Source organism: Pseudorca crassidens, chromosome 16, assembly GCF_039906515.1.
Source record: "Pseudorca crassidens isolate mPseCra1 chromosome 16, mPseCra1.hap1, whole genome shotgun sequence".
Lineage (NCBI taxonomy): Eukaryota > Metazoa > Chordata > Mammalia > Artiodactyla > Delphinidae > Pseudorca > Pseudorca crassidens.
The window spans coordinates 81,475,326-82,048,137 of NC_090311.1; the positions used below are offsets into that span (position 1 = coordinate 81,475,326).

The 572,812-nt window shown below is 43.8% G+C and overlaps 2 protein-coding genes, 1 long non-coding RNA gene and 1 other non-coding gene across 10 annotated transcripts; all 4 read right to left on the reverse strand.

Moving 5' to 3' along the window:
• Positions 1–49,481: 49,481 nt before the first annotated feature.
• On the reverse strand, positions 49,482–396,869 carry DISC1 (DISC1 scaffold protein). 4 transcript variants are annotated; one of them, XM_067711093.1, is made up of 14 exons: positions 396,480–396,857; positions 340,981–341,936; positions 334,595–334,664; positions 301,012–301,159; positions 287,093–287,222; positions 278,452–278,678; positions 259,579–259,633; positions 254,585–254,687; positions 240,819–241,007; positions 121,910–121,970; positions 81,312–81,588; positions 63,681–63,799; positions 53,608–53,771; positions 49,482–51,814 (listed from the first exon to the last, which is right to left on the reverse strand). In XM_067711093.1, the coding sequence occupies exons 1-13, from the start codon at positions 396,775–396,777 to the stop codon at positions 53,633–53,635; spliced, it is 2,772 nt and encodes a 923-aa protein (XP_067567194.1). In that variant the 5' UTR covers positions 396,778–396,857; the 3' UTR covers positions 49,482–51,814; positions 53,608–53,632. The 4 variants fall into 4 exon arrangements, with proteins under 4 accessions (XP_067567194.1, XP_067567195.1, XP_067567197.1 ...); XM_067711094.1 differs by lacking the exons at positions 49,482–51,814; positions 53,608–53,771; positions 63,681–63,799 and adding an exon at positions 67,965–68,166 and having other exon boundaries at positions 396,480–396,861; XM_067711096.1 differs by lacking the exons at positions 49,482–51,814; positions 53,608–53,771; positions 63,681–63,799; positions 81,312–81,588; positions 121,910–121,970 and adding exons at positions 231,041–233,331; positions 234,255–234,368 and having other exon boundaries at positions 396,480–396,869.
• LOC137209556 (small nucleolar RNA SNORA25) lies at positions 107,453–107,579 on the reverse strand. Its single transcript, XR_010936100.1, has one exon. It is a non-coding gene; the product is annotated as a small nucleolar RNA SNORA25 (small nucleolar RNA).
• A 12,199-nt stretch (positions 396,870–409,068) lies between the features above and the next one.
• LOC137209422 (uncharacterized) lies at positions 409,069–441,255 on the reverse strand. The gene is made up of 3 exons (XR_010936055.1): positions 436,550–441,255; positions 430,516–435,389; positions 409,069–410,701 (listed from the first exon to the last, which is right to left on the reverse strand). It is a non-coding gene; the product is annotated as an uncharacterized lncRNA (long non-coding RNA).
• A 9,066-nt stretch (positions 441,256–450,321) lies between these two features.
• On the reverse strand, positions 450,322–494,920 carry TSNAX (translin associated factor X). Of its 4 annotated transcripts, XR_010936054.1 has the most exons (7): positions 494,762–494,920; positions 494,219–494,323; positions 491,231–491,345; positions 486,740–486,870; positions 467,756–467,883; positions 464,600–464,764; positions 463,528–463,681 (listed from the first exon to the last, which is right to left on the reverse strand). XR_010936054.1 is itself a non-coding variant. In XM_067711099.1 (6 exons), exons 1-6 carry the CDS (start codon positions 494,775–494,777, stop codon positions 451,795–451,797), a joined length of 606 nt encoding a protein of 201 aa, XP_067567200.1. In that variant the 5' UTR covers positions 494,778–494,920; the 3' UTR covers positions 450,322–451,794. The 4 variants fall into 4 exon arrangements, 3 of the variants coding, with proteins under 3 accessions (XP_067567200.1, XP_067567198.1, XP_067567199.1); XM_067711099.1 differs by lacking the exons at positions 463,528–463,681; positions 464,600–464,764 and adding an exon at positions 450,322–451,905; XM_067711097.1 differs by lacking the exon at positions 464,600–464,764 and having other exon boundaries at positions 461,760–463,681.
• Positions 494,921–572,812: the final 77,892 nt, after the last annotated feature.

Below are 572,812 nucleotides of genomic sequence, written 5' to 3' on the forward strand. Positions count from 1 at the left end.
GTTTGGGAGGAAGAGAGGTTGACAGCCCAGCAATGACCCTTCGGGGGAAATAGTTCCCTGCGCCATGGACCATCCATCCCTGGGCAGCTTCACCCGTTCTCACGCAGTCTCCGTCTCCACCTGTCTTGCAAGCTTCTCTCTTCCCATCCCCCCTTCTCTCCTCCATTCAGTTTGTTTGTTTATTTATTTACTTATTTTAAATGGAGGGTTTTTTTTTAAGCAGTTTTAGATTCACAGCAAGATTGAGCAGCAAGTACTGAGATTTCCCACGTACTTTCTACCCTGACACGCGCAAAGCCTCCCCCGGTTCAACACCTCCCCACTGCGAGGTACACCTTTTACAATTGATGAATCTTCACTGAGGCACCAGCATTATTATCACCCAACGTGCATAGTTCATCTTAGGGGTCCCTTTTGGGGTTGTACATCCTATGGGTTTGGACAAATGTATAATGACGTGTATCTAACATCATAGTCTCCAACAGAATAGTTTCACTGCCCTAGAAATCCTCTGTGCTCGCTTCTTCATCCCTCCTTCCCCTCTAACCCCTGGAAACCACTGATCTCAAGACAGTCTCCACTGTCTTGCCTTTTCCAAAGTATTATAAAGTTGCAATCATAACAGTATGCAGCCTTTTCAGATAGGCTGCTTTCACTTAGCAATATGCATTTAAGCTTCCTCCGTGACTTTTCATGGCTTGATAGTTCATGTCTTTTTAGCACTGAATAAAATCCCATTGTCTGGATGTACCACAATTTATTTACCCATTCACTTGCTAATGGACATCTTGGTTGCTTCCAGGTTCCAGCGATTATGAATAAAAGCTGCTATAAACATCCTTGCTATTCTGTTCCTCTGTAGTAGAAAAATAGCCAGTAATGCCCCTTTCCCACGCAGAGCCCTCTAGTGGTTCGGAGCCCCCGCTGTCCTCAGGGTCTAATCCCTCCCCTCCCACTTGGACTCCTCAGCAAGTGCTCTCAAACATGCTCTCCCCCAAAGAGGATGCTAAAGCCAACTGTTCAGATAATTCTCTCGTCTCACTATGAGACACAAGTGAATTAAACTAATCTTTATGGTAGCATCCTCATGCCTGACTTAGCCACGAGTGAACGGACACTCAGGGAGCTTGAGAAGAGACCATGACAGCATCCTCAAAAGAAAAGGCTGGGCAGGGACACTCTGGGTGCTTTCTCTGCCAGGTGCCCTCAGACCCTTTTCACAGCTGTGTGCCCCCAAACCCCAACTTCTGCCTGTAACTTCATAGGGTCCTGTCAGGCACGGGGGCAGCCTTGCCCTTCAGAGGCCTGGAAGTGCCTGGGATATCTCCCCTCCCTTCCCCAGGGAACTCCATCCATGGTGACGGTATGGGGAGCACCTTGATGAGGGACAAACTCAGGTGTCATCTTCTCACTGGGGCTCCCCAGGGGCTCATGCAGAGCCTGGGGCTTCACCTGAAAACCACCTCTGCTTGGCCTCTCCCTCCTCTCCATACCCTGCTCCCCCCCCTCCCCTGCAGGTTCCCCCTGGGAGTACTTTCTTTCTAAAGTGTTGCATCATCACAAATTCTTCCCTTGAGTCTGCATCCAGGAAGGATCCAGTCTAAGATGGAAGGAAAGGAAGGAAGGACTGACTGCGGTCCCCTCTCCAAGGCCCTGCCAAGGGAGCAGCCCTGGGCATTCAGGCATTCGGTCTCTGAGCTTGTGGCACGTTGACCGGGCTGCCACGTTCACAGAGCCCCTAGTCATCATGTCTCTTACTAAACCCTAACCCTGAAGCCTTGAGAAGGACAGAAATACCAGATGACTTAGGATCACAAGGTAGTCAAGGAAAGCCTGGATGACAAGAGGATCAAAAGAACCAAATAAACAAACAATAACAACAAAACCCTGACTTTGGAAGAAATGAGCTAATGTAGAGAACAAAAAATAACTTCAAAATAAATGTAATTCCTGGAGATTCGATAAGTTACTGCATCCAGAAAATGAGGGGAAAAAAGGGAACCAGAGAATTAGAAAGAGGTCTTAACATTTAACAAAAATTGATTGCTGGGCTTCCCTGGTGGCACAGTGGTTGAGAATCCGCCTGCCGATGCGGGGGACACGGGTTCGTGCCCCGGTCCGGGAAGATCCCACATGCTGTGGAGCGGCTGGGCCCGTGAGCCATGGCCGCTGAGCCTGCGCGTCCGGAGCCTGTGCTCCGCAACGGGAGAGGCCACAACAGTGAGAGGCCCGCGTACTGCCAAAAAAAAAAAAAAAAAAATTGATTGCTAAAATAAGAGAAAGTCAGTACACAGTTTGGAAGATAAAGTCAAAGTAATCTCCCAGGATGCAGACCCAAATATCAAGAGATAAGACAAATAAGAGAAAAGATTAAGAGATTTGGAGATGGTCCAACATCCACTACTAATAACAGTTCCAGAAGGAGATAACAAAGAAAACAGATACATTATCAGGAAAATAACACAAGAAAAGTCCCTAGGCAGAAGAGAGACAAATATTTCCCAAATGAAAGTCATATAAGCAAAAAAGACCCACATCTAGAAACATCATTGTGAAATCCCAGGACACAAAGGATAAAGATAAGATCATAAAAGCCTTGAGAAAGAGAGGAGAAAAAGATAGATCTGCACTTACAGAGAAACTAGAATCAAGTTGACATTTGCTAAAAGAAATTGGACAGAATCAGCTTGGCATCAAAAACTACAGGAAAACAATGATAACCAACTGTATAAGAAAGATATGGCCCAAACATGGCATAATTTTCAACAAATCGTGAATAGTAGCAAAGGAAGCTTCTTTTAAACATTGTTGACATTGGAAAGGAGGAGATGTGCATGTAAAACTATGCGAACTATTTCACAAAGCAAGTGTCACTCAGAAGCCCAGACCAAGGTTCCAGGGGAAAGTCTTCTGTCACAAGAGGACTCAAGGAGGAGGGAGAGTTGCGGGCTGTCACTGCAAGTCACTCCTTACACTACAGTTCCCTCTACAGGCACCAGGTAAGGGTTAAACTCTACTGGTAGCCGTACTGGAGGGAATTAAGTGTCGTATGTATCTCACCCTAGCGCTAAGTGCTAACACAGGGGCAGCTTTCTCCTCCTCTGGGTTCAGCTACTTGGGAAGATGTTAAAGTTGGAGTCCTGTCCTCCTTGAGGCCATCAGGATGGTGAAAGGGGTAATAAGTGAGAGGTCAGAAGGGGAAAGTGCATCTCAGGCTAGAAAGAGCGGCATAATCCACCTGCCCCTCCCCACACGGACATTCTCTCTCCATTGTCCATCATGAGAGTATAGGTTTTCACGGTTTTTAATTCATTTATCCAACCAACATTTATTGAGGAGCTACCACGTGCCAGCACTGTTAATAAGTGCCGGATGGTGAACAAGACAGAATCCCTACTCTAATGGATTAAAGGAGACAAACAATATCATTATCTCAAGAATATGAGATAAAATTCAAAATTCATTCATCATAAAATTTCTTTGTAAGCTAAAAGTGGAAGAGACCTGTCTTACTATGATAAATTATTTCTATCAGAAATCTATATAAACATCATGTGGACTGTTGGGCTTTAGAGACCGAGAAGACAAAGACCGCTTCTAACTCTCCGTGGAGTTCCGATGGATACAATTAGAAAAATAAAAGAAATAGGAAGCAATCATTGGAAAGAAAAACAAAGATACCATTTTTATTTCCAGCTACAATGTCCACATACATAACCTAATAAGAGTCCAGTAACATAATGAGATACAGATACTCCAGTGTTACACAGTACGGGACCCAGAAACTGATCTAAATATATGTTGAAACATGTTGTAAGATAAAAGTAACATTATAATCTACAGGTAAAAAGTGAGTTTTTCAGGAAAGGTGCTGTGACAATTGATTATGTGGACTAAAATAAATTTAGATTTCCTATCTCACAACATGCAATTCTAAATATATTGAAGACCAAGTATGAAACATATAACTTTAAACTTTTGAGGAAAACATAGGGGAATGTTTTTGCCACTTCTGAATAGGGAAATGTTTCTTAAATCAAAATTTTAGAAGATATTTGATTCCTTTAAGGAGTTTAAATTTATTGACATTAAAAAGCTTCATAATTAAAGGGAAAAGATAGCCAAAGTCTGTAAAAAGATACTGCAAGTCATCCAACTGGCAAAGGATTAGTATTTAAGTACATACACATACATATACAGGTATATACGCACATATATAACAAGATAGATAGAAATCAAGATATATAAAGTACAGAAGTAAAGAATTTGAGACATGTATGAAATTAGCTTAAGATACATGTAGGTATGTGTATGTATAATAAGATATAAACAAACTTATTTTTTTAAAAAGGATAAAACAAATATTTCACAGAGACGGAGGCCTAAATGCCAGCGAGGATGTAGAAAAATAAGAATTCTAGTACAGATAGACCTGAAAATTTGTAGAATCTTACTTTGGAGAGTAATTTGGCAATATCTAGTGCATTAGTCTGGGATCTCCAGAGAAACAGAACCAATAAGATACATATACACGGAGAGAGACAGAGACTTACTATAAGCAACTGGTTCATGTGATTGTGGAGAAGAGAAATCCAAGAACTGCAATTGACTTGTGCTTCAGATAAACACAATAACAAGGTCATAATTCCCCCTCATGTGATACAAGTATCCTAGTACAACTGGAAACACACTAACTTCCTTCTCCAGAGAGGAGGTAAAGTCCTTGAGTGACGTTTACTTTTCTCCTAGAAATTCCTTAACTTGAATACTATGATATAAAGTGAATTTTTCTTGTGTTACATGATAAGGAAATAAGAGAAGGAAGAAAACAAAAATTATATATGTAACACATAATACATACACACGAACATATTCATAACAAAATAACCCTACAGTTCCATTTCTGTTAATGACTAAAGTAAATGTTTGCACATACATGCAAGGAGACATGCACAAAACTGTTTATTGCAGCATTGTTTCTAGTAGAAAAACAACCTAAATATCTGCCTTCTATAGATTGCATAAATAACTTATCATATATGCAGATGATGGCATACTACCCAGCAATGAAAATTAATAAACAGGAGCTAAAGATGTAAACATGGGTTAACTCCAAAAAGATGATGTTGAGTGTTAAAAGCTAGTAACAAAACGTCAAACACTGTATGATACCATTTATATAAAGTTTAAAATAAAGCAAAATTTTCAAAAGCAAATTATTTTTGACAATTTTGTATGTAATAATAATATAAAAACTGAATGGAAATGACAAATATAAAATTCTATCCCCTCTGAGGATAAAGATAGGACATGGGATCTGTAACTATGTTTATAATATTTTATGACTGAAAAAAACCCCTAAAGTAAATATGGCAGATAAAGTTGGATGCTGGGTATAGGGTTTTCATTACATTATTTTCTATAGATTTCTGTATGTTTTCAACTTTTTGCAATAAGACCAATTCTCTCCACTCTCACACAATACTGTCAGTGTCCCTGTTACTATTGCTGCTCCAAAAATCATTTTATTATGATCACAGATTTTGTGGGTCAAAAATACAGACAAGGCACAGCAAAGATGTCTTGTCTCGGCACCGTGATGTCTGGGATCTCAATATGGAAGACTGGAAGGCTAGGGTTGCCCCAGTGCCTGGGGCTGGAATCCATAGGAGGTATCTTTACTCACATGTCTGTGGCTTGGGCTTCTGCACAGCGTGATGTTCTCAGGTTAGTCAGACTCCTTACATGGTGGCTCAAGGTTCCAAAAGTGTGTGTCTAAAGAGAAGCACACAGAAGCGTCATGGCTTCTTCAAACCTAGTCTCAGTTTTGTAGAATCACTTAACATGGTGTCCCCTTGTTGCCAACTAGTTCAGCCCAGATTTAAGGAAAAGGGACACAGATCCCTCCTCAGTTGCAGGGGGGGGAGTGGCAAAAAATTTGGAAATATGCAAACCAGCAAAGTCCACTCTCTGGACGGTAATTATATACATTCCTCCCATGTGCAAAAGATACGTCCTCTTTCCAAAACCTTCCAGAAGGCCTCATCTATTTGGCGCCAGGTTGAGGTCCTGTTCCTTTCACAAACGAGGTTCCCCTAGGTGCATTTCCTTCAGTTGAGCTGCCTGAGTCGGGTTTCCCTCAATCTGAAGACCTGTGATCTAGAGACAAGCCATCGGTCTGCACACACCTGATGTAAAATGACTGGACAGACAGAGGATAACCATTTGATACCCTTGTGCAAAAACATGGGAAAAGGGAAGGACACAGGGGTCACTGGCCCATAGCAATTCTGAAACCTGCTGGATTCAGTTGCCAGTTCCTTGATTAAAATTCAGTCTTTCTCCCCGGACCTAGTCTCTGTGGCTCTCCCCTCTAGTCTCTGAGCTCTTGGTTCAGCCCCTCTGATTATCTTCTTTCTCCATAAGAAGAGTGAGTATGTAGCCAAGTGGCCTTCTCGGCCTGTTTCATGCCTGTAAAACTTGGAGCGTTAAAGGTCTCTGTCCTTTTGGACTTTGTGTCTCTTTTAGCTCAAGCTGGCACTGTTTCTGTGAGAAAAATTCTCTTAAATTGTCTTCAAAGACTTTGGAGGCTCACTCATTAGACAAATTTTATCAGCATAAGCTCTTCACTATCTTGGGCTACCTGTGAGGCTTCCCTTGAGACAACTCCCTTAAGCGTCTTCAGAGCCCAATTGTTTAATGGAGAAGCTTTGCAAAGTACACCATGATGGTCCTAGAAGGCCTTTTGATTGACTGAAAAGGTCTATGTTTCTTTTCCTTTATACTTCCTGTGTGCTTACGAAGTATCATATATCAATAGTACCGTTCTGGATTTGGTCTTTCACCTGGAGACTTTTCTTAATTTGCAAATTCTGCTGGCTTAAAAGACTGATCTGGGCTTTTATATAGTCTCTCAAAATTTCATTAAAAAACGGATTGATTCCTCCTTTAGTTCATCTCTCTCATCTCTCATTTTATTATAGGCAGCTAGAAGAAGCTGGCTGTTGGCAGTGTTGTTTCCTTTTGAGGGCTGTGAGGAGGAATCTATTCCACGTCTCTGCCCTAGCTTCTGGTGGTTTGCTGGTAATCTCTGATGTTCCTTAGATTGTAGACATACCACCCCCAGCTCTGTCATCATGTTCACATAGCATTCCACCTGTGTGCATGCCTGTGTCCAACTGTCCCTTTTTTATAAGAACACGAGTCACATTGGATTAGGGGCATGCTCCACTCATGTGACCTCATCTTAATGAATTACTTCTGCAACAACCTTAGTTCCAAAAGGTCACATTCTGAGGTATTGGGGGTTAGAACATCAGTAAATGAATTGTGGGGGAGAGTGCAGAGGTGCAGGGGGAGTAACTTAACTCCTAGCAGATCCCTAGGTGAAATTATCAGAGGTGTGTGAATAGGGAACACAACTGGATGGAGTTTGTCTCTTTAGTCCCAGCTCACTCACTCAGTGTGCAGCCAGACATGAAAAGAGTCAGCATCCGGCCTCAAGGATTCCTCCAAAGCACCTTCCATGCTCTCAATCTGGTCGACTCTGATGTTGTCTCAACCTACCTTGCTCTCTGAGTCTTGTGGCTAAATCCATATCCCAGACTCCCACACACACTTTGCTCTGGAGATCCTTTTTTGACATGTGTCTCTGGTTGTGATCCTTGCCCCTTGGACCTGATTTAGTGGTTTGCTGCTGTTCCCAACTCAGCCATTTGAGAATAGAGATGCTCTTCTCTTCGACCTGGACCCTGGGACTCATGCCAGCCAGCACAGACCCACCAGGCAACAACAAGCAGACTCGGGACTCTGTCTACCCCTGCCATCTTCAACAGGTAGTGTAGGCTAAACCGTGGAATGTGATGGCTTGATGAGTCATCCCGAGTGAACCAGAGAGCATCCGGGTTAGAAAAGGTAGCAAGGCAGGCCAAATCCACGCGACCACTGACCCCATGCAAGAGGAGCAGAGAATGCACACAAAGCTGCTGCAATGCTAGTTTACTTTCAAATTTCCAGAAATATAAATCTGTAATTGCACTCGGCATCCACCTCCAGTCAGGAAAGCCCTCGTAGCCAGGAAAGCCATGGGATACTTCAACCCTGGACAAACAGCTCTTGGTCATCCTCCTGTCATCTCCGGCTCTGGCTCCAACTCCCACTTCAGAAGTGTCCTAGGGCTGCCATCACAAAGCTCCACAGACAGAGGGGGCTTAAACAGCAGACATTTATGTACTCAAAGTTCTGGAGGCTGGGAGTCCAAGATCAAGGTGTCAGCAGAGTTAGTTCCTTCTGTGGCTTCTCTCCTTGGCTTATAGATGACAGTCTTCTCCCTATGTCCTCACATGGGCCTCCCCTGTGTGTGTCTGTTTCCTAATCTCCTCTTCTCATAAGGAGATCAGTCAGATTGGAGTAGGGCCCTCCTGATGACCTCATTTTTACTTACCCCTTTAAAAATACTGTCTCCAAATATGGTCGCATCCTAGAATGCTGGGGGTTAGGACACCAACACGAATTCAGAGGGACACAATTCAGATCATTCTCCCTCGGCTGTGAACTCCTCAAAGATGAATAATGAATCTAATTCACTGGCCTTGCACAGACTGAACTCATGGTAGATGCTCAGTAAATATTTGTTGAATTGAAACCCATCATTAAGATATTTCAAATGCTTTCTCTTTGGACAAAGTGACACTACTTCTTTTATTCTTTTCTACTGAGTTTACCTTTAACCATTTGGTTTCTCTGATCAAAATCTTACTAGTCATTACTTTGAGGGATTAGATGGCAAAGCAGCAAACTAACACAGCAAAAATCCAAAAATGTGTACTACTTTAAAGGAATATTACATAGCTAAAACACTAAATTGTAAAGAATTTTGCATAGTTTAACTTATATCTTTTTTCAATAATAATTATAACTCAGCTATAAATTGCTGTAAGACCTTTGAGAACTTTGCTCTAATGAAAATAAGAATACAAGATAATAAGCCCATCTCTGGTTCGTACAGGGTTTTTTAAAATTTTGATCTCCTAATGGTTAGGTATTTTTCTTACACTTGTAAATACTATGGGCTTAACAAAGCTTTGCTTTTGTTATCCTTACAGTTATAACTAGGATTTTGCTAGAACTATTTCCTTTCTAGACATAACAACTAGTGTGGAACCACTGCAATGTAATGTCCTACAATAGAAATAAAGTTGACTATTAAAATGTGACACTATTCCATTATTTCAAATCTACTTGCTCTGAGATCAAGCAATGCTAGATACTTACTAGAAGTCTAAGGTTTGTATAGAGGATGAAAACAAAAGGAGTGATGGCAAATATGAAGGGAATTGGAAATAGGATTAAATGCAAGAATGGAGGAAAAGAGAATTAGAGAGGAGAAATAGAATAAAAGGAAAGAATGGTGAGAGGAGAGAAGAAAGAGGGAGGCAGAAGCAGATAATTGAAAAATTATGATAAAGGTGTCAAACTGTCTCTGGCGTTAGGGTCTTGATCTGTCTCCATGTGACAAAATTCACTTTACAGAATGTCCTTTGTATTAAAATTAAAACATGACACATGTCGCTGTGATGCCCCATCAAAAATATTCTTTGGAGATAACAGTTTATTGGACTAGAGAATTCCACTAATCCCCTCACATCCACAAAGCATCTGGTGGAAAATAGCCTCCAAAGACAGTCCACATCTGATATTTCTATACTAGCTCCATGAAAAGAGAGTCTTTCAATTAGTGACAGGAATTACACGTGTGTTACCGCGGGTCGTGTTCACAGGATGGAAGTGATTACAATGCAGTTTACATCCCTTAAAGCTAAATGATCTGCTCTTTCTAGTTGCTGGTATCAGAAAAAATAGCAAAACGGTCCAACAGATAACCCCCGAATCATGACAAGTAATACATCTGCCTGCTGAAACATCTTTAAGAAAACTTCCTCTGAGGAAAGGGAAGACGTAGGAGGTAAAACCACATGTGCAGAGTTGCTGATATCAAAATTGCAATATTGCTCCCAGATCAAATTTCCTATTTTATCCTGTTATAATACGAGACAGGACAATGCTGTGAAGCCCTCTTTGTGGAACCTGAATTTTTAATGCAGTGTGGCCTGTGAACCAGACTGAAAGAAAACAGCTGGAAACCAGTACATTTCTGGCAACTGTTATTTTTGAAAACTAGTGGAAGGAATAAGACATCAAAATGGTCTTTTAAATTTTGTCTTCAGCATGAAGCTTCTACCCTGGAGTGGGGAAATGTAAAACTCCAACTGACTTTGTTGATTAATGGAAATTTACAATCATACAATGTCACCCCGAGGAAGAACGGGCACCATTTTGCAGGTGGCGAAAGTGGAAGCTCAGGAACCAGACAGAGGCGGCTTCCTGGTACTTACCTCTGGGGAGGTCACATGATGGGGGGGCCGGGGGGTGCTGGTTTATGGATACAAAACATGAATGCCCACCTTCTGTGATTCCCCCTCCTGACACACATTTGTGGATAGGGAAAATGGAAGAAGGCACTGGAGTTTATTTGATCTTTCTAGATCTACTCATGAAGCAGTGTGTACTGTGAGATCCTACAGGTAATTATTATGTTTCCCCTTCTTAAATAGTGCTTACTTTCCTAAATGTACTTAGAATGAGTCTACAATTCAAGCCACAAAATCTGCAAATCTCAGACTTCAAAGAAAAAAACCTCAAACTATATTGTCTGTCATTTAAACCCTAACCGTAACCCTCACCACCACCACCAACCCCACAACCTCTCTTTTTTTTAAAAACACAGTTCTTTTTTTTAAAATTTATTTTATTTATTTATTTTTGGCTGCATTGGGTCTTCATTGCTGCATGCGGGCTCTTCTCTAGTTGCAGCAAGCGGGGGCTACTCTTTGTTGCGGTGCGCGGGCTTCTCATTGCTGTGGCTTCTCTTGTTGCAGAGCATAGGCTCTAGGCACGCGGACTTCAGTAGTTGTGGCGTGCAGGCTCAGTAATTGTGGCTCACGGGCTCAGTAGCTGTGGCTCACAGGCTCTAGAGCGCAGGCTCAGTAGCTGTGGCGCACGGGCTTAGTTGCTCCGCGGCATGTGGGATCTTCCCGGACCAGGGTTCAAACCCGTGTCCCCTGCATTGGCAGGCGGATTCTTAACCACTGAGCCACCAGGGAAGTCCTCCCCACAACCTCTCTTAAATGCCAAAAACCTGGAGGTTCTCTTTAAGCCTTCTCCTCAACTTTTATACCATAAACCTCCTCACTGGTGGTGGCCTGAAAAGGCACCTGCCACATCTTTGCTATGTTTTGTGTTTGCACAAAATTAAAACCATCCCTTCATTCTTTAAGCAAAATGGAACCCCCAGAAGGATGTTAACTGTATCCAACCTGCTAATTTGATTTACCCAGACACACCATCAAGTCTCCATACTACAGTTTGCAAAATGCTGCTAAAAGAGAACTAGACCAAGATCCTTAACTATCAAAATTTCTCTGAATCTTCTGTAAAATTCAGGTAAATAGACATTCCTTAAGAGAGTTACATGAGACTCTGCAGAGTTTATAAATATTTCCAAGAATGGCAGTGGGTCCAGACTCATCCTGGCAAACTCTCACTGTGAACCCCAGATATACAGGTCTCAGGGGTGAGGCATACTCCTCACTGCAGGAAAACAGGAGGAAGGAATTGCTTTTATTTTTATTTTATAATGTTCACTCACTCAGTAATATCTATTGAACCTCTATTATTTGCCAGGCAAAAAAGTTTCTGTTTTTCCAAGAAATATTACAAGCATTTTCTTATTTACTGAGAAGAAAGTCTTGCAAATGTATATGAATTTGACGATTATTTTTATACACAACGTGAAGGCGGTGTGGAAATTAAATCCATGCAGATGCACTGACGTACCCCACTTCCCCTGCACACACTCACATACACACACACATCCATTCTCTTGTATTATTCTTTTTTATGGGAAAAAACAGGGAGGATCAGATCCTTAACAACAGCATGTAGATGTCAGAGATCCAGAGATGTGAAAGTGTTCTCTGTTAGGAAACGACCATGGAGCACTTGCCCTGGGGAGAGAGGGAAAGGCGTGCCCACACCAGGGAGGTGGCAGGAAGCCCCACACCTTCCATTCCTTTGCTCTCAGAACGTGTCCCATGTGGTCTGGCATGCTGACCCTGAGTCAGTGTGGGCACTGCAGGGCTTGCTTGGGTGGGAGAGTTGGTGACACTGAGAGTCTTTGGTGCCCAGCTAAGCAAAGCAGGATAGGCCCTCTCGGAAGCCACAGCCTGCTGTGTCCAGCATTCGGGTTCAGGAAGAAATGAAGAAGCTCTGGTCGCCCAGTGCTACTGTGGCTCTACTGCTTTGGCACAGTACTTGCCTCCCTACAGGATTCCCCGTGGGGCTGGGCATGCTCACCAGAGCTTGCCTAAAGATGGGTCAGCTGAAGCTGAAGGATTTGAGTTAGGAATTAAAAAGAGCTTCCTGGTTGAAAAGGCGAAAAGACATTAAAAGTTCCGGAGTAAAGGGAATCTTCCTGCACCGTTGGTGGGAATGTAAATTGGTGTAGCCACTATAGAGAACAGTATGGAGGTTCCTTAAAAAGCTAAAAACAGAGCTACCATATGATCCAGGAATCCCACTCCTGGGCATATATCTGGAGATAACCCTAATTCGAAAACGTACATGCACCCCAATGTTCATTGCAGCACTATTTACAATAGCCAGGACATGGAAGCAACCTTAATGTTCACTGACAGATGAATGGATAAAGAAGATGTGGCACATATATACAATGGAATATTACTCAGCCACAAAAAAAGAATGAAGTAATGCCATTTGCAGCAATGTGGATGGACCTAGAGATTATCATACTAAGTGAACTCAGTCAGAAAGACAAATACCATATGATATCGCTTATACGTGGAATCTAAAATATGATACAAATGAACTTATTTACAAAACAGAAACAGAATCACAGACTTAGGGAACAGACTTATGGTTACCAGAGGGGAAGGGGGGAGGGGTAAATTAGGAATTTGGGAGTAACATATAAATACTACTGTATATAAAATAGATAAACAACAAAGACCTACTGTAGAGCACAGGGAACTATGCTCAATATTTTGTAATAACCTATATGGGAAAAGAATCTGAAAAAGAGATATATATATAGATATATATATACGTGTGTGTGTGTGTGTGTGTGTGTGTGTGTGTGTGTGTGTATAAAACAAAGAGGGCCGTCAGGAGATACAGGTCCAGGGGGTTATGATTGGTTTGGACCAGCATGGCCACCAGGAGATGGAGAGAAGAGGCTGGATTTGAGATGAGCATTTATGAGCAACTGATGGACCAGGTATGAGAAGTGAGGGGAAAAAGGAATCAGGGGTGGCCCTGGGGTCTTGATAAAGCATCAGTGTGGCTGTCAGGCCATTTATTACGACAGGGAAGACAGAGGGAAGAATAGGCTTGCTCTGCGCACGTGTGCGCATGTGTATCGCGGTTGGATTGACAAATCCAAGGAGATGTCAAGTCCGAATTGTATTTTCTGACCTGAAGCTAAGGGAGAAATTTGGATTAGAGCCAAAGATGAGGGTACCTGCAGCTTATTTTCATAGCTGAAGCCTAAGGAATTGATGAAGTTGTCCAAACAGAGGCTGAGGAGTGAGAAAAGAATTGATGGCGTGGGGGGAGTTGATCAGAATAGTAAGGGAACCATATAAAGGATGGCAGAAGAATGGAAGACCCCGTGTGATGCTAAGCAGAGGCCAGAGTAGGAGGAAGAAAACCAAGAGAATAGGGTATCCTGTGGGCAAGGCAGGAGAGAGTTGAGAAGGAGAAATGATCGGGTGTGAGGACGTTGGGAAGAGGTAAGCAGGATAAGCCCAGAGGAGTGATCATGATCTTGGTGAGAGCAGCTTCAGAGAAATATGGCGGGGAAGCTGGGCTACACGGGGAGGGTAGGTCAAGGCCACTTGGAAAGGGCGTTGGCTATGAAAGGGCAGAGACGGGGCCCACTGGGAGCGGGGGTTAGAAGTGTCACCTGCACACCTGCACACAGTCAAGGAGAAAAAAGTGTGAGCCGAGGCATTGGATAAGCTTCCCTCTAAGAAGCACAGCCAGAGCTGGGCCTTGAGCGATGGCTAGGATTAAACCAGCTGGAGGAGGGGGAGAGATTTTTTCCCGTGAGGAATGAGCCTGAACAAAGGCCCAGACCTACGCTGCACAATATGGTAGCTACAAGCCATATGGCAATTACAGAAGGCTATTGGGCTCTTGATACGTGCCCAGTTCAAACGGAGATGCACCCAAAGTGCAAAATACACGCTGAGTTTCAAAACAAGAAGAATGTGAAAAATCTAATAATTTTATATGATTACATCTTGAAAAGATAATATATTGGATATAACAGGCTAAGTAAAATAGATTCTTACAATTACTTTCACCCATATCTTTTTTGGTCCAGTTTCATCGATACAATTGACTTACAATACTGTATACATTTAAGGTGTACAGCATAACCATTTGACTTACATACGTCATCCTTTTTTTTACTTTCTTTAAATGTGGCTCTTGAACATTTTTAAATTACGGCTTGCTGCCTGTTCTATCAGCAGTGCTGGCCTAGAGATGAGACAAGAATGCAGGTGCAGGGACCACTAGGGGACAGGTGGGTGTTCCAGTGGGAAAAGAGGTGAGTTTGGATAACTTCAGTGGCGTCTAAGTGAAAGGAACTTCCACATGCAAACAGAGATGTGCCGGTACAGAGCTATGGAATTTCCCGAGCAGGAGAAGAACGCTGGTCTATAAGGAAATTCAAACACGGGGCAGTTTGTGTCTTCAACTTGATGGAAAACTAACCCCTTAATCACTAACCAAAGAAGGGCAAGTCATTTGTGAAGGGTGACAGGATGGGAGAGGAAAAGCCAATGGTCCCACAAAACCTCCTTCCTCTGTTTCCTGTTCCTCCAAGCACCTCAATCAGCAGAACAATCTATTCAAAGCATATGGTCCCGACGTCAGAAGCCAGAGCTTGGCTTTGAACGGTGAGTGCCCTGGAAGGGAAAGGGGTGCTCAGTCGGTTGGTCCCTCCTGTGCATGTACCTTGCCTGTGTGAGGTGTCTTATCTCCCTGAGAGCATGGACTTGGGAGGCAAGCGGCCTGGGGGGGAAACCCCATCTGCCCCTCTTACCTGCTGTGGCTTCTCTGGACTCAGTTTTCTCTTTTGTTCAAGGGCTTGGATACAGTACCTGCTGCATGTAGGGTTGTAGCGAATTCTAATAAGGTCATGTACGTGTGTAAAGTACAAAGCAGGAGCCGGGAACACTATGAATTCTGGTTAATACTGGTTATTGTTGACGTTTAATCCCTTTAACAGCTCCGCACAGTGGGGATTAGGACTCCCCATTTCATAGATGAAGGTGCTGGACAAGAGCTATAGCCAGAGCATCTGGGTTGAAGTCTTCTCTCCACACCACCTTGGACAGATCACAGGTTAATGGGAAATGTAGCCAGTGCTAACAAACTTGCCATCCACATTTCCTGGAAGCTATTAGAATTTGCACGAGTTGGAAGACACTCAAGACTTCATTGAGTACTCTGAACTTTCAACAGAGACCCCGTGGCAAGCAAGACCATGCCATAAGAGTAGAATAATCTAACCCCAGAGAAAAATTATTTTAGGCCCATCCAAACAAAACTTTAAAAATACTCCTTAATAGCATGAAGCTTGTTTGAGAATAAATTAACCTTTCAGAACAAAAATTGACCTGCAATTAAGGAAGAAAAAAAACCCAAACAACTAAACACCAAGCAACACAGCATTGATGATGCCCAGAACATAACAACAACAAAATACAGATAAATGTTCAAAATAACCAGGAAAAAAATCTGATAATGAAAATTATCTTGAAATGACAGAGATGATGGAATTAATAGACACACACTTTAAAAACGGTATCAAAAATATGGTAAGGAATTTAGATAAAAACATGAATATAATGAAGAAACAAATAAGGACTTTCAATAGAGAAATAGGACCTATAAAACTGGAAATTTTAGGAGTAAATAATGTGTTATTTAAAATAAAAAAATTACTTCATGGGTCTAAAAGCTGAGTAGTCACAGAAAGGAAGAGTGAATTTGAATTCAGGGCTAAGGAAATTATCCAAACTAAAGCAGAGTGGGAAAAAAATGCTGGAGAAAAAAATAACGAGTGCCTCACTAATCTGTAAGATAATGGCAATCAGGTTAAAATATACATAATTACAGGGCTTCCCTGGTGGTGCAGTGGTTGAGAGTCCGCCTGCCGATGCAGGGGACACAGGTTCGTGCCCCGGTCCGGGAAGATCCCACATGCCGCAGAGCGGCTCGGCCCGTGAGCCATGGCCGCTGAGCCTACGCGTCCGGAGCCTGTGCTCCGCAACGGGAGAGGCCACAACAGTGAGAGGCCCACATAGCGCAAAAAAAAAAAAAAATATATATATATATATATATATATATATATATATATATATATATACACACACACATAATTACAGTACAGAAGTAGAGGAGAGAGATGTGGGAGAGAAAAACTATTTGAAAACATAATAATTATATATTTTCCAATTTTGATGACATATTCAAGATCAAAAAAACTCAAGTAAAATAAGCTTAAATAAAACCACACTAAAGTACATCATAACCAAACGACTGAAAACCAATAATAAAAATAAAGTATTAAAAGCAACCAGAGGACAAAAAGGCACATTACACATATTTGAGAACAGTAAGAATGATTCCTGACTTTTCCTCAGAAACAGGACAATTCAGGAAACAATGGAATGAGATATTTCCATTGTAAGAAAGGGTATTTGCATTGCCAACCTAGAAGTCCAGCAAAAACATTCTTCAGAAATGAGGGTAGGGACTTCCCTGGTGGTCCAGTGGCTGGGACTCTGAGTTCCCAATGCAGGGGGCCTGGGTTTGATTCCTGGTGGGGGAACTAGATCCCACATACGTGTTGCAACTAAGACCTCGTGCAGCCAAATAAATAAATAGACAAAATAGTTTTTAAAAATGAAGGTAACTAGACAAAAATGTAATAGATGCATGCCTTCCTACTCCTCCTCCTAAGGTATGGTAAAAAAAAACCCTGAATATTATACATAAAACAAATATAAAAAGACTATGGAAGATGGAGAGAAGAAAACAGATCCAAAGAATTACATGTGGTGAGTTCTTGGATTTTCTTTTAGCCTTTTATATACCAGTCTGGGTGCTGCAGAAATAGGTAACGGGGAAGTAGGAAGTAAAAAACACTAAACAAGAAAAGAGCCCAAAGAAAAGACTTCTCTCTCTAGTCAAAGGACCAAGAAAGGGAGAAACATGCAAGAAAGAAAACTTTTAGACAAAACTCCTTAGACTAGTCTCCTACCCCTGCTCGTGTGGTCTCAGAGCCATTGAGTGGGGAGCTGGTAGTTTCACTCCTACCTGGCAGTAATGATACATCACATGGTATCAGTAGAGATGATGTGAGGATACTGGACCCTCATTTAGCAGCTCCATCCTCACCATCCCTACCTGGACTAGTGTCAGAGGAGGCCAGAGGGGAAACCAGGCCTTTCACAACCATCCAGAGCAATTACTGAACAACCAACTGTACCTGACTGATACTTAAGAAACACTGCATCCAGCAACTGCAGAAAACACATTCTTTTCAAGTGCACATGGACCAAACACCAAGACAGACCATATGTTGGGCCATAAAACCAGTCTGAACAAACCTAAAAGGATTGAAACTAGGCAGAATATATTTTTCAACCAGAAGGAAATTAAATAAAAAGTCATTAATAATAAGCAACCCAGAAAATCCTCAGACGTTTGAAAATTAAACAACACACTTCTAAATAACTAATGTCAAAGAAAAAAATTACAAGGGAATTAGAAAATATTTCGAACTTAACAAAGATATCACATATCAAAACTTGCAGGGTGCAGCTAGAGGGAAATTTATAGCTCTAAATGCTTGTATTAGAAAGAGGAAAGACTTAAAATAAAAGCTTTAAAAATCTATCTTTAGAGGCAAGGAGAAGAGCAAATTAAACCAAGGTAAGGGAAAAAAAGGAAATTTGAAACAGAAGAAATCAATGAAATAGAAAACACAGATAAAAAAGTAACAAGTTTGTTCTCTGAAATTATTAATAAAGTGACTGATAACTTCTTAGCTAGAATGGACAAGAAAAAAAGAAATAAAAGAATATCAGAATGAAGGAGGGGAAATCACTACAGATCCCACAGATATTGTAAACAACTCTGTGATATAAATTTTTAAAAGTAAAAAATAGAAAATCTGAGTAGCCCTATACCTATTCAAGAAATTAAATTTATGGTTTAAAGTCTTCCCACAAAGAAGATTCTAGGTCCAGATGAACTCACTAAGGAATTCCATCAATCTTTTTTTTTTTTTTTTTTTTGCGGCACGCGGGCCTCTCACTGTTGTGCCCTCTGCCGTTGCAGAGCACAGGCTCCGGACGCGCAGGCTCAGAGGCCACGGCTCACGGGCCCAGCCGCTCTGCCGCATGAGGAATCCTCCCGGACCAGGGCACAAACCCGCGTTCCCCGCATCGGCAGGCGGACTCCCAACCACTGCACCACCAGGGAAGCCCCCATCAATCATTTTTTAATTCTATTAATCATTTAAGGAAGAAATAATAATACCAAAATAATTTCCCAAATAAATCTATATATCAAATCATTTTAAGTCAAATTCCAGCAATCTGATTTGCAGAAACTGACAAGCCTCTTTTAAAATTTATGCACATGAAAAGGGCTTCAAATAGAATAAACAATCTTGAAAAAGAAGAAGAAAATTGAAGTACTTATACTACCTGTTTTGAAGACATAAATTTATGTTAATGAGGTACATGTTTAATGGCATGAAATTGGGTAAATGGTATCTATCTGAAACAGATACACACTTATACAGTCAATTGGTTTTAGGGCAAGCTACCAAAACAGTTCCACGCGGAAAGGATTTTCAGCAAATGATTCTGAAACAACTGGTCATCTCTTTGAAAGAAAACAATCTCAACTCACACCTCACTCCATACAGATGTTAATTTACAATGGATCACTGACTTAAACATAAAAGCTAAAACTATAAAGCTTTAGAAAATACATATTAGAATACCTTCACAACATGAGGATAAGAAAAGATTTCTTAGATTTCAGAAAGAAGAAACTACTGAAAATGAGTTTATCAAATTAAATAATTTTACTCATGAACATCTATCAGTAACATTTACTAAAAAATGAATAAGCAAGCCATAGATCAGGAGATAATGTTCACAGTACATTTATCTGACAAAGGGCTTGCATCCAGAATACATTAATTACTCCTGTGACTCAATCATAAAAAGACAAACACTCAATTTAAGATTTTTTTCAAAAGCCTTTAAAAATCAATTCACAAAGACAGATACACCAATGGCTACTATAAATATGAAAAAACTGCTCAACATCATCTTTTAACAGGAAAATGAAAATTAAAACCACCGTAAAATATCACTGGACACCCCTTAGATTTGCTAAACAACCACTAAATGTTGGCCGAGGCACACAACAGCTAGAAGTTTCATAATTTGTTGGTGGAGAAGTGAAGCACTTTGACCACTATGGAAACTGTTGTGCAATTTCCCTAAAGTTGTGTGTACTTACCTTATGATTCATCTATTCCACTTCTAGGTATCTACCTAAGATAAGTGAAAACACGTGTTCATGTGTTTCATACCTATAATTTTCGTAATGTATATGTATTCATACCATAGTCAGTTCTTGTTACTTACGGTAGTTCTGTTCTATAAAGCCACTATGAACACTGAATTAGCAAATACTGAACTGTTACTCCCAGGGAGAATAAAGGGTTAGGTCCCTGAGAGCCTCTGGTTACAACATTTTCATCAATCTATCAATACATAACCTTGTTTTACGTGTGTTTCTGTCTAAAGGCACCTTAGTTAATATATATGGTTGATCTGTTAGCATTGAACTCATGGCCAACAGCACTGTAATCCATGAAACAAGCTCATCTAACACACATACTTTCTCCATAGGGCACATCACAGCCTTTTCGCACTGCGAAACACTAGACAGCACTTCAGCACTATGCTTGGGGGTTATTTTAAACAACAAAATCACAAATGCAAAGCACAAAGGGAAAAATTACACGTAGGACACTTGCAGTGTGAGAGCTGAAGCAAGAAGGTGAGCATTGCTTTGTTCTGTCCCAGCTGTGAACATGCACATTAGCTCAACTCACGTTTTTGGCTGCTCTGCCCATGTCGATGAAGGACCACAAAAACACCACAAGAACTGCAGTATTTGGGGGTTACAAATAAATTTTGTACAGTAGACAAATTCACAAATACAGAATCCATGGAAAAGGAGGAGCAGGTATAGTGATTCTATATATGTAGTGTTCTAGGACAGGCAAAGCTAATCGACAGTGAAATAACTGGAACAGAGGTTGCTTCTGGAGGGATGGGGACCAGAGATTGCTAGGAAGTGTCATGAAGGATCTTTTTTGGTATGATGTAAATGTTTTATATCTTGACGGGCTGTGTGATACAGGGGAGGGTGTGGTTTGTCAGAAATCATTAACCATTACATATATGTCATCATGTGTAATTAAACCCCAGTAAAATAATAAAACTACACAAAAGGAAATTCAACACTCTCTACACTAAAAGCAAACAACAAAATAATGATGTATCAAAATTAAACAGTGAAAGCAAACCCAAAGAAAAAATGATTAAAAGATATGAGAAATCAGTTCACAAAAGGAGAAATACAATATTTCTACGGTGAAGCGACTGTCTCGAAGCATTTAGTGGCAGAACAAGGGCTTAAGTTTAGATCTCCTGATTTCTTTTCTATTATATCAAGGGAGTGGTGACTGATGTCAGCAATGTGGAAACCATTTAAGGGCAGGAGACATAATAGTAACAACTGTCTCTAAATGAATCACACGGTTGCATAATATCAGTAGAATTCTCTTCTTGCATCACAAACAGGTTAATTCTGAATTTTATCAGAACAATCAATATGAACGAATATAGAGACAATTCCGGGAGAAAATTTTTAAAACTGACAAAATGACAGCGAGTTACAAATTATTACCGTGTAGCTATAATTAAAATGTATTGGAGTAAGAAAATAGAAGTAAGTTATTGGAACATTATATACACCTCTTCTGTATACAGAATTGTTAAAAGGAGGGAGACTATTAGTGTATTGCACTGGGATAACAAGTAAGTCATCTGGGGGAAAGGTATTAGTAGGTTCTCACTACACTATACTATTCCTATACTACAGAACAAGAGGTGGTTTCTGCCAGGTAAAAGATTATCTTTAAATAAGATTTTAATCTTAATTGAAGTGTAATATTTAAACAGAGAGGTGCACAAGTCATCAGTGTGCAGTCATTAACCTCTACTTAAAGGTAACCTATATTCCAACTTCTAATACCGTAGATTAGGTTTGACTACTTTTGAACTCTACATACATGGAATCATATGGTGTATGTTATTTTGTGAATGACTTATTTCAGTCAACACTATGTTTGTGAAATTCCTCCACGTTCTTGGCTACAGCCGTAGTTCATTCATTTCCATGGCTGTAGAGTATTAATTCTACTATCTGCAATTTTGATGTATTAAAATAATGCTGCTATAAACATTGTCAGACATGCCTTTTGGTGCAGGTATGCGTTCATTTCTGCTGGCATACATCTAAGGTAGAATTGCTGGTTTATAGGAATATATACGATCTTAGGTATATTCACCAAACAGGAGATCAGAGTCTCCATTGTTACATATTGTGTACTTGGTATTTCTGTGACCTTTTTTAGCTCTTCAAGGATGGGAGGTGGGGAGGGAATCAGGGGTGTTGTAATACCTTGTGTTTTTATTTTCTATTTCCTCAGTTAATAATGATGTTGAGGTACTTGGTATCATCTTTTATGAAATATCCATTGAACTTTTTGGCCCATTTTTTAATTGTTTGTCTCTCTTTTTCTTAATGATTCTTAGGAGTTTTAAAAAATATTCTGGATTGAGTCCTTTGTCACTTACTTATATTGTAAATATCTTCTTTCAGTAGATTTCCCTTTTCACTCTCTTATTCGTATCTTTTGATCAACAAATGTTCTAAATTTTAATGAGGTCCAAGTTATCAGTCTTTCATGCTGTTTTTGTATGTGTGTCCTTTTAAGAAAGTCTTTGCTTTTCAGGGTCATGAAGCTATTCTCCTATGTTGTCTTCTAGAAATGTACTGTTTTACCTTCCACATTTAGATGTACAGTCCACCTGGAATTTCATTTTGTGTGTGGTGTGAGGTTGGATTTGTTTGTTTTTTTAATGCAGATATTCATTTAACATTCCCCCGACACACACACACACATACACATTTATTGAAAACACCATCTTTTCCCCTTACGTTGCAGGTGCATCTATTTTTTTTAAATTATTTTTTTATTTTTTATTTTTATTTTTTTAGCAGGTGCATCTTTGTCATAAATCACGTGTCCAGGTTTGCTGTGATTGACTCAGTCTATCTGTTTAGAGTTGAAGATTTAACCAACAAGCTGGGTTTTTTTTGTTGTTGTTGTTGTTTATTTTTTAGAAAATTGCAAATAAAAAGTTTAATTTCAGAAACTGAGTTCACCATTTATAAATACACTACAACACAGTCAATGCAAATTCAGATTAATAATAGGTACAGTATTTTAACAAACGACAACTTTTCTAAAAGGTCGTAGGCAAATCAGCGACATGTTTCACCCAGAATATTTAAATGAGTTTAGGGGATTATTATTAGATGCCATTTGCTCAGGTTCTATTTATGTTTACATTTGAATGAAAATTTTGTCAAAGGTTGAAAGTTCCAAAGTCCTAGCGTCGTCCATTATTTCTGTTTCCCTGAAATATAAATTAATCACCTGGTTGGAAAAAAGGATCACTAAAGAAGGAATACTTTTGTGGATGGGGGTAATAAAATGAGGGGTGGGGGAGAGGAGAATAATTTGGAATTTAAGAATTGTAAGCGTCTAGATACAGTTAGAATAATAACTTGATAAAAATGTAACTTTGAATTTTCAAGTTATTTAGAATTGGAAGTGACTTTTTGTGCCTGCTATATATGGTCAATAAATGTTTCGTTCCCAGAGAGCTAAAAAGTATTTTGAAATCCCTATTTATACCACACACTTGAGATCCAGCCATTGGTACTTATTTAGTATCTAACATGATCACTTTTATTTCTTTCCTTCCCAACTGATCATGCTGTTGACTTGCTTAATTCCAATAACTATCTTGCTAAGGCTGAAGATTTGATACTTCAGGCCCATCTAAATGGTCTTTGTATCAATTCAATTAATCTTCTTATCATTGGAACACCACTACTTTTTTGTGTTCATTTCCTCCTCATTTTATAAATAAAAAATGCAAAATAAATAAATAATTGCATGAGCCAAGACCGAGGAACAAAGACGGCAAAGTTGCCCAAATGGAGCCATGGATGGGCAGATACCACGCTCACAACACCACACCTGGAGAGGTCCCGTTTCCTGCCGATGTGACCTGGGACAGAGGAGGAGATTGGTGAGAAGTTGACTGTGCAATATTTGAAGTCCCTGTGTAATTACGAGCTGCTCCTGAAACATTTCCATCTTCATTTGGAGTACATACAAATAGGAGAGGCATGGGAAGCCAAAACATCACGCCCAGGTTAAAAAAGAAATAATCAGTATGAAGGAATATCTTGAGATGAAGAGGTAGGGCAGAGAATGGGCTGGTAAACTGATCTTAAGGTTCCCTGGAGGAAGGAGGCTTTTAGCTCTAATTTAAAAGTTGGGAAGATTTTGGTTTTAGCAAACCATGTCTAATAGTTGTACATAGATATATGTACATATGAATAAGAGTTTGTGTATATGTTCACGTGTGTGTGTATATATGACAGAGAGAGAAAGAGAAACTATTTAGTTTCTCCATAGCTTCTTTTTTTGGACTATACTTGCTAGTATGTAAATAATAGTAAGATTGTACCTGTATGGTACCATCTTTTTTATTTTTAATTGAAGTATAGTTGATTTACAATGCTGTGTTAGTTTCAGGTCTACAGCAAAGTGATTCAGTTTTTTTTATATATATATGTATATGTATATATATATATATTCTTTTTCAAATTCTTTCCCATTATAGGTTATTACAAGATATGAATATAGTTTCCTGTGCTATACAGCAGGTCCCTGTTGTTTATCTATTTTATATATAGTAATGTGTGTGTGTTAATCTCAAACTTCTAATTTATCCCTCTGCCCCCTTTCCCCTTTGGTAACCATAAGTTTGCTTTCGATGTCTGTGACTCTATTTCTATTTTGTAAATAAGGTCCTTTGTATCATTTTTTTAGATCCCACATGTAAGTAATATATAATATTTGTCTTTCTTTGCCTGATTTACCTAGTATGATAATCTCTAGGCCCATCCATGTTGCTGCAAATGGCATTATTTCATTCTTTTTTCTCCATAGCTTCTTTATAAGTCCGTGTACCAAAACATTAACAATATCCCTGAATAATAGGAATTCAGGAATGGAGTCTTTTTTCTGAATTTTCTAACTTATGTACAATGAACACCTATTACTTTAATAAGAAGAATATATAAATTGAATTTAAAACTATTGAATGGAAAAATACATCCTCAGGGGGTGTTGTATTTTCCAGTAGGAAGACTGTGTTAGGAGTGAAAAGACTTTCTCTTTGTTGGTAGAGACCCCAGAGGGATGTCTCTGGGGAAAAGAGATCTCTACAGGGAAAAGTCTCTCCACAGAAAAGCTTGGCTACCACAAAGTCCCAAGAGCCCCGTGTCAGCACATCATTTAATTTTTTTTCATTTCGAATCAGATTATATCTGGCTCTAAGCCTTCGATTTGTCAACTTTGGTAAAAAATTCAATCTCGGCCATTTTCAGGGACCCTCCCTTCTTTCACCTTCTTGGGGTTTTATGAAAGCCTCATGGCTAATGCAGCCCACGACACTGGAGAAGGCCTTCTGGGTTTCAGTCTTTGGAGACTGCACCCCAGGACTCTGGCTACTGGCCAACGTGGGGCTGGAAGGGAGATGCCTGTTAGTCCCTTCTTCCTGCCATCAGACCCTCCCATGGGGACCTTTGCTGTCTCCTGCTATCTACAGTGACCATCCACTCACCTGGAAGATCTCCAACTTGGGAGATCTCCCAGTGTTTCCAAGAGAAGCCAGAAATCTATGGGAAATTTATGGGAAAATCTCCTCAATATTCTAAGGTTGGCAACAAAGTAAACTTTTTATGTGCATTATAGCTGTCCACTTGCCCAAGGGGTGGATTGGCCAGAACCCAGATCCCAGTGGCCTAGCAATCTCTCCTATGAGGGTGCAGTAAGCAATTCAATGTTCTCTCTCTCTTTTTTTTTTTTGCGGTACACGGGCCTCTCACTGCTGTGGCCTCTCCCGTTGCGGAGCACAGGCTCCGGACGCGCAGGCTCAGCGGCCATGGCTCACGGGCCCAGCCGCTCCGCAGCATGTGGGATCCTCCTGGACCGGGGCACGAACCTGTGTCCCCTGCATCGGCAGGCAGACTCTCAACCACTGCGCCAACAGGGAAGCCCCAATGTTCTCTCTTTTTTGCTGGTAAGTCAAAAGATCAAAAATGACAGCCCTAAAAAGGAACGAAACTGAGTTATTTGTAGTGAGGTGGATGGACCTAGAGACTGTCATACAGAGTGAAGTAATTCAGAAAGAGAAAAGCAAATACTGTATGCTAACACATATATATGGAATCGAAAAAAAAGAAAAAAAAGAAAAAAAAAATTGTCAGAAGCACCTAGGGGCAAGACGGGAATAAAGATGCAGACCTACTAGAGAAGGGACTTGAGGACACAGGGAGGGGGAAGGGTAAGCTGGGACAAAGTGAGAGAGAGGCATGGACATATATACACTACCAAACGTAAGGTAGATAGCTAGTGGGAAGCAGCCGCATAGCACAGGGAGATCAGTTCGGTGCTTTGTGACCACCTAGAGGGGTGGGATAGGGAGGGTGGGAGGGAGACGCAAGAGGGAAGAGATACGGGAACATACGTATATGTATAACTGATTCACTTTGTTATAAAGCAGAAACCGACACACCATTGTAAAGCAATTATACTCTAATAAAGATGTTAAAAAAAAAGAAAAATGACAGCCCTACTATTAATTTTTCCGTAACTCACCCTGCCATAAAAGGGAGTGTAGGAGCTGGTCGTGTATGTTTGAGGTGCCAGGGAACACCAATATTATTATCTCTAAAATGGGACTCATAAAGCCCTTGCCTGACAGACTTTAGAAGGTTGCTGTGAAGATCAAATGAGTTAAGAGATGCTAAAGAGCTCTCCATACGTAAACACAGTGCACACGTTGGGGTAGTGCCTGGTGGAAGAAGAGAACAGACAGGGGCTGGAAACAGCTGGCGGGTGCTTTCCTGGCCGGGCTGCAAGCGCTGTCGTGGTCAGAGTCTCTCTTATTGTCTTCATATTTAAAATAACTGCTTGTGACAGTGCACATCAGCAGCCCACATACTGGGCAGGAAAAGGACAGTCCCCCTACCATGTCAAGTAGCTCTGGAAGAGTTGAAAGAGTTTCGATGGATTGCACATTAATGGACATAGATCACAGGTTGCGTTACCCAGAAAGAACAAAACAGCGATACCCAGCAGCATCGTTCTTTACGGATGAGGACATGATCATAGCCAATATCCTTGTCTCACTATGGGAAGGTCAGCCAGCCAGGGTGTGTCTGTTCTAGGGCATGGAGAGGGGTGACCTCATATCCATCACCTAACCCTCTGGTCCTTGGACAGGTAAATGGAATGGAACTGTAGCAACTAGGAAAAGAGGTTCTGAGTATCATAAACACAGACACTTTGTGTTTTCCAGCTCTTCCTTCTTGCTCTGCTAGTATTATTTATTCATGATAACACGTAATTAGATTGTGTCTTTCAGGGCTGGCTCAACAGATGAGGAAAATGTGACTGGGTATGTGTGTGTGAGTGTGTGTGTGTGTGTGTGTGTGAATGTACACGAAATATGAATGGGGGTCTGTAAAGGCTTCACAAATCACACCACGAATATTTTATATGTTTTACAAAGCTTTAAAATTTTCAAAGCACTTTCTTCTGGGTTCTTGCATAAATGATACATCTTGATGAATATCAAAAGTCTGTGAGAATGGACTGGGGGACACAGGTATCTGAGGTCTAGGTCACAACCACTGGCAAAAGGAGTCAAGTCTCTCCTGAAATGGCCATCAGACCTGAGGGCTCTGTCCTCCTCATGCTGCACCTTCCACCAATTCATCGCAACCTATACCTTCCCGCTCTCTGGGAAGGGCTGCTAGGGACAGGACAGCATTTCAGAGGGTGCAGGGGGAGCAGGGCCATCCGGAAGAGGCCGCTGACATCAGAAGAGGCACAAAGAGGGATGCATGGAACAAGTGCCCAGGCGGTGCCGGCAGCAGGGCCCTCCCCGGCCTCCTGCAAGAAATGATGTGAATGGTAGTGGTTGGAAATGTACCAATTGTGTACAAACATGCTTCATGCAAACAAGATCAGCTGGAGTCCACTTACACCCTCCTCTTCGCCTCATCCCCTTCCACAAACATGCCCAGACTCACTCACAGATACACACATGCAAACACTTTCAGGCCCTGTGTCCTCCCAAAGATTCACCTGGTGTGGACAGCTGGCTAGCTCTCAGGAGGGAGAGTCAGAATAGAACCGAGCAGATGCCAGCCACAGGAAAACGCTGAAGGAGAAACACAGAAGGGCATGCTGAGCCGGAGATGGAGGACGAAGATGCTTTAGAAACCGCGGTAGCAATCATGAGGTGGTACCTGAATCTGGGTTACACACCAGCTCCTAGCCAGAGACCTGAGGGCTTTGCTAGCATCCCTGGAGAGGGGCTGTCACTTCCATTTTGGCCGAGGAAATGCATAAGGGAGAAGAACCAGATGCACCTGACCAAGGGCAATGAGTCATTCTGATGGGGAAAGCGCCCAGGGTCCTTGCTTTGCACCCTCTCCATTAGATTGGTTCAAATAGCTGGGAGTCCAGCCTGCGCGGTAACGCCAAGCGTCCCTACCCTGGACGCCCCCAGTGACTGAAGATTGTAAGGCTTTCTCTCCCATTTATCATGAATCCCATGCCACAGGAAGGGAGGTCTCTAGTCAAGGGCTCTATCTTCAGCCCCACCCTGCTAAACATTTCTAACAAATTTTGTAAAACCAAAGACCAACCTGATTACTAAATTTGCAGCTGCCCAGAGCTTGGGGAGACGGCTCTTTTCTTGGATGACAGAATTGCACTGTGAAAAAGTATTTTTTTTTTTTAAGCTGGAATGATGGACCCTAAAACTAACATCATAAAATTTAAAAGGAATCAATGTGAAGTTCTTAAGTCAGGTTCAGAATGTCAACCTCACTGGTACATGACAGAAGACACTAATGATAGCAATCTCTATGACAAAAGCCTTGAGCGGAAATTAGCACAACATTGTAAATCAACTATACTGCAGTAAAAAAAAAAAAAAAAGGACGTTGAGTGTTTAGTTGGCTCCAGTGTTTATAGAAAAACTTCCAAGAAAGCTAATTCAACCAGTCAAGTTCATGGGTGTATATGGTGACGTAGTCACAGAAAAGCATTACCGTAGGTGACATTAGAGGTCATTGACCCACCTTCTTCATTACATGACGTCTTTAGTGGTCACATAGACTGGTAGGTAGAAGGGACATGAGATGGGTTCCATCTTGGGTACCAACTCTAATTGATGGGGAGTCACTGCTTGGAGAGCTGATTTTGAGAAGGATGCTGACTCCTTGCCTGATGGTGCCCCGCACTGCACCCCTACCCCCAAGCCCCATGGAGCTCACCACTCCAGCGTGCACTGCAGCGTGTCCTGCTGCAGGCACCTGCAGTCTCTGCCCAGGCACTTCCTGCCAGGCTGCCCCTGGAGCCCGTGGATTAAATCCCTCTGACGGACGAGAGCTGGAGGATAAGTATCCTTAACTTCCACACCCCGTGGAGGGCAATATTCAGAAGTGTGCTTGATGCTCTCCCAGAATTGGCTCAATAACCTGCCCAGAGTGTATCCTTGACTGGCGTTCTTGCTTGTCTGTCTCACTTCCACACAACGTACAGGGGCTTCCTGGAATCAGCTCCCCAGTAAACCACTTGTACTCAAATCCTCTCTCAGGATCTGCTTCCGAGGGGGCTGACCTAAGTCAGCTACATAGTTGCCATCCCAGCAGAACAAAGGAAATAGTAATCACCCAGAGCTAGCCAGGTGACTCAGCAGTGTGTTGAGCACCAGATCATCGTCGGACCAGGATAAACCTAAGGACAAAGAGTAGGACCGCGAAGGGGTCAGTGGCTCTCAGGCAACAGGGCAGGACTCAGATGCAAAAGGGCATTGTGTCTGGAAAATGGAGAGGGTGGATTTTCAATGAGATGGAGGTAGTTTAGCCCCGGCTTTGGTTCCACCCTCCTTGGTATACAGGTCAGATCTGCCACCTACTAGTTGTGTGGTCTTGGATACGTTTTTTAATTTTTTTAAACTTCTCTAAACCTCTATCCATGATAGAGGAATTAATAACATCTACGTCTTCAGGTGACTTTGTGAATTAAATGCGATAAATGCATGACCCAAAGTAAGCACAAAATTAGCACTAGTTACATATCAGAGAAATAAGGCATCTCTTCCTGGCTCTTGAATGTGCTACCAGAGCAGTGTTTTCATATGACGGGCAGTCAGAAGCAGGTGTGATCATCGTATTTAAATGATACTAGTAGTGTCGTGTCGTCTGGTGATGAGACTGGCTTCCTTATGATTGTCCAGGATGGATGACCTCTGTTGGCCAAGATCTATCTGCTCCTCTGCCTGTCTCCAGCCCCTTCTGCCAGCTTTCTTCCTATGTCCCATCCAAGGCCCCTGACTGTTTAAAACCCCCAGGGCCTCCTTTGTTTTCTCTCCTTCTAAGCATGTCCCCTGCCAGGCCGATCTCAAGAGGCTATTTGGTACCATCTGGAAACAGCACATCCAGCCTCCCGGCACTGCACTTCAGAGACGCGTTTGCAGGGAACCTCAAGGCAAGTCGTTGGCAGCACGCTTTCAGGGGAACATATGGAAAAGGGAAGCCACCCACAGGGATCCTGGAGCTGGAAGGGGACCTCCTTTCTGCACTGACCTGGGCCGTGAACAAAAGTTTCGTGCGGGGCCCTGAACAAAACCAGTGTCAGTCCCCCAGCCGGGAGCGGAATCCACACTATTAAAATACCTGAAACATGAGAAAAAACTGGCTCCAGGTCACACACAAAGCACTCCCAATCATATCAGAATTAACAAAGGATTATTCATATGTTCATTATTCATATGTCCACCCATTACATATTTAAGTCACTACTCATAAAAATATACCATATTTGAAAATGATTTGAGTTAGAATTAGAATTCTAATAATTAGCATTTCCAGTTCACAGGTTTCTGCGCAAGCTCATGGTACTGGATAAAACACAGCCAACTGTAAACTAAAGGCCCTACTTACAATCATCATTTTATTCTGTAAGGATTGATTGATTGTCTTCATGTTGTTTGAGGTGCTGGAGATCCAACCGTGAATGAGAAAGATAAAGTCCTTGCCCCTAGGGAGAGAGTCTTTCAAACATGAAATACCGCCCAGGGTGGGATGCAATTACCTAATGATGTGGGGTGGAGCTATCAAAGTTGGAGCGCCCGGGTCCACAGAAGTCTAGACCCGCCAACGCCCACTGCTGCCTTGACCACCTTGTACATTGTTAATTCATAGCTACAGAATATAACGAAGTAGGAAGGGAATGTCTCGTGGTGTGGAGATGTGTTTCTTTTCACACGAGGCCACCTAGAGAAAAGAGTATAGACCATCAAGCCACAATTCCCTGGGCCCCAAGGTTATATTTTTAATAATTTTTATATCTCTAGCACTTAGCACATCATAAGAGCTCAATAAATGGTTGTTAAACTGAAAAACCTAAAAGATAAGGTTGGTATTACAGCTAATCTTTTTTATCCTTAGGACTTTATGGTTGAATGTGGTTTAATTTACTGGTCCGCACACATTCCGTGATTGTGATTACACAGGAGCTATTCCCACACACAGTGAGGCATTTCTCACTTCTATAGCTTAATTAGTCCTCATTTTACCTTTTTAAAACTCAGGTTTAATTGCAAGAGAAGCAGAATCTACTGTGAAAAATACCAACAAAAAAAGAAAAGAAAAAATGTTATTTTTCCTGCCACCCAGTAATAACCAGTATAAACATTTTGGTGAATGTACTTCTATATCTTTTGTGATGTGTAACTCGAGGATCAAAAAGTCCCTGACTCAGGCTAAAGGGGATAAAGATATATAGAGATATATAGACATAGATGAGATGGATATAGATATATATAGATATCTCCCTTACCAGGAATAAGGGACTCTGTATCTTTATGCTGGTTATTCAAGCATTAATCCAGCCCAAGGTCATTGCAAAGTTTAGCCCTATCTTTGTGTGGCCCCAGGGTTAACCACTGGAGGGAGATGGCTCTGTTGTTAGAAAAGGCATCACATTGGATGCTGTTGCTTGTGCACCAGGAGAGCTTCGGCAGAGTCAGTGCAGGAGGCTGAACAAGGTAGAACTACATTCCTCTGAGGAACATTATCTCCGGTGCGGGCAAGGCAACTTTTGGAGATTTTGTTGCATTGAAGAAATCGTGTCTCTTCCTTTCTTTGGATTTAAATCGTGGACTCTGAGATGCAAGCCTGTACGTTTCATCCAGCAGGTGATCCCTGGAGGGTCCCAGGAAGAATGTGGTGTGTGTCTACCTCACAGCAGATGACAGACCTCATTGGGAGGCAGTGCTGGACTTGAGGTAACAAAACCCAAGTGTTTTCTCAAAAGTCTTGCCATCTCTACTCACTTCCCAGGGTAGTAGCTTCCCTGACTAGTTCAGAATTTGGGAGTAGAGTCTGTTATTGCCCCGATGGTAGAAGACAGTAGGATTCTAATCCTGTGAGAAGGTAGTGGGATTTTTCCAAAAGAAGGACGTAGCATGCATCACTTAAGATAGAGGTCAGTGGATCTCCTTCCAAGAAGAGAGAGGGCAGATTTCAATACAGGGGGCAACCCCATAAAAATGTTATTTAGCATCCAGGATCACTTTTAGCTCTCAGCCCCATCCGTTATGCCTAACCCTACACTTACACCTGTGCAGACTTGCACAGGTGAAGTCATAGGACCTGGTGAAGGGCGGTAAAGGAAAATGTGTCCACCCTCATCTCCACTCCCAGAACGCTGGTGACATTGAGTCTTTCTGTCCAAGAACATGGGATGCCTTTCCATTTGTTCAATTCTACCTTCCTGTCTTTCAGGAGTGTTTCCAAGTTTTCTTCACATTTTAAGATATACCTAAGCATTTTATATGCCTCATCATCATTGTAGATAAAATCTTTGATGTCATCTTCTAATTGGTGACCTACGCTTTTCAGCTCTATTCTATTCTATGTCTCTGTGTAGAGACTATTAGATGTATGTACGTTAAATTGTTGGCTAATATTTCAAAACCAATGCAAAATAGTAGTGACTTTACTGTTCTTGACTTGAGCAGGAATGTCAGTGTTTCCTCATCAAATAAGACGCTGGGCTGGGGGCTGAGATAGATATTGAGATACTTGTATGCTTTTTATGTTTAGGAAATATATATTTTTTCACGGTTTTTATTCATAAATGGGTGTAATTATCCTTGTGTTCCTGGAATTAATCCCACTTGCTCGTAATGCACTACTACACATTCTTGGAACTATTCTATCATTATATGTTTTCTGGGAACAAACATTAAGTAAGGTTTTGCTATGTGAATTTATCCATAACACTAAAATAAATAAAAGGAAAAATTAATTAACTGATAATGCACAATATTTTTCTCTCTTTATGTGATAGTCCTTTATAATTTTCTAAAGATTACTCCTAGTGGCCGTCAAATAACTTCAGCCAGCCCCTGAGCAACTTAGGATATAAATTATAGGGTTTTTCAGATTTGGACATATTCCATTAATCTGAGTAATTTTAACTATATTTTCTCTTATTCAGTGTGTATGGTAGCAACACAGTTGTTTTTTGACACAGATTAGGTCCAAATTATATGATATTCCAGGAGGTCTTTGGAAACATCTGTATTTTCAGTCACAAAATTATTTCTTTCCTTTTTAGTTAAGAGAAGCCTTTCCTTTTAATCTTGTCATGAGTCTCATACATGGACCAACATATTTCTAGTTCCTCGCCTGGCTCTTGAAAAATGCACGTTACTTTTCAATTTTGTTTTTTTTTTTTTTTTTACATCTTTATTGGAGTATAATTGCTTTACAATGGTGTGTTAGTTTCTGCTTTATAACAAAGTGAATCAGTTATACATATACATATGTTCCCATATCTCTTCCCTCTTGCATCTCCCTCCCACCCTCCCTATCCCACCCCTCCAGGTGGTCACAAAGCACTGAGCTGATCTCCCTGTGCTAATTTTGTTGTTATTATGTTGGTTCTTTGGCTAGTTTGTTTCCTTCCCCGCTTCTTCCTTTTTCATAAGCTGTTATGGTAGATTATTCTCTTTTTCCCGACATTTACTTCCCCCTGTGCTGCATTGCCCACAGCTATGGGACTTGCATGCCTCCAGTGAGAGGAATCTCCATCCCACCCCACTTGAACTGTGATGTCGGACTTGGCCCTGCAATGTGCTTTGATCAATGGAAGGTAAGTAGAGGTGACACATGCCATGTTTGAGCAGAAACTTTGAGAGTCTTTGCAAGTTTCATAATTTATACAACCACCAAAATGCTGTTGACTCTTTGGGAAGCTTTGTATTTTTTCTTGTGCTACTGTTAGAATGCAAAACATCTTTGAAACTTCTCTTTTGGAACTGGCTTGAGAGTCATTTTCGGAAATCTTTAAGGGTGTCAGATCTTCGTTTTTGGAGGCATATTTACTCATTGTAAAGAACTAAAGTCAATCACAGCCAAGTACATCATAACGGTTAACAGCATGAGCTTAGATTGGGGTAGACCTATATTCAAATGCCCTTTAGTTTACTCAGGGTAACCATCTACAAATGGGAGCAGTCATCGTGCTGGATGTTTTTGGTAACCAGCATCCTTTCTCACTCCCTTCTCATCTCTTCACTCTGTCCCAGGAAAGATTCCCAGGCTATCTTGCCTCTGACCACCTGAGTGGAATGAGATAGTCCCATGTGGAATTGGGACGTGGAGGCCGCATACACATCACTTCTCTGGCCAAGGGTGATCGTGCACAGACGTGTGTACCCGGGTGTGGTGGGGTTCTGCAGTGGCCTCCAGACGTTCCCTCTGCATTCACTCACCTCTGCGCTGTAGGTTGACTAAGACATTGGCGGAGGTTTCTTGTAGTATACCATAACCATAAACAAACATTAGCAGTGACCTTCCATAACTTGTTCTCCTTTAGTTCTCCTAATGACTGATTCCTTACCTTAAATCCCAAACTGCTTAGAACACTTAGCAAGGTTCTGGTTTTTTTCTAAGAAACTGTATTTAAAATGCTTAAGATATGCCAAATATGCCATAGGTGTTATTACTATTAGGAAGGTGATCAAAATGGGTAATATGCCCTTAAGTCAAAAAAGAGGTGTGACTATCTAGGTGAGATTGGTAGTCACAAATGGTGTAGAAGCTGGACCTGAAGACAATCCCAGAAGAGGAACTAGACTCACTAAAGTAAGACTCTCATCTCCTGGAAACCTTACCTTTTAAACAATAGTCACTTGCATTGATAACCTTTGATCTATTGGCTGTTAAATACTTCATTAATTTTTAATTGTGCTTTGGAGTATTCTGCTCCGATCTCTCTTCTATGTTAGGGAACATAAGGGCTGTGAATCAGAGGAAGAAAAAATATCTCCTACCACCACCATTTCTACTTTTTCTCCTCCTTCTCAAACCCCAAGAATAGGGAAGAATTGAATTGACCGGCATCTTCTTAGATTTTCCATGACTGCTGTCCTCAGACTCAGTAATACCAGACAAAAATCCAACCATCACTTGCACCTTGGGAAGGAATTTACCTTCTTCACATTTGATGTGGGTGTCCAGGTTTCCCAGACAACGAGGAAAGGAGGGAGGGGCAGAGATGGCCTCATGAAGGGCAGATTACTCTGTCATGTATCTATAAATCTGGAACACCAGAGAAGTCCCATTGTAGCAAAGGACCGAGTACCTGGGCTGAGGCACTGAAGTTCCTGAAAGGAGAGAAAATGATGTAGAAAGAAGAAGGAGGACCCTAACTATAAACTTTAAGTTGTGATCTTATTGAAAACGGGCTCTGCTGCTGAGTACCAATTAAACAATTTACCAATTAACAGTGAGAGCTCATCAGCTCCCACTGCTTCAAGAGTTGCCTAAGATAAACTGGTCACGCACATCACAAGCTGCTGATGTATTAGTTCTGTGTCTACCTAAATACTGTATAATATGCAGTAAGAAGAGAAACAGATTTGCGTGTGCATTAGCTAAAGACCCTCTATTTTCATCATAAAATACCATGAAAATGGAATCAAGGTGTTTTTATTTCCTGGTACCATGGCTTTTTTTGGATATCTGGACGGATGGAATCCAATATACATCCTCCTTATAGGTAGTGGTCCATAGGTTTAAGTTTCCTTATCCGTAGAAGAGGGATAATAGCAACTACCTTGCGGAGTTGTTGTTAGGATGAAGATTATTTATGCAAATCTCTTGGAAGTTCCCTGCTGTCTACAGCACCACATCTCTGCTGTTCTTCACGTCACAACTCCTCCCGAGCGTTTTGTTAATTCTTATAATCCCCCGTGACTCTGTCTCCTTTTCTGCTCTTGGACTTCTCTCTCTCTCTTGAATATTCCTCTCTCCCTACTTGTTCTTACAGGGTTCTATGGCTTTAACTACCATCTATGTGACATGACGCTCCCATCCAAATTAAACACATACTGCCTATTCCACATCCCTTCTGGCAAGTCTAATAAACACTTCAACTCAACATGGCAAAACTACTCATACCTTTTCCCCTTCCCTGCACCCTTCCCCCAACGCGCGTGCTCTCACACACACACACACACATCCTCTCTTCCTCAAGGCCCTCTCTGCCTCCGTAATCGATACTGCCATTTACCCACTTGCTCACACCCCAAGCCCGGGGCTTGTATTCGATTGCTCTTCTTCCCTCACACTCTGAACAAACGAGCGTGAGATACCTGAAGACCAGGATTCAAGGCTGAGAGCACAGCCGTGAGAAAGGCCCACGTGGAGGTACATGAGGAGCTGAGGAACGGTGAGTAACCCAGAGCAACTGGAAGGATAATTTGGTTACAGACAATGATCGGCCTTGAATAAAAACTTTGTTCTTTGGGCAATAGGAAATCATTAAAAGATTCTGAGCTTGGGGCTTCCCTGGTGACGCAGTGGTTGAGAGTCCGCCTGTCGATGCAGGGGACACGGGTTCGTGCCCCGGTCTGGGAAGATCCCACATGCCGCGGAGTGGCTGGGTCCGTGAGCCATGGCCGCTGAGCCTGCGCGTCCGGAGCCTGTGCTCCGCAGCGGGAGAGGCCACAGCAGTGAGAGGCCCGCGTAACGCAAAAAAAAAAAAAAAAAAAAAAAAATTCTGAGCTTGATCTGACCATTGGTTTAGGTAGGTAACTTTGACCAAGAATTTAAATTATGAAAAATGAGACACAGAGGAACAAATTAGAAACCTATAGCAATAGTTCAAGGAAGTATGATGAGAATCTGGACTAGACAGTAAATAGAGGGAACGTGAGAGATATAAAAACTTGAAATGACAAAAGCATTAAGACTTGCCTGCTTGGATGTGGGACAGGAAAGAGAAGGAGCATAAAGTAATTGTGAGGGCTCCTGTCAGTTTTTCCCGGAAGATGGACGCTTCAGGAACTGCAGTCAAAGACAGCTGAAGGGTAGGCAGATTTTTAGAAGGAAAAACAAAATGAGGTTGGCTTTAGACACGTTGAATTTGAGATTCCTGTCATGTAGCGATGGGAATGTCCAACAGAATCTAAAACTCAGAAAAGAGGACAAAATCCGAGAATGATTGGAGGGTCTCGAACCATACACAACTTTCAGTTAGGTACCCAGTACCTAACGTATGGTGGGCACTCAATAAATACTGTCAATTGAATCTTATACCTTTGGGAATAATCACTATGAAGGTGATGTTAAAATTGTTGAAGCAGATGAAATTGCCCAGTAAGAAAAGAGATCTGAGGATAGAGCTTTGGGGTATCCACCTTTTAAGCACAAGAAAGCAATCCTGCAGGAACACTGATGTAGGATGAGACCTCGGGTAATGTAGTATCCTGGAACCCCCTAGAGGAGGGAGACTCAAGAAGGAAGAGGTCTGTTTCAACACTGGACATTGCTCCCAAAATGTAGAGTAGAATGAGGGCAGAGAAAATGCTGTGGGATTTGGCAGGTCACGTTAATGAAGTGGGAGAATAGGAGCCACATCCCGGGGGCTGCAGAGTGAATGTGTGCTATGAGAGAGAGCACAGTGACGCAGAAGTAACTCCTAGGGCTGAATCTTTATCCCAGATGTTTCCATGGTCAAGTTTCACAGTTCTCTGGTAGTTGTGTGGGCATAAATGAATTTTTTAGCCCTTCCAACCATACGTGTAACCATTTCTTTGAGCATAGGAAGTATGCCCATTTTGACAGTTCTATTCAACTTTCCATCATGGTTCAAAACCAAAGTACAAGTCTGATCACAACAACACCATCTGGCTGACATGTGGGAATCATGTGTCTGTCCCCGGAAATATCTGGGGAATAAAAGCTTTCATTCTGTGTGCCTTTATAAATGTTTTCTTCCTAATTGGGGAAGTCTTTCAGTAGTTCAAGAAAATCCTTCACTTCCTCTACCGGAGAAAGGCATCTCTTTATGATTGAGTAATAACAGTACAGCAGAGTGAGTCATAGTCTCTTTTCTTTCTTTTTTTTCTTCTTAGCTATCCATTTTATACACATCAGTGTATACATGTCAATCCCAATCTCCCAATTCATCCCACCACCACCCCTCCCCCTGCCGCTTCCCCCCCCCACTTGGTGTCCATAGTCTCTTGATAGCATAACAAAGGGAAAAATAAGAACTAGGCGATTTGAGAGAGATTATTGCAATCTTCTTAGTGCTTATGAGTTCAGATTTGCTGTAACTACCACAAATGAATAGATGATTTAACGAGAAAGAGGTTTAACGAGAGAGAGAAAGGGAGAAGGGGGCAGGCTGGGGTGGGGAGAGCAAGGAAGTGATTCAATGTTGGTCCTCAACCTCCCCACCTGAGTCACTCTCAGTTCCCCACGTGGCTGCACTGGTGTCGCCCCCGAGGACACTTGCTCTGGGTGAATCTTCCGCTGGCCTGTGCCCTGACTGCCTTTGAAATTCCACCCTGGGCTCCTGACAGAGCACAGACTCCCAGGGCAAGGACCAGATCTGATGCCCATACACCACGCTGCCCCTCAAGTACTGCTTGCTCATGGGACAGAAACACGGAACCGAAGAAACCCTTTCACTGTGACTTTGCAGCCGAGAATCTTCCTCACAGCCGAGACATACCGTGGTGCATCTGTCTCACGATGGGAAAGGACTCGGGATCTTCCCAGCACAAAATACCCAGACGCCTTTGCTTACTTCAGCACCGCTCAAGGTTAAGCATCTCCCTGGTGACTGCCAGCTCCTCAGGCCTGGAAGAGATGCTTTTCTGCACTTGTCCTTAAAAGTCAAAACCCCACTTAGCAAGATTCTGCTTGGCCCGTGCCTTCTGCGTGTCTGATTTTCCTTGTGTGGAAAAATAATGAATCAGAGATTGTTTTCTGTGCTTTGTGTGGGACCTGCCATTGCACAAAAGTCTTTTACTTCCCCCCCCCCCCACCCCCTGTAGGCTACGACACATCATTTTCCTCCCTCTGGCCTCATGACTATTTTCTTATCTTCTCCCATCTTTTGTAAGAGTGCATTGTTTTATTGTCATCTTCATTTTTCTCCCACATTATAGATCTTTATTCCCTATATAAAGATCTTTTTTATTATTATTATTTTTGTCTGCATTGGGTCTTTGTTGCTGTGCATGGGCTTTCTCTAGTTGCGGCGAGCGGGGGCTACTCTTTTTTTTAACATCTTTATTGGAGTATAATTGCTTTACAATGGTGTGTTAGTTTCTGCTGTATAACAAAGTGAACCCTCTATACGTATACATGCATCCCCATATCTCCTCCCTCTTGTGTCTCCCTCCCACCCTCCCTATCCCACCCTCTAGGTGGTCACAAAGCAGGAGCTGGTCTCCCTGTGCTATGCGGCTGCTTCCCACTAACCATACGACCCAGCAATCCCACTACTGGGCATCTTCATTTTTTAAAACAACCTCCAGCAGCATCTTTGCACACAGCGTGTATTATCAAGGTCTCTCCGGGTCCCCTCGTGTTCCTGTCAAGGAGGACTTACTCATTCTACTTGTAAAGGAAGGAACTCTGGGCAGACACAAAGCATCAGACACTTCCATCCCGGTGAAGAAGGACTTGGCGCGGGGTTTGTATTTACAGAGGCTCCTGGGGAAGCAGAGTCTCCGTTCCCAGCGTCTGCGGCTGTGCGGTTGTTACAGATGTTGTTGTCCTGCTGAGAGCAGAAGTGCCCTCTGAAGGCGAGATAAATGCCACAGCCCCAGCCAGGGTCCCTTCAAGGTTAGCAAATGAGGAGGGTGCTTTCGAATCACTGAGTTCGCCCTGGAGCTCTCAAGTCATCAGGAACTGCCACGTTTTCTTTCCCCTCTAAAGAGGAAATGCAAATAAAGTAGGTAAGAAAAAGACATCTAAATCCTCAAAGCCCCAAGGGGGGAAGTATTAGTAAAAGTTAGGGAAATGTGTGGTTGAGGTGGGGTGGAGATAAAAAGCATGGCAAATCAAGGGGACAGGCATGGAAATGCATCTTTGGAAGGAGACCGAGAGCTGGGGTATCTCACAGGTGCCTGGAATCTGCATTCCCACATGGCTCTGGGGCCGAGGATGTGAAGTGGGTGGGGGTCAGGCAGGGAGAGTGCTCTGGCTCTGGGCATGCAAAGCCAAGGTCAGGTTCGTGTACAGATCTGCACTGGGGAGGATTCTTTAGAAAGACCCTTGGGTGTTTATGAGAATTTACCCCTCAGCTAGGCTGGGCCGCGTAGATTAAATAGAAGTTCTCCAAAGCACTTTCTATTTCAACCTTTCACGTTCTCCTGAGCGTCTGAGACCACCTTGGGAGTTGGAGCAGGAAGCGGCACACAAAGCCACCAACTTGAAACACCCCTTTTTATGCTAACAACAACAAGAGTCACCTGAGTGGCCATGTACACCTCAGGAGTTATCCCTTTTGCGGGGGACACAGTAATCTTGACTGGGTTGCCTTCCCACTTAGATTGATTTTGTCTACTCCCTACACTAGAAATTTTCCTCATTTTAAAATGCCTGTGTATGTTGCTTTATTTTTAAAGTCCTTCATATACATTGACTTCTTTGCGTTTTTTTCCCCACAACCCTGAACGGCAGGATTTACTATTATCAACTTCATTTTGCAGATGTTCAAACAAAGGATCAAGAAGACCACTGGCAAGTAGGAAAGGACTTCAGTTCAGACCTTTGGTCTTTAAATCCTGGGTTTTTGCGGGACCCTACTTATTTTATCTGGAGACAGAAGAGCGTGGGCACAGACCAACGAGAGCAGCATCGGAGATCAGTGAGATGCAGCTGCGGAGTCGATGCTGTTCATTTTCGTGGTAGAAACGGCCCAACTGTGATTTGCCTGATGTGGCGATCGTGGATATATTCACGACAAGAGGAAACACCATGAAATCAATGAAACCAATCAATACCTGGTTGGGGATCCCCCCAGCAGAGGAGGGGCTGCTTGCAGGGCTGGCTGTTATCTTCAATTTGTTCACTAATGCAAGTTTCATTTTAAATGTGGCACTTTTTCTTACCTTTTATTCCAGTATTCTCACTCCTGGGAATTTCTCCTAGGGACATAACTCAAAGGAAAGAAAAAGCTATATGCATGAAGATGTCATTGCAGCTTTATCTATAACAGCAAAATACTGGAGAGATTTAATGCCCAATGACATAGGAATATCTAAGTTATAGCAGATCAATTTGATAGAATATTATGCACCAACAAATACAATGATTATAACGATTATGTAGCAAAATGGAAAATACCATCATCTTAAACGTAAAAAGCAGAATAAAAAACAGACCAGCTACAGTTCGGTGAAAATATGTTTTTGTGTAAAGACTGGAAAAATGAACATATTGGTTTATACATGAACCTTTTTAAACAAGTTCTTTTAAATGCTGTTCCTAACAAATAAAAACAATATAAGAAAAATAAAATAATATAGGAAAAATAAAATAATATAGGAAAAATAAAATAATATAGGAAAAATAAAATAATGAGTAACTGTTGCTTAATACTAACGAACTGCTATTGGGTGTCTGTGTGTGTGTGTTTCTGTGTGTGGGCATAATCTAATTAAATTTTTCATGTAGATTTAAAATGAAGGGCTTCCCTGGTGGTGCAGTGGTTGAAAGTCTGCCTGCCGATGCAGGGGACACGGGGTCGTGCCCCGGTCCGGGAAGATCCCACACGCCGTGGAGCGGCTGGGCCCGTGAGCCATGGCCGCTGAGCCTGCGCGTCCGGAGCCTGTGCTCCGCAACGGGAGAGCCCACAACAGTGAGGGGCCCGCGTACCGCAAAAAATAAATAAATAAAATGAAGAGTCCTGAGAAACAACACACAACATTTTCATTACTGGCTGCATGATTTTCACTAAGCTTTTAACCTCTGTAGTCATAAATTCATTCATCATAGAACAACAATTTTTATAAAAAGAGTTCAATAAATGTTTCTGGAGCAAATGAATAGACAATGGGAAGAGATCAAATTCCTCTGATGAAACTGAGCTTAGTTTCTAGTAGATGCTTTTCCAACTCTTGAGAAGGAAAGGACAAAATCAAGAAGTTCTTTTGTGTTATTGTAATAATGAGGAGAGGTAAACATATTTTCTAGACTGTCCTTCACTCTAACGTCTGTCATAACCTCCTTTCTCTAGTGTGAAAGTGTGTGTGCTAGGTATATTTAAAAGCATACCTATTTGAATAAAACACTGACTGCACAAGTAGCTCTTGAGCAGCGATGGGGGACAGATGTAACTCCATTCCCCCAGCCCTCATCTGCCCTCACAACCAACCCACAGCCCTCTTTCATCTTGTGTTTGAAGGAATGAGGCTTTGCCCAGCTCCCTAAGCCAGCACCAGAACTGAGATTACAGAAGGGACTGACTTTCTGGTACTTTACCACTGGACATCCTTGTTCAAGTGTCTAAAGAAAATTCATTCCTTGTCTTTAAAATGGTAATATTTATAATATTAATTACTTCCTTTAGATTATTTGATCATAATATGTCACAATTGTCTTTTTATCACCAGTACGTGGCACTCTCCCCAGTGTGGTGCTGTGCACATAGGGCGTGCTGATCAGGTGGTGAACCCTGCAGCAGCGTGGTGGGGGCGTGCCTGGGCTGGTGTGCCTGCCCTACCCAAGGGCCCACTCCCAGGCTCCAAGATCACGTTTTTGTTTTTTTTTTTTTTAAGTTTTATTCTTTATTAAGCAAATAAGAATTTGGTGATCACTGTTACTGATGTATTTATCTCTTTACTGGATTAAAAGTTGTGAAATAGTAGTCCCATTTCCCACCCACTCTTTTTTTTTTTAGTTTATTTTTTACACAGCAGGTTCTTATTAGTTATCCACTTTATACATATTAATGTATATATGTCAATCCCAATCTCCCAATTCATCCCACCACCACCCCATGCCCCACGCACTTCCCCCTTTTGGTGTGCCCATACGTTTGTTCTCTACATCGGTGTCTCTATTTCTGCCTTGCAGACCAGTTCATCTGTACCATTTTTCTAGATTCCACATACATGCATTAATATACGGTATTTGTTTTTCTCTTTCTGACTTACTTCACTCTGTTTGACAGTCTCTAGATCCATCCACGTCTCTACAAATGACCCAGTTTCATTCCTTTTTATGGCTGAGTAATATTCCATTGTATATATGTACCACATCTTCTTTATCCATTCATCTGTCGATGGGCATTTAGGTTGCTTCTATGTCCTGGCTATTGTAAACAGTACTGCAATGAACACTGGGGTGCATGTGTCTTTTTAAATTATGGTTTTCTCAGGATATATGCCTAGTAGTGGGATTGCTGGGTCATATGGTAGTTCTATTTTTAGTTTTCTAAGGAACCTCCATACTGTTCTCCATAGTGGCTGTATCAATTTACATTCCCACCAACAATGCAAGAGGGTTCACTTTTCTCCACACCCTCTCCAGCATTTGTTGTTTGTAGATTTTCTGCTGATGCCCATTCTAACTGGTGTGAGGTGATACCTCACTGTAGTTTTGATTTGCATTTCTCTAATAATTAGTGATGTGGAGTAGCTTTTCATGTGCTTCTTGGTCATCTGTATGTCTTCTTTGGAGAAATGTCTATTTAGGTCTTCTGCCCATTTTTTGATTGGGTTGTTTTTTTTAATATTGACCTGCATGAGCTATTTATATATTTTGGAGATTAATCCTTTGTCCATTGATTTGTTTGCAAATATTTTCTCCTATTCTGAGGGTTATCTTTTCATTTTGTTTATAGTTTCCTTTGTTGTGCAAAAGCTTTTGTTTCATTAGGTCCCATTTTTTGTTTGTTTGTTTGTTTTGCGGTACGCGGGCCTCTCACTGTTGTGGCCAGCGGCCATGGCTCACGGGCCTAGCAGCTCCGCGGCATGTGGGATCTTCCCAGACCGGGGCACGAGCCCGTGTCCCCTGCATCGGCAGGTGGACTCTCAACCAGTGCACCACCAGGGAAGCCCTATTTCTGTTTTTATTTCCATTACTCTAGGTGGTGGGTCAAAAATGATCTTGCTGTGATTTATGTCAAAATGTGTTCTTCCTATGTTTTCCTCTAAGAGTTTTATCGTGTCTGGCCTTACATTTAGGTCTTTAATCCATTTTAAGTTTATTTTTGTGTATGGTGTTAGGGAGTGTTCTAATTTCATTCTTTTACATGTAGCTGTTCAGTTTTCCCAGAACCACTTATTGAAGGGACTGTCTTTTCTCCATTGTGTATCCTTGCCTCCTTTGTCATAGGTGCGTGGGTTTATCTTTGGTGCTTTCTATTCTGTTCCATTGATCTATATCTGTTTTTGTGCCAGTACCATATTGTCTTGATTACTATAGCTTTGTAGTATAATCTGAAGTCAGGGAGTCTAATTTCTCCAGCTCTGTTTTTTTCCCTCAAGGCTGCTTTGGCTATTCAGGGTCCTTTTTGTCTCCATACAAACTTTAAGGTTTTTTGTTCTAGTTCTGTAAAAAATGCCACTGGTAATTTGATAGGGATTGCATTGAATCTGTAGATTGCTTTGGGTAGTATAGTCATTTTCACAATGTTGATTCTTCCAATCCAAGAACATGGTATATCTCTCCATCTGTTTGTGTCATCTTTGATTTCTTTCATCAGTGTCTTATAGTTTTCTGAGTACAGGTCTTTTACCTCCTGAGGTAGGTTTATTCCTAGGTATTTTATTCTTTTTGTTGCAGTGGTGAATGGGATTGTTTCCTTAATCTCTCTTTCTGATCTTTTATTGTTAGTGTATAGGAATGCAAGAGATTTCTGTGCATTAATTTTGTATCCTGCAACTTTACCAAATTCATTGATTACCTCTAGCCGTTTTCTGGTGGCATCTTTAGGATTCTCTATGTATAGTATCATGTCATCTGCAAATAGTGAGAGATTTACTTCTTTGTTTCCAATTTGGATGTCTTTTATTTCTTTTTCTTCTCTGATTGCCGTGGCTAAGACTTCTAAAACTATGTTGAATAACAGTGGTGAGAGTGGACATCCTTGTCTTGTTCCTGATCTTAGAGGAAATGCTTTCAGTTTTTCACCATTGAGAATGATGTTTGCTGTGGGTTTGTCATATATGGCCTTTATTATGTTGAGGTTGGTTCCCTTTATGTCCACTTTCTGGAGAGTTTTTATCATAAATGGGTGTTGAGTTTTGGCAAAAGCTTTTTCTGCATCTGTTGAGATGATCATATGGTTTTTATTCTTTAATTTGTTAATATGGTGTATCACATTGATTGATTTGCGTATACTGAAGAATCCTTGCCTCCCTGGGATAAATCCCACTTGATCATGGTGTATGATCCTTTTAATGTGTTGTTGGATTCTGTTTGCTAGTAGTTTGTTGAGGATTTTTGCATCTATATTCATCAGTGATATTGGTCTGTAATTTCCTTTTTTGTAGTGTCTCTGTCTGGTTTTGGTATCAGGGTGATGGTGGCCTCGTAGAATGAGTTTGGGAGTGTTCCTTCCTCTGAAGCTTTTTGGAAGAGTTTGAGAAGGATGGGTATTAGCTCTTCTCTAAATGTTTGATAGAATTCATCTGTGAAGCCATCTGGTCGTGGACTTTCGTTTGTTGGAAGATTCTTAATCACAGTTTTAATTTCATTACTTGTGATTGGTCTGTTCATATTTTCTATTTCTTCCTGGGTCAGTCTTGGAAGGCTATACCTTTCTAAGAATTTGTCCATTTCTTCCAGGTTGTCCATTTTATTAGAATAGAGTTGCTTGTAGTAGTCTCTTAGAATGCTTTGTATTTCTGCAGTGTCTGTTGTAACTTCTTTTTCATTTCTAATTTTATTGATTTGACTCCTCTCCCTCTTTTTCTTGATGAGTCTGGCTAAAGGTTTATCAATTTTGTTTATCTTCCCAAAGAACCAGCTTTTAGTTTTATTGATCTTTGCTATTGTTTTCTTTGTTTCTATTTCATTTCTTTCTGCTCTGATCTTTATGATTTCTCTCCTTCTACTAACTTTGGGTTTTGTTTGTTCTTTCTCTAGTTCCTTTAGGTGTAAGGTTAGATTGTTTATTTGAGATTTTTCTTGTTTCTTGAGGTAGGCTTGTATTGCTATAAACTTCCCTCTGAGAACTGCTTTTACTGCATCCCATAGGTTTTGGATCATAGTGTTTTCGTTGTCATTTGTCTCTAGGTATTTTTTGATTTCCTCAGTGATCTCTTGGTTATTTAGCAACATATTATTTAGCCTCCATGTGTTTGTGTTTTTTATGGTTTTTTTCCCTGTAATTTATTTCTAATCTCATAACATTGTGCTCAGAAAAGAGGCTTGATATGATTTCAATTTTCTTAAATTTACCAAGGCTTGATTTGTGACCCAAGGTGTGATCTATCCTGGAGAATGTTCCATGTGCACTTGAGAGGAGAGTGTAATCTGCTGTTTTTGGACAGAATGTCTTATAAATATCAACTAAATGTACCTGCTCTGTTGTGTCATTTAAAGCTTGTGTTTCCTTATTAATTTTCTGTCTGGATGATCAGACAGAAACTTACACATTGGTGTAAGTGAGGTGTTAAAATTCCCCACTATTACTGTGTTACTGTCGATTTCCTCTTTTATAGCTGTTAGCATTTACATTATGTATTGAGGTGTTCCTATGTTGGGTGCATATATATTTATAATTGTTATATCTTCTTCTTGGATTGATCCCTCGATCATTATGTAGTGTCCTTCCTTGTCTCTTGTAACATTCTTTATTTTAAAGTCTATTTTATCTGATATGAGTATTGCTATTCCAGCTTTCTTTTGATTTCCATTTGCATGGAATATCTTTTTCCATCCCCTCACTTTCAGTCTGTATGTGTCCCTAGGTCTGAAGTGGGTCTCTTGTAGACAGCATATATATGGGTCTTGTTGTATCCATTCAGCGAGCCTGTGTCTTTTGGTTGGAGCATTTAATCCATTCACATTTAAGGTAATTATCAATATGTATGTTCCTATTATCATTTTCTTAATTTTGGGGGGTTTGTTTGTGTAGGTCCTTTTCTTCTCTTGTTTCCCACTTAGAGAAGTTCCTTTAGCATTTGTTGTAGAGCTGGTTTTTTGGTGCTGATTGCTCTTAGCTTTTGCTTGTCTGTAAAGCTTTTGATTTCTCTGTCGAACCTGAATGAGATCCTTGCCAGGTAGAGTAACCTTGGTTGTAGGTTCTTCCCTTTCATCACTTTAAATATATCGTGTCACTACCTTCTTGCTTGTAGAGTTTCGGCTGAGAAATCAGCTGTTAACCTTATGGGAGTTCCCTTGTATGTTATTTGTCCTTTTTCCCTTGTTGCTTTCAATGATTTTTGTCTTTAATTTTTGTCAATTTGAGTACTATGTGTCTCAGCGTGTTTCCCCTTGGGTTTATCTTGTATGGGACTCTCTGCACTTCCTGGACTTGAGTGGCTATTTCCTTTCCCACGCTGGGGAAGTTTTTGACTATAATCTCTTCAAATATTGTCTCGGGTCCTTCCTCTCTCTCTTCTCCTTCTCGCACCCCTATAATGCAAATGTTGTTGTGTTTAATGTTGTCCCAGAGGTCTCTTAGGCTGTCTTCATTTCTTTTCATTCTTTCTCTTTATTCTGTTCTGTGGCAGTGAATTCCACCATTCTGTCTTCCAGGTCATTTATCCATTCTTCTGACTCAGTTATTCTGCTATTGATTCCCTCTAGCGTATTTTTTATTTCACTTATTGTATTGTTCATACCTGTTTGTTTGTTCTTTAATTCTTCTAGGTGTTTTTTTCTTTAATTCTTCTAGGTCTTTATTAAACATTTCTTGCATTTTCTTGATCTTTGCCTCCATTCTTTTTCCGACGTCCTGCATCATCTTCACTATCTTTATTCTGAATTATTTTTCTGGAAGGTTGCCTATCTCCACTTCATTTCATTGTTTTTCTGGGGTTTTATCTTGTTCCTTCATCTGGTACGTAGTCCTCTGCCTTTTCATTTTGTCTATCTTTATGTGACCGTGGTTTTCATTCCACAGCCTGCAGAATTGTACTTCTTCTTCACAGTTTTTTTCTTAAAGAACTTACTTTATTTTTTGTGGAAGTAAACATAAGCACTTGGTACAAATTTTTAAAAGAAGAACAGGATACAGGAAGAGTAAGTCTCCTTCCATCCCTCTTCCCTAAGTCACATGGGCCCATTTGGAGTGATATTTCTGCAAATGCAAACAGACGTGTGTAGGAAGATCTTTTAGCAACTCCAAAGCATTCCATAGCGTCACTGTACCATGATTTATTCAAAAATAGTTTACCACTGATGAAAATTTAGGTCGTTTCCCATTTTTGCTCTTACCAACAATGGTGTTGTTACAAAATATACTGAGGCACGTTATACATTTTAAGAGGTTTTTTTAGCAAAAATCCATCTGAATCAGGAAGTGCCACACTGGAAGTGGTTGGGAGGCACCACCGACAGGAGTAGGAAAAACTTTTACAGAGAAAAGCTGGAAGCAAAGAAAAGGGAGTATTGACTGGCTACAGTTCAAGGCCTAATTGTCCGTTTATGATCAGTCATCCTCAGGTTTCAATTTCATAACCTTGAGGCATTTACAAGCTTAGCTGTGGGTTTGCTGGTGTAGGCTCCAGGGCTTTAGAGCCCCCTCGGGCTAATGGCCTCCTTGTTTAACTGCTTTAACAGTATAAATGCACGTGGCAACTCTGCAAGTGTGTAAGTACATCTGTAGTTCAAGTACGTGGATGAAGAATTGCTTGAAAGGATGAAGCAGAGAATGGATACTGGGAATAGCTAGACATTTGTGACTCAGGATCAGGTAATATTTATGAATTAATTTACAGAGATTTGACAATTTATGATGACTTCTTACTCAAAAGTTTCACGTGTCTTCCTCTTTATTCTTCTCTTGTGTTCTTCATCTTAAAATTTCCTTCATCTAAGACTTAGACGTTTCTTATTTAAATTTGTTCCTAGCTGTTTTTTCTTTTTTGCTGCTATTGAAAGTCAGATCTTTCCTTACACTTTATTTTCTGATTATTGTTTGGATATGTAAAGCCTATTGATGTTGGTAAGTTGATTGTGCTGTTATTTGTGTAAATAAATTTTGTGTTTGTGTTTTTGTTAATTTTCTTTGGTTGTCTGTCTTACAGCAACATCATCTGTCATTGTTAATGTTGTATCTCCTCCTTTCCAGATTGTAACTCTCATTTATTTTTCTTGCATAACTGAATTAGCCAGTATCTCCAGTAAAATATTTCCACTAGTGTTAGTGGGCACCCTGTCCTGTTCCCCACTTAGTGGTGATGCTATTTTCAATTTCCTCAAAGGGTCTGGAATAGAAAATTCCATCGTTTTCTGACTGGTTAATATCTGAAAGTAAACACATACACAACTTCAAAGCATTGATTTATTAGAAACATTTGGTGCAATGTAAGTAACCATACAATGAATCATCCTGTAACAGAAAGATGAGATGAGGAAAACTGATACATTTTTCTGTCATCCACACTCCAGAAGATAAAAAAATGTTAAAGGTGCACCATGGCTTGGATAACAGTTTTAATTTCACATATGAAAAGTAAGTTTCATGAAGTAATAAATTACATGACAAAATTCAAAGATTAAGTAAGGTGAGGATATTCAAAATAAGAGCATCGAATCATTTCTCAAGAAGGCATTAAACAATGAGTGCAATGTTGCTATCTTGACTGTTTTCTGAAAAATACCGATTAGATGGGGGTTTTCAAGAAAATCTGCCTGCTGTCAGGCAGTAAGTGGTTGTTCCTGGCATGGCTTTTGAGGTGGATGGGGAATGAATGGCTGGTTAGGACAGTGGTGGGTGGTAGGTCTGTTGAAGGCTGTCTGAGCCTAGACTTCATGGTCACAGAGCAGCGGGGCTCACCTGGGGGTGTGGGAAGCCAGGGTTTCCCCAGGCTCAGTTTCTCTGATTCTCCAGTCAGGACTCCCACGGTGACCATGAGTTCTTAAGGGAACAAATAAGCTCCTTGGGTCACAGTTCCAGAAATACATTAAAGGCACTTTAGGAAGAGCACAGTTAAGAGCGGTCTACCTGTCTCTAATGGCTGCTGCTGGCCCCCCGCTCAGCAGCTCTGTGCCACGGGGAAAGTTCATTGGTCTCCTAAGGCTCGAGTGCATCACGTGCAAACACCTACCCCATAAGGTCGGAATAAGAAGTCAGATGATAATGATTATAAAGGTCTTGGGACAGTCCCAGCACACACGTGTGAGCCCTTCTGTGCTCCTGGGGTGGGGAAACCAGCCTTACTGCACAGAAAGCTAAGTGTCCAATATGATACCCATCAGAGATCCCCAACCCCTGGGCAGTGGACCGGGACTGGTCCACGGCCTGTTAGGAGCTGGGCCGCACAGCAGGAGGGGAGCGGCAGGTGAGTGAGCGAGGCTTCATCTGCCGCGCCCCAGCCCTCACATCGCCACCCGAACCATTCCCCCACCTCCAGGCTGTGGAAAAATTGTCTTCCACAAAGCCCGTCCCTGGTGCCCGAAAGGTTGGGGACCACTGATATACATGCTCACCTGATTTGAGGAAGATCATTTTGATGTTGAAATTTCGGAAGGTGCAAGGAACCGGGAGTGTCACTGACTGAGAACATGCTCGGGCTGGTGGAAGGTAAATGGGTGGCATTTGGATGCTAGCGTCTCAGCGTGGAGGACCATGTAATCTATCGTGGATTCTCTCGCATGGTGCCACGGTGAAATCAGACCCAAAGGCAGCATTTTCCACCTGCACTTGTGCTTGTGGTCTTCACTGTCTCCATAAAAGCTTGGATTTTTATTGCTATTGCTTTGTGGCTTTTAAGTTCAAGCCCTGATCTCTTCTTATGTTGCCCTGATAGAAACTGCCCTATATAATGATTTGGGATACACAGTCCTGGGTCTTCTGGGGTCACAGTGGCAGAAGAGGGGCTTGTCCTGAGAAGGTCATGTGGCCAGAGGAATCACCCTGGCCTTGTACAGGCTTCCTGGTTGCCTCTGACACCAGCACAGACCCCAGATGAGCTGTAGCATCATTCACCTGCCTTGATCTGCCATCTCAACAAGGAGATGGACATGTTGCCCACTGGGGCCACCGGAGAACCCTTATTTGGGGCACACTCAGACAGTCATTAGCTTCCAGAGTTTTCAAATACACCATAACCTCACAGAATTATTCATGATGGTGTCTGAGTAAATACAAAACACTTGGGTTAGTGACTGTTAAGATGCCTTGTGGGGCTTTTTAAAATGACACTTCTCCAAGTAGGGATTCATTAGAGACAATCCTGACTCTTTCCAAGTTTTGCTTCACTGGAATTAATTCAAGGATTCAAGAATTCCATGTGCCATGTGACTAGTATATAATTATTTTTTAGACATGATAAATAATTCAGGAATTTGCTCCAGCATTGCAAAACCAAGCATTCCTGGAACAAACTAATTATACCTATTATTAAAATATGTATAGTATACATTTTTAAATGCTCAACAGAAAATTGCCGGAAATACAATCAGAAAATTCACAATGTTGTGCTTTTGCTTTGTTCTCTGGACTATGGCCACTTGCTGGCTTAAGCAGGGCCATCTCCTGACGGAAGCACAGCACAGCACGGAAGGCTGAGCAGAGCACCAGCTGCCTTCTGGAAACGGCAGCATGACTTCAGGAAATGACAAAGACTGTCTAGTGTCCATGGATCCTGATGGAGGCAGGAGCATCTCACTCCTGTATCAATGAGACAGAAGCACAAAAAGACCAGTTAGTCAATTACACTCACAAACTGCGGCAAGTCATTATTAACTCAACACTGCAAAAGTTTTGAGTTTCATCTCTAATGCATACATAAGTGATGTAAATCAGCGTTTGGATCACGACGCTCCTGGAGAATGCAGTGCTGCACAGCACTAGACTGATGGAATATTAATAGAATTTAAATTTAAAAAACTCTATGATCCATTAAACGTGGGAGTTCGGGGTTAGACAAAAACAAGAGGGTTTCCTCATTCCAAGCATTATCACAGGCTGATATGCTCATTGCACCGTGGTCTCCAAGTGGGTGATGGCATGGCACACTTCTCAAATGGACTCACGCCAAAGGAGAGCCGTACGACTGTGGAGCATCTCTCAAGGCTGCCTTCCTCAGCGCACCTTGAGGAGCGCTGCCTGGTGAGCTCAGCCTGTTTTACAGCTGCCTCAGCAGGGAAGGGCCTGCAGTGCCCCACGTTGCTGAGTACAGCACTGATGAACTGAGTATAGCACCGCCTCACTGAGTACAGCACTGATTCACTAAGTACAGCACTGATTAACTGAGTACAACACTGATTCACTGAGTACAGCACTGCCTCACTGAGTACAGCACTGATTCACTGAGTACAGCACTGCCTCACTGAGTACAGCACTGCCTCACTGAGTACAGCACTGCCTCACTGAGTACAGCACTGAGTACAGCACTGATTCACTGAGTACAGTACTGATTCACTGAGTACAGCACTGATTAACTGAGTACAGCACTGCCTCACTGAGTACAGTACTGATGAACTGAGTTCAGCACTGCCTCACTGAGTACAGCACTGAGTACAGCACTGATTCACTGAGTACAGTACTGATTCACTGAGTACAGCACTGCCTCACTGAGTACAGCACTGATGAACTGAGTACGGCACTGCCTCACTGAGTACAGCCCTGATGAACTGAGTACTGCACTGCCTCACTGAGTACTCTTCTGCATTGAAGGTTTCTACATCCATGTCCTGCCTGACACTAAGTGAAACAGGTTCAAGGGAAAATAGGAGAGGATTAAACGTTTAAAAACGTCCCCTGACCAATTCATGCCCCTCACTCCCTTCCTGCTCTCGCTGTGGGTGAATTTCAGAATGTCCTGATGAAACATCAGGGACACATCCTGGAGAGACAGGCAGTGCCAGACAGGACAACCAGAGGGCTACATGTGATAGTCTGTCTCTTTAAAAAATATATATCGTTTGGAATTTTTCATCTTAATTCTTGTGAGATTATAGAGAATCACAGGGGAAATTAAGGTGAAAAGCTGTTAATTCCAGATTCTGGGGTTAATTAGCTCCCTTATATCATGTGCCTGTAGGAAGGTGTAATGGGTATGATAAGAGAGACATGTATGGTTTCTTTTTTATAAGTTCTTAAATCAGGAGATATTTTAATTGCATCAGGAAGCAAGATGGTACAGGAAAAGAGACGTCTTTCTAGCAGAAATCACCCCAACTTCTGTCTAATGGGGGCTGAAATGGAAAGATTTTTCAAGTCCTGTGCAAGATGTTCCTGTTAATGACAGTAAAGGTGCCTCGGACCAACATTTATAAGGAAATCGGCAGTTCACTCCCCCTGCCTATTCCAATCTGCAGACCCCCTGATCTCAGGATCGGGAGAGCGGAACACTCTTCTGCTGGGCGACATCCATCTCCGTAATTGTTTTGGGCACATTGGTTATGCAGAGGAGGTGGGAGAGGCCCCGGAGCACCCACGGTGATGACGCAGTCACTCACCCTCCTTCCCCCATCCTGTGACGCCTCAGGCCGGTGCTTCCCGGACACCAGCTGTCCCACAGGAAGCTGCAGCCTCCCTCTCTCCCGCCTCCTTTGCTGGTTGGAGCTGCAGGATCATGGCCTGCAGAGTTTCCTTCACCATCTGGAGCTCCCTCTTGAGAGACTGTGCACACGTTGTTAAGGAACACAGGCGAAGGTGACAGGCGGCCCTCTGCAGCCTCTCGGGGATCTGGTGAGAGCCACATGCCTGCTGGAAGCAGATGGGCACTCCCCTCTAACTGCGGTTTCAAGTTCCTCCAAAGTGTAGGCATTAAATATTAATACCAATGCTACGCTTCTTTTAAGAGCAATTGCAATTTCTATGAGGCCTGAGGTCATTCACTATCTCAAGTAAGGTTTCCAAAAGGAAAAGGAAGAGTCAGCTCTTAGACGGAGACAGATGGCAAACTGGGACGCTCCACGGAATATGGTCAGTGTGACTGTATCCCTGCTCAGCCCCAGGCTGGGGGAGGGCAACTGTCACATCCAAATGCTCTGACAGTGGAAAGGGCAGAAGGCTGGAACTCAGAGCTCCAGGATTGGGGGCCACCATACAACCAGACTCCGAGCGATGAGCTACAGTCCCTATGGGTCATCCGCCAGCCTTGTCACCTTGTGCAAATCACTTTGAACCTCAGTTTTCACATGAAACAGTGACTTCTAAACCCCGTTAGGGTCTAATCTGCTGTCACGTGTTATTATACCCCCAGGTGCTCGTAAAATAGCCATTCGGGGCCTTGGAGATTTGACGGAGTGCAGGGAGCTTGCCTTTTCTGGGTTGGTTGGTTGGGTTTTCTTTAAATGGTTGGGTTTTTAGTTTCATAACCTGTAAAGTTGTTTCTCATATAAATAAAACAATCATAGAGAACTCAGTGAATAATTATATGGAATAAATAATATGCCCGCCATTCTCTTAAAAGATGAGCTCTCTTCTAGGGGTTTAAGCTGGGGAACATTTAACCAACAGTGATTTTCCTGTCTGTCCACAGTCAGGCCCCTCTGTTCCTTCCCTTTTGTACCAGAACAATCCTAAGATAAATACAGGATGAGTGATGGATTGAATTCTTTTAACTTAATAAGCCAACTAATTTAACTTCATCTAACAGGAACTAAGAGGAAACACAGAAATATGTTCACACCACTTAGATGCTGTAAATCATCACAAGAGGTCAGACCACTTAACTATTACGAGATCAGATGCGGAGCAAACAGAAAGCTTCGGGAAAAGTAGTTTGCAGAAATCTTCCCACTCGCAGACTGTCCACACCTACTACAATGTGGTTTTACTTAAGTACAATGTCAAGAGAAAGAGATACCTTTAGGTTATGACTATGGAAAGCTTTCTTTTTTCCTGTTTAAATAAGGAACTCCAAAGGATCCTGGGAATTATGCAAATGAACCTCACCTAAGCAAAAATGCTGAGCCACCCCGACAAGCCTCTGGCAGCTTTTCATCCTCTTGAATCCCCACCAGACTTCATCATTCATGTAATTTACATACACCTACCATGATGCTTCACTCCTTGCACTTGAACTGGAGGGGAATGAGGATGGGGCTGAGGAGATGGGCAAGAGGTGGGGCAAGAACCCAATACTTGTGTTTTCTTTTTTCTTTTTTAAAAGACTTCATTTTCCTGCATTTCTCTGAACAGCTCTACTAATCTTTAGTGAAAACACACATGACTTTATACAAGCGAGAGCGTAAGTGGTCCCAGACAGAACAAGCTGCAAAGGAATCACAAAGTTATGCTACATTTATAAAGAATAAGCGTGGCGCTTAAGCAGTTTATGAATCTCGACAAACTCCCGAGACTTCATTACCTTTGATATGCAGCCCGGGACTACAGGCCCCGCTCTGTAATATGCTGAATGACGACCAAGGTTTTTAGAGAGAGAAACTGAACCAGACTGAACTGCTTCTTAAAGAACTCGTAAAATTTCTAGCACTGGCAGAACACACTGAAAACGTTTTTAAAAAGAAAGTGAGAGAAGCCACAAAAGAAAAAGACTAAGTTATATAACACATCAGCCCCTCAGACAACAGACAACAGTCTCCAGGGACACAGGGAGGAGTGACAAGCACAGGGATTTGAGGATGTGACCACCAGCTCTGGAACCTGGCAAACCATAGAATGCTTTCATTGTCTCACTCATAAAATGCAGATTCCCATACCGTCTTCACAGGGCTAGGGTTAAAAGAAATATTTTTTTCTTGTGCGAGTATAGTGCCTTTTGTGAGATGAGATTTAAGGTTTATTTACTAAAATAGCAGAGGTTGTTCTGTCTAAGTAGGGCCAGACCTCAGAAATCCTGGGAACCTCCTTTAGAACCTATGGGGTAATAATCATCAAAATGATTAAAATCATGTTTTATTTACAAAATACTTCCCTCTAACCAACCTGCTTGTATGATTCCATACTACATGTGAGTTCCAAAACATTTTGAATGTGCTTATATGAAAGAGAGTCCAGGATAAAATGTGGAGTGAGGGGGGGGAAAGCAAGTTGTAGAACAATGTGTATGGAATGATCCTAATTTTGCAAAAACAAAAAGGAAAATAGGGATAAGCCATGTCTAGCTGGAAAAGCACCTTAGAGGACACAGGGGTGGACTTCTCCTAGACATTGGTACTGGGAGGGGGATGGAGCCTTTTTTTTCATACTTCTGTAATATTCACAATGGACATGCATCCTTTCATAGTTCAATCAATGTGTTTGTTCAAAAAGATACATGCATCCCAATGTTCATAGCAGCACCTTTCACAATAGCCAAGACATGAAAGCAACCTAAGTGTCCATCCACAGAGGAATGGATAAAGAAGATGTGGTACATATATACAATGGAATATTACTCAGCCACAAAAAAAGAACGAAGTAATGCCATTTGCAGCAACGTGGATGGACCTAGAGATGATCATACTAAGTGAAGTAAGTCAGACAGAGAAACACAAATATCATATGATATCACTTACATGTTGAATCTAAAAAAAAATGATACAGATGAACTTATTTACAAACCAGAAACAGACTCACAGACATAGAAAACAAACTTATGGTTACCAAAGGGGAAGGGGGTGGGGGAGAGATAAATTAGGAATTTGGGAGTAACATATACACACTACTATATATAAAATAGATTATCAGCAAGGACCTACTGTATAGCACAGGGAACTATACTCAATATCTTGTAATAACCTACATGGGAAAAGAATCTGAAAAAGAATGTATATATATATATATATCTGAATATATATACCTATGAATATATATCTGAATATATATATACGAATATATATCTGACTATATATATCAATCACTTTGCTGTACACCTGAAACTAACACATTGTAAATAAACTATACTTCATAAAAAGATAAATTAAAATTTAAAAAATAAAAAAGCAGAATAAGCATTTAGTGAAAATAATTTAGAAATATCTTAAGAGAAGTATCTTTTTATCACAACTCTTAAATATTAGGATAGGCCTAATTTAATCTATTATTCTGATTCAGCAATTTTAAAAAGTTAAAAAAAAAAAAGAAAAGAAAAAACACTGGAAACATTTTCCCATCTAGCAGTTGGGAAAACAATCATGTAGCTAGAGATCCTCACTCTTTCCTTCATTCGATCAAATAAACATTTCACAGCTCCTACTGTGTGCTAAGAAATGTTCTAGACATGGGAAGTAGGGGAGTGAACAAAGCCACTGCCATCATGGGGCTTATGTGCCACTGAGTGAGAAGAAAATAAACACACAAGGGCATGCGGATAGATCGTGAGATGGAGTCATGGCAGGGTTTGGAGCCGGGGAGAGACGTGATCTCCCTGGCTGCTTTAATCGTTAGTAGATTAACGGATGCGAGGGCAGAAGCCTGCAGATAAGAGGAGGATTTTGCAATAATTCGGGCCATAACCAGGTGGTGGCAGTCGAGGTGGTGAGAGATGGTCAGATTCTGGATGTTTTAAAGATGGCGCCAATGGCATATGTGACAGACTGGAGGTGAGATGTAAAGGAAGGAAAAGGCAGCAAGAATGACTCCCAGATGTTTTTATCTAAGCAACGAACTGGAAAAATAGACTTGCAATTGATCAAGAAGGAGAAGACTGGGAATGAGTCAGGGTTCTGGGGGGTGGGAGTGGGGAGGAACTGGAGTTTGGACACGTGAAGTTGGAAAAGCCTATTTGTCAGCCAAGTGGAGATGCTGAGGAGGAAACAGACGTGCGTCTGAGGTTCAGAGAGAGGTCCAGGCTGCAGATGTGCACTTGGAGGTTATACTGAAAAAGATATCTTTACAAACATTTTTGCAACATTTTCTCACTGATTTATAGAAAGATTAACTAACCCACTGGATACATCTAACCAAAATCTTTTTTTTTTTTTTTTTGTGGTACGCGGGCCTCTCACTGTTGTGGCCTCTCCCGTTGCGGAGCACAGGCTCCGGACGCTCAGGCTCAGCGGCCATGGCTCACGGGCCCAGCCGCTCCGCGGCATGTGGGATCTTCCCGGACCGGGGCACGAACCCGCGTCCCCCGCATCGGCAGGCGGACTCTCAACCACTGCACCACCAGGGAAGCCCCTAACCAAAATCTTAAGACTACTAGAGTTGGATTTTCTGATTGCTCCTCCAATAAGCTCATTGTTTTTTGTCCAAGTGCTGAGGAAATAAATTAAACTCCAGTACTGGAAGTTATGTGTATAAGAGGTGCTCACTCCATCTAAGTGCGAGAATAGGTCTCAAAAGAGTTAAATGATTCTTCGAACGCCTGCGCCCTAGAAACCTCTCTAGCTAAGTATGTGTACCATTCCTCTGTAACAGATATGCCACCAAACATCTGTGGCACCTAAGAAAATTGCACATTAATTACAACAGTGGCACAAGGATTAACATGCCAACATCTTTAAAAACACCTTTGAACCCAAGACCACCTTGGGATAGACTACACCTGAATTAGGCAAGAACATTACTTCTTTTTTTATCTCTTTTTTTAAAAATTAAGTTTTATTGGAGTATAGTTGCTTTACAATGTTGTGTTAGTTTCTGCTGTACAGCAAAGTGCATCAGCCATACATATATCCCCACTTTCTTGGGTTTCCTTCCCATTTAGGTCACCACAGAGCCTTGAGTTCCCTGTGCTATACAGTAGGTTCTTACTAGTTATCTATCTGATACATAGTGTCTATGGTGTATATATGTCAATCCCAATCTCCCAGTTCATCCCACCCCTCGTCCCTTTGCCACCTTGGTAGCCATACGTTTGTTCTCTACGTCTGTGTCTCTATTTCTGCTTTGCAAATAAGATCATACTCTTGATAGTAAAATTGTGCAGACCGTGTTTGCAACGAGCAAGGAATAAGACGGCAAGGCATGTTTCACAGATGTCTTGCAGTGGTTACACAATACTGTCTTTTAGGGCAGCCATGTGCAAAGATCCTCAAATTCTCTAAAAGGGGTCTTTTGTTTATATATAGAAACAACTGAGTGATTTACTGCCAGTTGAGATGCCAAGCGATCATTTTAGTAGCTGGGTCAAAAGTAGGTCTTCAGTTCACCTGCCCTGAACTAGTTTGCTTCCAAAAGAAACAACAGTATGTCCTTTGCAACAGCTACTCATTTGCTAAATTATTTCTTCATATCAGCAGTGATTCCTCAGTCCTGGGAATTTTCTTTCCTTCCCAAAGCCAAAGGTGAGGGACACAGTTGTTGAAGAGCAAAGAGGAAAGCCCCGCCTACATGCGACCTGCTTCAGTGGATGTGATGCTTGGACAGGGGCCCTCCCTGTGGTGCCCACCTAGGGCTAAGCCAGCAGTGCCAGCCCGGTGCCCGCACCCTCTCCTGGGCTCCCTCCTCTCCCCCCTGTGAGGCTCCAAGTCCTGCTCTTGCCATCCCACTCCCTTTGGTGGGAGCCAACGGGAAGAGCACCGCCCGCCATTTGCATATCAGCCCAGGGTACGCAGTGTTCAAACAGCAGCCTCTGAGGGTCTCAGTTTTCTCATCTGTGAAACTGTGGAGCTCCACGATGGTCACAATCCCTCTCGCAGCTCTTTAGCGCTAGAAGCAGACAGCATTTCCAAGGAGGCAGAGCAAGCCCCTCAAACTCCCCTTCCCTTTGTCTGCTGCAGCTGCACATCTGAAAGCTGAACCAGGCAAGGGCTCCTAAGGGGATGTGGTGTTTGTGCAAGTGCCTGGATGCATTCAGAGTATTTGCACGCCATCAAGCGCCACCAAAACTAATCGATTAGGCACCACGTGTTCCAAATAAACAGAAAGAACGGAATTCCAGGAGAGCTTCCCGGATGTGAATGCAAATAGAAACACAAACAGAATAAGTCTGTCCCTGTCTTATCTACGACTCAGAGGCGAGCAGCGCTGCCCTGGGGACTCCGAAAGATGCCCAGAGTCCAGATCCTAGGCGTCCTTCTTTCCTTTTGAAAGTATGTAGTAGAAGCTGAAAGAGAAAGGAAAAACTCCCTGCTAAAAAAATCCACTTAACCTAGATGGTTTTCAGTTCAAGCATTATAAACAGGGAGGAACCATTCCATACACTCAAAATGTTTTTCAACACCCAACTGCTAATTAGGATCCCAAATGACTGAAATTATACTAGAGAGTCAGACTAATGCCCCTGAAAATCCCGGCTTGAGTGGCAGTGAAGTCACACCTCCCATCCTCGCCTCAGACACCAGGCGTGAGTCACCTCTGCGACGCCAGCTCTTCCAATTAATGGTGCAGACGCTTCTCACATGCTCGCCCCCAGGTGGCTGACGGGCTGGGGGTGTTATTTGACTACTTGTAATTCAGTGAGCCTGTCAGGATGATGAAGAGACACGGCCTGTCTTCTCCCCCTCCTCCGATCTGTCAATCCAGTGTCTTCTTCATAAAGGCGAGAGACTCCCAGCCAGTTGCCCATGGCCTTGATGTTAAGTCAGGATACCCAGAGGATCTGTTGGGAAACTCAACCCCACTGCTGGCGACTGGTCCACCCTCTGCTGATGCCACACTACCAGGGCCTTATCACACGAAACGGTTTCTGCAAAGCTCCGTGCCTTCCACTCGGGGAATGAACATCTGGAGTGTCCAAGGCTTGAAGCTTCTGGACACAGACACTGATGGGGACGCACAGGAATCACGTTCACTCCGCAGCTTTTGAACAGGAGGCCCTGGCGGAGCCCTTAATGGAATCAGACAAAAATATTACACTTGCTGGGAAATTCTTTCCTGTTGCTGACGGCAAGCTGTTTCTTTCAACTGCACTCAGCTTTGTCTCTTTGATCAAGAATGGAAACACAAACCAGTCGGAGTGCGGCCAGAGGATTTCAGCGGCCTCTTGGAATCTCTAGATAAGTTCTCATTGGAAACGAGGGCTTTGGTTTGTGTAAGAAGCCTCCGCAGAGCCTTGTATATATGTCTTTCTAACTTAGGGCGCCGAGTCCACTTGAAACTAAGTGCTGCTTTGTTAGAACTCAAAGATACCTTCTGTGTATTTACTGTCAATCCGTGACGCAGAACGAAGCCACGGTTTCAGAGGAAAGTCTGCGTCGAAATCCGTATTGTGGTGTAGAGGTTATTTTTGCTGGGGGAATGATTTCAGTACCTAAAGCAGTGCTTCCCAACCCTGGTTTGACATGCCCCCTCTAGATCCTCACTTATCTCAGCAAGGATCAGCAAAATTCTCAATAAACGTAACTTCACTAAACAACTTTTGTTATAGCTTAATATTTTTATAGTAACTGTATGTTCCACAGAACAGGCCTGTCCAGCTCCTTACAGGCATAGCTGCCTCCTGACTGGCCGTGAAGGACCATGGGGCTTGTGGCCGGATGCTTCTGGCCCCTCATCAGAAACGACCTTGGACCAGCCACGCAATCTCCAAGCCTCAGTTTTCTCAACTATCAAGGAGGAAGAATAATCCCTGTCTACGGCAGTTTTATTAGAATTAAATGACCACATAAGTCACTGTGTAGTTACCAATTAATTCTTTCAAGGATTTATTACAAAATGATTGAATCAACTTACCTTGAAACCTCATCTACAAACGGGATGTCTGAGCTTGTGACAGACACTGAGAATGGTTTTCTACCTAAAACCAAACACTTTACCATGTGTAAGAACTATGTTAAACATATTTTCTGCATATAACCTCATTTAGCCCAAATGAAAACCTAGAGGTACATGTTATTATCTGACTTTACAGATGCTGCAAGAGGCTTTATCCACTCTCTGTGATTCCCACCGCTCCTGAATCTGGCTTGGACTGGCTGTGGGAAAACCAAAAGCATTTTTTTTTAAACATCTTTATTGGAGTATAATTGCTTTACAATGGTGTGTTAGTTTCTGCTTTATAACAAAGTGAATCATTTATACATATACATATATCCCCATATCTCTTCCCTCTTGCGTCTCCCTCCCTCCCTATCCCGCCCCTCTAGGTGGTCACAAAGCACCGAGCTGATCACCCTGTGCTAAAAGTATCTTATTTATACACAGCTCTGTCTCTTCTCAGCCTCTTGCCTACCACCCAACCCTGTTCAGGAGAAAACCCCATTCCCTAGAATCAAACTAACCTTCTGGAAAATTTCTAAACAAGAGACTAACACAGACCCTGATTGCAGCTCTCAGAACTGCTACCTGAGCCCACCACAAGCTGGAGGGATTTCCCACTGAGGAACAAGCCCACCTGCTAGACTGCAGCCAGGAACCGCTCTGTGTGCACTGGCCGTCTGCAGGGCTTTGCTCCCAGGTACTCACAGCCGGTTACTTGCCCATCTGCTGGAGGCCGTGCCACCTTACGACTGCTCAATTCTGCGTGATCCATGAACGTGGAATAAACAAAATTGCAGAACAGAAATGCTTCTACTGTTTCTTTGGCCAACTTTTTAATAAGAGCTTAAACACCAGTTTGTAAGGGGCAGGGAGTTACCAAAAACAGAATGTCTGCTTTTAAAAATCCACCTTGAGCCATGTGAAAATAATCACGGATTAAGTTGAAAAAATCTCCTGCTGAGTTTAACAAGCAAGGCAAAAGATTGAAGTTTGTAAGGAGGAAGGAAACGCAACATTGAATCTGTCATTAAACCGCGAATCTGAATACTTGTGATTAAGATTAATCCTTGACCATCCAAAGCTCCTTAAACATACACATACATCCACACACACACACACAGACTCCCGATAAAGCATGGTAAGAACGAGGATTCTGAAGAGTAAGACAGCGACGAGAAGCAAAGTCCAAAATAGCTACACTTCTCACAAATACATCTAATAAAAGTCACACTACTGAACAGAAATGATGAATGAATAGAGAAGTACTTTCATCTAGAGGAGTGTCAGCTTACGATTAAGTAACCGAAAAGATACAGAATGGGGCTGTATATGCCTTCATACGTCTTGCACCCACCCATCTACCCTCGAAAGAACTAGGCAGGGACACACGGAACGCACGCACATATCTACATGTGATTCAGTGCTCCACCGGCTTGCACACCTAAGCCAGGAGATTCTTGTGCATCTCGGTCACTGGCAACTGGTTTTGATAAAGGTTATTTGCAGATGTGACAGGAAATGCACTGAATCTTGTACAAAGGAGTGATCCAAAGTCCTGTTACTTGTGACACTCTCCTGCCCGTTATAAGGCAGAATTGTATGGAAAAGAAAACCAAAGATGGATTTGGGTTTCTCGGTATTCAGAAGGCCCCTGGAACACTGAGGCAGGCAGACCCATAACCATCTGAGCCCCACAAACCCAGCTTCACAGCCCCTGAAACTCCATTTTTCTTTGGCCTCGTCGTGTGCTTGTCTGAACTGCACTGCTACTTTTTAGCCGTCAGGTTTAATAATCAAAAATGCTGACTTACCAAAAACTAGAGAGAAACATCGCATACTGAATAATCTCAGGGATCTGAGGTGTGTTGAACTCGAAATACCAGGAGTATCTATTTGTTTGCATCTGCTGAGGCATGGGGAAACGGTATAATTTTTTAAGACTTTCTTTTACAAAATAACCTAACAGGTGCTTAACCTGCAGGGAAAAAAAAGGATATGAATGAGATCTTCATCGTGACTGTGGATCGCAGTGTGAAGTTGATCTTCTAAGTATAATAATTTCTTGCCAATGGCTTCACATTTTTCTCCAAGTTCTGCCGAAAGGACGTAAGATTCCTGGCCAGAGAAAAAGAAAAAGATCACTCATAAACTACTGAGTTTTTCAGGGCTGTGAACACATCTGTGATTTATCCAATGGTCCACAAAGGGAAGACTCCCCTACAGAGCTGCACCAGCTCCTGCACCCCATTAGAATCATGCCGGAACCTCTGTCTCCCCTGGAGGTCGTTCTTGAGAATGACAATTTCAGGTTTTTACCGAATGATAAGCTGTGTCTACATAGCTCCACAGCTGACCTCCCTCATCCGGTCATTTCAAAGACCTATTTCCAGTACATCAACCCCTAAAGTGGATTTATCAAAGGGGAAGCCTGGGTCTTCAAGCCGCATCCATGGGCAAACTCACACTAAAATAGGAATGCTAACCAAAGAGGGACTGGGCAAGTCACGAGAGCAACTGAGCTGACCTGTGAGAACAAAGAGATGCTCCTCTAGGGGTACAGGAATCTAATAGGACACTGAACGTTGTTCGCATGCTGTCACAGTCCCTGAAAGCTAGAATATTGAGGAGACTTTAAATGCCACGAGGCGTGTGTTATATGTACAGCTGCTGCCACTGCCAGCATAGGTATTGATTTTCCCTCTCCCTCACCAGAGCGTAAGCCCCATAAAAGCAGGAAGAATGAATGTCAAGCCCCGTAAGAGCCCAGGCAATGATGTCTTGCTAGCTGCTGGGTCCAGAGCTCCCGGCACAGTGTCAGACACATGGTAGGCACATGGCATTCATTTGTTCCGTGAATGAGTAGCCAAGTCTGGGAGCTCCCTCCTTCTCAAGTGTTTCCCCTTCGTACTTGTATTCTACACATGAACCAGAAGAGAGCCTTCTTTATGTCACTTTCCTGTACAAAACCACCACATGGAGAACAGTATAGAGGTTCCTTTAAAAACTAAAAATAGAGTTACTGTATGATCCAGCAATCCCACTCCTGGGTACATATCTGGAGAAAACTCTTAATTCGAAAAGAAACACACACCCCTATGTTCACAGCAGCACCATTCACAATAGCCAAGACATGGAAGCAACCTAAGTGTCCATCCACAGAGGAATGGATAAAGAAGATGTGGTACATATATACAATAGAACCTTACTCAGCCCTAAAAAAGAATGAAATAATGCCGTTTGCAGCTACATGGATGGACCTAGAGATGATCACACGAAGTGAAGTAAGTCAGACAGAGAAAGATAAATATCACAAGATATCACTTATATGTGGAATCTAAAATATGACACGAACTTATCTATGAAACAGAAACAGACTCACAGACATAGAAAACAAACATGGTTACCAAAGGGGAAAGGGAGGGGGAGATAAATTAGGAGTGTGCGATTAACATATACACACTACTATGTATAAAATAGATACACAACAAGGACCTACTGTATAGCACAGGGAACTATATTCAATGTCTTATGATAACCTATAATGGAAAATAATCTGAAAAAGAATATATATATGTGTGTGTGTATATCTATATCTATATATATATATATCTGAATCACTTTGCTGCACACCTGAAACTAACACAACATTGTAAAGTAACTATATTTCAATTTAGAAAAGCCACCGCAGAGCAGAGTCGGAACCCTGCCCTCCTACAACCTGGTGCTAGGCCCACACTTCATTCCGTGCCCTCTGTTCTCTTATGTACCACCAAACCTGTGCCACCTGGAACGGACCCCACTGCCTTCCGTCACATGAGTCTTCCTGCCTGTGCCCCCTCCTCCAACTGTGTCTGAACCCCAGCGCTTCCTCCAAGGCCCCAAACAGTGCTTCCACCTGTAGCACAGATTCTGACATGCGTCAGTTTCTCACAAGTGATTGTAAACTCCCTGTGGGCAGGGCCTCAGGGTAATGCCTGGCATCTAGAGGGCCATGGATTTTTAAAAGAAAAGAATAAACAATGTCAAGAGAATAAGGAAAGAAAAGAGAGAATCTTAGAATAAAGGTAAAGGAAAAAAGCAGCACTGTGCTTGGCGAGATAAGCCAGACAGAGAAAGACAAATACTGTATGATGTCACTTATATGTGGAACCTAAAAAAACTGAACTTGTAGAAACAGAGAGTAGAGCAGTGGTCGCCAGGGCCTGGGGGTAGGGGAGTTGGAGAAAGGATGTTAAGAGTATGAACTTGCAGTTAGAAGATGAATAAATTCTGGAGATCTAATGCACAGCTGAGTGATTATAGTCAACAATACTGAATTACATACTTAAAAAATGCTAAGAGGGCTTCCCTGGTGGCGCAGTGGTTAAGAGTCCGCCTGCCGATGCAGGGGACACGGGTTCGTGCCCCGGTCCGGGAAGATCCTACATGCCATGAAGCGGCTGGGCCCGTGAGTCATGGCCGCTGAGCCTGCGCGTCCGGAGCCTGTGCTCCGCAACGGGAGAGGCCACAACAGTGAGAGGCCCGCGTACCGCAAAAAAAAAAAAAAAAAAAAAAAAAAATGCTAAGAGACTGGATTTTTTTTTATTGGAGTATAATTGCTTTACAGTGTTGTGTTAGTTTCTGCCACACAGTGAAGTGAATCAGCCATACGCATACACACATCCCCTCCCTCTTGGACCTCCTTCCCCCCCGCCATCCCACCCAACTAGGTCATCACAGAGCACCAAGCTGAGCTCCCTGTGCTACACAGCAGGTTCCTACTAGCTATCTATTTTCCACATGGTAGCGTATTTATGTCAAACCTAATGTTCTCACCACAAAAAAGAAATGATAAGTATGTGTCGTGACAGAGGTGTTAGCTAAAGCTACAGTGGTCGTCAATTGCAATATATAAACGTATCAAATCAACACGATGTACACCTTAACTTACACAGTGTTATATGTCAGTTATATCTCAATAAAAATATAATAAATAAACATGCAGCAAAAAGTGAGCTCAGAATTGAAAAGTAACCAAATGCAAAAGTAATATTTTCCCATCTAATGGTGAAAGTCTTAGAAGGCATACTAAAAAGAATTTTGCATAGGAAAAACAATTAAGATAGATATTCAGATTAAACTGCAGAGTTACTACAAAAACTACAATTAATGCCCAGCAAAAGCAACAAAATCCCCAGGTGTGGTGATATTTAGAAAGTCCTTAGAGGCCGTGAGTTATATAATATTATAATTGGAGTCCAAGAATAACCATTTAACCCAGATATGTGATTTAACATTCACTATACCAACTCCAGAATGCCCTAAAGTTTATATCCCAAATGGTCAACTACATCAGAAGAAAACAGCGCTGATTGGAACTACCCATAACTACCGTAAATATTCAAGAAGTCTAATAAGCTACAAAAAAATGTATGTACAAAAGAATTCTAGTGACAACAACATAAGATTTTGCAGACAAATGGACACAATTACACAAGAAGGCATGTGAAGCGTACTTGAAGGTTTGTTCAGAACTGACCATAGCAGTGATGATGAGAAAACAGCAAATACATAAAAATCACATATACATATATATTTTACTGATCCTAAAAGTAGTAACATTATCATTCAAAGATGCAGAATTATGGAGTAGACAAATTACATGGAAGTTAAGACAATGGGCAATGAGTAACGCCACAGTCACGCATGAACTAAATGAGACATGAAGAAAGAGAACATCTGGAGAAAAATGATTGACAGCAGTGAAACCACAAGTCATACACGAAGGAAAAAAATACAGTGTTCGTGGGAAAATATATATGACTGAGAATACACTTAAAAGAGACAAAAAAGCATAGAAACAGAACGTGGAACCGAGGAATGTAAAACACTCTTCGATGGAATCAAATGATTCAATCCTGATCTTAAGTCTAAAACAAATAGAAATCTAAGCTGAATTAAATCCATTTAAAATATGTCTTTACATCTTCCTCCAAACACATAATCCCCACCTATTTTCCTTTTAAAATTATGTACAAATTGATAGTGATTGTATGAATTCGGGAAAGTAATTTAAGACCATGTAGCAAAACTTTAACTGTTTATACTCTATGATCCAATATTCCCCTTTCTGGAATCTATCAAAAAGAAAATTTATATATTTAAATTTAAATAATTTTTATTAATCATTTTAAATAAATATAGAAAAATGTCTATCATATATGTTAAATAATAATTTATTATTTTAGTAATGCAAAAGTAATTGCATTGAGTACAAGAAAGAGGAAATAACATAAATGTCCAACGATAAAGGGGACAGTTAAAATAGGTCCTGGTATATTCAATTTGTATTTAGCCATTAAAACCATTTTAATACAAGAATATTTAATGATGAGGAAATACTCAAACAGGCAAAGCACTAAAATATTCACAATTATTTGAAGGGGCAGCATTATAGCACATTTTTCTTTTCTTTTCTATACGTTGTTGTATTTTCCACATCTCTGAAAAATAATAAAGAAAAAAGTTACTAAGAACACTAACTCAAGCCATAATGGAAAAGTATGGAAGAAATACAACTGAATATTTTTAAAAAACAATTTTGAAGATTAAAAAGCACAAGACATAGAAAACAAACCTATGGTTACCAAAGGAGAAGGGGGGATAAATTAGGAGTATGCAATTAACAGATACAAACTACTCTACATAAAACAGATAACCAACAAGGACCTACTGTAGAGCACAGGGAACTCTGTTGAATATCTTATAATAACCTATAATGGAAAATGTTTTATATATAACTGAATCATTTTGCTGTATACCTGAAACTAACACAACACTGTAAATCAACTATACCTCAATAAAAAAATAAAGACTAAAAAGCGCAAAGAGGCATAAGGAAACAAACTCAGCGAGATCAAGGTTCTCTGACAGTAACAGAAGATCTGATTGGCATTCTCTCGTAGGGCTGCTCCTCCAGGTTACAGAATCCCCATCAAGTTCCTGCACAAACCACTACGGACAGATGCTGATCCTGTATTGAAAGGATACCGAGTGTGACCTGGGTGAGTATTATTTGAGTGGTTTATGGCTTTACCATAATGCTCTCACAGGGAATCTTGGGAATGACATTAGTTTAAGACTTAAACTGAGAAGTGACAGCCGATGAGAGGGCAGATTTACATATTTTATCAATCTGATGAAAAATTCCACTCCATCCAAAGAAATCCCATCTGTCCACAGAGGGCAGGACTGGACCAGAGTCACGAGCATCAGGCGGACAAAGTTGTAGAGGTCCTGCCTGTGAACCCTACCCTGGAGCGGCCAGGCAGAGCTTCATTGTCATTTCCATGCTGTGCCCAGGCATGACGGAGTGTGTGTCCAGCCACAGCAGTATGGCCTTCAGAACCTTTCCTCTCTGCTGTCAAGAGACAGTTTATTACTTCTCCCCCTTGAACATGGCTGGGCCTTTAAGGATCCTCCGATGAAAAGAACACGGTAGAGGTGACATGCCTGACTTCCAAGGCTAGATCATAATAGTTGATATGTCTCTCAGATCACTTGCCCTGGAACCCAGTCTCCATGTTGTGAGGAAGCCCAAGGAAGCCCAAGCCACCTGGACAGGCCAGGTGTAGGCATCTGGTTGAGAGCCCCAACTAAGGACCCAGCCAACAGCCACGTACGGGAGGAACTGAGCCTTCAGACAATTCCAGGCTCCACCTTCAAGCTATCCAGCGAACACTCAGACATTACGGGGCAGACAGCCCTCCCCACGGATTCATGCCTATAATAAATGTTTTTTTTAAGTCACTGAGTTGGGGGTGATTTGTTATGCAGCCATAGTAGCTAAAACAGCAGGATACATGGGTATACCCCACACAGGAGCCTGCCTGGATGGACAGGACCTTTGCAAACGCTAGCAGGAAGTACTCCCTCACCAGTCCCTAGACCAACCGGATCTTGAAGTTCACTAAAGTGCTAATGCTCTGACTTGTCTCGGGGTGGGCAGCCAGCTGAGAACTGTGGCTATGAGGCCGAGAAGTGCGAGAAAGAGATTTCAATGAGTGGCCAGCGCTGTTGGTCACTGGTCCCCAGATCCCTGGCTCCTGGTCGAATGTGCAGGAGCAGATTCTGAACACCATATTTGCTTAGCATGTAACCAAGGGGACCTTGCTTCCTTCTAGCTTTGGGGAAAATGACTCTTTAGTGGACACGGCACATCACAAGAGGCAGAAGGGTAAGACACGAGTGAATTCCTGTCTCGGGATATCACACCCCCCTTGGGGGCACACTCACTGCCTGGGATGAAGGACGAAATAGCCGCCCTATTTAAATGATTGCATCCTCCTGGGAATATGAGTCTCTGTGTGTGTGTGTGTGTGTGTGTGTGTGTGTGTGTGCGCGCGCTACAGTCAACCGGGATGGCAGGTCTCTTCAGGAAGCATAAAGCCTGTTACCACTGGTTTCTCTCTTGCTGTGAGAACACTTTTCTCAAGTGTGTCCTTTTAAGCCAGTGGGTTTTAGGCTCACTCTGCAGAGAACCCCCTGGCAGGAAAGCAGAGAGCTTTACTGTCAATTCTACCCCAGTCTCTCATTTTATCCATATTATTTGTCTAAGCCAGAGTGGAAAGTTAAAAATAAAAAGGGAAATAGGAGCTACTAAAGGGCTTTTGTTTGTGTGTTTAACAGAAAGGAAACTTCTTTTCAAAAAACTTTCCTTCAATAGATCTTCAGAAACAGCGGCATTTCTCTTTAAGCCAAAATAGTGACCTGTAAGTCAGGTGCACTGCTCTGGAGGCCCCAGCTTGGGATGTAACTGCAAGAAAGTGGAGCCCCTCATTTTCGCTCCCACCTGTTTCCCAGGACGTCAAATGCCAGCATTTACAAAGGGCCACCTCAGTCAGGGCTGCTAAGAATGTCATGAGCCCGCCCCGGAACACCTTCACACCTAGAAGCAGAGGGAATTGGAGCTGGCGGGGGGCTAGGAACCTCAGCCCCATCTAGTTGAGTTCCCCCTTATACACACATTGAAGGCGTCTCCAAGAGTCCTGTGACTCGCTGAAGGTCACACAAGGGGACAGTGGTGGGTTGGGGTCCAAGATGCAGGTCTCCCCACATCTAGCCAGCTCTCTCTTCTGGATCTGACTTAGGGGGGGAAACACAGAAAGGGATCTGCGTTGGGCTGGCCCAGGGTGGGAATGAGGGGGCTACAAAGTGATGACAGAAAGAAATCAGAGAAGCAAACAGCGCCTGAAGATGTCTCTTCTCCTCCCTTTCCTCCCTCAGAACTCTGCAAAGTCTGCTCTGATTCCCAGAAGGCTCACCCTCACCCAGTTAGGTGGTCCCTCCACGACTTGGATACACATCACCTAGAAGTGGCGATTATGGTAACCAGGACAACGTGGGATGCAGTGATGAGCGAGGGACCTTTGGTCCCCATGCCCATGAAACACAAGGCTGGAAGCAGAAGACAGCAGGGGAGTGTCACTTGGGAAGGACCGTGAGTTTCTTCTTTCTGAATAAGAATATGACAGCTTTGACTGCCCATCGTTCGCATTGCCTTGCTAGATTCCCAGTGAACATTCTCTGAACCACATCCAGCAGCTCTTCATGCACGCGGCTCTTCTCAGCGTGAAATTGGTAACGTTTGCTTTCACTTTATTATTTAATTAAATGTGGCAAAAAAAAAAAAAAAACCCTACATCACTACATGACGGATACTCGAAAATTAAAATATCACCCACTACAAAGTCATTGGTATTCGCAGCTGAAATGGAGTTTTGTAGGATTTGCAAGACCGAATGGACAAAGTACAGGTTGTTCGGCATTTCAAAGTGGCTTTGAAAACCCTCCAGTCATTCGTCCCATCAGGCAGTCTTTTCAGCCATTCAGATTATTACTTTTTCTTTCTATACATCCATTCCATCGTTTAGCCCTAGGAGTAACTATTTTCCCCGTGCGCCAGAATGAAAGAAGCAGTACCGGGAAAAAGGCCTCTTAAGGAGCCTTTCTTCCCTCCTCGGCCTGGCTCATGCTCCCTCTCGCTTCCCTCCAGGCAGGCTCCTGGATCCCTGAATCTCCTACCACCTCAACTCTGCTAGGAGTGTTCCTCCAGCACCACGAACAGAACTTCTTCCGCACGTATATACCTGCCTGTCTCCCCAGCTACACGGTAGCAGAATGCGGTCCTGCCATCCCTGGAGCTCCAGTGCCACCTGCCTAGTTCTCAAAAGATGCTCAGGACACATTTGTCAAAGCAAGGAATGGAGAATTCTTTTTCGCCACGTCTCGAGGAAGCGATGCTGTTTCTCAGCCTGCCTTAGCCAAGGCCGCCTCTCACCAAGTGTGAAGAGCCTGGCAGAGACAGTAAGACCTCTCTGAACAGCTCCTTTCTCTGGAGGCAGCCAAGAGCAGCCTCGCCTGGGGTAATTCCTTGCCTCTAGGGCAGCCGGCGGGTCCCAGGCGCCTGCCCCAGCCCTTCCGCACAAACACGCCTTTTATCGGCCTCAGGAAGAGCCCTAAATCTTCCATACCGTCCCTTCACACATGTCTGATTTGGTAGCCCTAACTCGGTCAGACAATATTTCAAAGAGAATTTGCTTAACTCACCTCATGTTCAGAACCCGTAGACTTTTGAGCGTTTGGGCAGAAATTTTCAGCTGTGTTGAATTAGACCTGATGTCAAATTTCTGTCCTGCTCACCAAACTCGGGAAGCGTGATTTAAAAGAGAAAATAGGATTTCCTTTGTTGGGAAGGATTTTCTCATTAAAATGACTTTCTAAAAACATTTATCTAGAAAAGTCTATACTCAGATCCAAAAATGCATTCAGTTGCTATGCTGAGCAGATGCCTGCACACACTGGTGAAAACCACAGTCACAGACTCTGGGGCCAGGCTCAGCAAGGAGTTTTTTACTTAGTGATTTTCCCATAAACAAGACTATGCCCTTGCCTATGAAATTTGGAAAATATCAACATTGAAAGTTTTAAAACTGGAGGACATATTGAAGCTCCCTACCAAGGGTAGGGAATATATTATATTATAATAATAATTGTTTTGATAAGAACGAGTATCTGGTGAAAACATCTCACCTAGTTACATCCAGAGTGATAAGGAAATTATATATATATAATTTTTTTTTTCCCGAATAGAAAATGTATTTGGAATAGAAACTGTTTGGGTTAAACTGCTAGTCACGCAGGTACTGCTGTGGCTACCAACTTTACTTATGAAAGGCTACCACACCTAACCAAGCAACACTTTCAGAAATGTTATTCGTCAGCGGTGACCTGCCACACGTTTGAGCAGACTGGCTCCACCTTGGGTTAAGTCATTGCATCAAGAACACTGAAGTGGCTCGTGTTTTAAAATGTTGTCAAAAGTAGTTCTAAAGGCAGAGGCAGTACGATGTCTGGAATGACATCAAGTAGTAGAACGAGAAAAGCCTGATAACTGAAGTAAGAAGTCTTGCTATGATTTAAAAATTAATCTGAGGAAATCAACAAGTACCCTTCGTGTCTATATATCATGTGGGAAATGCACTGTGCTGGGTGCTGTGCTTAAGGAACCCGTCAGTACAGACGAATGGATAAACAAGATGTGGTACATATATACAATGGAGTATTACTCAGCCATGAAAAAGAATGAAATAAGGCCATTTGCAGCAACATGGATGGACCTAGAGACTGTCATACTAAGTAAAGTCAGATAGAGAAAGACAAATACCATGTCATATCACTTATATGTGGAATCTAAAAAAATGATACAAATGAACTTATTTACAAAACAGAAACAGACTCACAGACATAGAGAAAAAACTTATAGTTATCAAAGGGGAAGGAGGGGAGGACGGATAAATTATGAGTTTGGGATTAACATATATACACTACTATATAAAGCGAGAAAGAGGCATGGACATATATACACTACCAAACATAAGGTAGATAGCTAGTGGGAAGAAGCCGCATAGCACAGGGAGATCCGCTCGGTGCTTTGTGACCGCCTGGAGGGGTGGGATAGGGAGGGTGGGAGGGAGGGAGACGCAAGAGGGAAGAGATACGGGAACATATGTATATGTATAACTGATTCTCTTTGTTATAAAGCAGAAACTAACACACCATTGTAAAGCAATTATACCCCAATAAAGATGTTAAAAAATAAATAAAATAAAATAAAATAGATAAACAACAAGGACCTACTGTATAGCACAGGGAACTCTACTCAATATCTTATAATAACCTATAATGGAAAAGAATCTGAAAAAAAATATATATATATAACTGAATCACTGTGTTGTATACCTGAAACATTGTAAATCACCTATTCTTCAATTTAAAAAAAAAAGAAAAAAAAGAACTTGTCAATAGTTCCCATGCTTGCCAGGACCCATGTTCCCATGCTTCCCTGTGGTGTAAGGGAAGGTCCCCACCTTGGACATCCCACTCTGTGTCCAACTACCCTGCTCGGATCCTTATTTTCCTTGGTCGTGTAATAAGGAATCAGCAATAGTTGCCTATCCCTAAAAATGTCTAATTCCTGCAATGAAATTCACAGGCTACATCATAAAGAAAGGACAGGTGACGGAGCAGTCTGCATTTACAGACTGCTGAGCCATAGAAATACTTAAGTTTAAAAATCAATTAAAATCCCTGCATGCGCACATACATCCTTACCCACCAAAGACGCGGCTTGAGCCTCAAGATGTTTGTTCTGTGGTTAAGGTTCATTCCCTCTCCTATAGCTTGAGGTAAACCAGATGTGATTACCACCATCCGTGAGCTTAGCTGATGCATTAAAGCATTTCCTTAGTTCGCTATTAAAATCACAGCCTTAAATATGTTTCTCTGGGCTGTTTTCCAAAATATTTGCTTGGCAAATACATTCCAGAAATGTTATATGGTTTTCCCTTTTTTTAATTGCCCACATAAAGAATATTTACCTCAAACTCCTGTCCAATACCACAAAGAGTATCTTTCACATCTATTTGAAATAGCTTTTGTAAGTATGCGTGTTTTCACATAAATGCTGAGTTCTGCAGTCATAATGTAATGCCAATAAGCAGAGAGGCACACATTAAGACACTAACGGTACATCATTACTACTCCATATAATACAAGTATTCATCCAACTATTCAAATTATATGGTTACACCCTCAGTAAGTGGGCATTTTTTTTTAAAGGCATCCAGATGTTGTCAGTGGTAAGGAAAGCATCCGAAATATTTAGATGTCTTTAGATCAGAACGAGCAATGAATTGTCTTCAAGTATCTGCACGCTTATTACAAAGAAAAGTTCTGAAGCATTAACAGAACCAAGGATATGGATGAAAGAAGAAATGGCCTGATAATTCATGTATGCTCATCGGCCTGTGGTTTCTAGTTCACGTGAAGGGCGAGCTTCAGAAAGCTGTATTTCCTATTCCATGATCACGTGAGAGAATTTGGTCTGCTTCCGTTTCACACCAATGTTGTGTAAGGCCAAACTCTGTTAGAATCTTTGGAGGAAAAATCTATTTGTAAATGAGATTCACAGCATCAGCAAATACCTAAACAGTCTCTATTTAGCACAAGGGTTCGGATTCTGGGGATAGTGACATCAAACCCTAAGACCTTTTTGTATGAGGAAATGAAGACAGAACACCTTTGGGGGCACTGCATTTCAGGGGATGTGCCCTGCCAACGGCCTGTTGCTCAGAAATACTGAACTACAAGGAGGACAGAATCAAATACCAACTTTCATCTGTGTTCATCTTAGATTAAAATTTTTTTGAATTTCTAAATGCTTTTTGTGAACTATGCAACTATGAGATGACTAGAATGACTGCTTTTAACAGACTGTTAGTTCACTTTCCAGAAAAGCCTGGATTAAACATCTCTCAGCTACTCAAAGGAAAACACCGCATATTCGTTAGACCAGCCGCCTGTGCTGTTAAGTACCATAACTCAATCCTCACCAGCCAGCCGGTGACCAGCCTCTATCCACCCCTCAGTGTTCATCAATGAGTGACAAGGAATTTCCAAGGTGAAGGAGGCTCCGAGGGCCCCGAGGCTGTCTTCTTCAGAAGCACAGAACTATTTTTAATTAGTGGAAGAAGTCACAGTTAGGCCCTGGAGCAAAGAAAGTGGTTTCGTAATTTTCCAAAAGCAGGGAAAGCAGCGGATCCGAGGCACCCATTTAGTCTCCTTGGGCAGGAGGCTGGCAAGCTAACATTAATTAACTGAGAGAACCGGCATGAACCAGTTAACTGAAGGCCCAGAAGCCTCTTCTTCCCACCTGCCAGGTGTCCTGGGCTCTGCTCCGCCGCCCCCCCCCCCCCCCCATCAAAGGCAGGGGCCAAGGCCAGGGCCGGGACGTAGCCTGTGAGCCTGCCAACTTCCAATCCTATTGGTGGAGCTGTTTCTAAACCTATTGATGCCCAGTCGCACTTAAATTAATTACATAATTAAAATAAATACTATGTAAAGCAATGAAATGTTAGTGGGAAAAGAAGGGGAGTTCTTGTCTCTACATAAACCAAGTTGAAAACCTTGGGAAAACTCAACAATATTTAAGAGAGGGAGAGAGAGGGGGAAACTGAGGACTATTTTGCAAGTGCTCTTGAAATTTCCAGTCCTCTTTAAAGAAATGCAAACTGGTAGTTGGAGATGGTGCATTATTGGTGAGGGTTCTGCAAGAACGGCCACGGGAAAAGCCATTCAGGAAGACCTATACAAACAAAAAGCCTTGGTCTTATAGCAAGCTTAAAAAAAGAAAGTTTAAAAGGCACATGTATCATTTTTTATGATTCTCTGGCTTTTTCATTCATCAACCAATTACCAATCCTGATGGCAGCCTGATTGCTTCTACTGCTCTACTCTTGGGCTAAGGAGGATGGGTTTGCAACACGAAATACTAAATTGTAGAGAAGGTGGAATTTCTCTTCACACCCAAGCTTTTTGCTTTCTCCCCAGAGACAAAAAGAGTAAAAGCAGCTGATGAGCGAGTGAGCAGTCCTCCCCACCCCCGGGGGCTGTCTCATAAGTTCCAAGGTGTAAGAACCGTCAAGACGCGTAGTTCAGGACCTGCTCTTTCAACCCCGCTTCGCTGGGGGGGCTGCTGCCCCTCTGAGAGCTCAAGGGAGCCGGGAAGTGAGAGCAAAGAGAGAGAATCAGGTCTGCATCTGTCAGGACCAAAGATGAAGCCCTTTGACCACTTCAGATGTTTCTAGAATTAGAAACCAGTTTAAGATGGTGAGGACACACATCTTCACCCCAGATCCATTTTTCCAGCTTTCTTTTCTTGTGAAATGGAGTAAAAAGGAATTGGGAGACATCAACAATCATTTCTGGAGACCCATATAATAAATAAAACTGGAAATTAACTAGACTTCCATAAAAAAATAAAAATGAAAAACATAAAGCTACCCTGTGTCTTATCGCTAATTCCTTTCACCGCAGACATCTTAACCCTGGCTACTCAAATCCTGCATGAGATGGCTCAAAGCTGCTGGATCTTTTTTTGGCCTCTTTGAGCCTCTTTGGTGGCAGCTACTGGCTGGGAAAGGAAGCAGCTGGAGGCTGGGAGGGTGACGCTGTCCAGGGGAACTCTGCGGGAGGGGAGCCCACTCTGTAGTAAAAACAGAAAGCACCCCAGCAGCGCAGGCTGCAGACAGGAAAGAGACAATTACGCAGGTATAATGGCCAGTACAGCGAGTACAAAAGAGCAACTTCAGAGCAGAGGAAGCTAGCTCACTGATTTCCCCAGCTCCTGTCTGGCCCCCATGCAATTTCTGTAATGTCTATAAAGCAGAGGCAAGGGCACCTGATCGTTTCCAGGGTCTGAGAAAAGGCTTGCAGGAGAGCTGTAATGAAACTGAAAAAGAAGAGGGCTCTCACCATTGGGGAAGCGCAAGAGAAAACTGGCCCTTCGCCCTGTGGCTGACTTCCTCGGTAACAAAGCTCACAGCAAATTACTATGCCTTAATGGGCCCAGCTGTAAAATGGGGAAAATGGTGCTGAGAAGCCCGGTGGGACCCTAAACACAGCAAAATCTTTCATTAATGACGAAGCACTTGTTATAACCAGCGCAATCAAAATGCACGCACCCACGTGGGGCAGACGCGCACAGGGAAGGCTTTGAAAATCCATCTCCCTGTGGACCTTCCTAAGGAGTCAGCAATTTTTCATGGAAGATTCGGGTTAAAAAGAAATTGACTGCCTTCGGGGCATCATATGCTTCAGTAGAGAAACCCGGGCAGGGTGGCCAGACCCAGCAGGGAGTTCCAGAGCCAAACCAGCTCACAGCTGCAAAGCAAACAGACACTGTAGCCACGGGATAAATACACAAGGACCCAGCCTTCAATGACTCCCTAGAAACCGAGGCAGGAAAACAAAAACACCTTCCGAATGAGACCCTTGGTTACAGTTTGCGCCTTCAGTAGCCTGAGATCGGCCATCCAAATACAAACACGACTTTTCCTTTATTAAGCCTTTCTTTTCTTGAATATCTTCCACTGATTCATTGCTCAGCGCTGCTTCTTAATAAAGGAAGCAAGGTATATTATTTTTAAAAGGTCTTAAAGATTCTTGTGACTGCCGGAAAGAGTGATAAACACACACACAAAACATTATTTAAGCCTCTACTATGTACGTATCGCTCACTTTTTTTTCAAATTGGGATATAGTTGCTTTACAATGTTGTGTTAGTTTCTGCTGTACAATGAAGCGAATCAGCTGTACTGATACATATATCCCCTCCCTCTTGGACCTCCCTCCCTCCCACCCCACGCCCACCATCTCGGTCATCACAGAGCACCGAGCTGAACTCCCCGAGCTACACAGCAGGTTCCCACTAGCTATCTGTTTTACACATGGTAGTGTATTTATGTCAATCTCAGTCTCCCAATTCGTCCCACCATCCCCTTCCCCGCTGTGTCCACATGTCCGTTCTCAACGTCTGTGTCTCTATTCCTGCCCTGCAAGTAAGCTCATCTGTACCATTTTTCTAGATTCTCCATATATGCGTTAATATCCCTTTAGATGCTATTTTATTTAAATCTTCACAGCCGCCTCATGAGATAGTTTTCATTATCCTCATTTTCTGTTTTGTTTTTTTTAGCAGATAAGGGAATGCGCTTGTACACAGCCCGGCAGCCTCAGCTCTGCTCATTCTGCTGTACCGTCTTCCTATAGCCCTAAGACAAGGGCAGCCAATTCCAACATCTGTAGCCTCACTTTTAAATAGGGAGATGTTATTTTTTTAAATTATAGTCACTTTTGTAACATTACATGCAGTAGAGTTTGGGGTGTAAAGTTACAAATTTAGACATACGCACACAGTTATGCAGCCATTGCCACATTCAAGATACAGAACAGTTCTGTCACACACTGCCCCCCACCCCAGTTCCTTCATGCAGCCCTTTGTGATCGGTCCCTTCCCCCCAATCCCAATTCCTGGCAACAACTGATTTGTTTTCTGTTTCCACAATTTTGCCCTTTCCAGAAAATACCTACCATCTTAACATTCCTGCCGCTCCCGAGTTCAGAAGATGCCCGCCTCCCTCTGTGAATATAAACCCAGAAAAGCAATGCAGGGACAGCACATGGGACGGGAAAGACACAGGATGGGAGATGGCACTGAGCTGGCAGGAGCTTTCAAGGCCCCTCATCTCTCTCCCACCCCCAAAACTACAGAACATCCTCAGCGCTTCAGCTGGTGGAGCAGAGCTGGGGGCTCAGTCCTGGAGCTTGAAGAGGCAGCCACTGTGCTCTTCTGCTCTCTCAGTCACAGCCCGCACCTCCTTCCCACAGAAACTTGAAGAATCATTCTGTGATAAAGCTCTACGCCATTCATCCTTGACTCTGATTTTCTTACTTTTAAGCAAACAAGCTGTTTTCCTATAGCCAGATTGGCAGGTGCTTACAATCTTATAGAGGAGGAATAATCCTCCTATACTTAGGAGAGTCATCCCCCAGAGAGCCTGGAGGGACACATGGGCACAGCGATGAGGGAAGGAGGGAAGGAAGGAAGAAAGGAAGGAAGGGAGGGAGGGAGGGAGGGAGGGAAAGAAAGAAGGAAGGAAGGAGGAGGGAGGGAGGGAGGGAGAGAGGGAGGGAGAGAAGGAGGGAGGGAGGGAGAGAGGGAGGGAGAGAGGGAGGGAGGGAGGGAGAGAGGGAGGGAGGGAGAGAGGGAGAGAGGGAGGGAGGAGACTCCACCTACAAGGTCCGACCTGCTGAAGCAGGCATGACCTCCAGAGGTGTTCATTGCCCCAGCAAACCCCACCATGTACCTGGCTTGGCTCCTGTCCTGGCACTGAGCTCCCGGGAGCCCCCTTTGGAGAGCCAGCCCTACTTTCAAAGACTCAGCCCCAGGGCCTGCAGTTTCTTCCACCCAGGGCTCCCTTCCCCTCACTCAGGCAGTGTGTCTCTCACATCAGAATATTCTTTGAACCTGGCCAACTGCAACTGGCCCCAAGTTTTCAACAACTGTAAGCATGAGCTCGGGCAACCAGGATTTGTGGAGGATTCCACCTGCAGGGCCTCAGCTAACAAAGGAGTTGAGATCACTGACAGCTCAGTGTAGAGCCTAATTTTATGAGGCCAGCAGGATTCCAGAGAGTGACAACCGCCTGCTTTCTCATCAGGTTGTTCAATTCAAATATACGATCAAGTATCAATTTTCCCAGCAGTCCAGAAGACGGTGACTGTAGGCACACATTGTCAGCGAGTGTGTGCTCTGTAAAGACCATGGTCCTGCACACAGGACGGTGGGGAGGCACCCACATGGGGTGCGTTCCCTGGTGAGTCGTGGCAGAGACCCAGGGAGGGGGCACAACTAATGGCAAATGTGAGATGTGAACGTGAAATGACACGTTCCTCCAGTTCCACCAAGGTTTTACTTTCTTTTAATATTCAGAACACCCAGGAATCTGGCCAGAAAAGCGCTCTAAAACCTCCTGTCATAGCATTAAAACTGGAAAAAAATTCCTGGAGCCCTTTCGTGAAAGAATCTTATTAGGGTTAGAGGGGAAAGTGGGAGAGGGGAGGGGAGAGAGGAGAGATGAACCAGGGAGAGGAGGGGTGGGGAACTCTTCTCTGTTGATCTAGGTCAGCCTTGGGGTAAAATGCTGAATAAATCTACACTTTAATTTTTAATGCATATATCACAGGCCAAGTATTAGGTTGTTTTAAATGAAAAGAGCAAATTCTAACATTCATTATGATCTTGCTTTGGCAAAAACAGTTACTGGAATATATACATATATTTGTTTGATTCTAATGAATCGATATTGTAAGATATGGATTCTAAATACAAAATTAAATACCATATATGACATATATAATATATAGGACATACAGTAGCTATATCTTATATATGACATACATAGTGTGGGCCATATATATAGTAATTATATATTAGATTGTATATTCTAACTATAGCCATGAAATTAGAATAAAAATAGAACTAATTCTTTCCATTCTCCTATATTTTAAGCAACTTCTATAAAAATTCTACATCATTTTGTAATCATATTCAGGAGTTGTTAAATCTTTAAAGAGTCTGGGTGGTTCAGTGGGAAGCCCGCCCAGTATTTACTGCTCTCACTTGAAGTGTGGTCCCAAATCATCCCTCAGAGTAAGGCCCCTATTGAGGCTATGAGGATGGACAGACCTCTTTCTGTTCGCTGCCAGCACAGGGAGGAGAAGGGGTCAGGTGCACCTTCCACTCTTCAAATGCTTGCAAAGGGGTCTTCCTCTCATCTTCAGAGTGGGGCCTCGGGGGGATGGCCAGAGCTGTTACACAAGCACTTCCCCCTAAGTCATCCATCTGTCTCTCATCTTCTGCCAACAGGCTGCCCCTGGCCTCCTGGAGCTGCAGGCTCTGGATAAGCAACCGACAAGCTTCCAAGTCAGCTTCCCACACTTTTCCAAGCAGCGGACACTTGCAGCTAAGGCAGAGAAGAAACAAAGGCATAAAAATTAATTCAGTGATGTTTCATCATACCAAACCAATAGCTTGTCTACCTGGCTAAAAGTTAGAGTTAACAAGTTAAGTTTACATAGCGATGGATTATTTCAACCAGAAGATTCAGAGGGGCTAAATCTGTTTACCGTGAAATAAGTATAGTCCTTCTTAGCTACTTGGTCTGTAAGGCTATACAAGATCCTAAATATTTTTCCAGACTCAGTGGCCCAATACAACACCCCCACTCATGTCTGTGCTCTAGTCCTGCTGCCTTAATTTGAGTCCCCAGACCTGCCCAACTCCCCCAGGGTAAGTACTTTTTCATGTGCTATTTCATCTGCCTAGATTGTCCCTCCTCCACCATTTTTCCTTACTAAACTCACCCAGGTAACACAAATGAGTGAAGCAGTGCAGGGGTAATATAAACCATAACAACTGATATTCAGCCTCAGTGGCAGAAAGCAATAGAGAGAAGTGAACTCTTGCTAGTAGAAAGGACATATCCCTGCACAGAGAGTCCTTCCTCAGCTCAGGGCAACTAAAGCTATGAGGAATGTAGACTCAATGTTCACAAACAATTCTGACTTTCATGGAAAGCCAAAAACCTGAAATTTTAAATGAAAGTATGTATTTTTCATCCATTCATTCAGCTTCAGGCTGGATATTTTCTATACACCTATCTTCCATTTAATAATCCTTCCTTCTACTGTGTCTAATCTGCTATTCAATTTATCTCTGTGTTCTAAATTTTAGTTGATGTATTTTTCAGTTCTATAATTTCTATTTGATTTTTAAAATATATTTCAGTTCTCTGCTGAAATTATCTATCATGTCCTCTATCTTCCTCAACATATGAATCATCATTATTTTAAAGCCTGTATCTATAAAGGATGAAGCCAGAAGTAAAAAAGAAAGAATGAGACAGAAGCCATATTAAAAGAGCTAGTGTTGAGAATTTTCAAATAATTGACAAGAGACATCAAATTACACATTCGGGTAGCACTACAATCTCAAAGCAGGGAAAATCAAACTAAAAAACACACCTAGGTTCATCTTAGTGAAACTGCTGGACAACAAAGACAGATCGCAACTCTTGAAAACAGCTAGTGGGAAAAAAAGACATTCACTTCAAGGAAGTATATCGGTGACAGAAATGGTGGATGCCAGGAGGTAATAAAGCAACATCTTAAAAATCGTGGGAAAAAACCTAACAATCTATAAATTACACAATTATTTTTAATTTCCTTCAAAAATAAAAGTAAAAGAAAGATATCTTCAAATAAATAAAACTGAAAGAATTCCTTGGCAGTATATCCATAATAAAGGAAATGATTCTAGCTGGAAGCAAGGACATGCATAAAGGAATGAAAAACAATGGGAAGAGTAAATGTGTGGGTAAATTTAAGTGGTTGTTGATATAGAAAACAGTAATAATAATTTCTTTTGTGATCTAAAATATCTGAAGAATTAAAATACATGATAGTCAGCACAAAGAGAAGGAGGGAGTGAAAGGAATTAAAATAGTTTCAGTTCCTTGTGTTGTCCAGAAAGCAGTAAAGTGCTCATTCGTATTAAACTTTAAAAAGTCATGGATTCGGGCTTCCCTGGTGGCGCAGTGGTTGAGAGTCCGCCTGCTGATGCAGGGGATACGGGTTCGTGCCCCGGTCCGGGAAGATCCCACATGCCGTGGAGCGGCTGGGCCCGTGAGCCATGGCCGCTGAGCCTGCGCGTCTGGAGCCTGTGCTCCGCAAGGGGAGGGGCCACAACAGTGAGAGGCCTGCGTACTCCCCCCCCAAAAAAAGTCATGGATTCATATTGAACCCCTTATGGTAGTCATAAAACAGAGAAATTAAAAGAATGTATAACTAACAAGCTTGGGAGAAATGTTTTTAAATTAAAAAATACTTAAGTATTGGTTTAGTGAAAGCAATAAAGAAGACAGGAATGAATGTGGTACAGATAAGGAAAATGGCAAAATAGAACTATTTCTTCCCTAATATATTAGGAATTACATTAAATATAAATAGATAAATACTGTATTTAAAAGTCAAAGATTTTAGACTAGAATAAAAAATTCAAAATCTAATTACATGTTGCTTACAAGAGACATACATAAATATAAGGATACAAACAGGCTGCAGACAAAAGGATGGAGATATATCATGAAAGCATTAGTGATAAAGTGTAGTGGGGAAAGGACAGTCTTCTAAACATGCACTGCGTCAGCTGGATATCACTACAGGAAAAAGAATCAAATTCATGATTACTGGCTCATACCATGCAATCATCAATTTCAGGTGGATTGTAGATCAAAGTGTGAAAAATAAAGGAATAAAACTTCTAGAAAATAATTCAGGCATACCTTGCTTCATTTTATTGCACTTCACAAATAGTGAATTTTTCTCTTTGCAATTTGAAGGTTTGTGGCAACCCTGCATCAAGTAAGTCTATCAGCACCATTATTTCAACAGCACTTTCTTATTCCATGTCTCTGTGTCACATTTTAGTAATTCTTGCAATATTTCAAACCCTCCACCAGCAAAAAGAGTTTCAGCAAACTCGCTGAAGTCTCAGATGATGGTTAGCATTTTTAGCAATAAAGTATTTTTTAATGAAGGTATGTATATACATTGTTTTTTAGATATAATGCTATTGCACACTTAATAGACTACAGTATAGTGTAAAAACTGAGAAAACAAAATATTCATGTGACTTGCCTATCACAATATTTGCTTTATTGCCATGGTCTGGAACCAAACCTGCAATATCTCTGAGGTATGCCTGTGTAGGATAATATCTTTATGACTTTATAGTAAACAAAGATCTCTCAAACAGGATATAAAAAGTACTAACTATAAAGAAAACAAATGATAAATTTGACTATTAATATGAAGATGAAATGGTAAGCCACAAAGTGGGAGAAGCTATTTGTAATACATATAACCAGCGAAGGACTGCTTCTGGAATATAAACAGGAATCCTACAGAACAATAAGAAAGAGACAGACAACCCAATTTTTTAAAGGGCAAAGACCTGAACAGACACTTCACAAAGGAGGGCATCTAAATGGCCAATAAATACCTTATGAAAAGATGCACCATGCCGTCAACCATCAGGAAAATGCACATTAAACTACAGTGTGATGTACTGCACATCATCAAGATGGCTAAAATCTAAAAGCCTGACAATACCAAGTGTCAGAGAAGGTAAAGAATGATTAGTCCTCTCCTATACTGCTGGTGGGACTGTACATGAACACAGTGTCTTTGAAACCTCTTTGACAGATGTACTAATGTTAAAAATATGTCGATCACATGACCCGGCACCACGACTCCTAGGTTTATACTCATGAAACGCACATATTCTCAATGTTCGCAGTAGTCACGGTCTGTAGTCACCATGAGCACTGAATGAGCAGATACTGAACCACTGCTCTCAGGGGAAATGGAGGGTTAGCTTCCCGTGAGCCTTTGGTTACAATGTTATCATTAACTGATCAGTATATAACCTTGTTTTATGTGCGTTCCTGTTTAAAAACACCTTATTTAATATATATTGTTGATTCACTGACACTGGACTCATGGTCAGAGCACTGTAACTCAGGCCTGAACAAAGCTTATGAAACACACAGGTTCTCCATACGACACATCACAGCCTTCCTGCCCTCAGGAACACCAGACAGCACTTCAGCACTGTGCTGGGGAGGGGGCCATTTGAACAGCAAAATCACCAAGAAAAAAGCACAAAGATGTGAAAAACACGGCATTAACCAGACAGCAAAAAGGGCACTTGTCTACAGTATGGAAACTTTAACGAGGAAACAGAGCACTGCCTTGTTCGACCTCAGCTGGGATCGTGCATATCAGGTGACTCAAATTTTTGGCCACTCTGGGCACGTCCATGAATGACAGGGAAAGCTCTGCAGGTACTGGTTTGGGAGTTACAAATAAATTTTAGTAAGTAGACAAACTCGCAAACACAAAATCCACAAATAATGAAGATCAACTGTATGTATGTATCACTGGACAACATTATGTGTAACAGCCAAAACCTGGGAGGGAAAACAAATGGTCATAAATAGAAGAGTGGATAAATTGTGGAATGTCCATTCATTGGAATTTTTGCAAAGAAGATGAACAAATTAGTACAATCTGCAACAATATGGCTGAGTCTCAAAAACATAAGGTTAGACAAAGAGGAGGCACGAGGATTCCATTTATTTTATGTTTTTAAACATGCAAAACTAATTGATGGTGTTAGACATCAGGATAGTGGCTTCCCTGGGGAGAAGAGGGGTAATGACAGGAAGAGGGGGCTGCTGGCGTAACTAGAAGTGCTTTATTTTTCTATGGTGGTAGTGATGAGTATGGTCATTTTGTGAAAATTCACCAAGCAGTATATTCACAACATGTGCACTTTCTGATCGTGTTATATGCCAATCTAAAAGTTAAAAAAGAGGGGAATTCCCTGGAGGTCCAGTGGTTAGTGATCCGCACTCCCACTTAGGGGGCACGGGTTCAATCCCTGGTCGGGGAACTAAGATCCCACATGCCACGCAGCGCAGCCAAAAACAAACAAACAAAAAAACCCAACAACAATAACAGCAAAAAAACTCCTAAAGTAATAAAAAGAGAGAAAGAGAACACAGATATCTGAGCCATGTCCTGGAGCAAGAGAGCAGGAATGGGGTCTGGTACACATGAGAAGAGACCATCCTTATTAGAAAAACTGGACTCTATCGTCCAGTTTCCTAACTGTAGCCAATCTGATACGTGACAAGAGGCATCTTGTCTGAAGTTGTGTTTCTCCACTGCAATCGCTTCACAGCCACTCAGATCTCGTCCTGTGAATTGTCTTTACCTCTCCATTGCCAGTTTATTCCTTGGGTTCCCCATCCTTTTCCTAAGGCTTTTGCTGAAGAAAGCATTTTATTGCCAGTTCAATATCTTTAATTTTTAGTCTACTGATTTTCTGTTTCTTCTTGTATCCAGTTTAACAATTTATATCTGTTATAGAAATCAATCCATTTTCTCACAGGTTTCATATGTATTGTAATGTTTGTTCATAAATTAAAAAAATTTTTAATTAACTATTAATTACTTTTTGGCTGTGTTGGGTCTTCGTTGCTGCGCGCGGGCTTTCTCTAGTTGCGGCGAGCGGGGGCTACTCTTCGTTGCGGTGCACGGACTTCACATTGCGGTGGCTTCTCTTGTTGCAGAGCACGGGCTCTAGGTGCACGGGCTTCAGTAGTTGTGGCAGGTGGGCTCAATAGTTGTGGCTCGTGGGCTCTAGAGCACAGGCTCAGTAGTTGTGGTGCACGGGCTTAGCTGCTACGCGGCATGCGGGATCTTCCCAGACCAGGGCTCGAACCCGTGTCCCCTGCACTGGCAGGCAGATTCTTAACCACTGCGCCACCAGGGAAGCCCTAAAAATTATTCTTAAAATCAGTTGTCTCCATAGACATTTCTCCTTTTCATTCTGTACTTTATTTAAATATTTATTTACCTCTTTTCTGATTTATCTTGTTCAGTCTTATCAGAGGCTTGCTAGCTTATTAATCTTTTCAAAGAACAACCTTTTGCCTTGTTAATCTTTGTTATTGATTTTTGTTCTCTCTTTCCTTGATTTCTCATCTTATCTTTATATTTACTTTTTTGTCATTCTTCAGATTTATTATCTTTTTATTAGTTTCTGCTGTTAAATGCTTGTTAGTTTTTCTTTGATTTTCCTCTCTTACTACTTAATTTTTAGCTAATGTATTTAAAGCTCTAAATTTTCATCTGAGTAATACTTTAATCATCTCCAATATTTTTGTCTTTTATTACAAAATTTTTTTTAGTTTTAAAAGTATTAAAATATTTTAAATATACAGAAAAATATGGAAAACAATTTAACAAACACTTGTATACCTACCATCCAACTTATTCATTTTCATATTTTTCTGTAATTGAATTCCAGAATTGGCAACATTATTGTCCCCAAAATTTTACACATAGTGCTAGCTTGTCTGACATTATAATTGTTACCCCAATATTCTTTTAGTTCCACTTTTCCTGGCTTATATTTTTACCACACTTTATGTTCAACTTTATTTTTACTTTTTTTTTTCAGAAATGAATGCAATACAAAACATTTGGCTGAGTTTTATAAAAATCCATTCTGGAATTTAATCTTTGGGATTACTGGCTTTAACCAGGGTGTTGTAATTACTGTTTAATTGTTGCTGTTTTTGTGATATATTACAACGAAGATTTCTAATTTTAAAAAGTTGTATATGTCTTTGTTTCTTTTCTCCTACCTTCCTTTTTCTTTTTATTAATTCACATAAAATTGTGAGAAAGAATACAGAGAGATCCATGTATCCTTTACCCAGTTTCCCACAATGGTAACATCTTGTAAAAATATAGTACAGTATCACAACCAGGGAATTGGCATTGGTGCAATCCACTGATCTTATTCAGTTGTCCTCTCGTGTGTGTGTGTGCGTGTGTATGTCTATAGTCCTGTATGATTTTATCCCTTGTGTAACCTCCTGTATCCACCACCACATTCAAGGTACAGAACAACTCCACCACCACGAGCATCCCCATATGCCGTGTTATAACCACATCACTGCTTCCCACCCTGGCGCCCATCCCAAGTGTCTGGAAACCACTACATCTGTTCTCCATTTCTAAAATGTTACATAAATAGAATCATAAATAATGCACCTTTTGGAACTGGCTTTTTTCATTCTATACATTTCCCTGGAGATTCACATACCAATAGTTTGTTCATTTCTATTGCTGAGTAGTGTGCCATGCTCTGTCTGGACCACAGTTTATTCAACCATTCACCCACTGAAGGACATCTGTGATGTTCCCAGCTTGGGAATATTATACATAAAGTTGCTATGAACATTTGTGTACAGGCTTTTACGTGAAATTAAATTTTCATTTGTCGTCTGAGGGACTTGCAGTAGATCAGGGGAGGAATGAGGCTACCTGGGCTGCACCTTAGCAAACGTTCACCACCTCCTCATTCTATCCCCATCCCATCTGCAAGGTGATACATTTGTATGTATCTCGAGGCCATATTTTAGTTCTAAATTTTTACTAAGATACATTTTTGTTTTATTGTAAGCTCCCTATTTCCTCAACAGTAAAATTTACTAAAGTTTTTTTTATGGACTCTCTCACATACTCACACTGCCCTCCTGAACTTATTTTTCATTTAAAACGTTTTTGTTTTTTAGTGGTTTGAGAGACTGCCTGTTTATTTATTTATGGCCAGGTTGGGTCTTCGTCGCTGTGCACAGGCTTTCTCTAGTTGCAGCGAGTGGGGGCTACTCTTCGTTGTGGCGCACAGGCTTCTCCTTGAGGTGGCTTCTCTTCTTGTGGAACACGGTCTCTAGGTGCATGGGCTTCAGTAGTTGTGGCATGCCGGCTCAGAAGTTATGGCACACGGGCTTAGCTGCTCCGCGGCATGTGGGATCTTCCCCGACCAGGGCTCGAACCCGTGTCCCCTGCACTGGCAGGCGGATTCTTAACCACTGTACCACCAGGGAAGCCCTGTAAATCTTAAGAACTTACAGGTCTGAGAACATCTTTATTTCACACCCAAACTCTAAATAATGGTTTGGCTTAATATTCTGCCTTCTCGCCTTCTATGCTGTTATTGAAAAGTCTGAGATCTAATTCTTATCCCTTTCTAGACGATCTGCCCTTAGAAATTTCTTTTATCTTTGTTATATATAAAGTTTAATTACAACCTATTGACCACCCCACCCTTTTCTATTCTGTTAGAGTTATTAAGCCCATCGGTAAAAGGTCTTATAGCTTTTCCTTTTTTCTGGGCAACTTTCAGTCATTAGTCCTTCAAATATTTCCTCTCTTGCCTCTATTAATTGTTTTCTTTTCTTCTGGCATTTTTTTTCATATGAACTTTGATCAAATAACCCTATTCTGTACGTTACTTAACTTTTGTTTTTTTTTCCTTCTCTCTGTTTCTCAGGCCCTCAGAGTTTTTGAATGTTCGTCTGGCTCACTAGTTAGTTCTTCAACAAAATCCACCTAGCTGTTCAACCCATTTACTGAGACTTTTTTCAACTTTTACATTCTGCCTTCTCTGAATTTCCATTTGGGTTTCTTTGTGACTTCCTGTCTTACTTCCTGTCTCCAGTATCCTCCCTTATTTTATTTATTTATTTATTTTTTGCGGTACGCGGGCCTCTCACTGTTGTGGCCTCTCCCGTTGCGGAGCACAGGCTCCGGACGCGCAGGCTCAGCGGCCATGGCTCACGGGCCCAGCCGCTCCGCGGCATGTGGGATCTTCCCGGGCCGGGGCACGAACCCGTGTCCCCTGCATCGACAGGCGGACTCCCAACCACTGCGCTACCAGGGAAACCCTATCCTCCCTTATCTTTGGGAAATACGTGCTACATCTATTGAACATCTTGTGTCTAATTACACTTCATCAGGTAACGGTCCTTCCACTGTTGTTGTTCCTTTATAGCAGTTGCCCTCCTAAGAAGTCTTGTGTATTTTCCATATGAGTTCATGTTTCCTTGCATATTAACCACTTTGGCTGGTGATGGGTCCTTGGAGAAGGGGATGATGCCAAGGCCCTAACTTGTGCCCAACCTAGTAGGTTTATGTGGTGGGAGGGTGGGACATCGTCTCAGGGAAAAGAACCTCTGATGGAATAATCTGTACGTCTGTGCTTGAAGAAAAACATAGATTCCCTCAGTTGTAATTATCTACCCCTCATGGAACTGGGAGGGCTGGAGGAATGCTCAAGATTCAAGCCCTCCCATGGTGGCTCCTCTGAGGCTGGTCTTCTGGTCCTACCTCCCCTGATTCACTGGCCAGCAGGCCCTTGTGTCTTTCCAGAAGCAACGCAGTGGGCACTGGCCTTCCCAGGCAATGTGGGAGGAAGAAAGGGACGTGCCCGATAAACCTCTCTTCCACTTTATCATCTGTTTCTTCCCCACATGGAGACCAAATCATTTTCAGTTGCCCTGGGGCTTCTCGGATAGTTTTTATTATTAACTTGTCAGATCCATCAGCATCTCTCTGATTTCTCATGGTGTGTGCAGGGCTGGATTGAAGGGAAAGAGCCAGCAGCCGACCTCTCATAAATTTCCTAAGGGAAAAGAGTTTGCTCATTTTGTAAATAATTTTCTACATTACAGTGATTTGAATACTAGAACTCTGTGTTCATTTTCTTTTTGATGAGATATAGTATGTGTGGTCTTTGGGTGAAAGTGAAAGCTATTTATCCTGAAATATCTCTTAGAATGCATATGTCAAAGTTTGGAAACCAATTTTAGAGACACATACTGAATGGTGAGTAAATCGCTGTAGATATAAAATTGCAGCGCTTCATTATAGCCCATGTAATAATTTCATGAAGCTTTAGATTTTTAAAATATCTTCTTACTGAATCCATTTGTAATAAAGAGAGTAGTGGCTCATTTCAGAGTCTTGCAATGTTTTGCTATTCCTGTACAGAAGAAGAATTAGGTCTTTAGTAATAATCCCTTAACTGAATGACTTACAGCTATTTGAGCTATGTGAGATCTTTGGTGATGTTTTCACAACTAATAATGAGGCAATTTGAAGATACAATTTCAGTGTTTGGGAGAAAGTTCTTGAATAGAGAATTGAGATTCATCATTTCTGTTATTCCTCCCAGTTAAAAGTTAAATGAGGTCCAAGAGAGATCATCTGATTGTGGCTTGAATCCTCATGGAACTGAGGCATGAGTGTGTTATTTACAGAGAATGATGTTAATAGAGGGGGTAGGCAGGAAATTTGTGGGCAAGCTTCTACCCATTTTAGAAATGGAAATACTGAATTCTAACACAGACACCTACAATTTCAGTTCTTCTTACCAAACTCTCTTTCCTGACTTATTAATATTTTCACTTAAAGAGTATTAGCATTTGGGGACTTCCCTGGTGGTGCAGTGGTTAAGAATCTGCCTGCCAATGCAGGGGACACGGGTTCGAGCCCTGGTCCGGGAAGATCCCACATGGCATGGAGCAACTAAGCCCGTGCGCCACAACTACTGTGCCTGTGCTCTAGAACCCGTGAGCCACAACTACTGAGCCCTCGTGCCACAACTACTGAAGCCTGTGCGCCTAGAGCCCGTGCTCCGTAACAAGAGAAGCCACTGCAATAAGAAGCCCGTGCACCGCAACGAAGAGTAGCCCCCGCTCGCCATAGCTAGAGAAAGCCCATGCGCAGCAACGAAGACCCAATGAAGCCAAATTAATTAATTAATTACTTAATTAAAAAAAAGAGTATTAGCATTTTACCTCATTCTTTAGAAACTTTGAAAATAACCAGGTCTTTTTCTATAACTACGATGGAGGAAACTATCAAACCGATATGTGAATGCCCAATGGTACTAAACTGTCAACTGCAAATTGCTTAAACACTACTAGCCCTCATGTGTCTAAAATCTTTCCATTCCTTGGGCAACAAAGATTTAATCTCCAATTTTTAAAAACTGTTTTTCTTAGAAATATTTAAATTTTATTCCTTTGTCTTTTATTTTCCAAGAAAGAAGATTAACACAATTCTCCCCTGAACAAAGACTTTTGGGTATTTTAGCCCACTTCCCAGAATGCCATCTGATGGTATGACAAGAGGAAATGTAGTATATGAAAAAGTGTTTGTCTAGGAAACTGTAGTGGACACTGTTGTGTTCTGAGCCAATGCCCCTTCTTCTTTTTACCCTTCCTAACAGAACTAGGGGAGTATTCAGGTAACCAATCCTCCCTCCTTGGGACTTACTGGATAGTAACCCCATCCTAGCTCCTCAGCTAGACTGTGATTTGATGAAAATAGTTGACCTATGATATTCTACTGGACAAGCCTTTATGGTCCAGGGGTTGGCAATCCCAGATAGCTGAACTTAGCTCAATCAGACCACATTCTGTGGCCCATGCTGGGGTGCTGGTGGGTGGGGAAGAGTTTTTACTGTCTCTCCCCAAACAGCAATGAACAAAGAAACCACTGTATCTATCTTGTGACCCTAATGGAAGCAGCCTACAAGCAAAGCTGATGCACTGTGAATGGAAATGGCTGAAAAAAAGAAATGGAAAGAATCTGGGTGTTTGAGGACAAGTCTTAGTTGCTGAAGCAACCAATGCAGGTGTCCATTCCTGCTTTTGTTTAAGCCATTTAGAGCTGGTGTGCCTATTAGTTGTGGCTGAACAGAGCTGATTCAGCCAAAATCAGATGACTTTGATGGGAGTTTAGCCTCTGCTACAAAGTTGGTGACCTTTGAGAAGTACTTTCTCTCCGTTTGAGTTTCTATATTTGTAAAATAATATCTCATGTCTATCTCAGAGGATGGAGTATAAAAAGGAAGATATGAAATGATATATACAATATATAAAAGAGCTACAGTAGTAGAAAAAGTATATAAGTTCTCAAATCTTAAATAGTAGTAGGCACTAATAAAATGAAAATCAGTCTTAAATGTGCATGTATGGTGGCCAAGGTTTGACCACTGTGGTCCATATTTATTTATTATTCTATTATTATGTAAGAAATATAGATTGGGTGAGACCAGCAATTAATTCCATCCAAGAGTAAACGTTCCAACAATAATAAAATATATTTTGCAGAAGGGTAGTGCAGTCCCTCACCCCCATCACCCCCGTCATCTCCACCATCCCCATCATCCCCATCACTACCATCATCATCACTACTGTTAATTAACAGTGATTGGTCAGGAGCTGTTCTTAAAGTTGTTAATCCTCAAAATAACCTTATGAAGTAGATAGTATTGCAACACTGTGGCAGCTTAAAATCACAATTCAAATTCTTTGACATTCCTACAATTGAGAGGTGGAGTCTCAGTCCTCTCCTCTTGATTCTGAGCTGCCCTTAGTGACTTTCTTGTAAGCAACGGATTCTAGAAAAGGTCACGCAGCTTCCACCAACTCTTCTGGGACACCTGCCCTGAGGGAAGCCAGCTGCCGGGCAAGAATTCCATCTATCCTGAGATCCATGCTGAGGAGACTACATGCAGTTGCTCGGTCAATGGCACCAGCTACAATCTCAGCTGCCAGTCATGTGAGTGAGGCATCTTCCCGTCCAGCTGAGCTGACATGACTGCAACCTCAGTTTCAGGACCACAACCCCTAGTGAGAACTGCCCAGCCATGCCCTTCCCAAGTGATGACCTACAAAATTGTAAGCAAAGTAAAACGACTGTACTGGGACAGACCTCCATTTTACAGGGGAGAAAATTAAGGCATCCTCAAAAGCCAAAGATATATTCTGACCATGGGTCTGCTCAGTTCCCTTTCCTTTGTGGATAAGCCAATCAGCCACGAATTTTAGAAGGCTTTTCCAACTTTGTAGCCTGTTTAAAACTCTAAGCAACAAGTTACCTTTCTTCCCCCCTACATCACTCAGTTGTAAACACCCAGATTAAGAAGGAAAGAGGGCTTCCCTGGTGGCGCAGTGGTTGAGAACCTGCCTGCCAATGCAGGGGACAGGGGTTCGAGCCTGGTCTGGGAAGACCCCACATGCCGCGGAGCAACTAGGCCCGTGAGCCACAACTACTGAGCCTGCGCGTCTGGAGCCTGTGCTCCGCACCAAGAGAGGCCGCAATAGTGAGAGGCCCGCGCACCGCGATGAAGAGTGGCCCCCGCTTGCCACAACTGGAGAAAGCCCTCGCACAGAAACGAAGACCCAACACGGCCATAAATAAATAAAAAAATATTTAAACGAAAAAAAAAGAAGGAAAGAGAATACTATTAGAAACAACTAGGTATATAATTATCTGGAACAATTGAACACTCAGTTTTAGAACATGAAGTCAAAGTCATCAGGTATCGCCATCAACCCAGCTCCTCCCCTTAATTTCTCTATTTATATTCATGGTCTCTTATTCCTGCCTTATCCTGGCTTATGTGCTGCTCTTGCACCATTAGAATTCAATCCTTTGAGAGCAGCAGTCCTGTCTACCGTGCTGACTGCTCTGTTCCCAGCGCCCAGCATGTTGACAGGTACTAGGACTCAACACGTGCTAAGAGTAAGTTGACTGTGTACATGTCAACCTCAATTGACATGTACACAGTGCTATATTTAAAATGGATAACCAACAAGGACCTACTGCACAGCACAGGGAACTCTGCTCAATGTTACGTAACAACTTAAATGGGAAAAGAATTTGAAAAAGAATGGATTCATGTATATGTATAACTGAACCACTTTGCTGTGCACCTGAAACTATCACAACATTGTTAATCAACTATACTCCATTATAAAATACAAAGTTAAAAAAAAGTAAATCAATTAATACAACATTGTAAATCAACTATGCTTCAATTTTTTTTAAAAAAAAGAGTGAATTGAATGAAGGTCAGAAATCATGGTCATTTTCAACATTTTTCTTTCCCTCCATCAAACTGTAGATCAAAAATGGAGAACATTGTTCAGGTCTATTCTTCCCCTTGTTGACTCTACCCCAAACTAAGCAATTCATTTCTTCACCCCTGCAGTTAATGATGAGGCGTTCTGCCTTCAGACATTTCATGCTTCCAATCTATCCCGTCCATTATTGCTCTAAGAACGTTAGTGGCTTTCACCGCTTGCCAGATGGAAAGCCAAGTCCCTCAAGGCCTTTCACCAGTCGACCTCAGCTCTGCTCCGGATGCCTCCCCACGGCTCTCCTGTGTGGTGCTAGATGACACCCAAGCGGACCACTTGCTCTTCTCAGGACAAACGGACAAGTTTCTAATTTCAGACTACTACTTCCCTGACGTTTCTTTTCCAAAATCCCCACCCATTAAAAAGCCAACCAATTCATCAAGGCCCATCTCAAACGTCACTTTAGTAAAGAACTCTTCCCTGATCCCCACACCCTATATAGTCTCCATTCTCTGAACTCCTATGACATTTTATAGTACTTTTAAGACAGTTATTATATTCCTCCTTGATGTCTGGGCTTTATGTACGTATACCTTCTACTGTAGGTACTTAATGAGGTTTGACAATAGGTCATACTCATTTTTTTTTAGTCCTAAGAATCATATGGTCTAGCAAGGTATTAAGCATGATAGAACTCAGTAAGTATTTAATTAACTGAATGAACTTTCAGGGAAGTTACACTTAAAGGACTCCTCCAATTTGAAGCAGATAAAGCAATTAAGTTACAAAAAATACCCATCCTAATAAAGGTTAATAGGGGAAAAGCTTTCCTGATAAGTGATCCCAGTGGACTGACTACATGAAAAATTAAAGCCAGAGTAAAATCTCAACACGCACTCAACGGTGCCTCTGCTGCGCTGTTTTCTCAGCCGTGCAACGACTCAATGGAAATTTTACATCATTTGACTACAATTTTAAAGTGGGGAAGACACAAAAACCTGGAAGTCAAAAAGGAAAAACATGGACAGATCTGGATACATATAAATTGCAACTTCTACACAGTAAAAGATGCCATAAAGGAAAATCAAAATACAAATGACCTATTAGGAAAAACTATTTCTAATATATAGCACAGTCCAAGGGTCAAATTCCTTAGCTTTCAAGGAAAATCAATACGAAGAAAAACAAACATCCCAAGAGCAAATAGGCAGAAGAAGCAGCAGAAGAAATACAAATGGCCAAAACATATATAAAAACATAATCAGCCACCTCCAAGGTAAAGATGCGCAAATAAATCATTACCCTTTTTTAGGAAAGTCATTTGGCAATGCTTGTTAAGATTAAAAAAGCACATGGTCTTTGAGCTAGCTATTCCACTTTGAAGCATGTACCCTACAGATATATTCAGACAAGAAAAAAGAGCTGTGTGAAAACGTACAGTAACTGCATCGCAAGAAACAACTGGAAACAACCAAAGGGAGAAAACAAATCAACCAAAGGTATGGTTACACACCGTGCAACCACTCACAATAGAAGGCTAAGTTAAGCCCCTTAAAATGGAAAGGCTTCCAAGAAAAATTAAACGAAAATAGGTGAAGCACAGAACAAACAATATTCTGTTAAGATCTCATTTGAGTTTTTAAAAATAACAAAAGGGCAGGCATATACATCCATATATGCCTATGAATGAGTGAAATATTTCTGGAAGGATATACTTGAAACTGTTCCCTCAGCTGGGGGAGGAACAAGGGATTTTCTTTATATTTTACCTTTCTTTCTTTCTTTCTTTCCTTCCTTCCTTCCTTCCTTCTTTCTTTCTTTCTCTTTCTTTCTTTCTTCCTTCCTTTCTTTTTCTTTCTTTCCTTTCTTTCCTTCCTTCCTTCCTTCTTTCTTTCTTTCTCTTTCTTTCTTTCTTCCTTCCTTCCTTTCTTTTTCTTTCTTTCTTTCCTTTCTTTCTCTCTCTTTCTTTCTTTCCTTCCGTCCTTCCTTCTTTCTTTCTTTCTTTTTCTTTCTTTTTTCCTTTCAAATAAACCACATGCATCCTTTACTTTTATAACAAGAAAGAAATTTAAACTATTTTTGAATTTGTCCACTTCTTTTCCTTTGGCCTTTTTGCCAAAATCTGTAGCCTTACCTTTGGCGCTAAACGTCCTGCTCTGCAGAGTCCCTGTCATGGTTTGTGGGGACGTGTTTGATCAGTGGCAGCTGTGGAAAGGGCTTCTAAGTCAGAGCTCGTCAGAAGTAGGAGAGCTACACTGAGTCCTGAGCGCCACAGGATACATGTAAACACACGCCCACACCGAGGGCAGACAAGGAATTTTAAAGGGAAGCAGGAGCCAGACGGGGAGAGACAGTGTCTGGTACATCGCATCCCAGCTTATCTCCTGGGCACTTCCAGCAGCTCCACTTGAAAAGAGAAGGAGCCAGACCGCACCCTGTAGGTGAAAAAGCTATTATTCTTCCCGCCTCTCAGAAGAGGCGCCTTTCCAAAGACAGCACAGGGGTGGGATGGAAGAGGGACCTGCCAAAGAGCTCCCACCTGAACATTTTATGGGACAAATGTGCAGCCAGACAGTCAAGGAGGCAGAGCACCCACGCAGCTCTGCAGACACGTGCAACTGGCCGTGCAGAAAAGAAAACAGAGAAATGTCCCCAAACTGTGTTCTATCAAGAACAGTAAAAGCTCCTTGGGAATGAGCGACGCCGTGATGCCGCGAGGACCAGCCTGGTGATGCTGTCGGCTCAGCGTGAGAACCGTGGGGATACAGCGGGGCTGGAGCCGCAGAAGCTGTCAGCTCATCCTGTCATCGTGAATGCCTTAGGTGGGCTTTCCCTGGTGTCGGTATTCTCTGTCCACAAACCACAGGAGGTGTAACGTGAGCTCCAAACGGACAATGGTCACGGCTCCTGAGACAGAGAACAGCACACTTGCCAGGGACGGAGGTTTTGTATCTAACTTTGAAAAGGGAGCCCAGCCAGCCAGCTGCAGCCTCATCAGGGTGGCCACAGGCTGAGCCGCAGTCCCCAAAACAAAAGGCGTGATCAGTGTCTACCTCCAGCCAAAGGAGCTCAAACGAGACTTCTTCACAAGCGATAGGCCACACGGGCGAGAAGGAAAGGGCAGAGGGAGACACCTGCACGGTCCGACAGCGCCAGGCACCGGGGAGGTGATGCACGGACGGGACGGGACGACAATTCTGGGAACGGCCGGTATACACCACGCTCATCCTCCATTCGTGGTCCCGCAGCATCTTGCCCATACCTCTGTTTTGACGTATATCCTAGATTGTAACCATCCACATACATTTGCTCCCTCCCAAAGCGAGGACGCCTTCAAGGTCAGAGCGTGCCCTTGATAAGTCAGTGAGTGAACAGACTTCTCCCAGGGTGAGCTGCAATCCGCCTTGTGCTTTCCTCAGGCCACCATCGAGGCTGGAAGAAATCAAAGCCCAGAGCTCCCAGCGGGGCCTGCAGAACGGACGCCGCCAGCAGAAAGAGTAAGAAGACCTAAGAAGCCTTCCTCTCCTCTCAGGAGCCCACGCGCGTGCGCAGGGGCCTTGGTACCGATACCTCTCAGCTGCTCCCACCGCAGGTTATTCTAAACCCGCTGGCACCCTGGCCCTACACTGAGGATGGAGAAAGCCAGAGAGCAGAGCGGTCCCACGAGGAGCATGACAGCAAGGGCTGGTAAACGAGAGCTGCAGGGGTGAAGGGGCTGGAGAGATGACAAGTGTCTACCTTAAATGTACGAGATCAGGCATCAGAGTGAAGGTTAGTCCATGGAACGACCAAGCAGCAACACGGGTCAGCAAGGCGGGGGGGCCCATGGCCTCAGGGATCCACCAGGCACACCCCCAAATCCCCAGAGAGGGGTCTTACTGAAGTTCAGGGAACCGCACTCACTAAAATGCCCTGCAAAATCTTGTGTGTGGGTGCATTTGCATGGAAATAGGGTCCACAGATTTCATGAGATTCTAAAAAAGCCTTGGGATTTTAAAAAAGAAAAAAGGGATTAATGTGCATATGAATCACTTGGAGATCTTGTTAAAATGAAGTTGTGGTTCGCACGCCGGGGTGGGCCTGAGACTCTGCCCTCCAAGCAAATCTGGATGACTCTGATGTTACCGGTTCACAGCCCGCACCTTGAGTAGCAGGCACCTGACTGGGGGCCCTACCTGCTGAAACCTAAAGCCTCCGGACGGCCACGCCGCTGGCACCCACAGGATTCAGTGTGACACTGACTGATCTGGATTTTAGCGCATGTGACAGGAAACACCCGACACGAGACAAGCGCAGACAGGTATTCCTGGCACGTCCTAAATGCCTCTGGAGTTTAGGACCAGCTCATCGTGAATATGGAAGACCTAGAAGACTGCCTTCCATCACTGCTGAAAAAAGATAGCCTGGAGTCCCAGGTGTCTAGGCCCTTCTTGTTAGTTCAGAAGGAAATCCAGCAAAGAGAGAGTTTTCCCTCATTCTGGCTTTCACCAACCACCTCCGGGAAGCTGACAAGAAAAGCAAGGATGGTCAAGTGACCTCGTTTTGTTTATAGAGAACGTGCTGAATATCTATGCCTATGAAAGATCAGATTAAACCTTCCCGGGCAAACTGAAGCCCGGCGGGCAGCAAGTTCCACTGGCAAACACTGGCCGTACAGAGCGCGTCTTAGCCCTCTCGGCCTGGCTGGGCTTTCGGCCACCAAGCAGGGCACTGACGGCTGAGCCGTGCTGAGACCCCGTCCTGAGACAGGAAGTCTGCCGGGGAAAGTAGAAAGCCCAGGATCTGACAGCCAAATTGGGCATCAGCAGCTCCATCCCCAGTACACAGAGTATCCTAAAGGCTGAAATCCAAACTGGTCTAAAACTAGCACAATGAGAATATTTCCTTCCTTCCCTCCACCGGAGAGCAAAGCAGCTGACATCAATATCCTCCGGGCACAACTGATTTCTCCGAGTTTACATGGAAAGAACGATTACACAACTGCCCTTTCTCACCATCAGACCTACCGTCCCAGGAAAGAAGGAAGGGGAAGCAATTACACTGTTGCTGAAAACCCATAATGGCTATGTGATTCCGATTATTAATGTGGAAAGAAAGAGACAGACTGCTGAGCTCCAAGCAACCACTAAGTGAATCTGCACGAGATTCCGAGAGGGGGATTAAGTTTTTGTTTTCTTTTCATCTCTCAGCCAGTCATTGGAATGTGACCCCAAACTTTAAGCATGGCCTGTCACATCCTTATCAGTATTCACTGCCACTGCACTGTGGTCACATTATCTCCCCTGGATTCCCAAGTGACAGGTTCCTTGCCGTAGGGGATTGTTTTCTCTTTGCCTCTAAAGGGGAGGCGGGTGCGGCAGGGAACTGACTTGTCAGGTGCAGGAAATTAACTAATTTTCAAGACAACAGAAAGACATTTTGTAGCAAATATTTACTTCTCTGTTTCTTTCCTACTGATATCGAACGTACATTATCTAATCTGAAGGATGCCGGATTTACAATCCCTCTGAACAAAGGGATGTTATGGCTCATTCTAAAGAAATAATGCCGTCAATTCCTTCAGCCCCTGGTGAGAACACTACTGCCGCAGGAAGTACATTTGTCATAAAAGAATAGAATGGACACTGAGAGGTGCAGGTAGAGAGGAGAGTGTGAGATTCCTCTGACTTTATATGACACCCTGAAAGCCCGTTCCCCTATACCACTTACCTATCCATCGAATTTCCAATTACTATCTGGCTCAAGGTCCGTATAAACATGGCAGCTTCATCCAAAGTGGGCCATTAGAACTGGAGATCCCCAGGGGGGAAGGCTGGGAACAGGGATGCTGCGTGAGGAGGAGACCTGTGTGTATCACCCTCTCTGTGCCTGGTGGGGCTCTAGGCAGTTTTCACGCATTATTTCATTCTGTTGTACGATTTCACCATGAGGTGAGTATTACTACGATGATGCTCTCAACTTTACAGATCGGCACAGAGACCCGAGCTTCTGCTGTTTGCTCAGTCGCGCGGCTAGCTAGTTGGAGGAGCCGAGACTGAATGCCATCCCGAGGACAAAACCCACGACCTGATGGCGCCAGAGTCTCACTCATTTTATGAGAAATATTTAGTCTCCCTTCTCCACCTGGGAAACGCGATTTCCTATCCTATACCGAAACCAAACAAAACACACGGGGACTCATTTGACTACTCTCAAGTACACTGCCTAAGACCCACAAAGCCACTCTTACTCTTAGGTCATTTTTTGGTGGTAGATCTTTGCCCATTTTTTGTGCAGATCTAGGAACATTTCCCTTGAGATGACAAGAATAATCGTAGTTGTTGTAAATGGTGACAACATGGGCATTCATTATCATGGGCAAAACTGAGCATTTCCCTAGGCTGCCTGTCACAAAAACAAAGGTTTCAACTGAAAACTATTTAAAAATTCTATATACATACACACACATGCACATATGTGTCATGAAACACTTTTTTATCGAATCCTTATTATTCTTTCCCGGACTCTAATATCCAGCCTTTTTCAATAATAATTATAATTATTATTATGTTATAAATAATATTACTATTGCAAATAGTAATAATAATGGCAACAAGCATTTACTGAGCACGTGCCATCGCCGGTGAAAACAGGCTTCACGTATCTCATTTAATCTGTGCAACAGCTCTGTGAGGAACATTTCTATTCTATTTCTTTTTCTAAACAAGAAAACTGAAACTTAGATTAAATAATTTCCCAAGGTCACTAACATAGAAAGGATAGAGGAGGCCTGGATTAGATCATGGGACCCAGAACCATCTTCTTGGCCGCGTATCGTCCTTCTTCCCAAACCCCCATCGGTCCGGGTCCTGGCCAGACACTGGCCCTGAACCGACAGCGTCTTCCAGCTCTTCATCCAGCTCATGTGCTACCTTTTCTTGCCACCTTCCCTTGACCCCCTGCACGTGCAGAACCAGCGGGCACTACCACGCTGCCTTAGACCTCAAGAAGCAGCCGTGTCTCAGCCACAAGACAGGGCAGGTCTCCCTTCCCCGCCCACCCAGCCCGGTGTCGGGTGCCCCGTGAATGCCACACATTCCCATCCCACGAGCCCATCCACGGGGACCATGGCTCTGTCCCCTCCCCACCCAACAGTGATGAGAGAAACATTGTCAAGATCTTCTGGGTGACATTTCTTCACACCCGTAACAGTAATTTTGCACTTTCCCCCTTTTCTCTGGTTTTGTTATGCTCAAGGAGCCCCCAATCCATCAAACCACACTCAAAATGCTATTTTCTAGTATTTTAATCACATCACCCGATTTCTTCACCTTCCCCGCACATCCTGTTCTATGTGCCCTGGTACACGTGTAACTTACTTTAAAAGTAATTAAAATGACAGCATTTATACAATATATAAAATAGAGGTGGCTGGTTTAATCACAGAAGGCTTGACTGCAAAGTTCTTTTAAGTACTTATCTCTCCTGACAGATTTATCTGTTGGTTCAAAGATCAGTAATGACTTGAGTCTGTCAGGCAGACTCGGGGCCAGGCTGCTCAGGTTTGAATCCTGGCCCCGCCCCTCACGAGCATGTGACTGTGGGCAAGTGACTTCACCTCTCTATGCCTCAGTCACCTCGTCTGTAAAGCGGGGATAATGACAGCATCTGCCTCACTGGATTGTGAAGATAAAATGAGTTAAAATACATAAAGCGCTAAGAACAATGCCTGGGCGTGATGGGTACAACTACCAATACTTCTGCTGTCATCACCGCCATCACCTGCATTACAAGGCCCTCCGGGATCAGGGCTCTGTGTGCCAGTTATGAGTTCACTGCCTCTCAGCTCCAAATCTATGCCTCACTGCCTGCTTGGCAAACATTTAGCTGGGCCCTTTAAAAAATTCTCCTTTGTCGGTAGAGGGACGGGGGGAGCCTTTCTAAGAGGAGGCAGTTTCCTTCCTTGTTCCAGTGTGCTCTCAGCAGCCTCCTAAGGGGATGGCTTGCCTAGACCCTGCCCCCAGCGCACACACAGCTGCTGCAGTGCCCAGCTCCCGGAGCACCTGTGGTTTCCCAATTCCCAGCTCTTGCCGTGGGGCTGGTTTCCCCAGCGCTCGGCTTCCGTGGCTTCTGCTGAACAAGGATGCTTCACACACAGCTTCCCCCGCGTCTGGCTCCTGCCGTGTGGACGGCTTCTCCTGCACAAGCCTCTGCAGCACGCACAGCTGCTCCGGCACCTGCGTGTCAGCGGCTCCCAGGAGCCAACCGTTTCCCTGCAAACTCCTTCAAGCCCTTCGTGAGCAGACTGCCTCTGGTGAGACAACTCCCCATGAATAATCTTCTTTGGAACCCTGGAAGGTGGGTCCCAGAAAGTTCCAGGTAGACGCCTGCCGGCAGGTACACTGGTGCAGGACTCGGCACTCCAGACAGCATCGTCACGCCCTCTTTAAGGAGGTCTGCATCTTAGCCTGGGGGCAGGGGTTCCCGATCTTAGCCCTGTGGGTGGTGGCTAAGTTCTCTTTACTTCTTCCTGGTGGATCCTCCTTACTCCAATCGTTTGTTGTAATGAATAATTCTTTGCATTATGCTATCCGTGTTCAAGTTACTTGTTTGGGTTCTGTCTCCTGATTAGATCCTGACTGAAACACTCTCTGTCCTCATCTCCTTGCCCTTACTGGGAACCATCCGGTACCCTCAGCCTTCTTTTTGTTTCATGCTCTCCAAGTCGGTTCTTGTCTTAAGATTTTTTTTTCATTTTCCAGAATGTCCTGAAATGACACCAAGCCTTCACATGGCTGCTTCCTCTGAGTCACTTTCCAGAGTTTGCAACCTGCAGTTTTCCAACCCAGGCCCTACAAACCTCAGTCACCATCCAGCACATGGGCCTGTTTCACTTTCTTCACAGCACTTATCACTGCATGAATTATCTTATTCTTTCTTCCGCCTCCTTCCCTAATTAAATGCAAGTTCCGTGACAGCAAAGACTGTGCTTGTATTGTTTACTACTAGAGCCCCAGGGAACAGTTGTCAGATATGAAAGCACTTGATAGAGAGTTGTATTAAAAAGATGAGAAGGAAGAATAAGAAAGGTTTAAAAAAAAAAAAGGAGGAACCTGGTTCCCAGCCATAATGCTCCTGATCTAATGAATTGCTTCCATCACCCATTCTCCCAGTCACTGCTGCCTCAAGTCCTGGAAGCACCACTGTCTCTTACTTCCCACACTCATAGATTATTTTCTTTAAATGTGTCCTTCCTTCTACTCTCTCTTCTCCTGTAGTTTCATCATTCTCCATACATCAGTCCTGTCTCTATGAACTCAGGACTTTATTAGCTCCATCGCCTCCTTACTGGCCTCTCTAATTCCAAGTCCCTTCTCTTTTTCAATCTATTCTGAATAGCGTTGACAACGAGTTTTTCTAAAACACTGCTTTTCATTGAGCCCTCCTCTCTTCTGTACAGACCAGTCGTTACTTGTTTTATCCAGCTAAACGTATTTGTCTCCCTTCTAAGGCCCCCCTATGCTGGCTCTGTGCTGCGTGACAAGCTGCACTGCCCATCTAGGCACAGCAACCCTTCTGCCTGTTCACACTGGTTCTCCCTGGCCCCATGAATAAGCCAGGCCACCCCCGTCCCGGAGCCCACTCACAGGGGCTCTCCCCGCTGAGATTCTGGAAGGGGGCAGCTCAAACTCTCCGCCCTACATTGGCAACCATGGGATCACTTGATAATCTCCTTCTCTCACCTCCTCTACTCCAGAAAACATCTGAAACTTTTTAATATAAACCTATGCTGTCTTTTCCTCATCTTATCAAAAGAAACGCGTAAGCTCCTCAGTTCTCTGAGGCTTCAGGTAAGGTATTGAACAAGTATGGGGAACGATGAATGATGAACAACTGATAGCCTCCCGGTTGAGGATCGATGTGAGTTCTCGGACCTGGAGAACCTGCCTTGGGGTAGTCTAAGATCCTGTCCCGCTAGCAGGCTCTAAGAGACTCATCTGACCCAAGTCACCGTCTTTATCATCATTCACGTATTCAATCTAATATGACACACTTTGCATGTACCTCGTATAAAAATTTTTCTTTGGAAAAAAAACAGAAGTGAGAATTTTTCACAAAGGTTTTTGTTCTGTTTAAAGGTCCTCCTCCTGTCTATTTTCATCCTGTGTACGTTTTGTATTTTCCTTCTTTCGAAAGTGTTAAGAAAAAAGACTTTCTTTGGGAAGAGCTACATCGTTCCACACACTTCCACCCCTGGAAACAAGGACCCGAGGAAAGAACACAGGTGCCTGTTAGGTAAGGGTGTCAGTCCCATCAGTTCAATAATTCAAGGCTCTTGAGCAAAGAGAAATTAATTTTTAAATTTGCCATATAACAAAAACAGGTGGAAAACAACAAAATGCCCTTCAATGAAATAGGGTTAAGCAAATTGTAATATGTGTGCTTATTGAATGTTAATTACTATTAAAACCGTGGTTAGAATCGTCATGTAGTAACATAGAAAAATACTTTTGACAAGCCACCTGGTTAAAAAAAAAAAGGTATTTCCAGAATCAGTATTTGCAATTAATTATAACTGTTGTGAGTCCTGGGAGATCTTGGGGGTGGTACAAGCTAAGTATGAGGAAGATAAGTACAAGGAAGAAAATAAAAATGTCAGCACAGAATGGGTCTCAAACAGAGCTGTGCAAAGTTGAAATCTAGAGGAGTCTGGCTCCCAGCCCTTTAGGGCTTGACCCCTTTCTGATTAAATGGACTGCTGGCTCAACGCTACAATATGTGGGTTCTATTTCCTATTCTCAGGGAATTTTACATTCACAAGTCATCTTGGCAGGTGTAGAACAGCGTGTGTAGTACTGCACCTTTAGTCTAAGAGAGGATATAAATATATGTGGCTATGTCGTTAAAAAGCAGTGGAAGGATAAAGCAAAATTGAACTAAAATGGTTTCCTGTAGGAGAGAGTCAGGAAAAGGCTGAAGAGAGGGAAAGACAGCTATACTTTTCTGATTGCACCTTGTTTTGTACATTGAACTTTGAACCATAAAGTTTGTGTTATATATTTGTTTGTGTTGCTAAAAGAAGCAACCACTCACTTTGTTATACAGCAGAAACGAATGCACCATTGTAAAGCAATTATACCCCAATAAAGATGCTAAAAAAAAAAAGAAGCAACCACTAAAATAAAAGGCAAAATAATAGAGGTGAGCCTACTGTGCAATGAGCTAACTATGCATTGAGTTGATGGTTGAACTACACCCAGGGGAGTTAATTAAAGTGACTTTAAACCTCTGTAATTTAACTGTGCATCCCCGGTGGGATATATCCTAAGAACAAAAAGAACTGCAAAGAAGTCTTAGGTTGTTTTCAGTTACCATATTATTAATAAAAATGTCAGTATTATTATTCTGAAACCATACACAAAATGGATATACCAAATATAATATAATATATATACACATATATATAGTCAGATATACTACGTACATGTAATCAAATATATTTCATAATAGAGATAGATAAATATATAGATAGGTATAGAATTCTTTTAACGATATAAGGAATAAAATTTTTCAGCATAAGGGAAAAGAAATACCCGTATAAAATCAAAGAAGTAAAACTATGTAACCCTGAATTTGAACTGGAAATAACAGTGTGAATCTGTGATATAATTTGTCTGAAAAAAAAAATCCTAGCTCTGTCTACTGAAAAGTTCAAAAATAATGATAATCCAGTAGCTGTGAGCACCCCCAGGGCCCAGTCTGTGGTCTCTAAGTATCATTTCCTACTAAAAATAATAAGAGCTCCTTGCAGAAAATGCTGATTCTAGATCTGGGCCATGAAATGTGCAAGATGAGCCTGAAACATCTTGTTCAATCAGAAAACAAGGAAGCATTTAGGTTGATGTTAAAAGATTCAGGGGCCAATTTGAAAGGGATCTCTGCCAAAGATGGGAAAATTTGAAAAAGAACACTTTCTGCAAAGAATTGAAACATAGCAAATATGTTAAAAATCCATGACTTGGGCCTTCCCAGGTGGCGCAGTGGTTGAGAGTCCGCCTGCCGATGCAGGGGACGTGGGTTCGTGCCCCGGTCCGGGAGGATCCCACATGCCGCGGAGCGGCTGGGCCCGTGAGCCATGGCCGCTGAGCCTGCGCGTCCGGAGCCTGTGCTCCTCAACGGGAGAGGCTGCAACAGTGAGAGGCACACGTACCGCAAAAAAAAAAAAAAAAAAAAAAAATCCATGACTTCATAATGCTACATGCACACACACACACACTCTTTTTGTTCACCTTTAGAGGATTCTAGAAAACCAATTATTATTCTGAAACAGGTGCATAAAGAGAAAGAATCAAACATTTCTTTCTTTTGTCGATCATAACTCAGGACAATTAAATAGATGTTGAAGGAAACTTTGTTTTTAAACTCTGAGACATTTACTTACTTTCTCACATCACGAATCATGGATTATTATGAGTGAAACTGAGTGTCTGTTTCTTTCATCTCTTCAGGAAAGCAGCACTACTGAGTGCCTGTGACATCCTATGGAGAATTTTAATCTTTGGTCATAGCATTAAGAGCTCCCTGTTTCACAAACCCACAGACCCTCTCTGAAATAACCTGAAGAAATTTCTTTTCTTATAGAAGAATTTTATGTAAAAAAATGATGACTGTGATGGAATTAGAATATGACTATTTCACAATCCACTAATGAAATAATAAGTCTAGTCAATAATGACCAATTTAGGTATAAAAAGCTGATGGAAAATCTGATACAAAGAGGGCGGGGCTCCCAGTCCTGAACCCAACAACCAATCTCAACACCACAGGAGAGAAAGAACAGATAATATTGGCTTCCTTACGTAGAAAGTAACAACGCTATCAGTGAAGCACTGTGACAATAAAATCAAACCTCAGTGTAATCAAACCTATAGATCTAACTACCAGTTTATAGGAAATCCATGGGAAAAAGAAACATGTCGATGAGCACAAGGACACAAGTAGCCAAACTCTGCAGGACAAAAATACTGGTTAATTCAACAACAAGAAAGTGAAGTAAAAGGAGTAGGAACCCATAGGTTAAAGAGCCCTGACACATTTCTTGATGTGAATAAACCACGTGTCAACATAAAATTAGGAGACAATTTGGGAAAATTGGATATCTGATGATGTGAAGGAAGTCTTGTTAATGTTTTTAGGTGTGATAATGGTATGATGGTTATTTTTTTTAAGTCTTTATCTTTTTGAAGATATGTGTTGACATATTCATGGGTTAAATAAAACGAGATTCACTTCAAAATATTCCTGTGGGGGGCAGGGTGGATGTGGTAGGCTGAATAACGGCTCCCCAAAGATGTCCATGCCTTAATCTTCAGGACCCATGAATGTTACCTTATATGGCAAAGGGGACTTTACAGATATAATTAAGTTCAGGATTTGGGGATGGGGAGATTACCCTGGATTTTCTGGTCCGCCCAATGATGTCATCCAATGGTCCTTGTGAGAGGGAGGGAGCAGGGTCAGAGTCAGAGGAGAAGGTGATGCAGAAGCAGAGACTGGAGTGATGTGCTCTGAAGATGGAGAAAGGGGCCACGAGCCAAGGGTTACAGCTGGCCACTAGCAGCTGAAGAAGCTCATGAAGCAGATCCTGCCCTGGAGCCTCCAGAAGGAAGCAGCCCTGTCAACACCTTGACTGTAGCCCAGTGAGACCCACATCAGACCTCTGGACTCCAGAACTGGAAGACAGTAGATCTGTGTTGTTTCAAGTTGTTCACGGCTCTCTGTTTCAGCAGTGATAGGAAACTAGTAGAGTGGGGAAGTGGAGGGGAGTACAGCTGCAATCAGTCCAGCCATGTACTGAAAATTGTTGAATTGGTGAGATGTGCACATGGGGGTTCCTTATAAGTTCTCTAGTTTTGCACGTGTTTGAAAATTTCCACAATAATTTGGATTTTTTTAAATAACGTCTTACTAAGGGAATTTAAATCAAAAAGTTCATTCTTAAGACACAGTTTTCAAGTTTCATACCTCTGTCCCACACCCAACTCCAGAACGTTGTGGTAACGTTAGTCTTGGAGAACGAGGCGCTGAGGGGGTTTGAGACAGACAGATTACAGGTCCCTGGGGCACCTGAGGGAAGGTGCTTGATCTCTGCCAGCCTCAGCCCCCTTATATATTCAGATAATCACAAAGCCTGAAGCTCACTGGCTGGTTGGGAGGCTTCAGTGAAATAATCCATTTAAAGTGTTTCGTGGATTACCTGCATACAGTATCTCTTAATAAGGGTCAGCTACTGATATATATCAGCATTGCATGTCATTCCTACAAACATTTGAAGAACGTCTCCAGTCAGTCTCAATCCTAATTATCACAATCCTCTAAAATGTATCTGTGAGAAAAGACACACGCACCCCAATATTCATTGCAACACTATTCACAATAGCCAAGACATGGAAGCACCCTAAATGTCCATCGACAGAGGAAAGGGTAAAGATGTGGTATATATACACAATGGAATATTACTCAGCCATTAAGAAGAATGAAATAATGCCATTTGCAGCAACATGGATGGACCTAGAGATGACCCTACTAAGCGAAGTAAATCAGAAAGACAAAGACAAATATCATACGATATCAGTTATATGTGGGATCTAAAATATGACACAAATGAACTTATCTACGAAACAGAAACAGACTCACAGCATTGAGAACAGACTTGTGGTTGCCAAGGGGGAGGAGAGGCCGGGGGAGGGAAGGATGGGGAGGTTGGGGTTCACAAATGCAAACTATTACATATAAGATGGATAAACAACAAGGTCCTACTGTAGAGCACAGGGAACTATATTCAATACCCTGTGATAAACCATAATGGAAAAGAATATGAAAAAAGAATATATATATATGTATAACTGAGTCACTCTGCTGTACAGCAGAAATTAACACAACATTGTAAATCAACTATACTTCAATAAAATTTAAAAAACAAAAAAGAAGCACCCCTAAAAGGCCCCGTTGGGTGATGAATGAGAGCTACAAAATTATCTTTTGAGGCTTAGCATAGAATGCAATCACAGAAAATTCTTCCAGCTCAAGAAATGGCATCTTTACATTAGCAGCCACAGAAGGAAAGAACTGCTTTCCTCCCTGAGGTGTTTGTGATCAGGGATTTAGAACCCACCCTGGGGTGAGCTCCCTGATAGAAGGGGACACAGCACAGCACAGAGAGCGTCTGCAACTCAGTGCTTGCCGCTTTGCAGCTAATGTTTGCACAGCTGCTGTACGACTCAGGGTGCTGGGAGGGAGGGATGTGGGGTCGGGGAGTGAGGAGGAGAAAAGGAGCAAAAATGAGTCGCAGACAATGTTGTGTGTAATATTTCGTCTAACCTACATTTGCCAAGGATGTTGCAGACCTGTCACCTCACTTTACGTGAGCTAAGAGCACTGAGCAGAGTCTTAAAAATGACTGCACACTGAAAGTGAGCATCGCAGAAATTCCAGGAGGAGCTCTACTTCTATTAATCATGCGTCTGAAGCTAACAGGTTCATCCCATGTTAGCAAATTAAACTATCACACAATCTTGACAACGCTTCCTTAAATCGTTAAACGTCTTCTCATTTTAATTAATGACAAATTGGATATCTACCTGCTGGGGTTTCCATTGATACAGCAATTAATTTTTCTTTAAGATTTCTCAACTCCCTGCCAAAATGCATCAAAAACACTCAAGCTATATGGTTTCTCTTGAGCTTGTAAAAATCATCTTAGGGCTTCCCTGGTGGCGCAGTGGTTGAGAGTCCGCCTGCCGATGCAGGGGACACGGGTTCGTGCCCCGGTCCGGGAAGATCCCACATGTCGCGGAGCGGCTGGGCCCATAAGCCATGGCCGCTGAGCCTGCGCGTCCGGAGCCTGCGCTCCGCAACGGGAGAGGCCACAACAGTGAGAGGCCCGCGTAACGCAAAAAAATAATAATAATAAAAAAAAAAATCATCTTAGTTTGGACATTCCGTATTGATTAGTCATTATCGCCTTTTTAAGAATGTGACAGGCCCCTTGAAACAGGCACATTGTGAAGCACACTGGCATATCTGGGGGACAAGGGCACACGGGCCCCCAGAGCACAGTGGACAGAACGTCCACTCGACGGCCTCCCCAAGTTCAGGTTTACATAGTAATTGCAATGGAATGGCTTTCCACCACCTAAACCAAACGGAGTAAAGAAAGAGGAATCCCTGGGCATCTTGCCAGGCCTCAGGCCTCCTTAAATACTGGTTGATTTCTTAATTGATCTCAGTGGGCAGAATGATCATATCATTGCTTTAAAACACACGCTTTGGGAGGAACTGGACAAACCACAGGGGAGTCTGTTAGCAGAGCCTTCTGTTTTAATAGTCAATCTCCTATTTGCTATTAGACAAGATCACGGCCATCTTTTTTATTTTTCAGGCCATCTTTTCAGAACAGCCCCACGTCCGATGAAGGGTTGAAATATCAGTGACAGAAAATGATGCCAGATGACCAAGACCTTTGGTCCACACTTTTAGTTCTGATGCTGCAGTCAAAAATCTGTCTTCTCACATACAGATGACCAACAGGCACATAAAGATATGCTCAATACCACAAATTATTGGAGAAACGCAAATCAAAACTGCAGTGAGGTGTCACCTCTCACTGGTCAGAACGTCTACAAATAATAAATGCTGGAGAGGGTGTGGAGAAAAGGGAGCCCTCCTACACTATTGGTGGGAATGTAAATTGGTACAGTCACTATGGAGAACAGTATGGAGGTTCCTTACTAGAGTTACCATATGACCCAGCAAAACAGAGTTACCATATGACCCAGCAATCCCACTCCTGGGCATATATCTGGACAAAATTATAATTCAAAAAGGTACCTACACCCCTATGTTCATAGCAGCACTATTTACAATAGCCAAGACATGGAAGCAACCTAAATGCCCATCGACAGATGAGTGGATAAAGGAGATGTGGTACGGATATGCGATGGAATCCTACTCAGCCATAAAAAAGATTGAAATCATGCTATTTGCAGCAACATGGATGGACCTAGAGATTATCATATTAAGTGAAGTCAGACAGAGAAAGAAAAATATCATATGATATCACTTATATGTGGAATCTAAAAAAAAAGGATACAAATGAACTTATTTACAAAACAGAAATAGACTAACAGACATAGAAAACAAACATATAGTTACCAAAGGGGAAAGTGGGGGAGGGATAAATCAGGAACTTGGGATTAACAGATACACACTACTATATATAAAATAGATAACCAATAAGGACCTACTGTACAGCACAGGGAACTATAGTCAATATCTTGTAATAATATATAATGGAAAAGAATCTGAAAATGAATATATATATATATATATATATATAACTGAATCAATTTGCTATACACCTGAAACTAACACATTGTAAATCAACTATGTTCCGGAAACTATACTCATCATTAACTGAACATTTCAGGGGAAAAAGTTATTTCTGAGTAAAAATTCATTACTAGAGTTCTTAGAGAATGGAAAGTATTGTAGTGAACGGTAGCGCAAATGCAGACCTCCAAAGTTTACTATAAATTCTACCATTCACATAAACTTTTTCAAATATTACTTAGTTTTATATACGTATCAGTCATACTTAATGTCTAGAATAGAAAACGGCTGTGGTGGTGACTCTAATCCCTATACAAATGTTACCAATATTTTCCCTACCCTTGTTTTTCCTTCTTTTTTTTTCCTACTTTCTACATTCATGCCATCTTCTTGTATTTTATGTATTATTTTTCTGTAAGTATGTATTTTTATATGTTTAACCATTATTATTTTAAGTATACTGAAGGATTTTCTGTTATAAGATGAAATAAGATTAAAAATGAAATGTGAACAATCAATGGTTACATATTAAATTAATGGTTATGTAGACCTTTGTAGAATTAACTGCTTTAAGATTTCTTATCAGTTTGAATTTCAAAATAGTATGGTATTTTAGATCCTTGTTTCCCCTGGAAAATTAGACAGTATAGCCAAATTGCTTCAATATTCAAAAGTGGGAAAATCTAACAACGAATATTTTCACAAAGGCTTTCATGTACATGATGTGTAGGATCAATTTATCCAGTTTTAGAAGGAAATGTGGACTTGCGGCAAAAGACCAACAATGGATGAAGCCACAGTATCTCCTGGGTGGAAGGACTGAGCCCTGAGTGGGCAAATGAGGTGAGAAGGCAGAACAGGGACATAAAAGGAAAATTCATGTCCCAAGACAGTGCGATCAAAGGGCAGGCGAGAAGCAGACGGGAGACAGGACAGGAGCCAGAGGACAGAGAAGTCCCTGTGGGCTATACCTCCTCAACAGAGTCTGAAAGGACAGACAGGAGTCAACCCAGTAGAGAGATGGCTTATCGGGAGGGGATGAAAAGGGCTGATGTACTTCCAGCCTCTGCATCCTGAACGTCTCCTTCTGCTAATGAGACAGAGACAGAGAGAGATAGAGAGACAGAGAGAAAGAAAGAGAGAGATAGAGACAGAGAGAGACAGAGAGACAGGAAGACAGAGAGAGATAGAAAGACAGAGATAGAGACAGAGAGACAGAGTGACAGAGACAGAGAGACACACACAGAGAGAAACAGAGAGAGAGACAGGGAGAAAGACAGAGAGACAGAGAGAGCTGGCACAAATACAAATAGCTCCCAGCTGAGAACAGAGGTGAACGCAGGAGGGTCACGCCAAACAGAGGAGGGAAAAGAAAGAAGCTGAGAATCTGCCTTTCTGAGACGCAGAGGAAGAAAAAACGGGGCTGAGGCTGTGAAGTCAGGGTGAGCGAGGCTCTGGTCTCCCAGAGAAGCAGCGGGGTCTGGGGAGGTACTAACGTGTCTGGCTCGTGCCTCCTAAGAGGGGAGAAGGGACGCCTGGGTCAGCAGCAAAACAATACAATAAAAATGCGGAAAACAGAAGCAGATGTCCGCCCGCGCTTGGTCGCTTATCTCCTGGCCGCCATTTCTTATAGTCACTTCCCCCGGCAGTTTTCAAAATAAGGTCAATGTGGGTTGTTCCAGGTGCACCGAAACATCGAAATCGCCTGGCATAATTCGGAATAAAGAACATTCTATATGGGATCCCAAAGAATTCTACTCATCGTTAAACTCCTGTTGGGGTGCTGGTGTGCAGCCTCCAGGCTGCCGGGAAGCACAGCTCGGTCAAGTTTGGAATGTACCCCTGGGAGAAGCAGCCTCCAGGGCTTTCAGCTGTTATGCTTTTAAGGGCCGCACACCCGAACAAGGCTCGGGAATTCCGGCCTGAAGTTACCAATAGCTCCACGCTGTAAACTCCCTCTCCCCCGCGCCTTTTGTAACTCTGCCCATTCCCTCTTCATGTCTCTGCCTCTTTCATCTTCTTTGTGCGTGAGTGCCAACTCTTCTGTTAGACAATGAACTCCTTTTTTTCCTTTGTGGACGTGAAGACAAAGACAGCTGCTGCATAGGCTGGTCACACGCTGCACGTGACATCTGATTCAGTCATCGGAAAACAAGCGAGTGTTAATGTCAGCACTGTCTCATCAGTGAGAAAATTACAGCCATGCGCTCTGATTTTTGTTTCACAAATTGTATGCATGTACTACTACACACATATATAAACAGGTTCAAGGTCAAACCTTAAATGAGTGAAATGAAAAAGTAAAGCAGAAATTCTAAAATGTTCTTCCCACATCCTAGTGGGCCGCCTCATAGGCAGCTGCCTTGGAAACTAGTGTTCCAGGGACCCCATCTTCAGCCCTCATTCCCATCTTCCTGAGATCGTGGGCAGGTGGTCATCAACACTTGCTTGTAGTCATGACTGACCGGCTCCAGGTGCCTTCGGTGAGGGGACAGACCTTGACCTCTGAGGCACACTCTGGGCAGCGCACTGCTCCCACTCTAGACGGCACGTCCTCTGGGCAGAGAAACGGTGCCTTAGTCTCTTGATGTCATCCATATGGTACACTGTGCCGACTTAGACAGAAGGTCAGGACAGCACTGCCCAACAAGTACTCTCAACTCCAGGAAGCTGTGTGCCTCTCAGGCCTCGCTGGCTTCTGGGCTGAAGGCAAAGCCGTCCAGACAGACCAGCTGGGAAGGTGATGGTGCCCAGGCAGCAGCCACCACGGCTCTCCCTCCCTGCTTACACCCTGCTGGTCACTGAGCAGTGAGTCCCCTGAGCTACCATTTCCTGGCAGGCTGTCCATATTGAAACTGCAAGATAATGAGAAACTAAACATAAATTAAAAAAAAAAAAGAACAAAATCACCTTTAGAAAAATATATGTCTCTAAGTAAATTTCAGGTAAGACCAATGAGTTTTTAATAGTTTCCTCTAAAGCTAAGAAGACCTCTGAGAAAGTCTCTATTTCTATAGTCAAAACAGACTTTAATGATTTTTGTTTTCTTTTCTGATTATGAAAGTATGATGCACATTCCAAAACAAAAAAAAAAAACGTGCTTGAGAAATACAGAAGAGCACAAAGAAACAGAAATCACCTATAATCCACTAAACTGTGCCTATAGTTTGTGGCAGTTTTTATGTTTAACCTTAGAAAAAATGCTAGGGGAAAAAAAGAGAAATTTTCCCATCAGTCATGCATACAAGAGACTCTGTGAGTTTAAATGGAGCCTTAGGGTGGAGGGCTTGGTGCCCACGAGCCAGAGATGTGAGCTGGCCATTAGACAGTAATAAATTTCTCCGGTACAATGGTTAGATACAAGATATAACATAGGATCAGTAAACAGCGTAAGCCATCTACAAGACTTTTGAATATTCCTTTTGCCTCTTTGAGAAAAATGGCTACCAGAGAATACGAATACTTGAGAAAATAAATACCACATCTTCTATATACAACGGAATATTACTCAGCCATAAAAAAGAATGCAATTCTGCCATTTGCAAAACGTATAGACCTGGGGGGTATTATGCTTAGTGATTTAAGTCAGACAGAGAAAGATAAATACCATATGTTTTCACTTTTATGTGGAATCTAAAAAATAAAACAAGTGAACAAATATAACCAAAAAATAATAATAATTGAAAAAACAGAAATTCAAGCACGGTTCAGCTGTAAGGAAAAATGAGCAGGGCCAAAATATCAGGCTTAAGTACTACCTCCAGAAACAATAAACCTCGGGGGTAAGAAGAAGTGGAGAAAGCTCTTTAAGAGTAGATTTTTTTTTCCCTTTTCTATTATATCCCACTGAGATCTGATGTCAAGACAAATGGATTTCTGGAGCATTACATCTTCTTAGGCTGCCTTGACTTTTTGAATCAAACAGTTGAAAATAACATTTCAAGATACAATGGCTATTTATCCATTCATTCTTTTTTTTTTTGCGGTACGCGGGCCTCTCACTGTTGTGGCCTCTCCCGTTGCGGAGCACAGGCTCCGGACGCGCAGGCTCAGCGGCCATGGCTCACGGGCCCAGCTGCTCCACGGCGTGTGGGATCTTCCTGGACCGGGGCACGAACCCGCGTCCCCTGCATCGGCAGGCGGACTCTCAACCACTGCGCCACCAGGGAAGCCCTATCCATTCATTCTTGCATTAAATATAATTTTATTGAAATTGTGCCATACAGCATGCCAGCCACTTGGTACACAGAGCAAGTGAGCATCCTCAAGGATCTCGCAGTCCAACGGAAGCAGACAGAAGTCAGTGCAACAGACTGTTGTCAGTGGCTCCTACTGTGAGAACCAAGAAGGAAGCAGGAGGAAACCAGAGAGGCTTTGTAGAGAAGATACGGTGCTGAGCCGTGAGGTGAGCGTGCACCCAGGAGCTGGGAAGGGGAGGGCTCCCCAAAGGAGCTGCTGGGGGTGTGAATTAAGGAACTGAAAGCACAGGCTAGTCTGGGGCACCGGGCACCCAGTGAGGGAGGGGACCCCAGAGACGAGGTGGCAGTAGGCTGGAGCCCCTTCACGGGGAGCCTGGGGGCCTGATGAGGACTGTGGGGTTTATGGTGGATGGAAAGGAGCCTAGAAGGATTGTAAGCAGGACGGTAACGAAGTCGTCCTGGCTGCAGGGGAACAGTGCGCTGAAACCGTGTGAGCCCAGAAGGAGGGAGGCTGTAAGATGCTTTACTGACACAAGTCAAAGGTAGCAGCAGTGGGAATGGAAAGGAAAGCAGCGAGGGAGTGCGTCTGTAGAATGATCACGACCCTGTAACTGACCGCAGCCACCCTCCGGGCTCTCTGGCTGTAGATAAGGGGAAGGCGGGACATCCCTGAAACAGGGGGGGAAAACATCCACAAATCCCAAATCCTTTGTAGAAACGAGGAGAAACAACGTACATGCATCTAACTTACAACTTGGATTATTTTTTCCATCGGTTCATTTTCTTCTTGAGAACAAGGTATATTTGCCACAGGTCTGTTGCTTCTCTGCCCCTCCCTGATAGAGAGATAATAAGCCAGCTTCTCCCCAGCCTCTAAGTCACTCCCTGATCGTAAGTCTGGATGTAAAGGAGAGAACGTCACCTCCTCCCGATCCATGAACTTCCATTCAATGCCTTGTTACTGAAGGGGAATTTTCCATTGGGACCGACACATATACACTATTGATAGTATGTATAAAATAGACAACTAGGGGCTTCCCTGGTGGCGCGGTGGTTGAGAGTCTGCCTGCCGATGCAGGGGACACGGGTTCGTGCCCCGGTCCGGGAGGATCCCACATGCCGCGGAGCGGCTGGGCCCGTGAGCCACGGCCGCTGACCCTGCGCGTCCGGAGTCTGTGCTCCGCAACAGGAGAGGCCACAGCAGTGAGAGGCCCCCGTACCAAAAAAATAAATAAATAAAATAAAATAGACAACTAATGAAACATACTGTAGAGCACAGGGAACTCTACTCAGTGCTCTGTGGTGACCTAAATGGGAAGGAAACCTGAGAAAGAGGGGATATGTGTATACGTATAGCTGATTCACTTTGCCGTACAGCAGAAACTAACACAACATGGTAAAGCAGCTCTACTCCAGCAAAAATTAATTTTAAAAAGGGGAATTTTCAAAATAAATAGAGTGTGAAATGTTTATTTTTCAATTGCAAGTTTGCGTGTTTATACATGTGGAAGTGGATGTATACATGCATAGGTGTATATATGTCTATATTTATTCTCCTGTGTAAGAAATAAAGAGTTTATGGGTGTAATTTACAAGTAACGATTTTACTATTGATCTATTTACAATTATACTTGACTGAATAGATACCCTGAGTACATAAAATAACATAATTGAGATACTTTTAAGTACATCAAATATTTGGCAGCCTTAACATTGTTTGATAGCAAATGAAATCATGGTTTTAAAAATCAGGTTTTGTAAAAACCTTTTTGACGAACATTCAAACTCAGAGGGAAATTTCCTTTTTTATATAACTCAGATTACTAAAAGGCAAATCTTTGTTTACTATATACTAGAAGCCCCTATTTAATATCTGCCCACTTTTTTGTTCCGTACCGTGCAGGAGATCCTTGTGAGCTGCTGATAGCATCAGTTACTTCCTAATTTCTAATTCATTTGACTTTTTTGATAGAGAGGGAGACACTGAACCCACCCCAGTTTGTCTCAGTACTTGAGTCTCCAGGTCTCAACAAAGATATTGTTGTCATTTAGATTGGTCTCCAAAATCATGACTGGCCAGATCTAAAGCTCGCCGTGGCACTGACGATCAAGTGTGTCCTCAACAACTTTCTAACGGGAAATAAGCATTTTAGTCAATTCTCAGCAACTCTCCTTCTAAACCCCCGTAAGGCCCAGAGATGCTCCAGACAGTGCAAATAAATAACAAAGATTTTCATCGGCACCTATCACCTTGCTTTCGTCAACATCTCGCAATATTAATTGAGCAGCTACCATGATGCCAACCACCAAGGGCTAAAGACTGGTTTTGTGTTTTAAGATGTTGATCCTCTTGAAAAGAAACATGACTGAGGCAGCATCGTGCCACCGTCACGCCTCAGGCCTGCTGGGGAGGGCAGTTCTGTCCCAGGAAGGAGAGCCCGGCACTCACCACACTTCCGCCGCCTCCAGGCTGGCCTCCTGCTCCAAGGCAGCAATAACCCCCCTGCGCGCACCTCAGGGCGCAGCAGTTCCCAGCCTCTGTCTGCCCTTCTACCCACGGCCCAGGGGTTACAGAGCCTGCTGCCTTATCTCCTCTCTATTTGGGTGGTTTCAGCACAGCAGTTCAAACAAATCTGAGGCAGACCTCCTCACAGCTTGAAACAGCAATGGAAAGAGCCCTCAGGAAGTAGGCTGGAGGATGGGCCAGCCACCATCCTGGTCCCCGGAGACTGTTGACGGATCCCAAGTAACGAACCTACGTGAGTCACGCAACCACACTGGCTGGAGAGGTGATGGAAACAAGACCGGGCTGTCTACAGATTGGCTGCATTCCTTCAGTCATCTATTCAATCATTCATTCAGCAAATATTGTTTGTCACCTACCCTGTTCAGACCTATCAAATCACTGAGGATACATCCTGAACAAGACAGACATAATCTTCCACACCTGACGTGAAGCACTTTGAAAGCAAGAAGAATAATTCAGTGCAAGCACATGACTCAGTCCTGGGGAGTCATGGAAGGCTTCAAAGAGGAGACGTCTAAAACTTGAAGGAGGCACGAGGCTTAGACACATGGAGGGCTGGTCAGGGCTGAGCTGGGAGAGGCCCCCAGGGGCACATGCCAAGGGAGAGGTGAAAGCCCGCACATCCATGCACGGGCCAGCGCGCCGTGGGGAAGGACACTGGCCCGTCTCAGGCCGTAGCATCGGACCTACTGAAGATTACTCCAGATCGCTAAATACTGGGTTGCACCGTAAACGAGTGCCATCTTTCTAGGTCGAAATGGTCTGATATCAGTAATTTCACACAGTTCAACCTAATACTTCCCAGAACAATAATCCCTTGACCATTTTCCCTTCTAAATGAGTTTCTCTCTCGAAAAAAGCCACAGTGGCATTGAGAAACATACGAGAATCAGTAGGACTGGAGTAGGGCAGTGACGGGTGGTGATGGTTGATTCCGAAGGACCCACAGAGGCCACGTGGAAGAACGCATGAGCTGCAGTGGGACATTTAGGCTTTATCCTTCAGGGGATGGGGAAGCACAACGACCAGATGTGCACTTTAAGATGCTCACTGGAGATCACCTGGAGAATGGAATGGAAAGGGCAACACTGTACGGAGAAAAATGGAGAAAGCAGTCCTCACGGTCATTCAGTGAGAGAAGACAGACCCGCCCTAGCGTGGTGAACGCAGGTGGGCTGGAGGATGCTTGCAGGGGCCTAAGTGGCAGGACTACAGACTGACTCCAAGGGGGAGATGAGGGAAAGCGCAGTGAACCTGAGTCCTGGTTCCACACAGGCACCAGGTGGGAGGGCCTCAACAGGTGCGGCGGGGGGTGGCGTTCCCTGGACTGCATACACAGCACAGGGGCCTGGCTTGGAGGGAAAAGGATGAGTTCTGGGCATGACTGTTCAGCCAGCTCTGACGATCAGGACAGCAAAGATCAGAAGCAGCAGGAGGTGCAGGGGACGAAGGTTGGCTGACAGCTGACTATGAGGGTGCTCTATAGACAGCGGATAATAAAAGGCACACACCTGGAAGGTAGGTACCCACCCTTCTGTTTAAAGATAAAGAAATTGAAGGTGAATGCTTACCTGAGGTTAGGTAGCTGATAAGTGATAGAGCTGCTATGTAAAGGGGAACTTCTCTACCTATACCCACGTCTCACAGCTCCAACCTGCCACCCACGCACCTAACAGAACGCAGGGCGTGTGGGATGCTTACGGCTAAAACACGGTAAGCAGAGCTCAGATCAAGAGGGATGTGCAGAAACCTGCCCCAGCAGAACACGCGGTAGAGGAGGACACCAGCCTCAGGGCAGTGCACCTGACCCAGCTGAGCGCCCTGCTTTCTAAGGAGAAGAGACAATTCCTTAGAGGATGCCTTTTACCTGCAAGCCCTCTCACCCCACACCTGCTCCAGGCCACCTTCGTTGAGGTTCCTCCCCACATCTAGGGCACAGGGCTCAGGGCAATACCAGTCGGTGGTTGGAAGAACTTGCTTTCCAAGCATTAGAATCAACCCTGCAGCACCTCACCTGCCCTGTAGAGCAGAGCTCAGCTAGGCAGCTCCCCTTAATATCTCTTAAGGGAGAAGCGGTATTTTAGCCGATGGCGTTACCCTGGCAGACAAAGGTTTAAGGCATAGCCTGTTGAAAGAGTTATTTAACAATTTCCAAAGTAGTAGCAGAACATTTTCCATAGAGCTAAACGCGTCCCAGGGAGCAAAGCACACAGTACATTTTCCTACTTTCCTTAATTAGGAACAGATCCTGGTGGCTGGGATTTATTTTCACGAGTACCCATCCACAAAAACCAGAAACACCTTGACACGATGCAGCATCCCTAATGTTCCTCAAACCTGAATTCCTAATTGGGTTTAAAAAAAAGGCACAAGAATTTTTCACACTTGTTTTGATTCAGGATTCAAAACAGAACCTAAGATGTGCATTCTTATATTGTTCTAAAACGTAGATAAGCTGGGTCAAAACCCATGACATCCACTTCAGACATTTCAAAGAAGAGAAAGACAGACCAAGGCATGAATTCTGAATTTAACATACCAAGGAAGATTCTTCTTCTTCTTAGGAAACATGAAAACAATCTTGTGATCTCCCCGGACGCTTTTCAACATCTTAATCTACTTACTTTTTATAAAAAGAGAAAAGCTCTGGGAGATGTCTGTTCGGCACCTGCTTCTTCTGTTACAGGATTCAAAGGACTTCTTTTCTTGTATTTTTCTTTGTTAATTTATTGTAGAAATTGGCTAGCCTTTTTCTTTGCTTTCACCAAATTCTGATATAATAAAGAATCCAGACGTGCCATGGAGTCTGTAATGAAGAAGTTACCATCCCTACCTGTGCAGTTTATCCTCAAGCATTTCCATGTACTTCATAGTATTCACCTTCACACTGGTTTCTGCAAAACAAAAATCCGAAATTGATGCAACTGGAGTCAGAGATTGAACAAAACCCAGAACTGCTCAACTAAAAGCCCAAACCCGAAGGATTACAGTTGAGCCGCTAGTAATGATAACATCCTATGTTTGGAAAACACTCGAATCCATTGGACGGCTTGCCTGGAGGGATGCGTTGGAAGGGGTCTGAGGCCTCCAGGCACTGCCGGAGTCGGAGCCGGGGATCGAGGGTATGATGCCTTTCACTACGTGTTTTCAAAGGCAGCTTAACCGGTGCCTGGCGTGGATCCCGTTGTGCTCTGTGCCCCTCACTTTTCCCACCTGGTAGCCAACGGCTTGGGAGTTTGGGAGTTTGGGAAAGAGTGAGAGAGAGAAGAACACCCCATCCTGTGGTTTAACCAGAGAACCTCACCAATGCTAGCTGAGGATTACAGACCCTTCCGTTGAAAAACAAACAGGAACCGGATGCAGCCAGTGAGCTGACATCAACTACTCAGCTCCCAAAGCTGTGAGATCAGCTTCTACTAGAGGTAAACTCAGTGCCTCATAACCACCGAACACTGAAGGAATAGATGACTCTTATGGCCCAATGGGTCAAAGAGGCACTTTGCTAATGTAGAAGAGATCTGGTACCTTTGGGACAAGCTCTGACACCTTCTGTTTCCTCCTCCTGTGAGGGGTGAAAGTGCCTTGGTCTGCAGGTGATCCCCGAACGAGATGTGACTTCCAGCCCCAGAAGAGCGGCCAGCAGAGATGCCTCTGGAGGATGGTGGCGGTAACCTATTGATGTTGTTCCCTTTCTGTCCTCACCGGTATTACGGCCATTGTGATATTTACCATTCTTTTTATTCCAACCTTCATTCTCAAAGGTAATTTGTGCTGAAGGGCTCATGAACACCCAAAAGTTGGGGTACATGGAAAGCATGCTGCCTGGCTCTCAGCCCTGAGTGTCCGCCTGGGGGACACTCAGGACCCCACCTTGGTCAACATGTATGTGTGGGGTGAGGGACAGGGGCTGTACTGGAAACTGGAAAAAGTACCTTGAAATTCCTCATCAAGAAACCAAATATTCCCAGGAACTAGAGTACTTCATTGATCCCATTTTGGGAAATACTGCTCTAAGAATACAAAAGCCAAACTGATGACCTTTCCGATGGGGGAAAACACACCTTATCAATGAATCAGTAAGACTACTATTAAAAGGCTATGATTAAACTGATTATTCTGCTTCAGTTGGAGTCACATGAAGTTATTTAATAAGGCATTGTAATTAATTTTCAAGAATAATTAAGCTACTCTTAATCCACACTCTCAGACCACTCTGTTTTGTTTTCATCAGAACATTTACCACTACCTGTTTCTTTTTTGTTTATATGTTTTTTATTGTCTATTTATTCCCACTACAAGGTAAGCTCCGTAAGAACTGGGATGCTGTCGGTCTTACTCAATGCTGTACCTCCAGTACTTTGAATAGCATTTGTCTGTACTAGTTTCTCAACAAATGTTGACAGAATACTTGAATAAATCTAGTACTTTTCTCTTTGTTAAAAAAAAAAAAAAGAAAAGAAAAGAAACCAAATATTTAGATGGAAATGACAACAAAAGTTCTGGTTAATTCGTTGATGATAGTTAAAACAGAGATACATACAGTGAAAGGAACTGTTGAAGTTGATCTCTTATTGATCTGTGCTTGCCTAAGCTACAAGTTAAGGTGTGCTAAGTTTTTTCTCCAAATAAATCCGTTAAGTATGTGTTGTCAGCTCCTACTATGAGTCAGGTCGTGTGCCAGCATGGGGATTTAGTCACGGGGATGTGGTCCTTCAGAGCAGAGATCTCACTGGTTCACCTGGAATAAGTACTGCAGACTCAGAATATCCCAACCAGACATGCTGTTTCACAACATCAAGAGAAGGGGGTCAGAGTGGGGCTGCAGAGTGCTCAGGGCAGGCTTCGTTGAGAAGGTGACATTGAGTAAAAGCATAGAGACGGCGGGGAGAGCATGTGAGCAGCACGCCGGGAAGGGCAGAGACGCAGACCGGCCAGCCAGGGCAGGAGTCTGCCTGAGTGTCTCACCAACATGTGGCCAGAGCAGAACGTTCCCTGGGGAGGAGTGATGAGGGCAGAGAAACAGCTCAGGTCCAATCACGCAGGCCACTGCAGCAGACTCTATCTCCAAACACGGCCACAGTAATATTGCTGGCCCCATACGCTCTTCCAGAACTTGGCCACTGTCCATCAAACAGGGAAACCTATTTCCCTCCCCTTGAACCTGAACAGGCTAGGACTGTTCCCCCAGCTGCGCGTGGCAGAAGGATGCTGTTTAACTTCTGAGGCTAGGGTCCAGCTCCTGCCTGGCTCCTCCTCCCGGGAACCCAGCCGCCATGCCGTGGGGAAGCCCAAGCCACACGAGAGGCTGTGTGGAGCTGTTCTGGCTCCCGGCCGCCGGGGCAAAGGGCTCAGCCTACAGCCCACATTTTTTTTTTTTTTTGGCCGCAACATTTTATTCAGTTAAGCAGGCTCACAGAGCAGGAGAGAAACGCCAGCTGCAGGGGGAAGGTCCTGCAGATCCATGCCCTGCATCCCCTCAGAGGAGGAGGTGGGGTCCTGGGGACAGCTCCCTCCGTCCATCTGTCCCTCCGTCCAGAGTCCCAGGGAGTGGGTGCCCCCGGGCAGGGAGTGGTTACTGGGAGGTAGGGTAGGAAGAGGGTGGCTGGCTCCCTGCCGCTCCCAGCAGAGTCAACCCTGCCATGGCTGCTGCTGGGCCTCCACTAGACCCCGGGCGGGACTGTGGACCCAGAAGCCCAGCACGCGGCTGGGGACAGGTGGGAGGCAGTGTTGGGAGCACACGCCACCAGGAATTGCTTTTTTAAAAGTATAAAGTGTTTTGGAAAAAAAAAAGGAAAAACATCTATATAAAAATGTCTTCACATATAAAATCCTGAAGAAGGTACAAGGTAAGACCCAGTGCTAGGGGCGTGCTCAGATATGCAGAGTGAGTGTGTGTGTGTGTGTGTGTGTGTGCAGACGTGTGAGTGAGCGAGCTTTCAGATGATTTGGGCCTTTCAGTCTGAGGGACCCGGACATCACGGAAGGGAGACAAGCCATCCCTGCTACTCTCCGTCGAACCCCCTGACTCACAGAATTTGTGCACATAATAAGTGGTTGTAAGTCATTAAGTTGTGGGGGTGAGTAGTTTTATAGCTGTAGTAACTGGAAAGCCATCTTGGGATTTGGGGTGTTCTGAGTGAAATGGGAAAGCACTGCATAAGAATGGCAAGCAATTGGCTCGTGGCTGCTGTGTTGAGACCAGACTGTAGGAGGAGGTGAGGTGATGGGGACTGAGACCAGGGCGTCAGCAGAGGCGGCGATATGAGGCAGATTTTAGGTATACGTTAAACAATAGAAACAACAGGAGTTCCTGACGGATTGCATTTGCATGTGTGAAAAAGAGCCGCGTCGAGAATGACCACAAGGTTTTTGCCCTGAAATAAAAACAGAGTCGCCATCAACCGAGAAGGGAAGATGGCGGTGAAACCCGTTTGGGGAGACAAGCAGGACTTTAATTTTGGATTGAAATTTGCTAAGAAAGTAGAACTCTGATGTCCCCCCCGCCAAAAAAAAAAAAAAAAAAAAGATAAATACGTGAAGTGATGGATGTGTTAATTAACCTGATGAGGGGAAACTCTTTCACCATGTATATCACACATCACGATCACGTTGTACACTTTATCTCACAACGCTATTTGTCAATTATACCTCAATAAAGCTGGAGAAAATAAAAGCAATCGAAAAACTTAAAAAGAGTCCAATTTTGGATACGATAAATTTAGGTTTATTAGACATCCAGCAGGACTGGCAAGTATAGAGTTGGATATATGAGTCTAGAGAAGCTCTGGACTGCAGACGGACCCTCAGAAGACCCTGGCGACTGAAGCAAGGAGACGAGATGTCATCACGCAGGGAGTGAGAGTAACTTAAGAAGCCCTTGGTGATTCCATATAACTATGATTATATTGTGATAGCACTTTTCACGCAAGGGACAAAAATTCACAGCACCTCCCTTGAGGACAAGACAGCCATATTCTCGTGTTTAAAATAATCCAGAGGTACACCCTATGAATGATTTTGTTAAGAAATCGGACACCAAGTACTTGAGTCATCTAAGCACTTGACGCTCCAGTTAGTAACCTGCTAGACCCACAAGGAACATCTTGCCCACTGGCCCGGAGGCTGTCATCTGCAGAGGATGCTGTGTTGATTGCCTTCGCTGGATCCTGACTCATCTCCCAGGCCAGTCTTTGCTCACATATTCCTGGGTTGACTCATAACCTTCCAGAGAGACCCAGACCATAGACGGGGAGTTTAGGTTTTTAACTTCCTAAGAGCTATGCAACTTCCTAAGAGATACGCCCACAGAGGAGACACTGACTGAGAACAGAGCTCATCCTTTCTTCCCTTATCACCAGCCCTCCTCTTCCCTCCTTTCTCCAGCATCTTAGAGCAGGGACCCAGGGAATGGCAGTGGTGGTGAGGCAAGATTCCAAGAACCAAGGATGGTACCGAGGGAAGCTGAGTACTAAAGGGAAAAGGAGACCAGGGGTCACCGGGCATCTTGATGTGGAAAAGGCAGGAACACTTCCCCTCCTCCCCACATGCTAAGAGAATCTGATATCCAGAATCGGGCCAAAATATCAGAATGGACTTCATATAGTTTTATGAATCCAATTAAACAAGAACTGATTGATCATTAAACACAGCAAAACTGCGAAAACATTTATGGCAGTGCATGGCACAGACACAAATCAACGTTACAGGAATGGAACCTGGGTCCCACTTCATGCGAGACACTACGCTAGGCACTATTTAAGTATAATAGAGATACGGCCTCAAGGAGCCCAGAGAGCGCTGTAGGGCGAGATGCTAACATTGATTTCTCCTGGGAGTGCACAGCAACATTTTCCATAAGTCTTCATCATAAGTGATGATCCAAAAGTATCCCTATGAGTCTAACGAAAAAAAAGAAATTACCAAGCTACCCAGCAATAGCCTTTTCAGGATAAACTAGGAAGGTAGGAGAATGTTAAGTAGAAGCAGGTCTGACTAGGTTTCATTGCATGAGCTCCTTTGTTTGCATAATAAAAGGACAGCAGTATTTGTCATGATAATAGTACAGGGAATGAGTGACACCCAGGCAGCCTTGCCTTCGGATTGAATGAAGCAGTGATTCCAAAGAAGTTCAGCCCCGCCTCAATTAACAAGGCAGCGTCATGAGATCGGTACAGTAGGATCTCAAATTTGAAAATGGAAGCTGAAGGGACCTCATCAGTTTAGCATCAATCACAAATTTTGTCTAACGTTAGCCATTTTATTGACGTTTTTCTAAGATAACCTAAGTACCAAGTGAGGTCTGACCTCGTTTTATGAAAATAAGTCAGCAGATTTCAAAGGTAGATTTAGACAAGATGAACACCCATTAGTGAAATCTTCCAGAAGGAAGACGTGAAAGACAAAGGAGAAATTTTAGAATTCTGAGAAACGTTTGAACATCTGAAGTATTATTCTTCCTCTTGAGTTAACGGAAGGACTTCTGTTTACCTGGGTAATTAAACCACACAGGAGATGAAGTAGTAAAGCGGCACTAACGAAGAGCCAGGTAGGCCAACATGGAAAAAATGGACTTGCAGTTGCATTGTCTTAGTAGGTGGGATGGAACAAAATTGTGTGACCTTGAAGTCCGGCAGAATCTGTTACAGGAGGTGCTACACAACTCAAATCTTACACTGAAGATGGAAATACCAGCCTGAACCCTTGCTGCTACCAAAGTGATCTTGACTGTCACACTGGAAACCCAATATGCAGAAATACTTGATATCAAGTTAATGACATCAATCTAGTTAACATTCGATTGAGCACTTCCTACGTGTCAGGTACTGTTCAAAACATCTGCTCTAAATGCCACACAATAATAGTACGTATGAAGCAGTTATTATCATCCCCATTTTGCAGTTAGAAAAACAAAGGGGCAGTGAGGATCATTCTAGCTCACACAGCTAGTGAGGGACAGTCCCAGGGCCCCCACTGTTAGAGAACACAACCTCAATTTTAAATAACAGGAGTGAGGAAATGCACACTGAACAAACACATGTGAAACTTCAGCCACCAGCAAAATGAAGCAGGTGTTCAAAGAGAATCAATTCAGGGGAGGCCAAAGACTGCTGTAAAAGTCAGAGTTACAAGGAGCACCGGCCATTACAAAACAGCCACCAACAAATGGAAACCTAATAGCATGTAAACTGTGGGGAAGAATACCGCTAACATAGCAGCATAAAATACATTACCATTGTGTAATATATTTATATCATATATCTGCTGACATATCAGCATAAGATACATTACCACTGTGTAATATATTTATATATCTGCTGACATATCAGCATAAGATACATTACCACTGTGTAATATATTTATATCATCTATCTGCTGACATATCAGCATAAGATACATTACCACTGTGTAATATATTTATATATCTGCTGACATATCAGCATAAGATACATTACCATTGTGTAATATATTTATATCATATATCTGCTGACATATCAGCATAAGATACATTACCACTGTGTAATATATTTATATCCTCTATCTGCTGACATATCAGCATAAGATACATTACCACTGTGTAATATATTTATATCATCTATCTGCTGACATATCAGCATAAGATACATTACCATTGTGTAATATATTTATATCATCTATCTGCTGACATATCAGCATAAGATACATTACCACTGTATAATATATTTATATCATCTATCTGCTGACATATCAGCATAAGATACATTACCACTGTGTAATATATTTATATCATATATCTGCTGACATATCAGCATAAGATACATTACCACTGTGTAATATATTTATATCATCTATCTGCTGACATATCAGCATAAGATACATTACCATTGTGTAATATATTTGTATCATATATCACATATATACGTGTGTACATATACGTATACGTGTGTGTGTATCTATATATATATTGTATAGGCCAAGGTGATTTCAAAGTAGTTTGCAATGAGAAAATAATTACTAATTTTCCCAGGCTTACATTCAGGTTGGGTCATTCCTCCCAATAATAAGATGTCAAATTCATGTGGTTTTACAAGGTTTTTGTTTGCCTCTATGGAGTTGTTCACAGCATTCTTCTGCCATCACTATGTGTAGCGGTCATTTACATAGAACTCTCGAGAGAGAGATCCTGAATTAAACAGGATATAATCCTTCCTAGGCTTTAGACTTGTCACTGCATATCCGCTGGGGTTGGAACCAAACGAACACACCATCACTAGATTAGCAACGGACTCACTTCTCATCGGCAGGACATCATTCCGTGTGGTGTTGTCAGTTCTCTCTGATGTTGGTAAGAGATTTGCAGAGAGAAGAAGAATGATCAGATATGGGTCCTACAGAGCTAATAAACACTAACGAAGAGCAGGCGTCTCTTTGGGGTTGTATCTGACTCTCATTCTTACATCTATCTAATGCTTCTGAAATGCCCACCACGTGCTAGGTTCTGCATTAGGTACTGCGGCTTCAGACATGAACGTGATGCTGCCCTTCGCCTGGGGAAAACCAGGTTTGGTGACAGTCACACAAATAGGTAGCTAATAAAAGCAATGAGTTTGGTCCGATGCTAGAAACATAAAGCAGCGGTCACTCTGGGAGCATCGCGGAAGGAGATTCAGCCCAGCTTGAGGGGATAAAGCATGAGTCCCAGCGGAAGTGACTGAGCAGAGATCTTAAAGGATTTTCCACGCTGGCTGAAGCCGGAAGAGGCGTGCGTAATCCAAAACATCAATGGCACATAAAATAAGATTTGCGTTTTAGAATATCAGACATTTAACGCCATATCATTCTACCTTCCCAATAATTTCTGAATCATTTTTCCCTAAGCTTACACGTAGATTACTCGCTGTAGCGCATGATTCCACACCAAGGGAAGATGAGGTGGGCTATAGGAGATGGGCAGGTCCAAATGTCCCAAGGCACGGGCTCTAAGCCTCCATCACCACTGTCACGGCGACTCTCGGAAGTGGAAGTAGAGATTCACAATTCGTCCAGATTTTCTCCTCTGGGCAAGGTGAGTGGGGCTGTCCCGTTACGGTAACTTCAAAGGCAGAGAGTGGGAAAGCCTTTTCAGAAGTGGAGCATATCCTAACATGATTCAGTTGTCCGTGAAGAAAGTAAAAGCAATTATTCTTGGCTGTGTTGATGTTTATGCCACTGCTTCCTACCGTTTTGTGCTGTGTGACGGTGTCTGGCCGCAGCTGCCCCGCCAGAAGCCCTGCCCTGTCGCCCTTGAACCCAGAGTGCATCTCAGGGACTTAACCCGGACACTCATGTCAGTAGAAACCATGCCTGCTTAGATGGGAAGAAATCGTGGGCAGGAGGAAAGGGAGGAGAGTGAGGAAGGAAGCTCCCCGAGGTTTAAAAACATTAACTAGACAGTGAACGCTTGCTCTACGTAACAGATATAGCCCCACTTCCAATTTGACCTGCTGTGCTTATCACCAGTTAATTGGGTATCATCTGATACAGTAATTCTCACTTTCCCTGTTCAAACCTGCCTCTACATGCAACCTCCCCGTGCCCTTGAAGCACACAGCCTATAAATCAGCACCATTCAATGACAAAAAGAAAACCAAGGGCACACGGCATGGAAAGCTAGGCGGAAAAAAGCTAACACTGTCAGTTCCGCGCAGCCTCTCTCCGCAGCTCCCCTCACTCACACACCCTCGCCAGCCACGCGCTCCCACTGACTTCCCAGCTTTCCCTGCTGACGGCAGGCCTTCGGTCTGCTTTCTTGCTTCCTAGCACGTAGCCTTGAAAGAGCTGTGACCTGGAGACCCGTTTACAATATTTTGGAAGTTGCTTAAAATGTCTATTTACTAGTTTTGCCTGGGAGTGTCCGTTTGAGACTATACACTCACGTTCTGTGATTCTCTCTCCTCCCTTCCCTCAAAGACACGCACACCTCACACATGCCCACGTGATTTACTTCTCTTCGTCCTTTTCAAAAGGCAGACAAGGAATAGAATTGGGGACTTTATTTTTAAAGTGGAACACTATTTTCTTAAACAACTAGTATTAAAAATAGTTTAAGCCCAAATCCACACTTGATCTTTTTTAATTTTTATTTTATATTGGAGCATGGTTGATTTACGATGTTGTGTTAGTTTCAGGTGCACAGCAAAGTGATTTCAGTTATACTTTCTCAGATTCTCTTCCCATTTAGGTTATTACAGAATACTGAGTAGAGTTCCCTGTGCTCTACGGTAGGTCCTTGTTGATTATCTATTTTATATATAGTTGTGTGTATAGGCCAATCCCAAACTCCCAATTTATCCCTCGCCCCGACCTGGATCTTCTAAAGCTAAGGAGAGTGAGCTCACACTGGCTGCTGGTGTGATGCTTTCAGTTGTGTACGTTATTATGAGAATTATCTCTAATTCTCATGGTAACTCCCTAAGTCCCTTTTGAGGATAAGGAGACAGGCTGAAGGAAGTTCATTCCAGGAGTAAATAAAAAATAAAGGTTCATTCGGTTTTATTCCAGAGTCTATGTTTTTTCAAATGCGCAATACTGCTGCCCAATTGTTAGGGAACATAACTTAGGAATTCCATGAAGGAAATCCACATTTCACAGAAGGAAAGAATTTACTTTTGCCTCTGAAGCAGAGGCTTTACATCCATTAAAGGCCTGAAACTGGAATCTCTCTATTTGACACAAAACCATCCTAGTCTGACGGTCTGTCTGAGCTATTGCCCTTGGAAGAGAGATCCCAGACCGTGGGTGGGGAAACTCAGATTGTGCTCCAGGGCAAGGACTGGCCCGTGTTAAGCTGGTCAGATCCCCGACAACACCGTGTATCCCAGGTTGAAGATGCCCTGCTGCACCGTCTTGGGACATAACTTGCGCCTGGCAGGTTGTGGCAGGGTGGCGCCGGGGAGGGAGAGGGGAAGATTTTAACATCAACCTCTCCGCTTACATGAATCACACCCACGTCCCCCTCGTCCAGCACAGGGGCTCCCTGCCCGACACCCTTCCCTCTGGGGGCCCATCATCCTCAACCCAGCCCCCTGCTAGCAGGTCCTAGCCCTCACCTGCTTCTCAGCAGTCTGCGGTCTACTGAGGGCACACGGATGGGAACAGTCAAGCTCCCTGTCCCGGAGTTTCCAACGCTGCACTGAGTGAAGAGGCCCTTCCCTTTCCAGGGCCCAGAATGAGGGCTGCAGCCACCGCAGCCAGGCTTCTGTCGCAGCGGGAGGATGAAGGTGACACTCAGAGGTCAGCAGAGGAGGGACAAAGGGGAGGGAGTCCTGACAGCTCCTGAGGCCCCCTCCACCTCCAGGAGGGTGACCTGGGCCAATACAGACCCTCCTACTGTTCCTGGAATATCCTCCTCACATGCTTCTGCCTTTCTGCCCACCGAGACGTTCCCTGCTTCCCACGTGTTCTCTCCCTTTCCGGACTCCTACACACATTTCCCACCTTCCTATAGCCTTCAAGCTCATTTCGGGCACGGCTGTCCTCTCTGCCGGAATCATGGACGTTATGTCCTTTGAACCCTTAGCGCCCGGCACAAGCACGGGCCCAGAGAAGGTGCCCAGCGCCTCAGGCACCAGGTCCCAGGGGCCAGGGCTGCGCCAGCCTTGACGGAAGCCACAGTGAGGAAGACACGTGTATGTTCTCAAGGAATCGACAGCCTGATGAGACAGAAATCAGAACAGATTCTCAGGATGCCGAGTAACTGAGGTCATCAAGCAGTGAGTTACCGGAGAATGGAGGACACACGAATGCAACCCAGCCTGAAAAGGAGAGAGGGGGCCGCTTGGGCTCCCTGGAGCTGAGAAGGATGTGAATACAGGGCTATACTTCAGTCTCTAGTACAAACAAAGCAACGCATGTGGAAGAGGAGAGGGGGTGTGTGATAGGGAGAAAATAAAGAGGGAAGATTCCCAAACTCCCATCTTTGGCACTAAGCCATTCACAAGGCCACCAGCATCACAGACCGTCGGCATCCTGCCCATCCCTGCTGCAGGTATTAACCTGCTGGGCACCCAAACAGTGCAAATCCAGATGAAATCCATTTACACATGGACTACACAGACGTTCCCAACCTCTTACAGGCTGGGACAAAGTCCAAAAGTGAACTGGCTTTTTTTTTTTTTCCTAGATAAGGGCCAGACAGGGGCCAGCACTACACCTGAGGTGGAAAACTTGGAATCTGGTTCCACGTGAGGCTCCGAGCGCGGAGTGTGCCCATCCAATCAGTGCGTGTCACTCAGCCCCAGGCATGAGCACAGCTAACTCAGCCCCAGGGTCCAGCTCCCAGCCTCCCAGCCTCTCCCCGTGAGGGCAGGTGGACTCAGGCATATCAGTAAGACACCCCAAGAAGACCAGGTACCTGTGACTTTAAACTCTAAGATGCAGTGAAAGGTAATGATTATTCTGATAAATCTTCTACATGTGCTTTGGAAAGACTCTACCTACAGTTTTTTTATTGCCTTATTTTCTCAAGCCTTTTGCAGAAGAAGTGGGTTTTCAGTTGGCTCTGAGATTCCACCCCCAACACACGTGCACAGGGTGCCCACGTCCAGGACCGTGCATCACTCCCACATGGCCGCACAATGGGGCCACACGTGGCTGGGCACCTCTTGCTTACAGGCCAAGTTTTGTCAGAGGCCAAACCCACATGCCTGTCCTCTCCTTCCACACTCAGACGATGCATAGGCGACAAAACAAATAGGTTTTAAAAATCAACAGAGAAAAAATATGAATCTTTGCATACCTGCTTCATCAGGACAAACACATGCCAGGTGAGAAAGCACCAGGCAATATGAAATCTCACAGGAAAACAGCCCGTATGAAGCCTCTTACTTCTGCCTGAAGCAACTCATCCTCCCAAACTCTTGAATCCAAGATTGTATCATGACGCATGCAAGAGCGCCACCTGCATGTTCCCACAACATGCCTAGCGTCCGGAGGAGGCCGCCTCTCCTTCCAGGAGGGAGGTCAGGGCAGTGCAGGCGAGCCTCACCACAGAGGAGTGGCCAGAGCTAGGACACGCAAGCTGGGCTGTCCACACGCTTGTATGCGAGGAGCTCATGGGGGCAGATGACAGAGGTGGGCAAAGACGGGGGTGCTGGGGACTGTGGCCAACTCTCCCTCCCCTCTGCTTTCCAGCACGGAATTCAAGGGATCCGAGAATTCCAAACTCCCACCTGGTCTCCTAGCCATCAGAGTTATATCTGTCAAGTGTATTAATCATATTGTTTTATTTTCTGCATTTTAAGATGCTTTGACACCTGAGCCTTGCTGACCCTGGAGGGACTGCCCCTCCCAGGGCTGGCCAGTTCCTAGAGACAGAAAACAACTCACCTGAGAGCGAGCCTCTTATATGCAAACCAGACATGCCCAACTATCTCTTCTGTCACTCTCCAGGCCACTCTCCCTGCCCTAATCACCCAGGGCCAGGTACCAGACAGCTAGGAACAGTCCCTACGCCCCAGAGCCCTGAAATGATTCGAACCGGTCAGTCTGACTGACCCTGCCCATCCCTTCTCAGGGAAACCACAGTAAAGGCTATTGTCCACATCTCCCCCTCCCTCTGCCTCCCAACAGACCCTGGTGCTTCCCCCTGTGGCCCTCCCATGACACGGTGTGCCCCCTTCTCTTGGGAGCTGTCTTCTCAACAGCAGAGGTCTCCTGATCTGCTGGCCTCACCATACCTGAATAATAATAAAACCTACCTTTTAAACCTCAAGTTAAGACAATGGAACACGCTGTATTTAGCCACTCACTAGACTGACTCACAACTTTAAACATCTAGATCTACAGTATCTGCGCCCCGTGCTGTGTCTCTGCCCCAGCCCCACACGTATTAGTGATAAGCCTGCTCTCACCAGCATTTGCAGTTAATTCTATAACGGACGAGGGGAAAGAAAGAAATAGGCTTTATCAGCCACAAACACAACATTGTGAAAGAGCTGGATTTCAGCCTTATCAGGACAGCCGACGGGGAATGCAATCCTTGATCTCCCAGAGCCTGGGCAAGAACGTGTGTTATGAGACGCCCAGCCGGCACCTTCCTGGGGGCAGCATCTGCACAGAGACAGTGTAGGGGCCTCAGCACAGGGGTAGTGAGTTGGGGGCTGGGAATGCCCACCCTGGCTGTGCCTCTGTGGCCCCAACATGGTGCCCTGAACCGAGGTTTGGCACATCTGGCTACTGCATTTTCCACGTCCACGCAGTAGAGCTGGAAGGCAGAGGAGGCTGAGTGCAGAACTCAGATGGAGACCACGCGTTCTCCGTCCTCCAGGCCACTGCACTGGGCCCCAGCTCCCCCTCTTCACACGGGCCCTTCTCACTGGAGAGAGAGCCCACAAAAAGCAGCTTAACACGTTGCGTTGGCTTCTCTTTGCCCTTGCAACAAAACACAAACCCTCCGCGGCGCCTGCAAACCCTCCGGATAGCGCTCTATCCGCATCGTGTCCACTCAGCCCCTCCACCCACGTCTGGCCTCACCAGCACACCGGGCTCTTTCCTCGTCCTCGCCTGGCATGCTCCCCCCCTGCACCCCCTGCAGGGGTGGTTTTCTTTTCCTTTAAGCCTCAGTCTAAATGTCACTGCCTCAGAGGGCGCTCCCCCTCCAGCCATTGGCTATCTTCCCCCTGGGTTTTTTTCCTTCTGATCCCAGACTGTTGCCTCTGTAGGCCTTAGAGCTTCTCTCCTGTAATTATTTTATTTATGGGTTCATTCACATGTTGTTTACCATTTTCCATTTTCTGTCCCTCCCATTAGAATTCAAGTTCAGGAGGACAGCACCCCACAGTGGGTTCCCGCTACGTGTTTGTTTTTGGGTTTTGGTTTCTTTGGCTGTGTTGGGTCTTGCTTGTCGCGCACGGGCTTTTCTCTAGTTGCTGCGTGAAGGGGCTACTCTTCGTCGCGGTGCGCGGGCTTCTCGTTGTCATGGCTTCTCTTGTTGCAGAGCACGGGCTCTAGGCAGCCAGGCTTCAGTAGTTGTGGCACGCGGGCTCAGCAGTTGCAGCACGTGGGCTCTAGAGCGCAGGCTCAGCAGCTGTGGCACATGGTCTTACATGCTCCGTGGCACGTGGGATCTTCCCAGACGAGGGCTCGAACCCGTGTCCCCTGCACTGGCAGGCGGATTCTTAACCACTGCGCCACCAGGGAAGTCCGCTGTGTGTTTGTTAGTTAGATTGTGTATTCACTCTATTACAAAGTGTGTCTGATTTCATGTTCCTGGCCTCGCTGCTGAGTCCCACTCTTGCCCTGTAAAGCCGAGAAGGGCACGTGGGGAGACATCCTGGTTATGAGCACAGGCGCTGGGCGTTCGGCATCCCTGGGGAAAGCTGGAAAGCCGGCTGTGTGCCGGGCGTTAGGAGACACTGGTGCCTTACACACTGGACTTGAGTGTCAACACGCAGCACCGCCCGGCTGCAAGGAATCTCTAACTCACACCCCAGGTGTGCAGAGCGGCCGCAGGTAGAAATCTATGTGAAATCGGAAGGTTTGGTACCAACTCCTAACCTGAGAGCAGGGATTCAGGACTGTGGGTGAAGAAGGGCCCCCCAACCACCAACCTGTTCACAAGGATGCCTAAGAGAGCAGCGTTTGTAAACCGGGGCCACAGGCCCCCTGCTAATGCTCTCATCTTCATCTGCTCCCACCCGCTGTCTGCAGTGGGCACAGTGGAAACGGGAGCATGTTGGCTGGGAAGCAGAAGACAGAAGGTCAAAACTCCTTCCAGGACTCAGGGTGCAAGCCCGCCACGGCCCCTTGTCACAGTTGAGAACGTAATGCAGCAAATGTTGAGACTGACTCTGATTTTCAGTCTTTGTATTTGGGGCAAAGCTAAGTGTGAAAATGAGAGGTACTAAAACAAAGTGCAACAACACCGCTAACAGCTTCTGAGGGCCTCCCTCCCACGCACACCCTGAAGAGCACAAGATCCATGAGAATTTAAAAATAGCCTATCATGGGTTTCAAATAGAGTAAACGAAATGAGTCCAATTTTCTATGCCTTTCATTTTAAATTATGCGCCGTCTAGAAGCAGACGATGCGAGTGAGGCGGATGGGACATTCAAAATCTAATTTTCAAAAACTGGGTCCTAAGGCAGAACGGTGAAAATGCATTTACACCTATAATTGCGCCAGCAGGTCAATCCCGGCTGAGCGAGTGGCCCTTTGGCTGGCGAGGGCGCCTGGCCTGGGCTCACGCAGCCTCAGGAAGCCAATTCACAGGCTCGCGGGTACCTAGTGAGCCCCTGCTAGGTGCCAGCTGGTGTGCTAGGTGCTGAAGGAGACCCCGCTCTCCAGCCCAGTGCCTCAAGAACGTGGTGAACTAGCAAGAGGGTCGCACAGGTAAAGGGGTCTTTACGGCACATGGGGAGAGGCCGGGACAGACTAGCTGGTGAGCGAAAGGCAAGCACTTCACGTGGTGGAGACGGATGGAGACCACGGAGGTGTCACGGGGAGGGGCGTAGCCAAGTAGAAATAGGAGGGATGGGCAGGGAGCAGGGCGGGTAGCAAGGAGTGAGCTGGGCAAGGAGCCAGATGGCAAGGCTTGGAAGTAAGCAGAGAAAGGGCATAGTTGGGAAACTGGATGTTGGGGCCACTGAAGACTGAAGTGTAAGGAAGGAGGGGAGGGTGAGAAATGAAGATGGAGAAAGCACGTCAAGAAAGGCCGTTCGAGCGTCTACCAAGAAGCATCGTGAGCCCGGGCTCCTGGTCCATTCCATCGCCTGCAATGCACAGAGTGGATTGTAGGTGGGTGGGATTAGATGTAAGAGGACCGATGGAACAGTGCTGCTGAGATGCAAGAGGCTGGGAACCAGAAAGTGCTTGTGGGATGTAAGAGGACCGATGGAACAGTGCTGCTGAGATGCAAGAGGCTGGGAACCAGAAAGTGCTTGTGGGATGTAAGAGGACCGATGGAACAGTGCTGCTGAGATGCAAGAGGCTGGGAACCAGAAAGTGCTTGTGGGATGTAAGAGGACCGATGGAATAGTGCTGCTGAGATGCAAGAGGCTGGGAACCAGAAAGTGCTTGTGGGGTGGACAAAGGCGGGCTGATATCAAAGATACTAAGAAAATAGAATTGACAGGACTAGTGTTCGGTTGAATCCATTCATTCATTCATTCACTCAGCTGCCGCACACCAAGCAGGCACTCGGTGCTAGGCACTACCATCAAAGCTAGAAACACCACAGTGAAAACGGAGCGTGAAATAAGTGGGTATTTGTAAAAATGCTTAAAGCAGTGCCTGCTATTTGGGAACTATTGGGTTATTGCTTAAATAGAATGAATAAAATAGAACAGCCGTGGAGCTTACGTTCCAAGCGGGGAGAGAAGCAAAGAAGTAAGTATGATACTGCAGCTGCTGATAAGGGAAAAGGGACCACACGTGTATCAGGCGAGGGCTGCCATCGTAAATAGGGTGGTCAGGGGAGACCTCCTTGAGACGGTGACAGTACAGCAAAGACCCGGCAGAGGTGAGACTACACGAAACGTAAAACCAGAGAAAAGGACCGGCCTGATGCCAGGGCTCTGGCTTGGCCAACTGGCAATGGACAACACCAGAAAAAAAGATTTGGGAGGACAGAAAATGAAGTTCACTTTCCAACATGTAGAGCTGGATCTGTGTTTAAGATATCCAAGTGGAGTTGCCCGACAGAAGGTGGTCGTGAGGGGCAGGAATTCACGAGGCGGAGGACAGAGATCCAGCCAGGAGTGGGGCTCAGCTTCTAGAGGCCACCCACGTTCCCCAGCTCATGACCCCCTCCTTCCAGCCTCAAAGCCAGCAGTCCCATGTCAGGTCATTTCCTGCCTCAGGTTTCTCCACCTCCCCTTCTGCCTCATCTCTCCTCTGCTTCCAGCCGAGAGAGTCCTCTGCTTTCAAAGGCGCTTATGATTCGATTGGGCCCCTCTTTATAATCCAGGACACTCTCCTTCCTCAAGATCCTTAACCTCAGTCATGTCTGCAAAGCCCTTTGTAACATCACATATTCATAGATTCTGGGGACCAGGGCGTGGCTATCTTTGGGGCCATCATTCTACCTAGTATGCCAGCCACGTAGCATGACAAGAAAAGGTAGCTGGGGACAGAATCCCAAAAGGAACAAAACCTTAAAACGATGGGCAGAGAAGGAGAAACTGGGAAATATGACAAAGATGGAGTGGCCAGAGAAGCAGCAGGACCCCCGGAAGGGCAGGGTCTACGGAAGCAAATGAAGGATGAAGTGTCCCTAAGTGTCACCAGGACTAGACATTGCCAAGAAGGCTGGAAAGGATCGCCTGGCACAATAAAAGGATTACTGGGGATCCACAACTGCCTTTACACACACACACACACACACACACACACAAACACACACACTCTCTCTCTCTCTCTCTCTCTCTCTCTCTCAGAAACCCCTCTTTCACATGGCTTCCTACCAGGCTGCTGTGCCCCACCCAGCACTGGCCAGCAGAGCTGCGTGGAGGGGACAGGGCTTCAATGGCGTCACACAGGCTGGGTGCCAGGACCTCACCCAATACACATGAGCCTGGTTTTGCAATAATCAGCCTGACTTGCATCCCACATGCTCACTCTCCCTTCTGGGGAACAAAATGAAGTCTCCACGTGAGAAGTAGGAAAGGATGGAGCCCCTGGCTACTAAATCTGCTGAGATTGACCCCCCCGATACGGAAAGCACTAAATGCCGATGGAAAATCTATTCTCCCATCCCCATAGCTTCCTGGCATTTGTTTTAGGTATTTAAAATGCATTTGCTTTGACTCTAGAATGGTTAATAAGTTAATGTCCTAGATATTAAGGAAGAGGTAGGTATAAAATCATTGGCTTAAAATGATCCCAGTGAAACCATTTCTTCTGACAAGATCATAAAATGCACTTTCCCAGTGAGCCGCCATACATAACCGGCTCAACTCTGTAATAAAGCGGGGCTGCAGGTTTAACGGAAGACAGAACCGGTTCCACCACAGATTAAAGTGCAATTTTCCTCTGCCTTGCCTTGTGGTTGAGGGATTGCAGTGTCTTTTTTCTGATACTCTTTCTGTCATCGGACCCAGAGATAAGTGAGCAGTTTCTCCTTATCACGGGGCCACGTTATAAATATGTGAGTTGGATGGTGACCGCTTTGACCAAAATGAAAAAGAAAAGATAGGAAATGTCAGCCATGTTTTTGACTTTACAGACAATACCAGAAAGGCCCTGTTACCATCCCAGCTTTTAACAGGGAGTTAGTTTTAAGGGTTAGGAAAGTAGATCTGTTTTGTTTAAATATCAGGAAATAGAGTTTCCCTAGTGGTGCAGTGGTTAAGAATCTGCCTTCCAATGCAGGGGACATGGGTTCGAGCCCTGGTCCAGGAAGATCCCACATGCCATGGAGCAACAAAGCCTGCATGCCACAACTACTGAAGCCCGTGCACCTAGAGCCCATGCTCCACAACAAGAGAAGCCACCACAATGAGAAGCCCGCGTCACATCCAAGAGTAGCCCCTGCTCGCCGCAACTAGAGAAAGCCCGCGCGCAGCAATGAAGACCCAACACAGCCAAAAATAAATAAATAAAATAAATTTATTTTTTAAAATATCAGGAAATAACATGGGTGAAACTCCTATGCACTTTTTCTTTTCTTTTTAAATTTATTGAAGTATAGTTGCTTTCATATATTGTGTTAGTTTCAGGTGTACAGCACAGTGATTTGGTTATACATATACATGTATCTACCTATATTCTTTTTTTTCTGATTCTTTTCTGTTATAGCTTATTACAAGGCATTGAATATAGTTCCCTGTTGGGTTTGTTCTTTTTTTAAAAAAATTAATTAATTTATTTTTGGCTGCGTTGGGCCTTCATTGCTGTGCGCGGGCTTTCTCTAGTTGTGGCGAGCGGGGGCTACTCTTTGTTGCGGCGTGTGGGCTTCTCATTGAAGTGGCGTCTCTTGTTGCGGAGCACAGGCTCTAGGCACGAGGGCTTCAGCAGTTGTGGCACGTGGGCTCAGTAGTTATGGCACACGGGCTTAGTTGTGGGATCTTCCCGGAGCAGGGCTCAAACCTGTGTCCTCTGCATTGGCAGGTGGTTTCTTAATCACTGTGCCACCAGGGAAGCCCTGGGTTTGTTCTGAATTACAGGTGTTGGGATCCAGGGACATTAAGGAAAGCGGCCTCGGCCTCTGGTGTGACAGTGGCCATTTTGACGGTTGAGTATTTTGAGACAGGTTTGTCTGCCTTTTCGTAAACCCAGCCCTGCCAGTTTCACACCTACACCATTTTAAATATGTGATTCTTTTTGTCATCTACCTTCCACCAATAAAAACCTTTAAAAACTCACTTAAAACAAAGACTATAATGTTGTCACTGCTTTCCCTGGTGTGGGTGGAGGGCCTGCAGAGGGACAAGATCTACCCCACATAATTGCACGTGGCCGCCTGGTGCCCAGAAATGCATCGCTGACTCCTGGACAGAGCGTATTGCTTTGTCCTCTGTGACATGCCCACCTCTATCCCCGCTTGGCTGGAGAGTGACAACAGTGCCCAAGTGTCTGTCCTGAGGGGTTGCAGAACTATGAACTGGGGCCAGGAGGGGCTGGATACTGGGCGAGCACAGGCAGGATGAAAACAGCCGGTCTGTGTGGGAGATGGCAGAGGGTGGCTGAGCTGGGTACCAGGTGCTACGGGTAAGTTCCATACATTCAACTAGGTGAGTTTTCAGTCATGCACCAAAAATATGGGAAAATCATATTCTGCATGCATTTTCCATTAAATGTTGTGCATTGTACATTTATATATACTCAAATCAGGCAGTATATATATACACACACATACACACACACACACACATATATATAACTTTATAACATTATCTATTTTATTTCATGGGCAGCTTAAGAGATTTTCAAGGGCAATTTTAAATGTGCTTAATTTTTTTTTCCCGCGTGTCTCGCGGGATCTTAGTTCCCCGACCAGGGATTGAACCCGAGCTACGGCAGTGAAAGCACCAAGTCCTAACCACTGGACTGCCAGGGAACTCCCTAAATGTGCTTACTTTTTGCCTTAAGTGTTACCTTTAGAACCCAACCCCTGCGCAAGGCGAATGTCCCTCTACCAACTGACCTGGCTTTATAAGGCTGACCAGTTAACACCAGGATTAGACAGGGATGCAAAGTAGTTGAAAGGTGCTGTCCCGGCTTTCCTGGTAAAAGGCTTTACGCAGGTGTGTTCCCTGAAGTCAGCTCTCTCTCGTTGAGCAATGCTGTGAAGGACACGTGCAATTCGGGAGATCTTCCCGACCTTCAATCTAAACTCTTCCTGCTTTGGAAAACTCAGGATCTGAAGTTGGAAAACCACTTTAATAAAATGTAGCACTTTCTCCCCACCCTTTTGTGGATTTATTTCCCTTGTATTCATAAGATCGTTGAAAAAAAGAATCTGTGTTTAAAAAAAAAGGAAGGACCCACCCACCATTGTTCCCAAGTGGCTTGACTTCCCTAGTCTTCTGTCACTTGCATATTATACTGTGGGGATGTGCTCCAGTCCCTGGAGGCTCAGTTCAGCGCTCCCCATAAAGCCCAGAGAACAGATGGGATCATCCTGCTATATTAAGATGTCCTGAGCTCTCTTGACCACAATCCCGCCTTGTCCCATTTTGGCAAGAGCTCTCTCTGAATGTGAGCACACAAGGCCTGTGTCATTTATCTCTCTGGCTCAGACCCAACCAGGAGTTAATCCCTGCAGGCTGCACAAACAGGAGGAGGCTCAGAGCTAAACCCCTTCCTCGGTGCACCAAACCTCTCTCTAAATCAACCCCAGTACAAGTCACATGTCCAGAGTAAGCTCTGTCCTCCAGTGGGGGAAGCGTGGACACCCCCTTCACTGCCTGGAAGCTTCAGATCACCTCCTCGGAAATGGAACTCAAGCTTTGATTGTGAAATTTAACCATTTCCCATCCAATGAAAATAAGAATATATAGATATATTTCTAACGGAGTCGCTCTGCTGTATAGCAGAAATTAACACAACACTGTAAACCACATATACGTCAATTAAATGTTTCAGAAATTTAAAAAATAAGGAACTACACATTTTCTATCATTTCATCAAAGCATTCACCTACGACACCTAAGAATAATTGATTTAACTGTTTTTTATCCAATTAAGTGGCAATATATAAAATACACATCTTTCAACTCCAAAGGACTGTATATTTAAGAAAAACTAACACAAAAAAGATTTCACCTTCTAAGTTTAATATTTCTATTGGGATTTTTGTTGCTTAAAAAAAAAAATCATTCCCTTTTTCTTTCATTTATCTGTACAGCGTCGTGTCCACGCACACCCAGCACATATACTCTAAGAGTCCCCGTCCTTGACCGCAGGTACTGTTTCCCTGAGCATGGCTGTCAGGCGGTGGATCTATGCTGAGGCTGAAAACTACTCCCATGAAACCAAAGGAAGAAGAAGATGGGGGTGGAAGCAGTGTCCCTAGACCAGAGGCTGTGCCTACCTGCGACTGGGTGGCACTTAACAACCACCGCTACACAGGCTTCCTCCACCTTTGCTCCTCCTTCTTCTCCCTCTCCCACTCCCTTTGCTGTCTCTTTCCTCCGTCTTTCCTTCCAAAGACATAATGGGATAAGTCTCGGCTGTGCTGAAGGTTGTAAACATAAGTTAACATTGGCTTCCTCCTTCTGCCTCCTCTTCGAGTCTCCTTTTCACAACTAGAATTTTGCGGGCTCCAAGAGGGAAAGCCTGTAGAAGGAGTGAAGAGCGGCTCTTCCATGTGCCAGGGAAGGTTCTCGGTGACCCACACGCACGCGGATTTGGGGAGGGTGGGAGGCCCGGCCAAGGAGAGGACTCTGGCCAGTGAAGAAACTGCTTGATTTTGTCCCAAACTTTTGGGTTGTAAGTATATCCCTACTGAATTTGGGACACCAAGCCTTCCCCACTGTCTTGGTCCACTCAGGCTGCAATAACAAAAACAAAAACATAGACTGGGTAGCTTACAAACAACAAAAATATGTTTCTCACGGTCTGGAGGCTGGGAAGTCCAAGATCAAGATAATGCCAGGTTCGGTGTCTGATTAGAGTGATACTTTTCTGATCATTTCACTGTGTCCTCACATGTTAGGAGGGGCAAGCAACTTCTCTGGGGTCTCTTTTATGAGGGCATTAATCCCGTTCTTGAGGCATTCACCCTCATGACTTAATCACATCTCGAAGATGCCCCCTCCACATACCATCACATTGGGCATTAAGATTTAACATATGGAAACTTGCTAAAGCCTCTTAGATAGCCTCATCCACCAGAGGGCAGACAGCAGAAGCAAGAAGAAATACAATCCTGCAGCCTGTGGAACAAAAACCACATTCACAGAAAGACAGACAAGATGAAAAGGCAGAGAACTATGTACCAGATGAAGGAACAAGATAAAACCCCAGAAAAAAAACTAAATGAAGTGGAGATAGGCAACCTTCCAGAAAAAGAATTCAGAATAATGATAGTGAAGATGATCCAGGACCTCGGAAAAAGAATGGAGGCAAAGATCGAGATGATGCCAAGAAATGTTTAACAAAGACCTAGAAGAATTAAAGAACAAACAAACAGAGATGAACAATACAATAACTGAAATGAAAACTAAACTAGAAAGAATCAATAGCAGAATAACTGAGGCAGAAGGACGGATAAGTGACCTGGAAGACAGAATGATGGAATTCACTGCGGTGGAACAGAATAAAGCAAAACGAATGAAAAGAAATTAAGACAGCCTGAGAGACCTCTGGGACAACATTAAACGTAACAATATTCGCATTATAGGGGTCCCAGAAAGAGAATAGAGAGAAAAAGGACCCAAGAAAACATTTGAAGATATTATAGTTGAAAACTTCCCTAACATGGGAAAGGAAATAGCCACCCAAGTCCAGAAAGCACAGAGAGTCCCATACAGGATAAATCCAAGGAGAAACACGCCAAGACACATAGTAATCAAACTGGCAAAACTTAAAGACAAAGAAAAATTATTGAAAGCAGCAAGGGAAAATGACAAATAACATACAAGGGAACTCCCATAAGGTTAACAGCTTATTTCTCAGCAGAAACTCTACAAGCCAGAAGGGAGTGGCACGATATATTTAAAGTGATGAAAGGGAGGAACCTACGACCAAGATTACTCTACCCAGCAAGGATCTCACTCAGGTTCGACAGAGAAATCAAAAGCTTTACAGACAAGCAAAAGCTAAGAGAATTCAGCACCACCAAACCAGCTCTACAACAAATGCTAAAGGAACTTCTCTAAGTGGGAAACACAGAGAAGAAAAGGACCTACAAAAACAAATGAATGCAAAACAATTCTTAAAATGGTAACAGGAACATACATATCAATAATTACCTTAAACGTGAATGGATTAAATGCTCCAACCAAAAGACACAGGCTCGCTGAATGGATACAAAAACAAGACCCATATATATGCTGTCTACAAAAGACCCACTTCAGACCTAGGGACACAAACAGACTGAAAGTGAGGGGATGGGAAAAGATATTCCATGCAAATGGAAATCAAAGGAAAGCTGGGTAGCAATATTCATATCAGATAAAATAGAATTTAAAATGAAGAATGTTACAAGAGACAAGGAAGGACACTACATAATGATGAAGGGATCAATCCAAGAAGAAGATACAACAATTATAAACACATATGCTCCCAACATAGGACCACCTCAATACATAAGGCAACTGCTAACAGCTATAAAAGAGGAAATCAACAGTAACACAATAATAGTGGGGGACTTTAACACCTCACTTACACCAATGGACAGATCATCCAAACAGAAAATTACTAAGGAAACACAAGCTTTAAATGACACAATAGACCAGATAGATTTAATTGATATTTATAGGACATTCCATCAAAAAACAGCAGATTACACTTTCTTCTCAAGTGCACATGGAACATTCTCCAGGATAGATCACATCTTGGGTCACAAATCAAGCCTTGGTAAATTTAAGAAAATTGAAATCATATCAAGAATCTTTTCAGACCACAACGCTCTGAGATTCGAAATCAATTACAAGGAAAAAAAACGTAAAAAACACAAACACATGGAAGCTAAACAATACGTTACTAAATAACAGAGAGATCACTGAATAAATCAAAGAGGAGAGCAAAAAATACCTAGAAACAAATAACAATGAAAACATGACAATCCAAAACCTATGGGATGCAGCAAAAGCAGTTCTAAGAGGGAAGTTTATAGCAATACAAGCCTACCTCAAGAAACAAGAAAAATCTCAAATAAACAATCTAAACTTACATCTAAAGGAACTAGAGAAAGAAGAACAAACAAAACCCAAAGTTAGTAGAAAAAAAGAAATCATAAAGATCAGAGCAGAAATAAATGAAATAGAAACAAAGAAAACAATAGCAAAGATCAATAAAACTAAAAGCTGGTTCTTTGAGAAGATAAATAAAATTGATAAACCATTAGCCAGACTCATCAAGAAAAAGAGGGAGAGGACTCAAATCAATAAAATTAGAAATGAAAAAGGACAAGTTACAATAGACACCACAGAAATACGAAGCATCCTAAGAGACTACTACAAGCAGCTCTATGCCAATAAAATGGACAACCTGGAAGAAATGGACAAATTCTTAGAAAGGTATAACCTTCCAAGGCTGAACCAGGAAGAAACAGAAAATATGAACAGACCAATCACAAGTAATGAAGTTGAAACTGTGATTAAAAATCTTCCAATAAACAAAAGTCCAGGACCAGATGGCTTCACAAACATTTAGAGAAGACCTAACACCCATCCTTCTCAAACTCTTCCAAAAAATTGCAGAGGAAGGAACACACCCAAACTCATTCCATGAGGCCACCATCACCCTGATACCAAAACCAGACAAAGATACTACAAAAGAAGAAAATTACAGACCAATATCACTGATGAACATAGATGAAAAAATCCTCAACAAAATACTAGCAAACAGAATCCAACAACACATTAAAAGGATCATACACCATGATCAAGTGGGATTTATCCCAGGGATGCAAGGATTCTTCAATATACGCAAAGCAATCAATGTGATACACCATATTAACAAATTGAAGAAGAAAAACCATATGATCATCTCAATAGATGCAGACAAAGCTTCTGACAAAATTCAACACCAATTTATGACAAAAACTCTCCAGAAAGTGGGCATAGAGGGAAACTACCTCAACATAATGAAGGCCATATACAACAAACCCACAGCAAGCATCATTCTCAATGGTGAAAGACTGAAAGCATTTTCTCTAAGATCAGGAAAAAGACAAGGATGTCCACTCTCACCACTATTATTCAACATAGTTTTGGAAGTCCTAGCCACGGCAGTCAGAGAAGAAAAGGAATCCAAATTGAAAAAGAAGAAGTAAAACTGTCACTGTTTGCAGATGACATGATACTATACATAGAGAATCATAAAGATTCCACCAGAAAACTACTAGAGCTCATCAATGAATTTGGTAAGGTTGCAGGATACAAAATTAATGCACAGAAAATCTTGCATTCCTATACACTAATGATGAAAAATCTGAAAGAGAAATTACAGAAACACTCCCATTTACCATTGCAACAAAAAGAATAAAATACCTAGGAATAAACCTACTTAGGGAGACAAAATGACCTGTATGCAGAAAACTATGAGACACTGCTAAAAGAAATTAAAGATGATACCAACAGATGGAGAGATATACCATGTTCTTGGATTGGAAGAATCAATATTGTGAAAATGACTCTACTACCCAAAGCAATCTACAGATTCAATGCAATCCCTATTCAAATTACCAATGGCAGTTTTTACAGAACTAGAACAAAAAATCGTAAAATTTGCATAGAGACACAAAAGACCCCAAATAGCCAAAGCAGTCTTGAGGGAAAAAAACGGAGCTGGAGGAATCAGACTCCCTGACTTCAGACTATACTACAAAGCTACAGTAATCAAGACAACACGGTACTGGCACAAAAACAGAAATATAGATCAATGGAACAGGATAGAAAGCCCAGAGATAAACCCACGCACCTATGGTCAACTAATCTATGACAAAGGAGGCAAGGATATACAATGGAGAAAAGACAGTCTTCAATAAGTCGTGTTGGGAAAACTGGACAGCTACATGTAAAAGAATGAAATTAGAACACTCCCTAACACCATACACAAAAATAAACTCAAAATGGATTAGAGACCTAAACGTAAGACCGGGCACTATAAAACTCTTAGAGGAAAACATAGGAAGAACACTCTTTGACATATATCACAGCAAGATCTTTTTTTTTTTTTTTTGTGGCACATGGGCCTCTCACCGCTGTGGCCTCTCCCGTTGTGGAGCACAGGCTCCGGACGCGCAGGCTCAGTGGCCATGGCTCACAGGCCCAGCTGCTCTGCGGCATGTGGGATCTTCCCGAACTGGGGCACGAACCCATGTCCCCTGCATCAGCAGGTGAACTCTCAACCACTGCGCCACCAGGGAAGCCCAGCAAGATTTTTTTGATCCACCCCCTAGAGTATTGGAAATAAAAACAAAAAGAAACAAATGGGACCTAATGAAACTTAAAAGCTTTTGCACAGGAAAGGAAACTACAAAGAAAACAAAAAGACAACCCTCAGAATGGAAGAAAATATTTGGAAACGAATCAACAGACGAAGGACTAATCTCCAAAATATATAAACAGCTCATGCAGCTCAATATTAAAAAAACAACCCAATCCAAAAATAGGCAAAAGACCTAAGTAGACATTTCTCCAAAGAAGACATACAGATGGCCGAGAAGCACATGAAAATCTGCTCAACATCACTAATTATTAGAGAAATGCAAATCAAAACTACAATGAGGTATCACCTCACACCAGTTAGAATGAGCATCATCAGAAAATCTACAAACAACAAATGCTGGAGAGGGTGTGTAGAAAAGTGAAACTGCTTGCACTGTTGGTGGGAATGTAAATTGATACAGCCACTATGGAAAACAATATGGAGGTTCCTTAAAAAACTAAAAATAAAATTACCACATGACCCAGCAATCCCACTACTGGGCATATACCCAGAGAAAACCGTAATTCAAAAAGACACATGCACCCCAATGTTTATTACAGCACTATTTACAATAGTCAGGTCATGGAAGCAACCTAAATGCCCATTGACAGATGAATGGATAAAGAAGATGTGGTACATATATACAATGGAATATTACTCAGCCATAAAAAGGAACGGAATTGGGTCATTTGTAGAGACGTGGATGAATCTAGAGACTGTCATACAGAGTGAAGTAAGTCAGAAAGAGAAAAACAAATATCGTATATTAACGCATATATGTGGAACCTGAAAAATGGTACAGATGAACGAGTTTGCAGGGCAGAAATAGAGACACAGATGTAGAGAACAAACGTATGGACACCAAGGGGGGAAAGCAGCGGGGGGGGGGGGGGGGTGGGATGAATTGGGAGATTGGGATTGACATATATACACTAATATGTATAAAATGGATAACTAATAAGAACCTGCTGTATAAAGAAAATTAAAAAATAAAATTCAAAAAAAAAAGATTTAACATATGAATTGCGGGGGCGAACACAAACATTCGGTCTACAGCACCCATAGATATGCTTAATGAAATATATTTCATTTTGAAAGAAGCCAGGTTAAAATCAGCTTTGAGTATTTTTTTCCAGAAATTCACAAATTCAGATACCATGAAATTTCACAAAACTAGGGATAAGAATAAATGCTTTAAGAAGACGTAGCTGATGCTTTATAATCAAAAGGACAGATGCTTTACCCAGAATTGCTTTAGAGGTGGCAATATGGCTGGATAATTTATTTTTGCAGGGTCATTTTTAGGCTCATTATTATAGTACTTACTTGTTTTTGCTTTCAAAGCAAGAGTCTGAAGCTCTTCTTGTAATTGGGAGACTGTATAGTATAAGTTGTTAAGAGCAAGGCCTTGCACTCAGGCTAACCTGGGTTAGCTCTGACACTTATCAGCTCAGTCAAGTTGGGCAAGCACGTCATTTCCTCTGAAAATCAGGTCAATACTTGTACTTCCCTCATAAAGTGGCTGTAAGGCGTCAAGGAAATAATGGGTACTCAGTAACTGTTAACTTTTATCATCTCCCGCTATTTTCATTATCATCAATTTCACTGTCATCATCATGACAGTGACCATCAGCAGGTGGCCCAGGGACATTAGATAGCCTCCATTTCACATATCATTACATTGGGTTTTTCTAACATGAGTATAAATTGCGCTTAATTTGTAAAGGAGCTTCACAACTTGATTGGAGCTCTCCAGGGTTGAGAATCAGAGGCATGATATGATTTTTCACAGGTTGCAAGAAAAATAGAAGTTTTTAATTATAGTATATTAATACTAGATAAATATTAAATACATCTAGTATAAGATATATTATTATGAATTTTAGGATTATTTCATAGCCTCAGTCGCTCATTGAACCTAAAATACTGAACACACTTAAGAAATCAGCTCCTGAAGGGGCAGACAGGTGAGGTAGAAAGAGGACAGCTGCAATTTGCACAACTCCAGAAGTACTGTGCACATGACCTCTAATGTGGATGGTGCCCCTGGAGTTGGGTGGTGCCACTGAGGCTCAGAGAAAGAGCATAGGCAAAATGTGATCCAAACCCAGCCCCTGCCATGGGCTCAGGCATGTTACCAAACCTTACATTCACTTCCTAACATGTCAAATGAGAAAAATTATTCCTATGTGTTAGGTTACTGTCAGAATCAGAAATTTAATTCAGACCATTTAATCAGATGGTCCTAATTATGCACCCCTAAGAGAAGACAAGAGACTCATGGTCATGTTGGTAGATTATTTTGCAAGGTTACATCTTCCTAGGTAGGGCTACCACTCTGCATAACTCCAAGGGCACCATTCTCAGGAATACCATGCTTTGATACTGCCACTGATTTAACAGGCACTTTGCTTGCAATTAAGGACACTGCCACTAGGTGTCAGTGCCGAGCTATAACCACATGGTACAAATAGTCTGGCTCCCCACAGGCAGCAGCAACACACAGGTCAATGCTGACACTGAGCTATATAGCAAGTAGATTAACTGTGTGTCCGAACAGTGCAGACTTCCTATTGCTCTGGAAACTTCTCAGCCTACTTTGGTTCATTCAGTCACTCAACAAATCAACAAACATTTATGGACCCTGCTGGGAACTGCTGAGTCAGGTCAAAGGTTTGTAAGTGAACCCTCTCCTGGTCACTACGTCATAAGCAGGTCCCTAAGGCATCTTCTGTAGATCCACATGCCTACAAATGCATAACAGGAGGAGCTGTGCAGAGTTGAACACTCCTCTGTCTGAGATTAGCGTGATTCCTAACAGGGGCTCTGAACATCTTGAGTCCAGGCTGCTTCTGGCTTCTTTCATGCAAGGGACCACCAGGAAATCAGGACCACCTTAAAGAGGGCAGGGGTGGTCTGGCTCCACTCTGGGCAACTGAGAGTGAACTCAATCTCCTGGGATTCCTCCCAGGATAGAACATGACCCCAGGACTCAGCCAAAGTGGGTCTCTGAAGCATAGTCTAGTTTGGGAATCGATATTCAGAAGTAGACCAAAAGCAGAAGGACCCAAAGGGAAGCAACTTGCCCCACCTTGAGTTTGTCGGGTGAGATACAGGAAGCGCGATGCTGGCTACTCAAGCAGCGGGTGGGGAAGTGACAGTAAATCTGAGTGGTTTCTGGGCCTCCATCCATACCTCTGCTTACCTGTGGGCTCCTGAAACTAGACTTGCATCAGGCTGGCAATCTCCACTCGGTCCCCAAGCCATCAGCGCTTCCTACGACATCATTCTGCTTTCTTTCTGCCCAACAGCTGCAGCAAACAGCCCTGAGTTCCCGGGTCCCCTGGTGCCCATCTGTGCTGATGGGTCCTTTCTCTCTTAGGACCCAGAACACATGTTTCCCCAGGGATGGTATGTTACAAGTGGTGGTTAGGATCTCAGACCAGCCACCAAAAGGCTGAGCGGGCCGCGTGGGGTAGCGACCAGGGCACAGCTCCCAGGGCCCACCACCCAGCTGGAATCCCACTGTCACTTCCCAGCCATGGAACTCTGGTTGACAGACTGAACCCCGTTATGCCTCAGGCTCACTGGGTAAAAGTGGATCAAGAGAACGGCAGCAACCTCACAGCATTACGGTGAAGACTCAACCTGTTTAACGTGCAAATCACTTAGAGGGATGCTGGGTGAAAAGAACACGGGACCAGCGGCCGCAAGACCCACACGTGGCCACGGGCTCCCTGTGAACCTGAGCGTCTGAAGCTGCCACTAAACTTGTGTGACCTCACGTGCCTGATCTGTAAGTTGCAAGGGTTAAAATACCCGCTCTCTGAGGTCCTTCCAGTTCAAAACCCAAAGGAAAATGTTAATGGGAACATTCTCTCAATTTGTTTTCTGAAATTCCCCATTTAACTTTTTTCTTTTCTTTTCCAGTGATGTTGATAGTGAGTGCCTGCTTGATCTCAAATCCCCTGCCTTGTAACGGGTCCCAGAGGTTTTGGGTGACCTCTCACTCCAGGCTGGAGGTCCACAGCCTGTGGCCGGCTCCACGGACCCCTCTGCCACTGAGACCCATATTGCAGTCAGGTTTGAGCAGCCACTGCCCCTGCCACGCCCCCATCAAATGCCCCTGAAATACAAGACCTGAGGAAAGTCAGGAGTAGTTGCCCCTCAAGGAAAAAGGAAATCTGGAATGCCCCCTTTCAAAGCACCTTCCCCTCACAGCCTCCAGAGAAAACCAGGCTTCCCCTGCATTTGTTTCCTTCTTCCCATCTGATTTTTAAAGCCACCAAAAGCCCCTCTTCTGCCCCCCTGAACTCCTGAGCCACACTGGGCTTCCTGCCCCAGATCCACTGCAAACAGTCTGCAAAAAGCATCTGCCGGCGGGTCCTGAGCTTGGCGGTCCTGAGCACCTTCCCTTGGCTGTTCCGAGGAGGCCGATGACTTGCACTTGGATGAGCCGTCCCGTCTGTGCCCGGAGCCGGCCACGTGCTCCGGGCAGCGGGGCTGCAAGGCTTATTACTCCTGGGAAAAATAACAAGCCGGCAGCAGACTACTAGACGACAGCAGGAATGATTTAAGCCATTTTCGAAGCCTCCGGGCTAAAAATACATTCTTTTGGCTGTGTGATGGTGTATTGTGATCACGACTACTTGGGGACAGGATTTCCATATTTTGTCAGGAGTTGGGGAGGCGAGCAGGAGAGGAAGGATGGCGAGAACAATAGCGTGGCTCCGTGGACGGCTCGCACAGTGCAAGCACAGGAGGGCACGGCCTTCCCACCGAGGACACCCGGGCAGAAAGCAAGCAGAGGGCATCTCCACATGCCACTCCGATGTTCACAGCAGCATTATTTACAACAGCCAGGATATGGAAGCAACCTAAGGGTCCATCAATAGAGAAACGGTAAAGAAGATGAGTTACGCATATATATATATACATATTCTATATAGAGAGTCCATATATATATATATATAATGGAATACTGCTCAGCCATAACAAAGAATGCAACGACTTGAATGGACCTAGAGAGTTTTATGCTGAGTGAAATAAGTCAGACAGAGAAAGACAAATACTCTGTGTTATCACTTATTTGTGAAATCTAAAAAACAAAACAAACAAACGTATATAACAAAACAGACTCAGATGCGGAGAACAAACTCTCTACTGGTTACCAGTGGGGAGAGGGACAAGATAGGGGGAGGGGATTAAGAGATACAAACTACTACGTATAAAATAGATAAGCAACAAGGATACAGCACAGAGAAACACAGGTATCATTTTGTAATAACTTCAGGTGGAGTATAATCTATACAAATATGGAATCACTGTGTGGGACACCTGAAACTAATGCAACATTGTAAATCAACTCTACTTCCATAAAAATAAATAAGTAAAAAATAAATCAATAACCTGATGATCATGTCTCAATGTTCCTAATCTTGAAGTGTGCATATATGCCTCATGCTTTGGAGCAACATTGGTCTTGGAATTATAGGCCAATAATGGGCTATCAGTGGAGATCCTGTGACCCAGCTGCCATAGGGTGGAAATCCAGACAGGGAATGAGAATGCTGAGGCTTCCCATCCTTTGTCTCAGAGAAAAGGGGATTCTCTTTGCAGTGAGACAGTGTTGAGTTGGAAGGACAAACCCTGGCGCTATCGCTGTTCCCAAAGGCTTTATGATTGGGCTACAGAAACACACTGCAGCAAACACATGTGCCATCCACGGTGTGGGTGACAACCATGGTTCTTAAAACACTATTGCTGGACTATCTGGAATTCTAAGTAAAAATTCCAGGAAACCAATGGATTTCTGAGAAACGTACATGAAGTGATAAAGACAATGTATCATACCCCTTGGGAAAGTCTCATTTTTCAAAGCCAGCTTTTCTTAAAGGAGGTCACGAAGGGAGCATGAGAGTTGAATTCACATTTGAACCCGCTCTCCATCCAGGCTCTCAGTCCTTAGATTTGGCGGAAGATAAACCTCTGCCCCTGTCTTTCAATCCAAGGAGCTTCCTCTCTCTTTGTTCCCCTTGGCTTTCCTCCTACTGTGTGTAAAAGTGTTATTACCTGCCCTCCCCCAGCTCTCCTTCAGCCTGATCTCTTGACATTCAGACTCAAAGGCAGCCACTGAAACTGGGTCAGGTACAGATATGAAAGCCTGAGACCGATCACCAAGTTTATAAAAGTCACAACAGCTAAATCCCCAGATCCCGCTGTCCTGGGCCAGGAGGATAGACGGCTGTTGGAATGTGTAGGTAAGACGGTCATCCAGGAAGAGCTCTCTCCCCGCCATAACTGACGTTGTCACACTGGATCTGGCATTCGGACTTTTACTACCCTGAACTTTATATTCTATACTTCCTGGAGGTAACACACTAGTGCTTTTTATGTAAACCTACTTTTGATATGGGTTTGGATTGTAGCAACATTCTATTGATTAATACCAATAATAATTCTATTGATTATTCCTAAACAAGCACCCTTGTCCTCTGAAGTCTATCCACAAAGAAGAAATAGAAGTCGAAGAGCTTCTACTTTCAGTAGGTCAGCTGACAACAGCATTCTGGGGCCCGGAAGGTTCTCGGAAGTGGAATAACTAATTCTCTGCAAGAACACCTCGTCCTCCTGGGGCTAGCAGCCACCGTAGCGGCAGTCTTCGCAGCTAGCATTCATGGGGTGCTTCTTATGAGTCAGGTGTTGAATTCGTTTCCTGAAACGGCTGTAACAACGTACCACAAACTGCGTGGCTGAAAATAACAGAAATGTATTGTCTCACAGTTCCACCAACCAGAGGTCCAAGATCATGGTGTGATGGGGCTGGTTCCTTCCAGAGCCTCTGAGGAGAATCAGTCCCAGGTCTCTCTCCCAGTCCCTGGTGGTGGCCACTAACCCTCGGCATCCTCAGTCGCAGACGCCTTCACCTCCACATGGCTTTCCCCTCTGTGGTCTCTGTGCCTCAAACCTCCCTCTCCTTTCTCTTGAAAGAGGACCAGTCGTTGGATTCAAGGCCCACCCTAACTCCAGGATAATTCCATCTCAAGAAGCTAAAATTAATTATCTCTTCAAAGACCCTATTTCCAAGTAAATTCACATTCACGGGTACCAAAGGTTAGAACTTGGACATATCTTTTTTGCAGGGGGACACAATTCACCCCATGACAGGTATAATCAGGCGGACTCTGTATGTGGTATCTCACTGGTGGAGGAAATCTCTGAGGTCATCTTGCCCCCTCCTCCATGACTGTGAAATTCTCTGCTATGATCCCTGACAGCAGCCAATCAGCTGCAGCTTGAACAGCCCAGTACCAGGGAATTCTCGACTGTGACGGAAGCCTTGGCCGCCCCACGCGGCTCTGCTATTTCTAAAGATCTTCCTGGGTGCACAGCTTCATCACGGAGGTGCTAACCCTATTGTCACCAACGTTGTAGATAAAGACCAGAGGCCAGAGCAGTCTCCCGTAGGAAGAATGCAGGGGGACCGGCAAAGTCTCCAGACAAGTTCTCAAGCCCCTCCGCAGCGCTATCAGGATGCACCTCCAGCTACCCCCAGAGTTACCTTGCCATACATGAGGCCATCCCAACTTCACCTTGTCCATAAGACAGACAAATGCTGAGCTGACGGACACAGGGCAACAAGAGAATCATTAAAAAAAAAAGTTGCAAGCGTCCTTCCATTGTCTCAACAGAGCAGTTGCTTCCCTCTTCTGCTTGGCCGGGGAATACCATGCGTCTCTCTAAGGAGAATTAGGGTTCCCAGGACCGCCCCTCTTCCTCTTCTGCATCATTCATGTGGCCAGTTATCTTCATGTCGCCCACACAGATGTAGTCACACCCGCCCCAAACACTCTCTCCTGAACATCACACTGAAAGTGTTTCATTAGATTTTCCAGGAGAATCGTTTTGCCCCGTAGGTAACTCTGGTGCTCAAATGTGGTCTCCTTTGACATTAACGCTCCTTCCTTCCCGGTTCCAACACGTGAACAGACTCACAGCCTCCCTTGCAGGTGCAGCTGTGTGTGCTCAGCCTGAAGGCTCCGGGGGCACAGGTGTGGGCTGTCCCCCCAGTGCGGGGGGACAGTGAGGGGGACAGACCTTTCCTTGGCCCTTTCTTCTGCTGCTTTCCTTGGATTGACGGTCACCCTTACTCACTGGGGGAAAACGTTCATCTTTTTCCCTTTACATGTATTTATATAACAAGCTCCTTAAATTCTGTCATTAAATCGTTACTGAGCTTTCAGGGAAAATAAAGAGACATTGAAACGAGCCACCCTTAAGCCCGTAATACAGGAAAGAACAAATAAAGGGACACAGCAGGACTTGTCCAATGAACCCAAATGAGAGCTCGGTTTTATGACTTCAGAAACCAAACACATCCCCCTAAGCCCCCGCCAGGCCTCCTCTTGTGCAAACAGTGCTCCGGCCAGAAGACGAAGCTGTTCAGAGCAGAATTCCTGCTTCTGGGTCTCAGGAGGCTCTGGTTCTCACCACCTGACGCCCTATGTAAAATCATCACAGGAGGATCTTGAAAGCCACAGAGCTAACTGCCGACACCCTTCCTGCATGATGTAACACACGTGGACCAAATCCACACCCAGAAGCCAAGCTTTCTTGGGCAGAAACCCTAAGAAGTAGCCTGTACATGCACCCCACAGGTGCGTCTGAAAGTGTGCACGTGGGTGTGAAGTTTTCCAGTGAAGAAAACCAGCCCAGGTGAGGTGAGGTCTGCCCGCAGCAGTCAGTGAGGGAAGGTTCCTTCCCAGGCCCCAAAACATCACAGAAGAAAGAAAGGCCACATTTCCCATCAAAAGTTTAAACTGTTAACACCTTGGAACACCTGGTGAGTGGGTGGGTTGGGAAGCAGGGTCCGTAGGAGAGCAAGTGTGCTGAGCCCCGGGAGCCCAAGGCCATGGTTTCCCACCTGCAGGAGAGCTAAGTGGTAACTGCCTGACTTCCTATTTGAGTCAGTGTAGGAAAATTAAAACCATTTTGGTTTCTGTGAAAAATCAGTATTACATTTTCTCAAGCTGGGCATTGGTGGCTTGAGTCCTGACTGCCGTGATACTTTGCCAGGTCGGGGCCGGGGGGAGGAGGGCGAGAGGTTCTGAGTAGGTTGGAAACACAAAAGGTGTTCTAGAAGGAGCATCCTTCCTGGGGCTGGGCTTGAGGGGCTGCAAAGGCCCCTCTCCTGGAGCCTGAAGGGAGGGACCTCCCGCCTCAGTGATCCCCACGTGTGTCATTTCCACTCCCTGTGTAGACAGCAGTGTAGCTGAGTGGTTAGGATGACTAGTCAGTCTGGAATCAGGATGCCCCAAGGCCAACCCCAGCTCCACCACTCACTTCCGGTAAAGTAAACTTCTCCATGCCCCAGTTCTCTATCTGTGAAAGGGGATTATAATGGTCGAAACCTCATGAGCTCAATGATCCTCACGGGATCAAAAGCAACAATCCATGCAAAGGCTTTAGGCTGGTACACAGTAAGCATTTAATAAATGTTAGCAATCACCGCTACCTTTCTGCCACCAAAACCTCACCCCAGCTCAAAGCTGAGTCGAGTTGAGCACCTATGTGTACCCGATATTCCCACAGCCCGAGCTGTATCCGAATGGCCTCCTTTACCCTCCTGGGGGCGCCACTGAGGAAGGCATTCATGTCATTTTCTTATCCTGATGAGGAAACCGAGGCTGGCGGTGCAGAGCCAGGATTCACCCAAGTCCCTGTGCCTCGGGGGCAATGCTCTAGGCGGCCACACGTGACTGTCCTCAACCAGGTAGAAATAATCTATTAAGTGGCTTCTCTGGGTGGTAGAAAAAGCAAAATGGAAAAAGGGAAACAATTCGAAATGGAGACAAGTAGCCAGTGAGGATCCCACCTTGTTTCTTTAAGTTGACTTTTTGAAGAATCTGATCATGATACTATTTCTCTACAGTCACCTTAATACACGTTAATTTACCAGAACCACTGTGGGTGCAAAACAGAGCGAAAACAGTAGGTCGATACCTCCATCACTTTTCCCAAATTGAGAGCAAACTGCTGTCGATTCACGAAGTTTAAGGAAAGTAGACGTTAATGGTGTCCACATGTTCTGCATGAGCTTCTCTGTGCTGGGGGGTCTTGGAATCTCCCAGATTTTACCTGCAAGTCATATGTGACAATCCCAGGGATGACAGCTGTCCTTGCAGCCCCGAGCCAGGGCCCAAGGAAGGAGGGCAGCGCCTAGGGCCATGGGTCTCCACTCAGTAGGATTACTGACCGGATGAAATCAAATACAACAGCTTGATGATGCCCAGATGGCCAGTTAATGTGAGTATCCGATAAACAAGGCATATTTTTAACATATAAGTATATTCTGAAATTGCGTGGGACATACTTTACTAAGAAATCATTCATAAGCACTAACGTTCATAGCGGACTATTCACACTAGCTGAAATGTGGAAACAACCCAAATGTCCATCAACAGACCAATGGATAAATAAACTGTGGCACAGTTGTACATAGGAATATCATTCAGGCTTAAAAAGAAAGGAAATTCTGATGCGTGCTACGGTATGAATGAAGCTTGAGGACATTCTGCTAAGGGAAATAAGACAAATGCTAAAGGACAAATACCACACGATTCCACTTACATGAGGTACCTAGACTAGTCAAATCCACAGAGATAGAAAGCAGAACGGTGGTTGCCAGGGGCTGGTCGGGGGAGGGGCTGTAAGAGGAGGGGAGAGGGAGTTAGTGTTTAGTAGGGATAGAATTTCAGTTTGGGACGATGAAAAGAGTTCTGGAGATGGATGGTGGTAAAGGCTGCACAATAAAGGAATGTACTTAATGCCACTGAACTTTATACTTAAAAATGCTTTAAATGGTCATTTTTATGCTGTGTATATTTAATCACAATAAAGAAGTGTTTACAGTTTATCTGAAACCCAAATTTAACTGGGTGTCCTGTGTTTTTATTTGCTAATTCCGGCAGCCCTAAGCCCAAGGGACATTTGGCAAAATCTGGAGACGTTTTTGATTGTCACGACTGGGGAGAGGGCACTATTGACATCGAATAGGCAGAGGCCAGAGATGCTGCTACACATCCTTCAATGCACTCACTGGACAGCCTCTATAACAAGAGTTCTATGGTCCAAAACGTCGACAGTACCAAGGTGGAGAATCACTGCTCCCGAGGGATGCAGGGAAACCCTCACAAGATGTTGCCTGGGGCCTGGAGAGCTGAACTTCAGCCACTGATCACAAACAATAGGTTGCCACAGGAAAATAAAAGTACACAAATCCTAGTTGTATCAAAGGACACCTAAACATTGTTTTGAAACACTTCTCACGTTATTTTTATATTCAAAATTCTGTTTGTGAGAGAGACCGCAATAGCTCTTACTTATAGCCAAAAACAGACGTCCTAACGGGACTCATTCCAATTAAGATTAAGAACTAATCAGAAAAGGTCTTTATATCCAATCTCAGCAGCAATATGCCTGGTAAGGCACTTCAGCCACAAAAACAAAACATAGGAAATTAGCTAAGGATGGATTAGCTAATCCCCACAGCAAAGTTCCATGCAGCAGACACGCACTTCGGCCACTGTGACAAACACACCCCAGGGGCAAGCCAGGGAGAAGCTTAGCTGTCCCCATGCGACCTTCCATTCACTCGCTAAACCTTTTAAGCATAACAAGAAAAGAAAATCCATGAAGAACTTGAGAACAGCAGCACAGCGAAGTCTGAAACACATTCCTCACTGTTCCGGATGATAACAGAAATGGATGTTTTATTAATGCTGAATTCAGAATCAAAGACAAAGGAGCGGCTTATTGTCAAGGCTGTCCTAACAACAACAACAAAACAAGATCAGTGTCACTGAACTGTGTCTACATTACACAGATGACCCATCCAGAAAATCAGTAGTGAGGAGAGAAAATGGTATTTCCTGCTTCTTCAAAACCATCAAGATGCATTCATCCACAAAGACTTTTTAGTGCAACCGGAAGGGTAAAGTCCGAAAGAAACAGACATTGGGTAAGTTAAGCGCTAAAGGCTGGAAAATCACAATTTTTTTTTAAATTGTGGGGCTTTATAGAATGTTATACCAGGAAAAACCTCAATGGAGAAGGGGATGTAGACAACATATAAATAAGAAAGGAAGTCTACAGTCAAAATTAGGTCACAATGGGACAGCTGCTACTGAGGTTTCAGAAGCAGGTGCAGGTGTACAAGTGCACGCTACCTCACAGGTGTGGAACTTTGCCTGTTTCCTCGGCCTGCTCCCATCTCTTTCCTTCCTTCCCCAACTGTCCCTTCCTTCCTGCTGGCCTAGGGTCTCACAGCCCCTGTAAGCATTCAAAGAGCCATTGAAAAATCTCAAGGAACCCTCAGAGCAAGAGAGATCTATTTCTCCTAAACGGGGGCCCCACAGGGTCATTGCAGGTGAAATGCAAACTTTAAAACCATCCTGAGATTTTACAAACGTCCTATTCCCAGATAACACCAGCTCGGTACCAGTTACCTACAGTCACACGTGTAACACACGAGAGAGTGCAGAGGCAGGGTGAGGGCTATGACCTGACTCGACTGGAATGCAACATCACAGGCCCCGTGCCTGGAGCACAGCCCAGAACGAGGCATCAAATCTGAACACTCACCCAGGAGCCTACAGGGAGGTCACAGGGTTTGTGAAGCCGCTCAGTTCAGGCTCTGTCTCCAGTCAATTCAATTAACGCTTAGAGTTCTAAATGGTCTTGGTTCTCTCATTTCTGAGGAGCCATCAGATGAAAACAAACAAATTAAATAGGAAAGAGCTGAAATAGACAGGAACATGGCTCGCACAAATATAGGTCACAGCCTGGATGGGGGGAAAGGGAAGAAAATGGAAAATGACGAAGGAGATCACAACTTGAAACATAGCAGCCCCGCGGCCTTATGTGAAGGGGCCCAGGCCACACACTGCTCCACAGACCCTGAGGGTATCACCCTGCAGACAAAGTCATGAACTTGGAGTCAGATGTTCCGGTTCCAGTTCTAATTTTCGCTGTTACAAGCACAAGTAATTTAGCTTCTTGGAATCTCAGCTTCTTTCAATCATAAAGTGGAGATGACCACATTGCCTCTCCTGGTCGTCATGTTTCGCATGAAAATGGTCTTAGAAATAAAGTGTGATCGGGCTTCCCTGGTGGCGCAGTGGTTGAGAGTCCACCTGCCGATGCAGGGGACACGGGTTCGTGCCCCGGTCTGGGAAGATCCCACATGCCGCACAGCGGCTGGGCCCGTGAGCCATGGCCGCTGAGCCTGCACGTCCAGAGCCTGTGCTCCGCAACGGGAGAGGCCACAGCAGTGAGAGGCCCATGTACCACAAAAAAAAAAAAAAAAGAAAGAAAGTGTGATCATATGAACAGTCAAAGAATACTACTTAACTAATAATTAGTATTCATAATATTAACCCTAATTCATCAAGAAGAGGTGAAAGTCTGTGTCTGGAAAGCAAATACCCTATTTTCTTATAACCATGCAGGAAGGGTGAAGGGTAGGCTCTGTAGGGGTGCAAAATTGGCCATCCCCAAATGTGCCACTCTGGTATGAGGATTACTTGGAACTGAAAACAGTCAAGGCCCAAAAGACTAAGGCAGAAATTTTAACCTCCCCCTCACCGACTAAAAGAATTTGGATAGCCGACCTGTCCCAGGACGGGAGCGTTCACATCCATCAGTATCGTATGAATTAGGTGGGAGACAGGGAGGAATCTAGCAAAGCCTGTTTGTTTGTTTTCAACATCTTTATTGGAGTATAATTGCTTTACAATGGTGTGCTAGTTTCTGCTGTATAACAAAGTGAATCAGATATACATATGCATATGTTTCCATATCTCTTCCCTCTTGCGTCTCCCTCCCTCCCACCCCTCTAGGTGGTCACAAACCACCGAGCCTGTTTGTTAAAGTTCCTCTCTGTGTCCCATTGTTTCTTTCGGCCCAGCAAACAACCGTTTAACAAACACGTGCTTTTCCGTCTTCCTGTGAATTGTCTTCCGCGACATCCCCACCGTCCCCTTAGCTCAGAAAAGCACAGCCTCCATTGCCTGACTGTCCTCATATTCTCATGGAGCCCCTGTATGTAAGTAAATTTGTTTGTCCTCCTGTTAATCTGTCTCTAGTTAATTTAATTATTAAGCCAGCCAGAAGAACCTAGAAAGGTAGAGGAAAATTGTCCCTCCCAAATGCCTCGTCTCTCTGAGGCCAGCCACTGTGCTCCCCAAGCCCCACCCCGCCGTCTCCCAGCCCTACTCCTGACCCATCCTGGCTTCCTCTGGCTTGCAGCATCTAGAGAAGAAAGACACAGGAAGAGGAGACATGCTCCTCCCTGCGCAACCTCAGGAAAGCAAACAGAGCTCTTAACCTGAATTTTCCTCATTATAAAAATGCCTGCCTATGTGATTCTTAACTGTACATTATCCTATCTGGAGCCCACAGTATTACATAAAGCATCTTGGAAACCCTAACACACTCCCCAAATGCAAGAGATCACTGTGATTCATATTACCCGACGCATCAGGCAGTAACACACACCTGTATTTTCTTTACGGAAAGTGAGATGTAATCGTTCAGTGAGGATGAAATACACTCCTCCTCAAGTTTGATTTCTCCTCAGTAGAACAGAAGACTTTCAAACAACGAGCTCTGTTCAGTAAAGCCGCAGGAAAAAGATGGAATGATCCTTTATCGAGCATATTCGAGACAGGTAGCCTTCATTATGTGAAAGGATCATGTGGACGCTGCTATTTCCAACTCTTGGAGTTTTCTTAATCTTTGTTCTTAATGATTAAATGACGGAGTATTTGCGTTTTAATATACGATGATTCCCTCCAGCTTTTCCATTTCCATTTCTATGTCACACCCCAAGAGCGGGTGTGGGTGACCCAACTAGTCACTGAGAAGAAGCATTTCTGGCACAATGGAATCCATATAAAAAAGCAAATCCTGAGAAGATGTCAGTGGGGTTTATGACCCTTGTGGAGAGCAGGTGCACAGAAGCCCACCTATCGGTCCAAGTTCTCACCTGCTAGGCATCCCCTGGTAATCAACTCATCCGACGATGCTCGGCCACTAGAGCCAAACTGAATTCACCTTCTCAAGGAGGATAAATTCTTTGTCTACAGTATCTGCATCATCAACAAGAGCAGTGGATTAAATACAGCTCTAGCAGCTTTTCTAGACCAAAAGGAAATGTCCAAAGAAAAGAAAGATGGAGCATCAAATAAGAGGTCTCAGGTCAAACGAAACGTGCCTCTGTGGGTCACAGGAGGGAATGCTGTGCTGCGCAAATCCTACGCGGGAGAAAGGCAGAGATTTGAGATCCAAGAACTCTGAATCCTTCTAAAAAATTTCAACCTATGCAGTTTGATGCTATGGTGCCTCCTTGGAGAATTCAGTTAGGTGACTTCCGTGGGAAAACTTTCTACTACTCTTTTCTATCTCAGCTAAAAATGAGTGAAACTTCTTTTTTTATTTTATTGAAGTACAGATGATTTACAATGTTGTGTTAATTTCTGCTGGACAGCAAAATGATTCGCATATATATATATACACACATATATACATTCTTTTTCATATTCTTTTCCATTATGGTTTATCACAAAATATAGTTCCCTGTGCTATACAGTAGGACCTCGTTGTTTATCCATTCTCTATATAATAGTTTGCATCTGCTAACCTCAAACTCCCAATCCTTCCCTCCCCCATCCCCCCTCCCCCTTGGCAACCACAAGTCTGTTCTCTATGTCTGTGAGTCTGTTTCTGTTTTGCAGATATGTCCATTTGTGTCCTATTTTAGATTCCACATATGAATGATACCATATGGTATTTGTCTTTCCTTATCTGACTGACTTCACTTAGTATGATAATCCCTAGGTCCATCCACGTTGCTGCAAATGGCATTATTTCATTCTTTTATATGGCTGAGTAATATTCCATTATATATACATGTACCGCATCTTCTTTATCCATTCATCTGGACACTTAGGTTGCTTCCATGTCTTGGCTATTGTGAATAGTGCTGCTGTGAACATAGGGGTGCACGTATCTTTTCTATGGTTTTGTCCAGATATGTGCCCAGGAGTGGGATGCAAAACGTCCTGTGCTGCCAGGACTCTACATTGTTCTGTGGAGAAGAGCTATTCTTTATAATCCTGTAAAAGCTGCTACTGACACTCCCCAGGCTGTTTTCAGAGGTACGATCCACCCTTGTAGAAATGCCCATGGGCTGCTGGGAGGAACAAGTACAGCTTCATGCCACCCAGGTCCCCTGGGAGCCACGGCTGGGGGATGCCTACACTGACCTTCAGACAGAGCGGCTAACAAGAGGCTGTGCCTCCCAATATCCAATCTCCCGTCCACCCGCAGAATACAGCCTGCAGCTGGGTCCACCCGCAGAATACAGCCTGCAGCTGGGTCCACCGGCAGAATACAGCCTGCAGCTGGGTCCCTCAGAATACATTTCTTGGCCTCCTTGAAGCTAGATGTGGTCACGTGACAGACCTGGGCAAAGGGTTTTAAGGGGAAGTGTCACTGGGCAGCTTCTGGGACCCCTCCTTAAGGGACAGCATGCACAGTACCTTACACTTCGTCCTTGCCTCCATCCTGCTGCCTGGATCAAGTTTCCACAGGCCAGGAGGTTGAAGCCACATGTAAAGAAGCAAGGTAGCAGCAGCTCAGGTCCCTGAAACCATCAGGCATCATGCCAGCCCTGGGCTGCCCACCTGGGCTTTTATGTGAGAAAAAAGATCATGTCTATTTTAAGCAACTATAAGTAAGGATCATTTGAGATTTTCTGTCTCAGCTGAACTTAATGCTAACTAATGAATGTCAAAAATGAGTGGGAGGGCTTCCCTGGTGGCGCAGTGGTTGAGAGTCCGCCTGCCGATGTGGGGGACATGGGTTTGTGCCCCGGTCCGGGAGGATCCCACATGCTGTGGAGCGGCTGGGCCCGTGAGCCATGGCCGCTGAGCCTGCGCGTCCAGAGCCTGTGCTCCACAACGGGAGAGGCCACAACAGTGAGAGGCCCGCGTACCACAAAAAAAAAAAAAAAAAAACCTGAGTGGGGAGATGGATGGACCTAGAGTCTGTCATACAGAGTGAAGTAAGTCAGAGAGAGAAAAACACAGGCTTCCCTGGTGGCGCAGTGGTTGAGAATCCACTTGCCAATGCAGGGGACATGGGTTCGAGCCCTGGTCTGGGAAAATCTCACATGCCACGGAGCAACTAAGCCCGTGTGCCACAACTACTGAGCCTGCGCTGTAGAGCCGCGAGCCACAACTACTGAGCCCACATGACACAACTACTGAAGCCCGCCCACCTAGAGCCCATGCTCCACAACAAGAGAAGCCACCGCAACGAGAAGCCCGCACACCACAACGAAGAGTAGCCCCTGCACGCAGCAACTAGAGAAAGCCTGTGCGCAGCAACGAAGACCCAAAGCAGCCAAAAACAAATAAATAAATTTTAAAAAAAAAGAAAGAGAAAAACAAACACCATATGCTAACGCACATATACGGAATCTAAAAAAACAGTACTGATGAACCTAGGGGCAGGACAGGAATAAAGACGCAGATGTAGAGAATGGACTTGAGGACACGGGGAGGGGGAACCGTAAGCTGGGACGAAGTGAGAGAGTGGCAAGGATATATACACACTACCAAATGTAAAATAGATAGCTAGTGGGAAGCAGCTGCATAGCACAGGGAGATCAGCTCGGTGCTTTGTGACCACCTAGAGGGGTGGGATAGGGAGGGTGGGAAGGAGACGCAAGAGGGAGGGGATATGGGGACATATGTACATGTATAGCTGATTCACTTTGTTATACAGCAGAAACTAACACACCATTGTAAGGCAATTATACCCCAATAAAGATGTTAAAAAAAAAATGCTGTCACTCTTTGCAGATGACATGATACTATACATAGAGAATCCTAAAGATGCTACCAGAAAACTACTAGAGCTAATCAATGAATTTGGTACAGTAGCAGGATACAAAATTAATGCACAGAAATCTCTGGCATTCCTATACACTAAGGATGAAAAATCTGAAAGTGAAATCAAGAAAACACTCCCATTTACCATTGCAACAAAAAGAATAAAATATCTAGGAATAAACCTACCTAAGGAGACAAAAGACCTGTATGCAGAAAACTATAAGACACTGATGAAAGAAATTAAAGGTGATACAAATAGATGGAGAGATATACCATGTTCTTGGATTGGAAGAATCAACATTGTGAAAATGACTCTACTACCCAAAGCAATCTACAGATTCAATGCAATCTCTATCAAACTACCACTGGCATTTTTCACAGAACTAGAACAAAAAATTTCACAATTTGTATGGAAACACAAAAGACCCCGAATAGCCAAAGCAATCTTGAGAACGAAAAACAGAGCTGGAGGAATCGGGCTTCCTGACTTCAGACTATACTACAAAGCTACAGTAATCAAGACAGTATGGTACTGGCACAAAAACAGAAATACAGATCAATGGAACAGGATAGAAAGCCCAGAGATAAACCCATGCACATATGGTCACCTTATCTTTGATAAAGGAGGCAGGAATGTACAGTGGAGAAAGGACAGCCTCTTCAATAAGTGGTGCTGGGAAAACTGGACAGCTACATGTAAAAGTATGAGATTAGATCACTCCCTAACACCATACACAAAAATAAGCTCAAAATGGATTAAAGACCTAAATGTAAGGCCAGAAACTATCAAACTCTTAGAGGAAAACATAGGCAGGACACTCTATGACATAAATCACAGCAAGGTCCTTTTTGACCCACCTCCTAGAGAAATGGAAATAAAAACAAAAATAAACAAATGGGACCTAATGAAACTTCAAAGCTTTTGCGCAGCAAAGGAAACCATAAACAAGACCAAAAGACAACCCTCAGAATGGGAGAAAATATTTGCAAATGAAGCAACTGACAAAGGATTAATCTCCAAAATTAATAACAAAAAACAAACAACCCAATCCAAAAATGGGCAGAAGACCTAAATAGACATTTCTCCAAAGAAGATATACAGACTGCCAACAAACACATGAAAGAATGCTCAACATCACTAATCATCAGAGAAATGCAAATCAAAACTACAATGAGATACCATCTCACACCAGTCAGAATGGCCATCATCAAAAAATCTAGAAACAATAAATGCTGGAGAGGGTGTGGAGAAAAGGGAACCCTCTTACACTGTCAGTGGGAATGTAAATTGATACAGCCACTGTGGAGAACAGTATGGAGGTTCCTTAAAAAACTACAAATAGAACTACCATATGACCAGCAATCCCACTACTGGGCATATACCCTGAGAAAACCATAATTCAAAAAGAGTCATGTACCAAAATGTTCATTGCAGCTCTATTTACAATAGCCCAGAGATGGAAACAACCTAAGTGTCCATCATCGGATGAATGGATAAAGAAGATGTGGCACATATATACAATGGAATATTACTCAGCCATAAAAAGAAACGAAATTGAGATATTTGTAATGAGGTGGATAGACCTAGAGTCTGTCATACAGAGTGAAGTACGTCAGAAAGAGAGAGACAAATACCGTATGCTAACACATATATATGGAATTTAAGAAAAAAAAATGTCATGAAAAACCTAGGGGTGAAACAGGAATAAAGACACAGACTTACTAGAGAATGGACTTGAGGCTATGGGGAGGGGGAAGGGTAAACTGTGACAAAGCGAGAGAGAGGCATGGACATATATACACTACCAAACGTAAGGTAGATAGCTAGTGAGAAGCAGCCACACAGCACAGGGAGATCAGCTCGGTGCTTTGTGACCGCCTGGAGGGGTGGGATAGGGAGGGTGGGAGGGAGGGAGACGCAAGCGGGAAGAGATATGGGAATACATGTATATGTATAACTGATTCATTTTGTTGTGAAGCTGAAACTAACATACCATTGCAAAGCAATTGTACTCCAATAAAGATGTTAAAATGGAAAAAAAAAAAAAAAAACAGTAACAACGAGATTTCAGCTTCCCTTGCAGACAGGGTTGCTGGAGAACACAACAGTGACCAAGGGGACAGAAGCATGAGCTCCTGGCTGCGCTTGTGAGAAACCTACTTACTACAGAGGTAGACTCCTCTGGCATGCACCTTTTGCCCGTTGTCTTCTCTCTGACTGGAATGCAGATGCAATGCTGGAGAAGGGGCAGCCATATTGTGAACACAAGGCGACAAGCAATGCTAAGGATGGTTCAGTGGGAAGACAGAAGGATCCTGGGTCTCAGGAAGTCACCACGCCAGCCCTGGGCTGCCTACCTCCAGGTTTCTCATTGCAAGAGAAAAGCAGATTAATTTGAGGCACTGTGTGGAGGCTTCTGTCACTGACAGCTGTATAAAATTCCTCAGTGATACAGAATTTCTTACCTGGAAGTAGGATGCTACAAGAAACAGAACCAAAATGAGGCCTTGGCCGAGTAGAGAAAACAGAGCTTTGGGTATGTGGCTGGAAACTTGGTAACTCGTGTGATGGCAAAAATGTGATGAAACTGTCACCTACTATACCCTGGAAATGCTACTTGTCAAAAGAGGTTATGATATCGGGGAGCATGGTGGGAAAAATTCCGAGCATTGGCATCTCCTGGCTGCTTCTTGACACACAAAAGAGAGATGAACCCAGATGGTCGTGGGCCAGGCTGCAGGACCAGGACCAGGACGAGGCAGTGAGGTGCCTACGACACATTTAAGAAGGCGCCCATCCTGCCCCTGCACAACCCTAAGAGTTGAATTCTACGTCCTGGGGCTTCCGTGTCCACCCTGCCACCCCCCCGTCCCAGCCCTGCCCTGCTGCAAGCACAGAGGAAACAAAGGAAATGCAGCCTTTCTAGAAGAGACCTCTGACTGAAGCTTCCGAGACAAGCTGACTGAGAGTGCCATCATTTGAAGACTTTCGTGGCTGAAAAGGCCAATTTCTTTTCTACCCCAGAGTGAAGCATTACTAAGCGTTCGCCATAAAATGACAGCCTTAACAAGAGATAAAACTCGTGCCCCGCCAGCCACGAGGGCAAGCTTGCTGGCAAAAATGGGATTACGGATATCCCCCTGGGGGAGGGACAAAGCACAGAAGTGAAAGACAGACGCGACTCTTCAGCTTACAAAACTACATCCCGACAGAATGTCTGAATGCCGTCATTCACTCATGAGACTGACTGGAAGGAAACAAAATAGAATCCACTAATTTGTTTTTCTTTTTGTACTTCCTTCTATTTGTGTTTCTTTTTCTTTTTATACCTCCTTCTATTTGTGTTTCTTCTCCAGTACATATGCCGCTCATGTTTTGCCTTCAGATAAGTCAAGAAACATGACCACGATATCTGCCCAAAAGCACAGTCAAGGCACCTGAGCGGCCTTGGAGAACCGACATCATCAATTACAAAGCGTGGCGCGGCACAGCCAGCTCCGTGCGGAGCTCAGCCTGGCCATCGGAGGGACACGTCAGCACTTATTTTGTTTTGTTCTCATTTCCACACACCACTGTGCCATCCCGAGGAAGGGCCTGTATCCGCCTTGGACTCACCCGGCCTCCCACTTGCAGCAAGCACCAGGAATACTTTATGATCTCTAAACGCGTGGGAGAGCATTTTGTGGTTGTAGATCGCCAGCCTTCAGAAGAGGCCAAACAATCGGGCACTGTACCTCTGTCGCCACTGATTCGTGGATTAAAATGCCTGCCCTCAGTGAATTTGCTGTAAACGATCCCAAGGTTCAGAAGAGTTGCAAATACGATAGGAGAAACCTTTTTTTTCCTGAATCTTTTGAGAGTTGACCCTACGCCCCTTCATTCCTGAATACTTCAGTATTTCCTACAAACAAGCATATAACCTACATAAACACAAGAAACCACCGAAATCGGGAAATTAATACTAACAGATGACTATCATCAAATTCTCAGGTTTCATTTAAATTGTTTCAAATGTCCCAATAATATTTTATATAGTTTATCGCAAGATATTCAATATAGTTCCCTTGTGCTATATGGTAGGTCCTTGTTGTCTACCTATTTTATATATAGTAGTTTGTATCTGCTAGTCCCAAACTCCTAATTTATGCCTCCGCTACCCTCTTTCCCCTTTGGTAACCATAAGTCTGTTCTCTACGTCTGTGAGTCTGTCTGTGTTTTGTAAAGTTCATCTGTATCATATGTTAGATTCCACATATAAGTGATATCATATGATATTTGTTTTTCTGTCTGACTTACTTCACTTAGTATGGTAAACTCTGGGTCCATCCGTGATGCTGCAAATGGCATTATTTCATTCTTTTATATGACTGAGTAGCATTCCATTGTATATATGTACCACATCTTCTTTATCCATTCGTCTGTCAATGGACACTTATGTTGCTTCCATGTCCTGGCTATTGTAAATAGAGCTGCTATGAACATTGGGGTGCATGGATCTTTTCAAATTAGAGTTTTCTGTGCATATGTGCCCATGAGTGGGATTGCTGGATCATATGGTAGCTCTATTTTTAGTTTTTTGAGGAACCTCCATACTGTTTTCCATAGTGGCTGTACCAACTTACATTCCCACCAACAGTGTAGGAGGGTTTCAGAACATCCCAGATTGAGGTCGTGTTCTTCTCATTGCTTCCCATCGAGTGGCACAGGACTTCGATCTGGGAGTTACTCATGTTAACTTTGATCACTTGATTAAGATGGGATCTGCTGGACTTCTCACTGTAAAGCTACTCTTTGTGTGTGTGTGTGTGGTACGCGGGCCTCTCACCATTGCGGCCTCTCCCGTTGCGGAGCACAGGCTCCGGACGCGCAGGCTCAGTGGCCATGGCTCACGGGCCCAGCTGCTCTGCGGCATGTGGGATCCTCCCAGACCGGGGCACGAACCCGCGTCCCCTCCATCGGCAGGCGGACTCTCAACCACTGCGCCACCAGGGAAGCCCTAAAGCTACTCTTTTCATCATTATATTTAATGAATATTCAGAAGGAAGGTAAATTAAAACTAGGTAAATATCCCATATTCCTCAAGAAACTTTAAGCGTATTTATTTGTATACACATGGGGGCAAAAGAAAGTTAAATCCCAAACACAGGCTGAACTATTCAGAAGAATGTGTCTTAAGTTAATGCTATAATAAATAACATAACTTTATTTGCATAGTTTCAGAAGCTTTTACTCTAGGAAGAAAATCTTTATCCTAGATACACTAAAATGACGTATGTACTTCTGTATAAGTCACGAAAATCCAATAAATCTAGTCTTATATGTCTATTTTGGGAAGCAGGGCAGGAGTAGGATGTGTAAAATAACATGGAATGAAAACTCTATTTTTGGTCACTGTAGACAAACCTATTTGGTACTATATGTACAAAAAGTGCTTTTCTCTTTTATTGGCAATTACTGGAACATATGACAACCTCAACAGAAAATAATAAGTGCTTGTGCTTGGATACTAAAACTACAGTGGGGTGACTGAGATCTCTGCTGTCTCATTTCAGCAGGAATGATGGTGATGATCCAAATATATGTATAAAGAAATCAAACCTCAGGCTTTGATAGGGAAAAGAGAACGCTCTAAATAAATACTTATTGCCATAGGAGTAATTTCATCCACAAATTAATCCGACCATTCAAAACCAGATGCAGCATTTTTTTTTTTTTTTTGCGGTACGCGGGCCTCTCACCGTTGTGGCCTCTCACATTGCAGAGCACAGGCTCCGGACGCGCAGGCTCAGCGGCCATGGCTCACGGACCCAGCCGCTCCGCAGCATGTGGGATCTTCCCAGACCGGGGCACGAACCCGTGTCCCCTGCATCGGCAGGCGGACTCTCAACCACTGCACCACCAGGGAAGCCCCAGGTGCAGCATTTTAAGTAGATGAAACTTAGAGCCACTTTAAATAACAAAAGGAAAGGACTGGATTCAGTAGTAGACCAAGATCCTCTTCCATAGTTTGATTTTTTCCAAAGTGATCTCAGTGTTGATAAGAGCCCAGGGGCCAACACAAGAACTTGGTCATGGGTCCCACTGGCCCCAAAGGAGTGGTTCTCCAAGTGTGGTCCCTGGGCTAGCAGCATCAGTGTCTCCCGAGAATTTCTTAGAAATGCACATTCTCAGGACCTACCTGTGGAATCAGAAACTGTGTTTTAAACACGCCCACCAGGTGAATTGGATGCACACTATATAGTTTGAGAACCACTGCCCAAGAGATTTAGGTAGGGAGCGTAAGGTAGAATTCTATCCTTTTCCTGACTCCTTGGAAACTAATCTGAAAACCCTCAGGACAGACAATCAGTTTGTGGCTGACTGACTGGGGAAAACCTCACTGTGTTATGGGAATTTTCTGGTGTTATTTGTTGCCGTCTGGTCTAGTTAGATACTGATGGAAATTTATTGATGGAAATAGGCAGCAACTATCTTCAACTCTACTCGCTGACTTTCAACATCAATTCCCAAATTACATTGCGTTTTACGGTCTTCTATTCACTCTAGAACTTTCCACAGTGAAGGAATCAAAGTCCAGGTTTTTCTCCTCTTTGCCTCCCTTGCAATTCAGTTAAAGGAAACCTTTGTTTAGCCAAAATATCCTTCCCTCCACCCCCCTGCCCAGCACAGATCTCAGGCCCTCCTCGCGAGCACCCCTCGTCTTCTGGACGTCTGTCCACTTGAGCGGCCTGCAGTGCCCCTCGACACGAAAACGTGGAAGAACAAGAATATGTAATTCTTCCTTTCTAGAGTCAGTATGTTACTTTTTTAAGATCCTAAGTACATAGACAAGTACACGGTGGGATAATGATGTGTGGTTGTACGAAATCTTATCATTACCATTATTTAACATTTGCTGGAGGTCAAAGTCATGATGGAACTAAACCAAGTATATTTGGCTTTAGCCCTTCTCTGTTCACACTCCTGTGTACATTTTATACTGCTTTAATTCACATGATTACATCTTGCTATTTTATCTAATATTCATACCTAATACTTAATATAATTCTCCATGATTCTAAGCTCCTTGATGGCCACAACCACATCTCCTTCGTCTCATGAAGTAGAAATGCTCTCGTAATGAGACTCCATATGTATTTTCTTGCATATATTTAATCAAGTACCTTCTCCCCCTGGCCCCAGGAATGAGCCTCTAATATCCTCCTTTGGTGATTTACCACTTGAAACTAGATTTTCCCCGATTTTAAGAAAAAACAAAAATTAAGACACCCCTGGCTTAAGATAACCTTAAAGGAAACACTGACAGAGAAAGCGCTGTCTGTTCCTCAATATGCCAGTGATCGGGTGTGAAATAAACAGCGTGTTACAATGCACCAAGGGGCCTGGTTGTGACACCAGCACGGGCAGACCAGCTCAGAATCAGCCACGTAACTTTGCTGTCCAGCACTGACAGCAGCCCAAGGCGGTAGACTCCACAATCAATGACTGCAAAATGTCACTGCAAAGAAGGTTTTCAGACAGTACAAATAGGCTGAAGATTGTTGCAGAAAAAGGAAAAGGAAGGGAATGGACAATTTAGTCAGCACTGTGTGTGAAAGACATATTGTGGCCTTGTTCCATAAATGATAACTGAAATGCTATCTGGACCAGTCAGTTTATCAAGGGAAAATAAAGCAACCTGCCACTGTAACCCAGAGAGGAGAAAAACAAGGATAAAAGATGAAAAATCTCCATTCATTTCAAAGAAAAGACACACTGACAAAGAAACGACAGCAAGGTTGACTATTAATCCAAGACCTCCTATGATTCCGCAGCAGCACGCCCAAGGCGGTTCACCAAGGTCTGTCTGCAATCCGCCCTCCCTCTGTTCCAAGCGCGCTACCCACATCCTCTATCTGATGAAATTTCACTCTTCCGTCAAGATTTACCTCCAGTGTCGGGCTTCCCTAGTGGCACAGTGGTTGAGAGTCCACCTGCCGCTGCAGGGGACGTGGGTTCGTGCCCCGGTCCGGGAAGATCCCACATGCCACGGAGCGGCTGGGCCCGTGAGCCATGGCCGCTGAGCCTGCACGTCCGGAGCCTGTGCTCCGCAACGGGAGAGGCCACAACAGTGAGAGGCCCGCGTACTGCAAAAAACAAAAAGATTTACCTCCAGTGCCACTTCCTCTCTGAAGTCCTGCAAAACCCTGCCAAGCAAAATGAACCACCTGCCCTTTCCTGCTCCCAGCTTCCACTGCTCTGCTGATACAGACTTGGCCCTGTGACTTCACAGGCCTGCTCGTGTGTGATTCTCATCCCATGCCAATCGGTGATGCCGGAAGGGTGGGGGACCATTTCTCAATCACCTTTTTTTTTTGCCCACGGAACCTGACAAAAGGTCTGGTACCAGTAAGCGCTCAAAAAAATCTTCTACTAAATTGTTAAACTGAATTAAAGACAGTGCTTCAGTCCCCAGTGGTGGGAACTTTATTGGATGTATACTTCACGTACCACCTTCTTTAATTCCTCATGTCAATCCTATGAGGACACTGGTGCTCAAAGAAGTGGAGAAACCACAGCCCTGAGATCAAAACCAAGTCTGACCATAGGGTGTATTTCGTGCCCCTGCTCTGCTGCATGGTCACATGTGTCCCGGGGCCACTTACACAACTTCTGTTAGCCTCAACGTTCTCCTCAATAAAACTGGAATGATTATCTTTTAGTGCATTAGCCCACTTTCTACAAGGGCATCAGGAAGGTAAAGGAAATCCCACCATTTATTGATGAAGGGAAAACAGTGAAAAGCATACACTAAAATGGAAAAAATGTTGCACTTGACATATTTCTTTGGGAAAAGTTTCAGAAATGGCACCTTGCCTGCATCTCTGGAAGGAATAGCTCTAAGTAGAAATTATACCTCAGAGGGTTGTCTCCACCTCTATGAAGAGGCAACATTTTTTGCACAGATTTTTATACCAATTATTTAAACACTATATCCTGCTGTAACAGTCTGCCCTGGACCCCAAATTCAGGGAAAATACAGAGAATGTCAAGTCACTGCATTTGCAATGCCATACCCATGACCGTTCACTAAATGTTCCCCATCTATTCAGACTCCAGATCACACCACACAAGTAATTGCATGAAAAATGATGGTGGGGCAGTAGCTGTTAACACCACCATTGGTACAACTGAAACTCCACATAAAGTGGGAATATGGATAGAAAAGCTGTTGTGACCCAATACTGGTCTTCTGGTCACATGACATCATGGCAGCTGATACGGTGGTAGAGAAACCCCAGAAAAAAAATAGTTACTGAGTTACTAAGATGAGCTCTGAACTGTTCAAGTCAAGGGATGTGTATTTTTTAAAATTTATTTTTAAACATTAGCTCAGATTCCTAATTTTTTTATTATAAATTTATTTATTTTTGGCTGTGTTGGGTCTTCGTTTCTGTGCGAGGGCTTTCTCTAGTTGCGGTGAGCGGGGGCCACTCTTCATCGCGGTGCACGGGCCTCTCACTATCATGGCCTCTCTTGTTGCGGAGCACAGGCTCCAGACGCGCGGGCTCAGTAGTTGTGGCTCACGGGCCCAGTTGCTCCGCGGCATGTGGGATCTTCCCGGACCAGGGCTCAAACCCGCGTCCCCTGCATCGGCAGGCAGATTCTCAGCCACTGTGCCACCAGGGAAGCCCTATTTATTTATTTATTTTTAATTGGGGTATAGTTTCTTTACAATGTTGTGCTAGTTTCTGCTGTACAGCAAAGTGAATCAGCTATATGTATACTTATATCCCCTCTTTTTGGGATTTCCTTCCTATTTAGGTCATCATGGAGCACTGAAAAGAGTGCCCTGTGCTCTACAGTAGGTTCTCATCAGTTATCTATTTTATACATAGTAGCGTATATATATAATCCCAATCTCCCAATTCATCCCACTCCCCCTTTCCCCCTTTGGTGTCCATATGTTTGTTCTCTACATCTGTGGCTATTTCTGCTTTGCAAATAGGTTCATCTGTACCATTTTTCTAGATTCCACATATATGCGTTAATATACGATATTCGTTTTCCTCTGTCTGACTTACTTCACTCTGTATGACAGTCTCTAGGTCCATCCACGTCTCTACAAATGACCCAGTTTTGTTCCTTTTCTGGCTGAGTAATATTCCCTTGTATACATGTACCACATCTTCTTTATCCATTCATCTGTCGATGGACATTTAGGTTGCTTCCATGTCCTGGCTATTGTAAATAGTGTTAGAAGAATCACTGCATTGTGGGAAATAGTCTTGGGGGCAGAAGTGTGTGACAAGACAAGAGTGAACGGGTAAAGATGAGATCCCAGGCTGCTGCAGCAGCACAGGTGGAGGAGGATGGCAGCCAGGGAATATAAAATGATGGACAGTTTCCCAGTCATCTTACGAGACTGGTATAACCTCAATGCCAAGACTGGAAAAAGGTAGTGTAAAAAAACAAAATTCTACTTAATTTAACTTATTAATATGAATGCAAAAATACTTTAAATTAGTAAAAATCCAGCACAGTATTAAAAATCACAGAGTTTATCCCAGGAAAAGGAACAATAATGTAATTTTGAAAGTCTTATTGATTTGTGTTTATAATATATATAGAAGTAAAAGAATGACAACAAAGAAGAGGAGGGGAAAATATAAATATACAGCTGTAAAATTCTTACTACATTTTATAAAAATATGTATTACTTTATTTAAATTAATTATATTTATAGTATACATGGTATAACATTGCCTGAATACAAATTGTGATAAATTGAAGGCGCATCACATAAACCGTAGGGCAACCACTGCAGAAAATAAAACAAAGTGCGATAGTAATACTCCAAGAGAAGTGATAAGGTATAATAGTGAAAGATACTCAACTGTAAATGAAGGTAGAAAAAGAAGAAAACAGAAAAAAGAAACATAGGAAAAATAGAAAGCTAACAGCAAAGCAGTAGACTTACACTCAAACATAGTAATCACATTAAATATAAATGGATTAAAGATAGCAGTTAAAGGAGAAACTTGCCAGTCTGGACAAAAAAGCAATATCAAACGATAGTATGTTTCCAAGAAATCCACTTTAAATATGAAGACACAGATAGGTTAAAAGTAAATGAATGGGGCTTCCCTGGTGGCACAGTGGTTAAGAATCTACCTGCCAAGGCACGGGACACGGGTTCAAACCCTGGTCTGGGAAGATCCCACATGCCACGGAGCAGCTAAGCCCATGCACCACAATTCCTGAGCCTGCGCTCTAGAGCCCGCGAGCCACAACTACTGAGCCCTCGTGCCACAACTACTGAAGCCTGCACACCTAGAGCCCATGCTCTGCAACAAAAGAAGCGACCACAATGAGAAGCCCGCGCACTGCAACTAAGAGTAGCCCCGCTTACTGCAACTAGAGAAAGCCCGCGTGCAGCAATGAAGACCCAATGCAGCCAAAAATAAATAAATAAAAATTTATTTTTAAAAAAAGTAAATGAATGGAGTATAAAATAGATAACTAATGAGATCCTACTGTATAGCACAGGAAACTCTACTCAGTGCTCTCTGGTGACCTAAATGGGAAGGAAATCCAAAAAGGAGGGGATATATGTATACGTATAGCTGATTCACTTTGCTGTACAGTAGAAACTAACACAACGTTGTAAAGCAACTCTACTCCAATATTAAAAAAAAGAAGAAAGTGGGAAGGGTGGAGGATGTTGCTGTGTTACTTCTGTCAAACAGCTAAAGGACTAGAAGAGAGCTGGATGTTAAAGCAAAGAGTCCACAAGATGGAGAAAGGGTGCTATAGTGAGAACACACTACCTATGTGTGCATTTTTATGTAAAACCCTCAATCAAAGCCCATCTGTAAACTTTACAGTAAAGTCTATATTTGAAGTAAAAAAAAAAAAAGTAAATGAATGGAAAAAGATACATCATGTTCATGCTAATCATCAGAAAGCTGAAATAACTGTATTCATACCAGACAAAGTAGACTTCAGGAAAAAGGAGTATTGACATAGATAAAGAACATTTCATAATGATAAAGTGGGCACTTTGTCAAGAATACTTAAAATTCCTAAATGTGTATGCTTTTAATAGAGCATCAAAATACTTGAAGCATGAAATGCTTAAATAATACAGGGTTGAAATACATTATCTGATAGAATTAAAAGGAGAACAGACAGAATTATAGGTGGAGATTCCAACATACTCCTCCCAGTAGGTCAAGTAGACATTAAGTCAGTAAGAACAAAGAACGTTTGAACACTATCAATCAACATAACTTAATCGACATTACAGAACATACACCCAATCATTGCAGAATTTACATTGTTTTCATGCGCACGTAGAACATCACCCAAGATAAACTATATGTTGACCCATAAAACAAGTCTCAAAAATTTCAAAGAAGATTAAAATCATACCAAGAATGTTTTTTTGAACCCAACATAATTTAATTAGAAAGCAGTAACAAAAAGATACCTGGGAAGTCTCCAAATGTTTGGAAATTAGGCAATCTATTTTCAAACAATGTTATACCATATATACTGTAAATATAATTAGATGAAATAGAAAAGTTTCTCAAGAGTACAAATTACCAAAAAAAAAAAAGACAAGAAATAGATAATCTGAAAACCTTATATCTATTTAAAGAAACTGCATTTGTAATCTGAAACCTTATTTAAATAATTCCAAAGTCAAGTAGTTTTACTGTTAGATATTATCAAACATTTAAGGGGGAAAAAAGACACTAATTTTATACAAACTTTCAGAAGGGAATACTTCTCAATTTTATAAGGGCAGCATAACACTGATCTAAAATACAGACGAATCATCTTCATAAACACAAGCATAAGAATCCTTAATCAAATAGTAGCAAATCAAATCCAACGATATGTAAAAAGCATAATATTTCATGACCAGGTAGGGTTTGTGCAGGAAATCCATTATTTAGCATGTGAAAATCAATCAATGTAATTAGTCACATTAACATAATAGAGGTAGAAAACAGATAAAATAGATTTCCTGAAAATTAGAAATTTTTAGTCATCAAAAGATACCATTAAGAAATAGACAGGATAGACTTCCTGGCGGTCCAGTGGTTAAGACTTCACCTTCCAATTCAGGGGCTGAGGGTTTGATCCCTGGTCAGGGAGCTAAGATCCCACATGCCTTGCGGCCAAAATAAAAACCAAAACATAAAACAGAAGCAATAGTGAAACAAATTCAATAAAGACTTTAAAAATGGTCCACATCAAAAAACCCTTTAAAAAAAAAAAAAGGAAATAGACAGGAAAGTCCCCAGATTAGGAGAAAACAGCTGTAATAAATATACATGACAAAAGACTTGATACCAAGATATATAAATAGCTCCCTTCCAAGTTAATAATTCACAGAAAATCCAACAAAACTCTGGCAAAAGATGTGAACAGGCACTTCACACACACACACACACACACTATATATATATATATATATATATATATATATATATAAATGATTAATAAACACATGAAAAATTGCTCAATATCATCAGTCATCAGTACATAGCCACTAAAATGGCTAAAATGAAAAGGACAAATACCGTCTAATGTCGGTAATGATATAGAACAATTATAACTGTCCAACATTGTTTATAGAAGTATAAAATGGCACAATTTTGGAAGTTTCGCATAAAATTAAACGTGTGCCTGCACACTGTGACCCAGTAATTACACTTTTAGATATTTACTCAAGCAAATGAAAACAAGAAAGAAGTATACAAGAATGCCCACAGAAGCTTTAGGCGTATTAGACAAAAACCAGAAACAACCCCAATGTCCATTAAGAGGAAAATGAAAAAACAAATTACATGCATATAATGGAATTCAACTCGGAAACATTCCCAAAGGAAAAAATGGACCAAGAACTCCTTGTTTTGTGCTGATGGAATCAATCCTGTTGAGGCGTCGTTATGGGGGACGAGGCATCACTTCTGTGGAACCCACTTCTTGTTTCTGACATCCCCCTCCTCCACCTGAAGCATTCACACGCTCCACCTTTGGGTGGTCATTCCCAGGTGTGTAAACACGCTCTCAAGTGTCAGGGTTTTTTTGCTGTGTAGGGCAACTAAGCCCAGAAGAGGCTCCGAGGTGAGGGACCCCCTCTTGTGATGTATGTGGAACCCCTAGCCGGAAACCTTTGTGGCATTAGGCCACACAACCCACCTGGGGCAGTCGACTCAGGGCAACGTGTCTGTGTTGAGCTGAGGCTGGAGTGTGCCTTGACCAAGGGGAGGCCATAGTTTACAGCCACTTCTCAAACACGGACGCTCAAGCCCACGTGGATCTGTGGTGCCGTAACACCCAGAGATGCTGCCTCTCTGCTGGGAATGACCCAGTTTTGAGGTCCCGGCTAGAGGCCGGCCAGTTCCCCTCTGAGCAGCCAATTAAGTCCATACCTGCTACCACCTCCTCTATGGGGTGCACACTCTCCCTCCACCCTCGTCACCCAGGGCCAGGAGCCAGACACCTAGGGAAGCCCCTACACCCAGGGCCCAAACCAGCCCGTCCTGAGCCTGCTGACCCTGCCTCACCTGTTCCTTCTCATGGAAACCACAGTAAAGGCTCTCACCACGTTTCCCCCCTCCCTCTGCCTCCTGACCGACCCCGGAGCTTCCCCACGTGGCCCTCCCACGGTATGACGCACTCCTCCTCTTGGGATCTGTGAGTAACAAACTACCTTTTCAATGGCAGTTGTCTACTGATCTGTTGCTCTAACTTTACCTCAAATTTTCTATTTAATACACTACACTTTAACACAGCGGAGGGCAGCTTTCTCCCGAGCCAGTGGGCAAGGAAGCAGCGGGTAAGATAACTCCATGTGAGTGACCCCACCCTTCCAATCCCGTAAGACTTCTGTGCGTCTGTCAAACAGATGGTGAGAGACGAGTGCCCCGATTCCCACTCTTTGTCATGGGGGGAAAATGAGAGCATGGCTTTAGCTATTAAAATAATCTAAAATGCTGAACAGGGCACCCAAAGGAAAAGAATCAAAAATGCGTTCAGTATGGAGAGAGAATACATTCTCAGGTGGGATTACCAGTAGATGGGAGATGTGTCTGAAATGATCAGGATATAGTGTCTTTTTAAATTTTTTTATTGTGGTAAAATATACGTAACATAAAATGTACCATCACAGCCACTTTTAAGTGTATGATTCAGCAGCACTAAGTATACTCACACTGTTGGGCGACCATCACCACCGTCCATCCCCAGAACATTTTTTCATCTTCCCAAACTGAAACTCTGTGCCCATTAACACTAACTCCCCATCCCCCCTCCCCCATCCCCAGACAACCACCCTTCTACTTTCTGTCTGTATGAATTTGACAACTCTAGGTATCTTATATAAGTGGAATTACACAGAGCATCATTTTAAAGGAATTCCAAGTACTCTGTGATATTATTTTAAAAATAAAAATATATAGCAGATGCGCCTTCTCTCTTTGACTTTTCATTTTTGCTTTGTGAAGGTAAATTTGTGCTTGATGAATGCCGTATAGACAATTCCATATTTTGCGTATGCACAGCACATAATTTCATAGGGACCTTACTGAAAAAGAAATTCCCTTCCCTGTATCTCAGCAGTCACTATGTGTTTTGCTTACACAAGATCAGAGCCATCAAAGACACAGATGACGCCCATGGACAGAGTTAAAATATGCACAGTTTACATCAAAGCCCTGTGCAATTGAAGAGCAACTGTACAACTTACGGCACACCTTGAAAAATCCATGAGAGGAAATCAAATTTTTAGCAAATCAAAAACACTCACTAAGCAAATTCTGGAGGCTAGGAGAAACAATTTCTCATAACAACAGTTCCAAAGCCCAAAAAGTACTAGAACAACAAATGCGGAACAAACTACAGCTCCCTTTAGTGTTAACCGATTTCAGTCTTTTGAGCACAACCTGAATGACCGACTGCATGTGATAAGCAACGTTGTTCTTCTAAAAAGCTTTTGGAAAGGCAGTTCTCAAAGGGAGCAGCTTCTATTTCTCATAAGCGAAGCCGATGAGGTATCACCTCACACCAGTCAGAACGGCCACCATTAAAAAGTCTACAAACAATAAATGCTGGAGAGGGTGTGGAGGAAAGGGAACCCTCCTACACTGTTGGTGGGAATGTAAATTGATTCAGCCACTATGGAGAACAGTATGGAGGTTCCTTAAAAAACTAAAAATAGAGTTGCCATGCGATCCTGCAATCCCATTCCTGGGCATATTTGAGGACAAAACTATAATTCAAAAAGATACATGAACCCCAATGTTCATAGAAGCACAATTTATGATAGCCAGGTCATGGAAGCAACCTAAATGTCCATAGACAGATGAATGGATAAGGAAGATGTGGTACATATATACAATGGAATACTACTCAGCCATGAAAAGGAATGAAATAATGCCATTTACAGCAACATGGATGCAACTAGAGATTATCACATGAAGTGAAGTAAGTCAGACAGAGAAAGACAAATACCATGTGATATCACTTATATGTGGCATCTAAATATGATACAAATTTACAAAACAGAAATAGATTCATAAACATAGAAAACACACTCATGGTTACCAAAGGGGAAAGAGGGGAGGGGTAGATTAGGAATTTGGGATTAGCAGATAGAAACCACTACACAGAAAATAAAATTGATACAGCACAGGGAACTATATTCATTATCTTGTAATAAACCAGCACGTAAAAGAATCTGAAAAAGATTATACACACACACACACACATATAACTGAATCACTTTGCTGTACACCAGAAACGAACACACAATTGTAAATCAATTGTTCTTCAATTAAAAAAAAAAAAAATCTATTGTCTACATGGAAAAGAGGAAAAACTGCACAGTAGGAAGCTCGTGTGCGTCTGGCGAGAGGAACTCTAAGCAGAGCCATCAGGAAGCCCATGTTTTAGGTGCAGTGCTGTCCCCTCCTCTGCTGGCCCAGCTACCTTCACCTCCCAGGGTAGGGCGCTCCCGCAGATCCCAGAAACAGGGTGGAATGCTCCGTATCGAAAAGGAAGACTCGCCATTCACTCGCCAAACACAATGCCTGGCCCTCTTCAGTAAGCATTGAGTTTTGAGGTTGTACCACACTGACGATGATTAGAAAATGAAGCCCCACATACAAAATGTTTTTTTTTTTTTTACAAAATGTTTTGTTCTCCGGCTTCAGTTTCCCATCTCTCTTTCCTCCCCTCCACTGGATATGCTTCTCCGCATTCCTAAATGCTCTTAGTGCCACCCAGGCCTCGGCCTCAGTCTCGCATTCCACACAAGGATGGCTTGTCCTGCCGTGTCTCCAGGCCATCCCACCTCGCAGATGAGGATACTGAGCCTGGGAGAGGTAGACCCAGAACTCGGAGCCCCTGCCAGCAACTCAGGTGCTTTCCGGCTGGAGCCTGGAGGCCTCGACCTGCTGAAGGCCACAAAGTCTGCCATCTAACGGTGCCTCTTGCTGCAGGGAGAGTGGTCAGGCCTCCAGGATCATGGCACTGGGGCCCTGAGACAGGGTGGAGACACTCCTCACCTTCAGCCTCCCCAGAGGGTCCCACACAGGGCTGCAGCAAGGTGGTCCCCACCGGAATTCTGTTTTCTAATCCAAAGCTCGTCACCCAGTCAGTGCCTGCATCCCACAAATACACGCCTCTGTGCTTGACGAAGCAGCTGGAGAGAAGGGGGACGGGGCAGTCATTCCTCTGAGCCTCCAGAGAAAGATTTAAGGCTGGAGTTGGGAATCGTGAAACTAAACTTCTCGAACACACCATTAGCAGCAGATCTCTGGGATTCCCCTTTATTACCATACAGATGCATTAGAAAGGAAGACGGATCTTTCTAGATGCTAGAGGTTTTAAACAGGCCTTAGCATGCCTCTGTTGGGCACCTTCCAGAAAGTTAGAAACAGCAGCTCCTATGTCTATTGTGGTGACTTGAATGTCAGATTCAAGGGCCCCGCCTCAAAGAAAATTGGTTTTGACTTTTCATAAGCTAGGAGAAGCATGTGAGGTGTTCATACAAATGTTAAAGAGCCTGTCTTTCTACCAAATGATAAACTAGAAAGAACCAAAAAGAAGAAAAAGAAGGAGAAGAGGGGAGGGGAGGGGGAGGGGAGGGGAGGGGAGGAAGGGGAGGGAGGGGGAGGGGGCGCAGTGGTTAAGAATCCGCCTGCCAGTGCAGGGGACACGGGTTCAAGCCCTGGACCAGGAAGATCCCGCATGCCGTGTAGCAACTAAGCCCGTGCGCCACAGCTACTGAGCCTGTGCTCTAAAGCCCGCGAGCCACAACTACTGAGCCCGCGAGCCACAACTACTGAGCCTGCGTGCCACACTAGTGGCACGGGAGGGCAGGGGAGGAGGAGGGGACGGGGAGGCCCCTGTGACGGCAGCCCGGGCCAGAGCACACCGCAGCTCAGAGGTTGGGACCCTGAGGAAGACACACTTCTCCAGGCCTCCTAGACCAAGGCAAGGCTGCCTCTGTGTGGATCGTCACCTCCCCACGACAGAGAGACTCGCAGGCATCTCTGGTCTCCTTCCTCCACCAGGAACCTGCCCCTCCCCCACGCTCTGCCTGCCTGGGAGCCTGGGGCTGGCGTGCCTTCCAGGTACCTGCACTTGTTCTTCTCGACTCTTAAATCCACCCTGTTCCTTCTCATACCTCACGCATTGCCCAGCTTTTCTCCTTTTCTTTATATGTGTTATGGGATACCGAAAATACACAAGCGACGAAGACTGTAAAACAAGCACTATGGGCCAACAGTCCAGTTTATAGAAGAAGATTTTACTGAAACTGGTGAAGAGCCCCCAGGCTGCTCTGTGCCGCACTGCCTGCCCCAGAGGCGACGGTTTTAGGTGTTTATCATTCCCACACATGGATTTATGCTCTACCTTCAAAAGTATGTATCCTTAGACATATAAAGTGTTGTTTTGTGTATTTCTGAACAAAATAATTGTTACTGTACTGCATGTATTTTTCTGGAACTTGCTTTTCTCACTGCGATTACGTATACAGAATGTATCCATGTTGATATGTGTAGCTGTAGTCCATTCACTTTTATAACTGTACAGTATTTTGTTTACTTGTTCATAAAAGAAATACTCCAACCATAAAGCAAGGATTCTGCACAGCAAATCGATGTGAGGAAATACTGTAAAGGGTCCTAAAATTTGAAAGAAACAGATCGTAGTTGTCAATCCCTGCTTTATTTTCCTTACTTCCTCACATCGATTTGATATCCGTAATTAATTTAAATGCTAGGTTTGTTTCTAGAGTGATTACTTACAGATAATTCCATGTTTTAAAGAACAGAAATAGGTACTTGTAGCAGAACACAGAAAAACTGGACTAATGGTCAGGTAAGAACTACCTGGTCCCGTAGATCTCATGGCATAACTCGCAACATACAAGTCTGAGAGAAAAGCCATGGGGAGAAGGATTACACGTCATCTAAAGGGTGCACCGGGGCTCAGATACTCCACAAAGGGAGTGAACTCTTACAGAAATGGAGCAAATCCATCTGCCAGTGAATACAATAATCCAGTCTGGCACCTTATGTTCATCTTCCGAACATCAAATGAAAAATAAAAAGTCAACTCTAGACAACTGCTTGGTGCCAGGAGAACCGAGGCTGGCATGGGAAGAAGTTGGGGCAGTGAGCGGGTTGGGAAAACGGCGGCCACAGAAGCAGCCAACACCCTGAAGAAATGGTCGGTCCATCTGTCTTCACGAGTTGTTTCAAGAAGGAACCAGCTGTCTGATATTGGGGAAAGTGGAGTAATAACTTGCATTTAAAAGAAAATTATATTAGAAAGCAGACGGATCTGTTCTGTCTTACTTGTTTCCAAATCACACCCAATGTCTTCATCCCAGTTTATTGGCTTTTGGAGCTAAGCACTGGGTATTTTAAATCATTTTGCAAAATTTAGCTAAGGGGACTAAATTGCCAGGAAACTTGAGAAATCCGTATTACTTGTATTCCACAAGACACATATCTGGAAATACACATGCCAACTGGACTGACCCAGCTACAGCATTCAGCCCCAGGGGAAGGAAGGGGGAGACAAGGACATTTCGGTTGTCCTCAAGTTTGTGTCCTTTCCTTAAAAACTCAGACACACCTTTCCTTCATGAAAATTCTTTCCTCAGTAACCAAGCTCACCTGGAACTTTTAAACCACAGAAGCTACCCGAGGGTTTCGAAGACATACCATAAGCAAACCACAGAGAAGGAGCCTTGCCAATATTGTTTAATAAGTAAAATCGCCATGAGGTTATTGCTCATTGCTCTAAGGAGTGTGACAGCTGAGGGAGAGTAATTTGACTTCATAATCTCAGTTCTTTGATTTTAGGTGCAAGCTCCCCACAGCTCTTTCCCTTGCTCTGTCCCCACTCCTCCTCCTCCCCCTTTCCTTCCCCTCCCCTCCCCCTCCCCCTCCCTCCCCCTTCCCCTCCCCTCCCCTTCCCCTCCCCTCCCCTTCCCCTCCCTCCTCCTCCCCCTCCCCTTCCTCTTCCCCTCCCCCTCCCCTCCCCTCCCCCTCCTCCTTCCCCTCCCCTCCCCTTCCCCTCCCCTCCCCTTCCCCTCCCCTCCCCTTCCCCTCCCTCCTCCTCCCCCTCCCCCTCCCCTCCCCTCCCCTCCCCTTCCTCTTCCCCTCCCCTCCCCTTCCCCCTCCCCTCCCCCCTTCCCCCTACCCCTTCCCCTCCCCTTCCCCTCCCTCCTCCTCCCCCTCCCCTTCCTCTTCCCCTCCCCTCCCCCTCCCTCCTCTTCTACTGCCACCACAGACAGGATCAGGGAGAAAATTCCTCAGAACCTCATTCATTCATAGAATGCTTATCCACAGGATTAACACATAAACTTACGTTATCTGGAAAGATCCAGAAAATGGTGACACTGTCCACACACACAATCCCAGGCCAGCCGCACACAGGAGCAGGAGAAGGCACTGTTTTAAGATTTTGAAAGAGGGGCACCTAGACTTCAGCCCGTGGTCTTCAGCTGAGGCTTCGCTTTCCCGCTGGGTTGCTGTGGACAGGCTAAACCAGGCTTGACTAGCCAGCTGCACGCTTTCAGACAGACAATAATTATCAGAGGAGTGGGGAAATTACTCCCCCACTGCACGCCTTCCCTCCATCTTATCTCAATAGTTCAAAAATGCTAAAAATATAAACTATGATTCAGCTTTTAAAACTTCTGTGGTCCTGTCATAATAACAGCAGCTAGACGCCAGCGGGCAAGAAAGAAAATCCAATTACCCCTTCCCTGCTGGGCAAACCACCTTATCAAATATTTTCCTTTAGCCCCAGCAGTAGCTTTGCATGAAAGATCCCACCTGTCAGTTTTTCACATGTTGCAGTCCAAAACTCTCCGAGGCAGCATTTTTATTTTAAGTCAGAGGTAAGTTTTATTAAAAATGCCGGTTACAGCCAGCTGGTGTCAAACTGTTGGTCTGCTAACTAGGCAACAACTGAAGAGCCTGTTTCAGGAGGATGAGCACCACAAACTATAAACGACGACTTCTGAAGCAGGTCTGCCCTGAGCCGGGGGACCACAGAAGGGGGGAGATTCTGGCGGAGACAGGAGGATGGAGGAGAGGGGCATCTCCCTTACACCCCCTTCAGGTCACATACTCCTGTCTTAAATTCATTCCTTCTCCCATCTTGGACTGATTCCTTCTGCAAAACCCGATCACACAAAGACACATCACAGATTCACATCCCGAGTTTCCTGTTACCATATATGTTGTATTAGCGTAACATATGATATCACATACCAACAACATACATGTCAGACACAAAACGCCCCAGAAAAGACTCAGAAAAGGTCCTTTCCTACGGGGAGGTGTTTTCACAAGCAGGTCCGTCACAGCCCAGAGAACTTACCCACCAGGCATGGGCGGGCACTGGCTGAGCGGCCAGGATGGCAGATGCGGAGAGAGCATTTCTCACCTGCCGAACTCCGATAAGGAATCCAGACGTGCCCCTCAGCTGCTACCCTCCCTAGATCCCTAGACACGGGATCCCGAGAACCTCACGTTAGGACACTAGGAGTTGCCATCCACCTGGCTGACGCTCTGCCGTGGGCACTGCGAAGCTGCAGGAGGGCAGGAGCTGCTATCACCTACCTTTCCCTCCTGGGGCTCAGGCAAACCCTGTTAACAAACCCGGGGGGGCTCTTAGCGGAAGACCACTAGTCTGGAGTCCCTCACCCCAGGCTCGCGCTCTGGTTCCCCATGCTCTGCTTTTTTTTTTTTTTTTTTGCGGTACGCAGGCCTCTCACTGTTGTGGCCTCTCCCGTTGCGGAGCACAGGCTCCGGACGCGCAGGCTCAGCGGCCATGGCTCACGGGCCCAGCCGCTCCGCGGCATGTGGGATCTTCCCGGACCGGGGCACGAACCCGTGTCCCCTGCATCGGCAGGCGGACTCTCAACCACTGCGCCACCAGGGAAGCCCCATGCTCTGCTTTTTAACCAACGCCAGCCTTGGTTTCCTTTCCCCACAGTGGAGGTGTGAATAGTCCCTCATATGCCGAGGGCATTGATGTCTTTGAAGATTACGTATGGGGACCAAGTTTCCACAAACAGTAGTAAGAAGACCTTGTACTTCTGATGTGCTCTCAGGTGAAGCCTGCGGAATTTCAGAATTCACAAGCAAGATGGCCAGATATGCACTGGTCACAACTCCCGAGACCTGACCCTCTTCATCTGTCCCAGCCCTCAGTGGCTGGCACCGTCACCTAGTGGAAAGCTAGAACTCTGGGGTCATCCTGGAATCCGCACTCCTAATCTTCCCTGCGCCTCCCCACCATGGTATTGCTCATAAGAGCCGGATGCCCTCCTGCCCCGGCGTCTGTCGCGTGTGTCCACACGTGTGTCCCCTCCTATGGTCAGGCCTCTGCCCAAGCCCTGCTCCTTCTACCCCGCATGCTGCCGCCAAGCGCTCCAAGTCCAAAGGCGGGACCCCCACAGAAACCAGCAGGGCTCCTGGTGGCCTTTGGAAGACAGTTCCTGCTCCCTGGCTTGGCATACAGACGCCTCACTGGGGGCCTGGCAGTGGCCCTGCCTGCCTCCCTCTGACCAGCCCCAAATCCCCTGGGTTGTGCAAACCTCACTCTGAAGCCTGTGCTGTTCCTAGCCCCAGGCCCACCCTTCCCACCTGGCTGCCTGGCTACCCCATACCTACAAGGACACGAGCTCCCCGAGGGCAGGATGGGCATGGCTTTGTTGTTCATTGCTCTATTTCCTGTACCTAGAACAATGGGTGGTACATGTGAGCAGGCATCTGATGAATACAGTTGAAAGACGAAAGGAATGTTCTTCAGGATTCAGAGTAAGCATCATTTTCTCTTGGGAACACTTCTTGGTTCCTATGCTTAATCTCAAAAACGACATTTGTGGTCCTCCACTTGTGTGTCTTTCTGCCCACATCCGCCTGCAGGTACCTGTCGTATAGCATCTGTTGCTCTGTGTTCTGACTGCTGAGCTTCCCACATGTCTTCAGCGCTACGCTACGTGCCTCTGAGAGCGGAAGCTGTCTTATGTCTGCTCTTGTGCTCTGTCTCTGCCTCTCTCTCCCTCTCCCCCTTTCTCTCTCTCACACCATTCCCTCTTCTCCTGCGTATCTGATACAAACAAGTAGGTACTCAGCCGTGCACCCTGCGTGCTGTAAGCATCTCTGCGGGGCCCATCATTAAGCACAGTGATGAATACATCATGGGCTACTCATACATTTTAGGCCATTCCACATTCACACCCGGATAAGGAATCTCTTTTCCAAGCTAATTCACGGGCCTAATGTTTTCAAGGACACGTTCAAATACACATCAACCATTCAGTTCCATGATGCAAATCTGATGAGCGACAGCGATTGGAGCTTTCTCACCAGGAATGTAACACCACCTCATTGAACAGACAATGGATGGTGTACAAAGGACAATGCATGGGTACCGCAGTGAGACGGGACGAGATAAACATGACATTTCCTACTTAACACGCTTTGTTTATTCAAGCGATGCCTGAAGGCTTTGTGTAAGGAGAAAGTGAGCCAGACAGATGAGAAGAGCAGGAAATAAACTGTTCTGAGGTATGGAACAGAAAACTCAAACACTTTTCCTCCCAAAGATTTCCAAATCTAATTCCAGTCAGGTTCCTTTCTCTCTTTTTCATGAATGGATGAGACAGGATGTGGGGAATTCCGGAGATCACTCCGTTTGAGATGACGGGGAGTGTGTGCCACCCTGAAAGATGCTTCTTTATCTGGTGTTTCTCATGGCTCTGGGAAGTATTTAAAGATGATCTCTTTCCCCAGCTGTAGGAGCCCTAAAAGCCCTGCAAATAAATCAGCCTGAGTTGGGGAGAACAGTACATTCACCCAAAAGGTAACTACTAAAAATCACTGTGCCAATATTTGCTCTGTCTGCCTAGGTCGTGTCTGTGAAACCTAAGAGAGGAGCCAGGTCCCCGTGTGTCCCTCGTGGGCCTGAGCCTGCAGCCGGACAGAGAGGGGCCGGCCAGCGGGCCCGGGTGCAGACGCCGCATCTCTACTGACCAAGCGTGTGAGCCGAGTCCCAGGTTGCTCATCAATTCAATGAGGTGGGAAATAATACCTCCTTCACGGGGCTGCCGGGAGGGCTACGTGTGAATTTGCAAAGATACAAGTTAAAGAGCCTGGTACACACGAAAGGCCCGTGATCATGATTATTATGGTTTTGCTTCAACATTTCTGGTTGGTTGGAGGCCTCGTAGGTAAGAAAATTTTCACTGACTCCAGAAATTGTAACTGACTAGCTTGGTTGCCAAGGAGACACAAAGTGGGTACCAGGTAGAGTTCTCTGAATGCGGGGGGTGAAGGACGGATGAGCTCTGGCCTGGAAGCAGTATCTTGGCTGAGAGGGTATCACAGGATAAACCATGTCCCCCTGGGAAAGAAACGTTGGAGTCCTTAACCCCCAGGACCTCAGAATGACGTTACTAGGAGACAGGGTCTTGAAAGAGGAAATCAAGTCATCAGGCCGGGCCCTGATCCAATCTGACTGGTGTCCTTTGAAGAGGAGATTAGGACACAGACACAGACAGAGGGAGGATGGTGTGAGGACACAGGGAGAAGACGGCCATCAACAAGCCAACGAGAGAGGCTTCAGAAGGAACCAGCCCTGCCGACACCTTGATCTTGGACTTCCAGACTCTAGAACTGTGAGGACATAAACCGTTGTTGACGCCCTCAGTGTGTGGTACTTTGTTAAGGCAGCCCCGGGAAATTAATACAGAGACACTCTGCCCTGGCCCCGTGATGTCCTGCAGCAAACACAAACACATTTCCCATTTCCTGGCCCACAACACGGCATCCCTGTTCCCACCACATAAACAATGGCCTAACGATCTTCAACCTGAAACAAAACTGAGAGAAAATTTTCCTTTAAAGTGTGTTCAAAAGTTTCATTAGAGGCCTTCCCTGGTGGCGCAGTGGTTGGGAGTCCGCCTGCTGATGCAGGGGACACGGGTTCGCACCCCGGTCCGGGAGGATCCCACATGCCGCGGAGCGGCTGGGCCCGTGAGCCATGGCCGCTGAGCCTGTGCGTCCGGAGCCTGTGCTCCGCAACAGGAGAGGCCACAACGGTGAGAGGCCCGCGTACCACAAAAAAAAAAAAAAAAGTTTCATTAGAAAAACTGCTCTGAAACTAAGAAATTATGGGACTGGATTGGCCCTGCTCTCCCCCCGCCCCCAGCCCTGGTGACCTCTACGCACCGGTGCTCCTGTGGTTCTCCATGTGCGGTAGTCCTCCCCTGAGTCAGGCCCCTCTGTCTAACTGCCTTCGTCTCTGAAGACCCTCAAATCAACGTGTCCAGAACTAGAATGAGGATCCACACCTCCCCAGACCCGGTCCATCACCAGAATTCAGACAAACACCACCATCTAACCAGTCACGCACGGCAGCAGGAGGTGACGAGGTCTTCTTGTCACCTCTCCCGCTCCCCGACCCAGACCAGCCCCTGGGACCATCAGCATGGTCCCCACCAGTCTCTCCTGCAGCTGTGCACTTCTCTCCACCCCAGCTGGCTTCACCCACCCCATCCCCACCCGCCCTCCCTGACCCACCGGGACAGCCCACCTGGGTCCCTCCAGGCACGCCACCCTCTACAGTCCACTCTCCTCCTAGAGGCCCACGTGGTCTTGGAAAAGCACAGATCCGATCACGGCACTGTTTGCAGAAAAATCTGTGAAAAACTTTCACACGTGGCTGACAGGGGAGCGAATCAGAACAGCCACCTTAGAAACCTGCTCGTCAGGGTGCGTTACAGTTTAACACACGTTCAGACGGCCCAGGACTTAGGATGGCTGGGTTTTTCAGCTTTCCGATGGTGCAAAAGCGATGGGCGTTCAGTAGAAACCTTACTCTGAGTTCTGAATTGTGCTTTCTTCCCAGGCTCGTGATGTGTGCCGAGATCCTCTCTCGTGAGGCTGGGCAGTGAACAGCAGCTCCCGGTCAGCCCTGAGATCACGAAGGTAAACGACTGATACGCTGACAACCACGCTAGACCCAGATGACCATTGTTTTCCACTTTCGGTATGGTATTTAATCAATTACATAGACATTCAATACTTTATTATAAGAGAGGCTTGTGTTCGATGACTTTGCCCAACGGCAGGCGAAATGGAAGTGCTCTGAGCACGGTGAAGGTGTGCTGGGCTGAGCCGCGATGCTGGGGAGGTCGGGTGTATTCAATGTGTTTTCAGTTTACAGTATTTTCACCTTAGAGTGGGCTCACGGGGAAGTGACCCCATCGCAAGTCAAGGAAGAGTTGTACACCTTAAATTCCAGAAATCCCAGTGTTAGAAAAACAGCCACTAGAAAAGTGAAATTGAGTCACCAAGTAGTTCCCGGGAGCGCTATTCCAAATAGCCAAACCCAGGAAGTGACCCACATGTCCATCAACAGTAGAACGGATAAATTATGTTATATTCACATAGTAATCTATTGTTACAAGCAGCAAGTGGATGTGTCTCATACTGTTGAGCGAGACCAGCTGAACCAAGAATACAGGGTATGCCTCCATTTACGTAAAGTTCAGAAATGGTCAGAATCAGTCTATGGCATTACGAGCTAGGAAAGGGTTACCTTGGGAGCATGCTAGTAACCAGGTAGGTTCTGGGGTGTTAATAATGTTCTGTTTATTGGCCTGGGTGCTGGCCACATGATGTGTGCACTGTGAAAGTTCATAAGCTGACCCGTACAGGCACTTTTCTGTAGGCGTGACTGTGGAGTAAACGTTTGTGTCCCTCCCAAGTTCATATGTTGAAACTCTACCCCTGAATGTGATGGTATTAGGAGGCGGGGCCTTTGCAGGGTGATCAGGATTAGATGAGGTCCCTGCATCACAGGAGGAATTAGTGCCCCTGTAAGAGTCGAGGGAGCCCTCGCTGCTCTCTGCTCCCCCACCAGGTGAGGACACAAGGAGAAGGTTCGTGTCTGCAACCCGGAAGCACGTCCTCACCGAAACTCTACCATGCTGGCCCCCCGAGCTTGGCCTTTCAGCCTCAAGAACTGTGAGACATGAATTGATGTTGCTTATAAGGCAGCCAGTCTGTGCCATTCTTCATAGTAGGCCGAACAGACTAAGACAGCTTGTTATACTTCAGTTAAAAAAAAAAAAAAGACAAGATATGGGAACATATGTATATGTATAACTGATACACTTTGTTATAAAGCAGAAACTAACACACAATTGTAAAGCAATTATACCCCAATAAAGATGTTAAAATAAATAAATAAATAAATAAACCACCCATCATTACAAGATCCAAAGAAAGCTACTCTTAACCTTAAAAAAAAAAAAAAAAAAAAGACAAAATAAACGACATTGATGACTTTCCATTGCTCTTTATATAAAGATCCAAGTCGTTAAAACTTGCTTCAGGAAAGAACCTTCCTGGTTGGGTCCTTGGCTATATTTGAACCCAGGGCTCCCCACTCTCCTCTCCCTTTCTCTGGGCTCCAGGTGCACTGGCCTCGCTGTTCTCTCCGTGCCCTGAAGCCACAGCTCCCTTGGCCTGGGGTCCTCGCAAAGGCTGCCTCCTCAGCTGGCCTGGGCTACACATTCTGCTCCCTTCACCTGTTCCTTTCTATTCATCCTTCAGATCTCAACTCAGCCTTGGAGAGATCTTCCTCTAACCCCTGGCCCCAGACTGGGTGCCCATTTTACACTCTTGGACTGTCCTTCATGGCCCTTTTTCACAGTTTATAATTACCCGTTTGTGTCTTTGCCTAGTATCTGTCTTCCCCACTAGACTTCAAAGCCACGTAGTCAGGGTGCGTATCTGTCTGTTCATCGCTGGATCTGTAACACCAAGCCCAGCGCCTGCCTTGTAGTATATATTCACTCCAGAAAACCTTATGGGCTTAAAGAGTGAGCCATCATAAGACATCAGCAGCGTTTCTTTGCATCAGACATCTCAAAAGACCACCCTCTAAAGTTATGAAGTTTCCTTCTTAAGATCTAATTCCTTTCTGCTGCAATTTGAGTTCATTTATCCTCATCTTGCCCTCCGTGAATATGAATTGAGGTACTTAGCATGGAATTTCCGTTTTCCATACACTCTCTACAGCTTTGAAGTTAGCTATTAAGTCACTTTTGATTTTCCTCTGTTCAGCAGAAATAAGCTAATCCACGCAGATCAGTCATTCATGCCTATTCTCTAATTGTGTTTTGTTTAAATGTAAACTCAGACATGCAGAGTTACGTGGAGGAGAAAAATGGATCTGAACATCTATGTTTCACCAGGGATGGTGGACAGCCGCTTCACACAGCCTCGTGGAGGGTACCTAAAATAATACTGACAGCCGACCTCCACTGAACACCCCCCCCCCCAGACAAGGAACCATGAACTCAGAGCACTCCAGTACGTGTCGAATAACCCAGCTCCTAAGAACCCGAGACAGGACGAGGGCACGGCAACCTCGAGTCAGCATCCAGACCTTTACCCAGACAGAACACAGAAAGACTTCTTACTTTCCCTCTGCCAGTAAATGAGCTACAAAAATAACAAAACGTTTTATTTATATTTCATCTTAATTCTTTTGATGTTGTAAATGTACTTTTTAAAAGATGGATTATTTGAATGTTTATGACACCTACCTTGAAAAAACAAACTACAAAAAATACATTAGAATCACTAAATTGTGTCCCTGTGTTATCAAAAAACAAAAACAAAACAAAACTTTGGATGCCTATGTCTTGACTTTTCTTTAAACAGTAACGGATGGGACTTCCCTGGTGGCGCAGTGGTTAAGAATCCGCCTGCCAGTGCAGAAGACACGGGTTCGAGCACTGGTCCAGGAAGATCCCACATGCCGCAGAGCAACTAAGCCCGTGCACCACAACTACAGAGCATGTGCTCTAGAGACCGTGAGCCACAACTACTGAAGCCCACGTGCCTAGAGCCCATGCTCCACAGCAAGAGAAGCCACCGCAATGAGAAGCCCGCACACCACAACGAGGAGTAGCCCCTGCTCACTGCAACTAGAGAAAGCCCGTGCGCAGCAACGAAGACCCAATGCAGCCAAAAATTTAAAAAAAATTAAAAAAAAACAGTAATGGAGATAAGGTTTAGTCCTAATGTACACTGAATTTAGCTACTAAATTCATGATGAGTAACTAAGTAGAACATGATCTTATCCCTTTAGTGTTCAGAGTCATAGCATAACTTGTCCATTGTCTAGATCAGATCATGAATATTATAAATAAAAATGACATATGGGACCATCCAATTAATCCTTCTAGCTGTACAGGTTTGGGCTAAAAAGACAGACTCTTTTTAGCCATAGCCAGAATTGTGGGTGTCATAACACGTTATAGACGTCTCGATGGAGAAGGGCATCCTCATATTATGCTAAATGTCTCCCTTCTCATTTTCAGCCCATCTCTTGTGGGGGAGATTTCCCTGTGACTGCTGACTTGGCCCTTTGATCATGGAGCCCCCAGTCTACTCTCCCTCCAGCGTGGCCCTTTAGCTGGGTATAAAATCAGCACCTGTTCTATGGCTCCCACTGGGACTGTTCTCCATCCAGATAGAACCGTCTCTCCTAAGCCGTGGGCATGCTGTACACACCCCACAATCCCCAAAGGCTCCTCACTTCACCATGAGCAATGGGGGGAATAAAGGGAGGTGGTGGGGGACAAGAGAGCGGAAGCGTACGGGTCCGTGGCCCAGGGGTTGGGGCCCCCTGCTCTATTGGAAAGATCTGATTGTGAGGTAGATTTTTCCTTTAACAGCTTGAAATTTATTATGTCAATGTTCCTTAATGGGTTTCCGAAGATGCTTTATCGTTGGTAAAACCTGTGCTTGTAATCCTAAACCCTTTCTACTCAGTCCCTTACCTGATGGCTCTGTTACGTTCTAGGAGTACTGCCTTCACTCCAGTTTTTACATCATTCATGGGCTGGTGCATAAGTCCTGCCATGATGGGGCGCTGGACAGGGATGCTGGGTGGGCGCTTGGCCAAAGGTGCTGAGACACAGCCCCGGGACTGCTCACCAGGCCCACTTCTGCTTTGCTTCTGATGTGTCGCCCTACTAGAAATCCCTAACCTGTTCTCCGCTTTAGAATAACCAGGAACCCCTGTTGATCATTCTGCCCCCTCTCTCTTCCTCGTCTCTCATCAGGTCCTGATGAAGAAGGATGCCCAAATCGCTCGTGGTGACTCCACGTTAGATCATGAGGTTTCTCCTCCTCAGGGCTCCTTAAAATGGTGACGTATGCAGGTCTTGTCAGGGTCTGGGCGAAGAGAGGGCCCTTGTGGGGCTGGGCTCAGGTGTGGAGTCCCTTCCACAGCTGCAAGGGAAGGGTGTCAGGGCCCCTCTAGTGATCTTCCACGACCGCCTCTGTGGGAAATAAACTGAAGCTCACGAGAGGATGCCTGGAATACATCTTTATACGTGGTGGCGGGAAATTACATGCAACAGGAGATTATTTTAGAATGTAAAAGGAAGTATTAACACTGAGAGCATATGTCAAAACCAATTGCTTAGACAATTGCTTCTCTGGGGTAAAGGAACCTGTCTCAGAAACACGCACTTACCTTGAAATATGCAGTAACCCCAATAATAGACTGTATATGGAAAATGAGTTAAGTAGGCGAGTAATTAACGACAATATTCTTCTACTGGTTCCCAAAGCACTGTCGAGGTTGTGTTCCTGTTACCTGGACTGGTTTAAAATAAAACTCACTTGCTTTGTTGTTCTTCTTTGTTTTAAGAACAGATGGAAAGAGGGACACAAAGGCGAACAGGAGGCAAACAACAGCCGAATTTCAGACAGCGGTGGGTCAAGGAGTGGAACATAAACGTAAGTCTAGGAAATAGCTACAACTTCAGCCCTAGAAAGACATCCTCCAACCTATTCCGCAGGCGCTTTCAAAATAAAGAATCTCTGTCGCTCTGTCTTCAGCCACGTCAGACCGTGGACCTGTTAGGGACCCAGACACGGAGGGACCAGGAGACCAGAGTCGGATTGGAGGAGCTCTTCCAATAGCTAAATCAATCAAAGGGGCTGGGAGTGATAAGCAAGAGTTTTCAAGCGAACGGAGAGAAATGAAGCTTACAACAAGAACCAGTATGACACATATATTGTTTTTCATTACTAAGATGGGGAATTTTTGACAAGAATGAAAGAAAGCCGATGTAAAAGGCCTACATGATTGAACAGAGTAGGCGATCAAGTACCAAGGCAGAATTCTCACTTTTGAGACACGGGAATTGATCTGCCCGGACAACTGCGTCCGCAGAGACCGCATCAATCAGGCTGCCTGCGTGCTGCAGAGCAGGGCTGTGGAGAAGGCTCCCCACGCACCACCCACGGAACTGCCCGCCACACGGGCGAGGGTCTGGGCGCCGCACAACCGCAGAAAGACCGGAGGACGCCCAGGGCTCACCTGCGGGGGTGAGATGGGGTGTCTGGAACCTCCAAAAGTGAATCCAGTGCCCACAGGCAGGGGCTCCCCTTGAGGGTCATGTCAGGTGTGGAGAGGAGGGAGACGCCAGGAGCAGTGGCAGCCACCCTGTGCCACCACGAGGCTCTGGGAGCAATTCCTAAGTGACCTCATGCCCCGACTCCACACCCCACACACCCACGACACACACCACACACATCACACACACCACACATGCCCCAAATGTACTCTATCGTTCAACGCCAGCATCGACCTGGATGTCTGTTCTTACAAGGGCAGGGCTGGCACCTTAGCACCGACGTGGCTCAGGGTACCAGGGTCAGAGGTCACATAGGTCTGAGGGAGTGCTACAGCAGAGGCTGGGGCGGGGGGTCAATCCCGGAGAAGTACATGGGGTTCTGGGCAGGCGGATTAAGAATCAGCGCCCTGCCCCCGTCAGATTAGGGACCCGACGGCAGCGCCGGCTGGGCTAAGGCGGCTGCAAGGCAGGCCGCGGGCTGAGTTTACTTCTCTCCCTCTCCCTTGACAGTGACCGCCCAGCACCACGGGTGTGGCTTTCCTAGTTCAGGAGACGCAGCCTCAGCAGGGGGCTTGCCCACTCCCGGAGGGCACACTGTTGGGCCCCCGAAACAGGGGAAATGGATGGAAAATCATTCTACTGTGGTGAGAGGCTGTCAGTCAGTGCTGAGTTAGGCATCTTAGTTCCCCAAGCACATGACCCCAGAGATAAGACTATTTCCGATGCTACCCCAAAAGCAGAGGGACCGGCCAGGCCCATCTCACTGCCTCGGGGCCAGGCCGGAAGGAACCTGCAGTAGCTGCAGGCCACCTGTGACGGACTGATCTTGCAGGGCACGCTCTCCCAGCATGACACTGAGTCTGAAGACTATTACGGGCTGTTCATCCAGATCAAAGCAATATTCCCTTCCAACGCGCCTGCAGAAAGCTGACGTCACGCGCTCCGCGCTCCAGGTAGGACACGACACACAAACATTTTCATCAGTTACCGAGTTAGTGTTCAACCCCAAGAACAAAGGACTCAGAAATGCAACCAGGAAATCAGGGCACCTGTGGGGAGACAGGCAGGAGGAGCAGGGGGCGGCCCTGGGGACGTGTCGATGAGGCATCTTGGTGTCACACTGGCGTACGAACCTTGGTGTGCAGACATTCAACCTGGACTCAGAACGCTCTGTCTGGGTGACCTGAAAGCGAACTTGATCATTAAAAGGAAGAAAAACAGGTAAGATGCGACCTTGATCACGTGGCTTCTACAATGCACACAGCCCTACAACCCAAAGCAAAAGCCAGTCCAGCGGAAGAAACCGTGAGCGTCAGGAATCCAAACGAGGGCTGGAGGTGAGGGATTACACTGGACGTGAGAAAAGCACGGAGGACACCTGAAAGCAAGTCCAAACCTGACAGCAGAGCCAGAGGCTGCTGGAATTAACCTCCCCCAGCAGACAGGGGTGCGCTGCAAAGGCCGCAGGTTCGGTTTCAAGACAGTAATGGGGCAGTGCACCAGGCAAAGAGGTGGCTACGAAGACAGGGTCGGCCCATCGTGGTAGAACCCACCAACGGGAAGGTGCCACCAGCCACAGATGGTCTGAACGCAACTGTTCTCCTCCACCAATGGCGTGGTCCTGGCCAGAGAGCTGCCCCACACCCGTGGGCAGAAGGCTGAGTCACCACTGGCGGCGCCCTGACCAAATGCACCAAAGGGAACGCGGGGGTCTGTGCCCAGCCAGCAACTGCTCCCACACCCTTCCCTCTGCCCAGCGGGGTCTCCTCTCCCTGCAAAGGCCCAGAACTTTCTATTCTTCTCTTACCCCTGCCCTCAGAACCCACCAAAACCCTGAGGAGACAATGCCAACTAAAGGTTGCACAGCGTATAGAGCCCAATCCAGGGGGAACCTGTCACTCCAGGCTCCAGGCAGCAACCCAGCAAGAAGGGGAAGATGGCAGGTCCCTGGGCTGCTGCATCAGTGGGGGAGGCCCGCACCAAAGGCCCTGGAAGGTCTCGGTGAGCCTGGTCCACGCCCACCCGGCCTCAGCCCATCCTCAACAGGAGCAGGCAGAAAAACGCTGGGCGCGCACCCCGAAACGCAAGATGCGGCTTCATTCTCAGAGACCGGATTCCTGGAGCAAAATTAAAGTCACGATATTCCATACAGAAGATCACTTTAAGAAAAATATTTATTCTTTAAAATATCCGAATCAATGTTTAAAATAAGCCATTTCACCGCTCACAAAGACCCCCAGGCATATCTCAGTTTAGGAAGGCAGGACGATGGCACAATAAGGGAAAAAACAGGTTAACTGCTCACCTCTAAAAGCAGAGCTGTAGTGCATTAGCATGCTAGCCATAGTGAGAGTATGTCCACCATTCTTTTTTATAATTAATTTTTATTGGAGTAGAGTTGCTTTACAATGTTGTGTTCGTTTCCGCTGTACAGCAAAGTGACTCAGCCATACGTATACGTATATCCCCCGTGTCCATCATTCTAGCTTGTCTTCATGAACAGGTTTTTGTGGCCTGTATAGGCTGCGGCCAACGGTCACTCCTCGTCAAGCCGGCCCCAGGCAGGGACAGAAGGAGCTACAGCCAGCCACGCCCCCTGGTCCAGTGGCCTTCATGGCACAGGCTCAGGGCGACACAGCAGAGAGCGCAGGCCCTGAGGACAAGTCCCACGAGGCCTGCGCAGGCTGGCCACCTACTGAGCACACGCGGGTGAGACACAGCACTGCTCCACCCACCAACCCCCCCCCCCCCCCGCCCCGAGATCATCTGACGCGCTCAGGGGAAAGGAGAGAAGACGGGCATCAATAATTAGAACCTTCTGCCTCTCTGGTCTAAGAAAGAACATTAAAATCGTAACAGTCTGTCCATGTTTTATTCTGAGCATTACACGGGATGCCCAAAGGAGCCCCATGCGCTCGCCAGGCTGGCTCTGGCCCCCGGGAGGAGGAGGGCCAGTCCTACCCCGAGTGAATGGAGTGGATATCTTTGCCACCTTTGCCCCACCCTGGGAAGGATGCTCCCACAGCAAGAGCCCTCCCGGTGGTACCAGGCGTTCACACCTCACCTCGGTGCCTGCCTCACTCTCCTCTGGCTTCCCATCCCCTCAGAGACCCACCTGCGCCCGGGCTCGCAGGACCTCGGGCCCCGTACACCCAGCCCTTGTGGACTCCAGGAGCACCCGCTAGAGATGCTTCCTCTTCTAACGTCTTCCTTCTTGAAGTCCAGCCTCGGGCTAGGTTCCTCAGGTGCCAGCTCTCCTCCAGGGACCAGGGACAGTAAGAGCTTTCATCCAGAGAACACTGGTGACGACTGAGGTAAGGCGAGACTCCTCCCAGGAACCCAGGCCCGAACCGTTTCGTCTCAAGGTCTTCACGAGGAGCCTGTAACCCTGAAAACCTCCAGGCCGCGGGTTACATAATCCTTGCCAGGGCCGACGATCACTGTTGTGCTTCTGAGAGAAGCGTGGCTGGGAAAACTAGACACACTCCTCCCAGGGCCAACCATCTGCTAATTCCGCTGCCTGTCATCCCCCCTCCTCCCTCCCCCGCTCCAGCAGCCTGATGTTTCTGAGCATTTTCCCCCTAGACTGCGTCTCGTCAAGGTCAGCACTCTCTCTACTAAGCTGAAGAACCCCCCATTACGGGTCCAACAGTATCCTTTCCTCTTTCCACTCACGGAAGCGGGGGGCGGGGGGGGTGAAAGGCGCTACCCACCCGGGCGGGGCGGGGCGGGGGGGGGAGGCGCTACCTACCCCAGTTCTCGTCCTAATTATTACCAGCTCTGCGGTAACAGTCAGATGACCTCCGGGGTGGTAGAGCGGTGCTGTGTACCAGCTCAGCACTTCCCATCACTAGTTCCAAAAACCATACAACCACTGACCCTTTCTAAAGGCCCTGGACTGGATTTCACGTCAGTATCTTCTTCACCTCTCTGGCAAAGACAGCAACAAAACTAAAGTCTGTTTATGCTAACGGCTGCTTTGAGGATGCACGGCTGGAAGGGTCTAAAGCCGGCCCAGGAGCCAGTGCAGGCCTTGGGCTGGATCCTGCCCACCAGGCAACCACAACCAGAAGAAGGAGTAAAGAGAGATGAGAAAGAAATAAAAGGAGGAGAAAAGGGATGGAAGGGGAGAAGAGGAATAAAGGAAGGAGTGGGAGAGGAGATGGAGGAAACAGGTAAAAATGAGACAGAAAAGAGAGAGACACAGAAGGCAGGTCCACACAGGGAAGCGAGAAGGGTTTGGGGCCGGGTACGAATTCCAGCCACATGCACGTGGCTTGTTCAAAAGCAGAAATAACTGTTTATTTTTATTCCCCCAGAGATGAGTGTCCTCTGAGGTTTGTGTTCTATGTGTGTTTTTTGTTTGCGTTTGGGGTTTTGCCGTGTCAGCTAAGCAGGACCTTTGACGTTCACGCAGCACCAAGACGCACTCCTTGCAAAGCAAATGGGGTGTCAGCAGAGGGATGCTAACGGTGGCGGGGGTGGACTTTTCTGTCCCTTTTCCCAGGAGTGGGGTTTCAAGTGTTCTGCTCACTTTCTAGAGATGATCTGAACCAAACGAATGATTCAAGGCTCAGTGGATTAAAAAGATGGTCCTTGTATTAAACCAAACACAGAGCTGTGATTGCCTCCTAACCAGGCTTTGCAGTGCTTCCGTCTAGAATCATTTACAAGGGCTTAACATCTTTTCCTAAGCAAATATAACCGTATGGGAAGACCTGTTTTACGTAGAGACACAGTAGGAGAGGGAGCAGGACGATGACACCCGGGCCATGGGGCTGAACAATGAACCCCTCTTGTCCTGCACACTCAGGCGGGTTTATCAACATCCCAACTAATGAAACTCTGTACCTCACTGGACTCTCCCGTGGCTGAACAGGCACTGCTGTTTCTCCCAGGTACCTTGCGATTCCCTCTACTATTTTTTTTTTTTTTTTTTTTGCGGTACGCGGGCCTCTCACTGCTGTGGCCTCCCCCACTGCGGAGCACAGGCTCCGGACGCGCAGGCTCAGCAGCCATGGCTCACAGGCCCAGCCGCTCCGTGGCACGCGGGATCCTCCCGGACCGGGGCACGAACCCGTGTCCCCTGCATCGGCAGGCGGACTCTCAACCACTGCGCCACCAGGGAAGCCCCCCTCTACTATTATTTTTAAACACAGTTCCAAATGGCTCTAGGATCCAGGCACAGGGAGCCTTCCACGAGCCAGCCCCAGCTCTTTCGTGCTGCTTATTCTTGTCTGAAGCAAAATAGGTATATCCGTTGAATATTAAACAATTGCTTTCTTCAAATCTGTCTGATTTCCCATCACATGGGATGGCAGTGTGATCGCGAAACGTACATGTGAATAAGTAATGAAAGATAAAGAGTGGATTTAAATAAAATATCCCTCATTATCAGGCTTAAGTCTCTCTGCTGCTAAAAAGACAGCCATCTGGGACACTGCAGCAAGGTGGGCTGTAGGAAAACACGCAGAGCCAGGGAAGAAGGCTGTGACATTATCAAGGAAGAGTGTCATTGTGTTTATTTATCTGTTAGTTTTATTCTGAATTTTACAGGAATCATGACTGGCTGACCCATGTTGATACGTGGAGTCCTCGAAATGCCATGTGCTTCTTTGGAAGTTGGTCCCAGGAACTTGTGCCCTCCTGAGGTAGAGGACGCGCGGACAGTAAGCTTTGCCAGGGAGCCCTCTAGTGTCCAGAGAGCCACAAGGATGCTATTCCCTAATTCCCCTCCCTGTCTACGAAACACTATTATTACTTTAATGACAGATTTAGTACACCCTTTCATCAAGGTTAGAAGAATCTATACAAAGCACGATGGCTAGAGGGTAGAAGATGTGCTTTTTGCTTCTTATTGTGACATCACAATAAGATGTGACATGATTTCTTTTCAATGCTTTTTCAATGTAGTGCTACTGTCGTTGAAAACTGGGCTCTGGAGTCAGACACTGCGTTCCAGGCACAGTTCCCTGGCTTTCAGGCTGCCCTTGGGCAACTTAGTAATTCTCTGTGTCCAGTACCTATTTCCTAAGGTAGCTGTAACAGTAAAGGCAAAAGGACTTCGAAAGCGCCTGAAGCTTGTAACACATGTTAGAACGCTCGTCGTTATTGTAATTGTTTTAATAAATCAGAGAATTGTTACATTTGTGCTTGAAGTGACTTCAGAGATGTCCAGCCTCCTTGTATTCCAGGTGAGAAATCTCCAGTTGGAAGGAGCAAAGTGACAGTCACCCAGCTATTCCACAGCAGAGCTGACACAATTCTTCTGGCTGGACAAGCCCCAAGTCCTCCACTCTCGATGCTCTGAGTGCATAGGTTATGGACAGCTGGGGCAGGACCACAGGCCGCGAGGGATGCGTGAGTGCCAAGCCTCATAATCAGAGGTCTGGGCTCCGGAGTAACGGTCATCCCTGTCTGCTTTTTATTAGGATAGTGTCAGGGCGATGACACCTATAGCCCAAGACTGAGAACAGGACGCTGTGAACCACAGGCGACCTAGAAGGACTGGCCTCACACACTTTCAGGAAGCCTAAGGTGACCACACACAAACAAGGAACATCTAAGACTTGTAAACAGATGTGCTTGCAGACTACACTCCCAACCCTCCACATCTTCTGAGATGAGCTGATTCCAGGGGCCACGTTGTCTACGGAGCTGACTTCTCCCACGGAAAGGTTCTGTTGATTTTGCTTTCAAAGAAGATACTGTACCGCAAAAGGACAAATGTGGTAGGATCCCAGTTACAGGGCGGGGTCCCTACACTCGGCCAGTTCGTAGAGACAGCAAGTAGGACAGAGGCTGGGCAGAGGGATGGGGCGTTCTTGTTTTGTGGACCTGGCCTATATCGCCAAGGAAATATATGCCAATCTGCAGATTAATTAGTTCTTATGCTTTCAAATCTCAACCTAATGTTTATTTTCTTGGGCTAAAGAGTATTGTATCGTGGATTAAGACTCGTAATGCAACCAAGACTTAATGAGGCAACACGTTACGTGAACCTCTTGAACCAGCCTCTGGGACTTCTTAACCTCCTTTGACTTCCTGACAGCACTGAAGACTGACCTATCAACAAACGGGTGTAAACACAATTACTGGCCAATGTATCTGGTGGTCTTGGGCACACGTGAAGAGTGGCCACGAATGAATGGTACAAGAAAACTCCCTTCCAAAGCAGACACAGACACGTGGACTTCAAATATGAAATCAGCACGTGGCAATTTACCAGACTCACCAAGTCAGCACGCTTGTATGACACCAGCTCCAGCACAGCACTGGGAAGATGGGTTCTCATCACAGCTCAACCGCTCACGAGCTGTAGGACCCTGGCCAGGGGCATGACTGCTCGGGGCCTCAGCTTGAACCTTTATACGGCCAACTCACTAGGGGATCTCTAAAGGCTGTCAATCATCTTTCTGTGATCTGAGCCGAAAACTGGTCATGGAGTAAGGTACTATCCCCAGCTGCGGAACTGAAAAACTTCCAAGAAAAGATTCAATTGTACTAAGGTTACGATATTATCCGCCCAATTTTTAAAATTCTCTCTTCCCTTTGTGGACTAATCTGCCAATGCGGAATGAAAAGCTGAACATGTCCGAACAAAAAGCAACTTGGGAGAACAAGGTACAAGAATTTTGGGTAAGATGTTCTTCTTACCACCCATTCTTTTTAAACACGCATGCATGCAGTGCGGTCCTGAAAAAAATGATGTCATATCCCTTCCTCAGATTTTCTGACGACAATCCCAATAGGTAGAAAATAGAGGCAACTCTGATGAGTCATATAAATGGAAGACCAAGCCTTTCTTGAAATCCAGACAAGATACATGCGAGCATGACCTGGGGCAGGGGGTGAAAACTTCTAAACTTTCTTCCTGCTTTCATCTGAAAATTTCCCCTCAGAAATGAGAGTAATGAAAACTTAGGAATATCACTGTATAAGTAGGATGAGTCTCGCATGTTTTATATTGTTAATCTTGCACGGCTAAAACTATGTTTAAGCTCAGATGCTTATATATTGCTAGCTGGCTGTTCTCTGCAAAAGGATGTATGAAAAAGATCTTCATTAAAAAGTACCTATGGTGTCAGCCATTACAGTCATTTCATCTGAAAAGGCACTAAAACAGAATTCCCCTGTGCAAGACTTGCAAGGGGTATTTTTCTCTTTAGGGGCAGAGATCTCCCCAAGTAAGGGAAGAACCCAGTACCCTCTTTATTCTGAGTTTCCTCTTGTGGACTTCTGACCTAGCTGGTTCTATCCCTCCCCATCATGCCCCGGGGGACTGGGAATAAACTAGACACTGGCAGAGCTTCCTCTTCTTCTCACAGAGAGTAGAGACAAGGGACTCATTGCCCTACTTCCTGAAAAGTTCAGGACAAAGAAACAAATGACCTAGTCTAAAGATTCTGGTGTTGGAAAGAAGTTGTGATCTGTCTCTTGACAGTTTTATGACTTTAATCTACACAAACGATCGGAAAGAAACCACACCGTCTTATTAAAAGTAATCGTTCAAATTTATCTGAATTTGACATGAAACTATACTTTCATTAAAAGAACGTTTTATAAACGATGTCAATCATAACTGGATTCTTATGAACCCGACATTTTTCTGGCAATGAAGGCTGCAGGCCCCGAGGGGGCATCGTTATGAACTTTGTACCTGCTGCCCTTGGGGCTGATCCAGAAGCTGATGAGGGCACGTTTGTTGTTTATTACCCCTTATCAAAATGGGGAGACCACTGATCATATGAAAACCAGAGCAAGCCTTCTGGAGTCAGGCAAAACTGGTTCAAACACCAGCTCTTGTCACTTATTTGCCATGTGAACATGGGTAGGTTTTACCTACACAGCAAACTGAAAACACTAGCGTTTACCTTCAAGGTGACAAACTAAGTGAAGTCCATCCAGTCCTCCCAGCTGTGCCAGGCACCCCAGCAAACGGCAGTTGCTACCATCATCCTTCTGCACTGCAAGTCGTTTCGAGATGACCACGTTCGTAATGTGAAAATACTGCTAAACAAAATGTTTTTCCAAATGCAACAAAACGGTCAGAAGTTTCCCGGATCGCTTGAAATGGCTTAGAGACATTTATTAAATCCTCTATAAGAAAAGAGGAACAAAGAAGTTCTTCTGGTTCTGCTTCTATAACATTACACAAGGGTTGCCTAAATACTGCTCGTAAGTGATAAAATATTACAAAGCAATCATACCCCAAACACTTTATCTGAAGATAGAAATGACACCCAGAGATCAGAGAGAAAAAATTCTCCAAGCCTTTTTATAAGCAGGATACTGAAGGATATCCTCGAATAATTCAACAGGAATGATCAACTAAAACAGGGGTTCCCAACCCCCGGGCCACGGACCAGTACCGGTCCGCGGCCTGTTAGGAACCGGCAGGCTGCACAGCAGGAGGGGAGCAGCGGGCGAGGATCGCAGCTTCATCTGTATTTACAGCCGCTCCCCATCGTTTGCATTAGTGCCTGAGCTCCGCTTCCTGTCAGCGTTATGGTGAGTTGTATAATTATTTCATTATGTATTACAATGTAATAATAATAGAAATAAAGTGCACAATAAATGTAGTGCGCTTGAATCATCCCAAAACAAGTCCCCTGCCCCGCCCCGGTCCGTGGAAAAACTGTCTTCCACGAAACCGGTCCCTGGTGCCAAAACGGTTGGGGACCGCTGTACTAAAACAATAGAAAACTGACCAGTCATTTCTTTTTTTTTTAACATGATCAAAGTAGGTGCATTTTATTGTTAACCAGTTGTTTCTTGAGTCCACCTCTTTAGAGTTCCAAAGTGACACCATTCAGGGAATCCTCCCAAAGGGCCCCAGCTGCCATGAGTGACAAGAGAACTCCCCCCCACCCCCGCTCTGCCCAATACCAGTCGCCAGAGCTATTCCCAGTCCTTGAGGTTCATCGGGAGCTCCACCATTCACACAAAGGGTTACTTTGTAAACCAGAAGTGAAATCATTAACGCTTTTCATAATCTTTAAAGCAATACTTTAAAGTAATTCCAGGGGCCACGTTGTCTACGGAGCTGACTTCTCCCACGGAAAGGTTCTGTTCATTTTGCTTTCAAAGAAGATACTGTACCGCAAAAGGACAAATGTGGTAGGATCCCAGTTACAGGGCGGGGTCCCTAAACTCGGCCAATTCGTGTTTGCAGCCAGCTCATACCCCTGGCAGAGGGCTGATGGGTAAATTTTCAAGAATTTTCAGAGATACCCGTTAAACCACTGGTAGCTGGAAATTAGCCATTTACACCACGGAAATGGTAGACCTTGCAACTCAATGCTTTTTTTTTTTTTTTTTCCTGGAGAACTTGTTAGTCAGCATTTATCAGCATACCACTGGTTCTAGTCAATATTGTAAATATCTGTGACGTTTCCAAAGCCTACAGATGAGTGAACAAAAAGTTGAGGGAAAAGGAACCTACTGTGAGATGATATATCTCAATGTAATTCTTAAAGAACATGGTATTCAGAGAGAATGAACACAGTGTAGCACATAAATGTGATCAATTAAAAGATAATAGAACAGTATTTGTCTTATTAATAATGCAAGTGACACGAGAGTGTCCTAGGAGATGAAAACGGAGAGATAGCACGAGTTACTGAAATCTTCTGTACATCCTGTGACCTGAATTTGATCTTGAGTGACATCATCAAGATGCAGTCATTAAAGAGCTACCAACGGTGGAGGGGAGGGATCAGTTAGGAGTTTGGGATTAATAGATACACACTACTATATATAATATAAAATAGATAACCAACGCGGATGTACTGTATAGCACGGGGAACTCTACTCAATATCTTGTAATAATCTATAACGGAAAAGAATCTGAAAAGAATAGATAGATGTATAATTGAATCACTTTGCTGTACACCTGAAGCTAATATAACATTGTAAATCAATAAACAAAATTTTTAAAAAGAACCACCAAAATGTAAAAACAAGTTAAAAGATAGGCAAAAGTTACACAAGATATAGAGGTTATCGTAGTGAAACCAGGAAAAAAATACAAAGAGGTAAATAACACTTAGGTTCTGAGCAAAATTCAATAGGTATGCCCTTTCTGAGAAAGACGTTTCCAAAGCAACAACCACCGAAAAAACCTCGTGGAAACAGAGACAGGAAAGATTCTCCAAAGGACCCAAAAACGGAAGGAATACACCACCTGAAGGAAATCTCATCCTGTATCGTGGGATCTTTGCTGGACACATAACCGGTCTCCCCCCGAAAGGATCCCCATTCGTATGGGGCTTCACCAGGGAGCCCGGAGAAAAGCCCTATTCCTGCTGCTGTTGCAGCTCAGGGCTCACACGTGCCCACATGGGCAGGAACAAAGGGAAACAGAGGTGGAGACTTTCCTCCGATACAGAAAACAGGAAAAAGATGGTTCTTACTAATCTCGTTCAAAGGCCGAAATGCTGTCTAAAAACGGCTGATGAGGCCAGAACCATTTTCAGATGCTTGGTCCGAGAACGCCATCTGGAATTCTGCCAGACTCCCCCGAATGCTGCGGACACCCTGGCTCCCCGGGTCCTCGCCTGGTACGGGTGAGCCCCCCGTCTGTGGCACAGGGTGGGAAACCGGCTACAACTGCAAAGATCTGCCCAGAGTCAAGAAATGGACTTGAATTCCTTGGCAGCGATGAGAGGTAGAGAAATGGGTCTCATTCAAGCCAAATTTCAGTTTTATAGGTCCTTGTAAGTTTACTAAGGCACATAAAGGTAGCAAACATGAGGAATGAGAGGAGTACAGAATGCCTGGCAGTGGTAGGTCTGAAGCAGACTGTCTTCAGTGGGCAAACTCCTCGCGACTTGGACCAAGGGCGGGAAGAAAGTCAGCCCTTGCTTTCTTCAATTTTTTTCCTGAGAATGCAGACTTTTCACATCCGCTTGACTGAGGAGATTCCAAAGATGCCCCTACCTCTCTCTCTCTCCGTCTCACGTACACACACACACACACACCCCCCACAGAGACATTACCGATATATTATTATGCTGAATGTGTCTTTAGCTTAGAGTACTCAACCTTTCATAACCTAGAAAAATCAATCAGAGCCCAGATTCCTTAAAGTCTTAGTAGCTTTCTAGATTAATTTATCATAAGCTTTCAACTATTTAAAATTAAGTTAGCTCATAAATAGGAAATAGTCTGAAAATGAGACACCACTGCCTATCTTAACGTCAGCACTTACATTTTGAGGTTCTTTAAGGAGCTTTCCTATCATCGTTTCTGACAATTTCTTAAAGACACCACTACATTTTGCCCTTGATTTCCAGATGTCTGCGGTTTAGATGTAAGACCTCCACCCAAAGGCGGGCTGAAGCGCTACATTTAGCCTCGGTCCTCACCAAGCCCTTTACAGGCCGTGAAAGCAGGCAGTCGCTTTGCCGTGTAACCTCACACGTGCTATGTACTGTCGAGGCAGCAGATGGGCAGAGGGAGGGAGGACCCCCCCCATAAGGGGCTCGGCCGGGCCCCCTCTGGATGCTCAGTCTTTGTCTAACTCAGAACTGGCGGGAGAGCCCCGGCTTCCTGACTTCCCAGTGCTCAGAGCACCCCATCTTCTGATGGAGCATCTTGTTTCCTTACGAAGAAAAGAATTCAGTCAAAATGCAAAAGGAGAGAAAAGTGAGGGCTGCATAGAAGTGTGCGCTCAAGAGGGGCCAAAGAGGTTTTGAGGCAACAAAAAATTTTGAAGTCAGCATAAAATGGAGATAAACAGAAAAGAAATACAGCAGGTAGACAGACTTGGACAACGGATGAAGAAAGGGGCGAAAATGTGTCAGGTAGACATAGGGCACTTTGCAAAAATCTTGGAGGAAAAAAGCTGTAAAGGAAACAGAAGCTTCTTTTTTTTTTTTTTTTTGCAGTACGCGGGCCTCTCACTGTTGTGGCCTCTCCCGTTGCGGAGCACAGTCCCCGGACGCGCAGGCTCAGCGGCCATGGCTCACGGGCCCAGCCGCTCCGCAGCAATGTGGGATCCTCCCGGACCGGGGCACGAACCCGTGTCCCCTGCATCGGCAGGCGGACTCCCAACCACTGCGCCACCAGGGAAGCCCAGAAGCTTCTTTTTAAGTTGGATTCTCAGAAGTATGCTGGTTCCCAAAATGTCCCAGGGAACGAGACCCAGCTCCCATAGATGAGACAGTGAGCTCAGGCCCCCTTCCCCCGGGCCACCGGATACTGAGTCAGGACTCAAGGGTTATTATAATAAGGAGGTGCTTCCAAATAGGTGGCATCTTTTGCATTCTGAAGGCTTTTCCTGGAAACCACTGACCGATCAATACCATTTATCAAGGTCACAGGCAACTCATCAGTGACTTACATCCAGGGCCCATTCTCTGACATTTCCACTTTCCCAGACACCCAGCATGAGGACATCCGAGCAGCCAAGCAGAGATATCAAAATACCAACGAGGCCAGAAGCACGAGACCAAGGGGACCCTACGGCGCCCTGGAGGAAGAGAACATGAGGGGGAAACTTGGACCTCACGACAGCTTTCTGAAAATCAACAGAAAAGGGAAACCACAGGAATCCACTCCAAATTATGACCTGCAGTTGAACAACAACAAAAGTCATCTAGAATGGTGAGTGGGGGGGACAGTAACGGAGACAGGCAGGAAGGGACTGTCCCAGCCAGAGGCCAGCACAGCAGGAGGCTTCCATGCAAAAGAGGGCTCTGCCCTCTTTCAGAGAGTCCACAGGGAGTCAGCCAGTTTCACCCATCTGAAGTCTGGTGATCAGTTATAATTATAAACTGAGTGAATATTAGAGTTACCTGGAGATCGGACATAAAGGCCACCCACCCCCGCCCCTGCCATTCTGAGTGCGGCCAAGGAGGAAAACCTGGCTACAAAGGGGCACCAACCTACTGTCTCTGAAAACACGGCCGTAAAGTCAGCTAGGCTCTATTTCACGGGCAACTGAATCACTGACTGAGTTAGTAAAATCGGTTTTACTTTTTTGTTGAAACAACTGAATTAGCATAGATGGTTGCTTGTTTTGACGTCCTGCGGGCTCAACCTAAAACCCGCCCTGAGCACCGCAGGCCCAGGGATGAACTCCCCCTGGGATGGGACCCGGGCGGACAGCTGAGCGGGGACACCCTCTCTCTGCTCAACGTGGGATTCGTGGCACTTCAGGGCCGGGTGGCAGCAGGTGCAGGGCAGGCGGTGTCTCTTCAGACAGGCTTAGAAGGTGCTCGGAAAATACATCCACAGAGAGCAAGTGCCATTGGATGTGGGAAGCGAACTCCCCTCCCCGCAGCCCTGCGCCGGCGGCGCCCGGGTGCCACACCCAGTTCTGACTATGGGAAACCACAGCTGCAGTGCGGCCAGAAGAAAGTAAACCGACTGCAGCTAACTTCAAGATTCTAGCCAACAGTGCTAGGTTACTGTTTGCCTGTGTTGGTTTTAAATTCACAGTCTCACAAAAGAAATACTGCAAGGCCCCTGCAGAGTATCTAGTACAAACCCTTACTTTGGCCACCAGGAAACCGAGGCCCTGGGTGCCTATGGCCCATGGCCAGTGCCATCAGCTGATGAGAGACCATGATTCCCAGGCCGGTGGCTTTCCCACACACCAGGAGAGCTGACACCTTGTGTTCCCCTTTCCCGCAAGTGGGTTCAGTGACAGTAATCCACGTAAGTTGAATATAAAAATTTTTAATCGGTTAAATAGATCAAAGCTTTCCCGTGCTCCATCGGCTATGCTATCCACGCTGGACTGGCTCCCTGCGTCCCGGCTACACGAGGACCCGCAGCCTGCGTGGGGCGAGGGCTTCAACCGTAAGTCATGCTTCTGAGCACAGCACAATTCACCTGACCAGGAGCCGGGGAGGAAAGCAACGCACGGGCCTGCAGTAGCTAAAAAGGCATAGAAGCAAATTCATCTGTAAAACAATGAATTGTTTGAACAACTCTGATTTTGAAAGAGCTTTTGCATCATCCACCGCGTTGTAATCGGTAACCCCGAGAAGCGGAGAGAAACACAGCGAGGGGAAGGGGACGTTTACTGTCCTAGAATCCCAGACTTGTCACCGTCTTCCTCTTCATCACGCTGGGTTTCTGCCCTTTACCATCCCACAGGTCACAGGATACAGTAAATTTCAATACACTGTGACACATAAATACAATCCAGCTAAGGGCTCATAAAGGTCACCATCCAAATCGGGCGGCCCATCTTCCACCCAATAACTCTAGCAGCTAATGAACTGTTCAGCTCCCACAGCTTGACAAACATTCGTAGGAATTTATGTTCTCCAAAGCCATCAGGATGAGCACCAAGCCAGAAACAAAGCTGTGAGTACAGGGCCCTGAATCACAAGGAGAGTGACAGCCTAAGTTTCCCAGCCCTCACATTCTCAGGGCAATTTTAGGATTTGAATTTAAACAGTAGGGTGGCTGTTTGATTTGCATATTTCATCAAACGGACCTCGTGATGACCAGCTCTTTTAGACTATGCGTGTGAATATGGCCCATGAAGACAGAGGTGTCCGGGCTTTTCAGGCTTTGAATCAAGTTCCAAACTGGAGGGCTCACTGTTGTGGATTGTGAAATGGGTCAACTGAAGAAAAAGAAGGAGGAGGGGCCCTTCCCTTTGGAAATAAGCGTCCATAAAATAATCTCACAGTTAGCAAAACAAATCATACTTAGGGAACAGAGAGCAGGGCAGAGTTTTGGTTTAAGGATATAAGTAATGTCCCAATTTTATTCCTCTCCCCAGTCCCTGCCCTGCAGTATGTGTGATTGGAGTTGTACATTATAAATACCAGAAGAGGGACTACCTTATGAAGAGAAGGCAAAAAAAAAAGTGGAATTTCAAGTTTTGGAGAGAAGACTGTTTGGATGAAAATCAAGTTTAATTGCTTGTATCATATGGGGAATTTTCATCACTGTGGGTGAGGTGACTAGACCATTTATAGAGAGGTATTATTTAAACATAAGACATTCTTATCTGATTCTTTATACTATAGTATACAATTAATGCCTAGAATGAGGCGTAAATGTTCAGAAGTGTCATTTACAAATGTAATAATTTGTGGAGGAAAACTGCATGGACATTGAAAACCACAAGTGCTTCCATTTTAAAAACCTGCCCAATAAGCCTCTTTCCTTATCTAGAAAGTTTCCTGAGATCCTTATATCACCTCCCACCAAGTACATGGTAATACACTAGGCAGCACATGGAATTACAGGGACAGCTTTGCAGTCTCAGACGCAAAGATGAACATTTTCAGTACATAGCACATACAAGACACGCCTGCAAATGTTTACAAAAGGATGAAAAGCTAAAAGGAGCAGCAAGGGCACATGATAATTCGTAATTGCAGCCAGGTATTTGGTTAGAGGTTTTATACAGATTCCTCTGTATGTTACATAAGAGAATTAAACGTAGTAGCATACGTAATATACATATGTAATTTACATATTACATGTACGCTACATATAGGAGTAGTATATGTAATACAGATATTAGCAGGTGTATCTGCTAGGAGTTGTTCACACATTTGACAACTTAGGCACTTTACTAGAAGTTTTACACATTCTGTACCGTCACATCGATTATATTTTATATTATCATATACGTTACCTCAGTTATCCCTCACGATGGCTGTAACACAATCAAACAACCAGTGAGAGGTTCATGAGGTTGAAACCCAAGCAACAAAGCCCATGCAAAAGGTGGTCTCATTTTGTGTGTTCATTTGTTAGTTTCTGGGTTGCTTTCAGCCCCAGGGTAAGGATCTCCCATGACGTCCTGTGCCTTTGTGCCAGGCCCTGCCGCCCTAGGCCTGCTCTTTATCTGCAATGTTGCTACATTCATCCCAATCCTATGCAGACAGCATGTCTATTTAGCTGTCAATTTAGCTGTAAAGGAGGTTAAAGGAGACCCATCAGGGCCACTAGGCTCCACAAGCTTCAAGGTCAACCACAAACTCAGAGATGCAGCCACGGAAGACGCAGGGCCAGCCCCGGGCTGTATCTTGGCCCTGGAAGCAGCCTGGAGCCCATCCGCAGCCCACGTTCCACCCACCAGCTCTGTGAGCATCCCTCACCATGCAGCCACCTTTGAGAAAAGAGGCCGTACCTGTTCCCTCTGCGCCCTGTCAGTTCCGAACCATTTCAAGACTAGGGTTTGATTATTTTGTCTCTGACAAACGTTTCTCTCTCCAGTCCTTTTTCCAAGGACGGCAGCATTTGACTAAAGAAGTCTAAACACCTCCAGAAAGAACACTAAAGGCAGAAATATCAGCAACGTCGTCTAGCACAGCTTCCGGGCATACATAAACGGCATCACTCCTAAAAGCAGAAAAGAGTGGAATTCATCTGGTTCTGCTGAAAGATCAAATCCAGAGGGCGTTCTCCAGCAAACGGCCATCTAACCTTGGAGAGCTGCTATACGGTCAAATACCGAGCCCAAGTCCAAAACCATCTGGCATAATCCCTTGTCCTTTAAAATGGGATTCGCACTGCAGAGAAACTGAAACTTAGTTACAATAAACTGAAACTTAGTTACAATTCTAAAACTTAGCTACAATTCTATTTCCCCTTCATGCTGGGGGAAATAAAGGCTCCGACTTCTTTCTATTCAGTATCACTGAGAGTCAGACAAGTGCCTTCTCCCGGATAATCTTCACTCCTGACTCATCCCACACGGGGACGGAATGGGTGGCCGTCCTCACTGTGACCAAGCTGACGGGCTAACGCAGCCCGTGATGCCGATGCCAGATTAGGCCGAGAGGAAGCCTAAACTGAAAAACAAATGTGACTGTTAAACCCGGAAGCTGAGGACGTAGAAGCAGCAGCCCCTCTTGCCAAACTGACCCGATTTAAACAAGATCACGAGCATATCGTTTCCCCAATGTCAGCATCTGAATGCTTACAAAATACTAGAAAAACTAGTCGTGATACTGACTGTCTTTTTTTGGTGAAAGCTGATGTGTACAAGGAAGACGCATATAACAGCCGCATGTGTGTTTCTATCCTTGGAACCCTTGCTGTATTCATCTCTGCGCATACTTCTCCCACTTTCCTTTACTTCTGCAAAGAAGAGGGACACCAACCACAGCTTTCTAGAGCCTTCCAAATCCAAAACCTGAGATAAATAAAGCTCAGAGATAAAGATTCAGAATAACTGAAGAAATGATCAGTTCCAAATGCAACCTTCAGATGTCGTGACATGAGACAGCCCTAGTCCACTGCAGAAGAAAGGTAAGAAAAATTTTGAATTTTTAGGTCCGTCCCGTTTTGGAGGTTCCACCACTCACTAGCTGTCTGACCTTGAGCCAGTCACTGAACCTTTCTAAACCTCAGTTTTCACTACTGTAAAATAGGATTAGCAATCATCCTCCTTACTGTGCTCCTACCACACCCACAGAATGTTCCGGCCAGGCACACACCTTAGAGGAGAGATCTCCTGCTAAGCACCCTCTTCCATAAAGGAGAACATGTTGGCCTGGTGGTCCCTTCACCTTATTCTCCAAAGCTGTCCTTATTCATTCTTCTCCCAGGTTGACCCTTTGCTCCTCCCTCTTCAAATACAACGTCCCGATTTTATATTCTAAGCCTTTCGTAAAATAGGGGATCAGAAGACTAGGGGGCTCCACTTTCCTCAAACGATGGTCTGAAGGTGCATGTGTTCCCCCTCCTGCCCCCAGCCTGCTTTCCACTCCACCTGCCTTTATCGCTCTGTTCTTCCATCATCTCCCTCGTCCCCATGTCCTCTTTTTTTGGGGGGTGGGGTACGTGGGCCTCTCACTGTTGTGGCCTCTCCTGTTGCGGAGCACAGGCTCCGGACGCGCAGGCTCAGCGGCCATGGCTCACGGGCCCAGCCGCTCCGCGGCATGTGGGATCTTCCCGGACCGGGGCACGAACCCATGTCCCCTGCATCGGCAGGCGGACTCTCAGCCACTGCGCCACCAGGGAAGCCCCCCATGTCCTTTAAATCCTATAAGATGGGCATAACCGTGCTGGGGGAGACCCTCCTCTCCTTTCAGGTTTGCAGTTCCACTGGAGGCATAACATGGTCACGTTTCCACCCACTTTGAACCAGCCGAGTTTTCTTCCCAGCTCCACCTCCTGTGAGAGGAGACTCAGTTGCCCAGGGGTGTCATCTCTGTGCTCACAGTTTCTCTAAAGCACAGAGTTGAGGAAAAGAAGTGAATTATCTACTCAGAAGACTTCTGGGTCTAAAGGTAGATACCAGTGTGTTCTTAGGCACTGAAAGTTGTCATAGACAAATACAGCTCAAAAATATACTCAGAGGTTCTTGTAATCCAAAATACCATCGACGTGTAAGGATACTTACAGTAACGACTACTAAGTGTATGTACTGAAATGTACGGAAGGTGCAGAAGAAGCGAGTCTCACCCTATGGAATGCAGGGCCCCTTGGAAAGTCAGGGGCCTCACCAGATGCAGACCTCACCCGACACGTGCTTCTGGGCACACTGTTGCCCTTGCTCTGACCTTCACATACTCCTGACGCCAGTCTCCCTCTAAGGGTGTCTGAGATGACTAGGTGACAGTGACAGCCTGCGGAAATCTAAAATTAAAACAATGAGCTATTTGTGGTCCCCACTCCTGCTGATGATTGGCTGAAATAGAGCAAAAAGCCAGAGCCTCAAATCTTCCCAAAAGGAAGAGATATCAGGACAATTCAAGATAAAGAATAGGGCTTCCCTGGTGGCGCAGTGGTTGAGAGTCTGCCTGCCGATGCAAGGGACACGGGTTCGCGCCCCGGTCCGGGAGGATCCCACATGCCGCGGAGCGGCTGGGCCCGTGAGCCATGGCCGCTGAGCCTGCGCGTCCGGAGCCTGTGCTCCGCAACGGGAGAGGCCACACAGTGAGAGGCCCGCATAGAGCAAAAAAAAAAAAAAAAAAAAGATAAAAAATAAACCAAACAGGCTCCCTGTTAATAGACGTTTCCCTACTTTACCATATTTCAATCAATTCTGATATATTACTCTTGTGCAACTTTATAAAACACAGAAAAAACTTTTTTTCCTTTTTTTAGTGCATTTCTTAATAGAGTGACGATGTCCTTTGCATTCATCTAGTGCCAATATCTCTGGCGTTTGTTTTTTTTCAACCTGTCAGTATCCACACAGTTATTTCAGAATATACCCCATCAGGGTGAAAGGAGAGGTCCTATTTTGTGCTCTGTACAACTCTGGAAGATTTTCATCATCCCAGAGACATATGAGGGGCATTTCTGGTTTGCTGGAATTTTAAACAACTCAAGCCTGAGCTTGCTTGAGACATCGTTTCACAGACAGGCAAGTCTTTCAAAAGACACCAGATTTGCTTGATGGCAAACTCTGCCGTCATCCCTCCTTCCCTAAGGGCTGTCTGTCTTAGGATCATACCTTATGCCTCCGTCTGTCCCCTGATTTAGCCATCGATGATGCCAGCAGGGACGGAACAAACAGACCTGACGGGTATATTCCTGGATCCTGCCCCCCAACCCTGCCTCCCTCCGTGCCCCGCCTGGAGCACTGAGCACGTGCCAACCCGGTCCTAGCTGACTCCGGCTCTTAGCAAGCCGCCCAAGCCCTCTCCCACACGCGGGCATTTCCTCTTCCACTACCAAACGTAAAATAGAGAGCTAGTGGGAAGCAGCCGCATAGCACAGGGAGATCAGCTCGGTGCTCTGTGACCACCTAGAGGGGTGGGGTAGGGAGGGTGGGAGGGAGGGAGACGCAAGAGGGAAGAGATATGGGAACATATATGTATATGTATAACTGATTCACTTTGTTATAAAGCTGAAACTAACATACCATTGTAAAGCAATTATACTCCCATAAAGATGTTAAAAAAAAGAAAGAAAATACCGTAAGTCAAAATTAATCAAGAGAGAGAAACCTCAAGCACCCCCAGGTTTGCTGACCTTTTTGATACCATAGTGAGTGCTGGGAGAGGTCTTTTAGGGATAGAGCCGGCCCCGTGCTTCCCAAATCCTGTTCAGCTCAAACCACACCAAAAATATAATGATTGGGAACTGGAGGGAATAAAGTAGGAAGCAAGACACAGTCCTGCTCTTAATAGTCTCCAACCTACAGAAGAAAACTGTGCATGTGCCCACGAGAGCACGAAATTAGTACCCCAGGACAAGATCAAAGGGCTATGGTGGTTAAAAGATAAATATCATACTGGAGATCAAAAAAGCATCTGGGGCTTCCCTGGTGGCACAGTGGTTGGGGGTCCGCCTGCCGGTGCGGGGGGCTCGGGTTCGTGCCCCGGTCCGGGAGGATCCCGTGTGCCGCGGAGCTGCTGGGCCCGTGGGCCGTGGCCGCCGGGCCTGCGCGTCTGGAGCCTGTGCTCCGCGGCGGGAGGGGTCGCAGAGGTGAGAGGCCTGCGTACAAAAAAAAAAAAAAAAAGCATCTGGACTCCTTTGCAAGCTCACAGTTACCTACAATCTTTGTCTTTAACTTAAAGGTACATACCTGCATAGAACCCAAATGATTATTTGACAAGCAAAGTGATATGAGATATACACACACACACACACACACACACACCCATCCTCAAAGCCCTGCAGGTTGCTGACCTGGGCACCTTGGGCATCGTGGGCATGTCGTTTAACCTCTCTGAGCATCAGTGTCCTCTTCTGTAAAATCAGGCTAATTCTGGAAACCTTGCAGGATTGTTGTGATAAGTAACATGTATCACGAGCCCCGCAAGCAGTATCTGCACAACAAGCAGTGTCTGTTGATACCCAGGTCAAGAAAGGTTAAGTAACCTGTTGAAAGTCGCATATCTCATTTTTGGACAAACGAGAATAAGAACCCAGGCCTTCCAACAACAAATCAGCTCACAAGACTGCCCCTGATCCTGCTGGCAGACATCCCAGCACATACACCAGAGCCCAGCTGGGCAGAGGAAGGCCTAGGCACCAGTGGCAGCAGAGCCTGGAGGCTGGTAGAAACGTAGACTTTCAGGCCCCTACGCCCTCCTGAATCAGAATTGGCATTTTAACCACTCAGGCATAAAAAAGAATGAAATCTTGCCATTTGCAGCAACATGGATGGACCAAGAGATGATCATACTGAGTGAAGTACGTCAGACAGAGAAAGACAAATACCATATGATATCACACATACGTGCGATCTAAACTAGGACACGAATGAACTTATCTACAAAACAGAAACAGACTCACAGACATAGAAAATAAACTGGTTACCAAAGGGAAAACGGGGGTGGGGGAAGGATAAATTTGGAGTGTGGGATTAACAGATACACACTACTATATATAAAATAGATAAACAACAAGGTCATACTGTATATCACAGGGAACTATATTTAATATCCTGTAATAACCTATAATGAGAAAGAAAAAAATATATATATATATGTATCACTGAACCACTTTGCTGTACACTAGAAACTAACACAACATTGTAAATCAACTATACTTCAATAAAAAAAAGTTTCAATTAAAAAAAAAAGGAGTCAGCATTTTAACAAGCTCACCAGGTGATTCAGAGACACATTAAAGTTTGAGAAGTGCTGCCTTAGGAAACTTCAAAAGACTGTCAGCTCTTATCATTAAATATTTGCTCATTTAGTCACTGTTTCACTCTGCAAACATTTACGGTAGGCCTGCTGCACGCAACGCACTGCAGGGGATGAGACAAGCATAATTCCTGCATCACAGAATATAGTCCAGTGGCCAGAGTTCGATGTTGCCCAAAACTTGCTCCAAGATATCACGTATGATATGCAAGGAAAAGGGAGAAACAGGGCATCTGTGCACGTCTCCAGGTCACACTGTGGACAAAAATGTCATCTGCTTGTGATAAGTAACATGTATCACGAGCCCCCAAGCGGTATCTGCACAACAAGTAGTATCTGTTGATACCCAGGTCAAGAAAGGTTAAGTAACCTTTTCTTGTTAAAATAGTCCTGGTCACAGAAAGGCCAAGCGCCCAAGTCAGAACAGCCTGCTGCCGCCTCTCCCTAGCATGGGACCTTGGGCAAGTTGCCTCCCTGCAATGGGTTCCATTTGAAAAAAAGAGTCTTGGACTTTGGGAACTCTGTCTTCTTCTGACTTATCTAACTTTATTCATTCATTCAGCAAATATCTGAGTGGCACTATCCCCTGGGGACCACTTCGGTGGTGCTGGAAATGCATTGGTGACGGGGGAAAGGAAGCCCTGTAAGCCAGTGCAAAGAGCTCTGTGGAGAAGGGTGGTGCAGCGGGGCTCCAGTGGGATGGTCAGGGGGCTTGGTAGGGGGCAGGACTCAACTTGAGGCTGGAAGGGCAAAGAGACAGCACCGTGTACAACTGCAGGGAAGCATCCAGAATGTGGGGACAGACTCTGAAGGCGCCCAGCCTCGTGCAGCTAGATGAGTAAGATGGAAGGAGGGCTCGGGGTGTGTGGGAGAGAGGGGGTCTGACAGCGAGGGAGGCCCAGCCCCGGAAGCCTGCCCAGCCAAGGGACGGGGCTGTGTTATTCCCTGCATGTGAGCAGAGGCCCCAGAGAGTGTTAGGCAATGACCTGATTTTAAGTTCCCTTACTATAAAATGTAGCATTGGGACTTCCCTGGTGGCGCAGTGGTTAAGAATCCGCCTGCCAACGCAGGGGACACGGGTTCCAGCCCTGGTCTGGGAAGATCCCACATGCCGCAGAGCAACCAAGCCCATGCGCCACAACTACTGAGCCTGCGCTCTAGAGCCCGCGAGCCGCAACTACCGAGCCCACGTGCCGCAACTACTGAGCCCACGCGTCTAGAGCCAGTGCTCCGCAACGGGAGAAGCCACTGCAGTGAGAAGCCCACGCACCACAACGGAGATTAGCCCCCGCTCGCCACAACTGGAGAAAGCCCGCACGCAGCAACAAAGACCCAACACAGACAAAAATAAATAAAATAAATAAATTTATTTTAAAAAAAGAAATGTAGCATTGAGTGACCCGGTATGGCCTGAACTGTGCTCCCCCCAAATTCATATGTTGACGTCCCAACCCTTGTGCCTCAAAATGTGACTGCAGTTAGACATAGGTTCTTTAGAGAGGTAATTAGGGTAAAATGAGGTCACTGGGATGGGTCCTATTCCAATATGACTGGTGTCCTTATGAGAAGAGGAAATTTGGAGCACGCGCACACACACACACACACACACACACAGGACAATGCGAAGACGCAGGGAAGAGATGGCTGTCTACAAGCCAAGGAGAGAAGCTTCAGGAGGAACCAGCCCTGCAGACACCTTGACCTTGGACTTCCAGCCTCACACAAGAACTGCAAACTCAACAGGAACCAGAGAAGCTCTTCAGGAGACCGCCTGAGGCCAGATGAAAGGAACCACAGAAACTCATCAGGCCACCTGAGGCCAGATTAAAGGAGTGCAGGCCCTGCACACACCATAATCCTTATCAGCAAACCCGACCTCGAACCCGTTGCTATAAAACTCCTCACCAAATCCTCCTGGGATGGGACACACAGTTTTGAGAAGCATGAGTCCACTGTGCCCCCGCTTTGCCTTTGGCAAAGCAACAAAGCTCTTCTTTTCTACTTCACCCGAAACTCTGTCTTCTTCTCACCTCCAAGCCCTGCTTTCTCCTGCCCCAAATGTGCTTCCCATACTTTTCTGTTTCAACTTTTCCGTGTCCTAAGTCACAGCTTAGGTATCATTTATTCCAGAAATCTTTCCCTGGCACCCATGCTTCACCATCACAGCACTTCTCAGGCTGTACTGCAATTGTCTCTTTTCTGCTGTATCTCCCAGAGTTCTCCCATCTCTGAAGCCTGGACACAGAGTGACTGCTACAAAAATTAATCGAAAACAAGGGCAGATTTTCCATAAATCTAATAATACATACACCCCAGGGCCCCTCACCTTCATGGGTCCCCCCCAAGCCCTGTAACTAATTTTGATTCATAATTTCATGTCGTTTTTCTTAAATAAGACCTACCTCCAAATTGTGTATGTTTCAGGGATCCCCTGCTGGTTACATGAGTAAATGAGGCAGAAACTGAGGCACACAGAAGTGAAACAGCTACCCCATCTCGGGTCCCACTTCATAACACAGCACAATCAGAATCTGAGTTTGCATGTATCTGACCATACAGCCTCTGCTCTGCCGGTGCCCATACTCAGAAAGTCAGCTCGTCATGCTGGCCTCAGGAAAGAGAATACATGCTTCATAGGACTTTATAAGGAATTATTCCTAAAAATCTCCAAAAGTACCTACCCAGGAGTTGGGACATGAATGATTCTGAATATAGGACTGTTGGGTGAATAATACTTTGAAACACCTCACGTCACAAACTCCATTCAGTTCTCAAATTCAGCATCCACCTAGTTCATCCAGGCTTTACTAAGCCCCTATTCTATATGCAGAGCACAGACCCGGGGGTTGTGTGTGGGGAGACTAACGATCTCAAAAAGCTGTCACAAAGGTTGGGAAACTAGATGTTTAAACAAGTAACTATGAAATCTGAAAAAAGATTTCAATTTTTTCATCTTTTTTTTACTGTTCCTCTTTGTTTAATATTTTGCTCTTTTTTTCTCTAAGGAGGTATCTCCCACCCTCTGCTCTAAGTCTGACTATGTTGATGAATTACCGGCTCTACTCAGCCACGGAGCTGCCTGGGTTACAACCTGAATGATATTTAAGGGGCCCAAGTGAAAGCTGTGAACTGGACAACAATTGCACGAGATTTTCACAGTGTCACTGTAAACACCCTCTAGGGAAGTAGTATTTCCTTGAAAAGAAGCCAAATTGAACTTAGCCAATAGTATAAGTTAAGAAGTTAGGGATGAAATAGGGAATGGCCAATTCCCTCTCTGAGACTAAGCACTTACAAAAGCCATTTCAAACTTATCCCATTTGGGGCTTCCCTGGTGGCGCAGTGGTTGAGAGTCCACCTGCCGATGCAGGGGACACGGGTTCGTGCCCCAGTCCGGGAGGATCCCACATGCCGCGGAGCGGCTGGGCCCGTGAGCCATGGCCGCTGAGCCTGCGTGTCCGGAGCCTGTGCTCCGCAACGGGCAAGGCCACAGCAGTGAGGGGCCCGCGTACCGCAAAACAAAAAAAAAAAACCTTATCCCATTTGTAAAATTTGAAACAGCAGGGTATACAGAGCACCAGACACTGACCGTCAGCTGGATAACTACTGTGCAGCCTGGCCGTGAGGCCAAGAAAAGTGGCTACTGCCCCTCTCCACCTCCCTGAGGGCCGGCATGCAATCCCTCAGGCCTAAAGAGGGACACAGACCTGGCTGGTGCCAGGCTCCGCCTTCCGGAAGGGATGTGACCTTGGGCCAAACCTCACGAAGCCTCAGCTTAGTCAATAACAATAATAGTAGTAGATAATATGATAATAAAGATAACAGCATCGACCTGTTGGAAGATTAAATGAGATAAAACAGGTAATGCATGCAGTTAATGAGCTATTAGAGTTTTTAAAGATTTTTTATTTATGTACAGTAAGATTTACTTCTTTGTGTGTGTGTGTGTGTGTACAGTTCTGTGGGTTTTAGCCCATGGATGGATTCCTGTAACCATCACTATAAACAGGTACAGGGCAATCCCAACATCCCCAAAGATTCCCTTGTTTTGCCTCTTTTCGGCCAAGACCTTCCTCAACCCCCTGACCTTGTCCCCGGAGGTCTGGGCTGTCCAGAGTGTCATATAAATAGAGTCGTGCAGGATAAAGCCTTTGGAGTCAGCTTCTCCGATGTGGCATAATGCATTTTAGATGCACCCAAGTGTTGTCATATTAATAGTTGCTCCTTTCACTTGCTGAGTAGCATTCTACTGTGTGGATGGACCATAGTCTGTTACTCCACTCATCCACTGAAGGACATCTTGCTGGTTTCCAATTACAGGCAATTGTAAATCATGCTGCTATAAACATTTGTTACACGGCTTTGCATGCACATAACTACTTATTCCTATAGGATAAATATCTAGAAATTGAATTGTTGGGTCACCTGGCAAGTGCAATGTTTAACTTTATAAGAAGCTGCAAAGCCATTTTCCAGAATGGCTCTACCCTTTTACATCCCACCAGCAACATATGAGACATCGAGTCACTCCACGATATTGTCAGCACTTGGCATTGTCAGTACTTTTCATTTTAGCCATAATAGGTGTGTAATGTTAGTTATTTAAGATGGAAACATTTATATGTGACTGTACCTAATCATCTACTTTATAAGGTAACAATGTTCAGAAGCAGCTGAGGTCACAGAAATCAAGTTTCTTTAATGGCTAACCACCACCTTGGAAAAATCTAGAAATTTCCAGCACGGCTAAAAGGCATCTCATGGTCTGGCTCTTCCCCACTTCTTCAGCCTCATCTCCTGTCGTTCTCATTCTTGGACCCTTCAACCAGCTAGATCAATAATAACATTAAGTAAGATGGATTGAGTCCTGACTACGTGCCAGGGCACTAAGCCACATCCGTCACATGTATGATTTCATTTCCACCTCTCACTGCCCTGTAAGGCCCATATTAGCAGGAATCTTATTTCTGTATTACAGAGGAGAGCACTGATACTCAGAGAGATTGGGAAACTTGTCCAAAGATGCACAGCTGCTACATGGCAGGGCTGGGATTCGACCCCATCAAGCCCCAAACACGACGTGCTCCCCAGACCCCTGAGTCTGTGCTCTCCTCTTGCTGAGAGGCTCACACTTTGCCTTCTCTGGGAAACTCTCTCCGGCTCTTGCAAGGCACGCGTAGCAGTCCTCATCTCAGCTCTCTCATCAGCCTCTGTTTCTTTATTTCATCCCTCTCCACTCGGTGTCCTGCTTGCCTCCGCCACCAATGGTCACAAGCATCTCGAGGCAGGAATCAGATCTTTTCACCCTTCCTTCCCCGGCGCCTGGCACCTACGAGGTCCTCAACCCCCGCTGTAGCTATCCAGCCGAATGAGGGACCAGGCAGGTCCTACAAGAAACCCTGTTGCACAGAAATTTTAAACATAAGCTGACAGTCCTTCAAAATACATCCATCTAAGACCATTACATACCGAGTAAAAACTTACAGTCAGAGAAAGGACATTACACAACCTTACACATAACTCTTGAGACAGACTCAGAGCTCCATCCCTGTCAGCATCAAACAGAATTTGGGATATAATACAAGAGGACAACAGAGACATTCACCCAAGGTTAACAGCTTTAGGCCAAAGGGCAAAAAAGAGTGGGAGAAAGAAGGAAGGAGCCCTTTCTCACATTCATGCTATAATGGTTTGCCCTCTTGTTTACATAAGCACTGTGGGGTTTTTTTTCTCCATTTATGTGTAGCAGGGCTATTACGATGTTTTATTCCTCTCTATCACTCTCAATTTACAAGGATCATTTTTGAGAGTAAATTAATTAAAAAGCAATTCATTAGCCCAGAAAGCACCTTGAGGGATGTGGACTCTTTGCCTCTGGAAAATCTGACTGCAAACCATTCCAGAAAGATGGTGAATCTGCCACTGGAGCACAGCTCACACCCAAGAAAGGTCTGGAAGAGGCAGCTCTCCACACTGTCTGGATTCCATGAATAAAGCTGAATGAACAGGTTAATTTTTTAAATTGAGGCATTAATGGTATCAAATGGCAATAATCAGATGTTTCAGGGGACACAGACTCTTCTCCACTGTTCTCCCACGTAAGGAATTTGAAAACTATGGAGACATATGTACAAACGAATGAATCCAAGGCTTTCTATCCAACTTTCCCATCTATTGATAAGTGTTTGCAAATTCTAAAGGCCTGAATACAGCAGTTTAGCCTCTCACAATTCAGAGCAAAGCAGCTTAGGGACAGAAAGAAGGAAAGTGAGGGGCTGTTCGTCCGCAGAAATTTATTAACATTCCCACCATGGCAAACCTAATTTGCTGTTCCCAAGGCCCATGAAGAAGCATTTCCTCCAGCCTAAGCTCCCGTGACCCACTCCTCCAACTGCATTATCAGGTTCCCAAGAAATACCTGCTTTAGCTCTACGGTAGGTTTGTCCCTTCACAAGCTCCACAAAAGCCCCATCACCCGGACTCAGGGTCATCTCCTCACCTCATCCTGTCATCCAAGTTCATACGTGGAGAATTAAATACAATTATCGTTCCCGTACTTAAATGCAGATCATCTGTTTTTTAAAGTAAGGCAGAAAAAAAGATAACAAACCAGTGTCTTGAAGTCCAATGTCTCTACACAAGGTTTTGGAGACCCCATCACCGTCATGCTTCAAGAAAGGAAAAATCACCTCATATAACTGAGTCACAAAGAACACAGAGGAGGATTTACTTCAGAAGTTTCCATCTCTGTGTCCACACAGTATCTGAGGCCAAACGACAGGCGCGTTCCGTGTTTGTGGTCAGACGTAAACAGCTCTCCTTTGGAATAAGCAGCATCACGTCTTCCCTGTATGTATGCGCACACCAGCGCTCTGGCGCATTTCCCAACGACAGCCATGAGCTGGTTGAGGTATCACACAGCCTGGCAACACAAGATGACCTTCCTAATTGTCACGATGAGAAGCACCATTGCAAGGGACTTGGAAACGTATGGTAAACGCCACTATGCTAAAATATAATAGCTTCTTCTGTGGGGCTCATGATGAATATTAATGTCAGGGCTCCTGAGGAAAATGTGCCCTCAATTTTATACTCTATAAAACCCCTTCAGTACCAAAGAGAGCATTTATTTATTGTCTTCAGGCTTCTTCACAGACGCTGTTAAATATTCCATTAAACGTGGCAAAATGGAATGAATAATCATGGAACACTGGAGAGGGTTGGGATAAAGATCCCCTTAACAGTATCAAGCCAAGCTCCAGGCAGGACAAGAACAAAATGTCTTGGACTAAAAATACAGGTTCAAGGAGGACACAGAGTATACAGAGAGGGGCCTCCCTGGTGGCGCAGTGGTTAAGAATCCAGCTGCCAATGCAGGGGTCACAGGTTCGAGCCCTGGTCCGGGAAGATCCCACATGCCGCGGAACAACTAAGCCCGTGCGCCACAGCTACTGAGCCTGCGTCCTAGGGCCCGCGAGCCACAACTACTGAGCCCACGAGCCACAACTACTGAAGCCCGCGTGCCTGGAGCCCATGCTCCACAACGAGAGAAGCCACCGCGTTGAGAAGCCCGCGCACCGCAACAAAGAGTAGCCCCCGCTCGCCGCAACTAGAGAAAGCCTGTGCACGGCAACAAAGACCCAACGCAGCCAAAAATAAATTCAAAAGAAAAGAAGAGTATATAGAGAGGAAGTCAGTGAGCTCTGCTGCTAGAGAGCGTCTTCACAGAGATCTCAGGGGAGCTGCTCCTGGAGAGATGAGGGAGCACTTCACATGCTGCATCCGAGCACGCGGAGACCGAGGGAAGTTGAGCAGGTCAGAGGAAGCGGTCAGGGTAACGCCCAGAAGGGACGTAGGGAGTGAGCACTTGGGTGGATGAGGGTGCGGGATATTCCAAAGGTAGAGGAAAGAAACCCACAGCCAAAAGGCATAGGAACAGGTGATTGGGGCGGTGGGAGAATCTGATACCCAAGAGCGGCAGTAGGCAAGGCGGTGCCTTCCTAAACCCCAATCGTAGTCATTTACGGTGATGACACATCGTCCGTGGAAAGGGATCTTTGACTTAACACCCAGCACCGCTTATTGTCTGTGAAGAGAAGGGGAGAGACATGCCGCAGGCCCAACTGCTCTCCATGAAAAGCCAGTGACAGTTTCCAAGGTCACCCCATCCGTCTGGCCCTCACCACGCCAGGCCAGCCTCCATCACCAAGTCCTGTGACTCTCGCACAAACTGCAGCCTCAGCGGCCCTACACACCATCAGCAGACACGCTCCTTTAGTCCGTGAGATAACAGCATGCTTGGGAAGAAAAAAATTCCTACCGGCAGGAGCGGTTTTTCTAATGGATCTATTTAAGTAAATGGGAAATTTTTTTAAAAGGCCAAAATACAGTGAAGTACTCAATGTAAGATGCATCGTACAGAAAAAGTAAGGCAATGGACATGACACTGCACGTTTCTCTCAGCTTCTTTATTTTAATGGTCGTGAAAATGTAAAACGCTCCCTTCCACAGATTTCTTGTCAAAAGCGAGATTGGTCTATTATGGTCCCAATTGCAGCTGTTCCCTCTACATCACAGTTGTTTTAAAGGCCAGGGCCAGTGAATGTTAATACACCGGGTGCAAACTGCCTCTACTCAGGAAAACCTACGTTGCTTGTTAAATGCTTTGCACCGTAAGCCTCAAGAGATTTCAGAATTCACTCTGTTACCTCAACATGTTATCATTGTTTATAAAGATTTCTCCTCTTGGTCCTTTATTAATCATGATACTGGATTAATTTCACACATATACACACAACATACAAACAGGAAAAAACAATAATAACCATATTAGGTAAAGATTAGGAAACCATCAAGTTCCCCCCACCACTCCCCCCAAAATAGGACAAGGGTTATGGACAACACACAATGGAAAAAATCATAAAGGCACCAAAAAAGCAAGTTCAACCTCATTATTAGTCAAATATATGCCAAAATAAATCATCAATCAAATACCATTTCATTATTGTTATGATGCTACATAATTTTTTTAAGAAATAACCTTTAGTGTTGGAAAGAATGGACTGGGAGTATCAATTAAACTGGTATAATCTTTTGGAAAGTCTTTGCAGGATGTATCAAGTCATAAAATGATTGTGCTTTTTGGCCCAGAAATCCCATTCTCACTTCATCTTCAGAAAGGAATTCATAAACTGATCATTAACCGAATCAAAATAAGGAGAGAGTTAAGGAGGTCATGGTATATTGATCCTTAGAATGTTATACAGATTCTAAATACTAAACCGGAACGCTGTGTTACAACAAGGAAATGGAAATACGTGATGAGGAATCCAGCTCTGGAAACAGACAGGTCTGAGTCGCGTTCCAGCTGTTCACTCCCATCCACAACGCTCCCAGCTCACTGAGCCTCCGTTTCAGCATCCGTAGAATAGGATGATTCATTTTTCTGAACGTACAGCCATAAGGATTGAATGATGTAACGCTTTCATTACTGTCACATAAGGCTAAGAAGGTACAGTTGTGCCCATACTCTGAGTACAAGTGTGAAAAATGCCTACATGTGGTCCAGGCACTGGAGGGGACAGCAAAAATGCACCCAGGGGCTCTGCTACAAAAGTTGGATGATGGACAGTTTTTGTTCGATTTTTCAAATGTGTTTTATTCTTATGATATTTTGTGAAATAAATTAAAAATTGAAAAGAAAAAAAAAAAACCCACTAGAGCAACTCCAGGAATTTCATAAGCTTCAACATCAGAGGATTCTTGTGTAATCCGTCAGGAAAATTACTTCACCTCTGAAGGCTGCTGCATTCTCAGGATTCCAGACACTGGGGGATTTCAGTGTTGGGTGACCTTCTCAGGGCAGACCTGGAGTTTGGTATTCAGTCCCTACTGTTCCTCAGTCTCTGAAAAGAATACAGGGTTGGGTGAAGGGCAAAAAGACATTCGCCAAATGCTAATTTATGTGTCTTGCTGATACAATTGGGACACATGGACCAAAGTCAAATGCTGGATCAGATACAAAGTTAAAAAGAGGCTCAAGGACTTCCCTGGTGGCCCAGTGGTTAAGAATCCGCCTGCCAATGCGGGAGACACGGGTTGGATCCCTGGTCTGGGAAGATTCCACATGCCACGGAGCAACTAAACCCATGCTCCACAACTACTGAGCCTGCGCTTTAGAGCCCAAGAACCACAACTACTGAGCCCGCGTGCTACAACTACTGAAGCCCGCGCGCCTAGAGCCCGTGCTCTGCAACAAGAGAAGCCACCACAGTGAGAAGCCCGCGCACCGCAACGAAGACCCAACGCAGCCAAAAATAAATAAATAAATTTATTTTTAAAAAAGAAAAAAAGAGACTCAAGACTCTGGGACTCAGTCACCTTGTCCCAGCAGGACCAGGCTTCCTTTCATTAATTATACCCTGAAGTCATAATATATTTGCATTAGACTCTTTCTTGGGAAAGGCAATATAATATTTAGAAATACATAAAGTGTAAAGCAGCTTTAGTAACACAGATGAAAAGAGAGCTGCTCAAAACAGCGTAAAATAACCAAAAGTTTAACATCATTTGGCAAATGAAAAGAAAAGAAGTCTGGTTATCATTAAATTTAAAAGCAAAGTATGCAATCAGTTGTTAATGAGTTATAAAAACTTTGGACAGTTTAATGTCAAAAGACAAATAAAATTACCTTCTATAACTATGTGAGTATGTGAGCTATCAGCATATCTGGTTTACACATTTTTGATGTCAAGTCAGTAGATCTTTAAGCAATTCTTGATTGTTTCTGCCATGCTATAAATATTAAATTGCAGTGTATTGGCTTAGAATTGTCCATCCCAACAGGGATCCAACCCTCCCCAATTACATAAAAATCTGGAAGGAAAGTGGATGAGGCAGGCTGGCCCTCCCCAGAACTATGGTGGGACCTGGGCAGCAAAATTTGGTGCGACAAAATCATGAGGGCAGAAAACACTTACGAGCATACTCTCTCTCCTTTACAAGAGCTAGGAAAACCTGAAAAACCAAATTAGCAACAAAGGATCTCTCAAAAAGAATTGTCTCTCTTGGGTTGCAAAACATATGGCAGCTTCAAAGAAGAGGAAGTGCACAGCAAAAATGGCAGGAGGCCATAACTCATGGCAAAGCCAAAGAGGAAAACAAGACATTTCTTATAAAATTAAGCATTGAAAGGACTGTGACAGTATAAAATAGGTCACAGCACCAATAAAATTGAATTCTGCAAAACCTCACAAAGTGGGACTCAGAAAAACAAAAAAAGAATCAGTCTTAATCTTGCAAAACGCTGAATTAAAGAATATAATAAATGTTGTTTATTTAAAGTTCAAAAACTCACTCGAGAGAAGCTTAGAATGGCCATCACATTTTGCAAGTTAATTCCATGTAATTAATAGGGTGGCATATTAGTAAATTCTTACAGGCAAACAGGGCTTATCGTGGTTCTCCCCCAGGAACTCTGACTGGGGTATCAATATACTATTAATGCCTGAACTTATAGGAGTACAAAGGAAAACACTGACATTTAAGCATTTGTGAACAGGAAGTTGAACTAATCATGGTTCTTTGAAAAAAATATCAAAAAGTGATTTGAAGTTACCAAATATGTATCCAGTTGAATTGCTATAGCTCAACCTTTTTCTCATTTGTGGTAGTATGCTAAGTCCCTGTCAGTCATCCTTCCAAAATAAAGAACTTGGGTTTTAATACAAAATATGTAAGTATCACAGGGGTGATAACCTATAGAACCTCCTAGCAATTTCAATGATCCATCAGGTGTAGGAAAACTGCAGGCAGCAGATCATCATTTCAGGCATGAAATACAGAGCGTGTACTCAGAAATTTCAAAAATGAAAACAGCCTCTCTTTTCAGGACACTCAAGAGCATCAAGAGATCCTGTTAGTAGACTTTTGTTTCATAGTCATGACTCTGAGTGTGGTACTGAGGTAGGGGGTGGTGAGGGTGAGGGAGGGTGGAAAAACCTCATGTTTGGGAATCAGGTTCATGAAGAACATAAAGCCACATAAAAGGTGAAATCGCAGGAGAAAGGGATTCAAATCCTGGCCCCGACCCCTCATGTCTGTGTGACTTCGGACAAGGCGCCCATTCTCCCTAAGCCTCTGCGTCTTCATCTGTGAAACAGAGATGGTGCTGGGTTAGCCACACAAAGTGCCCAGATGATCAGACGAAATGCACGTGCAGCCTTGGCGTATAAAGGAGAGAAACCAACACTTGTTACTGAAGAGAAAGGGACAACATACAGGGGATCATTCCTTCCTTTCAAAGAACATATCAAATCCATAAAAGCTAGAGCGAATCTGCGCACCTGGTCAAGGGATCTAATAAATATACGCTAAATATATACAATAAAGATCAAAGGAAGAAGGAATCCCAACAGCACTCACTTTTAAACCCATAAGGATTTATATGAGGCTAATATGAATAAGAGAATTAAGTTCCACTAATTCCAATTCAGTTCTAATAATCACAACAATAACACGCTATTTTCAGATCATAACGTAATGCTGAAGTTGTTCAGGTAACTGAGGGTAGTACAACTCCCACCCAGGGACGTTTAAACACAGGTGTGGAAAGATATAAATGGAAAAATAAAACAATGAGGCTAATGGAAGAAGAAGCAGGAGAATGTCTTTGTGACTCAGGATGGCGAAAGGTTTCTTAAACAAGACCCAAATATACAAAACTTCAATCACTAAGATGTATACTTTAAATATCTTACAATTTTGTTTGTCAATTATACCTCAATAAAGCAGAAATTTTCTTAAAAATGAAGAAAAAAAAAACAGGTGTGGGAGGTACAGGGGCACAAAAGACAATGCTGATGGATGTGAAACATTCTACAATACAGGATACAGGCCCACACCACAAACAACCCCCTCACCCCCCCCCCACGGCCAAGGGCACTCCTCCAGGAATCTTGGCATCCCACTTACCACTATGCTTAGCTTAATCTTCAGGAAAGAGTGTATGAGTGTGCACAAGTGTGCACACACCAAGGTCTTCAAAAGCCCTGAGTCCAAATGATGAAATGTAGCAAGGGACTAGGACAGGCACTGACTGTCCTGTCAAACACCTGTCAAATACCTAAGATTCACATGTACCCACCTTATAATACAGAAGCAAGTCCCTGCTCCAACAAATCAGCATGTCAGAAAACTGCCTGTTGCAATTCGGTCTGAAATACCGTTGACGTTGTCATTGTATTCCCACCTAGGGGCTCTGTTAAGGGAGTATTGTTACGGGAGTATAAAAAGCAAATGGAGAGACAGGTAGAAAAGGAAGTAGCATCAGTAAGGATTTCTAAAAAATAACTGCATGGATAAAAATAGGAGAAGGAAATCAGAAATAGTTGAAAGCAAGAAAAAAAGGGAACAATGCTGGAGAGAATCATGGGAATTCAAGACCAGTAGGGACTAGAGTAACTGGAGTAACATGGAGACTTCCTCTCTGGCAGGGACTGTCTGATTCATTCTGGAACACAAAGGTGAGCACGGTGCCTGGCATATTGTAAGTGCTCGATAAATGCTTATTAAAATGATGGATGCACGCAACAGATGAATGGATAAAGAAGATGTGGTACATGTATACAATGGAATACTACTCAGCCATGAAAAAGAATGAAATAATGCCATTTGCAGCAACATGGATGGACCAGAGAGATTACAATACTCAGTGAAGTAAGTCAGAAAAAGAAAGACAAATACCATCTGGTATCGTTTGTACATGGAATCTAAAATATGACACAAATGAACCTATTTACGAAACAGAAACAGACTCACAGACATAGAGAACAGAGCTGTGGTTGCCAGCGGGGAGGGGGTGGGGGGAGGGTCGGAGTGGGAGGTTGGGATTAGCAGATGTAAGCTTTTATATATAGGATGGATAAACAACAAGGTCCTACTGTATAGCTCAGGGAATTATATTCAATATCTTATGATAAACCATAATGGAAAAGAACATAAAAAAATGTACATATATATATAACTGAATCACCTGCTGTACAGCGGAAATGAACACAACACTGTAAACCAACTATACTTCAATAAAAAAATTAAAATGATGAATGCGTGGGTGGCAATGAAACTTAGAGATCCGGTTCTCCTGTGTCATACATCAAGCACCTGGGAAGCAGAAAGAATTTCATCCATCAAACCTCACACCGTGATGCTATACGTGCCAGGTGTGACGCGGGTGATGGGAACCAATAGAACGGAAACTAAACTGAGGCCTCCTATGAACTAATACAGGCTTTTTGCACTGCTGTGGGGATGCCTCCCAAAGGGATTATCACCATTGTTTAATAAAAGAGGAAGGAAGTTAATTACGAATTTCAAGCTTAGAAATTCACAGGCAAAAGTGGCTGAAGAGAAATAACCATACTCAGAGAGAGGCAAGAATAAACTAGAAAGAAGAAGACCTTGGAGAGAAACAAAAAATGCAAATGCATGTTTAACTGGGATCCTGATAACATAATTAATAAGATGAATCAAAGATAAATGATTAGAGATGTGAAGGCTCAGCTCACAGAAAAACCCGAGAAAAAAAAATTTTGTAATTTTAGAAAGAAGTTTCCCTTCAAAAGGTTCATATTATACATATATTCAATCTAAACAAACGAAAATTTCCACTCAGAGAGGCAGACACAATTAAGATATTTCCCATATAACAATCTAAGTTCCTTCACGTACAGAACCTGCAAGGGTCATCTGGTTCCCAAACAAATAGCTCGGGTCTCTTTTACCAAAAACCCTATCACGATTCTGGCCCAAAGACAGCCAAGTTGTCCACCAAGCAAATTTTAGTCAAAGCTCAGGGGAAGAAGAGACATTTGGTGTGTCTACAGAATGGGATCTCTAACCATCCCTTTAGGTTCTAGGGACCTAGGACCGGTGACGTCAGGTCACTGGAAGAGTCCATATTTAAACTCAGTTAGCCCAAGCCCTTCCTAATTCACTTCCACGGCATTATACGTTAACATAAGGTTTCTTAACGTTTGGAGGAACTTAGAAAGACTCCTTCAAAAATCTGCTGAGTAACTGGATCTCTGTGTGGAAAAAGTGTACAAAATCACAGATATGAAATCTGTGTACAGTTTCACAGTCTACCCATGATCTCCTGCTTTCATCCGCTAACTTTTTTTCTCAAAGGTGGCTGGTAACAGCCATGTGTGCTTTTGCATTTGCTATAAATCTATTCATGAGGACTTCCCATTACACTCTCAAAAACATCATCTTTAAGAATTTAACACCACTCCACATTCCTGAAAACTTCGGGCTTTAAGCTACTTTTGAGGAAAACAGACGACGCTTCACCTATCTTTTTTGCTCTGGCTTCTAGGAAGTTCACGATCACATCATATTCTCAACCAAAATAATTAACACTCATCATTAGCATTTTCTTGTCTCGACTTTTCCATTGTATCTGTTAATTTTGTTGTTTCCATCTTTGATATATACTTATATATATTCCAGGCCTCCATTTCTTCCCCCCCTCCAAAAATAAGGCAGATTTTATTCCCCTGTTCTCATTTTTCTTGAAAATTTTATCTAAATATAGCTAATAAATGTGGAAAGGGAGTGACTGCCTATATATGCAGAACCTGTAAGGCACACAATCTCTTAACCAAAAGCTTCTCCTTAAAGTGACTTATGAAAGATGTTTCACCAGTGGACTTAAGAGTTAAAAAAACGAATACCTCACTAAGGGGCATCATACTTCCTTTTATTAGCTATCAGGAGGCAGTCCAAAGATAAGGGCAGGATTGTGTGGGTGTGGCCTTTCTAACCTGAAGCAAAAGGTAGGTACTAGTCCCAAACCATAACTGAAAAGTTACGCCACTTCAACTTTATCACCCTTAAAAACTGTCCCTTGGGACTTCCCTGGCGGCCCAGTGGTTGGGACTTCGCCTTCCAACGCAGGGGGTTCGGGTTCGATCCCTGGTCCGGGAGCTAAGATCCCACATGCCTCTTGGCCAAAAAACCAGAACATAAAACAGAAGCAGTACGAATTCAATAAAGACATAAAAAAAAAAACAAACCTGCCCCTTACCTGCCTTCCACTTCCTCCTTGCTCACTGAAAGGCAAATAAGTGAGTTTAAGCTGGACACAGACAGCCATCACAGACAGCCCAGAAAAAAACAGCCTTTGACACCCACACTGAGAATCTCTTTACGCATTTCACAGACCCTACACAGATTCCTGACAGCTCACTGGGCCACAGGCCCCGCCAGATTTTTGAGCTACATCTGCAGTATCTTTTCTACTTGGGCAGCTCGCGTAAACTGGGAAAATTCATTAACATGCTAATGATACTCTATTTAAAATTCCAGCCCTGATTATTCTGTGATTAAATCTCTCCCCTTGACGTCTGCTTCCTTTATATCTGAGTTATAGTACGAAATCAACAATATTAATAAAGTACAATACACATTACCAACTTATCCACAAGGGATGGAAAAACAGTTATGTAAATCTCGGGGTTGTCTTTTTTTTCTGAAAAGCAGATGTAGCAAACTGTAAAAAAAGTTACTGATTTTTTTTCATCCCACTAGTTCTGTCTGCTGCCACCCCAATCTGAATATCCAACTCAAGCATCTTCCATGAAAGACAATCAAACTTATCACTGCTCTCATTAAATTGGAAAATGAATTTTAAACTTTTTTTTTTTTTTAAAAGAAGATCCAAGGTCTGGGTCTGTGATTCAAACTAAGGGAAGAAAGGACTAATGTTTCATTTTAACATCTGGCCCCAGTAAATGAACAAATATCTGTGGTCTATTTAACTATTTTTAATGACATCGTGCTGGGTACTGCCAACGACGCAAATGAAACCTAAAGACAGTGTTTTCACCTCGATGGACTTACAGTCAGGCCAGAGACACAGGATGTAATGACATGGTAAGTGATCAGCAGAGCAAGTTCATCTGTGATGAGGCATTACACATACTCTTCCCATCATTAAGAATCCTCTGAATGAGACAGACTGTGCCCTAAGACTGCAAATCTCCCCTCCCGCTATAGAAACAGAACCCTTGTACACACACACGGCTGGGTCAGCCAACTTGGAGCCAGTGTCACAGAGCCTGGGTCCCTGACCGTCAAGGAGTGACTTGTTCATCCCTGAATTGCCTTTTGCTCCCAAACGCTGCATTCTGCAATCACTGCTGGAAGTCAAAATCTGTTTTTGCGAACACCACACAGCGCTCATTTTTTGAATAGTCTTATTTTAAAACGTTTTATCTAAGATTAAAAAGAGTCAGCTCACGGTAATACACGCAGAAGCGCACTACGTCTTTGTATGTGCTCCATGTTTAAACTCGAGCACAGAGCTCCCTCCAGACTTTTAACTCTCAAAATGCAACAAATGAGAGAATATGGTCTCTGGTCTAGTCTGATTACTATCCATGGGTAAAAGCTTCATGTTACCAAGCAATTCTTTCTCTCTTTCTTGCTTTGTCTCTCACACTATCTCCAACCCAAGATTATTAATTTGGTTCACCCAAAGCCAAGTCACCTCAGATTGCTTAAAAATTAGCTTCGGCCTAAAGCAGAGGGAAAAGGGTAGCTGATCCAGCAAAATCCAAGTATGAAACATAAAGAACGCCTTCACCACAGTAATGAGCCATCTGCAATTTAGACTCATCCATGGTAACAATCTCGCGTTCCATTTGTTTATGTTTTATTCATCATTTTGAAAATACTTAGTCAAGTGACAATGATGAGATTCAAAAAATACTTTACAGCTCTTTTTTTTCAAAAAAGAGATATTAATGGCTTTCAAGAGCTCAACTGTTCAAATGAAAATATTGCTGCATCCTATTATACATAGGATGGATAAAAAAAGGTTCTACGGTATAGCACAGGGAACTATATTAAATATCCTGTGATAAACCATAATGGAAAAGAATATGAAAAAGAACATATATATATATATATATATGTATAACTGAGTCACTTTGCTGTACAGCAAAAATTAACACAACATTGTAAGTCAAGTATACTTCAATAAAAATTTTTTAAAAAAGAAAATATTGCTGAACTAAATTTGTCCAAACTGGTTCACATCTTTATTCTTAGATATAAATTTCCCATTTTGCACCAAAAGACTTGGGATGACAAGGTGAGACATTTCATAGTTATCATTTTTTATTATTTTAAAAACTTATAGCAAAAATTCATTTAAAATATACAAGGTTAGTCCTATAATAATGTAATAAACTGCACCGTCACATCTTAGAGGAATGTGTTGTCATTTCTCAGGACTATAGCTATATGTTAAGGCTCAAATGCAGTCTCTAGTTACATATTTGGCAAAAACAAAGCTTTGACCTACAAAAGTGAAAAAAAGATAAGGCGTTCTGAGTTGTTGAACCAACTTGAGGGTGTCCACGGCTAAGAAGACACGATAATGCTTGACCATCCCATCTTTCATTCAAATAACTGTGAAGAAACCTCTCTCTACAAAATTTAGTAAGTCTTTAAAACTAAATTTATTCATAGTGAAATGATACACCTATTTCCGCTAGCTGATTTCATATTTATTTATTTGGTTTTAAATACTAATCTTCATTTACTTCAATTTGTGGAATATTTTCAAATAGCCCTATTTCAAATCTGGCTAACTAAAATCTCTATTCTTTTCTTATTTCTTTTTAAACAAGCATACTTTGTAAATACAGTCCTTTATTTGTATATATGCCTTTCACTTTCCTAGTAAATACTTATTTAGGGAAATGATTTACTATGCATGAACTTTGCCTTCCAACAACCTCTGGTTCCCAGGGGACGTGCAAGGGTGTGTGTGCGCGCGCGCGCACACACACACACACAATCTCAGGATCTTGATAAATTACCTCACTTAATTTGTACCACTTAACCAGCCTATGAGATGGAAAATACTCTTCCCATTTTACTGATGAAGAAACAGGTTCCAGCATCTAACATACTTTAAATCTAAATTTTCTTCCTATGATTTCATTCTGTATATTAGAAATTGAATCATCAGAAATTCTTCACTGTGTGTGTGTTTTGGGTTTTTTTTTTAAGAAATAGGTTTGGCTTTATCAATTTGGACTGAACCAACATCTTCTGAAAGTATTCCTCAGAGTGAAGCCTCAAGGTGACCTCCTTTACAGTTAACAACGGGACAGGAAAAGACCACACGAATACTTTAACTCCCCCAACAAACAGATACTTTGGCCAAGACAGCACCAGTTATCTTCGGCATCATTCTTCCTGGGGAAAGCAGCTCTCAGAAAAGCCCACACAGAGAAGAGGCACTTCCTGGTCTTTTCTCAGTTTTCCCAGAGCCAGCCTGCTTTCATCTGCGACTGTGCAAACCAGAAGGCCGAGGCAAGGAACAAAAGGGAGATAATTGTCAAACAGAGAAAATTCTCAAGAACTGTGCCAAGGGGGAGATGGCTCTGAACGATCACAAGGCCATTAGCAAGTCCAGGGTAGAGGAGGGGGGAAAGACAGAAAATGAAAAGGCATCTCATGCGATAGCCAAACAAAAGCTGACAAGAAATTCTGCCGCATTGGCCGAGGCTCCTGCCAAAACTGTCCTCCAGGAAAAGGGCTGTGTGTCTCCAGGACACCCTTCCCAGTGACGCTCACATAAAGCAGTACAATAAATAGCACACAGACACGAGACACCCGTGTGACCACTCACCATAGGCAGTTCTCCCCTGGTCCAGTTCTCTCCTGAGGCTACTGTAATCTTCTTTAACACTTGCCAATTTCTGGACGTTCCTGGAACTCAGCACCAACAGTTTGTGGAGAAGTCCCTCCAGCCCTTCCCTCTCGGATGTTAATGATCTAATCTCCTCCGTGAGCTCCTTGGCTGTACAGAAATGGTTTCCTGCGGAAAAGGAGGGAAAACAAGCGTTGCCGCATCCCTACCTATGGAAGGTGCCGCGAGCGTGCACTAACGGTGTGGGGGAGGGGGGTGAACTTTGCAGCTACAGCCAGCTGCATTCACGTCTTCTGTGGAGGAATCTGGAAACACACTGACTGTCCTCCTTAAGCGGAAAAAACCACCAGTCCCTTTAGCAACTTATTATATTCTGTTTTAGGGGGGTGCATTGGCTAATTCACGTCCTTCTGAAACATGACGACACAAAAATATCACAGTGAAACCCAGGGCAGCCACATGGCATCATTCCATACAAACGTCCAAACGTCAAAGAGGTGAAAGATTCCAGTAGGGTGGAAAGGGACCGGGCCTTGGAGTCAAACTAGACCTAAATTCAAATCCCGGTTACACAAACTGCATGACCTTGAGCAAAGAAATCAGCATATGGGATTTCAGGGCAAACTTCTTATAAAATATGATTGTGCATTACAGGTGGCTACAAGAATAAATGTGAAATTCTGTAAAGCTCTGAGCATTGAATTTATTAGCAGGGTTGCAAGAATCAAGGTCAATATACAGAAATCAATTGTATTTCTAAGTATCAGCAGCAAATTATTGGAAGGTGAATTTTTTTTAATATCATGTATAAGATATTTTAAAACTCAAAACACTTAGGGGTAAATTTAAAGAAATATGTGCAAAACCTCTACACAGAAAACCATTTTAAAACTTCTGAGAGAAACTAAAGGAGACTTAAATAATTAGAAAGATATACGGTATACACACACATTGGAAAACTGAATACTGTTAAGGTTTTCATTTTCCTCAAAATGACCTATTGATTCAATACAATTCTAATCAAAACCTCATGTGGGTCTTTTGTAGAAACTGACAAGCTTATTCTAAAATGGTAAAAGAAAATGCAAAGGCCTAGCTAAAGCAAAACAATCCTTAAAAGGGAGAACAGAGTTAGAGGACATTTGCTACTTGATTTCAAACTAACACTGAAGCTACAGTAAATGCAGACAGAATGGCACTGGTGTACAAACAGACAAACAGATCAATGGAAGAGAACAGACAGTTCAGAAGTAGACCCACCCTCACACAGTTAAGTAATTTCCAACCAAAGTGCCCAAGCAAGTCAATGAGGAAAACAAAAGACTTTCAACAGATGGTACAGGAACAACTAGCTACCTATATGGGGGAAACATTAACCTTGATACATACCTCAAATCATACACAGAATTTAATTAGAGATGGATCACAGACCTAAACGTACAAGTGAAAACTATAAAGCTTCTAGAAGAACATATAGGAGAATATCTTTCTAACTTTGGAGTCAGAAAAACTTTAGATAAGACACAGAATATACTAATTACAAGAGAAAAAATGAATAAATGGGCTTCATCAAAATTATAAACATCTACTCCTCAAAAAATACCATTAAGAAAATGAATAGGCAAGCCACAGACTGGGAGACAATATTTACAATGCATACATCTGATGAAGGACTTGAGTCCTGCAACTCAACAGTTAAAACACAAATAGCCCTATTGAAAAGTAGGCAAATGACACCACAGGCACATTACAAAGATATATAACTGGGGCCGAAAAGCGTATGAAAAATGTTGATGATCATTAGTTGCCAGAAAAATGCACATTAAAGCCGTAGGGATTCCACTACAAAACCATTCAAGTGGCTCAGATTAACTGGACTGAAACTGCCTGGTTGACAAGCACGAGGAGTTACCAGAACTCTCCCGTGTGACGGGAGCATGAAATGTACAAGCACTTTGAGACAGGTTCTGTCCATTTCTCATAAAGTTAACATACACCTATCCTTTGATTCAACAATTCCACTGCTAGGTATTTACCCAAGAGAAATTGTTGCAGGAAGAGGGACCCCTTCCAGGGCCCGAGAGCGGGCTCTTCTCTAACACTCAGAAATGAATTGTCCGAGGAGACACACGTGCTGACAAAGCAAGAGACCTTATTGGGAAGCGGCGCCCGGGCGCAGAGCAGCGGCGCAAGGGAACCCAGGAGGACTGCTCTGCCACGTGGCTCGCAGTCTCGGGCTTTATGGTGATGCGGTTAGTTTCCGGGTTGTCTCTGGTCCATCATCTTGATTGGCCCACATCTGGTCTGACTCGGGGTCCTTCCTCGTGACGCACGCATCTCTCAGCCAAGATGGATACCGGCACAAAGGGTTCTGGGAGGTTGGCGGGACATATGGGCTGGTGTCTCCTCCCTCCTTTTGGCCCCTCCCGAATTCTTCTGGTTAGTTTTCAACGGCAGTCCCTTATCGGGAACTCCTACTGTGAGAAAACTCACAGTATTATTATCGTGCCTGGCCAAGACAGGCAGTTTCGGTCAACAGTTCCCTAATAAAAATGAAACATGCAATCAACAAATACTTGACTCAAATGTTCACAGTTGCTTTACTCATTGTCCCAAACTGGAAACAACCTAAATGTCCATCTAGAGGAGAAGGTAGAAACAGTGGTACGTCGGAACTACCCAGCAAGGAAAAGGCACAAACTCTACATACACGCAGTGACGTGGGAGTATCTCAAGAAAAAGACACAAAAGAAGGCATACGACGGGATTCCGTTGATATTAACTTCTGGAACAGGCAAAACTAATCCATGGTAGAAGACGTCAGAACAGAGGCCATCTGGGCAAAGGGAGATGATGACTGGGAACAGGTACAAGCGTGATGTTTCTGGGGTGATGATAACACAGGTGTCAAAGTTCATGGAACTGTACCCTTAACATCTGTGCATTTCACTGAATGTAAATCATACCTCAATAAAAAAGGAAAACTGTATTAGGGAATATTTAAGTATGAAAATGATACCATAATTAATAAACATATCACATTAATAAGCACTCCATAAACAACAGTTATTGTTATCAGAGGGCTCCACTATATTTCCTAAGAGTTTATTATAACCATAATCATGATAACAGCTACTAACTTTCTCTCCTTCAAATCTCACCACAACCCTTGGTGATAATACACTCTATGTTATCTATTCCAAGATGCACTTTGTTTTTTACATTTTAACATCTCTGAAACGGATGTGTCTTACAATTACTGTTATCTAGGAGGTGGTCTGGATGAAGTTGCTATTACGTGATTGTCATTCTTGGTGGCCTGACTGAGCATCTATATCCCCCTGCTGTTTCAATGTACAAACCATTTAAGGACACTTTGAGTCCTGTTACCTTCTGTTGAAATGGATTTGTAAGATTAGGAAAGCACCAGCATTTAAAACTTGAAGAATGGTGTTAGCAGCTTGGCAGAAAATCCTACAGAAAACAGTAGTTCGTTCTTGGAGAAAAAGAAAAAAAGTTGCATCACCAGTCGCCTCACTGATGCAGAGGATGATACTGTGTGGAGAAACAGGAGGCTTGACTTGAGTCGAACTGTGTTTTAGGCCAGACTAAGCATGACACATCTTAGGGAAACCTTAATCCATTCATTTTCCTTTTTAAAAGAGTGATATGTGATTTTTTCAAAAGCTTAACTACATCTAAAAGAGCTATTTCAATAAGTATAAAATAAAAACTCTAAGCCACAGAAAGCACTGTATCATTGTTTAATTGACAGCAATGTTTCCTTCTTAGTAGTATATAAAATAATGGCTCATTTTATGGTCACTAAAATACACATTGTTATCTCTACGGTGGAGAAAACTGAAATCTAGAGAATTACATATCTTGCTGAAGCTTCCATAGCAATAAAAGGCAGGGCAACTTTCCAACTCAAACATAGCTCCAAAACCCCTCCTCTTAAGTATTAAACTGTGCTGTTTATTTCTTTATTCTTATTATTTCATAAGGCAGATTTCAATACGGTATCAGTGTGGGAAAGGTTACACAATTTTGTCCCACTTTAAGGGCATTCTGCACACCCAGCCCATGCCATTTCTGTTACTGAAATCCATAGTTTCAGATTCCATGATTGCATAAATATCTTTTGAGACTATTTACTGTCTCTCACTATGTGGGCACATACGGAAAGGGACAAGGCACTGGCCCTTCTCTCCAGGAAGTTACATTGAATAAAGGGGATAAGATGTACAGTAAAAAAAAAAATAGGCAAATATGCTCTAGGAGGGCTCAGAGAAGAGTGATCATTCCAGAAGGGGAGACAGAGGCAGGTTCACCAGCAACGAACGTAAGGTTCCCAAAAGGCGAAACGGGAACCTTGTTAAGCAAAGGGCATTGTCTTGCGGGGGGTGGTGCTAGCAGAAGAGAGGCACGTGACCAAAGACGGGCCAAGACGTTGACAAGAGGGCTCCAAATGCTAATGGGTTTGGACCCATTTAGGAGAAACGAAGTCCTGATAAGGAGAGCAGACTGGATGCCACAAACTTTGAGCTGTCAATGGACACACAATGGAAACGTTTCTGGATCCGCGATTTCTACGTGAACAATGACCGGTGGGGGCCGTTGCGAGTGGAGCCCCCTATGAAGGGCCACAGAGAAGCCGTGGGGAGACCGCGGGAGGAGCCCGCAGCCCCAGAAGTGTGACGGCCTCTGGACAGAACTGCGTGAGCACCCGCGTGGCCTTCAAGTTCCCTTCTCGGCCTGGGCTGAGGGAGCTCCCACCTTTCTGCTGGGCCATATTTTCAAGCCAGAGGGTTAGCAACATGGTGGGGTGAGCACCGAGACTGCCCCAGAGACACCAGGCAGGAGATGCCAAGTGTGCAACTTCCTCTTGAGAACAATTCAGAGAGAAAAGACCTCCCAAAACAAACAGGAAGACACTCCAGAGACGGAGTGAGTGCCAGCATGGAAGGTTTCCTGGAAATACATCCTCAGGCCCTCCTGCGACTCATCACCGGCTCTAGAGGCCAGAGCCTTCCTAAAACATGAGAGAGATCACTCATTAGGGTCCTTGATCCGCAGGGGTGTGGCTTGGGAAACGCAGCGTGCTGTGCACGTTTCCCATACACAGAATGAGCGTGAATTCCCAGAGAGACAGATAATATCAAAAGCCGTGCCGCGATAAATGCTACGCTGTCCTCGGTTAATATTTCATAAGCATTTTGGCCTCAGATCCAAGCCCATGGGGCGAATCTTGCCTGACGCAGCCCTCCCCGACTGCTGCAACTGACCAGAGCTCCGTGATGAAAACTGAGAAAAGGAAACGCTGATCCCTGTAGGAAGTCCCATCAGTGACCCGGGGACCCCAATCTCCATCACCCTGATGCGTCTTCCCTAAAGCCAAGGGGGAATCTGTGTACGGATGCACATCCACCTTTGCATCGAGCTGCGCATATGCCTGCCTGCTCTGCGGCAAGCGAACCGCACTTGGGCCCTCATGTAGGTTTTCTAGAGCACCTGTCAAAATATTTTATGCTACAAGTAACACAATTAAAACCCTCTGGGTGCCTGCCAAAGCTGAAACTGATTTTACTCAACCTGCTGTTTCTAAGTACATCCTCAGTGTCTCTGAATTTTAAATCGTTACCCTCCTCTACTTCATGCTATCTGGGGGTTATTTTTTGAAATCATTATCTGAGTCTCATTTTATAGATGACAGGGCTCTTGTGAATTCTCATTTAGTCTTCCCAACAATCCAGGAAGGAGGTCTTGTAATGACTGCCCTTGGTTTCCAGTTGAAGAAACTGAGACCCAGAGAGTGACCTTCGTAAGGTCACAATGTTTCGGAGTTCTACGATCACACATGAGATTACTGAACTTGAACTTGGTTCTTCCAACCTCATGTTAGGTGCTTATTCCATCAAATACATCTCAGTAAGGGACTTGGTCAAAACACGGCCACGAGTCATCCATAAAGGGAGGGAGAACAGAGATGGCTGAGGTTAAATCCTGTGCTCAGACGGGCTGTCTCACCCAGTCAGTCCACGGGCCTCACTATTACCTTCACGGGGGGACGTGCCCACGCACGGTACTCGCTGGGCCACAGACATTTCCATCTGTGACGATCCTCCTAAAGTTATCCTCTTCTACCTACCCGAATTTGAGCTATACTTCTTTTCGAGGGAAAAAGAAATAAAGCCAGTGTTGAACATCATCAAACCCCCAAATCATAGAGTGCTACACCTCTTCTCTGGCCTGACACCAGATCTTTCGAGGAATTCCAAGCTCAAGTCCACACCCGCTGGTTGGGCAGGACCACACCCTCTGCCTTCCAAGCCTCACGCTCAGCGATGTCAAGGCCACGATCACCAACCAACTGCTCCCCGAACCCCCTCTGCACGGAAGCTCCTTTGGCTGGAATTTGCCATTTTCCACTCGTTTTGTTTCTTTCTTCCAGTTACCATGATTTCCTGAGATACCGAAAAGCATTTTCTGTGAGCAGAGCCCCGGTTTTGCACATCAAACATTTTAGAAATGGTCACATTTGATAGAGAAGACAAGGGGAAGAGAACGCCGGAAGACAAGGGGAAGAGAACGCCGGAAGACGAGGGGAAGAGAACGCCGGAAGACGAGGGGAAGAGAACGCCGGAAGACGAGGGGAAGAGAACGCCGGAAGACAAGGGGAAGAGAACGCCGGAAGACAAGGGGAAGAGAACGCCGGAAGACAAGGGGAAGAGAACGCTGGAACACGGCATTTTACATGAAACACAGACTGCTTCAAATAGCTTGAGAAAGCGCGGTGCCTGGCGAGAGACAAAATATACAAACAGACGATGGTCACATCATAAATAGAACAGAAGCCCAGCCTGCAGCAGCCTGCCCGGGAAACCCACCCCTGTGTACAGTGACCAGCCCAGGAGGCCAGCTTGTAGGACGTCAGATGCCATCTCTAGTCACAATCCAGGAAGCTGAACAATAACTTCTGTAACAACCAGAGTAAGTCAAATATGCTCCCCTTACCAGTCACATTGGACGCTCTAGTTAACCCACCCCCAGCTTCTCCAGGCCAACAGCCTCCAATCACACGTGGAACCTTCCTCTGTTCCACCACGAAGCTTTCCCTCTCCTCTGCCTGCCTCAGAGTCTCTGCTGAAACACAAGCGCTGGTGGCTGCCTGCCTTGCTATGGTAAGCTCTGAACAATACCCTTTCCTTCTTCTCACGTGGTGGGTCTCTATTTCCACCCTGGATAAACATCATCTTTGAAAAATCTTTACCGAGCCGATCAGCTCCCCCAGCCATTGATCTAAACCATGAACTTTTTTAGAGAGAAGGAAACATTTTGCACTTATCTAGAAAATCTCGTGTTATTTCTAAGAATGTTCCTATTTCCCTCCAAATCATAAACTAAGAAAAAGAAGAATTCAGGTAATTCCCTAGTGGTCCAGTGGTTAGGACTCCAGGCTTCCATTACAGGGGGCACGGGTTCCATCCCTGGTCGGGGAACTGAGATCCTGCGTGCTGCAGGGCGCAGGCAAAAAAGAAAAAAAGAGAGAAAGATTTCAGGCTGCCGTTTAGACACATTTGTCTCTAACTAATGCATTTTAAGTAGAGATCATTTTTATTCTCTATAAAGGAAAAGTCAAATCAGATAGAACCATCTTTAAAAAACAAATGGCTTGGAATACCAGAGATATCTGGATATGCTATTTAAGAATAAATGGTTATTGGAACTGTTTGTTCTTTGGAAACAGACAATCGGAGGCAGATGAGAAGGAAAATACACCACAAACGGAGGGGAGATCCTGAGGTGTGGAAACAACAGATTCTGGGGATCAGAAATCAACAAATGAGGGTTCCATTTTTTCAAACAATTACTCTCATCGACTGTCTCCTGAGCGCCAGACATTAGGCAAAGCCCAGGAAAAAATAACAGCAAAGGTAACTCAACATGTGGACCAGAACAATAAGGGGGCTGCTTCAACAGGGAAAGGATGGAGCCGGAAACTCACGCAGGATGTCAATATAAGCAAAGCTTCAGAGCCCGCGCATCAGAGAGCTGGGCCTTGATGCTGGGGTTGGGGAAATGGTCAGAGCACAGCCGGCCCCGTGCAAGATGACCATGGGACACCAGTCAGGTTACAGAGCATGACGGAAGCAGAGCCCAGTGACAGGACCCGGAGCCCAAGACGGAAGGCCGGGGACAGCCGGGAAGGATGCCTGTTGCGGAGACACGGACGTGGGTTCCCGCCACTGAAACATCTTCTGTTTCTGGGAAGAGAAGGAGGGTAAGGAGGCCACAGCTGTGAAAGGAAGGAACGGCAGGCAGAGAGGGAACGGAGCTAAGCTCAAGACAGGAGTGCTCATCGCCAGAGGTCAAAGGCTGGGCAAGGCCCGGTTCTAGAAAAGGAGATAGGCCATTGACATCCTGACCACAGAGCCTGAGGCAGGCACACCCATCACACCCTCCTTGGGGCACCGAGACCACCCCCTCGCTCTCCCCGCAGCAGCCTCTGCCCAGCCTAGGGAGAGGCCAACGCAGTCAAGCTTCACGTGAAGCGGGCAGTTTGGGCAGCACAGCCTCACGGAGCCCTGGTCTGGGCGGTTCCCTTTGGTGAAGCACCCTCCTGAGATCTTTGCTCTCACGTGCTGTCCAGCCCGCCAGTCGACAAGGTGGGCCTGAGGCTGCCTCTTGCGGAGAATGGCCTCTCGAGCTCCAGCCAGAAAAGCCTCAGTGAGGCCCGGGGGCCCGAGGCCTGAAGTGGGCAGTCAGACCAGACCTGCTCCGGGCCTCAGGGAGATGCCCCGAGCCCAGGAGCTTGGGATCCAGCCATGACATTGACCGGGCCTCCAGGGCTAAGGTTAATTTCCGGGCCTGGGGAGGGGACCAGCAGGGCTCTGGGCTTCTGAACTCAGTGCTGGAAACCAAAGGGACAAACTGAAGGCTGGCCATCAACGAGCAGCCCCGCCTAGTTCAGCGGGCAGGAGGCTGTGCAGGCCTTTGGGGCCGAAGCCACTTTGCAAGAAGGGACGTAGGTGCCACCACAAGCCCTTCCGCTGCAGGTACACGAGCCAGTCACCTCCTGACGAAACCTCCTCCTGCTTGGACGCTAGTTAAGCATCTGTTGCCTCTGCACACGGAGCTCACACACATTAACTCCCCAGGTATCGGTGTACTGGTGCGCCATATTAGTCTAGTTCACCCCCCCATCTAATTCTTACAGCGCGCTACGGTAAGAGTGTGACTGTTATCCTCCTTCTATAGATGAAGAAGCAAGATTTTAAAAGATGAAATAATTGGCCCAAGGGCACCCAGCCAAGTGCCGATTAAGCTGGGCTTGAACACAGACCTCTCAGATTCCGAAGCCAAAGCTTCTATCTGCTACGCAGGGTGGCCTCTGCTCTCAAGAAGCAAGAGATCCGTCAGCCCCGGTCAGCTCCCCATTCTAAGCCACTACGCACAGACGTGGGGGGATGACCTTCTCTAGGATGGACTTGACAACAGTACCTACCTGTCCACAGGGATGAAAGATGGGTGTGTGCTTTCAACCAAGCTATTCTCTGCCAGACATCACACGAGTTAAGGCAGAGACAGAGAAGGGAAAGAAAAGAGAGGAATAAGATACAGTTTAGTCAAGAGTTGCGTAGGTGAATGAAGCCCGGGAAGAAATCTAGGTTCCTTGGAGTTTTGAAAGCCACGGGAGCGGCAGTGAAGAAGAAGGCTGAGTTCCGTGGAGAATCCACTGTGTATCGTGAAATAAAATCTAGATGATGGTTGCGTTTGATGTATTACCGTGGTCTCTGTTCTTATCTCATGTGACCTACACTTAAAAAGACATGATAAGCTTTCTAGGTTTTCTTAACGTATATGAAACCACATTCAATGGGCTATATTAATGCCACCACAGCTCTTCTAAGCATCTGTAGAAGAGTTCATACACTAGCCTTCTTTTCTCCCGTTTTCAATGATAGCATCTTAGTTAAGTCAGTGAGTTCCAGCCCCAGACATTCCCACCTCTATCCCACCGTGTACCCCACTGCAGACCGGGCTTCCTAAAGTCTGGCTTTGATCATGTCCTTGCCTTGCTTAAAAATAAATTATCGCTGCTCCTAGATACGTCTACCCTTAGCCTGCTGTACAGAGCCCTGGACAGCCAGGTCCTAACCAATGATGACTAGTTTATTCCTACCACAGTACTGACCCTACACCGGAGTCAATCTCAACAGCTCTTCCCACTCCGAACACAGCCATGTTTTTCCACCACATCCAGTCCAGGCATATCTCGCTCCACGCTACTGCATAATTCTTATGAAGGAAGGGTTCTTGTCCTGTCCACTGCTGCACCCTCAGTACCTACAGCCAGGCCTGGCACTCAGGTGCCTGAAGCCATTACCTGTGGCTGAAAACCTGTCCACGTCTTTAGTTCACGGGCTCCTACGGGCTCTTAAGTCACCGTGGCACACTGTAAAACATGGCCCCCAAACTCTCTGCACCCCTCCCACCGACAGCTGTCCCCTGTGTCCCTTCCTCTTGAACCAGGGCCCCAGGACTGCTCCAGCAATAAAATCAAATGGCTGCTGTGATGGTTTTAAAATGTGCCCATCAGATTCTTCAACGCTCCTCCCTTGGGGTGGCATCTGTCTCCCCTCCCCTTGAGTGTGGGCTGGACTTAGCAATTCCCTTCTAGTCGCTAAAGCAGAGATGACTGTGCGAGTTTGGAAACTAAGGTCCAACAGGCACTGTGTCTTCTGTCCTGTTTGCTTTCACTCTCAGATCACTTGCTCTGGGGGAAATCAGTGACCGTGTCATAAGCGCCCTACGGCGTGGCCCACGTGGCAACGAACCAAGACCGTCTGCCGACAGCCAAGTGAATGAGCTTGGAAGCAGATGTTTCAGGCCCCATCAAGCCTTCAGAGCACTTCAGCCCCACCCCGTATCTGGACAGCAACCTCGCGAGAGATCCTGAGCTAGGATCACCCAGCTAAACTGCTTCCAGATTCCTAACTCTCAGAAACCGTGGGATATGATAAATGGTTGTTGTTCAAGCTACAAAGTTTTGGGGTAATTCATCACCTATTAATAGAGACGCATGCCAGTTTCTGAGTCCAGGCCTTAAGAAATAAGAAACTTCCATGTCGTATCTCTTGGGACACTCACTGTTAGAACCCGGCAGCCACGTTGTGATGAAGCCAAGCTGGCGATAGCGAGGTTACCAATAGACGTGGTAGAACCAACGTGGAAGAACCAACAGACAGGTAGACAGACCAGCCTGCTAGTCCCAGGAGTCCTGGAAGGGGACCCTCCAGCCCCAGCTGCCACCCCCTAGCTGACCCTCCCACCCCCTGCCCAAAGAGCAGGTTCACGAGCAAAATAAGTGACTGGTGACGTTTTAAGCCACTAAGTCTTGAAGTAGACATTATGCAGCAATCACTAACGAGGACAGATGTTGGCAACTGAAAGGAGAACGCGGCTGCTACAAATCCTACAACCTGAGGCGCTGACTTTGGGACCGGGTGGCAGGCCTCAGTGAAGCCTGAAAGGAAAGTAAGAGAAGTATTACTGGAAGCCAGAGGAAAAGGGACCCCTATAAGATAGTGACAGAAAGTCTGGTAACATTACCAGCGAGGCAATATAGAAAACAATTCCTAGTGAAGTTAACCATAGGGCCAAAGAGATTTCCAGGCAGGATACAGAAGTGGCTTCTGGTCGCTGCCTGTGATCAGGTGCAAGAAAAGGGAGATGAGTTAGAGCACATACATTTAAATACAAAGGAGCCAGGACTTCATATTTAAAATAAAAATAAAGTTTGAAACAAAACTGTTTCTTATTCCCCGTCTCTGCAGAGAGCAGATGATTCTCAAATGAAGAAAAGACCTCAGTCCATAGATCAAATCCAGGATGAGAGCTCTAGAAACTTTCAAACAGATGAAAGGCCCTCTAAGAACCTAAGGGTATCCCATTAGATCCTCTCCATTCAATAGGGCTTCTGAGAATCTCAACAGCACTGTCCCAGCACCTACACAGAGAATCCAAAATAGGCCTCACTTGGAGAGGTTTGTGGTCGTGGCTTTTGTCTAGTGGAGTGAGGGTCCAAAACATCAGCACCACCAGCACCCTAAGGGAGGTACCTTCTCCCTCCTCGGGCCTTCCCTGCTGTGGAGCATAGCTCGAGAGGAAACAGAAATCGCATTACGTGTGGAAGCTAACGATGATCAGCCTGCCGCTAGCCCAACCCATGCGGCAGCCCGTTGACTGAAAGTCCTGTTCTCCAAGGGGCTCAAGAGTGACCAGGAAATAGGGGGGTCGGGAAGTGAGTTCCCACCCCAGTTAACTCCCTCATCCGATGAGGCCTCACCAATTTCCCAGCTGATCTAAGAGCTACACAGAAAACCCAGGCCCCGTATGCAACATACCATGCTAAGAATTTTCCCTGGGATCCTAACAGGAAATCATGCACATGTGAGAGCGGGTTCCCCTTCTGCTCCAATGATGCATCTCCGCCCTTGGGCTTAACACAGACACATCCACCTGTATTCCCGGGAAAGATACATTGATTAAGAAAGGCAAAAACCCTAACTCAGAAGCAAGGCTGCGTTCAGTCTTCTTTTTCCCTCTTAGCAAGTGGGGCTGTAATTTCAAGTACATGGCACGTGAAGCTGTTAACAGCCAAGTCCCACAGTCACATGCGCGTGTTCTGCGGGTTGTAAATAACACGCGTGACTACGCCGGGCACCAAACTGCTCGTTAGCTGCCGACATTCGTTGTTTAATGATCTGAAAAGCAGAAGCTGCCGATTACTGTATTCCTTCTTAAAATGCCACTTAAAACCCACACGTGTAATTATTATACCTTTTCATTAAATTTTTATGCTTCTTCCGAAGCTGATGAGCTATGGATTCATTCAACCTATACAACTCAGAATCCTTGGAGGCCGTCATTACATAACTGGGTTAAGAATCCATCTCTCACACCTGGACTCTAGCCTCCCATCTATCACCCCTTAGCTGATGGAGTGAACTTCACCAGAGGACACACCCCAGGGCCTCAATCTCCCCCTCTGTTCCTCAGCATTGCAGGATCTCTCCCTCCTACTTGATAGAGCTGATGTGAAAATAAAATAAAATAACCGATGCAGAGGAATGTTCAAAAACACTGTTCAGGTGATGGAGTAAGATCCTATTTTCAGAGGCTTGTGTCTTCAGCCGACCGATTAATGGGAAAAGACATCCCTTAGTAACTACCGGCTTAAGGAAGGAGAATAATCCACTGAGTACCCTCCACGAATCTATAATCTGTGACCAGATTGTTACGCTGAGTACCTCAGTTTATCTCCTCTTACCACTCCTTCCGCAGAGGAAGGGGCTGATCACACCCGATAACCCTCACTGAGCTTCTCCAGATACACCTGAAGCTGTAGAAACATCGGCTAGAATTGCATGGCATCCAGAGTACCTAGTCTCTAAACTCTTAAAGCAACAGGAACTGCAAGTCCAGACTACGGCACCTACACGAGTAACTATTTTATATGACGTGTGCATGTGTATTTTTAGGAGTCTCATCCCTCCCTTATAGGGAAAAGCACGCTGCCCATCTATCCCATGGGTTGTAGTGAAACTCCCCAGAAAGGCTGTGAGCTGTTGAGAACGACATCAGTTACAGGGAGAATGTTAATCCAAGACAAGATACGGACGCGGCGGTTGTCATCACTCGCTCCAACTGCCTCCCATGGTCCCTCTGCCCCCAGGTACCTGAGATGGCAAGCGCTTTGGCTTCAAGCAACGCCGGCAGTTGGGTTTCAATATCGTTAACTTTCTTCCTCAGGGCACTGCAGAGTCTTTCGCTCATACACACCTAGAGGGAGAGAGACAGCCATGAGTCATCATGTATTTACGTAGAAGTCAGAGGGCAACAGAGCGCCAGACAGATTCCTGAGTTTATGAGTAATAAAGGGGGTGATAAAGAGTAACTGGGGACCTCCCTGGTGGCACAGTGGTTAAGAATCTGCCTGCCAATGCAGGGGACATGGGTTCGAGCCCTGGTCCGGAAAAATCCCACATGCCACGGAGCAACGAAGCCCACAAGCCACAACTACTGAGCCCACATGCCACAACTACTGAAGCCCATGCGCCTAGAGCCCATGCTCCACAACAAGAGAAGCCACCGCAATGAGAAGCCCGCGCACCACAACGAAGAGTAGCCCCCGCTCGCCACAACTAGAGAAAGCCCGCCCGCAGCAACGAAGACCCAACACAGCCATAAATAAATAAATTTATATTTAAAAAAAAGAGTAACCGCAGGAGAGTTCTTAAAAAGCAAGCAATGCATAAAGGAAGGAAGGAAGGATGGAAGAAGGGAAGGGAGGGAGGAAGGGCTAAATAAAGCAGGCACTGGCATATTCCCAGCATAGATCCTACAGCTCTCACACACCTGAACACAAAACTGAGAGGCCCTCACACAGCAGAGCACAACCACAAACTAAAAGAACTCAAGCCCTCTGCCTGCTCCCTCCCAGGGCCTCTGCGTTCTTACTCCTTCCTTCTGAGTGGCTCAGCTTGTCCCTGGTGACTCAGTTCACTCACAGCCCTCAGGGCTCTGCCCTGGGAAGAAGGGCCTTGCCGGCTACCCACAAAAAAACAGCAAGCCCTCGGCCCTCCCTCCCCTTCCACCTGCCCCCTGCTGGATGTTTATCCGTAGCGCTCTCTCCAGCCGACACACTGTCTTCCCTTGTTTTTTGGTTGCCTTTCTGGGTAGGATACGTGCTATGGGAGCAGGGATTTTGATCTGTGTCTAGCACGTAGTAGGCAGGCAAAAATGGTACACAGATGTTACAATCAAGGGCAGAGCGTTCCCAGTCGACGTTGTCTGATAATACTCGAGGGCAGCTACTTGCTGGGACGTCAGATTTGCAAAAAGAGACAAGTAGATCTCAAGGAGGTTTGCAGGTTTTATCATTTCACTTCCTACATGTTTCTTGTTTTTTAAAAAAAAAACCAAAAATCTTAAATCTCAGTTTCTTTTTCTCAGTTTCTTTTTAGGTCATTTTGTATCTGTTCGAAGCTAAACTATCACAATGTTTTTCTTTTATTTAAAGCAGAAACCTCATATTCAATTGCTATCTATACTCAGGTTAATGAGCTACCAAAAAAAACCTCCAGTGCAACAAAAGCACAGAGCACAGTTGAGTAACAATGAACACATACGTGGAGACATTTGGGGGGGAGCCCACAAAGGACGTTACCTAGAAGCATCCCTCTTTTCTTGCTAACAACCTTAAATTCCATTCCGACACCAAAATTAACCCAGTTGGGTTCACAGAGCCCAGAGAAAATGTAAAACGTCATCTCCCCAGAAGTTTCCAGATCTTGCTAGATACCATCAACTTGAAATCCTTTGTGTACCGCAGACTGAAATGGAGATTGTTTCTAGAAGCAACGCAGACCTCACCCCCCCCGCCTAAAGTGTGACACCATTTCCCCCATGGCCTTCAACATGTTCTTTCCCATTAAGCGGCTGTAATTTCCCACATCTCTTTATAAAACTTACTTGCTGGGTGAAGGAGACGGCGTGGAGGCCTCTACCCCAAAGCTCGTACCAGGAGAGCTGGGCAACCATCACCCAAGGCCATTCATCTGGAGACCCCCTCTCAACAGTCCTGAGGTTTGTCAGGGTGTGTCAGGACACCCGCCCCGGCACCAAGTCTCACGGGCTCAAGGCCAGGGACGGGCACGGCCCCTTCCATTGGTCTAAGCCTGTCACCAGAAGTCCCAGGACATTTCTGTGAGCTCCATAACACCAGCCACAATTGTGCCTCATCCAAGTCCGTCCAGTATTTCTGGGTTCAGCTCGCAGCCTCTCTTAATCATAACTGGGTCCGTTTCTCTTTTGTTAAGCAATCTGTCACTATTCATATGAAACCACCTCTAAATCTTCTTATTAAATTGCAATGTACATTCTTTCAGGCACGGCTGGATGTAATCTAATATCTACCAACCTCCGGATACCCCATTTATTTCCAATGCTTTCTTCCATCTCATTTATCCCCTAATTACCTTTGGTTTGGGGAACCCGTAAGAGTTGAAAAAATGTAATGAGTGGAAGGCAGGTGCCAGCTCTCTTTGAGGAAGGATTTGAAAGAATATCAGATTACTCTGTCTAAGTCACTGAAGAAAGAAAACTGGGCCAAACTGCGACTTTTACCTCAAGGTCACCAGTCCAGAGGGGAGAGAGAGTTGTTGCGTGTGACTGGGCAGTTTTGTTCTAATTCTCTGTAGACTAACATATGCCCCCCCATACACACACGCATTCATGTATGTGCACGTGTACACACCCACCTATATACACACACGCGCGTGCGCACGTGTGCCCCAGAAAATCTGCATCTCCTTTCTAATTCCAAATTAAATTAGACCCTGAGGAACTCATTATCAAATGGAGCTTTTAAGTTTACACTTTAAGATCTTAGGCATGCATTCCTTAATTTTATGGAAAAGCAAGGGAATTGTAAGTTTTTGTAAACGTATTAGAGAAAGGGTGCGAACGAAACAAACCACTTCTGGCATCTGAGCCACAGTAGCTGGAGATGATCGACAAATCCCAAGGTCGTGTGCATATGCCTACGGGTGTGTGTACACAATATAAAATGTCATAGAAAGCACACACAGATAAACACCATCTGTGTTACATATTATGCACACCTGCACCCTCACTGCTGGGATAGAGACTCATTTGTGTTACACACACACAGTAGGGTCTGATGCTCAGTAAACCCAAACCCAAGAGTCCTTCCACATATGAATACTACACAGAAATTAGGACACACCTGATAAATGGCACAGTTTACAGCAGGAAATTCAGGAGGACACCGCCACCACCGCCCCCATCCCAGAAGCTTTGGTCTCGCCTCACCTCCCCACTGGCTCCACCTCGAGGTCACAGTGGCAGCTAGGGCACGAATGCCAGTGGGCGACATCACCGTCACTTATAAGGCAGAAATTCAGGCCTGCTCTCCAGCATCCCCTCCTGCCTCGTATAATAAAACTGGTGGGGCTTCCCTGGTGGCGCAGTGGTTAAGAATCCGCCTGCCGACGCAGGGGACACGGGTTCGAGCCCTGGTCTGGGAAGATCCCACATGCCGTGGAGCAACTAAGCCCACGAGCCACAACTACTGAGCCCGCGTGCCACAACTACTGAAGCCCACGCGCCTAGAGCCCGTGCTCCGCAACAAGAGAAGCCACCGCAATGAGAAGCCCGCGCACTGCAACGAAGAGTAGCCCCCATGCGCTGCAACTAGAGAAAGCCCACACGCAGCAATGAAGACCCAACACAGCCAAAAATAAAATAAATTAAAAAAAAAAAGTTTAAACAAAACTGGTGAACCAAGCCAGTCGTCCTTGACCTGCAGCTGGGCAGGGGGCAAGGTCTCAGCCGCGCTCAGCCTGGGAGCCTGAGACAAAGCCCTTTCCCGAGTTCTGCCTGCGGATTCAGGTCCCCGCACGGCCTTGAGTCTCGTCCTGCCCTTCCTCTCTGGGTAAGCACCCCTGGGCGGTTCTCTGGTTCTCCAGGAAGGCAGGGCGGGCTTCAAGCATTCCGCGGTTCCAGGGCCCAACGCAGTCCAACTAACTGGCAAGACAGTCCTCACAGGAAGCTCTCCTTCCATGCAGGGCAGAACTGCCCATCAAACTGCTGCTGTGTGATTTTCAGCAAAATCATTTAATGTTTTTTTCAGAAACAAATTAGACACAAACACTGGGAAAAGGACCAGAGCCGCTGTGGACATTTTTGCCAACAACACATCCCCCATCTCGGCTCAGCCAGGGTTTCCAAGACCCCAGAAGGTCTTCCTGCTCTGTTCCCCGGGGAACCGAGAACAAGAAAAGCTTCCTTCCAGGCCAGCAGACTCTTGTCTGCTTTGCTCTCCGCTCAGAAACCTGTTCTTTTCACATTTCAACTATCTTATAACCGCCCTGGTTCCCAAACCTAACACAAATCATTAATGATTAAGACCTAGCTCTCAGCCTCACCTCTACTAATAAGTCACAGGGTAATTGATCCTACTTCACAGTTTGGCAATAAGTGGGGTGGGGTCTAAGTATCTCTGCAAGGAAGGGTTTTGTTTTGCAAACTGTGGTTTTCCTAACTAACCAGACACAGACTATTTAAGTGAATTGACGACGTGCTCCCAGGGAATAACGAAGGAGGCCTCTATCACTACACAAACCAAGGTCTGAAATGAAGTAGATAGCAGATAAAACAGGCAAAATGATTTTGAAGTCCATTTAACTTTGAAAAACAAAAGATAATCATCCACTATACCACTTCCCGTCTGTTTGTGAGAAACCTGAACCCTGCCCTTCCCGAAGGAAATGTAATTAACTGCTCAGTTCACTCCCATCCTGGAAGCCTTTCAAGCAAAGGCATTCGACTGCACTGCACGGTAGCAATCACCTTCCCTTCCCCAACACTGCAGCTCCTGCTGAAGCAAAGGCCAAAGCCGTCAGTCCCCAGGGCCCGCAGTCAGGCCCTCCACCATGGGGGCAGCCAGTCCCCAGGGACCGCAGTCAGGCCCTCCACCACGGGACCAGCCCTCGGCCCTGGCTCTCTTGGCTGGCTCATCGCTCGGGCCTGTAGAATGGCTTTGCCAAGTCTGTATTTTGTCCAGAGCGCAGGTGTTCTGTGACATGAAATTAAGTCGAAAGGAAACTTCAGAGACTCCTTTAGAAAGTGGGCATGGAAAGGTACTTACCTTAGCAGTGATCTCCTTAAGTGACAAGTTGAGGGATTTTATCCTTTCCTGGAGGCTAGAAGAATTAGAAAGAGGACATTGGTCTTCTTGGTAACAGTTCAGTCCCACCACATGTAGGAACACTGAGAAACAGTGAACCTTGCATCAGCCTAATGGCTGAAGAAGTACAGTAGCAAAGACAATGCCAAATTGGTTCCATTTGACTGTAATTAATAGGTTACTAAGAAGCAGATTTTTCCCTCCCTAATTATTCTCTACTTAGGCTGGTATTAAAATCTGTTATCGTTTCTATAGTGCACTTCTACTGACAGAATGAACAACCCAGACGTGCTCCTGGCAGCAAAGGATTAAATTCCATTCCTACAACTACCTTCCAAGAAGGATGGTCTACGCAGGGTACTGTTTCACAGGCAGGTAATCCAGGATTATCTATTTGGGTTTACTGTGCAATTCAACCAATATGTTTTCCCCTGCTTCTTTTTTCTCCTTAGCACTATGCATCTTCACATATTTATTTACTCATGGAATTTCTCTCTTCCCCCTTTGGAATAAGAGCTCCACAATTGCGGCAACTGCCCACATCCCCTTGTGTCCGCTCCTGTATCCTCAGCGCTTAAAATAATTCCTGGAGCTTATAGATGGGCGCTCAGTCAACATCTGCAGAGTGAACGAATGAACAAATGAATGAATGAAACTAACACTCAGACTTTATTCCCAGCGTTGTTCTCTAAAGGAGAAGAAGTATACGCGATCATCTATAACATAAGCTAGATGGAAAAGTTACGATAAGGGGAATAGAAACCCAATACTAGAATCAAACTGCTACATTAGAACTGTCACAGGCGGCATACAGTCCCCAAGTGAGCAATAGGACAATAACTTGTGTAGCGATTTAGAAAACTAGGGGATCGACGGGAAAGCTCCCTGGAAGAGGTGGAAAGTGAACTGGGCCTCAAAGGTAAAGGAGGGAGAGGGAAATTTCAGGAAGAGGAATCCAACTGGCCAGAGGTTCACAAGGGTGAATTGTGAGAGATAAAGGTAAAAAGGGGAGTGATGGGGGCAGGGACAGGAACAGGAGGTCTACCTGCATCTATGATGTTTGTTTATTTAGGAAAATAAGTGGGGAAAATGCTAGTATTTGTTTAATCTCCATGGTAGGTAAATGAGTATCTGTCATATTTTTCAAAGTGTCTGGGATATTTACAACTCAAATAATTTTTAAAGGAATGTAAAGGACTATCCATCGTCAGTATTGAATGAAGGCTAAGGAGTTCTGAGCTTCAGCCCACAGCCAATGGGAAGTCATACCATTTCTGAGCAGGAGAGCAATAGGAAAGAAACGGGGGTTTGTTCTGGAAAAGTAATGGCATTTTGATCAGCGAAATGCTGTACACCTGAAACGAACACACTAAATCAACTATACTTCAATTTTAAAAGTAAATTAATTTAAAAAATAATAATGATAGTATCTTATAAATAGGCTTTCCCAGGCACACACAAAGACTGGCTCATGTGTCAATAATTAAGACAAAATTAATGGCAACGTTGTTCCAAGCAACAATGTGAGAAGGGATTCAGAGGAAGAAACACTGAGTGCGACAAACCAGGCAGGCACCTTGAGCAAAACTTGTGAGGTCTAAGGGCTGCACAGAGTGACAGAAGTCAACAAGGAAAGGAAAAGCAGTGAGGGCATCTGATCTAGAGCTCTGCACTCATCCATTCCTTCACAAACGCATTAACTCTCCCCTTATCTATAGGGCACCTTCTAAGTTAGAAACTTGGAGCATAAAGACAAGGCTCTTGCCCTCAACTCCTCAATGCTGCTAGATGGGAGGCCCCCTTCAAAAAAAAAGTTACAAGTACGAGAAGGGAAGTGGTCACTTAGTTAACCTGTGAGCTGCAAAAGGGGAAGGTCAGGTTTTCTGGGGTCTTGCGGGGTGTCAGAAAAAGCTCCTATGCAGGGGTTGCAAAGTATCGGAGCTAGGTTGCCAATTTACTGATTGCTGCCAATTTCTTCAACTCTAAGAACTGGTTTTGAATGTCATCACCTCCACCAATCTGTGATTTCTGAGCACAGGCAAGCTCATTTCATTTGCAAATGCCCTGAAACTGGTGCAGGTACATGCTAAGCAAAGTCATCCCCACTTTAGACCTACATTCAGCAGAGGAGGGTGTCCCAGGGCAGCTGAGGTCAGCCCAGATGACAAACCGCAGGGCACATGGCAGCAGATTTTTCTGAATTCAGGAGTCGCGGTATGATGAAAATCAGTGTGATCGATGGGAACAGTGGGATCCCGCCTGGAGAATTCTAGACACTGGCTGCGTGGAGACTGGGTCTTTTGAAGGGAGGTAGGTCTGAAGGGCAGGCTAACGTCTAGAGCGGGGAGCTGAGCAAGACGCTGGAACTGCTGGGGAGAGATGGGCAAAGGATACCCGAGATGGGCCCCTACTGATTCTAGTGGCAGCACCACTCTGCGCTGGTGCTGTCAGGTCTCCAAACTTGGGCAGAGATGCACAGCCTCTGTCAGGCTCATGGGAGTTCATTCAACTAACGCCTTCTCAATCAACGGTTTTCCACAAAATTGATCCTATATTTAATAGTATCTTTTTTTTAATGTGGAATCTAAAAAAAAAAAGATACAAATGAACTTATTTACAAACCAGCAACAGACTCACAGACATAGAAAACAAACTTGTGGTTACCAAAGGGGAAAGTTGGGGGAGAGATAAATTAGCAATTTGGGATTAACACATAAACACGACTATATATAAAATAGATAAACAGCAAGAACCTACTGCATAGCACAGGGAACTCTACTCAGTATCTTGTAATAACCTACATGGGAAAAGGGTTTGAAACAGAATGTATTGATATATACGTATAACTGAATCACTCTGCTGTACACCTGAAACTAACACAACATTGTAAATCAGCTATACTTCAATAAAAAATCAATTAATTTAAAATAATAAGAATAATAGCATCTATAAATAGGCTCTCCCAGCCTCACACATAGAGACACGTGGAGAAGACGGTCATTTACGAGCCAAAGAGAGACGCCTGGAGCCGATCCTTCCCTCACGGCCTCGGAAGGAACCAACATTGCCCACGCTTTGATCTTGGACTTCCAGCCTCCAGAACTGTGTTTAAGCTCCACAGTCTGTGGTCCTCGTCATGGCAGCCCTAGCAAACTAATACATGTGGGATTTTCCATTTTCAATAATACGGTTAATCACATGTGTTATTAAGATTCTACACGCTGGTGCTCCAGGGTCCAAAGAAAAAAAGTATACACTGTGTGGCAGCCACCGGACGACAGGAGACAAGATGCCTCTTCTGTTTGCTTCAGACTAACAGACGGTTTCATTTTCAACCCACCCAAGTGGGAGACTGAGACCCCTCCAACCATAGAGTGTAAATATTCTTGTCTTATAGTGCAGGCGCTAAAGACTACACAGGTGGCTATAGGAAAGTTGTATGTGAGAATGTCTTTGAGTTTTTAAAAAAATGATTATGGGGCCATTGGGTTAGTACAGAAGCTCACAAATGCCTTAGCTTCAGGTTAGGTGTGCAAAGGGGCTCCCATAAATCCTCCTGCAATATCACAAGAAAAACACTCCCATGGATGTCGAAAATATCAATAATAAAACATTCGATATGGGGAGGGACAGACTGCTTTCCAGCAATCATGAGAAGGCAAGTGGAACTGAAGTCAGTCATAGTAACTAATCTAAAGACTTGGCCAAGGGCAGAACGAGACATTTATAGGGAAGCGTATCAGCCAGACGATTTGGGTTCAATGACTCAGGGTGAGACACAGTTCTGAGGAAGAAAGGTCCGACCAGAGGAGCACCTCTGCTGCTGCCATGCTGGCCCAAGCCATGGACACCCTCCTCTGAAATGCCCCAGTGGCCTCTGAACTGGTCCCCTGCTTTTGCCCTCACCCCTCTACAGTTTATTCTTAAGCCTGTAGCCAGAGCGAGAATTCTCAAGCACCGCAGTGCAAATCCCTTCTCTAATGCACCCAGGTAAAGCCACATCCAACGAGGACCAACACGGCCCATCTCCCATCACCTCTCTGACCTCGCCTCCTACGACAACCTCCTCTGCTCGCTCTGCCCGGCCACAGAGGCCTCCTGCCTCGAATCCACCTTGGCTGGCGCAGACCCCTCTGCCTGGACGCTCGACCGCCCCCCACCTAGACACACGCCAGGTCAACTGCTTCCTACCTTCCAGTCCTTACTCTACTCTAACCCCTCAGGGAGCCCAGGCTGACTACTTAGGTGCATCTAGATCCCGTCTCCTAGAAGTCCTGGCCTCTTTGACTTATCTGTTTTGGCTGGTTTCTTTTCATAGACTGTGTACGGGTTGAATTGTGTTAAAGTCCTATGTTAAAGTCCTAACCCCCCATATCTCAGAATGTCACCTTACTTAGAAACAGGGTCACTGCAAATGTAGCTAGTTGAGACGAGTTGCTAGGGTGGGTCCCGCGCCCATATGACTGGCGGAGAATCTGGATTCAGAAGCACACGTGGAGGAAAGACAGTGTGAAAAGACACAGGGAGAAGATGGTCATCTACAAGCCGAGGAGAGACTTGGGACAGACCCTTCACTCAAAGCCCTCGCCCACCGTCACCTTGATCTTGGACATCTAACCACAATATACATCTGTGTTTAAGCCACCCACCTGCAGTACTTTGTTATGGCAGCGCTAACAAATTACTACAGACTGGCGAGGGAAGGGAGACACGTGGAGAGCCAGAGGCTGGAAGTAAGGTCCACGGCTGTGCAGAGGGCACCCGGAGGTCTCAGCCTGGAGCCCACCTCCAGCCGATGCTAAGTGAGCCCTCACTGCTGATACACTGCTGAGACCAGAGGGTCACTCTACAAAATTCAGTGACGGTGCTTAGAGCACCTTGCTCATCTTCCTCAAAAGCCTACAGCTGCATTGGGCAACTATTTGGTTACAGAATCCCATGTCCTAGTCTAAGAGGGACTAACTCTTTACTCCCTGTTTCTCCAGATGCTGTCACTTAGGGAAGCATAACTCAAAGGCTCATAAGACACTTGAACCTGTACTCTCTCGCAGTAATGCTTTCAACACCTCTCATAGATCCAGGCAACAGAGGCCTCTGCCTGATCTCCTTAATCCTGGAGTGAAGCAACCCCAGGGTCAAAGGTACACACCCACCCGGAGCTGCTCCAGGCAGCCGAGACCAGAAGTGCCTCCCCAAGGGCTGCGGGCCTGCTTCCCGCCAGGGCCCCTTCTCAAGGCCTTGCTCCCAAGCGTGGCCCACACTGCAGGGGTCAAGCACTGGCTACCTGGAAGGTGTGGACAGTTCTTGGACATGCAGGCCAGGGGTCCCGTCACGGTGCGGGACAGACCTCACGATGGGAAGACAAGTCAGAAGTTCCACTGCTCTGGGCCACGATGTCGGGGGGCCTGGAGGACTCCTCTGTGTTCACGTCCTTGAGAAACCGCCCGTGTGCTTTTCCCCAATTTGTTATGCTTGTTCCCACCCCCGGGAAGCCAGCCACCACTGCCTTCAGCACCAGCGTCGGCCACCAGCATTAAACCCACAGCCAGGACGCCAACCACACACGCACCCCCAGACAAGCCTTTGCAGGACGAACCCTACTGCTGCTCTTGTCCAACCTCTGATGCAAAAGAATAGTAACGGCGCACAGAGAATTCCACTATCACCCCGCTCGCTTTCTACAGAACCTCCTCACCTGCAAAGCGAGGAAGCTGGAGCAGGTGACTTCTGAGAACGTCCCAGTCCTACCATCCAGTATTCCTTTACTGTTCTACCACTCAAGATGCTTCTGCTAATGTTATGTTATTTGTAGACATCTGGAGAATCTAAAAAACACACAGGTCATGCAAAGTGCCAGACAACATTAGTGACAGAGGCAGAAATATAGGCCATTTTTACTGTCATTTTTACTAAGCGAGACACGATTGTTTCAGCCCTCAGAACAGAGTTGTGCAGAAAGTCTGCTGTCTGCTGGCTGTTGCCCGTCCGTCTTCCTGTGGGTGTATACCTGGCCGTGCGCTGAAGTCCCGTTTTAGCAAAAAGCTACAGGAGGAGGAATGTCAGTTTCATTTCCAGTCTTCTCCCTGTCCCCTGTCCTTGCCCCCAGTTCCATCCCCTGTGCCTTGTTGACTAAAAATAAGTTTAAGAATGAGAGATTGTTACCGAAGCAAACTAGAAAGACATAAAGGGCAAAATGACAGCTGCCCTGGCATACGCACTACCTGGGTCTCAAATTAAAATACATACACATATACAGGAATCCCTGACATTAACAACGTTGCCAATTATTACTCAGGCCTCTAACCTTCTGTCAGGGGCAAGTGGTTAAGAAAATGGCAGCAAAAACGGCTCTAGGAAATGCAGGATTTTATCTGCTTGGCTTTTTCCTTCCTTCGACCCTTCTCTCCTCACAGCTGATAACGTCACATGTCACCAGTGGGGCATAGATGGGGCACAGACAACAAAAAGGCCAAGAACTTCTCCAAGCTTCAGATGATCTCATAAAGGCACGATGGGACACATGTAGTCGTCAGAAGCAAGCCATTCTCTGTGGCTGTAAATGCTACCAAGCTGGCCGTCTGAGACATTTACTCTTGGGAAAGGCTGCATGCAGTGGAGAGAGATTTGTACCAAGGGCTGGCACCCCTGTGGACCGTCTTTGTCACCTTGGGTACAGCACGGAATCTCTGTGCAGTTCAGCAGGGGGGACGGGAGCCACACACAGGACAGACCGATTCACGCTCGTCAAACAGCTAGCTAATGTTTTGGGGACCTTGGGCGGAATGAAGTATAGAAACACTTTTTAATAAATCATTTCTACAAATAGCCAAACCTATATTAGACTAATAAATATTTCTGAGTAATCTGACAAAAATCAGCCCATGAATTTTTAACTAATATATTGGAGGTTTTCCTCTCTGGCCCAAGCTGGGGAGATAAAATGAAAGAACCAGAGCAAAACTGGCCAGAGAAATACTTGCACTTTTAGCCTTTTGATCCTTCCTCTGAATCTGGATCGCATTAGTGACTCATATCCTTACAGAACATTTCTCCGAATTTCAGGGATCCAGGGTCTCAACTTGAACGAGGATACTTCACTCCGCTGCTTTTGAGCCTCTGTGGTAAAGTCCAAATTCTCCAACTGACTCAGCAAACCGACCCTGAGATGTCACATGTGATTAGGTCATAAACTCTTTTTAATAAAATACATCTATGTAGCTCCTATAAGCACTCCTAGAAGGGATAGCTGGGAGAGAGAGATGAAATGCAAGGATTTCCAATTTCTTAAAAAAGACTTCCTGGGGTCAAGGTGTGACGTGAAGATACAGCAGAGGAAAGAGCCCCAATACTGAATTTGCAGAATTTCCCAAATTAGCTGAGAGGAATGAAACAGTGCACACAGGCATGCACGCGTGCACACACACACACACACACACACACCCTGGTCCCAGGCCGTCTCTTGTCAATTCCCATCTCCACTGAGAAACTCTGCCTGACTTTACAGAGTCACAGCTTGCATCTAAGTCCAGTTCCATCAAGAATCACAGCTTTATTCTGAGCTGATGAATCTGGTATTTGGCTTATCCAAATATTCCAAGCGTTAACTCAACCAGCTCTTTCTCACCTCCTCTCAAACAATTTTATTCTAAACTGAAACTAGAATGCATAGGCCAAAACCATTTTGACTTACAGACATTTGTCTGAAATAGCTTTTAGCTGTCCAATAAATAAAAATAACACGAGACAAAAATAGAGAACAGCCTTATGTTTAGATCATAACTACTCTCCTTTCTACTCCTTCCTCCCAAGTTGTTTAAAGATAACTTTTTACACACAATCAGAAAATAAAACACTGGCCTCTTATTTTCTGAAGACTGGTAACCAAGATGGTACCAGATTTTCAACTACTGTCATAACCCAAATGTATTTGAAGATTCAAAATGATTTCAATTCCTGGGCCTCTAGAGCTCTTCTCCGCACAACTCCTGTTGAGTTCAATCCTTCAAACACTACAATTTGATCCAGGGGGAATACGATCCTGCCTCTGGGTTTATTCTGTTAAGCGATCCAAAGGCAACATCAGATTTCCATTTCAACCACTGTCCCCCTAATTCTGCCTACTTCATAACTAAGATCCCATCTTTCCCAGGGTTTTTAAAAGAAATGCTTACATTTCCATTTAATCCTAATTTTTTTTAATATATGTGGTTTCTTCTACATTTCTAAACACGTATACTTTCCCTAATTCTGAAGTTTACCCAAAAGGTTTTACTTTCTGCTCTGTGTCCATGGGGTGATTTTCTGAGTCATCTTTAATTACCTGCTAAGGACAAGCATATTCACATAAAGCTGCAGACACAGTTTACACCTTACGTTTCTCTCAGGCTCTTCCGAAATCCGCTTACAAAGCTAAAACAGACTGCTGATGAACAAAATGAATAGACAGCAAGAAAAAACATCCAGTTGACTCAACAAGTAACTGGATAAGGAATCAAACACCAATACCAGTACCGCTCAAAGAGGAAGCTGAGGAAATCTGCCCAAAAGGATGTACAAAGTAGTTACGACAGTGGTGGCCAGGATGAGCACAGTAACAAAAACGACCCTCACGTATAAGGCACAGGGGCCCCCTGCACGGAGCTAAAGGAAACCTAGAGGTTTGGGGTTGGGTCCTCCCCAGCAGCACAGGGAAGATCAATCAGCCCTTCAGCAGTTTGGAAAAGATGTGCTAATGACTGACTGAAGTCCAGCCAGCAATGAGCGGGCGTTCCCAACCTGGGGGTGTTCGCTACAGTCACTGGGAAAGGGTCTCTCTGAGCAAAACTGAATTACTTCTGCTGGAAGAGCTTAAACCCTTCAGCTCAAGGTCTGAAAAGCAGTTTAGTTTGGTGTATTCCTTTAACATCTGAGAAGTTAAAGCAGGGACTAAAAACATATGACCTGCAGACAGGAAAACACTCTTGGGATATGTCAGGAATAAGAAAGTCTGGTGAAAGGGAATAGAGGATTGCAGAAGACACCCAAACTACACAGAAATTAAGTGCAGGACAGTTCTCAAGTTGACAATAATGAAAAATAACAATTGAAATTGACCAGAAGAAAAGCTCTTAAAATAGGCCGCAGGCATTCACATAGGCCGAGAGCTAACCCAGAGTCACAGCACTAGGAGAACCAGGTACAGTCATTTCAATCTTTGAGAATCCATGAGGCTCCAGTTGAAAATAATTTATCAGATACCTAAGATATAAAAGAGGAGTGGGGCTTCCCTGGTGGTGCAGTGGTTGAGAGTCCTCCTGCCGATGCAGGGGACGCGGGTTCGTGCCCCGGTCCGGGAGGATCCCACATGCCGCGGAGCGGCTGGGCCCGAGCCATGGCCGCTGAGCCTGCGCGTCCAGAGCCTGTGCTCCGCAACGGGAGAGGCCGCAGCAGTGAGAGGCCCGCGTACCGCAAAAAAAAAAAAAAAAAAAAAAAGAGGAGTGGATGAGTCTACATATTACAAGCTTCCCAAATGAACTACCTAAATAATAATAAATGTTGTAAATTCCTTGAAGAAAATAAAGCACAGAGAATTCGTAAAATATTAAAATGCAATATTTAAAAATATATAGGCATTTTTCACCCTCCTTTGGTCTATGTTTGTTTTAAATCTTAATAAATTTACTCCAGCACAAAATAAAGGTTTTTTTAAAATCTGTACCTGAGATGAGACTCCTGCTTTGAATTCCCCAAACACACCCAACAAAAAACAGAAGTCAGGGTCCTGTTCTTCAGGGTGAGTGGCATCTGGACCCACCCAGATAGGTGGCAGTTTCAAGTCTCTTCCTTCTTTTCCAACCCTTTCCATCTTTTCCAAGTTGTGCCTTGATTAATATTTCCCATTGCCTGTGACAATGACTTTCCAAAGAAAATGGGAGGACACAATGGTGAGTTCCCAATTCTGAACAGCGGCCGCACGGCGATTTCAGCTCCATCCATGTCTAGTGCCTGCTCGTCATAAGCATTAGAAAAGAAAGAACCTGAGCACCGCGGCGGGGATGGTCATGGGCTGCCCAGGGAAGGTTGAAGGGAAACTTACTTGGGGGCTAGGAGGAACAGAACTACTGTTTTTTTAAAAAGCAATTTATTTTAACCTATTTCACAAAATCTGAAAGTGCAAAGTGTTCTACTGATAAATGCAGAAGGGACCTCCAGCATCACCGAGTTCACACCTTCATTTATAAGCAAGACTTCCTGTTCCTCTGGCGCTGGCTGGTCCTTTCCTCTGGCAGTTCCTCTTCTGCTCTCCTGTCTTTGGAACTGCTACCCACCTCTCTGACCCAAGCCAGTTGCCTGGTGGTCTCCCGGGGTTGCCCGTGTTTAGAGACCCGTTTGCTCCGATCCCTTTCAGGGGCCACCAGGTGATCCGTGGGGCATAGAGAGAACTCACTGGCCTGGAATGGCAGTGTTCTCTTTTGCTTGGACCCATGACCCATGCTCTGCCCAGCTGCACACCTTTCCATTGCCTTTCCATTGCTTGCATGGGCACTTGACTCCAAGCCCCGCTCTCTCCCAAGCCATCCGTGTTAACCTTTTCTCTCCCTGCCCTATTTCCAAAAGTGGTCAAAGACATCAGGACACTACTGCTGTGTGAATCTAGACCCTCGGCAGCCTCCTCCGCAAAATATACTGCAAAAGGATACAAAATTAATGCACAGCAGTCTCTTGCATTCCTATACAGTAATGATGAAAAATCTGAAAGAGAAATTAAGGAAACACTCCCATTTACCATTGCAACAAAAAGAATAAAATACCTAGGAATAAACCTACCTGAGGAGACAAAAGACCTGTTTGCAGAAAACTATAAGATACTGATGAAAGAAATTAAAGATGATACAAACAGATAGAGAGATATACCATGTCCTTGGATTGGAAGAATCAACATTCTGAAAATGACTATACTACCCAAAGCAATCTACAGATTCAATGCAATCCCTATCAAACTACCAATGGCATTTTTCACAGAACTAGTACAAAAAATTGCACAATTTGTATGGAAACACAAAAGATCCCGAATAGCCAAAGCAATCTTGAGAAAGAAAAACAGCTGGAGGAATCAGGCTCCCTGACTCCAGACTATACTACAAAGTTACAGTAATCAAGAGAGTATGGTATTGGCACAAAAACAGAAACATAGATCAATGGAACAGGATAGAACACCCAGAGATAAACCCATGCACATATGGTCACCTTATCTTTGATAAAGGAGGCAAGAATATACAATGGAGAAAAGACAGCCTCTTCAATAAGTAGTGCTGGGAAAACTGGACAGCTATACGTAAAAGAATGAAATTAGAACACTCCCTAACACCATACACAAAAATAAACTCAAAATGGATTAAAGACCTAAAGTAAGGCCAGACACTACAAAACTCTTAGAGGAAAACATAGGCAGAACACTCTATGACATAAGTCACAGCAAGATTCTTTTGACCCACCTCCTAGAGAAATGGAAATTAAAAAAAAAAAAAAAAAAAATGGGACCTAACGAAACTTAACAGCTTTTGCACAGCAAAGGAAACCATAAACAGAATGAAAAGACAACCCTCAGAATGGGAGAAAATATTTGCAAATGAAGCAACAGACAAAGGATTAATCTCCAAAATATACAAGCAGCTCATGCAGCTCAATATCAAATAAACAAACAACCCAATCCAAAATGGGCAGAAGACCTAAATAGACATTTCTCCAAAGAAGATATACAGATTGCCAACAAACACATGAAAGAATGCTCAACATCATTAATCATTAGAGAAATGCAAATCAAAACTACAATGAGATATCATCTCACACCAGTCAGAATGGCCATCATCAAAAAATCTAGAAACAATAAATGCTGGAGAGGGTGTGGAGAAAAGGGAACCCTCTTGCACTGCTGGTGGGAATGTAAATTGATACAGCCACTATGGAGAACAGTATGGAGGTTCCTTTAAAAACTAAAAATAGAACTATGATATGATCCAGCAATCCCACTACTGGGCATATACCCTGAGAAAACCATAACTCAAAAAGAGTCATGTACCACAATGTTCATTGCACCACTATTTACAATAGCCAGGACATGGAAGCAACCTAAATGTCCATCGACAGATGAATGGATAAAGAAGATGTGGCACATATATACAATGGAGTATTACTCAGCCAAAAAAGAAACGAAATTGAGTTATTTGTAGTGAGGTGGATGGACCTAGAGTCTGTCATACAGAGTGAAGTAAGTCAGAGAGAGAAAAACAAATACTGTATGCTAACACATATATATGGACTCAAAAAAAAAATTGGTTCTGAAGAAACTAGGGGCAGGACAGGAATAAAGACGCAAACATAGAGAATGGACTTGAGGATGTGGGGAGGGGGAAGGGTAAGCTGGGACAAAGCAAGAGAGTGGCATGGACATATATACACTACCAAACGTAAAACAGATAGCTAGTGGGAAGCAGCCCCATAGCACAGGGAGATCAGCTCGGTGCTTTGTGACCACCTAGAGGGGTGGGATAGGGAGGGTGGGAGGGAGAAGCAAGAGGGAGGGGCTATGAGGATATAAGTATACGTATAGCTGATTCACTTTTTTATACAGCAGAAACTAACACACCATTGTAAAGCAATTATACTCCAATAAAGATGTTAAAAAAAAGTATATTGCAAAAACCAATATATTGCCCAATATATCTTAACGGGTTGTGAGCAAAAATGAGCATTTTGTAAACAATGGTGACATTTAAATTAATGTGTTATTATTATTACCAATCAAAATAAGAAAGACGACTTGATAAATATGAGAGTTGTCCCAAACGCTGAGGATGCCGTCTAATCAAAGAAGCCTTCCTGCAAGAAACGTCAGTCTCACGCTCCTTATATACTCCAAACTCACTGCATTGACTCTCTGGGCAAAGATCTGTCTGCCTCAGGAATTCCTGGGAAAAGCAAGGTATCTGCTTTAAAAATAAAGAGAAGTCAGAATCTCATGTAGCACTTTTAGCAACACAAAGCAGTCCTTCTCCTCCAGATGAGCCCTCACGCTCTCTGTCTCATCGAGCCATTGTTCCTGACAAACCAACCAGGTGAAGAAGGACAAAGGCAGAGAAGGAAGAAAAGCAAAGACCAGAAGCAGAGACTGAAGAACAGAATCACAGCAAGTGGAGAAGCAGCCTGGAGACCGCGGGCATTTCTTCGGAAGTCTCTAAATTGTCCCAGTTTGGCACCATCCCCCGGGCGCATCACTGGGACACACACAGCTGTCCCCCTGCACACACCCACTGAGAATCTGCCTCGCTCCTCCCGGGTGCTGGAGTCTGTTTTCCGATTCAGGCCTTGCTGTTTCACTGTCTTTTCACTCTAATAAGATACGTATCTGAGGGGAAAGTGGGACGATTGATTTTTTTTCCAGTCAGTTGTGAACTGCTGAATTTCATTATTTTAAATCTCACTTGAAAAGAGCCGTGACATCAGCCTGGTTGCTCATCGTGGGCTGAGGGCAGGTGTCATGGGGAGGCCGGAGCACCTCCAAGAGTCGGCCAGCCTCGCCGGGGGGCCCTGAGCGGTTAAGCAACGGGGACCAGGGAGCAAGCCCGGCTCTCCACCACCACCCTTCCCCAGCTCAGATGCGCCCACCGAGGTCTGGCCAGCCTGGCCGTAACCAGGGCTTCAGTTTGTTTTGCAGTTTGTGCCAACGGCTTGTAAAAAGATGTGACATGTTTCTTCCAAATGTACAACGAGAGACAATCCATCCGTGAGCTGCCACAACACATTTCAGGCAAAGCATGAAAAATTCCAGGAGCTGAGGAATGAACTCAACCACAGACTAATACAAACCAGCCAAGCGTCTCTGAAGAACGCTGGAAAGTAGCGTCCACAGCCCTCACTCAGCTCTGTCGTTGCTACTCTGATTACTCCTACCTGGCTTTACGGTCAGCCAGGGTCACAGCTGGCCCTGTCCCCACTGATGTTCAAGGCACTCAGACCAAAAGAGGGGCAGAGCTGATGGCCCTCGAGGCAGATGAGTTGCAAATCACGACCCCCCTCCACTTACAGAAATAAACAGACGGACACTCACACCCAGAATGCAGGCACGCCGTCCAGGAAAACCGCAGAAACTGTCACCTCCTTCCTCCCTGTGTCCCCATCCTTCCCCTCCCCTACCCCACACCCCAATCCCACTACAGAGTGGGGGGAGGATGGGTTTCCGTAGGGGAGGATCAGGTTCACTAGAGAAATCCATCCTTCTAGACCTCTCCCATCAGAGGAAGACTTGCAGGAGGAAACAAGGAGTTTGTTCTAAAGCTGAGGGATTGGAATCCCAGGGATGAAGGCAAGTCCAACTAACATACAACATACATCTTTTGAGTGGCTTTTGTCTTTCACGCGTCCCTGCCCTGTAAGCTTCCATACTGCAGAGTTCCTGATACCCAGGTACTTAAGAAAGTTCTCCTCTTATTCACTGGAAGACAACCATTCTCTCTGGCTCTATCAAAAGGCAGCTCTGATGTCTGGGAAGGCAGCTCTTTCATTCCATCCTGCTAAGACATTTGATCCAAAACACAGATGTCAGAAAATTCAACCTGCTGCTTTGATTTCTATTAAAATATCCAAATAAAAAGCCGTCGGTTCTCCGGTTCCCAGCAGGTGCCCTTCTACTTCCAGTCCTTCTTGGACAGCAGCGGCCCAAGGATTCCCCACAAGCTACAGTCCGAAAGGAAGGTGCCCACACAAGCAGCTTCCACCAGTGAGTCACTCACAAACGCCAAGTGCCCTCAGGAAGCTCCTTCTCAAGCGCAATGTGTGGCTTATCCAGGGAAAGCAGCATAGCCTCCCCGTGGAACTTGAACACTGTGGAATCAGTCAGAATCAGCTCCTCCCCAGACAGCACCGTGAGTTTCTAGCTGGCCTCTCTTCATAAGACCAAGACTTTCCTATTTCACAATTTGTCTGGATCTCTTCATCTGGCCTGAGAAGAAACTACAGTTGACCCTTGAACGACACAGGTCTGAACTGCAAGAATCCACTTATACGCAGATATTTTTCAATAGTGAATACTACACGGTCAGTGGTTGGTTGAATTCCGGTATGCAAAGGAACCACAGATCCAGAGCGCCAGCTTTGAATTACACGGGGATTAATCCCCACATTATTCAGGGGTCCACTGTACTCTCACAACAAACAAAGACAGCTATTGATGCAGATAAGATGCGTTCTTCTAGCTGGGGCATCTATGGGATATCGTTCTAAAAGAAAACCAATCCCTCATAGCAAACACTGTGATACAATTAGTTAAGATACTAGGTCAAGGAATCTCTGCTCTGTTGGCCAATAAAACCACATCGGCTGCTTTCAAATGCTCCATTTCTAGGAGTGAGTACCGCAGCCTGTCAGCTTGGCAAAAGCGTGCCTTCCTTCTTATGGAAAGCACACATATCAATGATGGTTTTTCCATTTGATATCTATGGCGAGGAACAGCACGATGCCGCCCTCCTCCAGGTGGAAGAGAGGAAGCTGACCAGACGAAACCTGCACCTGGGAGGCGCCCCCTGCGCCACCAAGTAAATAAAGGAGATGCCAAGGGTCAGCTCCTGCAGGGTCCCCCAGATGACGAGAATGCCTCAGGGTGGTCCCTCTCCAGCAACATGGAACCCCACTCAGTGCTGGCGGTGCTCTCAGCACAGGTGGGAGGTCACACTATGAACTAGCCATTGAATTGCCCGTGTTGCTTTTTGTTTGCAGTCACTCTGGGACTTTCCCTCCCACCCTTGCCACGCAACCGTTAGTCCTTCTATTCCTAAGACTCCCTCCTACACTGAGCCCTCATGGGTTCAGGTCACTGAGATGCCCAGGTGTTCCTGCAGGCAGATCAGCACAAAAAGTGAGAGCCTGGGGCTTCCCTGGTGGCGCAGTGGTTGGGAGTCCGCCTGCCGATGCAGGGGACACAGGTTCGTGCCCCGGTCCGGGAAGATCCCACATGCCGCGGAGCGGCTGGGCCCATGAGCCATGGCCGCTGGGCCTGCGCGTCCGGAGACTGTGCTCCGCAGCAGGAGAGGTCACAGCAGTGAGAGGCCCGTGTACCGCAAAAAAAAAAAAAAAAAGTGAGAGCCTGCTCCTGACCTGAACTCTGTAACCTCCGTGGGCACAGGTGGATTCGGGGATGATGGGTCCTCCCCGAGGAGCCCCCAGACGGCACTGCAGCACGTTCAAGAGCCATCCTTACATCGGATTTCCCTAACAGCGTCATAGAATCAGATTGCCACAAACCTTGAAAGGTCTTTCAAGAGTCTGTTCAGTTGATTAGAGCACTGGATGACTCGGCTAAAGTCACACCTCTATTTCGTCTGCATCTCGTCCTGGTGAAAAGGCAGCCTGGAGCACATGGGCAGAATAACAGACTAGACATGGTAAGGTCTGAGTTCAGGGGCCCAGCTCCATCAGCTGCCACACTCTGGAGCTCTTTGCTTTAGACTAAGAGCTCTCTAAGTGGAAACTATCTAAGTTAGGTCTCTTACTAGCTGCATCCCCAGGAAATTTTCTGAGTTCTTATTTCCTCAACTGTTAAATGAGAATAACGAGGACAGCCTGCCCACCACGCCGGGCTGCTCTGCCTGCCATGAGTCAGCAAGTGAGAAAGCAGGCGCCCTGCCTCCTGTGTGTCTCTGTATGGGGACAGGGCACACCTGCAGGGACGCTGCCCGGGAGTTCAGCTCAAAACACAGAGGCTTTGTGAAATACTGCAATGGGCTCTAAGCTAAGCACGTCCTCCTTCTTCCCCTCGAAGTGCTTGTGCGAGAGATGAGAGGAGTGAGACTAACCTCTGCACTGTTCAAAGCAAAAGGAGAAATAAGTAGGACACATCTGGATGGCGGGACCAAAAAAGGCTCACTTTAAGCTTCATGTGTAAATGTGTGCTTTTATATACATAAAAATAAATGCACATGTGTATTTCATCTTGTATATTACACACACTCCATATATACATCTAATATAATGCATACATCACACGTATAATTACATGATACGTAATGTGTATTATCGTGTGTGTGCATGTGTATATGTGCGTGCATTTGTATATGTGTGTATGTGTGTGCATGTGTGTGCCTGTGTGTATGTGTGTGCGTGTGTGTATGTGCATGCGTGTATTGTGTGCGTCTGTGTGTGTAGCATGACTTCCATAGGAGGGACAAGGGAAGCAGGAGCAGGAAAGATCCCTAGAGCCAAGGCTATACCGTAAGGACGCAGGCGAAAGTGAAGCAGAAAGAGCGCAGGCAGACTTGATGGTGAGTTTCTTCTGGCTGAAATCTGGCAACAACACACATCTCTTCCCCCTCTCCACGGGCACGAGCCCGGGGTTAGAGTTCTGCAGGGAAATATCAGGGCTGGGAGGGGAGGGGAGGACACCATGGGCAGCTCCCTGGACAAGCGTCCAGCTTCGATGGGCTGGATCGGGTGTGGGACACGTGTGAGAGGGGACAGGTACTCGCTGACTAGTCTAAAACACATTTGGAAGGCAGTTAGAAGGCTTCAGAAGACTGAAATCCCCGTGATAAAAACGACAGGCAGTAAGCATGGTAAAGCACTTGCCGCCACCCAGGCACCGTTACACGAGCTTTATATGTGTTAACTCAGTGCATCCTCCTAACAGCCCGTCCCTCCCCCAATAATAAGTGGTTCCAGCTAATAAGCGGTTGAGTGAGGTAATCAGATGGTAGAGTCCATATTCTCAACCGCTACAGGGGGTGACGTTTTCTTAAGTATTTTCTGCAGCGTAATAACCAGGCAGAACTTCCATCCCCCTCACTGCTCTACATCCGCCGCACCTGCAGGCCTCACCACACCTGCGTGTTCATCCAGGCACGGCTCACTTTCTGTCTAACATGAGTAAGGGTGGGTTCTGCCTTTCGCCATATAAGGTTATGACCTCCCCAAAGGCAAGAGGTCCATGTGTATCTCTTGGGTCTCCCATGACGCAGAACACAAGGAAAGTTCTCCCTCTATAGCAAGTGGATAAGAAACTAGGCTATGAGAGGGAGGGAGACGCATGAGGGAAGAGATATGGGAACATATGTATACGTATAACTGATTCACTTTGTTATAAAGCAGAAACTAACACACCATTGTAAAGCAATTATACTCCAATAAAGATATTAAAAAAAAGAAATTAGAAAGTGAAAAGTAAAACTAAAAAAGAAAAGAACTAGGCTTTTGACGTAATGAACAGGAATTTAAGTATCAGTTTTGCTCTTATTAATTGGGACTTTGGGCAAATTATTTGACCTTCTTAAACTCTCTTGTCCTCCTCTGTGAAATGGGTATAATAATAGAAGCAACTCATAGAGTAAAGCTTAGCACAGTGCCTGGCACATAGTAAGACTCAGTAAATGTTAGTGCCATGAATAATGACTCATTCTTCCAGGCCACTGATGGGGCCTCCTCCCTCCAGCTCACCAGCCTCTCCTGTCTCCAGCTGGTCACCCTCAGCAAAGGCTGGCATCCAAATCTCCAACCAACTGAGCCCCAGCAGATCTCAAAAGGGAAGGAAGGCACCCCTGGGGCGTTTGGACATGGGAAAGGTCCGTATCAGAATGGAGAGGAATCGTGGTATTTAGCGGGTATGTAGCCCGGGTGTCAAATACCCTGCGATGTGCAGGACTGCCCGACACCATGAAGAATTTTGCCACTCGAAATATCAACAGTGCTTCCCTTGAAAAAACAAAGCGCTGCTTGGAAAATAATTTATATATGCGGGCCAGCAGACAAAATCAATCCCATAAACAGATGAACGAGATGAGCGATCCAAAATCAGTTAGGAATCACCAGTACCTCCTGATGGTTTCGGGCGGCTCTGCACGGACGGGAATCTGCTCGGCCAAGGCCAGGGTGTCCTGCAAGGTCTTGCTGACCTCCTGCAACTCGCCCAGGGACAGCCCTCCCATGAGGTCGCAGCCCTGCCACGGGAGGACCCACTCCTGCTCTTCTAGTTCCCGTCTCAGCTGTTGATCTTTTGCGTCCAGCACAGACATCCTGGCTTGGAGGGCTTCGATCTCTTTCTGTAGAGAATAGAGAGAGATTGTGTAAATTCACCCTGCTCGTGGCAGACTGCACTGCTGAAAATGAGTCCTTTCCATGAGAGTCCGCCATATGCATGAGAGCCGTGAAGTTGCCCTTCTGAAGCAGGCAGATTTTTGGAGGTTTGCTGAACTGGAAAAACCACGCCAGCTTTGTATTTCTGATTAGTTGGCATAAGGAGAAACATTCCCTCCCAAGCGTGAAATAACTCCGGGTGGCGAGCCAAGAATTTGACTTGGAAGAAGGCAGCAAATATATAAACGACTTACTTCATTTCAGGTGACAGAGCTAGAACACAGGGCGGCAAACTTCATGGACTTGAGACACCAGTAAGCAGGAAACACAACCCACAGACCAAAAAAGAAAAACAAACGAGGCTTGGCTGGTCTGTCCCCAAACATGCAAATTTACCATGTAGAGAAAGATCAGAAATAATAGCCTCTTAAGGCTACAGGATTGCGAGAAAAATGACATGCCACAGATAGCACTCTCCTGTCTCGGTTCATAAAAATAGTAAATAAATTTAACTTCCACTAATACAACAAACCAAAATCCAAAGAATCGAGTGTCGTCCAATCTTGAGGTCAATGGATCAAACAAGCAGCAGGTAACTGAATGCCCACTGTGCGTCAAGTGTTACGGCAGCTCATCATCTCACTGACCATAGGATTCTGAAGCTAAAACGAGACTCTTTTAATGAACATACTCCCAGGTTCCATGCGCTGGTTTCCAGCTGATAAGAGCATAGCTCTAACCCTGGCTGTCCCCCCATCTCTCACCCACGTCCTCTCAGCCCCAAGGTACAGATCACCCACTGACCCCTCTTCCAGTAGGGGAGGAAGGACACACAGCAGGAGGTACTGAGGATCCACCCAAGACACCCTAAGAAAACAACAGCGTGTATCCCACTGGTCCAAGATTATGGTATTACTGACACTGTCTCCCATCTCACCTCCCTACTTCCAACCTTTGAACTCCCATCCCCTATTCTTTTCTTTTCTGTTTGTTTTGGGGTTTTTTTGACTGTGGTAAAATACAGGTAACATAAAATGTACCATCTTAACCATTTTTAAGTGTAATTCAGTGGCATTAAGTATATTCATATTGTTGTACAACCACCACCACCATCCGTCTCCAGAGCTCTTTGCATCCCGCAAAACTGAAATTCTGTCCCCATTAAATGCTGACCCCACCATTCCCCCTGCCTCCAGGCTTGGTGGTCATCATTCTGCTTCCTGTCTCTAGAATCTAACTCTTCTGGGGACCTCGTATACGTGGAATCATACAATATTTGTCTTTTTGAGGCTGGCTCATTTCACTTAGTATAATGTCCTCAAGTTTCATCCATGCTGTAGCACGTTTCAGAATTTTCTTCCTTTGAAAGGCTGCACTGTACGTATACACCACATTTTGTTTATCCATTCATCCGTCGATGGACCCGTGGGTAGCTTCCACCTTTTGACTGTTGTGAATAATGCTGCTATGGAGATGTCTCTGGGTCTCTGCTTTCAGTTCTTTGGGGGCTTATACCCAGAAGAGAAATTGCTGAATCACATGGTAATTTTACTTTTAATTTTTTAAAGAACCACCATCCTGTTTTCCACAGTGGCCCTCCACCCTATTCTCACACAGATGTCAAAGTGACTCTTTAAATTGCGGTCAATTACATAACTTCACTGCTTAAAAACCCCCCATGGTTCCCAATCCAGTCAGAGAAGAGCCCAAGACCTCACAAGGCCCTGCAAAGGCCCTCTCATCACTGACCTTCTCCTCTGCTGTTCTCCGCAATCCTGGCCTCCTGGCTACCCTTTGAAGGCATGGGGCACGCTCCCACTGCAGCCTTCGAGTGACTGTCCCCTCCATGGGGAACGCTCTTACTGGAGATTTCTGCAAGGCCCCTCTCCCTCTTCCATCAAGCGTTCGCTTCAATCTCCCTTCTCAGTGAGTAGACTCCCCTACCCCAACACTCTGGTCCATGCACTGTAGCTCTTACCACCCTACAACATTCTAGGCATAGAATTTAGGCTTTTATCACATTTGCCACTTCTTGTCTATCTCCGCACTCCCACCCCCACTAGGACATAAACTCCACAGGAACCCTGAGCATTGCAAACAGTACCTGGCATGTCACAGGCACTCAAAAATTCCTGCTGAATAAATGAATATCCACCTTCCCCCAGAGTTCTGCCACGAATGCTCCCTCCAAACACTGAGTATGTTCTGTACACTCTGATGTCATCAGGAATTGGGGAGACCTTCAACTGGTGAATATTGTTCAGAACCAAAAACCAGACTTCACATTTTCAGCTACGCGAACCTTGCAGTGATGCCCACTGAATCTGAAAGTGCCAGTTTCTCATCCACCAGAGGGCAGACAGCAGAAGCAAGAAGAACTACAGTCCTGCAGCCTGCAGAACAAAAACCACATGCACAGAAAGACAGACAAGATGAAAGGCAGAGGGCTACGTACCAGATGAAGGAACAAGATAAAACCCCAGAAAAACAATTAAATGAAGTGGAGATAGGCAACCTTCCAGAAAAAGAATTCAGAATAATGATAGTGAAGATGATCCAGGACCTCGGAAAAAGACTGGAGGCAAAGATCGAGAAGATGCAAGAAATGTTTAACAAAGAACTAGAAGAATGAAAGAACAAACACCCAGAAGAATTAAAGAACAAACACACAGAGATGAACAATACAATAACTGAAATGAAAAATACACTAGAAGGAATCAATAGCAGAATAACTGAGGCAGAAGAAAGGATAAGTGACCTGGAAGACAGAATGGTGGAGTTCACTGCCGCGGAACAGAATAAAGGAAAAAGACTGAAAAGAAATGAAGACAGCCTAAGAGACCTCTGGGACAACATGAAATGCACCAACATTCGCATTATAGGGGTCCCAGAAGGAGAAGAGAGAGAGAAAGGACCCAAGAAAACATTTTAAGAGATTATAGTCGAAAACTTCCCTAACATGGAAAGGAAATAGCCACCCAAGTCCAGGAAGCACAGAGAGTTCCATACAGGATAAACCCAAGGAGAAACACGCTGAGACACATAGTAATCAAAGTGGCAAAAATTAAAGACAAAGAAAAATTATTGAAAGCAGCAAGGGAAAAACGACAGATAACATACAAGGGAACTCCCATAAGGTTAACAGCTGATTTCTCAGCAGGAACTCTACAAGCCAGAAGGGAGTGACGATATATTTAAAGTGATGAAAGGGAAGAACCTACAACCAAGATTACTCTACCCGGCAAGGATCTCATTCAGATTCGACAGAGAAATCAAAAGCTTTATAGACAAGCAAAAGCTAAGAGAATTCAGCACCACCAAACCAGCTCTACAGCAAATGACAAAGGAACTTCTCTAAGTGCGAAACACAAGAGAAGAAAAGAACCTACAAAAACAAACACAAAACAATTAAGAAAATGGTAATAGGAACATACATATCGATAATTACCTTAAATATGAATGGATTAAATGCTCCAACCAAAAGACACAGGCTCACTGAATGGATACAAAAACAAGATCCATATATACGCTGTCTACAAGAGACCCACTTCAGACCTAGGGAAACATACAGATTGAAAGTGAGGGGATGGAAAAAGATATTCCATGCAAATGGAAATCAAAAGAAAGCTGGAATAGCAATACTCATATCAGATAAAATAGACTTTAAAATAAAGAATGTTACAAGAGACAAGGAAGGACATTACATAATGATCGAGGGATCAATCCAAGAAGAAGATATAACAATTATAAATATATATGCACCCAACACAGGAGCACCTCAATACATAATGCAAATGCTAACAGCTATAAAAACAGGAAATCAACAGTAACACAATAATAGTGGGCGACTTTAACACCTCACTTACACCAATGGACAGATCATCCAGACAGTAAATTAATAAGGAAACACAAGCTTTAAGTGACACAATAGACCAGATAGATTTACTTGATATTTATAAGACATTCCATCCGAAAACAGCAGTTTACACTTTCTTCTCATGTGTACATGGAACATTCTCCAGGTTAGATTACATCTTGGGTCACAAATCAAGCCTTGGTAAATTTAAGAAAATTGAAATTATATCAAGCATCTTTTCTGACGACAATGCTATGAGATTAGGAACGAATTACAGGGGGGAAAAAACCCGAAATAAACACAAACACATGGAGGCTAAACAATACGTTACTAAATAACCAAGAGATCACTGAAGAAATCAAAGAGGAAATCAAAACATACCTAGAGACAAATGACAAGAACATGTAGATCCAAAACCTACGGGATGCAGCAAAAGCAGTTCTAAGAGGGACGTTTGTAGCGATACAATCCTACCTCAAGAAATAAGAAAAATCTCAAATAAGCAATCTAATCTTACATCTAAAGGAACTAGAGAGAGAAGAACAAACAAAACCCAAAGATAGTAGAAGGAAAGAAATCATAAAGATCAGAGCAGAAATAAATGGAATAGAAACAAAGAAAACAATAGCAAAGGTCAATAAAACTAAAAGCTGGTTCTTTGGGAAGATAAACAAAATTGATAAACCTTTAGCCAGACTCATCAAGAAAAAAACGAGAGGACTCAAATCAACAGAATCAGGAATGAAAAAGGAGAAGTTACAATGGACAATGCAGAAATACAAAGCATCGTAAGGGACTACTACAAGAAACTCTTTGCCAATAAAATGGACAACCTGGAAAAACTGGACAAATTCTCAGAAAGGTATAACCTTCCAAGACTGAACCAGGAAGAAATAGAAAATATGAAGAGACCAATCACAAGTAATGTAATTGAATCTGTGATTAAAAATCTTCCAAAACACATAGGCAGAACACTCTATGACATAAATCACAGCAAGGTCCTTTCTGACCCACCTCCTAGAGAAATGCAAATAAAAACAAAAATAAACAAATGGGACCTAATGAAACTTAAAAGCTTTTGCACAGCAAAGGAAACCATAAACAAGACAAAGACAACCCTCAGAATGGGAGAAAATATTTGCAAATGAAGCAACAGACAAAGGATTAATCTCCAAAATTTACAAGCAGCTCATGCAGCTCAATATCAAAAGAACAAACAACCTAACCCAAAAATGGGCAGGAGACCTAAATAGACATTTCTCTAAAGAAGATATACAGATTGCCAAGAAACACATAATAGGATGCTCAACATCATTAACCATTAGAGAAATGCAAATCAAAACTACAATGAGGTATTACCTCACACCAGTCAGAATGGCCATCATCAAAAAAATCTACCAACAATAAATGCTGGAGAGGGTGTGGAGAAAAGGGAACCCTCTTGCACTGTTGGTGAGAATGTAAATTGATACAGCCACTATGGAGAACAGTATGGAGGTTCCTTAAGGAACTGAAAATAGAACTACCATATGACCCAGCAATCCCACTACTGGTCATATACCCTGAGGAAACCATAACTCAAAAAGAGTCATGTACCACAATGTTCATTGCAGTTCTATTTACAATAGCCAGGACATGGAAGCAACCTAAGTGTCCATCGACAGATGAATGGATAAAGAAGATGTGGCACATATATACAATGGAATATTACTAGCCATAAAAAGAAATGAAATTGAGTTATTTGTAGTGAGGTGGATAGACCTAGAGACTGTCATATAGACTGAAGTAAGTCAGAAAGAGAAAAACAGATACTGTATGCTAACCCATACATATGGAATAAAAAAAATGGTTCTGAAGAACTTAGGGGCAGGACAGGAATAAAGACGCAGACGTAGAGAATGGACTTGAGGACTCAGGGACGGAGAAGGGTATGCTGGGACTAAGTGAGAGAGTGGCATGGACATATATACACTACCAAATGTAAAACAGATAGCTAGTGGGAAGCAGCCACATAGCACAGGGAGATCAGCTAGGTGCTTTGTGACCACCTAGAGGGGTGGGATAGGGAGAGTGGGAGGGAGATGCAAGAGGGAGGGGATATGGGGGTATATGTATCTGTATAGCTGATTCACTTTGTTATAGAGCAGAAACTAACACACCATTGTAAAGCAATTATACTCCAATAAAGACGTTAAAAAAAAAATCTACCAACAAAGAAAAGTCCAGGACCAGAGGGCTTCACATGTGAATTCTATCAAACATTTAGAGAAGAGCTAACACCCATCCTTCTCAAACTCTTCCAAAAAACTGCAGAGGAAGGAACAGTCCCAAACTAATCCTACAAGGCCACTATCAACCTGATACCAAAGCCAGACAAAGATACTACAAAAAAAGAAAATTACAGACCAATATCACTGATGAATATAGATGCAAAAATCCTCAACAAACTACTAGCAAACAGAATCCAACAACACATTAAAAGGATCATACACCACGATCAAGTGGGATTTATCTCAGGGATGCAAGGATTCTTTGATATATGCAAATCAGTCAGTGTGATACACCATGTTAACAGATTGAGGAATAAAAACCATATAATCATCTCATTCGATGCAGAAAAAGCTTTTGACAAAATTCAACACCTATTTACGATAAAAACTCTCCAGAACTAGGCATAAAGGGAACTTACCTCAACATGATAAAGGCCATATATGACAAACCCACAGCCAACATCCTTCTCAATGGTGAAAAACTGAAAGCATTTCCTCTAAGATCAGGAACAAGACAAGGATGTCCACTTTCACCACTGTTATTCAACATAGTTTTGGAATTCCTAGCCACGGCAATCAGAGAAGAAAAAGAAATAAAAGGAATACAAATTGGAAAAGAAGAAGTAAAACTGTCACTGTTTGCAGATGACATGATACTATACATAGAGAATTCTAAAGATGCCACCAGAAAACTACTAGAGCTCATCAAAGAATTTGGTAAAGTTGCAGGATACAAAATTAATACACAAAATTCTCTTGCATTCCTATACACTAACAATGAAAGATCACAAAGAGAAATTAAGGAAACAATCCCATTCACCATTGTAACAAAAAGAATAAAATACCTAGGAATAAACCTACCTAAGGAGGTAAAAGACCTGTACACAGAAAACTATAAGACACTGATGAAAGAAATCAAAGATGACACAGACGGAGAGATATACCATGTTCCTGGATTGGAAGAACCAATATTGTGAAAATGACTATACTACCCAAAGCAATCTACAGATTCAATGCAATCCCTATCAAACTATCAGTGGCATTTTTTACAGAACTAGAAAAAAAATCTTAAAGTTTGTATGGAAACACAAGAGACCTTGAATAGCCAAAGCAATCTTGAGGGAAACAAATGGAGCTGGAGGAATCAGACTCCCTGATTTCAGACTACACTACAAAGCTACGGTAATCAAAACAATAGGGTACTGGCACAAAAACAGAAATATAGACCAATGGAACAGGATAGAAAGCCCAGAGATAAACCCACACACCTATGGTCAACTAATCTATGACAAAGGGGGCAAGGATATACAATGGAGAAAAGACAGTCTCTTCAATTAAAAAAAAAAGTGCCGGTTTATTGGAGAATATTTTCAAATAGCAACAATGTTTGCTTCCCTTTGCCACCTTGCTATTGTATGGACTTGGATGGGCAAACTCAGATAAAAAGAACACTGTGCTTGAGGCAGGGGCAGCGGGAGGGCTTCCAGTAACATGTCTGAGCCCCATTAACTTGTCTAAGGTCATTCAGCTGTTTGGAGCCTAAGCCAGCTCTTGGACTCAGTGTTAAAGCCCTCTGCTCTTTCCAGACGTCAATGCTCCCCATTCCTGCCTCAAGGCCTCCAGGCTCAGGCAGGTGTGGACAGAGTTGCAGGGCTCCTTGTCTCTGGGGGACACTGTCGACTTCCAGAGCTCCTGGTTGCCTCCTGGCTGGAACTCAGGGCTGCACCAAGATTTCTAGCCCCTGATGATTCTCGGCCAACTTGCATCCACTGCTCTGGGCCTACCTGGAGCTCCCACGGAGCCCCAGTCATTCCCAGTCTTTCCCAGTCCCGCCCACTTTGCCCAGTCCACACTTACAGCTCTGCCTCCTGACAGGCGCTACTCAGAGTCCAAGCTGACGGCAGTTGCCATAAAGCACGGCCACAGCTCAGATTTTTCTCTGCCTCTAAAAGAACCTTCTTCAGGGCAAAACGAGAAGAGGTGACAGACTGGCCTGGCAGACAAGGAAAGCATATTCAACAGGTAATGAGGAATAGCAAAGACAGGCACACACACCGCCAAGCTTTCAACCCCTCCTTGGTAATGAGACTCCCGACAGACCCCCTAGTCACCACCCTCCACCCTGTGCTTCCAGGTGGACAGCCAACGCTCTAATTGCTTCACTCAAGCAAAGCAAAGACCCACTTTGCTACCTTTGGCTCAAATGGATAAGAAAAATGATGTCTTGTTTCTTGAAGATTCTTCACCCGCTTACCTGTAACTGCTGCTTTTCTTGGAGAAGCCAGTCTCGCCTGGTGATGGACACAAGCAGGTTGTCCTGAGCAGTGGGTTCCAACATCTTCAGCTCCGTTCTGAGCTGGGCTTGGGTGTCGTCACTGCCAGCTCTTAAAACAAAACATACATATTGGTACAGATATGGATGAGCTGAAATCCTCAGATCTACAAGAATGTTAATGGAAAGAAGGTCCACAAAGTGGCCCCCAGCGGCTCTCATCCTTAGGAGGGTCATAGGGATGAGGTCCCTAATGTAAGTTTTTGTTTTAATGACAATCTGTCGGGGCTTTGGCTGTTTCCCAGAGCCACCTTGCTTAACTGGACTGGGCACTGTCCAGCACCGTAGCTACGCGTGTGGCTATCTGCGCTGAAAGTGTAAAACACACACCAGATTTTAAAGACTTAGTATGAAACGAAGAGTGTAAAATAGCTCATTAATGATATTTATGTTCATTACCTGTTGGGATGACAATGTTTTTGACATACTGGGTTAATTAAGTATATTTTAAAAATGAATTTTACTTGTTTTTTCTTACTTTTTAGAAATGTGGCTACTAGAGCATTTAAAACCATGTATGTTTTGCATTATACATCATTGGACAGCTCTGCCTGGGCCATCCAGAGCAAACTTCCAGGGCTGATCTTGGCTGTGGAGATGACAAAGAGGGTTGACTGATGCCTGGGTCAGAGATTCTCAGAAAAGGTTTGCTAAAAGACTGTCAAAAACCACTAAAAATCTCTTTCTCCCATGCTCGCAAGAGTTGGCATATTTGGTTGAAGCAACGCTGGTGAAGATGTGGCCCAGGCTGCCACCTTATGCTGGTGAGTTGCCGTTGCAGGAGCCTTGCAGGTGTTTCTCATCAAAGGATGACAAATCAATTTATAAGCGGTTACAGCTGTAAACAAGACTTGTCCCCTGCGCAGAGCAGAGGCGATGGGTAAACCAAGGCCACGGACAAATGCTCCCCCCAGGGCTCAGACTTACTCACTGTAGGAGTGGAAAGGTAGACGCCCTGCTCCCACTTCCTACATCTTAACATGGCCCTTACGTTAACAAGGGGGCCTACCCAGCAGCACAGTGAAACAGCCCTAATATTCTTAGAAACAATGATAGAAAATATGTCACCTCAGCTTTTCTAAGTTAGAAAACAGTGGCCACAGAAAAGGGAGACTTGATTGAATCTCTGGGCCAGACACAGATTCAGACTCAATAATCTCGAAAGCTGCTTACTTAATATAACATACCACGCAATTTAGAAGCTTATTTTAAGACCCGTTACTCTCTGTAACAAGTCTCTGTGTGCGTAAAGGCAAATCACAAGAGTAGTAGTAGTAATAAAAAAATTTAACTGGCAATAACAAAATAATCCGGTATAATTGAGAATTTGCTGTACGCCGGGTGTTATCAGTGTTGCCAACGAAGAAACAGAGCATCAGGGAGATCTGAGCAACTTGCTCTGGTGTAACCAAGCAGGACCCTATGGGGCCTTCCCAGAGCAAGACTCCCCCTCCAGGTCCTCCGCCTGCCTTTCGTCTGTAGAAAAACTTTAGTCAAAGAATAAATTTAACTAGAGAAAAGAAAATGCAGAAAGAAAGGAAACTTTCAAGCAAGACAAAATAATAATGGTTTAGCCATTAAACAAAGAAGTCAAAAACCTTTTGTTCCTCCCCAAGGGCTATAGATAACATTCTGAGCCATGTCCTTAGAGCTGTTTTACAGAGACTGAAACCCTCACCAGGTAGAAGATGTTAACTGTATGCTGCTCACAAGCACACAGACCCCAGACCAGTTGGAACCAGAAGGTTGATGATGTTGACTCCCAGTTACCTCACCACCAACCAATCAGAAGAAGGTCCACGAGCTGATCACACACCCCACAGCCCCCCTCCCTCACCCTGTCTTTATAAACTTTTCCCTGAAAACCATCAGGGAGTTTGGGCCTTCTGAGCACTAGCTGTCTGGACTCCTTGCTTGGCGCCTTCGATAAACACTGCACTTCTCTTCACCACCACCGGGTGTCAGTAGATTGGCTTTCCTGGGTGTGGGCAAGCGGACACAAGTTTGGCTCCACAACACTGGGTCACACAGAGAGCAAGAAGCAGAGGTGAGGAGTCCATCAAAGGGCCGTGAGGCTGGTGGCCACTTTCCAGCCCTTCCCTGGACACCATATACCAGTCAGGCTTCAGCAAGATTATAAACTCCTGTTTCTTCCTGGCTTCTAGCCACATGCCACCCACACCTGCTGGCTAAGTCCCCTTGCCCATGATTCAACACAGTCAGCTGAGAGTGACAGCTTCGGGGAGGTAGATGAGCACGGTTTGAGCCCTAACTCCACCTTTTTCTAGCTATGTGTCCTTGGACTTACCAAACCTCTCTGAACCTCACCTCCCTCGTTTTTAAAATGAGAATGATGGTGATGGTGATGCCTTCCCTATACGGCTCCATATGGCTGATTACGGGATCAAATGTATTCAACAAATGGCCACTGAGTGCCTGCCCTGTGCAGGTCCCACTCTCACCCTGGGGCCATAAGGGGACTCTGTCCTCGGGGAGCTGGCCGCTTCCCCCCAACCTCACCGTTGGCATCAGGAGACTGGACGGTGTGTCATGTCCACTGGACACACCGTCCTTTGTAATGAAGAGTAAAGATGAGATGTTTCCAAGGACCTTTCCATGTATCGGAAGGGGGAGGGGGTCCCTGGAAGGAAACCACCATCAGCTATTGTGGGAATGGAACCCACCTCCTCCCCTGGGCCCCCAAGTCTCAGCCTGTCCGCCCAGCCTCTCGCTCTGGACGGCAAACCTCAGCCCATCTCGTGCTGCTGTCCCCAGGGCCCAGCACTGAGCAGGGCTTAGCAAATATTTACCGAGTGACTTCATGAGTCCACGGCCTAGAAAAATCCAGAAGCTGTTTATATTCAGCTTTCGATTGCATTAGATCATTTCTTCACACTAATTTATTTCCCAATTTGCTCTGCTTATGCAAATATTAAGAGTTTCCTGAATTTCCTAAATAGATACCATCTGGGTCGGGATGGGAGTTAGTGAAGGGAATCAACACAGAATTGAAAATGAGCTGCAGGGGAACTACAGGTGGGTAACTGGGAATTCTCCTTATTATCGTTAATCACATTCATTACTTAATCCATAAAAAAAGCCCCTGTGATTCACCGAAACTCCTGTGTCTCTCAGACTTTAACTCTGGGTAGAGAAAGCCGTGCACAGATGGCTGAGTGGTGGCCCCAGGACAAAAGACAGCTCAGGGATGAAGCCGGGGACCGGTTTCCATCTCAGCCCATCAGCCCTCAGAGCCACGCTCCCTCTGCCTCCTACAATGTTGTTCCCTTTATTTTAATAAACCCCAATGTGTAAACCCAAATGTCAGTGCAAATTAGCCTTGCTATAAACTGATCAGTATGGAAAACGAGCAAATCCCTCAGGGGCAAGAATTAAAAACACGTGGGTTGGAATGTTAGCACAGCACTCGGTGCCCACGGGGACTCGGGGTGTCTAGGACCACACTCTCAGCCCCAGGTTTCATGCAGGTCCCCATCTGCCCAGTGCTGGAAAAATCCTGGCCTTTCTACTTTTGTCTTTTCCACCAATCACTTAAAGAAGGATAAAACCCATCTGTAAAATAAGATCCTACACCACTGCAAACAGTATAGATCCAAACTGCACAGGACAGCATACCACATCCCAGGGATAACATGGACCGCGTGACTTCTGTGAGTACAGAGTTCAGTAATTCAGAATAAATCCCACCTGGGGGGAGGTGTTTCCTGAGAGTGTGCACCTGTGATGAACCCACCCGGTCACCTCCTCTGCAGCTGGCTCGCTGGGCCCGGGGCCCTCCAGTGCGCTGCCTTTGCGCGGAGGGTCGCCTTCGGGAACGTCTAGAGTGAGACAGGGCAGAGGGGAGCCCAGACATTCCACCGGCTGGGACATCCCGTGCCAGAACGGCTCCTGACAATTGCTGTGGTTTATACAGTTGTACGTATAACACAGAGGGTCCCTTTCCAGACAGGAGTGACGGACGGTCATCACGATGCCAGAAAAATTGCTCTGTGGTGCCACTGCTGGAATCGTAGAGTTTTAATTGAGGAAAGAACCAAAACGGATGCTCTCATTTTCATAGTGAGGAAAACCTCAGCTCAGATGACCACTTCCGGCAACAAGACTTGAGGAGGACCTTCCGAATACCTTTGCCAACTGCTGCTCCATATCGAGGGCTATCCTATCAAATTTATGTCATCCGACGAATGTGTTTCCATCTCTCCCTCGGTGGGATGATGGCGATAAGGAAGTGGTTTGGGCCAGTTATGCAATCAATGAAGTGTGCGTTAAATCTGGAAATAGCTTTCTTAGCCAAACAATGTCATAAATGACTGAGGCCACTCTGATGGCACAACTGAACATTGTAAACTTGCCAGGGACAATGAAGGTAACTTTACAGTTCTTCCTTATATATCTGACTTGGGTCTAAAAGTAAGGAGAGTGGAGTAAAAGTCATACACCTTAGAAAAGTGGACATCACTGGTTTCTACAATCTCATCCCACATATAGAGGTGACAGCCTTGCAGGAGGGGCACGTGGACATTTACTTGGGTTTATAATATCCATGCCCAATACAACAGGCTTCAGACGGACTTCAGCTGAATTTGAGCAAAGAGGATGACACAGGAGACCTTTATTTGGAAGTTTTATTTATAAGCCACTGATTTTAAAACAAATTCCGATGAGTCTTCTGTGACTCCCTTCAACTGGTTTTTCTCCTCTTTTCCTTCCTCCCTTACTTCTCAAGGTGATGACAAGGGATCAGAGGTGGGTCTCCTGGGAGAGACACAGGCCGTGCTAGTCCCCATTTGGCTCGAGCTGTGATCAGGGGTTCAGAAACGTCTCCTGCCACGTTGGTAACAGGGATCATTTTTATGCCGCCTCATTTTACATCTCTGGTAAAATGTGTCTGTAACAGTTATTTTCTTCTGCCGCGTGTCTCCATTCCAGCCTGTGAACTTAGAGCTGATCATCGTTGGATTCTGCGGTGTGATGGTCCCGACATGACAAATGGAAACAAAGTATCACATGTTTCAAAGGGAAGAGAGGAAGAGCGGGTCAGAGGAAAAATGACTCAGTCCAGAAGCACCGTGAGCTACACAACGTTCATCTGTTCCAATCAGAAAGGAAGTAGGTGAGCAGGAAGTATCCGGACAGGCAAACCAGAGCCCTGCCCTGATAACCACATTGGAAAACCATCGTATAGCTTTGTTTTTAAACCCTGTTGTACTTTGTTTACTTGTGTTTTAAGTTATCTATTGGGAAAAGGTCTTTGATAAAGGACACTTTGCATACACACACACACACACGTGCACACACACAACTGAAGATGTAAATATGACCCGTTTTCATGTACATGGTGGTGAAGGTCCAGTGGGAAAACACACAGGATGTATAGTCAGAGAAAAGCAAAGTATTCCTGAGAAAATTATCAGTCATATGTGCACAGTAGACCAAACCTCCCTCTTAGGAGAAAGGAAAAAATAACTTTCTTTGGACTGGGTGAAAGATACAGCAAAAGTAGATTCCCGATCATTGACTGCTGTGCTAGGATGTTGAGGTGGAATTTTCCAGTTGCTCCAGAATCAGACGCAAACGCTGAAGGACACAGGCCTAAATGCCCTCCACCCCAAATCGGGAGCAGCGAGGGAGGTGTCCACCCAGGGCTGCACAAGTTGCAAACCACCAGCACCCTCACTCACCACCATGTTGACCGTGCAGGAAATGGAGTCTTCATGAGAGATGCTTCCCTGCCCAAGCCCCCAGCCCCGCATGGGGGCAAACAGGGAGTAAGCTCTCCCACCCAAACCAAAGGAAGGAAAAGCAAGTCCACTAGACCCCCTCTTCCAGCCAGGGGGTGTCCTGCAAGGAAGGCTGACGTCTGGTTCTCCCATATGAACTTCTATCTGCGTCTGTTTCTCCCATATGAACCTCTATCTGTGTCTGGTTCTCTTTGGAGCAAAATCTGAGACAAGGAGCTGAGTTCGGGCTGCTTTTTGGCGAAGTGATTCCCAAGAAACCAGAGTGGGTGGTAGGAAGGAGGAAACGTCAATAAACCGTGTGCTATTGAGCTGATCACCACAGAGGCAACTGGGGCGCCAACCAACTGGGAAACGTCCTGGGAGAAAACGTGTGCAACACTCCTCGAAGCTGTCCCCCTGGACGTGGGGAGGCTGGAGCATTAATCTGCCCTCAGGGGCATCACTCACTCCCCTTCCTCACAAGAGGCAGGGAAAGCCCCGTGGCAGAGAAGCCTGTCGGGTTCAAAGCTGTCAGTGGGCACAAAAGCGTCCACAGCTGGAGAGGGAATCAGAGGGAGGCCAAGGGGTTGGGACGCGGGGCATCAGGTCTCTGCGGCAATCCCCGCCCACACACCAACTTTGTGATGCACCGCTGCCCGTCGAGCAGGGATGAAGGATCGGGAGAGCCACAGCAGGGCAGATGGCCTGGAACCGGCGACCCGCATGCCCACCGTTCAGTGTGGCAAAGATACGTGAGCTTCCTGTGAACCAAGTGAACACAACAAAAGGGATCCTCCCAACGAGGGCGCCCACTGGCCAAGGAGACCCAGAGAAAGAGGTTGGGTGACACATGAAAAACGGTGGTTGCCCCTGTGGGGTGGAGAGATTCTGTTCACGTCAGGATCAGGGAGGTGCTGCAGTGGCCTCTGGGGACCCCGCATCTGAGTCCCACAAGAGAGGGAACGTGTCAGCACATATTCACAGGGGTATCAGCACCTCTGTTGGCCGGGGGGCAGCGATGGCCCACAAGGAGAGGATTACAAACTCTGGACGGGGAAAGATTTGAATTGGACGTACGAATGATGCTTCAAACTAGACTCACTGGATGAGCAACGGTAACTGAAAATGCCCCAGACATCTGTATTTTCTGCCCAAGACACCATAGAGACAAACCACGATGCCTTTGTACCCTGCTGAGTAGAGATACCCCAGTGACCCAGCTATATTACAGAGCAGTGCGGTACAAGAGACAGAGAGAGACAGATACCAAACCATTTGAGTACCAGTAATCTGCTTTAGAGGAGCCCAGTTAACCCCTGGGGTGACAGCTAACGCTCCCTGGGCTGCTGGAAGGACCTGGACAAATCGAGCACGATTCAGGGTGACACACAGAGAATTAACCAGTGCTTTTTAGAACGATGCATTCAACAGGGATTATCATGAACAAAATGACAGTGAAATTACAAATGAAGTACCTGATTGTACGTGGGAGTTTACATTTCCTCAGATCTTATTCTAAACCAAATTCTCTTAACTTGAGAGCCAAAGGCCCCCTAGAGAGGGAATCCATAAGCTCAGAAGATCTGCATGCAAGTGTTTGCATGCAGTTGTCCGTATGTTTGTACATACGTGGTGCTGTGATGGAAGAAATCTATAGCTTTCATTAGATCCTCTAGGAAACGCTTGATCCCAACAAGGCGAAGAGGTACTTATTTGTGCTGTTATTAATCAGTATTGAAAATGTGCCATATGCCGATGCAACTTCTTTATTTCTACAGGAAAAGCACCATCGTTGGGAAGCATTCTGTTTCTCCCTGGACTCGGAAAACCCCTGACCTGGGAGAAACCTTGCCACCCAGGCGCTGGCTGCCTGAGCTCGGGCCAGACACCCCGTCCCCCTGGTGGCCACTGTGAGAACTGCAGTCAAAGCCCCTGGTTCGGGGGAAACCTGTGAGTCCACATAGTCCTGCTGATGACAAACGTCACAGGCTGGATGGGCAGTCAGCACGGAGAGAGGCAATTCTTTAAATTATTAATGACTATGCAATTATGTTAACACGCAGCAGAAAAGCGTAAGAAAGGAACTAATTTTGAGGCATTGCTCTCTAATTGTGTTAATCATGGGACAGATGGCGTTGGCACGAGAAAAGCCAAGATAATGCTTAAATAACTGAAGTGTGGAAAAGAGCGATCTAATTCAACCCCCTCCTTTTCTCATGAGGGGAGTGAAGTGTGGAGAAGGTAGGAAACTATGTCAGGTCACACAGAGCTGGGTAGCGCAAGAGACAGGACCAAATCCAGGTTTCCTGGAGCTCCAATCGGGGGTTCTTCAAGATACTGTGGGGACTTCCCTGGCGGCGCAGTGGTTGAGAATCCGCCTGCCAATGCAGGGGACATGGGTTCGAGCCCTGGTCCAGGAAGATCCCACATGCCGCAGAGCAACCAAGCCCATGCACCACAACTACTGAGCCTGCGCTCTAGAGCCCGCGAGCCACAGCTACTGAGCCCCCGTGCCGCAACTACTGAGCCTGTGCTTTAGAGCCCATGAGCCACAACTACTGAGCCCATGCACCACAAATACTGAAGCCCGCACACTCTAGAGCCCGTGCTCCACAACAAGAGAAGCCACCGCAATGAGAAGCCTGTGCACCACAACTCTGCCCCCGCTCGCCACAACTAGGGAAAGCCTGCATGCGGCAATGAAGACCCAAGGCAGTCAAAAATAAATAAATTAATTAATTAATTTTTTTAAAAGAAGATACTGTGAACCTCCTCCTTGCTGGGTGTGTCAAAAGCAAGGCTGAAGGAGTGTTTTCTCCAGGGCAACTGAACCACGTTAGAGTGAAGGTTCTTCCTCTCTCCCTCTCTATACACATGCATCTTGGTGAACCTACATGTAGATACACATATGTATCACATTCATTCATTCAGTGAATATTTACGGAATACTTATCATAGGTCAGCCACTGCTCTAGTGTCTAGGAATAAAAAGATAAATACAATACAGTCTTGTCCTCGAGGAGCTCACCGTCTGTCAGAGTAGACAGACGTTCAAGGAAACAGATTAATTTGAAAGCCAAGGCAGGGGTGAGGTCATTCAAGGGGCTCCAGTAATTCAAGGGGTAGATGCCGTGACTGACACGGGCAAGGCTTCACAAGGATGGGAGCTCAGCTGAGTCGTGAAGAATGAGCAACAGTTAGGTGACAACTTCTACCACTTCCGCGTGTGTCAACGGCAGGGGCTGGTGGCGCCTAGTGAAATTCCGGCTGCTGGAAAGCTAGGCAAGAGCTGCACTGGAAAAGCTTTGAGTGTCATGCTAAGCAGCACAGACCTTATCGCAAGGACCATGAGGGCCGCCGTGCATGACACGACGTTTCCACCTGAGGCATCGTGGAAGGTGAATGAGAGGGAGTAATACTGGGGTCAGGAACACCAGAAGGAGACCACTGCAAGAATCCGGATTACAATTATTAAATCAGAACTGAAGCCCTGACGTGAGGATGGGCGAGGGGAGCAGGGATGCAGTAAAAGACAGCGGAGTCCACAGGACGTGGTCCCCAATTAGACTGGGGAGTAAGGCCTAAGGGGAGGAGCCAAGGCTGAACCCGAGTTCTTACTTGGGTCACTGGGGAGATGGCGGCATAAGTCACTGAGACTGGGGGTGCAGGAGCAGGGACTGACCGGGGACAAAGAGAGTGAATTTAATAACTAGATAGTTTTAAAAGATAGTCAATTTAGGGCTTCCCTGGTGTCGCAGTGGTTGAGAGTCCACCTGCCAATACAGGGGACACGGGTTTGTGCCCTGGTCCGGGAGGATCCCATGTGCTGCGTAGCGGCTGGGCCCGTGAGCCATGGCCGCTGAGCCTGCGTGTCCGGAGCCTGTGCTCCGCAATGGAAGAGGCCATGACAGTGAGAGGCCCGCGTACCGCAAAAAAAAAAAAAAAAAAAAAAAAGATAGTCAATTTAGTAAAGGCAAGAATAAAACAACAGTAAATTTTTAAGGTAAAAAGGTAGTACACTTAGTAAAGCTCAGGGAGTTGTTCAAAAGAAAGCCGAGTTGTGGGCTGGAATTTTAGAGAGAGACCAGGGGTAGGGATAGAAATTTGAGGGAAATTAGGAACTTCCCTGGTGGTCCAGTGGTTAAGACTCCACGCTGCCAGTGCAGGGGGCCCGGGTTCAATCCCTGGACAGGGAACTAAGATCCCACATGCTGCATGGCGTGGCCAAAATAATTTTAAAAAAAGAAAAAGAAATTTGAGGGAAATTAGTCCATTAGTGGTACCTGAAGCACAGGAGTATCTGAGATCCCCCAGAGAGAGTATATAAAGTGGGAGGAGAGGATGGAGAAGAGAAGACAGGGGAGCATCAGTATGAAGGGGTTGGGAGAGAAACAGGAGCTCTTCAGAGATGGAAAGGAATGGCCAGCAGGGCAGCAAGAGCAGGAAAGAGTGATTTGAGAAGGCCACGGTGAGAGAGTTTCAGGGATGAACCCGATTGATCAGAAGTTCTAGACGGTGCCGTGACAATGCACGGAAGAAGCATTTTAAGATGTCTTTTCAGTTGAGCAACTAGAAAATCATTACCAACTCTGGTAGCGGCCGAGATAGAAATCAGAGCCCGGTGGGCTCAAAAAGTGAATGGGAACTAAAAACAGTATCCAGGTAACTCCTGTGAGGAAAGGAGGCAGGGGGAACAAGGTGCGCCACGGGTTTACATGGGCTTCATAAATGATTAATGATATACTTCTGTGGGGAGCGTATTCGGCAGAGCGACGGGAACATGCCACCTTTACGGGTCACAGTCAAATACGAGAAAGGGCAGGGGGTGTAACCTGAGTGAGAGAGCAGGACATTGCCTTCATTTTAGTTCACCGTGTTCTACGAGACACTCAGCTGAGACCATAACAAAGCATCGCTCTCCAACCACAACACGTGTAGCTAGAGACATGATCATTGGAGAGCAGGGGCCAGCTTGGACTCAGAGGGAGAGCGCGGGAAGCTAGTTCCAAACCGGGACTCAAGCCAGACGCGAGGTTTGTGCCCAGGCTCAGTACCCACCCACTGGAGGCCTGCACAAGTCCCTGAAGCCTTCCTGGGCCTCGTTCCCTCATCTCTAAATACAGATAGGGAAGCAGATGATGATGAGGTAATCTCCACAGAGATACATATATCAGTATACAAAATCTGCAACCCCCTGGAACTGTCTTGAGGATTCAGCGAATTACTTCTTATTCATCAAAAGAAGAACAGATAAGCAAAATGTGGTACATAATACAACGGAACGTGATTCAGCCTTCAAAGGGAAGGAAATTCTGACACGTCACAACAGAGATGAACCTTGGCTCAGTGAAAGAAGCTAGTCACAAATGGACAAATACCATATGATCCCACTAAGGTGAGGTACTCAGACTAGTCAAATTCATAGAGACAGAAAGTAGAAATGGTGGTTGCCAGGGGCTGGGAAGGGGGGACAAGGAAGTTAATGGGTTTTGTTTTTGTTTTTGTTTTTGCAGTATGCGGGCCTCTCACTGTTGTGGCCTCTCCCGTTGCGGAGCGCAGGCTCCAGACGCGCAGGCTCAGCGGCCATGGCTCACGGGCCCAGCCGCTCCGCGGCATGTGGGATCCTCCCGGACCGGGGCACGAACCTGCATCCCCTGCATCGGCAGGCAGACTCTCAACCACTGCGCCACCAGGGAAGCCCAATGGGTTTTTTTTAATTGAAGTATAGTTGATTTACAATGCTGTGTTAGTTTCTGGTATACAGCAAAGTGATTCAGATACATAAATATATATATATATATATTCTTCCTCATATTCTTTCCATCATAGCTTATTACAAGATACTGAATACAGTTCCCTGTGCTATACAGTAGGACCTTGCTGTTTAGCTATTCTATATAGAGTAGTGTGTATCTGCTAATCCCAAACTCCTAATTTATCCCTCTCCCCCCCATTTCCCCCTTTGGTAACCATAAGTTTGTTTTCTATGTCTGTGAGTCTGTTTCTGTTTTGGAAATAAGATCAATTGTATGATATTTCAGACTCCACATATAAGTGTTATCATATGGTATTTGTCTTTCTCTGCCTTTGTCTGACTTATTTCACTTAGTATGATAATCTCTAGGTCCATCCATGTTGCTGCAAATGGCATTATTTCATTCTTTTTTATGGCTGAGTAGTATTCCATTGCATATATGTACCACATCTCCTTTATCCATTCATCTGTCGATGGACACTTCGGTTGCTTCCATGTCTTGGCTATTGTAACTAGTGCTTCTATGAACACAGAGGGGCATGTATCTTATTGAATTAGAGTTTTCTCTGGATACTTGCCGAGGAGTGGGATTGCACGATCATACCATTGCTCTATTTTCAGTTTTTTAAGGAACCTCCATACTGTTTTCCATAGTGGCCGCACCAATTTATATTCCCACCGTCAATGTAGGAGAGTAGGGAGTTAGTGTTTAATGGGGACAGTTTCATTTTTGGAAGATGACAAAGTTCTGGAGATGGCTGGTGGTGACGGCTGCACAACAATGTGAATGTACTTAACGCCACTGAACTGTACACTTACAAATGGTTGAAATAGTAAATTTTATGTTATGTATATTTTATCACAATGAAAATTTTTTAAAAATGAGTTACTTCTTAAAGCACTCAGTAATTCTTATGCAAGTAAGAGTGTTACGCAAGTGTTTGTTAAATTAATAGAAACACAATACACTGGCAGATGCTAAAAACGGCCTGAGACTGGGGTGGAGGACCAGAAACACCCCCAAAGATCAAAAGAAAGAAAGAGGGCTTCCCTGGTGGCGCGGTGGTTGAGAGTCAGCCTGCCGATGCAGGGGACACGGGTTCGTGCCCCGGTCCGGGAAGATCCCACGTGCCGCGGAGCAGCTGGGCCCGTGAGCCATGGCTGCTGAGCCTGCGCGTCCGGAGCCTGTGCTCCGCAACGGGAGAGGCCACAACGGTGAGAGGCCCGCTTACCGCAAAAAAAAAAAAAGAAAGAAAGAAAGAAAGAAAGAATTAAGTAGAACGTCAAGCTGGGAAGGGCCTGTGTGAGAAGGGGACAGGAAACAAGGTGATACTTCAATGTCAGATGAAAAAAGAATAGAAATGGGATGCGAGATTCACCTGTTCTTCAAGAGAATCATGTAAAAGTTCACTCAACCAACACTTGTAAGGAAGCACCTACCAGGCGCCAGGCACTCTGCGACGTGATTCCTGCAAAACTGCAGGACAGGCACGTGAGAAAACCACCAGCCTCGCTGTCAAGACAGGTTCTACGGAGCTGCCAAGATCAACCGAATGTAAAATGAGGACTGGGCCAGACAGGCCTGTGATTGTCAGAGCCAACTAGAAGTTGGAAGTGCAGTGTAATTGCTGTGGCCGTGTTTACACCCAAGCAGAAGCAGACCCGCGCTCTGATTAGCCTAATCGCATTCATCACTACCGCTTCCGCCTCAGGCCTTTACCCAAGGAGAGAGGTCACCAGCAGACAGAGGAGAACAATGGTTCACAGACTTTTCCAACAGGCCAGCACCTGGGACCCGGCGCCAGACAGCCTGACTTAGCTGGTCTGGGGAAGAAGCTGGACGTTGAAAAACTCTCCAGGTGATTCAAACGTGCAGCCAGGATTGAGAGCCACCGAATTAGAAGTAGCTTCTGGCCTCCACCTAGTCCCGGTCCTGGGAGACCCTTGGGTAGCCGAAAGAGCAGAAGATGCTCCGGAGGAAGAGTCAGGAGGAGGATGTGTTTTCATCCCTCGGTCAGAGGGGACCATGGGTGGATCTTACAGGATGACAGGAGACCCAGCTGCCCTCGGCAAGAGGAAATCCACCTCCACCTTCTCAGCGGGTGGGCTTCCCGGGGGAGCTTAGCACCCAGCCGCGCCTGTGCTTGTCGACGGGCCCTGCTGGCACTTAGCAGAAGGGCTTCTTAGGACGTGTGACCCACCCCAGTCCCTGCCTCTGGAAGGAGCCCCCACCTGTCCAACTGGCAGAAGGGTGCTTCCCGGGAAAACGCAGCGAAGGGTCTCCCGGGCTCTTCGCCACTCAGGAGCGGCGAGAGGGAAGAGGGCCCCCAGGGGAGAGCACGTACCTCTGGGCCGCCCGGTGCAGGGTGGCCTGGGCCTGTGCCCTCAGGTGGCCCAGGAGGCCACTGACGGCCGGCTGCTGTGAAGGGAGCTGAAAGTGCAGGCTGCTTCTCTCTTTCTCCAGGGCTTCTAATCTTTGTTGGATCATCTCAGCTGGAAAACAAAAATGATGAGAGGGGAATAAAGAACCATAAAACTCAAAATAGACAACCCAGTGTCCCTGGGCTCCAACCCCAGCCAACGGTCACCTCAATGACATAATACAAAGGTCACCTGTTTCTAGGTCAGCACTTTCATCTCTTGGTTCACGCTTTTAAGAATCTTCCATCTTTTTATTGAAAACACAGCCCCGCTAGCTTTCATTCTTCTAGCTGTCGGAGGTTACAGTCTATGTATTTATATGGTGATCATAATTATGACCATCACATAGGAGGATACATCATACTAATTATTTTTAAAACCATGATGGCTATTTGGGAGAAAACCTGCTAATTTTGATGAGTCTGTATAACCGGTTGAAAAGTATCAGTGCTCATGGGGCTCCCCTGGTGGCGCAGTGGTTGAGAGTCCGCCTGCCGATGCAGGGGACACGGGTTCGTGCCCCGGTCCGGGAGGATCCCACATGCCGCGGAGCGGCTGGGCCCGTGAGCCATGGCCGCTGAGCCTGCGCATCCGGAGCCTGTGCTCCACAACGGGAGAGGCCGCAGCAGTGAGAGGCCCGCGTACCGAAAAAAAAAAAAAGAAAACTATCAGTGCCCAAATGTTGATTTTTGAGAATGTTTCCTTAGAAACTGTCCATCAGCAGAGAACCAGTCACAATTACTGAAGCCACAGAAGTGATGTTCAAACTGTCATGCTACAGCTGACCAGAGACCTGCTGCAGCTTGGGTGGAGGGGAAGCGGGCTCAGGTGTCGTGTGCAGCAACCCTGAGTCTCTGGGGATGCCAACTGCAAGACCTCCCCGTCAATTTGCCGTATGCCTTGTGACCAGTAGCCAGAAACTTGCTCAGAGAATTTGCCAAGGATTCATTCTAGCAATACCAGAAAGGGTCGTCTACTTCCTGTTCAAGACCAAGTGACAGCTACTGCCAGGGCTCTCCGTCTGTGCCACCTGCTTCAAAGAGACAGCGGAGCTAATTCAGATGCTACACTTACAACACACGGTGGCGTCTGGCCTGACAGGTCTGCTAGGATAACGCCGAAAGGTACCAGCCCCGTTCTCTAACACCAAGCTTCGTACTTTTAAAATATTTTATTTTAATTAATTTTTACATTTTTATTAATTTATTTACTTTAGTATTCAGTTATTTCTTGCTGTATAAAATCAAAACTTCAGTGAAAAGCGATCAAGTTCTTACCTTGTATGCTTTAAAATAACATACTGATGCAGTCCTGAAGCAGTAGTAAAGATGTGTTAAGATACTGTTACGTAGGGATTAGGAGAAAACTGAGTTTGCACCTCAACTCTGACATTTCTAGCCGTCTGACCTTCAAGTGACTTAACCTTTCTAAGCTTCAATTTCCTAATCTGCAGAAACAGGCCTAATAATAGTCTGCACATCATAAGATCTTCGGAGGATTAAATGAGATAATACACACAAAGCATTTAGCACCACGCCTGGCACCCAGCACGCGTCCAAAAGGAGTGGCTATTATTAGTGGTACCAGCAAGTCCTGGCCTTCAAGTGTCCACAAGGAAGCCAGAAACCCAGGCTGGGCTCCCTCTGCTGGCCACCACATTGTAAACTGCACCCGCCCACCGCCAGGTGAAAAGTCCGCAGAGAACACAAGCTGATCCAGCAAAAGCAAACACTGCAGATGGGAAGGCGACCGCTACAGATCGCACTCACAATGAATGGCAAAGGAAAATATGAATTACCCCAGGAAACAGCTGTGATTAGGTATGTTCCGTGCTGTCATTCATCTGCGGAAGTGTGGATATCTTAAGTTATTTCTATTTTATGATTTTTAAAAGTGCACTAGATCACTCCACACCAGTCAGAATGGCCATCATGGAAAAGTCTACAAACAATAAATGCTGGAGAGGGTGTGGAGAAAAGGGAACCCTCTTGCACTGCTGGTGGGAATGTAAATTGATACAGCCACTATGGAGAACAGTATGGAGGTTCCTTAAAAAACTACAAATAGAACTACCATACGACCCAGCAATCCCACTCCTGGGCATATATCCAGAGGAAACCATAATTCGAAAAGATACATGCACCTCAGTGTTCACTGCAGCGCTATTTACCATAGCCAAGACATGGAAGCAACCTAAATGTCCATCGACAGAAGAATGGATAAAAGAAGATGTGGTACATATATACAATGCGACATTACTCAGCCATAAAAAAGAATGAAATGATGCCATCTGCAGCAACATGGATGGGCCTACAGATTATCATACTAAGTGAAGTAAGTCAGAAACAGAAAGACAAATACCCTATGATATCACTTACATGTGGAATCTTTTTAAAAATGACACAAATGAACTTACTTACAAGACAGAAGCAGACTCAGGGACTTCAAGAACTAACTTATGGTCACCAAAGTGGAAACGTGGTAGGGAGGGATAAATTAGGAGTCTGAGATTAACATATACACACAACTATGTATAAAGTAGATAATCAACAAGGACCTACTGTAGAGCACAGGGAACTCTACTCAATATTCTGTAATAACCTACATGGGAAAAGAATCTGAAAAAGAATAGATATGTAAATACGTATAAATGAATCACTTTGCCGTACACCTGAAACTAACACAACATTGTAAATCAACTATACTCTAGTATAAAATTTTCAAAAAAAGAAAAAGTGCACTAGGATGGTCATCACCGACTTTATAGCTTACCACTGTCTCTAATTTCTAACTTATCACCCACTCCATCCTCCCAGTGGCTATCCCATTTCGCACAACTAAATGCTGTATTTGTGACTTCACGTCATTTGTGTGAATCCTGCTGTTTCTCTAAGAAAATCTCTCCCATCCTGCTCTCTATTTGGCCAGTGGTTGGAGGAAACATAACTTCACTGTCTCTGGCTTTTCTTTCTTGTAAACGTCTGCAAGATTTCTGCAGACACTGTTCATCTGATTTCAGTTTGTAGCTCAACATCGAAAGCCAGAATTGCAGAGAATGCTGCACATGGCAGGTGCTGAATAAATGGGGTTGACTAACCGTCTGACTGATAGAACACCAACAATTTAGAATTTGGGTCCCATTTATAAACAACGCTGAACAGTAAAAACAAAGTTAACCATGAAAGACGTTACCAAGCGCTAAGCAAAACGATGCATTGAATAATATGTTCTTAATGACACTGCAAGTTTACTTTATGATTCTAACACGCTTCATTTGTAGGACCTCAGCAAAGAAAATGCTAACCAACCTCTCATTCCATTTTGGATCAAGCAAATGCGTTTTTTGATGCTGCTACAGCGTACTTATTAATGTTTAATTTAGGGGCAGTGCTCATCTGTTATATACTTATTAATGTTTAATTTAGGGGCAGTGCTCATCTGTTATTCACCGGCACCTCAGTCCTAAGTGCCTGTTCCTTGGGCGACAGTATGGAAACAGAATGAAAGAAAAGCACTTTCTACGTCTATGCATAAATAAGCAAATAGGCATTTACAGAGCATCCTGCTAAACAGATTCAATTCCTACCGCCTTGTTCTGTCTGTGGGATGACAATATATGGTGTAAACCATTTTCTTCGCTGTGCAGCCATTCTACATGCTAAGGAGGCCCTTTAAAGTTAAGAAGCAATCAATGTCTTCCTAAGTCATTTTCCCTTGGTTTGTACATAAGAAATGCTATTCACTGAGAGCAGAATATTGTAACAATTCCACATCACCATACACATCGTGCGAGATGACCAGTTTACAAAGAACAAGACGGTGATGAAAGGGCTTCCCTGGTGGCGCAGTGGTTAAGGATCCGCCTGCCAATGCAGGGGACACGGGTTCGAGCCCTGGTCTGGGAAGATCCCACAGGCCGCGGAGCAACGAAGCCCATGTGCCACAACTACTGAAGCCCGCGCACCTAGAGCCCGTGCTTCGCAACGAGAAAAGCCACCGCAATGAGAAGCCCTCACGCTGCAACAAAGAGTAGCCCCCAACTGACACAACTGGAGAAAAGCCCACACACAGCAACAGAGACCTAACGCAGCCAAAGATAAAATAAATACATTTAATAGGAAGAAAAAGACTGTGATATAATGTATTTCACACTAATCCAAGCCAGCCTCTGACATTTCAGCGTGTTGGAATTTGCTGGACTCATTATCATAAAAATCAGCCACTATTGGGGCACTAAAGCCTTCAGGCATAATCATCATTTCTGAGCAACTATTACACGTCTGGCACCATATATACATTATTTCTGAGCTTCACAGAAACTTGTAGAGCAGGAATACGAATGCAGAACCTAAAATGCAGAGAATTTAAGTAATGTGCCCAAGGCCTCAGGATGAGTAAGGAGCAAAGTCAGAATCTGAACCTTGACTCTTCTGGTGCCAATCCCTGGGGTTTTTCTATTATACTTCCCAGGAGCCACGCCTGAAGCCATGCCTGCTCCTATAGTTTCCCCATCACACAGGGATGCTGTCTGTCTATTCATCTGTCTGGCGCCCTGGAGACTGGGATCCACTGGGCAGGGCCGAGCCTCAGTCACCTCTGCCAATATCCAGTTCAGCGCTAGGCACACAATAGGTACTGGGTAAAGGTTGAATACATAAATGCATGTCTACATTTGTATGAAGAGCACTGCAGACGCAGAAAAATAACCACCATTCTACCTTGCTATCTAGCAATCACGTTATCCTCACAATGACCTCGTGAGGGAAACACGGTTGTTCCCACTTTGCAGATTGAAACACTGAGGCTCATGGAAAGTTTAAGAGATTTTTCTGGGTTAGTCGCACCGCTATGTGGATTCAGAAATAAAGCCAAGGTCTGTCTGACTCCAAAATCTGTGTGCTTCACACTGTGTTCTACAGGGACGATCCCATCCTACGGTGTACACCATAACCTGAAATACATACCCGGATGCGTCAGGCACATGCAAACGATCAACTCATCTTTCACCTGACCCACCTTTCTCACAGAAAGCAGTCCGAAGCCAAAACAAACAAACTGGCAATAGTGAAACAGCCTCAGATCCAATTCTAGGGGAATGGTATGTAGCAAGTCAAAAACAATTAGAAAAACTGTGAGGGAATATTTTAATTTACAAGAGAAAAACAGGATACAAAATTATATGCACATAGGATCTGTACTGTAAGATATAAATATGGTTTTATAGCTAGTGGGAAGCAGCCGCATAGCACAGGGAGATCAGCTCGGTGCTTTGTGACCACCTAGAGGGGTGGGTTACGGAGGGTGGGAGGGAGGGAGACGCAAGAGGGAGGAGATATGGGGATATATGTATATGTATAACTGATTCACTTTGTTATAAAGCAGAAACTAACACACCACTGTAAAGCAATTATACTCCAATAAAGATGTAAAAAAAAATCCAAAATAGATTTTTAAAAAAGAAAGAAAGAAAAAAAAAAACCCAGGAGGAACTAAGAGTTTTGGCAATCATTCGTGCGATTGTAGGTGATTTTTTTCTCAATTTCACTGCTTATCAAATCAGCTGTAAAATCTTGAGCTGTTTAGTATTTAGAAAAGTATTCCATTTTTTTAAAGCCTACTGGTTACTTATACTGCTCTTTGATTTCTGCATTAAAAACGGAGATTTGATTTCCTCAAATTCTTAATGCTAAACTGCTTAGGGTAAGCTTGGTCTGCCTGGGTCACAGAGCTTTTCAGTGTATCCCAAAGAGGACTGCCAGAAATGTTATATTTTAAGCTCACCGATGTGTGGAAAGAAGACTAAGAAATCACTGTGGTTGTGGCATAAAAGGAAAAACAAACATTTGGGGGAGATACAAAAATTTCGGGAGACAAGCAATAATTTAACCATGTACTTGCCCACTCAGCAGTTAGCCTGTCACCTTGTTCCTAGTACATGTGTGTTGATTCACTCTGAAGTATTTCCACAGAATATCGGGTTTGAAGCATCTGTTCTTCCTCAGTAAGGCTCTACCAGCAAAATGAATTGTGAGTGATCAAAATAACAAAAGTAATGACACGTCCAGGTTCCTCCCCAGGTCTTAGGTGTGTCATAAGACTAGCAAGCACTGTGTGTGAGCGTGTGTGTGTGTGAGTGTGTGAAGGGTGTACACACAAATGCTGTCACTTGGCTTGCTTCAAGTAGCAGTATCCAGACACATCAGAAAACACCCAGAATTCCTCAGGATCGTGAGCTTTTCACAGGAAGGCATGGTGACGGGTCCCTCCAAAATACTCTTCGCCTCAACTCTTAAAACTAAATTCATAAGAAGATGTTTCTTTCACCAAATGTCAATCACCAAATGTCTTAGGGAAGTAACCGACCAACTGAATTTTGGTTACTTTTTATAAAAGCCTCAGATTTTCGGAACCCTAAAAATCGTCTCTAAAGTATGTTTTCACAGATGCCGTGGAAAACTGGATCACTGCATCTGTGTGCTCTGTGCTCATCGTTCAGAATCTGCGGAGGCTGAATTTCCACTGGCAGCTCAGTTGTCCGTGTATTTCTAAGAGCCACGGAAGGGGCCCCCCAGCAGTCCAACCGCTTCCGACACCACTGTTGTCACCACTTCCACTCCCACCATCACCACCAGCCCTGCCGCCACTGCCTCGTTCTACTGAATACATTAGGAAGAGAGACCCATCCAGCTCTCCAGCTGTTTACTGGGAGACATGAGTTGAAAGCACTTACAAGATGGAGGAACATTCATTTCCAAATAGCTGCAAAGCAGAGAACCCAAAAGAGGACAAGGGAGGAAAAGCCACTTAGCAGCACAATGAAAAAAGTTCAAAGGAACACACCCCAGGGCTTCCCTGGTGGCACAGTGGTTAAGAATCCACCTGCCAGTGCAAGGGACACAGGTTCAAGCCCTGGTCCGGGAAGATCCCACATGCCGCAGAGCAACCAAGCCCATGCGCCACAACTACTGAGCCTGCGCTCTAGAGCCCGCGAGCCGCAACTACTGAGCCCGTGTGCCACAACCACTGAAGCCCACATGCCTGGAGCCCGTTCTCCACAACATGAGAAGCCACAGCAATGAGAAGCCCGCGCACCGCAGTGAAGAGTAGCCCCCCATCACCGCAACTAGAGAGAGCCCGTGCGCAGCAACGGAGACCCAACATGGCCAAAAATAAAATAATTAATTAATTTTAAAAAACACACACCCCAAAATATTAACAGTGGCTATCTCAAATAAAGGTGATTTTTTATTTATATTTCTGAACTTTCCAGATGTTTTTACTATGATCATGTATTGCTTAAAATTCCACTTTTATATAAAATCATCTAAACACCCCAGTTAAAAGGTAGAGATAGTCAGATTGGGTAGAAAACCAAGACTCAGTTATATGCTGCCTAAAAGAAGCCAGTCCAGCTTTGTTTGGACTAGCATTAGGATGATATCTCTCTTTTCATGGTATTACTTTAAACCTTTTTATGTTTTTACATTTAAAATATGTTCCTTAACAAGGACCTATGGTATATCACAGGGAACTATACGCAATACTTTGTAATAACCTATAAGGGAAAAGAATCTGGAAAAGAATATTTTATATACACACACACACACACACATATATAACTGAATCACTTTCCTGTGCACCTGAAACTGACACAACATTGTAAACCAACTATACTTCAATTAATTAATTAATTAACTAATAAAAATGAATTTTGATAGATTAAAAAATTCCATTTTTAGAAATAAAAGGCAATTATCAGCTGGTTCATTCAGGCAACGGCAAGCAGAGTTCCTACCTGGAGTCAACTAGCATGAATTATGAAGTAAACACAGCTGGGTGTGATTTTTTTTTTCAGCCATTTAAAAATGTGTAAACTGTGAAAGAGAAACCCTTGTTTAAAATGTAACGGCAGATCGTCCTCCACGAAACAATTTTTATGCCATGTTCTTAATTTTAATTGAATTTAGATATATGATCAGCCATTACCCAAATGGCTCAATCACTGCGGCAATTACTAACTCACTCAGCAATCTAGGTGCACGGCTGATAAATGGAACACCTCTGTGTCCTGAATATTGAAGTTTATTGGTATGAAAAGAGCAATGCTTTACAGCAGACTGACCACACCAACAAGGCTGTGGGACATTTCTGGAAAGCAACAGCGCAACTTAAGGATTCGGCCATTGACTCCTGGGCCTCCTATAGGATGACACTACTGCAAATCCAAGCGGCCAATTTTGAGCCTCTCCTTCACGGGCTCCTTTATCTTTCTCCACCTCTGTTAAAGGGTCTGGGACCATTTCATAGTTGACACGCCTCTCAGTCCTCCGAACCTTCTACTGGCACCGAGGTTATTTTTAGAAATCATACAAATGTAAAAAGTTCAAATGCCTGTTCATTCTCTCTGTCCACTGGTTTGGGCTACACTCCACTTTCACTATCAAACTGGACATGGCGTTCAATTAGTTCCTATGAGCAGATTTCTCATGAGTAATTTGCTCTGCTGGTATTTTCAGACAAAATTAGCTGGACACATCTGCTTGTCACCACTCAAAAACCACAGGCTCCCCCAACCCTTTTCATAGTAATCGCTGCAACCTGTAATCTTTTCAGACTTAATTGTTCTCTTGTAGAACATCTTTGAAACATAGTCATCTCTAATGGAATTCGGGATATTAGGAGTGCACTGTTGACCAACCGCTGTCATTGTTTTAAAACTATAATGCAAATCACATTGATGTGTCTGTCCCTTTCGACAGTGGACAAATGGAGCACACCAGTGTGCTCGGTGCCCAGAGGATTCTACTCAATTGATCTCTGGCTAATGACATGGCAACACGAACAGCTTAAATTCTTTGAGTGGCATAAAGGGATCGAGGCAAAATGGCATATTCCAACAAATAAAACCGTGACCTTCAATTCAAAGGCGACGCTAATGGAGAGAAATCACAAACCAGCAGCCAGCGACCAGAATTACTAACGAAGAGCAACCGTTTCAGCGTGCTGTGAACCTGCAAACGTACTGGTTTCAAGCAATGCCTCTATAAAGGGTAAGGAGAAGCTATAGGACGCAGAAGGCTCTCTAGTTTTAGAAGCATCTTCCTGGAGTCCTTAGGCACCTTGAAGATTTTAGAAATAAAACTGGAGTTGGTAAGAACATTCTCCCGGAGCAGGAAGGCGATAGTAACAAAAAGCAGATACAAGAAACACCTTGAATCCTTTGTGGAACGAACTAAAAATCCCCACATGGTCCCAGGTGGCAGGAGGTCACGGTCCCCGGCCGTTAGGCCCTTCAATACTTAAGTATAACTCCAAGGGCAGAGCTTCCAAACCCCTGAGCTACAAAAATAAGAGTGGTTGGCGGATCAGTGACCCTTACTTGATAAAGAAGTCCAACTCCTGGACCCAGAGGGGGACTCCCGGCCGGTGCGGACCCGGGGCAGGAGGACCGAGCTCCTGAAGGCGGAAGATGATGTCGCCTTGTTGATGGCTGTCTCCCGCCACCTACCACAGTCAATATTTATGGACTTAGTCAATATTTATGGAGTGAGTGGGGAAGGCTATGTGCACAGTCTCAGGACAAACCTTGGCTTTCAATTCCTGAAAACTAGAATCTTAAAGATAAACGTCACAGATTGTAGGTTACCCTAAAGATAGTATCTAAGGATGTATAAAATGATCAGGTAAACAGTTTAAAGGGGAGTGGTGTGATTCCTCTCTCTGTGTATAAGAGCCTCTAGTATGAGAAGAAAATCAAACATGTTTAATGATTTCTTTGCTTAAGGATCAGAAGCCCCAGGTTTTAGTCCCAGATCCACTGGGCCCAACTTTGTAATCCTGGGATCATTTAATTTCTCTAAGACACAGTTCCTCATCTGCGGATATCTGAAGAATCATATTAATCAACTTGTGCCACCGGCTTACTGTGAAATGGCAAGGAAAAAACACCTGTGAATGGTTTTGAAAAATACAAGTGGCAGAGTTATTACAAAAAGTAAAAATGATTCGGAGAACTGCTGTGATGGCCCAACTTGTTGATTCAGATTTAATTCAACTCAAATGACATCGCTTTAGAATGCAGCATACATTCCGTGTGGCCCAGCACCTGGAGGGCTGTCAGCTATGGAGGAGTTTATGCCAGGTCTTGCTGTGTGCATCCTTTAGCGTAACGTAAACCGTACATTAGCTTCCTGGCTCCCTGCCCATCCTCCGTTCACACACGTAGGCAGCACAAGCTTTAGCTTCTAGGGTACCAATGGTTCTGAGCCACCCAGACGTCAAGAAGCCCCTGGAGGAACATCATGACACACTGATAGACTAGGAACTCACAGAAACATCCATAGGTTTGCCAGATAAAATTACAGCAAGCGGCTTCCCTGGTGGCGCAGTGGTTGAGAGTCCGCCTGCCGATGCAGGGGACACAGGTTCATGCCCCGGTCCGGGAAGATCCCACGTGGAGCGGCTGGGCCCGTGAGCCATGGCCGCTGAGCCTGCGCGTCCGGAGCCTGTGCTCCGCAACGGGAAAGGCCACAGCAGTGAGAGGCCCGCGTGCCGCAAAAAAAAAAAAAAAAAAAAGACTGGCAACAACTTGGGTAGAGGGCCTGGAGCGAAAACAGGCCATTAGGGACCCAGCTCACTGCTTCTAGAAACAGACAGGGACCCCACAGGCAATGGAGAGCCCGTTCATGGTGAAGGGGACAATAAAGAACAGGAGTGGACAGGAACCCAAGCCTGTAGAGAAAAGCACGTACCTGGTCAAACGGCAGTGGCATGCTGTTTGTAAGAACAAAGCGGTGCTGGGCACTTGGTCCTCAGGGTCACCTGGATGACTAGCCTCACCGGACAGAGTGAGACTCAAGACGGCAAAATAACCATCGCGAACCTTTCCCTCCTAGGGAGAGGTGGAATCGTTCAGAGGAATGTCGGGATTACAGTGGACACGGGCCACAGTTCAGAACAGAAGGTAACGAGGCGGCCCATCCATAAGGCCAGACTCTGGAGCCAGCTCTCCGCCCACAGACCGCGGAGAAAGAGTTCCAGGACACGTCTGCCCTGTGTCTACACACAGGAGCCAAAGAGGAGAAGCAAGGAGAAGAGGCTGTTTGGGAGGACGGGGTAGAAACAGAGCCCACAGCACTGCACAGTCCTGCAGGGCAGGGGTTACTGCACACTGTTTCTCTCCCCGAGGTCAAGGACCTCAGAAAAGCCACCTTGAAGCTGGGGGGTGTCTGAAAGAAGGGTAGCTGCATCTCACTTGGGGCTAAATGTTTGCCAAGTTCAGAACCCGCAGGCCACTCTGGTGCTACCTTCACACATGGTAAGAAGTCCTCGGGGAGAAAGCAGAGTGGGGGAAATGGCAAAAGTCTCTCCTGGAGCCCTGCTGTTTCCTGAAGAGCCAGGGATTTCCAGGCTTCCCGAAGACCCAGGCAAGCAGGCAGGGGCCCCTGGTGTCCCCAGAGACAGCCCAGAGGAGCATCACTGCCCCAGCCCCAGGCAGGGCATGTGGCAGCTGAGTATTCAGTCATCTGAGGAACAGAACTGTGCTTTACGAAATGCCGGCCCAGCCCGTTAGTGGGTGGTAATATCAATTTAAAGGATGGAGACCAACATTCACTTCTCCTGAACTAGAATAGAACAAATGCCGTGTCGAGTGGGCTGTGTTTTCGTCTGTGCATGTATACGGTCAGGGTGGATTTTTTCCTGTAGGTCACTGCCAAAAACCATGAAGTTCACTGACCTGGGCAATGAATTGTCCAGACAGCAGCACGCTTGCCACCAAACATGTGAGGTTCCTCAGGTGAGTGTATGAAGCCCTTCCACAACCCCCAAGAGTGAAGAGGAAGGGTGGGAGAGGATGAACCTCTGTTCCGGGCCCTCCTCATCCCAGTGGGTCCTGGAGGCTGCAGAGGCTGATGTGCAGGGGAGGAGGGGGCAGAGGCTGGAAGGCTGAGTTTGAGGATAACACTGAGTAATAAGCCGATCGATGAGACAAAAGTCTCCAGAGCAGACTATATAAGTTATAAACCAGAAAAGGACCCATATTTTAAAATGTCTGCTATGGGCTGACTGTCAGAGAAGTCTGATGTGGTCATTGTGTTATAAGAAATCTAACCGTTGATGGAAGTGTGAGAAGGAAGGACTACCACTTCATCTGGACCAGAAATAAGTTCCATGAAAAGAGTAAGTCCATAGCCAGTGCATCTGACCTCATGGCAACATTTCTGGAGGAGAGGGGTGACCGTCATCACCTTACAGACCTGAGTCTGCAGGCAAGCGACTTCCTGCCCAGGCGCTCTGCCTGCAATTAGTACATGTTGCCACCAGGGGGAGGAGTGCTCAGTTATGGCCCTGGAGGCCCCAAAAGCTAAGTTCCCATAATTCACATTAATCGCTGCATATTTTTCTTTTCACTTTTGGGTGGGACTTTTTCCCTATAAAAATCTAATTGTCCTGCTCATTGCAGCACTGTGTACGATAGCTAGGACATGGAAGCAACCTAAATGTCCATCGACAGATGAATGGAAAAAGAAGATGTGGCACATATATACAATGGAATATTAGCCATAAAAAGGAACAAAACTGAGTTATTTGTAATGAGGTGGAGGGACCTAGAGTCTGTCATACAGAATGAAGTAAGTCAGAAAGAGAAAAACAAATACCGTATGCTAACACATATATATGGAATCTAAAAAAGTGGTACTGATGAACCTAGTGGCAGGGCAGGAATAAAGACACAGACGTAGAGAACGGACTTGAGGACACGGCGGGAAGGGGAAGCTGGGACAAAGTGAGAGAGTAGCATTGACATATATACACTACCAAACGTAAGGTAGATAGCTAGTGGGAAGCAGCCGCATAGCACAGGGAGATCAGCTCGGTGCTTTGTGACGACCTAGAGGCGTGGGATAGGGAGGGTGGGAGGGAGGCTAAAGAGGGAAGGGACATGGGGCTATATGTATACGTATAGCTGATTCACTTTGTTGTACAGCAGAAACTAACACAACATTGTAAAGCACTGATACTCCAATAAAGATGAAAAATATTCAAAACAAAAATCCAATTATCCAGACAGATGTTGAACAATAGTGGTTTTTCACACCATAATAGGGGACTGGGACATTAGTGGGGAAAGTCTTAGGGTGGGAAGAAAGGCCCAGTTGACTTTTCTCAGGCCCATGGCCAGTATCCAAACAACTGCTATCCTGAAAGAAAGAGAGAGAGAGAGAGAGAGAGAGAGAAGAGGGGCAGGATGCCTCCCTGATCTGGAATGAGCATATCCTTCCATCGAACTCCTCTTTTCCTTTTGTCTACAGAAGTAATGGTTGGCTCTGTGTATATCTGTTTGTTTTGTCTCATTTAAATTTTGGAAGTTTCATTAATAGGAGTTTGGTTTAGGATGTCGAGGTCTCCCTGGTGGATCCAAAGCAATTGGTTCCACTGCCAAAAAGAAAATACATCCCTCTAAGTGGTACGGACACAGAATAACATCACTGACCGAGACGAACAGCGCTGGAAGCGCCTGCTGTTTATGCTGGAAAGCCGCACTTGTATGAGCTCATCGGACGCACCCGCGCTATGTGGGTAGCTAGAAGGATTTGTTTCATAGCAAACCACGCTCGCCAATCCTGTCCTCACTGGTCAGGACCAGGTTAGACTCAAGTTCCATTGTCCTTCCAGGCTGAGCCCTTCCAGCATCCTATGTGTCTTTGGACACTCACAGGTCAAGCTTCCGTTACATATGAGAAAGAAGCCTGGATGTTGAAGGGCTCTCTTCCTTCCTCTCATCCAAGTTTCAGAGTTTCTGAGGCATCATCTTTAAGTCCTTATCATGGTGCTTTTCAACTATTTTTGTTTACTTCTTGGTCTCTCATTTTGTTTTGTTTTGCTTTGCTTTTTTAGCAGCGGAACACTTTTTGCGATGAAATCTCAGAGGAGTCCTAAGAACAGAGAAAGCCAAGGCACTCTGGTGCTCCGGACGGTCCCCCAAGGCAACGCTGGGACCCCTCAGAACACAGCTTGAAAATCACAGCCTTTCTGCGTTCTGAAGAAACTATATAGATTCAGAAGTGTTAAGGAGGTACCAGTCCCGAGTTGCCAAGCGTTTGTTGCTGCCCCAACTTCATACGATGTAAGTGAGCATTTCACTGTATGAGGTCTTTAAGAACAACAAAAGGTTTACATCTTCATCCACTGTTTTGATAGAGACTCTTATTTCAAAGATGTGGGTGAATTTCTGATTCCACAGATATGCATAAAATATTAATCTCAGCAAGATTCACTTACTTGAAACATGAGGCTAAGTCCCCAGCTGTGGTACTGAGGGCTTTATCAGATTTCTAACTTTCCAAAGCATGTTTTTAATATTTTCTTTTCCCTCTTAAAAACTTTTTTCTCTTTCTGTTTTCTTTTTTTTTTTTTTTTTAATTTCTAGAGACCACTATCCACGGCTCCCCAGAGACAGGTCCAGCCAACATTTTGGCAAAGTTCTTTCAATCAACCCACTTTCTGTATCCATTATTGCCTTTGTCTCCCACACGGGTTCAGAGAGGGGGACAGGGCAGATGCAACTGTCCCCATTTAGCAGATGACGACGTGATTTCTCACATCAAGCAGCTCTGGCTTTGGAAAAAGTTCCAGAATGACACACTCATTTTCCATTTTTAATTTTCATGATTGGGACCACCCGTTGCCCTCCACTCCAAACAAAAATGTCATCCTTCCAGGGGTTTCCTAAAGCGATGAAGTTGATCACCTGCAGTCATCCATGCAGTTGGTACCAGAACTAGGGTGACAACCTAAGTGGACTGGTGCTCAGCAGCATGTCCCTCCACCAAACCCACCAGGCTGAACCTCAGCATACGGCTTCCCGCTTCCCAGAGCCACTCCTGCCCCACCGCTGTCTGGGGACGGAGCAAACGTGCGAAGGTCACTGGCCAGCCCTCCTGGGGAAATCACTCCATGGTAGAAAACTAAAGGGAAGTATAAAGTATAGAGAAAGGCAAAAATGAAGCTACAGAAACAGTGGGGAGACAACATCCTGTGACGTTTTGGCAAAGAGAGGAAGAGAGCTAACAAAGACAGAAAGTCACAAGAATACAGAGGGATCAAGTCCACGGCAATAAAGATTCATTATGAACAAACCTCAGTGAAAAACAAACTCCCAGAGGAGCTAATTACACAAGATGCTCTGGCAGTGACTCAGGCAGCAGGCATTCTAAGCCACCCCCAGGGACAGGCGAGTCACCGCATCCCACAGCTAACGGGCTGCCTCAGCGACTATCTCCTTGCAAACAATAAGCTTCTGTCAGGTTAGCGTTCTCTCAAGCCTGTCAATTGTAACCCAGTTTGTGTTAGGAGACAGGCTGGCACATTGTATAAAGGTCAAGTGGAAAACTGTCCCTTCTGCTACATCACTGTCATCAGCTGATAAAGGTCATCCCACCCAATACACTGCCGTGACAGAAAATAACATAGCTTGTCTACTGTAAAATATTCAAGAGTCCCGCTGCTATGGGCCTTCTGGTCTCTCTCTGCTCTTGGAAGGCATTGAACTGGGCACTCCAAGGCATTCCAGCTGCTACTATGACAACAACTTGTTTGCAAACAAATTTGAACAGAAAAACACAAAGACAGCAAGTTTAAAACACTGTATAGACTCATACTATGTAAACATTTTAATGCTGATTATAATTGTAGTAACTGACGTTCATTCAGCATTATATATAACCCAAATATTTAGCATACACCATCTCATTTAGTTCTCAGAACAACTCTATTATCCCATTTTACAGACGGGAAAACTGCAGCTTGGAAGGATTAGGTAATTTGTCCAAGCTCATACAGCTACAAATTGTCAGGTTTTTAACGAGGCTGACCTGAAAGGCACCAATACTTTATGATTCAATTGTTAGAATTATCAACTATTAATAACACGGTAACTAACACTGCTCATCATCGTTCATAGATAAGATGTATCTTAAACGTTCATTTGTTCATCCAACAACCATTTCTTGAGAGTCTACTTTGACCAGGCACGATGCTAGGTGCTGGGGATAAAGGCTAAAATGAGAGAGGGTCTCTGTCTCTCCCCGCAGGCAGCCTACAGTTCAGGCAAGGGCACAGCCAACGGCTACATTAAAACATAATATGGGACTTCCGTTGTGGTCCAGTGGGTAAGACCCCGTGCTCCCAACGCAGGGGGCCCGGGTTCGATCCCTGGTCAGGGAACTAGATCCCACATGGCGCAGCTACAGATCCTGCCTGCCGCAGCAAAGATCCCAAACACCACAACTAAGCCCCGGCGCTGCCAATAAATCAAAATAAATAAATTTAATGTATACGAGGCTAGGGAAATGGGCAGAGCACCCAGAAGAAGGGACCCCGAAACCAAGTCCTGATGGCCTAGTAGGATCTAAGATGGAGAAGGGAGTAGCAGGTGCAGGCAGAGGTGAAAAACCATACGGGAAAAGGCACCCGCCTCCCGTACGGGAGTTAGGCTGGATGGAAAAGGAGTGGTGAGAAATGAAATCAGTAGGCCAGGCAGTGGCCAGAGCGAGAAGGTGTTACCCGAGGCCGAGCTTAACATTCGTCTTGAGAACGTCAGTCATGGACAGAGGGGAAAGGGAAAGTGGTCCCCTAGGCACTGGAGAAGGACGGCTGGCTGCAGTGAAAGCCAAATTGGAGAAGGGTGGGGAGGGAAGCAGGGACCCTGGAGGGACTAGTGTGTGAGTCCAGGCGAAAACGGATGGATCTAAGGACAGAAGGAAGAGACCTTCAGGAGATGAAACCCAAGAGATGGAGTGGCTCAACGTCCAAGGAAACGTGAGAATCCGGCACGGCTCCCAGTTTTTCTTGCTCGAGCTGCCATTCGCTGCAGGAGGAAATGCAGCAAGAAGAGCTGGGCTGAGACCTAACGGAGTTCAGGACTTTATACGGGGAGGGGTGGCGGGAAATGTAGTCTTTGGATCTCAGGTTGGACATTTTATACAGTCGTACTGGAGGCGGAAGTGATGCCACAAATTCGGGTCCAGTTTCTTATCATTTAGAGACGTTTGACCGTCAGAAGACTGATGTACGATGAAAACCATTCTCAGGAGGCAACTGACGTTAGGAGGTGACAGAACTGTCTGATGAACGTGCTGATAGAACACGCAACGGAAAGGTGTTCAGTTCGTGGGTTTGGAGACTGATGGCCGAGGTCGTCTCTCTCTTCGCTGCTTTATTTTATGACCCCATTCAGTCCCTGCTCCGAATACATGCCTTGCCACCTCGACCCACTTGGTCTTCCTTTCCTCCTTGACAAACAAGACCAAAAGGGCAATGACCCAGTGGCTGATGACCCAATGGCCAATGACCCTTTGGCCACTGGACACACACTAATGTGAGGCTCAGTGAGGCAGAGGCAGCGCGGGAACTGGTTCCAAACGGTGTCAAGACTCTGGGTTGTGGCGCCCAGCAGCCAGCACCTGAGCAGAGGTGAATAACTCCTCCTCCACCTTTCCACCCACAAGCCAAGAGACGTCCTTTCCTTCTGCAGAGTGTCCGACTCCTTCCAACTGAAGACCTTGGTAAACCTTCCACTATTTATCTACCATAAAGGTTTTTGTTTCCATGTCTTATAGAAAACGTATTCAAATTTCCCTAGATAACTGTTTTTTTAAGTGGGTCACAATTAATCTCCCAAAGACAGGCCTCCAGAGCCGCTGATGCCTTCACACCGTGCTTTCAGTCCTCATGGATGTGGGAGCAGTAGCAAAGAGAGCAGCAGAAGGTGGGCTGCAGAGCTTGCGAAATCCGGGGGGAATCCCCACTTGTTTTCTTCTGGTGTGTCTCTGTCACCCACCATGCGTTAGTAGTATATTTGCTGTCAATTTTTTATTAGAGGGAATGCAAGATTTAATTAAGTGCCTGGGCAGTTTATTAAAAAAAAAAAAAAGTGTCTGTCCAACGATGCATCACCCCGTGCAAGAAGCCATGAAGAAGCAGGGGCACCATATCATTGCCGTTATGCAGAGGAAATGGACACCGTGTTTACAAATGACTGTGTTAAATGGATTAAATCATTGTCTGGGACCTGCACCTTCACCCTCTCTGCCCATGAGGGTACAGGTCACAAAACAGCAGAAAAAGGACCAGAACAGAGAACCAACCTTTCGTCAATCTCTTCGTCTTCATCCTTGTCTTTAGCCCTCCATGTATGTCTCATTTTCTTCCTTTTCCATCTTTTTCCATGCACACTCAAAACCAGGAAAAGCAATTCTTTCAAAGCCCAAGCAGACATTCAATTTCGTTTTCTCAGTGTCATCCAGTGTCATGCAACAGAGAATGAGGCAGAGAACGAGAGACTCGAGATCACGAAATTCAGACTGCAGGGAAGAAAAGCAGTTTGCCACAGGAAGACGTGAAGAGTAGTCAGGCTCTAATCCCTCATTATAATTTGCAAGTTTTATTATATATTGCTTTACCTCATTTCCGAATTTTTTGGGGCAGCTTGAAAGAAATCAGGCTCTATGCAAATAAGCTGCTAATTGCCAAACAGAAAATAAGCCACATGATTCTATCTTATTTTCTGCGTGCTACTGATGCTAACTGCTGGCAGAGAGGTTATTCAGAAGCAGCCACACCCTACACCGCAGTTTCCAACACGTGGTACCCAGGTACGCGGGATGAAGGTGAAGGGTGGGCAAAGAAAGAAAAGGGAACGAGCAATCCATCAATACCTGTGTACCAGGCACCCCACATACCCACATTAACCATGATCGTGGTTAACCTTCCACCCACACAGCAGCACAGGGTAATCCCTGTGCGATTCCTAGTTTATCCAGGAGCAAGCTGGTGCCCAAGGACAGATGACAGGACGAAAGGGCACCACCACACTGACCCTGGGTCTCCTCGCCCACTTCCAGGACTCTCCATTCTGCCTGCTGAGCTGGTGAGTAAACACTTCACAGCTCACTGTAAGTAAATTACACCTCAACTAAAAATATACAGAATTGAAACTAAATATGTAAATAAACACTCGATAAATTTTTCACAGCTCCCGAAGGTGTTTTTAACTACTGACTCTCCCAGGTTGAGTAAGAGTAAATTATTTCTATACAGCAGAAACTAACACAACATCGTAAAGCAATTATACTCCAATAAAGATGTTAAAAAAAAAGAGTAAATTATTTCTGATTGTCACTTCATGTAGAAATAGAAGAGTTGATCCTGCCAAGTGAATTCACCCATCTATCAATTCAGTGACAGGATGTGAGCCAATCAGTCCCACCTTATACATATATATAAAGTAACCTGCTGATGGACTGAACTGGCCCCGAGTCAAACACACAAAGCCCCCCTAGATGCTGCCACAGTCAGAGACAAATCAAAGGTTACCTTGCTTCCCTGGGAGGATTAGGACAAAAGTCTCCGGAAAATCTCTAATAAGAGGCAATCTGTGAGAGCAGGTTTGCGGAAGGACTGTGTGTAATCCAACCCACTCCCCACCATCCAGCAGTGCTGGGAAAAGGTGGGCATCCAATGGACGCTTCCTGACGAAATGAATGAACTCTGGTGAGTGTTTTCATCGTAATCGCCTTGCATGTTGTTAACATCCCTCATTTTGAAATTCATGTTGCTCTGAATCATTCTTTTTATTTAATTATTTATTTGTTTGTTTATTTTATTTATTTATTTTAGGCTGCACTGGGTCTTCATTGCTGCGCGTGGGCTTTCTCTAGTTGCGGCGAGCGGGGGCTACTCTTCACTGCAGCGCACAGGCTTCTCATTCCGGTGGTTCCTCTTGTCGCAGATACCGGGCTCTAGGCATGCGGGCTTCAGTAGTTGCGGCGCATGGGCTCAGTAGCTGTGGCTTGCGTGCTCTAGAGCACAGGCTCTGTAGTTGTGGCACACGGCTTAGCGGCTCTGTGGCATGTGGGATCTTCCGGGATCAGGGCTTGAACCCATTTCCCCTGCATTGGCAGGTGGATTCTTATCCACTGCGCCACCAGGGAAGCCCCGCAATCATTCTTAGTTACCTTCATGTGTGTGCGTTTCACTCAGCATTAAGTGTCCTGGATACTATTTTTACCTGCTCGGCAACCTCATCTTCTTGTAACAGATGAGCCCCACCTCATCACAGACACAGACAGGTAAACATGCTTGGCTAACGGCGGTACCTCGCCACTTTAGCTGCAGTAAGTGGTCCAAAAGAAGTTGGCACCTAACCCAAGCTCTCCCTGAAAGTTTTTGTACTGGATCCAAGGAGGGAGGTTCCCATCCTCCTCTAGTCATGGTCCTGTTAGCACAAAAGCTTTGAATTGCCACATGGAATGAAGTGGTGTGATCATTTTAAAACATACCTCCAACGAAAAGTGGTCTACTTCCTCTCCCCTTGAAGGTGAGCTAACTTTAGTCACTTGCTTCAAATGAATAGGATGTAGCAGAATTGACACCACATAATTTTTTAGATGAGGTCATAAACGATGATAGAATCTCTAGGTCCATCCATGTTGCTGCAAATGGCATTATTTCATCCCTTTTCATGGCTGAGTAATATTCCATTGTCTATATGTGTGTGCGTGTGTGTGTGTACACACACACACGCACACACACTACATCTTCTTTATCCATTCCTCTGTTGATGGACACTTAGGTTGCCTCTATATGTTGGCTATTGTAACTAGTGCTGCTATGAACATTGGGGTGCATGTATCTTTTTGAATCTCTGGGTATATGCCCAGGAGGGAGACTGCTGGATCATATGGTAACTCTATTTTTAGTTTTTTAAGGAAACTCCATACTGTTTTCCATAGTGGCTACACCAATTTACATTCCCACCAACAGTGTAGGGGGTTCCCTTTTCTCCACACGCTCTCCAGCATTTATTATTTGTAGACTTTTTAACCGGTGTGAGGTGATACCTCATTGTAAATGATCTGATTCAGAAACAGACTCACAGACATAGAAAACAATCCTATGGTTACCAAAGGGGAAAGGACGGGTGAGGGATAAATTAGGAGTTTGGGATTAAGATACTCACTGTTATATATAAAATAGATAAACAACAAGAACCTACTGTATAGCACAGGGAACTGTATCCAATATCTTGTAGTAACCCATAAAGGAAAAAATCTAAAAAAGAATACGTATATACACACACATATATACGTACATATATACGTAAAACTGAATCACTTTGCTACACACCTGGAAGTAACACAGCATTATAAATCAACTATATTGATACTTCAATTAAAAAAAAACTTTTTTAAGATGACAGAGCTTCCTTCAGCTGCCTCTCTTTCTCTCTCTCTCTCTGTCTCTCCCTACATTCACCATCACGTTGTGAGAAAGCCAAGCAGCCCCCATGAGCCGCAGCCCCTGCTGAGCCCCAGTTCAGAGCCAGCACCAACGGCCAGACTTGAAATCGAGCCTTCACGTGATCACAGGCCCCACTTCATGCCAAATGGAGCAAAGAAGGGCTATCTCGACAGAGGTCCCCAGATTATAGATTTTTTGAGCACAATATATGTGGTCGTTCTGATAAGCCCCTAAGCTTGGGGGCAGTCCGTTACACAGCAACAGATAACGGGAAAAGGATTTTGGTCCCACATCGGTGCTGCTGTAACAAAGAACCAAACACGTGGCAATAGGTTTGGGGCTGGGGAGCTGCGTGGAAGTTGGAAGGGCCTTGAAGAGACGGTTAGGAGAAGCATGAAGGATCTCGAGGAGGCTACTGATGAGGAAGGAAAGGAAAGGAAGGAAAATGTTATTGGAAACCGGAAAGTGCCTTGTTTAGCGGCTTTTTTATTTGAAAACTTTTAAGTTCTAGATTTATTTTGTAACCAACTTCCAAGGGACCACCTGGCTGCTTCTCACTCCCCATAGTATAACGTAAGAAGAGAGAAATAAGCCAAAGAAATAACGTTACCATAAAGGAGCCAGAACTTACAGGGCTTGAAATTCAAATTATTTCTTATTCCCAGCCTTTCTGGATGACAAATGACGCTAAGATTAAGAAACAGCTTCCAGGCAAAGATCAAATCCAGACTGCTGTCAGGAAAATATGGTCAAAAGATGAGGCCAAGGACATAAACTGTAAAACCCTTTTTAAGACCACAGAAAGATTTAAGGTAGCGCATCACAGACCTTTTCAAATAGTCGAACAGCCAATTAAGACTTCTGAGGAGCATTACCCTCTCCTCCTCCAAGCCTTAAAGGAAGCCTGAAAAAAGAGACTTATCTTGAAGATATTTGTGGGTATAGTTTTTGTCTGATGGAGATTATAAATGGATTCACATAAAACCCAAAACGGGGACTTCCCTGGCGGCCCAGTGGTCAAGAATCCACCTGCCAGTGCAGGGGACACGAGTTCGAGCCCTGGTCCAGGAAGATCCCACATGCCGTAGAGCAACTAAGCCCATGCACCACAACTACTGAGCCTGCACTCTAGAGCCTGCGAGCCACAACTACTGAGCCCACGTGCCACAACTACTGAAGCCCGCGTGCCTAGAGGCCCAGGCTCCGCAACAAGAGAACCCACATCGATGAGAAGGCTGCGCACCACAAAAAAGTGTAGCCCCGGCTCACCGCAACTAGGAAAAGCCCACACGCAGCAACAAAGACCCAAAAGCACCCAAAAATAAATAAATTTTTAAAAGAAAATTTTTAAAGAATTATGCCAAGTTGGAAAAGAACAGAGAAAGTACAAAATGAAAAACAAAAAAGGCATTTGGACCCCCAAACCTGTATGAGTGGGAAGCAGGCTACTTTCGTGGAAAAGGAAGCATGACTCAGAGTATAGAACCAAGAGCCCGGAGGTCAGAGCCTAGAAAATCATTTCCAGGCGGGAGGCCTAAACCCTAATCAAGGAACTGACCACGGGTAGATTTCAGAATTGCTATGCACCAGTGGCTGCTGGCTGCCCCCACTTGCCCCGTTGTGAACAAGTATCTTTAGCAGTTATCCTATGCCGGTCCCACCATCGTAGGTTGGGATCATGGGGGCTGACAGCCTATCTTATTAGTGCACAGGTGTTCAGATCATCCAGAGAAACTGAACTCAAGAAGCCATGCTCAAGGAATCACACCTAAGGAGCCTCACCTGCACCTGTACCTGAGTTAGACCTGTACTCATCAAGCCTGAGCCTGATGCCTTCATACATGAGAACTCTGAGGGGTTTTGAGAGGGAATGAGTATATTTTGCACATGGAAAGAATGTCAAAGCATCTGAGAACAGAGGGCAGTCTGTGGTGGTTTAAAAAGATGCCCACAAATTTACAATAGCCAGGATGTGGAAGCAACCTAAATGTCCATCAACAGAGGAATGGATAAAGAAGATGTGGTACATATATACAATGGAATATTACTCAGCCATAAAAAGGAATGAAATTGGGTCATTTGTAGAGACATGCATGGACCTAGAGACAGTCATACAGAGTGAAGTAAGTCAGAAAGAGGAAAAACAAATATTGTACATTAACGCATATATGTGGAATCTGAAAAAAATTGGTAGAGACGATCTTATTTACACAGCAGAAACAGAGACACAGACGTAGAGAACAAACGTATGGACCCCATGGGGGAAGCAAGGAGTGGGATGAATTGGGACATTGGGATTGACATATATACACTATTGATACTATGTATAAAATAGATAACTAGTGAGAACCTACTGTACAGCACAGGCAACTCTACCCAATGCCCTGTGGTGACCTAAATGAGAAGGAAATCAAAAAAAGAGTGGATATATGTATAGCTGATTCACTTTGCTGTACAGTATAAACTAACACAATATTGTAAAGCAACTATACTCCAATAAAAATTTTAAAATAAAATATTAACTAATTAAAGATGCCCACAAATTCTTTAGACCCTCCTCCCATCAACAGATGGAGTCTAATGACCCTGTGCTTGAGTATGGGTCACCCTTAGTGACTCACTTCTAAAGAATAGAATGCAACAGTAGTAACACTACCCGACTTCCAAGGTTGTCCACAATAAGTGATAGTTTTTGCCTAGATCTCTCTCTCTCAGGATGCCATCACTATGCTATAAGGAAGCCAAGCAGCTACATGGAAAGGCTACAGGTAAATGATCCAGCCATGGTCCCAGCCAGGTACCAGTAGACAGTCAGCATCAACCACCAGTGGCATACTGAAGTCTCCAACGGTTGGAGAACCATTTCTCCCTTCAATTCTGTCAATATTTGCTTCATATGTTTTGGGGCTCTTTTGTTTGGGGTATATATGTTGAAATTTGTTAGCGCTTCTTGAGAAATTAATACGTTTATCAATATATGATGCTTCATTTATCGCTTGTAACAGTATTTTACTTAAAGGCTATTTTGTGTGATAGTGTAGACATTCCAGCTCTCTTTTGGCTACTATTTGCATGGAATATTCTTTTCCATTTTTTCACTTCAATCTATTTCTGTCTTTGGGTCATTTGGGTCTAAAGTGAGTCTCTTTTAGACAGCATGTAGGTGGATCACTTTTTTAGTATCCATTCTGCCAGTCTCTGCCTTCTTATTAGAAAGTTTATTCCATTTACATTTAATGTAATTATTGATAAAGAAGCACTTACTTCTGCCATTGTTGTTTATTTTCTGTATATATTCTTTTTGTCCCTCATTGCCTCCATTACTGTATTCTTTTACGTTTAGGTGATTTTTTAGTACTGAACTGTTTTGACTTATCATTTTCTTTTGTGTATATTTTGTTGATAGTCCTTTGTGGTTGCCATGTGGATTGCATTTACTATCCTAAAGTTACAACAATCTGATTCAAATTGATACCAACTTAACTTCAATAGCTTACAAAAACTTTGCTCCTATACGGTTCCATGCTCCCCCTCTGCATTATTATTGTCACAAATTACATCCTTTTAAATAGATTTATAATTTTATAATAACATAATTTACAATTTTATAAATTATAGATGTTATGCATTGTCTTTTAAATCATGTAGAAAATAAAAAGTGGAGTTATAAACCAAAAATACAATAATACTAGTTTTTATATTTGCCCACGTATTTGCCATGATTGTATTCTTTATTTCTTCATATGGCTTTAAGTTACTGTCTAGTGTCCTTTTACTGCAACCTGAAGGATTCACATTAGCATTTCTTGCAGGGCAGGTCTAGTGGTAAAGAACCCCTTTAGCTTTTAATATCTGGGAATGTCTTAATATCTCCCTCATTTTTTTAAAAAACAGTTTTGCTGGATATAGAATTCCTGATTGACAAATTTTTTTCTTTCCACATGTTAAATGTATCTTCTCACTGCCTTCTGGTTTCCATGGTTTCTGATGAGAAAATTGCTGTCAGTCTTATGGAGGATCACTTGTATGTGATGAGTTGCTTCTCTCTTGCTGCTTTCAAGATTCTGTTTTTGGCTTTTGACAATTTGATTATAATGTGTTCCCATGTGGGTCTCTTTGAGTTTATCTTACTTGTAATTCATTTAGTTCTTGAATTTTTAGATTCATGTCTTTCATCAAATTTAGGAAGTGTGCAGCCATTATCTTTTCAAATATTCTTCTGCTCTTTTCTCTCTTCTTCTTCTGGGACTCCCATAGGTATATGTTGCTCTGCTTGATGATGTCACAGAAGTCTCTTGGGCTACCTTCAATTTTTTCCATTCTTTCTTCTTTCCACTCCTCAGACTTAAAAATTTCAATTGTTGTATCTTCAAGTTTGCTGATTCATTCTTCTGCCTGGTCAACTCTTCTGTTGAACCTATCAAGTGAATATCCATTTTATTATACTCTTCCGCTCCAGAATTTATTTCATTCCTTGTCGTAATATCTATCTCTTTACTGATATCCTCATTTTGTTTGTACATCATTTTTCTGATTTCCTTTAGTTCTATGTCCATGTTTCCTTTAGCTCTTTGGACATCATTACGATAACTGCTTTAAATTTTTAGCTAACAAATCCAATGCCTGGGCTTCCTCAGGAATGGTTTCTGTCCATTTATTTTATCTCTTTCAATGGGCCATGTATTCCCATTCCTTTGTATGCCTTTTGATATTTTGTTGAAAATTAGACATTTAAATATTTGGTAACATATTACATAATGTGGTAACTCTAGAAATTAGCTTCTCCTCCTTCCCCATGGTTTTCTGGGTTTGCGGGGCTTTTTTATGGTTGAAAGCTGTAGTGGTCCATCTTTTTAGGTACTTTTTCAAATTATTTTTGCCTCTTCCAACTTCCAGCAACAGCCAGCATTCCTTGGCTTGTGGTCACATCACCTCCTCATCTTCTGTTTGTCTAATCTCCCTCTGCCTCACTCTCATTAGGACACATGCTATGGCATTTAAGGCCCACCCAAATAATCCAGGATAATCTCCTCATCTCAAGATCCTTAACTTAATCATATCTGCAACAACCCTTTTCCAAATAAGGTAATACCTACAAATTCCAGGGACTAAGATGTGGCTGTCTTTTAGAGGGGTCCATGTTTCAGCCTACCACATGAAGCAACAGATAAGTGAAACAAGTGTTTTGAGAGAATAAGTCAAACAACAGAGAGAAAAGTGAGTGTCCTAACACCCTTGATCCCCTGACCCCAGTCATCCCATCCTCTTTTCTTCTGGCACTAGTTTAAATTGGGTCTCTTCCTCTTGAAAGCAGAGGTCCTCATGCAAAAACAAAACAAAACAAAAAAAAACAATTCTAATGTTAACTGAACTTTCACATATTTCTATACATATTGTTTATCCCAACTAAGCTCACATTCCTTGAGGGGAGGTCATCGCTTACACACGTGTTGGTTCACCACAGCCTGGAAAACCTGGCAAATATTCAGTAAATAGTTGTTCGTGTGAAAGAGTGATATACATGATGTACTGGCTTAAGAGCCAGGCTCTGCTCTTAACTTGCTGTGGAGTTTTGGACAAAACAAGATGCCAGTAACAGCCAGGCTCCTTTGTGCGCAGGGAAAGGAATAGTCAACCCACTTACTCAACTCACAGAATTTCCCCTTTTTTTAAACTTTTCTATCAAATGTCTACATGTGACCACAGAGTGGTCAAACCAAAGTATTCAAACGTTTGTAGAAATACCTGTATGTGTTTAGTATCTAACTCTGCCCTAAGTCCTTTAGGTCTCTCATTATGGGCTTAATTGTGTGCTCCCAAAATTTATATTTTGAAATCCTAACCTCCAAGACCTCAGAATGTGGCTGTATTTAGAGACAGGGTCTTACATAAAATGAAGTCATTAGGGTGGGCCTTACTCTAATATGACTGGTGTCCTTATAAGAGGAAGAGATTAGGACAGAGACACATACAAAGGGAAGACCATGTGAGGACACAGGCAGAAGACGGCCATCTACACACCAAAGAGAGAGGCCTCAGAAGGAACCAACCCTGCCCGCACCTTGATCTTGGACTTCCGGCCTCTAGAACTGTGAGAAGTAAATGTCTGTTGTTTAAGCCGCCCAGTCTTGTGGTGCTTTGTTATGGCAGCCCAAGCAACTAGCACATTCCTCCTGCTAAAGGAAAGTCAACCATTTGTACTGAAAACAGAGTTTGGACCTGAAATCACTGTAGTGGGAAGATTCAGTCCTGTTTAGGCTTTGGCCCCAATCACAGACACATCCCTTCCAGGTGTGTTGGCTACTTCACAGTTGGCAGACAGAAGGGAAATGCTCCTTGAAAACAGCTGAAGTTTCAATTTCACTTGAAAAAGTGCAATTGTTGACATTTCTACAGTCCTGAACGCCCTTACAGGAGTGGTGATCACTGTACCCCAGTGAGTTGGCCCCAGATAATCTAAGTCACTGCCTTGTCCTGTATGGCCACCTGTAGAGCAGCTGAGCTCCTTGGACCCAGATGGAGCATTCCCGCAGGTGAGCCTGTTGTCCTGGGATCCCAGCCAGCCTGTCAGCCACTCTGGGAGAGAGGCAGGAACACAGAAAACCTGTGGGAGCAGCTTCAGCACAGGAGGAACTTCCTGCCTGCCGTCCTGCTGCATCACAGACTCTCCAGCTTGAGAGACTGGTGTCACCTGCAGAGCCTCAGGCACGTACACAGAGAGAGAGGAAGACGTGTCCACTATCAACACAACCACCTACTAACACCAGTTTAAAAAGTGCTGCAGTTCAGCCCGCAAGAAAGTGTGTCCAAGTTCCAACTAATTAGACAGAGGAGGAGGAAAAAGAGATTTTTTTTTTGTCTTGGTGTTTGGTATTCAGCAGCACGGCTAACTTGGAGCTGTCAGGTTTCATCACGAATAATGACCGTGACCACACCCCACGTGACCCTCGCAGGGCAGACCAATTTCCTCACGACTGGGGAAGCAAAGCAGAGGCCACCTGGAGACCTGTGATGCGGTCACGAAGAGGGACATCCGCTCCCCTGTGCTTCTACCCCCAGAGCACCAAGGGGTCTAACATCCCACACTTAACACCAACACAGAAAGAGCGGGGTGTGCTCCCAGCTGGAACACGGGGAAGAAACGGCATCACGCTGAAATCATGCTTTAATCTGCTACAAATGAAAGGGATAGATATCACATGTAGAGAAACCCTCTGGGTTTATCCAGCTCCAATCCCATTAGGTGTTACATGACTGCGCACCCTTAGCACGCGTGAAAAATGCCAGCACACAAACCTGCACACACGGTGATGCTAAAAGCCACCATTGGCTGAGATCTCCGCCCTTAGCTGACAGAATCAGAGATTCTCCTGTAAAGAGGAAAAGACCCAAAGACAATGCAACCAAGGGACGTAAATGGCATACTGTACATATGCTCGTTCTGCGGCGTTTGTTTTTACGTTTCGCCTGTCTCCCAACTTTTCAATTTTTACCTAAAATAGGAGGCAGACACACAAGCTTTCATTCTTGTGAGAATGATGCTAGAGACCAGCACTGAGTTAACGCGAGTGCTCAGCTCCTAATAACCTAATGGTTTTAGAGAAAATCACGGACCGTTTTCCTGATGCATCCCCAGCGTGGAGCCCTCATCCGTCCCTTCCCTAGTGGTCACATAAATAAGAGTTTCCAGAATCCAAAACCTTCCTAGCTAGGTTTTATCCCCACAGCTCCTACAGAGCTGTTTTCCACGTTGGGATGCAAGATGCTTTAGACCCAGCGAGGCCGGAGGCAAAGCAGAAGGACGGCCGGAGCACACGCTGGTCCTCTCTGAGCAGCTCCCATGGCCTCGCCTGACAACGAGGGTGGTGACACCTCCTCCCGGGAACTGGCCAAGGTCTCAGTTGATGGTGACTTGGATGTTTCTTGTGGCATTTTTCACAAGTGATAAGGGTGCAATCAGTTGAGTAACACCTACTTGAGATTTGAGCTTCTGTTTGTGTGTTTAATGGAAGCCCTGGCATCCCAGGACAAGGGGAGACATTACAAGCACCCCTCAGAGCAACAGAGGGTAAGCCCTGTGGATAACATGCCAGAAGGATGATGTTTCCAGACCCTGGGAGGTGGGGAGAGGAGGGAACGGTGTGGGCAGGAGGCTGCGGACAGACGCTGCACCCACATTCACATCGGAGTTCAGGGCAGCTCTTTTCAAGTCAGAACACAAAAAACAGTACAGGCTGCCGAGAGTCACATTTCTGCTCTGGGGACCCCAGCATGGTACCCGCCTCCCACCGACTCTGCTGTCCTGCGGGTATAGAAATGACCAGATTCTACTCAAGCTTGTTTTCTGCTTCCTAGGCTCGGATGAAATGCAGTGAAAAGGAATCCGGGGGTTTTCGCTGTGCTCAGTCACGTCTGAGTTCTGAGACGAGAAGGCATTAAACTTCAGGAAGCCCCGGGAGGACATTCAGAGTGGGGTCCCCGTGAAAGAAAAGGGTGTTGGCTTGGATAATCTGCACACTCCCCAAAGAGCCACTGTGGATAGAGAAATCTTGCTAAAGAAAGAATTCAGAAAAAAAAAGGAAATGATGGCAACTTAGACAAGAACCGGCCACTTTCTAGCACAGTTTCATGCGTGGCCTCTGCTGTGATCATTTTTCTCTCAATGCCTCACATTTTTATTGTGCTAGAATTCTGTCACAATGACTATTGGTTGAGACAAAGAGAGAGAAAGGAAGTCAGTGCCGGCCATTCTTCACTCCAAGAAGCAAAGTCCAGACAAGCAGGAAGGCCAGCTCTGCGACGCAGGTAGCGGACATGGTCACTGGGGGACACGGGAGGCCAGGGCGTGTGAGAGGCCACGGATCCACGCAGGAACAACTAGGACAGTAACCATATTGAAATCCGTGGTCCATCACAGACTTAGAGAATGAATTTACGGCAACCAGCAGGGAAGGGTGGAGGGAAGGGATAGTTAGGGAGTTTGGGATTGACATGCACATACTGCTATATTTATTCAATAAAATGGATAACCAACAAGGACCTACTGCACAGCAGAGGGAACTCTGCTCAATGTTATGTGGCAGCCTGGATGGGAGGGCAGTTTGGAGGAGACTAGATACACGTTTGTGTATGGCTAAGTCACTTTGCTGTGCACCTGAGACTATCAAAACATTGTTAATTGGCTCTACTCTGACATAAAATTAAAAGTTTAAAAAAAAAAGATTAAAAAAAATTTTTTAAGGTGAAAGAAAGGAAGGGAGGGAGGGAGGGAAAGAAAGAAAGAAAATCATGGTCCACGCTCTGCTTTTCTCCCTCCCAGCACATCACAGACCCTGGTCGCTCCTCCCCCATCTCTGGACAGCAGTGTCTCCCACTGTGGGACTCTGAGGTCTCATCCTTGCCCCCCAGTGGACATGGGATAAGCAGTAATGTGCTGAAGCATTTTGAGCCTCTAGGAGAAAGACCCTAAGCACATACCAAATAGCAACATTCTTTTTCTCCCAAGCCCTCACAGTTTTATGCAAGAATATAAGGAAATATTAATCTTCCTTCCCTAGTGAGGGAGAGATGTATTAGAGGCCTGAGAAGGTTTCCCCACAAGGCATCAGCGGGTAACTCTGCCAGCGCTTTAATGAGCTAAAACACAGAACTTCCTATTCTGGGCTTATGGCTCCTTGCTCCGGAACACAAAGTCATTTTTATGAGTGAATCTAGAAAGAAAGAGAGAAAAGCAAAAAAAAACCAAGGGGATAAGGTCACCCTCTAGATGCTACTAGCTAACCTCATGGACACCGGCAGACGCCGTCCCCAGAGACAGAGCACAGCTGCACAGCTGCTGCTAACAGAAAAAGAAGGGAGCCCACACGAAGACTAAATGCTGAGTGGCAAGGAATTCTCAGCAACTCTGAAAATGTTTATTAGTAACCCTGCATAAACTAGAGGAGAAAGGAAATTGTATTCAAATCCTATCTCAACGAATCTCATGACAACAAGCTCTCCACCTCAACGCTGTCCAAGCTTCCCTAATGCCATAGCGATCAGTTTACGAGAATTTATTGATCACCTACTATGTGCTAGTCCATGCCCATGCACTGGGCCCTGCAGCGATCCGTTTCAGACAATAGCCCGTTTCAAATCTCCTTTCAAGGCGAGCAGACTTTGGGATGGGGGCTTAGAGCAGTGGTGGCTCTTCCAGCTCTTGGCCCTTCTGTAAAACGCCCTTCCAGCATATCCTACTCACCCCTTAGGGCCTAGATACACTGCCACCTCCACCAGGAGGGACAAGGCCCATGGACTGAACCCCACCTGCCAGACTCAGCTGGCCACTGTACCACAGGCCTGATTCTCCATGGAGGAAAGTCCTACACCAGCGTTTGCCCAAATGTCAACGTGCACCCCAATCACCTGGAAGGCTTGGGAAAGTACAGAATGCTGGGCCTACCCCAAAACTTTTCCTTCGGTACCCAGTGACATACAAACAAGGAAAAAAGATAGGCAGAAACACTGGATGAAGGTGCCTTTATTCTTTTAGCTTCCCTGTGAGGTGTGTCCCGTTCAACCTCGTCCCCTGAGGTGTTTCAGAGACATTTGGAGAAAAGACTAAAGAAGTGAGGCCTTCATTTCATGAAGCCCGTCGAAAGAACCACGCCCAGAATGTCCAAGTTTTTCTTGATCAGAAAAAGAGGGCGTGGTTTTCCACCTGTGTCAGAAGCTTTGTGTGTTCCAGAGAGAGCCGTGTTGTTAAAGGAACCAAGACTCAGCCCGTGGAAGAGAAAATAAACGTGTGCCACAGCTGGGAGCCTCAAAACCGAGGTGTAATTGTCTTCCGGAGACAGAAGCCCCCAGGGCACCCTGGTCCAGGAACAGCTCATCTGCTCTTGGTCTACAGCTGGGCGGGGGGAACGGGCTACTTCCCCAAGCCTCGGACCTGCTTCCTCTCCCGCACCCCTCACCCTCCATCTGGCCTCATTCTGAAATCGAAACGGCCTGTCAAAGAGAAGTGGCAGAGTTTACAGAGTTCCGCCTCCATCCCCAAATTCCTCTCCTTCCTCCCACCCCCATCACTCTCTACGCCCCACCCCAATGGTGTATGAGGACTCCAGACAGCAAGAGCTCCGGATGTCTCCTAGAATAGCATTTGCACCCTCCTTGTGGAAGTCGCTCACCCCATTCCTGTAGCGCCCCATTTCCTAATGGTCTGTGACAAATCCCCTGGGAAACCAGAATATGGGCCCATGAGGTTGAAGACCAAGCCTCAAGGCTACCCAGCTTCCTGGGGACCCTTAGATCTACAGCATTTCCAGACCAAACGTCGGTGTGCTAAGCTTGGTTATCACCGGCAGTCCACCTCAAGTTCATGAGAGGCTGGGGGAAGCTGGGAGTCCTTTTAGGCCCTCTCTTTTCCCCTGACCCAGCAGACATGGGTGTGAGATATTGCAGTCGGCACCTGCGTCCTTAAGATCCTTCCCAAGCCAACCATACCTGCGACTGTCCCTTGAACACAGCGCACCCTGCGTCCCCTCGGCTGCCATGACTGCCCTCGTCTGCTATGACCCAACTCCTGTTTGGGTGTCTCATTCTGTTTCTTCGGGCTTCTGACCAGCTCTTCCGTCGTCATGTTATGACTTCTCCTTTCCAGCTTGGCTACTTCAGGCCATCCACACGGGCATATGGATACATTCGTGCCCACTGGCACAGCCTGGCATCATCTCTTGAGCTCATCCCATCTCCTACACCTGGTCCCCGAGACCATGAAGTCAGAAAGCTCCACGAGGGCTCATACCCACAGGCATCCCGAGGTCAGATACTGTATCCACCTCACTCTCCTATTCCTTCCACAGTGCCGAGCACACAGTAGGTGCTCAACAAACATTTTCTGATGCGTGAATAACGTTTAGGTATATCACACCTTAGGCAGATAGATGATGAGTTAATATAACTTATATTGTGCCAGTACTCAGAGTGTTTCTGGACAATCAATAAAGTTATACTTAGGACCCAAAGGATTATTGCTCATCAAGTGCTTCGAAATCCACAAAATAACAGTGTTGTAAAATAGTCAACTGTTACTGAGTGGAGGTGATCAAAAGAACAGAGTACGTGATTCATCTGGGGTGTGGAGGATAGGGGTAAGTAAGGAGGGAAAGAGAAATTGGACATTATGGAAAAAAGGAAGAAAGAATCAATAAGCAAAGTAAAACTCACCCTTATCATAATCATCTTCCTCAACCGCTTTTTCTTGAAGTTTCTGAAGCTTTAATCTTAAGGATTTTACCTATGTTGGTTTGAAGGGGGAAAAAATGAAAACCAAATTACAATCGCATTCACGCAAACTTATTTTGCTAAAGCTAAGAACACTTAGAAACTATTTCGAAGCTGAACCACTTTATTCTCCTTTAAAAAAAGAACCACAAATGTACGTTTTTTCGATGCCAGATGCATTTGTTTCTCCAAAAAAAGTTATACAGAGAAAAAGTGTAATTGGAGCATAAAATCCACAAAAAGAGTTAGAATGTTATTTTAAACAAAAACATCACGTTGTACCCTTACCTGTGTGAAAAATGCATAACAAAAAGGAATACTAATTTCCTGACCTGACCAAATGGTTCCTGTTCAAAACACCACATTAAAATTGTGGAAGTAAACACACCAACGTTAGAGGAGAGACCAAGAGAAGAAAAGCATGAACTTCAACTCGACAGCGTGTCCTGAGGGCGTGGCAAGAATGAAAAGAAGGACTTTACCAAAGACGTCCTACGGTTCACACCCCTTCCATTACAGAAAAGGGCACTGTCTGACTTAACACGCATGCGGACTCAACGATCCCATCACTTGTCTGAGAATCACCAACGTGTTCATTTGTAATTATTTCTCTTCTCAACAGGAGGCCCCGGGATTTTCTGCAGGGAGATTCTTAGCCTATGGATGAGTGGATTTAAGCTTGCTCCCTGAAAACCTGCTTCCTCCCATCCTTTGCCAGCTCACACCTACCTCTCCCTTCCATACCTGGCTCAGGTGTCACCCCCACCAGTCCATGTGTAAAGTCCTTCCTCTCTCTGGCCGTCGTCACCTGTACTTGTACTTATGCACAAGATCCGAGCCATTGAACAAATATTTACTCTAAGTGTCAGGCATTGTTTGAGGGCTTGCAGCTAACGGCACGAAATTCTTAGCCCTCTAGCTTTACAATTTCGTGTAGGAAGGCAAAAATATAAACATAATAAGTAAGTTTTATGGAGCCTTAGAAATGGATTAGCGTTATGAAAGAAGGAAAAAGTCGAAACACGTCAGGGGGTCAGGAATGCTGGCAGACGGTGGGGTTGCGATTGTCAGTAAAATCTCATTGAGAAGGTGACATCTGAGCAAAGATGCATATACATGGTTAGGGAGTGACCCGTGAGGCTCTCTGGGAGAAACACGTTCCAAGAGAGAGAGGAGCTGGCACAAAGGCTCCGGGCAGCAGTGCTCTGGGCTCAGCGAAGCAGAGCAGGAGGCCACCGGGCCTGGAAAGGCTTGGTTAAAGGCGAAATTGTAGGAAGTGAGATCAGAGGGGTAATGAGGAATGTGGGACGAAGAAACATGAAGTTTAAACATTTAAAAGGTCTGATTTCGGGGCTTCCCTGGTGGTGCAGTGGTTAAGAATCCGCCTGCCAATGCAGGGGACATGGTTTTTCAGCCCTGGTCCGGGAGGATCCCACATGCCACGGAGCAGCTGGGCCCGTGAGCCATGGCCGCTGAGCCTGCACGTCCAAAGCCTGTGCTCCGCAACGGGAGAGGCCACAGCAGTGAGAGGCCCGCGTACCGCAAAAAAAACCAAAAAAAGAAAAAACCGGAATCACTTCGCTGCTCACCTGAAACTAACACGAAATTGTAAATCAACTAGACTCCAATAAAAACAATTTTTTTAAAAAAACTTTTTACCAAATGTGAAAAACAAAAGGCCACCAGAGAAAAGGGAACCCTCCTGCACTGTTGGTGAGAATGTAAACTGATACAGCCACTATGGAGAACAGTATAGAGGTTCCTTAAAAAACTAAAAATAGAAGAAAAAAAGAAAAACTAAAAATAGAACTACCATACGACCCAGCAATCCCACTACTGGGCATATACCCAGAGAAAACCATAATTCAAAAAGAGTCATGTACCACAATGTTCATTGCAGCACTATTTACAATAGCCAGGACATGGAAGCAACCTAAATGTCCACTGACAGATGACTGGATAAAGAAGATGTGGCACATATATGCAATGGAATATTACTCAGCCAAAAAAGGAAAGAAATTGAGTTATTTGTAGTGAAGTGGATGGACGTAAAGTCTGTCATACAGAGTGAAGTTAAGTCAGAAAGAGAAAAAACAAATACCGTATGCTAACGCATATATACGGAATCTAAAAAAGCGGTACTGATGAACCTAGTGGCAGGACAGGAATACAGACGCAGACATAGAGAAGGGACTTGAGGACACGAGGAGGGGGAAGGGTAAGCTGGGACAAAGTGAGAGAGTGGCATGGACATATATACACTACCAAATGTGAAATAGGTAGCTGGTGGGAAGCAGCTGCATAGCACAGGGGCATCAGCTCGGTGCTCTGTGACCACCTAGAGGGGTGGGATAGGGAGGGTGGGAGGGAGACGCAAGAGGGAGGAGATATGGGGATATATGTATACGTATAGCTGATTCGCTTTGTTGTACAGCAGAAACTAACACACCACTGTAATGCAACTGTACTCCAATAAAGATGTGAAAAAAAAAATAGTCCAAACGGACACTAGCTTACAGTCTGAGCTGAAACAAGACCTCAACTAGAAACTGCATGTCGGGTGGCTCAAATTTTTAGCCATTCTGTCCATGTCCACAAACGACCAGCAAAGCACAGTGAGCACTGACTTTGGTCTTCGATAAATCTGAGCAAGTAAGTGAATTCTCAAATACAGAATCCGCGAATATGGAGGATGGACTGTATTTAAAAGGAGCTAAAACTCAAATTCCTGAGATTTGCATTTTTACTTAAGGAGAGGGGAAAGGGGGTGAAGGGAGTAGAATATAATATCTGAAAGGTGCCGGAACACTAGAATCCCCATCTTCCAAGGGATCTTTCGGAAGAGCCCAACCCTCTCCCCAGTCCTGTAGCCCAAATGAGCAATCTGGGGTCTCCGCACAAACATGATGGAAAAAGCAAGGTCTCCCTCATCACACACAACTCCACCTCTTCCTCCACCTGAAGCAAAATCTGCCTTCCTGTTAGTCCTACACCCTGGCCCGAGTCCCTTCTGTCACTCCCACCGCCCTGAAACAAGGTCATCCCTCTTCCACACATCAGACATTCAAATCACTGGAAACAGCATCATGTTTCTCACCGTCCAGGTGCTGGACGACCATAAACAAAGATACTTAAACAACAGATAAACTGTGTCCAGAGCCTACCATTCGAGACAAGATACGAGTTTAATTTGCACTGTGGGGAGATGACTGAATTCTTTTTTGAATTCAAATTCTCCTAATCTGAATTAGGAGAATTCAAATTTGAATTAATTCAAATTCTCCTAATTTGAATTAGAATTCAAATTTGAATTAATTCAAATTAGAATTCAAATTCTCCTAAGCTGAGCTATTTCTCTAATGTTAATAATGAACAATATTCTGGTTTCTTGCTAGGCACCAGAACCGGTCTGAAGCCCTGCACATGGACGGGCACTTTAATCCTCACGACCATCTAATGAGGTAGGGGCTGTGGTTACCTCCACCTTCTACAAGAGTGTCTTGAGGCACAGAACAGTGAAGCAAATGACCTCAGGTCACACAGCAAGGAAAAGAAAGCGCCGGGCTCCCACCCAGGCAGTCCCACCAGCCTGCCAGGAGTGCGAGCCCACGGGTGACCCAGCAGTAACCAAGACCCCACAAAATAACTCTGCAGTGGGTTATGACCAATTATTCATTTTGAAAAGCTGCATGTGGGCTATCAAGGAGAAAAGAAGAGCTATATCTAGGGTGGGTTTTATTTCTTTTTAAAACTAAAAATCATGAAATCCAAAAGGTGAGTCAAGGTGGTTCTCCCCAGCCACAGACCCTGGAATTCCAGCTCCCGGGCCCCCCAGTGTCTCGCTAGTGCAGAGACTGGCATGGTGAACCCGTGGCACAGCTGGGCCCCCAGAGAGCACATCTACTCAGGGTTTCACAGACTCCAATTTACCAAAACTCCTAGGTTCACAGGAGGACACGATCTACATCTGGGTAAGAAGAGTTAAAAGGAAGGGAAAAACTATTGGTACCGCCAAAACCCAGGGGGCCGGATCTCGTGAACTGACGGCAGCGGACCCACTGCCAGGCAAGTTTCTGTTTGTTTAGTTATTTGGGAGGTAGGGAAGCTAGTCTTTATAACCGCATTCTACTTTTGCTTGACTTGGGTCAAAACTTGGATTTTTGAAACAGAGAAATGCAGATATGTTGCCGAGATTTTTTTTTTTAAAGCTCACAGAACTAACGTGTTGGAAATTGGCATTTAGAGTCTGAAAAGCACAATGGTGCAAACCTCCACTGAGTGTCTGGATCCTTGTATGTGCAGCTCTCAGCATCTCTCCTTATGCCTCTGACAGTCAATCCAAGAAATCTATCAGATACCTGTGGCCCATCTTAGCAAGATAAATTATTTCACTAAAACTAAAAGTTAATCAAGGACCAGGCAGTATGCGAGGCATCAGGCATCCAAAAATGTCTCAGCAAAGTGACCTGTAGCCAAGGAGCTCATGGTCAAGTGAGGAACTTGGACGCCAAACAAAGGATTATGGACGTGACGAGTGCTGTAACGGGGCACGTGCAAAGGGCTGTGGGAACGGAAGAGAATGGAGGGAATCATTTGGTCTCGGGCGGTAAGAGAGGTCTCACATGGAAGTGGCTTTGAAGTCACACCAGAAGGGAAAAGGAGAGCTGGGCAGGTGGCACAGTGCAGGAAGGTCATTCCAGGCAGAGGCCAGAGGCACGGGAACAGGAAGCAGCCCCCCGCGGCTGAGCCGGCAGCAGTAAGGCATCTGGATAGCCAGGCAGCTGGAGCAGGTCGGGAAGGGTCTCAATTGTGAGGATGAGGAATTTGGAGACCGTCTGAGAGAAGCAACAAACCACCCAAGGCTTTAAGCCAAAGAATGACGCCATCCCAGCAGTGTTCCCGAAGATAACGCTGCTGGCCACGCAGAGGATGAACTGGGGAAGAGAGACACTGGAGGAAGGTAACTACATCAGGAACCTGTTGCAGGACCCAAGTGCAAGATAAGGCTTTGAACCAGACAGGGGCCGTGGCCGTGACCGCGAGAGCGGGTTAGCTGCAGGACTGACGGAGCTTGGAGACAGAGAGAGGTGGGCAGCAAGGTGGAGGGAGGTGTCGAAGAGGCTGCAGCTCCTCTCAGGAGCTGGATGGATTGTATTAACTCAAATCGACAATTACAGATCGACAGCGAGGCCCGTTAGAGCGGGTTTGGTGGGGAAGACAGTGGCATCAGTTCGGAACCCATCTGGCTCAAAGATTCCACGCATCACCTGGGAACAGAGACCCCCACGCTGGCCCAGCTGCACTGTCTCCCTGGGTGACAAATCGATGGCTGGACTGGGACAGCACAAACAGGGACGGGGCCAGGAACATCAGGCCACAGGTAAGGGATCGAGGGTGAATGAGATCAGCTGCTGGGAATGAACCTGAGCCTCCCATTTTCAGGTACTCCTTCCAAATCCTGATGAGATGGGCTCTACTTCCCTGCTTACGTGTACATATGCCACACACGCGCACGCGCATACACATGCACGCATATACATGCACACACATACTCGTGCACACACCCCCGAAGGGAAACAGTCTTTCAACAGGACGAGCCAATGGGTCCCCACAAAGCATCTCCGCCCGGGTTTCTCTGGGAACCCTTCGGCGTAGAACACCCCGCCTACTCCCAGGTGTACCCACCCCTCAGATAACTGGGTGGACAGCAACATCATGATGCTAGGACTGACATCTATACGTCCTGTCCCAATTTCCAAAGCACTGACATTCCCACTTGAACCACAGAACAATCCCGCGTGGTGTTATCGGCTCTAAATAAGGAAACTGAGGGGCTGAGAGGTTTAGCAACCAGAAACAAAGTGTCCCGGCTCTATGTCAGGAGCTCCCACGGCTACAGCACAACATGAGTGCTGTAAACGCAGAAGCAGCTCTGGTTCGCCGCCAGTTCAGAGCAACACTGTGTTTATATCCCTCTACCCTGTCCACACACCAGCCAGCTGCATCTCCCCTGTTCCCTGGCCCCAAGCCCCTGTTTCAAAGCAAAGCTCAGCTGAGCTAACCCTGCATCGCTCAGGCTAGGTACTGCGGAGGACCTGCAGCCCAAAGGCAACGAACCTAAGCATCTAAGGGACAGAGAAAATGAGAACAGATTCGAGTTCAAGCTGAAAGAGAAGAGACAGCAGGGAGGCGACATCTTTTTGCAGCCAGCAGCCAGGGGAGCCGCCAGCAGGGAGCTGGGCAAGCCCAGAAGTGCTGTTTCCTGCCCTCTGTCCAGAACTAATCTGAGCCGTGACCACCACCTGCCCACAGGCTGGGGAGACACCCACCTCCAGCCGCCTCTGCTGGCCCTGCAGGCAGTGCCACAGTGCCAGCTTGCATTTGCTAAGCAGAGGGTCCCAACGGAGAGCATCCCCCGAGCTGCCGCCCTCCAACCACGAGGGGTCCGGGGCGCGGGAGGAGGTGGCATCCGTGTCCAACAAGGGAAGCGTCTCACACTCCAGCCTGGGGCCGCCCCCCGAGGTCTGCGCAGCGTCTGCCAGGCCCGGAGGGGCCTTGAGAGCGAAGGGGGAGGAGAGGACCCGAGGGTGCTCGCGGGCTCCGTCCAAGCTGGCAGCCTTGGCCTCCGTCTCCTCGGGGCTCCGACGCGGGGCCTCGGCCTCTCTGGATGGCGGGCAGCCTTCTGCTTCTCCCCGTTCCCCAGCGGAACCCAGGGAGAGGCGAATGAAACTAAAGCTGGAGGTGAAGACATCCTGAGAGCCGGCAGCGGGGGAGGGGGCCTCGGGGCCACTTCCGCGGCCGCAGCTGGTGCCCCTCACCTCCTCCGGGGACAGACAGCCTTTGGTCCAGACTGCTTCCTGGCGAGGGCTTGGGGCCTCGTGACTGTCCATGGATGGCAGCTCCCCCGGACACCCGGCGTCCCCGGGGCGCCTCTTGGGCAGGGTGGTACCAGCCCTGGGCTGAGTCCCACGGAGCCCTGGGCTTCCTCTCACGGCCACCAGAGCCAGGCCTCGGTGGCCCACGGAGGTCAGAGCTAAGGCTGCTGTGCTCCTGGGAACGGGGCTCCCAACCGAGGGACCTCGCCACTGGCCTCCACACGGCTCGGCCCTGGACTCAGCGTGGTGGGACTCCTCACCGCGCGCCCCTCCCTGGGCCCGGAACAGGGCGCCCACTGGCGGGGAGAGGAACCCGATCCGGGGCCCAGCTGCGCTTCTCATGTAGCCCGGCCTCCGTGCCAGCCGCCTCCTCGGAAAAGACGCTGCTGGTCGTAAGCGATCTTCACTGCCTGGGAAGAAAGAGAAAACAGCACCGTAAACACGCACATCTCCCTGGTTCAGCTGGAACTGCATCTGGAGAACATCCCCGGGTTCAGAGGTCATCCCTCGGGGCATCCGTCAGAGACGCTGGCTCAGTGGTCCCGGGGCCAACCTGGTATGAAAACTCTGATTATCCTTGGAAAGCGTCCGCCTAGCACGTGCAGACACAGCACAGCATCCCAGCTCCTCTGCTGAGCCGAACGGCTGGCACTGCTGTGAGTTGTGCCGACACGTCAGCGGGCACATTGCAGGCACAACGTCGGCAGCTCCTCTGAGCCTCCAGCATTCCTGCCCGGTGGTCTCTTAGGAGTATCAGCACTTTCACCCTGGAGCGGTCTGGAAGGCAAACGATCTGCAGCCGAACGCCAGCGCACTCCCCCAAATGCGATCCAGTCACCTAACACGGCTCCTCTTAGCACATACGTGTGGTTTCATCATCTGAGTTACCCACGTCCCTGCACACCTGCAGACCGTGGAAAGCTGGCAGGGACACAATCTAGGCCCATCTATTCATCTCACAGGGAATTACAGGAGGCCCTGCTCGCTGTGCTCTCCAGACCAGGGGCTGTGTTCCCTTCCCAGCTATGCGAGAGGGACAGAAACAGTGAAAACGGCTGATACCTGTCAGAGGCATGATGCTACAGCAGTTGGAGGGCGCAGGCTCTGGCACCTCATTGCCCGGTGCAAACCTGGTTGTGCCACTGCTGGCTGTGTGACCTTCCACAAGTTACTCAGCCTCTCTGTGCCTCAGTTTGCTTATCAGTAAAGTGGAAATACCCACAGTACCTCTCTCCTAGGGCGGTTGTGAGCATTAAACTAAACGAGTTACTAGAGGCAGGCAGCTCAGAACAGTGCCTGGCACTCATAAGTGCGATGAAAGCGTCAGTTACTATTTCGACATTTTAAAGCACCCCGTTACTCATGATGTGTCTTCATCCGCATTAATTTCCTTTGCTCCCTACCGAAGTCATGTGAATCAAGCAGACCGGGAATTATAACTTTCCTTTCGTCATTAAGGAAACTGAGGCTCAGAGACATTAAAGCTGCAAGTGGCCGAGTGAGCAGGGCCAAAGTCTCCTGACTCAGCCCACGCAGTGCTCTCGCTTTGGGGCCCTGCCGCACCTCAAATGAGACTGGATGGGGAGGGTAAAAGCGGGAGCAGACAGCACGAAGCACGGCCATACATACACACAGCCTGTGGCAGGAAGCGGAGTACAGCTCCCCGGCGGGTCCACGCATCTCTCCCCACCTCCCAGAACACAGATGCTCCCAGCATCCTCGTCATGGTAAACAGACAGCACTGGGCATCTAGCGCACCACTGTGTTACGATCGTGCCCTGCATTTAAGTTGCTCGATAAATGGTGAATGAATGAATGGATGCATGGATAGATGGAGGGAAGGTAGAATAGATGGATGGATGAATGCATGGACGGACGGACAGACTGGGGCCCATCTGAGCCCCAAACACACGCTCTTTCTGTACCCTTTGCCTCAAAGTATATCACTTAGGATGACAACTTGAAATGACAAAAAGTCAGAAGAAAGAATTTTCTTTTTTCTTCATTTATTTTTGTTTTCTTCCATGCAAAGTTGGAATCAGTAGAAAAGGACATATGGAAAATGTATAGAAAATGTACAGAGGGATCATTAATAGGCCAAATTGGACCACTCACTAGGATGGCTACTAGCTACTACTAAACACACACACACACACACACACACACACACACACAGAGAGAAAATAACAAGTGTTGATAAGGATGTGGAAAAATTGAAACCAGTGCGCACTATAGGTGGGAATATAAAATGGTACAGCTGAAAAGAGCACGAAAATTCCTCAAAAAATTAAAAATAGAATTACTACACGGCCCGGCAATTCCACTGCTTGGTATATACCCAAAAGAATTGAAATCACGTCTCAAAGAGATATTTGTACACCGTGTTCATTAGTGGCATTATTCACTGTAGACAAATACGGAAGCAACCCAAGTAGCCCTCAATGAATGGATGGAGAAAGCATGGTCTATCCATAGTGGGAAATTACTCAGCCTTACAAAGGAAGGAAATTCTGAGACCGGCTACAACATGGGTGAACCTCAATCCTGAGGACAAGATGCTAAGTGAAATAAGCCTGTCACAAAACGACAAATATAGCTTGATTCCGCTTATCTGAGGTCCCTAGAGGAGTCAAATTCATAGACAGAAAGTAGCAGGACGGTTGCCAGGGGCCAGAGGCAGGCAGTGGGCTGGGGGGGCAGGGGGAGTGAGTGTTCAGTGGGGACAGAGCTTCAGTTCGGGGATATGAGAAGGTTCTGTGGATGGATGGTGGTGACAGCTGCACAACGGTGTGAATGTGCTGAATGCCACTGAACTGTACACTTACAAACGGCTAAGAGGGTAATTCTATGTTATACGTACTTTACCACAATAAAAAAAAAAAATTAAATAGACCGAATGGCGTCACCATACTCTCTGGTCCCAAGGAGACCCGTCCTTTCCCTCAGGGCTCTCGCGCCTGCACCAATGGGGCAGTCAGCACAGAGCTGCAGGGGCTCGGGACAGGGCGAAGGGAGGCCTAGAAGGATGAACTCTCCTCTGCCTGGAGAACCGGCAAAACAGTTTTTCAAGAACAAGGAATCCAAAAGAAAGTAGAGAACACTGAATTCTGGCTTCAGTTACCAAAGGCAAATGATCCAGCAATTCATATCCTGAGAACGAAGTCCTGTGACATCTATATTGTCTTTTGGCTTAAAGAGACTTCTAACTAATTTTTTTATACAAGTCCAATCACCCAAATAACCCTTCTGAAGTTAAAAAGCAATGCTATGTGGAAAATAATTTGCTTGAAATTTCATTTCTTTTCAAAGGCCTCTGGGCCCTTGGGCCTGAGTAGCCCTTCGTAAAGCCACTCAACTAAGGGTCCGAAGTCCCCCCAGGCCAGGTCCAGCTGCCGTGCCAAGCAGTTCCCCGAGGGGAGCCCGTGTTCCTGGGGGTGGGAGGAGTTTCTGGTAAGATGCTGTCAGGCCACAGCGAGAGGCAGCGGTCGGGAATGGGGGCGGCCCAGCCTCTGAACCCACCTGTGCTCCAGACATGCCCCACTCCGGGTGTGAGCCTTCCAGAAGGCGGCCTCAGAAACAAAGCCTGTCACACACTATCAATCCTCACCCTCCAGAGAGGGTGGAGGAGCTGAGAGTCGGATCCGGAGGGCACCTCTGGAATGAGCTAGAACGATCAGAAGAAACCCAGATGGGGCACACAGCTGCTCTGAAATCTCTAGGGAAAACCCCAGTTCCCCGTAACCAAAGTCCCCCTTTCCACTTTTTTTTAATTTTTATTTTTTGAGGAAGTTTATGATGTCCCTCTGGCCAGAAACCAATTATTACTTATATATCCTGCCTGCGATCTGACCTGAAATCCAAGCCCTGCCTACACACCCGGCATTTGAGAAAGGGTTATGACGCATTCAGCGCTCGAGAGGAAGATTCCTTCCTGACACCTTGCTGCAGTCAGCTCTGGGAACAGAGAGATTCGAGGGTACACGAAGTCAATCCTGGCAACACGAGGGAAGGCCCGGAAACCAGCCGTGCCCTCTGCTCTTTGTAAAACCCAGAGATGGCTCCATTCTGCCCATCTGGCCCCAGAAAGGCTGGGGTGGAGACAAAGCTTCAGGCAACCTACTCCATCCCGTGCAGCCCACGCTCCATAACAGGTTCTAGGGAGGGGAGCGCAGGTGTCTTACTTCCTTCCCATGGCGCAGACCTGCAGGTCCCTGTTTATGTGGGATCCCCACTCCACCCCCATCCAGCCCAGAGAGCTCTGAGACTGAAGGGAAGTGAAAGACAGGGGCTTTGACTAAACCCAGATGTCAAAGAGCTTCCATATACCGTCTGGATAATGTACCCAGGAACGCCTACTTACATAACTTATGGGAAAAATTGGAGAAAGCCGATGTTACCGGCCAGGTCAGCAAGAATCCTGTCTGCCCTGCCTCTAACGCTCTCCCTCCATCTCTCCAGATCCCCCCCCATCCTCCAGCCCCTTCCCCATCAACTACTTCGTCCAGATCACCCAGCTCCCAGGCCTTCACCACGAGGCCACACCACTCCTCCCCCCAATTTATTAAAACCCAGCACTGTCAGTTATCTTCTTTGCTGTATATAAATTGTCCCCAACTTACGCTACTGATAAGCTTCCTGAAGTCCTTACAATTCCCCCCGAAACTCCTAGTATACAGAGAAGGCATCCATATACGTCGGTCAGATCATACTCATTTTTGAATAGGAAATCTCAAATACGCAATTAAAAAAAACGATACTCGTGAATTTACTCAGAAGATCTTAAAACCAAGCCCCAAAGTTAAAATCTACACAAAATGCTCAGGTGGGCTTGGGCAAGACCCTCAGTGACTCTAAGGCCCCGCGGGGAAAGCACGTCTGCCTCGGGAAGTGTAAACACAGGGGCTCAGAGGCCGCCGCTGAGGACGCAAAACATAGTTAGAGAAAAGCAAACACACAAACACTCTACGAAATGTGACCTGGGTATAAATGCACAGTGGAAACATGAATGAATTTACGGTTTGCATGGAAGGAATTTTAATCCCGTTTGTCATGGTCGGGGCATACACTTTCATAAAACGTTCAGATGAACCAAAGCTTCTGAGTCATAAAGAAACCACACATCCCTGTGGATTAACTTGTTTTCCAAGAACCAGAACCCAATCAGATACACTAAGCACAAACACCTGCCTGAGCGACTGAGCAACTGAGCGCAAGTTCGCCTTCCCCGGATAGTTCAGAGAGCACCTGGGGATTCGGAAGTACCTTCAGGTCACCGTAATAAGCACCTCGTGAGCAGGACAAGTGCAGGTGCGAAATAAATCCAGTTTCACCACGTTTGCCTTTTAACTGTGCGATCCACGGCAACACAACCGGTCCTGGTTGAACGTGGGATGCTGGGTGGGGGTGCAGACAAGGGCAGGACACCGCCCCCGCCCCCAGATTTCTTACGATCCAGCAGGGGATGTAAGTCATGCACAAAACTTGTCGCAGATGGAACGGCTACTCAACCACAGAGGAAGGAGAATTCCATTTGAAGTTAAATGAGTGGCTCCCCTGGTCGGCTCAGTCGGTTAACCTGACGTTTCTCTGACCTTCAGCAAAGCAGAGGACTCCCTGAGCCCCAGAGTGTTCCCCAATGTATGTGCCACCCCAAAACTCACCTCCTGGGGTGGAAGGGAAGGATGGGGTGAATGCGGACCAGGCCCGAGGGGTTCAGGATGACTCTGACAACCACCTTGGGCCCGAGAGCTCCCCGTCAGCCGGACCAGAACTTTCTTGCTTGTGAGACCTCCTTCCTTCCATCCCGGGGTCCTTGGCAGGCTCTCCTGCCCCCTCCCTTATCCTTCAGCGGCATCTCCCTCAACCTCTCCCAGGCCTCTGGGACTTCCCTGGCGGTCCAGTGGTTGAGACTCTGTGCTTTCACTGCAGGGCGCACGGGTTCGATCCCAGGTCAGGGAACTAAGATCCCACATGCCTCGGGCAAGCACAGCCAAAAACAATTAATTAATTAATTAGATAAAAACAAAAAACCTCTCCCACGTCTCGCCCCCTCTCGGCATCTGCCTCTCGGAGGACCCAAACCCTGTCCTAGAGGAAGCACGGTGAGTGATCACAGGGGTCCCGCCCTCCTGGGGGCGGGGCAGGGGGCAGGTGGCAACCACGCAACCACACGGATGAACGCGGACAGGGAGAATGACGGACAGATCGGTGGTGGCCAGCCGCAGGGGACAGGGCCCCTGGCTTTGTCAAGCGGGGTCTTGGAGTGGCATTTGGCTGCGACCTGACAGGTGAGTGGGAGGTATAGGGAGGTCCCGGGGGAGGCTGCTGGGAACAGTCTGAGAGAGGAAGGAACGGGGCTGGAGGGGCCGGTCGGCGACACTGGTGACAGGCAGGGGACAGGACGGAGCCAGACACTCCAGTGCCTGTGGGCTGCATCGGGACTGGGTCTTCGCCCCAAGAGCAATGGGAGGCCTTTGGAGAGAGACAGGATCCCATGTGCAAATTTTAAGAGATCCCTCTGTGGAGAACAGACCAGACGGGAGCAAGAAAGGACACAAGGAGACCAGTCAGGAGGCACCAAACCGAGGGCACAACCAAGCCCGCGGCACACAGAGGAGAGGGGCCCTCTGCTCCACACACCACACCCATCCCAGGTCCCTTATGTGACAACAAGCAAGGAGCCCACTGTCCTCTGAGCGTTACAGGCACCCCTCCCCCGCCAAACATTTAGACACAGAAATACTTCAGGGCCAAATGAGTGATAATATCAATCTTTCTACAAAGAACCCCTTCCAGAAGCATCCTAGCTAGTTACCCAGATGCCTACATTTTTGAAAACATCCCTTAGGTCTGCAATGTCTTTCTCTTTCCTTGTCATCTTCCACTATTACGCTCATATCCATGTTAAACATCCCCATACCCAACACAAGCCAGCCCCATCCTCAAGAACCTTAGCCTCCGTCGGGGCTAAAACTAGAAGTCCAACAGGAAGTATGTTTTCAACAGCACCGTCTATGGGCAGGTAGGACCAGGGTGTGTGTGGTGTGTGTGTGTGTGCGCGTGCTCGTGGGTGCACACGTGCAAGTGTGTGCATACACACACAAATATTTATAGGAATACAGATGTATAGACAGAGACAGGGAATGTCACACAAGGGAGGAGTCCTCCCCGGCCCCTCCCTTCCAAACCAGCCGGTAACCGCCACAGAATCGTGCATCGGGCTTGCCGACATCTCGAATTCACAAGCTGACACTCTCCATCCCCTTGAAAGGCAGGCTGTTCCCCAGACATGATCACTCATCAGCTGCCCTGGGCGAGCAGAGCCCCCTTACCCTGATCTAGCATCACCGTCATCTCCCAAGCCGCGTGCGCTGCAGGTACACACGCCAACAGGTGCGCAGGCTCGGGGCCCCTGTAAGAGCAAAGCTCTGTCTGTTCTCCCGTCAGCCTCCTGGTCACCCAAAGACCAGGAGCTTTGACTCCGGGGCTGCTGACATCACTTATAACAGTCTTGCCGTTGGAAGTGCTGAACTGCGATTTAATTGGCTACAGTGTCAGCCCTGAGTCAATGAAACCGAACAGACTCTTCTGCTTGGAACATAGGACACAACAATGTGCTAAAAGTATGAAGAAAAGCAAAAGTATGATAAACAACAGCATAAACTGGTCGGAGGAGGGGGACAGGATGCAGGAGGGATTTCAAGGGTAATATTCCACTTCTCAAGCTGGGTGGTGGTTACATGGGTGCTGACTGTGTTACCATTCTCCAAGGTATATGCAATTATACATATGTAATATATAATTATACAGCAGACACATATATATAAGTTTTATAACTGTGAGATAGTCTATGCCAGTTTTTCAAAGCTGCGGTCCCTGCACAAAGGCAGAAATACCCAGAAGCAGACACAGACCAGGCTGTGAGCAACCCCACACGGGAGGCGGGGGAAGGCTCAGGGAGGAGGTGCCCCTGGAGGTGGACCGAAAGGATGAGACTCCAGAAGCCAAAAAGGAGGGTGAGGCCACGGCGGGTGGAACGAACAGCAAGTGCTCAGGAACGAAGGTATGACAGCATGAAGGAGGTCACGACGGCTGGGAGCAGGCAGGGCGAAGCCACTGGGGAAGAGGGACCAGAAGGTTGTGTGCAGGCCCGGAGGGCTTCCAGGTGGAGGCGGGACGAGGCAGGGCCCTGCGCTGGAGAGAAGAGGGTTGGAAGCTCACCAATAGGCAGGAGAGTGGACAATGCCATCTAGGGAGGAATTCTGGAAGAAGAGGAGGGCTCGGGAAAGAAAGAACCAGAAGGGACCCAAGGAAGCCACTGGTGATTCCAGGAGGTGTTGGGTGAGGGACATGCAGCCCCTGTGTCCAGCCCCGCTCACGGTCACCACCATCCTCGGCTCTGGCTCTGCAGCTGAAACGCTGAAACTTTGGATCCATGGTTCCCAAACAAGGCTGCACATTAGAGTCACTTTGAAATGTCATCTTTTAAACGTTCCACAGTCCAGGCCACACCCCAGGCGGATGACGTCACACAGGTGGGGAGGGAGACTCAGACCTGGGTCCTGGGGACGCTCCCCTGATGACTCCACGGGCAGCAGGGCTGGGAGCCTCTGCTTGAGGGGGAGTCCTGTGTAACCTCCCAGCACACTTGGAGTTCAAGCCCATCATAAACTTAACATTCACAGCACTGCAGACCGTGTCTCTCTGCAGAATCTTCCTCTCTTGTTTCTCGAAATGCTACGCGTGGACAAAGTCGGCTCTGTATGTAAAACTTGTCCCCATACGTCTGTTCTAAATCTTCTCCCCACACAGGGTTTCCGCTTTCCATCAGACAATGGGAGCCCTGGGTCCCACGACGTGACCGCCCATGCCAAAGAGGCGTGAGGCCGGCGGCTGCCGGGCAATGTCTCACTTCCCCAGCCTGCAGTCTCCTGACTCAGGGCCCAAACATGGCTCAATGTTCAGCCCACTTTGGTGTTTAAGGGTCACAACCCACACATGCAACATACAGTGTGGGATCCTGGACTGGATACAGGAACAACCAAAGGAGATTGGTGGGTGAAACTCGAATAAACTCTGTAGTTTAGTTCATTGTACCAATGTTAAGTTTTTAGTTTGAATGACCCTACCATGACCCTACCATGATTTTATGTATATATAAAGCTTTTAGCATGGGGAAGCTGGATGAAGGGAACTCTGTATTATCTTTACAACTTTTCTATAAATCTATAAGTATTCCAAAATAAAAAGTTTATTTAAAAAGCACACACACACACACACACACACACACGATTCATGGACCTGTATTTTGCGGCAGGAAACGGTATGGGCTCTGGAGACAGATTACCCGAGTGTAAATTTAGCTCTGCCACTTCTGAGTGAGTGTTGTTGGGTTACTTGCCTCTCTGCTGCTCGCATTGTCTCGTCTGTCACCTGGGACTCCACCTCATGGCATTGCTGGGAGGGTAGAGCAGGTTATGAATTTGTCTACCGTGCCTGGCACAGAGCAACCATTCAAAAACTATCTTTATTTGCAATTCAGGCATAGAGCAAAGACAAGAATATCACCCTAAAACCAAGGCACTTGGACATGGCCACCTGTAGGCGGAGTTCAAGGCAAAGCCAAACCCGAGCGGCCTCAGCTCTGACTGTAAGCTGTTTTCTGTACTGAGGAGGCTGCTGGGGGCCAACATGCCCACACACACACACACACACACACACACGGCATACACACACTGCATACACACACACACACACGGCATACACACACTGCATACACACACACACATAGGGCATACACACACACGACACACACACACACGGCATACACACACACACACGGCATACACACACACGGCATACACACACACACGGCATACACACACACACACACACACACACACACAGCATCCAGTGTGGTGTCTCTGGACACTCAACCCATGCTCTGTTGTTGGCCAATACCTGCCCAACTCTCTGATCCAGTTTCCTGAGTTGTTTTCTTTCCTGTTTACCCCCGATCTCCTTCCTCCACTTGAAACAGGCAGTTGAGGAATTTAGCAGTTAGAGACTCATAAGCCCCGTGAAAGGGCTGCTCTGAAATCACTGAGCAGCCTCTCGCCACGGCGCTATTAATTCTCATAAACGATTGTCTTTTTCTTCCCATGTAAAGAGCTACTCAAAATCTGATCAGCCGCTGAACTCCCTCAAGAGTGCTGTTAACTGCAGATGGGTGTCGCTAATGAATTTTTTAACTGCTGCCCTAATAAAATATGGATGAACCAGAAGGAGCCCTCTCTGTAGCTGTTATTTCAAAACAACTTAAGTTTCTGCTCTTATTTTTGCAGCAAAGAGCTGCAAGCTCTCACATCCACCCTAACAAAAGAGAGCTTTGCTCAGGCTAGTCATCTCTAAAGTTCACAGTTACCTTCTTAATGCCATATATTTTATGCATGGGCTTATTTTCAAAGCCTTCTACATGCCCCGCTTTGCATGCCAAATTTGAGATGTGTTTATTAAAAAATGATCTTAAGTTGTCAGTACTTCACACATAAGTAGTGCCCTAGGGACTAGACTGTCTTTCAAGGAAGTCCCTGCTTGGCACTAAATTTTTATAATACTCAGAATTTAAGCCCACATCAAAGGTTTGTGCCACTTTAAATGCCTGCCCTTAAAAATGATACAATTATCGCATCGCAAATGTCTGCTCTATGATCCTACTAGAAAACAAGAGGAAATTTGGGGTTTTTTTTCCTACATTCCAATATCGCACCTTGGAGCACTGGTGCGAAGAAATAAGACAGAAACTGGCATTAAATAATTCCTAGGTTATAAAGATGCTCTAAACAGCTATGAGCACGGGGGTGGGTACTGAGGGTGACCTGTCACTTAACTGGTCTCAGATGTAAGGAGACATTTTATAACAGAATATGACTGTCTTTTGTCTACACTCGAGGATTCTTCCTTCATAAAACTTTTCCGGTCTCACTTCAGATTGAGATACTATATATAGCTTCCAAGTTTTAAGAGGTCATCTCTCCATCCAGAAAGCTCAAATCTTTCCGATTGATTCAAACACCATTAGTGTTTTGAGTTGATGAAAACTAGGCATAGGCTGGACTGGAGTTAACCTTTGCACCACCTACAAAGAAGGGGTTTGTTGAAACAGTCCTGCTTTCTGGAAGATGACAGTGGGGGAATACTTAGGATGTTTAAGAGAGCAAACTGTTCAAGTACCCATCTCCATTCAGCCAGCGCAAACTAATTATACAGAAATCTTGTCTCTTCTTGCCTTTATAGTGCCTCTTCGCTCTGGAATCATCTTGAACAAAGCAATACATCTTACTGTGAAGAATAATTCTCCACGGATGCTTTGATGCTTAAATATCTGAAGTGCACTTTGGTTATATCAATATGCTTCCACACTGTGGAAAGCAACTAAACACCCTCACTAGATTCCTTTTGAAAGCTTTTGTTCTCAAAGTGGCATATTTAGTGATTTTTTTTTTTTATGAAGATGAGACGCTAGTGTCTTCACCAGCCACTACTATCAGAAGGGTATCACATAAACTCTCAGATAGGACCTGCCAGAGGAGGCAAAGAGCTAGAGGTGCTGGCCGCTTCCCTGAGGGCTGGCATTCACAGTACGGTGATGACACACTCAGATATCACAGCCGGGCCCAGGCCAGCACTGAGCTAGGTCACCAGGCGAAATCAGTCCTGCAGTCCAGGCTTCCCAGGGAGGTGCGTGTGCGTCGAGGGATGCAACGTCCCGGCGGGCGCACGTGGGAATTCAAGCCACCCACAGAGACCGGGCCCTACAGTCAACCATCTCTAGAAAACAAACTAAGGCTCAGCATCCCAGGGGGGACAGGACTTGAAGGAAGCAGAATGACCTTCTCAGTAGAGTCTGAACCTACCTCTGCCCCTCAGAGCTCCGTGTCTTGCCAAAGTAAACCTTCTCCGAGCTTGGTTTTCTCCCCTGGGGAGTGTTACCAATCTCCTCCTTGCAAGTGGGGAGCCCTAGCATCTTTCTTCAGGTTAGACCCATACAGTGTGTGAGATGTCAGTTTTGTATTCCAGGCCTGCCTTCCTGAGACTGTAGTCAAGTCACCTTGAGGGCACAGTGTCTACAGACAAGCCCTGCGTTACCTCCAGAGATGACTCCTCTCATCTGTCAGATATGAGATCACCAGTTCAAGACTCAGAGAGGGTCTGGGACCACAAACAAGAGCTGGATTCTGTTGGCTCCCATCTGAGCGATCCAAGAAAGTTACTTAGCCCTTCTGTGCCTCAGTTTACTTGTGTATAAAATGGGCATAACCCCCATACCTTGAAGGACTGTTCTAAAGATACGATAAAATCACTAACGGGGATTTTCAAAAGCCCATCAGAGCTTACGAGAAGCGGTGATATGGGCTCAGAAAATTAGCTTCTTTCCCCAAGTTCTTCTGGGCCCCTAAGTCATCACTGTATTCTAATAACACCTTACAATTTTCCTGGATAGTGTTATTCAATGTTATCCAACAGTCTGCTTCAGAGTTAGTTTTGTGTTAGGTTTTTTTTTTTTTTCCTCTTCCTATCTTCCTAATAGGGTCTACCCTATTAGGAAAGAGAAAATAAGTGGGTGACCATAAAACACAGAAGTCCATGGAGATTTCCAAACTATCAGAAAAATATCAGACAAACTGCAAGCAATTTCTGACACACAGAAGAAACTCCTGAAGATTTTAGTTGATCTATATTTTCTCCTAGAGCTACAGAAATCCTTGCCACGTACATGCCTCAACCAGCCATTGCTTTTAAAATCTTCTCATTTTCCTTAAGGGAACGGTTAAGGGAAAGAATGACATTTCACACTTTTTGCTGAACACTCAGAATCAAGTGTTTTGTCTCCCTCTCTCTCTTTATTTACCTTTTTGGTCTTTAGGCTATCTTTCTCAACTTCCAGCAATATCAAAAGGCCGATTCCTTTTTCAAAAAACATGTTTAATAGCGAAAACAAACTAGATGAGTCTGTTTTTCTCTAGAATGGGTTTTAAAACTTGAGTTAACTCTCGCTAAGGGAATAGAGTTTCCTCTGTACACAGCCTATTTTGAAACAAATGAGGCAAACCTGGGTAATAAATTGGATTTAATTCACTTACACTAAAGGAACGTGAAAATGAGATCGGGCAATGGCTGAGGTGTTCTTTGAGAACAGGAGAAGGTCGACAGACTGGAAACACACAAGCATCCTGCCGGGTTCTAAAAAGGGAAACAGATCATTCCTGCAAATTGAAGCCCAGCGATTTCAGATCAATGAGCAGGACACAGACACCAGATGAGCTGCAGAAGATCAGTAACAGGGTTGTTTGTGAGCACTTACTTATGGAGAGAGCCTACGTGGGTTTATTAACAGTAAATCATGTCCAGGACTTCCCTGGTAGTGCAGTGGTTAAGGATCCGTCTGCCAATGTAGGGGACATGGATTCAAGCCCTGGTCCAGGAAGATCCCACATGCCACCGAGCAACTAAGCCCGTGCGCCACAACTACTGAGCCTGCGCTCTAGAGCCCGCGAGCCACAACTACTGAGCCCACGTGCCACAACTACTGAAGCCACACACCTAGAGCTCGTGCTCTGCAACAAGAGAAGCCACCGCAATGAGAAGCCCGTGCACTGCAACGAAGAGTAGCCCCCGCTCGCCGCAACTGAAGAAAGCCCGCACACAGCAACGAAGACCCTACACGGCCAAAAATAAATGAATAAAATAAATAAATTTCTTTTTAAAAAAAGACAGTAGAGAGAGATCAGCCAAGATGGCGAAGTAGAAGGACCCTGAGCTCACCTCTCACGGGCACACCAAAATCACAGCTACTTACAGGACAACCATCAATGAAAAAGACCAGAACCTACCAGAAAAGCTCTTCCACAGCTAAAGACGTAAAGAAGGAACCACGACGAGACAGCTTTGGAAGGGCAGACTCGCGATACAGTCAGGTTCCCCCCGGGTGGGAGACACAGAAGCTGGAGAATCATTACAACTGCAGAGGTTCTCGCAAAGGAGTGAGGGGTCTGAGCCCCACATCAGGCTCCCAAGCCCAAGGGTCCTGCACCAGGAAGAGGAGCCCCCAGAGCATTTGGCTTTGAGAGCCCAGCAGGGCATACTTTCCGGAGTCCCAGAGGGCTGAGGGAATAGAGACTCCGGTCTTAAAGGGTTCACACAAAATCTCGCATGCTCCGAGTCCCAGGGAAGAAAGCCATGAATTGAGGGGAACCTGGGTCAGACCTACCTGCTGATCTCAGAGCGTCTCCTGGAGAGGCAGGAGACAACTGCAGCTCACCCTGGGGACACAGACACCGGTGGCAGGTGTTTGCGGGAGCTCATTCTACCACGTGGACACTGGGCTGGCAAGGGCCACTGTGGAATCCTCCCTCCAGCTATTAGCCCCAGGACCCAGCCCTGCCCTGGCCCAACAGCCTGTAGGGGCCAGTGCTGGGGTACCTCAGGTCAAGCAACTAACTGGGTGAGGACACAGCCCTGCTTACCAGCAGACAGGCTGCCTTAAGACTCCCTGAGCCCACAGACCCCTCTGGACATGGCCCTGTCCACCAGAAGGCCAGGACCCAGCCCCACCCACCAGTGAACAGGCACCCACCAGCCCCAGGGAGCCTGCTCTCGTGTCCAGAGCAGCCTTACCCACCAGGGGCAGACACCAGACGCAGGAAAACCCCAGTCCCAGAGCCTGCGGAAACAGCCCGCCCACCGGTAGGCCAGATCCTACACTGGGACAGGCTGGGCCCTGGCCCTGCCCACTAGCAGGACACCCCAGACCCTGCACCCAACTGTGCAGGAACTGGCCCCCAAACACCAGCAATCCAACACCACCTCAGGGACCCCTGGGCCCTGCAATCAGACTCAAGACTAGCTCTGCCTACCAGCAGACCAGCACCAACCCCAGGACCTGGCTTCACCCACCAATGAAGGGACAACAGCCCCGGAGTCTCCAGGACCCTGACTCTGCCCATCAGTGAGCCAGCACTGGCCCTGGGCCCCCAGGGTTTGGCAGTCAGCCACCCCATGACTGGCCCCTGCCAACCAGTGGCCTGCCACCTCCACACAAGGCAGGGCCTAGCAACCAACCAGACTGGGGGCCAACCAAGCCTGCTAGACCACCCACATAGCTCCCCACAACAGAAGGACCCAAGCAGCCCTCATACAGGGAACCCCTAGAGCATACAGCTTGGGTGACAAGAGGGGAGTGTGCTGCTGGGACACATGGGGTATCTCCTACAGCAGGCCACTTCTCCAAGGTTGGGAAACATAACCAACCTACCAGATATGCAAAAATGAAAACAGCAAGTTAGGGAGAATAAGGCGATAGAGGAACATGTTCCACAAAAGATAAATGCCCAGAAGAAGCGTGAAGTGAAGTGGAGATAGGCAATCTACCCAGGAGTTCAGGGTAATGATCGTAAAGATGATCAAAGAACTTGGGAGAAGAACGGATGCACAGAGTGAGAAGTCAGAAGTTTTTAACAGAGTCGAAGTATAAAGAACAACCAAGCATAAATGAAGAATACAATAACCGAAATGAAAAATACGCTAGAAGGAATCAACAGTATACTACAAGATACAGAAGAACGGATCAGTGAGCTGGAAGACAGAGTAGTGGGAATTACTGAGGCTGAACAGAAAAAAAGAAAAAAGAACAAAAAGAAGTTAGGACAGTTTAAGAGAACTCTGGGACAACATCAAGCACACTAACATTCACATTATAGAAGTCCCAGAAGGAGAAGAGAGAGAGAAAGGACCTGAGAAAATATTTGAAGACATAATAACTGAAAACTTCCCTAACCTGGGAAAAGAAAAAGTCACCCAAGTCCAGGAAGCACAGAGACTTCCATTCAGGATGAACCCCAAAGAGGAACACACCAAGACACACTGTACTTTAAATGGCAAAAATTAAACATAAAGAGAGAATATTAAAAGCAGCAAGGGAAAACCAACAAATAATTTACAAGGGAACTCCCATAAAGCTACCAGCTGATTTTTCAGCAGAAACTCTACAGACCAGAAGGAAGTGGCATGATATATTTAAAGGGATGAAAGGGAAAAATCTACAACCCAGAATACTCTCGACCCAGCAAGGCTCTCATTCAGATCCGATGGAGAGATCAAAAGCTTTACAGACAAGCAAACGCTAAAACACTTCAGCACCACCAAACCAGCTTTACAAGAAATGTTAAAGGAACTTCTCTAAGTTGAAAAGAAAAGGTCACAACTAGAAACATGAACATTACAAAAGGAAAAAGCTCATCAGTAAAGGCAAACACACAGTAAAGGTATGAAATCATTCACGCACAAAGCTAGCAGGAAGGTGAAAAGACAAAAGTAGTAAAATCATCCGTATCCACAATAAGGGCTATGTTAAGGGATACAAACAACTATTCAATGTAAAACATGATATTAAAAACAGTAACCTTAGCAGAAACTAACACACTATTACAAAGCAATTATACTCCAATAAAGATGTATAAAAAAAAGAAAAATGTAACCATGATGGGAGGAGAGTACAAATGCAAAGTTCTTAGAAAGCATTTGAAATTAAGAGATCAGGAACTTAAAACAATTATATATATATATATAATTATATATATGTATAATATAAAAATCATGGTAACCACAAACCAAAAATCTATAATAAATACATACACAAAAAAGAAAGAGGAATACAAACATAACACTAAAGATAGCTATCAAAAATCATAAGAGAACAAAAGAAGAAGAAAGGAGCAAAAAATATCTACAAAAACAACCCCATACATATCAATAATTACCTTCAATGTAAATGGACTAAATGCTGCAATCAAAAGACATAGAGTTGCTGAATGGATACAAAAACAAGAGTTGAATGTATGCTGCCTACAAGACACTCACTTCATATCTAAAGACACACACAGACACACAGTGAAGGAATGGAAATGAAATGAAAACGTCATGCAAATGGAAATGAAAAGAAAGCCAGGGTAGCAATACTTATGTCAGACAAAATAGACTTTAGAATAAAGACTGTTACAAGAGACAAAGACATTACATAATGATCAAGGGATCAATCCAAGAAGAAGATATAACAATTGTAAATATACATGTACATAGGAGCATCTAAATACATGAAGCAAATACTAATGGACATACAGGGAGAAATCAACAGTAACAGACTAGTAGTAGGAGACTTTAACAACCCACTTACATGAATGGTCAGATCATCCAGACAGAAAATCAATAAGGAAACACCAGCCTTAAAATACACATTAGACCAGATGGACTTAAATACATAGAAAACATTCCATCCAAAAGCAGCAGAATACACATTCTTTTCAAGTGCACATGGAATATTCCCCAGGGTAGATCACATGCTGGTCACAAAACAAGCCTTGGTAAATATAAGAAAACTGAAATCACATCAAGCATCTTTTCCAACCACAATTTTATGAGACTAGAAATCAACTACAAGAAAAAAAACTGCAAAAAACACAAACACATGGAGGCTAAACAATATGTTACTAAACATATCACAGGAATGCAAGGATTCTTCAATATATGCAAAGCAATCGATGGGATACACCATATTAACAAACTGAAGGGTAAAAACCATATGATAATCTCAACAGATGCAGTAAAATCTTTCAACAAAATTCAACACTCATTTATGATAAAACTCTCCAGAAAGTAGGCATAGAGGGAAACTACCTCAACATAATAAAGGCCATATATGACAAACCCACAGCCAACATCCTTCTCAATGGTGAAAAACTGAATGCATTTCCTCTAAGATCAGACACAAGACAAGGCTGCCCACTTTCACACTATTATTCAACATAGTTTTGGAAGTTTTAGCCACGGCAATCAGAGAAGAAAAATAAATAAAAGGAATACAAACTGGAAAAGAAGAAGCAAAACTGTCACTGTTTGCAGATGACATGATACTATACACAGAGAATCCTAAAGATGCTACCAGAAAACTACTAGAGCTAATCAATGAATTTGGTAAAGCAGCAGGATACAAAATTAATGCACAGAATCTCCTGCATTCCTATACAGTAATGATGAAAAATCTGAAAGAGAAATTAAGGAAACACTCCCATTTACCATTGCAACAAAAAGAATAGAATACCTAGGAATAAACCTACCTAAGGAGACAAAAGACCTGCATGCAGAAAACTATAAAACACTGATGAAAGAAATTAAAGACAATACAAACAGATGGAGAGATATACCATGCTCTTGGATTGGAAGAATCAACATTGTGAAAATGACTATACTACCCAAAGCAATCTACAGATTCAATGCAACCCCTATCAAACTACCAATGGCAATTTTCACAGAACTAGAACAAAAAACTTCACACTTTGTATAGAAACACAAAAGACCCTGAATAGCCAAAGCAATCTTGAGAAAGAAAAATGGAGCTGGAGGAATCGGGCTCCCTGAAATCAGACTATACTACAAAGCTACAGTAATCAAGACAGTATGGTACTGGCACAAAAAAAAGAAATATAGATAAATGGAACAGGATAGAAAGCCCAGAGATAAACCCATGCACATATGGTCACCTTATCTTTGATAAAGGAGGCAAGAACATACAATGGAGAAAAGACAGCCCTTCAATAAGTGGTGCTGGGAAAACTGGGCAGATACATGAAAAAGAATGAAATTAGAACACTTCCTAGCAGCATACACAAAAATAAACTCAAAATGGATTAAAGACCTAAATGTAAGGCCAGACACTATCAAACTCTTAGAGGAAAACATAGGCAGAACACTCTATGACATAAATCACAGCAAGATCCCTTTTGATCCACCTCCTAGAGAAATGGAAATAAAAGCAAAAATAAACAAATGGGACCTAATGAAACTTAAAGCCTTTTGCACGCAAAGGAAACCATAAACAAGACCAAAAGACAACCCTCAGATTGGGAGAAAATATTTGCTAAGAAAGCAACAGACAAAGGATTAATCTCCAATATATACAAGCAGCTCATGCAGCTCAATATCAAAAAACAAATAACCCAATCTAAAAATGGGCAGAAAACCTAAATAGACATTTCTCCAAAGAAGATATACAGATTGCCAACAAACTCATGAAAGGATGCTCAACATCACTAATCATTAGAGAAATGCAAATCAAAACTCCAATTAGGGGCTTCCCTGGTGGCGCAGTGGTTGAGATGCAGGGGACACAGGTTCGTGCCCCGGTCTGGGAAGATCCCACATGCCACGGAGCGGCTGGGCCCGTGAGCCATGGCCACTGAGCCTGCGCGTCCGGAACCTGTGCTCTGCAACGGGAGAGGCCACGACAGTGAGAGGCCCACGTACTGCAAAAAAAAAAAAAACTCCAATTAGGTATCACCTCACATCGGTCAGGATGGCGATCGTCAAAAAATCTACAAACAATAAATGCTGGAGAGGGTGTGGAGAAAAGGGAACCCCCTTGCACTGTTGGTGGGAATGTAAATTGATACATCCACTATGGAGAACATTATGGAGGTTCCTTAAAAAACTAAAAATAGAACTACCATATGACCCAGCAATCCCAGTACTGGGCATATACCCTGAGAAAACTATAATTCAAAAAGACACATGTACCACAATATTCATTTTAGCACTATTTACAATATCCAGGACATGGAAGCAACCTAACTGTCCATCGACAGATGAATGGATAAAGAAGATGTGGCACATATATACAATGGAATATTACTCAGCCATAAAAAGAAACAAAATTGAGCTATTTGTAGTGAGGTGCATGGAACTAGAGTCTGTCATACAGAGTGAAGTAAGTCAGAAAGAAAAACAAATACCGTATGCTAACACATATATATGGAATCTAAAAAAAAAAAAAAAAAAAAAAAAGGTTCTGATGAACCTAAGGGCAGGACAGGAAAAAAGAGGGAGACATAGAGAATGGACTTGAGGACATGGGGAGGGGGAAGGGTAAGCTGGGACAAAGTGAGAGAGTAGCATTGACATATATACACTACCAAAGGTAAAATAGATAGCTAGTGGGCAGCAGCTGCATAGCACAGGGAGATCAGCTCGGTGCTTTGTGACCTCCTAGAGGGGTGGGATAGGGAGGGTAGGAGGGAGAGGCAAGAGGGAGGGGATATGGGGATATATGTATACATGTAGCTGATTCACTCTGTTATATAGCAGAAACTAACACAACATTGTAAAGCAATTATACTCCAATAAAGATGTTAAAAATAAATTAATTAATTAAAAGCAAAAAAAAAGTCATTGATTAAAAAACAACTCTTCTGAAAAAAAAAGAATTTCTTCTTTTTGCTGCATTTCTGTATACCAAAAATGAACTATCAGAAAGAGAAATTAAGGAATCAATCCCATTTATAATAACATCAAAAAGAATAAAATACCTGGGGACAAACCTACCTAAGGAAGTAAAAGACCTGTACTTGGAAAACTATAGAACAGTGATGAAAGAATTTGAGGATGACACAAACAAATGGAAAGATATATCGTGTTCATGTATTGGAAGAATTAATATTGTTAAAATGACCATACTACCAAGGCAATCTACAGATTCATTGCAATCCCTAGCAAAATACTAAGGGCATTTTCCACAGAACTAGAACAAATAATTTTAAAATTTGTATGGAGACACAGAAGACCAAATAGCTAAAACAACCTTTGAAAATTAGAATAGAGCTGGAGGAATGAGGCTCCCTGACTTCAAACTATACTACAAAGCTACAGTAATCAAAACAGTATGGTACTGGCCTAAAACCAGACCCACAGATCAATGGAACAGAATAGAGAGCCCAGATATAAACTCAAATATCTATGGTCAAGACAAAAGAGGCAAGGATATACAATGGATATGGTGCTGAGAAAACTGGACAGCTACATGTAATAGAATAAAATGAGAACATTCTCTAACACCATATACAAAAATAAACATAAAATGGATTAAAGACCTAAATGTAAGACCAGAAACCATAAAACTCCAAGAAGAAAATATAGGCAGAACACTCTTTGACAAAAATCATAGCAGTATTTTTTTGTATCTGTCCCCTAAAGCAAGGAAATAAAAGCAAAAATAAACAAACGGGACCTAATTAAACTTAAAAGTTTTTGCACAGCAAAGGAAACCAACAATGATATGAAAAGACAACATACTGAATGGGAGAAGATATTTGCAAATGATATGACTGATAAGGAGTTAATATCGAAAATATATAAACAGCTCATGCAACTCAACATCAAAAAAATAAAAAATCCAATTAAAAAACAGGCATAAGACCTGAATAGACATTTTTTCCAAAGAAGACATACAGATGGTCAACAGGCACATGAAAAGATGCTCAACACTGTTAATCATCAGAGAAATGCTAATTAAAACCACAATGAGATATCACCTTACACCTATTAGAATGGTTATCATCAAAAAGAACACAAATAACAAATGCTGGAGAGGATGTGGAGAAAAGGGAACCCTCAGACACTGTTGGTGGGAATGTGAATTGGTTCAGCCACTATGGAAAACAGTACAGAGCCTTCTCAAAGAACTAAAAATAGAACTACCATATGACCCAGCAATTCCCATACTGGGTATCTATCTGAAAAAAATAAGAACGTTAATTTGAAAAGATACAGGCACCCCAGTGTTCACAGCAGCATTGTTTACAGTTTCCAAGATGTGGAAGCAACCTAAGTGTCCATCAACAGACTAATGGATAGAGACGATGTGTACCTATAGACAATGGAATCCTATCCAGCCATAAAAAAGAATTAAATTTTGCCACTTACAACAACATGGATGAACTTGGGGGGTATCATGCTAAGTGAAGTAAGTCAGAGAAAGACAAATACTATGTATAATTTATACATGGAATCTAAAAAAATAAAACAAACTAGTGAATATAACAAAAAAGAAACACAGATACAGAGAACAAACTAGTGGTCACTAGTGGAAGAGGGAGGAAGGAGGGGCAAGACAGGGGTAGGAGTTTAAGAGGTACAAACTACTATGTGTAAAATAAATAAGCTACAAGGATACACACAACACAGGGAACACAACCAATCCTTATAATAACTTTAAATGGAGTAAAACCGTTGAAAATTGTGAATCACTATGTTGTACACCTGAAACTTACATAATAAGTTGTACATCAATTATACCTCCATTTTTTTAATGTCTAAAAAAAAGAAAAAGACAGTAGCATTTATTGAGAACTTTACTATATGTCAGGTACGGTAAGTCAGGGGAAAGGTGGTAGACGTAAATATCTGGATTTTACCGAAAAGATCTGAAAAGACCTCTCCCGATTTTCCGGTTTACAAGTAGAGTCTGGAGACAGGACAGGTAGAAGAGGCAAGTGGGTTCACAGCTGGTGATTAACAGTTCCAGGCCAACGGATGGATGGCTCACTAGAGAGAGGGTCCCAGCTCCCTGACGCAGGGGTCCTTCCTGTGCCCTATCCTATTCAACATGATAGGTAAGAGTGTTAAGATTGAAAAATGTTTCCAAAGGGATGAGACTCATATAACTGTTATATGCTGTGACAAAGAAAAATAATTCAACTAAACAACGGGAAGAAAAGGGAGAGGACTATAATATACCTGCCGTACACTCACAACTACAAGTGTAACTGAGCAGGACCCTGTGAAGCCCTCCCAGGACAAACCCCTCCCCCATATCCTCTGCCGTAGCTCCTCTCTGAAGTACCCAGATAACAGTACCTCACGCATATTTCCTGAATTTTTTAGATGCTAAAACCACCACCAAATGGAAGAAATTAACTACTTGATGAGGATGATGAGCACACAGTCCCTAGACCTTCTGGCACCTAAGGATTGATCTCCATCAACCAATCAGAGAACTGCGCACAAGCGGATCACATATCCCGGATGCCCCTCCCTCACCTTGCCTTTAAAAATGTTCTGCAGAAACCCTTCGGGAGTTCAGGGTTTTAGAGCACAAACTACCCATCCTTACAATAAACTCTAACTTTCCTTCACCCCAAGCCGGTGTCAGGAGATTGGCTTTACTGTGTGCCAGTGAGTAAACCCAACTTTGGTTCAGTAACACCAGGACCAGGGAAATCCAGCTCGTGGGGAAAAGATGTCACACAGGGGGGCAACAGAACAAGGAAGGACCCGTAAGGATGGAAGGATGGAAGACAAGACAAGGACAAGCCCTCCACCAGAGAGCCTCTGAAGGAGGCACAGCAATGGTGCACACGGGCCTCTACCATTCTCCATCACGGTAGCATCTCTAAGGATGCAGGCAATGCCACACAGGTCCTTCGAGGAACCCTCAGCCACCTCGAGAGACCTACTAGCTGAGGAAACTTTGACAGTAAACGTGTGTATGAAGGCAAACTTTATAAAATTATATATATATATAAAATTATAAAATGAACTATTTTCTTGGAATCAAAAATCAACCTATAACTGTTTTCACATGAAATCTTCCTTCTTACCAGGATTCCTATCTCTGAGAATTAACATTAACAACCGGAGAGGCCCCAGAGCAAGGCCACTCTGAGAAGTGTGCTAGGGTGGGGTCGTGGGCACAGGCAGGGAGAGGAACCCCAGGGCCCAGCAATCAGCCAAAGGGAAAACAGATGTGTCATTTCTGCAAAACACAAGACCGTGCCACACGCTGGGGCCAGGAGGAGCGCAGTGAGCCGCGGGCAGGACACACAGAGACGCGTGTGAATCTACGCGAAGTCCACACGAGCCGCGTGCAGAGTCTCAAGGTCCTCAGCTTTTCATTATCAATACATATTTTAGGAACAGGATAGAAAGCCCAGAGATAAACCCACGCACATATGGTCACCTTATCTTTGACAAAGGAGGCAGGAATGTGCAGTGGAGAAAGGACAGCCTCTTCAATAAGTGGTGCTGGGAAAACTGGACAGCTACATGTAAAAGTATGAGATTAGATCACTCCCTAACACCATACACAAAAATAAGCTCAAAATGGATTAAAGACCTAAATGTAAGGCCAGAAACTATCAAACTCTTAGAGGAAAACATAGGCAGGACACTCTATGACATAAATCACAGCAAGGTCCTTTTTGACCCACCTCCTAGAGAAATGGAAATAAAAACAAAAATAAACAAATGGGACGTAATGAAACTTAAAAGCTTTTGCGCAGCAAAGGAATCCATAAACAAGACCAAAAGACAACCCTCAGAATGGGAGAAAATATGTGCAAATGAAGCAACTGACAAAGGATTAATCTCCAAAATTTATAAGCAGCTCATGCAGCTCAATAACAAAAAAATAAAAAACCCAATCCAAAAATGGGCAGAAGACCTAAATAGACATTTCTCCAAAGAAGATATACAGATTGCCAACAAACACATGAAAGAATGCTCAACATCATTAATCATTAGAGAAATGCAAATCAAAACTACAATGAGGTATCACCTCACACCGGTCAGAATGGCCATCATCAAAAAATCTACAAACAATAAATGCTGGAGAGGGTGTGGAGAAAAGGGAACCCCCTTGCACTGTTTGTGAGAATGTAAATTGATACAGCCACTATGGAGAACAGTATGGAGGTTCCTTAAAACACTAAAAATAGAACTACCATATGACCCAGCAATCCCACTACTGGGCATATACCCTGAGAAAACCATAATTCAAAGAGTCATGTACCACAATGTTCATTGCAGCTCTATTTACAATAGCCAGGACATGGAAGCAACCTAAATGTCCATTTACAGATGAATGGATAAAGAAGATGTGGCACATATATACAATGGAATATTACTCAGCCATAAAAAGAAACGAAATTGAGCTATTTGTATGAGGTGGATAGACCTAGAGTCTGTCATACAGAGTGAAGTAAGTCAGAAAGAGAAAGACAAATACCGTATGCTAACACATATATATGGAATTTAAGGGAAAAAAATGTCAGGAAGAACCTAGGGGTAAGACAGGAATAAAGACACAGACCTACTAGAGAATGGACTTGAGGACACAGGGAGGGGGAAGGGTAAGCTGTGACAAAGCAAGAGAGAGGCACGGACATATACACACTACCAAACGTAAGGTAGATAGCTAGTGGGAAGCAGCCGCACAGCACAGGGAGATCAGCTCGGTGCTTTGTGACTGCCTGGAAGGGTGGGATAGGGAAGGTGGGAGGGAGGGAGACGCAAGAGGGAAGAGATATGGGAACATACGTATATGTATAACTGATTCACTTTGTTATAAAGCAGAAACTAACACACCATTGTAAAGCAATTATACTCCAATAAAGATGTAAAAAAAAATAACATATTTTAAAGAGAGATATTCTTCCCATACACTTACAGTTGGAACTCTCTAATCGGCTTTGTTTGAAATCCACCAATCCCGAGATTATGTTTGTGGGCACATTTTCAATTATACAACTAATCCTGGGAAAGGGCCAGATGGGGTTGAAATCAGGGGTGAGTCTGGATGGGGGTAGAGGTGGGGTGGAAACAAAGGGACATCGGAGACACCACACAAATCCTCACTCCATGTAGGAGGTGAGTTTCAAGGTTATTTTTGGCATGTTTTCTGTCATCAGGTTTTGTCATTACATTGGCTCTAAGTCCATTTAAAGATGCTCTTAAGCAGAAGCACATATACACAGCTGCAAAGATACAAAGCTATTTTTCTCATAACACCCTTCGGTGCTTAGCATAGTTCTGGGTGCTCTACACACCCCACAAGCGCTCCAATAAGCCACAAAGAGCAGTTCTGACGACATCTCAGCTCTGAAACTGCACACCTGGGTCAGACCCAGCCTGATGATGGGACATAAAGAAAACCCGTTTCTCCCTACACTTCAGTTTTTCTTTTTGTTTAAATAAGATAGGACATGAGAAAACACATGTAAACTGTAAAGTGCTTTGAAACACTTTAGAAATGAAAGTGTTTCATTTCATTTAGAAATGAAAAGTTTCCCTAATGCTATTTTCTAGGGTTGATAACCCAGTCTTATCCCAATAGCTTATGGATCACACGTTATTATCGTAACAGCCTGGTTACTGCCCACGATATTCCATCCCCACGACCACCTTCTCCCCACCCAAATTATCAGACTTTATGGTACACACAACAGATGTGGTCTAGAAAGCAACTCAGAATGCAAGACACATGAAAATGACATCAAAAACCAGCTTGATGAATTCAACGTCATCTGATCCAATATTCACTGAGCATCTGCTAAGTGCCAGGCACATGCTAAATTCTTCACATATTTCATGTCATTTAATCCTCACCAAAACCTAATAAGGACAGGATTATTATCACCCCATTTTATTTTTTTTTATAAATTTATTTTTGGCTGTGCATGGCTTTCTCTAGTTGCAGTGAGCCGGGGCTACTCTTCGTTGCGTTGCACGGGCTTCTCGTTGCGGTGGCTTCTCTTGTTGTGGAGCACAGGCTCTAGGCCTGCAGGCTTCAGTAGTTGTGGCACGTGGGCTCAGTAGTTGTGGCTCGCGGGCTCTAGAGCGCAGGCTCAGTAGTTGTGGCGCATGGGCTTAGTTGCTCCGTGGCATGTGGGATCTTCCGGGCCAGGGCTCGAACCCGTGTCCCCTGCATTGGCAGGTGGATTCTTAACCACTGTGCCACCAGGGAAGTCCTATCACCCCATTTTAAAAATAAGATCACTTATGGAAGAGAAGAAATTTGTTCAAAGTCACACGGCTGGTTAATGTTGAAGCCAGGACTGGGAAGTGTGGCCTCCACTCAACCTCAATGCCATCCTGCAGGCCACAGGCCCTGACTCTGGAATCAGAGTCTGAGGTACGAACAGATCTCTGAGAGCTGGGACTGGACCCCAAGGAGTGTATATGGCCTGTTTCCCATTTGCTAACGCTCAGGTGTGATCCCCAAAGTGGAAGTGCTCAATGATATTCACTTATTGCATGTAAAATACTCCAGAATAAGGAGATTGCTAAGAGCTCTAAGAGAAACAGCAGTCAGCAATAATGTCCCAATGTAAGTACCTTGCAGGACTTATAAAGTCCTTTACACAGAAGTTTCCAGACTGAAAATGTGCCAGAGTCAATCTGGTTTAAAGCAGAGGCTCCCACGGAAAGGCCCTCCCCAGGGAACAGCGTCAGGTTCCATCTGACGGCCACACAAAATCTATCAGTTACACAAAAGGGAAGGGAACCTCTGGAGACAGTGACCAGGTCAAGCTGGAGTCAGAAACTGCCCCCAAAGGGGCTGCTGGGTGAGTCGGGCTCCCACAATAAGGTGACAGCACACCAGAGATGGGTCGGGAGTAGTGAGGCACTAAAGCTGTGGGTAATTTAATTTGTTATAATTAGAACATACTTAAGTCCACATTACTCTCACTCACATTCAGTTTTTTGGTTTTTTTTTTTTTGTTTTTTTTTTTTCGGTACGCAGACCTCTCACTGTTGTGGCCCCTCCCGTTGCGGAGCACAGGCTCCGGACGCGCAGGCTCAGCGACCATGGCTCACGGGCCCAGCCGCTCCGCGGCATGTGGGATCCTCCCGGACCGGGGCACGAACCCGCGTCCCCTGCATCGGCAGGCGGACTCTCAACCACTGCGCCACCAGGGAAGCCCTCAGTTATCTTCCTTGAACGGGAAAGGAAGGGACAGAATTAAAGCTGGTGAAATGGTCAGGAACGGGGGGCTGATCCTGGGGTCAGCCCCCCGGAGAAGCCCGCCCATGAGTCACCCTCACTCATGGCTTGAGAGAGGAAGGAGACTGGGTGCTTCTGCTCCAAAGCAGCTGGGCTTGAGTGTGTCCTGGGGATCACTTGCATCAAATCACCCAGAAGAGCTGTGAAAATGCAGGAAACACTTCAGGGCCTTTCCCCAGCCCTCCTGAACCGGAATCCCTGGGGCAGGAAATCTAGCTGTGCTTTTCACAAGTGCCCAAGGCACGCACGTAGCACAATAACCCCAAGGTAGCATCTATAAGAACTTCTGAGATGGAAGGGAAGCTTTCCAAGAAGTAGAAATTTTCAAAGGGCAAAAATAAACAGACGGGAAATAACTTGGAATAAGTACAAAGGGATCATGAAGCAATAAGAAAAACGTCAAAAGACTAAAAGCCAGAAGGAGGTACACCTTCTGTAAAGATGCTAAGAACAGCAAAAAAGGTGTGCTTCAAATAAACCAACCAGTCATCCAACAAACAAACCAGGACAAGAAAGTCAAACCGACAGGGACCAGCCCACCAGTTAGGGGACAAGGGTAACAGATAAGAGAGAAGACAGGGTAGGATTACACAGCTCCAAGTTTCGGCCTCATCTCTGTTCAAGAAAATGATCTTCAGAGTGGAAAGGATAGCGGTAGCATGATTCAGGAAGCTCAAGAGAGGAGAAAAGATAGAAAGAGAACACCTACCCCTTCAAGGGAGTTCATGTCCCCAAATGAGGTCAGATAAATTAGGATCTAGCACTAAAGGAACTCACGGGCATGACCACAGAAATGGACTCATGGGCTTTGAGAAATCCCGGGCCTACCAAGGACAAGTGTTCTGCTTCCAAGAAGGAAAAAAGTCGAATCTGAGAGCCATAGATTGGTCAGCCAGATACGTATCCTGTAATGGATACAATTCTAAATGAATGCCTAAACAAACATGCTATGAGCAAAGAAATCCAGCAACCTCAGCGGCAAGAGAAGGGAACAAAGACAAGTTAATTGCATTTCTGTGAAGCCCACTGAAATAAACAAAGAATAAGATGTTGGGGAGAAAACTTTATTGACAACGCATGATCACGTGCCATGTCCATTTAAGATGCCCTTATAAGGTGCCTGTTTATTATTTGTGCCACAGGCGTTGTTATCATCCCTTTACAAATATTAATTCATTTCATTCTCATAACAGCCCTATTACTAGCCTCTTTCTACAGATGAGGAAAACTGGGAAATCAAGAGGTTAAGTACCTTGCCCAAACTCACACAGCTGGTAGCCGGCAAAGCGGGAATGAAAACACAGGCAGTGCGCTCCAGAGCCATGCTGCTTCTCAAAACCGTGAGGAGTATTCTCCTAACACTGTGAAATGTGGATGAAATTAATAGCAGACACCCAACCCAATGCATTCCTCGCCAGTTCTTGAGAAGGAAAGAAGTGTATTTCCAAGGTGTTTCACTCAGAAGAATGAAGAGGGCAGCCATGAGATGGGAAGAAGGAAGCTTGTGGCCCGCTGTTAACTTGAGAAACAGTAACATTACAATTTTTAGAAAACAATACCTAGGACTTACCATAGGCCAGTGAATGCCCGCCTGGGTGTTCTGTTCAGTTCAGTTATAAAACGAAGCCATCTTGAGGTAGGAGGTAGACGGGCCCCGGGCTGGGCAGCTGGAGCTCATCAAGCAGAGGAAAGTGAAGCTTTGTGTTCCGTCGACACTCCCAGGACCAAGTTAATGGCAGGAGCTGAGCTCTGCCAGAGCAAAGAGATAAGACGACCACATCTACCACTCCTGAGGTCAGGGAAACCTCCCCAACTGCACATGCGCAGGAAGGCTCCTCGGGGGTCAAAAAGGAGGGAGTGCCACCCCATAATAGGTGATGTCAAACCTCCCACAGGCCTCTGCACTGGAATCCATCTTGGCAAAAAGATGCGCGTGCATACTGGGCAGGGTTCTAGGGCAGGTCAGATGTGGGAAAAGAAGTGAGATAATTGGCCAAAGGAGAACAAAGACCTGGAAGAACTGCCCCATATAAGTGACTTAACCACCCCTTTACTGCACTTCTCCTCATTAGGGAGAACGCCCATACCCTTTCTCTCCAGGTGTGTTATTTCTGCCTTGCTTCTGTCTTAAATAAACAAACTGTTTCTCTGTGTGTTCTCCCACATGTTGTGCTGTGTCTCTAATAATAAACTTTATACCTGTTTTTACAGTTTTTGTCTCCTTGAAACATTCTTGCTTTCAAATGGGGCAAGAGCCAGGGTAACTTTGCTTCTAACCTTTATCCCCTGATGGAGTACCAGCTAGGATGCCTGGTTTTCATCCAGGCTACTCAGGTTCAATTCCTGGGCAGGAAAATAAGATCCTGCCTCCAGACCGTTCACTGTTGTCTCTCCAAGAACAATCTCAGAAGCAGCAAGAAGTATAGTTTCAGCTGAAAATAGAGTCACTAACTTGGAATGTCAGCTTAAGAAAATGACAAAATGCAAGAGAAAAGGTAAAGAGAAAAATAATTAAAGAGAAGATGATATACATACAGGGTAACAAACATGGAGGATAGATGTCCCTCAAGAAGAAAAAAGACACAGGGAACCAAAGATGTAATAGAAGAAAACATCTACGGAATTAAAAAATCTGAATCTATAGATAAAAGGTACACACAGTATCCAGGAACAAATATGGAAATATTATGACCAACACCAGGATATCTGGTAAAATCACTTAACTGCAAAGAAAAAGTATGAATCCTATGTAAATCTCAGAGAAAACTCAAGTCACATATATAAAAGGCAAAATTCAAGCTGGCTTCCAAGGTAACATTCAATGCCAAGTGACACTGTCAATACAGTTTGGGGGTTGGGGTGGGGACACTCAAGAATTTTATACCCAGCCAAGTTGCCAAACATTATAAAGAGAACAAAAAGTCGTTATTCAATATGCATGGATGTTGGACAGTGTAACAGCCATGGAACTTCTCGATAAAAACCTCTGGATGGTGAAATCCAGACAGCCAAGAGATAAACCAAGGTACAGGACCCAGAAATGGTAAGATCCTTTCATGAAAGGACTACCAGGGAGCACCAGGTCCTTTTAAATAAAGCACTAAGGCTAGACAACTATGAAAAGTATTGATATAGAATAGAATGTAAATGTTGTAATGGGGACAATATAAAGTAATAATACAACTGATGAAAGAACAATCATTTTTGACATTTGTATAGCACACCCCGACTAACCAAAGCATTTTCCACGCAATCCCTCATTTAATCGACCAAACAATCTTAGCGATGACAAATCTTTAATAAAACTCAGAGAAGCAAGCCACAAAGACATTCTCACAGACTTTCCAACCTGAATCTCAAAGAGTTTCCAAATTCTCTGCCTGATGTGCATATTCCAATTTCATTTTGCTTACAGCCTCTATTTTGTGCATCTATATAAAGCCATTTGAGGACATAAATATCACTCCTGAATCTGTACCCAACTGTTCCTCCTGACAAGCCCCAGGCAACCTCCCTGCTGTGATTCTTCTTTCCATGTCATCCCTATTGGTCCCTAATTTCCCTTTCTCATCTGATTGGAGGAACTGCTCCCTGATATCAGAACAAGGACTGCCACTATACACACGATGAAAAGGGAGATTCCCCGAGAGAGAAACAGACTCACACACACCCAGGGCAGGGGCAACACAACAGCACATGGGGAGAATGGGAAGGGTGAGGCAGAATGAAAGAAAGGCCCAAGGGGAACATGAGTACTGTCTTCAAATATTTAAAAGACTGCCATGTGAAACAGAGTAAGTCGTGTTTTTTCTGTTATAAAGGACAGCACTCTGATCAATGGCCCATCCCTCAAGGCCAACGGAGAGCCACGTGTCCAACCAACCTCACGGTGCTTGCTACAGCAGAACACTACCTGTATCAATATTTTTCTTTATACTTTCGCTTAAATTGGCTCATTCCTTTTGCTCAAATAAATACATTTTAAAGAATACTTCACAGTATTACTACCATAAATGGGATATGACAACCACTTGCCGGATTTAGAAGTCAGCCATTCAAATAAAGACAATGAAAAGAAACTAGCATTTTGCGGGAAGCCTGCTCGGCTCCTTCTTTATTACAAAGGGAAATTAGTTTTAAAGAAGGTTAAGGGCACACTAGCAGCAAATTGAGACTTTCTCCTTGGCAGCAAGAAAATGTAAGAAGGTGAGCCCATGGCGTTCCATGTCACATCCTGGGACTCTAAAAAGCATCTCTTGTACCCCTGGGGACACATCCCTCACCTGTATAGGAATGAGTGTGTGAGGGGGAAAATGTTACTAAATAATTTATAAACTTATTTTACGTTATATTCACAACAAGCCAAATAGGAGTTCAACATGAAAATGCAGGTTATAAGGAAAGCTGGCAATGATGGAAAAGGCATCTTTACAAATGCTAATAATAGTTAATATTTGTTGATCAACTATACTTCGATTAAAAAAATAGTTACACCTGTTGAATGTGCTACAGTTTACAAAGCATTTTCATTTACCTCGTTACGCGTAATCTATTTGAAGTAGTGACTATTCTGCCCCCAGAAGAATTCGACAAAGCATCCCTCAGGACAGATGACAGCTAAGGCCCCTTCCAACAGCAACAGTCTCAGGATCTGAGCTGCCTCACCAACCTTGCAAAATCTGAATTGCTAATTTTTAAAAGAAATGGAATTTTAAATTAAAACTTTAACCTATGGTCAGTTAGAAATCTGAATTGGATTTACCAAAGTAGAAAGCAATTTAACTCAGCGAGGATGAAGCACATCCCGGGGACGTTAAAATGGCAATCACTCTGTGTGTGTGTTAACACAACACAGATCATACGAGCAAGAGAACTTCCCCGTAGTGATCAGGGATGGAGAGCTGAGGAAAGGTCACTGAAGGTGAGAACGCATTGAAGCCCTGCTTCTGCCACTAGGTAACCTCCAAACGGATCAGACAGACGACAAAGCTGAAGTGTGCAAATTAAAATTTTCTTCCTATATCCCCTTGGCAACCTTTGGACTGCCCCAGATTCATCCAAACCAGACCCCCATGGTCCTCTCAGGTAACTTAAAGCTAATGGAGATCATCTCACCAATTGCTTTCCTCCTTCTTTTAGGGGCACTAACTCCTAGTTGTTCTGCAAGGACTTGCTTTGGGACACGCGTTCCTGCCCTGCCTTCCCTCTACCAAGTGTGCAAGGTGATCACAGCCAGGAGCCAACTGGTTTAGCCGCTTCGGAGGTACAGCATCTTAGCTGCATTGTTTGAAACGTTTTCCTGGGAATGTATAAACATTGAAATACAAAATTCTAGGAAGCCCAGAGGGTTCAGGGCTCAGCCGTTTTGAATTTTTTTTTTTCTATTTAGTCATCCAATTTTTTTTTAAACATCTTTATTGGAGTATAACTGCTTTACAATGGTGTGTTAGTTTCTGCTCTACAACAAAGTGAACACACATATACATATGTTCCCATATCTCTTCCCTCTTGCAGAGAGAACTATTGAGAATCCTCGATAATCTCACCAACCTCCTTCTCTGATGCTAGCCCTGAACTCTCCTCTCCACATTCTCAGGTTTCCAGTCATCCTCTGAGCCCCTAATGCCTGGGAGGATGAAAGCCTTTCCTTCTCCCTGACAGCATTTTACCCTACTCTTCAACCTGGCAGCGTCACAGATGTGTCACGGATGGAAATGGCTGGGAGATCGATGCCCTCTGAACAGTGGCACTGGAACAGCAGGAGGGGGTGGCATAGAGGATGGGCAAGGACCTAGCCTGGGTCTCCCCGCTTCCCTCAGCTTCTTTTGTATCATACCAGTATTTGTTTAAAAATAACCTTTCTGGGCTTCCCTGGTGGCTCAGTGATTGAGGGTCCGCCTGCCGATGCAGGGAACACGGGTTCGTGCCCCGGTCTGGGAAGATCCCACATGCCGCGGAGCGGCTGGGCCCGTGAGCCATGGCCGCTGAGCCTGCGCATCCGGAGCCTGTGCTCCGCAACGGGAGAGGCCACAACAGTGAGAGGCCCGCGTACCGCAAAATAAAATAAAATAAAATAAACTTTCTATGTCATACTGAAAAAAATAATGAGATTGGATATTTGCTGAGGGTTTCTTAGCTGACACTGATTGTCATGTTTTATATATGCACCAATGAAAAGTTCTCATAGCCCTTTAATTAGATTAGCTCCAGAATTTGCCATCTTCCTCTCAGCATTCAATCTGTCTCTCCTTATTAGCCTGGTCTTTAAATCTTTGCCTGGAGAGATTAAATCAGTACATTTTTTCCCCCTTTGAGCCCAAAGCTACATGATCCAGACATTCTACAAGATACAAGAACAATTCATAAGGTCTCTTGCTTTACTATGATATGAAAAGCTTAGGGGTTGCAGTTAATAAACTCAACCTGAGTGGCCAGTGTGATGTGATGTAGGCACCAATATTAAGCATGATCTTGGCTTGCACTGGAGAGCCTTAACCACATTTGGACCATTCTTTTCCTTTCTTGACACCACCTTAAAAGAGAAAACAGCCAGGAAGGTAATCCGCATGGCGTGGCCTTAAGCAGAAGCGAGAACTTTTCCACACCCACGGGAAATGATGACCCAGCTGGTGAAGTAGGGCGCCGGAACACCCCTTGGAAGGTGGACAGAGGGAGGGAAAGATGTGAAGGAAAGGACGGCAAGGAAAGCAAAAACACCACTGTGTTAGCTTCCTAATCGCTGCCATAACAAATCACTGCAAACTTAATAGTTTAAAGGAACGCAAATCATTACCTCACAGTTCTGGAGGTCAGAAATCCAAAATGGTTATCACTGGGATAAACTTGAGGTGGCAGCAGGGTTACTTTCCTTGTGGAGGCTCTAAGGGAAAATCTGGTTTCTTGACTTCTCCAGCTTTTAGAAGCTGCCTGAATTCCTTGGTTTGGGGCTCCATCCTCCATCTTCAAAACCAGCAGCAGAGGGGCTTCTCTGGTGGCGCAGTGGTTAAGAATCCACCTGCCAACGCAGGGGACATGGGTTCAAGCCCTGGTCCGGGAAGATCCCCCATGCCGCTGAGCAACTAAGCCCGTGCACCACAGCTACTGAGCCTGTGCTCTAGAGCCCGTGAGCCACAACTACTGAGACCGCAAGCCACAACTACTGAAGCCCACGTGCCTAGAGCCCGTGCTCCACAACAAGAGAAGCCACCGCAATGAGAAGCCCACGCACCACCACGAAGAGCAGGCCCCGCTCGCCGCAACTAGAGAGAGCCCGTGCAGCAACGAAGACCCAACGCGGTCAAAAATAAATAAATGAAATAAATAAAAATTTTTGTAAATCTCTAATAAAAACCAGCAGCAGAGCATCTTCTAATCTGTCTTTGACTCCTGCCTTCCCTGTCCCCCTCTAAGGACCCTGTGAGCACGTCGGGTGCACCAGGATAATCCATGATGGTCTCCTCATCTCGAGTCTTAACGTAATCACATCTACAAAGTCCCACTGGCCACGTAAGGCAACATATTCCCAGGTTCCAGGGATTCGGATGAACACTTCTTTGAAGGGGCATCGTTGTGCCCACCAGAGCTACCACTGGGGGAGGGGGAGAACGAACGGAGAGCTTCAACTTAGATCACAGACAAGCTTAAGAAGTTGAAGGATTGAACAGTAGGTATTTGTGGATCTTTAAAATAAAAATAAGCAAAGGAGTTGGGGGACCTGGGTTCAAATTCTAGCTCTTCCATTTATGAGTTGGGTAACTTTGGCAAGTTACTTAACGTCTCTGGGCCTCAGTTCTCTCATCAGAAAAATGGGGATGAGAATGGTACCCCACTCCTTAGGTTGTCATGACGCTTAAGCAAGAGCATTAGCATATGGCCTGATACATAGAAGAGGCACAAAAAATGGACCTCCAGATCCAAAAATAAGGAAACCGAGGCTCACAAAATTAAGTAGCTTAACTCTGTCTGTCCAACTTCAAATCTGTGATGCTCCCATTAGCTAATCCTTAGGGTTAAGATCAGTGTTTGGGCCTAATTTTTTTTTAAGATTTTTTTTCATGTGGGCCATTTTTAAAGTCTTTATTGAATTTGTTACAATATTGCTTCTGTTTTATATGTTTGGTTTTTCTGGCCGCGAGGCATGTGGGATCTTAGCTCCCCGGCCAGGGATTAAACCCACACTCGCTGCATTGGAAGGCGAAGGCTTAACCACTGGACCACCAGGGAAGTCCCTAGGCCTAATTTTTAAAAAACATCTATTGATTCAACAGAAAAATAAGATTCTACATTCAGGTTACAGTGCTGAGTGCCAGTGACAAAGAAGCATTCACTCCCAAGGAACTCAAGACCTATCAAACAAATAGACAAAATAGAAATACATGGTTGGGAGACTGGGATTGATATATACGTACTACTATATGTACAGGTAGATAACTGATAGGGACCTGCTGTGTAGCTCGGGGAGCTCTTCTCAATACTCTATAATGACCTATATGGGAGGGGAATGTAAAGAAGAGTGGATATATGTGTATGTCTGGCCAATTCACTTTACTATACAGTAGAAACTAACACAACACTGTAGATGAACTATACTCCAATAAAAATTAAAAAAAAAAGAAACCTGACTAATACAAAGGCATATAAAATCATCAATTCTAGAACTTGGAATCTCAGATCATTCTGATCTTAACCCAGTGTCTTTCCAAACTGAATATTGGCTAAGTCTGGGCCATACTAATGAGGAACACTTTCTCCCTATCTAGAAGTGAGTCGTAAGGACCAGTGCAATCGTGCTGTTCCACCCACGTTCATGCTTATCCCACAGTTCCCGCACAATTTTTTTTTTTTTCAAAACACATGGAAAATGTTGTAGTATAGAGAAAATAAATAGAGCTTTTTTTTTTTTTTTTTTTTTTTTTTTGTGGTACACGGGCCTCTCACTGTTGTGGCCTCTCCCGTTGCGGAGCACAGGCTCCGGACGCGCAGGCTCAGCGGCCATGGCTCACAGGCCCAGCCGCTCCGCGGCATGTGGGATCTTCCCGGACCGGGGCACGAACCCGTGTCCTCTGCATCAGCAGGCAGACTCTCAACCACTGCGCCACCAGGGAAGCCCAATAGAGCATTCTTAAGTGACCATTTTATTCATTTTAGGAGAGGGTATGTGTCATGAAATGCATTTTTGCTCAGAGATGAAAAGGGTCAACTCTGCTATTGTCAAACTTGTTTTTATAAACTCTATTTTATATTTCATTTTGGTATATCAATCTTGAGTACTTTATTGTCAGATCTTCATTTGTAAACCTCTTCCCTATGACAGTACAGTGTGCACTCAATTTTGGAGCATGGAAAATACATGTACTTGTTTTGTACCTGTAGTTTGGATATATACTTGACAGCTTTGTGCTTTGGTGTTTCAAAAATTTTAAGGCTGTAATGAGGAGTCATATTTACAATCATCAGTATATTCTCTACAATGAATATGCTCCCTTAATTAAATCATGATGCTGGAAAAACACACACACGCAAATTAAACTAAATTAAATTTTAAAAAGAAAGAAATACATGTGTCAGATAAACGCAAACATGATTTGGTAAATGAGAGGTACAGACAATCTGTGCCCCAGGCTAGGGGTGAGTGATGTAAGTCATTAATTTGGGCTCATAAAAACCTCCCTAGAGGGGATGGAGTTTGGAGGAAAGAGAGGCCTTTCAGGCAGCAGGGTGGGAGGGGACACAACCAAGCTGGGAATATGCTGATCACCAAGTAGGAGGGACAGGGTAGCCAAGGTCAGAATTCACGTGCAGCACTGGGACTCAAACGCCAGCAGGCAGCAGGGAGCTCCTAGAGACCCAGGTGCCCACATCGAGGGGAGTGGGGAACGTGAGGGAGGCTGGCCTGCCTGCTGCACTGCACAGGCGCGGTACCCTAGAGCTATTCCTCCCTTCAGTTCTGTCAATGTTGGCATCATACCTTTTGGAGCTCTGATATTTGGTACATATATGCTTATAATTATCATACCTTCTTGGTGAATTGACCCTTTCGTCAATATATAATGTCCTTCTTTGTTTCTTGTAACAGTTTCTCGCTTAAAGTCTATTCTGTCTGATATTACTAGTACTGATACCCCAGCTCCCTTTTGCTTACTATTTGCAGGGGATTTCTTTCTCCACCTTTTCAATTTCACTCTCTGTGTGTCCTTAGACCTAAAGGAAGTCTCTTATAGACAGCATGTAACCGGATCATGGTTTTTTATCCATTCTGCCAATCTATGCCTTTTGACTGAGGAGTTTAACCTATTTACGTTTAAGGTAATTACTGATCAGGAAGGAATTACTTCTGCGGTTTTGCTATTTGTTTTCTGCATGTCTGATAGCTTTTTTGCCCTTCATCTCCTCCTTTATTGCCTTCCTTTGTGTCTAGTGCCACATTTTGATTCCCTTCTCATTTCCTTTTATGTGTATTTTATAGATATTTTCTTTGTGGCTACCAGGAGGATTACGTATAAAACCTAAAGTTATAATAATCTAATTTGAATTGATACCGACTTAACTTCTATAGGGAACACAAACTCTACTTCCACACAGCTCCATCCCCTTCTCTGCATTCCTGATGTCACAGATTACATCTTTATACACTGTGTGCTCATTCAAATAGATTTATAATTATTCCTTATGCATTTATCATTTAAATTCTGTAGAACCTACCATTTTGAAGGTGGCTCTTTGTTCTCTGGACATTCACTTAGTTGCTGTAGTCCTCTATTTTCCAGAGCTGCTGTAAAGTTGTCTGAGCTGGTCTCTAACTGTTATTTGTTGTTTGTTTGTTTTTAAACTTCCCATGGAGGAACAAGGGCCTGGCGCTTCCTACTCCCCCATTTTGCTGACATCACTCCACTCAGGCACTGTAGGGTCTGTAAAGGAGGGGAGATCCCAGGTCCCCCTCTACCCCTCAGCTCCCAGCCCTGAGAATGTCTACTGGGGACCCCTAATCACAGGTGTTGGTTCAGATTGGAGCACTCTGAGAGCAGGATTTACACTGCTACTTCTTGTACCTGTTTCTGTGAATTTCTTTTTAAAATCCCAATTGTCTTCTAAAGAGTGTGTCATTTTTCTATCATTTTAGTTTCATTTATCATTTTTGGTTTAACTTTCTTCTTATTTTGCCTACAGGAAACTTCTATTTTCATTGTTTTGAACCTTAGCTGTATTGTGTCTCACTAAATGAGTCCTGAGTTTGCCTTTCTTCATATTTTGAGTTTCACTTATTTAACTCTTACTTTCTCTTATTTAATATTTTTATTCTTTTGTATTATTTCACTATTTTCTCACTTCATCTTTGGGCTTTTTTTCAGTTTCCAGTTACTTTATAAGTATTTTTTTCCCTAATTTCCACTTTCTTTCATCTTTATCCATTGTGTTTCATTTACCACATTTTACCCTCATTTACACTGAAGGCTGTGTATCATTCTTTTAAGCTTGTATTCTTTGCTTCTCAATTATAGTTATTTCTCTTTATTTTATGTAATTTTTAAATGTATCGCTTCTAATTCTCACTTTTTAACCTTTAAATCTGTGATCTTTACCTTTATCAATTTTTACATTTAACTTTTAAGTTTTAACAATATTCTGCGTTATCAGTATAGAGTAGTGAATAGGGCCAGACAAGGTAGTCTGGATTCAAATCCTGTCTCCACCACTGGTTAGCTGTGTGACCTTTGGGGAGCTATTTAACCTCCCAGTGCCTCAATTTCCCATCTGTAAAATGAGGATATCAACAGTTTCTATCTCACAGAATTAAAGAAGTTCATATATATAATGTCTTTAAAAGAGTCTCTGCTACATAGGCATCCAAGCAGAAACTGATAGCTATTCACCAGCCCATTTCCCTTTTCTCTGAGACACACAGTTGAACACATTTCCCAGCTTCCCTTGAAATTATGTGCAGCCATGTAACTGAGTTCTGGTCAATGAAATTGTGGACAGAAATGACGGCCACCCCTTCCAGGCCTAGCTAATAAAAACCTCCTTTGTAGTCATCTCACAGTCCTTCTTCCTCTATCGATTAAATGTCAATGCTCTAAGGGGACTTTGGAAGCCGCAGGTTGAAATGGACGTGCACTGGTCCACCTGACTCCCTGAATGCCCTCCCCTCCCAAACCCCATCACCAACAGCCTTGCCTCAAAATGTAATTTATATCAGCAAGAAACGAACTTTGAAAGTGCTATGCTACTGAGAATTTAGTTTTTATATTACAATAGCAGGGGTTAACTCATACAAAAACTGGTGCCTTAAAGTAGGCACCAATAAAATAAGCGGTACTGGCTTAACAACCAAGCAGTGGACAGCAAGGAAACTGATATCAGAGGCTGGAAAAGTGGAGATCCGAGTTATGCAATGCAAAATGTTTCGTAAAATCATCACCTGCAGTAACTAAGAAAGACCTAGTGTCTACCAAGCTGGCGGCTCCAGTGGGGGAAGTGGGAAAGTAGAGAATTAGTAATAAAATAAAAGCAATAGTAAAGATGATATTAAAGTAATTTTAAAGAAAGAGATATGATCGGTCAAGAATTTGTTGGTTTGCAGGCGTAAATGAAAGAGGATAGAATCCATCAATTTGTGTGCCTGAAGGGTTGGAAAACCTGACTGTCTCAAACACTAAGAAATAAGATTGAAAAAGCTTATAAGTGACAAAGGCCCAAAGCCTCAGCCCTGTGGCAAAGAACTGATCAAGAGTGATGCCTTCCCATCTGAATCTGAGGGCCTCAAGGTAACCACCATTCAGTTGAGAAGGAAGGGTATGGGTGATACAGTTATATAATAAATCAAGCCTGACAATAATGTCTAAGAAAAAACTTTGGGATTAGCCATTGGTATAACGAACTTAATGGAAGAAAACAGAAGAGAATCCTACTAAGTTGTTGACAGAAATGTACGGCCTAAGACATCATGAGCCTGGACTTTGAATACAGAGTCTATACGAGCCTTTAAAAACCTCAGGCCACTAAACAGAGGGCGGAAAAAGCTGTGCACGCCCTCGCCCTCGTAAAGATGGCCGACTCCCCAGCAACGCTTCAAATGTTGCCATGGAGACTGAAGGACAGGATAAACCCGGCAGCACAGAGCCAGGGGCCATGCAAACAATTAACAAAAGACTCCCTCTCAGAGAGCAGAATCAAGGCCCCGTGGAGAAAGTCCTCCCACTCCCTGGCAGGGGGCCTTCACCTTGCCTACCCACTGGCTTCCAGGATTGCTTTGAACCTGGAGATGCACGTGACTATGGTCAATCTCCTATTTCACCCTGTTCAAAGGGGAGTTTTTAGTCTTGTGTCATCCTGTCTCTGCTCCATCACTGAAAATTGGGAGGGGTTCAGGAGGAGGTAAACAACTTATTCCTTTTTAGTTCATAAGTCACAGAAGCTCATTTAGTAAGGCTCGTTAAGCCGGGATCCTCATTTAGACAGAAAGGAGAAAAGCCATCTGCAATGACTGCAAGGGCCGCATGGTGTCTCCTTGCTGGGCGGCGGGCGGGCGGTGCGGTTTCCAGATGTGAGAGGAAAAGAGAACCAGGATTTGGAGACCACTAGGGGGAGCTCTAGTAGAGACTGGTTGCTGTTCACCAAACGGAGGTCTTTTCCTCCCTCATACCCAGCTAAGAGAATTTCCCAGCCTCCCTTGCAGCTTCCTGTGGCCATGTGACTCAACCCTGGCGAATGGGATGTGGGCAGAAGCAGGGTCAGCCACTTCCAGTTCTGATCCTTGAACAGCCCCTAGGAAGCCTTCTGCTCTCTCTTTTCCACTATCCGCTGGCTGGGTGGCAAAGGCCAGGGCACCCTTGGAAGCCACATGCTAAAGGTGGCAGGGCCTTTGTCAGCCTGAGTCCCTGGACGGCAGCGTAAGGCAGAGCATCCCCTCCATCCGAGCGGTGCCTTAGGGTAGCCAGCAGTAAACGGAGGGAGAAGTGAACTTCCCCCAGCAGGGAACCGCACTTCTGATGTTCTAAGCACTGACATCTCAGAATACCTTAGATTCCCAGCATCACCGTAAACACAGGAACTTAATAAAGGCTAGCATGTTCTACGGGGGGACGACCGTAAACATTCCAGTTTAATGTGGCTGGGTGAGTAATCAACAGGGCAAACATGGGATATTGTGTAGCCATTAGAAATAATAAAGTAAAGCAATATCTACTGACATGAAAACGTTTCTGTGCTGTACTAATTAATGGGAAAAAATAGATTAGAAAACAAGGGGACATAATCCCACCTCTGTAGAACTGCATGTGTGTATAACACAGGCCTGAAAACCCTCCAGAAGGGTGCTCACTAAAGCATTCAGTGAGGAAGGAGAGGCTTCAGTGATCACTTCTTGTACCGTGTATTTTTCAGGCTTGCTTGATGTTTTATAATGCCTATGTTTTGTCTTTTACATAAAAACAATAAAGCTACGTTTGAACATTAACCATAATATTTTTCCTCCAGTTGACCTTATAACGTCCCCTTTCATTTCCATTAAGAGATTCTTCCCACCCCCTCTGCTCTGGAATTTCCTAAAAACATTACTTCAAAGAAGTCAGAAAATTTATGGGGGTGAGAAACCTCCCGTCCCAAGACAATGACAATCTCATCTAGGCTCACAGCTCATCTGCACTTTTCACCGTAATCTATTTCCATCAGTTTATAAGAAGTGACACGGTTTAAGCTTCCTGGACTCCACCTCCCTAATCCCGGGACATCGGGCCGACCTTGTACACTGACTGCTGTCCTCCAGGAGAGGAAGAGGGGCCAGTGCAACCTAAGACCCTGTCCTAAAGGCCCCGGCCTGACTTGAACAGGAACTGGTGAGGGGAGGTAAGGAGATGCGGCAGAAGCCACCAGCAGGCTCTGCAACCTTTCTCACAGTCACACGACTATGGGTGTGTCTGCCACTGAGCCAACTACCTGCCCCCGAGCCAGGGCGAAAGAACGACCCTCGGAGTATACGGACCTGTACACAGTCTGTTGTTAAGACTGTGGAGACAGTGCCATGTTATGACGCTCACCAATGGGGTTTAGGTCACAGGTGACTAGACCCTTACCAAACGGCTGTAAAGGCAGGGTTTTTTGTTTTGTTTTGGTTTTGGTTTTTATTGTGGTACGCGGGCCTCTCACTGTTGTGGCCTCTCCCGTGGCGGAGCACAGGCTCCGGATGCGCAGTTTCAGCGGCCATGGCTCACGGGCCCAGCCGCTCCGGGGCATGTGGGATCTTCCCGGACCGGGGCACGAACCCGCGCCCCCTGCATCGGCAGGCGGACTCTCAACCACTGCGCCACCAGGGAAGCCCAAAGGCAGGGTTTTGAGCAGAGGTGTGAGCTGGGTGAACTAGAGTTTTAGGAAAATTAATCTGACTATAATGACACCATGATTAGAAAGAGGCTAAAGGCTGAAAACCTATTGTAAAGGCTACGGCAGTAATGCTGACACGTGTGAAGACGGAAACAGGAAGGAAGAGATCCTGGGGAGTGGACCCAGCCCTAAGCACCCAACAGATCCAGAGACCACACACAACGTGCAGGAAATTGAGACCACTCCAAGTATGCCAAACAGAGGACGTTTAATACAGAGAGTTGGTCACAAAGGAATGGAAAGAACTGGAAAAGCACAAAGAAGAAGGAGAGCTAGAAGGGATAATAGCTAGAGGTCAGACACTGGTGCTCCGGGCTGCATCCCTGAGGCTGCTCAGTCTGCTGGACTGTTGCAGAGCCCGTGCCCATCGGTTCTGGAGCCTGGGGAAAGGGCTTACCTGTCAGGGCTGCTGGAGCCCAATTCACCCATCCTTGCCTGCAACTGCCCCACTGTAAAACCCGAACCAGGAAGCCTTCTCTCCCTCCTGCCTCTGGTCTCCCATCACTACCTCCAGCTGGCAGAATTTAACAGGAAGGGAGCTGGCAATGGAGCCAGGGATGTGTCTGACTCCCAGCCCCGGCAGTGAAGTGCAAAGCACCGAAGGATGGGTGAGAGGCCAAGAGTCAATAACCAGCACCCAGCTGACACTCTTCCCCATTCTTTTCCAACCTGTGTTAAGAAATGTGCATTCCAAAGACAGCAGACGTAGAGCATGGGCTTGAGGACACGGGGAGGGGAAGGGTAAGCTGGGACGAAGTGAGAGAGTGGCATGGACATATATACACCACCAAATGTAAAACAGATAGCTAGTGGGAGGCAGCCGCATAGCACAGGGAGATCAGCTCGGTGCTTTGTGACCACCTAGAGGGGTGGGATACGGAGGGTGGGAGGGAGACGCAAGAGGGAGGGGATACGGGGATATATGTATATGTATAGCTGATTCAGTTTGTTATACAGCAGAAACTAACACATCATTGTAAAGCAATTATACTCCAATAAAGATGTTTTAAAAAAATGTGCATTCCAGAGGACAGGTGAAAAGCAGTGGTGACGAGGGGGCCTTGGAAGGCAGGAAATTATAGCCTTTGGCCTCAAGGAAAATTCTAGAGAAAATTTAGAATTGAGGAAATAGCAAAATTGCTCCTCTGACTATGGTAATCATATCCCTGAAATAAAAGTGAAATGACCAAGCTGGAGCCAGGTAAAGCATGCGATACACGCTCTCCCTCCGGAAGGGTCTGTGTGCTGCACTAATAATAGCATCTTGCTTTTGTCCACAGGGCTGCAGCTACCACACACGGTGCCACTGTGCAAATTTTTTAAAAGGCGCCCGCTCTGGGGTGATGAACTATAAAAAGATGTTCCCTCTGGGAGGATAAATTAGAAAAAGGTGGCCCCTCTGAGCTGATGGATTGGAAGAAGGCATCCCTTCTTCAGCACCAGGGCCCAGGCCAGGGGTCAGCCCCGCTACCCCCTGGGCCCTCACGTGTACTCCTGGCTGGACATGGCCCGCACAGCTCTAGGCCGCAGCCCACCTGTTCTAATCAGCTAGTATTTTCTAAGCCCCTTGTGTGTGTCTCATTATCCTAACAATGGTTCTATGAAATAAGCACTGTTATTGCCCAGTTTACAGCCGAAGAGAAATTAAATGGCCTGCTCCTGGTCATATACCTGGTAAGTGACAGAACTGCTGGTAGAAATTTGAAATCTAACGTTAGCCCCATTGAGGGCCGACGATGGGGCAGAGGCCGGGCTCAGATCTTTACTCACGTGACCACAGTTGATTCTCAGAATGTCACCGAGTCCAAGCTCGCTCTGTTCACAGAACGACAGGCCAATAAATCGGGAGCCGAGGCGTTGAGGCAGGGAATACGACCTTATTCGGGAAGCCAGCAGACCGAGAAGACGGCAGACTAGTGTCTCTGAAAAACCATCTTATCGGGGTCTGGATGCCAGTTTCTTTTATAGCACAGAGAGGGGGAGGGGGTGAGGAAGTAAAGTTTAAAAGGCCGTGTAAGTTTTGTAAACATCCCCTGGAACGGCCAGCCTCGGGCAGAGGGTGTGTTAACTTCTTCTTTCTTGCAGCCATGCACAGGTGGACAGGGTCCGGAGGTTGCCCTGAACAAAGGCACTTTGGTTTAATATCTAGGCAGAGGGGCAGGGTTCCCTGAGGCGGGCCATTATGTACAGACAGGATCCTTTCAGTGAACCAAAGCAGTGGAAAGCAAAGGTTAAAGTAACAGAAACAGATCCAACATGGAGTCAGGTTTGGCTCTTCTCTGTTACAAGAACAGCATGAAGTGGCCATGACTACGTTCGGTTCACCAGTCGAGCCCTCTCTGCAGGGGGAACCTGGGCCCCAGGCCTGGAGGAAGGGCCCAGCCTGCATGCTTGTGTGCACCACCCCGACCACGGAGAACGGCATCCTTCCATTTATTTATTTTCTGTTCAAGTTACTGCCTCCCTCAAGGGAGGCCGGAGCACAGTCAGCTCTGATGGGCAATGAGGCTGCAGAGGAGTGTCGGAAGCTGAGGCTTCCTGTGGGCTTTTCTCCTGGGGAAACAAAAAGCCCCTTTGACTCTGGCTCCTTTGGGGTTCCAGGGAACAATCTGGCATTCTCTTTGCACTGAAGCGCCTTTGACTCCTACAGTCCCTGCAGACAATGCTGAAAGGACACCCAGAGGATTTGCCAACTAGACTGCCAAGTCCCCAGCCTCACAGTAGTTCTCCCTCAGCGAAAACAGCTCCCAAGTGACAGCTCCAGAAATGTACAGGGAGCTGGTGAGGTTTGGTGGCAGAGCAAGCAGCCGGGTCCCCCTTTGTCCCCGCCAGCACTCAGGTTGGGTTCACTTCCATAACGGTCTTATTAAATAAGCGTGGACTGTGCCGATTTCTTCCCTGCAGCCAAAACACCTGAGAAGCCAAGGGAGAGGCCAAACTCTATGCTTAGAGAGAAAGGCATGGCAGGCGCGCTGCTGAGCTGAGCCTCTTCTGAGGTTAGAATGCCCTCTTTGGGTGTGAGATGATACCAGCAAGAGCGGGGAATTTTCTGCAACAGGAGAGGCAAACTATCAGAGGGGATTCCAAGAAACCAAATTCCAACCAGTGGAGCATCCTGCAGAGAGAACGGAGAATGTACATTTCATGTAGATGAAAATTTTATAAAGACAAACCCAAAACTAAATTACACCTTGAAAAGGCAAAGATCGACTGGCTCTAGGACCAGAATTCCAGAATTCCCTTCCCAGAGCCAACCTTCAAGTGCTCTGTTATACCACCTTCACTCTCCGCGATCATCTGCTATCGATCAGCCATGCGAAGCTTCCTCGTCACCAGCAGCCCCCTCCAGCGCTCACAGCCCAAGACAGCAACGTAGGAGCCAAAGGCATCGCCCACCCTGGCTGCCGGCGGGGGTGGACATTTAAGGGGGCACCTGGACAGTTCCAACCCCTCTTCCTTCCAGCTTATCAATGACAGCAGTTGCCTACGGCTCCCTCCAAGACAAGCAGGGGCTCTGGGGCCCGGGAGGATTAGAGGGTGGGGCATCGTTTGCCCTCGGGCTGCAAAATGTGGCCCCCAAGGATTGATCCAAGAGGCAGCAGCATCAAGAACAGAGTCAGGGCTTCCCTGGTGGCGCAGTGGTTGAGAGTCCGCCTGCCGATGCAGGGGACATGGGTTCGGGCCCCGGTCCGGGAAGATCCCACATGCCGCGGAGCAGAACCCACATGCCGCGGAGCGGTTGGGCCCGTGAGCCATGGCCGCTGAGCCTGCGCGTCCGGAGCCTGTGCTCCGCCACGGGAGAGGCCACAACAGTGAGAGGCCCGCGTACCGCAAAAAAAAAAAAAAAAAAAAAAGAGCAGAGTCAAAGCCAGTGCAAGGCAGACTACAGAACCCGGCCCTCCCAAAGGGCGAGGCAAAGCCCAAGAATCCAGGTGTCAGACCAAGGACCAAACACCAGCCAGGCCTGGTGGGCACACCGTCTTGGAAGCTGAGCACGGGAGCCCCCGGACCCCGCAGAGCAGACCTCCTGCCAGCGCTGCCTTGTAGAAGAGCCAGTCTGCACTCCTGCGCCGGCAGCGTGCTGAAGCTCTCCCTCCCCTGCAACGCCGCCTCTGTCCCTGGGCTCACCCCGTATGCAGGCTGGGCTTGTGTCTCACAACAAAGGCAGCATATCGGGGGGCCCATCTCGGGGAGAGCAGAGATAATACAACAGCCACTGAGGTTAAGAATTGGAAATGCAGCAGGAGAAAATGAGGGGAAGGGGAGGAGAAGAAGCAAAATGAGGACAACAACGATTAAGTACAAGCTCGGGATGCATCATCGAGAACCGGGAGCTTCCCCTCACGCATCCTGCAGGAGTCTGCAAGCCCTCGTGTGCACAGATGTAAGGCGACGGAGAGTCTATCCAGCCCACTGAGTTAAGGGCACGAGCATCTATTTCGCTGCAGAAACACTAATGCGATTCAAAGGATCAGGGACCTGGATTAGGGTGTGAGGGACAAGCTATAAGGCAAACTGAGATCACAGGCAGGATTGATGTTAGAGGCGATATCAGCGAGTTTACCATCAAGACAATGCTTTACACGTAAACAGTACAGATTATGATGCGCTCATATAAATGATCGGATTAGACCTTTACCACAATTCTACACTGAGGGCTGACAAGGAAGGACACTGAGATTCAGAGAGATTAAAGGACTTGCCCAGGGTCCTGACTCTCAGTCCTATCCATCCGGCCACTCGGCCAGTCACAGTTAACCATCACTTACCCACATCAATGACGAGTAATTGATCACAATTTAAAAGAAATCTGCCACCCACCTCCGCACTTCCATTAAAAGGTGCATTGGTCCATGTTTCAAAATTCACAGTACATCTTGATACCTGATGAACATCCTGGGTGATAGGCTCTGGAGGGGCAGGGGCAGTGCCAAACGTCAGCTTGGGGTGCTGCAGTCCCCACATGCTTCCTGGGTCGTCTAAAGCCACTCCAAACTAAAATCATCAGGGTGTACTTTGATATGGGCAGCTGAGGTTTTTCTCTTATGCAACGTGTGAATGGCAGAGCCTTTAGAAATTTTCACCACTTGTATCGATCTTGAACATGCAGCATGTTCAAGACTGTGTTCGCGTGCAAAAGCAACTTGAAGACACGTGCCCTACCCTGCCTTTCCAAACCCAGCTGCTGCCCGAGCCTCCCATGCCACATTTCAGGAGCCACCACCGGTTGGGAAGCAATTCCCCTGCGCGCCATGGTGGTCAAATTACAATGTTAGTTTAAACCCATGCAATTCGGTAAGTCTCTATTCCTACTACGGGTCTAACACAAATGATAAGAAGATAAATAAGACAAGAAATTCAGCCCAGACTAATGCAAAGGCATATTCTCTCCACTAAATTTCTGGTTGACTCACCCCTTCCTGGCTCTGTAATGATGAAGAATTATTCATTGTACTGGGAAAGGCGGTCTCCTAATTTGGATAGGATACTGTTTTTTTTAAAGGGTCTTATGCTCCTTAAAAATAATTTTAAAAGCAGAGTCAATATAAATGTACCCCAAGATCAGCCTAAGGTAAATAACCCCTTCGGGATATCTCATTTTATTTTCACTGAGCCCTACTCCACCTCAGCAAACTGGGAAAAATAGGTGTAATATCAATACCTTTCCTTATATATCACCTTATGCTTTTCAAAAAAGTTTCAAAAACATTCCAGTATTTATTGGAATGAATGTACCTAGATAATCCCAAATCCTAAAGTCAAGAAAATGTAACAGTTGCATTAAAATGACAGAATTTGTCCATTTTTCCGTTCAAACGACTATTTGAGTCAAGCAGAGGAGGACACACAAAAGCTGCCCTGTTGGTAAATAGTTCAGAACTCATCCTACAATCCCCAAAGCCAATGAGGCGGCTGGGTGGAGGATGAGGTCATGAGTGTGGGATCAGCGAGAACGCTCCCCTGCGCTCCGCCCCCACCAGCTGCGGGCCTCCCAGCTGCTGGATTGACTAAATGGTAACACCACGGCCAGGAAATTAACACAGAGTGTCTAGAGACGGACTAGTCTCTCTCTTCCTAGATGAAGAGCAGCACATTCTATATACAAGTGTGGAAATCAATACTTGCCTAAGTTATCTTCAAAAAACTTCCCTGGTGGCGCAGTGGTTGAGAGTCCGCCTGCCGATGCAGGGGACGCGGGTTCGTGCCCCGGTCCGGGAGGATTCCCACATGCCGCGGAGCGGCTGGGCCCGTGAGCCATGGCCCCTGAGCCTGCGCGTCTGGAGCCTGTGCTCCGCCACGGGAGGGGCCACAACAGTGAGAGGCCCACATAGCGCAAAAAAAAAAAAAAAAAAAAATTGTTATACCCAGCAGTAAACATTGCAATTGATAAATTCTAAATTAAAGAATTCCTTCTTTCTCCCTCCACTCACCTGCCTATCTATCCATCCATCCTGTATTCACTGGGTACCTACCAAGGGCTGCTTACTTCTTGATGATGTTGGCGTATCCCAACTGCCATTCTGATGAAACAGCATCCAGAAGCTTCAAAAATTAATTCTCTTTTTTCCCCTGGACCATGGCTTCTCAAGGGTACGGACAACAATCTACACGTTTTTTTAAAATCTCAACAGCCACCACGGTGTGAGGCAATGTGATTTGTGCATTTCAATAAACTCTTGAACTGAGAGGAACTTCTGGAACTCTTGGTTGGTTTCAAAAGACATAAAAATAACAAGACGGGGTTAATCCACACACGGGATTGCTCAATCTAAAATATAATAAATCGTTTAATTCAACTCAGTCAGAGTGGAATAAACCATGAATGGGCTACATACAGGAGGGGAAAGGTGATCAACCAGAGAGCTTCCTTGAGTCGAAGGGGTTTACACTGGAGCTGGGAAGGAGGGTTAAATACACAACAAACTGTAACCGAAGAAGTGGAAAAGAGTAGATGATCCCAGAGGACCAGAGAAGGCTGGGAAGTATTACTGGCAAGATGTGGAGAGACTGGGGGCAAAGAGGACAGATTCCATCATGTTCTTGGTGGACAGAATAAAGTGTGCAGGAAAAGGGCCAGAGTAGAGTATCCATTTTAGGGATTTAGTGGCCTGTTTACGGAAGGCCTGGAAAGGAATGCTAAGAATTTGCTTGCAGGACCATACTGAGTCTTTGCACGGGGAACAGGGACCTAATCAGATCTCTACTTTAGGAAGATTATCCTGGCAGCAGTGTGCAGGCACGACTGGCAGGAGGTACTAAGCAGAGAAATACTGACACAATTGTCGGGACAGGGAAGACACAGGAAGGACTGAGATGTCTTTGGAAGAAGCGTCCTAACGGTGGCTGCGAAAATCTGAGGGTTGCCTTAAATCACCCGGAGAGAGTACCAGGCTTCGTTAGATCTCCCCTTTCGACTGGATGGTCCTTGTGGACAATCTGATACATCTTTAAACACCCTGCTGGGTACACCACAGTGCCATGCATACAGTAAGTGCCAAGTAAATGTTCCTGGACGGATAAATACAACGGAACGAATAAATGGATAAAGTAGTGTCTCTTCTAGGAGAGAATTCCATAACCAGAGGAAAACAAAAGCATTGATAAGAGTCAGATCTACTATTTGAATTGAATGCAGATTATCTATACCCAAGGTCAGCTGTCTCACATTCCACTATGCCCGGCTCGTGGCTATAATGAAAGCATCAAGGAAATAGTAATAAATTGTACAGAGTTGAGACCTTACAACTTCTCATCACCAGAAGAAAAAAAAACAACAACTTTGTAACTTTCTAAGGTGAGGAACGTTAACTAGACTTACTGGGATGATCACTGCACAATGTACACAAACACCTGTCCCGCACCTGAAACTAATATAATGTTAGTGTCAATTACACCCTAATTAAAAAAAAGAATTGTGCTGAGATACACAAACTTTTTTTCAGCAGAGGATCTGTAATCACAAAACAGCTTTCACAAGTCTATGTTTCCAGTGTATGAGAAACAGAGCCCCCATTTATCTTCTCTTTGCTTTTTTTCTTATTCCACCGCTGTGAAATTGTCCTCCTTTGCCTATCAGTATTTTAGTAAGATGAGATATGCTTTCATTTATAAATGCAAAACACATACATTCTCCTGTGTCAAAAATAGAGCCTAGGGGGGCTTCCCTGGTGGCGCAGTGGTTAAGAGTCCGCCTGCCGATGCAGGGGACGTAGGTTCGAGCCCTGGTCCGGGAAGATCCCACATGCCGCGGAGCAACTAAGCCCGTGCGCCACAACTACTGAGCCCACGTGCCTAGAGCCCGTGCTCCGGAACAACATAAGCCACCACAACGAAGAGTAACCCCGGTTCACCTCAAATAGAGAAAGCCCACGCACAGCAATGAAGACCCAATGCAGCCAAAGATAAATAAATGAATAAGATTTAAGAAAAAAAAAAAAAAGAATCTAGGTCTATTTATTTCAATTACCTCATTTAAGATCAGGCCCCCTACACCTATGGTTACCATTATAAGGACCAAATATATATTTCTCAGCAGCTGCACTTGGTAAATGCACTTGTCCGTGCCTCACCGGCCAGAGCTCAACAGATTTGACCACCTGATCGTTTGAAGCTTCTTCCAGCAACAAATTCTGTGATTCTGTTTTACAACACCCGAAGACCAAGAAGCGACCCTAGTGATCTCAGGAAGCCTATCTCTACATCCACTTATGAGCCATGACAGGAGGCAAGTGGCCAAAAGGAAGGAGGGCCGGATAAAAGGAAGCAGACAGAAAACCGATGGTCATGTCGGCAGCTAAGCACACCATGTGGGCCCCTGACTGCCTTCCAAAACCAAATAGAAATACCATGTCACTCACTGGTCAGCCACAGTTCTCCTCTCCCGCTACCACTTGGTATGAAAAAATGGGAAGCTGATGGTGAAGTCTGTGCTCAAAGAAGCAGCTGGTGAACTCTGATTTCAAGAGAAAATGGATTTGGCATGGTCAGAGCATCTGTGGCAAGTATTTTTTAAACTGCATGACTGTTGCACGAAAGATACTTGCTAAGGAATTTTCACCACAGTCATTAAAATCGAGAACAAGAGAAGATTCCCAAGGGCTAAAAGGCTTACATTATAAATGGTGCTGGCTGGAAAGTGGCACAGCTATGCCAGAGGGGACCCGCCCCAGCCCCAGGGTGGCCGCCCAGGGCATCTCTGGAAGCACTGGTCTCTGCTGGCTTTGCATGAGAACCTGGCATATAAGCTGAATTAGTATCATCATTGTCAAAAAGATTATTCTAATTCTGGTCGAATGATCCTAATCTAAAGATTTTATACTCAGAAACTTTGTTCTGTGCTGGTCTTTAGATCTTATTATTTAAAGGTCACCCCTGTATCCTCTCTTCACTCTGAAGATCTTTCATCAAACTCTGACCAAAATCACAATAAAATTCACACATTAACCATTTAATCGCTAATCCTTCTTCGACCACAATTTTAAGAATTTTTTTAAAAGGAAAAGTTTTAATGAACATAATAAATGTGGGCTTTTTTTTCCTAATGTTTGAGCAATGAGCTACTGTTATTTTTGTCATCTAATGAAACAATAATAGTTTGCATGCAGTGTTTCGGAAGTAGAAATTGATGAACATGGCACAGGAATGGCTTACAAGAAAAGAAACACCAAACTACTGGTCTGCTTTGCTGGGATTATGGTGGTTTTCAGTGTTCTTTTTCTTGTTTGTAGTTTTCCGTGCTTCCTGTAACGAGCACCCACTACTTTTGGAAAAAGAAAAAAGAATAAAAGAGGAAGAAAAGAATAAGGGAAACAGTTGAATTAGGGATTGTTCCTGCAACACAGAAACCTGGCACACACTCTCCCTCAGGTGCACAGACTTTGCCTGACGGTCCATTTCTGGGGGCATCTCAGGTGAACAGTGAGGTCCTTGCAGAAATGTCCTGGGTCCCAGCCCTGCCAGGTAACCATGACACCAAGAGCCTCAATCCCAGTTTACCCGTCTTGTGCCATCCTAAGGGTCCTGGCAAATGTATGTTAAAATAAAATATTCATGCAAACTCTATTTAGTTTTGAGATCTCTGATGAGTTCTTTCTTTTTCCTTTTTCTCAAAGTGTTTATTCAATACTCTATTATTTTAGGGGATTTCTGATGAGTTCTTGTGATACGTTCTTTGAAGGTTTTAGTACGTTTTTTCTCGGCAAATTTTCACTGCTTATCTTTACAAGAAGACAGCTTAAAATGGGATTTCTTTTTACACAGGGATGAAAACAATTAAGATTATTTCAAAGTCTCTTCTGCCAGGGCTAACAATTCACTCGTATTTTAGAGTCTATAAATATGCAGGGTATATTATTATCAACTGTTCTAACACAGGTCTGCTCTGAACTACAGTTCGTCTGCATAACGTCAGCTTGGCCAGTGGTTGAGAACACAGCTGTGAGAGGCACCCACACCAGGGTTCTAATCCTAGCTGTACCCTCAACAGCCACGTGACCTTTGGAAAGAAGCAGGGTGACGCTGCATCTCAGCTTTGTACAGGGAGAGGATTCTAAGTATCTACCTTACAACAGTCTGGGGCAGATTTCACCAGAGCGATTCCTGATAGACTGCCTGGCACACACCGCAAGCGGTAAAAATAAATTGCAGACGTTCTTATCCCTCTGGGTAGCAGTGATGTCTTCTATGCGAGCAGTGACTTGCATGCCTCAAGGAGCTCTCAGGTCTTTTACCTCATTTGAGTCTCAGGCAGCTCTATCAGCCCAAAACGTTACTGTCCCCGTTTTATCTTTTTCGTAAACAGATGAGGAAACTGAGGCTCAGGGTCACAGAGCTCAGAGAGCAGCTCCCGGCCTCTTTTTGCTCAGGTCTCGACTGACCCTCAAAAGACTTCATGCGCCAGGCCTGAACTTAACAAGATTAAATTTCCTTTAAAAAAAAACTCCGCTATTCATACTTTACTCAAATCAAACTGGTTTCTCTACACCACTCCAAGTTAATGAGGTTTTGCTTAGTGAAAAGAGCAACTGAGCTGATGATTTAGAGCTTACTGTGTATCTCAGCTCTGGGCTGGGGGTTCGAAATCGAGGCTCGGAGATGTTAAAGGACTTGTTAAAGTCGCCCGGCCCTCTTCTGACGCAGCAAGGACACATACTGCCTGACTCCAAACCTCATTCTCTTCCCAAGTCTCAAATTCCTGTGCATGTATTTTAAAAGTGAGGATGGTAGGAGACGTCCTGCCGTTCCTGAAAAGCAACTGTGCACTTAATGGCCTAAGTGTCAACCCTGAGTGTTGACAGCGTGACCCGTACTCGGGGCGGTGGAAGCGGAGGGATCGCTCCGAGCCGGGCGTGGGCGTCACTACTGCCAAGGAAACGCGAGGTGAAACTGCTCGCCGAGCAGCCACTTGGGGCGGTACCAGCACCAAGTTCCTCAACCCACCCCAACCTCCAGGTCCCCGATGCGGTGGAAGCCGAGGCTCGGCCCGGGGTCGGGCCGCGGTCTCGGCACCGGGCGCCCGGGCGTCCCCTGTCCCGCGATTGCGCGGGTGAGGGCGCACGGCGACCCGAGGTTCGGGCGGCGCAGTCCCCGGGCTCATCCAAACCCGAGCGCGCCCCGGCCGCCTTCCTCGGCCACCGGGACCCGCCCGGGCGGGTCCGACCGGCGCTGCTGCCAAAACTGCGGCTCCCGGGATCTCAGCACGGTCTTCGGGGAGGACCCGGCGCGACGTCGACCCCAGCGCGGCGCGCCACGCGGTCCTGCTTCAGTTTCCCTCACCTCACAAGGATGCATAAACCCAAAATGTTAACAGCGGCGCAGCCCGGACCTGCACGATTTCCAGACGTTACAGCGCACCCTCCCCGCCGGACCTCCGCCCCGACCCGCCGGGCCGCCGTGACAGCACCCCTACCTGCGCGGTGGCCCCCGCCGCCACCGGCCGGGGCGCCCTGGGGACCCCCGCCCAGCATGCGCCCCGCCGGTTCCTCACGCTCCGCCTCCTCCGCCTCCAGCTCCGCGGCGGCCGACGGGCTCCGTGCGCCCCGAGGCCCGCGGCGGGGGAAGCGAGCGGCCGCGCCGGACGGGAAGTGGGGAGGGGGCTGGCGAGGAAGGGGAGGCTCCTTCCTCCTCACGGGGCGCGCGGGCGGTTTCCTCCCCAGCCTCGGCCCCGGCACGCGCGCGCGCACAGACACACACACGCACACACACATACGCACACACGCACGCACACACACACACGCACACAAGCGCACACACGCACACGCGAGAGGTTGGGGCGGGCGGGGCCGGCGGGCCTACAGCCTGCGTCCCGGACCTCGGGAAGTTTGCTTTTCGCTCTCGCCCGTTTGCTGGAGGAAAGCGAGAGGGGAAGTGCGGTGGGGAGAACGGGTGGTTCGGAGAAGGAGAAACTGGGAGGCCTTCCTGGGGCGGGGGGCGGGGCGGGTCTACGAGGGTGCCTCGCAGACACTAATTAGGGAAGTGACCAAAGGGTTGATGGAAGAGATGGAGGGGAGGAGAGGGGCGGGGGAGGAGAACGAGGGGAGACGACAGACCACACTGGGAAAGAGGGGGGCGAGCAGTTCAACATGAAATGAGGGTCCAACTATTTGAATCTTCTGGCAGCACTGGACTGGTCCCAGATCCCCCTCTCCACTTGGGGCAGCCATCCCAGGACACAGCTGCGATCCGTGCGGAGCTCGAGTCCCTTCACTCTTCGGTTCCTTCAAGGGGGATCCTGGAGCATCGCTGAGGCCGCACCTGTCAGACACGGTTCTTGCCTTTAAGGGGCTCCCCTCCAGCAGGGAAGAGAAATATGTGCGTATAAAACTAAATAACAGCATGCAGTGGAGTATGCCACGAGCCAGAGGTTTGGCACAAAACATTGCAGAATATGGGGGTAAGAGGGAGTGTCGTGAAGAAGGATCGGAAAGGCTGTCTGGAGGAAGGGAAAGGATCCTGCTAGAACTACAGGAGGGTCAAGGTCCTTCATGAAATAAGAACCGTGTGCGTGAAAACACCTGGACGTGCTTAGGAGTCGGAGAGTTGTGGGATGGAATGAATATGAGCGTGGATGTGAAGCATGTGGGGAGATGGCGGAAGGAACAAAGAAGTTGGATCAAGCTGAATTTAACGGTGTAGACCACGAAGCAGAGATCTGGACTCAGTGCTGTGGTTTGAGAGATTAGAAAAAAGCTGTTTGTTTAGCTAGTTGACAGAAACATGGGGCAAGAGGTGACCTCCACTAAATGAAGTGGAAATGCCGGAACTGCCCTGGTATCCTGGAAAGGCATTATCTAAAGGCTTAGGGAGGTTGCAGTATTAGAGTGGATTTATCACATATGACCTGCTTACTCACTCCGAGAGGGTCCACAGGGCACACCGTTCACCGTGACCCTGAAAAATAACTTTGTGACCCAGCATCGTTGGTCAGCTCTTCTCTGTAGGTCAGAAATTATAGTGGGAACTATGCCACTGCAGTGTGGGTCCTTAAATGCAGTGAGGATAATTGGACCCCAGGGTAGCTGCGGCCACATGGTGGCAATGAATCACCAAAGGCAGGGTGGGCATGGTTTCTGTAACGGACAGCAGAGTCAAAGCAGCAACTGGAATACTCTGACCGCCACAAACCTATGGCATTGGCCAGTTAATCATGGGGTTCTTCGATGAGAATGCTACTGAGTTCTTATTTGATCTATATGAGCAGAAAAGTTCTAGGTCAAGGGAACAAAAGCCGAATTTTAATTATCAAAACAGAGAGCCTCCATCAATTCCCAGACTTGCATCAGTTTGCAGACCCAAAACTCCTTGAACGAAAGAGATGTCTGTCTCTTCCAGGAAAGACCTCGCAACGCTGCCAAAATATATATATACTGTTAATCTTTCTTCAGCCTTCCCCAAAGGGACATAGGGCCTTTTACTCGGGTGACTGTGCACTGGGAGAAAGGAAGTAATCAGACTTTTCAGGAATTAACTGGACACTGGCTCTGAACTGACCCTGAGTCCAGGAGACCCAGACCATCATTGCAGTCCACTAGTCCAAGTAGGGGCTTATGGAGGTCAATGGAGTTTTAGCTCAGGTCCATCTCCTGGTGGGTCTCTGCACTCATCCTGGGGTTATTTCTCCAGTTCTGGAAGGCATCATTAGAATGATAGTCAGCAATTGGCAGGATCCCCACGACGGCTCTGGGGCCTGTGGAGTGAGGGCTGTTTTGGTAGGAAAGGCCAAGTGGAAGCCACTACAACCTGCCTCCGCCTTCGAAAAGAGCTAACCAAAGGCGAGACTGCGTTTGTGGAAAGATCACCGAGATCAGTACCTCCATCAAGGACTCGAAAGATGCAGGGGTGGTGATTCCCGGCACCTCTCCATTCAACGTGCCCATGTGGCCTGTGCACAAGACGGATGGGTCTTGGAGAATGACAGTGGATTATCATAGATTTAAGCCCACGCTGACTCCCCGTGCAGCTCCTGTACCGGCTGTAACATCGCTGTTTAAGCAAATTCGTACATCGGCTAGTATCTGGTATGCAGCTATTGGTCTGGGAAACGTTTTTGCTCCATACCTGTTAGTAAAGACCACCAGGGCAGCTTTCTTTCAGCTGGCAAAACCAGCGGTGCAGCGAAGACTGCCCTACCTCAGGGATAGATCAGTTCTCCAGCCCTACATCATCATTTGGTCAAGCAGGCACCCTATCGCCTTTCTCTTCCAGAAGACTTCACACTGGTCAATTCCATTGATGATGTTATGCCGGTTGGACCTAGTGAGTGGGAAAGACTAGCTATTCTAGGCTTATCGGTGAGACATTTGTACGCCAGAGCGTGGAAGATAAATCTGACAGAAATTCTAGAGCCTTCCATCTCAGTGGGATTTCTAGAGGTCCGGTGGTATAGGTGAAGGATAAGTTGTTGTATTTGGCCCTTCCTATGACCGGAAAAGAGACACAACACCCAATGGTCCTCGTTGGGTTTGGGAAGCAACATATTCCTTATTTGGGGGTACTACTCAAGTCCATTTACCTAGTGACCTGAAAAGCTCCAGTTTTGAGTGGAGCCCAGAACAGAAGAAGACTCTGCACCACGTCCGGGCTGCCCTGTGAGCTGCCCTCTGCCATCCGAGCCACATGATCCCACAGATCCAGGGGTCAGTGGTGGTAGCTTCTGGTGGAGGCTGGGTCAGACCCCTATGGGAGGGTCACATCACAGACCCTGAAGGTTACAGAGCAAAGCCCTGCCATCCTCTGTGGATAAGTATTCTCATTTTGAGAAACAGCCTTTTACTTACGGCTGGGCCTTAGTACTAACTGAACGTTTAACCGTGGGCCACCACATCGCCGTGCAAGCTGAGCTGCCCTCCGTGAACTGGGTGCCGTCTGACCCACAGGCACGACTCTGGGCACGCACAGCAGCATTCCATCATCAGATGGAAGTGGTACACGTGAGATGCGGCTCAAGCAGACCTGGAAGGCACAAGTAAGTTACATGAGGAAGCGGCCCAAATGCCCAACGTCCCCACACCTGCTACACTACCTGCTGTCTCACAGCCTGCACCTGCGGCCTCATGGCCAGTTCCCTAGGATGGGCTGACTGAGGAAGAGAAAACTTGGGCCTCCTTTGCAGATGGTCCTGCATAGTATTCAGGTACCACCCGAAAGTAGACAGCAGCTGTAGCACAGCCCCTTCTGGGATATTCCCGAAGGACAGTGGTGAAGGAAAATCCACCCAGTGGGCGGACCTTTGAGCAGTGAACCTTGTTGTTCAGTTTGCTTGAAAGGAGAAATGGCCAGAGAAACAAGTATATGCCAATTCAGGGACTGTGGCCAATGGTTTGGCTGGATGGTCAGGGATTTGAAAGGAACATGATTGGAAAATTGGTGACAAGGAGATCTGAGGAACAGGTATACAGATAGACCTCTCTGAATGGGCAAGAAACTCAAAGATACTGTGTCACAAATAGATGCTCTGGTCTCAACAGAGGACGACTGTAATCCTCAAGTGGATGGGATGACGCGTTCTGTGGGTACCAGTCAGCCTCCTTCTCCAGCTACGCTTGACATTGTCTAATAGGCTGGTGAGCAAAGCGGTCATGGTGGCAGGGCTGGAAGTTATCCGTGAGCTCAGCCATACAGACTTCCACTCACCAAGGCCAACCTGACCACGGCCACCGCTGAGGGTCCAAGCTGCCAGCATCAGGACCGACAACGTAGCAGCCTTCCCCAGGGTGATCAGCCCGTTTGCTACTTGGTGGCAGGTTGATTGCGTTCGACCACTTCCATCGTGGGAGGGGCGGCATTTTGTTCTTACTGGAGTAGATAATTACACTGAATACAGATTTCCTTTTCCTGAACGCAACGCTTCTGCTGAAACTACCATCCGTGGACTCCTAAAGTGCTTTATCCACACAGCACGGCTTCTGATCAAGGAACTCACTTCACAGCAAATGAAGTGCGGCAGTGGACCCACACTCACAGAATTCACTAGTCTAACCGTGTTCCCTATCACCCTGACGCAGCTGGCTTGACAGAGCAATGGAACGGCCTTTTGAAGACTCAGTTACAGCACCACTAGGTAGCAGTACCTTGCAGATCTGAGCACAGAACAATGGAACGGCCTTTTGAAGACTCGGTTACAGCACCACTAGGTAGCAGTACCTTGCAGATCTGAGCACAGAACAATGGAACGGCCTTTTGAAGACTCGGTTACAGCACCACTAGGTAGCAGTACCTTGCAGATCTGAGCAAGGTTCTCCAGGAAGCTCTCTGTGGATGCCCTGAATCAGTGTCCAGTATATGGCGCTGTTTCTCCTGTGGCCAGATTCATGGGTCCAAAGAATCAAGGGATGGAAATGGGAGTGGCATCTCTCACTATTAGCCTTAGTGATCCACTAGCAAAAGTTTTGCCTTCTATTCCCACAACCTTAGGTTCAGCTGGCCTAGAGGTGTTAGTTCCGAAGGGGGGAATGGTTTCACCAAGAAAAGCAACAATCATGCCATTTAACTGGAAGTTAAGATTGCCAGCTGATCTGCGGCAACATGGAAGGACATAGAGAATATTATGCTTAGTGAAATAAGTCAGAGACAGACAAATACTGTATGATATCACTTATTTGTGGAATCTAAAAAATAAATGAATGTAGATAGCAAAAAAGAAATATGGCATTAAGAGATACAAACTACTATGTTTAAATTAGATGAGCAAGGGCTTCCCTGGTGGCGCAGTGGTTGGGAGTCCGCCTGCCGATGCAGGGGATGCGGGTTCGTGCCCCGGTCCGGGAAGATCCCACATGCCACGGAGCGGCGGGGCCCGTGAGCCATGGCCGCTGAGCCTGCGCGTCCGGAGCCTGTGCTCCGCAACGGGAGAGGCCACAGCAGTGAGAGGCCCGCGTACCGCAAAAAAAAAAAAAAAAAAAAAGATAAGCAACAAGGATATATTGTACAGCACAGGGAATTATAGCCATTATTTTGTAATAACTTTTAATGGAGTATAATGTATAAAAATACTGAATCACTGTGCTATAAACTTGAAACTAATATAATATTGTAAATCAATTATACTTCAATTTAAAAAAAAAAAAAGATTGCCACCTGGCCGCTTTGGGTGCCTTGTGTCTCTGAATCAACAGGCAAAGGAGGGACTTACGGTGTTGACTGCAGTGATCCTCACTACCAAGGGGACATTGGACTGCCGTGCCACAGTGCAGGTAAGGAAGCGTATGTCTGGAATATAGGAGATCCCTCGGGGCACCTCTTAGTATTTCCATGCCCTCTGACTAAAGTCCATGGGAAACTATGACAACCTAGTTCAGGAAGGACTACTAATGGCCCAGTCCCTTCCACAATGAGGGTTGGGGTCACCCCAGCAGGTAAATAACCAGGACCAGCTGAGGTCCTTCCTGAAGGCAAAGGGAATGATTCGTTGAAGGAGGTAGTTACACATACCAGCTCCAACCAGGTGACCAGTTACATACCTGAAAACTGTAATTGACGTGAGAATCTCTTCCTTACTTTGTTATGACTCTGTTTCTACATGGATAAGAAAGGGAGAAGATAAAGACGCGTGATGTATTATTTTATATTTTATCTTTGTTTTCTTCTCTTCCTTATCCACTTACATAACATCAGAGGTACTAATAATAATTAAATTTACAACACAGTATTTAAGTCCGAGGACGTGAAGGGGAAGACTGGACATCACCTAAGGACCATGCGTCTTCCTCTGGAGAGAAGGTTAGTGAGCTTAGGGTTATAGTCAGGGCAGTTGCGTCATGTTAAGCGGAAGTACTTTGCTGCTGTCTTTATTTGGAGGCTATGAGTGGCTTAAGGTGATGTGTACGGATGCCAGGTCAACAAGAGTTGGACTGTGACATAGGTCTTATGTGTCAGCTGGGCCAGGCTATTAAATCAACCGAGCCATTTAATCACACTCTGATTTAGGTGTTCCTGTGGAGGTGCTTTTGTAGATGTGGTTATATCTACAATCGGCTGACTTGAAGTAAAGGAGATGACCCTTCATAATGTGGGTGTGTCTCATCCAACCAGCTGAAGTCCCTAAGAGTAAAAACTGAGGTTTCCTGAAGAAGAAAAAACTTCTCCCTCAGGACGGAAGCCTCAAATGCTGAGTTTCCAGCCTGCCCACCTGCCCTACAGATTTCAGAATTGCCAGCCCTGACAAGTGCATGTGCCAATCCCTTACAATAAGTCTCCGTCTTCTGTCTGTTATCTGTCTAGCCATCCAGCCATCCACCCCTGTGGTCCTCCCTTGTCTGCTCCCCCACTTTGGGTCTCCTTTGGTTTCTCCTTTCTCCCCATCCCTTCTTTTTTTTTTTTTTTTTTTTTTTTTTTTTTGTGGTACGCAGGCCTCTCACTGTTATGGCCTCTCCCATTGCGGAGCACAGGCTCCAGACGTGCAGGCTCAGCAGCCGTGGCTCACGGGCCCAGCCGTTCCGCAGCATGTGGGATCTTCCCGGACCGGGGCACGAACCCGCGTCCCCTGAATCGGCAGGCGGACTCTCAACCACTGCGCCACCAGGGAAGCCCCCTATCCCTTCTTTGAATCTTCCCCAGCATCGCGCCCTTGGCCTTCCTCTTTTGTTGAGCATCCCTCATCCTCCACCTGACTATCGTATCCACTTCCACGGTTTCAACTACTCTGATACCACCTCGACTGGCATCTTTCACAGCAACCTCTCTCCCAAACTCGATTCGTATATCCAACCTAGTGGCTCTGCTGGTCTCCCAAATGTAGTAACTCCAAAAGGACTCTCACTGCCCTCTCCTGCCCGTTCCCCAAACTGCTGCTTTCCCAGCATTAACTGTTTTCCGAAGGTAGCTTTACTCTCCCCTTGACCCCTCCTCTCAGACTGGAAACCCGGGAGACAATGCTACAGACTCCTCCACCTCGTCCTTGGTGCTCACTGCACCCTGTCCCTTCTACCCCAGAGCTGTCCTTTGTGTCCATCTGCTGCTCTCCACCCCTGCCACCCCTAACTGTATTTTCAACGGCTGCCTGAACGTCACCGCTTGGATGTCTAAGAAGCCGTTCAAGCCACCCAAGTTCAGAGCTGTTCTCATCAGCTCCCCCTCAACCCTACGCTCCCAACTGTTCCCCTCACCTCACTTCACCTGCTGGCCCTACCGTCCCTCTAATCAGCCCAGCAGCACAGTTTGGAAGGCATTCTATGCGTGGTTAGGAGCACAGGCTCTGCCCTCAGATAAATGCGTTCACATCTAAGCCCCACCACTTCTTAGTCTTAAACCTTGGTAAGTTATTTAACTTTGCTAATCTTCAACTTGCTCATCTACAAAACAGAATTAATGATAGGATGTACCACATCAGGTGGTTGTGAGAGGGTCTGATGTATGGTCTGGGGTGGGGAGTAAACACTGGGTTTTTTTTTAAGTCCCCGAGGTGATGCTAAAGTCCAGTCAGGGACTTCCCCGGTGGCACAGTGGTTAAGAATCCGCCTGCCAATGCAGGGGACACAGGTTCGAGCCCTGGTCCGGGAAGATCCCACGTGCCACGGAGCAACTAAGCCCGCGAGCCACAACTACTGAGCCCGCGTGCCGCAACTACTGAAGCCCTCCCGCCTAGAGCCTGTGCTCTGCAACACGAGAAGCCACCACAGTGAGAAGCCCCCGCACCGCAACGAAGAGTAGCCCCCGCTCGCCGCAACTAGAGAAAGCCCGCACACAGCAATGAAGACCCAACGCAGCCAAAAAATAAATAATAAGAAAAAAAAATTTAAGTGCAGTCAGGGTTAAGACCACTGATGTAATGGTAGTATAGATGGGTCTGTGGAAGATACAGAAAGACCAGTTAGGAAAGAGACAACAGTCCAGGTAAGAGATCGTGAACATTTGCAATGAGCATAGAGAAGAGAGACCACGTTCAAGAAGAAAAAGTTTGTAAAACTTGGCGACTGGCTGCTGAGGGTAGCTGACAGGAAGGCATCTAAGATGACTCCAGTTTTTACTCAGTTGACCGGGCTGAGCAGATGGTGGTACCATAAGTCTGTGGTTCCTAAATATGTTTGTTCACTATAATCACTTAGGAAATTTTAATATTTTTCCTAGTCTTATATCTTACCTACTGTGCAGGATTGTATATTCCTAGTCTATCAAAGACTTGTGTACAGGAGTGTTCTGTCGTCAACTCGATTATTCTGGGAACTCTGTTCTGCACATGCCTTTCCCTGGATGGTTCCCCGTTATCCTTGGCCAAAAGTGTGATACCTGGGAAGAGGCAGTGAAGCAGCAGCCATCTGACTTGAAAGGTCATTGTTGGTCAGCGGCAGCAGAGACAGATGCAGGGGTGCTGGCCAGTTCTGGCTTGTCCCGTCTCTTCCCCGTCTAATGCCTGGGTATCCTTCCCAACTACTAATCCTGCCAGCCAACAGAATCCCCAGGCTCGTCACCGGATACTTCTCTGTGCACTCATGGACACAAAGGGGCATCGACCTTCCATATCAAGCCCTTCACAGCCCTGTTCTAACAGCCGGACACGCAGAGCTCCCCGGTTTCCTGCACACGCCAACTCCTTCACCCATGCCACAGCCTCACCCTTTCTCCAACAGCTGTGTGAGCTCTGCTTCCTATAATATATTCCCTGTTCCACAGCACTCACGGAGGTTCTGCTTCTCCAAGTAAACCCTCACTTACAAACCTACTGATTTCAAATCTCTGGCCCAGATATTGCAGAAACCTTCCTTTAGTGTTCTCATTCCCACACGACGCTGAGTTAGCTAGGGCTCTTTGATTACAACTAACCAAAACCAATATACCCTAACTTTAGTGCAAAGAAAGTTGGGGGACTTCCCTGGCTGTCCAGTGGTTAGGGCTCCGTGCTTCCGCTGCAGGGGGCCCAGTGTTCGATCACTGGTCAGGGAACTGAGATCCTGCAAGCCGGCCACGTGGAAAGCCTGACCCTCGTGGAGCCAGTCCTGAATCTCTACAACTGAGATCCTGAATAGGTCAGGAGCCCCGTCACTGCCATCAAGAGTAGCCAAGGGCCCACACACGAGCATAGTCCCTGGAAAGCACCTCTGAACACAGGGGAAGGACCAGGGTGGGGACCGCTGTGAGATGGACAGCCACCCCAAAATGTGTCTCCTTCAAATGAGGCTCAGGCCAAGGATCCCGCTGTGTATGAGCAAACAAGTGACCCCTTTAGTTTCCCTTTGCTTTTAATGTTGTGTCTCCATCATGGCTATTCCCTAGCAGTGTTTGCCATGGATGTCAGTTCTGGATACTGAGATAGGTAAAGGGCGTCTTACAGGAAGAATAACTGAGAGCAAAGGATGACTGGATAATTGGGCTAGGAATATTTTTTAATTTAAATTTTTGGAAAGTTTTTCCTCGTAAATACTACCAGACTCTTCAGCAGAGCAGAAATGGAGTAGCTTCATTGATGCCAACGCAATCTGAGGCTGTAGCCCGAGAGTCCCGGCTCCGCTAAGGGAATCATCAGTACTTCTGCTATATTGAAATTACACATACCTACAGATCGCACTGACGTAGACAACGAACATTAAATGCTGCAGGTGTAAATGTATAGCAAAAAGCTAGGGCCTCAGAGGAAAAAAACTGTACGGCTCTTTTGCCAAAGCAGTGAAATTCAAAAATTGTGTTTAAGAATACGGGAGTCTCTTAGAAGTTTACTAATAATAGCTACTGTTTATTGGGCACTTACCACCAGCCAGACACTGCTCGACGCAATTTAAACTTGTTAACCTTATGTCACCTTTGCAACAGCCCAATTATCACACCCATTTTCAGACTGGATAACTGAGGCACAGAGAGTTTAGAACTTGCCCCAAATCACAAACACAGTGAGTGGCCGCGGAGGGATTTGAACCAGGCAACCTCAATGGACAGTCCACATTCCTAACCACGATGATATACTGTCTCTCACTAGACAAAAATGACATTTTCTGAGGCCTCAGAACAAACAACCACTCTCCTTTCATATAGTGAGACATACTTAGGTAGTAAGTCTTCATACGGTTGCACTTTCATACACAATATTCCCTCATCCCACCCTTCCCTTGGTTTCATTCCCAGAAGTGGGTCAGAGGAGAGAAGTCAGGACATGACAGTCTCCTATGTAATTAATGTCCCTTTGCATCTCCCCTTCTAGATCATAAGCTCTTTGAGGGCAAATGTCACCCTTGTTCATCCTTGCATCCTCTGGCCAGAAACTTATTAGACTGAATGTTCTAAACTGGGATTCTGACACTGGACAGGCTAGTGGATTTATTTCTCCCGTCTCCTGCGAAGTATCTGAGCATGGCAGTGAGAGTCACAAGAATTCCCATCAGGTGACATAGCTGGAGTTAAATAGGAAATATTCTCATTGAGAACAAAAACAATGCTTAAACAATTCTGGGAAAGTTAATTGTCTAAAGGAGATCTTTTCTTTAAAAAAAATAAACTTGAATGCATTGGAGAAAATAAATCTATCTTCAGCTCAGGAAATAACATTAGACAACATGAAGCCCCTCATTTGTTAATGCCTGGAAGCAGGAAGTTGGTTCAGTTTCAAATACCATCAGATAAAGGCCATGCCAAAGGATGTTATCATAGTTTTAGGCTAAATATATAATATAAATAACCTTCCTTTTGCAATGCACATTGTCTGAAAGCTCTCATAGTGAGATAATACATGGGAAGCGTGGGAGCTCGTTCTAGACGTGCCGTCCTGAGACACCCCTAGCTGAGGCACATCGTCATCTGCAGTGATCTGTGCCCACTGGAGAGCTGGCATTCAGAATGGGCTTCTATGTCAAACGGCTAAAGCCATTCAGGAAGGCTGCCTGATTTTATGCTGCATTCACATCCACCTCTCGGTGTCTCTCTAACCTGTTCTGGCCTCAGTTTCCCACACACACAATGTAGGAAGAGCTAACACCACTGACAAGAATCTCTCCACTCAGAGATTCGTTCACAGGTAAATTCTTCATCGAGGCGTGGTCTTCCCCTTGCTGCTTTCTGCCTTGAACAAATAGACGTTGTTCTCCATTAGAAATTCAGTATCTACACCGATTCCAACTTCCTCCGGGAAAGAGACACCTGCCCCCCGGCCCTCACTGCCTCTCACTAGAGCAGTAGTCTCCTGGCTCAGCCTCGTCACCTGCTACATCCACTCAACAGCTACCACCCTGCCCCCCGTCTCCTTCAGGTTGACTGTCTCGTGTGACCCCGGACAGATGGCACTGTTACTCTCGGAGTTCTCACACACAAGGGACAACATTAGCCACCACAGTAATACGTGGCAACCTCATTGTCACTGAAAAGCTCAGCCACCCCAGGGCTTCTTTTTTCCGACTTTTAATCTTCCCTCCCAGTGATGAGGAGAACTTTGCTGGCCGTCTCCGTGGCAAAACTGTTCTAATTCTCTCACGGCTGATTTCCATGATGTCTGATCAGAATCCATTCCTGGCTCACCTTTTCCTAATGGGAGAAAGGCAATCACCCCCCAAAACGGATACACGCCAAAGCCTTCAGGAGCTTGTAACCCCCCATCGACAAGGCACGTTCGTAGAGAACGCAGCTCAGCAAATCTCAGGACATCACTCAGCAGTTCCAAAGTGGACGGCAAGGGTCCAAAGTGACAAGGCAGCCTCATTCATAAAGTGCCCAAAGTTGGCCACCCCTAGAATGCTTTCCTAGATAACCCTTGGCCTGCATGTGTTTCACGATGAGTTCGGTAAATGTGTTCTTCAAACTTCTCTGGCAAACAGCGTCAATGGTCACGTCTCTATAAGGCTGTTCCTGGGAAAGAAAGGCGCACATCATTTAGCTAATCTGAAATTTGAATCCAAGTATCGATAGAGGATTCTTTCTCCAATTACATGTGTGTTTTGGGGACGCAAATCGTTTTATTTCCTAGTTTCCTTCTTTGCAAACAAGAGGGAAACCAGATGAGCGGCTATCAGATGGTCAGTTTGCAAATGATGGGTTAAAAGTTAAGAAAAAATAAGATGGTCAGACAGATAATATCACTGACATTTTATTTTAAGGAAGTTTATTTTTCAAAAAACTTTCGCCAACTTCCCTCCCCATTATTTCATAAAGAAAAGCCTTTTTAGCCTCAAAAAAAAATAAAGACATGATATCAGAATACAGGGCACTCCCTTAAATGGAATGAATTTTTGCTTTTGGAAAAATTCATTACTTTATCCTGGCTTTTTTGTTCTCATTTCGCCTTGACCCAGTGAAACTTCCATGGTAGGTAGGACCAGCCTCCGAGTGGTCTCTTAGGGGTCAAGTAATGAGACTAATGTCTGAGCTCAGGAGCCCAGAGAGCCTCTCTTTTACGTGTGATGCACAATTTACAACAATAAGTCCATGAATATATCAATAATTAGGCTTCATGTGATGAAAGTGTTTGCCTATTTTTCAGGTACAAAACTGTTCATAAAGGTTTTTTTGTTTGTTTGTTTGTTTTTAATTTATTTATTTATTTTTGCTGTGTTGGGTCTTCGTTTCTGTGCGAGGGCTTTCTCTAGTTGTGGCAAGCGGGGGCCACTCTTCATCGCGGTGCGCGGGACTCTCACTGTCACGGCCTCTCTTGTTGCGGAGCACAGGCTCCAGACGTGCAGGCTCAGTAGTTGTGTCTCACGGGCCTAGTTGCTCCGCGGCATGTAGGATCCTCCCAGACCAGGGCTCGAACCCGTGTCCCCTGCATTGACAGGCAGATTCTCAACCACTGCGCCACCAGGGAAGCCCTGTTCATAAAGTTTTGAACTTCAGGTTTGGACTTTCGGAGGACAAAACTGGCACATAGCTGGGAGTAGAATTAAGCTAGTAGTACTCGCGGTGGCATTCCCCAAATGGTGCTGAGCTGCCTTCCGGGCACCCAGTGGGAGTCCCTTCCCAGCCCCTTGGAAGCCAGTGTGGCCAAGTGACTTGTTTGGTCAATGGAATGTTGAGCAGAGGTGCCACGTGTCGCATCTGGGTAGAAGCAGTCAAAACCAGTGGCCTCTTGTCTGGGGTAGCACCCTGGATAATGGGAGCCTGTCTTGAAGTGAAGCTTCTGTTAGCCTCGGTCCCAAGGTGACTCCATTACAAGAGTCCCCCCTGTAGACCCCACAGAACAGGTAGCATGAACAAGGAAAAAACTTACACTGAATTAAGCTCTTTGGATTTGGGCGTCATTTGTTGCCACAGGACAGCCTAGCACACCAAAGACCATTACCTGGATGGCGACGTGATGTCTCAGATGATGATTCTGGAGCTGGGAGCCACCTTCAGACTGTCACCAACAATACTCACCTTCTTCAATAGTGCGGAGTCCCCCAAATTCTAACTAAACGTGTTCTAGTATTTAGCAAGGCATTCCTCCAGGAATGAAGGCACAGTCTTGGCCATAGCAAAAGCACACCAGAACAGTCTCCTGGCAGCACTGGTGGAGGATGTTTCGCAGGTAGAGCCTCCCTCGGAGGACTCCTTGCTCTGGGTTGGAATGAGAAGGTTAAAACAGCTTCCAGTCTGGTCTCGCAGTGCTTTATGGGACTTCAAGCAGATTTTCTTGAAAGGAAAGGGAAGAGCCTTCTTCCTTTCATCCACCCTGCATCCTGAATTGTGGATACGATGGCTGGAGCTCTGGAAGCCATTCTGGACCAAGCAAACAAGAGCCACAGCCTAGGAATGGCAAAGCAGAGAAATGGAATTAGTCTGGTTCCTTGACAACCTTGTGGAATTGCCAGACCACCCCTGGACTGCCTTCCTTTATGTGACAGAGGAAAAACTGTTATGTTGTTTGTGCTACTATCAGTTTACCTTTTTCTTATATGAAGCCAAATCTCGATCTATTATATACGTTTTTAAAATTATTTTTTAAATACCATGTATCTCATTCTTTTTTAATTTCTGTTTCAGGGGTTTTATAGTTTTAAAATAATGTATATAACTGATTTTGAAAGAAATATGAATCCATTGAGGAGATGTATTTTTTTTATTAATGGATAAACCGTTAGCCCACTGATGTGGAACACAGAGCATGAGGTGTCACCTGGGTTCCAGACTGTTCTTCAGGTGTCTGAGTCTCAGCTACCCTGCACAGGGCCAGGGGAGGATGGCTAAGAAACTGTTGCTTTGATCATCTTGGTGGGATTTTGAGGACTTTTGTTACCCAACGCTCTCTTCTCAATAGGTTGGCATCTCAAAGTCTCTGGCATGAAACCTCTGAGGATATGATTCCCATTTCCCTTCCCCCAGAGCAGAAAAGAGAAAAAAAGCCACCTCTGCTTCTCTTGCTTTGACTCCAACTAGCTTTCTGTGCTTTCTCCAAGACCAGTTAGTCATTAATGTTCACCTGGCCTTCTAGAAACCCAGAAGTGTGAAGTCTGAACCCAAGTGTGTATAGTATGCATACGTAGTACGTAGGGAAATGTAGAGGTCTGATAACATCCCGTGTGAAATTAATAGAACCTTGAGGCAATATTAAGCAACTTCCTGTTTTACTCTCTTAGGACCTGTTTAGTGTCTAGGCTCTTAACCCTTCAGTACATGATTTGATTGAGAACTATACCTGCCCAAGGACCACAGTGGTGAGGCACCTCTACAACGATTTCCCTGGGGAGAGGATGAGAAGAGGGACAGACTCAGGCTGTGTCACAGTGTGAGAGTCCTGGCTGCCTGCAGTGTAGACAAGGTTCCCGGGAGGAGGAGGGCTACGGAGCTGGTGGTGATCACTTGGGAATTGTTTCCAGTTTCACCAAGGATTTTCCCTGCTCCTTGGCCACCCACGCCCTCCCACCCACTGGGGTTTGCTTAGAGAGCGACAGCAGCTTTATGACCATCCTGGTTCACGTGGAATCGATAACTCTGCAGCTGCCTACCTTCTATGCAAGCAACTAAATGTGAATGCTACAACCAAGTAGACATTTTGGAAATTATCTGTGTGAAAGACTCCTCCCATTCATGCATATTTACAAGAACGGACTCTAAGGAAATAACTTATTTGAAGTGGGTGGCACGTAATAGGGGTCGATCATTGCTACTTCCTACCTTCCTTTTGCCTATTCTGCTGTTACTCATTTCACTACCCCAACTGAGAAATGAGACGGTCCAGTAGAAGTTCACATGAAGCATCTTAAGGAGACTTGACCATCTTATTAGCAAGACATCTCCATCCATTCATTCTTCAAAGGAAGTCATCCCCCCAAATCAAACGCGCCTATTGTCTTTACCTGCCGTTCCAGGAAATGACCCGGAGTGAGTTACTGGTACGGGGGGGGGGGGGGGGGGGGGGGGGGGGGCGGACTGGTGCTGAATTTCACTGCTGCTTTCGAAAGAGGCTTTGCTTCACTCCTGTCACATCTGCCAGGAGCCACCCGAGGGCCCTGGGTACCTGCCAGAGCCCACGCTGAAACACGGCAGCTTGTTGACAATCCAGCTCCTCCTCTGGCCCAGGGCCAATGCCAGGAGCTCCTCTGACTGGTTTTTTCCATGGGCCCTTTAAACAGCACGCCGAGCTCAGACCACAGCCCTTCCCTAAAGATGCTGACTGAAGCACTTTCTCCATCAAGAAGATTTTGTCCTAATCCAGTGGCTTCCCACCTTCTTGCTCATGAAAAGCTGAGACCATCCCATGATTTGCTAGAGACTGTGGTCCCAGAAGCAATGCCTGTGCACACAAGAGTGTGTACTGATAGCCACACAGACACTCAATCCATGGTTTACTGTTGCCGCTAACCAGCCAATGTGGGTGTAATTAGCACCTCCTGGGTACACAGCCCAGTGCTGGGCCCTGTAGAGGACAGAAAATTTCACAGGCAGCCTGGGGATGGGGGAAGGGGGAGAGGGATGGATAGATGGAGCACGAGGGGATTTTAGGGCAGTGAAACTACTCTGCGTGACACTGTAGTGGTGGATACATGTCACTATGCATTTGGCAAAACGCATAAGATATACAGTATGAAGAATGAACCCTGGGACTTCCTGGGTGGTCCAGTGGGTAAGACTCCGACCTCCCAATGCAGGGGGCCTGGGTTTGATCCCTGGGCGGGGAGCTAGATCCCACGTGCGTGTGCCGCAACTAAGAGTTCACATGCCACAACTAAAAAAAAGAAAGAAAAAGATCCCGCGTGCCGCAACTAAGACCCGGCACAGCCAAAATAAATAAATAAACTTTTTTTTAAAAGAAGAGTGAACCTTAATATAAACTATGGATTTGGGGTAATAATAATGTAGGAATACTGGCTCACCAATTGTAACAAATGCAAGATGTTTAATAAGAGGGGGAAGTGTTGTGTGAGGGTGGGGGTCGGGGAGGAGTATATAAGAACTCTATACTTTCAACTCAATTTTTCTGCAAACCTGAAACTGCTCTTTAAAAAAATGAAGTCCATCAATTAAAAATTTGTCAACAGGTTGCTGAATAGACAAGATTGGCCCACGCAAAACAAACAGGGCATGCAATGAGGCAGCAGGTAAGTAGGCCTGCAGCCATGCGGTTCAGGCACCACGTGCAATCATTCCTTCCACCTCTTCTAATTCTCTGCATTTGAAATTCTAGGACCACGAGAGTTCCTTCAGTGAGGACCGACGAAGAATAACTCTGTAAACTTGGCTCGAGAGCTGTCAAGCACTGCACGTATCTAAATAAAGTTAAACCAGTGTGTCGTTTTTAATCCTAACGCGGGGGAGATGGAGAGGAGGAAATGAGGGCCAAGGAGGGAGGCGAGAAGACCAGCTGACTGCCAGTCTGAGAAAAGACAACAGCGACCATTTGGCGGTGGTGGCACGTGGAGTGAGCAGAGGTGGAATTTCCGCATCCCGCCGGTCCAGTGGTGATGGAGGATGCGTGAGTGTCAGGGCCACACCGGGAGAACGTCCTGTTTCATCGTCCTCAGGATGCCTGAGAGCCTGAGGTTCATGCCTGCGTCAGAGGTGTGCTGTCAGCTTGGAATCTGAGCCGCCTCCCAGAGCAGGAGCCAGACGCCTTGACAGATGGCTGGAATCTGCTGCTCCGGGGTCCCGTCATCTGAGCAGCGTGGCAGGAGGAGCTGCCTCCCTGTGCCCAGCTGGTGATCTTCTTACGTCCTGGGGCTTCAGGAGCCACCGTCCTTGGCAATTGTTCTTCTCAAGCAACACTCAAAGACGCACAGTATGATTTAGACCCGACTGTTTATAGCAAGAAAGAGACATGGACAGGGCCTTCCCTGGTGGCACAGTGGTTAAGAATCTGCCTGCCGGTGCAGGGGACATGGGTTTGAGCCCTGGTCCAGGAGGATCCCACATGCCATGGAGCAACTAAGCCCGTGCGCCACAACTACTGAGCCTGCGCTCTAGAGCGCATGAGCCACAACTACTGAGCCCACGAGCCACAACTACTGAGCCTGCAATCTAGAGCCCATGTGCCACAACTACTGAGCCTGTGCTCTAGAGCCCGCGAGCCACAACTACTGAGCCCATGAGCCACATCTACTGAAGCCCGAACAAGCATGAGGACGGGAGAGAAGATGGCTTGGGGGAGCATTTCTTGGAGATCCTGGTGCAGGAAACAAAAGCCAGATGTACAGCCTCCTCTTTGCAGAAGTGTTGCAGAGAAGGGAGGGAACGTTTAGGGAAGGAAACTTCAGTGGGAAGCAGGAAAAAGAGAAGGTTCTTTCAGGATAGAGTAAACATGTTTATAAACAGGCAGAGAGGGGACTTCCCTGGTGGGGCAGTGGTTAAGAATCCGTCTGCCAGTGCAGGGGTCACGGGTTCGAGCCCTGGTCTGGGAAGATCCCACATGACGCGGAGCATCTAAGCCCGTGCGCCACAACTACTGAGCCTGAGCTCTAGAGCCCGCAAGCCACAACTACTGAAGCCCGTGCGCCCGAAACCCACTCACCTAGAGCCTGTGCTCCAAATCAAGAGGAGCCACCGCGATGAGAAGCCTGTGCACCGCAACGAAGAGTAGCCCCCGCTCGCCGCAACTAGAGAAAGCCTGTGCACAGCAACGAAGACCCAACACAGCCATAAATAAGTAAATAATTTAAATTTTTTAAAAAACGGCAGAGAGGAAAGAGATAAAACAAAGAGCCATTAAAGAGAGGAAAAGAAAGATGATGGGATTGCTGGGGTGAGGCATAGGAGAGGGGAGACGAGGTGAGAAAGCCCAGCAAGCCCAGGAGACAGGGAAAGGCGTGCAGGCTGGGTTCCTCCCACACTGGATGGGGGCTGGAGCAGGTAGGTGCCATTAGTCACCCAGCTGTCCTTTCCCATCAATACCACAGGGGAGCCCATTAACTGCAATAGTCTAGACGGGCCAACTGAGAAGATGCTCCTCTTATAACTAGACACCCGGAGAGCAACAGGTATAGGGAGGCAAACAGAAAGAATAAGAGGGACTTCCCTGGTGGCCCAGTGGCTAAGACTCCGTGCTCCCAGCGCAGGGGGCCCGGGTTCCATCCCTGGTCGGGGAACTAGATCCCGCATGCATGCCGCAACTAAGAGTCTGCGTGCCGCAACTAAGACCCTGCACAACCAGAATAAAATAAATAAATAAATATTTTAAAAGGAAAAAAAAAAGAATAAGAAAAGCTGACAGAAATGAAGAGCTTACCTAAATGGCTTCTTGCCATAATGCTAAGGGCTTTATTTTGGCATTTTATTTGGTTCTCACAACACACCTGCAGATTACGTACAGTACTACCCCCATTTTACAGAGGCTGAATGCCACGCCCACACACAGGATGTAAGCAATGGAGATGGACACCGTGGGACTCCAGAACCCATGCTGGCTTCCTGCCTCGGGGGAACTGGAGGGACCAGAGGAATTGGAACCAGAAAGATCAGTCAGGGAGCATTCCCCGAAGTGGCGGGTTTAGTGCATGCAGTGTTTTGGTGTGAAAGGTGAAGCAGGACGGATATCAGGAAAGAGGCTATCAGAGGGTATCGCGTTAAAGGGGGGTTACGTGTGCAGTGTGTAAGCAGTATGATCATGCAAGAGCCTAACTGAATGAATGGCATTCTGACCCGATATCGAAAACCCCAGATTCTGTCATAGGTGCCTCTCGCTTTAAGAAAATCTGACATTCCGTATCCAGACTTAAGAAGTAGAAGCAACAGCTCGCTCACTGAGCGTCTACTGTGTGGTGTGCCGGGGGGCGTGCCCGGCATCGCACCGGGAGCTTTCTAAACGTGACCTCACAGCCGCACGACGCTGCAGGGCGGGAATCCCCAGCTACGCTCCCGAACCAGGTGTCATAGGCTGAGCTGTGTCCCCCAACCAAAATCTGTATGCTGAAGTTCTAACCACAGAATGTGACTGTATTTGGAGAAGGGACCTTTAAGAGGTAATTAAGGTAAAATGAGGTCATTCGGGTAGGCCCTGATCCAGCATGACTGGTGTCCCTGTTAGAGGGGATTTGGACATGGATGCACACAGAAAGAAGGGGATGCGAAGAGACACAAGGAGAAGACAGTCATCTGCAAGCCAAGGGGAAGAAGCCTCAGAAGAAAGCAACCCTGCCGACACCTTGGTCTTGGACTTCCAAACCTGCACCCCGTGAGGAAATAAATGTCTGCTGTTTAAGCCACCCAGTCTGTGGAACTTGTTATGGCAGCCCTAGCAGACTAACCCACCAGGAAATCGGGGCTGAGGGGCCTATTTCTGGTCCTAGATCACAAAGATGGAGTCACAGCCAAGACGAGAACTCAGCTGGTGAGACACCAGAACCTGCGCAACAGAAAGACCCTCTGTTGAACCAGGAGGTTTGCTCCAGGCTTCCTCTGAGTTTCAGAAATACAATATTCATTTTACAAAAACAACCTGCTCTTTTAGCAACAGGTATTTCAAGCAAAGAAAATTCTACTGATTTCACTAATGTTTTGTTTATAAATGGTGATGTTCCTATGATGATGAGTTGTGCGACTCTGACCCCACATCGGAAAATTCAGATTCTTTTTATTTATTTACTTACTTATTTTATTTATTTATTTTTGGCTGCGTTGGGTCTTCGTTCTTGCGCGCGGGCTTTCTCTAGTTGTGGCGAGCGGGGGCTACTCTTCATTGCGGTGCACAGGCTTCTCATTGCTGTGGCTTCTCTTGTTGCAGAGCACAGGCTCTAGGCCTGTGGGCTTCAGTAGTTGTGGCGTGCAAGCTTCAGTAGTTGTGGTTCGCAGGCTCAGTAGTTGCGGCTCGCAGGCTTAGTTGCTCCGTGGCATGTGGGATCTCTCCGGACCAGGGCTCGAACCCGTGACCCCTGCATTGGCAGGCGTATTGTTAACCACTGTGCCACCAGGGAAGCCCTGAATTTTTAAGTAATGTTTATTTTTCATGTTATACGAAGGTTATCTGAAAAATAATCAGTTTAAGTGTTTTTCTTTTTAACCGTTTTCCACATTCATATTTAATACTCCTTTTGCCCTAATTGCCAAACTGTATTCTTCCTCAAAATGTCCCCTATTTATATATTTTTTTTAACTGTATTTTTTTCAGGGCAATTTTAGGTTCACAGCAGTTCCCATATACCCCTCCCCACACGCATGCACAGCTTCCGCCAGTATCAACACCCCCCCACCAGAGTGTTACATTTCTTACAATCAGTGAACCTACACTGATACATCATCATCACCCAGACTGCATGGTTTACGTTAGGGTTCACTCTTGGTGTTGTACAATGTATGGGTTTGGACAAATGTATCCATCATCACAGTATCATACTGAACAGTTTCACTGCCCTAAAAATCCTCTGTGCTCTTCCTATGCATCTCCACTGGCAACAACTGATCTTTTTACTGTCTCCATAGTTTTGCCTTTTCCAGAGTGTCATAGAGTTGGAATCTATGCTACACAGCATGTATAAATAGCATTTTCAGATTAACTTCTCTCATTTAGTAATACTCATTGTAGGTTCCTCCATGTCTTTTCATGACTCTTGCCTTTTTATCATGATAATGATAATATTGAATAATGATAATAGTGAATAATATTCCATTCTCTGGATGTACCAGTTTCTTAATCCATTCACCTACTGAAGGACATCCTTGTTGCTTCCAAATTTTTGGTAATTAAAAGTAATTAATGGAGGGCTTCCCTGGTGGCACAGTGGTTGAGAGTCCACCTGCCGATGCAGGGGACATGGGTTCGTGCTCCGGTCAGGGAAGATCCCACATGCCGCAGAACAGTTGGGCCCGTGAGCCATGGCCGCTGGGCCTACGCGTCCGGAGCCTGTGCTCCGCAACGGGAGAGGCCACAGCAGTGAGAGGCCCGCATACCACACACACACACACACACAAAAGTAATTAATGGGACTTCCCTGGTGGCACAGTGGTTAAGAATCCGCTTGCCAATGCAGGGGACACGGGTTCGATCCCTGGTCCGGGAAGATCCCACATGCCGCGGAGCAACTAAGCCTGCACGCCACAACTACTGAGCCCGCATGCCACAACTACTGAAGCCCATGTGCCTAGAGCCCGTGCTTCACAACAAGAGACGCCACCACAATGAGAAGCCCGCGCACTGCAGCGAAGAGTAGCCCCCGCTCACCGCAACTAGAGAAAGCCCGCGTGCAGCTTCGAAGACCCAACACAGCCAAAAATTAAATAAATAAAATAGATAAATTAAAATAAATAAAAATAATTAATAAGGCTGCTATATACATCCATAAGCAGGTTTTTATGTGAACATAGTTCTCAACTCCTTGGTATTTAACCAAGGAACAAATGCAAGTGCTGGATCACATGGTAAGACTATATTTAGTTTTATAAGAAATCACTGAACTGTCTTCCAAAGTGCCTACACCATTTTGCGTTACCATAGCAATGAACGAGAGTTCCTTTTGCTCCACATTCTCTCCAGCATTTGGTGTTGTCACAGTGTTAAATTTTCACCATTCTAATAGATCTGTAGTAGTATCTCACCTTAATTTGCATTTTCCCCATATTACGGGGAGCATCTTTTGTATGCTTGTTTGCCATCTTTGGTGAAGTGGCTGTTAAGGTCTTTGGCCCATTTATAAATTGGGCTGTTTGTCTTCTTTTTGTTGAGCTCTCTCATTTATATTTTGACCAAAAGTTTTTTCAATTTAAAAACTTAAATCGCATATGATAAAAGTATCATACACACATGACAGTCAAAATCCAAATATTATAGTATAGAAAGGACAGACTAAAACACGTGTGCCTGCCCCGAGAACCCTCTCAGAGCACCTCTGAGTGTTAGGGCTTGTGATGGTTACTTCCCTTTGTGGTACTGTGTTATTTTGCTCTTAACATTATTAAAGAAAACATGGATGGAGAGATACGAATGTCTTGGCACACATCAAAAGTTTTTAAAATAAATAAAGGGGAAAAGAGCTTCTCAGAAATGACCACTAGGTGGTGGAAGTCGACCGAAAATGCATACGACGTACTGCCCTCACGATTGCTCCTTTAAGAAGCCCATGTGAGAAAGAATTTTTCCAGCGTCCTCTCCTGATATATCCAACTTCCCCTCCTCCAGACCCCTTGCTTTAGGTTGTCCCGGGGCCATTTCAGACTTTGCACAAATGGAGATGAGAGAACCTACATCTCACCTGCCCTGAGAGCCCGACAAGGCTGTGAAGGCAGATCTTTCAACGTGAAAGGATGAGACAGGCACGCTCTATCACGTGCAGCATGTCCAGATGTTGGTATGGCTCTGTACAGATGATGGCCTGCATGCCCCCGCCCCCATCCTACCAAAGAGAAGGTGCCACTCGTAAGAGACTAGCTCTCAGTGCAGGGCCACCTCTGGCCCAGGAGGAAGGAAACTTCCAAACAACAGCCTCTGGACTAGTGGAGAAAGTGAGTTAATTCAAGTCAAAGTTTCCAGAATCTCTTTTGCACATTGGTCTGTGTTCACTGTACATAGTAAATGCTCAATAAAGACCTGTTGCTTTGACTTGATCTCAAAACCACATTCCTAAAGCACTGAAGGAGTAATTTTCCATTCATTAGATGTTCCTTAAGCTAACACAGTGCCTAAACAAACAGGGGAAGAGGTCTCAAAGATAAACGAAATGAGAACATTCTGTATACATTTCTTTATAACCCAAATATTTCATGATTCTAAAAAAATATTGGGAACAAAAACAGTCAAGCAAGTAAAAGAGAAAATAATGCTTAAAGAAGAAAAATAAATAAATATGAACAAGTCTTTAACCCAAGAATCTTACTTCCCAAAATTTATTGCAAGAAAATATTTCAGTAGAGGCAAAATATTATAAAAGGAAAAGGAAGCCGTGGAAATACATAAATATCCAATGATTAATAGTTAATTATTACATATTAATTTCTTAGATTATTATCTATAGTGAAAGTCATTTTGAAGACATGAAAAATGATAAATAATGCATTGTAGGTTCACAAATTTTTTAGGCATGAATATAATTAAGCTCACCAAAAGGCAAAGCAAAATAAGCAAGATAATGTTTCTCCATAACAGTATGCCAATCGTAAGACCCAGAAGTTGAGCGAAGCCCTGTGTTTTCCTAACAATCACTAAGAATTCAACCTCTCAACCCCAATCTCATGTCAGGTACAAACGACGTGATATAGTGTCACACTACGGTTATCTTTTATTTGTTGTCTTTCTGTTTTATCGTTGCTATAGCAGTAAAACTTATTTTAACAGAATTATTACATTTTCCTTTACTAATTAAAGTATATTTTATTTATTTTGAAACCACAGTAATATAAATTTGCTCTCAACTCTGCCACCACAGTGTTTACTGAACATTTTCAATCTGTAACAAAATGTTTATACATATACAAATGTCCTTCCTGGGCAAGGTAAGGAGCTGGGTTACCCGCGGAAGGATCCGGGCTCTCACGGCAGTCAGAGGCTAGAGCACGCTCCCCCAAGGTGAAAATAAGTCACTTATGCCAATGTTTGTATGGGAGGATGAGTCACACTCAAATTCATACTTTAGGAAAAAAAGGAAAAGTGGTCCACTTCTAGTTGTTATTTGCATGTATTTTGGCAAGGAAACTGAGCTTCCCAGGACTAGCTCCAGACCTGCAATCCCAGGACCTCCACAAAGACCAAGGGGCAGCAGAGGCTGAAAAAGCCCAACAGAGAGATCTGTTTCCTGGCTGGTGCCCAGACACAAGCTTCTGACCCTACAGAATCTCACAGTGTGCAGAAGGTAGGAGAAGTGGCAAATTTCACTGTTTAGAAGGAACTGATAATGACCAGGGTTCCTGGCCTCCCCCAGTCGATAGAAATTAACTAGAGGCCAGACAAGAAATTCAGGCGAGGCTTTACTGGGGCCCCTGCAGCGCACCTAACGGGGGGGGGGGGGGGGGGGGGGGCTTCCCTGGTGGCTCAGTGGTTAAGGAAGCCGCCTGCCAATGCAGGGGACATGGGTTCGAGCCCTGGTCCGGGAAGATCCCACATGCCGCGGAGCAACTAAGCCCGTGCGCCACAACTACTGAGCCTGCACTCTAGAGCCCGCGAGCCACAACTACTGAGCCTGTGCTCTAGAGCCCACGAGCCACAGCTACTGAAGCCCATGCACTTAGAGCCCGTGCTGCGCAACAAGAGAAGCCACTTCAGTGAGAAGTCCGCGCATCGCAACAAAGACACAACTCAGCCAAAAATTAAAAAATAAAAAAAACAAAGAAAACTGGGTGGGCTTCTGAGTCTTTCCCCCAGAGAATGTGACTTACATATCGTGGAGTTATCTAAAACAGAGAGGTTTAAAAAAATTTTTTTTTGGTCCAGTTTTATGTCTTCTCATGGGAATATATCTAAAGTTCCAAAATGTACAAGGTCTGCAAAAATTAAAATGAGTCTGCTCAGCAGGCATCCATTGTCCTCTTAGTCGTCAGGGGAGAGATTCTAGAATTTCATTCTGGAGTTTCTCAAAATGCTGCAGAATGCTCACAGGCCATTCATCCTTGAGCAAGGACTCAGATCATAACTCACCCGAATACTAAATTTCTGGCCTATTGTCCTGAATTCAGGAAAGATCGAGAAATTGTAATACCTTTTTTGCTTTTGCTATTATGGAAGTTTATTCACAAAGCCCACGTGTAGGGGGTGGTGGGGTTTTGGTGGATAAGCAGGAAGCCTTCACTGGAGCCTCATTTCCAAGCAGCCAATTGGCGATGTTCCTTTAGAGTGGACCCAGCACACGATGAACTTTTTTTTTTTTAACATTCTGGTGCATTTATGCTGAAAGCTTTATTTTTTTTAAAAGTCTTCATTGAATTTGTTACAATATGTCTTCTGTTTTATATTTTGGTTTTTTGGCCGAGAAGCATGTGGGATCTTAGTTCCCCGACCAGGGATCGAACTCGCACCCCCTGCATTGGAAGGCGAAGCTTAACCACTGGACCGCCAGGGAAGTCCCAATGATGACCCTTCTCTGGCGCGTCCCCAACAGCCCACAGCTGAGCTCCTGGCGGCCCTGCCTGTGTTAAGGAACCTCCCTCCCTGACACCAGTTCTTTCCTTGGGAATCTGGAATTGTGATTCTCTGTGTGTGGCTGGCACTAAAAGATGGAGCCGGCAAGGTCTGAGAGCCCCCGATGTCCTCCTGTTCTCCAGGTCTCAGTGCCGGGAACCCAGCTGTCCTTCCCCAGCCTTCTACACTTCCCTTTCTTGATTAAAATACGTCCAAATGGTTTTTGCTGTTTGAACCTTGACTAAGAAAGGCTATGTTTGTGCCAAAATATTAAGTGATCCATTTTTTCGGGACTATATTATGTACAAAGCAAATAAAGAAAGGAAAGGCAGCTCAACCATTAAGAAATGTACTTTAACAATTTTTAGAAGTATAAACATGGACTTTATTCCCTCTACCTCCCCCCAAAACAGCCCTCTGCTGTTTATATTATTTAATCTTTATAATCGTCTTGTGACATGGCAAGCAGTGTATTGTTATTCCTTTTTGTCCCCCCAACGAGAAGACTGAGCCTGTGAGACAGACGATTTCTGACTCTCACTCCAGATTACTTCCCATACACAAGTGAAAGCACGTGCACGACTGTAATGTAAGTCTTGATAGAGGCTTTGCAGTGAATGCTCTTATGTAGAAAATAGATATGAAGATATATTTGGAGGAAAATTTACAAGCAGCTCATGCAGCTCAATATCCAAAAAACAAACAACCCAATCCAAAAATGGGCAGAAGACCTAAATAGACATTGCTCCAAAGAAGATATACAGAGTGCCAACAGATACATGAAAGAATGCTCAACATCATTAATCATTAGAGAAATGCAAATCAAAACTACAATGAGAGATCATCTCACACCAGTCAGAATGGCCATCATCAAAAAATCTACAAACAATAAATGCTGGAGAGGGTGTGGAGAAAAGGGAACCCTCCTAAACTGCTGGCGGGAATGTAAATTGATACAGCCACTGTGGAGAACGGTATGGAGGTTCCTTAGAAAACTAAAAATAGAACTACCATATGATCCAGCAATCCCACTACTGGGCATATACCCTGAGAAAACCATAATTCAGAAAGAGTCATGTACCACCATGTTCATTGCAGCTCTATTTACAATAGCCAGGACATGGAAGCAACCTAAATGTCCATTGACAGGTGAATGGATAAAGAAGATGTGGCACATATGTACAATGGAATATTACTCAGCCATAAAAAGAAACAATATTGAGTTTTTGTAGTGAGGTGGGTGGACCTAGAGTGTGTCATACAGAGTGAAGTAAGTCAGAAAGAGAAAAACAAATAACGTATGCTAACACATATATATGGAATCTAAAAAAAAAAAAATCGTTCTGAAGAACCTAGGGGCAGGACAGGAATAAAGATGCAGATGTAGAGAATGGACTTGAGGACACGGGGAGGGGGAAAGGTAAGCTGAGATGAAGTGAGAGAGTGGCATGGACATATATACACTACCAAATGTAAAACAGATAGCTAGTGGGAAGCAACCGCATAGCACAGGGAGATCAGCTCAGTGCTTTGTGACCACCTAGAGGGGTGGGATAGGGAGGGTGGGAGGGAGACGCAAGAGGGAGGGGATACGGGGATATATGTATATGTATAGCTGATTCACTTTGTTATAAAACAGAAACTAACACATCATTGTAAAGCAATTATACTCCAATAAAGATGTTAAAAAAAATGACCCCAAAAAAAAGAGATGGGAATTTGTAATATGATTATGTTGAAGGAGAAGGGGACATTACAGCACCTTCCTATTTAAGGTAAACATTTTATATCTTATCACATATAGATGGCACATTTGTCACTGACTCTAAATAAAGCCTTTAAAATCTACATACCATAGACAAAAACATAATTGGTTTTTGGGCCAAGCGCAGTAGGTTTGAAAATGATGTTCTTTTTATTGTGCTTTAAATCATTTAATAAACGAAAATACATAACTAAAAAAAACCAAGATATATTTGGAGGGAAAAAAGACTGGGCATACAACCAGGATTTGTAGCAAAGTTAATACACACCTTTTTTTTTTTTAATTGGACTATAATTGCTTTACAATGTTGTGTTAGTTTCTGCTGTACAGTGAAGTGAATCAGCTGTACTGATACATATATCCCCTCCCTCCCACCCCCCATCCCACCCATCTAGGTCATCACAGAGCACGGAGCTGAGCTCCCTGTGCTATACAGCAGCTTCCCTCTAGCTATCTATTCTACACATGGTGGTGTATGCATGTCAATCCTAATCTCCCAGATTGTCCCACCCTCCCCTTCCCGCCCTGTGTCCACATGTCCGTTCTCTATGTCTGCGTCTCTATTCCTGCCCTGCAAATAGGTCCATCTGTACCATTTTTCTTGATTCCACATATATGTGTTAACATACGATATTTGTTTTTCTCTTTCTGACTTACTTCATTCTGTATGACAGACTTAAGGTCCATCTACATCTCTACAAATGACCCAGTTTCGTTCCTTTTTATGGCTGAGAAATGCAAATCAAAACTACAGTGAGGTATCACCTCACACTGTCAGAATGGCCATCATCAGAAAATCTACAAACAATAAATGCTAGAGAGGGTGTGGAGAAAAGGGAACCCTCTTGCACTGCTGGTGGGAATGTAAACTGATACAGCCACTATGGAGAACAGTACGGAGGTTCCTTACAAAACTAAAAATAGAACTACCATACGACCTAGCAATCCCACTACTGGGCATATACCCCGAGAAAACCATAATTCAAAAAGAGTCATGCACCCCAGTGTTCATTGCAGCACTATTTACAATAGTCGGGACATGGAAGCAACCTAAATGTCCAACGACAGATGAATGGATAAAGAAGATGTGGTCCATATATACAATACACACCTTTATTTTACTTATTTATTTTGTCTCCCATGGTGCCTTCAAAATACATTTATGGAAGTAGCTTCCCCCATCTCTGCATGGAGACATGGCCAGAGCCCATGACCCCTCTGCTCACTCTTCAATCACAGACGGCTGTACACTGTTACATCACAAAGCCAAGGTTAGTTTAGTAATCTGTGTCCATGGTAAGAGATGGACAAACCTTTCAGCCCCCGTTCAGAGTCCTCCCTTTCTCCCTTGCTTAACTGAGCCAGGCCTGCGATTTGGGGAGGAAGATGTGATAACCTCCTCTGCTCGTTCACCAGCTGCAGCTGGAGCTCCGCCCTGCAGGGGAGTGGATTTTCCCCGGGTGGGTCGCTTCCTGTCCTCTGGGCCTGACACATAGTGAAAGCAAACTCTTTCTTCCAAGAATCCATTTCACGAGCTTTTGTTTTAATTCCTGAGGCCTCTCACCTAATTCTCATGCTTTGAATCCTGCACTCTGTTCTCCCAGGCTGCTGCCCTGTCCACTCCACACAGTTTCATGCAGCTGCAGACTTTTTCCAGAAGCTTCTCCTGGGCAGGACTTATAAACACCTCCTGACAGCTCTGTCCCTGTGTGGTCCACTCTGGTCAGCAGGACATACTCAGGGATCCTTGGCCTTGAAGCTCCCAAGGCCTCAGCACAGACCTGACTCCGCCACTGGTAGTGAACCTGCCTCTCACCCTCTACATTTCCTAGGAAGTGTCAGACCCTGTTCCAAATGGGCTCCAGCTTCAGTAAACACACGTGGAGCCCATGAAACTCCTGACCGTAACCTTGGGCGGGGTGGTGGGAGCAGATTTGGAGACAGGGCATGGCATGAAGCCCCCTCCTCTGGACACACTCTGATCCCCCCTTTTTCTTTTTTGATTATCGTAATATACATAACGTACATTTTACCATTTTTAGGTGTACAGTTCAACTGTATTAAGTACAATCACATTGTTGGGCAACCATCACCATCACCCATCTCCAAAATTTTTTCATCTTCCCAAACTGAAACTCTGTACCTTTCACAATAAGTCCTCAACCCCGTACCCCCCAGCCCCTGGCACCTACCATTCTGTTTTCTGTGTCTATGAATCTGACTGCTCTGGGTACCTCTTATAAGTAGTATCATATAGTCCTTTTGTGTCTGGATTATTTCGCTCAGCGTAATGTCCTTCAGGTTCATCCATGTTGTAGCGTGTGTCAGAATTTCCTTCCTTTTTTTTTTTTTTTTTTTTTTTTTGCGCTATGTGGGCCTCTCACTGTTGTGGCCTCTCCTGTTGCGGAGCACAGGCTCCAGACGCACAGGCTCAGCGGCCATGGCTCACGGGCCCAGCCGCTCCGCGGCATGTGGGATCCTCCCGGACCGGGGCACGAACCCATGTCCCCTGCATCGGCAGGCGGACTCTCAACCACTGCGCCACCAGGGAAGCCCTTTCCTTCCTTTTTAAGGTTGAATAATATTCCCTTGTATGGATAGACCACCTTTTGTTTATCCATTCATCCATCCATGGACACTTGGGCTGCTTCCACTTTTCAGCTATGGTGAATAACGCTGCTATGAACATAGGTGTGTAAATATCTGTTCTGATTCCCCTTTTATACCCTTGAACTTTTCTAAATTTTGCCCATGTAGGTTTCATTCTCACATTCATTTTGTTGTTTGATGCCCATTGCATTGGTACCTCAGTCAAAACTCAGACAGGAAGAAATTCATCTTAACATTCTGCTACAGTAAGACTCGAAGGTAACCTTAAGCTCTAAGCAAAGTCCTGTAACTTTAGGCATCATTCCAGACAGGTCTTGTCACTCAGGGAAAAGGAGCCAGAGTGAAAAGGCCTCCAAAGCTCATGACTCCTTTTTCCAGTGGAGGTTTTCGGTACAGATTTGTCCTGGTAAGCTCCTCAAGAAATAGAATGCAAATGCTAGCACAGGGTTTACATACAATCCAGCGATTGCACTCTTAGTTGTACACCCAGGAGAAATGAAAACGTGTCCACACAAAAACTTGTGGACAAATGTTCATAGCAGCATAATTCAGAATAGCTGAAAAGCAGAAGAAACTCAAATGTCCATCAACTGACAAATGGACAAAATGTGTGATATCCAGCCAATGAACTACTTACTATTCAGCAATAAAGTCAATGAAGTATTGATACAATTTATGATATACTGAGCCTCAAAAACATTATACTAAGTGAAAAAAGCCAAACACAAAAGCCCACATATTGTGTGACTCCATGTATATGAAATGTGCAGAAAAAGCAAATCCATGGAGACAGGAAGTTGATTAGCGGTTGCCTTAGGCTGGTCGGTGAAAGTGGAAAGTGACTGCAGATGGACACAAATAGAAAGAAAGGGCTTCTTTCTGCGGTGATGAAAATGTTCTAAAATTGGATTGTGGTGATGATTGCACAACTGTCATTTTACTGAAAATCACTTACTTTAAATGAGTGATTTTTATGGCATAACAATTATACCTCAATAAAGCTGCTTTAAAATATAATTCAAGGACTTCCCTGGTGGCACAGTGGTTAAGAATATGCCTGCCAATGCAGGGGACACGGGTTCGAGCCCTGGTCCGGGAAGATCTCACATGCCGCGGAGCAACTAAGCCCATGCGCCACAGCTACTGAGCCTGCGCTCTAGAGCCTGCGAGCCACAACTTCTGAAGCCCGCGCGCCTAGAGCTCATCCTCTGCAACAAAAGAAGCCACCGCAACGAGAAGCCCACACACCGCAAGGAAGAGTAGCCCCCGCTCACTTCAACTAGAGAGAACCCGCGCGCAGCAACGAAGACCCAACGCAGCCATAAATTAATTAATTTAAAAATATATATATATATAAAATTCAAATATTTAACAATTATAGCTCCTGACATAATCAAAACACAGCCTTAATTAATTATTGCACAGAATTAAAGACTGGAACTGTCTATGGCAAAATGTTCATAGTGACTATCTCTGGCAATTAGGACTCTTTTCTTTTGGCTTATATGTGTTTTACAAACTTTCTTCATTGAACATATGACTCCTAACAATAAAAGGGGTGTGTATGTGTTTTAAATAAAAGGCATGGGTGAATTGATTGACTGATTGATTGTAAGTAGTAGTAAGTAGTTCACTGACTGGATATAATTAATTGATGGATTGATTGTAGTGGGGAAGGCGTTTCAAAATTAGATGGACAACCCACAAGCATAAAAGCACTCTGCCAAATTTGTTAAAATCTGTAAAATTTGTTAAAAGTTCTCTGTTGCAAAAACCAAACCAAAACCAAACCAATAATTAAACACAAAGTTAAAACACAGAAGGCAAATTGGGAAAACATTTGCAGAACACAATGACAGACAAAAGGATAATTTCTTTCATTTATAAAGCCCAGCTGAATCAGTAAGAAAAATGCAAAGGATGCGAATAAGCAATTCAAAGAAAAAGAAATACTGACTGTCATTTTACATATACAGAGGTGTTCAACCTCATTCACATTTTGGTGAGGGTATAAATTTGTGCAATTTTTTAAAAGGGCAATTGAACAAAATCTACCAATACCTCTTTGAAGTGTAGTTCTATAGTTTAGGACTTAGCATTTCCACTCCTAGGAAGATTTTAGTTTTGTCTCCGAGGTTTAAGAGGTCCATGTTTGGTAGCATTAAGTTAAATGACGTCACGAAGATGTTTTGGTGGCACTTTTGTAAATGAGTTGCTTCCAGAGCACCAAGAACCAAGCCGAAAACTCGTCTAGCTGTGAACACTTAGATCTGTAGATTAGTTTGTGTTCTAGATTTGTGAGTTGAGTGACAAGCACTTGAACAAAAACGTAGCATTTAAAAATTTCTTTATATTAGATAAAATATGGTACTTTACAAATGGAACTCTATGCATCTTTAAAAATTACTAGATTTAGATGTTCAAATGTGGAAATATCCCTAAGAACTATGAAGGGGGGCGGGGGGGAGAGCAGAAGAATGATCAGTAAAAATCCATATTGTATAACTATTAAAAAGGTAAGAATACAAACATATATAAATATGTACATATTTGGGGGGAACATAATATTGTTTACCTTTGGAAAGAGGGATTGCTGGGAAGGACGGCTATTGACTTTTCATTTTGAACCTTTCTATGCTGTTTTGCGTGTTTTAAGCCCATGTCTGTCGTTTCCTTAAAGTCCAGAAAGGTGGTCGCAAGGATTACGAGACATTTTTGTTTTCTTCTTTTTAACTTTTCTGTATTTAAAAACAACTGAATGGATTTGTAATCTAAACAGGTTATTTTCTGCTTGACCTCCGGTCACAGAGCTGCCAGATGTGGTGGTGAAGGATTCCCGCTGCCGCCAGGGCGCTGGGGCAGCGCGCACGTGCGGGCGGCCCGGCGGCCGCGCCCCGAGCATCCCGCGGTCGCCTGGGGTCGCGGGTCACACCCCTCCGCGGCGAGCGGACAGTGCGCATGCGCGGAAGGGCGGCCTGCGCGCGCCGGGCCGCGGCGAGAGGGGAGCCGGGTGCGAGCGCCGCGGGGCTGGGGCGGTCCTCGCTCGGCTCCCGATGGTTCCCCTTTCTCCTTTCTTGCGGTGATTTGCCTTCTCGTGCTGGAATTTCTTACCTAAGCCCATTCCCCAACGGGCACCCCTAGGGAGGCGAAGGCCGGGCCGGGAAAGGAGAAGAGCTGGTGGGCACACGCTTTGGGGTCCACTTGACTGTATCCTCCCAGATTTTCTCTTTCATCGATCTTTACAGAATTTGCCATGAACCTGCGGTACTCGGCTCCAGCCGGTTGATTTTAGAATGTTCTCACACTGAGTCAACATGCGTACATTTACCGAGGAAGCCAGGATAAACAGGCGTGGTGACCCCTCCTGCGAGGCGCTAGATGGCAGAAGCGCCCAGGAAATGCCTCAAGTCCCACAATGCCCAAGGAGGGGACCGCTCCCGCCCGACTGTGGCCGCCTCGGCTTCAGTGTTTAAGACCATGTCACCGAGTCGCTTTTCTCTCAACGTTCTGCCTCATGATGAAAGAAAAGGGGAGAATAAAGAGGGAGGGAGGGAGGGAGGAGTGGAGAGAGAGAGAGAAAGAAAAAGAGAGAGAGGAGGAGATGGGGAGAGAGGGAGAGAAAGAACCCACAACTTTAATTCCGTGTTGGCCTCATTAGGCCAATAGGTTCTTTTCTAGAGACTCGATTCCCCCAAGTGTTACCCTGGGGATTCTCACCTCTTGACTCTGGGTATCCTTAACGCTCTGCTCTTCTGGGCGGTGTTTGCTTCTCCACAGGATGAATGCTGTGCATCTGAGCTCTGAGAACCAGAGTTTATTCAGGATGGAGGGTGTATACAAAGGAGGGGGAACTGGGGCACAAAGAGAGGAAACTGGTCCCCATTCCTTAGCTTGCTCCCCGTTCCGGCCTCCTTTTCACACAAAGGCAGGCGTAGCTGGCAGATGCCGACGGGGACGTCCTGAGGTCTTCCACTTCCTGGTTTCAGGTTGACTCCGCATGGCTTTGTCAGCGCTCCTCTGGCAGCCCCCTGTGTTCTCGGGTCTCTTGCCCTGACCCTCGCTCGTTTGTGTGAGTCCCCACCTGCGGTGTCCCTAGCCCTGGATGTGCCCTCTCCCCGAGTCTCTCCTACGGGCCGCTATGTGCCCACAATTTCTGTCCTCTCAGTGTCTTTCCACTGTCACCTTCTCAGCTAACCCCCTTTATTTATTTATTTCACCAAAACAGTTTTTATTTCCAGGGTTTAATTGGGTATGCACACAGGCATGACACAGGTTTGGATCCATTAAGTCCTCATGCAGAATGATATTCTCCATAAAGAAGCCAGTTTCACCCAAGCAACTATCTACACACCTATGTTGCAACACTTAACATCAAATCTGGTATCTGAAGAAAAGATACACATATAATTAAATTACGTATTTTACAGAAAGATTAAAACTTCAAGTCACACAAAACTCAAAAACTGTATTAAAAGTTAGAATAGAAAACTCAGAGATCCACCTGGAATGACTAGAGAATGGAAGTTCTGTATCCACCTGTGTTAAAACTGGTAAATGTGGTGAAATTTGTTACCAGTAAAATGCATTCGTTTGCTCAATGTAAGTTATCTAATTTTAACAATATGGCATCCTAAAAACCAAACGTATTTTTATGACGAGGCACTTTCTCAGCTAACCCCATTTAAAATGAGGTTTTGTTTAGGTTATTTGTATGGAAATATGTTAACATAAATGTTTCAGACATTACATGAGATTTCTAAAAGTGTTAAAAGACAAAATAAAATGAGGTTTTGCTTCGCTCATACCTTTGGAACGTGATGAACAATCAGGCTTCTTTTGAGTGCCACCACCAGATCTCCACCTCATATGGCTCCAGGAAATCCTATGCTTTCCCGCCATTTGTTGTTACTCAGTAAACCCCTAACTTCTTGTTGGGGGATTCAAAGGGGGATTAGAAAGATTTCTTGCTTTCAGAAAGACTAAGCACACGCAACAACTAGTGAATAATTCAGGATGACATTTTAGGACAATAATGTTTAAAGTTATTTTTTAAAATAAAAGTGTAGGGACTTCCCTGGCGGTCCAGTGGTTAAGACTTCGCCGTCCAGTGCAGGGGGTGAGGGTTCCATCCCTGGAAGGGGAGCTAAGATCCCACATGCCTTGGGGCCGAAAAACCAAAACATAAAACAGAAGCAGGGAGGGAGGGAGACGCGAGAGGGAAGACATATGGGAACATATGTTTATGTGTGACTGATTCACTTTGTTGTGGAGCAGAGACTGACACACCATTGTAAAGCAATTATACTCCAATAAAGATGTTAAAATAAATAAATAAATAAATAAATAAATAAACAAAAAAAAAACCAAAACAGAAGCATTATGGTAACAAATTCAATAAAGACTTTAAAAAATGGTCCACATCAAGAAAAAAAATCTAAATAAAATAAAAAACACTTAAAAATACAATAAAAAATAAAAGTGTAATGAAACAACCATGTCTGACAACAAGGCTACTGTGGGAGATCTTACCTAAAAGCTGCACAGAAATATAGACCATTAAATGACAGGGATGCAATGATGCTTTGAACGCTTGGATGGCTGGGCTTGCAGCTCAGTGAAATGCGTTTGAGTTTCGTGAGACCAAGCAGCTCACGGATCAGTGGTTTACAGGTCGCCACCGTGGCTCTACCCAGAAGAGTCTCTGTTGAGCTTTGTTCCTAAACGAGATCTCCTGCAGTGGAGGAGAAAGACAGGAAGCTCTCGCCAGGAGTGAACATGAAGAGGAGACAGGGAAAGACTCCTTCAGGGGGTTCTGAGAGCATGCTTTGTGTAGGACAAGGCTGCTCTCATCCTGGTGCTTTCCTGCTCAAAATCATTGGCTTCTCGTTGCCTAAAGCAGCATTTCCAAAGTGAATTCCACAGAACAGCTGTGCTTCATTCCATGAAAAGAGGTTCCACGGGTTAAACCAGCACTTTTCAAACTTTAATCGGTGTATCAGTCACCTTGGGACCTTGTGAAATGAAGATTCTGATTCTGGAGTGGAGCCTGAGATTCTGCATTTTCTACCGAGCTTGCCGGTGGTGCTGATGTTTCTGGTCTGCAGACCACATGCTGAGTGAGCAAAGGATCAAAACTGGTTAAACATATCTTTTTCTTTTTTTTATTTTATTTTTGGCTGCGTTGGGTCTTCGTTACTGCGCATGGGCTTTCTCTAGTTGCGGCGAGCGGGGGCTACTCTTCGTTGCGGTGCGCGGACTTCTCACTGCGGTGGCTTCTCTTGTTGCAGAGCACGGGCTCTAGGCGTGCGGGCTTCAGTAGTTGTGACACGTGGGCTCAGTAGCTGTGGCTCGCGGGCTCTAGAGCACAGGCTCAGTAGTTGTGGCGCATGGGCTTAGTTGCTCTGCGGCATGTGGGATCTTCCTGGACCAGGGCTCGAACCCATGTCCCCTGCATTGGCAGGCGGATTCTTAACCACGGCGCCACCAGGGAAGCCCTTTTTTTTTTTTTTAAGGAATTTTAATGCCTTTAATGTGCTCATGTGTACTGTAAATCTCCAAGAGGCATGAACAGAATCCAATGTTTCCCAAATGTATGTGCTCTTGGAATCCTTTCTTCATGGAGCATCTCTGAGGAATAGGTTTTTGGGAAATGCTAATCGAAATGATAAAGCCAAGTTCTGGCATTCCAGAGATGCGTGCTGCTCTCCTACTCACCCTGTTCGCTACTCCTGCAGACTCCTGAGTTCCTAAACAAAGGCTTTGAAAGTTTTAAGTTCGCCATCAGACCCCTACATCACTCTCCTACTCACTTACTCTTTATCTGCATCTCCCCCTTTCCCTTCCTGCCTCCTGGTTCGATTCCCATCGTGCCCACTGCTCCTAAGTGCAGTGCTTCCTAAACTTCAATAAGCTTAAGAATCCACCCCCCTCACTGGTTAAATGCAGATTCCTTGGTCCCATCTCCAGAGACCCTGATTTAGGAAGTCTGGAGTGCAGCCTGAAAAGCTGCATTTCTAACAAGCTCCCGGTGACACGGATGCCACCGTCCAAGGACCACACTTTGAGATAGACTCTCCCTCACCAGAGAGGCCCCCTTTCCCACTAACTTTGGAACTTCCTAGTACTTAGCAGGCAACCACTGGATGGCTGTTTACTTTTTCTTGACTGTGTTTTATTCCCTGTAAATCTGTAAGCCTCGAGTGAAGGGACCATGACTTAATTCTTCTTTTCTAGTTGTCTAGTTCAGTACTTTGAATGAACAGCAAATGAAGGCCACCCCTCTGTGAGCCAGGCACCGGCTGCTGAGGCTGGCGGGGGCAAGATGAGCCACCTTCCCTGCTCCAGCCACATGCTTCCCCTCCTCCCGCTGAGGGGCCCAGATCGGCTGGACTTCCTTCACAGTGATGCAAGCTTTCTGGAAAAAGGCAACGGCCTGGCTCATCATCAAATTCGCTTCTTGCTTCTGGCACGTGTGCTTGTGTCGCCCAGACCCTTGGGCTGGCATAGACGCTGGCACAGACGCTGGCACAGATATTTTGCCCCTTTACCATGTATCCTGGTTACCGGTAATTGGTTTTGTTTTCATGCTCACTCCCTCCCTTCATACCCTGCAGGACCTCTGAAAGGCATACTTGTTTCCTTCTCTCTCTGTCTCTGCCTCTCTGTCTCTCTCTCTTCCCTTCCTCATATTCCTGGCTGATGCCGTGGACTGTCATAGCCTGGGTCGTCTGCCTGACTTTGAAACCCAATCACTTTGTCCTGCCTTCAACAAGGGCACACAAACGTAACTGAATGCAGACAGGTACAGAGAAAAAGTCTGTATTGCCTCCATTTTAATAAAATCCTGCCTCTTGCCATTTGGAGGTATAGCCCAACCTACGTACCAGAGATGACAGCCATAGCGAAAAATACGTAAGGCCCCTGACAAACATTTATCCATCCTCTGTGCTTGGCGCTTCAGGTTATATGAAGATGAACCAGACTTCAAGGATCTTGCAGTTTAGAAGGAGAGGCAACACAGCCACATAGAATGTGACACGTTCCATGAACAAAATATAAGTGAAGTAGGGGAAGAACTTCAAAAGAAGGAATTTTATGGGTTGAATCGTGGTCTCCACCAAAATCCACGAGTTGAAGTTCTTACCCCTTTCACCTCGGAATGTAACCATATTTAGAAACAGGCTGTTGCAGGTGTCATTATTTAAGATCGCGTCGTACTGGACTAGGGTGGCCTAATCCAATGTGCCTGGTGTCCTTAATAAAGGGGGAATTTGGAGACAGAAATGCACACAGGGAGAGTGCCATATGAATATGAAGGCAGAGACTCGGGGTGACGCCTCCACAGCCAAAGAACAACAAAGATGACCAGCAAACCACGAGAAACTAGGGGAGGGGCCTGGAGCAGAGCCCTCCTCACAGCCTCAGAAAGAGCCCATCCTGCGCTCAGGACTGTGCCGCAAATTTCCGCCACTGAAGCCTCTCATGGTCCGTGTTACCTTCTCAGAGCGGCCCTAGGAGACAGGGAGAGTTCTCGTGCCAGGCTACTAAGGAAGATTTCATGGAAGACGGAGGAGGCGGAATCCAAGCTCAGACTTAAAGAGAAGACATTCGAAGAAAAGGAAAGAGCATTAGGAAAAACAAGACAGAAAAACACTAAAAGCACTTGGGAAACTGACATGAGCTTTAGAACCTTCAGGGGGTCAGGGGAACTGGCAGAGGTAGTATTAGAGATGTCAGAGATGAGTATTGTAGGTTTGGGAAAATGTGTTTTGAATTATGACGTTATTTCTGTAATTCTGTATATAAGGCACCCAGCTATGCACGTCTTATAAATAAAATCTCATTTTTTTTATCCAGAGCATAACATAATTGCTGAACCCAGCTTTGACCATTTCACTACTGCATTTTTTTTTTTTTTCACGGTACACGGGCCTCTCACTGTTGCGGCCTCTCCCGTTGCGGAGCACAGGCTCCGGATGCGCAGGCCCAGCGGCCATGGCTCACGGGCCCAGCCGCTCCGCGGCAGGTGGGACCCTCCTGGACCGGGGCACGAACCCACGTCCCCTGCATAGGCAGGCAGACTCTCAACCACTGTGCCACCAGGGAAGCCCTCACTACTGCATTTTGAACTTGAACATTCTCAGTTTTATAGCCACTGAATGGAATTTATGATATCAGAATAAAAATTCAGGCCTTAAATTTTTTAAATAAGACAGCATCAGAAGCTTCCCTACTCACTTATCAGCAATAATAACTTTTTTGCTTCTCTTTTAAGCGCTTGTTAGTCCTAGTGCTCTAGGAAGCACAACAGGAGAAGAGTTCTGGGATGGACGTCTAAAGGCCTAGACTCAGGGAAATAGGTCATTTCAATCTAGACTTTTCTAAGTGGCAAAGCCACTCATCCCCCACCCACCCCGCCCCTGCCATACACACATACAAGGTCTCACTGTCATGTCTAAAAACAGAGAAACATCTCCATCGTTTACCTTTCAAAACTGTGGTGAGGGTAAATGAAACGAGATTTTAAAAGATGCTTACGCAGGAAAATATATGTGTTTTACCTGATTTCTTCATTTACTCCAGGGAAAGGGCAGACTACAAGGTCTTTAATATTCCTGCCACTATTAAATCCTAACCAAAGGAAGTAAATTAACTGAATTCTTACAGCACAGGTTTAGAGCAGTGGGAATTGTGTATGTGTATGGGGGCGGGGAGGGAAGTGGGCTATGTAGTGACACAGACACAGCCATACCTCTATCTGTGCCCTTAGATGGCAGCAGGGAGCTAATTCGTGACAAAGTTGGCTTCAGCCGGGCTTCTCTCTTTGTCAGAAAGGTTTCCCTTGACTTTTTACCTCAGAGATTCAACAGGATTCTCAATCGCTCTCTCTCAATCTCTCTCCTCTCCTCTCTCTTGCCCTAGGTTAAAGAAAACACCTTTTTACTACATTATGAAAAATGTCAAATGTTCACAAAGTGAGAATAATATACTGTAATGGGCCCCTGTAAAGTTTTGCCATATTTGCTTCAGTTATCCACCCATTCCTCTCTCCTTCCCTCCCTCCCACGCCATTGAATTTTAAGGCAAATCCCAGACTTCGTATGCTTTGATATGCCGTCTAAAATACACGTGCATAGGACTTCCCTGGTGGTGCAGTGGTTGAGAGTCCGCCTGCCGATGCAGGGGACACGGGTTCGCGCCCTGGTCCAGGAAGATCCCACATGCCGCGGAGCGGCTGGGCCCGTGAGCCATGGCCACTGAGCCTGCGCGTCCGGAGCCTGTGCTCCGCAATGGGAGATGCCACAACAGTGAGAGGCCTGCGTACCGCAAAAAAAAAATAATAATAAATAAGTAAATAAAATACATGTGCATATATTTCTATGACATAATGCTACTACGAAACTTAACAAAATTAATGATAACTTCTTAGAATCATATCATGTCTCTTTTCAATGTTTTTAAGCAAGAAAAATGGCAAGATTTTATATAATCTACAATTTAACCAAAAGAATACTTGAATAATAAACCAGTTCCAGTTGGGAGGTTTCTGATACAGCATTCCGTTATATAAATGGCTTTAGAGAAAAGTATAGCTGGATTGTAACTGGAAGACCTGAGGAATATTCTCCTCTATATTTTAGTCCATCTCATCACTGTTCTATGCTTCAGTTCTAGTAACCCCAGAATGGTGCTGTTACCTGGCAGGGCTCTAATGAAGATAAAAGAAACAGCATCTGTTAACCTCATTAAAGTTCACCGAGGCAGGATGGGGCTGCATGCTAGTAAATGGAGCACACAAATGTGAGGCATGTACACTGCTCTTCACGTTGAAAAGTAATCACAGAGAACCCTTTCTCCTTCAGCGCACGTACTGATACTTCAGAGCACGTGTGACACATGGAACTCCTATTAACTATGACAGGGTGGAGTTAGGTAGGAAAGACATGCCAGACACCACCTCTTAGTGACCTTGGGAGAAAATGCTAGTGCTATGCCTATAGCTGTGGGAAGAGATACATATAAATATATGTTCATGTCATTTAGATCTTTGATACCTGGAAAACAAGAATTTAGGAAAGGGAGTCTGGCTGATAACTGTTCCAGAAGAAAACAACTCAATTTGTCAGTAAATAACAAAAACCTTCATATTACCCAGCTATTCTGCTTTCAGCAACTTACCCTAAATAAGTGAACATAGATGCAGGCAAACATACACTTCTAAGGTCATCTGTGTCAGTCGTGTTTATAACCACAAACATTTTTTATATGTTCAACAACACAGTTGGTTGAATAAATTACATTACAGCATCATGATGAAATACTTTGTAGCCTTTAAAATGCACCTAGCGGGAATATATTAATATGTAAATGTTTTGACATTATCTTTAGTAAAAATAATCATGTTATAAGATAGTACAATGAGGATAATTCCTCTTTAACTATATTAGTGTATTTACACCTGCACACACACATACACATATGCACAGAGAAACAAGGTTAGAAAGATACAGAGTTAACATAATGCTAATAGTAATTATCTCTTTAAGTAGAATAATTTTTTTGCCTCTATATTTTTCTATAATGTACATACAGAACTTATGTAAAAAATTCTTTTTCTTTCTAAAATTTGAGTATCAGATCTGACAACATGGAAGACTGACCTAAAGTAGAATGCCATGTACTACCAACCCAGAGAAATAACACATACAAGGAAGATAGAAAAAGAAAACAAGTCCCTCAGAAATAGAGAGAAATTTGAAACCCAGAATGAGATGCACATGAATTGACCATGCTCATGGTTGAAGGCACCATAGAGAAGGGACCCAGCAGTAGGTACCTAAACACCAGGAGCTTGGATTTTAACGACACACAAGGACAGGAGATGAAACTTTAGGTTAAGTGGTCCACCACAAATTTTAAAAATACATAATATACCTGAACAAATGACCCCCATTCATGCAGCAGGATTAGCCCCTCAAGAACAGTCTGAAGGGGATTATGAAATAAGCATGTTTAAAATTATTAGAGAGATATTAAAAAGAAAGGAATAGAAACTATGAGGAAAGAATAAGACACTACAAAAAAAGAACAGGAAGATTTGAAAAATAGATAAAACTTACAGAAATTAAAAATAGTTATTGAAACAAAAAAATATAGATTCTCTCCTCCTAACAAGTTTAAAAGAAGGATTAAATAGTAAATTAAGTTCCAATGAAGAGATTATGAGAGATCTGCAAGACAGCATTGAGAAAATTAACCAGAAAGAGTCCAAAATGATAATAGAAAATGTGAAAAAGAGGCTAAGAGATATAGTGGATAAAATAAAAAGGTCCAAGATACATACAAAAAGGAAAAGGAAAGAATATAGATGATGAGGTAAAGGCAGTATTTTAAGAGAATAGGCTCAGAGGTTTCCTGAGTTGATGAAAGGCATGAATCCACATATCCATTGAATCCCAATGAGTCCAAAGAAATATAAACAAAAAGAAGGACTTCCCTGGCGGTCCAGTGGTTAAGACTTCGCCTTCCAATGCAGAGGGTGTGGGTTTGATCCCTGGTCAGAGAGCTAAGATCCCACATGCCTCAGGGCTGAAAATCCAAAACATAAAACAGAAATAATATTGTAACAAATTCAATAAAGACTTTAAAAAATGGTCCACATCAAAAAATAAATAAATAAATTTCTAAACCCATTTTAATGACATTGCAGGATGGCAAGAAAAAAAATCTTAAAAATAACTGGGGGGAAAAAAAGAATTTCTACAAAGGAAAAATATAAGTAGCACAATAGAGGCCAGAAGATAATGAAATATTATTTTCAAAGTGCTTCCACAAAATTACTATCAAATTAAAATTCTCTCCTCAGGTAAACTGTTATTCCAGAGTAAGAACAAAATCAAAAGGTTTAAAGACAAAGAGACTAAAACAATTTAACATCTACAGAACTTAGTAGGAAACTAATCAACCCTAGAAGAAAGAAATGGGAGCAAGAAGCAATGATAAACAAAGAATCTGGTCACCTGTGTGTAAACCTAAATGAGCACCAACTGTAACTAAACAACAATATCTAGGGGACGGGCGGGAACAAAGCGCAACTAAAAGACTGGACAACAGTAACAACATATAAAATGAGGGATTGCTAGGGTTACAGCATCCTAGGGGCTTATATCATTCCGAAGGAGGGTAGAAACACTAATTAACCTTAGACTTTAAGAAGACAGGAAAAGGCTTCCCTGGTGGTGCAGTGGTTAAGAATCTGCCTGTCAGTCCAGGGAACATGGGTTCAAGCCCTGGTCCGGGAAGATCCCACATGCCGCAGGGCAACTAAGCCTGTGTGCCACAACTCAACTACTGAGCCTGTGCTCTAGAGCCCGCGAGCCACAACTACTGACCCCGTGTGCCACAACTACTGAAGCCTGCACGACTAGAGCCAGTGCTCCACAACAAGAGAAGCCACCGCAATGAGAAGCCTGCGCACCGCAATGAAGAGTAGCACCTACTCGCTGCAACTAGAGAAAGCCCACGTGCAGCAACCAAGACCCAACACAGCCAAAAATAAATTTTTTTTAAAAAAGAGAACAAGACAGGAAATAAGGAACAACATAATGAACAACTACAAGAGAAGACTTGGTAGATATGAAACATAAAGTAAGAAGAGGAAAAAAATCCAAATCTAACAGCAAACAAAATAAGGTGCTATAGTTAAATTAATGCCAGGCAAAGACGACTCAGAGGCACAACCCCATCCCCCAAATCATTATAAATAATCATGGAAAAGCTTCCCATGCTATGGACCAGGTCTAGAATAAACTTGATAACAAAACCAGAGAAGGACGGCACAAGAAGGAAAAATTACAGGTCAATCTCATTTGTAAACATGGATGCAAAAATCCTAAATAAGATATTAGCAAAACCAAACCAGAAGTGTGTATTTTTAAAAAGGAAGGAAAACATCCTTGTATTATTCCAGGAATACACAAATAGTTTAACATTAGAAAATCCATTAACATAATCCACCATATAAACAGATTAAAGTACAGAAACTATAAGATCTTCTTAGCAGATGCAAGAAAAAGATTTGATTGAATTGACAGAATCATGATTTTAAAAAGAAAAAGTCTTGGCAAACTAGAAAGAGAAGGGAACTTCTTTAAAGAGTATATCAGGGGCTTCCCTGGTGGCGCAGTGGTTAAGAATCCGCCTACCAGTGCACGAGGCAAGGGTTTGAGCCCCGGTCCAGGAAGATCCCACGTGCTGCGGAGCGGCTGCGCCCGTGAGCCATGGCCGCCGAGCCTGTGCATCCGGAGCCTGTGCATCCCGCTCCGCAACGGGAGACGCCACAACAGTGAGAGGCCCGCGTGCCGCAAAAAAAAAACAAAAAAAAAAAAACAAAAAAGAAAACACAATGTAGAATTCTATCAAATATTGAAAGAAAAAATAATACAAGAACATTAAGAAAATTTTGAAGAAAAATGAGGTGGGAGACGGAATTAATTAGGAAGATGGCGGAAGAGTAAGACGCGGAGATCACGTTCCTCCCCACAGATACACCAGAAATACATCTACGCATGGAACAACTCCTACAGAGCATCTACTGAACGCTGGCGGAGGACCTCAGACCTCCCAAAAGGCAAGAAACCCCCCACGTACCTGGGTAGGGCAAAAGAAGGAGCTGAGCGGAGACAAAAGGATGGGGACGGGTCCTGCGCCGGCGGGAGAGAGCTGTGGAGGAGGAGGGGTGTCCACACACTGGGAGGCCCCTTCGCGGGTGGAGACTTCGGGAGGCGGAGTGGGGGAGCTTGGGAGCCGCGGAGGAGAGCGCAGCAACGGGGGTGCGGGGGGCGGGGCGGACAGATTCCAGCGCAGAGGATCGGGCCGACCGGAACTCGCCAGCCGGGAGGCTTGTCTGCTCGCCCGCCGGGGCGGGCGGGACTGGGAGCTGAGGCTCCGGCTTTTGTCGGAGCGCCGGGAGAGGACTGAGGTTGGCGGCGTGAACACAGCCTGCAGGGCGTTGGTGCGCTGCGGCTGGCCGGGAGAGAGTCCGGGGGGAGGTCTGGAACTGCCGAAGAGGCAAGAGACTTTTGCGTCCCTCTTTGTTTCCTGGTGCGCGAGGAGAGGGGATTGAGGGCGCCGCTTGGGGGAGCTCCGGAGACGGGCGCGGGCCGAGGCTAGAGGTGCGGAGCCCAGAGGCAGGCGTGAGACGCTGGGGCCTCTGCTGCCGCCACCGGGAGGCCTGTGTGCGAACGTGGGTCGCTGGCCGCGCGCCCTTCCGGGGAGCCTGTGCAGCCCGCCACTGCCAGGGTCCCGGGATCCAGGGACGGCTCCCCCGGGAGAGCGCGCGGGCGCGCCTCAGGCTGCGGCGTCTCGCCGGCCTCTGCCGCCGCGGGCCTGCCCCACACTCCGTGCCCCTCCCTGCCCCCGGGCCTGAGTGGGCCGGAGCCTCCGAATCAGCGACTCCTTTGACCCCGTCCTGTCTGAGCGGAGAACAGACGCCCTCCGGCGACCTACACGCACAGGCGGGGCTAAATCCAAAGCTGAGCCCCTGGGAACTGTGAGAACAAAGAAGAGAAAGGGAAATCTCTCCCAGCAGCCTCAGAAGCAGCGGATTAAAGCTCCACAATCAACTTGATGTACCCTGCATCTGTGGAATACCTGAATAGACAACGAATCATCCCAAATTAAGGAGCCCTGTGGATGAAAGGCTCTTGGTGCTGCAGCCAGGAGTCAGTGCTGTGCCTCTGAGGTGGGAGAGCCAACTTCAGGACACTGATCCACAAGAGACCTCCCAGCTGCACATAATATCAAACAGCAAAAATTTCCGAGAGATCTCCATCTCAACGCCAGCACCCAGCTTCACTCAACGACCAGCAAGCTACAGTGCTGGACATCCTATGCCAAACAACTAGCAAGACAGGAACACAACCCCACCCATTAGCAGAGAGGCGGCCCAAAATCATAATAAGTCTACAGACACCCCAAAACACACCACCAGACATGGACCTGCCCACCAGAAAGACAAGATCTAGCCTCATCCACCAGAACACAGGCACTAGTACCCTCCACCAGGAAGCCTACACAACCCACTGAACCAACCTTAGCCACTGGGGACAGACACAAAAAACAACAGGAACTACGAACCTTCAGCCTGCAAAAAAGGAGACCCCAAACACAGTAAGATAAGCAAAATGAAAAGACAGAAAAACACACCGCAGATGAAGGAGCAAGATAAAAACCCATCAGACCTAACAAATGAAGAGGAAATAGGCAGTCTACCTGAAAAAGAATTCAGAATAATGATAGTAAGGTTGATCCGAAATCTTGGAGATAGAATGGACAATAGAATGGACAAAATGCAAGAATCAGTTAACAAGGACCTAGAAGAACTAAAGATGAAACAAGCAACGATGAACAACACAATAAATGAAATTAAAAGTACTCTAGATGGGATCAATAGCAGAATAACTGAGGCAGAAGAACGGATAAGTGACCTGGAAGATAAAATAGTGGAAATAACTACTGCAGAGCAGAATAAAGAAAAAAGAATGAAAAGAACTGAGGACAGTCTCAGAGACCTCTGGGACAACATTAAACGTACCAACATTCGAATTATAGGGGTTCCAGAAGAAGAAGAGAAAAAGAAAGGGACTGAGAAAATATTTGAAGAGATTATAGTTGAAAACTTCCCTAATATGGGAAAGGAAATAGTTAATCAAGTCCAGGAAGCACAGAGAGTCCCATACAGGATAAATCCAAGGAGAAATACGCCAAGACACATATTAATCAAACTGTCAAAAATTAAATACAAAGAAAACATATTAAAAGCAGCAAGGGAAAAACAACAAATAACACACAAGGGAATCCCCATAAGGTTAACAGCTGATCTTTCAGCAGAAACTCTGCAAGCCAGAAGGGAGTGGCAGGACATATTGAAAGTGTTGAAGGAGAAAAACCTGCAACCAAGATTACTCTACCCAGCAAGGATCTCATTCAGATTTGATGGAGAAATTAAAACCTTTAGAGACAAGCAAAAGCTGAGAGAGTTCAGCACCACCAAACCAGCTCTACAACAACTGCTAAAGGAACTTCTCTAGGCAAGAAACACAAAAGAAGGAAAAGACCTACAATAACAAACCCAAAACAATTAAGAAAATGGGAATGGGAACATACATATCGATAATTACCTTAAATGTAAATGGACTAAATGCTCCCACCAAAAGACACAGATTGGCTGAATGGATACAAAAACAAGACCCATATATTTGCTGTCTACAAGAGACCCACTTCAGACCTAGAGACACATACAGACTGAAAGTAAGGGGATGGAAAAAGGTATTTCATGCAAATGGAAACCAAAAGAAAGCTGGAGTAGCAATTCTCATATCAGACAAAATAGATTTTAAAACAAAGACTATTAGAAGAGACAAAGAAGGACACTACATAATGATCAAGGGATCGATCCAAGAGGAAGATATAACAATTGTAAATATTTATGCACCCAACATAGGTGCACCTCAATACATAAGGCAAATACTGACAACCATAAAAGGGGAAATCGACAGTAACACATTCATAGTAGGGGACTTTAACACCCCACTTTCACCAATGGACAGATCATCCAAAATGAAAATAAATAAGGAAACACAAGCTTTAAATGATACATTAAATGAGATGGAGTTAATTGATATTTATAGGACATTCCATCCAAAAACAACAGAATACACATTTTTCTCAAGTGCTCATGGAACATTCTCCAGGATAGATCATATCTTGGGTCACAAATCAAGCCTTGGTAAATTTAAGAAAATTGAAATTGTATCAAGTATCTTTTCCGACCACAACGCTATGAGACTCGATATCAATCACAGGAGAAGATCTGTAAAAAATACAACCACATGGAGGCTAAACAATACACTACTTAATAACGAAGTGATCACTGAAGAAATCAAAGGGGAAATCAAAAAATACCTAGAAACAAATGACAATGGAGACACGACGACTCAAAATCTATGGGATGCAGCAAAAGCAGTTCTAAGAGGGAAGTTTATAGCAATACAATCTTACCTTAAGAAACAGGAAACATCTCGAATAAACAACCTAACCTTGCACCTAAAGCAATTAGAGAAAGAAGAACAAAAAAACCCCAAAGTTAGCAGGAGGAAAGAAATCATAAAAATCAGATCAGAAATAAATGAAAAAGAAATGAAGGAAACGATAGCAAAGATGAATAAAACTAAAAGTTGGTTCTTTGAAAGGATAAACAAAATTGATAAACCATTAGCCAGACTCATCAAGAAAAAAAGGGAGAAGACTCAAATCAATAGAATTAGAAATGAAAAAGGAGAAGTAACGACTGACACTGCAGAAATACAAAAGATCATGAGAGATTACTACAAGCAACTCTATGCCAATAAAATGGACAACCTGGAAGAAATGGACAAATTCTTAGAAAGGCACAACCTGCCAAGACTGAATCAGGAAGAAATAGAAAATATGAACAGACCAATCACAAGCACTGAAATTGAAACTGTGATTAAAAATCTTCCAACAAGCAAAAGCCCAGGACCAGATGGCTTCACAGGCGAATTCTATCAAACATTTAGAGAAGAGCTATCACCTATCCTTCTCAGACTCTTCCAAAATATAGCAGAGGGAGGAACACTCCCCAACTCATTCTACGAGGCCACCATCACCCTGATACCAAAACCAGACAAGGATGTTACAAAGAAAGAAAACTACAGGCCAATATCACTGATGAACATAGATGCAAAGATCCTCAACAAAATACTAGCAAACAGAATCCAACAGCACATTAAAAGGATCATACACCATGATCAAGTGGGGTTTATTCCAGGAATGCAAGGATTCTTCAATATACGCAAATCAATCAACGTGATACACCATATTAACAAATTGAAGGAGAAAAACCATATGATCATCTCAATAGATGCAGAGAAAGCTTTTGACAAAATTCAACACCCATTTATGATAAAAACCCTGCAGAAAGTAGGCATAGAGGGAACTTTCCTCAACATAATAAAGGCCATATATGACATACCCACAGCCAACATCGTCCTCAATGGTGAAAAACTGAAAGCATTTCCACTAAGATCAGGAACAAGACAAGGTTGCCCACTCTCACCACTCTTATTCAACATAGTTTTGGAAGTTTTAGCCACAGCAATCAGAGAAGAAAAGGAAATAAAAGGAATCCAAATCGGAAAAGAAGAAGTAAAGCTGTCACTGTTTGCAGATGACATGATACTATACATACAGAATCCTAAAGATGCTACCAGAAAACTACTAGAGCTAATCAATGAATTTGGTAAAGTAGCAGGATACAAAATTAATGCACAGAAATCTCTGGCATTCCTATACACTAAGGATGAAAAATCTGAAAGTGAAATCAAGAAAACACTCCCATTTACCATTGCAACAAAAAGAATAAAATACCTAGGAATAAACCTACCTAAGGAGACAAAAGACCTGTATGCAGAAAATTATAAGACACTGATGAAAGAAATTAAAAATGATACAAATAGATGGAGAGATATACCATGTTCTTGGATTGGAAGAATCAACATTGTGAAAATGACTCTACTACCCAAAGCAATCTACAGATTCAATGCAATCCCTATGAAACTACCACTGGCATTTTTCACAGAACTAGAACAAAAAATCTCACAATTTGTATGGAAACACAAAAGACCCCGAATAGCCAAAGCAATCTTGAGAACGAAAAATGGAGCTGGAGGAATCAGGCTTCCTGACTTCAGACTATACTACAAAGCTACAGTAATCAAGACAGTATGGTACTGGCACAAAAACAGAAATATAGATCAATGGAACAGGATAGAAAGCCCAGAGATAAACCCACGCACATATGGTCACCTTATCTTTGACAAAGGAGGCAGAAATGTACAGTGGAGAAAGGACAGCCTATTCAATAAGTGGTGCTGGGAAAACTGGACAGCTACATGTAAAAGTATGAGATTAGATCACTCCCTAACACCATACACAAAAATAAGCTCAAAATGGATTAAAGACCTAAATGTAAGGCCAGAAACTATCAAACTCTTAGAGGAAAACATAGGCAGAACACTCTATGACATAAATCACAGCAAGATCCTTTTTGACCCACCTCCTAGAGAAATGGAAATAAAAACAAAAGTAAACAAATGGGACCTAATGAAACTTAAAAGCTTTTGCGCAGCAAAGGAAACCATAAAGAAGACCAAAAGACAACCCTCAGAATGGGAGAAAATATTTGCAAATGAAGCAACTGACAAAGGATTAATCTCCAAAATTTATAAGCAGCTCATGCAGCTTAATAACAAAAGAACAAACAACCCAATCCAAAAATGGGCAGAAGACCTAAATAGACATTTCTCCAAAGAAGATATACAGAGTGCCAACAAACACATGAAAGAATGCTCAACATCACTAATCATTAGAGAAATGCAAATCAAAACTACAATGAGATATCATCTCACACCAGTCAGAATGGCCATCATCAAAAAATCTAGAAACAATAAATGCTGGAGAGAGTGTGGAGAAAAGGGAACCCTCTTACACTGTTGGTGGGAATGTAAATTGATACAGCCACTGTGGAGAACAGTATGGAGGTTCCTTAAAAAGCTACAAATAGAACTACCATATGACCCAGCAATCCCACTACTGGGCATATACCCTGAGAAAACCATAATTCAAAAAGAGTCATGTACCAAAATGTTCATTGCAGCTCTATGTACAATAGCCCAGAGATGGAAACAACCTAAGTGTCCATCATCGGATGAATGGATAAAGAAGATGTGGCACATATATACAATGGAATATTACTCAGCCATAAAAAGAGACGAAATTGAGCTATTTGTAATGAGGTGGATAGACCTAGAGTCTGTCATACAGAGTGAAGTAAGTCAGAAAGAGAGAGACAAATACCGTATGCTAACACATATATATGGAATTTAAGAAAAAAAAATGTCATGAAAAACCTAGGGGTGAAACAGGAATAAAGACACAGACTTACTAGAGAATGGACTTGAGGCTATGGGGAGGGGGAAGGGTAAACGGTGACAAAGCAATAAAGAGGCATGGACATGTATACACTACCAAACGTAAGGTAGATAGCTAGTGGGAAGCAGCCGCATAGCACAGGGAGATCAGCTCGGTGCTTTGTGACCGCCTGGAGGGGTGGGATAGGGAGGGTGGGAGGGAGGGTGACGCAAGCGGGAAGAGATATGGGAACATATGTATATATATAACTGATTCATTTTGTTGTGAAGCTGAAACTAACATACCATTGTAAAGCAATTATGCTCCAATAAAGATGTTTAAAAAAAAAAAAAATGAGGTGGGAGTAGTTGTCCTCTCATTTATCAAAACTCATTGTAAACTCATAGTAATTAACAAGCATGTTATTGGTACAAGGATAGGCAAATAGACCAGTGAGATAGAAAACAGAGACCCTAGAAAGAAACCCATATTTCTTATGAGAAATTGATGATCGAAAAAGTTTTCAATCCACGTTGAAAAAGAAGACATCTTCTTCATACTACACACCATATTCTGGAATACCAAAAAATTTCCAGATTGATTCCAAACCTAATGGAAAAAAGCAAAACTTTCAAATTTCTAAAAACTTACTGACAAAAATATAGGCTATTTATGACCTCAGGGTATGGCTGACATTCTTAAATAAGACAATAAAAACACAATGCATACAAAACTGGTAAATTTGATGTCATTAAAATAACACATTTCTGCATGAGAAAAGAAAATGCACGCCCAACCACAGATCAGGAGAAGGTATTTATATAAAGAAGAACTACAAAATTAGGGGAGCAGCCACGAGGGGTTTGGGGGAAATGACCTAACAGAAAAATGTCAAAATTATATGAATAAGTAATTTATGAAAGAATATGAGTGGCAAAGAGTTTTAATTGTAGAGATAGTCACTGTTAGATTAGACCATATTAAACTGTCAATTTCAATAGTTTTTGGCTCACAAAAAAATGCAATTTTATATAGGTAAAACTAGTAGCAGTAAGGGACAAAATCATATATATATATAGAGAGAGAGACAGAGACAGAGACAGACAGAGACAGACAGAGAGACAGAGAGACAGAGAGAGAGAGAGAGAAGAAATTGGCTCATGCAGTTATGGAGCCTGATGGAGACTGACAGGTCCCAGAACCGCAGTTGGCAAGCTGAAGGCCCAGGAGAGCCAATTACAGCAACTTACAATGGTGTAAAGCTCCAATTCAAAATCCAGCAGGCTCAAGAACGAATCAAAGCTGATGTTTCGGTCTGAGTCCAAAGGCCAGACAAGACCAATGTCTTAAGCAGTCAGGCAGGAGAAATTCCCAACTCAGTCTTTTTGTTCTATTCACATCCTCAGTTGATTGGATGAGGTCCACCCACATTAGGGAGGGCCATTTGCTCTACCCAGTCTACCAATTCAAATGTGAATTTCATCGAAAAACACCCTCACCAGACATACCCAGAATAATGTTTGATCAAATGCGGGGACATTCCAACGGCTGGTCAGCTTGGCACGTGAAGTTAATCATCACAGGCACTCACCCCCATGTTATTTGTAACATCACAGAACTGAAAACCATCCACCTGTCTACTCGTTCCACAAGTATTCACTCCGCACCCATTATGTGCCATGGGTTGTTCAATGTGTCGGGATAGACCAGGGGATACAGACATTCCTCCCCCTGCAAAGCTTATGTATTAGTTATGGGAGACAACTGGCAAGCATAATACTTGAGTTGGTTCCATGTTACTTATGTAAGCAGGGAGTGGTACTTTCCATAGTGTCAGGGAGACCATTCATAGTATATTCTCTATAGATGCCACTCTCTGAAAGTGTGTTGGGAATAAGTGGCAAATGGAGATTTAAATTAAATGAAGGCAGGCCTCATTTGGAAGTAGCCTATTAGCACAAACTTAAAAGTGATGAGGGAAATAGAGTACAGATATCTGGAGAAAAAAAGAGCCAAAAGGTAGAAGAAACAGACCTTGTAAAAAACAAACAAAAAACCCAATAATAATACCAATATTATCCTTGGTTTCGAGCTCTTTATCAGCGGTCCCCAACCCTTTCGGCACCAGGGACCGGTTTCGTGGAAGATGATTCTTCCCTGGACGGGGTTGGGGGGTCCAGGAATGGGGAGCGGCAGGGAGCAGCGTATGAAGCTTCGCTGGCTGGCTCACCTGCTGCTCCCCTCCTGCCATGCGGCCCGGTTCCTAACAGGCCGTGGACTGGTACCGGTCCATGGCCCGGGGGCTGGGGACCCTTGCTTTACATCACAGCCTACAAATGTGCCACCTATTTTGTACCCTTGCTCACTGATTCACGAGTGGAAGGAGGGCACCAGCAAGCACTCTTGTCATTTTGTGTGTATTTTTCTAGAAATAGTTTGCGCATTAACAAAAGCATATGGACATATTATTTTAACCTTTTCCACAGCAGTGGCATATCTACATTTTGCTATTTTCAGTTAAAACACCATGGATAATTTTCCATAACAGGACATGCAGAGCTGTCTGATTTTTTTTTTTTTAAGATGTTGGGGTAGGAGTTTATTAATTAATTAATTTATTTTTGCTGTGTTGGGTCTTCGTTTCTGTGCGAGGGCTTTCTCTAGTTGTGGCAAGCGGGGGCCACTCTTTCATCGCGGTGCGCGGGCCTCTCACTGTCGCAGCCTCTCTTGTTGCGGAGCACAGGCTCCAGACGCGCAGCCTCAGTAGTTTTGGCTCACGGGCCTAGTTGCTCTGCGGCATGTGGGATCCTCCCAGACCAGGGCTCGAACCCGTGTCCCCTGCATTAGCAGGCAGATTCTCAACCACTGTGCCACCAGGGAAGCCCTATCTCATTCTTTTTAATGGCTTTATAGCATCTAATTTTATGGTTGCACCATAATTGATTTAATTTGTCCTTCATGGAAGGACACTCACATTTGACTTTTTAATATTCAAAACATTGCTATAATGAGTATATTTTGAACATGTAATTTCACAAATGTCTGAATAAACTTGACAGATGCTACCAAAACACCCCTCGTAGAGATCAATGTCAATTTCATAGATCAATATCAATTTCTACTTTTCACAGCAGCCTGAGTCCCCGTTTCCCTCATATCAACATAGTGTTACCAGTCTTCAACTCTTTTTGTGTGTGTGTGTTACGCGGGCCTCTCACTGTTGTGGCCTCTCCCGTTGTGGAGCACAGGCTCTGGACGTGCAGGCTCAGCGGCCATGGCTCACAGGCCCAGCCGCTCCGCGGCATGTGGGATCTTCCCGGACCGCGGCACGAACCCGCGCCCCCTGCATCGGCAGGTGGACTCTCAACCACTGCGCCACCTGGGAAGCCCCAGTCTTCAACTCTTAACCCATCTGATAAGTGAAAAGGGCCAACTTGTAGTTTTAACTTGCATTTCTTCAACGAGAGAGATCGGGCACCTCTTCTCAGGCTTAAGAACCACTTGTTCCCTGAAGTCAGCATTCAGTCAGGAAAACAGAAAGCACTCGAGGTAACAGAAAGCATACAGGAAAGGATTTAACACAGGTGCTTCCAAAACCTTGGAAGGGCTGGGTGAAAGGAAGGTCAGGGAAAGCTGCCAGTGAGTTCAGGAAACCCAGAAGTCACAGGAATTGCAGGAAACCACGGCTGATGATCTCAGCTGCCGGCAGCCCTGAAGCAGGTATCAGTCGAGTGTGGAAGCTCCTGCAAGACCTCACGTATGCCATCTGAGCAAGCCTGACCCTGCCTCTGATGCTGAAGGAGCAATCAAGGCTTTTGTTTCTCTTCTGCTTTTCAAATATTACATGTGCCTCTCACTGGAGACTGCAAGTAAACCCTCTTAGCAAGGGAATCAAGGAAGTGTGGTTTCTAGGCTTCCAGTTCCTACAATGCAGAATGAGAGTTTAGGAGGCAGGCCTAGTACCAAGTATCAGCAGGCAGTGCCCGGCACGGTCTACTCCTCTGGCTAGGCGGCACTCACACCTTTCCAGCTAGGTTTAAACCTCCAGGCGACTTCATGCTTCCACCGAATAGGATGCATCGATCCTCCCCACAACCAAGGCTGTTCACTTTCTTCCTAAGAGGGGAGAGAGGAAGTCCTATCAGTCACTACCCACCTCTGATCTTCATTCCTCTTTTGGTTCAATACAACTTGCCTTTGCCATCCTGTAACTTGAAGACTAGATTAAAAGTTTACTCAACAAAAACATGCCCTATATGAAATAACGAGGAAAAGGGGAGGAAAAAAAAAGGCACAACTGATTAAAATATAAAAGATACATTACAAAGCAATGAGAAAATATGCATTGTCACTAAAGTCCTTGTTTCTGCAACTGCTCCCAAGGTGAGAGTTGATATTTAAAATTTTCTTCTTTTACTATTTATTCTATGTTCCCTGTGCCTTGAGTCAAAACCTCAGTTAATTGAGATGCTTTACCTGGTGCGTGGCTCAAATCGTGACTGCTAAAGGATCAGTGCCATTAGGATTCTGCCTCTTCAACGCTGCCAAAGCCTTCTATCCATTCTCCCTCCACGCAGGGAAGTACTAAGAGGTATCCAGAAAAACTACTGTCGGGGTGTGTGTGCACGCAGGCTCGCATGTGTACGTGTGGGTTCTGTTAGGTAGACAAAGAGTTTTGGAGGCTTTTATTTACATTATGATATGGAAGAAAGTTCTGGACTTTGAGTCCTGTGTTCTTGTGTTTCCTAGATGCTGTTCTGTCATGTTTCTTAAAGCAAGACTTGGGATTTGGCATATGTAATTGCTTATACTATTCAAAAGATCATTGAGATGGGTTACAAATAGGATTTTCCCCCCAAAAGGTAGACCAGTAAAAAATAAACATTTTTATGGCAAAAGCACAGCAACAAAAGCAAAAACAAGTAAGTGGGACTACATCAAACTAAGAAGCTTCTGCTTAGCAAAAGAAATCAACAAAATGAAAAGGCAATCTACTGAATGGGAGAAAATATCTGCAAGTCATATAACTGAAAAGGGGTTAATATTCAAAATATATAAGGAGTAGCAAGAAAACTAACAACCTGATTAAAAAATGAGCTGAGGAATTGGACAGTTTTCCAAAGAAGACAAACAAATGGCAACAGGTACATGAAAGGATGCTCAATATCGTTAACCATCGGGGAAATGCAAATCAAAACCACGATGAGATACTACCTCATTCCTGTTAGAAATGCTATTATCAAAAAGACAGGAGATAACAAGTGTTGGCGAGGGTGTGGAGGAAAGGGAACCCTAGTGCATTGTTGGTGGGAATGTAACATGGTGCAGCCACTATAGAAAACGGTATGGAGTTTCCTCAAAAAATTAAACACAGAACTATCGTATGATCCAGCAATCCCACTTCTGAGTATACATCCAAAGGAAATGAGAACAGGATATCAAAAAGATGTCTGGGGCTTCCCTGGTGGCGCAGTGGTTGAGAGTCCACCTGCCAATGCAGGGGACGCGGGTTCATGCCCCGGTCCGGGAGGATCCCACATGCTGCGGAGCAGCTGGGCCCGTGAGCCATGGCCGCTGAGCCTGTGTGTCCGGAGCCTGTGCTCCGCAACGGGAGAGGCCACAACAGTGAGAGGCCCGCGTACCAAAAAAAAAAAAAAAAAAAGATGTCTGTACTCCCATGTTTATGGCAGCATTATTCACAATAGCCAAGGTATGGAAACAACCTAAGTGTCCATCAATGGATAAGCGAATAAAGAGTGGTATATATAGTCATCCTCAGTATCCAAGGACAATTGGTTCCAGGACCTACCCTGCAGGTACCAAAATCCATGGATACTCAAGTCCCTTATATAAAAAAATGTAGTATTTGCACGTAACCCATACACATCCTCCCACATACTTTAAATCACCTCTCAATTACTTATAATATCTAATACAATGTAAATGCTATGTAAATAGTTGTAGATATAATGTAAATAGTTGCCAGTATACAGCAAATTCAAGTTTGGTTTTTGGAACTTTCTGCAATTTTTTTCCCTGATATTTTTGATCTGCACTTGGTGGAATCCACAGATGCAGAACCTGAGGATACAAAGGACTGACTGTATACAATGGAATATTATTCAGCCGTGAGAAAGAAGGAAATCCTGTCATTTGCAACAATCTGGAAGGAACCTGACAGCATTGTACTAGTGAAATAAGGTGGGCAAAGACAAACACTATATGATGTCACTTATAGGTGGAATCTAAAAAGGACAATCTCAGAGGAACAGAGAATAGAGTAGTGGTTGCCAGAGGTTGCGAAGTAGGGGAAACGGGGAGATACTGTTCAAAGAGTACACTCTCCCCGGGATAAAATTATCAAGTGTGGGGATCTAATCCATAGCATGGTGATTATAACTAATAATACTGTATCATATATTTGAATGTTGCTCAAAGAGTAGATCTTAAATGTTCTCACCACCAAAAAGAAATGGCTTGTCTCTATGTACAGTGACAGAAGTAACAAAAAAAAGGAAAGAAAGAAAAGAAATGGTAACTATGTGATGGGATGGGGATCAACAGAGGCAGTAGCTAATAGTATGACGGCTGGTAGTAATTTTGTAATTTATGAATGTTTCAAATCAACACATTCTACATCTTAAACTTACACAATGTCATGTGTCAAGTATATCAAAATTAAGCCGGAAAAATATTGAATAAAGGTTAAAAAAAGAGAAATAATCACTTTTACCCTAAAATTTGAAGACGGTATGACTGAAAATTAACTATGTATAATTTATTCCACAAGGCAAAAACCTTCTCTCTTGAAACACACCAATTATAGATGCATAAGGAACAAGCGCAATAGGTAGTCTCTGAATTAAAATATCAGTGTGCTTCTACCAAATGAGAACTTGCATTAGGGGACAAGGGAAGGGACAACGCTGGAACATGCACTCAACAGAACTTCACTTATTGTTTAAAAAACAAACGAACCGAAGAAAAGCCCACTACTTCATAAATCCTAGAAATTGCTTCATCTAGTTAGGATCCTTGGATTTATAAAGACTTCTTTTTATTATTATCTTTAAAGTATTTATTTATTTATTTATTTGGCTGTGCCAGGTCTTAGCTGAGGCATGTATGTGGGATCTAATTCCCTGACCAGGGATCGAACCCAGGCCCCCTGCATTGGAAGTGCAGAGTCTTAACCTCACTACCTGGGAAGTCCCTTATAAAGTCTTTGATGGTGCATGGGACCTTAAGAAATCATCTAGACCGGTGATTCTTGGCTTTTTAAGGTCAAAGACGCATTTCAGAATGACATGAAAGTCGTGGGCATTTCTAACTAGAGAAATTCTCTAACATAATATCAGCATTTCACTCACACAACTATAACAAAATTGAGTATCTGCCCCTGTCAGAGTATCACCATGGAAACTGCATGCTTATACAAGTGTACGATGTGAAAGACATATTTGGACTCCTCCAATAACAAGGTCTCTTTTTTTTTTTGCGGTACGCGGGCCTCTCACTGTTGTGGCCTCTCCCGTTGCGGAGCACAGGCTCCGGACGCGCAGGCTCAGTGGCCATGGCTCACGGGCCCAGCCGCTCCGCGGCATGTGGGATCTTCCTGGACCGGGGCACGAACCCGTGTCCCCTGCATCGGCAGGCGGACTCTCAACCACTGCGCCACCAGAGAAGCCCCAACAAGGTCTCTTAATCTGGGTCTAGGGACTTAGTTTTAGAGCATCCATAGATGGATTTCTGAAGGTCCATGCCATCTCCTTAAATTACATGCAAAATTTTGCAGGTAGAGTCTATTCAGTAAGTTATATTCCTGGGTTCTTCATGCCCTGAAATGCTTTTTCACACAGATTATATGGCTCAATCATAAAAACACCTGAGAAAAGTGAGGCACATATTATTTAACAGATGATAAAACTAAGGTGCAGAAGAATAAGGCTTAAGGTAAACCTGTTCAAGGTCACATATAATGTTAAGAACCACAAAAAGTGGTGTGTCATTGCAGAAAGGCTGTCATCTAAGTTTCATTAGACGTAGTTTCTAATCCCAAATCTTTGTCTAGTGTGGTAGGTAACCTTGAGCGTGTTACTTAGCCTCTCTAGGTCTCAGTTACATTATTTACATATAAAGGGGGCAGTGGGAGGGAATATTACCATTCCCTGCCTACCTCAGAGCTCTAAGAATCAGCTGAATTTACATAAATGCACTTTTAGACAAAATGTAAGAAAGTCCTATAGTTAACCTGTGGGTTGTAATTTAATGTATAAATCATCTAAAAACTTTCAAGTCTCAACTTCAAAAAAAAATTATGAGTTGCAAATGTGACACCCCATCAACATGAACAAATTGTTGACCACGAGGTTCTTTCTAGAATTCTGGATGGCTCTAAGTATAGAGGGTCCAAGGATACTGGTCCTGTCCATAACCCCTCCAGGGATCGACAGAGCCCCAAATGAGAGTGTGCTGAACAGGGATACTGAAGACCTCACCAACCCTGATGGAAATCAGGACCTGATCTATTGTTTGGAGAGCCACTCTGAATCAGGAACCAACAGGGGCTCCTTTAGCAAGATCATCTGGAAGATAAACAGATGATTGATTTGGCTGCAATGCTACTGCTCTAGGCTGCAAGTTACCACATTCACAATTCTGGATGCAACAAACTGTGCACTCAAAGAAAGACAGACTCGAAGTATTTCTTCAAAAATAAACTGCAGGGGGACTTCCCTGGTTAAGAATCCACCTGCCAACACAGGGGACACAGATTCAATCCCTAGCCCGGGAAGATCCTACATGCCGCGAAGCAACTAAGCCGTGTGCCACAACTACTGAACCTGCACTCTAGAGCCCGCGAGCCACAACTACTGAGCCCATGCACCACAACTACTGAAGCCCGTGTACCTAAAGCCTGTGCTGTGCAACAAGAGAAGCTACCGCAATGAGAAGCCCGCGCACTGCAACGAAGAGTAGCCCCCGCTCACCACAACTAGAGAAAGCCCATGCACAGCAAGGAAGACCCAATGCAGGCAAAAAAAATAATAATAATAAGTAAATAAAAATATCTTTAAAAAATTTTTAAAAAACAATAAACTGCAGAACTTCCACAAGATTTCAATGGTATTTTTTGAATAGATTTTTTTGAAACTGTCAAAAGATAGAAAGGTGATACCAATAGAAACCACAGAATCAACAAATAGAAGCTAATCAAGTACCTACTAATTCCCAGATTTGCGAGGAGGGGGCGGGATCCCTTAGTCCCCTAAAAATAAGAGATCAAGGTAGATCAGTACAGGATTATATAGAAAGTAGACTAGTCAGCACAATATCTTACTAATAAAAGTACTCCACATTTATTGAAATTAATTATAAAACCAACGTTCAAGACCCAGTGGAAAAAGTCTAAAAATAAGCAAAAATGTAAAAAATATAATGTATTATAAAAATATTAGAACATAAACCCCCAAAAAGTATACAAGGAAATAATAAATCAGAGTATAAATCAATGAGATAAAAAACAGACTAGCAAAAAGCCAAAGCCAAATAAAGCAAGAATTAATTCTTTAAAAATACTAACATAATGGAGACACATTTGGCAAAAATGACTAAAAACATCTATACAGAGAGACAACACAAATATATACTATGAATACATATATAGCCAGGATATAAATATAATAACATATTAACAACACTGTATCAAAAAAAAATTGAAAATGAAGACAAAATGGACTAATCCTGTGAAAAATGTAATTTATCAAAACTTGCCATTAAGAAATGATGAAAAACTTATATAGCCCTATACAATTAAAGAAACTGAATAATTAAAAAAGAAGTCTTCCCCTAAGCAAAATACCAGGCAATTTCAAGCAAATTTTCAAGGAAACAATAAATCCACTTTTTAAAAAGCATTAAAATACTATTATAGAGATACAATTCACATAACATGAAGTTCACCATCTTAAAGTGCACAATTCAGTGGGTTTTAATATATTCACAAGGTTGCACAGTCCCACTAATTCCAGAACATTTCCATCACCTCATCAAAAACCCCACATTGTTAGTCACTCCAAACCCCTCAAGCACCCCAATGCCACCAATATTTCATATCAATACATAATACAATATGCGGCCTTCTGTATCTAGTTTCTTTCACTTAACATAGTTTTCTAGGCTCATCCATGAGGCAAGTAACAGCACTTAATTTTTTATGGCCGAATAATATTTCATTGCAGGGGTATAACACACCTTGTTTATCCATTCATCAGCTGATGGACATTTGCGTTGTTTCCACTTTTTGGCTACCATAAATAATGCTGTTGGAAACATTCATGCACAAGTCTCCCTCTCCTTCTGTTTTTCTTTTTCTCTCCCTTCTTCCCTCTTCTTCCTTCCTTTCCTTCTTTCTCTTTTATTATATAAAAGATATAGATATAAAATGTATATATATAGTGGGTGTAGAGTGGTACTTCGTGATTTTGATTTCCCTAATGGCTAATGAAGTTTAACATCTTTTCGTGTGCTTATTGGTCATTTGCGTGTCATTTTTACAAAACTGTCTACTCAAATCCTTTGCCTACTGTTAAACTGGGTTGTCTCTTTACTGTTAAGTTGTTAAGAAGAGTTCCTTTCATATTTTAGATACATATATCTATTATCATTATATCACTATATTATCGGATTATGATCTGCAAATATTTTCTCCCATTCAGTGGGTTGACTTTTCACTTTCTTGATAGTGTCCTTTGATGTACAAAAGTTTTTCATTTTGATGGAAGTTTCAATTTATTTTTTTCTTTGGATGCTTGTGCTTTTGATGTTATACCTAAGAAACCACTGCCTAATCTATGGTCAAGAAAATGTACACCTGTTTCTAAGGATTTTATAGTTTTAGGTCATATTTGTATTCGCTCCATTTTAAATTAATTTTTGTATATGATTTGAAGGATCTAACTTCATTCTTTTCATGTGGACACTCAGCTGTCCCAGCACCATTTGTTCAAGACTATTCTTTCCCCATTGAACGGTCTTGGCACCTTTTGTCAAAAATCAATTGACCTGTCCAAACCCATAGAATGTCCAAACCCATAGATTCCACGAACACAGGATGCCTTTTTCTTCTGCAACATTTTATAGCTTTCAGTGTACAATTTGCACTTCTTAGGGTAAGTTTATTTCTGTATATTTCATTCTTTGTAATGCTATTGTAAATGCAATTATTGCCTTGATTTTGATTTTTAATTGCTAGTGTAGAGAAACAGAACTGATTTTTATGTATTGATCTTGTATCCTGCAACCTTGCTTAATTAATTATTACTAATAGTTTGGGGGGTTTTGAGGGTTCTTTATAGAGGTTTTCTATATATAAGATCATGTTATCTCCACATAGAGACAGTTTTACATCTTTCTTTCCAATCTGGAGGCCCTCTGTTTCTTTTTCTTGCTTAATTGCCTTAGCTAGAACCTCCAGTACAATGTTGGACATCCTCGTCTTGTTCCTGATCTTAGAGGGAAAGCTTTCCGTTCTTTCACCATTAAGTACAATGCTGTGTGCTTTTCGAATACCCTTTACCAGGATGAGAAATTTCGCTTCTACTGTAAGTTTGAGTGTTTATGTCATGAAAGGGTGTTGGATTTTGTCAAGTGACTTTTCTGTTTCTACTGAGATAAACCATGGTTTTTTCCTCTTCGTGCTATTAATATGGCGTATTACATTTGATTTTCATGTTGAACCAACCTTGCATTCCTGAGATGCAATTCCACGGTGTTGGTCATGGTGTACAATCATTTTTTACTTGTGACTGAATTTGGTTTCCTAGTATATTGTTGAGGATTTTTGCATCTATATTCATGAAGGACACTGGTCTGTAGTTCTGTCTGGCTTTGGTATGACAATGATACTGGCCTCATAAAATGAGTTAGAAACTATTCCCTACTTTTTTGGAAAGAACTTGAGGACTGGTGTTAATTTTATATGTTTGGTAGAACTTAACAGTGAAGCCATTTGGTCCTGCGCTTTTCTTCACTGGGAGTTTTATTAGTAACCTTACCTCTTTGCTATAGTTCTATTTAGATTTTCCGTGTCCTCCTGAGTCAGTTTTGTGCGTTCCTAGGAATCTGTCCATTTATCTAGGTTATGTAACTTTAGAATTGTTCATTGTGTTCCCTTATAAACTTTCTGCTTCTGTAAGGTCAGTGGTAATGTCTCCTCTTTAACTCCTGATCTCAGTAATTTGAATCATCTTTTCCTTGGTCAGTCTAGCCAAAGGTTTCTTTAATCTTGTTCATCTTTTCAAAGAACCAACTGATATTCTCCACTGTCTGGTATTCTCTATTGTTTTCCTATTCTCTGTTTCATTTATATCTGCTCTAATCTTTATTTCCTTTCTTCTGCTTGCTTTGTGGTTTGCTTTGCTATTCTTTTTCTAGTTTCTTAAGACAAGTTTAGGTTATTGATTTGATATCATTCTTTTTAAATGCAGGGATTTAAAGCTATAAAGTTCCCTCTGAGCACTGCTTTTGCTGAACACCGTAAGTTGTATACTGTGTTTTTTTCATTCTTCTCAAAATATTTTCTAATTTCCCTGTGATTTCATCTTTGACCCACTATTTAGGGGTATGTTGCTTCATTTATCTTCCCAATTTACTCCTAGTATTAATTTCTAACTTCATTCCATTGTGGTCAGAGAACATACTTTGTATAATTTCAATCTTTTTAATTGCATTGAGACTTGTTCTGTAGCCTGACATTTTGTGGATAATGTTCCACACACACTTGAGAAAAATATATCTTCTCTTGTTGGGATGAGTGTTCTATATACGGGTGTCAGGTCTAATTGGTTGACAGTGTTGTTCAAGTCCTCTATTTCCTTACTGATCTGTCTTGTTCTTCCATCCATTATAGGAAGTCGGGTATTAAATTATCCAACTATTACTACTGAATCGTCCATTTCTCCCTTCAGTTATCTCAGATTTTGCTTCATGTATTTTGGGGCTCTGCTGTTTTATATATCAATATACATATGTTTGTAATTGCTATGCATTCTCAATGGATTGGGCCTTTTACCATTACATGTTGTTCTCTGTCTCTAGCCAAAAGAAAAAAGGTCTTGATGTCTATTTGTTTAGCTCTCTTGGTTACTGTTTGCATGGAATGCCTTTTCCCATTCTTTTAATCCATTTGTGTCTCTGAATCTAAAGTGAGTCTTTTGCAGACAGCAAAGAGTTTGTATTAAGTTTTTAAATCCATTCCACCAATCCCTCATTTAAATAACACCTTTCTTTGATCACCTTCAAAAAAAGCCCTAGGGCTCTGCAATGTGTATGGTGGAAAAAACAATGATTTCATAAATGCAGCAATTACTTATGAAGGAAATAACCCAATTTTATTTTACAATTTCTCAGGAACTTGCCATGTTACCTAGAACCAATTTCTTTTTATAATAAAGATGAAAAACATCACCACAGGTGATGATATGAGAGCAACCACTTTAAAACTGAAACATTCAGGATACATTTAGAGATCCTCTACCATCCTGGTCTAACACCCACTGTATTAGTATAACATGCAATGTAGAAATGTATCAGTAGGCCCGGCACCAATCCACCTGTAGCAGATACTGCTGACTGCGGACCTAAAGGCCATTTCCCCTTCCCTGAAGATGGCAACACCTTAACTCGGTTTCTTGTGTTTGCTCTTCTCTCAGATAAAGGGCACTTTGATCTATCAAGGTGATCTCATCCTCCTTTCCACTAACTGGTTTTGAGGGGACTGGAAAGTTACCCAGTCTAGGTCAATGAGATGTGAAAAGATGTCTTTTCTGAACTCTCCCTACTTCTGGACCCATTTTAAGAAATCATAAATCTCCACATTAAGCGAGTCTATATCAAGTTTCCTGTTTAGGCTAAAAAGTCTGTAACAGTTTGATTAAGTATTTCTCAACTGATCAAAAAATAAGCTTAACTTTTGTATTTTAATATTTTATTCAAAGAGTTCAGTTTTAAACATCTGTAAGACATTCATCAATCCATTATTACTTTACTTTTAACATTATAAATTTAACTTCAAGTGGCAGAGGAAAGAAAAATATGTAATAAAACTATATTTCAGCTGTATACCTTCGAGTAGGGAAACGGAAAAAACTACCACCAAAACAAACAAACAAACAAACCTAATCTATTAGGCATGTATATATTTTATTTTCCTTTAGGTGATCATTTTTGGAAAATTATCCTTTCCAAGAATAAGCCCTTGCAAACAGAGCTGCTAATCTTTCCAAAAATAAAATCCAGTATCCAGATTCTCAAAACTCACAAAACCAAATGGAAATGTCTAGTTGTCAGCCAACAGTGCCATGCTCAAGTCAGTTTCACACCACAGTGAATGGTATAACTATTTTCAGTAGGCAAATTCCTAATATAACTAATTCCTAATATTCCTAAAATAACTAATTTCAGTAGGCAAATTCCAATTCTAAATATTAATAGTGAGACTACTTCTACTACGAGTGATACTACTTGCTATTCCCAACTGTGTTGACAACTGTCTTATTGCTGAATTGTACGTGATAAATCTTCTTTGGCAACTTCTCATACTATGCATTAACACAACTGGACAACTATAAAGATTTGGATTAACTTAATATTTCAGAATTTTCAAAACTTCATTATAATTATTTAGATGTAATTTCTGATAGATGTTAGAATAGGAAAGCCTCCAAACATGCCTAATTAAATATAATAACAACAACAAAAACTGCTAAATAATCACTACCTTTTCAGTTGTATGTGCAAGTATATAATTCAACTCAAACATCAGTGAAAATATTACAATGTTAGTGCCAATTCTCTATCAGACTTTCTGTGATAAAGGACAAAAATTAAATGTAGAAACTAACATCTGGGTACCTGTCAATTTTTCTGGAAGGCTGTTTCATATGCATTCAAAATGACCTAAAATTAGCCAGAACATAACATGAATCCTCACTACAATACCTCATGAAGTATACTGGTAATGTGATTTTAAACTCTTGGTCTATGAATTAAGCCTATTTTGGAGGCTTGGCACAATATTATCAAGAAATTTAAACAGGAAGCTCAAGTCCAGATGTATAACTAAATATATATTTTTTAAAAATCACCAACTTAAACTATAACTGTCTTTCACTAAATATTACCGCTCCAAAATTCACACACACTAAATTAAAACAGGTACGGCAGAAAGTGCACTCTGAAGCATGTTCACATTTACAAAGATAAATGATGAGGTTTAGCCAGCAAAAAGTCAAACAGGCATATAAGCAAACATCTGTATGCAAATTTTCACGAGTAAGATATAAGAAATGATTTGTTTCGGTAATTTTATGTACAGCCTGTATACAATTTAAAACAAGTACAACTGAAAACATTTCTAAAGCCACAATAAAGTCAAATGATATCCTAAATAACAGTCTTACAAATTGGTCTCTCTCAGGAGTTCTTAAGAGAAAGAAAACTGAGTTATGTTACTCTAAGAAATGCCCTCTTCTTGATCAATCATTTCTGTTTTAACTGAAAAGACATCTGCCAGCATGTGTTTTGGAATTTCTGAACCTCTGACTTTCAAGGCATAACAAGCATTCTCCACTTTGGCCAGACTTTGTTTCAAGGTATACAGCTTCTTAGAAACCTCATAAGGTCCAGTATTGCCAATGAATGAAAACCCATCATAAACCTGACGTAAAAACTGGCTCACTTCAAAGGGGGTGTCAATGTCCCCATTCCCGACACTGTTAATACACATTCGCATCAACTCTCCAGTTAAATCAGCCACTCCCAGAAGGTAATCAACAGGCGTGATTTTCAGTCTCCAGGTACCGCATTGCTTATCCTGTGCATCAGAAGAGGGCTGGTAAAAAACAAAAAAAAAACAAAAAAAACAAAAAACAAAAAAAAGAACACACACACACAAAGAAAATACACTGTGTAAAAGAGTGACTATGCATGTATCTCATATAAGGAACAAAATCAACAGCAGGCCAATCATACTAATCTTCTCTAAATAAAATGATCCGTTTTGTTAAATGACCATTCGAGACATTACAAGACGAATTCATGCCTTCAGTAGGGAGTTGAACTTATGACTTCAAGATAATTTTGACATCTAATATTGTATCATTATAAAATCAACCATTTCCAATTTCACTTGACATACAAGATAAAATCAAAACATTCTTAAACAAGGCCTACTGACTTTACTGCAAGACAATGACTGACTTACTTAAACAACAAATCATAAAGCCCTCCAGGTTCAGGATCCAGTCATGTTTTCCTCAATCACTTAGTCCCTTTCTGGCCTCTCTCCTGTCCCCCTCGGCACTAGCCATCAGGATTTATTACTCTCTCGCTACACCCGCCTCAGTTCCTTTAGGCTCCTATTTTCTACTGCACCTGCCCAGCAAAAACACAACCCTAAATCAGTAATAAAAATCTACTCTTGATAGTGCTTTATTCAAGTGGCTGAGTACCACTGGGCTAAAAAATAACACTCACAACTGTATAGCGTTTGTACCACTACAAATTACTCACCAGTCCTTTTGCTTATTTCTGAGATGGTTGTCTCCAGTCTCTTCAAACACTACTCCAAACCTTCACCACTCTCCTCCTCAGCCCTTACTCAACCCCAAACCTCTTCACTCTCAGTAAACAATCTTGCCTACTTTCACTGGCCTGGTTATCTGCCAGACCACCTGGCACAAGCTCTCTCAATTACCTTATCCCTAAAAAAAAAACAAAAAAACTTATTTATGTCCACATCCATCTTTACCTTCTATCCTCCAGTCTCAGATGATGAGTTGTCCCTCCTCTTGTTTGAGGTTAACTCTTCCAAATGACCTTGACCCATCTCCTCCCACCTCTTCCAGGACCTTGCTTCATAAGGTGTATGCCCTTGGGCAAGTTATTTCATCTCTCTAAACCTCAGTTTCCTCATCTGTAAAATGGGATAACAGTACCTACCTCAGAGGTGTATTTTAAGGATGAGATAACATTTACCAAGTTCTTGGCATAATGCCCAACACAAAGTAAATACTCAATAAATGTTAGCTGGTATCACCATTACCATCACTATGTCAGTCTCCTCTCTCCACATCAATTTCTCTCTCTATTGGATTCTGTCTAAAAGAGGCAATGTCTAAATTGTTATTAAAAGTCTGTATGAGACTTAGCTAGGTGGGGTGCAATTATATTGGAGGACATTTTAGGCAGAGGGAACTGCAAAGGCGTGCAGGTGAGAATCGAGCTGTATATTTGAGGAACTAGTGAGGTATTTCTTTGGAGTAAAATTTAAAGTAAGAAGTGGTACAGGATGAGTCTAGAAAGATAGAGCGAAGGGACAAAGTCACATTAAGAAATGAGAACTTTACCTATAGGTAACAGAGTTGTTGAGAATTAAGCAAGGAAATGACAGAGTCAAATTTAGGTTTTATTAAGATGACTCTGGTTGCTCTGTACCCAATACATAAATCCTAGCACTGCTGGACTCTTCAGAGACCATCTGTTCCAACCTTCTCAATGTAGAGTATAAGAATGAGGTCCAAGAAACACTGTAGGTAATATAACTAGTTAATGGTAGAACTGGGTAAGTATACAAAGTCAGCTTCCCAATTATCCTGACATAATTCCCAATTATCCTGACCTGCTATGTGTTGTTTCTATTAACTGTGAAGAGAACTGGCATCTTTTTGGAAAGGACAGACTGTGGGTGGTGAGGGTAGAGGAGGTGGGGAGGTGGCGGGCATTTTCATAAAAGTCATTTATAAAAGTAACTTTTGCTTAAGAAAACATTAATGTTCTTTGTTTCTCTCATTAGACAGAAGGAGTTCCCTGATTATAAACTAAGAAGTTGATTTTGAAGAAAAAAGTGTGTTAAAAAACGAACAAATTTCAACTAATTGTCAAGGAAATAAATTCTGCTTTACCGATAATACATATTAGAAACTAGGGAAAAGAAAATTACTTAAAAAGCAGTTTTTCAAGATGGACCTGAAGTATTTAGGGGTAAAACATCGTGACATCCATAACTTAAGTAGTTTAGCAAAAAACATTTAGATGAAGCAAATATGGCAAAATGTTCATTACTGAATCCAGGTAGTGGGTATATGGATGTTCATGTGCTACTATTCTCTCCACTTTTTGTGTATTTGAAATTTTTCATAATGAAAAGTTTTTAAAAAATTAAATGGTTTTGACATTACTCTCAATAGGCATGTCAGAGCAAAATACCTTCCCCTACTGAATTCCCAGAATTTTCAGCACCAAGAACAATCTTTAGCACTAAAGGGAAAAATTATTTATGAATGTGGTCTTCACATTTTGAGAACTATATGTATATGAATATTATGACACCTTAATCTTACAATAATTTACTACCTAAATCCTCAGAATAGTGTTTTAACTCTCAGTTTCTCTTTACCTTTTGCCTTTATATTTCCATTCTGAACTAGAGAGAACTTTGAAAGGGAGGCATGGTAATTTGCCTGATATATTTAAGAAGCAGGGTCGAGATTCCCTGGTGGAGCAGAGGTTGAGGGTCCGCCTGCCGATGCAAGGGACATGGGTTCGTGCCCCGGTCCAGGAAGATCCCACATGCCGCGGAGTGGCTGGGCCCATGAGCCATGGCCGCTGGGCCTGTGCATCCGGAGCCTGTGCTCCACAACGGGAGAGGTCACAACAGTGAAAGGCCCGCATACCACAAAAAAAAAAAAAAAAAAAAAAGAAGCAGGGTCAAACAGGCTTACCTTACTTCTTTCCGTAATTCAATCTTTACTAAATAAATAAAAGGTATGAAGGAATTTTACTTCTCAAGATGAATTTCCTCCTTAATAAACTTCACGATTTTTAAAATTGAGACAATACATGGTTTCCTTGAAGTAAGTTATACCTGTCATGCCAAATTATATCTCACTTTTCAAAATTAATGTTTTATTAACATTCAAGAAAAGATGATTTCCATAGCTTCTTCCACTTTCTGCCTGCCTATCCTAACTCTTTGAGTGATTTTTAAAAAAATAATAATGAAAGAAAAACTGATGAAAAATAAAGAAAGGAAAAAAACTGTTTAATTGTATCTTTATGTGTACTGGTATCTCAGGAGGTTACCAAACAGTCAAAATTTTACCTCATGGCCTGAATACTGTATCTTGAAACCCAGGGGAAAAAATAGTATTTATTTAAAAGCTGAACTGCCAAAGTTTCTCTTTTCTTAATTTAGAGAAGCTATGTAATATTTCAGATAAAAGCATTATGAACTCAGTAATTAACATCTCTCACTATGTAATAACAACCTGATATTGACATTGATAATGACAACTAACTACTGAACACTTATGTGGCATGTGCTGTATACTACCTAATTTAAAACCTTTAAATCAAATCCTTTAAAACACTCCTTTGAGGTAGACACCTGGCACAGGGGTCCCTGGGGCACATGGTGAGAAACACCGGCAGCGTGGACAAGGACACTCATGACTCTGGATGCGAGACACCTGGTTTCAAAGTTACCTGTCATGCTTACTAGCTAACTAGGTTTTGGTAAGTTACTTAAACTCCCTAAAGGCCTTTTTTGAAAAATGAGGGTAATAATTCTTACCGCATAAGGTTAAAAAAAGGATTAAATGAGACAGTGCTTATAAAGGGCACATAGTAAAATACACCATAAAACCAACGGTGGACTTAACGTAATTACTCAATAATGCTTTATGTAAAGAGTAATGTTTTCCCCCAACATACCCACGGTTGTTTGAGCCACTAACTAAAATATTTAAAAAGACCATTTCCCTAGTTGGGAATCTATGAAATCACACTGTAGAAAGAATCTTCCCATCTCAATATTCTTAGCATCATAAGCCAATAAACCGCCTACAATCATTATACTGTTACATAAATTATGTAATAAATGTGAAATATGATTTTAAATTCTTACAGTCTTATTTTCTTTCCCATTGTCTTCTGTTGAAAAAATCAATTGTTTATTAATTTCATCCATACTGATAAGTGATCGTGTTTTGATGAAGTGTTGAAAAGAGACAGCCTCCACATATTCCTGCAGTCCTGAAAAACCAACCAAGAAATTACTAAGGAACAACCACTGAATTAATAATAAGGAAGTCATAATAAAGAACTTCAAACTAATCATCACCTAGCTCAACAAAAGCTTAATGGGTGCCTCCTATGAATATCAGCCCTAGATTCAGGTCTTAGAAAGAACACAAGGGACCACCTGGGAATAGATGGTGGGGACTACACTGAACACGCAAACACTTCTGTGGCTGAACTTTAGACAGCTCAAGTACAAAGGTGTTCAATTTCTTCTTCGTGCTTCATGAGCCCATTTATCTTAAAAATCTACTCTTTCCGACAGAGAAATGGCAAAGATTTTCAGAGAAATTTTTTTTTTTTTTGCGGTACGCGGGCCTCTCACTGTTGTGGCCTCTCCCGCTGCGGAGCACAGGTTCTGGACGCGCAGGCCCAGCGGCCATGGCTCACGGGCCCAGCCGCTCTGCGGCATGTGGGATCCTCCCGGACCAGGGCACGAACCCGCATCCCCTGCATCGGCAGGCGGACCCTCAACCACTGTGCCACCAGGGAAGCCCCAGAGAAATATTTTTTGAAGAATTTAAGAAAGGGCTATTACAAAAATTCTGATAGGCTTTAAAAGAAACTACACAGATTATTTTTTGCTCCCTTCAGCAGCAAAATAGACAATGATTCAATCAAATGAGACAAAATTAAAGATCATTTGGCTCTTTCCTAAAATTTTAATAGGTAAAAAAACACAGTAAATAATGCAGACTAAAGTGTCAAAATTCAGAATACTGTTTTCCTCATACTTCAAAATCAATCCTTTCTGCTTCAGTAGTTTACGTTTAAAAAAAAAAAAAGCTAATGAGTAATACCAGATGTACCAGATGTAAATTCTACAGAGTCCTCACTGAATTAAAAATACATCTTGGTGGCCTTCCCTGGTGGCACAGTGGTTGAGAGTCCGCCTACTGATGCAGGGGACACAGGTTCGTGCCCCTGTCCAGGAGGATCCCGCATGCTGCGGAGCGGCTGGGCCCGTGAGCCACGGCCGCTGAGCCCGCGTGTCCGGAGCCTGTGCCCCGCAACGGGAGAGGCCACAACAGTGAGAGGCCCGCATACGGAAAAAAAAAAAAAGCTCAGTAAAGGTTGAAAATAGTACTATAAATACTTTTTCAAGTGTTTTAAAACAACCAAATTTTATCGTCACAATTTTCAGCATTACTTTATTATGTCTTAATCTATAAGGTAATACATACAGGGAAAAAGTATTTCTTAAAATGATTATCATTACTGTCAGGTTAAGAAACTCAGTCTTCTTTTTAAAGGCATTATTGTAAAAACAGGAAGAGGGGAACAAATTCAGAAAGAAAACTCAGAACTTGGTAGGGTCATCAGTATTCAAGTTCTCTCTCTAACACTTCTCCTGACAGAGTCCTGCACTCACAGAGCCTCCCAGAAGCTGACACTAAAAGTCAGGCCTGGCAGCAACAGTGTTGAGAAGGCTGGCCACTGTGGTATTGTCACAAATGCCACACTAGGGTCAAAGACACAAAAGGAAATGCATGACCTGGTTTTTATAGCAATAAGAGGAAACAACTAAATGAAAATACCCTGACTCATTTTGAGCAGCAAATGATGCTAAAGTAAGGTTAGAAAATAAGTGTCTCCTGCTGACAGAGTAAGACATGATAGGACACTTTGCTTAATAAACCTAACATGCTGAGAAATGAAACAATAAAGTTGAGTTTAACAAAACAGATAACACCCCTTAACATTTACAATTAAATTTCTGTAACATTTTAGTTTTATGAATAGGTTCATAAAACCCAGTTCCCTTCCCTAACGACAATCTGTATTTCTCATTTCCTTCCAGAAATACTTCAGGCATACAAAAGCAAACAGCAACACTTAAGAACCACTCATCACATCTCTAAATATGCTCTAACGTGACTGGCTCTTAAGAATGAGAGCTAAAGACGAAGATATGCAGAAAGATTTATGGACAAGGATATGCATCATCACAATCACTACAACAACAAAAACTGAAAAAACCTGAAAGGTCAATAACAGAAGTGCCACTCGTCAACGTACTGTCCCTCAGCTCCATCAGTGCAGATAATGGAGGTGGACCCTAACACGCTTCTCTTTTGCCAGCTGGCACATTAGTGAGCTTTGCTGGTAGAGGGCCCTGGAAGGACAGCAAAGGAGGGAAAGCTCTCTTCCGGGTTCTGGTGTGCCCGTCTTTGGCAGCCTTCTAAGCGTGGGGAACCTGCAGCTCCAGGTGGGCAGCAGCACGAGGCCCCTCTCTGGGGGCAGATTCCCTTTGTGACCCAGAGAGCATCTCCCAGGGAGCCACCTCCCTGGGCAAGGAGTCTCCCGGCCCAGCACCTCCCCACGGACAGCTTCCCAGTGATGCATCAGCACGACATCTCAGCCATCCAATGGCCCACGACTTCAGGGGGGGAGGGAGGGGGGACTCCTCGAGATGTGTTTCTGCCTCTGCCCTGGGGTAGTGGATGCCTCCTGTCTGATACTCCTGTACTCTTCAGAGTTCATGTTTCCTCTTATAAGGCAGTCCCCTACACAGTTAATTCGTTATATTAAACTTTCTCTGTTCAAATTACTATGCAGGACACTGATGAATACAACAGGGACTTAGGAAAATACATAATGGTATCGTATCCCCTTCACCCCTATTACCATGGACGAGGTGTTCCATCCTTTGAGGCCAGCCAGCAAGCCTAGCCTCAGAATCAAGATACAATCCCAGCAGGAACCTTAACGTGGATTCTCCCTTCCACATATGAGGTTTTCCACCTGATGTCCCCTACTGGACGCTATCAGCATCGACACTCTCAGATCTCTTCCATCCACTGGCCCTACCTTCCTCACACCTACTGCCCCAACTCTCTCCTCGCCTTCAGTTAAATTTCAGTAAGCTCACCTCACACTTCTCAGCCTACTTCCTTCTAGCTTGAATGCATCTCTACACCAAAACAGCTTTCACTTCAAGTTATCATAGTTGATGAGTCTAATGGACATTTTTTCAGTCTTAACTGTAGCAGCGTTCAGCATTTTGACCCCTTTTTCCCTTCTTTAAACAAACTCCCCTTTGGTTCCTTTGAATGGCATCATCTCCTAGTTCCCCGTTCTTCTAACTCTCTGGCCATGTCTTCTTAGTCTCTGCCTCAATTAATCCCAGGCTCTCAAATTTACCTATACTTGGCTTCAATCCCTCAACTTTACATCTCTGGCTTCGAGTCACACTTATCCAAATGCGTGTTTGACAATCCCATCAGAGGACCTCAAGACCAACATGTCCCACACGGCGTTCACAATCTTCCTGCCCAGCCTAGCCCTCTTCGTTTTGCCAGTTCTAAGAGCCTCCTGCCCGCCCTTCCTTCCATCCATTTTCTTCCCTCTTCTTATCCACTCTCACACCACAGACTGTTTGCCTTTTTAATAACTATGACCACGTCACTCCCCCACTTAAAGCCTCAATAGCTTTCCATGGCTCTCCGAATACGGAGCAAAACCATTAACGTGGTTTATAAACACCTGCTTAATTTCACCCTCCACCAACCATCATCAGCCTCAACTCACGCTATGGTCAAGTTATAACTCACGTAGTAATACATTTCAAAGGTGGGTATGTAAACCCATATAAATATCCTTTAAATTAACAACAGTACAAGGCTTGTATGTACTCTATAATATGAATTTTCCTACAGTTAATATAAAACACTACTTCTTCAATATTTCTAGGCATAATCCTGCCCCCAAGTTCCTACAGTTGGCTTACACTTCATAGCCACGTCGAGCAAAAATAGTAGTGTTTTAAATGCTGGAATCAAATACAAGTATCAAGGTTCTTGTCATACATGTGGTAATTGATGGGGAAGAGAGCATAAAAACTAAGGTTCTATCAGTTGAAGGTGGTGCACACAAGCTTTCCCAGGGCTTCATGGTGAGGCTCGATGATTTCATCATGTGAACATTAATTATCAAGATTAATGGGTATAAGCCAGTGTACCCACAGATGGATGGCCGCATCTATATACCTATAATCTCAAGCTGATTTGACAGACAAAGTGCAAATTCCAGTGTGTAGGTCAAGGCAGAAGAAATCAGTCAGAAGTGAGGGTATCACTTAAACTGAACCCGTCTCTCATCTATTCTCTCATGGTAACACTGTGTGTGACGGTCCATTTGGCTAGCTATGGTGCCCAGCTGTTCTGTCAAACACCTGTCTAAATGTGGCTGTGAAAGTATTTTCTAGATTGATTAACACTTAAATCAACAGACTCAGAGTAAAGCAGATGACCCTCCATAATGGGGTGGGGCGGGGAGAGACACTCATCCCATCAACTGAAGGCCTTAAGAACAAAGAATGAGGCTTCCCAACCAAGCAACCGGTTGGGAAAACTGCCACAAAGACACCCTGCCTGAGCCTCCAGCCTGCAGACTTCAGACTCAAGACTGCAACATCAACTCTTCCATGAAATTCCAGCCTGCTGGCCTGCTCTACACATCTCATACTTCCTAGCCCCCAAATCATGTGAGCCAATTCCTTCAAATAAGTTACTTCCTACCTATCCCACTCCCTCCCCCACCCCCATGACTCCTGTTGGTTCGGTTTCTCTGGAGAACCCTGACGTCAAACAGTGGAACGGCATGTCTCGTGAGGCAGAGTGCTCACATAACCTAAGTGCGCATACAACGCACACACCTGTCTCCTCTCCTTGACTCTCCGTGCTTTCCCTTTTTCATTCCACACGCACACTGCGCCTTCTCTGATTTCAAGGGGTTTCGTTTGCTGGCCCTCAGCCTTCCCTCCATGCCCTCCTCCCTCTTTCACCTGATTAATTACTACTAATCCTTTCATGTTCCATCAAACAGAACCTTTGAAGAAACTGTCTGACACCATCCCATTCTAAGTCAAGCCCTTATTATATGTTTTCCTAGTACCATGTACCTTTACTCTGAGGCACTAATCAAAGTTGTATTTATTTATTTATTTTAAATACATCTTTATTGGAGTATAATTGCTTCACAATGCTGTGTTAGTTTCTGTTGTACAACAAAGTGAACGAGCCTTATGCATACATATATCCCCATATCCCCTCCCTCTTGCATCTCCCTCCCACCCTCCCTATCCCACCCCTCTAGGTGGTCACAAAGCACTAAGCTGATCTCCCTGTGCTACACGGCTGCTTCCCACTAGCTATCTATTTCACATTTGGTAGTGTATACCTGTCCATGCCACTCTCTCACTTCGTCCCAGCTTACCCTTCCCTCTCCCCGTGTCCTCAAGTCCATTCTCTATGTCTACATCTTTACTCCTGCCCTGCCACTAGGTTTATCAGTACCAGTTTTTTTTTTAGACTCCATATATATGCGTTAGCATATGGTATTTGTTTTTCTGACTTACTTCACTCTGTATGACAGACTCTAGGTCCATCCACCTCACTACAAATAACTCAATTTCATTTCTTTTTATGGCCGAGTAATATTCCATTGTGTATATGTGCCACATCTTCTTTATCCATTCATCTAAATGTTGATGGACATTTAGGTCAAAGTTGCATTTAAATAATGTAAAATTCCAGGACTTCCCTGGTGGTCCAGTGGTTAAGACTGCACTCCCAATGCAGGGGGCCTGGGTTCAGGGAACTGGATCCCACATGCCGAAACTAAGAGCCCGTGTGCCAAACTAAGACCCAGCGCAACCGAAATAAATAAATAAAATAAAATAAAATAAAAATTTTTGAAGTATTAAAAAATTAACATAGAATTCCTTATCTACCATCCATTTCTATCCCTTGCTAGGAGGGCAATATGATGACTACCTTGTTCACTGCTTATCCCTTGTTCCTAATGTAACAGGCACAAAAACATAATTATATAAGGCAGATCCATTTTTGAAAAACTATTTAGTAATTTTAAATTACGTTTCATAGGGACATTTAATAAATAGGAAAATGACCATTTTGGAAAAAACCCAAAATATAATAAAGAAATAAGTAAATATTAAAACATAATATATACACTATGATTATAAATAAAGACAGTGGGAAACAGGAAAAACTTGCAACTTAAAACAACATCAAAAGGATTCTTATTACCTCAGCTCTCCAAGCAAGCTGGTTTAAACCATTCTAGTGGGAGTACTGTTATACTGTGCTATTCTGCTTACAGAGATCACTGGGGAAAAACTATGTCTAAGAATTTGATTGCATTCAAGGAAAGACTTAAATTCCAGGACCTATCCCACAATGCTTAAGAAAAGTATCCCAATATCCCTGTTATCCACATGGCTCAGAATAAAAGGGAGAAAAAAAGGAAAAGATAAACTAAAATTAAATGAAATAACATAAAATAAAGTTATTAAAATAAAAATAATTTTTAAAAAAATTTTAAATGTAATCAAAAGAAGGAAAGAAGAATGCAACTAGACCAAAAAACAAGTCCACCAATTATAACAAGTGCTAAAAACTACACTAAAAAAAAAGAAAAAAAGGGCTTCCCTGGTGGCACAGTGGTTGAGAGTCCGCCTGCCGATGCAGGGGACACGGGTTCGTGCCATGGTCTGGGAAGATCCCACATGCTGCGGAGTGGCTGGGCCCGTGAGTCATGGCCGCTGAGCCTGCGCATCCGGAGCCTGCGCATCCGGAGCCTGTGCTCCGCAATGGGAGAGGCCACAACAGTGAGAGGCCCGCGTACCGGTTAAAAAAAAAAAAAAAGAAAAGTATCCCAGAGTAGATGTACCTTTGCTTAACAGAGTCCTTTAAAGAGTGTTTGATGTGCAAGGGGAGAAATGGAGCTCAGCTTAGGGCAGGGACAACAGAGTTGAAATGCCCTGCATAATTAAAAAGAAATAATTTCAAGTTTCAAAGTTCAGCAATGGAAGAGAAAGAATTTTTAAAAAGAAAACAAGCAGTGAAAAAGCAAGACAGTATTTTTAATACTATTCCTGATTCTGAATGAACTTTATTTAACAAAGATGCTACCTACAGGAGAGCACATTGGTAAAACATCACTTCTTTGTGAATGGAAAAAGGTATCTGGCTGAATTCATTAGTTGTAGAATTGTTTTATCCACATGAGCCAATTCAAAACATGGAAAATCATTTTAATGAATATATTTTTAAAAATGATTTGTAGTTAATAAAATCAACTAAGTACAACCAACTTCCAGGACTGTGCCTCAACTATAAAACAAAAGTACTAGACACCACGATCTCCGTGGTACTTTTCAGATTTAGATTGGTATGAACTATTCTTCCTATTGAAATGGCAAAAAAATCCACCTTAGTGAAACTAAATTATATGGCAAACAGGAATGCCATTTGCTTCTGCAACAAAGCACTCCTGAATGATGTTGCTAAAATGTTTGCAGTCTCATGAATAAATGCACATGAAAAATATTAAATTCACCAAATAGGGTAAAGAACATAAAATTTACCATTTTAGCCATTTTTTAAGTGTACAGATGTGTTGCATTAGGTTCACTGACACTGTTGTGCAACCAAAACCACCATCTATCTCCAGAACTCTTTATCTTACAAAACTGAATCTCGGGAATTCCCTGGCGGTCCAGTGGTTAGGACTCCGTGCTTTCACTGCTGAGGGTGCGGGTTCGATCCCTGGTCAGGGAACTAAGATCCCACGAGCCGTGCGGTGTGGCCCCAAAAGACACAAATAAACAAAAACAAAACTGAATCTCTATTCCCATTAAATAACTTCTCATTCCCTGCCCCTCAGCCTCTAACAGCCAGCATTCTACTTTGTCTCTATGGATTGAACTCCTCTGGGGACCTCATATAAATGGAACCATATGGTATTTGTCCCTTTGTGACTGGCTTATTTCACTGAGCATTTATCCATGTTGCAGCATGTGTCAGAATTCCCTTCCTTTATAAGGCTGAATAATACTCCACTGCATGAATAGAACACACTGGGTTTATCCATTCATCTGCTGATGGACACTTGGGTTGCTTCTACTTTTTGGGTATGGTGACTAATGCTGCTATGAACATGGGTGTGCAAATATCTGCTCAAGTCCCTGCTTTCAATTCTTTGGGGTATATACTCAGCAGCCCCCAACAAGATTTCTTAAAATATATAAATAAAATATTGGTAGTACTTAAGTCTTGACTTAGGTACTACCAATTATATGTAAGACAATGTATCTGATACTTTACATCCATCTTTTTAAAGCTCATTATAACCTTATGTAACCAAGGTTATACTATCCTTCCTTTATGGATGAACAAATTGAGGCTCTAAGAAATTCAGAAATTCACCCAGGTCACATAAGGAGTGGTGAAAAAACATTTCTATAATTCAAAAGCTCAAGCCCTTCCCACCTTGCTTGCTTCTTTACATTCAACTCTATATAAAACATATTCACTTTTTCTCACTTTTTTCCCCACTAAATCCCTAGGTCAGCTTTTCTCCATGCTTCGTTCACCTTATTCTCTAGTCTCTGATACTGTATTCTTTCGTGATTCTGTGCTAGTCTGTGCCTAGCCTATGTTGCCCTCTCTCAAATCTTCTTCTACCTGTAAAAAAAAGTTTAAACGTTTTGATACACTCCAATCAAGGCAGCACTCATTTCTTCAAACCCACTACATAAAGCTTATACTACAATTAAATGTTTCAGAACCTCTGTATTATAAAAGCTGTATGATCACCAATGTTGCACCCTGGAACTGTGAAGGCAAGAATCATCCTTTTGTTACAACTTTGCTCCTTCCTCCATTCCCAAAGACAGCACTTCACATACAGAAGAGATTCAAATGCTTAGTAAATTGCTTAAAATAATCTCTCCCTGTTCCTCCTCATTAGCTTTATGAAACTCTAGGTGCTTTGCCAAAACTATTCTAAAATTTGGTATTCAAATGTTCAGAACTATCTAATTGTCCTTTATTTATAGTACTTTGGATTTAAGTCCACTAAGAAAGGCATATTTTTACAAGATTGGAGTTCAAACTGATGAAGCTCAGAATCAGAGGTCTTATGGTTATCTGGTTTATTTTTTATAGGGGAAAAAAGAAGATACGGAACAAGAGCCCTCAAAATTCATCTGTTTGTATCAATCTCTATTAAGGGGGGTGGCTGTCAAATATTACGTTTTCCAGTATATCTAAAGTCATTAGTTAAGTTGTCCTTGGGATGTGTTTGATTAAGTTACCCCAGACATGACGGTGCCATTTCTACTCCATAGAAATTAGGTTTCAGTATATACCATAGAGAAAGTTCAACGACATCTGGCCCCAAACACCGAAAGCATTTTTGGTCACATCTAGGTAAAAGGATGTTTAAACAAGTTATGTTTCAACTTGATGAAAAGGACATCCGCTATTTTCAGTGAATAATCCCCAAGGTGAAAATTTTCAATCTACTGCCATATTCCATCAAACAATGGCTTCCCCTTCTGCTTCTGCTTCTGCTTGGATGAAATCCAATTAGAATTATTTACAAAATCAGCTGCCAGTAAGACAGAAGTTTGTAGACTGGTTTTATGTAATTTGTTATTTTTCTCCTTCTTCTACTATTAGAACATATACAAGGAAACCCAATTAAAGGCTTCTGATTATTTTTACTTATTCTTATAATATTTAAGCGGTATATATCCCATCCAAAACTCCACAGAAAACCATACAGAGGTTTCATCATAAATTCGATCTACAAGTCTCAACTTTCTTCCCAGGCTTCTAGTGTTTTAGAATACTATCTGACACTTGACCCAGCAATTCCACTCCTAGGTATATACCCAAGAGAACTGAACTGAAAGTGTATGTTTACACACAGACTTGTACGAACGTTCACAGCAGTGTTATTTTTAGGCAAGTAGAAACAACCCAAATGTCCATCAACTGACGAATGCATAAACAAAATGGTACATATGTACAATAAAATATTATTCAGCCATAAAAAGGAGTAAAGTGCTGACAGATGCTATGACACAGATGAACCTTGAAACATTATGCTAAGTGAAAGAATCCAGTCAAAATAGGCCGCTCATTGCACACTCCTGTTTCTACGAGATGTCTAGAACAGGCAAATCCATGGAGACAGAAAGCAGCTTAGTAGCTGCCTTGGGGTGGGGGAAGGGAGCTGGGGAGTGACTGCTAATGGGTAAGGGGTTTCTGGTTGGGGTGATGAAAATATTCTGGAATTATCCAGTGATGACAGCAGTACAACCTTGTGGTTATATTAGAAACCACGGAACTGTACAATTTAAAAGGGTCAATTTTATGACATGTAAATTATATCTCAATTTTTAAAACTGCATTTATAACTATTTGTAAGACCACCACCTGAATTTCTGCAGAAGTGAGCTTTACCAGATCACTGAAATGTAAAAGTATAATCATGTCTAGGTTTGATTCACAGCCCACTCTGCTAAAAACTGTACCCTCAAACACATAACTCGTACATAGAAAATAAGTGTGTGCAATTATACTACCAATAGTAAAACAAATGCAATTCCACTACTTTGGATTTTGTCTAATTTGGACTTTGTCTGAGCAAGGCTTTTACTTTAGCACCAAAGAGTGTATGTTGGGCAAATCAGTATTCCTGAGTTTTTATCTAACATGAAAACAAATTTTAGAATTTAGCATACTCTTACAGATTAATTCTGCTAAATTCCAGAGGGAAGAGAACAAACTTTTGTTAACAGCTATGTCCCAGACTAAGAAATGCTTTCCACGAACATATTCCATTTGATTTTCAAAGCAGTCCATGAGGCAGCTGTTACTGTTTCCGCGTTACAGGCTGAGAAAGCTGAAACTGAAAGAGGCCGCATGTTCCAAGGTTACAGATCTAAGGAATATCACAGCAAACAGAGAAGCCCAGGTCTGTACGGCAGCAAAGTCTCTTCTGCTTCACCTCACTCAGTAAATTTTACCTGTTAAAAGCAAACCTGAATGAGTAGAAAACTTAATAGCCACCTGGGGATCTTCTAAATCCCCCCGAGCTGACTCTGGGATCCTGGGGAGAGGACCACACTGTTCCTGTCTCAGTCGCTACAGAGTCATCCCTGGAACAGTTCTGGTCAGCACCGTCAGCTCCCCTGTCCCTTGGAGTGATATTCAAAATATTTTAACAGGAATATAAATTATTACATAAACCTAGCATTTTAAATATATTCTTCCATTCCCTTATGATATCAAATTACATTTATTATGAAACCTGCTTCCCAAGTGATTTAAGATACAGCATAAATTATCCATCAAATCATTCTGCTAATTCTCAAATCATTTCTTGATTTTTAGATGTTGTTGGAAGTATCTTTCGTTTGATTTGTCTTTCTGCAGCTAAACGATGCCCCTGACTGAGCCATGATTTGATACTGGGAACATCATCAAACTTCGCATGACTTCTTCCATTAAAATGACAGTCACTAGGTGACTGATCCTGCCACGTGGGGATTCACAGGCCTGCCTCCATTTCAGCTTCCAACTCTCCCCACCGTTCAACAAATCTCTGTTCTCATCATCCTCTCTCCTCTAACCACTGGGGGATGAAGAGAGTAGAAAGAGAAGAGAAAAGGAGGTTCGTGATGTCACTTGTTGGGTGTGTGTGCTGTCCTTTGGTCGTTCAGTAAGACCCAGGGCAGAGCACCCTCCCCAGACCTCTTTCCTACGTGCAGAGACAGTCGCTACCCTCTCCTCCAAGGGGGGTGTCTCAAACAAAGCAGAGCTCCCTGAACCCACCTCAAAGCCTGTTAACTGCAACCTGAGGGAATGTGCTCGTGTGAAAGACTTGTTTATATCCCTGGTCCCAGGAGACCTCCCAAATACTGTTTGCTTCTCCCCACAGGGCACTTATTTGGGGGCACAGCTCAACTGCACCACACAAACCCACCCCACTCCACTCCTGGACTTGACTTAAAGCAACTCCCCAGGACGGACCTAGAGTCTGTCATACAGAGTGAAGTAAGTCAGAAAGAGAAAAACAAATACCGCATGCTAACACATGTATATGGAATCTAAGAAAAAAAAAAAGGTCGTGAAGAACCTAGGGGCAAGACAGGAATAAAGACACAGACCTACTACAGAATGGACTTGAGGACATGGGGAGGGGGAAGGGTAAGCTGGGACGAAGTGAGAGAGTGGCATGGACATATATACACTACCAAATGTAAAACAGATAGCTAGTGGGAAGCAGCCGCATAGCACAGGGAGATCAGCTTGGTGCTTTGTGACCACCTAGAGGGGTGGGATAGGGAGGGTGGGAGGGAGGGAGACGCAAGAGGGAAGAGATATGGGGACATATGTATATGTATAACTGATTCACTTTGTTATAAAGCAGAAACTAACACACCATTGCAAAGCAATTATACTCCAATAAAGACGTAAAAAAAAAAAAAAAAGCAACTCCCCAGTCTCCCCACCCAAAATAATGTATTATCTGCAGCCTGTCCCCTAGCTGCAGTGCACAAACCAAAAAGTATGTCACGGGCTGAATTATGCCCTCCTAAAAGCCGTATGTTGAAGCCCTAACTCCTAGTACCTCAGAATGTGACTATATTTGGAGATAGGGCCTCTAAAGGTGATTAAGTTAAAACAAGAACATTAGGGTGGGCCTGAATCCAACCTGACTGGTGTCTGGATAAGAACAGATTAGGACACCCCAGACACCAGGGATGCCCAGAGGGAAGACCACGTGAAGACACTGCGGGCGGCCATCTTTAGGCTAGAGAGAGAGGCCTCAGAAAAGCCAACGCTGCCGACACCTTGACCTCGGACCTCAAGCCTCCGGAACTGGGAGCAAATAAACTTCTGTTGCTTAAGCCACCCAGTCTGTGGCAGTTCCAGCAAACTAATATAGCATCTTGGAATCACAGTGTATGCTTGGCTTTTGAGATAAATCAGATATGCTGAAATCTGTATTATTAATTAATTTGACTAATCACAGTTAATAACATACTACTTATCAACAGACACAAAAGTATGTTTTAACAACCAAAATGGTCATAATAGCGTGTCAAGCTGAATATCTTGCCCGACTTCTCCCACTGTTATCGTGCTACAACTAACTAGCAAAATGCTAGCCAGGAATGAATCTAACTCCCTACCTCATTCATTCCAATCACATTTATCAATCAGGTAAACTTTCCAAAATCATTAGTAGTAACTATTAAATGCTGCTGGTTAAGTTCCCACCCCCACTCCCTTGGAGTCATTCTTGTTTCTCCAGGCCCCCATGAATTCCAAACTACTGTTCCACCTCCGGCCCGTTCTCAGCACGCGACTGGAAGACAGAGGTTTCTGACCAAGAATGTCCTCCCCTGCTGGCCTCTACACCCCTCCTGAAATGCCAATCTCCAAAGCGGTGGCCTTCATCGCATACAAGGCTTGTCAATTTACCTATGCTACAGAACCCACCCTCTCCCAATTCCTCAGGGATCCTATTCCATCAAAGATTCCATTCTATTCCCTTTGGTTTAGGTCCGGAGGACCCAGTCTTCGGCTTTCTTCTCACTCTACACTCTCTCCGGACCATTTTATCCATGTCTATAACTTCAACTCTAGCTTATAAGCTGAAGCCTTCAAGGCTACAACCGTACCCTGAGTTCTCGAAACCAATATATTCAATTGCTATTAGGAAGCTGCTTGGATGCCACACCAATCACATCCAAAACCCATTCTGTCTTCCATTTCCTCCCTTAACAAATAACATCTGCACTCAACCAGCTGGCCAAACCAGGAAGTCTATTAAGTTACTGCACTTCAATTTCCTCGTTTGTAAAGTACAAACATCTACCTACATTGTAGGACTTATACAAAATAATGTCAGTGTCTGGTACAAGGGCCCTCTGTAACTACTGAATTAAACTGAGGTGGGAATTATTAAAATAAGAATGATGGGCATTAATTTTTGTTCGATAGTATTTAAAACTTTTTTAGGGGCTTCCCTGGTGGCGCAGTGGTTGAGAGTCTGCCTGCCGATGCAGGGGACACGGGTTCGTGCCCCGGTCCAGGAAGATCCCACATGCCGCGCAGTGGCTGGGCCCGTGAGCCATGGCCACTGAGCCTGCGCATCCAGAGCCTGTGCTCCGCAGCGGGAGAGGCCACAAAAGTAAGAGGCCCGCATACCTCAAAAAAAAAAAAAAAAACATTCAGAAAAAAATTTACATCCATCAACATGCATATGCCTGGATTTCCCACTAAACCAAATGGACACCAAACTACTGTAGTGGGCAGAGAAAAATTAACTATTCATCAAACATATTTCATTGTCTTTGGCACAGAGACCATATTCCCCATTCTCCCTTGAAATCAGGTGTGGACTGGCCAATAAAATGTGGACAGAAGTGGTCGATGCCACTTGGAGGGCTGGCCCATAAAAACCTCAGGCATGACCCTGCACTCCTCTCTTCCACAACCTGCCAGTTGTATGCTGATGTCCTGACTGATCTTGGAAACCACGTACTGATAGTAGCAGAGCCCCAAGATCCTGGGGCTCTGAATGACTAAGTGCAAAGAGCACACTCAAGACACCATCACAAAGCCGGGACTTTAAATGAGAAAGAAACGATTTCTATTTTGTTAAGCCACCAAAATGTCACAGGTTTATTCATTTGTTCCAGTACTTAGCTTTACCTGAACTAACATGTCTGCTGACAACTTAATCTCACTTACAAACAGAAAAATTCAGTGTTTAGCTATATCTCTCCCCTCACTAAATTCCAAAGGCTTACAGATCTTCATGTCCTAGTTCATTTTTTCAGTGAGCCTTCTCAATTTTGCTACTATGCTGAAATGATATCAAATTTCTCTGTACTGATATAATGAGCTTTAGCACGCCCCTAAATATTAACATTGATCCTATTTCTGCACTTATGTCTAAGTAACAGCCCCTGGAAACATGCTTCCTTTTAGAAGGAACAAAAAATAGTCAAACAAAAATTCGCAAAAGCAAATCATCAAATAAAAGATTTGACTGAACAACAGAAAAAGCCCTTTTAAAATACTTCTGCTCTTCATTCTGTCAACATTTATCAAACAGTTATTAAGTGTCTGGGATACATCAGTTAATAGTAAAAAACTTTTGTAGAGACTTGTCGAGTCCACATTCTAGTAGAGGAAAGAGAAATAATAAAGAAAGAAACATAATAAATATGGCGATTACAGAGTAAGTCAAAACGTGTTAAGTGCTATGGAAAAATAAAAAGAGCAACACAAGAGCTGTGTGTGCTGGGTTTTTAAGAAACACCTTCATATTTAAGCAAAGAGAAATTTAAGCAAGATAAAGCCTTTACTCGGGGTTAGGTTCTGAAGTCTACAGGTAAATTAAATCCATATAATAAGAAAGCAATGATTCCACTTATAGCTTATGACCTTGGACAAGTTGCTTAACTCCTGTGAGTCTCAATTTCCCCACTTATGAAGTGGTAAAAATAATATTTATGATTTAGGGATACTGCAAAGGTTATATAAATATAAATATTTAATATATAAAGAACAATGGCTTTAAAAAAATATCTGTAACTGGCCTAAAACACTCACTTAACCCATCATTCACATTCTCAGATGAGAGAATTAAAATATTAGTTAGGGTCTGAAGTGAGTTTTGCACACCTGAATGTCTCAAAATTAAATGACAATTTTTAGTATTATCACAGCAATATAAACTAAACCAAAAAAAGGAAGAAATATTTTTTTTCTTTGAGATGGAGGACATTTCCCCCAACTGTTAATTTTTCAACGAGAAAAAAAAAAACAAACCAAAAACATGACAGGGCACGAGAAAAAGTTTTAAGTGACTTATTTCAAGTAACTAATTATCTGTCATTTGTTTAACCATCCCTTGGGACAATCTGTAACCCACTCTGATAAGAAATGTGTAGAAAACAGACCTAGCTTTTTGTTGTTGTTCAATTATCAGTAGGACACTCAATGTTTGAGCTCACACAAGTACCCCTTAGGGACATGCTCTGCGTGCCATTGGCACTGTTCTTAATGAGGAAAAGCACAGAACTCCTTTAGTTCAATGCCAGAATTGTTTTATCTTCAAGTCAAAAGAACAACTATTTGGAGTAACACCAAAACAAGCATTTAACAATTACAAGCAGCAAGCTATTCATAAGCGTCACATTGTTAATGCTACTCTAATTATAAATAACCGTATTTTATCAAATAAAATATCTGTCAGCAAATTTTTAAGTCCCAGACACCTCTTTGACTGCTTTATTCCTTAACTTTAAGAAAAAAAATCTTTATTGTTTCAATTTAAAGAACCTCACTTAATTTTAAAGACTTCCTACAGAAAAGTGAGACACAGAGAATCCTTAAATTTTTAATTCATGGGTAGGTAATCTCAAAGAAAACTTACAAATCATAAACAAAGGCCTTAAACAGAATATGGTGCTTACAACAATCCTCAATGATAGTGAACCGGGAATATCTGAAGAAAGACTGCTCCCATTTTACTAACGTCCTATCTAAACTTTTTCCAAGAATGTAGTGCTTCCTTCCTGATTTAAGAAACACTCTACTGACTCAATGAAATGTCCCCTTTGCCTCTTTTTCTCCATTTCTGTTTTATTCTAAAAGCCAAGTATGACTTCCTAGGTTTCTTTTAGTGTCATTATCCATATGGTCCTTGCTCTTATTTAAAGCCTTTCCTTATACTTTACTCATTGATCCATGAAGGACCTACAAAATAAATGACTGGGCCAAATAAAGCAAAGATCAGTGTCCCTAGATTAACTGTGCTTTTTGAACGTCACACAAATGGAAGTATACAGTTAGATACTCTTCTGTGTCTGCTCATCTTGCCCAACACAATGTCAAATTCATATTTGCTGTCGCATACGGTTACTTTTTACTGCTATGTAGTACTACATTGTACAACTACACCACAATGTACCCATTTTCCTGTTGACAGACATTTGGGTCATCTTTTACTTTTAGGATATTGTGATTACAGCTGTTATGAGGTGTCTTGCACATGTCTTTTGGTGACATAAGCCTCACTCCTCTTGGGTATATACCCAGAAGTAATCATATAGTAGACACATTCCCAGCTAGATACTGCCACCAAAGTTTTTTTAAATGGTACAGGCAGTATTTATGACTTAGTCATGCTGGTGAGTGAATGGTATCTCACCGTGGTTTCACTTTACATTACTCTAGTGAATAATGATGCTGAACACCGTTTAGTGAACATTCAGTCATCTGAATATTCACATTTTTAAGGCCCCTATTCACCTTTTATGGTCCTTTTTTTTAATAATAAATTAATTTATTTTTGGCTGCATTGGGTCTTCATTGCTGCACGTGGGCTTTCTCTAGTTGTGGCAAGTGGGGGCTACTCTTTGTTGCGGTGCGTGGGCTTCTCACTGCGGTGGCTTCTCTTGTTGCGGAGCACAGGCTCTAGGCACACGGGCTTCAGTAGTTGTTGATCCGATTTTCCTTTAGCAGTTAATGCTTTTTTGTGTCATTAAAAAAAAAATCTTTCCTACCACAAGGTCACGAAGATACTCTCGTATGTTTTCTTCTAGAGGCTTGTTTCAGCTTTCACTTCACCCTTCTTTCTCCCATTATCTCTGATCTTCTCTCCCAACCCTGCCAAATCTGTCACATGCAAGGCTGTGCTTGCATGTGGCAACATAAACTGAATTCATGAAATCTTTTTTATTATATGTGCTGTTATTTTGAAAATCAAATAAATCCCTGATAGTAAATAATAAATGATGAGGATGGGAATGTACCCCCTTTCAGAATATACTATAATGACTCCTCATGGAAATGTGTTATCACTTTAGTTTATAATAACACGCCTCCAGTTTTAACCGATACACGCAGGCACCTTCTCTTACTAATATCAACACGTTTCAACAACCACAGGTCGACATTTCTGAAAAACAAGTGCTGAAATGATAACCAGACTAAAACTGAACATATATTGACCAGGTACCAAATGAACTCATTTCCTACTACTGAACTTACCTGAGCTCAGTGGAATCAGCTATTTGATAGAAAGGAATACAGAACTTCCATTTACTTCTATAAATATGCATCAGCCTTTGATTTTGTCTTTCTGCAAATTTCAGGGTATGTCTGAATTATACATATCTCTCCTCACAGTGAACTCACAATAAGAAAAGGATGAAGAGGATCAGATCAAGTACCTTAAACATTTGTGCCAACTAATTTCCAAATGGTGATAATCACCAAGATCCAGTACTCCATGAAACATTTTAAATGAATATATAAAACCCAGTACTGGGCTTCCCTGGTGGCGCAGTGGTTGAGAGTCCACCTGCAGATGCAGGGTACACAGGTTCGTGCCCCGATACGGGAAGATCCCACGTGCTGCGGAGCAGCTGGGCCCGTGAGCCATGGCTGCTGAGCCTGCGCGTCCAGAGCCTGTGCTCCGCAACGGGAGAGGCCACAACGGTGACAGGCCTGCATACCCCCCCCCCAAAAAAAAACCCAGTACTACCCTAAACTTCCCAGTATGGAGTCACACTATGAGATGTTCTGGTCCACCTGGCTAAGTGATACATTCTCTTTCATGAACTTACTATGACTGAAACTTAGAGCCACAAGTGAGATATACCCATAGTGGGAAATGAGTTATGCCCCGTCTGAATACACCCTACTCACTCAAGAATAAAGTTCATCTATTAAGTCTGTGTCCTCAGTTACTTTATTAAAATCTATCAATGACTGACACTACACAGAAAAATAAAGCCCATTAAGCATTTTTAGATTACCTTTACATTACTATTCAGAAGTTCTAATTTTTTAAAGCCAGTAATATTTCACCAAGCATCAATTAAAATTCAGGCAATGCACATAAATCATGTAACGAACTATTTTTTTTTTTAATGTTACCACTACAATGAACCTAGACTCACCTGTAGTAATGGCTCTGTGGAACTGATGCATGTCTTCTCCTGAGAGCTCCTGGGCTACCTGCAATATCTTTTGTCTGACACCATCCAATTTAATTTCTGCTTCAGTCAGTATTTCGTCCATATAAGGAGCACTGTAATCAAGATATTGGGAACTTTTAAAACATCAGTCAGATGTTTTGATAGTGAAAAACTGAGACAATCTACATATCAATTAACATAGGGCTAAATAAATATCCTATGTATCTGGAAACTTCTAACGCAAAACTACAACTACAGTTTACTAAAAAAAGGTTAAAAAATAAAAACATGGAAAAATGCTATAATATTAAGTGAAAAGAGAAGTATAAAAAGTTGTACTTATGACCATAACTACAAGAAAAATTATGTTCATAAAAATATGACATCTGGAGACGTCTACTTTTAGTCAGGATGGAGTAACATGGACAGGATTTATCATCCCACCATAAAACTAAACAACTAAAGAGAAATACATATATACAAAAAAAATGGTTTTCAGACGTTGGGCAACAGGCAGCATGGGACAGTGATCCCTGAGAGAAGGGTGAAGAAAAGGACATGTGCCTTATTATGACTGTCCCATCTAACTGCCTGCAGTGCAGTGACAGTGCAGGGATGAGAAACTTAGGTGGACCCTGGGAGTCTCCCTGAGCAGAGGGGGAGGAAGTGGGAGTTCAGGTTGGTAAAGATGGCTAAAACTTGCAAGGCAGAGTAACAAAGGAGAAAACTACACACAGAGTTTTTAGAGATCTACACAGGGGACCCACTCAAGTCTGCAGCTGAACTCTGATCAGTGCAGACTTGTGAGGAAACTACCCAAGGCTGAAAAATGAACCACCCTAAGTGAGCACGCAAAATGATATACAGAGCTCACACAAGACCAGAAATAGTTGATTCATCACTGGCAGACTGACACTACAAAAAGTATTAAAGGAAGTTCTCTAGGCAAAAGGAACATGGTACCAGATGAAAATCTGGATCTGTACATAAAGGAATAAAGGACACCAGAAATGGGAAATATATATAAAAATATAATTTTGTAATTTTTTAAAAATCATATTGTTTAAATAAAAATAATAATGTATTATGGGGATTATAAATAATATAGAAGTAGCATATATTTCAAAGTAGCACAAAGGCCAAGCCTGTAGAGGTGAAATGGAAAAGGAAGTATACTATTATAGGGTTCATATACTATAGGCAAAGTGATATGCAAGCTGTCCTTACCTTGTACAGTATCACATTAACTGAAAAGTGTGCGTATCAATATTATGACCTCAATTTGCAAAGTAAATGTTACCACAGAACCATGCAAAAGACAGACATGATTCTGAGATGCACAAGTTTCAATTAACACAGTATTGTGCAAAGTAAGGACAGCAGACTGTGACAAGTCATATATTATAAACCATAAAACAACCACTATAAAAATAAAACAAAAAAGGTACAGCTAATAAGCCAACAAATAAGATAAAATGGAATTATAAAAAACAGTCTTCACAACATTGTAAAGCAATGATACCCCAATTTAAAAAATATATGTTCAACCCAAAATAAGGCAAAAAAGTGGAAAAGGGATCATAAATTTAATTCCTACCATACCAATAATCACATTAAATGTGAACAGTCTAAACACCTCCATAAAAGGCAGAGACTGGATAAAATGGATAAATGGATAAAAAAGCAAGAAAGACAAGAAATCCTCTTTAAATATAGACACAAATAGATTAAAAGCAAAAGGACAAATAAAGATATACCCTGTTAACACTGATCAAAAGAAAACTAGAGTAGCTGTATTAACAAAGTAGAATTCAAAACAAAGAATATTTCCAGGGATACTATCATAAAAATAAGGGTCAATCCATCAAGTGAACAGAACAACCCTAAATATTAATGCATCAAATAAAAGAGCTTAAATACATCAAGCAAAAACTAATAAAAGGGCAAAAAGAAATAGACAAATCCACAAGTATCATCAAGAGATTTGAACCTCTCTCAATAACTGTAGAACAAGTATACAGAAAATCAGTAATAACACAGATGATTGAACAACATCATCAACCAATTTAATTGACATTTATAGGACACTACACCCAACAATAGCAGAATACATATACTTTTCAAGTGTACAAGGTCCAGACAGACCATATTCTGAGCCAATACCAAGCTTCAGTAAATTTAAAAGAATTCAAATCATAAAAAATATGCTTGGAAAATTCCTAAATATTTGGAAACAAAATAACATCCAAACAACCAATGGGTCAAAGATGAAATCAAAATGAAAATTAGAAAGCATTTTGAACTGAATGAAAATGAAAAAACAACATACCAGAATTCGTGGAATGTAGCTAGTGTACTTAGAGCCATAAAAGGGAAATTTATAGCACTAAATGCCTATATTAGAAAAGAAGAAATGATCTGTTTCTTCTTTGTGATCTCAGCTTCTGTCTTAAGAAACTCTTTAGAAAAGGAGTAAATGAATCCCAAGTAAGCAGAAAGAAGGAAATAACAGAAATCAATGTGTCAGAAAACCAAAACATACAGAATATCAATGAAATCAACAGCAGTCCTTTAAGATCAATAAAATTGATAAACCTCTAGCCAGACAGATCAGGAAAAAGAGAGGATACAAATTACCAACTTCAGGAATGAGAGAGAGAACATTACAACAGATTCTACAGAAATTAAAGGATAATAAAAGAACATTATGAGATGAAATGGAAAAATTCCTTAAAAGACCAAACTACCAAAGCTCACTAGCAGAGATATCTACCTACATCTATTAAAGAAAATAAAGTACAGTTAAAATATGAAATCTGCTCATTAACAGTAGTTATCTTTATGTACTCTAGCTGATTTCTCTCATAAAGTATTTTTACTTTCTGTAGTTTATAATTTTTCTGAAGTTTACCCTTTTCTCAGTTTACTAATCAAAATATATGTATAATATGGACACAATTATGATAAAAAAGTATAAAATATGAAATCTGCTCATTGATAGTGGCTATCCTAGTGTATTGTCACTGACTTCTTTCACTCAGTAGCTTTACTTTTCTGTCATTTTGTATTTTTCTAAAGATTACTATTTTCTAAGTTTACCATAATGCATATTTATTATTTTTTGGTGGACAAATATTTACAAGATGACTGTACACAATAACATGGCTTTTTCTAAAATATTAAGTTCTCCTGTCACAGTTCTACTATTTCTTTAAACTGCTGAATATTGAAAGCAATTGTTTTAAAACTGCAATTTCTAGTAGAAAAAAGTGTTCATAACTAACCAGATCAGTGTTGCTTCTTTCCATAATACAAGCTCAAGTGTGTACAAGCTATGTGAAAACTGGTTCAAAAAACAAGCAAAAACTAATTTTAGAGTCAAGGATGAAAAAGAAAATGTTAACAGTGCCACATTCCAATAAACCTATATATGGCAAATTTGCTTCCACTTAGTGGAATAAAAATTAAAGCATTTCAGAATTACCTTAAAAGTTATAAGTGAATAGAATACTTCAATAATATTTTAATAATAAAAAGCTCATAAATTATATTTGGTCTTTCTTAAATACTTAAAAGACACATGGTGGGAAGCCCATCATTGCTATCCTTCTACAGGCATTTGGAATTGGTAATGTAACAAGAATCTCTCTTTGGGAGTTACAGGGTGGGTGATTTCTACCCCCACGTAGAACAGAGAAGCAAAGAAAGCTAGTCAAATGAAATATGAAGCAAACCAAGATAAGAGATGGAGATACCCAACTGCATTCATATAATATTCCTGAATCTTCTTTCTAATTCATTCCCTTCCTCTTAATTTAGGCTACTTTAAGCTGGCTTCTTTTACTTGCAACAAAGAAATCTATTAAATATACAGAGCCTACCTAGAAAAATATTAAAGTCCTAGAGAACGAATGGCACAGAGCTGAAGGTAGAGGAACTTTCAAAGAATTAAGTAGTCGACACTATCACATGCTGCAAAAATGTGAGTCTGAAAAAAAGCAGAAGAGTGTGTACTAGACTCAGCAATGTGAAAGTAACAAGGGCAATTTCAATTCTGTGAGGCAGAAAGCCACACCGCAATGAACTGAAAAATGAATGGGAAAGTAAGTTAAGCAGAATATAACATTTATCTAATATTAAAATTTCTGCACACATCATCCAAGGAAAGCTTTAATGTAACAGGTGCTAGTAAACCATTAAAAATTTAATATTTCACAAACAGTAGCTCTATCTTGGTGAACGACCTTAACAGAACATAAATCCCTAGCTGTTCTGAAAATAAGAATTGGTCCCTATTTTTATTAAAATGTTTATTCTTAAAATCTACCTGCTACTAACGTCCTCTGACCCCAGTGTTCAAAAAAAGTCAGCTAGTTACTGTCAACTGACTTACGATATATATTAAATACGATATATATAAAACACGTATAAAACTGTATCCAACTGTGACAAATTTTGAAGATATTTACTCACCTTGTAATCCTGTGGAGGAGAAAAATTGTCCTTTTACTTTCAACAGTTATATCCCGACTAAGTTTCACAAGTCTCTCGTATTTGTCATGTCTTGCATCAAGTTCCTGTTGAAATGCTAAGAACACATTATTATGAACATAAGCATGCTTATTCTGCACTTGAAGCCTATCAAACAATATTGGAGAAACCACCTTATTTAAAGTACTTGGAAATCAAAGACTGCTACTAACCGAGGTATTTTTTAAGTAGAGGCATGCCTTCGCTGGATTTTACCACTCAGAGGCTCACAGTGAGACATGTATTTTGTAACAAGTATCTGTTCTAATAAACATGAGACTTTTACCACAAAATTATCACACATAACTACCTACAAAAACTACTTTCAACTACCTCGCTAGGTTATGTAATTTTTAATCACCTTACCATATACAATAAAAATATCTACAAAAAATAAACTGGAATTTTAAAATTAAGTTTATAGGGCTTTCCTGGTGGCACAGTGGTTGAGAGTCTGCCTGCCGATGCAGGGGACACGGGTTCGCGCCCCGATCCAGGAAGATCCCACATGCCGCGGAGCGGCTGGGCCCGTGAGCCATGGCCGCTGAGCCTGCGCGTCCGGAGCCTGTGCTCCACAACGGGAGAGGTCACAACAGTGAGAGGCCCGTGTACCGCAAAAAAAAAACAAAAAACAAAAAAATAAAATTAAGTTTATAACCCCTTAATAACATCAACTTTCTGAATTCTCAAGCCCTAGTTGTTGAAATACCCATAAACCACTTACTTATCTTAATAACCACTTTATTTTAGAAGCACTGTCACTCCAAAGACCTAGCAAGTTGCCTGTCCTATAGGGAGCAATCCACAGAGGAATTCTGAATACAAAGGTTTATTCAGAACCTGACTTAACTATGAACCAAATTAGTAGTTGACAAAGACCTAAATACATCTGGTCTTTTATTACTGAGATAATAATTAGGCTAGGATTTTGCCCAATATTTCAAGACAATGAAATGTATTCACTATTTATTTTGACTACATTAATGACCACTGTGAATTATATACTATAAATACAAAGTTAAGGCAATTTCTACCCTCAATGAGCTCAGTCCAGTATGAGACAGAGATGTAAACAAAAAATTAAATGTAATCATGCTATAATAAATATATAGAAAAGGTTCAGTAAAGCAGGAACTACATTTTTCTTGTTCACTATCAACGCATGCCAGAACATAGATGCTCAATAAATATCTCCTGACTGAATGGATGGATGTTCAATGAATGCAATGTTTGTCACCAAGTTTGCTTGGGAGGAAAATCCGAAAGGCTTCAAAGGGAAGAAGCTACTTGACCTGGGTCTTGAAGAAAACTACAGTACACCAGGTGGGCAACGGGGCACCAAGTTGGAAGCAATTCCCAGCTTAAAGAACTATGTGCACAAAGGCAGGTAGAAACATAAAACAGCAAAATATGCTTGGAAACAAGCAGCTCAGTATGGGGTGTGTGAGAACATACCGGTGGGGAATATTGGCTTGGCCAAAACGTTCGTTCGGTTAATGAATACGTTGCTCAATAAAGTTCTCGGTGAAACTGAAAAATGCCTTTTATAGTTACTTAAAACCGAACGAACTTTCTGGCCAACCCAATACTTGCCCCAGTGTACCGATAGTTTTTCCACTGAGTATATAGCTCTATCAATATGCTTTCTGCTCAATTACAACTAGTTGTCTTACACCCCTGAAGATCACTGTATGTGCTGTGGCAGTTCTAAAATATGTCCACAAATCACCTGATACCCCTCCCTTCAAAAAGAGGAACCTAATTCCCTTCCTCTTAAATATGAGACAGTTTTAAAACTACCTCATTGGTAACAAAAGAACTGTAGCAAAAGTGACAGTGTATGATATCCAAGATTAGGACATAAGAGAATTGTGGTCTCTTTCTCTTCCTCGGTCCGGGGGAAGCCAGATGCCACAACACGAGGACACTCAACCAGTACTATGGAGGGGTCCACGTGGAGAGGAACCCAGAGCTGGCTGTTGGCAGAAGGCCTACCTTGCCGATAGCTGTGGATCCTTCAACCCAATTCAAGCCTTCAGATGGCTGCACGTTAGAACCAACAGCTAACTAAGCCCCCTCTCAGATTCCTGAACTACAGAAACTGTAAAGAACAGGGTGCTGGAGTAATTCCCTGGTGGTCCAGTGGTTAGGACTCCGCACTTCCACGGCAGGGGGGCATGGGTTTGATCCCTGGTCAGGGAAATAAGATCCTGCGTGCCATGCGGCATGGCCAAAAAAAAAATAGGATGCTGGGCAGAAGAGTTAGGTGAATTTTGTTTTATGTTGAGTTTTGCAACAGCTTGCCCAAGTTAATATACTGAGAAAAGGGGAGCTGTGAACACATGTACACGTACGATTTACATGTACACGTACGATTTACATGTACATGGATTCCCACTCTCTGCAAAGTGCTGCAGTCAAAACAAAACTACAGGCCCTGTCTTCAAAAGTCTAGCTGGGAAAACAAAACCAATACACGTTAAAAATTGAAAAATTAAATACACGTATATATACAGCTGATATAGATATATATATATATACCCACACACACACACACACATAGCTGATACATATACACATATATATACACTTTAAACATACATCTAATGAAAATACACATATATACCTGATACACACACACACACACACACACCTGGGGGGGGTGAGTATATATATTTATCAGGTCCACAGTAATTTTTAGTTACGTGGCACGTCTGATGTTAATTAACTAATGTTTACCTGCGAAACTGTAATGGGAAAAAGAGTCAAGACGTCTGTAATCTCAACTCTGAGGGCAGACCCAGCACTATGGCAAAACCCCCGGGGAAATTCTCAGAGGCTGTTTTCACGTGCATAACATGGCTAATCGATCCTTCTTACAAACCCTTTAGTTCTCTTCCCTTCGCCAGCTTACATGACAAGAGAACTTACATTTGAAGGCCAACATCACAGGTGAAGAGGAATTAACATCCTTCCCTTCTCTTCTCTGGTTATGTGGGAAATTGTCGTGCTTCCTTTTCCTGAACCCTCCTGATCCTTACGTAGAGAAGGAGAAAAAGGTTGGACAAGTCTCTTCCATCGCCAAGGAGCTGACAAAACATGACACAGGCAAACCCCTCCCTTCCTTTAAAACCAGGCACCCCCAAGGCCCTCGCCACAGAGGCTTCCTCAGCAGACGACAGAAAAGCAACCCTGCCTTCTCCCCCCCAAACCTTACGCTCACCCAGGCCTCCCCCAACAAGTACCTTGATCTGGCACAAGGTGGGGCAATTACCGAACTAAGATAAAAACGGCTCGAGGATTAAAAACAGAGAGGCGCAAACAGGGCCAATGTGGCCGGGAAATCACCAGGGCCGCCGCCCCTCCCGGAGCCTGCGCGGGGAGAGGGCACCTTTAAGGGGTGGGAAGTGGAAAACGCGACCAAAAGGCTGGATGAGATAAATAAATAACGCCCAAAGCCGTTGAAGACGCCACCTTCTTTGCTGCTCATGTCGTCACGGCCTACGGCGAGAAGAGACGACACTCCGCGCCTCGGGGCGTGCACGATGCGTACAGCAGCGGCCGAAGACCCCGAAGCGCTAACCTGCGCAGCCGGCCGACGTCGACGCCCCGGCCGGAAGCGCACGCCCGCAGCCACTCAAGCTTCTCCCTTTTCCTCATACACTTCCGGCCGCGTCCCAGTCCCGCCTCCGCTGGCTCCGCCCCGCGCGTGGCCCGGGGGACCTCGCGCCCTCGAGCCGTTGTCACGCCTGCCCTCTGCTGTGCCTGAAGATAGAAACGACTTTACACGCTTCTCTGCATGAGCCGTCCATTAAAAAAGACGATGCATCCCCCTGAGGGTGAGAGCAGTGTGAAGGCGGGAAAGCGACGAAAGATGTACGTGATTTTTTTTTTTTTTTTTCCCTCAAGGCACCTTTGGAGCACCCTCGCGTTCCCTCGGCGTGGCCCCCGCCTCCCGCGCGGTGCATAGTGGGGGGTTGTAGTTTGCCGCTGGAGCCGGCCCTGCAGCGTCCGGGGCTGGTAGGTGAGGAAGGGATCAGCGTCGCGTGTCCTGTGGGATGGTCTTCTTGGGATCGAGGCGGAACCTTACAGAGTTAGGAGTCTTTAATTTTCCATTCCTGGCGGTGACACCAGAAGCTTAGGTGATGGAAATGTGCAAATCAGTCAGTGGAAGGCGTTGCTGGTACTTTCTCCGCTGTGTCCCATTTCCGCCCCCCCGCTCCGCCCTGTCCCACTTTACCTCCCTCCTCCTCCGTCCTCCGCTGGGCTCCTCTCCCGCCTCCCCGTAGCCAGACTGCCTACTTTCACGGTGCTCTCCGCCGCTGAGTGGTTGTGTGACCTTGAGAAAGTAATTCACCCCTAGCTCAATTTCTTCATCTGTAAAATAGCGGTAAAGTAGGACCCGCCTCGTAGGATTATTGGACCACCAAATGAGTTACCACTAAGGCGCAGTCTTTGGTATAGTAAAGGCTCAGTTAAATACTAGCTATGATACCCTTGTCCCACCGTCGCTTTCCAGAAAGAACATGCTCAAGATGGGCAGCTAAGTGGCGCGCCAGCATCCTCTAGATAAAAGCTCAGGCGGAGGCTTCGTTAGTTGGGTGGCCTAGGGCTGGTTGGGAAAACACAAATACTATATCTTATTACGTTTTCCCTAAATAGACTCCATATTGTAGGCACTTGTACACGCAGTCTTTCCTCCTTGTAAATTTAGGAACAAAGGCACAGTAAATGAAACAACTTGGCTAGAATATGGCAGTGATTTCAAGCCCCTGACAGGCCTGTGTCGTAGGAAGGTGGTTTGCTCTAGGTAATCTTTAGGGTCTCTTCCCACTCGAGCCAGAAGCTTGCGAAGCACCACCCATTACATCTCTGCAGCTCTTTGCATACATGTGTTGATTAGCCAGATTCCTTGTGGATAAATCAGGCTCCAGAGGACCTGGGCTGATTCTTGTTTTGCTGATGTTGGGCATAAAGTTCTCAGTTTGTGGGAGGTCTGACCCTGCTCACCCCTTATCCACCAGTGGTCTTCTACTCTTTGCTTAGAGGTGACGTGACCATGGGGAGAAAAAAAAAAAGGACAACTTTCATATAATTGTAATCATTGTAATGTGACTCCTTTTACATTCAAGGAAGCCAGTAAGTTATGAACATTCTGAGAGTTAATGCTTACTTTAACTGTAGTCTGGGAAAAGGGTATTTTCCCTCACTCTACTCGTATAGCAGCTCTCAAGACCTCGACTTTCCAAACCCTGGATCCGTCGTCATTTTCCTTCAGTAACCACCACTCCTGTTCAACTGTCCATCTACGGCTGTGCTTCTTGAACTGCTTTTTACTGCTTTCCCCTAAGTATTAGGCCTAGAACACTAAGTTGCACAACCTGTAATGACTCCGCAAAGTATCAATACTTAATGGAGGTGAGGCCCACGAACACTTTCCCAGCACTCATTTGCATATGCAGTTACCCAGGTGGCCCAACGGTAGCTACTCCTTTGTCAGGAAATGCCTTTCAACCTGTGTGGCAACCTGCAGAATGCATCTCCACCCTGTCTCCTTGTTGTATTGCTTCAAATGCACACATGTACGTTTCGGAATTTGGTGGAACGTATTTTCTTTTGTTTTTAAGGTGGGGAGAGGAAGGTAAAGGTTTTCAGTAAGATTCCACTTCTGGGATGGTGTTTTTTCCTCCTTACGTTGCATTCTGATTGCCCACATTTGACTCTGACTAAAGCTCTGCGCCTTCTAACAGCACCTGTTTTTATTCAGTCTATAAATCCTCACATTTGTCACCTTTACAGAAAAAAAATCAATACCGAAATTGGTTTTGGTTATTTTAAAAAGCACATAATCAAGTAAGAGAAGAAATACAGGCCCTCAAGAGATTTTCTGCTCTAGCATTTACTTTATTATGTACTTATTACATAAACTGGGGACGGGGTGTCAGGGAGCTGGGCGGGCACAGGGAATCATGAGAAATTGCCAGAACCTTGAGTGACCATTTCTAAAATGATAACCATAATATTTAAAAAATACCTGTAGGGTCGGAAGAGGTATTGTGAAGTGTACACATACCATTTCACAGATTTATTTTTTAAGCAATGCTAGGACGTAGTAGGAGAAAATTGATGTTCCAGATCTTTTACTGGAGAAAGAAGCTGGTATTTGAGGAAGTAAAAAGGGATGGGCAAAACCACAATGAGATACCACTTCACATCCCGCTAGGATGGCCATAATCAAAAGTAACAGAAAATAACAAGTGTTAGTGGGGATACGGAGAAATTGGAACGCTCATATGTTGCTGGTAGGAATGTAAAATGGTGCAGTCACTGTAGAGGATGGTTTGGCAGTCTCAAAAAGTTAAACATGGAATTGCCATATGACCCAATAATTCTACTTCTAGATGTATACCTTGTACACAGATGTTCATAGCAGCACCATTCACAATAACCAAAAGGTGGAAACCACCCAAATGCCACCAGCAGATGATTGGATAAACAAAATATGGTATATCCATGCAATGGAATATTATTTGGCAACAAAAAGAAAAGAAATACTATCCATGGTACAATATGGATACATTATACTAAGTGAGAGATGTCACTCACAGAAGACCACATATATGATTCCATTTATTTGTAATGTTTAGACTAGACAAATCCATAGAGACAAAGTTTCATTACTTAGGGCTGAGAGCAATGGGGCACAGGGGATAGAAGGGTGATAGCTAAAGGGTATTGCATTTCTTTTTGAGGTGATGAAGATGTTCTAAAATTGACGGATGATGGTTGCACATATCTGTGAACGTGGTAAAAACTATTGAATTGGATGAACTGTAAATAGGTGAATTATATCTCAATAAAGCTGTTAAAAAATTTTAAAGTGTGAAGGGAAACAATCTTCAAATCCAGTAAATATATACATGTAGGTATATAGACATACTTCAATGTTATTAGGGAAAAGCATTAAGCAAAATACCTTAATTTTTAATAATCTGTAATAAAATATAAAGTATTTTTCCTTTACAGATTATATGATCTTCAACAAATACTTCTGTGAACAGTTTATGCCTGGCAATTTGATTTGTGCCATTAAGGACACAACTATTTTCTTATTTATTCAACAAATATTCATTGAGTACCTACCATGTCATAGGTGCTATTCTAAGCCTTGGTGATCCCTAATCTTATGAAGTTTATTTCCTAGTGAGAGGAGACAGATGAAGAACAAAATAAATAAGTAAAGTATTTGGCATTAGAAAATGATCATTGCTGTAAAGAAAAATAAAGTGAAGGAAAGAAAAAGAGATGAAGGGTGAGGTTTCCTGCGGTGAGGGTAAGAGTTGCAGTTGAGAGAGGATGGTCAGAAAAGGCCTTGCTGGGAAGCAGACATGTGGCCACAGATCTGAAGGAGGAACAAGTGGGCCACGCAAATATCTGGAGTATTTGCCCTGCCCTGTGTGCCAGTAATTCTCCCTGTTCTCTCCTACATATATTTTTTATTTGTTTGTTTTCTTCTGCATCATTCCCATCACCATAGAAACTTGGTGTCATATAGCACCTGGCACATCATGGATATTCAATATTTGTTGAACGATTGAGCAAATGATATGCAAATACATTATCCCCATCTGTAGATCACCTTTTATTTTTGTTATAGTACCTGGTTGAAAGGAAGTTTTAAATATTTTTTAAAGATTCTTAAGCCCATGTAGCTTCTTTTTCATCTTTTTAATTTTATTTTATTTTATTTATTTATTTAGGCTGCTCTCGGTTTTAGTTGCAGCACGCAAGCTCTTAGTTGCGGTACGAGGACTCCTAGTTGTAGCATGCGGACTTCTTAGTTGCAGCATGCATGCGGGATCTAGTTCCCTGACCAGGGATCGAACCGAGGCCCCCTGCATTGGGAGCGCAGATTCTTACCTGCTGGAGCACCAGGGGAGTCCCCTAAATTTTTAGTATAGTCAAATTTATCAACTTTTTCCTTCAGATTTGTGTATTTGATGCCTTGTTTAATAAAGCCTTTCCTGCATTAGGTTATGAAAATATCGCCATATACTTTCTTGTAAAAGTATAAAACTTGCATTTTCCATTTAGGTTTTTAATCTACCTGGAATCAATGTGTATATTAATAAATGATTATCTCAACCACGTATTGACTCCTTTATCATTTCTCCACTGATTTAGAACACCACAGTGGTCATATATCAAGATTCCATATATGCCTGGGTCTGTCTCTAGGTTTCTTGTTCTGTTCCACTGGTCTGTTTGTTTATATACCGATAGCACATTCTCTTAATCACTATAGCTTTGTATTATGGCTGGATCTCAGGAAGGCCAAGTTCCCATAGCCTCCTCTCCCTACAATATTCTTCACAGTTTTTGCAAGTGGTCTTTACTCTTTCATATCAGTTTTAACAGTTTTTAAAATTGAGATGTAATTCATATACTATAAAAGTCACCCTTTTAAAGTGTAAAATTCAGTGGTTTTTAGTATGTTCACAAGGTTGTACATCATCTATTTAATTCCAAAACATTTTCTCTACCCCAGAAAGAAACCCAACCCCATTTACAGTCATATCCCATCCTCCCTCCTCAGCCCCTGTCAACCACTAAATCTATTTTCTGTCTCTGCAGATTTGCTTATTCTGGACATTTCATACAAACGGAATCATACAATGTGTGGCCTTTTATGTCTAGCTTCTTGCACACTGCATAATGTTTAAAAATTCATCTACCTCATAGCATATATCAGTACTCCATTCCTTTTCATGGCTGAATAACATTCCCTTGTAAAGATATATGTTTTGTTTATCCATTCACCAGTTAATAGACATTTGGGTGGTTTCCACTTTTTGGCTATTCTGAGTAGTACTGCTATGAACATCTGCCTACAAGTCTGTGTGTGAACATAAACTTTCAGTTCTCTTCAGTATATACCTAGGAGCAGAACTGCTAGGTCGTTTGGTTCCTACCTATTTTGGAATTGGCTTTCCAAGGTCTATGAAAAACCTTGTCAATCTATTAATTAAAATGCACTGAATGTATAGAGTAATTGGGGGAAGAATTTATGGCAATGAGTTTTCTATTAGCTCTGTAAACTGTGGGAATCTCTCCTGATTTATTCCTTTTTTTAAGTTCTTCATAAATAGACTTTCGCTTAACTTTCATTAGATTTATTTCTAGGTTCGTTATAGTTTTTATTAGCTTTATGCTGTGAACTTAACAGCTTTTGGAAGTACTATGAGTGGGATCTCTATTTTTTATGTATTAAATTGGTTATCTAACTAGTAGATAGATATTATTTTGAGCCAGCAAAGCCTGAATACTAAGTCTCTGTAGTTATCTTGTGCAGTATCAAGGGTAGTATTATGCACAAAGATACACTTTTAAGATATTTAAGATGTTTATAGCTACATTACAACAGAGGGAAAAAATGAGTGTCTAACAATGAATGAATGACTAAAGTGGGTATTTGGAAATGGCATTAAGATATTGTAACACAGAGAAGTGTATGATTAGTTAAGTGGAAAAAAGTTGAATTTAGTTTGATCACAACTAAGTATTAAAAAATACACAGAAAAACGTTAATGTGTGTTGCTCACATGTATGTATTGAGTTGGAGACAATAAAGTTAATGGGAATATATTTTGGAGCAAGTCTTCTAGAAAGCACATTGGCAATTTGTAGTAAGACTTTTAAAAATGATGTGGAGAAAAGAAGCCCTTATACACTGTTGGTGGAGATGTAAATTGGTGCAGCCAATATGGAAAACAGTATGGAGGGTCCTCAAAAAGCTGAAAATTTAATGACCATATGACATATACTCAGCAATCTAATTCCCGGCTATATGTCCAAAGAAAATGAAAATACTAATTCAAAAAGATACATGCACCCCACTGTTCATAGCAGCATTATCTACAATAGCCAAGATATGGAAGCAACCCAAATGTCCATCAACACAGAATACAGATGAATGGATAAAGAAGATGTGATATAATGGAATATTACTCAGCCATAAAAAGAATGAATTTTGCCATTTGCAGCAACATGGATGGACTTGGAGGGCATGATGCTCAGTGAAATAAGTCAGACAGAGAAAGACAAATACCGTATATTGTCACATAGGTGGAATCTAAAAAAGAAATGAATATAACAAAACAGAAACAGACTCACAGATATAAAGAACAAAATATTTCACTGAATCACTTTGCTGTACATTTGAAGCTAACACAACATTGTAACTTAACTATACCTCAATTAAGAAAAAAAAACAAAACTAGTGGTTGCCAGTGGGGAGAGAGTCGGAGGGAGGGGCAAGATAGGGGAAGGGGATTAAGAGGTATAAACTACTATGTATAAAATAAGCTATGAGGACATATTGTACAGCACAGGGAAATATAGCCATTATTTTGTTTGTTTTAAGTTTGATTAGGGCCCGTTTGTTTTTTTTTTAACATCTTAAATATTTTATTTGTTTATTTATTTTTGGCTGTGATGGGTCTTCATTGCTGCACGTGGGCTTGTAAGTGGGGGCTGCTCTTCGTTGCGGTGCGCGGGCTTCTCATTGCAGTGGCTTCTCTTGTTGCGGAGCGTGGGCTCTAGGCACGTGGGCTTCAGTAGTTGTGGTGCACGGGTTTAGTTGCTCCGCGGCATGTGGGATCTTCCTAGACCAGGGCTCGAACCCATGTCCCCTGCATTGGCAGGTGGATTCTTAACCACTGCGCCACCAGGGAAGCCTGCCAGTATTTTGTAACAACTTTAAATGGAGTATAATCCATAAAAATATTGACTCACTATGTTGTACACCTGAAACTAATATAATATTGTACATCAACTATACCTCAATTAAAATAAAAGACCAAAATGTTTATACCAGTTGACCTAGCAATTCTACTTTTTGAAATTTATCCTAGGCAGCCATTCAGAAATGTAGACAAAGACTTAGATATGAATTCAACATACTAGAGATTACCAAAATTTGGAAACAATTTTCTGTATGAGAATAGGCGAGGTTAAGTTGTATAAATTATGATGCATCCATCTGGAGGGTAATTATGTAACCATTATAAACACAGTTGACAAAAATACTTTAGTGTTTTTCTCACACAGTTAAAATATACTACTTTTGTCAGGGCCTGAAATTTTACCTTACTTACAAGCTAATGTTAGCCTTTTACTATTTCATGGATGCTGGCAGTGAAGGTAAGCCTCGTGGGTCAGAGATAAAGAACTGAATTACAACAAGCAGCATATCGTGTCACGTTGGTTTCCCTTGCTCCCTAAGTTACATAGGAGAAACACAGAGGAGCCCAGATGGATTCTGTGCACATAGCAGATTTTTATCACAGCTGAGGAACACTGAACTGGAGACCCCACTGCTTTTATAGCAAGCAGTAAGCAAGCTTGCATTTTTCTTACACATGCATGTTGTGTCATCTCCCAAGTTTACTCACTGAAACACAACCCTGGAAAATAGACAACTGGTGTAACATATGTTTGTATGTTTATAAAGACTAGTTAAGCACCAGGATCTGTGCAAATATATATGTTTGTGTGCATGCATGTATACATACATATACATGCATGCAAGCTGCTCCTGGCATCACTGTTTATATTTAAAAATTGGAAGAGAAGGGGCTTCCCTGGTGGCGCAGTGGTTGAGAGTCTGCCTGACGATGCAGGGGACGCGGGTTCGTGCCCCGGTCCGGGAAGATCCCACATGCTGCAGAGCGGCAGGGCCCGTGAGCCATGGCCGCTGAGCCTTCGCGTCCAGAGCCTGTGCTCCGCAACGGGAGAGGCCGCGGCGGTGAGAGGCCCGCGTACCACAAAAAAAAAAAAAAAAAATTGGAAGAGAAGGGGAGAGGGGCAATATAGGGGCAGGAGATAAAGCGGTACAAACTACATGTATTATGTATAAAATAAGCTTACAAGGATATATTGTACAACACAGTGAATATAACCAATATTATATAATAACTATAAATGGAGTATAACCTTTAAAAATTGTGAATCACTGTGTTGTACATCTGTAACTTATATAATTATTATATCAATAATCAACTATACTTCAATAAAAAATTTTTTTTAATTGGAAATTATTTTATTGTCCACCAGTATGTTAGTTAACTAAATTTGGATGCACTCATACAATGGAATAGTTTGTCAACTTTTAAAAAGAATGAGATAGACTTACGTATTTACATTAACAGATATTCAAGATATATCATCAGGAGAAAAAGGCAAGTTTGCAAAACAGTACTTAGAGTGAGATCCTATTTCATAATTTTAAAAAATGTAATTTGGGTTATATATAGGAAAAAATATGAGAAAGAATACACCAGATGTTAACAGAGGTTATATCTGGAGTCAGAAATATGGAGAATTTTCACTTTCTAAAGTATAAATTTCTCTAATGCTTGGATGTTCGTTACATTAACCAAGTATGACTTTGTAATAGAAAAGAAAATAGAGGGGCTTCCTGGTGGCGCAGGGGTTAGGAATCTGCCTGCCAATGCAGGGGTCACGGGTTTGATCCCTGGTCCGGGAAGATCCAACATGCTGCGGAGCAATTAAGCCCGTGTGCCACAAATACTGAGCCTGCACTCTAGAGCCCACGAACCACAACTACTGAGCCCACGAGCCACAAGTACTGAAGCCCGTGCGCCTAGAGCCCATGCTCTGCAACAAGAGAAGTCACCGCAATGAGAAGCCCACACACCGCAACCAAGAGTAGCCCCCGCTCGCTGCAACTAGAGAAAGCCCGCGCACAGCAACGAAAACCCAATGCAACCAAAAATAAATAAATTTTAAAAATTAAAAAAGAAAACAGACTGAAGCAAATATATCTCAGTGTTAAATGTGGGGTTTTTTTTCTGAATGATATGATTCTGGGAAGTTTCATTTTCATCTTCCAAACTGTTTATGGCAAATATACATATATTTATAATAAGGGAGAATATGTTATTTTTAAAAGTATTAATAGTATTTGTCTTCAAATGTTGGTGTGTGGAGGTTTTTTCCCTTCTCTCTGTATATTTCAAATTTACTATAACAAGTACATTGCTTAATGTAAAATGGATGCAATGAACTTGTATTCCTTTGTTCTGCCCAGCGTCCCTTGCGTGCATTACCCCTTCACACTCCAGTGGTAAATTGCCCTCCAACACTTGCGGTGTGGCTGCTATTTGGAGGATCTTCCACATTCCAAGCATAGGTTTTGCTGGTCAAGCAGTGATAGTAACGAGAGAAGAGCACTCACGAAGGGAGACCTTCGGCATCGCTAAGGCTGAGACTCTCACCTGTCCCTTGGGGGCTCTTCAAACCACTGAACTAATGGTTCTCAACAGAAAGATGATTTTCCTCCCAGGGAGTATTTGGCAATGTCTGGAGACCTTTTTGGTTGTCACGGTTGAGGGGTGGGAGTATAGTTGCTACTGGCATCTAGTGGGTAGAAGCCAGGAATACTGCTAAACATGTTACAATGCACAGAACAGCTCCTCACAGCAAAGAGTTATCCAGTCCAAGATGTCAACGGTACAGAGGTTGAGAAATCCAGCACTAAACAAACAGGTGCAGGGGGATGGGGGGAGGGGCACAGTTCTACTAACTGACCTTGACTATCAAAAGGAAATAGGGTTGCTGTTTCACAATAGATGCTGGGAAAGTACAGCAGGAACACAGGAGATCCCCAGAGGTCCTTTGTTGTATACTGTGTGCAAGGGTCAAAATTATCAGCAGACTAAATTTACAGGCAGGACCAATAAGGATTTAAGGATTTAAGCCCCCCAGAAATAAAGGTGTAGGTTGCCCCATTTGGCAGAGAACTTTAGCCAACTACAGTGTTAGTCAAAGAAAGGCAAAACATGGAATCAGTGGCGGGGAGGAAAATGGCAAGACCAGCCGAAGCGAGCACTGTGGGCTCTACCTCTACCTCCTGGCTTGCCGTATCTCATACAAAAATTTTTCTTTCCTTTCCTTTACCCATGCTATCGCATCTACGCTGTAATGGTGGTTGTTACATTTATTGTTTTTCCACAAGTATGGAGAAGGTATTGACCATGAACTACGGTAGAAATGACCTAAGAGGATCCTGGACTCAGAGAACAGTGGCCCACAGTGTCACATGAGGTATTTTTTATTCCTGGTCCTATCAAGTGGCACAAAAATTAAATTCAAAATAAGAATTTCCTGAGAAATTGCATCTCTCTAGGTGCCTAAGAATAGAAATCACAAACTTTGGATAGAACAGAAGACAGGGAATTCCCTGGCAGTCCAGTGGTTAGGACTCCGCGCTTTCGCTGCAGAAAAGAAAACAAACAAAAAAAAGAACAGAAGACAAAAAAATAGTATCTGCAGATAGATAGGCAAAGAGAGTTAAGAATCTCATTGATAACTTTCACAGAAAAAAAAGTCAATGTTAATAAAGCCCAAATCAGGTAGGAGTATTTTACACTTTCAGAAGACCGTTAATGAAGAATAGACTTTACTCAATAAATGTGTTTTGCAACGTTTGGGGGAAGGGGAAGGAGCTAACAGCTGCATTTTCAGGGTAATCTCTAAGCACGAAATCACGCAGATTTCAAGGGTTGTGCCTGAGTAAAAAGTATCTTCCTCTTACACAAACTACTCCTTCAATTTTGGAGACCAGTCCAGGATTCCTTAACAATTTCCTTTTCTGATAAACTAGTTGGAAGGAATTGTACAGTTGCAAAGAAAAACTCTGATTACAGACATTGTTCTGATGAATAGTTGTAGGTCACAGATCCTCAAGGAAAAAGCTATTGGGCTTAGCTGGATCTGAAGGCACTGAGGATTCAGTGAGTATTTCCCAGGTAGACTAAGGCATGCAGAGGCCAAAGAGTTACTTAAGTGATTACCTATGAAGTGTCCGTTAAAGGAAGGCTTTGGGCAGCAAGCCCCTTCTTTAAATGCTGAAGAATGTAAAAGAAAGATAATGACAGGCTTAAGATCAAATTCTTGGCTAAGAGTAGAGAACCAGGAACTGTCTTTGTGCTATGAGGACTATTAGGTTATTAGTCTCAGAACCCAGGTTGCATAAAATCAGAATCAAAATTTGATCCTGTGATAAGCAACAGGGTCCTACTGTATAGCGCAGTATATAGATAGATGTTAGATAGATATAGATATATACACATACATGTGTGTATATATATATATATATATAACTGAATCACTTTGCTGTACACCAGAAACATAAAAAATACATTAAAAAAATAAAACTTGATCCTGTGGATTGCAAAGTTCAGTTGCATTTACAGCATCAGCAGACCTCATGCAATATTAGGGCATTAACTGAGACAGAATGGAAGACCCCATAACTGAAACGGGAAAATAGGAGAGTAATGGGATGGCTTAGGCTACTCCGCCCTCCACTGAGCATTCCTTCCAAGCATAAGTGGAGTGTCCCACCCCACACATCTGATGGAGATGTTCCTGCTTTGCTTGGAGATCTCATAATGAACTTGCCTCCGACAGTCACCTTGTAAGTGGTGGCCAAATTGCCTCATCCTTCCTTTCTATCACTTCTCATTTGCCTCTGTGTCTACAAACAGGGTCAGATCCCAGCAGCCACCCAGAAGCCAGTTACAAAGTCAAACCCTAATGGAGAAGCCTCACACGACAAAAGACTTTGGTTCATTTCTACGGCAAAAACCTGAAGAACGTCAACGACAATGCATTCAATGAGTCTCAGACTTGGGAAAGAGGAGTACTTTCAGACTGAAATGAATTTATTGACAGGTGCTCAAGCAGATGGGAGTGATTCTAATAGTTTGCTTACTCAGTTGTCTAAAACCTGAACTCAGTGGTGGCCAGTGCTAAATGGAATAAAGTTGCAAGAATTCCTTTTTATAAAACAGAGGAGGGGAGATAGGAATGCTAGAATGGATTTACCAAATGTATCTACTCACTCATCCTTCACTTACATCCAGTAAGAGGAGCCTGAATACACTCTCTTGATTACAGCTTCAGAAGTACAATGGTGAGGGATACATCAGACTTTTCAAAGCGATCTAGTAACAGTTTTCTATAATCTGGGGATGCAGGTAGGTAATTCTGCCATTGAAATGGGCTTTTTAATTTCAACAGGGTTAATGGAATCCTAGGCAGTGCCCAGAAGAAACACTTAAAAATCAAAGTGGGCATGATTACTAAAATAGACAGCACGGTAGGAACAATAATCAGACTGGTTGTAGATCACATAGACCCTAGGACCAAACGGCCCACTAATTTCCTAGCAAATAGGGGCTTCACTTAAGTATCCATGATCGAATAGCACTGCCCCTCACCTAATTCCCATCCTGAGTAAGTTTATTGACTTAGAGTTTCTTGAAGGAAAGGGGAGGTAAGATACTCTTGAAGAAGACCCCAGCAATAACATCACTGGCACATACTGTACATTATCCCCCTAAGTCTTCCCGTAAGGGACTTGTGTTCACTTACCAGGATACCTATGGCAAAGACTACCTGGGATCCAGAAGACTATGGTCTACTGGTAAGTGTGGGGCTTTATTGGGACTAGGTGATTAAAGAGTTTTTATCTGAGTCAGCCTCATGCTGGGTTCAAGGGGACTCCTAGCCCATTCCATAGTTGTTTCTTGAATAAACAAATGGATAGTTGGAACACAAGTACTCAACACTGGCAGAATTTTCACATTGACCTTGTGATCTGTGAAATATATACTATAACTGTAGGAAGGGCCAAATGGAAGTCTTTGAAGCTTTTCCTGCCAAAAGACAAAGCCAGAGCAATACCACATTTCTAGGGAAATCAGAGACTTGTATCGCCATCAGAGACTTGATTATTCTTAGCACAATCCTGTTTACCTTCCCTCTTTTGCCAGTGCACAATGTGTCTAGGATAGTTAGAGTGGATTATCATAACTAATCAGGTGGTGACTCAAACTGCCACTGCTATTTCAAATATGGTCTCTTTTCTAACGCAAATCAAAGCCTCCCCCAGCATCTGAAATCATAGCCATTGATCTGACTGTTTACTTTCGCTTCACAGGGACACCAGAGCACACTCACTTTCCTACCTCAAGGTTGTGTCTGTGCAAGAATCCAGGCTGCAGAGATCTTACTCCTCTCACTGTCTCACATAGGACATAGCTCTGGTCTACCCATTGAGATAATCATCATGCCAACAGGAACTAAATAATGTTTTTAAATGTCTTCAGATGTTCAGAGCTCCATCATTTAGTTAGTGGGAACCTTCTATAAAGCACAGGGAGCTCAGCTTGGTGCTCTGTGATGGGTGGGATGGGGGAGTGGGAGAGAGGTCCAAGAGGGAGGGGATATATGTATACATATAGGTGATTCACTTCATTGTACAGCAGAAACTAACATGACATTGTAAAGCAGTCATACTCCAATTTCAAAAAAAAAGAGTAAGTCAAGAAATTGTCTAGATAGCCAACAACAAGGGCATGAACCAAATCATGTTTCACTTATATCATGAAAAGAAACTTACGAAGAGCTTGAAATGCCTCCGCAAGTTTTTTATATTAAGTGAAGAAATGAAACAATGTAACTATGCACAGAAAAAGTTATTAACAATATAATCAATGGTAAGGGTCCAGCAATAAAAGCACTCATACTGCTGATGTAAATTCCACAACATTTTTGAAAAATAATTTGTCAATATACATCAAGAGCCTTAAATAATGTTCATATTATTTGTGCCAAGGATTTCACTTCAAGGAATATCCCCTAAAATTATTCAGAAATGCAGCTAAAGCTTTAGAAACAAAAATGTTCAACGCGGAATTATTTTTATTAACCAAACTTGGGAACAACTTAAAACCCTCAAATGTAGGAAGCATTACATGAAGTAAATTATGACACCTGTATAAAATGGAATATTATATAAAGATTACATTTAACTCACATTTTGTTACTATTTTAAAAGTCTGTGATATGCTAACTAATAAAGCAAGATATAAATTTACATAAACTATGAGGTCAATCTATTAAACATGTGTATTTCTATAGAAAGACTGACTCAGAGACCTAAGCCAGCATAGGTCAAGGATCTTTCAGTGAAGCACTGCTGGTAATAGTAAAAAATCTGAAATGACTTAAATGTCTATCAATAGGATTAGTTCAATAAATTATGGCATATCCATTCAATAGAATAATATAGAGCTGTTGAAAAGAATCAGGTCAGAGTAAACGTACTAACATGGAAATACTTGCCAAGATACCGAGTTAAGTGACATTTAATGAAATATTTAATAAGATTTAGTGAAAGAACAGAAGAATTCAATTTTCATTAAATTAATAACATATATGCACATATAGAAATGAGGGGGATAAATCTCAAGCATTTAACAGTGATTATCTCAGGGATTCAGAATTTTTTATTTTTTAATTTTTTGCGGTACGCGGGCCTCTCACTGCTGTGGCCTCTCCCGTTGCAGAGCACAGGCTCCGGACGCGCAGGCTCAGCGGCCATGGCTCACGGGCCCAGCCACTTCACGGCATGTGGGATCTTCCCGGACGGGGGCACGAACGCGTGTCCCCTGCATCAGCAGGCGGACTCTAAACCACTGCGCCACCAGGGAAGCCCAGGGAGTCAGAATTATAAGAAACATTTGCTTCACCTTTTGCATAACTTCTGCAATGTAACCAGCATGGATTAGGTTTGCAATCAAAAAAACCTTTTAACTTTAAACTTTTTAATGAAAGCATGAATACCACCAAAATGTAAGATTGTTTGTATCTGCAGGTTTATTGGCAATTTTAATGTGTTGTATACCTTGAATTATTTCAAATTATCCGTAGTGTTTTTCCTACTCTATTAAGGAAAATAATCGTTAGAAAAATGATAACAGTGAATATCTTTGGTTACTGAAACATGGTAGGTTCCCATGCTGCCATTTTCTACGTTTTTCGTATTTCCAAAAATGGGCTTGGATTGGAATGTATTATTATGTTATGATATTATTGTATCATATAATATGTTGTTTTTGCCCTGCCCAATATCACCTCCTTTAGGCATTTGTTCTTCTCTATGCCATATAATCCTAAATAAATCTATTCTCTCTCCCAGAACTTGACTTTCAAACAGACACACCCTGGGAGGAAAGGTGATTTTAGCTGAGTCATTTGCAGGTCCACAGCTTCCCACGAATACGATCCCTGAAACTGCCCTGGTTCCTATCCTCCCCAAGGATCCATTGTTCATCTTTTATTTTGATGCTGGCTGTTCTCCAGAATCTCAGAAAAATTCTTTCATATTTTTTTAATTAGAGTCAGTTTGTATTGCTTGCCACATAAGAACTTTAACTGATTCAAAAATCATAACCACAGCCTGGATTGCAGGGAACTGTGGGGAGCACAGTATTGGTTATAAGGATAAGATGAAGCAAAAGAGAATCATATTTTACATCCCATGATGGGAAGGTAGCAGCTCATAGTACAAAATGGCAAAATGTTATTACTGTGGCCATCTGGGACTGTGTGCCCTCTGAGAGTGAAGTTCTAGGGGACCAGGTAGGTACTGCAATGAGCCAATTTAAAGGGAATATGAAGTGGGAATCATGAAGGATGGTATGTTTGGGGTTTTTAAAAATTAGTTATTTATTTATTTGGCTGCGCCAGGTCTTAGTTGCAGCACATGGGATCTTCGTTGCCACGTGTGGGATATTTTAGTTGCAGCATGCAGGACTTTTAGTTGTGGCATGCCAACTCTTAGTTGCAGCATGCGGGATCTAGGTCGCCGACCAGGGATTGAACCCGTGCCCCCTGCATTGGGAGCATGGAGTCTTAGCCACTGGACCACCAGGGAAGTCCCTGATTGTTTTTAATGGTTGTAAATAACTTAAAACAAAACAAAAAAAGAAACAATAGAAGCATTTGCTTGCATTTGATAAGGATAGCAGTACACATCTACTATCCTGGCTCAGGATATTAGCTCTTGTTCTTTGCCACATGTGACTGACTGACTGCCTTATTATTCTTCAGGGCTGCACATGAATTCACTACATTGATGATGGCATGCCAATAGGATCCAGAGAGCTGAAAATAGCAGGCACCCGAGATGTCCTGCATGACTCAAATTTACAGCATTCGAAAATAAAAAATCCATGAAAATACAAGATCCTGCCGCATTACAAAAGTTATGCCTTTAGTAGGTTAGAATGTGTCAAGGTATTTTCACTCGTGTCACAGAAAGATATTCTATCTTTCACCAACAACCACAGGGAAGGTGGTACAATATTTGCTGGGCCTCTTTTTATTCTGGAGGCGGCATTTATAATTTCCCTTTTCCTGCTCCAGTACATTTGCCAAGTGACTGAGAAAGCTGCCAGGTTTGATTTATGCTCAGAGCAAAGAGGTTCTCTAGCTAGTCCAGACTACAATACACACAGTTCTGGTACTTGGGCCTTTTGCCTCAGCAGGTCTAATGCTCCTCAAAGAACTGAGTTAACTCAGATGCTCTAAGAAGCTGTTGTGACTCACAGCAGGAAAGTCACAGTACAGGGCCTGAAGATCAAACCTCTTTTAGCAAGTGACCCTTTTTCTTCAAAGAAACCACCTGCTTAGCTCACAAAAATTCAGTCTTACTTCTTTTACGTTTGAATTCAATGACACAAGTATCCTACTAAGCATCACTTTAGTTGCATCCCCCAAAATTTCATGTGTAATTTTTCACTTCTTTCTGTTGATGCAGTTTAAATTTCTAGTGTGATTTCTTCTTAGGCCTGTTAGTTATTTATTTTAAATGTACTTTTAAATTTCCAAATCTGGGACTTCCCTGGTGGCACAGTGGTTAAGAATCTGCCTGCCAATGCAGGGGACACAGGTTTGAGTCCTGGTCCGGGAAGATCCCACATGCCGCGGAGCATCTAAGCCTGTGCACCACAACTACTGAGCCCGTGCGCCGCCACAACTACTGAAAACCGCGTGCCTAGAGTCCGTGCTCCGCAATCAGAGAAGCCACCGCAATGAGAAGCCCGCGCACCGCAAGGAAGAGTAGCCCCCGCTCGCCGCAACTAGAGAAAAGCCCAAGCACAGCAATGAAGACCCAATGCAGCCAAAAATAAATAAATAAATTTATTTTTTTAAAAAATTTCCAAATGTATGCTATTTTTTGTTTTAGCTATCTTTTGTTATTGTTTTCTAAATTTAATTGCATTCTGGTCAGAAAAGGTGGTCTTTCTCGGACAATTCTAAAATTTGTTGAGATTTATTTTATAATTAATACATCTTCTGTTTTCATAAATGCTTTGTGTCCTTTACAACTGTTGGGTGAGGGTTCTACAGGGTTCATGATAATTAGCTTGTTAATTGTCTTGTTCAACTCTTCTATACCCTTACTTATTGCTTGTTTGATTATTTGACTTTTCAATTACTGGGAAAAGTGTATGAAAATCTTCTCCTATGATGATAGATATATCACTTTTTCATTTTTACACTTTTGCCGAAATTTATTCTATTGATTTTTGAAGATATGTTATTGAGTGCATAAAAAATTGGAACTATTGTGTCCTCTTGGTAGATTGCCTTTTGTAATTATCTAATATATGTTAAATCATTATATAGGTGCTCTTTATACCTAGTTATCCTTTTTGCCTTAAACTCTATTTTCAAAAATTAATAGAGCTATATTAGCGTTCTTTTGATTTTCTTGCAATTTTCTTTTCATCATTTACTTTCCATCCTTTTTCTGGTACTAGGAGTATCTCTTATAAACAGCAAGGAGTTTTTATTTTTTTAATCCAATCTAACAACATATGCATTTTAACTGGACAGTTAAGTACATTGACATTGATTATGATTACTGATATGATTTATTTCTACCAAATTATTTTATGTTTTTTGTTTTTCTAAATTTTTCTAATCTTCTTCTCTCTTTACGTCCATTACTAAAAAATTGATTATGGGTTTTCTCATTGTACCTTTCTTTTCCACTGGATTGGAAGATGTATATGTCTATACCTGGTAGCTTTCCTTGAAATTGTAATATTTATACATCATGTGCAGCCCTGAAGAATAGTAAGGCAGTCAGTCAGTCACATGTGGCAAAGAATAAGAGCTCATATCTTGAGCCAGGATAGTAGATGTGTACTGCTATCCCTATCAAAAAATTTATCCTTCATCTGTAAGAAATACACTATATTAACTCTAATCACCTCCCTCCAGACTTACATGCATTGCATTGTATTTTGTTGTATTACATTACATTGTGTTACATACATTGTCTAGTATTTTTCTAACTCCTACAATTTAGAATTTATTATCTTCTTATATACCATCAGTTTGTTCATTTTTACCACTTTCCTTTCTCTTCATATCTTCTTGAATCTTAGATTTCCCTTCTGAGATAACTTCTTGCTTCAAAAAAAAGAAGAAACCTTTTAAATTGAAAAATATAACTCACATACAGAGGAAAATACACAAAATACAATACACTCCCCATGACTGTACAGCAGGATCCATTGTAACCCCCTGTGTAACATCTATCCAATGTGACACCCATCCAGTCAAGCAGTAGAGCATCAACACCTCAGAAGCCCTCCCTGCTGCCTCCACCCAATCACTGGCTTTCCTGACTCCCACTAGTTTTTTTAGTTTAGTTTTTGTGTTTCAAACTTTCTATAAAAGAATATTTATTCTTTTATGTATGGCTTCTTTTGTTCAACATTAGAGTTGTGAAATTCAGCCGTGTTGATGAATGTAGCGGTAGTTTGTTCGTTTTCATTGCTGAAAATTTGCTTATCCATTCTACTGTTCATGGAAATTTGAGTCCTTTTCAATCTTTGGCTACTGCAAGTAATGCTGCTATGAACATTCTTATCTCGACCTCTTGGTGCATGAATGTACCCAGTGTAAAAGTGCTGGGTAATCAAGTATGCATAGGTTCAACCTCCAAAGAAAATGCCAAAATGTTTAACAGATTCTTGGGTCAATTCATATGCCTACCAGCAGTGTATGAGAGTTCCAGCTGCTTCACATCCTTACAGACCCCTTGGTATTGTTATCTACATTTTTATCATTCTGCAAATTGTGTGATGATATTCCATTGTGATTTAAATCTGCATTTTCTAGTCACTAATGATGAAGTAAGTCTTCATATGTTCAGTGGTCATTTGGGTATCTTCTCACATGAAGGGCCTGTTGCCCATTTTAAAATCGGATTTTCTATTTTTTTTATTACTCTGTAGAATTTTTTTTTTTTTGGTAGATTCTGCACACGAGTTCTTTGCCAGTTATATGTATTGAAGTACTTTCTTCAACTCTTTGGACTGAATTTTCACTCTCTCGATTGTGTCTTTTGAAGAATAGAAGTCTTTACTTTTAAAATCAATTTTTTTAAGGCTAGGATTTTTGCTTCACCTTTAAGAAGTGTTTCCCTATCCCAAAGTAATGAAGATATTTTCCTGTATCAACTACTAGAAGCTTTATTATTTTGCCTTTCACACTTAAAGCTACAATCCACTTAGAATTGATTACTGAGTATAGTGTAAGAGCTAAATTTCATTTTCCTCCAATTTAGATATCCAATTAAGTATAATTTGTTAAAAATTCATTTTCCCTACTGCTCTGTAGTGTTACCTTTGTCATAAATCATGTATCCTCATACTGCACTGTCTAAATTGTCATAACTATTTATGAAGTCTTAATATTCAGTATAGCAAATGTTAAACCAAGCTTTCACTACAAAAATCAATACAAATTTATTGGAATCCATCATCTTTTTAGACAAAGCTGAATTTGCTTTGCTATTGTTTTGTTTAGGATTTTTTGCATCTATCTTTATGAGAAAGATTGTCCTTTAACTTTTTTTCTTATGATTTCCTTGTTGGGTTTTGGTATCAAGGTGATGCTGGGTTCATAAAACAAAATTAGGGAGTGGTTCTTCTTTTCCTGTTCTATTTCTCTGAAAGAATTCATGTAATATTGGCATCATTTATTCCTGAAATATCGGGATTTACACTGAAATAGTCCATGAGTTGTGTGTTTGTATGTGTGTGTGTGAAGGTTTTAAATTTTGGATCGAATTTCTTTAATAATTGCAAGACTATTCAAATTTTTACTTCATCTTGCATTTTTGAAAAGAAACTGTGTTCTATAATTGCTAAGTGCAACGGTATATACATATAAATTAAGTCAAGTTTGTTCATTGTGTTGTTCAAAATCGACCATATCCTTACTGATTTTTAAAAAATCTTATTCTATCAGTTACTGATAAAAGTGCATGAAAATCTAATATTGTGGATTTGCCTATTTCTCATAATTCTGTCAATTTATATACGTGTGTGTGTGTGTGTGTGTGTGTATGTTGGGAAAGGCAGTCATGTACATACAGTCTGCCAGCCCCTGCTCAGCTGCGTAAGAATGGGCCGTGGTCCTGGAACACTTCCTTACTAGGACATAAAAAGCCAACACAGCCTGTGCTGGGCTCTTGGCCTTGTGAGAACCTTTTCCTGTTCTGAGCTTGATGTATATGTACTCCTTTGTTCTGCTTAAGCTTGTGTGTCAGTGGCCATCAGGCACGCCCCCAGCTTTCTGTATTTAGACCCTGAGTGGGAGGGGTTGGGAGATGATGTGGTCCCCTGGTTGGCTGCAGAACAGATCCGCTGGCCATGGGGGGCCAACGCATTGCAGGAGGCTGGATCTTGTGCACATTTTACCACTCTTCCTTCTTGCTGTAAGTAAACACTGGACTACTCGAGCCTGGTGTTCGTGTTTTCTGTTCTCAGGGACTTTGAATCATGCACTGGTTTCTTCCTTGGGTGGCACTTATCCTCCTTTTAACCCTGACCACACTTCTAATAGCATAACATTCCATCCTGTGGCACAGCCTGACCACCCAGTGAGCAGTAAAACAACGTATATATAGTTCTATACAATTATATTCCACCTAATTATTAGTTCTTCACAAATTATGTTTTACATGCAAATTGTGTGTGTGTGTGTGTGTGTGTGTGTGTGTGTATTCCTGTTAAATTGAAATCTTGGTTTAACATTTGCTATTTTTCTTTAGGAAGTGAACCTCTTTATCTTAAGAGTTTTTGCTTTAAAAATCAACTTTTTGTACGTATATTAATATAGAAGTAACCAGCTTTCTTTGGGTTCGAGTTAGCATAGTGTCTTTTTCCATATCCTTGTATTTCAATCGAACCAGCTAGTCTAATTACATTTAATGTAATTACTGGTACATTCAGTTTAAATCCACCACCTCTCTATTTGCTTTTTATTTGTTTCATTTCCCCTGTGTCCCTCCTTCCCTCCTTGCTTGCATTCTTTTGGATTGACTTAGTTTTTTACAGTTCTTTTCCCCCAGCCCTTCTTCCATTTCTCAGCCTTGTATTATATCCTCTTGTAGCTCCTTTATTAGTGGTTTCCTAAAGTTTGCAACGTGCATCCTAGACTTATCAGAACCTAATGCTATTCGGTACTTTTACCCACCTCCTGAGCATCAGAAGTACCATTTTCCTCCTTTTGATGTATGTGCATTGTTGTCGTGTTGTAAATTTTCCTATTATTTGAAATTCTACAAGGTATTATTATTATTAGTTTAGGTAATGAATACTGATAGGATTAACTCCAATGTTTACCATTTTCATTGTTCTTTATTGCTTCTTGCATCTCTGGTCTTCCACCTGGGAGTATAGTTTCATCTGCCTGAGTAATACCATTTAGTATGTCCTTCAGTGCAGGTCTATTCATGGTCCATTGTCTCAATTTTTCTTGGTCTAAAAATATTTGCTCTTTATCAGTTGAAGGATATTTTCTAAGTTGGTAGTTATCTTCTTTCGGCTGTTTAAAAATATCATGCCATTGTGTTCTGACTTGCACTCCTTTAGTCTGGTTGTCAGTCAGTCTAATTGTGACTGTTCGTTATCTTTATCAACAAATATTTTTAGAGTCCTTTTATTTTGTTTTGGTCTTTTGGAACAGATAATAGAGAAATAGAATAACAAGCATGTTTCTTTACCAGTCCCTCTGTGAGCCACTGATTGATGCTGATAACAGGCTTTTAGGAAAATGAGGCAGGGAAAACACGCTCTCAAACCGTGAAGAGCTATTTTTCATATGTATTGCTTATTTCTTGTTATTTAAAATTGCCTGCAAATTACATACAGTAAATAAAACTAGTCAAGCAGAAACATCTCTATTGGTTGTATTTTAAGAGCTATAAGAAGTTTTATTTATTTGTACATCTTTATGTTTTGTGTTCTTCCATCAAGAGGCACATAACGTTTGATTGTTTTTTTGTGTGTAATGTTAGCAGCCACTGATAATCAATGGTAAGATCCATTAATTTATTGCAAATGAATTACCTCCAATTCAATTATTTCCTCTTTGCTTATTATCTGAAATACTTCTCTAAAAAATAACTTCCTGTCATCTACTGTTTAGTTACGCAGTAGCAGAGTGTGTATAGGAAAGGCAGAATAAATGTCTGATTATTTCCCTTTTATTTACCAGTTTTCTAAATGATGGATTAGTTTACCAGCATCCTCTGATGGTAACCTATAAAGGCTATTTTTGGGGGGGGGAGGGGTGTGTAATTAGGAACTTGTGGATTTAAATATACTTGATGTGTTTCAATCTGTTGCAGTTTTCTTTGTTCTCAGATTGTCCCAACTTTGTCTTGTCCTATTTCTGAACACTCTATTCTTTCTTAGTTCTCAATTTTCCACTAGCATTTTACTGGTTTCTTCAAGCCCTCTGAATGTATTTTTAGGCCCAGGTATTTCCTCAGAGAGATTCTTATTCCGTGTCTTGGCTTCATAAAATACTGATTTGCTTCTTTGATCATGTAGTTCAAATCTGACATCTTGTTAAAATTTCTTCTATTTCTTTCAAATTATTTTTAAGCTCTGTGTAAACCATTTTTCAGTCACTTGATGTGTTCTATTCTTTATAGAAAGGAACACTCCCCAAAGAAAACGGAAAACGAACCAATTCTAAATAAGATGGTACAAATCCGAGCAATTCATGAAAACCTAACCTGCACTTAAGGTCCGCATATACTTGAATATAGCATCTTTGTATATTTTTTCACTAAGTTTTTTAATTCTAAGAACATCCCTCTTCACAGCTGTGAGATTTGGTAACTCCACTATACTTTTCAGCTGGTCTTCGCTGTCTAGAGGTGTATCTTCTGTTGGAGTTACCCCTGAGCAAAATTTTTGACGATATTCACTTCTTCGGATACCTCTGTGATGGGCAGGCCATCTTCAGACACACTGATGTTTCTGTTCTCACACAGATCCCAAGAACCTACATCTTTCAACGTGTCTATACCTTCTTCAAGTGTTTTCATTCTAAATTACTTCTTCCTTCTCCAGAAGCTTCTTTTTTTTCCTCAAAACTTCAGCTGAGAAGTAATCTTTATTTATTCACTTATGTTTAACTTCAGTTTTATTTATTATTGCTTCACATGTTTCACAGAACTTTCATTTAATATTTCAGCCGTGGCCGGTGGCGTGCTTTCCTCCACTGAAGATTGTGTGCAGAGGAAAACAGAGCAGATTCTGAGCATCACACAGCACAGCGGCCTCTTTTTCTTTAACACTTATTTTTTTAATTTATTTATTTTTAATGAAGTATAGTTAATTTACAAAGATGTGTTAGCTTCAGGTGTACAGCAAAGTGATTCAGTTATACATATACATATATATGTACATATATATATTCTTTTTCAGAGTGTTTTCCATTATACATTATTACAAGATATTGAATATAGTTCCCTGTGCTATACAGTAGGTTCTTGTTTTTTTATCTATTTTATATATAGTAATGTGTATCTGTTAATCCCAAATTCCCAATTTGTCTCTTCCCCTGTTTCCCTTTTGGTAACCATAAGTTTCTTTTCTATGTCCGTGAGTCTATGATTTATAAGTAAGTTCATTTGTGTCATATTTTATATCACACATAAGTGATATCATAAGATATTTGTCTTTCTCTGCCTGACTTACTTCACTTAGTACGATAATCCCTAGGTCCATCCACGTTGCTGCAAATGGCATTATTTGTGAATCGCTTTCATTCTCCACCCTTGAATTTTGGCCACCTAAGGGTGAAACTTTGTCTCTACCACACCCAGAAAGTGTAACTTCCAGAAATGAAAGCCTTTGATCAGCACTAGATCAGGCCTCCTACTGTACCAACTTCCGCTTTGATCCTGTGCTGCGTGATGCGGAGTCTGTCTGAAGGATACGCTGGTGTCTGAAGTATTCCTTAATTTTCGTACAGCAAGGCAGTTGGCTTATGCTGACACTATTCTCTCCGTCCACAGATCTCCTTGTCGTGGAATCTGAAGGACCAAGTTGTCTTCAGTTTGCTCAGTCCTAGATTTTTTTTTTTCTTTTCTGTATCCACACATTTCTGAAAGTCTTCACAATATTGGGAGAATTCTTCTACCACGAGTTTCTCTTTTGTTGTTTTCTATAGTGTCCCCTGTTTCATTATTCAAAACTCTTTAGAAAATCTTGAAATCTTTTGATTATTAAGGAAGTATACAAGTTAGAATCAATTTCAATTGGAAACAACAGAAAACTCAAAAAACGGCTTAAGATACAAATTTCTCTCACACACACATAAATAAAATATGATCTGAGAGGCTCTGTCTGATGGGTGTTTATCCCAGTTTTACTTGCTGCAATATTATATGACTGCTTATTTCCCAACCTATTCCAGACTTTCCATTAACAGTACTTTGTTTCCTTTTTTTCCGTTTCCTACATTCCATTGGCTACACCAAGTTTTCTCCTGTTACTTTACAAGTTTTCCATTCTGCATTTTTTTATCTTATGATAGTTGCCCTTATCTCAAGAACCAAACTGAATTGATTTCTTAGACTTCTCCACATCTCTATCTTCCCCCATTAAGACACGTACCGTAGCACACTCACGTCGCTTTAATCACACCTCTGCCAACCCCACATTGATTAGAGATACAATTTCAGTTCTGAGGAATTTTTAAATATTTTTGTTTAAAAAATTTTTTGTCTTTTTTTTTTTCTGTACACTTTTTTTTTTGGCTGTGTTGGATCTTCGTTGCTGTGCGCGGGCTTTCTCTGGTTGCGGCGAGCGGGGGCTTCTCTTGTGGCAGAGCATGGGCTCTAGGCATGCGGGCTTCAGTAGTTGTGGCTCGCAGGCTCTAGAGCGCAGGCTCAGTAGTTGTGGTGCACAGACCTAGTTGTTCCGCGGCATGTGGGATCTTCCTGGACCAGGGCTCAAACCTATGTCCCCTGCATTGGCAGATGGATTCTTAACCACTGTACCACCAAGGAAGTCCTGTCTTTCTTTTTTTACTAATTTGTTTCATCATATTTATTTTCTACATCTCCTGCAGCATCCTCAGGAATTGTTCTCATTTGAGTGCTTCTCCAGTAGTATTTTTTTAATGGATTTTTGTCTGACAAACCTGAAGAATTATATGCCTGGTGATGTCTTTAATATTGTGAATGTACATATTTAAATGACAGTTTGACTGAATACAAAATTCTAGGTACAAAGAACTACTTCAGTGCTTCAAAATATCACCCCACTGTCTTCCTGTATCCAAAGTCCCTTGGTCTGTATGATGTCAATCTAATTCTTGTTTCTTTGAAGAAGACTGGCTCTTTGTGTGAGCTTTTTAACGTTATCATTGTCTCTGCTCTTCTTAAATTTTATTATAATATGTCTAGGTATAGGTTTTCCCTTATCTGTCCTCTTTGGCATTCTCTGAGCCCTTTACATGTAGCGTCTTTCATCCTTAATTTTGAGGAATTTATTACCGTTCACTTGAAATATTTCCTCCCCTCGGTTTGTTTTTTTTCTTTACTTCATAGGCTCTTTTATCCAGATATTGGCACTTGTACACTTCATTTCACTTACCTTTGTCCTCTTCCCCCTTCTATTTGATCTTATTCACAAATTCCTGCTTTGGGTGTATCCATCACTATTATTTTCATGGAGCCAGAATATCTGTGTTTAAATCCTGGCTCCGCCTCAGCAATTTACTTAACCTCTTTGTGCCTCAATATCTTCATCTGTAACGTAGGAATAATGCTAGCTCCTGCCTCACAGAGTAATTGTGGGAACTAAATGAGTTAATATATGAAACACACGTAGAGCATTGCCGGGTACAAAGTAAATAATACATACATTCAAACTGTTACTATTATTATTAATTGTTCTTATATTTTCATACCTGTCATTTCCACTTACCCCTTTTTGACCTCTTGTATCAGCTTCCTATTATTTATGTCTTCTGTGAGGATATATGTTGCTTATTTTAAATTCATGGTTCATCTGTACCAATAATTCTGCTTTCAGAATTCATGTGGTGTACACTATTCGGTTTTGTTGTTTTTCTAGTTAGCTGTATGTTTTCGGGAAGAGCCATGCCCAGGTCTGGTTTCTCTTCTTGGTGACTTTAAGGTAATAGAGAAGATGTGCCTCTGTGCAGACAGCCCCGGGTACCACACAGCAGCGATCCGTAGCCCTGTTTCCTGCCACCACACTGGCAAACTCCTGGTCATGGATTTGCTCTTAAAAGTCTTAGCGAGATGCTGCTGTGCTGGAAAGAAAGAATCTGAGCGTGCGATGCACGGGTCCTGCAGTTCGGAGTGGGAGTGTGTGCAGGTGTGAGAGCTTAGCACCTGTTTCCATCAGTGTCTCACCTCACTCCACCCCAGCAGGGCTTCTAGGTCACCCTGAAATTATCCTGAGACACCAGCTGGCCTGGCTACTGCTTCCGTGATGATACTCTGAAGGCCATGTGTGGGAGAAGCCAGGTTAGAATTTAAAGCTCTGGTCTGGCTTTCTTGGTCCCTGGGTGTTCTCCTCCCTAGGCTGAGGCCCCCTCTGGCTATCCCCTCACTCACACCAGTTTGTGAGTCCTCCCGTCTATACTGGGCTTCCCACAGTTTTTCTGTTGGGCCTTCAGATCCTCACTTGCTCTCACTTCTGATTTGGGGAGATAGAACCAGCAGCCTAAGATGGCTGCCTTCTTATCAGGAGCCAGGAGTCTCCTCTTCACAGAAAACTTCTAGACCTTTTTCTCTTTGGTTTCAAAGATAAACTTGATGGTCAAACACTATGAGTTTCTTGGATGACACTACTCACTCTTAAGGTCACCATTGACCTGGGCTCTTTGAGATAAGGATTCATGGAAAGAAGACCACACACTCCCTACCTCCCACCCCAGAGGAGGGACTATTTTTTCTTTCTCTCTCTCTCTCTTTTTTTTTTTTGTTGTTGCTTTTCTTTTCTTTTCCTTCTCCTTCCCCTTCCCATTCTTCTTCTCTTCCTCCTCCTCCTCTTCCTCCTCCTCCACCTCCTCCTCCTTCTTCTCTTCCCCCCTCCTTCTTCTCCTTCTCTTTCTTCTTCTTCTTCTTCTCCTCCTCCTTCTTCTTCTTCCTCTTCTTCTTCTCTTCCTCCTCCTCCTCCTCCTCCTTCTTCTTCTTCTCTTCCTCTTCCTCCTTCTTCTTCTCCTTCTCCTTCTCCTTCTTCTTCTTCTTCTTTTTCTTCTTCTCCTCCTCCTCCCCTCCTGTTTCTTCTTTTCTTCACAGAACCTTGCACGTAATGGCCTCTTGGTAAATACATAATGACGTGACTTGGATCTATATCTAACTCTTGTCAGGCGATCTTTTCAAAGGAACTGATGAGACCACCTGTAATAGAAAGAGACTGGGGCTTCCCTGGTGGCTTAGCAGTTAAGAATCCGCCTGCCAATGCAGAGAACATAGGTTCAAGCCCTGGTTCAGGGAGATCTCACATGCCGCAGAGCAACTAAGCCCATGCGCCACAACTACTGAGCCTGTGCTCTAGAGCCTGTGAGCCACAACTACTGAGCCCATGTGCCACAACTACTGAGCCTGAGTGCCACAACTACTGAAGCCCATGTACCACAACTACTGAGCCCACGTGCCAAAACTACTGAAGCCCAAGTGTCTGGCACCCATGCTCCACAAAAAGAGAAGCCACCACCATGAGAAGCCCATGCACCACAAGGAAAAGCAGACCCCACTCACCGCAACTAGAGAAAGCCCGCACGCAGCAACGAAGACCTAATGCAGCCATAAATAAAGAAAGAGTCTGCCTTTCTTTTCTTAATTTTAAGTCTGAGTAACTGAAAATTCTGATGAAGGGTGTGTGCAAGTATATAACAAATTCCTTACGTGATTAGTCAAGCTACCCAACTTGAAACAAGTTTTATTTTTGTCTCTGTTACTGGTAAACTGCATGGACTACTTTTACTTGGCTCAGATCAAGTTTGATCAACGTGTTTGGCACATAAATGAATACATCCCTAAATAAATCAACCTGTTTGGGCAAAACAAATGAATCTATTATGACAGGAGCCAAGCAGAAACTTCCCCTGAAACTTTCCAGTGAATATGACACACGATCAGTGTCTAAAGCTTTCCCCACCACCGCAGGGAGCAGAGCTGCACCTGCCTTGCTGCACGTTGCAGTTTACACAGTCTGTGTCACACTGTTGCTTTGACTCAGAACTCAGTGATGGACAGATTAATTTACCTGGAGAGCGTCCAATCTTAATCTCAAATCTGCCTCTGCTTTTGGTGCGAATGTTGAGAATTCTAAGAAAGAAAACAGAAATGCTCTCGTATCTGGCATATGAAAGACAAATGATTAATTGTGCTTTAGTTTTTAACAGCATTCTTTTGAAAGTGCCTACATAGGCCCATGGAAATAGAAGTTTCTGTCATATGCATGTTGCTTTAAAGTCCGCTGAAAGTATAGTTTCTCACACTTAGTATTTCATAGTGAATTATCTTGGTTCTCAGTGATGAGTGGGTACCTGTATGACAAGAAAATTTGTGTCTCTTTTTTTAAATTAATTAATGAATGAATTTGGTTGCACCGGGTCTTAGTTGTGGCAGGAGGGCTCCTTAGTTGTGGCATATGAACTCTTAGTTGCGGCATGCATGTGAGATCTAGTTCCCTGACCAGGGGTCGAACCCGCACCCCCTGCACTGGGAGCGTGGAGTCTTATCCACTGCGCCACCAGGGAAGTCCCAGATTTGTGGCTCTTGGTGGTTCACACACAGCCTCAGATATTCTATACTGTTACGTATATTTGAAATGACCACTGGCAGCTAAAGTATATTCTTGGACTGCAGTGAGGCTTATTTTAGAGGCCGCACTGGGGAGCAAAATAACATAGTCTTGGGAATTAAATAGACGTCAGATTGAGCCCTGGCTCTGCCACCAAGTTAAAGCTCCAGGCATGTAACGTCATCTTTCGGGGCCTAAGTTTCCTCATCTGCCTATGATGTATGTGAGATGTAAGTGAGATGATGTATGAAAAGTGTCTGATACATAAGTGATGTTTAAATGATAGTTTCAATGACCCATTAAAGTTGTAACATTTACTTAATAAGCATTTATTTATTCATATTGTGTGCTGATTTCCAGGAAGGGATAAAACACAAATGTTTTCTGTCTTTCAATCATGTATATCTCAATACATAGAAAATTTATGTTACATATATGCCTACTGGATTCATGCAGATGAATAAATATGTCACATACCTCCCATATAACTCTCAAAATTAGAAATTGAAGAGTCAATGGGAAATTCCACTTCTCTTTTTAGAGTTTGAATTGCTCCAGATCCTTGGAATGACCATAATATCAATTGTATATAAACTGAAGTATTATATAGCTACATATTTCTGATTTATCACATTCACCTTTTCAGGAATGCAATAAAATGTTGTTGTTGTGACATCGTACTTCATCACTTTTCTTCATGCCCTCAGCTTCAGCACTTTTTATTACAAATTTTAGAGATATATGAAATAAATTATTTGAGACCTGTTTTTAAAAATTTTGCATAAGAAAGAATACTTTCAATATTTTAATAAAATTAATGGTGTTATATCAAAACTTGATAAAGATAGCACCAAAAAATAATAATAAAACCCTTATAGCCCATCAATTTTTGCAGTGACTGCAAAAATAGTAAATAAAGTTATTTTCAATGGAGCACAGTAATACATTCATAAAATAATTCATAAATATCAGGCAGAGTTCATTATAGGAACATAAGAACGGTGCAAAATTGGGAATTCCATAAATGCAGTTCCCTGTATTACTATATAAAAAGCATATGATCTGTGGTGGCTTTGTAACGTGTCAATTTGTCCAGGCTGAATCAAATTCCTTCCCTTAATTATAGAATAAATCAGTTGAAGTAATGAAAATATTAACAACTATGAACAATTTGTGCGTAGATAAGTAATGACAAGTCCTTAAGCTGACCAAAAGCGGTCATAAAATGTTATCAATTTTAAGACATATTCTGATTTCAGAGGTTTAAAATGTCAAAAAGATGTGCCTCTAATAATCAGTGAGATATGGCATTTCAAATTGTTGAGGAAAAGATGGGATATTCTTTGCAATTAACACATTTGACAATACGAAAACGATTCTCTTTGACAAAATAAAAATGTACACAAAACAAATGACAAATTATAAGAGTTATTTTAAAAACATGAGTGGGGGAAAAGTATGACAAAGGGTTAATTACCTTACTATAAAAAGAATTCTTATAAATTAATAAGGAAATGATCAATAGTTAAGAAAAATGGGCCAAAGACATGAGCAGACAGAGCTCTGCAAAGAGACATATGGACAATAAATCAGTGACAGAGTACTCAACTTCACTCTTGAGTTAAAATGCAAATTAAAACAAAATACGATTTACACTTATCAGATTGGCAAAACTTTTAAAGTTTGATAACACCCAGTATTGCTAAGAGTAAGGGAAAATAAACACATTTATACACTATTATTGGTGGAAGCATAAATGGCACGTCAGATTTAAAATTTTGTTCTTGGCTTTATAGAAATTATGTCAGTGATTTGTAAAGTCTTCTAAAATGGAGTATTTGAACACCAATTTATCAACCATGTGCTTTTGTAATCAAACCAATCTAGATGAAGGCTGGACCTTAGGATTTGATGTCGAGAAGGAAAGAAGCTAGGCTCCTGGTAACCCTATATTTATATATGTCAGGGTTTCCTTTAAGGTCTGTTCACAACTCCATATAAGTGCCTGTATACACGGTTCTGCCCGTAAATGCCGCTTGGAGCTTGGAGCCGGGCGGCCCTGTGGGTGTCTCTCATTTCCAGTTTTTACTTGCCGTGGGACTTGGGTAAGACACTTTCATTAAGACCTGGAAGACAGGTAGAACAATAGCTGCTTCCCAAAACTGTGATGTGAACGGAATGAGATAACTTATGTAAAGCTTTTATCATGTTACCTGACACATAGTATACTTAATAAATACTGTTATTATTATTTTATAATCAGCTCACAATCTTGGCTATTGGCCCATTTTAAAATGCTGTCTTGTGCTTAATTTAATAGGGTTCTGGAGAAAAGGAAGCTTTTTGGATTCAGCAGTTCATCTGTAATTGCCTTTCTTCACGTGCCAATTGTTGTTTTTGTTTTAATTCTTGCCATAAAGTTCTCACCTCACATCTTTGGTCAACACTCACGTAGTGTTCTAGGCCCTTCTCTTGTCTTAAGATGACTTCCGGTCAGGACAGCCATGTGCAAAAATATCCTGCATTTCATGATGGTTCAACTTCTCTGTGGAAGCCAAGTTGGCGGAAGGGACAGCTAACTCAAAGAATGTCACAATTTGCTGGTTGGAATCTGTAGTTGGAACTCTGGTGGCATCTATTCATAGCAGTCCCATGGTGACATTGCATTTGTGTTTGGGAGGGAGCCTCTGAGGAAAAGCTACCTACTGCTCTTTCAGAATTGAAAAAACTCCAGGTGAAAATCAGCTACAATGAAATATATGTATATGTGAAACTGAATATTGAATACATATATAGAATATTGAAAAATATATATTTCATATTGATAATATATACATTATATTTTTTTTAATCAAAATATAGTTGTATCTTGCTTTGAAATCAGAGAATCTGACACACTTGAGCCAGGTATGAAGAGTGGAGATTTGAGTGGATTCGATAAAGACCTTAGTTGGAACCAAGTAGTCGAACATGAAGTGATGTTTACCCCTGGAATGTGATCATGTCAGTGGATACGTGCACCTGTCCTGTTATATGGAAGAACGAGAGCTAAACTATAAACACATGCATTGGGCTAATTATATGAAGTCATCTTAACCGTGGAATAACTTCTAGCTTTCAAGCGGAAAGAGAAAGTTAATTATTGCTGAATTAATAAGCTCCAAACTGCTCTGGAATCATTGGTATTAGTATATCTAAATGGAGACGGTAGGAATCAGAAGGGAATGGTGAGCACCAGAAACTGAGAGGTCAGGAGGGCACATCCAGCTGTGTCTAAACTGACGAGCCACACCACTCACATCTTTTGTACTGATTGTTCACTGTATCTGGAAGATGCTCTGGGCTGCAAGTCACAGAAATCTCAACCTGTCCTAAATGTGAAGGAAAGGTATTATTTCACAGAGCAGGAAGTCTAAATGTAGTACAGGCTCCAGATGCAGCACAATGAAGGCTCTGGCTCTGTTTAATTGTTATTGCTCCGCCCTGTGTGTGTAGCTTTGTCCTTAGCCTGTTTCCACTATTATTACAAGAGGAGGGAAAGGGAGGGGAGGAGAGGGAGGAGAGGAGGGGAGAGAGGGCTTTCCCATCAGCCTCATTAAGCTAGCAGCTGTCAGTGGCCACTATTGCATCGCACATTATTGCCACAGACATGTCACGTGCTGATTGGCTCAAATGTCATCCCTGAGTCAATTACTTGACAAGAGGATGGAATTGATGTTATTGGCCTAGACCAGATAGAGACCTCAAATCTCCCACTTAGAGGATGGAATCAGATTCCCCTTTATCACACAAGCTGCATATGAACAAAACTGGAGCTCTGTTAGGTAGAATATGATGGGGGCCAGATGGGGAATGCATGCCTGATAGACAGCTAGCAGATTATACTACCTATACTAATCGAGCAACCTCTGACCAGGAATCAAAATTTTAAAATTCACTGTCCATACGGCATAACAGACTGATCACTCTGCAAGTTATACCTCTCACAAGTTAATATATTAGCATCTGAGTTTATACAGTTATCTCTCCAGGTCTTCAGAGAACTAAACCATTCTTGATGTGTTGACAAAACAGGTGTCTGTGCCTGCATTTCTGAGGACCAGCCACACACCACAGAATATAATGATGTCACCAAGGGGGCTTTAGTTGGCGTTCATTGATGACCCCCTTCTTGTCATATTTCATCATTCCTATGTTATATTTCATCAGGTTTGAGCACATAATTGCTCTGAGTGCATCAGTGGGAGCACCCTAAGTCTGTACTCTGGTTTAAAGTCTCAATCCGGTGCGAATCCAAATCCAAATGATCTCCTTTCCTCCCCATTTATTATGTTCTTTTAATTCTTATATATTTATATAACTATATAAATTTATTTAAACGTGCAACATTTTTTTGTTTATTATCCGTCACATCCACTGGACTAAGGGTAACGAGGACAGAGGCTTTGTCTGTTTTATTTACCACTGTAGCCCAGGACCTCAGTCTGAGCCTGGGCACTATTCTGTGCCAGGCATGTAGTTGGTCTTCAATAAATTCCAGGCAGTCCTTGCTTTGCACAGTTAGTGTGAGACCATAAAATGACTGTGTAAAGCATTCTTAATAAACTACGGAAAAAGTTAGAATTGTTCCACGATCGTTAAAAATGTTTGTCGAAACAAAAACTCTAATGTCAGTTATAAATTCATAGCAAAATGAGAAAAGAGTGAAACTCATATTCACTTAGTATACTGTAGTTTAAAAATTAGAAACATAGGAAAAAATAAAGTGTTTTATATATTTTTGCAAAAAATTTATTGAGTGCTTTGCTTCTGTATGTCTATTCTCTACTTCACTAATTCCTGGTTTTACATTCAATATATTCACCCTTGTGCTTTCTTTTGTTTTATACAGTTCCTTTCTTCCTAGCTTTTTGAGCTGCAATTTTTAAAAACAAAAATTTATTGGAGTATAGTTGACTTACAATGCTGTGTTAGTTTCTGCTGTACAGCAAAGGGAATCAGTTATACATATGTCCACTGTCTTTTAGGTTCTTTCCCCATATAGGTCATTACAGAGTACTGAGTAGAGTTCCCTGTGCTATACAGTAGGTCCTTATTAATTATCTATTTTATATATAGTAGTGTGTATATGTCAATCCCAATCTCCCAGTTTATCCCTCTCCTGCCTTTCCCCCCTGGTAACCATAAGTTTATTTTTTACATCTGTGACTCTATTTCTGTTTTATAAATAATGAACTACAAATTTCGCTCATTACTTTTTGTTCTTTCTTTTTTTTTTTTTTTGCGGTACGCGGGCCTCTCACTGTTGCGGCCTTTCCCGCTGCGGAGCACAGGCTCTGGACGCGCAGGCTCAGCGGCCATGGCTCACGGGCCCAGCCGCTCCACGGCATGTGGGATCCTCCCGGACCGGGGCACGAACCCATGTCCCCTGCGTCGGCAGGCGGACTCCCAACCACTGCACCACCAGGGAAGCCCTGTTCTTTCATTTTTATTGAGAAAGTATTTAGTGCTATTAATTTTTCTCTAATCACTGCTTTAAATACATGCTGTAGATTCCGATATATAGTGTTTTCACTATTACTTGTTTAAAATCATATACTTTCAGCTTGTATTTCTCCTTTTAGCCAAGGGTTGTTTAATAAAAGATTTTGTTTTTATATTTCTGTGACTACTCTGATGTGAAGACTGCTCCTCTGCTTTCTTTTTGTTTCCATTTGCCTGGTATACTTTCATTCATCCCTTCATGTTTAGCCTTTCCGAAGCATTTTGTTTTAGGTGTGTCTCTTGTACATAGCATGCAGTTGAGTTTAGTTTTGTGAGCCAAATTGAAAATCTTTTTGTTTTAATAAATAAATCAAGGACTTCCCTGGTGGCACAATGGTTAAGAATCCACCTGCCAATGCAGGAGACACGGGTTCGAGCCCTGGTCCAGAAGATCCCACATGCCGTGGAGCAACTAAGCCCGTGCGCCACAACTACTGAGACTGCGCTCTAGAGCCCGCGAGCCACAACTACTGAGCCCGTGTGCCACAACTATGGAAGCCCGCACGCCTAGAGCCCGTGCTCTGCAACAAGAGAAGCCACCGCAATGAGAAGCCCGTGCACCGCAACAAAGAGTCGCCCCCGTGCGCGGCAACGAAAACCCAACGCAGCCAAAAATAAATAAATTTATTTTTTAAAAAGTAAATTAAGCGCATTCAGCTATATTGTTATAACTGACAAATTTGACATTAATTCTATCATAACATTTTATTATATTTTGTTATATTCCTTATGTTCCTCTATGAGACATATTTTCTTTGCTATTTTATTTATAACTCTTTTAGGAAGGTTTCTATTTTTGTTTTAGTGAGTACTTTTGTACTTACACCTTTTTAAAAGTTTTTGGTCTCTTGTTCTGTTAATCAACATTTTATTATCTGGCTTATCAAGAATTTTCATTTTTTCAGGTATCTTTAATATCCAGCTAATACGTATCTAACAATTAGCTTTTTCTACCTTCCTTATCCTCCCATTTAAAAAAGGCATTATTTCTACTTTGTTATAATATGTCATATTTATGATAGTGACCCACCCTCACACCCACCTTTGTTTAATGCTTACCTTCAGTTCTTTTATTCAAGTTCGTCCAGTCATCACTTGGTTGGATGAAGTTCATTCTCTAGTAAATTTCTCGGGAAGGGCTTATGGATGCAGAATTCCCTACATCTGTGTTTTTCTATGGCCTTGATATATGGACAGCTTAACCGAATATAAAATCTTTGATTCACACTTTCTTTGCTTGAGTCCGTTAAAAATGCTCCTCAATTGCTGTCTTGCTTTGCATATTTGTTCTGAAAAGTCTGATGCTACTCTAATTCTTTTGCCTTTTCATATTTGGTAGTTTTACCTGGAAACATCTTTTTGTACTTCTGGAAATTTTCTTGGATGATAGATAGCTCAAATATTAGCTCTTTTCCATTATTTTGTTTTCCTCTTCAGGGACTCTAATAGTACCAATACTACAACTCTGCTGCCTGTCTTCTAGTTCCAGTTCTTTACTTTCTCTTTGATCCTTTTTACAGAAGAATTTGACTTCTGCAGAATTGCATATTAAAAATAATAGACTTACAGAAAAAAACAGGATAAGACAAATCACTTAAAACCAATGCAACTTGATAAACTAGAGCGCTAGCAATTGTAATATAATAATTATAATAAAAATATCAGCACAATTTAAAATTCCTAAAAATAAAAACTATGATAAACTTCATAGGGCATTACCTTAAACAAGCAAACACACAGAAGTGAAGATAGAGACATTTTATGAAGTCGCTGGCTTGTAGTCTTCAGAAATGTCCAGGTCATGAACCTCCAAGGAAGGCTGAAGAGCTGATCCAGATTAAAGGAGAAAAAAGTGACATGACAACAGAAATCCTAAAAAGATGTGGATGAACCTTTGACGCACATGACTTAAGTATAAGCCAGATTGAAAAGGCTACATACTGGAGGGGAGAGAGGGATGAAGAGATAGAGCACAGAGGATTTTTAGGGCGTGAAACTGTTCTATATAGTACTATAGTGGTAGATACTTGTCAAAACCCATAGACTGTACAACACAAAAAGTGAACCCTAATATAAACTATGGATTCTAATGAATAATAACATGTCAACATTATGGTTCATCAATTGTTGCAAAGGTACCACACCAGTGCAAGATGTTAATAACAGGGGAAACTGGGGAGGGGAGGAGGGAGGAGAGGGCATGTGGGAACTGTCTGCACCTTCCACTCCTTTTTATGTAAATCTAAAACTGCTCTGAGAATTCCCTGGCGGTCCAGTGCTTAGGACTCCGTGCTTTCACTGCCCTGGCCCAGGTTCAATCCCTGGTCAGGGAACTAAGATCCCGCAAGTGCATGGCATGGCCTAAATAAATAAATAAAGCTGCTCTAAAAAAATAGAAGTCTATTAATTTAAAAAAAAAAAAAAGGCAGCCAAATGCTACACATGATCCTGAACCAGGAAGACCATTTTTTCCCCTTTGCTATAAAGGACGTTACTGGGACAATTAGTTAAATTTGAATAAGGGCTTTAGCTTACATAACATTGTGTCAATATCTATTTCCTGATTTTATCATTGTACTGTTAGTTGTGTAAAGGAATGTCCTTGGTTTTAGGAAATATACATTTGGGATTTAGGGATTACAGGAGTATCCAGTGTACAACTCACACAATTCAGAAAAAGACAACAGGGTTTCCTTGGTGGCGCAGTGGTTAAGAACCCACCTGCCGATGCAGGGGACACGGGTTTGAGCCCTGGTCCTGGAAGATCCCACATGCCGCGGAGCAACTAAGTCCATGTGCCACAACTACTGAGCCTGCGTGCCACAACCGCTGAAGCATGCACACCTAGAGCCCGTGCTCTGCAGCAAGAGAAGCCACCGTAGTGAGAAGCCCGCGCACCACAACAAAGAGTAGCCCCTGCTCGCCGCAACTAGAGAAAGCGCGCGCGCGCAGCAACGAAAACCCAACACAGGCAAAATAACTAATTAATTTTTTTAAAAAAACCACTCCCTGCTCTCCTCTCCCCCCAGCCCTTGACAACCACCATTCTACTTTCTGTCTCTATGAAGCTGACAACAGTAGAGACCCCATATAAGTGGAATCATACAGTATTTGTCCTTCTGTGACTGGCTCACTTCACTCAGCGTGATGTCCTCAAGTTTCATCCATGTAGTAGCATGGGTTAGAAGTTCCTTCCATGGGATGGATAGACTACCTTTTGTTTATCCTTTTATTTTTCAATGGACACTTGGTTGCTTCCACCTTTTGGCTATGGTGAACAATGCTGCTGTGAACACGGATATATAAATATCTCTTCGTGTCCCTGTTGTCAATTATTTTGCATATATACTGTCATTATAATTTTGATATAATTTTTAAGTTTATAATTTTTTCATCCCATTATTATTTTCCATATTATTTTGTATAATTTGAATGACAAAGTTGTGAGGGACTTTTACAGATGACCTGGCCCAACTCTCTCATTTTTCAGAGGAAGAAGCTAATACCCAGTAGGCTTTAGTAGGTAAAGTCTCACAATTAATTCGTGGCAGAATTGAGACTAGAACCCAAGCCTCTGGACTCCTAATCCAGAGAGTTTGCTATCATACGGGCCCTCCCTGTGACCCTGCTAGTGATATCCACCCCCGCTCCTGCTTGAATCTAAAACTTGTTGAAGACAATCTTATACGCGCTCACATACTTGATATTTTGAAAAACTGGGCAAAGTCGTACTGCCTGTACCTAAATTAATAACTTTTATCTCTGGAAGAGAATTAACTAGCAACTAGCAATGTGTACACGCCTCCTCAAGACTGGCACCAAAAGCAAGACTCCCCAGAGGCAGATATACTACGACAAACAGCTTTGCGACTGGTTACTTGTCATGGCAACGGCTCGAGGAAGAAAAACGAAATCCTAAACTCTCTGGCTTCTACAAGCTTGTAAGAGCCAGTTATGCACCTCTCTTCCCAATTCCACGTTTGGTGACGTAACATTGGCAGCTTGAAATCAGCCATAGTGGAAGAGTGTACACCTCAGAAACCAGCAGATGCCACGAACTGTGCCCCATATTCCCACTGAAAGCCGGCGGTTAAGCATTTATCAGCACCTACTGTTGCCAGGGACTGGGCTCAGAGTTATGGGTGGTGGTGGCAATGTTATTTAGTCCAGCTTATAATCGATAAACCTTAGTCATTTAGTCATATTAAGCCAACCATTTATTCTTCTTTAAAATATTTATTTATTATTTATTTGTTTTTGGCTGCATTGTGGCGCATGGGCTTGTCTCTAGTTGTGGCGTGTGGGTTTTCTCTCTCTAGTTGTGGCACGTGGGCTCCAGGGCGCGTGGGCTCAGTAGTTGCGGCACGTGGGCTTCTTTGCCCCGCGGCATGTGGGATCCTAGCTCCCCAACCAGGGGTCGAGCCCATGTCCCCTGTATCAGAAGGCAGACTCTTTACCACTGGACCCCCAGGGAAGCCCCCCAATCATTTATTCTTACTCAACTAGTTATATTTGTTTCCTCAGGTGTAAAAAATAAAAGCAACAAAAATGTCATCTATCTCCAGGAAAATTGTATTATGATAACTCGGTAAGCAAGGGTGTCAAGGGAGAACTAATGCGGGTACTTACCTGGCACCTCAGATCCAATTTGCGGGAAGTGCAAGCATGCTCAAAGAACAAGAAGCCAACAAGCGTAGTGTATGGAGAAGAGAAACCTTACTCTGAGGAGAACAGAATTCACATACCCAGGGCACAGGTTGATTCCTGAGGCAAGAGATATTTGGGGGTGTGGTTTTGTCATGCCAGCCACCCACCTTCCCACCAAGCCCCAGAGACATGACAAGGGAACTTAAGAATGTGGCCTTGGTTCCTCGGAGTCTGATAGCTTCATTACAATTCAGGCGCAGAGAGGACCTGACGGAGAGGAGTGGCAGGTCATCAGTGAGCAGACTAAGGTAAGTTTCTTAGAGCAGGGGTCCCCAACCCCTGGGCTGTGGACTGCTACTGGTCCTTGGCCTGTCAGGACCTGGGCTGCACAGCTGGAGGTGAGTGGTGGGCAAGCATCTGCCGCTCTCCATCACTCCCCATCGCTGGTGTTACCACCTGAACCATCCCCCCCCGCCTCCCCCCCCAATCTGTGGAAAAATTGTCTTCCACGAAACCAATCCCTGGTGCCGAAAAGGCCAGGGACCGCTCTCTTAGATGGGAGACACAGCAACAAACTCAGCCCTTCTGCGGGTAAAACACCAAGAAAACTCAAATGGAGACAACCAGAACTTGCAGGTTAGTTGGGTCAGAACACAGTGTCTAGACTGGTTGTAGGTCCCAGCGACCCTGACGAATGTGGAGTCTGAACCAAGTGTTGTTTTTGTTACCAATGAAGTTGTAACCTACTCCCTTATTTGTTACCCAGGGTGGGTGGTTTAGGAAACTAAGGGTTATAACAGTTCAAAGAGAGGATAAATGACAATCTTTCCACCATGTATACCACATTTGATGTCCACATGTGCAAGAACAGAAGTGTCCTCTTCACCCTCAGAATTCTTAAGTGATGTTGATCATGTAGTTGGTCCCTACTTCATTGAGTGTTTAATAAACAAATTCATGGATCCCTTTCTTTCCATTCTCAGCACCGCTAACAAAGATCAGGCATAAATACTTAGTACCTATGATGTCCAGGCACTGTGCTAGAGATGAAGAGACAAAGGTAGAATTCTTCTCCTCAAAGACTTAAGGTCAGTAGAAGGAAATGAACATGCTACAGCAGTAGCCCTGTGATTGGTCTCCACTTCCTTGGTCTCCTTCCTACTCCAACCCATAGTGGATGTGCTAGTGGTTTCACTGTCCTGAAAGACCACTTCGATCATGTCACCCACCCAATCATCTCTAGGACACTCCCATGCCAGTAACGTCCAGTCCAACCTCCTCAGAAGCTGGGCTACCCCAGGCCAACTCCTCTCTGAAGCTCTCCAATGTTTCCCACGACTCTGCTACACAACATCCCTGATCCAGACAAACCAATTTTATCATCGTTCATTGAACGTGCCCTGTGTTTCTTCTCGCCCTTTAAAACATACCTCTTTCCCTACAAATGCCCTCCCTGTTCATTTTTCATATCCGCATCCCTTCTGCCTTCCAAAATCCTGTTCAAGTTAAACTTTACCCAGAGTCTTTTCTCCACCTTAGAGGTGAGGCTTATTCATTCATTCAACAAGACAAATTAGCTGCGTCTTTACTGGGTGTGAAGAACTATACTCAGTGCTAGGGATGTACAGCACCTGGAAAAAATGCCTTACATGTAATAAATTCTTAAATAATTATTGACTTGCTGTGAAATAGAAATTCTGGTCCTATTTAATCTTGTCCTTACCCAGTGAATATCTGTAAGCCTATTAAGAACTTGATGGAGTGATTGAAACTTCCCAAATTAAAGAATATTATAATATATATCTGTCTTGTTTTGACAGTTAAAGGAAGGTTATTTGTAATCTCTACAGAAATAAGTGATATCTGTTCTTTTGGCAAAGTGAACAATGCATTCTTCCAGGTAAGAAACATCTGTCCTTGTCCTCACAGTGGCCAGTTTGGAGTCTTTCGAGCTTGAGATTTTAGCACTTACTGTAACTTGTCCCACTATTAAATATTGCCTTGTGTCTTGTGAGTCCTGTATACTATAAGCCCACGTGCAGCAACGAAGACCCAACACAACAACAACAACATAAATAAATAAATAAAACTCATCAGGGGACTTCCCTGGTGGCACAGTGGTTAATCCACCTGTCAATGCAGGGACATGGGTTCCATCCCTGGTCTGGGAAAATCCCACGTGCCGTGGAGCAACTGGGCCCATGCATCACAACTACTGAGCCTGTGCACTGGAGCCCACGAACCACAACTACTGAGTCCGAGTGCCACAACTACTGAGTCCGAGTCTAGGCCCACACGCCTAGAGCCCGTGTTCCGCAACAAGAGAAGCCACCGCAATGAGAAGCCTGCTCACCACAATGAAGAGTAACCCCCGCCCCCCGCTCACTGCAACTAGAGAAAGCCCGTGAGCAGCAACAAAGACCCAACGCAGACAAAAAAAAAAAAAAAATCATCAGAAAACTGAGGATTTTCAGTGAACTGATGAAACCTAAATAAACTAAAATTCAGAAAGCAAGGAGTCCTTCACGGAAGAGAAAATGTTCCTGGCTGCTCTTCTCCCTGTGAAATGCTGAGACGAGGGCTCTGCCCTATCTGGTGGGCAAGGAAAAGCCAACCAAATCTTTAACAAGTTTAACAGCATAGGTGGTTGGGCGTGACAGATCAGAATTCAGAAGAGCTCCAGTCACACAGCAAGTTTGTACCCACTCACCAACTCTTTCAATAAGTCTTCACAGAATACTGGAGAGCAATATGTCAATGGCTAGGGCAGGATAAGAGGCCTGAGACACATCCATTTCCAGGTGTGCAGGGCCTCTCCTAAGTGCAAGACAGATGCCCTTAGAATAAGAAGGCAGATCAGGAGAGCTGACAGAAGTCTAACCTAAATGCCTATGGCTTTCAGTTCCAAATGCTGGGGAAGGAGAAAAAGAACTGAGAGAAACTCTGCTCGAACAATCTGAGTTTCCACAGAATAGAAGGCAACTGTCCCCCACAGACTGGTAAAAGTACAGCAGGATAGACAGAGATCTCCTGAGTTACAGAAATCTGGAGCCAGTACTGGAGAACAAAGAGAACTCCTCAATAACCCCAAAAGTTGTCAACCACGCTATAAAGCAGAAAGGCATCACCAATAGTTTAAAGAACTGATAGCTCAGCTGTAAAGTACAGAGAGATCTCTGAAAACTTGCCATTGCTCAGATCTTTCTCCCTGCAGAGCAGAAAGTCCTAATTCCACCATCAAAACATTTAGAAACGATGTTGAACTAAATCCAGCTAAAAATACAACAAAGTCCAAACCAAGGTCAACTATTGAACAAATTGACTCAGCCCCCAACTCTAGTGGCCTGACACAAAAAGGGTATGCACTTTTCTAGAGGAAAATATTTACTTTATCCTTTACTATTTTTATATCAGTACATATCATTCAGTGTGCAATCAAAAATTACAAAACACATGAAGAAGCAATAAAATGAGATCCATGGAAAGGAAAGAAAAGAAACAGTCAATAGAAACAGACCCAGAGATGGCCTGAAGTTGGAATGATCAGATAAGAACTTTAAATTAGCTGTGTTAAAATGCTATAGGGTCTAGTAGAAAAGGTGGACAATATGCATGCAAAGATAGAGAAATTTAGCAGAGACATAAAATCTATTACAAAAAAGAACCTCATGGAAAAGTTAGAAATAAAAAGTTCAGTATCAGAAAAGAATAATTCACTAGATTATTAACAGCAAACCAGATATAGCAGGAAAAGGAGAATCAATGAACTTGGATATGAGACAACAGAAAGCATCCAAGTTGAGAAAAGATAGTAAGAGGGAAAAAAAAAAAAAGACCTGAGTGTCCAATATCTGTGGAACAATACCCAATGGTTTAATATATAGGTAATTGAAGTCTCAGAAAGAAAGGAGAGACAGAATGGAGAAGAAATATATGAAGAGATAATGACTAAGAATGTCCTGCAATTTGATGAAAGACATCAATTCATAAATCCAAGAAGTTAAAGAAACCTCAAAGGAAAAAAAAATCTAGGCATATCATAATCACAAGTTTAAAGCAAAGATAAATAGCAAATATAAAATCAGTTAGAGAAAAAAAGGCACATTAAATACAGGAAACAATAGCAAATAGATGAAAATAAAAGTGAAAATGCTAAAGAAATGAACCAGTGAAAACATCCTACAAAACCAAGGCAAAATAAAGACATTTTCAGACTGACAACAGCAGAGAGAACTTATCCTCAGAGACCTGCACTATAAGTTTTTCAGGCTGAAGGAAAATGATGCAATATATGCAGGAAGGGATGGTGGGTAAATATGCATTTAAAAAAAAACTTTAAAAAATCTTCACCTTTTAAATATATTTATGTAAATGTTTCTTTGAAAAATTATTGATGTTTTAAAACAAAATGTAAAGTAATAATGCATTGTAGGGTTTATGGTATATGTAGAAGGAAAATATAAGATAATAAGAGAACAAAGAGTGGATGTAGGTAAATTAAAATGTACAGTTATAAGGTTCTTATACTATCTATACAGTTGAATATTATTTGAAGATAGATTAGGGTAACTGAAAAATACTTATTAAAATCTCTAGAGCACCTTCTAAAAATAACACAAAGTTGGATATAACACTAAAAAGTGAATAGATGAGGCAAAAGAAAATACTAAAAATAACACATGATCACACAGACACAAAGGAAGGACAGGAGGAATGGAGAACCAAAGAACGAATGGGAAAATAAAAGCCAACTAACAAGACAGGATACTTAAAGCCAACCATATCAATAATTACATTCAATGTAAATGGAATATACACTTCATTCACAGGCAGAGATTATGCACATCCCCAGTGGTTGATGTTGGCTGCCATCAGCAACCTCTCTCAGACCAGTAGCTGGAACACTTACGCGTGGCCTCCCTGTGTGGCTTGGGGTTCCTCACTCATGGCACTGAAATTCAAGGGTGCACATCCCAAAGAGAAAGAGAGAGCCAGAGGGTACCTGCATATCCTTTTATGACTTAACTCTGGAGGTCTTATTTCTGAGGTCATTACAAGGAATCACCACATTCAAGGGTAAAAGGCCTTCCACTTCTTAATTGGGGGAGAGGCAAGTTTCTGGAAGAGCTTGTAAGACTGCAAATACTGTTGCAGTCATTTTTGGAAAGACAAAAATCTGTCACAGGCTCCATTTGATGAGGTAGTGACTTGGTTATTTTTTAGGTTCCAAGCCATTACTAGGCATCTCTCTTCAATTACAGGTAGGCCAGATGGTCAGTTATCTCCAAGATCATTGGTGGACAGGATCCTCTAACATTCGTAGGGAGTGGGCTAAAGGGGATATTTTGATCACTCTTCCTAAATGAAGTAGCACCAAGGCCTAGATATGAAGCAGTTTTGTCAGAGAGATTAGGGCTTGGCAAATTATTACTTGAGGGCCAAATCCAGCCTGCAACATGTTTTTGTAAATAAAATTCTATTGGAACACAGCCACCCCTATTTGTTTATATAATATCCCTGGCTGTTTTCACATTACAATGGCAGACTTGAGTTGTTGCAACAGAGACCTACAATATTTTCTATATGGTCTTTACAGCAAAAGATTTCTGACTCATACCTCATCATAGGAACAGGTGGATGTACTTTCCTGTCTCAGGATCTCAGGATCTGAAAGGAGATTTTCCCAGTCTCCTTCAGTCTCATCTGTTTGATTAAGATGCACTGGGGGAGGGGCTGGTAGGATGCTCTACTTTTAAGAGGTGGGAGGATGGTGGATATCTTGGCCACCAAGTGTATTGATGAAGCTAAGCGCACCACAGATCAGAGGTAGATGTCTATACAGATATTTCTTAAGAAGATCTCAGACTAGGTGGAATCTTATCCACAGACTCCAGATCACTTCTTGTCCCATCTATTTACTAAGAGTAGATGGCAGAGTCAATGGAACAGCCTTTATTGGGGTTGGGGTAGTCTGACACAGGAAGGAATCACAGAGTCACCTCAGAAGACTTCTCTGTGGTGGGGGGATTGGATGATCAGGTCTTCCGGATCACTGCTTTTCAAGCATACATATTTCTGGGGTTTTCCTTCTATCTTATGCTCATTACTTTTTTTGTCTCCAGTAAAGGCTCTTTCCGTAGCATAAACAGGGAGTCAGCTGTCATGGGCTCTCCCTCAGTAATAGCAAGTTCATGGAAATAGGTATTCATGGAAACTGTTTTATGAAAGCATCCTCCATGTCTTGAATTCTCTGCCTGTAAATATTTGTTTCCTCTACATTGACAATTTCTGTCCAGTCCTTACATTCTTCTTAAATCAATTTGTTTTAAAGAATGTCCATCTGCTCAGGGAGTTCTCTAAAAGCCTCTATTTTTAGGGCTTTGTATTTATTTCCCAGTTGTGCTTTTGTTAAGTGCAGTGATCAAAAGTTGTTATAACTTTTTGTTGTTTTTCTCCCTCTTCATGCCCAGCTCACACCCCATCACTCATTTTATTTTTTAACAATAATAATCATAGCTGCCATTTATTTCATGTTTACCATTATTGAGATACTGAGCTAGATATTCTGTATAACTTATCTCAGTTAAATCTTCACACTTGATATTCTTCACTGCATTTATTAGGGTGGAATTTATTAACCCAGTTATAATGATATAAGCTAAACATCAAGACACCCAATTATAATACAAAAGACATAAAACATTATTTAGAAAGAAAAATTCTCAGCAACCCAGACTATATTTGTTATAAGATTAAGGTACATATATATATATATATATATATATATATATATATATATATATATATTTTAACATCTTTATTGGGGTATAATTGCTTTACAATGATGTGTTAGTTTCTGCTTTATAACAAAGTGAATCAGTTATACATATACATATGTTCCCATATCTCTTCCCTCTTACGTCTCTCTCCCTCCCACCCTCCCTATCCCACCCCTCTAGGTGGCCACAAACCACCGAGCTGATCTGATCTCCCTGTGCTATGAGGCTGCTTCCTACTAGCTATCTATTTTACATTTGGTAGTGTATATATGTCCATGCCACTCTCTCACTTTTTCACAGCTTACCCTTCCCCCTCCCCATATCCTCAAGTCCATGCTCTAGTAGGTTTGTGTCTTTATTGCCATCTTACCCCTAGGTTCTTCATGACCTTTTTTTTTTTTTCTTAGATTCCATATATATGTGTTAGCATATGGTATTTGTTTTTCTCTTTCTGACTTACTTCACTCTGTATGACAGACTCTAGGTCCATCCACCTCACTACAAATAACTCAATTTCATTTCTTTTTATGGCTGAGTAATATTCCATTTATATATGCATCACTCATTTTTGATTGTAGATGGTCTCTACCATTTTGATTGTAGATGGTCTTTACCATCAATACTAATATTGATGTAGTTTTGTAATAGGGAAGAACAAATCTGACTCCATATTAAATCTGTTCCTTTTTACTTTAACCTTTGGTGCTCTGTTGCCTGCGCTTAGTCATGCTGGCTCTGCACCTTTTGTAAAGAATGTTGCCTGTAGGGCTTCCCTGGTGGCGCAGTGGCTGAGAGTCCGCCTGCCGATGCAGGGGACACGGGTTCGTGCCCCGGTCCGGGAAGATCCCACATGCCGCGGAGCGGCTGGGCCCATGAGCCATGGCCGCTGAGCCTGCGCGTCTGGAGCCTGTGCTCCGCAACGGGAGAGGCCACAACAGTGAGAGGCCCGTGTACCGCAAAAAAAAAAAAAAAAAAAAAAAGAATGTTGCCTGTAGCCTGAAATATACAGGATAGCTTTTCTCAGGGCTCTGACCTTTAAGAGTCTCTTCATATAGAGAAAAAAAGTTGCAGAACAGAGAATAACATTTGTTGGAGGTTTAGAGGAACATCATGACCTGACCCACATGGACAGCTGCAAGAACAAAGGATTCGGACACCAAGAAGTTTGCAACAACTAACCACGTTCCGCCCTCAGCTTGCCTTTAAAAGTGCTTTGCTGAAACCCTTCAAGGAGTTTGGGGTTTGGGGGGCATGAACCGCCCACCTCCTTGCTTGGCCCTGCAATAAACCTTTGTCTGCTCCAAGCTCCGACATTTCAGTATCGTTTGGCCTCACTGTGTGTCAGGCACGCAACCTTGCACTCGGTAACAAGTTTGGCAAAGCTAGTCTAGGAATCCGTGCCCATGGCAGGTCAACAGGTCAACCCCTTTGCTGAGTCCCCCAGCAGCTGCCAGAGCTCATTTTGCTCTGGGGATCTCGGAGGCGCTGGCCCCAGAGGCACCGGCAGCCCCACAGCATGAGGCTTCGTGGAGCCACGAAACGTTCAGAGCTGCGGTCTACATTCGGAGTCGCTTAGGGGTAAGGAGCTCTAGCTTCAGCAGATGGAGAATTCTCTCCACTCCATTTGGGCTCATCCCTTTGTGGGAAGTGAGCCACTCTGGGTCTGTTCTCCTTCGAGAGCTGGGCCACTCTATTTGGGGGCCTCCGTCTGGGAGTGGAAGTGGAGTTTTTAGACCACACCTCCCCGGATTTCCTGTCTGTGCAAGCATAGCTTATTTGTTGTTTGTACGTGTGTTTGTATCAGTACTTGCATCGGCCAGTTGAGATGTCTTTAGGAAATAACGGGGCTCGCGTGTGACCACACCAGGGTATCCTTCCCTGTTGCATTGGGCTTTGCCTGTGAAGAAGCATTGGTTGGGATTTTCCCTTTTGGACTAGCCTTGGTCATTTGTTCAGCTTCATCTCTGATGGGGCATTGGTTGGGGTTCTCCCCTTTTGGACTGACAGGACATTGGTTTGGAATCTCCCTTCTGGAGCCAGGGAACTGTGACTCTGAGAGACTGATGTAAGTTGTTGTTTGCTTGATATTTGATAACACTGGTCATGAATAAGTAAGTGTGGATAATCGGAGTTCTGTTCCATCCTATAGTCCCCCTAGGGTGTATTTTGCAAAACTGGGAGATCTTCATCTCTGCTTCCATAAATGAAAGAAAATGATATTTTTACTGTAACACTGTGTGACCTCAGTACTCCCTGAGATCTGGAAAACAATAGCCCCCAATACTCTGTTATTATATCAAAGTGGGCCTTTTGCACTTGCTTTCGATTTTATCTTGGAGGGCTGTGCGCGTGTCTCAGTACCTGAGTCCAAATCCTATTCTCTCTTCCTGGTTTTGCTGAAAGTGAGGCATGTGAATGTGAACGAATTATACATATATATATGTGTGTGTGTGTGTGTGTGTGTGTGTATATATACACACACACACACATATATGTAATTGTCTATTGCTGTTATTTCTTTAGACTGAAGTGGATATTTGGGAACTGAAAAAAGTAAGGAAGTTTCTTTAAAAAAAACTCAGGTGGAGAAACTGTGGGAACTCTGGTTCTGTCTGTCTTTACGTGGGAATTGACTGGTACTCCTAGGTATAGGGGAAGTTGGACAGAGCAGATTTCAGGTTCACATGATGTGGGAAATATTCAATACTGAATCATCTGCTGCTGAAGCTAGCTTAAGCTTGTTGGTTTGATTAATATAGACATTTGTCAGCAAAGAAAATAACTTAATATGATGAAACTTTAAGTAAATGCAAATGAGATAAGAGCTTTTAGGTAAATTCTATAGGAATAATTATATTTTGAAAATGTCTATCTAAAATAGTCTCTCCAGATTTTGGTAACTTGAAACTGAACTAGGTTGAATGGTGACAATTCATTGACCATCTGGGTCATTTCAAATAGGATAAAATATTGGAACATTAGTTGCTGGGAAGGTGTAAGTTTACCTACCTTTGCCTTCTTAGGAGAGTAAAACTAAAGCATAAGTTTACAATCAGGAAATGCTGGTATGACAAACAGTTCACAATTACTTGCCTCTTGGTTTTCACTAGAAATTAAGGTCTTTGAGAGGTGAGGATTCTAATTTAAATATGTAATTAAAGCTACTAAAATAATAAAGGAAACATTTCAGGATACAGTAGGAGAGTAGGATATATGTTTTGAGTAAAAAAAGAAGTTTTGTGTATGGTCAGTCTGAGATTAGATTAAACTTAATTAGGTAAATGGATTTTGTTATTAAAAGTAGGCTGCTGCAGGACTAGATTTGGTTCTTCTCTGCTAAGAGAACAAGTTTACTTAAAATGCTGCTTTTGATAACAGATTGTGTGAACTTCCTTGCCTTTAAGTGATCTGTATTTGTTTTTAAATATTCACAGTGACCTATGATTCTATCTGACCAGATGTCTTTAAAGCTTTTTGATATTTTTGACAAACTTTCTATCAAATTCTAATTAAAGTTCTTTTGACTTCAGCTCAATTTGGGTTGCTTCAGAGGGTCCCCGAGGCATCTCAGAGAAATATTAAACTAACTAGAATTTTTTGGTGTGTTGAATGACATGGGAAGCATTGTCAACTGAGTGATAAGCCTCCTCAGAATATACTACATGGATAAATGTTATTATTATAGACAGTCTAGAAAGTTTCCAAAATTTGCATATGTCTCAGTGTCATGTCATAATTCCAGCTGTTACCTTAAAATACTGTATGTCACAGCAACTCGATTGAGCTTCTTTGTCAAAACACTGTAATCGGATCCTTCACCTTGCCTTTTTAAGTCTTGTATAGACAGCGAAACTGATGCTTTGCAAAATTGCTGCATCTTCAAGAAGACTCATAAAAAGGACTTTCTTTTGATAAGTACAATTTTCATTTAAATCGTAATGCTGAACTGGGTAAGATGTTTAAAAAGTCTAATGGAAACTCTGATTTCATGAAATTGTTGATAAAAAGGATTAATTACATAGGATTCACTAAACTGATGAGTATGGTTGTAATTTTTTGGTTTCATCTGAAATATTGTTGGCTTTTCATCTATGTATTCTGATTAACTGTTTACCAAACGTTTGTCTATCAGTATTGAAAGTTATTGTTTTACTTCTAACCACACTGTTGTCCCTAATGTTTAGGATAGGGAGAAAATTCTCTAATGCGGTTGCCACAGAGCATAACTACTCATGATGTATAACACCACTTGCTTTAAGTCTGTTGCTAAAAGCACATGGACATCTGCTTTGGCCATTGAGGAGGGGAATACATTTGAAAATCAAAATGGAGTAGCTGTGGTTCAGACATCCAAGGTAAAACTAGGTGGCCATTGTGGACCTGATTTCAGACAAGTTTCTGTATTGCTGAGAACTTTAGTTTTCTGAGCTGCGTCATACTCAGGATGCCACCAGCCACTCTCAAAGCAGTGTCTGCTGGCAGCTGGTAGCTATAACGTTATGACTTCACAGTCTCCTCTTGTAAGTATTAAATTTTTAGACAATAAAATTGCTTTAGATCAGATGTTAGCAGAAAAAAAAAAAGGAGACATGTAGTGGCCGACAGCTCCTGTTACGTATATGTTAATACCACATCAGAAGTTAAAACCTACTTTTGTAGACAACTGGCTACAAGTCTCCCCAAAATGCCAGGTCCAGACTGTTTTTCAGGTTTATTCTCCTGAATACCTCAGGGAATGAGGTCTTAATCTTACAAGACTTGAATCCAGGACTTGGAACTTGGGAATACTTCCAACTCAGTGTCCATTCTGCAAATCAAGGTAGGGCTATGCCCCATTTCAGCAAGAAGTAGCCAGAGCAGTTGTTGCCCAATTCCCTGAAAGATTTGGGGAAGGATGAGATGGGATTGGAGATTGAAATTGAGTTCCCCCAAAACTGAATTCCCGTCAAGTTTATGATTAAACTCTCTATACCAAACAGTATTCCCCTTCTTGTCCAACAGCTGTTCTCCTCGAAATTGAGTAGTATCAAAGAAAAGGGGGGAAATGTATTAGGCAAGAACAAATCTGACTCCATATTAGATTTGTTCCTTTATACTTTAACCTTTGGTGCTCTGCTGCTGGCTCTGCACCTTTTGTAAAAGAATGTTGCCTCTAGCCTGAAATATACAGGATAGCCTCATCTCAGGGCTCCAACCTTTAAGGGTCCATTCATATAGAGATAAAAAGGTGCAGAACAGAGAGTAACATTTGTCTTATTGGAGGTTTACAGGAACATTGTGACCTGACCTACGTGGACAGCTGTAAGCACAAAGGATTCAGACACCAATAAGTTTTCTTTTTTTTTTTCTTAATGCATGTTCAACTTAAATTTTTTACTGTGAAATAAAGCATACTCACAAAATAATGCAAGAAAACATTTACATGCACCTTAGAAGCAATAATAAAACAAGCACTTGGAGCCACCAGCCTGGTGGACGCAGCACTGACCCAGGGCCTCTGTGGTCCCCCCTTAGCAAGGAGAGTATCACGTGATAACTTTTCTCCTTCTTTTTTCTTCTATCTAAACACACTGGGTAATCCTTCAATAAACAGATAAACTACAGGGTTTAGTGGTAGGAGAGAGACACTCCAGTAGCTCCAAGCACACCAAGCACTCAGTCCGTGGTTCCTAAACACCCTTCCCCACTAAAAGGAACCGGGGGGAAATGGCCGATTCCAGGGCTGGGGCAGGGAAAGTACAAGGTGAGCCTGAGTCTAGTTAATGGCAGATAGAGAATGCTAAAACAACAAAAATGACAGGACTCTGTCAAAGAGCCAGCCAGATTTGGGACAAGGAGTAAGTAATGACCATAAGGGATAACACCTTGAATTAAAAAAAAAAAAAAAAGGGGGGGCTTCCCTGGTGGCGCAGTGGTTGAGAGTCCGCCTGCCGATGCAGGGGACACGGGTTCGTGCCCCGGTCCGGGAGGATCCCACATGCCGCGGAGCGGCTGGGCCCGTGAGCCATGGCCGCTGAGCCTGCGCGTCCGGAGCCTGTGCTCCGCAACGGGAGAGGCCACAGCAGTGAGAGACCGCATACCGCAAAAAAAAAAAAAAAAAGAATCCATGAAACCACTGACTCTAAAAATAAGTCTTCCAAATGTAAATAAGGAGAGGGAAGAGGGGAGAAAAGAGGGCTCTTCCCAAGAAGAGCGCCAGCAGGTAAACGTGGAAGGGATGCATGCACTACGGAGACCACCGTTTCAGACCCCACGTAGTAAATCCTCAGTGCGCAGACACCAAGAAGTTTGCAACAACTAACCATGCCCCTCCCTCACCTCGCCTATAAAAGTGCTTTGCTGAAACCCTTCGAGGAGGCACGAGCCCACATCGCCTTGCATGGTCCTGCAATAAACCTTTCTCTGCTCCAAACTCCGATGTCTTGGTATTATTTGGCCTCACTGTGCGTTGGGTACATGAACTCGCGTTCAGTAACTGTTTTTGCACACAGGACATAAATCATCTCTTTTCTGATCTCTTAGCACCTCATTCCAAAGATCTACCTGTTGTCCATTCACTGATTTACACCTTTCATTTTCTCTTTTGTTATATTGTATTTGCCACCTGATTCAGAATGAAGATCTGGCTATTTCAGTTGCATGATGCAATGATTAAAATGTTTAGTTTCATTTTCCTTGTACCCAAGAGTCCTTCTGTGTCTTTCTGAGACTTCTGAATTACTTAGGTTTGTCCTTCTGGTAAGTTCTGAACTCCAGGCTGCTGCTTCCTCCTCCATGCTCCTCTCCAGGCTTGTATTTCTTCTTCAGTAGAAAGCAGGACTTTAAACTTTACCTTCTCTTCATTGCCTCTACTTCATTGGGGATATTTATATATACATATATATATATTTTTTTAAATTATTTTATTTTTGGCTGTGTTGGGTCTTTGTTGCTCCATGCGGGCTTTCTCTAGCTGCAGTGAGCAGGGGCTACTCTTCCTTTCGGTGCGCGGGCTTCTCATTGTCGTGGCTTCTCTTGTTGGGGAGCATGGGCTCTAGGTGTGCAGGCTTCAGTAGTTGTGGCACGTGGGCTCAGTAGTTGTGGCTCACAGGCTCTAGAGCTCAGGCTCAGTAGTTGTGGCGCACGGGCTTAGTTGCTCCACAGCATGTGGGATCTTCCCGGGTCAGGGCTCGAACCTGTTTCCCTTGCATTGGCAGGCAGATTCTTAACCCCTGTCCCACCAGGGAAGCCCTAATTTTTATATTTTTGAAAAAAATTTTAGAGTTCCTTTTACAGTTTGGGTTGAGTTCCATGGAAGTTTGTCACTTACCTGTGTTCCTGAACTATGAACTAGTAATATCTGGGCTAAGGAATAGTTTCTCTTGATAAATAAATTTTATAAATACTTATAACATCTGTACAGATTTCTATCTTTTCAATATTTTATCCCACTTCCTTACATAATATTCTTTTGTTTTCTCTGTCCTCTTCAAGCCCAAGGATTATAACTTTAATGCCAATCCCTCCATTAGAGATATTTGTATTTTTGTCTATTGGTTTCTCCAAATATTTGTTTACTCTTAACAGTTCATCTTTTTAAAATTTGTCTCCAGAATTTTAATCAAACCCCCAGAACTTGCCTTTCAAATATTCTGGAGTTTCAAATTTTTTTCACTACATCCGGTACGTTTGTCTTTAAAGAACTGAAGTTCTTGTCCAGGTTATTTCCCACATTGTTGGCTAGAATTTCTCCCTGGACAAAATGTAACCTTGGTCCTATGGTGTGTAGCATGACTTGATCAGAAGGAATGTTGAGAGTCAGTGTATTTCTTGACCTGACTTATAGTCAATTTGTCAACATGAGATGTCTTTATTATAAACAATGGTTTCATGGGACTACTTTTTCTTTACCCCTGTAGAGGCAGAATAATCAGGTTACTGATTATTCTGAGTTGACTGATTTTTCTCTATCTATGAATTTCTTCACGTCCTCATGACATGCATAGTAGAATTCTATGTTAGGCTCATCAGTAAGGCTGAATATTTTTGTTTTCCATGGAGTCCTCATTTTTTACTGCATAGAAACTCTTATTTAAGTAATGAATATCCCTCTGTCTCTGTTTTTCTCTTCCAGACAGAAGAAAAAGTGAAGGGAATCCCAGGCAGAAGAAAGAATGTAACCAAAGACACAGGCATGAGGGAACTGCACTTATCTGTGGAAGAACTCATATGGGTAAAATGGGAGAGGTGGCAGGAGCTGGGGCTGGAAAAGCGGGGCGGAGCCAGTGTATGGAGGGTCCAATATGGTCCCCCAGGAGTCTGACTTATCATGCTGAATGGGGAAGCATCTAAGTTTGTTTGTTTCAACACAGGAGCAGGGGCTTCCCTGGTGGTCCAGTGGTAAAGAATCCGCCTTCTGATGCAGGGGACGTGGGTTTTATCCCTTGTCAGGGAACTAAGATCCCACATGCCATTGGCAACTAAGCCCACGCGCCACAAATAGTGAGCCTGCGTGTTGCAAACTACAGAGCCCACGTGCCCTGGAGCCCACGCGCCACACCTAGAGAAGAGAAAACCTGCACGCCACAACTAGAGAGAAGCCTGTGCACCACAACGAAGATCCCACGTACCGCATCGAAAGATCCTGCATGCCTCAACGAAGATCCTGCGTGCTGCAACTGAGACCCGATGCAGCCAAAAATAAATAAAATCAATCAATCCATCTTAAAACAAACAAACAAATAAACGAAACCCCCCACAGGAGCAGCACGCGGTTTCCATGTTGAGAAAGATAATTCTGAACTAGTGGTTTTGGAAGGTGGATTGATAGCTGGGATAGGTACTGGCAGCAGGGAGACCAGTCAGGAGATGGCTACAATAATCTAGGGAGAGCTGGGGAAGGTGAGTTGTGTCTCAGCTCACGGCATCCTTGAAACACTGAAGGGAAAGCTCCAGTGATCCGCAGGAGTGACCCAACCTGGCGTGCCAGTGAGGACGGCTGGCACGGGAAAGAACTGGATGCGGATGGAACTCTTGGTAGCCTGACGACTAGTTCTTCAAGACACGATCCTGACTGGATTCGATCTTTCTGGCCTTCCTGTCTGAGCCAGAGTGCATTTTGATTTCGTGACTACCCTGCACTGTTTCTTAAGTCAGTATTACATTCATGTTCCCCTTGTGGATTAAGTGGGGCTGACTATGAACGCCTTCCCAGTTTCTGCCTGTGCAGTCCCGACACTGCACCCAGTACAAGTGGTGATGGGGACACTCAGGAAGCTGCCCTGAGGACCTTTCATGACTATTCATGACTGGGAGGGCCTACTTGACAACTAAACAGATGTGGAGAGAAATAAGAAAAAGAAGCCGGGGAGACTCTGATGTGTCCATCTCAGACAACTGCATGATTAGCAGAGCCTTGAAATGCAAGAGTAGGCTGGGGTGAAAGCTGATTTAAACTTTTGGAGTTCAAAGTGCCGGCAGGACATGAAGGTAGCTCCCCCGCAGACAGCTGGAAGCACTGATAGTGTCTTCTCCATTTGGAATTCTGCACCTTCAGCCAAATGCCCACAGGTCATGTCAGACACTATGTAAAAGCCTAGCCAGAAGATTCCTGTCTAAAATACTTAAAAAGAGTGTGTTGCACCCTGTTTTTCTGTTATGGTCTTTCCAGCACTTCAACCCTTAATTTATACTCCAACTTTTCCTGGTATCTCCTTGGTTTTCTTGCTTGGCATTATCAGATTCTAACGTGCCATAATTATATTTACCTTTTTCATTCTTCCTCACTGTGTGCTACATACAAGTGAGGATTATTTTTCTGTTTTATTCACTGTTGTACCACTAGTGACTAGAACAGCATCTCACATATGCTAGGCACACAAAAAATACCTGTTGAATAAATGAAAGAAAAAGTAAATAACTTTTTAAAAAACATTTCACGTATATTCAAACCTTATATCCATTAGCAGTAGGCCTACATGAGGGGAATTATAAAAAAGTATTATATTTGTAAATATGTTCCTCAAAATGACTATCCACTCTACTGATTCCAGATCTAATTACACTGGAATAATTAATTGCTTTATGTCCTACTTAGAGATTTCTCAAAATTATAGCATTAGGATGTTAATATTATCTCCTAAACTATAAAATGATGTTTAATTTGCTTCTTCATGTAAGTTAAACATAATTAGAATGCTTAGTGGGCCAGAAGGCAATTTTGTTTGATGAAGCTGGTCTTCCTCTTTTAGTATTAGGTTCACTTAATACAAGATGACATTATCTTTATAGATCATTTAAATTTTATATGGATTACCTTTACAAAATATTTCTAAAATACAGTCATTTCATTGTTACAGTGTTACTCATGGATTAGTTAAGATCCCCTTGAGGAAGTCTATTATTTCTACTTCCCTCTGAAATAGTTAAAGTGTTCATAAAACTTAACTCATCAGAGAGCATGGGAGATGTCATACAGATCTTGGTGGCATAAACATTCCTGAAGAGTTCTGAAGTATTTTGATCATTTTGAAAATAAATTTAAAATCCAATTAATAAAGAAGTGATTTTCTAAAATGTATGCAACATAAGTAGCACAGGAAATTCTTTAGAAATTTCATTTTAAACACTTTGTTCAAGAAGTAAGTCTTCTCTGCAGCAATGAATTTCTCACCATCTTCACTTGTTTATTATATTCAGGTGATTGGTATTAATTTGTCTCTTGTTTCTTTTTGCATCTTCATTTTGAAGTCCGATTGGCATTCGTTCCGTACAGAAAACAATTTAATTTTCATTGAGGCCTTTTCAGACTATGTACATCTGCAAAAAATATCAAAGGAATGATCCAGAGCAGCAGCTACTACAAGGGAAGGATCTTTGTTGGAAACGTGAGTAAGAAAGTAACCAAAGTTATTAATCATTTTCTCAATCCTTTCCACATCCCTGCCAGTGATTCCTAGGATACAATACTAATAATATTTCCTCTGACATAGGCATTACTATAACGAAAGCTCCCTTTACATAGTAACATTGACTCAATCGGGAGTCAAATGCTGAGAAATATTTTTAGAGGCCATTGTTTGCAAAAGATGCCTTCTTACATTTTTTTTGGAATTGCCATGCATAAGCAAAATTTGATCAACAGAAAAGAAACTGTGATGGACGTTCTGCAAGGTCCCAATGGTTCTGACAGCAAAAGAAAAGAAAGGGTCTAGTGAAAAAGCAATTTGCAGATATCGGATACATAAGAGTATAATGTCATTTCTGTGAAAAAAATTCCAATACACAAAACTATACCCTTCTATTACGTACACAGAATGGTGACTGTAGAAAGTATGTGGGTAGCAGTTTCCAGAAGGGTGCTGGATTTAACTTGGTATTCTTTAAATGTATGGCCCTGAGATTATATATAATTACTCATGGAATAAAACGATGTGGAGAAAGACTTCACATGATTATAGAAGAAAAGACAAAATGGGTCAAAAACTCAACTCAAAACAAATTTTTGAAGGTGGCTCTAAGGAATTAGTTTGGAAAGGTAGTGGAGTGTAAACGTGCTCTACAGAGCTCTTTGAATTAGCTGCGTAAATTGTGTCTTTTAACTTTTACAACAAGATTGAGGCAGGTAGTATTATTTGCTCTTTACAGATGGGCAAACTGAGACTCAGGAAGGTGTCTCACTTTCAAATCTCACATACATATTAAGGGAGTTTGAATTTGAATTAGGTTCTTTCTCCAAAATCCATCCTTCTGCCAGTGCACCAGATTGCTTCCAGTAACTTGGTCAATTTCATTCTGTGACCACCTACTAACATCTTTTGTTTTTAAGTCCTTTCATCCTTTTATTATTTGAACACTGTTATTCTATTACAAACAAATGAGTATATTATTGATTGGTTCTTTTAGATCAAAACAAATGTATTTAACAAATGTTTTACACAGTTATTGTAGAATCACTGCAGAATAAGAAAAGATTAAAGAAGGAAAAAAATTCTACATGTCATACCATTTCAAGGTAGTCACTGTTAACATTTTGGTAAACATCCCATTGCAGTACTGTTTTATAGTCAGCTTTTACGAATTACTCATTCGGGGGACTTCCCTGGTGGCACAGTGGTTAAGCATCCGCTTGCCAATGCAGGGGACAGGGGTTCAAGCCTTGGTCCGGGAAGATCCCACATGCCACGGAGCAACTAAGCCCATGTGCCACAATTACTCAGTCTGTGCTCTAGAGCCCGCAAGCCACAACTACTGAGCCCACGTGCTACAACTACTGAAGCCCACGCACCCAGAGCCCATGCTCTGCAGCAAGAGAAGCCACCACAATGAGAAGCCCGTGCACCGCAAGGAAGAGTAAGCCCTGCTTGCTGCAACTAGAGAAAGCCTGAGTGCAGTAACGAAGACCCAACGCAGGCAAAAATAAATAAATAATTTTTTTTTTTTTTTAAATTACTCATTCAGGACTTCCCTGGTGGCACAGTGGTTAAGAGTTGGCTGCCAACGCAGGGGACGTGGGTTTGAGCCCTGGTCTGGGAAGATCTCACATGCTTGGAGCAACTACGCCTGTGCACCACAACTACTGAGCCTGCGCTCTAGAGCCTGCGAGCCACAACTACTGAGCCTGCGAGCCACAACTACTGAAGCCCGTGTGCCTAGAGCTCGTGCTCCGCAACGAGAGAAGCCACCACAATGAGAAGCCCACGCACCGCAACAAAGAGTAGTCCCTGCTTGCCGCAACTAGAGAAAGCCCGCACGCAGCAACCAAACCCAATGAAGCCAGAAATAAATAAATAAATTTATTTAACAAAAAAAAGAATTACTCATTCAACAAGTATTAATTGAATGTTGAAATATGTCATTATATAACAATGTGTTGTAAACATTTTCCCATCATTAAATATCTTCCACGGTCACACTTGTTGCACTGTAAAATTTTTAAGATCAATCTCTACCCTTTTGCTTATTTAATGGAGGATACAAGCTAATATTTTTGTATTTAATGAGAAACTCCAGAGAAATTAAATTATTATTTTAGTAATAGAGGCTCTAAGTTCTCTACAGAACCAAGTGTCATAACATTTGTAATTTGTTTTACCTGCTTTAAAGCCATTTCGTTTGGGTTGCTATATGCTGGAGGTTGGCAAATTATGGCCTGAGGGTCAAACCTGACCCACTGTCGGTTTTTGTGATACAGTTTATAGGAACACAACCACATTCATTTAGTTACTTGTCTTTTGCTGTTTTGTGCTACAACAGCAGAGTTGGTGGCCCACAGAAAGAGTGTGGCCCCCCAAAGCCTAAAATATTTAATATGTGGGCCTTTACAGAAAAGGTTTGCTGACCCCTGATACACACTACAATGTTGATTCCCGCTCAAAGCTTCTCTGGCCCATATGCTCACAAATCCCCATATTCTGGTACTAGAGAAGCGATTCCAAATAGAGCATCCAGGTCCAGAACATAATGTCAGATGCCCAAATCAGAATCAGTCTACACAGCTTCCCCCAAATTCATGAAATCAACAAAATGCAAATAAAACCAAACATTACCCAGCCTGCAGCATTAGTAGGAGACAGGGAACAACTCAAACATCAAATTACCTGTAAGAAGAGAAATAAACACCAAACTCCAGTAGAATTCCTGCTCCTACAAGCCTATGGAGGCTAAGAGTAGGGGAACAGTGGCTTAAGCAACTCCATTTAAAAGAAAAGAGGGGAGCAAAGGACTTAAAGCATTGACCAAAATCACCCCAGGAAGAAAACGTTCCACATTGAGTGTTAGCACTCAGGTCTGGGAGGTGATCATTCACAGTCCTGGATACATGGAAGACGCTTGAAGGTGATGGGGCTGGAAGCAGCTGCCTCCAATCAGGACTTGTCCTGCAGGGTGTCAGTCAACAGAGAGGGGGTGGGGCACCCCGGAGACACCACAGCAAGGGGAAAAGAGAAAGTTAAATCAAGGATCCGAAACAACAGGACACACCAACACTTTCACTCTCCAACACTACCATAAACTCATTTATTTAAAAGAAACTGTATGTCCATATCCTGGCTGAATTGGGCATTCATATTATGTGTTAAATGCCCAGGAATAGCAAAAAATTAAACCAACTCCATACAAAGCAACTATAAGAACACAAAAACAAAACAAACAAACCAAGAATCATACTTTTAGCTGATGAAAACTCTCTCCCCCAAACCAGCCACCAAGTAGTATACTGTGACACAAAATTCTATGAATTATATATTCTCAAATAAGCATGTAAAGATAATTTTGTAGAACACCACTTAGAATCATAAATTCAAACACTAAGAAGAAATATGGACCTCCCGCCACAAAAAAACAAAACAAAGCAAAAAACAGTAAGAAATGCAACAAGAATTGATCAAAGTCAGTAAAGTAATTGAAGAAAAAAGCATAAGGTCTAAAAAATGAAGGACTACAAAGTGCCCAAGGAAGAAGGAATTCAAATAAAGACCTAATAATAAACAATGAAGAAAGTAAGTAAAACAACAAGGGGATGAAACTGAGATAAAGATATTTTAAAAGGGGTTAGAGACAATATGATGGGAATGGAAAACAGACACACACAAAATCAACATACATATAACTGGAATCTCTGAAGAAAAGAAATGAAACAAGGGAATAAAACTAGTGTTGTTTTAAAAAAAAAACTTTCCCAAAGTGAGAAAACATTAATATAGATATTGAAAGGGCTCACCACATACATGGGAAAAATGACCTGTTATGATGAACTCCGAGGTATAACTTAGAAAAATCAACAATGAAATATTCCCAATGTTTAAAATGCAATTAAAAATTACTGTACACTAGAAACTAACACAACACTGTAAACAAACTATACTTCAATAAATTTTTTTTAAAATTACTAAATCTGCAAAGAAGCAGAGAAATGTAATCCATAAACAAAGAAAAATTAATCCAATTGCAACAGACCCAGAAACAGTGTGGAATAAGCAGAGAAATCCTTTATTTATTTATTTATTTTATTGAAGTATAGTTGATTTACAATGTTGTGTTAGTTCCAGACGTACAGCAGAATATATATATTCTTTTTCAGAGTCTTTTCCCTTATAGGTTATTACAAAATATTGAGTAGGTCAATATTTATTTATACAGTAGGTCCTTGTTGGTTAACTATTTTATATATAGTAGTGTGTATATGTAATCCCAAACTGCTTATTTATCCCCCCCTCCCCTTTCCCCTTTGGTAACCATAAGTTTGTTTTCTATGAGCAGACAAATCCTTTAAAACACCTTTTATGAAAACACTCAAGGATGTAAAGAAAAATACAGATGTACTGAGGGGAGAAATAGAAGATATAGAAAGAAAAGGCCAAATGGAAATTCCAGACCTGAAAAAGATGATGTAACCAAAATGAAAAAAATCACTGGATGAGATTATCAGAAGACTAGACACTGAAAAAAAAAAAAAGATCATGTGCCTGAAGATACAGCAAAAGAAATGCTTTCAAATGAAAGCACAGAGGGGACAGAAAGACTGAGGGGAAAAAACAAAAGAACTTCACTTCAGTGATCTATGGGACAATATTAAGTTGTCTAATATATGTATTATTTGAATCTCAGGAAAGTGGGAGCAGAAAACTATTTGAAGAAACAATAGCTAGAATGTTTTCTGACTTGATGAAAACTATAAACATACATATCCAGGAAGCTCAACGAAGTTAATCAGAATTACAACAAAGAAGACAACACCAGGTCATGTTACTGTCAAATCACTGAAAACTAGTGACAAAGAGAAACGTTTAAAAGCATTCAGAAAATAAAACACGTTAGCAGTGGACCAAAGGTAATAAATACCAAAGACAATTTTCAGAAACAATAGAGCCAGAACACAATGGAAGGACAACTATGTTTGGCTAGAAGAAAACCCCTCAACTTACAGTTCTATATCCAGCAAACGTATTTTTCTTTTTTTTTAATATTTATTTTTTTATTTGGCTGCATCAGGTCTTAGTTGCGGTATGTGGGATCTAGCTCCCTGACCAGGGATCGAACCCGGGTCCCCTGCATTGGGAGCATGGCGTCTTAACCCCTGGACCACCAGGGAAGTCCAAAAATATTTCTCAAAATAAAGGCAAAATAAAGAGTTTTCAAGCAAACAAATGGTGGGAGAATTATTATTATTTTTTTCGGCCAGCCAGACTTGCACTAAAGAAGTGTATGGAAGTTCATTGTGCTTCCATATTATGGCAGAAAAACACCAATTGTGCTTCCAATTATGGCAGAAAAACACCACTCTACCAAAGTAGAGCAGGAGAGAGAAAGTGAAGGGGCAGAAGAGGGTAAGGAAGAGAAGGAGAAAGAAGGTAGAGGAGGGGGGGAGCAGAAGCAAGAGCAGGAAATCAAGAAGAGAAACAGAACAAGCAGAAGCAGAAGAAGCCTCCTGTAAATAAGAGGGCCATGTGCATATGTTTATGTATTTTCTATACCTGCTTTCACATTACCATAGCAGATGTGAGTAGCTGTGACAGAGACCAGTTTACTATCTGGTTGTTTATGGAGAATGTTTGCTGACCCGTAGTCTATATATTTCAGTTAAATGGTAGAGACTATCAGATTGAATATAAAAGCAAGAGCCAACTATATACTATCTCCAAGAAATGTGCTTAAAACATAGAGACATGAGTAAAAGAATGAAAATAATATACCATACAAACACTAATTGTAAGATAAAGTGCTTATTAATATCAAAGTAAGCTTTGGGAAAGGTATAAGTAGCAGGAATAAAGGGGGACATTTCCTAATGATAAAAAGATCAGTTCAGTAAGAAGGCATACAATTTCAATGGAGTATTTAACAGAGCATTAAAATATAAAAAAGCAAAACCTCACAGAACAGAGAGAACAAGAACAACCCATAACTATAGTAGATTTCAACATCCTTTCTCAACAACTGATAGTACACAGAAAATAAGTAAGAATACAGAAGATTTGAACATTATCAACCAACTTGACCTAACTGACGTCTGTAGAACACTTGACTCAGCAACAGCAGAAAATGCATTCTTTTTAAGCATACAAAGACCATTCACCAGAATAAGCCATAGACTGGGTCATAAAATAAGCCTCCAAAATTGACAGAGGATTGAAATCATAGAGAATATGTTCTCTGATCAAAATGGACTAAATTAGAATTCAACGGAAGAAAGACATCTGGAAATCCCATATATCTGAAAATTAAATAACACATTTCTAAATAAGCCATAGGTCAAAGAAGAAATAACAAGAGATATTACTGAAAAACATATTTTACTGAATGAAGATAAAAACACAACATATTAACACATATGGATTGCAGCTAATGTAATGTTTAGAGAGGAATTTATACCTTTAAGTGTATAAAGTGTAGTATATCTAAGGCTATCTAGCAATTGCATATATTTTCTTGGTTGACATGTTACTAGAGACTGCTTTACCTGGAAACAACTAAAACCAGTATTTTCTCAATAACTCCATGTCAGTATTACATATGCAGCTCATTTTGAATAATTTGTAAATCCTGTTCCTGGTTTTTAAAAGTCAGATGTCCAAAGTGCTTAGAAAAGAAGAAAGGTCTAAAATCATTGACTCAAGTTTCTACCTTAACAAACAGAAAAAGACAGCAAATTAAATCCAGAGTGAATTGAAAAAGGAAATTATTCACATAATAGCCAAAATCAATAGAACAGACAACAATAAAGAAAATCAATGAAAACAAAATTGCTTTCCTAAGAGAAACAAAACTGACAAGTCCTGAAACTTATATACTATTGTATATCAATTATACCTCAAAAAAAACCAACCACAAAACTGACAAATTTTTAGCTAGATGGATTAGAGGGGAAAAAGAGAGAAAATACAAATGATCAATATTAGGAAATTAGCTAAATGTTCAAACATAGGAGTCTGGTTAAATAAACTATGATATATTCACATGATGGAGACCCATGAAGTTGTAATAAAAATGAGGAAGAACTCTAGGACAAGATATGTGGTGGTTTCCAGGATATATTAAGTAAAATAAGTAAAATGCAGAACAGTACATGCAATATGCTTTTTTGTGTATAAGAGAAGAGGAAATAAGAAAACATACACAAATCTGCTTATAAAAAGAAATACAGGAGACATTACAGCTGATACTACAGAAATACAAATAATTATGAAAGACTACTATGAATAAACATATGCCAACAATCTCGATAACTTAGAAGAAATGGATGAATTTCTAGAACCAGAAAACCTACCAAGACCAAATCTAAAGAAATAGAAAACCTGAACAGACAACTAAGGGGCATGGAGATTGAATCAATAATCAAAAACCTCCCAAGAAAGAAAAGCTCAGGACCAGATGGTTTCACAGGTGAATTCCACCAAACATTTAAAGAAGAATTAACACCAGTCTTTCTCAAACTTTTCCCAAAAATTGAAGAGGAGGGAACACTTCCAAATTTATCTTATGTGGCCAGCAATACCCTGACACCAAAGCCAGACAAAAACACTACAAGAAAAGAAAATTACAAACCTGTATTCCTGATGAAGATAGATGTAAAAATGCCCAACAAAATACTAGCAAATCAAACTTAATAGCACATTAAAAGGATCACTCACCATGAGCAAGTGGGATTTATCCCTGAGATGCAAGGATGGTTCAACATATGAAAATCAATAAATGTGATACACCACATTAATAGTATGAATGAAATGAAATATTAAAATCATATAATCATCCCAATAGATGAGAAAGCATTTGACAAAATACAACATCCTTTCATAATAAAAACACTCAGCATAATAAAGGCCAATATGGCAAGACCACAGCTAACATCATACGCAATGGTGAGAATTTTAAATCCTTTCTTTTAAGGTCAGGAACAAGACAGGAATGCCCACTCTCACCTTTTCTGTTTGACATAGTACTGGAAGTCCTAGCCAGAGCAATTAGGCAAGGAAAAAAAACAATAAAGGGCATCCATAGCAGAAAGGAAAAATTAAATTATCTGTGTTCACAGACGACATGATCTAATACATAGACAATCCTAAAGATCCAACAAAAAATAGTTGGAACTAATAAATTAATTCAGTAAAGTTGGAGGATGCAAAATCAACACACATAAATCAGTTGCATTTCTATACACTAACAACAGACTATCTGAAAGAGAAGTTAAGAAAGCAATCCCATTTACAATAGCATTGAAAACAATAAAATACTTAGGAATAAATTTAACCAAGGAGGTGTAAGACCTTTACACTGAAAACTATGAGACATTGAAGAAAGAGGTTGAAGGAGGTACAAACAAATAGAAAGATATTCCATGTTCCTGGAAGAATTAATGTGGTAATGTCCATATTACCAAAAATGACCCACAGATTCAGTGTAATCCCAATCAAAACTGCAATGGCATATTTTCACAAAAATAGAAAAAACAATTCTAATATTTGCATGGAACCACAAAAGACTCCGAATAGCTGAAGCAACCTAGAGAAAGACAAACAACACTGGAGCCATCACAATACCTGATTTCAAGCTATATTACAAAGCTAAAGTAATCAAAACCATATGGTCCTGGCATAAAAACAGACACACAGAACAGTGGAACAGAATATAGTTTAGAAATAAACCTGTAAATATATGGTCAACTAATTTTTGAGAAGGGTGTCAAGAACACACGATGGGACAAGGGCAGTCTCTTTAATAGATGATGGTGGGAACACTGGATATTGTCATGCAGAAGAATGAAACTGGACACCTATATTTCACCACTAACAAAAATTAACCTGAAATCAAATGTAAGACCTGAAACCGTAAAACTTTTAGAAGAAAACATAGGGGAAAAGATCCTTGACATGGGTCTAGGCAATGATTTCTTGGATAAGTCACCAAAAGCACAAGCAACACAAACTAAAATAAACAAGTGGGACTACACTAAACTAAAGAGCTTCTGCACGGCAAACAGTAAATTGAAAAGGCAATCTACAGAATGGGAGAAAATATTCAAAAACCACATACATGATACAAAACTAATAGCCAAAATATGTAAAGAATTCACATAGGGGCTTCCCTGGTGGCGCAGTGGTTGAGAGTCCGCCTGCCAATACAGGGGACGGGGGTTCGTGCCCCGGTCCGGGAAGATCCCACATGCCGTGGAGCGGCTGGGCCCGTGAGCCATGGCCGCTGAGCCTGCGCGTCCCGAGCCTGTGCTCCGCAACGGGAGAGGCCACAACAGTGAGAGGCCCGCGTACGGCAAAAAAAAAAAAAAAAAAAAAAAAAGAATTCACATAACTCAATAGCAAAAAAAGTGAACAATCCAATTATATATTGAGCAAAGGACCTGAATAGGTTTTTCAAAGCAGACATACAAATGGCCAATAGGTATATGAAAAGTTGCTCAATATCATTAATCATCAGGGAAATGAAAATCAAAACCACAGTGAGATATTACCTCACACCTGTTAGGATGGCTTTTATCAAAAAGACATGAGATAACAAATGTTGGCGAGGATGTGCAGAAAAGGGAACGCTTATACACTATTGGTGGAAATGTAAATTGGTACAGCCATTATGGAAAACAGTATGGCAGTTCCTCAAAAAATTTAAATTGAACTACCATAGGATCCAACAATCCCACTTCTGAGTATATATTTGAAGGAATTGAAATCAGTATCTCAAAGATATCTGCATACCCATGTTCATTGCAGCATTTTTCCCAGCAGCCAAGATATGAGAACAACCTGTTTGTCAACCGATGAATAGATAAAGAAGTTGTGGGTTATATATATATATAGAAAATTCAGACATGAGAAAGGAAAAAATCCTTTCATTTGCAACAGCATGGATGGACCTTAAGGGCATTATGCTAAGTGAGATAAGTCAGACAGAGAAAGACAAATACTGTATGATCTCACTTATATGTGGAATCTAAAAAAGTTGAACTCGTAAAAACAGTGAGTGGAATGGTGGTTTCCAGGGGCTGGGGCTGGGGAAATTGGAGAAATGTTTATGGGTACAAACTTTCAACTAGCAAATAAATAAGTTCTGTAGCTCTAATGCACAACAGATTGTTTATAGCCAACAATACTGTATTATAAACTTCAAAGTTAAGACTGCATCTTAGTTGTCCTCAACATAAACAAGAAAGTTCTGTGACATGATAAAGGTACCAGGAACACTAATCATATTGTAATATATAAATGTATCAAATTAACAAGCTGCATGCCTCAAACTTACATGATGTTATATGTCAATTATATTTCAATAAAGAAAAATACAGGATGGATAAACCAGAAAAGAAGAAGAAGACTGGTTACTCACAGAGGCAAGGAGGTGAAGTGGATGGATGGAAGGAATAGGGATAGATACTTCTCTGAATGTAACTTTTTTAATAGTTTCCCTTTGAAATCATGTTAATGTTTTACATATGTAAAAAATTAAATCAATGAGGAAGGGTGAATGCCCTAACACTGAATGCAAACACAACTAAACAACACTAGCTGGACTGCAAATTCATAACACTACAGCACTGAAGGGAATAAAAATGAAAACTAAATCAATTACTTTGAACAGAGTACTTTGACTACATATTCTCAATCTAGGAGAAAAAAAGAACTTCAGACCAATCTTGAACTCAATATTTGTTTTTGTTTTGTAGCAGTGGTAGCAGTATGTGTGTGGTAATTATGAAACTACTTTACTTGTAGCAAATTGTGTTAATGTCTGTAGCCATAGTTCACACTACAGACGAAGGGAGATACAAATAAAGAACAGGGGAAGGCAATGAAGAACCTTGTGGTATTGGATTGGAATTGGAGGTATCAGTATGAACTCAAGATTACTTAGCTCTGTAGGCTGAAAGGGTCTAGAAGCAATGATATCCTAGTTGCAATAAGCACACTTATAATCTAGATCTTGGTTTCCAGATACCATTACTCACTAAAAGGATGCAGGGGTCACTGAATAAATGACTGATCCCAGGGTTGAGGCAGGGAAGGTATAATTTGAGCCTGGAACATCTTGTTGAACCAGAAGTGCTCAAACAAACAAACAAGATATATGTAGCATGGAAAAAAGACACAAAAGTCTTGAAGGAACTCCTACTATCCATGTCTGGGACATTTCGAGCACAAAAATAAATAAGGATGCAACGGATTATAATCCACTGAATTAAACAGGATCCGTGAGTCTATATTGATGATTAAATAAAGAAAGGAAGGCTCTTCCTTTCAGTAAAATGCTCACTAGTGTGAAGGGAGTAGTGGAGTTGGATAAACACTATGTTGGTTCAGGCAAGAATTGCTAAGGAATGTTATATCTAGTTTGATGAGGTCTTAAAAAGTGTCTCCCCACAGATTACTTATTAATTCCACAGAGAAGAACAGTAACTATATAGCGGAGACACAAAACAATACCTTGACCAGATGATCAAAATTAATATAACCAGTTAAGGACAGATGGACACCATGTACCTCCAAATGTGATACCCAGAAAAGGACACGACATTACTTCCTTAGTATTTCAGCCAGAGAGTGTATAATCTGAATCTAGCTCTAATCACGAGGACGACAAATCCAAACTGAAGAACATTCTGTAAAACAACTGACATATATTCTTCAAAAATGTCAATGTCATAAAAGAAAAAAAAAACGTTGAGAATGGAATAAAAATGGCTTTTAAATTTAACAACTAGAACATCATTGCCAATTTGGTAGTGATGGAGATAGAAATCAGATCACAGTGGGCTCAAAAAGTGAATGGGAACTAAAAACACAGCATCCAGGTAACTCCTGTGAGGAAAGGAGACAGGGTGAACAAGGTACGCCAATTCATAAATGGTTAATAATATACTTTTGTGTGGGACATATTAGGTTGAGCGAAACGAATATGCTATCTTTATGGGGCAAATGATGTTAGAAAAACTGTATATTTACATTCAAAAGAATGAAATTGGATGGACCCTTATCTATGACATACACAAAAATCAACTCGAAATGTATTAAAAATTTAAACGTAAGACCTGAAACTGTAAAGCTCCTAGAAGGAAACATAGTGGGAAAGTCATAATATTAGTCTAGGCAATGATTTCTTGGATATGACACATAAAGGATAAGCATCAAAGGCAAAAATAGACAGGTGGCACTACATCTCACTAAAAAGCTTCTGCACAGCAGAGGAAACGTAAACAGTGAAAAGGCAGCCTATGGAATGGAAGAAAATATTTGCAGACTCTATATCTAAGGTGCTAATATCCTTACATAAAGGACCTACTGCAACTACAATTCAACAGCAAAATAAACAAATAACCCAAAAAATGGACAAAGGATGTGAAAGGACATTTCTCCAATGAAGACATACAAATGACCAAAAGGTACATGAAAAGGTGCTCACATCACTAATCATCAGGGATATGCAAATCAAAACCACAATGAGATATCAACTCAAACCTGTTAGGATGGATATTATAAAAAAACAAAACAAAGCAAAAACAAAAAATAACAAGTGCTGTCAAGGATGTGAAGAAATTATAACCCTTGTACAGTGTTGGTGGGAATCAAAAATGGTGCTACCACTATGGAAAACATTATGGAGGTCCGTCAAAAAAATTAAAATAGATCCAGCAATCCCACTTCTGGGTATATATCCAAAAGAATTGAAATCAGAAACTTGAAGAGATATCGGGACTCCCATGTCCATTGCAGCTTTAGTCACGATAGCTGAGACATGAAAATAAATATGCATGGATGGATGAATGGATAAAGAAAATGTGACACAAGCATGCAATGAATATTACTCAGCCTTAAGGAAAGAAGGAGATCCTGCCTTTTGCAACAACATGGATGAACCTGGAGGACATTATGCCAGCTGAAATAAGCCAGACACAGAAGGACAAATACTACATGATATCCCTCACATGAAGTAGCTAAAATAGCTAAACTCATAGAGGCAGAGAGTAGAATGGTGGTTGCCAGGGGTTAAGGGGCGGGGGAGACAGGGAGGTATTAGTCAAAGGGTACAAAGTTTCAGTTATACAAAATGAATAAGACCTAGAGATCTACTGTATAGCATAGTGACTGTAGTCAACAATGCTGTATTGTATAATTAAAAATTTGCTAAGAGGGTAGATCTTCAGTGCTATTATCACAAAATATAACAGTAATAAATAATTAGGGCAGGAGGAAACTTCTGGAGATGGATTTTTTATGGCATAGATTGTGGTGATGTATTCATGGACGTATACTTATATTCAAAGATATCTTTTGTAAACATTAAACACGTACAGCTTTTTATGAATTAATAATAGTCAATAAAATGGCTTCTTAAAAACCAAATTATAGGATAAACATCTATGTTATTTTTGAAATAAAAAAAGGAAGCTTGAGGGCTTCCCTGGTGGCGCAGTGGTTAAGAATCCGCCTGCCAATGCAGTACACACGGGTTCGAGCCCTGGTCCGGGAAGATCCCACATGCCGCGGAGCAACTAAGCCCGTGCGCCACAACTACTGAGCCTGTGCCCTAGAGCCTTCGAGCTGCAGCTACTGAAGCCCGCGCGCCTACAGCCCGTGCTCCGCAACAACAGAAGCCACCGCAATGAGAACCCGCGCACAGCAACGAAGACCCAACGCAGCCATAAATAAATTAATTAATTTTAAAAAAGTAAGCTTGAAACAAAATGTTTGAACATGTTGAAAAAAAAGAAAGAGTGCGATGCAGAGATCAAGACGGCAAAGTAGAAGGACGCTGGGCTCCCCTCCCCTCATGAAAACATCAAAACTACAATTGCACATAGACTGACCCTCACAGAAATTGACCCGGGGCCTCCCGGAACAGCTCTTCTATAACCAACGCTGTAAAGAGAGAGCCACACGGAGTGTGGTAGGAATGGAGATGGTTGGGACCCACACCCCTAGAAGAGGAGGATATCACAGGCTCGGGGATCCCTGCCCTGGGGAGCAAGGCGTTTGAGCCACACCCCAGCCCTGAGGTCTGACACCAGGAAGACAAGCCCGCTAAGCGGAAGACAGGGGGGCTTACCGGAGTGCTGTAAGAAACCAGGCCTCCTGAACACACGCACAGCACGGACGCAGCAGATTGGAAACTGCCTGGGGCTCTGGCCTGCCTGCCAGGACCCCCCCAGTGCACGCCGCACAGCTCACACCAGGCTCCTGCCCCAGCCCCTCTCGCTCTGGCATTGCTCCCCACGAAGGCGGAGGTCGCTGTTTCCAATGAGAATGGGTATTATTGGAGGGAGCAGAGGCAACTCAGACCCCGCCCATGCCTCTGGCCAGGGCTGAGGCAGCCATTGCTAGCATGCGTTTTGGTGCACACACTTGGGAGTGAAACTAGCTCCCAGGCAGAGACCACGTTCTCCAAAGCTCCCTTCCCTGTGCACACTTGGGAGAGGATGGGGCCAGCCCAGTGGTGAGGCAGCAACTCCTCAGGCCCCAACCCAGCCTCCAACCAAGGCTTGCACACCAGGGAAAAAGGGAAACCAGCACAGAAGTGCAGCCCTAAGCCCTCAGGCCTCAGCCGCATCCCAAATCAAGGTGGAGACTACCATTCACCCCCAGGAAAAACCTAACTCCCTCAGGGCACCTGCTCCTGGCCTCACACCTGAGAGGGCTGTGATGACCACTGAGCACAGCAGAAGCCCTGGCTTGCACGTAGTTTTGGCTTTAGTCCTTCCAACCCCAGCCTTACCTCCTACGTGGCAAACACTGCCAGCACACCACCGCGACGTATGCAGCCCTGCTCACTTCAAATCCAGCTCTTCCACCAAAGCCACTGGACACGTGCAAACCGCACAGGGACACTCACACACAAGGGCACACCTTCAAGACCAGATAGGTAACTGTTTCACCTAATTTCATACAGACAAAGTTAAACAGAATGAGAAGACAAAGAAAAGAAATAAAAACCCACTGAAAAAACCTTAATGAAGCAGAGATAAATAATTTATCTGATAAAGAGTTCAAAGCAAAAGTAATGAGAATGCTATTGAACTGGGGAAAAGTAAAAAAGACACATAGATCAAGGGAACAGAATAGACAGCCTAGAAATAAATCCACACATATATGGTCAATTAATTTATGACAAAGGAGCCAAGAACATAATGGGAAGAGGATAGTCTCTTCAATACATGGTGTTGGGAAAACTAGACAGTCACATACAAAAGAATGAAACTGGACCACTATGTTACACCACACCAAAACTCAGCTCAAAATGGATTGAAAATTTGAACGTAAGACCTGAAACCATAAAACTCTTGGAAGAAAACATAGGGGTGAAGCTCTTTGACATCTGTCTTGGCAATGATTTTTTGGATTTGACACCAAAAGCAAAGGCAACAGAAGCAAAATAACACGTGGGACTACATCAAACTAAAACGATCTGTACAGCAAAAGCAGCCATCAGCAAAATAAAAAGCATTCTAGAGAAAGGGAGAAAATATTTGCAAATCATATATCTGGTATACTATATGTATTACAGAAAAAGAACAAACAATTCAATGAAAAAGTGGGCAGAGGATCTGAATAGACATTTTCCCAAAGAAGACATACAGATGGTCAACAGGTACATGAATAGGTGCTCAACATCACTAACCATCAGGGAAATGTAAATCAAAACCACCATATCACCTCACACCTGTTAGAATGGCTATTATCAAAAAGACAAGAAATAAATGTTGGTGAGGATATGGTCAAAAGAGAACCCTTTGTGCAATGTTGATGGGAGTACAAATTGGTGCCGCCACTGTGAAAAACGGTATGGAGGTTCCTCAAAAAATTAAAAATAGAACTACCGTATGATCCAGCAATTCCACTTCTGGGTATTTACCTGAAGAAAATGAAAACACTAAGTGGAAAAGATATCTGCACCACCATGTTCATTGCAACATTACTTAAAATTACCAAGTTATGGCAGCAGCCTAAATGACCATTGATTGATAAATGGATAAAGAAAATGTGGTGTATACATATATATGTATATATATGTGAATATTGTTCATCCATAAAAATGAAGTACATCTTGCCTTTGCGACAACATGGATGAACCTCAAGGGCATTATGCTGAGTGAAATAAGTCAGACAGAGAAAGGCAAATTCTGTATGATCACACCTACATGTGGTTTCTAAAGGACAAAAATAAAAAAACTGACTCATAGATACCAAGAATAGATTAGTGGTTGCCAGAGGCAGTGGGTAGAGGGGGTGGTGAAACGGTCCAAAGGTGCGAACTTTCAGTTATACGTAAGTCTGGGAGACGTAATGTACAGAAGAGTGACTATAGTTAACAATACTGTATTGCAGGTTTAAAAGTTGCTAAGAGAGGGGCTTCCCTGGTGGAGCAGTGGTTAAGAATCCGCCTGTCAGTGCAAGGGACGCGGGTTCAATCCCTGGTCCGGGAAGATCCCACATGCCGCGGAGCAACTAAGCCCATGCGCTACAGCTACCGAACCTGCGCTCTAGAGCCCACGAGCCACAACTACTGAGCACACATGCCACAACTACTGAAGCCTGCGCGCCTAGAAGCCACCGCAATGAAAAGCCTGCCTGCCGCAACGAAGAACAGACCCCGCTCACCACAACTAGAGAAAGCCCACGCGCAGCAACGAAGACCCAACGGAGCCAAAAATAAATAAATAAATTAATTAATTAATTTAAAAAAAAGTTGCTAAGAGAGAAGATCTTAAAAGTTCTCATCACAAGGAAAAAAGACTGTGTGAGGTGATGAATGTTAACTAAACTTCCTATGGTAATTGTTTCATAAAATATACATATATCAAGTCATTATGTTGTACACCTAAAATGAATAAAATGTTATATGTCAATTATAACTCAATAAAAAATAAATTTAAAAAAAGGCAAAAAAAAAAAAAGAAAGGCAAAACGGAGGGAATTCCCTGGCGGTCCAGTGGTTAGGACTCCGCACTTTCACTGCCATGGGCCCGGGTTCAATCCCCTGGTCGGGAAACCAAGATCCTGCAGCCAAAAAAAAAAAGGAAAATAAAAAGAAAAGGCAAAATGGGGGGGCACAAGAACATAAAAATGTTGATAATTGTTGAAGTTGATAATTATTGACCTAATCAGGGCTGAGGTTAATTATACTACTATCTCTATCTTTGTGTATGTTTACCTTTCCCCACATAAAAGAGTTACAGAAAAAATTGAGCTGTCTTTAACCTGGGTTGGTATAAGTTACTAATTGGGACTACATTAAAAGTGGGTTCAACATTAAGGTAATGTTTGTTAACAATGACAACAAAAAACAACTCATAGTGTAATTATATTAACCCATTATATTTTTATACATTATATAAATAAATAATCATTATAATGAGGAATGATTCTAAAGTTTCATGTTATATTTCTTGAGAGGATCAATTTTTAACTGGATTAGTGGGTAAGTTTTAAATTATAAGCTGATAAAGTGGGTGATAGATAAATTTTCCTGAATATATACAAAGTCTATTTAAATATTTTATTTTCATAAGGAAACCACCTTGGTAGACAGTAAACCTGGTTCGACGTATGTGGGGAAGCACAGCGCATGTGTGCATCTGGCAGAACACCCAGTACAGAAGAGAGCAGGTGCTGTTTTCCAAGACACCTACTTGTGCGTGTCCCAATACTATAGTTAGAAAATGGCTCAAATTTTTAGTTGCTTTTCCCAGAACTTGAAGATCGTCTTCCTGTTTATCTTGGTGGGATGCCTATGTTGTACTTGTGATTTTTCTGTTCTCTGTAATGTATTAAAACAAGATTGCCACAGATGGGGAAACAAGAGGTCATTAGTTAACAATCAGATGTGTGATTTCCTGAGCAGAAAAGACGCTCTCTTGTGCATTTTAAACATTTTTAAAGGAGAAATAGGGCTAGTCTCTTGAAGGCAAAGCCTGTTCACCGGGCTTTCCTCAAGACTCGGCACATTCATTTCTAAATTCATTTCCTCATTTAATTCTGTCCTTTGCATTTAATCTCAATTTTGCCTCATTTTTTTGTAAGTCTCTCATCAGTTCATAGTGGTTACTGCTTTATAGTTTAAGTAAACATTGCCAGAAGAACAAAGGAAAGTGAAAGAGGTGGACAATTAGCTTTCCTTCAAGTTGGTGTGATATGGAGATGACAGCACCTTTCCTTGAATTCATCCTTCAGGTTTTAGAACAGTTGATCTTCATTAGGTTCGGGGCAGGGAAAAAGTTGTACTAATTACTGGCTTTGGGAGACACAAGCCTTTGTTCTCCCCAAAGTATTAGGTAACACTCCTACTGCTACTCATCTCATTGCCTTACTCTTGTTTCATTTTCTATAAATGGACATAATAATGGTACCCACCTCATGGTGATTGTAAAGATTAAATGAGATAATATTTGTAAAATGCTTAGAACAGAGATTGGCACATAATAGTAAGTACCCTGTAAGTGTTTATAAGATAAATTCCTGCATGACAGTGTGGATCTTCTCTATAACATTTGAATAAATGACAACAGTTACATGCCGGTGGAGTTCTAGAATCTCCTTGGTGAACTTGTCATTCACTGGCTATTGCATGGTCAGCAGATAGTTTGGTGAAACCTCACTAATTTGGAATTAGTTCACAGGTTATTAAACCTGAATAAGTGAAAATTCTGAAATCATAGATCTTTGGAAGTATTTGAAACAACATTGTATATTTGTTCTATTCATGAAAAATTTGAAAGTGTCACATTTGACTAAGTATTTTCAAGATACACATGTTAAGTTTGTGATTTTGTATACTTAATTGGAACAAAATGAAAGCTAATAAAGGTTTTGATACGGACATCTAATCTTTTAGGTAGATATCAATGAAAATACATGAAAAAAGCATAGAGAGATGTAAATACACTTCTTTGCATGCCGCAGACCTAAATAGTAATTTTTAAAGATATTGCTGGACTACTTTTAATATCTACAAATAACTAAATTTAGAAGAATCAAGTGTGTGTAGAATGAGTGTTCCCTAGCAAACTTGAGAATACTTAAGAATCAGTTATCATTACTACAGCAAAAGGAGGCCAAGGAAGTCAGATTTCACTTGTATTGAAATTATATTTTACTTTTATAATTTACATATGTCAAAACGTTTTAAAAGCTAACTTTTTAAGCCATTTTTAAGACTTTCTAAATTAATCGATTTGAAATCTTCATTAGTGCAATGCGCAGGGCTAGCAATTCCTTTTTCTTTTTTCCCATCCCATCCTATCCGCCCTCTCTTAGGGCATTTACTCTGAGCTCTAGGTTGTCATTATTTGTTTACACGTCCGCCCCCTGCACGGAACTTATCTGTCTTCCAAAGGCCAAGCTAATTGGAATTACTGTCCTCTTTCACCAGATTGGATCCCCAGGGTACTGTTTATTTATATGGCAGAATTTAATGACAGTTTTAAGTTCTGTGTAGTTGATGAAGAGTTTTTGGATTCAGGCTAGTTTTTTAAAAAATATTTTACAAAGTGGTTTATAAGTACCTATATTATTCTGCTTTTAACCTTACACATTTCAGCTCTTGTGCTGTTAATCTGGAAGGCTAACATCTCAAGGACTGCTGAAGTTACCTGCAGTCTATTCAGATGGTACAGAAGCCCAGCACAGCATTTCCCACATTAGCAGGTGCTCAATAAAGATGGTGAACATCGCAGTCACAGCCCTTTTTATTCCAAAAATAAATGAAAGGGCGGAAAGAAACACCCTTGGCCTAGTTCTGGTAAGGTTTTTATGTACTATAAAAGAAAGAATTGTACTCATCAGCATAGCACAAATTCTAATAATAAGAGATACTTCTGTTTAAACTTAAAAGTCGTTAATGCAGTAATGCCCATTTGCCCTCCCTCCGCCCCGCGCCCCGGCCAGATCCACTTCTCAGGAGCAGTTCCAGCAGTTTGAGCTCAAGTGCCTGAATGTGGACCCTGAAATGAGCCTTGATTAACTTAGTCGACTAGGTAGCCAAACATTTTTTCACGAGGGTTTAAACTCCGCAAGATTTCACAGGATTTAAAAATGGTAAAAAAAAAAAAAAAAAAAATGCATCGAATTTCAGTACCTTTAAATTTGGCTCAAACGGGGCACAGGGGCTTGGACTGACCGCAGGAATACTTAGTTTTGTTTTTAACAATTTCGGGCCTTCCTGAAATACAGGCTGAATTGGCGTAATGGAAAAAGGAGCCTTGGAATCCTAGAGTCTGGTTTCTGGGTTCCGTCCCAGTTCTGCGTGACCTTGGGCAAGTTACTTTACTTCTCTGAATTTCCGTTTCCTCCGATGCAACACGACGGTGGCAGCAGCCACCTTGCAACGTAGTCTGGAGCGCGCCTGGAACACACCCAGTCGGCTGCGCACAAACAGCAGCCATATTAAGGCCGCCCAGCTCCGCGGCGACCTCGTGGCCGCGCTCTGCCCAGCAGGTGTCGGTACCGCCCGGGGCGCGGGCCCGGCGGCGACGGCGCGGCCCCCTCCCTTCCGCCGCTCTCGAGCCTGCCCCTCGGCGTCCCCGGGCGGGCCGC

Coding starts and splice junctions, on each gene's coding strand:
- DISC1 (XM_067711093.1), bottom strand. CDS start 396,777: ATGTGTGTGTGCGTGTGTGTGTCTGTGCGCGCGCGCGTGCCGGGGCCG. Junction 301,160..334,594: donor GGAAGATGATTATGATAAGG/GTGAGTTTTACT, acceptor TTTGTTTTCCAG/CTGAGATGATCCAACAAAGA. Junction 81,589..121,909: donor CTTGAGGATAAACTGCACAG/GTAGGGATGGTA, acceptor TCTCTGCCTTAG/CTGCAAGTGTCCGCTGCTTG.
- TSNAX (XM_067711097.1), bottom strand. Junction 486,871..491,230: donor CTCCTCCACAGGATTACAAG/GTGAGTAAATAT, acceptor TCTTGATTACAG/TGCTCCTTATATGGACGAAA. Junction 463,682..467,755: donor ATGGGAAAGAAAATAAGACT/GTAAGAATTTAA, acceptor GTTTTTTACCAG/CCCTCTTCTGATGCACAGGA.